The 442,214-nt window shown below is 42.5% G+C and overlaps 1 protein-coding gene and 3 long non-coding RNA genes across 10 annotated transcripts; 1 reads left to right on the top strand and 3 right to left on the bottom strand.

Moving 5' to 3' along the window:
- Nucleotides 1–25,000: 25,000 nt before the first annotated feature.
- On the bottom strand, nt 25,001–89,160 carry VWC2L (von Willebrand factor C domain containing 2 like). 7 transcript variants are annotated; one of them, XM_064159010.1, is made up of 5 exons: nt 88,992–89,160; nt 86,599–86,790; nt 86,324–86,505; nt 66,306–66,435; nt 25,001–27,179 (listed from the first exon to the last, which is right to left on the bottom strand). In XM_064159010.1, the coding sequence occupies exons 2-5, from the start codon at nt 86,732–86,734 to the stop codon at nt 27,031–27,033; spliced, it is 597 nt and encodes a 198-aa protein (XP_064015080.1). In that variant the 5' UTR covers nt 86,735–86,790; nt 88,992–89,160; the 3' UTR covers nt 25,001–27,030. The 7 variants fall into 7 exon arrangements, with proteins under 7 accessions (XP_064015080.1, XP_064015065.1, XP_064015072.1 ...); XM_064158995.1 differs by having other exon boundaries at nt 86,324–86,790; XM_064159002.1 differs by lacking the exon at nt 88,992–89,160 and adding an exon at nt 87,465–88,145 and having other exon boundaries at nt 86,324–86,790.
- Nucleotides 88,643–92,724, top strand: LOC135183823 (uncharacterized). Its single transcript, XR_010305731.1, has 3 exons — nt 88,643–88,926; nt 89,148–89,316; nt 90,253–92,724. It is a non-coding gene; the product is annotated as an uncharacterized LOC135183823 (long non-coding RNA).
- A 13,126-nt stretch (nt 92,725–105,850) lies between these two features.
- On the bottom strand, nt 105,851–352,710 carry LOC135183782 (uncharacterized). Its single transcript, XR_010305719.1, has 4 exons — nt 352,566–352,710; nt 277,570–277,635; nt 108,251–108,388; nt 105,851–106,077 (listed from the first exon to the last, which is right to left on the bottom strand). It is a non-coding gene; the product is annotated as an uncharacterized LOC135183782 (long non-coding RNA).
- On the bottom strand, nt 217,325–221,979 carry LOC135183775 (uncharacterized). The gene is made up of 2 exons (XR_010305717.1): nt 221,933–221,979; nt 217,325–218,504 (listed from the first exon to the last, which is right to left on the bottom strand). It is a non-coding gene; the product is annotated as an uncharacterized LOC135183775 (long non-coding RNA).
- Nucleotides 352,711–442,214: the final 89,504 nt, after the last annotated feature.

The following is a 442,214-nucleotide window of genomic DNA, read 5'->3' as shown; positions in this document are numbered from 1 at the left end:
GAAAATAGGCTTATTTATGCCTGCTCTGCCTGGACATGTCTCTCTGCCTGCACCAGGGGTAAAGGAGCACAAAGGGGCACAACAGACTGGGGCCATAAAGTCAGTTGCCCAGAACACCTGATTGTGTAAGTCCCCACACGCCCAGCTCGGGCCTGCCTGGTGCTGGGCCCATGTGGTTCCCATATTTGGAGTCCAGGCCTGTGGGTTTTACCTGTGGTAAGGTTTGACTGACTGCCAACCTGATTGCTCATTCGAGTGGCCAATGAGACCATTAACTCTCGGCCCACAGTTAATAAACAGGGGTGCACAGGCTCATGTGCAGCCTTCCCCACGTTGCTTGCAGCTCCGCCACATTGCTTGCTTGCCTGCCTGCATACCTCCTGGCAGCTTTATGCCTGCCTTTAAGCAGTGTTAGACCTGTGCTCAGACTGCACGGAGTCCTGCCTCTGCACCTGGAGATCCTGCCTGCGTGCCTCTGGAGAGAGCAGCCAGCAGGAGCCAGCAGCAAGGTCAGAGACTGCCATTTCCCCTGATGCCAGAGGATTCCAGCCTCAAAGCCCACAGGCAGAGACCCTGAAGAATTGGACACTAGGCACAGGCTGACGCAGCCCCGGAGGGTGATTGATAAGAATTGTGAGTAGATGCCTCTGTAATTTCTATTGCCTCTGCCATAAAGCAGAGAGTAGCTTTCAGCTCAGCTTTGCTGGGCAAATAGTGTAAGAGCCCAGGCGGCATTAAGCCACAGGGAAACTCTCTCTCTCTGTATGTAGTTTGAAACTAAGCTGGGGGCAGATGTGACTGAGTTGGAGGGCAGAAGGGCTCTGCAGCGGGAGCTTGACCGCCTGGACAGATGGGCAGAGTCCAATGGGATGGGGTTCAATAGCTCCAAGTGCAGGGTGCTGCACTTTGGCCACAACAACCCCATGTAGAGATACAGGCTGGGGCTGGAGTGGCTGGAGAGCAGCCAGACAGAGAGGGATCTGGGGGTGCTGCTTGATACCCGCCTGAACATGAGCCAGCAGTGTGCCCAGGTGGCCAAGAGAGCCAGTGGCATCCTGGCCTGCATCAGGAATGGTGTGGTCAGCAGGAGCAGGGAGGTCATTCTGCCCCTGTACTCTGCACTGCTTAGACCACACCTTGAGTACTGCGTTCAGTTCTGGGCACCCCGGTTTAGGAGGGACATTGAGATGCTTGAGCGTGTCCAGAGAAGGGCGACGAGGCTGGTGAGAGGCCTCAAGCACAGCCCTACGAGGAGAGGCTGAGGGAGCTGGGATTGTTTAGCCTGGAGAAGAGGAGGCTCAGGGGTGACCTTGCTGTCTACAACTACCTGAAGGGTGGTTGTGGCCAGGAGGAGGTTGCTCTCTTCTCTCAGGTGGCCAGCACCAGAACAAGAGGACACAGCCTCGGGCTGTGCCAGGGGAAATTTAGGCTGGAGGTGAGGAGAAAGTTCTTCACTGAGAGAGTCATTGGACACTGGAATGGGCTGCCCGGGGAGGTGGTGGAGTCGCCGTCCCTGGGGCTGTTCAAGGCAAGGTTGGACGTGGCACTTGGTGCCATGGTCTAGCCTTGAGCTCTGTGGTAAAGGGTTGGACTTGATGATCTGTGAGGTCTCTTCCAACCCTGATGATACTGTGATACTGTTTGCTGGTTATTAATAAGTTTCTGTAGATATATATTCCCATAATGTCTTCATGATCGTATAAAGAACAATTTAATAATGAGGTTCAGTGGTTGGGGGTGGCAAGAGTTGAAAATATTGGACTTAAATAAATATATATATATATATTTATAAATATTATCTCCCATTAACTGATTTCTCCCCTCTGCCAAATAGGCATAGGTACTGGGAATCCCCCTCTGTGACAAACTGGTGTGCGCTGGGGGGTTGTGCAGATAAGCGCTGGCAGCAAAGAAGGTTCAGTGTTAATACGGCATGGGATTGGTCATTTATTTTACCAGTTGTAGCACAGGTTAGCTTGGCATTTCATGACACATCACTATACCCAGTGCAGGGTTCATTGCACAAAACAGTAAATCTCTGCAGAGTTCTTAAGAATGGAGCTTTTCTGCTGTGGTCTTAGGGAGGAATCTGACCCCTTGGGAATCCTGTGGTGTCCTTAAGTAGAGGAAGCAGATTTACAAATTTTAAGGGCTGTTGTTCCTTGGCAACTAAAAGGCATTGTTAGAAAATTGCTGTCAGTGCTTGCTTGCTTGCTTTTTTTTTCCTTAAAGTTGCACTCCACACTTTTCCTGTAGTCTTGTTCCTTTGAATCATAGAATGATTTTAGTTGGAAGAGACCTTAAAGATTGAGCCCACTCCTTAAGCCACCCTTGCCACATCCCCACTAAACTAAGTTCAGCACCAAATCTACACACCCTTTAAATCTTCCCAGGGACGAGCAGCCTATTCCATTTCTTGACAGCATTTTTGCTGAAGAAGTTTTTTCTAATGTCCATTCTAAACCTGACGTGGTGTGACTTGAGGCCGTTTCTTCTTGTCCTATTGCTTGTATCTTAGGAGAAAAGACTGACACTCACCTTTATACTACATCCTTTCAGGTACTTGTAGAGAGCAAGAAGGTCCCTTCTCAGCTGCCTTTCCTCCTAGGCAATCCCAATTTCCTCAGCCTTTCCTCACAATACTTGTTCTCTAGACCCTCCCTTCACTCATTTCATTGCCTTTCTCTGCATGTGCTGCAGCACCTCAATGTCCTTCTTGCAGCGAGGGACCCAAAACTGAACCTAGTATTTGAAGTGCAGCATCACTAGCACTGAATACAGGGGCAAAATCCCTTCCCTACTCCCACTGGCCAAGATTTCTGACACATCCCAGGATGCTGTTGGTTTTGGCCTCCTGAGCAAATTGTGTCATGTTCTCAAGCAAAATTAGTATCAAACCACATCAAGTTCCTTCCTCTGAATCGTACTGAGGAGTGATCCCATACACTTCCCATTGACGTGAATGCACAGGATGAATTCTGATTTGTCTCCTTAAGATCTCTTCACTTTGAGTGTGACCAGCTTCTGTAGCCTTACACTCCTGGAGAGCCTCACAGAACAGTAAGTAGACTGCCACCCAAGCAGCAGCAGATGTCAAACACTGGTGAAGCAATAGGTAAGTACACAGACTCTGCTTAGGTCATTCTTGGTAATCATTAACAGTAGAAGGATAGCACTAGATAAAACGTCTTTTAAAGAGCCTTATAGTAAGGATAAATCAAGTCCCTTAATCTCCTGGATAGATTCTGGCTTATAAAAGCAATGTTGTAAAATTGTGAGGCGTATTGTAACTGGTGTGTAGGGATCATTCCTCACTGCCTCTTCTAGTCCAAAATCAGGAGTTCATTAAAGGAAGCTAGGTAGGAGGCAAACTCAAAACAGAGGAGGTGTTCCAAGCAATATAAGTAGACTTGCAGCATTGATAGCTGCAGCTCATCATGGGTCTGAACCAAGCAGTACATGAGTTCATCAAAGAAAATCTATTAAAGGTTAGTAAAGAACCTTAACCTCCCTCTAAAGTGCATATACTTAATGTGCATTGATAATTTGAAGAGATGAAGTCCAAAGACTTGCATTCTGGATTATACAAGTTTAATTAATCTTGGACTTAAGGGGATGAAAAGCTGGACATGAGCTGGCTCACAGTTTGTGATGTGCATTGCAGCCTAGAAGGCCAACTGTATCCTGATTGACCATATCAAAAGCAGTGTGGCCAGAGGGTTAAGAGAGGGGATTCTGCCTCCTCAGTGTCCTGTGGTGAAAGCCCACCTGCTGTGCTGCGTTCGGCTCTGCAGTCCTCAGCACAAGAAAGACATGGACCTGTTGAACTGAGTCCAGAGGCAGCTACAAAAATGATCAAAGGGCTGGAACACCTCTGCTGTGAGGACAGACTGGGAGAATTGGGACTGTTCATCTTGGATAAGAGAAGGCTCTGGGGAGATATTGTTGCAGCTGTTGAGTACTTGAAAGGGACCTATAAGAAAGATGAGGGATGTCTATCTAGCAGGGTGTGTTGGGACAGGCATTAAGAATTTTAAGCTAAAAAAGCAGAGATTTAGACTAGATCTAAAATGGAGGGGGGGAAGAAAAATTGTAGTAAGGGTGGTGAAACACTGGCCCAGGTTGTCCAGAGAAATAGTAGAAGCCCCATGCCTGGAAACATTTCAGGTCAGGTTGGATGGGGCTCTGAGCAACCTGATACAGCTAAAGATGTCCCTGCTCAATGCAGGTGAGTTGAACTAGATGGTCTTTAAGGTCCTTTCCAACCCAAACCCATCCTATGAGTCTGTGATTTATACCTCAAAAAACACTGAGTCTCAGGCTAACGATTTGCAGGCAGCTTTCCTTGAACTTTATCTCATTATGAATTGCTTCATCTGAGATGCTCAATAACAGCTTCAGCAGCAATGTCTGGAGCTCCGTGGCATCTTGTTTAACCACCAATCATTAGTGGAATGTAACATTATTAATACATATTGTATAGCAGTTTTGAGTGGCTGTGGCCTGTGGGAGACTATGAGAACTCTGGCTGCTTGGTTTGCTTTTGTTTTCAGTTGTTTTGTATGGGGGTTTAGGGTTTATTTTGAGTGCATGAGTATTGAAATGAAAGATGCTTGAGAGTATTGAGATTGCTTCCTTGCTTTGGTGTCCTGGGTAGATCCCAGGGAATGTAGCCATAGAGTAGCTTACACTTTGGCTGTTTCTACCTCTGGTCACTTGTTTTCAAAGGTGGTCTCTGCTTCTTTTATTCATAAAATATCAATAGTTCTCTTTAGACTTTGTTCCTCCAGCTATAAAACAAAACCTGTTCTCAGTTGCTGAACACCAAGGATTCATTTTGTAATTCAAGATGCTCAGAAGTGGGCAGGTGGCCCACAAAGAAGAGCTTATCAGAGCAATGTAGGAGAGTTGGATGTTGCACTATTTCTGTCAGTGTTTGAAGGAAACACCAGGCAAAGGGGTAGTACCAAACAGTGGTGGCTACTTTTGCTCTCAAATTGTCATGCTTGGGAGGTACTTGGGGGCTGTCATCTCACAGTCCTCTTCTGAAAGGGTAACAAGCATGGGAGGATCCAAGGACTTGCATCTCTTTAACAACAAAGACTTCAACAAGTGCTTCACCCAACTAGCTTCAACATAACCTCTATTAGGCTATGTTAGAGCAGGTTGGACCTGATCAGATGAGCAGAACCTGACACAAAGTTATCCATGATCAGTCTGGGCAAGATTCACAGAAGGAGCAAAAGCAACTGAAGATAAAAACATTCAAAGAAGGGAATCACTCCAGGCAGGAAATTGAAGCTGGTTCTATTGCCTAGATCTTGTGTCTTATTTTAGACCAAACTCAGCCTGGAGCAGTAATTTTATGCTTCAGTCTTCTGGCAGATCACCACTTTGAGGAAACTTGTAGGACAAAGATGTCTGTGTGGAAGTTGGACTTTTTCTCCTTTTCCCTGGAGAAAGAGGCTCAGGAGAGACTTTGTTCTCTACAATTACCTGAAGGGAGTTTGTAGCAAAGTGAGATTTGGTCTTTTCTCTCAAGTAACAAGTGATAGGACAAGATGAAACAGCCTAGGGGCTGTTGCACTAGGGGAGCAGTGTTGGATGTTAGGAAAATTTTCTTCACCAAAAAGGTCATTAAGCCCTGAAATAGGCTGCCCAGGAAGGTGGTGAAGTCCTCATCCCTGGAGGTATTTAAAAGACATGTAGGTTTGTATCCGAGTGACACAACTTGTTGGCAGACTTGGTAGTGATGGATTAGCAGTTGGATTTGATGATCTTTAAGGTCTTTAACAATGTAAATGATGCTGTGATTCTATTCTGTGAAGCCATAGACTTTTAGAGCTACACACTGGTGCACATTATTTGGGGCAAACATGTGAACATAAGGATCATCTGGTTCCCCTGCCCATACTTTCTCAGCTGCTTCCAGTTTGCATGGGCTAGCTTTCCTATCAGGGTGATAGAGAGAAAGGGAGAAATCTGTTAGTAACTGCCAGTGCTGCAGTGCCAGTAGAACTTTTGGGCAGGAGCATCTGTTCTGGCCTGACTTTGTGCATCAGCTGAACTGGCAGCAAAGTCTGGAGAGCAGCAACGTGGGATCTTGCTGAGGGACAGGTCTATGCAGAGAATAGCAAAGCAGAGCAAAGCTTTTCTTTCTCCCCCTCATCTATTTTGTACCTGAGTGCTGGGGAATTACCTGGGTTTGGAAATGGAGTGAATTTGATGTCAGGTTAATTGGTATTAATCGGTTTGAATCTGTGTCCTCTTTCTGACTCGCTCATACTGTGCAAGAAAAAGCAGGTTGATGGGAAGGTTTGAATCTTCCTCTCTGATACCAAATCAGGCCACACTGTTGCAAAAGCCAGCAAAGCAGGCTTCAGTATTAGCTTAAAAAGTACTGCAAGAGGTCTTTGGACAGGCAGCTATAATTGGCTGGGGACTGGGCAGCAGTGCCTCGGATGGAACAAATGAAGATTCAGCTGCTTTTAATAGCAGCGCAGCATGTTCTATCTTTTCAGACTTGTTTGATTTAAATTAACGATACTTTAACTGGTGTTAAATTGCCCTTAAAAGCAGGAGAACATTTTGTGTGTAATCAGATGGGGGAAGGGGAGGAAAGCTCCCACCTGGCTTTTTTTTTTCACCCCCTATAGAGAAGAAGCGTATTCTGTGCCTCAATTTAATTCCTGGCAGGAGGTCTGGTCTGATGAAGTAGCAGAGAACCATCAGCAGCTCCTGCTGTGTGCTTGAGACACTGGTGTCATTCAGCAAGCAGAGGTGCTAAGGCAGTGACAGGCAAAGGGATGCCTGGTACCCACACTTTTGTTACACAGCAAGGGGTTGCCATGTCTTGATTTCCTGGATTTTGGAACTATTGGGAGAAGAGTGCAGTGTCATGACGGTACCTACCCTGCACATCTAAGAGTGTTTAAGAAGCAGAGAGGTTTCTTCCCTGGTGGGCACAGCTGCATAAGCCCAACAGCGCTTTCTCAGGTCTGGATTTACTTTGGGACTATGGCAGTTGGGTTGCAGTGCACACACTGAGCAGCAGTGCTGTGCTGTGCTGCCGTGAGTGCACAAGAACGAGCAGTGCTTACCTTCACAGGCCTGTCAGCTAAACAAATACATGGTGAGAGCGGGGTTAAAATATGTATGAAAAAATAGGGTGTGACGTAACAGCTAAGCTGGCTGCCTTGCTCAGCTTGCTGAACTGATAAAAATGTACTTCTGGGTTAGTTGCTGGGTTAGTTTCCTCCTAGTTTAGTGAATTCCTTCTAATAGAGGAGTCCAAAGAAGTATTTTTAGGTAGAGGGAGCAGGTGTGAGGCTTTTGGCAGCAATCAGCTAGGGCTCCATTGCTATACAGAGGCCTTCAAAGTGAGGTTTTCTGATTGCCATAAACACTTGTGCTCTCCACAGTCCCCTGCGAGGGTTCCAGTTGCTTTGGCAAGGCTTGTACTGGGTCCTACTGGCAGCCTGACCAGGGAAATGCTCTCCTGCTCCACTGGAAGGGTCAGTTTTGAACAGCTGATGCCTGGGGAAAGCCCAGACCAGCTTAAGTTTGGATCCAGCTGGAAGCCAGAGTCTCTAGCAAAATTTAACTTCTTTTTTTCTGCAGCATAAAATATCAGAAGGAACGTTTAAAAATAAATTAAAATAGGCTACCTTTTAATTGAATTAAATATTTATATGGATAATGCAATCAGTGCTGTATTGATTGCATTAGTCACAATGATGTTTAATTCAATTAAGTCCACAGTGCTGGATCTTTTTCTTCCCCCGTGTTTGTTGTATGCCGTGCAGCAATGTACTGCCCATATGCTCGGCCCAGCTGTGTCCCCCAGGTTTGTTCTAGGAAAGCAAGAGGTGATAGCATGGAGAGGGCAAAAGAGCCAAGCTGCTCTCCAGGCTAGATTCCTTCATGGGCCCTCAGGTTGACTGTAAAAAGTCAAGGCCACCTGGATGGTGGATGTAAGCCGGTTTCAAACCAGCTGCTGTGTGTGTGATGCGTAGGTGTTAAAGCCCAGACACAGTCAATATTGCTATCAATGTAAATATTGCCCATGGTCTCCCTGTGCTCTGGAGCCTCAGCTCCATGCAGTGTTTCATTCCTGCTCTCAGCAGTCGAGTTCCAGCAGCTGCAGGTGACAAAATGGGAAGATTTTTCTACCCTAAGCTCTCTGACAGGCTTCTGAAGATGTGCCAGATTTGAGTTTTAAACTCAGCCAAACTGGAGTGATTTTTATCTGTGGTTGCAGGCAGAAGGTGTTTATTATATTAAAAGTCACCATTTTGTTTAACTGAAAAATTAGAGGCAGAGGTTCTCCCCAGCAAAACCCACCCACAGAACAGGATTTCTGGTCTCTGGTTCTTTGCTTGCTGTGTACAAATTAAACCAGGTGTGGTAAAAATACCTGGCAACAACCTGGGGTAAGCACTCAGTGGGTGTTTCCAAGACTTTCCATGGAATTCTGGCTTCTGGGTTTAGAAAAACTGCTGGATAAAATTGACCTTGATTCAATAATGAGGAATGGAGAAACTCCTTACACTGCAGATGAAGCTCCCATGGTCTCTGCAGCAGCATATATCTGTGGCGTAGAAGTGGGGTGTTCCTATCCAGCTCAGGTCTTGCTCTCCCACACAGCATGACACCAGGCTTGGGAGGCTTCTTGGGCACGTAGCCTACCTTGCACCCTGGGCTAGTGTAGAACACAACTGATGCTGCTGGCAAGGCAAGCTTTTATCAATCCTGATGGATATTGAGGAAGAGAAAGTAGGAGGAGAAAAGAGGCTGGGATTTCTTTTGTCCTTGTTGCATCCTGCATACATGGAGCTGTGAAGAGAACAAAGGACTGAGAGCTCCAGCACCAAGAGAGTTTTTGACAGGTCCAACTCCTGTTTTGGCAGGCACTGGGAGTCCCACATTGGTACTGACAGCTTCTGGCTGGCTTCAGATGGTAGATGAAACTGTGGCCTCTCCTGATTTAGGAAGAAGATGGCCATTGGCTGTGACTGCCAAGGAGGCTGAATCACAATTTTCTTCTCAACCCTACAGATGATAAATCTTTGTACACTTTATAATATTTTATCATGGAGCAAAATACATCTGAGTGCAGCAGGGAGAGAGGCTGTAGCCAGCCCCTGGGATGAGTTGTGTATTTCCACACCTAATTAGTGCATATTTAGGTAAATTTTGAAACTGTCTTTGTGCATTAAATTATAATGTTCACTTCTCCTGCTCTTGTTCTTTCTCCTTTCTCCTCACATCACTGAAAGAAAAGTGCAGAACTCCTGGAATGAATTGGAATGAGGCTGATCTGTGCCTCCAGTGCCGTGGTCACCCCTACCTCTTCTGTTCCTGTTTCACAATGTGCCCAGGCTGCTCCAGGTATTTATTTTAATCTTCAAAATGATGACCCCAGAAAAAAGTTCAAATTTTTGCCTGCTTGGAAGACTGAACAGTTGATTTCTCTAGGCAGCTGTGTCTGGGGGTGGTGCCCCATGGCATGATGCCTGTGTATCACTAGGAAAAGACACCTTCTGGCGCTGTTTCCTCAAGCAATGAGGGATTGCTTTTCCCATGGCAGGTGGGAGCTTAGGCACCCAAAGGATGGGGAGGTTCATTTTGTTTCTTCCCAGGCCAGCACAAGAACTTGAAGGAGCCCATGTAGTGAATGGTGTTACCCTGTCCACCAGTCAGGTACCCTATGGTGATAAGCTGTGTTGGAGCAAGCAAAGCCATTTCAGCTCCATTACCACAGCCTCCAGCAGTGAGCTTGGCAATGATTGCACAGAGAGACGGGCAAAGGAAGAGAAAGTTCCAAGACAAATCTTGTGTGTGGCAGTGCAAAAGGTTTATGCAGGTGGAGCAAAGCTCTGCCCTTGAGGTGAGCAACAAAATCATTCTGCAAGAGAGGCAGCTGCAAAGCTCAGTTTCCAAAATCTCAACTCTCCAGACCCCTGCATTTTTTTTTCCCTCAAGGTTTCTCTGCCCAGACCAAATCCAAAAGCTTGCTCTAATCATCTTGCATTTGCAGCCACCTTCACATAGGTCTGTGTCCTTGCCATGTCCACCTCAGTTTTTTTACAGACCTATACCTGCATTATAGCATTGACACACCATGGTTCCCAGACATTTCCTTTTAATGGATTCTGCATTAGTAGCTAGTATCGGGAAATCTAGTACCAAAAGGTTAATGTACCTCCATTAGTCCTCCCCCCCCCAACACACACACACTTTCTTTATGTGCTAGTAGAATACAACCAATTTCAGTAAATACATTGGGTCTGGACAGGGTCTGTAAGCACTTGAAATTCTGTACGTGCAAAGCTGTGAGGCCATTAATATTGTTCTGTCGAGGCACTGTGGGTAGCATGGGATTTGCAGTGTGTTGAATGATACCTTTCAAGTATTTTCCAACGTTTCTTTTCCTCTGGGGGTTTGGAGAGCTGCTCTTTTCATGAAGCAGATTGCTCTGCATCTCCTGCAGCAGCAAGGGAAGCTGTGCTTTCACCCATGTGCTCTCTCAGCTATAGGCAAGCTAAGGAGGAAGGATGCTGAGGCAGCTCAGGCTGTTGTGTGGGCAGCTGAGCTGGCTTTAACAATTTCTCAACCTGCAGCAAATGGTTTTCTCCCTTCTCTCCCCAAAGCCAGCATGACAATATCTGCTCCTGCTAATTGGAGTGAAGCTGAACTCTTAAGTGTTTTCACATTGCATTCTCTGAACTGCACTTCAGACAAGGTCAAACTTTCTCACTGAAAAAAATCTATTGCTCTAATGGCCACAAGTGGCATGCAGGAGGGTAGGGAGGGCTGGCTATTTGTTTGCCTCCTGGTATATTTATGATTTTCAGAACTTGCCACATTCTTTAGCCAAAAACCTTATGTTTTAGCACTGCAGGCCTTTGAAAGTTAAGAACTTGGGTCATGATACTCTGCCTGGATGTCTTTGCGTTAGCACAGTGAGCATGGGCTAACCTACTCACCCTTGCAGCCAGCTGCCAAGGCCTTACTGGAGACCCACACCATTGCCCTTCCCATGCACTCCTGTCCACCTCAAGCCCAGACTTAGCCTTCAGGTCTCTGGTTTCTCCAAGGTCTAACTTGGTTCTCCAAGCTCCATGGTATCCCCTTTGCCAATCCTGGCAGAGCTGAGGGCCTGTGCAAGATGAAGAATGTTATCACTGCTCTGTCAATCATCAGCTGCTGATTTTTGCAGTTTGTCACTGTTATTTCCCAGTACCACACAGCTGCTGGGATGGAGGACTCATGTCTGGCAAGAACAGCTGAGAGTCGTGGAGAACATCTGTAAGGATCTTACCTGAGCCCCAGTATGGACACCTCTGTGATGACCATTGCAGGCTGAACTGCTGCAGGATGATCTTCCACTGGGTCTGAGTCTTAGTTCTGCAAGGTGCAACATCCTTATGCTCCTGACTTTGGCAGCTATCCAGGTAAGCTCTCCTCTACTGGAGGCTCTCTGATGTGAAGGTATTTAGGTGAAACAGGAGCACACAAAGGCAGATGCACGAGCGGCTCGGGGTATGCAAATGCAAAATGTTGCAGAGTCAAGGCCAAAAGAAAAGAAAAAAAAGTCCCATGTGCTTTAATTTCCCTTAATGAGAAACCATTCACAGCTTTCCATTTCTGATCTGTATCTTTCCACTTCTATTCTAATGGTAATTACTGGAGCAGTTTATTAACAACGAAATCATTTGATAGCTTTCACGTATTCCCATATTTCAAGTATCTAACAACCTATTGATTCGATGGCTTGGCAGCATTCCTGATTGAGGACCTGGACTCAGGCTTTTTTTAAGCACTGTGATCATTCCACATGCAAAGGATAATTATTTTCCTGGTTGAAACAAGGGATGGATTGCAGGTCGATGGAGCCTACAGTATGGTCTTGTGTGTGATCCATGTCTCAGCCACAGCCAGAGGAAGCAAAATCAGTATTTTCCTTATAGAAGGACTTCAGAAAGTTGTCATTAAGTTGGATTTCTGATCCCTGAGTTACTACAGTTTGCAGCAAAAAGGTATGCAGCACATATGCCTAGAGCACCTACTCAGGACATTGAGTTGCTGGAGTGTATCCAGAGATGGGCAACAAAGATGGTGAAGGGTCTGGAGAGCAAGTCTTATGAGGAGCAGCTGAGGGACCTGGGATTGTTCAGCCTGGAGAAGAGAAGGCTGAGGGGAGACCTCTTTGCTCTCTACAGCTACCTGAAGGAGGTTATAGCAACCTCTTCTACCTAGTATCAAGTGATAAAATGAGAGGAAATGGCCTGAAATAGCTCTTGGGGAGGTTTAGATTTAATATTGGGCCAAAGGATTACTGAAAGGATGATCAGGCATTGGAACAGGCTGCCCAGGTTGATGGCAGAGTCACTGTCCCTGGAGGTCTTCAAGACACATCTGAAGATGGCACTTTGGGACATGGTGTAATGGCCATGATGGTGCCAGGTTGATGGCTGGACCCGATGATCTTAGAGGTCTTTTCCAACCAAAACAATTCTATGCTCTGTTTATGATGAGGTTTTGTGTTTGGAACCATGTGCCTTTCTTTCCACTGGGCCCCTGCAAGCTGCTGTGTGGACCAGGCTTTGCAACAACAATGGGTGTTTGTAGCCCTCACTTGTGCTGCAGGCTCGTGATGCTGCTGGCTGCTTCACCATCCCTGCTCTCACTTTCTGGATGGTGCCTCACTTTTTTCAAGGTGGCTGGAGAATTTTTTCCTGACAACTGTTTATGCTGGTACAGACGATCAGGGCACTACAAGAACATCTGGAGGGCTACTCAGCGGGTGATGAGTGAATCTTGCAACAGGCCACAAGCCCAGCCATGCTCTAACCACTGAGAGCTAACCAGCAGCCAGCGTGGCACTGCACTGGGTATGTGTGAGCTGTGTCAGAGTGTCACAGGAGTGAAAAAGGAGGTGGTGTTTCTGGAAGCACTGTGTGGCACAGACTGCTGTCATGCCTGCTGGAGATTTCTAGCAAAATATTCCCTATTATGTTGGAGGCCTACATGGGAATTGCACATCTGCTGTTGACTAGCAAGGAAACTTGCCTAGAGAGAGGTCCCAGCTAACTCAGTAAGCAAATGCCAGACACCTTTGGTTGTATCATGAGCCATTCTAGAAGCATTAAGGGGAGCAAAATGGGTGGAAGTCACTTCCTGGAATGGTCTTATGCAGGTTTGGAGACAACAGAAACATTTGACCTCTGTGAGAAGAAGCTACTGCCTGTGTCCTCTAAGGGCTTTCTATGTATGTGACCCTAATGGGCTTCCTAACTGGCTAATTATTCACACACTTCTGAAATGGCCTGTTTTGGTCACGCAATGTCTAGGTGACCCTACAAGCTATCGGGGACAAGGCACTGGGAGAACTTGAATTACAGGTTAGTCGTTTTCCCATCTAATATATCACAGACTGAAAGCTTTATGTCTTCAGAGCTTACTGTATTAATTTTATGCATGAGTGCTTTATTTTTTGCCATACGAGATATATCACTGGCTTACTAGAGCAGAGTATCATTAGACCTGGAAAGGGATTTGGTCACTTACACTTTGTCACCAAGGATCGTTGCACATAGATTATGTAGGGCTGTCCTGTGCCGTTTCTCATGTGTTTATGAAGTGATTATAAATATCGAACAGCATGCCTTCAGGGGACACTTGAGATCTGTTATTGCAGCCACATTTCATTTAGAAAGATGGCACACACGCCGTGATTTGTGCCTGGGGAGGGTCTGTTGAGGGGTTTGTCTGATGAGAAGACAGAAGTAGCCCGTTCTGCCTTGAGGCAGCTCTCCTTTGTTGGTTTTAATCTTAAGCCATGATCATTGTGCATCTTCTCATCCCAGTCACGTGTCCTGGTTGTGGGTGTCAAGAACAGGATCCTGAGACAAGCAGAGTACAACCTTGCCTCTGCTGGAGCCATTGACTAAATCACATGAAACTACTTTGGGTTCTTTGATTTTTTTCTGTCTCAGTTCAAGACATCAGTCTTGAAAACACAACCAGGTTGACTTTTCAGAAGTGCTAAGCCCTCAGTCTTTATTGTCTCAGTGGTGGGCTTTGTATATGAACCAGTGAAATACTGCTGTTTACCCTGAACAGTCAACTTCCCTCTCCACAAGTCAGCAGAAAAGAGCCTGTGGACATACCAACGGCTGAGGGATACTTGTGTCTCACCTTCTTGAGACCTCAGTGCCATTTCTCACAGCTTAAAGATGTCCCAGGAGCCCACCTCAGACATCTTCCACTCCTCAACTACTGAGACCAAAGGGCAGCCCTTATCTCCAAATTTTGCTTCCCATTTGCTGCCAAGGCTGCTAGTGAGCTGAGCTATTGACTCAAGTTTTTCAGAAGAGCTCTTGTTCCTCTTTGGTCACTTTATTTCCCACAAAACCAAATAACTAGTAAAGCACCAGACATGGGAGAGTCAGATAGTGGTTGGCTCAATGATCTTAAAGGTCTTTTCCAACAAAAATTACTCTGAGTCTGTGAAGGCTGAGCCTCTTCTGTAAACTGATGCTATAAACCCACGTTTCTCTTCATTTAAAGTTTCATATTAAGGCATTTCCTGCAGGGTACATAAAGCACAACCTGAAAACATAGCTGTTCTCCATGTCTGGATTTCCACTTAACAAGCAAACAACACAGGCCCACCCTTGATTAAGTGATACACCAAAGAAAGAAAACAACCCTCTGCTGTCTGCCTCTTAAACATTAATTAATGCTTCTGTGATCCATTAATGAAAAAGATCAGGATGAGAACAAGCAGGTGAGCAATAAAAAGGCTGTCTAAATTTGCCAACACAACTGATAGAAGCCCGCATTTGTGTTCTGAGACTGAAAATGCAGCCACATGATTTGTGACCAGGAGAAGGAGGAATTTCCATGTGTTACACAACTGCATGTATTTATTAGTTTGATGATGTACGCTGGGACTATTTCTCTTGGAAATGGCTTTTAGCTGAACATTTAATTTTCCTTCCTAAAGTTTGCTCTCACTCACAGTGATATGAACCACAGCTCCCTGCAATCAGCTATCCCAAAACTTTATTAATATCACTTGTTGTTGTTGTAAATGATCTCTTTCAGAACAAGCAATGAAGCTCTTGTTTTGCAGGCAGGCGAGCATGCCCTCGCCCCGTATCGTGTTGCATTGCCACAGCAGAGGAAGGACGAAGAATTTCTTAGGAGTTTTATTCTTACTGGGTTTTACTAATCCATCACATCACTAGTTACATCACGTTGACACCAGCTGCCCCTCCTCAGGAATTTCAGCCTGTGCACTAATTTAATGTGCCTCAATTGGCCTGGTTTCTGATGCGCTCTGTCCTACTGATACTGCATTTCCAGTCCGTGTCACTGCCACGTTAGAGAGCGCAGCTGAACAGCAGCCTCTGGAAAAGCACCAGGTTCACTTCTACCTGCAAAAGGAACACGTTTCCAAGGTCAGAGAGGTGGTACAGATTAGCTGGCACTAGATTAATAGCCATTCATCACCAAGTAGATCTAGAATCATGGAATGGTATCGGTTTTGGGAAAGGCCTTTAAGATCATCAAGTCCAACATCCAGCAGTGCCAAGTCATCACTAAAGCATGTCTCAGTGCGACATCTACATGTCCTTTAAATGCCTCCACCACTTCCCTGGGCAGCCTATTCCAGGGTCATGTCAATCCTTTTGGTGAAGACACTTTTTTCTAATGTCCAACCTAAACCTTCCCTGGTGCAACCCAGTTTCCAACCAGGTTGGAAGAGACCTCCAAGATCATACAGTCCAACCTAGCACCCAGCCCTACCCAGTCAACTAGACCATGGCACTAAGTGCCTCATCCAGGCTTTTCTTGAAGACCTCCAGGGACGGTGCCTCCACCACCTCCCTGGGCAGCCCATTCCAATGGCAAATCACTCTCTTTGTGAAGAACTTTGTCCTGACATCCAGCCTATACTTCCCCCGGCACATCTTGAGACTGTGTCCCCTTGTTCTATTGCTGGTTGTCTGGGAGAAGAGACCAACCCCCAAGTTTTGTTCTACCACTTGTTATTTGGGAGAACAGGCTGATGATCACCTATATGAGCAAACTGGATTGAGGTCCCTATTGCCCATACCCATGGTAAATGGAGCTATTAATACTGGGGCTGGGGAATGGCAAAAGCCTCCTGGTGTTGAAGGATGTATCATCCTTGCATGAGGCCAAGTTTTAACCTCCCACCTTCTCCAAGAGCAGGGTCTGGTCCAAATTCATGCATGTTTGACAGTAATGTGGCTCAGGCGTTTCCATCATTCTCTCTTTTGATCATTTCTAACCTGCTCAGTTTCTCTTTACTGGTAACAGAGAGGCTGTGACAGCCTAAGGTTTCCTGTAGGACAAGGCTTCAGCAGTGTTACCCAATGGCTGCCCCTGCACATGCAGGCAGCAAAATCTTTGCTATGTGTTAAGTTCCTACAGGTGTTTATATCCTGTCTCAAAAGCGAAGGTCAAACACCACTTGTTGGGTAATAGTGGTTGTGACAGTGGTGGTGAATGGTGCCACATCCAGTCCAGAGAGTGGTGGTGAATGGTGCCACATCCAGTTGGCAGACAGGCACCAGTGGTGTTCCCCAAGGATCACTGCTGGGCCCAGTCCTGTTCAATATCTTTATTGATGACCTGGACGAGGGGATTGAGTCCAGCATCAGTAAGTTTGCAGATGACACCAAGCTAGGAGCAGGTGTGGATCTGATGGAAGGTAGGAGAGCCTTGCCGAGGGACCTGGACAGGCTGGATGGGTGGGCAGAGGCCAATGGGATGAGATTTGAGAAGGCCAAGTGCAGGGTTCTGCACTTTGGCCACAACAACCCCAAGCAGTGCTACAGCATGGGGACAGAGTGGCTGAAGAGCAGCCAGGAGGAAAGGGACCTGGGGGTACTGATAGATAGTAGCTGAAGATGAGCCAGCAGTGTGCCCAGGGGGCCAAGAGAGCCAATGGCATCCTGGCCTGCATCAGGAACAGTGTGGCCAGTAGGACAAGGGAGGTTATTCTGCCCCTGTACTCAGCACTGGTCAGGCCACACCTTGAGTACTGTGTCCAGTTCTGGGCCCCTCAATTCAAGGGAGATATTGAGGTGCTAGAAGGTGTCCAGAGAAGGGGACAAGGCTGGTGAGGGGCCTGGAACACAAACCCTATGAGGAGAGGCTGAGGGAGCTGGGGGTGTGCAGCCTGGAGTAGAGGAGGCTCAGGGGTGATCTTATTACTGTCTACAACTACCTGAAGGAAGGCTGTGGCCAGGTGGGGGTGGCCTCTTCTCCCAGGTAACCAGCAACAGAACAAGGGGACACAGTCTCAAGTTGTGCCGGGGTAGGTATAGGCTGGATGTTAGGAGGAAGTTCTTGCCAGAGAGAGTGATTGGCATTGGAATGGGCTGCCCAGGGAGGTGGTGGAGGCACCGTCCCTGGAGGTGTTCAAGAAAAGCCTGGATGAGGCACTTAGTGCCATGGTCTAGTTGACTGGCTAGGGCTGGGCGCTAGGTTGGACTGGATGATCTTGGAGGTCTCTTCCAACCTGGTTGATTCTATGATTCTATGAAAAGCATATCTGACAAAATGACAGAGCAAGTCTAGGGTGCATGTGGACTTCTCTGAATCTCCTCTCCATCCTGCTCAAGGTTAGAATCACAATGACCAGGCCTGGCCAGTGAAACTTTCCATCCTGAGCTAACTCCTTCAAAGGATGCATGTCTGCTTCACTGGTCAGAAATCTGGACATGTCTCTGCCTAAATTTCACAGTATCACAGTATTACCATGGCTGGAAGAGACCTCATAGATCATCAAGTCCAACCCTTTACCACAGAGCTCAAGGCTAGACCATGGCACCAAGTGCCACGTCCAGTCCTGCCTTGAACAGCTCCAGGGACGGTGACTCCACCACCTCCCCGGGCAGCCCATTCCAGTGTCCAATGACTCTCTCAGTGAAGAACTTTCTCCTCACCTCCAGCCTAAATTTCCCCTGGCGCAGCCTGAGGCTGTGTCCTCTCGTTCTGGTGCTGGCCACCTGAGAGAAGAGAGCAACCTCCTCCTGGCCACAACCACCCCTCAGGTAGTGGTAGACAGCAATAAGGTCACCCCTATCTTTATGCTGACCTACTCCTCAGGATCTTCCCTCAGTGAGCAACTTCTTATTTCTGCTTTTAACACGGTTTCAAAGCAGGAAATTCCTGTATTTCTGCTACAAGGCATCATGGTCACTGGTAGCACACAAAACTTCGGGGGAGTTTGGCCTAGGGAGCGATGAGTTTGTTTTGCCATCTGCTGTCTCCGATCCAGAGGCGTGGAGCACAGGCTGCTGCTAAGTTTTGGTGAGAGTTGTGACTGCAACTGAGACTCAGGCTCCAGCTGGATGGAGACAAGCCTTGTATCGTCTCAGGAGCAGGCAGGGAAACTCTCATAGTCTCACACCATCTGCAGTATTTCCACCCTCCTGTGATTTATGCTCTTGCCTCTTGTCCCACACTGTTCCCTACCCCAGGGAGACTTTATCACCGTTGGGGAAATTCTTAGGGCTGTCTTTCCCTTCATGCCTTTTTGTTCCTGATCTTGAGGCACCTTCACCTCCTTCCATTTGTCATTTTCCATCCTGCTGACTAAACCAGTAGGACTTAGGATGTTTTAAGTAAAACCACAAGGGCCAAAAGAGCCTGTGGGGCTTCACAGCCTGCTAACAAACACACTTTGTTTCCCAGGCACCTCTCCATTTGTTTTCTTTTCCTGCTGGCAGCGTGAGGAGGGGCAACACTGTGATTTGTTTAGAAATGCAATTAGCCCAAGTGTGCAGGCCTGCAGCAAGCCAAGAGGATAACCTTGAATCCAGGGAAAGTTAGGGGGAATTGAAAGCCATCTGCAGCTCCAATGGGTCCCCACGCACCCCTTCAGCTTGCAGTTGCTATTCATGCCGATAAAGTGCCAGAAGATCTGCAATACAATGGGAAATTGCTTCTTTGGGTATTGTAGCATCTTGACTTAGAAGTGCTTTAACCTTGGCCTCATGCTTCCTGCGGGGCCCGTTGTATTTGCTGCAGAAGTACTGACACCAGCCAGGAACGGGTAGGATTTTTCAGCTGAGTAAAATTAAAACCTGAAACCTTTACCATCCTCTCGATGCCAGACATGCTCTACCTGCATTAACTTGAGCTTAATGGACTGCAAAATGAGCGCTTCAGCACGTATGGGAGTGGATTATTTGTGGAAGAGCAAGTTCCTCACATTTTTTATCTCTTCTCTTCACCAAAGCTTTTGTCCTTTAAAATTAAAAAAAAAAAAAAAAAAAAAAAAAAAGGAAAGGAAAGGAAGGGGTAAAAGGAAAAAAAAAGGTAAATGGCAAATACAGTTACATTAAAGGAACACAGCTGGGCCCTAAGAAGCCAGGAAAGATGCCATAGACACTTAAGGTACCACTTTTCAGCAGGCCAGCTGAATGTCTCACCCTGGTTTCAGTGTAACCTCTCCTCAACGGAAGACCCAAGGCTCCTAAAGCCAGAGAGTGCTGGTCCCAGTCATCTCAGTGTCTTGCACACTGGATGTGCAGTTGATGGTAGGAGGCTCTTGTCTTTGTAATCTGCTCTGAGACATGGTCTCCACTCTCTTCATCGTGCATCATTCAGAGGGATGTGGTATAGCCTGCAAGCCTCTTTATTCACCTGCATTCTTGGAGGTTTGCCTTCCGGACTCATACTCATACGATTCTTTTCCTGAACTCCCTAGGCTGGGATGTGACTCTTTTTCCAAACATCAAGCCAAGCCACCAGTGAAATACTGAAGGAATAATTCCATGCAGGTAACAGGATAACCCCTATGGGTAACCAGGTTTGAGGGTGGCACAACAGTATCACACACACAGTATCACAGTATTATCAGGGTTGGAAGAGACCTCACAGATCATCAAGTCCAACCCTTTACCACAGAGCTCAAGGCTAGACCATGGCACCAAGTGCTACATCCAACCTTGCCTTGAACAGCCCAGGGTCTCTTCAAGCTTTTATGGGTTACCACTATAGAGAACAGCAGCATGAAACATTCTGTGTGCTTGTGCTGTGATGGCCAGAAATACTTTGGCTGTGTTCTTCCCAGTGCCAGATGCCTTACAGTCTAAATGAGCATCTTAAATAGTGGCATTAATTATTATTGACATCCTGCTCTGTCCCACTGTAACAAGTCTAAAAGCTCTTCCTCTCTTTCCCCAGATTGCCATCTCTTCTATCTGATGCAAACATCAGACAGTCACACAGCAAAGGGTTGTCCCACAGGATTCTGCTGGTCTGGCCAGGTGAGCACAGAGGAACCTGCATTGCATGGAGGGCATAGCTCTGAGCTTGCAGACGGAGTCAGGCATGGGTACCAGCACCAGGGATGCTGCAAGGTCTGGGTATCAGGAAGGTCACATTGAGAAGGATGCCCTGAAACTGTCAGATAGCTTGGTGCTACTTGACCCACTCTCTTGCCGCACCCTGTGAAAAGCCCAGTGTCAAGAAAATTAGACTGGCAGCTCCCAGGGACACAGGTAACTAATCACTTGGTGACCTCAGGGGAACTGGTGTGCTCAGAGGACATCAGCTCCCCAGGCCAGGAGAGGCTGTATCCATCTCTTGCTCAGTGGCAATTGATAACACGCACTTGGTTCCCTGCCCAAAAGATAAGGCCATCTGTGTACACAGTTGCAGCTGTCAGACGTCCCCCTGGCCTCAGCAGGGAGGACACCCTCTAGCAAAGATGGGAAAGCAGTACAGGTCTGTGCCATCCTAAAGGAACTCAATTTAGCTTTCTTGTTGGGTTTTGTCTTCCCTCCCAGTTTCCTAGTGCATAATTATCCCTTTGTCTGTGCTTGCCACATCTTGGCAATGGCTTATTCTTCCCTGCCTTGGGCTGGTTACACACATAAAGGAGAGTAAAGGCCCTAAATAATATTTTATATAGCTTAATATAGAACCCTTGGATACAGCAGGGCCTCTGATTGATGGGATATTGGTGCTGGGCTGCCTGCTCCCCGTTCAGACTGTCAGGACAGGTGTCCATGGGTGCAGGGAAGGGACCTGCCAGAAGGAGTGATTCAGTGCTCAAGGGCAGTTCCCTGGAGTTCAGATGATATGTTGTAGGTGTTTCTGTGGGACTTATATATTTTTATTTGTGTGTGGAGCTGCTGGGGAAAAAAAAATCCCATCCATCTACTCTGTGTTCTTCCTTTACTTGCATGCCAATCCATGGCCATGGTGGCTAAAAGGCTTCTAGTGTCAACTTCTGTCTATGTAGCTTGGAGGGTGAACCAAGTCCTACAAAATCCTGTGTACTGGGAAGCCCCTTAAAGAGAGCTTGGAGGATTTTCATCACCTTAGTATGTAAGCCAAAACAGTCACCTTCCCAGAACTGCTGTGCTAACAGGGAAGTGTATGTCACTGTGTCATGTTGGACCTTATCCCATGTTGGGTGTATGTGGATGCAAGCTTCTCAGTGCAGCCCTGTTGCAATAGGGTGTTGCTGACTCTCCTGGGAGCATACAGGACGAGTGTGGCTGAGTGGGAGCATGAACTGGCACCTGCTGATCACAGAGCTCCTCTAGATACTGAACTTAACCACGGTAAAAAGATGTTTTCCCTGAAGAAACCCAACAAATGAACAAAAATCACTCTGAAACCACAGGCAGTATATCTGCAAATATAAACAAACACATATGGTGTGTTAAATACGTGAATACAGGAGCTTGCCTCCTTTCCATGGGCTCTATTCCATGTGTTTTAAAAACCTAAGCTTCCACCCTGCAAAGGAAGGTGGAGTTTTGATTAATTTTTAATTCTCTATATTGACTTGCTGTTGCATGTGTTTCTGCTATCTGAAAGGCATTCATTTGCTCTACCCTCACATGTGCCCTCTTTTCCCTTAGCCACCAAAACGAAACACGTTACTGCTCAGCTGGAAGTCAAGGATTTGCTCTTTGCTGCTATATTTACCAGAGCTGTGGCTGAACAGGGGCTGCAGAAGTGGATTCAGCACGCCTGCTGGCTGGGAGAGCTGAGCCCCGGGACAGTCACATCAGATGGGACTCATTAGGTGTCACTGAATCCATTCTATGCTTCTGACTCGTGAATGATGGTGCTTAGGATGCTGGAGCATGGAGCCATCTGAATGGGAATGTAGGATGGAGAGTACCAAAAGTTCAGTTTTTTCCCAGCCTTAACCAGGTTTTGACTGTGCCTGGCAGGCTCCCAGGGGTGAATGACATTGGCCTGCTGATGCTGCTTTGCAGCTGCTCTGGAGCTGAGACAGCTCTCCCCCAGGGTGTGCAGGAAATAATCCCATAATCATAAAATAATCTTGGGTAATGGCATATTAATGAGGATGGAGGAAAGGTGATGCTCTCAGGGTGGGCTTTCCCACTGCTTGGAGGAGGCTGCACACAGCTGCTGCACATGAAGGGGGTAAAAGGATGGCATTACATTAACAGTGAGACTTGGATGTGAAGTACCTCAGCAGGAAGGGTCTCTCTGGCTCTGGGTGTGTTTCTGCAAAATTCACTGTTACTCATGACAAAGGCTTTTCCTCTAAGTTATCCACTCTCCAACCTGCTCTTTTTCTCCAATTTGAGATGTTTTGTCTCCCTTTTCTATCCAAGCCTCCTAGGCTGTGTCAGTCCTACCTCCTCTCACACTAGTCCTTTTATCTTCCATCTTTCCAATCCATCAACTCTGCTTTCCCCTGTTTTCTGCCTTACTCAGGCTCCTGCTCTTCTCAGCACCTTTCCTCACCTTTGCCCACCTTCTCTTTTCCATCTCCCACAAATACCTCTTGTATTTTCAAGTGTCTGTGCAGGGGGAGGGAAAGGACAGCACCTGTGGAGGAGGTTGTGCTCCCCCATCAAAGAACATATGTATCAGACACCTTTCCCTTGAGATGGCAGCCTCTGGAAGCCTCAAGATGAACCTTTCAACAAGATTAAAGAGATGGCATTAATTGCTATCGATCATGGGTCAACAAATTAAATTGCATCTGCAATTGCATCTCTGAAAGGTCTAAATGAGAAGAGTAGTTAATGGGTCTGGCTGGCCCAAAGCTGTGATTAATTAAAGGGAGAAATGAACTAAAACATTTAAAAAATAAAGCAGAAGAGAAAGAGATTGAGATGAAGCTGAGACTCTTTGATTCAGAAGAAATAAAAAAGGCATATCTGGAGAGTGCTCAGTGGGATTTCAAATCTTGGTTTCATTCTGTCTGGCCTGAGCTGGCTGTTACAAGGCAGAGTTGCTGGCAATGATTTGAGGGGCTATTGCTCTAAGCACTCCAAGTACTGTGGAAATATTGCCCACCCACAACCACCATCTCTTCCACAGAAACTCCCCATCATGTCTATTGCTCCTTTCTGCCATGCCAGTCCTTACCCTGCCTTGGCGGTCAGGCAGAGCTCTGTGATCCTTCAGGGGAAGCGTGAGCCTAATGGTGCTGGATTTGAGAGAATCAGATCCCTTCTACAGTCTGAGCCAGAACCTCATGGAACACCACTTAATTTATCTCCTTTGACACTCTGAGTTCAGATCACAGAATCAGAGAATGACAGGAGTTGGAAGGGACTTCTGGAGATCATCTAGTCCAGTTGACACTGTGCTGGCAAATGCCCCTCTTCTGCAGGAGCCAAATCTGGTAGTGTGTGTTTTCAGTCCCCCGGGGCTAAAGAGGTCACTCAATTGCAGCTCCTTCCTGCTAACCTTAACTGTATTTTTCCCTCTAGGAGGATAGGAGAAAAGAGGGACAGTACTTGAAGGGAGGCTACAAAGAAGCTGGGGAGGGACTTGTACAAGTGTTTGTGGTGATAGGATGAGAGAGATAGGATGGCTTTAAGGTGGAAGAGGGGAGATTTCAACTGGATATTTGAAAGAATTTCTTTACAGTGAGGATGATGAAACACTGGACCAGGGTTGCCCAGGGAAGCCATGGATATTCCCTCCCTGGAGGTGTTCAAGACCAGGCTGGACTGGGGTCTTGAGCAATCTGGTCTAGCGGAAGGTGTCCCTGCCCATGGCAGAGGGATTGGAACTAGGAGATCTTTAAGGCCCACTCCAACCTAAACCATTCCATGATTCTATATATCTGTGATGGACTCTGCAGGGCTTCTCCCTCATTTCACCCAAACACATACTCTGGGTCACCATTCGTGATCCTTCAGGTATGCCCTTGCCATCACCTCTATTTCTTCCATTGGTTTTTTCAGACTCAGTGCCCTTGAAAGGGTGAAGGGAAAAAAACCTGAACAGCCTCACGTTGCTTAGCAATCCCACTCGGCATGGAGGCTGCTTATCCCACTCCTCTTCATGTCAGAACCGGGAGTAAATTACTCCTGGGTGGGAATAAGGGCACTACTGTGACTCCTTGGGAAATAATGAAGCAGCACAGCATGGAATGGAGATGGTGCTTAATTAATAATGAAGAAAATAATAATATGTGGCACGTATAGTGCTGTACTTGTTCCAAGCGCTGTACAAACATTAACTACAGTAATTAAGCTGTAATTAATTAGAGTAACTACTAATCAGTGTAAATAATGATGCATCTGGAGGTACCAAACGGAGTTTGTGAACTGAAAGCAAATTTCTGTGTTCAGGAAATGGCATCAAATACAAAATGGCACCAGTAAAAGGCAAAACCAGATGGAAGTTAAAGCAAAAGCCTGGGAGTTGTGCTGGTCCACAATGGCTCCCCAGAAGCAAATCTTAGTTTGGTAAGTACCTTCTAACCAGGCAAAGCTGACTTGCTGATTTACTGCTGAGGATTTCTTTGTGCAACCCATCTCATCCATAAAACTCTCATGGCTATTTACATGTTCCAAGCCTGCTCCTCCCACCCCAGCTGCACTCATCAGTGCTGCAGACAACTAGGGGCTGGAGCAAGCGATGGAGAACTGGGAGCTTGAGGAGATGATAATCAGCAGAGTAAAATACACCACAAATATGTAATTTTGGTGGGTTTTGCTGTTTCACACACTTTATATTTAACAAAATATTTTTTTTAATAATATAGTCTTTTACACATCAAATATTGTTTCTAGACCCCTCCCCATTTTTTACAGATTTTTTTTTTCTCACTAGTTTCAGGCACACTATTGTTTGAAGAGTTTGAAACTGGATAGGCATTGACAGGCAGCAGCTTACAAAGAAATGTGGTGATGACTTCTGTAACGGCACTAGTTCAACCTGCAGGAAGGCAGTGCCAGCCAAAGCACAGCAATCACTGCACTAGTGCTCACCCTGACCCCTGCCCTCCCCTAAACCATGAAAGCAGGGAAGAAAGAAAAATGTAAAGGCAACAGTGTGCATAAACTGAGCCTGACCATGCCACTCCCTCGGAGGATGCTGTAAGCAGGATTTGCTGCCATTGCTGTTAAGAGCAGCCACTAGGCCGATGCCTGAACAAAACGAGCATCGTCATCCTCACGATCATGACTGAACAGCAGCAAACCAAGTGTGGATGATGATTGGAAAGGTTCCCGTGCTCACCTGGGCAGGGCAGAGCAGGGAAATTACATTAGTGTTTTTAATCTCACAGTATCACTTGGAAGGTGCAGCCTGAGAAAGGAAGAGGTGCCAAAAAAAACCCAAGGGGACCCTCAGCTGCTGGTGGGGACCACAGGGACTTGTCCTCTCAGCAGGCAGGCATTTAGCCATTTTCTAGAGAAAAACTTCACCAAGATCTGATTCCTGTGGACATGGCCAGTCCATTCTCAGTGCCCCTGTGCACCCTCACTTGCTGTATCCCCAGCAGTGTGGATGTTCCCTGGGATAGAAGAGAGCCAGGGCAGCTCCCTCACGCTGCAGTAAAGGGCCTTACCTGCCAGCTGAGATAGTTTAGTGCCAGCACATTGATGAGACGTGTCTGGAAACCTCCCTAAGGCCAACGGGCAAAGCAAGAGGATCAGATATTTTAACTCTTGGCAGCTGAGTCCTGCTATCATTGGAGTCAAGGAGCAATGCCCTTGGCTCCAGCAAGAGCAGAAGCAGTGCTAGCAAAGCAGTGTTCAGGCAAGACATCGGCAGCTGCTCAGCCCAAGAGCAAGTGGAGCTGGGCACAGGTGAGATGCTCCTCCCTCTCCTCCACTACCCATGCCCCAGCCAGGCATCACATAGACACAGCCTAGGGAAGATGTTGCTTTCCTGGTGCCGTTCCAGTGCTGAATTGTAAGCCCTGCCTGGCCGTGCAGATGGTGCTGGCTCATGCTCTGATCAAGGTCACGGTGACTGTGTAGGTGTCTTCAACTTTATTGTCCCCACTCAGTGGAGAAAGCAGAACACAGATACAGCTTGTGTCTGGGGTGTCTGGTCATATACCTGTGCATCTACCCTGGTCCTTCTGCAGGTTACATTCCAGATTGTTGGGGTTTTTTAACCCTTTCCTTTCTCTTTTGATTTCTACCTCCCTCCTGTCCTTGCCAGCCCCCCCCTCCCCTTTTTAGACACGATGAGAATGATCCATCGCTTCACTCACAGCTGTGTTGCCCTGATGATCCCAGCTTAGGAATAGGCTTTAAAAAACCCAAACCCGCAGTAGCAAACCCCCCTTAAATAAAAGTGGAAAACCCCACAGTCCACGTTGTAGAAGGTGAGAGCGGTGAACCAGTCGGTGTCTTGGAGCCATCACCAGTCCAAGAACTTGCGTGGGTTGCTTTTTCCTCCTTTCCTCCCCAAATCTGACCACAGCGTCCCTACCGAGCACTGGTAGTTACAAAAGCAGAGTAGATACCTAGATACTGGATACATAGTGTGTGAAGCGAGGGAACAGCAGGAGAGGGGGGAGAGGGAGGCCCTTCCCTGGGAGTAAAATTCTCTGCTTGTGTGAACCCCTCGCAGGATTTGCTGGTGACCCTGTTGCAGTTGATGGGAGGTCGGACACCTGTGCAGCATCGAAGCCATTCCTTTGTCATCATCGCCGTCCTCGGCAGCAGCAGCAGCAGCAGCAGCTGGCTGTTTGGCTGGCGGTGCCGCTGGCAAGGGGGACTGCCGCTACAGAGCCTGCTTGCCCTGGCACTCGCGCTTGGAGCACTGCGCTGGCTTCCACCAGTCCCCGTTGTGGCAGTGGCAGATGTTGCAGTCGTCCACCTTCACTTCGATGCCAGCGGGAATTATCGTGGTGCCTGCAAAGCAGTTAGGACCTGAAGAAACACAGGGGAGTAACAGAGGTCAGTGCTGCTTTGTTTTCAAACGGAGTGTCGCAGCTCTGCTGTAAGCCCCTGGGAGCAGGCAGGTGCTCAGCCCCAGCCCCTTCCTGTGCTCTGCCCAGAATGTTGCCGCTGCCAAAATCAGCAGCAATGCTCCCAGGCCTGCCCCCTGCCAAGCCTGTCCCAGGCCAATCACTTCTCTCATTGTTTTTTGTTTCCTTCGGATACTAAAGGCAAAAAACAAAAAGCCCTTGCAGCTTCCCTTATTCTGCTTCTGTACCCAGCTCCTGGTACAAAAGGTGTCCAATGCTCCATCGATGAACTTTGCTTTTCCTGTTCAGCTGCCCACCAGTTTGGCAGCTTTTGCTCCTAAAATTTGGCTGTGAGGTGGACAAGACCACGAATACAAGCATGAGGACACAGACAGCCTTCATTTTTCTAGCCCAGTGAGCATGCACTGAGCTACAGGGACCAGAGCTGATTCGCCCACCCAGGACGATGACAACTGTAACTCCAAGGAGCCCTCACCACAGCTTGGGCTTATTAACCATAAGTCATTTATAACAGCAAATTAATGAAAATAATTTACCTCTCAAATAAGCTTTCTGATAAAATATGTTGGTGGCTTTAGGGTTTTTTTTCCCTCTTAAGGGCAATTCATAGACTCATAGAACAGCTTTGGTTGAATTCCTTTAATCTGCTCATTGTTGGTACTGGGTTTGGCTTCTTGATAACACAATATCAAAGTGAACAGCAAGAGAGCAAGAATCTTCTCACAAAAGCTCCACAAAACCCTACTATCCAGCTGTCCCACTTCAAATCCTCTCTCGCCTCCTCTCTTGTTCTTGCTTCAGATAGCATCAGGAACTAATGACAGAGCCATCAACACATGGAACAGCAATCAAGGCAGTTGCATTCGTGGCATCAGAAAAGCATGAAGATGTCTGAAAATGCTTGACTGCTGCTCCTAAATGTCACCCTTTGGCTGGCCATTGATTTTAATCCATGCATCTGGTGCATGAGGTGCATTCAAAAGATGAGTGTGTACAGACACAAAACTACAGGCAAGTTGTTAGTGCTTGAAATAAGGCTGAAGACTGTCGGGGGGAGGGGGGCGGGTGTGGGAATAAGGGCCCTGCATGGCTGGAAACAGGGTGAGCTGTAGCAAGATCAGTGCCAAGGGCTCATGTATTATAGTCTCAGAGAACTATTAATTTCATCTTGATGATTTATTACTGCTTTGACTTTAAGATGCTCCTCAGGATCCCATCTTCAACCTCAAAAGACTATGAGTTTGGCAGGGCTGGGCCTTCCACCTTATTTAAAGGCCTTTTCAAATGCAGGTCATCTGTAGAGCAACTTTTCACATCCATCTTAAGCCACAACAGAAGTGTCCAAGAAACATGTCTCTAATGGCTCCTGTATCCAAATTTAGGTTCATAGAATCATAGAATCAGCCAGGTTGGAAGAGACCTCCAAGATCATCCAGTCCAACCTATCCCTCAGCCCTAACCAGTCAACTAGACCATGGCACTAAGTGCCTCATCCAGTCTTCCTGAACACCTCCAGGGATGGTGACTTCACCACCTCCCTGGGCAGCCCATTCCAATGGCAATCACTCTCTCTGGGAAGAGCTTCCTCCTAACGTCCAGCCTATACCTCCTCTGGCACAACTTGAGACTGTGTCCCCTTGACTGGGTGTATCCCAGAACTTCCACTTCCTTCCATGGGTGGGAGGGGGGGAAGGTTGGCTGTAGCACTGACAGGGTCTGTGTCTCTCCATGAAAGACCCAGACCTCCTCCTTTTCCTGGCCAGCATATGAATCCACCAGGATGGCAAAACAAGTAGGCTTTTGCTCTATACAAAGAAATCCAACACTACTTGTTGAGCTAGAGTTCAGGCTACACTGGTCTGCTGTCAGTGCACTGGACATGCAGACATTTCAAGCCTCGTTAGGGCTGGATAACCTCCAACGGTCTCCTAACCTTTGTCATTACATGGTGCAAAGAACTTTGAAGCTGGAGTTACCAAACAAGGCATGCAGTAATCCAGAAAAGCCAAACTCTCTCTATGCACACATATACATTATATGGGTTTTGTTTTTTTTAGGGGTTGGGTTTTTTTGGGGGGTTTCTGGTTGTTTTTTTTTTTACTACATATATGTGGGTTGAAAAAGTCATGATCCATTCTGGACACAAGCTGAAGCTTTCTGAAGTTGGTGTCTCTCCAGAAGGCATAATCCTAGATGGAAAGGTTGTGATCCCAACTGAGGTATTCCCCTGGCAAGTCACTGAAGTTGTCAGCTCTCAGGGATTCTGGGTCCCCGTGCTGGCTGCACCACTGCCTCTGCTATTCATCACAGATTTCAATTCTCTGCTTCATCAAGTTGTGAACACAACACCCAGCAAGAGCTTCACCGTCAGATTTGGCTCATTTGCTGCTGTTAAAGGCCCAGGGTTTAAATGCAATGAAAATGCCAATAATTGTATCTAGCTGCAAATGAACTAAGCACCTGTCCTTTAATAGGAGGCAGTCAGAAGATTATCTGCTGATGCTGGGGATGCCCAGCATGGGCAACTACCCCACAACAGCCTGCTCCATGCTCCTAGCGCTAAAAGGCCTTTTTATTAAAACAAAAACCCTCCTCTGGAAATCAGAGTGGCAAGGAAAGGATTGTTTCCTTTTTTGCTGTCCTGTGGCTGCCTGTTAATCATCTCATTCGAGAAGCCAATGCTGCCCTGGCACCCACACACCTCTCCAGACATAGCCTTCTCTGAGTGCTGGACAACGGCAGATGTAGAGCACTGCTGGCCCATTCAATGTGACTAAAAACACATGGGAGGCTGGTGGCAATGGGAACTGGCATGTTTTCTCACTCACTGGAGGGACACCTAGCTTGAGTTTGGGGACTCTGGGCTCCCTTCATAGGGTCTTGGCTGCATCCCTGCACTTAAACACTGCAGAGACAGAGAATGACATGGGCCATGCTCAGCCAAGGACAAACAAGTTGAAACTGGTGTATGGGGTACTGCAAACTGGAGAAAAGTTCATTTTCATTTGCACCCAGCTTACCTGTCCATCCCATGACTGCTCCCTCATAGCCACAGCTGCCTTCCCTCCACCTCCCAGCAGCCCCAGCTCCCTTCTCCCTCTTGAACTTCCCCATTTGTAAAAAACAAACAAACAAAAATCATTAAACAGCTCTCATTAATGTCCTGCTCTCAGAGTTGACAAGCAGAAAGCAGCACCATGATGAAGAGATGTACTGATAGATAGTAGCCGAAGATGAGCCAGCAGTGTGCCCAGAGGGCCAAGAGAGCCAATGGCATCCTGGCCTGTATCAGGAACAGTGTGGCCAGTAGGACAAGGGAGGTTATTCTGCCCCTGTACTCAGCACTGGTCAGGCCACACCTTGAGTACTGTGTCCAGTTCTGGGCTCCTCAATTCAGGAGAGATGTTGAGGTGCTGGAACGTGTCCGGAGAAGGGCAACAAGGCTGGTGAGGGGCCTGGAACACAAACCCTCTGAGGAGAGGCTGAGGGAGCTGGGGTTGTTTAGCCTGGAGAAGAGGAGGCTCAGGGGTGACCTCATTGCTGTCTACAACTATCTGAAGGGAGGTTGTAGCCAGGTGGGGGTTGGCCTCTTCTCCCAGGCAACCAGCAATAGAACAAGGGGACACAGACTCAAGTTGTGCTGGGAGAGGTCTAGGCTGGATATTAGGAGGAAGTTCTTCCCAGAGAGAGTGATTGGCATTGGAATGGGCTGCCCAGGGAGGTGGTGGAGGCACTGTCCCTGGAGGTGTTCAAGAAAAGCCTGGATGAGGCACTTAGTGCCATGGTCTAGTTGACTGGCTAGGGCTGGGTGCTAGGTTAGACTGGATGGTCTTGGAGGCCTCTTCCAACCTGGTTGATTCTATGATAAGAGCTCTGACTGAATATGTGTGATATTGGGGGGAGAAAAGAAGATGCAATTGGCCCCTTCTGGGCTTTCTTTGTCCAGGGGCAAAGATTGGCTTTCTGTATTATTTCTCAACTGTATATAATAGTAAAAAACATGTAAATATATTTTGTATGCATGCTTGTAAATTTAGCCTACTGCAAAATATAGCTTTATCTTACTTCCAAGCCATCTGAGCTGGCCTGGTAAACTTTTACTGGGGGAGAAGGGGGAGAAGTTCCCAACCCACCGCAGTGATAATTCAACTGAAATTCCCACCCTCTGAGATCCAATGGTTTTATCACAAAGGCTGCCAGTCAGCCCCCCCCTTTTTTTTAAACCCATCTAAACTTCATCCACTTTCATACTGGAAAAGTGGGTTCTGTTTGTTCAAAGCGGAATGCAGAGAGCTTTGCACCTGTGGCTTAACCAGGAGAAAGATGCACTCAGAGACAGACACTGCGATGCTGAAATTCGGTGGAAAATAGGCCCCAGACAAATAACATCTTCTATGGAATGGCACAAGTCACTGGGGAGTTTTCCAGCAACCTCACGTTTTTATAGAGCTGACAGCTAATGCATTGCTGGAGACAACATCCAGCACCTGAGGAAGCTACGTGACTTTGGCCTTGTTTCTTGCTGCAGCATCTGGCTGTAGCCTCATGGGCTGCAACTCCTCCACATCACATCACATCACATCACATCACATCACATCACATCACATCACATCACATCACATCACAGTCTTGGGGTTTTTTCATTTGCAGCAGACCTAATCAGACTCTTTTGAGTTCTCTTGTTATTTCTTTTTCTCAGATCAGCATCCCAACGTTTCTAAAGCTAAGTGCCTCAACCTCATGCTGTTGGAGACTGTCCTGAGCTTTTTCCCACTGTGGCTATGGCAGCAGCAGTCCAAGATCAGGATCTGCTAAACTGAGGAGAAAAATTGTGAAGAATAAGACAGAACAGCAGAGCAATGTGGGTTTTTAAATTATTACTCAGAGGAAGATGCTGGTCAGAAACATTTGAAGACATGTCAAGCACATCAAGAAAGTTACTTGCAATAATTGGAGTAGGAACATGCAACTGCTTTGGGCAAGGGCTGCTGTCCTGCCCTTTGCAAAAGCATCTTAAACTGCAACTACAATGAAAACAGGACAGCAGCCACCCTCTGTTCTTGCTCAGGAAGACTGATAGGAGAGGTTTGCTACTCCCACAGACAATATAATTGGGAGATTTGCTTTGTTTAACATAGTTAACATTCGTAAAAGAATACAACACTCCAGGCTGTTCGCTAGAACAACTGTGAGGATTTTTATGGAGATATACGAGGGACATTTTGGATGCAGAAAAGAAACATTCATACATGGCTGTTGTCTGGAAAGAGTGACAGCAAATTTGTGTATGCTTAAGAGCAGATATCTGGCCTGCATGCTGAACTGCAGCCCTGATATAGAGGGAATGCACCTAATCCCATCTGTGGGCACTCAGTGCGTGCCTTCTGCACCACGCAATGCTAGCCAGGGGCATGAGCTAACATCCTCTTGAACTTAGTAGCACAGAAGTGATTTAAAGAAACGTGAAAGCCTTCCAGTCTGATGCTCCCCATTACAGTGGAAAGAGCTCACAGCCCAAGCACAAGAGGAGCACATCTTCTGTGTAGCCCCCACCACAGCACTGTGGAGATGGGGAGGAAAGCACTAAATCAAGAGCATCCCACATAGATGCTAAGTTACAGCTGGAAATAGCAAGGTTTTGGGGTCTGATGCCCTTCAACATCATCAGCACACACTCAGGCTGATGTTTTGGAGTCGCTCGGTGCCAAACACCAGCTCAGCTTCTTGGGGCTGTGGGCTGCAGGCTGCCCCTAGTTGCTTCCTGGGTGACTTTTACTGAACTCAATGGCTTTGCCTGTGGCTTACAGCAGGTCTCAATTTAGCTTCATGTGTGCAAAGAAGTAATACAAGGAAATGAAATGTTAAGCACTGCAGCAAGCACAAATCACTTCAGGCCAACTGCGACATTCAGATATTTGACCTGAATGGCCTCTTGCAGCAGATGAAGCTCATTGCCTGCACTGGAACTTCTCACGGTACAACCTCACATTTCAGCGGGGAGCAGTATTCTCCTCTTTGTTAAATAGCTTCTAACAATAACCCTGTGTCTCCTGCCACTCCTTTAAGAGCCTCCCCATCCCTTTAGGAAATACTAAGGCTGACTCCAAGAGAATTTAGCTTATTCAGTCAATGGATATCGTCAGAGAGAAAGGTGCTGATGGCTATGCTTATCTACTTTGCACCAGTAGTTTAGATAGCCACTAATCAGCAACTCAATTTAGTCAGTTATCCCTCAGGCTCCTGTGTGATGTGCCCCACAATTAAAGCTTCAAGGGATAAGCAGAAAGTGATGGTGATTTCCAACAGGATTTAGGGATGGATACAGCCTGGAAACATCCCCATGGATGCTCATTCAGCTGAATGAGTCCTGGTGGCTTGGACCTTCAGAGATTGACCACAAATGCAACAGGGTGTTGGAATTTACTCCTGTCAATCTGCCTAGAACTGGGGGACCCATTTCTAGTGAACAAAACAGGCATATCATGGTACTTACCATGACCAGCCCATGCCATAGGCTATGTGGTCTTCAGTGCCAGCATCCAGCACCCCAAGCATCCAGCCCCTCACAAAGCGATGACCAGGTGAGGACTGCACACCTAAACCTGCACAAGGACGCTCATGGACAACTCCCCAACATAGAGTGAGGCAAAACACACCAGAAGTATGTGACCCTCAGGCTCTGGTGCAGAGGGCAGAAATCACTAGCTTAGTATACCTTGGGATGTTTTCTACATCTAGGCTGAACTGTGTGCTCAGTGGAGAAGAAAAATTAATCTTATTTTTAATGGCAGCCCCCATTCTGGAAGTTATCAGAGCTCCTCTCTGCTGATCCTGCAGGATCTTTTCAAATGCTCATTTAGCTCTGTCAGTGCTATTTATGTGATCACTTCAGATTGAAAGGAAAGAGCTCAATTTGTGGCTTTAATTAAGGAGTCGAGGGAAGAAGTCTTGTTTTCACTGCCTGGTATTGAGTCTGTCTGTCCCCCTCTCCCCAGGGGGAGAAGAAGACAGCAGATGAAGGCAGAGGTGAAACATAAAGCAGTCAGCTGCCAATGCTGAGATTTGCCTCACTGAAAGTTAGATTTAGTGATGCTCTGCAGGGGATGCTGAAAGCCCCACCAAAAGATTACAACCCTGGAGCTCTTTTGTGTCAGAAAGAGGTTGAAAGGTGAAGATCCCAGCTCAAAGAACTGCTGAAGCCCAAGGATGCATCAAAAGCAGGGCTGCTGTGGCCATGGCCTATGGAGAGGTGAATTCATACCCTGATAAAGCCCAGGTCTGATCCCAGGTCTCTGACAAGTTGCCTCTTGGTGGGGGGTGGACTACACTTGCAGCTCTGCCTCCTCACTGCTCCTGGAGGTGATGTCCATATCCCTCAAGCTGTGGAGGACATAGGTCTTTGCAGATTAAAGGACATCTAATCATAATTCCACATGTTCTGAATACATGCACCAGGTGAAAATATCCACCTGGGACTTCCCTATAGTCCATGTCCATTCCCAGCCAACCCTCAAAAAGTCTCCTTAAGTGCTGGACATGGGATCATCTCAGGTCAGTGAACCAGCAAGACTCTGAAAGCCCCTTTCCAGCCTGCTCACAGTCTCCAACAGCAGACAAGCTCTCCCAAGCTATCTGCATCCAAACGTGGAGGCAGCATCAACACCTCGGCCAACATCCACTGTGGGTGGAATGAAATCTGGCTGCTGCTCAGTCTTTGGGAGGGACTAGGCGTGGAGTCTACCAAACCAGGCCAGCCTCGGCACTGTAAATTAACAGTCCCTGTAGCAGGCAGGCAGGGGCTGCCGGAGGTGTCAGTCCTCACTGCCACAAGCAAAACAGAGCCATCTGCCACCCCAAATGTGATTGACTGCACAGCCCAGCTTGGAAGTGCTGCATGCTGGAGCACGGCAATGTTTCCAGCGTAGGCAGGTGAAAGTTGGTCAGCAGCACCAAGAGCCATCGCCTGCTAACAGCCGCTCCCTGTCGCATGGCACTCACATGCTGCGGGGACGAGGAAGCCCTACCCAGCGCAGCAGCTGCCAGGGACGTGGTGTGCCCTTCTGGCAGGAGGAGGGGGCTCGTGGTGCGGCGGGCAGCATGCACAGGAGGGCAAAAGCATTGCTGACTTTTGGTGACAGGCCCACAAGCAAGTGGATGCTGAAATGAAATCACCATGGGATTCGTCCCATCCTCCCCCATGAGTTGAAGGATGAAAGCCAAGGCAGACATGGAAAGCTTCGGGGGGGATATATGAGCTCTCAGCAGCTCCCCTTCTGCCATTCAAAAGTTCAGGAATTGCCCTGTGCCTTTTCATGGTCGTTGTTGCCACTGACATTTTAAAATCCTCAAAGGAAACCTTGCCTGGGCCTGAAGTACAGAGGGATGTGTGTGTATACATGTGTCTCTGTCTCTGGAGGTGTTCACAGAACATGGCACTTTGGCCCATGATGCAGTGGCCATTGTGGTGTTGGGTTGCTGCTCAGACTCTCTGATCTTGAAGATCTTTTCCAGCCAAAACTATTCTATGATTCTATCAACCTATGCTAGACATTAGCAAAGCCAAAGAAGTTTGAAAGTCACAATTCCCACATCCTTTTTTTTTCCCTTGGCTTTGAGCCAGTGTTTTCCTGGAAGGACAGCAGGTTTGTGCTCTGCCTGCTCCTGACGTCAGTCACCAGTGCTGACAGTGCAAAGAGCCCCCAGAAGGTGGGCATGCCATGCCTGTCCTCTCTGCTGGAAGGAACCAAAAGAGGCATACATACAGTGATGGACCAAATGATGTTCAGTGACAAGGTCAACTCCTGCCTGGGATGTTCCCATGTTTAGGCAGATCATCACATGATGGTGGCTCTCAGTTGTGGTTACAAGTGCCACCTCTTTGAGTTGAGGGGTTCAGTTTTCTTTTGCCGCCTTGTCCAGTCACCCATGGAGAGATGGCTCCTCCGATGTCCCTAATTTCACTCAGAGCCTTCTGCTTTTGTTTGTTTCTTTTTTCCATTTGTAGACAAATGCTGCTGGCTCTGACTAAAAACTCCCTGTAGTCAACCAGTTGTACCTCCTAGCCATTATGAGCTTTCAACCTTGCACATCACTGCCCCAAAGAATTAATCTCCTCCAAAGCTGTTCTGTAGCTTTTCCCCATTGTTCCTGTATGTTTTGCTCCTCACAAGATGATGCCAACATATTCTTAAGCACTGCTAGAGATTTTTCCAGCCATAATTCGTATTGCTGGGTGCCTAAAGATGCCTAAAACCTATTTAATCTCTGCAATAATACATATATATGCACACATACTTGCAGTATCCTTCTCCAAGCTAAACTGAAGTTGCTCACTCTACGCAAGCCCTACATCATTAAAAGGATAGCATTAAAAACACAGACCAGGCTGAAAAGCTAAACTCAGGGCAATGGGAGCATTTCCACTGATTTTTACCAGTGATGAAGCCAGCACAATAAATCATAGGCCCACTGAGTCAATTTGGTTAGAAAAGACCTTTAAGATCATCAGCTCTAACAGCTAACCCAGGGCTGCCAAGTCACCACTAAACCATGTCCCACAGCACCACACACAGAGGTATTTTTAAATCTCTCCAGGGATGATGACTTCCCCACTTCCCTAAGCAGCCTGTTCTAGGGCTTGAAAATGCTTTCTAGGAAGATTTTTTTTCTAATACCCAGCCTAAACTTCCCCATGTGCAACCTGACCCAGTTTCCTCTTGTCCTACTGCCTGTTACTTGGGAGAAGAGACCAACCTCCATATGGCTCCAATCTCCTTTCAGGTAGTTGTAGAGAGCAAGAATATCTCCCCTCAGTATCCTTTCATTGAGGTTGATCAATCCCAGTTCCCTCAGCTGCTCCTCATAACACTTGTGCTCTAGACCTTTCATCAGCTTTGCTGCCCTTCTCTGGGCACACTCCAGTACCTCAGTATCTTTCTTACAGGAAGGGCCCAAAACTGAACACAGTATTTGAGGCACAGCCTCACCAGTGCTGAGTACAGGGGGATAAAACACATCTCCTCTCATCCAGCCCACTGGGACAGGGATCTCCTGGTGGCCCCACATCACCTTCTGGCTCTCCCTGTGCAGAGATGTCCACGTCATGCAGGCTTTTCTCAGACAGTCCCAAGTATCTGTTGTCTTGATGTCTAATTAATGCAGGGGATCCACTCGAGTTCCCTAAATTATAACCTGGCTCCCAATGACACAGACTGATTCAATCCTCATGACTTTGCACTGCAGTTAGAAAATTACTGATTGCTTGCTATCTGTCTTAATCAGGAGCAGCAAACAAATGAGGGACAAGGAGACATCCAGAAGGGAATGCACCACATTACTCCTCCTTATTGACAGCATGGTTACTTAATTTGATGTGGAGACATAACTTCAGGCATCACTAAATAGTGAAGCAGGAATGTTTTGGTGCAAGGAAGATCTATGGGTGCAATTTAAAAGCAGTCTGTTTAGGAGCAGTGACATCTACCAGCGCTGATACAGATCTGAGCTGTGCGAGCATTTTAAATAAAGACAGTAGCTCCCTGACAGTTAATAAGCACCAGCCAAAAACTGCAGCCCCCACTTCCCTCTTCGTTCACTGTACTTGTGGGATAAACATCATGATGGAGGACCAAACTCCAAGGATGATGGTCACCTCCCATGTGCCCAACCCAGGGGCCATGCCATTATTTGCTTTCTGGCACGTAGCACTGCCTACACTGGGATGGTCACAAAGCTCTAGATGAGGCATTTGGCATGGCTTGCTGCAGAGAAGGCAGTTGATGGGGATGATGGAGACAAAGCCATGTTCATTACAGGCAGAAAACAGATCAGCTGTGAGCAGTGCCAATGATTGTCAGCCAACACTGCCAATGGCGAGTACAAAAGGATGCCAAGCTGGCCAGTTCCCAGGATTACAGCTCAGAAGCACCAGAACTTTTCCTGCAGCTGGAAAACTGTGGGTTGAGATGCAATAATAAACTGTGGGGACTCTCAACTGTGAGAATGACTCTTTTAAAATCAGTTTAAACAGTCCAAGATCAGTGCAGATAATCTAATGAAACCAACCTGGGCACACTAAAGACTCTAGAGTGAGTGGTGTGTTTCCTGCTGCTTTAGAAGTGTATTTGCTTCACTGCATGGGCATCTCCCCCATGCCTGTGCACTCAGCCTCTCCGCTTCCGATTCCACGTGCATCGAAATCAAAGCTGGGAGCACATCTGAGTGCATTGTGCTCTCCCTGCAATACCTCCACCCCAAGTTTCCCCATTTTACTGGGTTCGTATTTCAGTGGTAGGTTATGAACCGGTGACCAGCAGCGTTAAGCACTGCTGCAGCACAAACTAGTAGCTGCTATCAAATTTATAGTCATTTACTCACTCTGCTGATTGAAGAATCCACTCAAATTGAGGGCAGCGTTGATGTGAAAGCACTGCTACCCAAGTCACGGAGGAACCAACACACAGCACAGCTCAAGATGAGCTCTCAGACAGCAGAAGAACAAAATGCAGGGCTACAGATTTCACCTTCCTATAGGATTCCACCTCTTTTAATATAAAATGCAAGTTTGCATTTTCAGAGTCACCAAGAGAATTTGCCACAAGATTCCTTTTCATTTGGAAAGGATTTATGTGTGCAAATATCTTAATCAGCATTGAGAAGTTTAGCTTATGGTAAAAAAACCAAAAACAAACCACAGAGGTGAGGTGCTCAGCACTGCACAGGCAGATACTGTGCATATAAGCCAGATTTTTTCTTTTAGTCAGATTTGTACATTCAAGGTTGAAGAAGGAAAGCAGTAACCCCTCAAATACAGCAGTAACCACCTACTAAGTGAGAAATCCATGTTTCAACGCTTCCCTGACCAAATGAAAAGGATTAGCTCTCAAAAAAACCCTCTTTGCAGATAACATAAATCTTTGAGAGCATCACACAGAATCTTTAAACTTTACTTGCAGGCAATGAAAGTTACTCCTGGGTCATTATAAGCCTTCAGGCTTTTAACAACTTGTCTAAACAGGTATTTCCCAAAATGAACTCCAGCAGAGCTGGAGGTACATTAATTCTTTTAATGCTTCAGACATGGCTAATAAGAGGAGATGGTTTGATTTTGTTTGGGTGGGTTTTTTTTTCCCCCAGAGCTGGTATCAAATAGGTTAATTTAAAAGCAAACAATTAATAACATGACATTAAAATACTGTATCAGGCAACAACGTGACCAGAAAAAACAACTGCCAACAAGCGGAAAAGTTGCACCTCCCAGAGACTAAAGCTTTAACTGAAGGAATACGTACCCAGGGAGCACATACATGTAATTATATATATCTATGCTGTTGGGTTTCTCTTGCCTCACCAGCTTAGGTCCCAAGAGTGGCCAAGGAAAGAGTCCAGCGGAAAGCCACAAGGATGATTAGGAGACTTCAGCATCTCCCCTACAAAGAGAGGCTGTGAGACTTGGACCTGTTTAGTCTGAAGAAGACTGAGAGGAGATCTCAACTATTTTTACAAATATCTGGCAGGTGGGTGTCAAGTGGATGGGGCCAATCTCTTTTCAGTGGTCCACTGAATTAAGATGACAAGGAGCAACAGGTACAAACTGGAACATAGAAGGTTTCACCTCAACATGAGGAGAAACTTCTTTACAGAGAGGATGACAGGCTGCCCAGAGAAATTGTGAAGTCTCCTTCTCTGGAGAGTGTGGACTATCATAGGGGACCCTGCTTGGCAGGGAGGTTGGACTCGATGATCTCTGGAGGTTACAGAATCAAGAATTAGCCAGGTTGGAAATGACCTCCAGGCTCATGGAGCCCAACCTATCACCTAACCCTTCTAATTAACTAGACCATGGCATTAAGTGCCTCATCCAGCCTCCTTTTAAATACCTCCAAAGGTGGTGACTCCACCACCTACCCAGGCAGCCCATTCCAATGTCAATCACTCTTTCTGTGAAGAATTTCTTCCTAATGTCCAGCCTAAACCTGCCTTGGTGCAGCTTGAGACTGTGTCCTCTTATTCTGTCACTGAGTGCCTGGGAGAAGAGACCAACCCCTGCCTGGCTACAACCTCCTTTCAGGTAGTTGTAGGCAGCAATGAGGTCACCCCTGAGCCTCCTTGTCTTCAGGCTAAACAAACCCAACTTCCTCAGCTGCCCCACATAAGGCTGTGCTCCAGCCCCCTCCCCAACCTTGGTGCCCTTCTCTGGACACGTTCCAGTATCTCAACATCTTAAATTAAGGGGCCCAGAACTGGACACAGGACTCAAGGTGTGGCCTGACCAGTGCTGAGTACAGGGGCAGAATGACTTCCTTGGTTCTGCTGGCCACACTGTTCCTGATACAGGTCAGGATGCCATTGGCCTTCTTGGCCACTTGGGCACACTGCTGGCTCATGTTTGGTCATCTGTCGACCAATACCTCCAGGTCTCTCTCTGCCTGGCTGCTCTCCAGCCACTCTGTCCCCAGCCTGTAGTGCTGCTTGGGGTTTTTGTGGCCAAAGTGCAGAATCCAGCACTTGACCTTGTTAAAACTCACATGTTGGACTGTGCCCACCTATCCAGCTTCTCCAGGTCCCTCTGCAGAGCCCTCCTGCCTTCTAACAGGCTGACACTTGCTCCCATCTTGGTGTCCTCTGCAAACTTACTGATGCTAGACTCAATCTCCTCATCCAGATTATCAATGAAAATATCAAACAGGACTGGGTGCAGCACTGACCCCTGGGGCACACCACTAGTGCCTGGCTGCCAGCTGGATGTGGCATCATTTATCACTGCTCTGGGCCCAGCCATCCAGCCAGTTCCTAACCCAGCACAGAGTGCCCCTGTCCAAGCCAAGAGCTGACAGTTTGGCCAGGAGTTTGCTGTGGCAGACAATGTCAAAGGCCTTGCTGAAGTCCAGGTAGACTACATCCACAGCCTTCCCCATGTCCACCAGGCAGGTCACCTGGTCATAAAAAGAGATCAGGTTGGTCAAGCAGAATCTGCCCCTCCTAAATCCGTGCTGGCTGGGTCTGATCCTTTGGCCATCCTGTAGGTGCTCTGTGATTGCACTCAGGATGATCTGCTCCATTATCTTGCATGGCACAGAGATCAGACTGCCAGATCTGTAATTTCCCAGTTCCTCCTTCCAACCCTTCTTGTGGATAGACATCACATTGGACAGCTTCCAGTCTTCAAAACCTCTCCAGTGATCCATGGCTGTTGATAAATGATGGAGAGTGGCTTGGCCAGCTCATCTGCCAGCTCTCTCAGCACCCTAGGATGGGTCCCATAGACTTGTAAGGATCTAAGAGGCTCAACAAATCCCTAATTACTTCCTTCTGGATTATAGAGGGGCTGCTGTGCTTCCTGACCCCACCTACCAGCTCAGGAGGCCAGCTGTCCTGAGGACAACCTGCCTTGCTATTGAAAATTGAGGTCACTTCCAAACTCTGTGTGATTCTGTGCCATGGGACAGAATCACAGCAACATTCAGATTGGAAATGACCCTCAGAATCACCAAGCCCAACTGATATTCCTACTCCACAAGATTCACCCTAAGCCATATCCTCAAGCACCACATGCAAATGACTTCTAAACACATACAGGGCTGGTGACTCCACCACCTCCCTGGGCAGCCCATTCCAATGCCTGACCAGTCTTGCTGTGAGAATCTTTTCATAATGTCCAGTCTAAACCTACTCAGCTGCAGCTTCAGAACATTTTTTCTTGTACTATCACTAACCACCTGTGAGAGGAGACCAGCACCAATCTCTCCACATCCTTTCAGCTATCTGTAGTCAGCAATGAGGTCTCCCTTCTGCCTCCTCTTTTTCAAACTAAACAGCCCCAGTTCCTTTAGTCACTAGGACAGGCTCAGTACAGATGTTGTGTCCTTATAAAGATTTCCCAGGACACTCAAGAAAGGAATTAGGATGCAGAGTGGCAAAATCTGCCAGGGACTTGGCTGGGTGTTCATCCTACAACACCGGGGTACCTCCCAAGACACCACCCTCAGACCTCAGCAGGGTCTTTGTTCATGCAGATGTGAGGAGAAGCTCTTATCTAGAGAAGCAAGTGGCAAAATAGCTCTTGATTGCCCAAGTATCTGGACTTTGCTCTCTCTCTGGGTATGTCCATTCAAAGGGGAAGGTTAACAACAAAAGACTAACAACTGGGACTTTTTCTCTGGATCTTTTGAGCTTTTAGCCAACTTACTCACCTCTTAGTTGTGCTGGGTGTGAAAATTTAATGATTTTTATGGCTCATTTTAACATTTTTATGTCTTTTTTTTTTTCTCTGGAAAAAAAACCCCACATTTGGTGTAAGAATTAAAACAGTATTTCATCCTTAACTGCAATCACAGATGATGTATGGAAGAGAGCTGGCTGCATGTCAACTCGATATAAAACCAGAATTGAATCTAACTTGGTCACTACAGCTGTGCATGATGTTTTATAGGGTGGGTTTTTTTCATGTCAGTCATAAACAAAGTGGAAACTGTGACAGTGCTAATTTTGTAGGAAGTAGGAGAAAAAAAGATGCAAAACAGGGGAGGCTGGGGCATGGTAGGGGGTGGGGAAAAAAAGGACTACTAGACATTTATCTGAGTTGTGCTTTTAGAAGTGCAGCCCACTGAAAACCCAACTGTCCTGGAGACCTGTATACCCCTAAATTCCTCTCTCTCTGTGGCTTGAATGGGAGAGGAAAAGGCGTGAAAAGACCTGTACCCTCCCTGCCCTGTAGGCGTGAAGGGGTGAGCAAGGGGCCCTGCAGCAGGAGGGGTGCCCATGCAGTGCCCGCGCTGGAATCGGGCTGGGATTGGCTGTGGTCTTTGCGCCTAGGCAGTGGTAACTCTGCTCTTTGTCTAGGGAGGGTATAAATATTGGGGGACTTCCCACTTTGGGGGTTCCTGCCTTAGAGTTCTCCCCTGCCTGAGAGTTCTCCCCCCTGCCTGGATAGATCTTGCAGAAGGAGCCCCTGGCGCTCTGCTCCGAAGGGCTTCCCACCATTAGCACCCTTTATGCAGGCTCAGTAGACCTTAACGACCCTCGGAATGCCTCTGAAAGAGAACCCTAGAGGACAAGCATCTGTACCGCCCTTCTTTCAGCCAGCCTGGCTCACCTGTGAGTAACTCTGGCTCAGCTTTATTAAGTAGGGAATGCTATTATTTCATAGCTCAGCCTTTTCCAACTTCTGACTTCCAAAATAGTCAAATTACCTATGGGTTCCTTGTAGATCTTCTCAAACAAACTGAACCTGCTAACTAAAACTAAGTTAATTTCTGTATATAGTTTTGGGGCAGGTTTTGGGAAAATAAAATAACTCTTTTTGTATAAATTCCTGACTCAGGCTCATTAATTCCCTGCCTCCACAACACCAACCCACCACTGGACAACTGTGGTAGTTTAAGGCTTACTGGAATATTCTAATAGAAGAAACTGGTACTTTCCTGAAAGTCCACTGTAGAATCTAACTGAATTAGATCATTGTTTGCAAAAGAACAATAATGATAAAGTCTATATCATTCACTGGTTTGCTAAGAGTTATAAAAAGCCAATGTATAAACAATTTTTAGCTTCTTGGCTCTTGGGCACTGGATCAGTTTGCTTTTCCTTCTCTCCTCTCTAATCTCCTCCACTAACCTTGACTGACCAGACAACACATGAGCTTTGATGGTTGTTTTCTATCTGAGAGAGATAGAGTGGGTGGTGTTGGTCCTTTCTGGGCTTTCTTTGTCTGGGGGGAGAGGGGAGATTGAATTTCAGTGCTATTTTTAAATGGCATATAACTGCAAATACATGTACATATATTTTGTCTATATGCTTGTAAATTGAGCTTGCTGTGAAATGCAGCTTTATCTTACTTCCAAGCTGTCTGGTAAATTTTAATTGGATGGGAAAGTTCCCAACCCACCACAACAACGAAACTACAGCAGCTAATGCACAATGACAGTCACCCCACCATGCACATCAGTCATGGCAAAGGCTGCCTGGTGGTCTGACCAAAGCTCTATGTAAACTCCTTGCCAACAGGAAGAAGGGTTTAACTGCAAGAAACCACACACTCATAGAATTACAGAATCAGAGTTGGAAGACACCACAAGGACCATCTAGTTCCAAGCCCTCTGCCACAGGCAGGGACACCTCACACTAGATCAAGCTGTCTAGAGCCTCATCCAGCCTAACCTTAAACACCTCCAGGGATGGAGCTTCAACCGCCTCCTTGGGCACCCCATTCCATGGTCTCACCATCCTCATGGTGAAGAACTTCTTCCTAACACCCAGTCTGAATCTACCCATTTCTAGCTTTGTTCCATTCTCCCTAGTCCTATCACTACCTGACATGCTAAAAAGTCCCTCTCCAGCTTTTTCATAGGCCCCCTTCAGATACTGAAAGGCCACAAGAAGGTGATCTTGAAGCCTTCTCCTCTCCAGACTGAACAGTCTCAACTCCCTCAGTCTGTCCTCATAGGAGAGGTGCTCCAGCCCTCTGATCATCCTCATGGCCCTTCTCTGGACACATTCCAGCACATCCATATCCCTTTTGTAATAAGGGCTCCAGAACTGGATGCAGTACTCCAGGTGGGGTCTCACCAGGGGGACAAACCTTGAAGTGCTGTCTAAAACACAGAGCTTCAGCACAATCCGGGTGCCTGTAGGAACATGTCAGTTGGTAGGAAAATGCCTTTATGCCTTTCCACCATCATGAGATGAAATCTGATGCTTTGAGAGCATCAGCATGGTCTCTGAGTGGTTTTGTTTTTTAATTCTTTCCACCTGCAACTAATTTTTCTGACAAAGGTTTTGAACATGGGAGCATGTTAGAAATGGAACTTCACAGCAAAGAAAACACTTTTAATCTAAAAAGACAGGTGCTGCCAAAACTATTTCTTTCTGCTCTCTGTTCACACTTGAGTTGTTGAGGTTTCTGCTGCTGATTTGGAGCAGAACCCCATTTTCATAGTTTGCGTGACGCAGCAACCCCATCCCCTGCCATCTTCACCACCATTCCCCAGTCTTCTGGCCTCCACAGTAACAGACACAGAAACGACTGGCCACAGGCAGGCTAGACCCAACTGAAAGGTGAATTTAGTGAACATGTATAAAAGCTAGAAGTTTGTCAGTCAGCAAAGACTCCTCTTCCAGTCAAAGGAGGGCGCTTAACAGAGACAAGTGGCACCGAGTCTTTTTTTCACCCATATGAATTCAGGTTGGGCTGCAGCAGCAGAGTTCACACTTCTGTACAAATCCAAAAAACCCATCTGATTACCCCTAAAAAAGGGAATAACCCCAGTGGAGGAATCATAAATTCTTAACTTGTTCAGATAATTTAATTTCCTGCCTGGGGCATGGGAAATGGCACATGAGAAAACATCTCCCTCTGGCCCCTCCACAAGCAACCAATAAGACTTGTTAAAGAGAGCTGAGAAATTGTGGTACTGAAATCTGCAGTTCCTGTGGAAACAGGAGAAGGAAGAGGAGGAGTACGGGGCAGAGAAGGAAAAGTGGACCTCAAGGGCACACATAAGGGGAACAAACCACTGCAAGGACAGGCACACCTTGGTCTGATTAACAGATGAGACACTCAGAGGTTGGTGATACTGGAAAAAATAGGTTCCTATACTCATCTGTTGGGACTTGCCCCAGTTCCTCCAACAGCTGCTTAAGTAGCTTTAATCTGTGTTTTGTGCTCAGATTTTGCTCTTTCGAGGGCCTATAATGCTACCTGAATTTAATGGTATCCATGGCATTTCCACAATGCTTTCTGACAGTGCCATGCAAAGAGTCAGGTTGCTAATAAAAATAAAATGAGTGGTGCTAGCTTTGCATGTGAATGGTTGCATTTAATGAAACCATCAAATGGAAAAGGATTGTCCTTTCCTTTGCTAATAATTCTAGATGCTACTACACAATGCATTACCATAGTCTATGTGGGCTTTTACACTCCAGCAGATGCCAAGTGATATTATGCTGATGTGCTGGGACATGATGGTTATTCTGCACAGTAAGGTAAGAGCTAGAGACGGTGAAAGGCTGGGGAAAATTTATGGTGGATCTGCCTGATTCTGCACATCTTCCCCCCAGTTTTTCAGAATGCTTCATTACCCTTCATTCTGTCAGTCTGCTTGTATTAGTTAATTATAGGATAGAAGTCCTGGTGGCACCACTGAATGGATTGCAGACAAGAGCCTGTTCTCATCACAGCAACCCTGTGAGGCGGGAATAGGCACCAGAGAAACTGAGGCACAGAGGCAGTGTCCTACTTTGGGGGTGTGTGTGTGTGTGTATTAAAACTGAATCAAGCAACCAACTGTTTTTAACAAATCATGTAGGCACATGACAGCTTTGAGGCTGCAAACTGCATTCTCAAAGGTGATGGATCTTCAGACCTTACTGGCAGAGGAAGGAACTATGGGACAAAGCAGTAAAATGATGAGCAACAACTTTCAAGCACAGTTCCCCAGTTCTGTTCCCACACTCTTGAGGAAATACTCCCTGCCTTGTTTTTCCTGTGTTCATTTTGTCCTTTAGAATTTTGGTTTTTTTTTAAAGCCAGAAGGGAGATTTAGACATTAAAACAGCTACTGACCTGATAAAAGTTAATGATTTTATAAAATGCCTAAAAAATGCTTTGCTTTAAAAGATTAACATTTCCTATTGTATTTTTTCAATGCCAATTAATTACTTAATTCATTAGCAATGTAACACAAGAATAGTCTTTTCAAAATCTGCTACTTTGTGTAGATGTCTTTAATTATGGATAATTAAGTGGTGTGGAAGGACCTGATTATACCTCTGAGCATTTTCTAATCTGGAAAGTGAAACACACTCTGGTACTCTTGAATGCATATAACAAATGCAGAGTTCAACAACTACATGCAGTTGAAAAATAAAAGCAAAACTACATCACCCCAAAATCCAGATCAGCCCAAAACCCCAAAGCTCAATGAGGGTAGAAATTCCTGGGACATCTTGAGGGTGTTGTGCATACCTGTGCTAGTTAGAAGCAAGCTGGAATGTTTTGGTAACAGAACTAGATAACAGGCAGTGAAATGAAAACAATTGATGTCAACTTCTCTCACAGTCTCGCTGAGAGCTCTAGGAAGAAGAAGTAAACATTCTCCATTTTGTCTCTTTCTTCTGCCTTTGCCTTCAGACCTGGTCACATCTCCTTAACCTTGCTCCCACTAACCTTGCTCCCTAACCTCTTGGCCGCACCTCTCTTCTTCCTGAGAACTGGGGTAAGGTTGAGAGGGCCGGGGGAGGTGTTGGGGTGGTTTGAGAGCCCCTCCTGGGGACTCAGGTTTCTGGGAGGGGAGTTGTGCTTTTGTATTGTTTATCCTTTGTATATATCTGTATATAATTGTATATAACTGTATACATTGTAAATAGCTGCTTGTAAATTCTGCTAGCTGTAAATAAATTGCTTCATCTATATTCCCAGGATCCGTCTGAGTTAGCTGGGGCAAATACAAAGTGTGGGGGGACAGGTAAGAGCCCAAACCATCACAATACCCTGCCTAGCTGACTTCTCCACTCAGTGCTGTGCCCAGGCCCTGCCTGGTCGGGAAGAATGTAGATTCAGACTGGATAGTAGGAAGAAATTATTCACAGTGAAGGAGGTGAGACACTGGAATATGTTGCTCAGAAAACCTGTGGATGGCCCCCCCCACCCCCGACAAGTGTTTGAGGGCATGCTGGAAGGAATCTTGAGCAATCTAGTGGAAGGTGTCCCTACTCATGGCAGGGAGGTTGGAACTAGATGATCTTTAAGGTCCCTTCCAATCCAAATCATTCTTTGATTCTGCAATTCTACGAATGTGAGTGGAAGTCCAAGCAAGCTGAACATGGAGTTGCTGCAATCAGTGAGCAAACATCGGCTCAGGGCAACTCGATGTTAACTCTTGCTAAAGTTGGGAACTGATTTCCAGATGGTCCTTTGTACATATGGCTGCAAGAGCCAAAACTGCTGAAAAAGAGCAAGGCAGTCTCCAAATGAAATCAAGGCTGACCTTGGACGATGAGCACTTGCCAATGCCAGAAGTTACTCTGTTCTCTTGGCTTTGTATTCCTTCCCCTGCCTTTTTTTTTTCTCTAATATTTTTCTCCTCTTTATTCCTCTGCAGTGATCACAGCCAGAAAGCCAGCACAGAGGGCTGCAGTAACCAGCACCACTGCCTCAGAAAGGGTTTTAATCTCAGAAGAAAGACAGGGAAATGTTTGTTTAGAAGACAGCATAGCCCTAGCACTTTCAAAGCAGCTGTCTCCCTACTGAAGCTGAGATCCTGCAGTAGAGCCCAAGGAGCTTTATTTTTGGCTCTTTTTGTACTCACTGGAAAAAAGCAAGAGGAAAGAAACATCTTTGGGGTCTAAATAAAGGCAGTCTGTGCTGTCAGGCCAGAAACCCTTGTTGTGTACACCTCCCTTCTTCCTTCTCGCAGCCTCTTTTTTAGACCACAGACAGCTCCTCCCAGTATCCCAGCCTCTCCTGCACCCTCTGCAATTCATGGCCTTTTGCTTTAATTAAAGGCCCTGGTGAAGGTGCTGAGTGATAAAACAAAGCTAGGAGCTCTTGATTACCAGCGACCACTCCCTCTTGCCTGGCTGGGAGCTGGCTTTTGCCGCTGGTCAGCCTGAACCAAGCCCCTAATGAGCTGCAGGTTATGGATGCACTGAGCACATGTGCTGCAGGATGAGGCTGTTAAGAAGTGTATCACGAATCAGTCATCAGCAAATGAGACTAGACACAGATAGAGATCAGAGGCCAGGGCTGGGTAAACTTTGAGTGGGTGCTGCTGAAAGAAAGCAGCATATATTTGTCCTCCTCAACTCTTACTTTGCATCCTTCTTCCCCAGACCATGAAACCATTGCCAAGCCCAATAAATAAACCCTGTAGTTTTCATTGAAGGATAGAAACATTCTGGTTAGAAGAGACCTTTAAGATCATCAAGCCCCACTGTTAATCTAGCACTGTCAGGTCACCATTAAACCACATTCCTTAGCACCAAACACCAAACGGTTGTCTTTAGGATACCTGCATGGATGTTGACTCCACCACTTCCCTGGGTAGCCTGTTCCAGGGCTGGACAAACCTTTCCAAGAATAAATTTTTCCTCAAATCCAACCTAGACCTCCTCTGGTGCAATTTGAGGCCATCTCCTCTTGTTCTTCTGCTTGTTACTTGAGATAACAGACCAAGCTCCACATCACTACAATCTCCTTTTAGGTAATTGTAGAGAGTGAGGTCTCCCTTGAGCCTTCTTTTCTCCAGACTAAACAACCTCAGTTCCCTCAGCTGCTCCTCGTGAGACTTGTTCTCTAGACCTTTCACCAGCTTTGTTGGTCTTCTGCAGACATACTCCAGCAACAAAATGCCCTGCTTGTAGTGAAAGCCCCAAACCTGAACACAGTACTCCAGATGCAATCGCCTGCAAACACTGCCAAACTCACACTCTGGACTTAGCAGCTGGGAAAGCTCTGGACAGAACAAGCTTACTTTAGGGGTGGTATTTACTGTATTTACTTTTTCTTTTGTAAAACTGATTGGTGGGAAACAGAAAAGCAATGACACATAGCCACTTTGCTAACCCAAGTTGCCAGTCTGATGGTGCCTGTCAGCATCCTACTTGAGCCTGCAAAGCACAGCCACTGCTGCTGGTCCAGGTTAGCTGGCAGTCTCCTCTAATCTTGTCTCTGGCTACAGGACAGACATGGCATTTTGTTTAAGCCACAGTTACTAGAGGAGCATCGCAATCACACATGAAGCCAAGGAGGGAGAGCACAGGCAGTGCTCCCCTGAGATGGGGAAAACAAGCAGGGGAGACAGGGCAATGCAAACTGGAAGAAACTACTGCATACAACAGAGGAGTGAGGAAAAGTCTTGGGTTTGTTGCTGAAGAGCTTGTAATCCCTTTCTTTTGAAGCCATTCCCCTTCCATCACCACTCTTCCAGACATTAGATCCATAGGTCTAAGTTAGGCTAAATCTGTAAAGAAAGAAAATCACCTTTACTGCGTGAGCTGACTCACTTGGGAAACCCAAGTGACCATTTCAGCAGGGAAGTCCCTCAAGTATGGGTGAAACTGTTTAAGAAGTGGTTCTGGTAGGTTCTCAACAAACACCAGGAGAGCTGAACCAAGAACAGCCTCTCTGTGCTTCTCAGTCCCTTATGGAGATTTTGGCAAGATCTTTTTGGCAAAAGAGGGCAGCCATCCAGAAAGGCAGAGCAGCAGTGTAGGGTAAGTGCAGGCCCTCCCAGCCCAGACAAACACAAAAGAGCTCTAACTTCCCTGCTCAGGCTTGCTGTTGGTCCCGAGGGGCAGTGCCACCTCAGAGGGGCGATGGCAGCAGCATCCTGATTTGGAGGTCACGAGGCTGGTTTATAAGGTGCAGGAACTGGCCCTGGATGTTTGTTCCCTTGTAACAGCTTCACTGTCAAGCTGTCAGGACAAATGTGAGAGGGGGGCAAATCCTCAGCTGCCAAAAAAGCACTGGTGCTTCCCTCGCAGCAAGGAAGCCAGGCCAATTCACACCAGCCTTGGGAACTGGATCACAGGGTTTTTTTTTCTTTCTAGAGGGCATGAATGTAGCCAAGAGAAAACGTGCAAAGCAACAAATATATCTAATTGTTTCTACCGTGGATGGGTTTCTATTTTTAAGCACATTTTCCCAAGTCCTTAATAACTTTTCCTGTAATACATTTAGGTTTTGTTTCACACAGCTTGAGATGTAACCAAAAATCTTCTCTTGCTGCTTCCTCAGTAGGATGACAAAGGTACCAGAGCCTCACATGCATCAAACACGGTGTGTCATGCCAAAGCAAGAAAAATTCATTTATCAATAGCTGGCAGCCACTGCCCTGATCTGTAACCCAGCAGGCAGGTCTGCAACTCCTGTGTTGTCAGGAAGGGGCCAGTGCCCACACCACCTGTGTGACTATTGCTGGCCTCTGCTTGTTGGGAGATAAGAGATGACGCAGTGGATGCTGCTGCAGACTCAGTTCAGATGAATAATCCTCATGCAGAGGGAGTCCCTTGGACGTCAGCAGTGGCTGTGATGAGTCAGAGATCAGAGAGCGAGGCTCTTCTGGAAGGAACACCCAATGCTGGCTTGGCTCTCATGAAATCCAAGCCTTTGACTGGCAAACTGAGCTGGCTTGGCACTAAAAGACTGCCTGTCAGCTGCAGTGCCTTCCCCAGCCTCTGCTCAGATGCAGCCTGAGAAGCTGACAGGGGCATTATTTATTTCCCAGGTTTTGTACCCCTTTCTGTACGTGGTGAGAGCTGAGAGAGAACAGCATGAATCATGCTAGTATTTGGGTTCACAAGCCAGAAACCAGGCAAATGCAATGACCTGAACTAATGAGACTCCAGAGCATTGAAGCAGTATCGAACGAGGGCTCTTCCACCCATGCCTTCTGACATTTCCCATGCATTTCAATCAGCTGAGAAAGTGCAATTCAAGGTGCTGTTTGCCAACAGCAAAGCCTGTGGACCTGATCCTGCAAGGTGCAGAGGGCTTCCAGAGGGGCAGTGGGTGCCAGTAACCTTCTCCTGCCAGGCATGGATGGTGCTGGCCACAAAGGCACCTAACTCCAGAGAAATATTTTAGTCCCATCCTGGACCTGACTACTTACCCAAGCAAGGGTGAGAGCTGATCGGGAAGAATGTTTTCTACTGTCCATCTCCCATTGGAATTGGGAGGAAAAGTCACTTGTAAATATTTTGTTGGCTTTAAAAATATATCAGAACAGTTTGTCTGAAATAACCAATCAGGTCAAAGGCTCCCTAATTTCTGTATTCTCTGTATGAAATGCTCCAAATTAGAAAAGACCTAAACCCAAATCCATGTCACCCTTCTACCCTCCTATATTTGAGTTGGTTCATTCTGCAAAGATGAAAAGGGAGCATCTGATCATTTCAGGGCTTTTTCCTGGCATTTTTTAACATGCAAGCAGCAAGTTTGCTATAATTGGCCTTTCTTCCTAGGGATGTCTCAGTGAGTCAGCATTTTCTGACCAACATATTCCCATCTCCTTCAAATACTCTCATCTGGCTGCAGATGCAACTCAGAGCTTTGAAAGGTCAGGGAGAACTTTGTGTACTCATCTTCACACAGACTTGAATCTGTCAATCGATCCCCATGCAGGACATCAGAGCTTTTCTTTTCGGTCCACCAGCTCCTGCTCCACTTACTCTAACAAACATGAGTTCCCCTAACAGCACTACAAAACATTTTTAACTGGGACAAAAAATGTGGTTTAGTTGATGCAAAATAAGTTTTTCCAGTTTACATCAGTTGTGAGATCAGTCCATATCTAGATGTTGTGGGTTTTTTTTCCTTAAAACTACTAATTGGATGTTTTGTGTCATTTACCATTTCAGAGCCAGAGTAGAACACGAACATCCTAGAGTTTACCTGGAAAGACTGAACCTGGAGAAACTCCATGCATGAGAAATACTACTGTAGAACCTGTGTGATGAGCTCTGCACTGCAAGTCTCTACACACGAAGTTTCCTGGTGGCTTAGTGCTTCTGCAGACAAAAATGATAAGGAACTGGCCGAAGGAGAGGGGACATGAGTCCCTAGAAGCTTGTACAACCAAGCCCTTGACGTGAGATCTGAGTATTGAAGCGCAGTTAAGCCGCAGTAGTGTATGTGAAGAAGCTCAAAGGAACTTGTCCTTGAGCCTTCTGATAAACAACTTCTGTGGGACTGTGTCCAGACTGGGAGGGAGGTTGGCTTCAGCAGAGGCTGCAGGTAGGAGGAACATGCAAATTCCAATCTTCAGATGTACTGCATTGCATGCTGGGTGTGCACTAACTGGGGTCACACTAACCTAGAAGTTGATGCTCTGTACCTTGAAGCCTGATGCTCTCAATAAACGTCGGATTGCCTTGCAAGCTGACTCACACTGAGTCGTCTCTTGGCTTTCCCAAATCCCACCCGCAGGGTAAGAGCACAGTAGCAGCTTTTCTTATGGAGGGGCTCATCACACACATACTGCTAATAAACAGGGAATAAAGCTCTCCTCTGGCTCTGACACCACGTGGCAAAGCCTGGCCACAGCAGCACCACCTGGTACTTCTCCTTGGACTTCCTCTAGATCCCAGGAGATGTTCTCTTCACCTTAAGAAGTCATTTTTTTTGTGTGCATTTATTTGGACGACTTGATCTAGCAGTAGTGGCCCTGCAGCCTGGTGGAATGATGGTCCCTTAGCACCAGTAGTGCCATCTGTGCCTAAGGGTTGGGGTGAAGACAGGGCTGGAGCATACAAACCCTGCTAAAATAGCACTGCCTGACTGCTGTGACTTAGGTGAGACACCCAGTGCAGAGCTGGCAATCCACATCCCAAGAGCAAGTGCCCTGCCCAGTCCTCCTTTATATAGCTGTACCAACATGGCCAGAGGAGCAAAGAACTAAACCACACCAACCCAGCCATTCAAAGCTAAAAAAGCAACATCCTCTCCTCTTTTCCACTTGGGAATTATTTGCTGATGACCAAGCATAAGCTCCTTTAGTCTTAGGTATGAATTCAGAGCAGCATTGCAGAAAGATTTTCTCAACACAAACACTGAAAGCAAGTAATCACCTCAACCACTCAAGCTCTCTGCAGTCTGTGCAGAGAAAAAAAAGCAAGAAGTCTCATGCTGCAGGAGCAATGCCCTGGCAATGAGCTTGTAGACCTGGCATTGGATGCTGAAAGCACTTGTGGAAAGACACAGGATCACAGGATATTAGGGGTTGGAACAGAGCCAAGGAGTTCATCATTGTTGAGGTGCTGGAACATGTCCAGAGAAGGGCGATGAAGCTGGTGAAAGGCCTGGAACACAAACCTTATGAGGAGAGGCTGAGGGAGCTGGGGGTGTGCAGCCTGGAGAAGAGAAAGCTCAGGGCAGACCTTATTGCTGTCTACAACTACCTGAAGGGAAGCTGTAGCCAGGTGGGGGGTGGTCTCTTCTCCCAGACAACCAGCAACAGAAGAAGGGGACACAGTCTCAAGTTGTGCCAGGGGAAGTCTAGGCTGGATGTTAGGAGGAAGTTCTTGCCAGAGAGAGTGATTGGCATTGGAATGGGCTGCCCAGGGAGGTGATGGAGCTGCTGTCCCTGGAGGTGTTCAGGAAAAGACTGGATGAGGCACTTAGTGTCATGGTCTAGTTGACTGGCTAGGGCTCAGGGGTAGGTTGGACTGGATGGTCTTGAAGGTCTCTTCCAACCTGGTTGATTCTATGGTTGAGTCCAACCTCCCTGCCAGAGCAGGACAATACAATCTAACACAGATCACACAGGAACACATCCAGATGGTCCCTCTCCATAATATCATCATCAGATATAAGTGACACTCTTTCACCCTCTCCTAGATATGCTGTAATCAGTCATGGAGCATTCTGGCCAATGATTCCACCAAGCTTGCACTTATTTTCATTCTGCTCAGGAGTTGCATTCCATCAGCAAATTAGGGATAGACAGGAAGGAAAAACACACCTGAGAATTACTTTTTTCTCTCTCTAGCTGCACTGACTGGTGAGTTGGTAAGCCCAACAGGCTAGGATGAAGTGCAAGCATACAGTAATACCCAGAGTGAGATTATTGCACTGATTTCCTCTGCAGAGGTGCATAGGTGTAGAAGAGACAGAAGGCTGTGGCTGAAATGCAAGATCCTATCAAAGAAGCAGAGAGGATGGAGGCATAGAAATGTGGAAAGAAGGAAAGGAATCAGGAGGAGAAAACTTCCAAGTGCCTTTTTTAATTCTAAGTTTTCTCAGACTTGCTTAACTCTAATCTTTAATTCATATTTTCATTACAGTCTCTTTGCTCTGTAAAGTCTGCATTTCATGTACAGGGAGCAGCTCAAACATCAATTATTTGACATAAGTCAACCCCTCGTTAGAGTCCTCTACTCTGCATGTATGTAGGCTCCAATAAAAGAAGCATTAAACATTCATTAAATTAGAAATACATGAAGACAGTGTCTGCCACTCTTCTACAGATATGCTTAATAATCCCAGCCTTCTAGGGCAGCAAAAGCAAACCCATCTCTAATCCTTTTAGAAAGCCTGACCATGCAAAATACCCCAGACTGCAATTTGCCTGTGAGTCACCACAAGACTACCAGCTCTTGCAGGTCACATCCTCAACTGGAGTGAATCAAACAACACTGCTGGGTGTTACACCAAATGACACAGACTCAGGATCTGGCTTTAGGCTTCTCTTGCAGCAAAATGGTTTACAGCAATGTAATTGGGCAGTAATGACACTTTTGGTCTTTTAAATTACACTAATAATTTGGTCAGGTTGGAGACAGCAATATCATGCCTGCTTTACTTCAGTACTGCCTGGGCTGCTTGTGTTCTGCAAAAGCATCCTGGTTCCCCACTCTGAATCCAGCAACTTTTTGCCCCAAACCAGCCCACACCCACTCCCTCCTCTGCAATATGCTATCATGATGATAATGGATCTTGAATAAGCACTGCCATATGCTTAGGCACAGAAATTTCAGCAACATTTTCCCCAGGGAAATCACCAGTGAGCAGATGCTTCTTCTTAGGTATTTCTGAGTTTAAAGAGCAATGCAGATCATGTAACCGTTCCACACCTCTGCGAGTTCTATCCACTTGACGAGTGCTTTGGAGCAAGTCCCAGCAGGGGACTTGGCCTTGATGATCTCTGGAGGTCCCTTCCAGCCCCAAACGTTCTGTGATTCTGTGAAATGACTGCTTATAATCCCGTCCAACCTTTCTCTTTCAGGTGGCTTTCAGCTCCTGCCTGGCCTTCATCTGTCTGGCACAGTCTTCCCCTGTCTTCTTTAATATGTGAATTCTCCTTTTGGTGCCTCCTGGGCAGAGGAAGAGACCACAAACTCCTGGGAAGCATTAGCTGATCTGTGAGCATGCAAAGGAACACATAGGGTCAAAAGAGGCTGCGGTCCTGCTGGCTCCCTACCACAGCACTCTTTGAATGGAGCTTTTCTCAACAGTGTCCCTGTCACTCTGGCACTACACAGTCCAGCAGCTACCACTTTGTGTGAGCACTGAGCTATGTGATAGAGTTAATCACATTAAGCGCTGGTCGGTTTGTGCCTTTTTTGTTCTCTAAAGGCTTTTCCTCTCCCTTGCCTCTTTCAGTCTCTCCTCCTCAACTTCAGGAACTGGCAGATTCAACTCATCTCTCCTTGATGCTAGTCAGCACCAGGATGGATAATTTTTTAAAGGTTTAATTTTTGTATCCCTTTGCAAAGCTTTTCACCATTTTCAGATGACTTTTCCAGCAGGGAGCAGGTCATGGACTTGAGTCAGTGGGGCACTGAAGCATCTGGGTAATCCAACTGTATGAGATTTCCAAAAGCAGTGGAGGGATTAGCTCTTCAGAGATGCCTCTCATCAGGAAGTCTGGTATCTGCGTGCCTTTAACCACTTGGCCCAAATGATGGAGGTGAACAAGCTCCACTGAAAGTCATTTCAGTGAAATTACTTCTTTTTCTGAGGAGCAGCAAAACAAGTACTGAAGCATTCCATCAGGTCAGGGCCTGTCTGGCCCAAATACCCCACCCTGTTTTCAGTCCTGGTCTTCCTCCAGTTTTTAATTGGGCTAACAGGGCACCACAGTTTACATTCATTCCTGCAGGTAATCACAAAGAGCATTGGCCCACAAACAATCCTGTGTCCTTTGTAATCTCAGCAACTTTCTTTTGCATTCAATCTGCCACAACCACAGACCTTCCTGGCTGGCCATGAAGCCATGGTGCATTGGGTCTGTCACTGCAATGCTAAGGTGGCTTCTACGGGCTCTCCAAAGACGGAAGAAAACTCCTGCTTTGGAACAGCATCTCTGCAGTAGCTCCCCAGCACTGAGGAGTCAGCTGTGGAGCACCCACAAGTCCCAGCATGCTGGACAAGGAGTGAGTCCTTCCTGTGACCCTTCAGCCTGACATCTGGCTGGGGTGGCGATGGTGGGGTCAACTGAGTACCCAAACACTGGCTGGTTGTCACAAATACTTCATCCACCAAGAATGAAAGGTGATCCAGCTATAGCTAGTGCTGTGCTATTGGCTTCAGTCTCCAAGAGCTATGAGGCCGATTGTAGAGTCCAGAAACATCCAGTGAGGGCAGATACATCTTCTTGTTGATTGGTCACTTTCAGCTTGCATCTGCACAATCAATCAGCTTATTGCATAGGCTTTGACTGAAGGGTTTTTAACTGCAATCTTAAAATCTGGCCATTTCAGGAATTCCTGAAATAAATTAGAAGAGGAATTTTATTTAGTTGTTTTCCCTAAAGGAATTTCCCCATGGCTCCAAGTCACTGTTTTCCACAAAGTAAATGAACATGAAGTCTTCTCTCATCCTCTTGCCACATTTTCTGTATCATCTTTATCCTGCAAGGGTTGTGCATAATCAAATGGCAGACAAAAAATCCTCTCCCCAAAACTTTGCTGTTTCTCCTCTAACTTTTAATTTTTTTCCACACTTCATTGATTTTTTTTTTTTTGTCAGTGATCACGTTAGAAGATGCCTTCCAAAACAATGACCTGGAGAATCAGTGATCCACATCTTGCAGATAAATAACAAACTATATTTATGCAAAATATCACAGGGAAATTAATATCCAGGCACTGGATTACCTGATTATTTGTAACAACAGAAACCGCAAGGGAAAGTCCTTTTTGTCAATATCAGTTAACAACTCGCACTGTTAATTCACTACCTTCAGTTGAAATACAATAAATAATTTACATTTATATAAAGCCTTTGGTCCCCCAAAATCCCAAAGGGTTTTTGCAAACTAAAGACATTTGCATTGTGCATTGACCCCCTAAGACAATGCCTGGGCATTGATTTGGTTGTCACCCTGAGCCCTGTTCACTGACTGCAACAGCATCACAGAGGTTCATTCTGTGGCACCTACATCTTCCTAGGAGGTCTACCCACCAAAGCAGTAATCAGTATGGACCCTGCTTAATTTAGGAATGTAAATCAGCTTCCTGAACTAACTTTCACCTGGAGTATGGCTGGGCAAGATGGGAACAACCTGGCCTGGGAGCTGCCTGGCCATGTCCCAGCACCAACTTCCCCCCACTGTCCACAGCAGATCTTAGACACTCCTTTTGGCCTGTGGGGACTTCCAAAAACCTCCTGCTTAAACAAAATGTACACACAGCTTGCTAGGAAAAGGCAGCCTTGAAGGTCAGCCCTGGGTGCTGCTCTACACAGTAGCATGCAAAATTGGTTTAGAGACATGTAGTGCACGTTTGTTTGGTGAAGGAAAGGCTGCTTTCAGCTTTGACAGGCTGGGAAGCTCCTCAGGGGTTTCTTGGCAAAACATGCTGTGTTACAGAAGGAACAGGCTGGGGTGCAGAATGCTTATTGCAAATTAACTCAAACAGAGAAATAATGAGCAGCAAGTTTATATTCTCAGTAAGTCAAGAGAGAAGCTTAGGAGAAATGCAGCTTTAAATGCATAAAAATAAATTATTATTTACTCACTTTTTGTGCTGATGCCCTCAAAGACAAAGACATTTGCATGGAATTATTAATATTTATAGCACATTACAATAAATATCTACAATAGTGGGGCAGGTTGTCTCCAGGACAACTGGCCTCCTGAGCTGGCAGAGGGAGACAGGGACCAGTATAGTAAGGGACCTGCTGAGCCACTTGGATCTTCGGGAGCCCATAGGACCAGATGGGATCCATCCTAGGGTGCTGAGAGAGCTGGCAGATGAGCTGGCCAAGCCACTCTCCATCATTTATCAACAGTCCTGGCTCACTGGAGGGGGCCCCAAAGACTGGAAGCAGCCATTGTGATGCCCATCCACAAGAAGGGCTGGCAGGAGGAACTAGGAAATTCCAGACCTGTCAGCCTGACCTCAGTGCCAGGCAAAGTCATGGAAGAGGTCGTCTTGAGTGCCATCACAAAGCACCTACAGGATGGCCAAGGGATCAGGCCCAGCCAGCAGGGGTTGAGAAAGGACAGGTTCCTGCCTCACCAACCTGATCTCCTTTTATGATCAGGTTACCTGTCTGGTGAATGTGGGGAAGGCTGTGGATGTAGTCTACCTCGACTTCAGCAAAGTCTTTGACACTCTCTGCCACAAGAAGCTCCTGGCAAAGCTGGCAGCTCCTGGCTTGGACAGATTCACTCTGATATGGGCCAAAAACTGGCTGGAGGGCCAGGCACAGAGAGTGGTGGTGAATGGTGCCACATCCAGTTGGCAGCCAGGCACTAGTGGTGTTCCCCAAGAATCAGTGCTGGGCCAGGTCTTGTTCAATATCTTTATTGATGATCTGTATGAGGAAATTGAGTCCAGCATCAGTAAGTTTGCAGATGACACCAAGCTGGGAGCAGATGTCAATCTGTTGGAGGGTAGGAGAGCCCTGCAGAGGGACCTTGCCAGGCTGGATGGGTGGGCAGAGGCCAATGGGATGAGATTTAACAAGGCCAAGTGCAGGGTTCTACACTTGGCCACCACAACCCCAAGCAGCCCTACAGGCTGGGGACAGAGTGGCTGGAGAGCAGCCAGGAAGAAAGGGACCTGGGGGTACTGTGGATAGCAGCTGAACACGAGCCAGCAGTGTGCCCAGGAGGCAAGGAGAGCCAATGGCATCCTGGCCTACAATACTGGTCAGGCCACATCTTGTGTCCTGTGTCCAGTTCTGGGCTCCTCAATTTAAGAGAGATGTTGAGGTGCTGGAACATGTCCAGAGAAGGGCAACAAAGCTGGTGAGGGGCCTGGAACACAAACCCTATGAGGAGAGGCTGAGGGAGCTGGGCCTGTTTAGCCTGGAGAAGAGGAGGCTCAGGGGGGACCTCATTGCTGTCTACAACTACCTGAAGGGAGGTTGTAGCCAGGTGGGGGTTGGTCTCTTCTCTCAGGCAACCAGCAATAGGGCAAGGGGACACAGACTCAAGTTGTGCTGGGGAAAGTATAGGCTGGATGTTAGGAGGAAGTTCTTGCCAGAGAGAGTGACTGGCATTGGAATGGGCTGCCCAGGGAGGTGGTGGAGTTGCTGTCCCTGAAGGTCTTCAAGAAAAGCCTGGATGAGGCACTTAGTGCCATGGTCTAGTTGACTGGCTAGGGCTGGGTGCTAGGTTAGACTGGATGGTCTTGGAGGCCTCTTCCAACCTGGTTGATTCTATGATAAGAGCTCTGACTAAATATGTGTGATATTGCCCAGGTAAAATCTTTTCAAAGTCAAAGAACCTTTTTACTTGGGTGCGGAGGGCAGGATCAGACTCTTTCCTTTGAAATCTGTATCAATTACAGTAATATAAAGCTTTAATTAAAGACTCAGTGGCAGTTTATCTATGAAGGGTCTTCCTGCTGCCCAGTATTTCACCACAAATGTCTCTCAAAGCCCATGCTAACGTGAGGAGGCAGACCTGCCAGGGAGTATTTCATTGTGGGCACGTTAGTTTTCACTTGTCTTGTTGGGTAACAAATTCTTTTGTTGAGGATTGGTGGTGACAAAAATTAAACTAAAAGCAAAAGCAGACCCCAAACCAGAAACTGATAATGCTTTTTTCTGTTCATCCCTCAAGAAAATGAAAGTGCCAAGGCAAAGTCCATTCCAGCAATTGCATTAATGTATGTGCAGATGGGTGGAGGCGCTTCTGAAACGCTCTGAGAAGAATTTCACACTTTAGAGAGGAGAGGTTAACAGTTCTATTGTGGCAGTTATTGGAATTTTAAAAATAACTTCCCTGACAGAGCTGTGCCACAAAATCTCCCATGATGATGAACCTTTGCTAATGTCAAGATACAATTTTGGAGGAGCACTTTGTAAAATCGGGAGAATGTGGCTTGCCAGGAGCCCTGTGTTGCCCTTACCTTGCTTCCACTCATCTCCAACCTATCCCTGAGCAGCTGTGAGACTGCTAATTGGAAATTGCATGTGGTTGGACTTCCATGGAGCAGCAAATGGGGGATGGATGCACATAAGGCGTGACGCTAAATCCGCTTTGAGCACTGGGCAAAGATAAGAGTGTCACTAACTCAGCATGGTGCTGGAGGAAGGACCTCTAAGGCCATGTGGAGATTCCCTGCTGGAGCATGTCTACTTAATTTCCCAGAAAGGGCACTTTGAGAGTGGCTGGTTTTGGACCTGAACAAACAGTGCTGAGCTAGGTGAAATACAATTAATTTCTCCCTTTGTGCATAGCAGAAGGTGAGAGTTGACTGGAGCTGGCAAAGAGAACAAACTCATTTAATCTGGATCACAGATTAAACCAGATTGAGAGACGTGAGTAATGACATACTGTGGATCTCCCCCATCTCAGCATCCTTGCCAGACCACAGCCAAAGAGTTGAAGGAAATACAAGAAGGGTCATAAGGAGGAGCCAGAAAACTACAGACCTGTGAGCCTGACCTCAGTGCCAGGCAAGGTCATGGAACAGGTCATCTTGGGTGCCATCACAAAGCACCTACAGGATGGCCAAGGGATCAGGCCCAGCCAGCATGGGTTTAGGAAGGGCAGGTACTGCCTCACCAACCTGATCTCCTTTTATGATCAGGTTACCCACCTGGTGAGTGTGGGGAAGGCTGTGGATGTAGTCTACCTGGACTTCAGCAAAGCCTTTGACACTGTCTGCCACAAGAAGCTCCTAGCCAAGCTGGCAGCTCATGGTTTGGACAGATTCACTCTGTGCTGGATCAAGAACTGGCTGGATGGCAGAGCTCAGAGAGTGGTGGTGAATGGTGCCACATCCAGTTGGCAGCCAGTCACAAGTGGTGTTCCCCAAGGATCAGTACTGGGCCCAGTCCTGTTCAATATCTTTATTGATGACCTGGATGAGGGGATTGAGTCCAGCATCAGCAAGTTTGCAGATGACACCAAGCTAGGAGCAGGTGTTGATCTGTTGGAAGGTAGGAGAGCCCTGCAGCAGAGGGACCTGGACAGGCTGGATGGGTGGGCAGAGGCCAATGGGATGAGATTTAACAAGGCCAAGTGCAGGGTTCTGCACTTTGGCCACAACAACCCCAAGCAGCGCTACAGGCTGGGGACTGAGTGGCTGGAGAGCAGTCAGGAGGAAAGGGACCTGGGGGTACTGATAGACAGGAAGCTGAAGATGAGCCAGCAGTGTGCCCAGGTGGCCAAGAGAGCCAATGGCATCCTGGCCTGCATCAGGAACAGTGTGGCCAGTAGGACAAGGGAGGTTATTCTGCCCCTGTACTCAGCACTGGTCAGGCCACACCTTGAGTGCTGTGTCCAGTTCTGGGTCCCTCAATTCAAGAGAGATGTTGAGGTGCTGGAACATGTCCAGAGAAGGGCAGCGAAGCTGGTGAGGGGCCTGGAACACAAATCGTATGAGGAGAGGCTGAGGGAGCTGGGGTTGTTTAGCCTGGAGAAGAGGAGGCTCAGGGGTGATGAATTTATGGGGTTGGGAAATGAAGAGTTCAGGGTCATATGAGTTGATTCAGAGGAGGTAAGCATAACACCACATGAGCATGTCTACAGCCTTGGCCACAGGAGGATAGGGTTCTTGTGGGGAGATTTTTTGCTTAGGCTTTGGTGTAAACAGAGTGGATGGATGTTACCACTGAACTGCAGCAGAATCTGGGGGCAGGAGGAATAGTACAGATTGTGGTGGCCAACAGCTTGATTTTGACAGTGATAGGTTAAGTTTTAGATCCCACACAGGAGAGAGCTAACAATAGCTGACACACTTTTGTCTGGAGAAGTTAAGAGTGACTAGAAATAACAACTGGGGGCAATAACTTTGCAGCCTGCCACTACCAGGAAACATGAAATCCAGTGCCCTTTCATCTCCACGACAGAAATGCTGTGCAACACCTGGAGCCATCACTCTTAAAATCAACTCTGACAAATCAAATGATGGGACAAGAAAGAGAAAATGTCCTCACCCTCCCTCCCAAATTTCAGCCTCCCAGTGAACTCTGCCTGCTCCACATGTTAGGCAGCATCCCTTGCTGAGCGGGATCAGCTTTGCACGAGCTGCAGCATTTAGCATTAGTACCAGATAACAATTCTTTTGATAACAAGAAATAAATCTCCAAAGCTGCTTGGTCAGACTGTTCTTAAATGATGGTAGAGGGAGAGAAATTGATATTGGCTTTTTATGAATCTTCTGGTCAGGTATGTCAGAATCAACAGATTTTTGGATTGACCTCACTGCTTCACAGCACTTTTGCCCTTGGCAAGACATAATTAAGAAAAGCATGAAAATCTATCTGGATGTATCGAGAGGAAATTATTCTCCCACTAACAGCAGCCACATCTAAACAAGCAGGCAAGCCAGGCTGCTAGCAGAGTGCAGCAAACAATGCATGCCTGGGTTTTAATCTAAAACTAGGATTTCTCCTTACCAAAATTTTAAGGAGTAGCTTCTGAAATGAGCATTTGCTCTACACGGTGTTCTAATGACTGTTTCCCCCCCTAATGGCTGTATCTCTTGAGATCTTCCATTTGTCAGTCTAAAATGATGACCACAGAGACTTAGCTAGGATCTTTCCATCACACTGAAACATGGCCCTCTAACTGTCTTCACCACTTTGACAGAAAGCAAAAGCTACTGGATGGAATGAAAACAAAAACAAAAACAAAACCCAAATAAATTAGAGGGAAAAAAAGAAAAAGAGGAGGAGGTTTAGTCATTTAAGTGGCTCTGTCAGCTTGTGTTATCTTCATGCATTTGTGAAACTTAACTTTAATTGACTGGCTGCAGTGGAGAGCTGAAAGGTAAAATCTTGGTCTGGAGGTGAGCAGGTGGCTTAAAGTGTTGCAATCCTCATTCATTAGGATGTGTCGGAGGGACTCAGAGGGGAAAGAGAAAAGCAAGGTGTGTTACCCTTCTACATGAAGTGCCCAAAATCTAAGGAGGAGGTGAAAGGTGTGGCACACACTTGGAGCCACATTCAAACAAAATTTGCCCATCAGACTCTCTGAGAGAGCACAGACTACCTTGCTGCCTGCTGATTTCTATCACACTGTGAATTATTTCTTTTCATTTATGACAAAGCCAAAACCATGAGCATTGGCTAACCTTTAGCCAGTAAGCTACAGCTGCAGTGGGACGAGCAGAATTGGGGTCTCACATCTCACCCTGGGATGCTGGTAAGCTTTCATCTCTTCTCCACAGTATCTCCTATGTAGATATGCTCCTTGATCCCAAAGAGCTACCTCTCTCCTTTATCCACTGCTGGCTCAGAGCTGTGCTGCTAGCCTCGGTATCTCCCCAGTTCCAGAGACCAGGATTATCAAGTAATGCAGGCTGCTCTTAAGAGGATAGTGAGAAATATATCCCTGACTAAACCAGAGTTGAGAGAATTTTATATATGTATCTCCAACAGATAAGTGAAGAGAGCAGTTGAGAAATTTGGCAAAGCCATGAAGGAAGCCTCCTGGCATCTAACTGAGGGTTCCTATTGCTATCCTGTGCACTGAAGCCCTTTCAGTAAGGGGTTCATTTTCCTTCTGTTCTCCTGTCCTCGATTCCCATCAGTAGCTGCTGCTTCTTTCCCTTTCCTCCTGGTTATGTGGACACTGTTTTTAGAAGGCAAGATACTCCTCACTCCAGCAGGGTTGCTGGGAGCTGCAGCACAGAAAGCCATCAATCCCAGAGGACATGGTCATGGCAGCGAAGGGTTGGTAGGGAAACCCAGGAGCTTCTGGACCTGAATGAAGCCACCTTTGAAACAATATTCCTGGGAAGTCTGGGTGATGCTTGGGTTCATGTGACATGATCCAGATGGGAAAGAATCATTAAGTGCTGCCACTGTAAATGAGGGGAGGAACACGGAGGCCAAACACATGAGTAGTGTTTGTTTGGTGTGAGTCTGAGCTACCATGACAAGCACAGTGATGGCCAGTGTAGCCCTACCCAGCCACCAACCCAAGACAGCAACCTTGCAGAGTGCAATGGGAAACCTCACACATCTGAGTGCAGCGGGCCACGTGCAAGGGTGGTGACCAGAGCTGATACCATACCTGTTCTCTGAAGTTCACCAGCATCAACAAAACAGTGACCATTCCTACAGACATTTTCTGCTTTTCATTTCATCAGAACCATAAAACTCTACATGAAAACTTTTCACAACCTTTTGGAGTAAAACCATGGTTTAGTGTAAACTTCAGTTTCAAGTAGTGGTTTTGGTATTACTTTCCACACCAATCTTAATTTTGCCAGTTCCGTTTCCAATTCCTTGCCTTCTCTCTGTCTTAAAGAGCAGAAAATGCATTGAAAATGTTCTTTCTCTGCAAACATTTTCATTTAGATCCAAAAGGAACCATTACTCTTATGCAACAGCAGTGATCTATGTAAGAAGAAATATACATGGACAGTGAATTCTAAACACAAGAAGATGAATCTATGTAGTGATTTCTTATATGATAAGAAAGCCATGAAGAGGTTTATGTGGTGCTAGCTCACATTTTAATCTGGAGATTAGGAGAAGGGTGCTTTTTCCAGAGACATACGTGTGTATGGGCTGCGGTATGAGACCTTCTTGGAAACAGATTTATTTTCCAAAAAGGTACTTTAAGTCATTCCAAAACCTTTCTTCAAAGTATTCATGAATCAGACTCAATTAATGAAATCATTTCCGCAGGACAACGAGGGCCAAGGCTACACACATAGACTCTTGCACACAGCTAATGATGCTACAGGCTTGGTGGATGTCTTACTGGCTCCAATAGAAGATATACCACAGATTCTGGTGGCTTTACCCCTTTGCTTAAGTAATAATAGTTTTTGTTATTATTTAGGTCAAAGACTGTCTCTTTTCTTATAGGTTAGGCTTTCATACATAAGTTTTAGTTCACATTAGACTAATTATGATAAAAAACCCAAAGATGTGAAATAATTATTACCAATATCAGGACTCAGTCTTATAAAGCCTTGCAGAAGTCAGCAATAACACCAGCTTCAATGAGAAGAAAAAGGCTAGGAAGGGCAGCCTTAACTATCACAGTTTCCATGCTGTGACTGAAGGCCACACACAAGGAGAAGCAACAGACTCAATGCCAGCCTGTGCTGATGGGATGGGAGCCAATCTCCTGGCAATGCACAAGTAACACATTTTAATGAAATGTTTCCTTTGTATCTCTTTGTTAAAGCCAATACAGGACTTTCTTACCATTTTTGCAGACAGGACAACACTGTTCTGGTTCATAGACTGGGTTGACACATTCAGGAACTGCGCAGTCTGCTACAACACAGTGAACTTCATTGCTGGGCTCGCAGCGACACCATTCGCATGGCGAGGGCTAGGAACAAATCTGAAATTAGCCCATTTCCTCCTGTAGCTCACAAGTTTGCAACATTTTCTATCTTGCCACAAGATACACACATCAGCATTCAGTACCTCTTGACTGCATTCATTCATCACGGGTGATACAAATTAACCTACAGGACAAAAGAGCAACATCCGAAGAAGGCAATCAGAGCATTGGAAAAACCACTGAATGTGACACTTGGTTTCCCAGAGAGGGGGTGGAGTTTTTTAGCTTTCAGGAGACTTTAGGGTCCTCAGTCAAAAAGACCAAACTGAAGCCACCATGTCACAACTCTGCTCCGCCCATCTGTTGTTGTCTCACACATCCGGCTGGAAGCAGAGCAGGACACGTTGAGGAGCGTAAGTGATGGTTCATGTAAGGAAGGGAGGACAGGGTGGTTCTTTCAGCCATACTAGTACACCAGCACTGCCAGTAAACCCCAACCTGCTGGAAAGGTGCTGCAGGGGTGGCCTGCCCGTTCACCAAGCTCTCAATATGCTTTCATTCCTGCTTTTCAGAGCAGAGGATGATGAGTGCTGTTCTTGCAGAGGTAAAACCATTTCACCCTGTGTTTGTGCAGCATCTGCATCACAGGCTCAGAAGCACTTCCATGACATGACAGCTGGATTTGATGATCTTAGAAGCCTTTTGCAATAAAAACTATTCTATGATTCTATAACCATTAGTTCTGGTCCTGGCCCAACTCCTGCCTGTTTCAAGAAGGGTTGTGAGCACTTTCCTCACACAGAATATGTAAATAATTAAGAGCTTGCATAACTGCTGATGTCAGGGCATTCTGGACTAAAGCACCCAGCTAAAGTGGTTTTGTTTCACCTCCAACAATTAAAACAGGAATCTCTACCTCAAAAAAACAAACAAAAAACCCCAAAACAAAACATAAAACAAACAAACAAAAAGGCAAGAGAGCTGCTACTGTCTCAGCCTTTGAAAAGCTGAAGAATCTGATGAAAAATAGAGAGGCCATTTTTAAGGATCCCAGTGTTCCTGTGTGTGCAAATAGAATGAAAGAATGCAACAGAGCTAGAAAGAATAAAAGGATAATTGGAAAAGAAAATAACCTCCTCTTAGTACCTGTAGGCTTAATACCTCAGCAATGGTAGGTCTATTACTAACACCTGAGCGAGTAAATGTATATATTGGAAAACAATTCTGCTTTCTGTTGCATTGCTGGGAATCTGCAGCAATGGGAATTCCTCCATATTAGAAAAAACAATGAGATGCAAAGGAAAATAGGACTCATCCCCATGTGTTTCAGACCCCAGTGATGTGTCACTCATTTCTACAAGCCAGATACAACCTGTGAGCACTGGTTCTGGCAGGTAAAAAGCTTTTCAGTTTGCCTCTAAGAAGCTCCATATGTCTCAAGTCAAATAATTTATTCCCAGGAAATTCATTCCTACCTTAAAATGCACTAATTAAAGCTTCCCTTGCTTTGTCTCAGCATCTGTAGTCTATAATTCCCATCACCTCTCATTTGCTCATGGCATTGGCAATTTAGATAAAATCAGCACTCCTTGAGCAAGGGAAGAAGTCTGTGGAGGTGGAATTCCTCTCTCTAATTATCTTTCCTCATTTGATCCTGCTTTGATTTCTGTCTGAAGCACCCAAAATCTAAATTCATTTGACTGACATTTCTTATTCAAGCCTGTTTAATAAGAAGAAACAATACAGAAGAAAACAGACAGAACTGTTTGCTGAGGGATCAATAACAAAATTGCTGCTTTGTTTTCACTCACTTTAATCACTAATTATATGGAGCAGGAGAACTAGGTCTTGTGATTTGTGGAGGCTTTCACCAACGTATCCTTCAGGACCTGTCCGCATCTTCGCTACTACAGCAGCTGCAGTGCTAAGAAATATGTGATGCATTTCCAGGACTGTGGCCTAAGCTGTGGTTTCAAAATGATCAGCACAAGCAGAAGACGCCCCTGAATGACTGCAACTGAGTAAATGAGTCATGACATATAGATCTTTCCCTTTTGCATTGTTGCTGTACCTTGAAAATGACACTGTGATAAAACGTGATGTTGCTTGACACTGAATGCAGCTTTTCAGGAGGGAGGAGCTGCACACACTTAAAGAAGGAGAGCACACCTCAGTGGAGCTAGCAGCCAGAGTAAAAAGGCTGCTTTGGCATGAAGAACAAGACTTTTCTCAGCCACCTCCTCTTTCTTCCCCATCAAATGGAGTTCAAGGTACTTGGTCTCGTCTCTAGGATCTTTGTCTACCTCACTATTCTGTTCACTTGCTAGTGCCCTTGACTGTAGGTCTCAATCAGATGCTCATCTTTGTGGGTGACTCCAGCCTTCCTGTCCTCTTATTTCATGAATGTTTAGGCACTTTCTCATAGGCACTTTGGGGTCTCATTTACAACACTACCACTCCCCCCCCCCCCCCCCCCCCCAAGCTCAAGAACACGGACTGAGCAACTTTTTACTGTTGTAGCATCCCCATTGCTCATTTCACTGGAGCTACTTTTTTTGTGACATATCTATGGGACACTGCCTAAAAAAACCTCTATTTATTTACACAGGCATTATGTAAACCAAGTAGCAAAATGACAAATGACAAGGTGGGGACTAGTGAAGAACAGGTACCGGTGAAAGGTGTCCCAAAGTTTTGTTTCTTGATTCTTTCATCACAGAAGAATAGAATCACAGAATGTTTTTGGTTGGAAGGGACCTGGAAGACCATTCAGTGCAGCTCCCTTCCATAGGCAAGGGAACCTTCCACTAAACTAGGTTGCTCAAAGCCCCATCCAACTTAGCCCTGAACAGTTCTGGGGATGGGGCACCCATAATTTATCTGGACAACCTGTTTCAGTGTCTCACCTTTCTCACCATAAAGAATTTCATCCTTATATCTAATCTAAATCCACTCTCTTTCTGTTCCTCATTCCACTTAAAGGCCTCCTTTAAGTACTGGAGGACCTCTATAAAGTATCATCAGAGACTTCTTCAAGACAAACAATCTCAATTCTCTCATCATTTCTTCACAGAAGAGGTGTTTCTACCATCTGATCGTTTTTGTAGCCTTTCTCTGAACCTGCTCGATGAGGTTCAGGCCTTTCCTGCACTGATGATTCCAGAGCTGGACCCAGCAGTGCAAGTGAGGTCTCACCTGAGCATATTAGAGCAGCAGAATCCCCTCCCTTAACCTGTTGACTATGCTGCTTTTGACGCAGCCCAGGATGCGGCTGCCTTCTGGGCTGCAAGAGCACATTGCTGGCTCATATTCATTTTTCATCTGCCAATATCCCCTGGTCCTTCTCTGCAGGGCTGCTCTCATCTACCTCATTTGCTCTTATTTTTCTTCAGAACACAGCAGTTATTTTTCTGGCCAGTGGTGTTCTTGGCCACATGCTGGTGCTTTGCTTGCTTTCTGTCCCAGTACAAGCACTGCTCAAGATTAGGAGCATTCCACGGGATCCACCAGGCAGCTCTGTCAGTCTTTGCAAGTCCCAGAACCTAGATTTAAAGATTCACCCCCCATGAAAGAGGGACAGTTTACATTTTTGTGGCCACCAAAGTTCAAACACCAAGTAACATCTGTGCCTGAAAAGAAACTCTCATCTCTACCAAAAAACAAGGCTGAAAAAATACAGAAGGTTTCTGAAGTATGAAGGAGAGGGGACACAAATCAGAGGCTATACCATTCCCACATGGACAATGTAAATGCTTTATTGATGTCCCTTAAACTGATGCTCTAGAAAAACTGTTAAGATTAAAGGATCATAAAAGGCTTGGGCTAGAAGATGATTTATTCACTCCACCTGTCCAAAGCAGAACAACCTTAGAAGACTGTCTAGGGAAGGATTTGTTAGGAAGGATTTTGACATATTCATGAAGAAATGTTCTTCTCACCATTGTCCAAAATAAAAGCATGTTTGTGGTGCCCTGCCTTAACATGGATCCACACTGACACAACTGCATCGTCCTGCACTGTTCAGGATGCCTTAACGTGTGCTTTAAAGAAACAGATCCATCATTCAAACCTGAAGAGCAAACTAACTCCTTTAGTTGAAGGTATCAGTATAGCATTTTGATTTAGGAACTTTTCATCTGGTTTTCACTTCCAAAATAAGTGGGAGCACTAACCCTCAGAACTACATAGAATGATGGTCTTTGATATTATGGTCAGTACAGGGGCCAAGTTGAGCCAGCTTGGTGGGAAGTAGACATGGGCAAGTTCTGACTACCATTGGAGGGATTTTGAAAACAGATGAAGTGGACCACAGAGCACAAAAGACCTTCCCAGTCTTAACACTTACCCTGACTTATTTTACCTTTGGTCAATCACTAGTAATACTCTTCCCAAATCTAGAGAAACACAAAGATGTGTATCCTAAATATCCCTGTTTATAACCACACCTAAGATCATGGCCCAATGCATGCTTCTCTTCTGGACTATGAATCAAGGAGGACTGTGACCTTGAGTTTAGCTAGGAAGGCAGGTTCATTCCCTGCTTCTACCAGAGGACAGCCCCATCCTGCACAGCAAAGGAGCCAGCTCACATACAGTCACGTGGCTGGAAAACCTTAGTCTCAGGTGCTGTCAAATGAGAAACATCTGCAATCAGCAGAGTTTGTTAACAAAGAAAGAAGGAAGGAAAATTAAAAAAGAGACTAGAGACTACACTTGGCTAATAAAGATTTTATGTGCATGAGCACAGAAACTCGATAGATGAGAGATGGTATAAACAAACAAAAGAAAAAGGCAGCAAAGGAAACAGAATGGAAATGAAGACACACCCTGAGCAGGGGAAATCAGGAAGGCAAACAAGACACCCTGTCTCTTAATCTTCGCTCTTGCTCCTGTAAACACCACCTCCCCTCTGTTTTAATTCTCTTTTAGGAAGCAAATGCCAGTACATGATGTCCTGGAAGGCCAATAGGCCTATTAGATGTCCTGGCTTGTCCCACCCTTCTGCTGATGGGGGAAGCAAAGGTGGGAGGTAAACAAAGGCTTGGGCCATTACATCCTTTCCCAAAGTGATAAACAGGTACCCACAGGTGCTTAGGTACCTGTTGGTGTCTTGCCCAAATAAAGGTGAGCAAGCTCTGGATTCACCTAATATGGTCAGTTTTGCAAGTGCCCTTTTGATTGGTGAATCTCTGTGGCCAAAGGAGCCATTACACTTGGGCAAGTAATAGAAATTGAGCTAACTTGGAAGCAGTTGTGCTGCTTCTGCCTCACTGCTCTTGGACAACGTGTTCTGCTCTGCCCCGTGCTTCAGACCAGCTTACTCCTGATGGTTTGGGCTTGAACTACCTGGAAACTTAAGTGCCTCAAGTTTCCCAGGAGAAGACATTTAAGTGCCTCACAATATGGCAAGAAGTGCACTGATGACGTGCTCTCTGCACATCTGCAAGAGATTCTGCCTGCACCTCTGCTAACCGCCATGCCAAGAGGAACCAGGATGGGGTCAGAGATCTTCTGCCTCTTTCCAGGCACCCTGGGAAGATCGGGAAGCCTCTCAATGGCTGAGCAGTTCCAACACTGCCACAAAGGAGCCAGGGACTATCTTGAAATTTCTACTTCACCGCAGTGAGTAGAACAGACTTTCCCTAAGGCTCCAGGCTGCCTTTTATTTGTAAGTGTGGCAAAGCCATTTTGTGGCTGAACTTTTCCAACTTTTCTGACTCTCCTAAATGAATTGCCCATAAGCATCCTTGTGAAGATTTTCCTGACTAAATTAAAAACCAATCAACTAATCTGTATATAGTTGTGGGCAGGGCTTTTCAGAAATAAAATTAACTACATATTTTATAGTTTCTGCCTCGTTAATTGCCCCAACTAAATCACATGTAGGTGCCATGATTTCTAGCATCACCCAAATACTCCTCACAGTGACAGGGTGCTTGCTCCCTTATGAGTTTGGGTACCACACAGGTTCTTCTTTAGTCAGCTACCACATTTCACAAAAACACAGAAATTTCATGCTTCTGAGAGGGCTACATTTGAGGGCTCCAGAAGGCACTGCAGGCATCCAAAAGGGCTAGGGAGAACAGACAAAGAGATGGCATGACCAAATAACTCTTCAGGAAAAGAGCATAAAATAGTAATTCTTCTCAATCTTATGGGAGAGGTGGGGAAAAGAAAACGAAAAATGTAATCCCAAACTCAGTGTATTTTATGTTTTATTTACAATGGGGAGATTGGAAACAAACATTTTTAGATCAAGGCAACTGGTACAAGCAAAGAATCAATATGCAAAACTTCCAAGTTTTCAGGAAAGATTTTCCAAGAAGCTTCTGCCAGACCTGAACTTTACTGCATCTGGTCATAGAAGTACTCATGTCCTGAATACTTACTGAACCCCACCTTAGTTCATGCCTTGTCCATAACAGCACCCTAAGTCATCTCTCTGCTGTCCCAAACACATGAAAGACTTTTCTATAACATATAGGTTGCCTTGCAGAAGCTCAATATTGAGTAGTAAATATTCTCCTTCAGTGAATGGAGGAAGCATATGCATATATATGAAACACAATGATGCAGTCCTCCTTTCCCTTGTTTCCAATAAGGATTTCTCTGTCTACACATCTGCTTGTCAATCACCCCTATTTACTTCCACACAAACATCTTTAGAGGTGGAAAGGGAGCAATTTAGCTAAGACAAAAGATAAACTCTGAGGATGGCATCTGCCTGATACTTTTTCTTTACCTGTTTATTCTGTCAATCAGAAACAATTTCCCTCTGTTTTTGCTCTGCTGTCATATTCACCATCCTAACTGTGGTTTCTGAGCACACTCCTTTCGCTCCTATATGTGGGTTGTCACCCAGCTCAGCAGAGATCTCAAACCAGATTTTAAGGCTGAAGTCTCCTGTGATCAGTCATGATTAATCCAGCTGGCTTTACTCAATCATACACCTTTAGGTGCTGGGAAAATGCTGTCCACTTTCCAAGCAGCCTTCTGAGAACAAAGTCTCATTTGGAACATCAGTATTTCAAGAGCCAGTAGATCTTATGTCATTAAAACAGGTTATACACAGACTTGTTACTCCTTGAGACTTCCTACTCTATTAATCTAGATGCCAGCCCCTGGTTTCCTCCAGGTGTGTTTAGAATGGCCACTTCCAAGGACTTTGGACTTCTCACCTTTTCAAGAAAAAACTCTGAAATGCACAGTACTTTCTTCACACCTGAGTTCTCAGTCTCATGGAAGAAGGTTTACAGCTTCACTGGAGCTAGCATACAGACTGCTCAAAGCTGTCGCAGATTCTTGTCATTGCCCTCCAGTCATCTGTTCTGAGATCCATTTATCAGGCATTATTGGGCTCTGATCTTCCCTTTCCTTCCTACAGTGTTCAGCTAAAGCTGAAGAGGGTATTTGTACAAGAATGTCCCATAACCCCACAGCTGAAGACTACATCTCATTGGCAAGGCCCTGTGAAGTTGTCACATAAGGACCTCACACCTTGTGCTGTGCTGCACAACATGAAGCCCTTCTTCAATCATACACTGATACTTGCAGACAATTATAGGGCAATGAAAGCTTTGCAACTACCATGTCACAAATACCTGACACTTCTTTGGAGGAAGGAAACAGAAACGCTTCTTATGTCTACAACCACTTGATCACGTCACAATAAACACAGAATGATCCTGCAGGGGATGCTGCAGTTAGCAGGAGACGAAGCATTTCACAGGGTTGAACAGATCTGCTATGAGGGCTTGTGATCCTTTAAATGGTCAAGTAAGTACATTTACAAAATGGGTAGAAGGATTGAAGAAATCTGCTTAGTTGACTGGAATCTGAAGAGCTATGCAACCAAGAATTTATACCAGTGGGTTTGCTCTCTGAGCCCCATGGGAAACCCAAGGATCCATCACACCAGTGCAAATGCAAAGCAGATGCCAGGACCCTTGATAACACCATAGACCTTAGTCACGTTACTCCCTACCTACCTTAAACACCAGTAAGGAAATGGTGCATATGTATATACCTGTTCTACATTACGTTGCAAAGAGGAAAAGTGCTTTTCATGGTAGCTTTCCTGAATATGGAGTTGCAATGCTCCCTCCTTGAGAACATGTTAGCAACATGTGCAAACCCCTTGAAAAGGACATGCCAGCATCTCCACTTGTATTAATGTCCAGGCAGTTTTCAAAGCAATGGATCTAACTCTCTACTTCTTCAAACACTGATCAGTACCTTGCTTTAGATTCAGATCCATTATCTGTATCCACCTGCACTTCCAGTCCCCAGGTTCCCAGGGAGGACTGGATGTGTCCCATCCCTATGAGTGCTGCAAGTCCAAGTGAAGGAAGGCTGAAAACCTTTCAGCTGCCAATCTCAAGCACTGAAAATGTCATTGGTGATGCTGTGAATCTCTCACTCTTTTAGTTTTTGAGAGGTTGTGTGTCAGTTCTCTTATGGATAATCACATACAGCCTTCTCCCTCAGAAAGGCTCAACTGATACCATCTGGCTCTACGCAGATAAAAAAAGAGGAAAAGCAGAGCAACATAAAGTGAAGTCTGTCAAATTGGGCACTTACATCGTAAGAGTAGCTGTATCTTTTAATAACACTAAGTACAACGGCAGTTCTGGAGGAAAGGATTTTTGTATCTACAGTTTGGGATGGTGGATTTATCGGCAGGAAGCAAGAAACAGACAAAAGTCCAAAAGGACCCGATGAATAAAAGCAAGGGCAAGACCAGCGTCTACATTATGGCTGAGGTGGGAAGTCGCAAACCAGGAGAGGTGAATGAAATAGAAACTGGGATGGCATCCATAAAAGATACTCCTGGAGTTGAAATTAGAATAATTTTCATTGTTATTGAAATTGCCTGCGATCTCAGGCAGATTAGCAGGAGATTGCAGGAAAGTTCAGAGAAAGCTTTCAACTGAGTAATTTTGCGAGTGTCAAACTGTGGAGAATGGGCTAGCCAGACACTCCCACCTGAAGGTGAGACAGAAATCAGTTCACTTCTCTTCTGGGCTCTCACTTTGTCTTTACTATTCAGCAGTGCATAAATAACCACCTAAATGGTGTTTGAAGCTTGGTAAATGAATGGCTATTTTTTTTTTTTCTTTTTTCTGGGGGGGAGGGGAGGGGAAAGGGGGGTGTGTGTGTGCATGTGCACCAATACTCTCATGGGGCAAAAAACCCACTCATTTTGGTCACTTATTTAAAAATATAAAGATCATCCATCCAGTCAGTGGATGCACAGTATCGATTATGCTACAGATATGCTAATGACTTGCATTCTCCATAGGTGAAAAGTTGCTCAAATAAACAACCTGGTGAGTGATTATAGATGAGTACAAGCACTGAAAATGCCACCAGGTTGCAAGTGATTTTGCAACAGGAAAAACCTACCAAGTCATTAGCTAATTTATTTGCAGTGGAGAAATGGAGTTGTATCCTACTTCTATGGAGGATGAGCAACACAGAAGAATTGTGCCATCCAAAAACTGAAAAATGTTTGCACCATACTGCAGATCAGCTAAAACAAGAAGCTGCCTTCCAAGAAGCAGTGAAAGTGGATGCTGAGATGCTGTATTTCTAAGGGAGCCTCTTAGAAGCATTACTAAGGTAAGGCTAAAATAAATGACAAATGTCTCACTTAGTGGAAAGGGCAAGAGAGACACAAATACATGACTGAAAACATTTCCTGTAGATGAGGACTCCATCCTGTACTCAAAGAAGCCCCATCACAAGAAAAGTTGAAGACAACTTGACTATTTTCTAAGCCTACATATGCTGCAGCTCTTCAACCAAAACTCAACTTTAGTTACCCTTCACTTTACAGATTCCAAGATTGCATTAGGTTGGAAGGAATGCCTAAAGGTCATCTTGTCCCTGCAGAGGGACCTTGACAAGCTGGATGGGCGGGCAGAGGCCAATGGGATTAAATTTAACAAGGCCAAGTGCAGGGTTCTATACTTTGGCCACAACTATCCCAAGCAGCACTACAGGCTGGGGACAGAGTGGCTGGAGAGCAGCCAGGTAGAAAGGGACCTGGGGGTACTGGTGGATAGTAGCTGAACACAAGCCAGCAGTGTGCCCAGATGGCCATGAGAGCCAATGGCATCCTGGCCTGCATCAGGAACAGTGTGGCCAGTAGGACAAGGGAGGTTATTCTTCCCCTGTACTCAGCACTGGTCAGGCCACATCTTGAGTGCTGTGTCCAGTTCTGGGCTCCTCAATTCAAGAGAGATGTTGAGGTGCTGGAACATGTCCAGAGAAGGGCAACAAAGCTGGTGAGGGGCTTGGAACACAAACCCTATGAGGAGAGGCTGAGGGAGCTGGGGTTGTTTACCCTGGAGAAGAGGAGGCTCAGGGGGAACCTCATTGCTGTCTACAACTACCTGAATGAAGGCTGTGGCCAGGTGGGCATCAGTCTCTTCTCCCAGGCAACCAGCAACAGAAGAAGGGGACACAGTCTCAAGTTGTGCTGGGTGAGGTATAGGCTGGATGTTAGGAGGAAGTTCTTCAGAGAGAGAGTGATTTGCCATTGGAATGGGCTGCCCAGGGAGGTGGTGGAGTCACCATCCCTAGAAGTGTTCAAAAGAAGACTGGATGAGGCACTCAGTGCCATGGTCTGGGTAGTAGGTTGGACTGGATGATCTTGGACATCTCTTCCAACCTGGTTGATTCTATGATTGTCCATTGCCCCTCCACTCAGCAGGGACATCTCCAACTAGATTGGGCTGCTCACAGCCTCAGCCACATCCCTAGGCAACCTATTCAATTATTTCACTACTCTCATTGTATAAAGAACTTACTCCTAATGTCCAAATTAAACCTCCCCCGCTCCAGTTTCAAACCATTGCCCCTCATCCTATCGCTACAAGCACTTCTAAACAGCCCTTCCCCAGCCTTCCTGTGGAACTCCTTCAGATACCAAAGTGTAGCTCTAAGGTCTCCGCAGACCCTTCTCATCTCCAGCTGGAATGACCCCAGTTCTTTCAGTCTGCCTTCATAGGAAAGGTGCTCCATCCCTCTGGTCAACTTCTACTTCTTGTCAGAGCTACAAGAGCAGTTTCAGCAGACCGGTATGAGATGTGGGTTCTGGAGATGGAAAGGCATACTGACAGTGCAACTGTAATCCCCCCAGGTAATACATACCTCTCCTCAGCCCTAGACCATGCTTATCCATACATGGAAACAACATTATCCTCACCATCCTTTTGCAAAAGTTCCTAGGGAGCTACTAGAGATCAGCAAGTCAGGTGCAGGAGCAAAGCACAGATGTACTTCACCATGGTCATCCTAGGCCCTCGTGTGACAACTAAGGATTGTGGTGGTATTAGAAGCTTTGTACTCTTCCAACCTGGTTGATTCTACGATATCTGCTACATGCCACACAACTTGACGAGTTTAAGAGCTAATGGATTTGGAGAGTGACTCCTCCATTAGCTGATGAAAGATAGACAACCTCAAGCTGAGCTCTCACCCTTTTTCCATGGGAGATGCAGATCTGCAGCCTCGTGGTTGCCCTTCTCTTCAGAGAGCTTTCCGTAACAACCTGACTTTGCATTTCTTTCATGAGGATTCTTTCTTGGTTTGATGCATGTCTCATTTTATTCCTTACACTAGTTGTCCCTCGCCTACCCTGGGGCTGAGAGGACTGGAGCTCTCTATTAGTTTGGTGATAATTTTTATGACTCTACTTCAATAGTTTTTTTTTCAGTTCAGACATGCCCAATGCACAGGGAACAGGATTCCTTCTGAAAGGTTACAGATATGACAGATGGGACTGTGGCTCCAACATGTGATGCGCAGCCCTGCTCAGACATAGATAAAATGTTTGTGGGTGCTTTCCATTTGTTAAGCTCCTTTGAATATCAAGAGGGAAGGTGAGCCCAGTTGGCAGCTTACTGCTCTCCGTTCTCTGTCAGCTCTTTCAATGAATTACCTTCATCTAGGAGAAAACCTCCAGGAGTAAGGAGAAGAGAATCAAGGACCTGGTCAGAAAGGTGAGCCTTTTGTATTTACATTCCCTATACTTGAATCTGCTGCCTCCTTCATCAGCCACATCAAAAAAGACCACAGTTCACAGTATCGCAGTATCATCAGGGTTGGAAGAGACCTCATAGATCATCAAGTCCAACCCTTTACCACAGAGCTCAAGGCTAGACCATGGCACCAAGTGCCACATCCAATCCTGCCTTGAACAGCTCCAGGGACGGCGACTCCACCACCTCCCCGGGCAGCCCATTCCAGTGTCCAATGACTCTCTCAGTGAAGAACTTTCTCCTCACCTCCAGCCTAAATTTCCCCTGACATAGCCTGAGGCTGTGTCCTCTCGTTCTGGTGCTGCCCACCTGAGAGAAGAGAGCAACCTCCCCCTGGCTACAACCTCCCCTCAAGTAGTTGTAGACAGCAAAGATGAGCCACTTATATTCAGCTGCTATCACTTGAACCCTCAGGAGAAAAGCCAGCAGCATGTGGAAAGTTTCTGACTCTCAGGGGGATGTTATCACATTTGGGTACAAGCTAGGAAGGATGTGGACTTAAAACAGGTTTGAGTAGGTTATCTGTGATGAGAGAATGCACTGGGCTTGGAAGGAATTTCCTACTTGAGATGGTCATGGTTACAGACAGATTTCCTGCTTTGAGAAGCTGCTTCAAACCCTAACACCCCTCCAAGTGTTATTGTCCTTCCCAGAGAATTACCTCTGGATTGTACCATGGAAGAAAGAGTAAAGAAGCCTCATGCAATAGATATTTTTGTTTTGCAACTAGACTAAGTGTTGTCATTACATGATTTACCTAATTATAGTCTTAAAAAAACAATAACTAGGATAATTAGCTAATTGAACATTATTTTTAATGAACACAAATCTGCATAAAGTACATTCCAGCAGCAACAACACACACCTGTGCTTCTCCTCATTCTGATAGGAAATGGTTGCCCAAGAAACTTCTCACCAGTGACCTGTCAACATTTGTACAGATGACATCCTTCTTCACAAACCAACGACCTGAGGACCTCACAGTCACCAGCTCAACAGAAACACGGTGGGTGACAGAGACAGACATAGCTTGGGAGAGCCAAGGAGTAAGTGCTTCTCTCCTTGGCCCCACTGAACACTGGCAGGATACCAAAGCTTCAGACTTAATTTTCCCACTCCTGGGAGGAGCTGGTAACAGTTGCATGTACTACACATCACATTTTCTTAACAGCATGACTCCAGCTGTAGTGGAGGGTAGAGAAAATGCCAGAGCCTCTTCTCTGTGCAGAGCTATCTCCTCTCTTTCAGTAGCACTCTGGACAGCCTTCAACTCTGGAAGCAAGCAGAGTTGATGGGCTATTTCCTGGATAAAATGCCTGAAAGCCCATCCATGGCTGTGATGCTACTAATGTTTGGCACATTAATTCCTGTGTCACATTTACCAGAAAAACCCCAATCCCTTGGGCTTGCACATCCAGTCCAAGCCATGCACTGTGCTCCCATACCCTGCACTGTGATTAAAGCATGAGGGCTTGTGCTTAACTCCTGGTAGTTTTGAATCATGCTGATGGCTCAGGTTCCAGGCCTCACCTCTTTGAGTGGGGAGATCTGAGAGAAGGTGTTTGCAGTTCTGGCAGTGTCACTGAGTTCTGAGCTTTTGAGGCCTCCAGGTATGACTGTGATCTCAGGGAAACAGCAGCATGGGGTTTTTGTAGCCAAATTCTGAACACAGCCCATCTTCCTTCACCTGCCTTAATAACAGACTTGTGCACAATGTTATATATATGTTATAGAATTGGTGCCTAAGTACATCACATCATTTTAAAGTAGGTATCACTATAGATCAGTGTGTGACATGCCTATCTATTTTAGTATGTTTTCTTGGTAAAAATTATGACAGAAATACAGTAAGTCAGTAATTTCAGATTCCTTTGCATAGACACTGTCACTGTAATTTTGCCAGGAGGGAAACAATAAATCATACTTTTCCATCTGACTGATGTTCTGTTTCCCCTGTCTGATTTCAATGACTATATGCTACCTTCAGAGCTGGCATTGTTCATGGCTCCTTTTTATCAGAGCAGAGGCACGTTATTGAAATTTCTTTTGTGTTATGGTTTTCTATCCGTATGTGAAATTGCAGAAGGGAAAAACAAATGCCCCATTTGTTTGAGTCATAGGAGAAAAAACAACCTGCTGCATGCATGTCTCAACGAAAAACGGCAGCATTGAAATCAGGGGCCCATGCTAGCTTGGGTTAGTTATCACTTTCTTGGAATTCATCAGTGAGGATTTAAGAATCATTAGTGATTTGGATGTCAGACCAGTACACACTACCAAAAGGGTTGGATATTGCCTGCTCTTGCAATGATTAGCTTGCTATGACTCGAGCACTTCCAAGACCAGGAAAGCAAAGAGTCACATAATAGAGGAGAAAACTCAGTAAAGGACCTTCCCTTTCTCCATGCTTTGTTGTTCTCATGGCCTAATGCAGCTTTTCAAATGTAAGGTGTCGTATCTCTGTTCTCATGTTGACTAAAATAGAATCTGCAGCCCAAACCTGCAGCTGAACAGTTCAATGCCCCTGAGCAGAGCTGAGGGAACCTCAGAGCAGGCCACTGTACGACCCCACGCACTAGATGATTGCATGCTTCTTCTCCTCATCCTCCCTTTCAGCCCAGAGCTGCAGTAAATCCTTGCTCTTCACCTAACAGCATCATCCCAGTGGTAATGCTGTGAAAATGTCCCAGGTGGTTCACCCATATTTGACAAGGTTGCACTCCCAGGCTAGGTGATCAGAGCAAGGCTGCAGATCACACCACTTAATTTCTATTTCTGGCATGGTTCTGGGGCTGGGGAATCCCTTTTTGGTTTCATTGCCTCCTTTTCTCCAGCAGTAGAATGGACACACTGATTTTCAGGGACTGAGAGATGCTGGGATAGCAGCTGAAGACACTCTTGCATGTGCTAATGGCTTTTGACGACAAGTCTTACTTTGTTAAGTTGTGTTGAGATAATTGCATTAATAAAACATTTTTAAAGAGCATTAACAAAGGAGAAGGAAGCACAACTATTCAGAAGAAAGGTTTCCATAATGAGCTGAGAGCTAGGATATGATGTTATGCTTATATGGTCCCTCATTTATTTTGGATTCTGATTAAGACCTGAAGATCCATGTGAGATCTGTGATCCCTGTTGTGCAAAGTGCTGCTCAAGAAGACACAAAGTCAGCAGATACAGAAGCTGTCGCTGAAGCATCGCAGATAATTTGTGGACAAACAAAACAATGAACTTATGACAGAGTGGCAGGAAACACGAGAAAGAAAAATAGAGCTTGCCCTAGAATGAAGCAAAAATTTCCCCTTTCCTATCTTTTTTTCAGTATGGAAGCCTGCTCAGGGTCAAAGGTTGTTCTCCCAACCCTCCACAACTGTGCTTGATGCAAGGGGCAAACATTTGGGCATCATCTAGGGACTTTTTGAGCAAGGATGGGTTTGGGAGCAGTGAAGGTGAAAGTGGAAAGAACAAAGAAGTGAAGTCACTGGGAAAGATATGTAGATATTTAGCACTGGGAGAGCCAATGGCTAAAAGAAACTGCAGTTCTGTGCTTGGTAGAAAGGGCAGCCACTGAAGAGCACTCCAAAAACGTCCTTGGTACTCAGAGCTGTTTCCAAGCACAAGTTCACAAATGCGAGTAGAAACTGCTTTTCTGACGTGAGTATTAACAGGAAGGCCAAGCTGTGATTCTAAAACCTTTCATGTTCCTACCCCAAAGGCACCTCCCTCAACATCCTGCCACACAAGTGGAGATACTTTAATGTCTGTGGTCAGATGATTTCTGCCACTGACTTTGAGAGGGATGGCACCACCAGATCAAAAGTCATGCAACTAGGACTTAACTCTCTTGCAGGGGCAGGCAATGTTTCAAGACTTGTGAACTGACCCTTCATTTCCCAGCAAGGGTATTTTTCCACATGTTCATGCAGGTCCATACAGGTCTCAATATGGCTGTATTGGGTGGTGAGAGATCTAGGAAGTTCAGAAGTGATTAACGACTTTTCAACCTGACAACCTAATCCTCTCCAAATGGCTCCTAACTGTGGCTACAAACAGACCTTACCAGCGCTGTAAGCTGCATTTCTCCAATACGGGTAGGTGTGTGCTTTTCTGTCAGTAAGTTATGCAGGAGAGCAAAAACTAATCAGCACTTAGGAGAAGCTGTCTCAGTGACATTTGCACAATTTCTCCATAAGCTGCCAATGAACATCCATCACGCTGGCGGTACACTGTCTCCTGAAGTTTACATAAGCTGCTGCCTGGGAACCTTCATTTAAAACACAACCATGTGCACTCAGAACAAGGGAGACAGCTCTCCCAGTTGTTTTTTGCTTGTTTTCTCTCTCTGGGAAAAAAGGGGAGGGTTGATAACCTCCCTGAAACATCTCTGCTAGGTTCAGATGAGCACAGAGCACTTAGGACTTAGACCTCAACGTCCAAGACTGAAATGAAAACACGGCTGATGTGTGAGAGAAAAAGCAAGCTGCCAAGTGACCCGGAGAGTCCCCATCAGATCTCTCTGGAGAAAACAGACTGCCTGAGACTTGCAGCATCCTCCACACCTTCTCTGAAGACACTGCAGCTGCCCATCACCTCACATGTACCTCTGAAAGGGGTGAGAGGAGAATCAGGAAACCAGATCTGAGGCCAGGGAGAGAAATGGAAAATTAAATGGGAAAGAGATAAATGGATCTCAGTAAAAGGCATCAGAGCTCCCTATTCTCCCCTGGGTTGCTCCATAGGACTCAAAATCCTGAACACCAGGCAGCAATCTACATATTAAACAGGTCTGAGTCAGAACTTGATTCACATTGGAGGTACCAAGCTGACCTTTTCTGTGAGGGTTTCCAGGCGGAACCTTAGCCTCAGCGAAAGGTGGGGATAAGTCCCAGTCAAACCACCAGGATGAGACAGGCTCTATAGGCAGCTGGGGCACAAAACCCACAAAGTTCTCCAGGATCCACTACAGAGTTATGAAGATGCTACCTAGAGGTTACTCAACCATCTGTCAGGGCCATAAGATTTTAGGAAAGGATACAACAAAAAGTACTAATGGGTTTAGGTTTACAGTTGAACTTCAACTCAGCATTTCATTTGCACACGTTAACAATTCAAGGGCACAAGCATAAACATTTGGGCAGCTGTCTAAGCTAGATGTTTATATTTTGCACTTATGATTGTTACGAGTCGAGAAAATCAGGAACAAGAGATTAGTCCACTAGAAGAAAGTAAATATTCAAGAAATGGGTCTTTATAACTACTCCCATACCCTGAGGCAATCACCATCAGTGGCAAGAAAATAAAAAGAGATTAAATTGCATCTAGATTTCTCACCCCAGTTTAGAAACAAGACGTGAAAATACTCCCAAATGGAAACCTCTCACAGATATTGATGCCCCAGAGGAAAACAAAACACAATAAACCTCCTAGAGAAAAAAAAAGTACAGTCTTAATTTGTGATCAGGTAGCTGAAATTTCTACAGTCTGAGTCAGCCCTGACACACATACTTGCAAAAGGTTTTTAAATGGAACCTAATTTCAGCAGTAACTAAGCACTGACAAACATTTTGATGGATGATTATTTGGAATCTTTGTACTATCAAAAGTAAATCAAGTGAGTGAAAGGGTTACGAGTGCACATAGAACACGTTCCGCCAAAAGTAATCTGGTTTTGTGTCAGAATGCCTGGAGGAAGCCTCCCTTCTTTAACTTCAGAGTGCGTGAAATGGACTTGAGGAGTTTGCAGACCTCATAAATTCAACCGGACAAAGGAAGAGTGCAGCTCAGGGCCAGTAAACCTAAGAACTGCTCAGAATTTCATCTGTGGAGATAGCAGGTCAAGCCTTTGTTTTGTTGAAGTGCACAGCAAAATGCTTGGAAAATGCTTGGATGCTTCAATGAAGCCAAAATTTCACTTTATAGCAGCACTTTCCTGAATCTTAAGTTCTGTCTTTTCTATAGCCTTTATAAGTCATAGTTCACAGGTACTCCTTTTTTTCCCTCTAAAACACCCAGGAAGTGCACACTAATCTTCCATTGCTTGAATCTCTTTCACTACTTAGAGGAAAGAAAGAATTTCACTACTTTTTCTAAGTGAACACATAGAACTCAAAAAAAAACCAGTTTCCACTCTACTCCACAAGCTATTGATCTCTTGGCAAAACATAGGTTCAGGTCAAAAGCTCAACTGACAACTAAATTAAGTTTGAAGGATCTCACATTAGCCCTGGACTGAAGGTTACCATGTGTGAGAGTGGTATGCCAACTTCTACCTTGTTTTTCTTGGAGGATTCTGGAACTTCACTTGCCACACAACACCCCACAGATTTTAAACAGAGTACACAATGAACCAGACTGCTCCAAATCTCTCTAACAGTCTTTTCCTCTTAAATTCTCTGTCCTTTAATCTGTTAACAGGGTACAATTATTTCTTTAGGAGAGTTGATTAGTCCATTTGTGCTTCATTCACATACAAAAGACACCTGAGAAGATCAATCTCATTATTCACCCACTAAAATAGCTCCAGAAACAGTCCTTAAAAAAAAGGTCTCCTTAGAATCTCTCCTAGAAGAGTCCCTATAACTCTTATGTAAGAACTTGATCAAGTGTCAAAATTACACCTGGATGGGACAATTTACCACCTAACAGCACAGTAGTTAAAATGAGACCACTGAAGCACAATGGTGGGACGAAGTTGGGCTAGGCCTTCCCAGGGCAAGATGAAACTGCTATTTAAGTAATTCATAAGGCCTGGGTCTTCACATTGCTCAGGAAAGTAAAACAGAGAAGAAGTTGATCAGGATGGCCCCCAAGGAGATGTTCCTCATATATCTGTTTTGCCTTGAGTCTGTGACATTAAACTGTCTAGCCCGTATTGAGTGATTGCAGTTACAGATGGACTGAAGAAGATTAACATAAACCATACAGGGTAGAAGAAAGAAACAAAATATCAGCTTCACTGAAAATTAAAGTGTCTGGGAAAGAAAAAATTGTGATCTATGTTACAAAGAACTTGTGAAGTACGCAACCTATAGGGAAGTATTTCCATTGTCAGAAAAGAAAATCAATTGGCAAAGTGCATAATGAGATCAGGCATACAACCATGAAGAGTTATATAGGCTGTGGTTAATTACTGAGGTATGAATCTTAGAGCCATGAGAGAACAAACCCGCACATACTTCCTGCCTTTACAGACCCAGTTCTTCATTGTGAAATGCTATTTTCCTTAGCAGAATTGAAAACATGCAATGAAACTCATTAGAATGAGAGATGCAGGTTGTGTAAAGGGTAATGGGTTTTGAAAATCTGCTCATATTTTTAAGATATATTCCAGAAGGGTTTCTTTATGACAGTCCCAAGAGGAACTCAACCATGACAATTAAACCCCACATTCCTCATTCCTTGAGGTCCTCTGCCTAAGAATTCACCTTCTGCCATTCTAGACAGCCTTATCACAGCTGAAATTAAACTACTAAATACAGCTTGCAATCTCCTTACATGCATTCCCATGCAGGTCTGAGTAACAACTCTCAGTACCATGCAATCAATTTTTGCTACCCCAAATGGAAACCGGGTTCTTAAAAAGCACTCAGTACTGCTTTACCACCATTTTCAAAGACACCATTTGTAGTCCAGCTGTGAGCAAAGGAGAAGGTTGTGCAGAGCAGCAAATTCTGAGGACTGGCATTTCACATGGGGGCTTTTGACTGGCCACCTCCCCTCAGTGAGCACACATGAGGGAGAAGGTGTCAGCTCTTAGCATTTGCCAGACGTGCATCACAGCATCAATTAACAGCAGTAAGCAAATACTGAGTGCCTTTGAGAATCACCATCAGAAATACAATTCCTATAGCATACCAGTACTAAATACTGAAGAAAGAGTTTCATACCTTAAATTCCTCCAAGATTTTGTAATTTTTCCCATGATATTCACAGAAGTTTTTCACTTCTTTGCATTCTGGACAGCATCCATTGTGTTCCACTTTTGTACACTTTGGGTGGATTTTAGGGCATTCTGGTTGATCACAGACAGGTCCATCCTCAGTACAGACACAAGGACAGTTGGAATGTCCTGGAAAAAAACGTTCTCCTAGTTTGTATACAAAGCCACTGTCATCCACACAGCCCTTCCCTCGGTAGTCATCAAAGATCAGATTGTCATTACTGGAGGTTTGATCCCCTTCATCGGCAGGGTAGTCTTCATGAGTGATGGCAGCTGGAGTGACCAAAGCAGGGATTACAAACAGAAGTATCCAGGCTTCATGGATTTGAAGAGCCATCCCCCTCCTCAGGTTCTCCATGAGATCTCAGTACCAGATTGAAACGGCTGCTTCCATAGGGAGACCAGTGTTGTGGTCTGAAAACAAATATTTTTAAGTGAGAACAAGCTCAAAATTCTAAGGAATACTGACTTATAAAGGCCATACTTTCAACCAGCATCCAAGAATAATTTGGTGCTTTCAAACTGCACTATCACAGTTCCATTCGAATTAAGTCTCTTCTCAGTTACTGTTAAAGAGAATAAAGCATGTGAAACAACTTCAACAACATGCCTCTAAGCATATGCCCACAAAATATCTCTACAGAAATGGTGGTTCACAGAATCATCTCATTTTCACTTCCCTCCTTTGTGCAGTTGAGTTTTCCGATGCACCAGAAATTAAAGTAGCTGCCTGAAATCACATGGGGATGGGCAGCTCTGAAGGGATTTGAACCAGAGCTGAAGTCCAATCTTTGAACCCTGTCTTAACCTCCCACCACTGTCCCTCTGTGCTACGTCTGGTGCACAAACCACTTCATTAAAGCGAGACAGAAAATATGAGTTGAAAAATGAGATAAACATAATCTGTAGGTAGATCTGCATCCAATATGAAAGATGGTGCTGGGTTATACTCTGTCTGCCAGAGGTGGGATAGCACAGAATGTTATATACAGCATATCTGAAGAGGAAGAGAGACTACTTGGGCTACCAACACAACCCAACCGGCAGCAGGTACATAAAGTCCCGACAGCAGCAGAGATGTAATTCACCTTCTCCATTATTCAGCATTTCAGTAATTCCCAGAGTGAAACGCAGAGAGCAGGATGTTAACTGCCTATGTAATGCACAGAGCTGCTGAAGTGTGTCTGGCTGATTAAGCTCGAGTCTTTCTAAAACTTTAGGAGCTATTGCAGCACGACCCGACCTTTGGAGAGCTCTGCTGAAGTGGTCGAGACGAGGACTGACCCAGAGACGAAGAGGAGCTTTGCAGTGCCCCCAGGGAGAACTAGCTCCCGGCAAAGGCTCTGTTCGTGTGCTGTGGGTGCGCTATTGGCTGCCCGCTGTGCCACATCACCGCCACCAACACGCCGTCCTGCCTGCGCACCTGCCAACAGCCAGCGACACCCAGCACCAGGATGATTTCTGACCTCTCTTAAGGGAACCGAGGCAAAGCATGACAGGGAACTTTTAAATGAAATGAAATATTTGCATTTAAGGGTTGAGAAACGAGGGAGGTGGTTACTGGCACCAACCAAAGATAGATTGGTTGGGATCTGTGTGCATTCCTTCTCTTCCTCCGTTTCCAGCGTGCACACACACATACAGCATATTCAAACATGCATTAACCTATACACACAGGCAAACATATGCTCCCTCTCCATCTCTCTGGGAGCTACTTTTTATATATTGGGATTTTTGGTGGACTGCAGACGTTCAGCAATTAATTCTCCCTTAATTGAAGAAAAAAATTATCAAAAATCCAAACAACAACCCCCCCCCCCCCAACAACAACCCAAAACCAAACAACTAAAAAAAAAAACCAACCAACCCAAAAAACTGCCCAGCAGCAGGACAAGCTTTAATCCTAGAGAAGCAGCTAAGGGATCCTGTTGACAAAGCAGTTTTCCCAAAGCCACAACAGAGGGAGACACCGGATATTACACAAGCTTTATCAAATTCACAAAGATACCGTCTTAATTGAAGCACTAGATACGTTTCCATCACACAGACTATGCACTCCGCTACTACTATCAGCAGTATCTCTTGTAACATGTTGTTTGGAAATGAAGTGATTCATGCAGCTCCGGCTGCATTACGGTTCTACACAGCAGAGCATCTCACCCACCGAAACGCTACAGGTAGGTTGCAACACTGCAAATCGGTGGGCATTTAGCGGGGCGGAGGAAAACAAAGCAGAAGCTAATTAAGTAATTAAAGTCTGAGGAAATATGAGGCAATCCGGGTGATCTGATTAAGTTTGATGTGGAAGCTTTCCAAATTATAAAATTAAAAAGTTCTCCGAAGATGAGAAATAAGACCACTATAATTTGCTCCAGCATGCGAGATGTCCCACAGCAACTCAGAAGCGCTTGGCTCAGATGGAAATCAGACAGACTGCAGACGTCTTGCACGGGCAGATTTCAACAAGTAAACAAACGCTGCTCAGCTCAGAATTAGTTTACAGCTGAACTTTCCCATCATTTCTCAACACCAGAGAGGCCAGGACCGCAGGTAAGTCTTTGAGTAAAACGTTTCTTTCCGCCTTCCCTCACCCCAAGTGAATAATTCACACTTACCTAATCAGGCTCGATCAGAAAGCTGAAAGGGGTCACAGGCCAGCATGGACTAAAAGGTTAGAAATAGATTAGTGAAAGCAGTTCCTCCTAATCACATTGTCACTGTTGATTCACGGACAATTATCCCTTTTCCTCCACCTCCCATCGCAAAACAAGGGAAAGCAGCAGCCGTGCGACCACATGAGAATTAAGCTTTAGCCCGGCGCTGAGGATTCAAAGCGAGCAGCAGCGAGGCGGTCCGGAGGCAGGGACGCCGCGGAGAAGCCCCGATGCCAGCAGCACAGTCATCGCGCCGAACTTGGGCTGGATTTCCTCAGGTCTTCAGGTGGGGAGGGGGAAAAATACCCATCTCTATCCCCTCCCTATGCCCAGTGGATCCCCTGCGAGTCAAGCTGGGGAAGGAGGGGGGAAAAGGGGGCTGGCTAGGCTGTAGGCAGGCTGGTGAGGGAGGGCGGAGGAGCCCCGCGGCCGGGCGAGCAGGCAGCCCCCGCGGCGGGACTCCCCGCGCCGGGCATGCCCGCGCAAATCCGCGCTCCCCACCTCTTCTTATTAGAATTAATTTCTGGGAGGTAAAAAGGGGAAAAAACAAAAAAGGAGGGGGAAAAATAAGGGGTGTGTGGGGTGTGTATAAAAGACCCCACCCCAGCGGCGGAGCGCGAAGGCGGGGCGGCGGCCCTTAGCGCGGGCGGGCCGCGGAGCGGCTTCCCGAGGTGTTTGGGCTCCCCCAGCGCAGAGCGCCGGGCCCCGCCGCCGGCTGCTCCTCCTGCCTCCCTCCCTGCCTCCCTCAGCGCCGCGCTGCCCAACTCTCGCTGCTCATTCCCGCCGCTGCCCGGGCGCCGTCCGGAGCCTTTGCTGCAGAGAAACGTCCCCCACCGCTGCATTGTGAAAACTTCACATCTTGCCACAGGCTGGCACTGGGGAGGGGGCTGCCCACCTCCCGTGCCTCCTCCTGTGCTACATTAAATATCAATCTCCTTGCAATTCGGCTGCTCTGTCATTAGGCGTCATTGTAAAGCTATTTCTCCAGAAACCACAGGGAAAAGAAAAAAAAAAAAAAAGGTTCTGGATGTTCGGGGAAACACCATGGTAAGAGAAAGAGGCAGAAAGTGGGGATGTTATTTGGATTAATGCACCGATTAATGCACCTTTGGGGTGATCATTCCCACGGTGGACATTAACAATGAAAACACTAAGCCCTCATCGCTGCGCTGTCAAACTGTGACTTTTCCTTTAACACTTTGAGATTGATGTTACTCTTCAGGTTTGGAGACGAGTGGTACCCTCGGCACCCCTAGAGAGCAGCCTGGAGATGGAAGAGAAGGCCGTGCACTTGGCCGTTGTGGCCCCGCAGTTTGGAGAGATGCCCACACTCAAGTGGCAGAACCTGAAGGGATCCATCACTGCTCACCAGAGCCACCACAGAACCTGGAATTGAGAGGAAAGTTATTGAGGTTTGCAGAGGTAAAGAGAGTGGCGCCAGGAGTTTTGAGATCGCTGCTGTAAAGATTGAGGTTTAAACATGCATACTCATGTTTTCTGAGATAAATTATCAGGAAGTTGGACAGATCAATAATAATGAGATTGGCTTTTGAAGCCATTAAAGAGAATCTGAAGGCCCTGGCTTGTTACTCATTAAGAGCACAGCTATTTTATTATTCAGAGGCATATTCTGACACTCAGACTAAGCACTGGGGAAGTAGAAGCCCTTTACAAACCTAGAGGTATCAGCATCAGACCACAGTCTTAACACTGTTTTTCTTGTACAGCTTCATAAGAGGTGAAAATGAGGGTTTTCAACTGAATTCCAAGGAGAATTCATCTAACCAAACAGAGTGCCTTGCTCCCTTATTGTTGTATTTTCCATAGGGATATAATCATATTGTTGATATAGAATTGAGTCTAAGTTTTCTAGTAGAAAAAAAGAAAGAAAACTTCAAAAAGGTTCTAAGGTTTCCATCTATTTACAAACCAAATGGACTCAAGTTTTTGTCACTTTCAAGGAGGCAGAATGTATTTAGAAGTTTATTCCTGCTTAAATAAAAGCAGAGGTAACAGCTGATAAAAGTTTGAAGTACTTTGTGTTTACCCAGCCAGCAGATTAAGACTCTCTTTTTAGAAATTAACTATAATAATGAGTTTCACACACACACAGAGGCACACAAAAGAGGATCAATACATTCATTTCAAAGCTGATGTGGTCCTCCCAACAACAGGATCATTGTACTGCCAGTCATAATCTTGGTCAAACACCTTTTTCTATTAGGAGCAAGTTCAATATACCCTCCAAATGATTGCAACTCTATGTACCACAATTTTCTCTCTGAAAGCAAAGACATCAGCAGCAGAGGAATAATTAATATTGACACTGACAAAGTCAATCTGGCACCAAGGTCATCATTTTGAGGAAGATTATGAACATCAGGATATACTTTGCTATTTTTATTCATTCAGATTATTCACCAAGTAGCCAATGAGCTGCTCAGCACAAGAAAGACACAAACTTTTTGGAGCAGATCCAGAGGAGGCCACAGAAATGATCAGAGGGCTGGAACACCTCTCCTATGAAGAAAGGTTGAGAGAGTTGAGGTTGTGCAGCCTGAAGAAGAGAAGGATTCAGAAGACCTTATTGCAGCCTTGCAGTGCTTAAAGGGGATCTACAAGAAAGATAAGCACAATCTTTTTAGCAGTGTCTGTTGCAACAGGACAAGGAGTAATGATTTTAAACTAAAAGACATGACTTTTTTTAGACTAGATACAAGGAAGAACTTTTTTTACAATGAGGATGGTAAAACACTGGCAGAGGTTGCCCACAGACTGCCCAGAGAGGTGGCAGATGCCTGATCTCTGGAGATAAGGTCAAGTTGAACAGAACATTGCTAAGAACGATGCTTTCTCTGCTTTGCTCATTGACATCCAATGGCTTCATTTGACAGCCTACAAACTCCCATTTTCTCCATTTATCAAAGGAAACACATAATCTACACCAGTTTACAAATGCACTGAGTATGTTTAATCACAGATTATGCTTATCATGGTCACAGATATTTGTGCAAGAAAGGGAACTAGAAAGTAGAGCTAACCATGATAAATATGCCCTATTTGCAAACCTTTATAACTACCCAGCTCCTTCATCTAGAACAAAGCCTGACACAGCAAAGATCTGTAGGATGGATTAGAGTGTCCAAAGCAGCAGATGTGAATATTTATTATAAACTCCCTTCCAGCAAGTCGTTGCTGACAGAAGCATTGCATATGGATTTCTCTTGCAGCCAGACTCTCCAGGCAGTCGCTGGGCTGACTTCTCTAGGAGCCAAACAAATGCCATTTTGCCTGCAGCCCTGACATCGCAACAGCTGGGTGGGGGGTTAATGTCACTTTCAGCTTCTCGAAACCAGTAACAAACTCACTCATTACAAAGAGAGATGGACTGAAAGGAGAAAAGATTTGGACAACTGCAGTTCACTTTGAGAAAGTAAGGGCAGGACAGACCGGCAACTGAGACAACAGCTTCAATGTCTAATTTGCCCTCCTGGCTTGGCAGCAGGGCACAAACAGACCCAAGCACTGTTTCTCCAAACCTTTTGCTAGATAAGTCATATGCCTAACAGAGAACAACAGCACTCGGAGCCCTGCAGCCCGAGCCAATATTCCAGCAGTATTGGGAAATGACAAAACCAATAGCTATAGAGAGAGGCACAATAAAAAATGACTAGCTATGTAGTGCAGTAGTAAACTACCTGCGCCTTCACTGCTAGTGCCGGCTGGGGAAAGGGTTTAGGTGTATGAGGCAGCCCTGGTGAAGAAGAGTTCATTTCATATGAGTTGTTGTTAGCTGAGTTATGATGTGTTCAAGCCTCTGACTATGAGCATGGCTGCCTCCTTCCTTGGATGGATGTAGCAGGATGCACAGGCAGATACATGTGAGAAGGAATGAAATGGGAGGGGAAGACACAAAATGAGATCTTGTTTCCATCACCCTTCATGTCAACATCGATCTACTTGCTGGTAACAATTTGCTCATTATAATGTAAATTTATTCCCTCTGTCCTTCGGTTTGGATAGGGGGAACAAACTGTTTTATTGCTCTTTCAAAGTATTCTCCAATTAAGAAAGCAAACAAAAAACTATTGCATAATTGTCATGCAAAGCTGTTTTTCTGAAGGATACTTGTGGACTGACAAAGCACTTTGATACAACACTCAGAGGAAGATAAAAGCCTGAAGATAGATTTCTCTTCATACCTTTGACCAAACTGTCAAGTGGTTCTGGCCTATGCAAACTAACTGAACTCAGCAGTTATGATGATTTGCATTGAAATGAAGAGTTTCTGCTCAGAAGATGCAACGCCTTGGAGATTGTGACCTCTGGATCTCACAGTCTCGAGATCTCCAGCTCAGGAGGCTTCCAAATGACCTGCTCTTTATCTGTTGGGGCACCTCCTGAATGGGCAACATGGGGAGCTAAAATGAAGCTTTGCTCTGTCTGGCTCCATGCCAGTCCTGAGCTCATTCTTCTTCTTCAAACTGTCAATCAGGAGTGATGACAAAGCACATTACCACGACAGAGACCTTACAGTTGCAGCCTTTGGACTAATTACAGCTGATTTGCTGCTGCCCATTGCTAAAGCATAGGTACTAATTTTTCTGATGTACCCCTATTATGTCCTTAGAATAACATAAGCTCTGACCATCTGGTCACTTGCTTCAGGAAGGATGCTGTGAGTTAGAAAAGGGAGTGAGAGAAAGGCAGCAAAGGCAATGAAAGGTATAAACAACTTCTGTTCAAGGAATCACTAGAGGGATGACAGCTTACCCAAGGAAAAACTATTTGCACACTAAATGTACATGGCTGGTCATGTTTTTGCCATATACAAGCCTCAAGCTTCATTCAGCCCATGGTGTCACAGCTCTTTCCTTACTTGGAGCCCCATAAAGGAATCCAGAGCTGAACCAGACTCCAAACTAGCACCCAAATGGTGTGGGTGAAACACAGAGTTTCCACCAAAGTGCTAGTCCAAATCCCAGCTAACCTGGGAGCTGCAAGGCTGTCATGGATTATGCAAAATTAATAAACTGTATTAATTTTGATATCCAGGTGAAGATTGTTAATAACTATGAAAACCGTTTATTAACATTTAAACTTGCCAGAAAACTTATTCACAAGGTGCAAAATGCACAGTTTGGGAATTTACACATGCAGGGAACAGGCAAAACCAGAAAACTTAAAGTGGTAAATGCAAACATTATATTGGAAGAGAAGATTCTTGTGGTTAATTATACAGCTTATCCACTAGAGGACTCAGGAAACTCCTTTCTGCTTATGGCAGAAGGCAATTAGTAAATTTCAAGAGGCAAGTATTTACTCACAAAATATTATCAGACAGTACCCAAAGCATGTGGAGGGGTTGCTGTCACAGTTTCCCAGGCTCTTTTCTCAGGAAGCTGGGAGTCTATAGCATAGTCTCTGACCTGGTTCCTCTTGATTCCCAATTCAGCATAAGCCTTGCAGAGAGGCATGCAGGATACAATGCCATGTGCAGTCTTAGCACAATGTCACTTTAGAGAACGGGGTCATTAAAATAAATTATCTTGTACAGAAATCTGACCCTGCAAATTTTCCAAATGTACATAAAATTAGGGGCCCAAGAAAGGCCCTAGATGTATGATCTCATTTTTTGTATTCGGTGATGCTCAATTATATTGAGTATAAGAGAGCAATGTGCCTTTTCTCATCTGCAAGCAGCTTTGCATACCTACATTGCTATGTAAATGCTAACAAAACCAGAGCTGCTCATGTGAATACAATATGAAATCCATCTCCTAATTTGAGCTGGTAGTTAAACTTAAAATAGTGTTGGTATATTGAAGCAATCTAATTCATTACTATATTTCTTCAGAAGACAAACCTGGACAAGACCGATTTGCTGGTTTGATGAAACCAAATTACTTGGGGTAGAGGAAACAAAACCTGTATTTGTCACAAGACAGTTTGACAATTTATGTTCTGTAAGAGCCTAACAGAAACCAGAGCCATAACTACTGTCTTCTTTGTAAAATGAATTTTGAGCAAAACCTTACCAAGCCTACATTAAGCACTGCTTTGCCAACTTAAACAGCCAGACACCCCTGTGGACTGGAAAAGCAGGCCAGTTTACTGATACCAGGCTCTACTGGTCAAGGAATGATGTTAGCTAAAGCATTAAGATTTCACCCTAGAACAAATCACAGTGGTAAAGGCTGTCAGGCAGCTGATACCTCGAACAGTTGGGAACAGATCACTCTTCAAAGCCAGCACTCCACCAGACCTACCCTGCCCTCTTTGGCCCATGCCTCCTGCTCGCATTGCAGACTACTACACACGCTGCTGTGTCTGGGCAAACCACACCACCAATGTTGAAACATTGAACTCTTCTTCAGGCAAATTAATTTACAAAGTATGTATTATTCAATTACTAGGTACTCTGAAAAATCCTGTGTCCCAGATTGAGGCTATAGGGTTAAAAAAAAAATTCTGGGGACTAGAAGATTGTTATTCAATCCCATAATTCTGCTATCTCTTTACAGACTCACAACAAGGTCAGTTCGTTCTCCTTTCCTCCTCCTGCCCTGTGTGTGTGGCAGGAGCCAAGTTAATGGGAACATGTAAGCAATAGGCCTCTTGGATGTTGGAGGCATTGGTGGGGGGTGGAGGGGGATTGGAGCACTGGGGAATGTAGATTTAGTTTTTTGGGGATGGGGGAAACTTCAAGGGGGTTTGCCATGGTGATTTCTTTGTAATGTCTATCGCTGTATTCTCTCTCTCTCTCAATGTAATTCTGTATTTTCTCTCCAATTTGATTTGAGAGTTTAATTTCTGTCGGCTTTCTTTAAATAAACCCATGACATCCTGGTTTAGCAGAGAAATACTTAATGTTTCTAGAGTAGTTTAGCAGTTCAAATGTTAATAAACCAGCATTTAACAGAAGTCACAAAGTCCACAACTTACTGTAGCATGTTAGGCTGAGATATCCATACTGATAACTAGCACTGTTCACTGTCTCATAGTGAGCTTTTTCCATAGACTCAGCAGCTAACGTGAACACCTTTGCCTGGCCACAGAACAGAACAAGGACAGACTGAAAATTCTCCTCTTCATTTCAGCAAGCTTTTATTCATAGGGCAAATGGACTGGTTGAGGTCTTGGATTTGGACAACTGCTTCAAATAAAATTGTGGTAGTTACTGTAAATAATTCAGATGTAGTAACTTCCCAGTTTAAAAATACTTGCACCAACGGTAAGCAAAGCGTTCATCTTCAAGGACACAAACTCAGTTGTTTCTTGTTTCATTAAAATGACAGTCTTTTATGGATTTAAGAAATTCTGTTTATCATAACTGCGAGGAGAAGCCTGAGACCATTAACCATGGCAGAGATGAAATAACATATCAAAAAAAGAAAGAAAGAAAAGCTTTGATCAATAGGATAATGATTTTTGTACACATCAGAACCAATTTAAAGAATTCTCTAGGATCAATTTAGATAGACAGAAATGCTTCTCAGCATTTATTACCTATGGAGGGAGAATTGATCCCATCCATTGATTTCTCCTATGCACACAGAACAGCATCTGGTTTTGTAGTGTCTTCTATTTTTTATAAAGAAAGATGCCCCAGAATGGAAAGTATTAGGAAACTACTTATACTTTAAGGACTTAACACTAATGATTCAACCAATGCCATTACTCAGGAGTCAAGAATTGGCAAAATGGAATTTAGCTTAATTTTGGCATATGATTGTTAGTCAATAGATATATTCTAAGACAAGGGTTGTCTTTGGATTTTTTTTTTTTTAAGTTTACTTTACCAAAGGGTACTTATTCCTTGCATGGCATATTTTATTAAACATATTTTCTTTCCTGTTCCCTTTTGAAAGGCATCTTTCCTCATGATATTATAAATCATGCAGCCCTAATGAATGACACTCCCTCTGAAATAAGATTTTTTTTGTCATTATTGAAGCTGCAACCGTTTGCATCATCATGATGATCATTCAGCTTAGGGAGTCTCCTAGGAACAAGGTACCTCTCAGGCTAGGTGAAATGAACTTCATTAGCCATGATCACATTGCCTTTCTAAGTTAAAAGTTATCTGGGCATCTTAGCAGCAGGAGAGGACTTGGTTCTGAAGCCTTGTGTGTGCACTGCACCATGTAGAGTTAGCAGGTGCCACTCAGTATACAAAGCTGGTTCAGAGATAACAGCCACACAAGGTAGCATCATAACTGTCTGAGATTCATCCCATGAGCCACTAAAACTTACTTCTCAGCCTGCACACAGCATGACAGTGACTGTGTGACCTCCAGCTTCTGAGCTGGCATTGCCTGTGCCGCAAATTAAAATGAACTGGATGGGCTTGAATCCTGATCTGGGAAATGGAAATAAAACACCAAAGTGCTTTACACCAACTCATCATTTGGCTCACAGTTTTTACTTAGTATGAAATTAGACAAAACATGAGGAACCTTTCTGAGGTGGGGTCAAACACCTCAAAGACTCTTCATGCAAATGGTAGCATGCTTGTGTAAGCAAAAAGAAATAATAACAGAGAATAAAAATAATTAGTAAATAAACAATAAGACTAAATAAAATGCTTATAGCTGATGCAACTGTGGCTGCAATGGCTCTAGATAAAATTCTTCATTACTGTCACACCAAGCAGCAAGTTATTTACCAGGCAACTGATTCCACCATACGATTGTCTTGTGCACTTTTTCTGTTGTTCTGTAGATAGCTCTCAAAAAACACAGCAATTATTACTCACCTTCCACATAAACAGTACCTTTTGCCTAGAAATGTGGGGGTTTTGTTGTTGTTCCAAGTCCAAATGCGAATGTATAATCCTCAATGTAAATAAAACCTCCTAAATACTATTTTCTCGGAAATTATGACAATCCCTTCCCCCCACCCCTCTTGCATTCTCATTATGTTTATTTAGATCCTTCAAATGGGAGAGGGCTCAGAAGAATAATCTTGAGTAAGTTGCAACTCATTTAGAATCATAGAATCAACCAGGTTGGAAGAGACCTCCAAGATCATCCAGTCCAACCTAGCACCCAGCCCTATCAAGTCAACCAGACCATGGCACTAAGTGCCTCATCCAGACTTTTCTTGAAGACTTCCAGGGACGGTGACTCCACCACCTCCCTGGGCAGCCCATTCCAATGCCAATCACTCTCTCTGGGAAGAACTTCCTCCTAACATCCAGCCTATACTTCCCCTGGCACAACTGGAGACTGTGTCCCCTTGTTCTGTTGCTGGTTGCCGGTCCCCCCTGAGCCTCCTCTTGTCCAGGCTAAACACCCCCAGCTCCCTCAGCCTCTCCTCACAGGGCTGTGTTTCAGGCCCTTCACCAGCCTTATTGCCCTTCTCTGGACACGTTCCAGCACCTCAACATCTCTCTGATGTTGTTGCAGCAACCTGGCTGATTCCATGATTTACTAAGAATTTCCAGTAATGGAGACCCGAAGGCAAGATGCTGATACAGGTTTTTAATACCTTGGTACCAAATTATAATATTTTTTGTCATTATCTAATCTAATCACTTTCTCCCCCCCCTCCCCCCGGAAGAAGTATTTGAATAGACAAAGATTTGGCAAAGATTATTATGGGAAATTAGCTCATCTCAGTATGCACTTAAACTCGTGACTCACCTTAATGCATGTGAAGTCATTCAATTCAGCGTAATCATGTGCTTAAATGATGGCAGGATCAGGGCATCACAAACAGATTCATTATTGCAATAATGAATTACAGCACAAGGTCTTGTAATGAACAAATGCACTTTTAGTTGCTTTTAGCAGTACACTAACAGATCATTTAAAGAGAAAGGCAGTTTTCTAAACTGAGGGCATATAATGCAGGATCCTAGACACAAGTATTAAAGGTTGCAATAGAAATGTAATAGCAGAGAAGTTTCTTAGACAAATTATTCCATAGACATTTACAAAGGTGGAGGTTGCTGTCTTCTCTCAGGTGGCCAGCGCCAGAATGAGAGGACACAGCCTCAGGCTGTGCCAGGGGAGATTTAGGCTTGAGGTGAGGAGAAAGTTCTTCACTGAGAGAGTCATTGGACACTGGAATGGGCTGCCCGGGGAGGTGGTGGAGTCGCCGTGCCTGGAGCTGTTCAAGGCAGGATTGGACGTGGCACTTGGTGCCATGGTCTAGCCTTGAGCTCTGTGGTAAAGGGTTGGACTTGATGATCTGTGAGGTCTCTTCCAACCCTGATGATACTGTGATACTGTGATAATTCTGCAGGAACACAGAAAAACTCTAATCACCTAGGCAGTGTGCTAATAGAAACTCAGTTGTTGTCTTTAAAAATCTGTGTATAGAGACTTGTCCTGCATGAGAAGTGTGTGTGTGGCAGGATCCAGCCTTATACATTTCCCTCAAAAGAGTAAGAGTGCGGCGTAATGGTTGGCCTTCACTTCTTAGAGTGTAGAAAATGTGACCTAGCGGAAAGGGCATTATTTCCAGAGCTTAAACAGATCTCAGAACTTGGCAAATCCTACTGCAATCAGAAAATTTACCAGAAAGCTAGTCAGAGCAAAGAAAGCATTTATCTGATAGAAGAAAATCCTTTATATAAGAAGAACTTAAAGCCTTTTTTATAAGGATTTATAGACTCAGACCATTAGTGTAAAGCTGCCTTTCAACTAGACTTGAGCTTGTTTATAGTAGATTTTTACTTGGCCTTTTAGTAGCAGTTGGGATTTTCAGACTAGGTTCAAACAAACCAGAAAGTATTAAAGCAGATTTTTTTGGGGCAGAGTCTGTCAGACCTGTCAGCCTGATCTCAGTGCCAGGCAAGGTGATGGAACAGGTCATCTTAAATGCCATGACAAAGCACCTACAGGATGGCCAAGGGATCAGGCCCAGCCAGCAGGGGTTGAGGAAGGGCAGGTCCTGCCTCACCAACCTGACCTCCTTTTATGATCAGGTTACCTGCCTGGTGAATGTGGGGCAGGCTGTGGATGTAGTCTACCTCGACTTCAGCAAAGCCTTTCACACTGTCTGCCACAAGAAGCTCCTAGCCAAGCTGGCAGCTCATGGTTTGGACAGATTCACTCTGTGCTGGATCAAGAACTGGCTGGATGGCAGAGCTCAGAGAGTGGTGGTGAATGGTGCCACATCCAGTTGGCAGCCAGGCACTAGTGGTGTTCCCCAAGGATCAGTGCTGGGCCCAGTCCTGTTCAACATCTTTATTGATGACCTGGATGAGGGGATTGAGTCCAGCATCAGTAAGTTTGCAGATGACACCAAGCTAGGAGCAGGTGTCAATCTGTTGGAAGGTAGGAGAGCCCTGCAGAGGGACCTTGCCTGGCTGGATGGGTGGACAGAGGCCAATGGGATAAGATTTAAGAAGGCCAAGTGCAGGGTTCTGCACTTTGGACACAACAACCCCAAGCAGCCCCACAGGCTGGGGACAGAGTGGCTGGAGAGCAGCCAGGAAGAAAGGGACCTGGGGGTGCTGATAGATAGTAGGCTAAAGATGAGCCAGCAGTGTGCCCAGGTGGCCAAGAGAGCCAATGGCATCCTGGCCTGCATCAGGAACAGTGTGGCCAGTAGGACAAGGGAGGTTACTCTTCCCCTGTACTCAGCACTGGTCAGGCCACATCTTGAGTCCTGTGTCCAGTTCTGGGCCCCTCAATTCAAGAGAGATGTTGAGGAGCTGGAACATGTCCAGAGAAGGGCAACAAAGCTGCTGAGGGGCCTGGAACACAAACCCTATGAGGAGAGGCTGGGGGAGCTGGGGTTGTTTAGCCTGGAGAAGAGGAGGCTCAGGGGGGACCTCATTGCTGTCTACAACTACCTGAAGGGAGGTTGTAGCCAGGTGGGGGTTGGTCTCTTCTCCCAGGCAACCAGCAATAGAGCAAGGGGACACAGTCTCAAGTTGTGCTGGGGGAAGTATAGGCTGGATGTTTGGAGGAAGTTCTTCCCAGAGAGAGTGATTGGCATTGGAATGGGCTGCCCAGGGAGGTGGTGGAGTCACTGTCCCTGGAGGTGTTCAAGAAAAGACTAGATGAGCCACTTAGTGCCATGGTCTACTGGACTGGGTAGGGCTGGGTGCTAGGTTGGACTGGATGATCTTGGAGGTCTCTTCCAACCTGGTTGATTCTATGATGCAAGATGGCAAAACCTTTCTGGATGTGCAAATGAAGCATGCTTGGAACAGAAGGGCAACAATCTCTATCTTCTATTCAGGGCTGGGATGTGGGGTATATATGTCTGGTTTTGTTGGTGTGTTTTGGTTTATTTTCTGTGTGTGGTTTTTTGTTTTGCTGCGTTCTGCTTTTTTTTAAATGAAAATTTCTACACAAAAGGAATATTTTTTTGAACATAATAGGGGCACATTTGTCTGGCTTTGAGTGTAAACCAGAATATCCATGTATGGGTAAGACGTGTAAATCCACATTTCCAAATGAATCTACCTTGAGAAAAAGACAGATGAGGAACAAGGCAGACAGCATTCTGGCAAAAATCTTTGCACCGCTATCCAATGCGGGACCTCAGTCCCACCAATCTCTTCTGAAATCAACAATCCCAAGAGGCAGCATTTGGTTTTTCATATTGCTATTAAAGGGGAATGTGTTCAGTGACACTGCATCAACAGGGAGCTGTCTGGAGCCTTGGCAGAGCAATAACCTCCTCAACACTTGTTGGCTGAGAAACTTCACAGAGGGTGACAACAGTAATGTTGTTGCAGTTGTGCTTGTGCTGCCCAGGGCAGCAACATGACAAAAATGTCAAGTTTTTAAATGCTGCTTGACAAAGAAAGCAATGGAAGAAAAAAGTAAAGAACAGTATCATCCAATGATCTTGAAAAAGGAATAAATCACCATAAGATTATCTGCAGAAGTTGCCAAGCTGAAGCTCTGCATACAGAGAAACTTTCTGAGGGACTTTTTATGTGATGCTAGAGATGCTGTCAGGAAATCTGCTACATGCAAAGAATGAGACAGGAACCAAGACCAGCCTAAGGAAATTTTATAGAGTCATAGAATCAACCAGGTTGGAAGAGACCTCCAAGATCATCCAGTCCAACCTAGCACCCAGCCCTATCCAGTCAACTAGACCATGGCACTAAGTGTCTCATCCAGGATGGCAAATGCTCCAGAGCATGGTTAAGGTTCACACTGCGAGCTTATCCTGCAGAAAGAGCTTTTCTCTTTTGTAAACTTATATATTGGAAGCAGCATATCAAGTACTGCACTGCATGTAATATTAGCTCCGTAACATGTTGTCTGGTTTCATCATGTTTTAAGAGTCAGAGGGAGGGGAAATGCACTCATCTTAAATGACAATTTTCATTAAGAAAAAATTACAACTTTCTGCTGTGTTAGAAAAAAATAAGTCACAGCAAAACTGCTGTCACCACAAACAGAAATTCATCCCTGTTTTTGTTACCAGGGAGGTCTCTGAATATAGTTTAGGTGCAAAAACATGCCTCTGCAGCTCCTACTTGACTAGAGCTGTATGTATTTTAGGCATCAGTGTGTCTCATTTTAAGAATTCACTGAAGTTGAGCAATGTACAAAGTCAAGAAAAAATTCCAGGTATGCAGTAACACAGCTCTGGCTAATGGAGACACCATTTTAAAAGCATCCAGAGAATAAAACATAACCTTTTTATTAATATTCTAGTCTTTCTCTTTTCCTCACTCTCTATTTTCAGGTGTATGCAGTCATTCAAGTAAAGCCTCTTTGATATTCCTTCCTTTCTCAAGTGAGAAGATGGATATGCTTGTGTTGCAGAAGATGAGACCAGGATGTGAACGATGATTTATTTTTCCCTTGGACAGCATATGCATCATCCTTTCCATTAACTCTAAAGGAATGACCAGATGTGCAATTGTTTTTTGACACAGACTGGGATTCATCTTATCTAACCTCGCTGTCCTGAGACAAGTAGTTAGTTCATCTGGGCTTCTTGTGCAGCTAACAGTGAAAAAGCTTCCTTTTCAAAAGGTACTCACCCTGCCTCTTTCCGACAGCTACTGCAGGTGATTGTCTCTGTGCACTGACTACAGAGTGACTTTACATAGCTCATTTTCAGACAGCTGCAGCAGGTTGAGATTAAATCCTACTCAAAACTTCCAAACAGGCACCTCAAAGAAATTTTCAGCAGAAATTCCCTAATTTGTGCTGCTGGCAGATTTGTGTCTATCAGAGCTTCTGAAAATGTTACTAGGCGCCCGAATACACCTTCGGGCGCTGAAACACCATTGAAAGTCAGACCTACATAGGCAATAACCTCTGTTAAACTAAAGTCTTAATCATTTGGTGCAACTCTCATGCTATGGCAACAATCAATCCTTTAAGTAGCTTTTAGTAACAAAGCAGATCATGTGCATCCACATCTTGTAACCTTATTAACTCTGATATAATGGACTTGCCTCTGCTCTATTTCTAAGCTTATTGAAATGGACTGTAATTAGCAGTTCCTTTTTTATACAAGTCTCTTGACCCCAAGAGCCAGCTCTTACACCACAGCTAATAACCACTGCAGGTGATCAAAGCCTGAAATGAAGATGGACTCAGACAAAAGGGTTTGCTCATACAGACCTGAAAGCCAAACTTCAGTTTATTTCTAGAGTTCAAGCAGGAGTCATGAAAACTACTACTTCAGGAAAAAAAAACAACAAACCACTTTTGAGAAAAGTAGTATTTATCTTGCTTTACCTCACAATGTTCTGCATAAATGTTTTATGTCTGAGCATGCTCATTAAAGAGAAGTTCAGTGTCCTTATGAGCCCAAATCAGAGCAGAAGCTCTGTGTAAACACTGTTGATTCCTAATGCTTCTTGCACTCATCAGTCTTTTCTAGCAAATAAGATCAGGAAACACTTCTGTTTTGTCCTTAAAGCTGTTTGTTGTTATCATTATTATTTCAAGCTTAGAGGATGATCTAGTGTATGTGGATTTTGTTTTTTGTCAAGCAAAATCCTTCCCTAGATGATGCTCCCTGGAGAGGAAGGCTGATGCAGAGCTAGTTAAAGTACTGCTGAAACAGCTGGGAAAGTTGAGCCTGGTTTCTGCTGTGTGTGCCTCCAGCTTAGCCTGAGGTTACCCTCCTTACTGTTCTGTGCCCAGCCTGTTGTAACTGTCTGGGCATTTTCAACAGTGACGAGAAAGACATGAGCAGAATAAAATGTGGTCTGCAGGTCCCCACCTTCTCTTCACTCCAGAGGTAATTCCCCTACAAGCTTGAACAAATTACCTCAATTTTAGGTAGCCAGGATGGGTTCAGTCTTTAATCTTCTCAAGCTTCATCTCTCCCAACTCTTAAGTCGATTTCTTTTGTCTGTTCTGTTTCTTTTGTCTGTTCATAAACTTCTCAGGATATATAAAAAAAAAAAAAAGAAAAGAAAAAGGTTTTTAATCCTGCTCAATGCAGCCTTCAAATGTTACCTACACTGCCATGGTGAAACTATGTCAGAGAATGATTTATATCCTTCTTCCACATTACAGTTAAATAGTATTTTACCCAAGCAGTAAAACCAGAAAGATACACAGGAAGCCTCTAAAACCAAACCAAACCAACCAACCCAGAAGTGTATGAAGTACCTTAATAAAATAATCTTCAAGTGAAAGCTCAAAGAGTCCACTTTTAAAGTGTGTTGTTGTCAACAGCAGCATCTCTATTGGGTTTGTTCCCATACCTAAACATTCCTATTACTGTCATTTTTCAGAGTTGTCATATTCACTGCCTTGACAGCACAAACACTGCGCTGTAAAGTCTGTCAAAGGGGCTAGCTGATTTCCTACATCTTCTGACACTTGCAGGTCTTTAATATCAGGCTGTCAGAACATGTAAGAGAAAGGCGGGTGCTTGCCCATTCAGTGCTGTTACTGTGACTACCACCACACATACTTTAATCATTAGCCTTACAGTGCTGTGAAATCCTGACTCTTATGCCCTTGGAGTCCCATGCTAGAAAATGCTGCTGGCATAAATCTATCATAGGGGTTAGCTGGTTTACTTACCCATGGACTTCCATATGTGAAATGAAGCCTTTACATGGTACAAAGCTTCTATAGTTTTTTCTTAAACTTTCTTCTGTGACTTTTTTTATTGAGGAAGGAGCTGTAGTAGGTGTAACAATTACTCAGTGACAGGCGTAGGTGAAACTCAGCTGTTTAAAATAGACCTCTCTATGCCAGGACCATTTTGTCTTTAGGTATACCAATAAAGCAAATGAGCTTGGTGGGCAGTAAGTTTTCCATAATCTGCAAAACTCCTTTGACTCAGTATTGAAACTGAGAGAAGAAGAACGAGAGTAAATCAGATCAGAAAGTCAATGTCCTTTAGGTGTTTATGGTACTCACTTCACAAGGAAGAGAGCATCCGTTTTCCTCCTCCTGCTCTGCTGTTGTCCCCTAGTGACACTGAACAAACTAGTTCCTGAGCTAAGAATTATCTTGGACCAGGCCTTTTTGAATCTCTCTTGGTTTAGCATTCCACTGCATAAAACCCCCAAAATTATCTCAAATCTGATAAGAAAGATTTTATAGCCCTCAGATCAAGGTGCTGCCCTGAGATGGAAGCAGTCTCTTCTATTACTAACAATCAAATTAATCACACAGTGTGGCATGGCTCCATAGAAGCCAGGATTTGGGAAAGCCCATTGCAAGAACTAAGCGTGGATAGGTGAAGCACATGCATCCAGGTGGCGTGAGTCAGGTAGACTGCCAGAAAACGTATGTCGATTGTTATGTAGCTTTAAATGTCTGTATTGATGCTCCAAGAGCTTCTATTTACAGAGATGGGAACAAAAATGTAGGTCTTTAGTACTTTAATTGCCAAAGAACATTCACTGCAGGAACCTAATAACTTTTCTATGCACAGATCCATGAACACAATACAAGAGCATTAGTGGAGGATCAACAGACAGGACACATTTGGAGATCAGTTCCAACAACTGTGCTGCTCCCTGACAGTACATGTCATTTATTTCTCCATCTGCAATAGGAAGCAGTAACACTGCTTTGTTCAGCTTATCTCCTTAGATCAGCTAGGGCAGGAGCTTTTACAGCTCAAGCAGTGGAGCCTGTAGGCATTATGAGAAAAAAAATAAAGAAGATAAATAATAACAAAAGTGTTCACTGTTCAATAGCAGGTCTCTTGGCAACATGTGCACACAAAACATCATTGAACCATGGGAGATAAGACTCAGTGTCACTTCCTTGAGCCTCTCCACTCCTGCCAGCTGCCAAAGTACTCTTACCTCTCATCACATAGTGGCTAAATACTGTAAGCAAATGCATTCTGGCTGCTGTTTCAGTAATGAATGTTGCTGTCAAGTGTAACAAATGTTTTATGTCATAACTTCATTTATGACACCTGTACTGAACCACTGGATAGCATCCAACAAAAGTCTGTGGTGAAACAATGGGACATAGCTGGAGAGCGTTGAAGAAGAATCCTGAGTTAATGTAGTTCTTATAGTTTCAGGTATACCCAGAATGTCTTGTAATACAAGCTAAATACAGCTAAATGATAGTTAAACCCCAGAAAAGCTCACTGCAGCATGCATGAGACATTTTGCAGATTTAAGCTACTTCGGATGCAGCTGCTTGCAATGCTCCCTGCAGAGGGTTTAAGTGGGGTTAAAACTTTTGACTGGTTTGAGGCATCTCCTATGCTTTGAAGTGTATGAAAAATATACATTATTTTTCAGTTGTTGTCCTGGACTTGCTGGTGCTTTACTGCTTCTCTTCATGTAAAAAAAACACCTTTCATTTATTAATGGATTATTCATCCTTTGCCTGAGAAGCCACTGTAGGTCAACTCTGAATGAGTTTGTCTCAGACCCTTCAAAATTCTTTTTCCAGTCTAATTCCATGATCTGTAATAGTTTCTGAAGTGAAAACCTCCTACTAGACCCAAGTAATCTCTCATAGATCAGGTTAAGATATAAGATGTGCCTTAAACTGTGTTCCTGTTTCTTTAACTTACAATATTACTGATTGCTTAGAGATGGTAATTACTTGCAGAGCCAGTTGCACACTAAAATTATGGAGGTAGGGCTTTGTAAATCCAATCTATCCCTTTCCTGTGGCTGAATGAGTAGTTTATTTCAATAAATCCAGGTTTCCTAAGCAACCCTGTCAAATAGATACATCCACCTTTCATTTACTAGATGGCTTCAGCTAATATCCAGGCAGTCATGGTCTCCAAAAGAGGGAAGATTCACTATTATATTGTCTTGTCTCACTGCTTTTTCTACTTTTATATTCTGGCAAATGATAGAAGGCAATTCTAGCTCATAAGATCTTTGAACAACTGAATACATGTCCCAGTCAATATCTTTTGTATGTACATATGCAATTTTTTGTAACCTTGCTGTCCTTCCAGTTTACCCAAAAAAGGGTCCTGGTCAATATCTCACTGTTCTCCCTGTCTTTGAAAATACATGCTATGCTCTAATAGCTCTTTTATTTCTACAGCAATAGTAGTCCTTATTCTTGTACTAAAACTCTACAGCTGGTGTTGTCCCTCAGCGTGTCTTGATTCTTCTGTGTCCTCATCATCTTCCACATGAGTCCAATTCTTTGCTCCATACTCACTCTTCACCTTCTTACCTATGCTTAAACTTGTTCTGTTGCAAGTCATGGTTTCCAGTTACCTATCATTCTATTCATCAGGCTGAAATGCATCCTTTTCACTCTTTCAGCCTCTCCACAAAACCTGCTGTTGTTCTGACACACTTCCCACTCGAACCATTGGTTTCTTGTTAGTTGTTCATTTAGCTTGCCAACCAGCTAAGCTTCTGTAACCTCATGGATTACTAAATCACCTAAATGACTATTCTGATAGGACAAAAAATGACCTACAGAAAATCACTTATAAATTCTGCTGCTCTGTGCAAATGTTAAATGCTACTTTAAATGCCTCTATGTTATTCTTAATTGGGAAGCTGTTTATTACTATTGTACTGACACAGTTCTTTGTGGAAGCAGAGCTATTACAACGCCCAGGTTTCATTGTCAAAGCACAAATCTTATTCTTGCAAGGTCATGCGTTTTGGAACACAGACCCAGGTGCCAGATACTAGTGCAAGAAAAGCCTAGGCTATACGGTGGAGGAGAGTGAATCTGCCATGCCCAGCCAAAGAAACCACCCACCTTTGTCTTTTTAATTCATTTATACACAAGGCCTCTAAACATTCTTCTCTGGTATACAATAAAGAATAAACTTAGGGCAGAATCCCAGGAACTTACTTTCTGTGCAAGCAATCTGTGGGCTAGGTTGTGCTGCTCCACTGGAAGAGCTTTTGTTTTAAATACTTTAGTGTACTTCCACGATTCCATTCCCAGGGATGAAGATGTCTTTCATTGGGATTCTCCAGGTGAATGATTCTATAATGCAATTCACATTTGTTATTAGATTTTAATAACCTTCATGATTAAATTAATCTGACTTTTCCATTAGACAATGCTTTATTGTGTTTATTCTTTCTTCCCACTGTAATTGAGTCTTCAGATCTGCTGCCTTTGAGTTAAAGCTGCAAATTCATGTAGCTTCATTAAATGCCATTTGTTCTAAACCATCTAACACATGGTTCTAGATCTTCTCAAAAGCTTGAGATGCTCAGGATTGAAGTTTTGATCACAACAACTACTGGAGGAAAAAACGAGGCTCCACATTACTATTCAAACGCATCCCTTATGTACATCTCCAATGGTTTGATTCAGATTCAGCTTCTGTTTTCCTTATGCAGTACTAACACAATTGCCAGGGAGTTAGTTTGGTTTCACAGGACCTTTAACAACGTAACCAAAGCAATCATGCCAGGCTGCATAAATGGAATTTCAACAAGTACTTTTGAACGGAACCTCTTCCCAAAATTGTTTTTCTGTAATTGAAAAATGTCTTTCAAATGGAAGCACTTAGCATAGCTCTGAACTATATCCAGAGTGGTCATAAACTGCTGCTCACAGGCTAAGGGCCAAGATTTTAGCTTCAGATATAAATGCAGTAACAGATGCCAATACTGCACTGAATTCTAGCCTTATAAGCTTGATTTTAATGCATTTGTTTCTTTTTTCTCATTTTGCTTGTAAAACCAAGGGCTGTATTTAAAGAAGAGCTCAGATAAAATATTCTTCGGGAAAACTCATCATGAAAACTCTACTCAACCCAGGATCTTAATCTTACCATAATCAAAAGTGCTTCTAATGGAGCATTCTCTGGACTCTCTTAGTCTTTATGAGCAACAAACAGGTCAAGAGCTTCAGCAATAGCTTTAATTTCTTCTATCAAAACACCACAGCTACACACACTTCTCCCTTGATAGCTTCAGTGAATCACCTTTAGTTCCTTTTCACAATGTCCTTCCTAACACCAACCACTGTCATTCCACCTTCCCCACAGCAAAACACTGCTTCTGAGATCATCGTTGTTAACTATTGTCAGTGGCCTCCATTCCTCACCTACACCAGTTCAGACATCTCTCTAAAGATCTCATTCACAAAACTCCATCTGTTGAGCTTTCAATGTCTCATTTGCCTGGTTCACCCAGCAGCCTTTATGCCAAGAAGTCCTACAATTCAAATAACTTATTGACACTTTCTTCAAAAACACAGAGGTCTTGAATAAGATCAATTGAAACCACTGATGTCAAATTACCTCCACCTGAAAGCTGTTCAGCACAGTTCCTTCTGCTTCAGCAATGGCACCTGTTCTTTAACATTCTTCATGCTTTTGATAATGACTATTGAGAGAACAGCCTCCCACAAGCCTCGCTGTAAATTCAGAAGTGTGAACAGGGGCAGACACTGAGGATGACTTAAGAGGTAGCAAGGTGTCAGCAATAAATCAGTAAGGCAGGAGAGAGGAGAAAATTACCTGTTTATTCTTTGGTTACCCCAACATGAAAACCATATGTCTGTAGACAGCAACCATGCTAACTCTTTTACGTTCTGTTCATTGTAATTATCAGGGTATAACCTGGGTTTTCAAAATAACTTACAGCACCAAACTCTCAGCTTCTGATGGAAGTTATTTTGATTTGACATCCAACTCTTAATTATATTTCTGGTTCATACCCTTAGTGCAATTTCATTGCACAAGTGATGCTGTCTCTGAAAGATGTACCACTGGCCTGGCCATAGACATCAAGCAAAATAGGGATCTGGGGGCTTTGCAGCTACCAGCCATTTAGCAAAGAAATAGAAGTTTCTAAAGGGATCCAGCCTATAGTAAAATTTTGATCCTGCATTTGCTGCAGCTGTTGCTGAGCTAATGTGTCTGGGATAAAAAGAATGAGAATTCCAGCAGACAGATGATAATGACTAGAACTAATTTGATATTATCTGTTTCTCTATCCCTAACAGTGAAATATTTTGTTCCTTACAATTTTGTTTTTGCACCACAATAAATCATGGATAATTTACTGATTAAATCTGAGGTTCTAAAGACATCAAGTAATTGTAATAACTAGTATTAGAAAATCATTTAACTCTTTGAATCTACTGATTAACATATAATTTGTGTAATTATTTTTTGCTGTTACAAATACAGTTTAATTTAAAGGTAATCTTCTAATCCACTGTATTAAAAAGCAATTATGGCAAGAGTGCATTAACTAGGAATCACTTGCACATCCCAGAGACACAACACATCTAGAGCTTTATTAGAACACATTTGTGTGGAGGTGACTAAACAATTGGGGAGGGCATCAGTTAATCCACTTAATTATTTAATGCACTGAGATTTAATTTGCTAATGAAATTCACAGAGTTGTTGGATACTGAAAACATGCTGGCTTGTGAACACCCACCACAGTGCTTGCTGTCATGCAGATATGCTTCCCTTCATTTGCAAAGATGGTCTTGTGGTGGTGAATTAGTTATATGCAGTAGCAATCTTGAGAAAGGCTGTTCATCTGAACAGGGGCTGGAGTGGTTATAGAATCATAGAATCAACCAGGTTGGAAGAGACCTCCAAGATCACCCAGTCCAACCTACCACCCAGCCCTATCTAGTCAACTAGACCATGGCACTAAATGCCTCATCCAGGCTTTTCTTGAACACCTCCAGGGACGGTGACTCCACCACCTCCCTGGGCAGCCCATTCCAATGGTAAATCACTCTCTCTGGGAAGAGCTTCCACCTAACATCCAGCCTATACCTCCCCTGGCACAACTTGAGACTGTGTCCCCATGGACCTTTAGTGGAATTTATAAACTGAGATGTTGGGAGAATAAACAGTGACCAAGTTATCTTCTGCACAATAGCGACAAAATTTCTTCAGGTGTCTCCTGGCCTATATGACACTGTTCAGGAAATTCAGAATCATTAAGTCTGAAGTTTAGACAAAATTGCAGAATTCTCTCTAAATTAAAAAAATCAGGGGAAAAGAAAAGAAGGCCATGCAGACTGAATCCCATCTTTTTGGATGTTAAAGAGAGATTCTGCTTAAGAATTGAAGTCGCATTTTCCCTTAGTACCTGACTATCCATAATTCATATTCTTAAGTTAGTGAAAGCTGTTCAGTATTGAATCTGAATTAACAGAATAAGAATCTGAATCTGTTTCTCATATTAAATCATGTCAGGAAACCTCCTTTTGAAATTCTCTTAGTACTACATGGATCAGTTCTAATCACACTGGCTGCCTCCATAGGATGCAGAGAGTAAGACTTTAATTCCTCTGAAAGGCTTGGGCATATTACAAATGGTTAGCAACCTCCACTGCCTCTATGCACAACTCATATACCCATTTGTCTTCTGCACAACTATATTTCCATCTTATTTTCATTAGTAACTTGTACTGTTTGGATTAATTATTCAGTGAAAAAGAGTATCATTATATATGGCAAAGATGAAAAGCTTGCAAATGGAGAAGTATAATTCCCTCACTGAGGACATTATACTCTCTGCCTCTCACAGTGTATTGTAAATCCAGGCATGCTCAAGCATTGAAATTCTTCACCTGTATCTCACTGTTCTCTTTTTGGTATCTTTAAGCTGCAAGGTTTAAGTGGCCTAAAAGCAGAATGCGCCTTTGTATTATTTATTGATATTAGCTGTCTGTCACTAATCTACTCTATAGAAAAAGAATTTCCTTCTTTCTAAATCAGATTGATGTGGAGAGCTGACTTTTTAACGTCTAAAAGCCTGGCCTAAGTTTGAAGTATGGCAATAATTAAAAGCAATCAAATCTGAGTAGATTTGTTGATTTATACTAATGATTGCTTATACAACTCCAGCTCACTGTGTTTTTTTGTTGTTGTTTTGTTGTTTGGGTTTTTTGTTAGTGAAGGCAAGTATAGAAACTCTGAATCATTGCATTCAGGGAGGAAAGATGAACTAAAAAAAGCTCTGCTGGTAGCCGGAAAATATCACAGAGAAAGAAAATCTGGAATGGCAGTCACTCCAGATCATCCATGGGGGACTGTGGTGGGGTGGGCTGGGCATCACCCAGTGCTGGGCCCCATCCTCTTTAACATCTTCATAGATGATCTGGATGAGGGCATGGAGTCAGTCATCAGCAAGTGTGCAGATGACACTAAGCTAGGGGCAGATGTGGCTGGGTTGGAGGGCAGAAGGGCTCTGCAGCGGGACCTTGACCGCCTGGACAGATGGGCAGAGTCCAATGGGATGGCATTCAATAGCTCCAAGTGCAGGGTGCTGCACTTTGGCCACAACAACCCCATGCAGAGATACAGGCTGGGGTTGGAGTGGCTGGAGAGCAGCCAGACAGAGAGGGATCTGGGGGTGCTGATTGATATCCACCTGAACATGAGCCAGCAGTGTGCCCAGGTGGCCAAGAGAGCCAGTGGCATCCTGGCCTGCATCAGGAATGGTGTGGTCAGCAGGAGCAGGGAGGTCATTCTGCCCCTGTACTCTGCACTGGCTAGACCACACCTTGAGTACTGTGTTCAGTTCTGGGCCCCCCCAGTTTAGGAGGGACATTGAGATGCTTGAGTGTGTCCAGAGAAGGGCGACGAGGCTGGTGAGAGGCCTTGAGCACAGCCCTACGAGGAGAGGCTGAGGGAGCTGGGATTGTTTAGCCTGGAGAAGAGGAGGCTCAGGGGTGTCCTTATTGCTGTCTACAACTACCTGAGGGGTGGTTGTGGCCAGGAGGAGGTTGCTCTCTTCTCTCAGGTGGCCAGCACCAGAACAAGAGGACACAGCCTCAGGCTGCGCCAGGGGAGATTTAGGCTGGAGGTGAGGAGAAAGTTCTTCACTGAGAGAGTCATTGGACACTGGAATGGGCTGCCCGGGGAGGTGGTGGAGTCGCCGTCCCTGGAGCTGTTCAAGGCAGGATTGGACGTGGCACTTGGTGCCATGGTCTAGCCTTGAGGTCTGTCGTAAAGGGTTGGACTTGATGATCTGTGAGGTCTCTTCCAATCCTAATAATACTGTGATACTGTGAGATGAGGGATAGTTGGCACTGTGTTAGATCTCTAGAATGTAATGAGAAACTGCATTTTTGCTGATTGATACTACTCATTAGAAAAAGTAGCTAAGTGGTGTTTGGGAAGAATTAGGAAAAATGACTTCCCAAGTAAGCATGAGACTGTTCTCTGGTGTCTTGGGAGAGGACAAGGGACAATGGACACAGAGTGGCAGAGCACTGGAACAGGCTGCCCAGAGAGTTTGTGGGTCTCTGTCTCTGGAGGCATTCCAAACCTACTAGGATGTGTTACTGTGTGGTTTACTGCAGGTGATCCTGCTCTAACAGGGGGGCTGGACTACAGGATCGGCCATCCAAAGAGACTTGGACAGACTGGAGAGCTGGGCACAGAGGAACCAAATGAGGTTCAACAAGGACAAGTGCAGAGTCCTGCACCTAGGAAGGAATAATAAACCGCACCAGTACAGGCTGGGAGGTGATCTGCTGGAGAGCAGCCCTGTAGAGAGGGACCTGAGAATCCTGGTGGATAACAAGTTATCCGTGGGACAGCAATGTGCCCTTGTGGCCAAGAAGGTCAATGGGATCCTGGGGTGTTTTAGGAAGAGTGTGTCCAGCAGATCAAGGGAGGTTCTCCCCCCCACACTCTGCTCTGGTGAGACTTCATCTTGAGTACTGCATTCAGTTTTGGGCTCTCCAGGGACAGGGATCTGCTGGAGAGGATCCAGTGGAGGGCTATGAGGATGATTAGAGAACTAAAGCCCTGCTTTATGAGGAGAGACTGAGGGACCTGGGGCTTTTTAATCTGGAGAAGAGAAGACTGAGAAAGGATTTAATAGATGTTTATAAATATCTGAGGGCTGGGGGTCAGGAGCAGGGGCACAGGCTCTGCTCACTTGCTCCCTGGGATAGGACAAAGAGAAATGAATGCAAGTTGCAGCACAAGAGGTTCCACCCCAACACAGGGGGGGGAAACTTCTTTACCATAAGGGTTCCAGAGCACTGGAACAGGCTCCCCAGAGAGGCTGTGGAGTCTTCTTCCCTGGAGTCTTTCAAGGCCTGTCTGGATGCATTCCTCTGTGACCTGAGCTAGATTTTGTGGTCCTGCTCTGGCAGATGGGTTGGATTCGATGACCTCTTTGGTTTCCTTCCAACCCCTGACCTCCTGTGATCATCTGAAGTCCTTTCCAATCCCACCATTCTGTGATTCTGTAATATCCTAAGATGACCCATGAACCGGTTTACTCACATGTTCTTTCTATCACTTCATTATTCAGCATTCCCATTTCTCTCCCCTATATTCTATGGTTTCAAGACAAAACAAAACATAGACAACATTATGAATAAGTCTGTTTAGCTTAAATTTTTTCTCATCCTGTTTGTAAGTGGCTGAACTTTATGATCTGCGTTTATATTGCCTGGTTTGCACAGTCTGGGGTCAAGCTGGATGCTTTAAAGGGAGTTATTCATTTAGCAGGAAAAGATAATTTACTATCTGAACTGTTTAGGCAAATTCCCTGTACTAGCAACACTTCTGCTTCTTACATGCTTATCTAGTACACTTTGAAATGCACACCTAGAATCTTTTACTGCATCCTCACAGCTAGAAACCTACAGCTTGATTCAAAAATTATGACATCAGAGGCAAAAAAGTATCAATATCATCTAGTCCTGACAATCATCTCTCTCTGTTCCTACTACTGTTAAGCTCCAGAATACTGATCTTGGGGACCTGACAGAGAACAAATACATGGTTTGTATTTGATTTATTTCTATATTATTAAATCTTGTTTGTGCTTCACCCAGATACATGTAACAATGTGAACTTATTTCACGCCACAACGGATCATGTAATCCAAAGTCATTATTCCCATTGGAAATTTTGCAGTTGCTTGCAGGCTTGGGAGCCTGTGGTGCTTCCAACTCAAGATCCTGTGATGGGAATGAAATGCACAGTAATTACCAACTTACAATGGATTGTATACTGTGAAGATAGAGGCGCTCAGAGGCAAGGGTGTCAATATTCTGTGTTTATATTTTTGGAAGATAGGAGAAATTCAATTTTATTCAGCTATCTCTCAGTGGCTCTCTGCAACTATGCATCAGCAGAACTTTTTTTTACTTTTTATTTTAAAGATAAATTGCTTGGTGTACCATGATGGGAACTTAGAATTTAAGAATAGAATCTATTATTCTGTCACTCTTCCAGGGACACAGACCTTGAAGAGTCTTGAAGAAGGAGTCTTCATGTGACAGCATAACAAGAATGTCAGGCCCCCTCCCTCCTCCCCCAACCTTTTTGAACGACATTTTCCCCAGCAGGGAAAATTAATACACTTCAGAAGTTATAATGTGCTGGAAAACATACATCAGCCATGATTTTCTAAAAAGAAGCCACATTCTTAATCAACTTTCCTAAGCCAGCTCTCTTCCTTCTTCTGGAAAAAAATAAAAAGCCATTCCATAATGCTTTTACTATGTAGCCTTAGATTTGCTAGGGAAGTGTGGAATATTTTTCTTCTTACGTTATTCAATTTCAAAGACATACTCCTTAGGGCTTGTCTTAAGTCTGTCATCTGTACTGCTAGTAAAGAGTCTTAACACTTGGACAGCTCCATCCCTCCCCTCGGATCCCACCAGCAAATCAATCAAAATGGCACCACCTCTCTTCAATGCAGCCTTTCAGCAGCGTGCCAGAAAATGTTTATATTTCATCACCGCTTAGCTGGCTTTTGTCATCACTTGAGAGCTGTCTGTATCACTTAGCAAGGAAGGGAGGCACACAAAGGAGTTATCTCCTTAGTGTCAGAGGAAGTGCAATTATGTTATTTGATCACACTGAAAAGAATGGCTGGTATCTCACAAAGGATGGAAAACAGAAGTAGTTAGGGAATTAAAATAAGGCAAAATAATATGAGAAGGACAGAAAAGAGAACAAAAAAAGGGGAAATGGAAATGAATGTAGCTAAGAGGAAAAAGATAAAGGATTAAGGAACACGAATTAAGAAAATATTATGTCAACAAGAAAAGTAAACATGCTAGAAAAAATAAATTGAGATAAAGGAAACAAAATTAAACAACTTCAGTAGTTTCAAGTTTAAAATAAGAAGCAAGATGTCATTATTGATGTTTTCCTTCCTGCCAGAACCTTCTATACTCTTTCTGAGTTGTGTGCAGAGCTATATATAAATTATGGCCCATCATCAGCGGAAACCAAAAGGCAAACCTCACTTCAGAGAGAAAAGTATACAATTTCCTGACTTGCTGAAGAGGAGAAGCTTCTCTTTATGGTACTTTTAAGGACCTCAGCAGAAGTTCAAGGTCCAGAGCAAGCTGAAAGTAGATTTGACAATGATTGGTATATTCAAAATACTTAGATGTTTGTGCCACTAACCTGGCCTGTGTCCAAGGAAATATTAAGGCTCTACAGAGATCAGTTTCCCTGATACTAGAATGATGAAGAAGAATCAGAAACTACTTAAGAAATCCATGAGCAATCCAAGAGTCCAGAATTATAAGGTAGACTTGCCATGAAACAGCCAAATCCAACTCACAATCTTGCAAGTTAAAGGGGAATATCTAGCAGGATGTTAAAACAAATATCTCAAATCTGAGCTTACAATGTCCCTAAATCAAGGAGAACAAGACAATTGCAGTCTCAACTAAGGAGTTCAAAATCTCTCAGAACACAGCTGAATTAGACCAAGTGGATCCAGACCAGAAAAACAAGAGTATTGAATGGTGGCTCCCAGCGGCTGAATGCAGAGATGAAGCTTGTATGTATTTCAGAAGAACTGGTCAGTGAAAGGAAAAAACAAATGCTGGCTTTACATGGTGCTTGAAGTTGAGGAGAAGACTGGTAGTTGGTCATAGCTTAAAGTGTTGTCAGTTTTCTCATTAGCTCCCTTAGAAATAAAACAAACAGAGATGACAGATGATGATGCCCCTATCACTGAGCAATTGTTTTTGCTACACAAATCGTACTATTTTCTGTTTAGAGGAGGCAGTGTGGTTATATCATTAAAGAAATTGCTGACAGCTTCTGTTATTAATGGTCCCAAATGTGCCTCCTGCCATCTGTAATGGGTAAAAGATAGTAGCAGGCAATAATCTGCACTGAAGTTAGCTTTCCTGACTAGTGCTTCATGAAAAGGCAGAACTTTTTGAAGAACAGATCAGTTTCTTATTGGCCCTTAAAAATGCTCTTGATGTAAGTCATCTACTTTGTAAAATACAGTGATTTCACAGGGAAGAGCTGCTATTCTAAGCACGAAGTATATATTTCATCTTTATGAATGTATTTTTGTTACAAGATGTCATGGAGGGCTTGTAGGCTTGAAAGTAAGCTTCTTTATGCCTCTACATGCCTGGACATGTTTTTCTGCCAGGACCCCTGATTGTAAACAAGTTGTGTAAGCCACACACACCCAGCTCGTGTCTCCCTGGGGCAAATCCATATTTGGGAGAGTCCAGGCAAGAGCCTTCTGCCTATTATGATAGGGTTTGGCTTACTGCCAACCTGATTGGTCACTCTAGTGGCCAAAGGGCACATTAATCTCAGCCCACAGTCCATAAAGAGGGATGCACAGGTAAACAACGTGCTCAGCTCTCTGACCCTGCCTGCAGTGCAGCACCCTGCTGCTCTGACTCACCTGCAAGGCCCAGACACAGAGTCTGACCCTCACTTGCAGCATTCAGAGGCACAGACCTCATGCTTTGACTCAATCGCAGCTTACCTGTCTGTGTATCTTAGATGCAGAGCTCATTTAAGCCTGCACATTTATATAAAAGGAGCTGATAGCCTCCTAACCCAGCTGTGCACATCTGCAAGCTGTCTTGCTTTACCTATGGAGCTCAGTCTCCCAGCAGCCTAGCACACTTTGCGTGCCCGCTGCTTATTGCCTGGAGAGAACCAGGAAGCAGACTTCTGGATTGTCTGCACCCACACCCCCACAGCCTGAACCTGTGAAGGAACTGTGCCAGAGACTGCACAGATATTCTTCTCCTGTTCCTGTAGTCCTGCCAAGCTGATAATCCCTGGACACAGCATCCAGAAGAAGACAGCAGCATCAAGGCAGAGATCGTCCATCGCCAGGAGAACAAAGGTTAGAAAACCTGATTACCCCAGAGACTGGGAAGATTCATCATTTCACCTCAAGCCGGGAAGATTCCAGCCTCAAATAGTCCACAGGCAGAGCCCCTGAAGTCTGCACATTGGGCACAGGCTATGACACAACCCCGGAAGGAGATTAATAATAACACTTATAAGTAAAGCTTTAATACCTCTGTAATATAAGTTGCCTCTGCCATAGAGCAGAAAGAGTTTCAGCCCCTCTGCTGGGCTAATAGCATAAGCTCCCAAGTGGCACTAAGCCAAAGGGGAAATTCCTCTCTCTGTTTACAGTCTGAATGTTTTGCTAGTTAAATAACCAAATCTCTGTATATATTCTGTCCTAAATTGTTTTCCTAACTTTGCACCCACTTAAATATTAATACACAGTGGTTGGGGGTGGTGAGAGTTCATAAATATTAATGTTAATAAACTATATTTTTATATAAAATTTATATCACCTCAAATTAATTTCTCCCCTCCGCCAAATAGGTGTAGGTACAGAAATCCCCTTCCGAAACACAAGAAGGTTTGGTGGGAGTTGCCTGTTATATCAGTATAGCAAACCAGAATGAGGAGGTTTGGCACCCTCCAGAGAAGTGGACCAACTTTGAGGTATTTTGTGTGTTTCCAGCAGGCAACAGTCTCTGTTCATTTTGATTAAATGTTTGTTCAGGGTGCCAGGCATCTGCATAGCCTCAAATTCTTGTGCCAGGAGATACCAGGGCTGCTCTCTCCCTCAATCTTTGATATCACAGTATCACAGTATCATCAGGGTTGGAAGAGACCTCACAGATCATCAAGTCCAACCCTTTACCACAGAGCTCAAGGCTAGACCATGGCACCAAGTGCCACCTCCAACCTTGCCTTGAACAGCTCCAGGGACGGCGACTCCACCACCTCCCCAGGCAGCCCATTCCAGTGTCCAATGACTCTCTCAGTGAAGAACTTTCTCCTCACCTCCAGCCTAAATCTCCCCTGTCGCAGCCTGAGGCTGTGTCCTCTTGTTCTGGCGCTGGCCACCTGAGAGAAGAGAGCAACCTCCTCCTGGCCACAACCACCCCTCAGGTAGTTGTAGACAGCAATAAGGTCACCCCTGAGCCTCCTCTTCTCCAGGCTAAACAATCCCAGCTCCCTCAGCCTCTCCTCATAGGGCTGTGCTCAAGGCCTCTCACCAGCCTCGTCGCCCTTCTCTGGACACGCTCAAGCATCTCAATGTCCTTCCTAACCTGGGGGGCCCAGAACTGAACACAGTACTCAAGGTGTGGTCTAACCAGTGCAGAGTACAGGGGCAGAATGACCTCCCTGCTCCTGCTGACCACACCATTCCTGATGCAGGCCAGGATGCCACTGGCTCTCTTGGCCACCTGGGCACACTGCTGGCTCATGTTTAGGTGGGTATCAATCAGCACCCCCAGATCCCTCCCTGTCTGGCTGCTCTCCAGCCACTCCGACCCCAGCCTGTATCTCTGCATGGGGTTGTTGTGGCCAAAGTGCAGCACCCTGCACTTGGAGCTATTGAACCCCATCCCATTGGACTCTGCCCATCTGCCCAGGTGGTCAAGGTCCCGTTGCAGAGCCCTTCTGCCTTCCAACTCAGTCACATCTGCCCCCAGCTTGGTGTCATCTGCAAACTAACTACAGTGGTGGGGTTAAAGTTTTCATGAATTTACTTTTCTTTTGCAATTTCAGCCTGCTTTGTTGTTTTTTGTTGTTGTTGTTTGGTTTTTTTTTTTCTTCTAAAGAGATGTGTTAGTCAGCCAAGGTGGGACTAAGATGGCAACCACAGATTTCTTGCTTCAGGCTCTTTAAAATTTCAAAGAATCAACTAGAAAAAAATATGACCAAAAACCACTCAGAGCAAGCTGCAAAATGGCTTGAGGTTTTTTTTTCAGAAATCAGCAGAACTCAACTGACTTGCTGCTTGATGATTGCTCTGGGCATTTCTGCAAGCACAGTGCAGGAGGAAAACGTGTAGAGGAGTGAATTTCACTAACAGGTCAAGTGTCACCAAAGGTGTCTTTGCTGGCAGACTAGTTAGATCTCCAGTTCTTCCAATATAATGGACACATAATCTCTTTCCATTCTAAATGGAATTTACCTCTGAATAGAAACATTTTTTAATTCTCTATTTTACAATCTGCTAAGTACACAAAATGTATTGCACTTTATAATGCTTGTAGTGAGGTTCTAATCATGCAAAAAGTTGTATCTTTATAGAAATCTTCAGGTGTAGCACTGCAATCTGATAACTGGATTTGCATCTGCTTTGGCTCTTCTCAGAACTAGCCTTAAAGAAATTGACTTTAGAATAGCAATAGATGGATGCCAAACTATTCTTAAGTAAAGGAAAGAGAGCCTTTGAAAGTCAACATGAAGAAAGGTGACCAATTTTTTTCCCTTCACAAGTAAACAATGCAAATAAAAACATTTTCAGTGTTTGTTTGTGATGGTAGGAGAAAAGCATCACTTTGGGGCCAAGTACAGTACACAGAAGTGAGCTAGTGACATTGCATGAGATCCTGCCATGACTTGCAGCAGATAGCACTCAAAAGATGGACCTTTTCTTGAATTACACTCTACTATTAATTTCTAACGAAAAAAAAATAGAAAAAAACTGCAAGTGGTGAACAGTTTCTGTACTGGGAGAGCACAAAATGAACAAGGTGTGCGTGGCATAGGAAAGGCAGCACAGCTATCACAGAATCACAGAGACATCCAGGTTGGAAAAGACTCTCAGGATCACCAAGTCCAACCTATAACCCTACAGGATTCATCTTAATACATATCCCTAAAAAACACATCCAAATGACCCTTCAACACATCCAGGGTTGGTGACTCAACCACCTCCTTGGGCAGCTCATTCCAGTGCCTGACCACTCACTCCTTGAAAAACTTTTTCCCTAATGTCCAATCTAAACACACCCAGTCTCAGCTTGAGGCCATTCCCCCTTGTTCTGTCTCCAGTTACCTGTGAGAAGAGACCAGCAGCAGGCTCTCCACAACTTCCCTTCAGGTAGCTGTAGACAGCAATGAGGTCTCCCTTCATTTGCTCCTCAAAGGATTTATTCTCTAGGCCCTTCATCAGCTTCATTGCCCTCCTCTGGACCCACTCAAGCACCTCCACATCTCTCTTGTATTATGCTTCTCGAAATGGTGCTTTAGACAAGCTCAGTCTATGGCTCTACTACAGCTTTTGCATAATGTGTTATTTTAATAATGAGTAACTACTGAGAAACAAAAGCAACTCTTGGCAAGATAAGAATTAGAATAAAGAAATCATTAATTACATCAGGGGGTTTCAATTAAGACTGGATTTAAGAGGGTCATTCTTTTTAGTATTACCAACATAAAAAACTATTTTACTACAGCAGAGCTCAGCTTTTATTTAGGTAGTCAAGAAAAGGAAAAGAAAAAGAGGTTAATATTTGTGTTTATCCTGCTGCCAAATTCATTTAACAGTGCTCATGCTGAGTCCATCTTACCTGGGGTAAGTCTTTGGCTTCAGAATCTTGTCCCATGGCAGCATGACAAGATGTCTTATATTGTACCAGAAGGATTCCTGAGCTTAGGATCACATATCCGTGTTTCAGTGATGAGATTATGTCAGCCCATGCTATGTCTACATACAGATATGTTCAGTTCTTCTGTCAGTACCTTTGTGTTGATATGCATTAAATCAGTGTAACACTGCTGTACCAAGGTGAGGAACAGAAGCCTGATCTCTCATGCTTTTCTGCATCTCAGCTGTCATCTGTAACCTCCCAGACATGAAACAGAAAGCCAAGAGTTTCCACCTGAGAGAAAAATAGGTGAACTATTGATGCATACTAGTGCCTCACCATTATATAGTCCTTACAAGCAGCAGAAGCCAAGGAGGAGTTAAGAAAAGGAAGAGATCAAACTAGTGCATGTTCCTATTCATTTTCATTAAGTAACTTCCCATCAGAGTATAAAGTCAGCTGCAGAACAGTTGGGAAAAAATGACTGGAAGGCAGATTTGTTCAGAGTTCTCATCTCATGGTCCTTTTGCATGCAAAAGTCCTATTAACTTGTGCATTTGAAGCATAGACAAGTTTGGACACAATTTTGCCCAGGCATCCTCTTTTAGAAGATCATCCTTTTAGAGGATCATCCTTCTTTTAGATAGCAGAATAAAACCCAGTTGGGCGCCACAAGGACACTTGGAAAATACAATCCAAATTCTCTTTTCAAGATGCTATTTGAAATGTCATGTCTACATTGGGAAAAGGGGAGGTTTTCCAGGCAATTTAGAACTACTATTACTCCAGGTAGATAGAAATCAACCCATCCAAATATTAAATGAAAGCATGGCTGCTGTCCAAAGCTGGGATTCTGATAGCTGCAGACTGGAGAGGCTGTGTAGGAGCTGTCTCTACAAACAGATTTATGTTCTGTAGTATCCTGGCAGCAGACACTGCTGTTGCTGACAGGATCTACAGCACTAAGGATGGATAAGACTGCCTTTCTGTTGTGTCACTAGAGAGACTTGTCAAGCACTCAAAAGCATCTCAGGAAGCTGCAAGACAGAAGACTATTTCTTATTCAAATAGACATAAACTCCCCATGTGGAGACAGAGAGAAAAACGTGGGCTGGGAAGAGGTGTACAGGGTAAATAATTAAGATTAAAGTACAATGCTGGGGAAATGAAGCTTTGGAGAAAGCAACAGAAATTTGTGCACTCATTGAAATGAGAAATGTGACATTTAAATGCCCCAGTAAGTTTCTACAAGGATGGCAAATGTGTTGTTATAGTGTTTAAGGGATTTCGGCTCTCGTACTTCAGGACATAAGGCAGTTGCTACCTGGTTAAGGTTGCCCAGAACCACACACCCCTCCCCATCATGTTATTGTTCAATTATCCATTATAGAGTTTTTAAACCATTTTCTCTAGCATCTGGTCTTGGCTTCTGTCAAAGGCAAGACACCTTACAAACTCCAGATGAACCATTGCTCTGATGTGCTGTGACAGTTTCAGTATTCATACAAATGTCCAGATTAAGCTCAATTTTCATTTCAACTAAATGGTTCACTTTACAAAAATAGCTCATAGAAATACTCAGTAGAAAAAGAGAAGACAGCAACATGTCCAGAATATTTTGTGACTATGATAAATAAAATATAATATGAAGGACTTTGTCCAGAAATGGTTTTAATAGAAATTGTATGAACAAGAACCATACCAGCACAACCATACACTGTAATGTCAGGCACTAAAAGGTATTCCCAGTCAATTGACAACCCATCACACCAGATTGAGGAGATGAGTTTGTTGCCTTTTTAGTTGCTCTGATGGTGCATTGTGACAGACTCTCAGAAAGGTTAGTGTGAACTGCAGCAGTTGTTGGTATCAAGGAAAACATGAGCTAGAAAGCCTGGATGAATGCTAACTTGGTGAGGCTGACAGTGCCAAAACAGTTCCTACCAAGAATAATAAAAAATTACCCCTGGGGTTTCAGCAAAAAAAAAGTGCATGGAATGATTGCTGAAAAAGTGAAAAGTCTTTTGATTTTCAAACCTTTTAAAGCAAAGTCCAGTTGAAGCTGTCACCATTATCTGAATGGAAATTTCATTTCAAATCCCTCACAGCCTATAATATTCTGATTTTAAAGGTTAAATGAGCAGTGGAAACACAATTTGATTAACCTCTGTCTTCCCCTCTTCCAAACCCCAAACCAATTAAAACTATACCAGCTAAACTAGTTGGAGGACAGATTTAATGTGGTAGCTGACAGCTGGTGAAAACACTGATGAAGGAGAAAGAAGACCAAGAAACCAGGAACTCTACTTGAACATTATGTCTTGGAAGATTTCACCTATCTTAAACATGAGCAACTTGATAAAAGAGAGAGAAGGAATTGTCCTCATTGAAGAATCCTTTATACACCTGAACAAGAGGAAAATATCTTGTTTCCCTTTGCCAATACTGTCTGTCAATACAATTCCCAACCCAAAGCAATTTCCTCCTTCTACTTTATCAAAATACTTTGGTTTACCACATGCTGGATAAGATCACAGAATCACTGAAACATCCAGGTTGAAAAAGACTCTCAGGATCACCAAGTCCAACCTATAACCCTACTCTACAAGATTCAATTTAAACCTAAAAAACACATCCAAATGACCCTTCAACACATCCAGGGCTGGTGACTCAACCACGTCCTTGGGCAGCTTATTCCAGTGCCTGACCACTCACTCCTAGAAAAACTTTTCCCTAATGTCCAATCTAAACACACCCAGTCTCAGCTTGAGGCCATTCCCCCTTGTTCTGTCTCCAGTTACCTGTGAGAAGAGACCAGCAGCAGCCTCTCCACAACTTCCCTTCAGGTAGTTGTAGACAGCAGTGAGGTCTTCCCTCAGTTTCCTCTTTTTCAAACTAACCAGCCCCACGTCCCTCAGTCTCTCCTCATAAGATTTGTTCTCTATGCCCTTCACCAGCTTCATTGCCCTCCTCTGGACTGACTCCAGAACCTCCACATCTCTCTTGTATTGTGGTGCCCAAAACTGAACACAATACTTGAGGTGTGGCCTCACCCGAGCCAAGAACAAGGGGACAATCACCTCTCTACTCCTGCTGGCCACTGCATTTTTTAATGCAAGCCAGGATGCCACTGGCCTTCTTGGCCACCTGGGCACACTGCTGGCTCATATTTAGCTGCCTGTCTGCTACAACCCCCAGATCCCTTTTGGTCAGACAGCTCTTCAGCCACACTTTCCCAGGCCTGTAGCATTGCTTGGAGTTGTGACCCAAATGCAGAACCTGGCATATGGCCTTGTTGAAAATCATCTCATTAGTGTTGGCCCATTGGTCTAACCTATCCAAGTTGCTCTAAAGAGTCTCTCCTCATTCAAATCAACACTGCCACCTAACTTGGTGTCATCTGCGAACTTACTGATGGCAAGCTTTATGCCTGAATCAAAGTCATCAATAAAGGTATTAAAAAGATGTGTCCCAACACAGATCCCTGAGGAACACCACTAATGACCAGCCACCAATTGGATTTAACTCCATTGGCCACCACTCTCTGGGCTCTCCTGTCGAGTCAGTGCTTTATCCAGGAGACTGTATGCTCATCCAAGCCATGAGAAGCCAATTTGTCTCCAAGATTTTTGTGGGGAACAATAACAATGGCTTTTCAAAAGTCTAGGATTACAACATGGACAGCCTTTCCCTTATCCAGTACCTGGGTTATCTTGTCATAGAAGGAGATCTGGTCGGTCAGGCAGGATCTGCCTCTCATAAATCCATGCTGATGGAACAACAGATACAGATCTCCCGAGTCCTTTTTTACCCCACAAAACCTGGGAGTTAGATCTCTGTTCTCTCAAGCAGAAGGACTTAAGCTAATTAAATTCTCTCTGGGAAGGTGGAACATTCCTCTAAACTGGTGTTTTTGTTGTAGCATTACAAGCTCTCCTTGTAATGCTACAACATTAAAGCAAGAAACACAAATGTGATGGTTTGGGTGTTACCCACCCTCCCACACATTTTAGAAATCACCCAGACTAGACTCAGCCAGTGCTGGGAATTGAATGAAGCTTATATTTACAGCTTAGCACAAATATACAAGCAGATATTTACAATATATACAGCTATATACAGAAATATGCAAGTTAAAAGGCAATACAGAAACACAACAGCCCTCCCAGAAACCTGAGTCCCCAGGAGGGGTTCCCAACCACCCTTCCACCTTCTCCCACCCCTCTCTACCTTACCCCAGACATTGCCTTGTGCCCAAGGAAGAATGGAGGGTTGGCCAGGAGGATTAGGAAGCAGGTGGATTAATCAGGTTAGGTTAAAGAGAAAAATGCAGCCCACAGCCCAGAGAGCTGTATATATCTATGTTTATATACATCTCAGCAAACCTATGAGTGAAGTAGACATCACCATTGTTTCTCTTTCACAGCCTGTAATCTAGTTTTTCTCACCAAAACACTCTAGCTAGCTTCAAACTAGCACAATAAAGGACCTTTTTTTATGTCCCAACATAAGAACTGCCCTCAACATAAGATGACAGGGACCTGTTGAAGCAACTCCAGAGGAGAGCACAAAAATGGTCAGAGTGCTGAAGCACCTCACCTTTGAAGACAGAGTGGAAGATTTTGAGCTGTTCAGCCTTGAGAAGGCTCTGAGAAGACCTTATAGAAGCCTTCCAGTATTTAAAGAGGGTGTACAGGATACCTTGAGAGGGTGGCATGTTTACACATTTCTTGAACACCATCAAGGACGGTGACTGCACCTCCCTGGGCAACCTTTTCCAATGATTGAACACTCTTTCCATAAAGATTTTTTTCCTAATATCCAACCTAAACCTCTCCTGGCATAATTTCAGGCCATTGCCTCTCATTCTATCACTTGACACTAGAGAGAAGAGACCAACCCCCAACTCACTACAACCTCATTTCAGGTAGTTGTAGAGCTTAATGAGGTCTCCACTCTCAGCCTCGTCTTCCCCAGGTTAGAAAACCCTGGTTTCCTCAGACACTCCTCACCAAACCTGTTCTCCAGAGCCTTCACCAACTTTGATGGTATTCTCTGGATGTGCCCCAGCAACTCAATATCCTTTTTGTAGTGAGTGGCCCAAAACTGAACATGGTATTTAAGGTGCGACCTCACCAGTGCCAAGTCCAAGGGCATGGATTGTTTTCATTCTTCTGTTGGCCACACTGTTCCTGATCCAAGGATGCTCTTGGCCTTCTTTGCCAGATGAGCACACTGTTCAGACAGCTGTCAACCAGCACCCCTAGGTCCTTTTCCACCAGGCAACTTTCCAGTGTCTCTGTCTCAAGTCTGTAGCATTGCATGACACAAGTGCAGAACCTAGCACTTAGCTTTGATAAATCTCATACAACTGACATGGTCCATAAATCCAGCCTGTCCAGATCTCTTTGCAGAGCCTTCCTACTATCAAGTAGATCAACACTCCCACTCAATATAGTGTAATCTGCAAACTTACTGAGGGTGCACACAATTCCCTTTTCCAGTAATTATTTCAAATTTAAAAGAAACTAGACAGATTAGATAGAAAGAAGAAATTATTCCCCATGAGAGAGGTGAGATGCTGGAGCAGCTTGCCCTAAGAAGTCGTAGATGCCCCATTCCTGGAAGTATTTAAAGCCAGGCTAGATGGCATTTTGAGCAACCTGTTCTTGTGGAAGTCATGCCTGCCCAAGGCAGGGAGATTTAACTAGATGATCTTTAATGTTCCTTCCAACCCAAACTCGTCAATGCTTTCATCCATGTGTGAATTACCAGACAGTGGGGATAATGAGTCACAGGTTCAGAATGACAGCCTAGATGTATATAGAGAGAGGAGAAAATATTACATAATAACACAGTTAAAGGTATATAAATTTCTGTTACATGAATCTTTTCATCAGCTTTCAATGCAAGAATGGCTTCCAAGAAGCAATCCATATGTGAAAAGTTAAGCATGTTTCTCATGCCACTGAGATAGATCAGGAGGACAGATTACTTATTATTATTGCTCTTGCTCTGTTATTACTTGCTTCCCTGACAGGCTGCCACTCTCTCTCTTCTATCAATGTGGTGACTCACTGGTATACAACCCAACACTTGATTTATATCTTCTCTAAATCTGCATCACACAAAGCTGAATGACTGGGTGGCAATGTTCTGGAGATCTGATTACTTCACATCTATCACTAGCTTAACCTGTTTTCCACTTCTGCAGAGGAAAGGCCATACAATAAGAGGAACGACACAGAACTACTGTCTTTCAACTCTAAGAGGAAATGAGGCTCTTCTCAGAGAGCTTAGGTTCAACATGGCATCAATCCAAGACAGCTCTCCAGCTCAAGGAGATTCATGGTTTTGTCATCAATAAAGGAAGACAAATTTACTTGCTCTTGTCTGAATTTTTTACCCCAGCTGCTTTCCATAATGAATGCATCAGGAATCACAAGTCCTTACTGCATAGAAATGGATGACCTCTGCAATATTCCTCTAAATTTGAGCAAGAGAGTGCTGGGTTGTTATGCATGATCCAGTTGGATGAAGATGCTTACCTTGTCTCTAGGCACCCTCAGCATTAAACTCTAACAGAAAAAAATATCACAGTATCACAGTATCATCAGGGTTGGAAGAGACCTCATAGATCATCAAGTCCAACCCTTCACCACAGAGCTCAAGGCTAGACCATGGCACCAAGTGCCACCTCCAACCTTGCCTTGAACAGCCCCAGGGACGGCGACTCCACCACCTCCCCGGGCAGCCCATTCCAGTGTCCAATGACTCTCTCAGTGAAGAACTTTCTCCTCACCTCCAGCCTAAATCTCCCCTGGCACAGCCTGAGGCTGTGTCCTCTCGTTCTGGTGCTGGCCACCTGAGAGAAGAGAGCAACCTCCTCCTTGCCACAACCACCCCTCAGGTAGTTGTAGACAGCAATAAGGTCACCCCTGAGCCTCCTCTTCTCCAGGCTAAACAATCCCAGCTCCCTCAGCCTCTCCTCGTAGGGCTGTGCTCAAGGCCTCTCACCAGCCTCATCGCTCTTCTCTGGACACACTCAAGCATCTCAATGTCCCTTCTAAACTGGGGGGGCCCAGAACTGAACACAGTACTCAAGGTGTGGTCTAGCCAGTGCAGAGTACAGGGGCAGAATGACCTCCCTGCTCCTGCTGATCACACCATTCCTGATGCAGGCCAGGATGCCACTGGCTCTCTTGGCCACCTGGGCACACTGCTGGCTCATGTTCAGGTGGGTATCAATCAGTATCCCCAGATCCCTCTCTGTCTGGCTGCTCTCCAGCCACTCCAACCCCAGCCTGTATCTCTGCATGGGGTTGTTGTGGCCAAAGTGCAGCACCCTGCACTTGGAGCTATTGAACCCCATCCCATTGGACTCTGCCCATCTGTCCAGGCGGTCAAGGTCCCGCTGCAGAGCCCTTCTGCCCTCCAACTCAGTCACATCTGCCCCCAGCTTAGTGTCATCTGCAAACTTGCTGATGACTGACTCCATGCCCTCATCCAGATCATCTATGAAGATGTTAAAGAGGATGGGGCCCAGCACTGATCCCTGAGGGACACCACTAGTGACAGCCGCCAGCTGGATGTGGCACCATTCACCACCACCCTCTGGGTCCGGCCCTCCAGCCAGTTCCTAACCCAGCACAGAGTGTTGCCATCCAAGCCATGGGCTGACAGCTTAGCCAGTTTGCTGTGGTGGACAGTGTCAAAGGCCTTGCTGAAGTCCAGATAGACCACCACAGACAAAACAGAAGAGCCAGCAGTATAGGAATGCTTGTTGGAAGACCTCCATACCCTCTATTCCTGCTGAGAACTGTAAGAAATAGTTTGCTTAGAGCTAGCTAACGTTGAAAAATTAAATCTTAGTGGATGGAAGGGTCAATACATGATTTCTCAGTAAGGTATCAGGTTCAGAAGTAAACTTCTGAGTATATTTGCACTGGAATGGAAAACAGCATGATATATATATAAGCATTCCACTCTTGCAGTCATTCATCTAGCAAGAGGCAAAAGACATAATTGCTAATAGCATCTTAATAATTCAGGAAAAACTCTAAGGAAATCCCAGTTTTGTAAGCTCTACTAAGAACACATTGGAAATCTCATCACATCAAGCCTTTAAGATCCTGTGATATGCCTGTAGTTCAGTTCCACGTTTATCATTAGTAAAACACAGTGACAGCACTAACAGCTTCTGTGTTGTAATGACTTCCAGTTAGGGAGTTTCCATAGAAAAGAAACAGATTTGCTGGGCTATGTAAACCAAGCTGACTAGAACAGCAATGTGTGTAAGAGAAGGGAGTGCAATTTCTACAAGCTGACAAAGAAGGAAGGCAAAAGGAGAAACCATATGGATGTTGAGGCAAGAAAGAAGTTTAAACATGCATCAAGAAGCCTGCCCAGCTGTTCTGCATCTGTCCAACACACTGCTCTCATATGAGTCTCCTTTCAAAGCTGTCCTGCTGAAGTAACTTATCTGTCACTGAGGACACCCCTTCACTCTTGCTGCTGAAAAACCACTTCCATTAGAAATGCAAACCCAAGAGTCAGACATTTTAAAAGGGTTATTTACATCAGAAGAAGCAGTTCCACATAGTTTTAAGTTTTCTGTCTGCATTATGTCTTGTGCCCTGGTACTAAAGCCATTAAATTAGTTAGAATTCTGTCCATTGACTGTAGAACCACTCATCATTTAATCTTCCTAATAACATTAAGAGTGCAGTAGGATCCTTCCAGACTATGTGTAGGATGACCTATTAGCATTTCAAGTGTGTTTTCATGCAGGGGTTACTGACAACAATATAAACAAATCTTATAAAGTATGAGCAGTTTTTGTATGTTATTTACTAAAACCTGAAAATAGAACAACTGCCTTGCCAAAGGTACAGTTTAGGCTTCTTAGGAGGGTTCTGAAGAATTTATCAGAAATTAAAAGACTTCAGTAAAAGCATAATGTTCTGCAGAAATCATGCTGTGGTGAGCAGAAAACTTTTTTACTCCACAGAATTGTAAAAACAGTGAAATGAACAGAAAATTAAGGGGCAGTTACTTGGCACTGGCTCAGTGAAAGCAGGATTAGTCTACCTGCTGTGGATCAGGAGCTGCAGGTTTCTATCCACGCTTTTACAAAGTCCACAGAAAAATAAATGCATGTTTAGCTTCCTTGCAGTCATTTTAAAGTGATCTATTCAATAAAAAACTGAATGAAGTACAAAGAAAAGTGCTTACAGTCCAAAGAGTGCATGCTGAATACATCCAACTATCTGCTACTCTACTTTCAAGTACTTTCACCTTCACATATTTACCTCCACTGCAAGAAAATTCTTTAAAAGTATGATGTAAGCAAATATAAAATCATAGCATTATTTCAATTGGAAAAGACATCTAAGATCATCAAGTCCAACTATTGACCTAAAACCACCATGGCTATTAAATCATGTCTCCAAGAGCCATGTCTACCTATTTCTTCAACATCTCCAGGGATGGTGATTCCATCACCTTCCTGGGCAACCTGTTCCAATGATTGACCACTCTTTCAGTAAAAATGTCTTTTCTAATAACCAATCTAAACTTTCCCTGGTGCAATTTCAGGCTCTTTCCTCTCATTCTGTCACTTGATACTAGAGAGAAGAGGCCAACACCCACCTCACTGTAACATCCTTTCAGGAAGTTGTAGAGGGCAATGAGGTGTCCCCTCAGGCTCCTCTTTCCAGACTAAACAATCCATTTTCCCTCAGCTGCTCCTCATAAGGCTTGTTCTCTAGACCCCTTTGTTGGCCTTCTCTGGACACGCTCCAGCAACTCAATGTCCTTCTTGTAAAGGGTCCAAAATTAAAGGCCACACTTGATGTGTGTCCTCAGCAGAGCCAAGTACAGGAACATGATTACTTTTCTGAAACAGAATGATACAACTCTTCCAAAGTAAGATTAAAGTTCCTTTTTTTTTCCTTCTGCATTTTAAGAGGTTCCTATGCCAGACTGACTTCAAAAGCGAAGCCATGTACAGTTAACAAGTTACTATATGTTGAAACTGCTATGCACAAGTAAATATAAAAAAAGTTCTGAAAGTAAGTCAGGAGTTATGATGAGCTACTGATAGAAATTTCTAAGGTAGTTGGTTCCAATAGTTATCACACATCAAGAAAAAAATAGGCAGAAAAGCACCATCTAGAGCACCATGGACTTGGAATAAGGGCTAAAGCAGAGGGTTTGCTTTTCATGTGCGGTCAAACACTCACATTTAAAGTATACTAATAAGTATTAGTTACCTTTCCTAGTGGCCATGACTATTTCTTATCACTTGTAATGGAAAAAAATAACAAAATCCACTGCACCACTTCAAGACAGAAATTTCATATGTGTAAATGTATTTTTCCATAAATGACACCTAGTATGTTTGAAGCCATAAATCACCTTCCGTTTTCATCTATTTCTATCTCCTTTTAATGTCATATCCAGTTATCTCAGCCATAATTTTTTGTTTTAAACCAGGCTGAGAAAGAGCCCAAGATTCAAGAATATAAAAAGCTTTTTTGGCTCTGCTGACAGCCCTAAGGGACCCCACTGCAGATAGCAGGAGATGAGCAGGCAGTCGGGAGTGATATGGCTTCTCCTATAACCTCCAGTTTTCTTGACAGACAAAACACCTCACAGAGTTGTTAGATAAAGGTCTGGAATGATTTTTGAGGCCACAAAGATCCTGGAAGTCATTTTTATATTCCTTCTAATGGTATAAAAAGGAGACAGCAGCAATACCAGTGCTACAAATGACTTTTTGAAAGATCTCTCCTGATCCTCACACTCCAGACTCTCTGTCACAGACACAAGTCTAATGTTTTCATTCATCATCTCAGCACAGATAAAAATGATCCTTTTTTTTTTTTTTTGAGGTGATTACTGCCTTTGGATTACTTCTTCTAAACACATAACCTTATCTATTCAAGGTAGATGCCTTGGTCAACCGTGACCTTGTCACTCTCATTAAGTCTGGAATGAATTTTCTCAAATTTTCTTATCAATCAAGGTAATTGCTTCTGGAAGGAAATCCAATATTCTGTTAACCACATCATTACCTGCCGATCAAAGTTCTCAAACTAAGCTGGAGTCACTGGTATCACCCAAGAAAACAGAAAAGCCTAAATTTGTAAACAACTCTCCACAAACCATTTTTGTTTCAGCAGCTATTCCCCAGTTTGTCTGATACCTTGAAATATTTTTGATAATCAGAAACACTTTTATATCAGGCTTCAGAGTCATAAAAGATGACACTATGCTTGCAAAGGTCATGTGAGAAGATGTAGCAGGCCCAGAATAGGCTTATACGTGTCTTGTCTTGCCGAGGCATGTTTTTCTGCTCCAGAGAGGCAAGTGCGGGAAGAGGACACAAAAGAACCTGTAGCCACTGAGTCTGGCCTGCCCAGGGTCCTGTGGTAAGGTGCACACACTTAGCTTGTGCCTGCCTAGTGCAAGGCCTGTGCTTTTCCCAAATTTGGGTAAAAGTGAGCCTGTGGCTTTGCCTAATTTTTGGCTAAGGTTTGCCTAAGGTTTGGCTAACTGCCATCCTGATTGGCTATCCCATGTCCAAAGGGCAACTAACCTCAACCCACGTTGATAAAAGGAGACATGCAGGTAAACAACCTGCTTTGCTCCTCTGCTCTCTCTGCTGTGCTCAGCCATTGCCTGTTGCAGTTGCCTACTGCCTTATTGTTTGCCTGGTGAACTCCACTGCCACAATTTACCAGGAGCAGACCCTGGATGCCTGCACTCGATCAGCCCGTGTGGTCCGTGTGACATCGTGCTGAGGCTGCACGACATCTGTCTCTGCACCTGAAAGTCCTGCTTAGAAGAGCCAGGAGCCAAGGCCAGAGATTGTCTGCCTCTTTCTCCAGAAGCTGGGTAGAATTAAGTCTCAACATCCGGCAAGACAGAATCCTCTAAAAGCATTTGGGCACTGTCTGGCTAAGCCCTGCAAGTGGGTAATAATAATTTGTGAGTAAATGCTTAAACGCCTTCTTGTAACTCTCCATTACCCTCTGCCATAGAGCAGAAAGAGCTCCTTGAGCCCATCTACTGGGCAAGCTGTGTATCGACAGCAAGCAGCATTTGACTGCAGGAATCTTCTCTTCTAGTTCATTTAATGTTTATATATTTTGCTGGTTACTACTAGACCTAGATGTTATCCATAGAATGTTTCCATGACCGTGTAAGAACCAAAATATTATCAAGATTAGTGGTTGGGGATGGTGAGAGTTCTGAACATCAACATTAATAAACAATACTAATATTGGAAAAATGTCAGCTTGCATTAATTAATTTCCCATCTGCAACAGAAGAACATGAAAAGAAGACAAAAGTCTCCAGAAGAAGCGCATTTTGGCCAGAGATCTGAATACCAAAGGAGATGAAACCCTAAAATAGAAGAAAATCCATACAGATGGGCTGAGAGGTCCATTTGATCCAAGTTTCCCTACCTGGGAAGCATAGTGATACCTCCTCAGAGCAGTTTTGTGACCATCAGTAGCCTGCAGCTTTCCTGAGCCATGGCAGTCTGGTTATATTTAACAGTCCACACTTCTGTGATTCCATCTAGCTGATTTGAACCTACACAAGCTTTCAGCACATGCTATGCTCCATTTCCATTTCACCCATGAGTGGCTTGGATGCCATGCTAATTCAGGCTAGAGATAAAATGCTCAACTTTGAAATACAGGAATGCAATTAAGATGATTGTGAAGAGGTCTGGGGAGAGCTACAAGGAAGCTTGTTGTTCTATTGGTACAGAACATAGAAAGATTTACCTAGAGCTGTCCTACTTTCAGTGAGGCTGCATCTGTTCTTCTGCTAAGCTCTCATGCTGTGAAAATTTGTGTTATATCCTAATAATTCTGAGCTTTTAGGAATCAAACAAGGGGATCTTATTAATGTTTACAAATATCTGAAGGGTAGGTGTCAAGAAGAATCATGGAAACATCCAGATTGGAAAAGACCCTGAGGATCATCAAGTCCAACCTATAACTCTACAAGATTCACTTTAAAGCATATTCCTAAAAAAAAATAAAAATATCCAAATGACCCTAAACACATCCAGGATTGGTGATTCAACCACCTCCATGGGCAGCTCACTCCAGTGTGTCACAGAGGGGTATTCTGCCGCCTACGCCGATTTTGGCGGAGGGAAGAAATTAATTGGGGTGAGATAATATTCTACAAAAATATATATTTATTAAACTCAATATTCTCGACTCTCGCCACCCTCAACCACTGTATATTAACATTAAAAGGATTCTTACATGGTCATGAAAATATTCTAGGATTAAAAAACTACAGTGACTTGTTAATAACCAGCAAACATTCAAACTATAAACAGAGGATTTCCCCACGGCAAATACCATTTGGGGTCTATACATTATTCATCCAGCAGAGCAGGCTGGAAACTGATTCTGCTCTATGGCAGAGGCAACAGATATTTACAGAGGCATCAAAACAATTACTCACAACTCTGATTAATCAGTAATCACCCTCTGGCACCACATCAGAGCCTATGCCTAGTGTCCAAACTTCAGGGGAGCTTTGCCCATAGACTTTGAGGCTGGAATCCTCCCAGCTTGTGGGGAAAGGATGAATCTTCCCGGCTTCTGTGGAAGGACAGTCTCTGATGCGGTTCTCCTGGCAATGGATGCAATCTCTGCCTTTGTGCTGCTGGCGGCTTCTTCTGGATGCTCTGTCCAGGGATTCTTAGCAGGCATGATCTCGGGTGCAGGAGGAGGGTATCATGAAGTTTCTAGCATGGTTCTCACGTGGCTAGCAAGCTGATAGTGTGTGCAGACAATTCAGAGTCTGCTTCCTGGTTAACTCAGTGGCAACAGTGCTTACCAGGCAATGATAGGCAGCAGGCATGCAGGATGTGCGCGGCTGCTTAGGAGACTGAACTCCGTAGATAGAGGCCAGCAATACAGGATCTGGTCCTGATAACACAGTGGCATGCAGATGTGCACAGCTGGCTAGGAGACTATAGGCTCCACACATATATATAGGCAGGCTTAAGTGAGCTCTGCAACTAAGGTACGCAGGTAGGGAAGTCCGAGCTGTGAGTGGGTCTGAGCTACGCAGGGGTCTGAGCATCTGAGAAAGGGCATCCGCGCATAGGGGTCTGAGCATGTTGTTTACCTGTGCACCCCTATTTATTGAATGTGGGCACCTACAGGATGGCCAAGGGATCAGGCCCAGCCAGCATGGGTTTAGGAAGGGCAGGTCCTGTCTCAACAACCTGATCTCTTTTTATGGTCAGGTTACCTGCCTGGTGAATGTGAGGAAGGCTGTGGATGTAGTCTACCTCGACTTCAGCAAAGCCTTTGACACTGTCTGCCACAAGAAGCTCCTAGCCAAGATGGCAGCTCATGGTTTAGACAGATTCACTCTGTGCTGGGTCAAGAACTGGCTGGATGGCAGAGCTCAGAGAGTGGTGGTGAATGGTGCCACATCCAGTTGGCAGCCAGGCACTAGTGGTGTTCCCCAAGGATCAGTGCTGGGCCCAGTCTTGTTCAATATCTTTATTGATGATCTGGACGAGGGCATTGAGTCCAGCATCAGTAAGTTTGCAGATGACACCAAGCTAGGAGCAGGTGTTGATCTGTTGGAAGGTAGGAGAGCCCTGCAGAGGGACCTGGACAGGCTGGATGGGTGGGCAGAGGCCAATGGGATGAGATTTAACAAGGCCAAGTGCAGGGTTCTGCACTTTGGCCACAATAACCCCAAGCAGCGCTACAGGCTGGGGACAGAGTGGCTGGAGAGCATCCAGGAAGAAAGGGACCTGGGGGTACTGGTGGATAGCAAGCTGAAGATGAGCCAGCAGTGTGCCCAGGTGGCCAAGAGAGCCAATGGCATCCTGGCTTGCATCAGGAACAGTGTGGCCAGTAGGACAAGGGAGGTTATTCTGCCCCTGTACTCAGCACTGGTCAGGCCACATCTTGAGTCCTGTGTCCAGTTCTGGGCCCCTCAATTCAAGAGAGATGTTGAGGTGCTGGAACATGTCCAGAGAAGGGCAACAAAGCTGGTGAGGGGCCTGGAACACAAACGTTATGAGGAGAGGCTGAGGGAGCTGGGCCTGTTTAGCCTGGAGAAGAGGAGGCTCAGGGGTGACCTCATTGTTGTCTACAACTACCTGAAGGGACACTGTAGTCAGGTAGGGGGTGGCCTCTTCTCCCAGGCAACCAGCAATAGAACAAGGGGACACAGTCTCAAGTTGTGCTGGGGAAAGTATAGGCTGGATGTTAGGAGGAAGTTCTTCCCAGAGAGTGATTTGCATTGGAATGGGCTGCCCAGGGAGGTGGTGGAGTCACCATCCCTGGAGGTGTTCAAGAGAAGACTGGATGATGCACCTAGTGCCATGGTCTACTGGACTGGGTAGGGCTGGGTGCTAGGTTGGACTGGATGATCTTGGAGGTCTCTTCCAACCTGTTTGGTTTTATGATTAATGTTCCCTTGGCCACTAGAATGACCAATCAGGTTGGCAGTCAGCCAATCTTACCATAATAGGCATATGCCACAGGCCTGGACTTTCCCAAATATGGGGATCACATGGGCTTACACCAGGGAAGCACGAGCTGGGTGTGTGTGGGCTTACACAACATGTTTGCAACCAGGGGTCCTGGCAGGCCAGACTTTATGGCACCAGGTCTGTTGTGCCTCCTTTTTGTGCTCATTTAATGTGTTTACTTCTGGTTTATGCAGAAAAACATGTTTATGCAGAAAAACACATCCAGGCAGGACAAGGCATTAATAAGCCTATTTTCAGGCCTACAGGCCCTCCACGACACAATGCCTGACCACTCCTTGAAAAGCTTTTCCCTAACGTCCAATCTAAACCTACCCAGCCTCAGCTTGAGGCCATTCCCCCTTGTTCTGTCTCCAGTTACCTGTGAGAAGAGACCAGCAGCAGCCTCTCTACAACACCTTTTAAAGCAGTTGTAGACAGCAATGAGGTCTCCCCTCAGTCTCCTCTTTTCCAAACTAACTAGTCCCACTCCTTCTGTCACTCCTCATAAGATTTGTTCTCTAGGCCCTTCATCAGATTTGTTACCCTTCTCTGGACCCACTCCAGCAGCTCCACATCTCTCTTGTATTGCAGTGCCCAAAACTGAACACAACACTCAAGGTGTGACCACATCAAAGCCAAGTACAAGGGGACAATCACTTCTCTACTCCTGATGGCCACAGCATTTTTAATGCAAGCCAGGATGCCACTGGCCTTCTTGGCTGCCTGGGCACACTGCTGGCTCATATTTAGCTGTATATTACAACTCCCAGATGCCTTTTTGCCAGGCAGCTCTGCAGACACATTACTTTTCACTGGTGCTCTGTGACAGAACGAGGGCAACGAACACAAATCGGTGCACAGGAAGTTCCACCTCAACACAAGGAAAAACTTTACTGTAAGGGTGATGGAGCACTGGAACAGGCTGCCTGGAGAGATTGTGGAGTCTCCTTCTCTAGAGACTTTCAAGACCCACTTGGACACATCACTGCCCTAGATGATCCTACTTTGGTGTGGGAGGTTGGACTTGATCTACAGAGGTATCTTCCAACCCCTGCTATTGTATGTGATCATATGAAAATAATTATTTCACATGCAAAAATAAATTGGTATTTCCACTATCAATAATTTTACCAATATAGAGATATGATCTTTGTTTTCAACATTGAGCAGAAAATGTATCATTATGTCAGTCTAATCAATAATCTGCTTCATCCTCTCTTCTAAGGATTCAGGTAGAAGTCCTTGCCCTGTTAAAGTGGTGGGAATACCATCACTGACTTGAGTACAGCCAAGATTTTTGCTGTTCATGTGTTGTGGTGAAGCTGATGGGAAATCACAGAATATATCTGTTTGGAAGAGATCTCATAGATCATCCCAGTACTGAAGAGTCAACATTAAACCATGTCCCTAAGCACCGGATCTGCACAATACTTAAACATACCCAGGAACGACAACTCCACAGCTGCCCTGGGCAGACTATTCCATTTGATAACCCTTTCAGTGAAGAAATATTTCTCCTGGTGAAGCTTGTATCCATTTCTTCTAGTCCTGACATTAGTCATCAAGGAGAAGAGGCTGGACCCTCCTTGCTCCAACTTCCCTTCAGGTAGAGAGAGCAATGAGGTCTCTTCTCCAGACTGAACAAACCCAGCTCCCACAGGTGTTCCTCATAGGCTATGTGCTCCAGGTCCTTCATGAGCCTCATTGCCCTTCTCTGAACATGCTCCAGTACCTCAGTGTCCTTCCTTTCATTGTATTTGGAAGGTCATGGCAGACTGGTGAAGATCCTGCTGGCTGGAAAAGGACAAACATAATGTGCATCTTCAAAAAGGGAAAAAAGGATGACCCTGGGAACTACACAGCAGTCAGCCTCACCTCTGTGCCTGGCAAGATCATGAGGCAGACCCTCCTGAAGGCTCTGCTAAGGCAAATAGAGAACAAAGCAGAGGTGATTGGTGGTAACCAGCAATGGCTTCACCAAGGGCAAATCATGCCTGATAAATTTAGTGCTTTTTTAAGATGAAGTCACAGCAACAGTGGACAAGGGAAGGGCAACTGACTTCCTGTACCTGGACCTGAGTAAGGCATTCGACTCTGTCCCACATGACACCCTGGCCACCAAACTGGAAAAACATGGACTTGATGGGTGGAGCACTGCTGGATATGGAATTGGCTGGATGGTTGCACACAGAGAGTGGTGATCAAGGGCACAATGTCCACCTGGAGACCAGTGACAAGTGGCATCCCTCAGTGCTGGGACCAATGCTGTTTAACATCCTTGTCAGTGATATGGACAGAGGAATGAGTGCACCCTCAGCAAGTTTGCAGATGACACTAAGCTGTGTGACACAGTTGAATTGCTAGAGCACAGGGATGCCATCCAGAGGGACCTGGACAGACTGGAGAGGTGGGTCCAGGCCAACCTCATGACATTCAACAAGGCCAAGTGTAAGGTCCTGCACCTGGGTCAGTGCAATCTCAAGCACAAATTCAGGCTGGATGGTGAATGGCTGGAGAGCAGCCCTGAGGAAAAGGACCTGAAGGGCTGGGTTGATGAAAAGCTCAACATGAGTTCCAGTATCTGAAGGGGGCTTACAGGAAGGCTGGGGAGGGACTATTTACAAGGTCTGGTAATAACAGGACAAGGGGTAATGGGTTTGAACTGGCAGAGGGGAGATTCAAACTAGATGTTAGGATGAAGTTCTTTACAGTGAGGGTGGTGAGATACTGGTGCAGGCTGCCCAGGGAGGTTATGGCTGCTCCCTCCCTGGAGTTGTTCAAGGCCAGGTTGAATGAGTGACCTGTGAGTGACCTGTTCTAGTGGGAGGTCCCTGCCTATGGTGGGGGGTTGGAGCTGGATGATCTTTGAGTTCCTTTCCAGCCTAAACCAGTCTATGATTCCAATAGTGAGGGACCCAGAACTGAACACAATACTCAAGGTGCAGCCTCAGCAGTGCTGAGTACAGAGAGATGATCACCTCCCTGTCCCTGCTGGCCACTGTTTCTAACACAAACCAGGATGTCATTTGCTTTCTTGCTCACCTGGGCACACTGCTGAATCATGTTCAGTCGATTGTCAATCAATACCCCCAGGTATCCCTCTCCAAGTCAGACCTTCTAACAACACATCCCCAAGTCTGTAGCTTACCATGGGGTTGTTGTGACCCAAGTACCTGGCACTTGGCCTCCTTGAACTTCATACAACTCACCCACTGGTCTAACCTGTCTAGATCCTTCTGTAAAACTTCTCTATCTTCTAGCAAATTGACACAGCCACCCAGGTTGGTGTCATCTGCCAATTTACTGAGGATGTGCTCAATCCCCTCATTTATATCATTGATGAAGATGTTAACAGGCCCCAGTACTGAACCATGGGGGACAGATCTAACTCCATTCACCACCACTCTTTGGGCCCGGCCATGCAGCCAGTTTTTTATCCAGCACAGAGTGCACTTATCAGAGCCTTGCACCATGAGTTTCTGAAGGAGAATGCTGCAGGAGACAATGTCCACAGCACTTCCCTCATCCAGTAGGCAGGTCACCTTGTTATAGAAGGGGATCATTAGCCAGACAGGACCTATCTGTCATAAAATCCTGTTGACTAGGCTGGATCCCCTGCTGGTCTTTTGAGTGCTGCATGATAGCACTCAGAATGACCTGCTCCAAAACCTTCCCTGGCATCGAGGTCAGACTAACCAGCCCATGGGTCCCTGAATCACCTTTTTGGCCCTTCTTGTAGATGGACATCACATTTGTAAGCCTCCAGTCAACTGGGACCTCCCAGGTCCCTGAACAAAACTAGCAAATTCCTCCTGCTGTACAAATCTGAGGTGATTACTCACATGAACAATTGTACATGTTAAGGAAATCCTCCAATTACTTAGCTTTATGAATACATCAACTCTTCATTAACTTTTTGTGAGAAAGCACATGATCCATCCACCTATATGCCTTCCAATTTGCCCCAAATAACAGTGAACACAAATGCTGAGTCCATTGATGTTCTATCACAGTATCACCAAGGTTGGAAGAGACCTCATAGATCATCAAGTCCAACCCTTTACCACAGAGCTCAAGGCTAGACCATGGCACCAAGTGCCACGTCCAACCTTGCCTTGAACAGCCCCAGGGACGACGACTCCACCACCTCCCCGGGCAGCCCATTCCAGTGTCCAATGACTCTCTCAGTGAAGAACTTTCTCCTCACCTCGAGCCTAAATCTCCCCTGGCGCAGCCTGAGGCTGTGTCCTCTCATTCTGGTGCTGGCCACCTGAGAGAAGAGAGCAACTTCCTCCTGGCCACAACCACCCCTCAGGTAGTTGTAGACAGCAATAAGGTCACCCCTGAGCCTCCTCTTCTCCAGGCTAAACAATCCCAGCTCCCTCAGCCTCTCCTCATAGGGCTGTGCTCAAGGCCTCTCACCAGCCTCGTCGCCCTTCTCTGGACACGCTCAAGCATCTCAGTGTCCCTCCTAAACTGGGGGGCCCAGAACTGAACACAGTACTCAAGGTGTGGTCTAACCAGTGCAGAGTACAGGGGCAGAATGACCTCCCTGCTCCTGCTGGCCACACCATTCCTGATGCAGGCCAGGATGCCACTGGCTCTCTTGGCCACCTGGGCACACTGCTGGCTCATGTTCAGGTGGGTATCATTCAGGACCCCCAGATCCCTCTCTGTCTGGCTGCTCTCCAGCCACTCCAACCCCAGCCTGTAGCTCTGCATGGGGTTGTTGTGTCCAAAGTGCAGCACCCTGCACTTGGAGCTATTGAATGCCATCCCATTGGACTCTGCCCACCTGTACAGGCGGTCAAGGTCCCGCTGCAGAGCCCTTCTGCCCTCCAACTCAGTCACATCTGCCCCCAGCTTAGTGTCATCTGCAAACTTGCTGATGACTGACTCCATGCCCTCATCCAGGTCATCTATGAAGACGTTAAAGAGGATGGGGCCCAGCACTGATCCCTGAGGGACACCACTAGTGACAGCCGCCAGCTGGATGTGGCACCATTCACCACCACTCTCTGGGTCTGGCCCTCCAACCAGTTCCTAACTCCTGCCCCTCCTAGACAATTGCACCCCTCTGACAAGGGGGGATGCTGGATGACCATATCAAACAAACACAAGTCAAGCTCTGCTCTCTCAAGAAAAACACATTTAAACTTTATCTCTTTGTGTCCTATTTCACACAAGTAATTTATTGCATTGCAAACCTTATTTTGCACTACAATAACTACTTCTCAGTCTGTTAAGCTGCATATTGATTCCACCCCCCCATCATAAGTTCTTTCCAGTATTGGAAAGGCTATTTTCCTTTTGTTTCCAAACATTAGCTTAATAGCATAACTCAGATTGAATGAACAAGAGTGAAAAGGTGCTTCTCAGTGGCTAGAGTATCTTTGGCTAATATTTTATCAACACCTGCACTTCTGATCACAATTAATTCTTCCTTATTCACACAAATTAGTGGGTAATACTGAGCTGGAATGCATGGCTGCAACGGAGAGACTTGCAGGTGCGTGTGAACCCACTGCCTGGAGCTATCTCCAATGCCATGCAATGAACCAAAAGAGCCAGGCATTGACTTGGTGAGCAATGACTGAACGTGGGGTTTTGCTTGTTTGGAAGAATTACAACTTCAAGTGTTCTGGAAAAAAAATAGGAAAGAAGTCTAAGGCAAATCTAGCAGCCAAGACAGTCTGCTCAGTAACTGGTTTACCTCTTGCAAGGACTATCTCACACTATGGTTTACAAGTGAGCAAGGCCACTTGACATCACCAGTAGGACTCTGGCACATCAGTATAAAAATGCCACCTCCACTCTGAGAACTGTCACATATTTCAAACCTAATGATGTATAATTGAAGTCAGATTTCTGCAATTTAGTTCTCCTTCCCCCCACAAGAAACTTTACACTGTGACTGAAACACAATAATCCCTTTTAGGGAGGCTTTTGTAAAGAGATCACTAAGAAGAACAGAAAATATGTCATCACCAGAGAATTGCAGCTATCTGCCAGAGGACTGAGGAACAAGAAAATGATTCTGATTGCACTTTACAGTTCACCTCTTAGACAAACACAAGGAACTCAAGGACAAGGGCAGCACTGAAAAGGAGACACGAGAATGAGCTACACAAAGCCACCAGCCACTTTATGTTTTTTTACATGACCTATATATTTCGCTTTTATCTCTTGCTCTGGTCTCATAAGGAAAATAAATGCTGGATTTCTGGATAGCCTGTATTTGAACAATCACTATATTTAAGCCTAAAAAAGATTTTTGGCTGGCTGCAAAATTTCAAGACATGTTTTGCATTAAAAATAAGATGAAGGCAACCACAAGTTTCTTGTCTTTTCAGAAGTGGAATTCTCTACAGTCCATGTCCATACAAGGCAGTAAATAAGAGCTTTCCACTTTCAAACTCCTACATAGGTAGCTTTGCAGAACTTCAGGAGTTCTTACAGGATGCATTTCAATACTATTAACTAGGAATCAGTCATTAGCAACACATCATACTTGAGAAAAACAGCTAAAGATGGAAATATCAGAATAAATATCTCCAAATACATAAAAGCAGCAGCTTGTGTTAAGTGCAAGGAAAAGATATTGTAGATGCATTAGAGCCGTGAAGAAGTCTGCAGAAGATAAGTATGTCAGCCATAAAACTGTCTGTTCAGAACAAGATTTGGAAATTAGTATTGCTTACATAGAAAGTATTCACAAAATTAGTTGAAGCCTTCTCTCTCACTCCTCTCTATAGCTGAAGATTAGAGAGATGAGCCTATTTGGAGAGCACACTAGAAAATCTAAACCTTGAAGCAGCCTGCAGCAAAACCAATCTCTCTCCACCAGCCTGAAAAGGGATCAAAGAGACCTTGGCCTTCCAAAGTTGAACTTAGCTTATGTAACCTCATGTAGTGGAAGCCTAAAAAAGCTGCTTCTGGGAATGTTTAATGCAGTCTGATCAGCATCTCACATGCCTACAATAATGACAAGATCTCAAGAAATGACATTATCATACAGTGAGAGCATTATTTTATCACATTTATTAGGCCAGTCTACATCCTGGTATCCCCCTAGGGACCTCAATCAACGATCAGGACTCTATTCAGCACCAAAATGTACTCTTGTATAATGAGAATAGGATCTAAAAAAACTGTCATACCATTACTGTACGCAAAGAACTTACTGCTGACATTTAAAATTGGTAAATTAACATCTTAATATTTTTAAATTACTACAGCAGTGTGTTTACAGATGCAGAATGAAGCCTTTATTATTCATGAACACTGTTGCTACTGATGTGAATGTTTCCTATACTAATTGAGATCAAAGGTTATGGTGTGCCCTTTCTGGTGTAGTGGCTCTTTTCATCAGCAAAACTAATAACACAGAACATTCAAGATGATCATATGGCTGGAGCACCTCTGCTATGAGGACAGGCTATGAGAGTTGGGACTCTTCAGCCTGGAGAAGGCTTCAAAGAGACCTTGTAGTAGCCTTCCAGTACCTGAAGGGGGCCTACAGGACGGCTGGGAGGGATTATTTACAAGGTCTTGTAATGACAGGACAAGGAGTAATGGTTTTAAATTGGAAGAAGGGAAATTCAAACTAGATGTTAGGAAGAAGTTCTTTACAGTGAGAGTAGTGAAAAACTGAAACAGGTCGCCCAGTAAGGTTGTGGCTGCTCCCTCCCTGGAGGTGTTCAAGGCCAGGATGGATGAGGCCTTAAGCGACCTGTTTTAGTGGGAGGTGTTTCTGCCTATCGTGGGGGGTTGGAACTGGATAATCTTTTGAGTTCCCTTCCAATCTAAACCATTGTATGATTTGGAAAGTCTTTGAAAGATAAACAGAGGGCAAGCATTAAAAAATATCCGCTTAGAATTTTCTTTTCCTCATGCTTAGTGTTCCTTTCCTACAGGTATGGAATTATCTGTAAGGCTAACCTAATTCTAAGGTAAAAGTAAAATTATTGCTAAATAAATGATTGCTTCTTTGTTGCTCATGCATCATGTAATTAATACCATGATGTGATCCAACATGGTAAGGAAATAAGAATTTGCCAGCAGCAAGCCGAAAGAAATTTGTTTATTAGTTTGCTGTGATTCAATTTCTGACAATGTGCTTCATTGATCTTTGCAAAAGATCTTTAACTGGAAATGAATATCACAATCTATTTACCACACCACTAAACCCAGTCTGCTACAGTTCATTTCAACTACACCTGCTACTTAATTTTCCAGTAAGAGAAAAGCTTAGAATTAATACAATAGGAAGCATTAGAAAGTAGGCTCAGCAGACCACTGTTTTACTCAAGGTAGTCCTTGTGTGCTCTTCATAAATTCTACTAGGAGCTGATTGGTATTTTGTGTGGTGTTTACATCAGAGCTTAAATTTACTCCTTGCAAGATGTAAAGACATTCTTCCTTTGCCTAAAATCTATATCCAGCATACAGATTCAGAAGAAATATTTGAACATTTTTGACCATTGAAGCTCCTGCCCTAAAGCAAGAGTGAAAAGACCAATATAAGTCTTTTCCATCTCTTCTGTGTCATCTCTGGAGAGTTACCCTGGGGTGCAGTATCATGTGCATTTAGAGAACTGAAGCTAGAAAGAAGACAGCAGAGTGTAATACTCTCATATCTTCATCCCTCTTATGCAAGAACTAGAGCAATCCTAAAGATCTTGGACTGTCTAGAAACTCTATTATCATGGGCTTTTTCCAAGGATGAAAACCACGCCTGCCACCTTTATTACTAAGCTGACTGAGGATGAAGAATATCCTGAGTCTGTGTCTTGTGATAAAACTGTCAGAGAATTAAGGACAGAGGCTCCTCCTGCCAAAAATGAGGTAGGAAAGCACAGCCAGGCTCAGCTGGCCTTACGCAGGTCTTCACACATCACTCCTCAGAGCCACAGCACACCCTCACGGCTCAGATCAGAGACATAAGCACTTAGGATTTGTCAGAAAGGCTAAATTCCCCACAATGTTGCATGGTGGCATGTGGCTAAGGGCAAAGTTAGGTCTGTTACCCTTAGCAGTTAATACAACAGAACATCCAGAAGCACTCAGGATGAACTGAGAGAAAGGCTGAGCTCAAGTAACTTTGAACAACCCCATGCAGAGCTACAGGCTGGGGTTGGAGTGGCTGGAGAACAGCCAGACAGAGAGGGATCTGGGGGTGCTGATTGATACCCGCCTGAACATGAGCCAGCAGTGTGCCCAGGTAGCCAAGAGAGCCAATGGCATCCTGGCCTGCATCAGGAATGGTGTGGTCAGCAGGAGCAGGGAGGTCATTCTGCCCCTGTACTCTGCACTGGTTAGACCTCACCTTGAGTACTGTGTTCAGTTCTGAGCCCCCCAGTTTAGGAGGGACATTGAGATGCTTGAGCGTGTCCAGAGAAGGGCAACAAGGCTGGTGAGAGGCCTTGAGCACAAGCCCTATGAGGAGAGGCTGAGGGAGCTGGAATTGTTTAGCCTGGAGAAGAGGAGGTTCAGGGGTGACCTTATTGCTGTCTACAACTACCTGAGGGGTGGTTGTGGCCAGGAGGAGGTTGCTCTCTTCTCTCAGGTGGCCAGCACCAGAACGAGAGGACACAGCCTCAGGCTGCGCCAGGGGAGATTTAGGCTGGAGGTGAGGAGAAAGTTCTTCACTGAGAGAGTCATTGGACACTGGAATGGGCTGCCCAGGGAGGTGGTGGAGTCGCCGTCCCTGGGGCTGTTCAAGGCAGGATTGGACGTGGCACTTGGTGCCATGGTCTAGCCTTGAGCTCTGTGGTAAAGGGTTGGACTTGATGATCTGTGAGGTCTCTTCCAACCTTGATGATACTGTGAATGCTCCACTAGCAGCTCACTCCTACCGTGACCCATCCCATCTCCATGAAGAATCAGCAGAAGCCACCAGCAGAGCTTCCCAGCATGAGGCAAAGCACCCTGCCACACCGCAGCAGCGCTCAGTTACTCAGGTGAGCAGCTAGCTGCGTGAAGTTGCGCACAGTGCACACACTTTACGTTACAGGTGAACAAAAAAGTCACCAGGGATAACAAAAGAATGATTTGGATAACTCTGAGAATTTTGCATGGCTGCTTCACAGGAGTCTCTTCTATTCGCCATACCTGTAAAAACAGCAACAAACCCCTAACTGACCTAGGACTGGGAGGCTTCTCCTCAAATTAATGCTCACATCAACAAGTAGCCCCTCATCCATTCTTCCCATTGGTCAGTTATTTTTTTGCCTAACCCTGGGGCCAAGGTTGAATCTTGATTTAGTAAAGTTGCTCAACAGTGAGCTTACTAAAATATATAGCTTTTCTGATGCAATATGTTTAGCGTGAATAAAAAGCAAGGCAAGGATGAAACACTGCCACCTCCTTCATAAAGCTTTTCTCCATTTTAATGTAGCACCTAATTAACAGCATTTTTTAACATGATTACTCTTTGCATAATATTTTAAAAGATTCTGAAAAAATTAGTTCTTCACAGGTTATACTCAGACTGTTATAATTTTTCATTAAAGATGCTTTGCAAGGTCAAACTTTTGACCCTGCATTTTGCAAAAATGGAAGGCATTAACTACTGCAGAGTTGTCACAGATTTATCATTTCAGGAAAACACAGTATCGTAAAGCCTCATTGGGAACCTTGCCCTCTGGCTACTCAGACCATCTCTGACAGAATTATTTTTTTCCTCTAGAAAGAGCCATTTGTCAAAATTGTAACTGCCTCTCTGAACAGAGAGATTTAAGGTGATTCTCTGGACCTGTAACAATGCTGGGAAAGTTAGGAATTACCAGAATGCTCATTCTGATGTCTTTTGATGACAAATCTCAAAGCAAGGTTTGTTTAAAACTGCTTCTAATTTCTAAATTTAATTTCACTTCCATTTCTGAGATCACTGAATCGCAGAATGACAGGGCTTGGAAAGGACCTCTGATGACCCAAACACCTGCTAGAACAGGATCAGCTAGACACACATCGAAGAGGGTTTTCAATGCCCTCGGATGTGCAGACTCCACAACCTTTCTGGGCAGCCTGCTCCAGTGCTCTGCCCCCCTCAAAGGGAAGTTGCTTGTCCTTATATTTACATGAAATCTCTTGTGTTCCAGTCTGTGTCCACTGCCCATTGTCCTGTCACTGGACACCAGTGAGAAGAGTCTGGCTCCATTGTCCTGACGCTCATCTTGTAGATACTGATAAGCACTAATGAGATTGACCTTGGTCTCCTTTTCTCCAGGCTGAACACACACAGATCTCTCAGCCTTTCCTTGTAAGGTAGCTGGTTGCAGTTCTGGCTCTGCACTGGACTTGTTTCAGCATCTCTTTGTTCTTCTTGAACTGGGGAGCTCAAAACTGAATGCTATATTCAAGATGAGGCCTCACTGGGGTGAAATATTAAATGAAAAAGAGTGAAGCTCTTAATGCACATTTTGAAGACACCAAAAATAAATATTTTGCAAGTATTCAAAGTAAATATTTTACTAGTTATGTGATGACTTTTCCCTGTTCCAGTTTGGGCCATGAGCATACCCAGTTCTGGAGATCAGAACTGACTCTTACCCCTTTCTAGAAGTAAGAAGGAGAATTCTGTACACTGATTGGAAGTTTAGAGAGAAATTCTATTTATAAGAGCATATTTAAGGCAATCAGGCAGAACTGGTATAAAATCTGCTAGGCTCAAACTGGGCTTCTAGAATCCTTCACCCCTTCCACCCCCCAGGTCAGCCTGTAAGGTAGGCCAAAGCTGCCTCACACACACACTGAGCTGGGCCTGCAAGGTCTCAGTGGCCTGCCAGCTCCTCCACAAACCATAAGATAGAGCATGCACTGCTCAGAGAAGTGAAGGCAAGGAAGGCAGGGAAAGGAAGGGGGAGAAGAGCAGCCAAGGACTATCTTTTAAGCTGTGATACCGGAAAAGGAATAGAATAACAATTACAGCATCCTAGGATGAGCAGGTCCATCCCCCTGGGGTGGGCCTCTGTCCCTATGGTTTTGTTTAAGGGGGACCTGGGACCCCTCAAACCACCACACTCACCCATATGCTGATGTATGAAGGTTGTCAGTTCTCCCTTCATATCAAAGGGGAATATATCACAGGAAAGGATGAATGGTTTCCATGGTAGGTCATCCTGTGAAGAGCGGGCTTTTTAGTGAGTACCTATGCATAAAGCACAGGAGGAGTGCTGACAACATGGCCAGACATTTTGGAAGGCCAAGATCTGCTGAGGATGGAGGCAGCTCAGCAGTCTGTGTGACAACTTGCGCTAATGCCTCACCGCATCAGAGATGAAGGAAAACCCTTTGGCAGGTTCCATTTTTTCTGACTTTCTGCATGGGCCTGTGGGTTGGACTGTTACATTAATTTCCCTGCACTTAAATGGTTCCCTACTGGCTTATGAAAGTATGATTAATATTCTTCAGGAATCTGTTATTAATTCTTCATTACAGTGTAGTCGCACAAAAAGCAAGGGAAATATTATGTCTGGCTTGTTGCACCTCACCAACCATTTCAATAAATATCTTAAGGAACAGAGGGTGTGCTGAGAATGATGAGTACCAGGGACTGCTTACATTTTGTGCACTGTGAAATAGATCACCAATCTGTTTGATTTAATAAATAAATAGTACAGAGCAGAGCTAAATCATAGAGTTGGATGTTGTAAAGCAGGGTATTGTGAACGTGCTTTAATATATTTGGCACTGAGGTGGATATGTATTATATATGTTATTTATTTTAGTTGCACAAAGGCAAAAAGGTGGCTTTTATAGGCTATATTCTTCTAATAATTATCATGATTCCAAAAGAATGGAATTAAAAATGAAATGCACCCAAAACACATGACCTACAGAGGAAGAATATCCTATGGGGGATAAAGAGCTAAAAGAATGCATCAGTGAATATATACAACACAGCATAATTACAGACTCGTGTTTTTCAGCCAGGATACAATCATACAGTTTACTCAAAAGTCTTCTAATATCCTCTGGGTACAGACTGAATTTACAAGAAAGCTTTCTATTGTGAGCTCTCTCTCTTCCTTGCCTGGCCCTCCACACTCTTTAAATGTACTTTTGGGAAAACCTCTGCACTTGAAAGGGTATGGAATAAAATCTTAGAGAAAAAATTGGGGTTTTGAAGTTCTAATTTTGACCATTCTGCTTTTCTCATATCCTCCAAAGTCCAAATTCCACCGATGCTCACAGCTGTTTTCCAGTTGACTTCAATGGGCTGTTGACTACATCTTTTATTGCTGGGTCCCACAGTTATGTATTTATAATCTTTTTGTTCTGTCTATTAAAGGGAGAGAAAATATTAACAATTAATTTCTGCCCTACTATTTTAACTAAGAAAATTTAGTAAATCATTTGAATGATATCATGGTGACTACATATACTGGACACTAGGTGCCACGTGTGCCCACCATCCCCCATTGCGTATCTCCTGGCAACACAGCAAGAGTAAAGATGAGAAGAGCCAATTTTGCAAGGTCCTCATTGTTATGGCTAATTCTGAAGTAATGTGATGCTGGGGCATAGGAAGTTCCATGTAAATGTGAGGAAGAATTTTTTTATGCAATTGGGACAGAACACTGGAACAGGCTGCCCAGGGGGATTGTGGAGTCTCCCCCTCTCTAGATATTCAAGACCTGCCTGGATGCATTCCTATTGTTATCTGGTATAGGTGATCCTGCTCTGGCATGGGGATTCAACTGGATGATCTTTTGAGGTCCATTCTACTCCCTAACCTTCTGTGATTACAGGTAGACTGCAGCACTGTGTGTTGCCAACTAGTCAGGGTTTCACCTATTCCACCATCAAGTCAGATGAGAAATGGCACTTTTTTTTCCTCTACGGGTCACAGATATTCAGCAAAGCCACTGAGTTTTGGGAGATATGTAAGTATTTCCATAACTTATTTTGACTCCTGATTTACCTTGAGATTTCTACAACACAGAGAAATATGGTATTGGAAATTCCACTAAAACCAAAGTCAGGGAGATCTTTTATAGAGATTATTTACTTAAAAAGACCAAAATATAACATCTAAACCCCCCTTGTCATTGATATGAATGAATTTGCCTCTTTTTTACTTTGATCAATGGGAATTTGGTAGTTTGTGAAGGAGTTAAGCTTTCCAAAGGGAAAAAAAAATGGCTACTACAGGTTGTGTCTGTGGAAGCACCAACTAGCAACAATGATAAAATGTTACTGATCTGCTAAACCATCAAAGCTTGCTTTGTTCAGAGCATTAGCACATTTTCTTTTGACTGTGTATTTATTACAGCAGGTGCACTTTTCCTTAAAAAAAAAAGAAGAAATATAGAATACAGCTATTGGGATTGAAATCATGGGGATACTGAATCAAACTCCAGAGTTGCTCAGATAACTACCAACAACTCTGTATTCAGATACATTTGGATCTCAATCTGGGGATCCAAAAATAAACTATCTGAATCAGTCTGAATCAGCTCAAGATTATTATTGCCACAACATAGATAAAAACTCCAGCTTTCTATGAAGGTAGACCACCTAATTCAAGATACAGAACAGCATACAGCTCCAGTCTCAGAGTGAAAAGAGCAGAACTAGTTTGCTTCCCCGACACAAGTTGAAGTGCATCCCAGAAGACACACATTCTAATAAAAACTACTGTGGAGTGAACATCCCTGAGATGACAATGAGAAGAGAACTTGTTCTTCAAATCCCACTCTCCAAACTTCTCTTCCTCCCAGCTCTTAAGAGCTCTCAATCACTCCTTTCTGTTAAGTACTTGCTATCTCATTTCCCTCCTGTCCGTCATTTACCTGCATAAGCTCCTCTTCATACCCTTAACAGCAGACTAAACTTTATTTCTCTCCTCCTCTATAATTAACCTCATATTCAAACATGACCTCCAGCCTTTGTCATCCTTGCAGTGGGAACCTTTCAAAGACAAGTACTATGTTAGGAAGAGGAGTTTCACTGAAGCTTTTACTGATGCACACTTCCCAAGGCACACAGTGTAGAGCCCAGGGAAGCAGCAAGGCTGAGGTTGGACCTGAAGAAGGTTGGAAGGGTGCTGTGAGATGTAACCAGAAACTCTGCCTTTTCCTTCCAATCTCTTGCCATCATACCAACTAGCAACAGAATCATAGAACAGACCAGGTTGGAAGAGACCTCCAAGATCATCCAATCCAACCTAGCACCCAGCCCTAGCCAATCAACTAGACCATGGCACTAAGAGCCTCATCCAGTCTTCTCTTGAACACCTCCAGGAACGGTGACTCCACCACCTCCCTGGGCAGCCCATTCCAATGGCAAATATCTCTCTGGGAAGAACTTCCTCCTAACATCCAGCCCACACTTCCTCCCGCACAATCTGAGGCTGTGTCCCCTTGTTCTATTGCTGGTTGCCTGGGAGAAGAGACCAACCCCCACCTGGCTACAGCTTCAGGTAGTTGTAAACAGCAGTGAGGTCACCCCTGAGATCACCTCTTCTCCAGGCTAAACAACCCCAGCTCCCTCAGCCTCTCCTCATAGGGTTTGTGTTCCAGGCCTCTCACCACCGTTGTTGCCCTTCTCTGGACACGTTCCAGCACCTCAACATCTCTCTTAAATTGAGTAGTCCAGAACTGGAAACAGTACTCAAGGTGTGGCCTGACCAGTGCTGAGTACAGGGGAAGAATAACCTCCCTCATCCTACTGGCCACACTGTTCCTGATACAGGCCAGGATGCCATTGGCTCTCCTGGCCACCTGGGCACACTGCTGGCTCATCTTCAGCTACTATCTAACAGTACCCCCAGGTCCCTTTCTTCCTGGCTTCTCTCCAGCCGCTCTGTCCTCAGCCTGTAGCGCTGCTTGGGGGTTGTTGTGTCCAAAGTGTAGAACCCTGCACTTGGCCTTCTTAAATCTCATCCCATTGGCCTCTGCCCACCCATCCAGCCAGGCAAGGCCCCTCTGCTGCAGGGCTCTCCTACCCTCTAACAGATTGACATCTGCTCCTAGCTTGGTGACATCTGCAAACTTACTGATGCTGGACTCAATCCCCTCGTCCAGATCATCAATAAAGATATTGAACAGGACTGGGCCCAGTACTGATCCTTGGGGAACACCACTAGTGACTGGCTGCCAACTGGATGTGGCACTATTCACCACCACTCTCTGGGCCCAGCCCTCCAGCCAGTTTTTTACCCATATCAGATTGAATCTGTCCCAGCCATGAGCTGCCAGCTTTGCCAGGAGCTTGTTGTAGCAAACGATGGCAAAGACTTTGCTGAAGTTGAGGTAGACTACATCCACAGCCTGCCCCACACTCACCAGGCAGGTAACCTGATCATAAAAGGAGATCAGGTTGGTCAGACATGACCAACTTGACTTTTACCATGGACAGTAAAAGTTCAGGATTAAACTGGTTTAACGTGAATATGCTGGAAGATGTACATGTATCTGTACATATTCAGAATATGCAAGAAGTAAAATGTGGTCTTGAGATTTATTATGTCTAATTTTAAACAAATCTTTAGTCTTCCTAATCACATGTGAAAATTCCTAGAGTATCAAGTATCAAATGCAAGGTACATCTCACCTCATTTGGGCTGCCTACAGGTTATATGTCTAGATTATATTTGGGATTTATTTGTTTGGATGAGATGAATCATCATTTAGAAAACAGCTCTTTGTCTCTCCAGAGGCAACAAAGGGAGGAACTTCTAAATGATTAGTCTTTGTTGAGATGGAGTCTTTCACAGATAAATGAAAAACACTGCACACTCTACAAATTAGGAAGATGCATTGGAATATTTTGCCTGATGCTCAACTGAAACCTGTTAGTTGACTCTTATTTGAAAACTACTGACTTTGTTTAAATGTATTTGGATAACAAAATGCAGTTAGAGAAGCAACCTCTGTGGTTACTTATAAGCACCAATGTTAAATTGGTTGAAACTGCCTTTAAATATAAAGACACACCTTTAATACTGTTCTTTCTCAAGAGATGCACAGTTCATGTGGAAATAAAAACTCCTTTTATAATCAGTAATTGGTTCAGTCTTAAATGACTGAACTTTATTCATACCACAAAATAATCTGTTCACATTCAATGTAGCAGCCAAATCTGGCAGTGGAAAAAAAAATAAGGAGGAAATATAGTTACAGCTGACATGAAAATATTGAAGTGTTCCAACAACATAAAAGAAGCAATAAAGTACTGATAAAAAGAGTATGGTGAACACAATTCAGAACCAGTCATTCATCAGGTAGGTCTGTAGAAGTCCGACATCCTGAATTTGGATAAACTGTGCAGGTTTTGATCTGTCTCCAGAAAAAATAACCATCCAGGATATAAAAGGCTTTTCATTTATACAGTACAGAGGAAGAATTGGGAAATTCTGATTAAAAAAAATCAGATCCAAGTAGATACAGGGACTGTGAAAATTTGGATTCATGTTGCATAGTCTGGGTCTGAAAGGATATAAATTTAAGACTCAAAGAAACTTCAGTCAGAGCTAATCAACAGGAACACACTGAATTGGTAAGGATCAGATTCCAGTCGCTTACACAGAATTAACAGTCTTCCTTTACAAAAAGCCCTGCTTAAATCAATGAGTCTACTCCTGAAGTAGCAATATTATATCAGTGTTCCATACGAGTTGATGTAAACACATCATGGACATTTGCTTATGATAGTTCACACTATCTGCAGCTGCAGACTATTGAGTAGTTGTCATCCCAGTATTGTTTATTAGTTAGATCACAGATGCAGAGCACAAGTGCGTGTGAATGTGAGAGTCCCACAACATGGCAAAGTGGAATTAGTTTTCCCATGAAGGGAAAATTATGTAAAAACCAAACACATAAGCATTTTTTGCTTGAGTGAAACATGAAGATATGTTGACGTTTTTTAACACAAAGATTTACTGCATGTTTATTCCAATCAAGCTCCTAATATATAGATGAACTCTAAATGGGTTACAGTCTCTTTAGAAAAGGTCTAGGAACTGTTGCAAACAACTCCTTAACTCAGATAGCAACAGTCATACCAGCAGACCAGACTGGATGCTCGACGATACAGGAGTTCCTATATGGAACATGTATTTAAAGTCAGCATTTTGTAGTCTTAAAAGACATATTGAGACGTGATCATTCTCTCTTTGAAAAGGTCATACTAGAAAAGAAAAGGCAAAGTGACAGGCACAGACACGAGAGAGGATGTTCCCAAGGAAGAAACACATGTGGATAAGATGAACATGGTTTGTCACACTCAGCAGCACTCCCAGGTGAAGGACTGCAGCATGGTCCTGTTTCACCAACAGTACATTCAGCCTATAGGCACACAGGCACAGGCAGACAGACTACTATGGACAACCACATCAACACAGGAAACGACTGCTTCATGCCACCCAGATTGCCTTTTTGACAGGAGTTGCTACTCCTCTGGCAGCCTATGCAGTATACATCCAAAGACTTCTGCTGTTCATGGGAGAAAAGGCAAGCAGCACAATGCAGTGTCGTTTTAACTTGTCAGATATGTTGATGAAGTAAATGAGAGGTAAAAGACCTTCCAAAGTCTGGAGAGTGCTAAGAGCCAAAGCCAAGTAGCATGGTTGTCCATAAGCAAACAGGAGACAGCTTAACATGGAGAAGAGCAAGGTATAGAAAAACAACATGGGGTAAGAGGTTTCCTTTCCTATGTTCAGCTTGTTAAAATATAAGACTTTGCCCCAAGAATGCATTTATCCAGAAATATCCAGTGACATCTCACCTTTCTGAGTATCTGAACCTTATATGTCAACCTCAGAGTATTCTCCAAGACTCTGAGCTCATTCATTTTGCCCTGACCATTACAATTCCATACTAAGGGATACATTGGAAAATAATTGCCATTCTCCTAATTTTTGGGGACATCAATAACCTCAGACACAAAAGAAATCTCTGTAGAAACTGAGGAAGGATTACAGACTGGCTAATGGCTCATCAATGATTTTGCAGCAACTCAAACCAGTCAAAGGGAGGATTCACTGACCATACATGATAACTCTCATTTCCAACATGTCAGCCCTGAGAAAGATGCATTTGGTCATAGGATAAATGGGGATATACAGCACAAGTGAAGGAGCCCTAGTGTTCTTCTCAAAGTTCCTCATGCAATTTGACCAGAAAACTAGTTTAAACAGCTAAAGTGGAACAGATGTCAAGCCCAAAGAGATCACTGAAACAAGGAACCTGAAAGATGTAATGTAGCAGATAAAAACTGGTGTCAGGGTGAGGCTGTCTGAGATGATAATGTAGGCTACTAGAACAAGCATGACATTAAGTGAAACAAAAATATGTAGAAAATGATTCAGTATAAGTTGATCAGTTATGAATCTATGTGTGGGAATGTAATGCAAGAAGGAATAGTAACAAGCGAACACTGATCTTAGCTCCCACAGCTGTGGGCTACTTACCTTGGGAAAAGGAGAGATAAGTGGACATCTTATTAATGAGGAAAACAAGGTGTGATGTATGTAAAAGACTGGGATGATCTTGCCTAATTATCCTAATGTGGAGATGTGTGCTCTATGCTCAAGACTATATAATAAGAACCAGAACAATCAATAAAGGTCTCTGGCATAAATTCACATTGAATCATCTGGAGTCACAGTATCACAGTATCACCAAGGTTGGAAGAGACCTCACAGATCATCAAGTCCAACCCTTTACCACAGAGCTCAAGGCTAGACCATGGCACCAAGTGCCACATCCAATCCTGCCTTGAACAGCTCCAGGCACGGCGACTCCACCACCTCCCTGGGCAGCCCATTCCAGTGTCCAATGACTCTCTCAGTGAAGAACTTTCTCCTCACCTCCAGCCTAAATCTCCCCTGGCACAGCCTGAGGCTGTGTCCTCTTATTCTGGTGCTGGCCACCTGAGAGAAGAGAGCAACCTCCTTCTGGCCACAACCACCCCTCAGGTAGTTGTAGACAGCAATAAGGTCACCCCTGAGCCTCCTCCTCTCCAGGCTAAACAATCCCAGCTCCCTCAGCCTCTCCTCATAGGGCTGTGCTCAAGGCCTCTCACCAGCCTCGTCTCCCTTCTCTGGACACGCTCAAGCATCTCAATATCCCTCCTAAACTGGGGGCCCCAGAACTGAACACAGTACTCAAGGTGTGGTCTAACCAGTGCAGAGTACAGGGGCAGAATGACCTCCCTGCTCCTGCTGACCACACCATTCCTGATGCAGGCCAGGATGCCATTGGCTCTCTTGGCCACCTGGGCACACTGCTGGCTCATGTTCAGGCGGGTATCAATCAGCATCCCCAGATCCCTTTCTGTTTGGCTACTCTCCAGCCACTCCGACCCCAGCCTGTATCTCTGCATGGGGTTGTTGTGGCCAAAGTGCAGCACCCTGCACTTGGAGCTATTGAACTCCATCCCCTTGGACTCTGCCCATCTGTCCAGGCGGTCAAGGTCCCACTGCAGAGCCCTTCTGCCCTCCAACCCAGCCACATCTGCCCCCAGCTTAGTGTCATCTGCAAACTTGCTGATGACTGACTCCATGCCCTCATCCAGATCATCTATGAAGATGTTAAAGAGGATGGGGCCCAGCACTGATCCCTGAGGGACACCACTAGTGACTGGCCGTGGCACTGCTCTGATCACACTGATCTGTGTGAGCTTTGATCATGTTCTCCTACAGCAGCAAACAGGTAGCTGCTACATCTATGTAACCTAGCAATGGAAACCATTATAAATGTGAGGTTTTCAAACACCTGTAATTACAGCACTAAGAATGACACTGTCACATGTGTGGTTTAGAATATAAGTTGATCTTTAACAGGAGTTGATGAGAAGCCTGTATGGTCTACATACTCTTCAAAGTATACAATAGTGGAGCAGAGGAAAAGTCAATCTGTTTCAGGAAAGTATGAGGTATACTAGTCTCTTTCACAAGCTAGATGAAATCAGAAGTCCTCCTGTATTTCCAGTGGAATACAGAACATATCACATACATGCATCCTTAGCATTTCCTTAAGTTTGTCACTTACACATGTACTTAGTTTTTGATGACCGAAAATTCCTAAGCAAAGCAGGATTCTTTTGTCACTCAGTGTTTTCAAAACACAGGGTACGTTAATGGCTGTGACATTTAGAGATGTATGGTACCTTTTGTGCATTCCTATTAACTTCCACAGAGCAGCAACAGGAGTGATTGCTACAAAGTTCTCTCACATAGTTAATTTACTTGTAGAAAGACTTAGAAAAACATGCAATACAAAAGCATTTCAGCTTGAGAGAAAATGGACACAGACATTATATATATGCACAGAAGATGGAAAGGCAAATAAGAAGGGAAAGACCAGAAATAGTAATGTGTTGGCAATATATACCAGCCTACTTGAATTTGAAGGCAATGGGGAGAAAAGCAGATAAAAAAGTTGCAATAATAATATTTTGAATTGCTAAAGATATTGTTTTCTCTTTGGTGCAACTGTTTTATCATACACATTAAAATGTATGATTTGCTTCATTAATCACACTCATTTCCCTTTCAGAGGTATGGATATGATCACAATTTATTTCACGGGACCAATACAAAAAGGTTGAGCTTTTCTTTCCCTCTATGGGAGTGTTCAGGCTGATTACTGTGCAAAACATTTCCACTCCTAAGTGTTTAAATGCTTTGTATCTGAATGCACAGGCTACAATAGACAGCAGCATCTTTTGCCTACCTCAAGTTCTAACTCCAAATTCCTTTTCTTCACTCAGGAATTAGAAATTAGTGATTTATTTCTAAACAGGTTACCAAAAGTAAATTATCTTGTTCTAGATTTTTGCAACAAAGCTGCCTGCAGCATGAGTTAAAAGGGGAAGAAGAGGAGAAAAAGATAATATAGGCAGGTACACAGGTACACTTTAGGACTCCTGCAGTACTCTGTTAAAACAATGCATATTAATGGAGGGATTAATAATCACTGAAAAGAAAGCATTCTGAATTATCTGGATGGAGCCAAACATTAGGGGTTAGAAACACATGGAGAAATTACTGAAAGAAAAGAATCACGGGTCATTCTAAGAAAGAAACTCAGAAAGGCAAAGCTTAGCAATACCATGGTTTAAATGCTCCCCAGCTAAGATTCATTATATTAACTTCATTTAATACGAACAAAGTTTCTCCTGAATTTATGGGTAGAACTTGTCTCTGTGCAGAATCTTATTGTTCTTTGAGTCTGTGATACCAAGGAGAGAAGGCAAATGAGATCTCATTGAATACCAAGTGAAGAAGGGGAAAATTTTAAAAGACTAAATATGCAGTCAACACACTGGAGGGAAGGGATGCCATCCAGAGGAAACTTGAAAGGCTAGAGAGATGGGATAAGTGCAAGATCCTACACTTGGGTCAGGGCAAGCCCAAGCACAAATACAGGCTGGGTGATGACCTGAGCTAAAGAGGCTCTGCAGTGAAGGACTTGGGGGTGTTGGGCGATGAAGTGCTTGACATGAGCTATCAGTGTTCTGGCAGCCCAAAAAGCCAACCACATCCTTGGCTGCATCAAAAGATGTGTGACCAGCAGGTGAAGAGAGGTGATTCTGCCCCACTAATCTGCTCTTGTGAGAACCCACAGGAGCACTGCTTCCAGCTCCAAAGCCCACAATACAAGAAGGACATGAATTTGTTGGATAGGGTCCAAAGGAGGGCCACAAAAATGATCACAGGGTTAGAGTACCTCTGCTACAAGGACAGACTGAGGGAGTTGGGTCTGTTCATCCTGGAGAAAAGTCTGGAAAGACCTTATAGTGGCCTTCTAGTGCCTGAAGGGGGCCCACTGGGGAGAGGGACTACTTACAAGGTCATGTGGTGACAGTGCAAAGGGCAATGGTTTAAAACTAGAGCAAAGTAGATCTAAATCAGACATCAAGAAGAAGTTCTGTGCTACAAGGCTGGTGAGATACTGGGACAGGTCATCCAGAGATGTTGTATATATCCCGAGAACTGTTTAAGACAGGCTGGATGAAGCTTTGGGTAACCTGGTCTAGTGGGAGGTGATCCTGTTGATGGCAGGGGGGTTGGCACTAGATGATCTTTAAGGTCCCTGCTAACTCAAGCCGTTCTACGATTCTATGAAAATATCTCAGTGTAAGGCTGCCTTCAGAAAGGAATTTTTCCCTCCACAACAGAAACTCCTCTGCATGAACAAGCCACATCTTAAAAATATTTTTCCAGTTAATATGTTAGTGAATCTTGCCAGAACTGCTTTTATATAGAGAAACTAGACCATAGTTGTCATTGACAGTATTGCTCTGGTATGAAATTACAGAGTCCTCATTAAAACTATGCTCTTGGGCAGGTATTTTTTCCTGGTAAAAGTAAACAACAACTACAACTCTTTAATAAAAGCTGAAAAAACTCATATGAAAATAGCAAACAGAAGTCAGATTCACAGCTGGTATAGACTGGCAGGAATTATTAGTCTTCTCATTGACTACCAGCTTGTTTGAAGCAACAGCCTGATAGGAATAGTGCCCTTTTTTTAACCCCACCACCCATCCACTACTTCTACATTTTTGCTCACCTTTGTGTGAGTTTGAGGCAAATTGGAATAATTTAGTGAGAAAAAATAGATTATAGGCTGTGAAAAGAAAACAATGGTGATGTCTTGTAGGCTTGCTGAGATGTATAAAAACAAGAACAGAAAACATAGATAAGGCAGTGTGTGGGGGTCTCCATCAGAGCCTGGGCTTTCTCCCTGGGCTGCTTTATGTGTAACTAATCCTTCTGCTTTCTAACCCCTGTTGCCAATCCTCTAACCTCACATTGCATGTAAGGCAAACTCTGGGATAAGGCAGAGGGGTGGAAAGAAGGTGGAAAGGTGAGTGGGAGACCCTCCTGGGGACTGTGATTTCTGGGAATGGTGTTGTGTTTTTGTGTTACCTTTAACTTGTGTATTTCTGCATATAGCTGCAAATGTTGTAAATATATGCTTGAATATTGTGCTAAGCTGTAAATATAGTTTCATTCCTTAACTTCCAGCCTGGCTGAGTCTAGTCAGGGTGATTTCATAAGAGTAGGAGGGTGGGTAACACCAAAACAGCCAAAAGCCTTGTTTCATTTCAGTACAAAACTGAGCAGAAAAGAAAGGGAGCAGAAGATACTTGGTATCAGGTTGTCCCATTTTTCCCTTCTGATCATCCACAAGTTATCATGGCCAGACTTTGGGTTTCACATTTGCCACAAATTCTATCCTGGTAGTAAAATCCACCTTTCCAAACATAAAATGTTTGTTAAGAGTACATTCTGGAGCTGCATCTGGGACATAACTCCCTTCTCAGCACAGGAGTTAATATGACTTACAACAGGTGCAAGTCCTGTGTCTGCACAGAGCAATACCTGTATCTTGAATAAAGCTAGTTTCTTGGTATGCTCAGAAAATCATGACCTGGATCTTCAGCCATTATACAACTGTAGACACTTGAGAGTTACACGAATCACAGAATTATCAGGCTTGGAAGTGAACTCAAAGATCACCCAGCTCAAATCCCCCTGCCATGGGACACCTCACACTATCTGGGTGCATTCAGCCTGGCCTTAAAATTCTCTGGAGATGTAGAGTTCCACAGTGTCTCACTACCCTTGTGTTGAAGAACTTTGTCCTAACATCCAACCTGAGTCTACCCACTTTTAGTTTTGCTAGACTCTCCAGCAAAGACAATAGCACAGAAAAACAGGACCCAACTTTTCAGTGGGAAAAAATGAAAATTAACATCTCAAAGTCAAGTGACCTCAGCTGAGGGTCTGACTTATTGGTTTAAATATTTTTTTCCACCTTGAAAGATTAAGTCTGCATGCACCTGATTTCTTCAGTATCAGTTACAGCATCCCTTAAGTTATATGCCTTTAATCCCGCAAAGCAGAGGTGACAGCATGTTCACCACTTGTTCTCAGAAGTTAGATGAGCTCCCCAGTTAACTGGTGAACTCTAGAGCTCCTAAGTCAACAATAAATGTTTGTAATAACAATTGGTTTTAATGATTGCATCTTTGCAAACCCCAGCTAAGCTAAATATTAATTTTATTTTACTGAATTTCTTTCCTTTGCTCTGGCAACAGGCCTGTGCCTACTTCACTAAGAGCTCTAGGTATTAAATTTTTATTTTTATTTACATTTCTACTTAAACAAAAAGGACAGGATTGGTATGATCACAAATGTGAATAGTCTCCTCAAATATCCACATCCTCTGTGCCACAATAGTATCTGTGCACTTAAAGCATTTTCTTCATTAAACAAGACGTGTTGGTGCAATATAAAATGCTGCCAACGTTCTTCTAACACACTGTTTGTTTGGAATAAAGCTTTTTATTCCATTTGTGCTCAAGTGGCTGGGTTGCCTGTGAATAATTAACAACTACCAGCAACCCAAATTTATTTATGCCTGCTGGGGAAAAAAAAAATCCTGCAATCTAATAGGCAAAGGGCAACAAGAGACACCACCATCCAAATTCAAGGCAGTAACTGGATCACAACATCAAATCATGTCTGGTAATGTATTATCTTTATTTCTTTTTTTAATAGTCCACATCTTCATCTATGAAAGCTACTCTCATCTTTACACAGCTACTGCAGGCTCACCTCATCACCTTTTATGGTTATCCATTCTGCAAACCCATGAACCCACCAGTCTGAAGTAAAGCTTGCTCATCCTGTTCGAGAAGTGTTTCTGTCTCATTGCTGTCACACGATACATCAAGAGGAAAGGCAGGAAACCAGGGTTGGGCCTTCACCTCTCAAAAGTTGATATGCCCACTCTACCTTTCTCTGGAACTAAATTTAGGTTCTTGAAATAGCTAAGTAAGAGCTGCTGTGTAACAAGGGGACAATTCTTAAGTTCTTGTGCAATATCACAGAAAGATTCCAGTTGGAAAAGACTCCCAGAATTATCCAGTCCAATCACTAGCCCTACTCTATGAAGTTCACCCTTAAAGTACCATATCCAAATGACTTTTAAACACATCCAGGATAGCCCATTCCAATACCTGAATATGAACAATATCCAGTAATCCAGAGGTAGAACAAATAACCTGAGCCTTTTAAAGTACAAATCTGAAGGGCTTTTCAGAATTCATTTTAAGGAATGGCCACATTATTTCAGTTCTGACAGATAGCATGTGTGAAAAGCTGTGCTAAGTTCCTCTAAACCAGAAGTTCAGAAGTATTCCTGGCCAGAAATAACTGTTTTTATTGATCTATCAGATACACAAGCCTGGACACCCCGACCCTGAGCTCTGTGAACACACTCAGTTCAAACCCACAATTTCCACAGGTTCCTCTTTACTGAGAAACAGATTGGGCTTGAAAGAATGATTCTCTGATAGGAAAAAACAAAGATTACAACCTCAGAATGATGGTATGGGAAAATAATCAATATTCTGTGCACCAGGCAGTCACACTAAACACAGATGGTATGCGTTATATGATGCCATTTACTGACTGTGTACTGCTTGAAGGCATGGTGGATTCATTCCTCTGAATGGTCAGACATGGATTATTGTTATTGCTGCTTATTTTATGGCACACAAATACTGAACTAAGCACTTCAGAAAAGTGGAAAGATAGAGTCCTTTTATCCCAGTAGCCGTGTTAATTCATGGACTGAAACCCAGGGCTTAGGAACTATCCTTGCTCTCCTGCACATTGACTGAGTCTAGCTTTTACAATTTCTAAGACACTCAAACTAGAGAACCAAAGGGGACCATGAAAGAATATCTCAGGTTGTTACAGCGGGAAGGCCTAAGGCAGTTAATGCTTCAGTCAAAGTACTGCATACATTTCTCTAACAACCTGAGAGATGCTAATTTAGGAAAGGAGAAAAATAAACCCAGAAGCATAATGACTTCTAAAATCTGAACCCAAAAAGTTCAGGCACAAAAATATTAAAACTTTTATAATGCACATCTTGTCAGGCCTGCAGATAAATATTTGTCTCCTTCATTTGCATACACACATCTAGTAGGGATGGACACAGCCTTAGATCTGGTTCTAAGATACACCTCATCTTTTCTTAATGAGATTTCTCCACACAGAAGCAGAGATACACAATAACTTACTGTTGCACTTCAGAAGCCAAATCATAACTCAGACAAGAGAGTGGCTCCTTGATTTTGACAACTGTTGTATGTAGCTGTAAAGAAGACATTTTATCCCTTTCCACAGAGAATTTGGGACATGCTTTAATGGTCATGGTAGCATTAGATCACTGGCTGGACTCAATGATCTTAGTAGTCTTTTTAAATCAGAACAATTTTATGATTCTATGAATTTAACTCCATGTTCAGGAGATCTTCCTGAAGAATACTAGGAAGCCATCTGGGCTAACTCACATTCACCTACCACTTTTGCTAGCTGCCTCCCTAGAAATCCCTTAGGCAGCAAGTATGCCCGAGTAAACATATTCCTTTATTTTTATGGCAGGTAAATACTATCATTGCATATCTGATTCTGGAAGAACTTCCCAGATCTGCAACTGATTGACAGTCAGGCAATAGCTATACCTTTAACATCTCTAGGAAAGAATACACTGGTGCACTATCAAGCTAACTGAAGTCATGTCTGCAGTTACCTGTGAATGCTCCATGCTAGTATCTTCTCCCACTAGCTCCAAAGCTAACATTAGGCTCCCTCGCACAGCATTTGCCCAAGGCACAGGTTGCTAGAGCTGGTAGAGCAATAGCACAACAAACTCCATATGTATTGTGTAACACATACACACCTTCAAGGTTGCTACACAGCAACAGCATTCAGAGCCGCAATGCTGTGACTATTGCCTTTAAGTAAGTGCTTTTTTCATTTGTTCTGTGATGCCAAGGGAGGTCTTATGAAGGACTTTACAATGCTGATGCAGTAAATAATGTATATTCCAGACCCAGTAATCACTTTGATTCATTTTGGGGCCACTGTGCAACTACACACAGGAAAAAAGTAAAACCTGACTTGCCCCTTCAATGCACATCAGTGAGATGACATAAAATGTGACACTTGTGAAGGCATTCTGATACTGTAGACAGCTTGTCCTGTGCCACAATTTAGACGTGACAGAGGAGAAAGAAGACTGGCTTTACCAGCCTGATTTTTGTCCTCTCTAACAACACAGGTCCTTACCAGCTTCTCACACAAACATCTTTGTTCCTCCTTCCTTGCAGTATACACAGCACAGACTTCCTCAATGACTTCGTTAACTACCACATTGGCTTTTTCATAATTCTTTTAGACTTACCTATTTCAAAGTGACCATAGGAAAAGAATTAACAACATTTACCATATCAGGAGGAAAAACAAATAGATTTGCATGACTTTTTTTTCCCCTGGGTAGACAGACATAAAGCACCTGCTCTTCAGAAGCAGCAGCAACACAACAACATTTAGTTTATTTGGAGTCCAGAGTGACCTGCAATACCCACAAAATAAAGACTCACCAACAGACAAACCGTTTAGGGTATCTCAAGGAAGCATAAAACATCACACACTAAAAACAATATCATGAGCATATGGTTTTCTTAAGTTTCATTCTTTTGAACAGGTTATAGATGGCACTTCAAAATTAAAAGCAATAACAGAGCTCCTCAATAAATCACAATACAGAAGTCACTGGTAAACACATTATGACAAAGATCTATCTTGATTCCAGCAAAGTAGTTCTAGTAGTTCTTGCGCTGAGCCTCTCCCTTATGGATATGTATATATTATTTCTTACTATACTCTATTCCAGCAGTATATATTAGATTGTACTTCTTTCATTCCCATATTTCATGTGTCACTTCTCTATGCTTATATAAAAACTTCTGGCTTATTGTCAACTTCTTTGGAGAAAAAAAAAAAAATCCATCTATATGTTACAACTGTATGGCAGAAGGTAAGATAAGCACAACGTGGTGCTAATTCTGATTACAGCCTAGAGGTGTTGCCGTATGACATAAAGACCAATTGACCAGCCACGTGGGTGTAACTGGAGGAGGGACACAGCAATTCACAGCTGCTTTGCTGCCCCTTGGAAGATGTTTTCAGCTCTTAGATGGCAATTTGGCTGCTGTTCTGCTCCAACATCTGCTGGATTTGAATTAGTGGACAGCTAGGAAATTAGACCTTCATCTCTCTCTTGTCAGATCTTCTCTGAGTCAATGAATTCAAGATTCAATTTCTTAAACTCTGCCATTTTTCCTGAGAAATTGCTTGGCAGTGACCCTAAGAAGAAAAGTCTATTTTTTCACCATACAGTGTCACATTTCTGTTTATACTAATGACTTCTTGGTCTTAATAAAATACATATTAGAACATTCACACAAAACTGTAAAAAAGTAGTGTGGTGTCACAACATCTGACAACTTCAGCACTGACGCTGCTGGGATGATGAAAGGCATGCCTGGTGGCAATACCAGAAAGGTTCAATATATTGCATTGCCACAGATTCTAGATCAAAAGCCTACTGCCCACGGCATAACCAGAACTCCTGTTAAATCGCAGATTCTTCATGTTGGTACTGCATCATCTCAAGTTGTGGTGGGGGAAGTATAGGCTGGATGTTAGAAGGAAGTTCTTGACAGAGAGAGCGATTTGCCATTGGAATGGGCTGCCCAGGGAGGTGGTGGAGGCACCATCCCTGGAGGTGTTCAAGAGAAGACTGGGGGAGGCACTTAGTGCCATGGTCTAGTTGACTGGATAGGGCTGGGTGCTAGGTTGGACTGGAAGAGACCTCCAAGATCATCCAACCTGGTTGATTCTATGATTCTGGTTCCTCTTTTTCAGGAATTGCAATTCTCAAAAGCTGCCAAACATATTTCAAGGGCTAGCAGAGAACAAACTACCCTGAAACTTTCTTTTGCTATCTGAATTAAGCTTCCACCTACTGACACTTTCTTTAAAAATGCATAAAATGATGAATTAAAGATATGCATCATTACTCATCAAATTGTTTATGTCTGTACTAATTATACATATATACACACATATAGATGAAACATTCATGTGGTCCTGTTCTCTTCCAGATCATAGTAACTCCTAATTCCTTATTCTTCCACACTTGTGTTTCCAGCTGCATTGTGAAGCTGAAAATCAGTTAGGTAAAGGCAGAAGTCCTTAAGGACTTCTACTTAAATATTCCAAATTAAGTGTGGCTTCCCACCCCTTCCCCCCCATATTAGTAGTGGAGAGCTGTCCATATGCTTATGTTAAGCCTGAGAGATCTTCCATTACCCCTTAGCTTGTAATTATGCAGCTATAATGTAGTTTAGATACGTTCCATAGCTGTTAATGACTCAACACACCGAGACCTTGAAGAATAACAACCAAGGTTATTTTGTAACATAATGCAATAAAATAAAATAAGCTTCCCTGTGTATGCAAAAGTAGCAAAGGCTTTGCTGATTTTAAGACATATGTTTCTTTAAAGTTCTCAGAACATAAATGATTTAACTGCTACACACATGCACAGACAGAAAAACCACAAGCCAGATTTACTGCAAACTTTGCAAGCTGCAATAAATAGGTAAAGACATAAATTGCTGGCAATTAGGAATTTACTGAAGAGGGTAGTTAGGGGAATTGCGCTGATTCAGAGAGATGAAATGCAAATGCATCGTGCTTACATGTACAGGGCTGCTGCACCTGTGCCTTGGCTGAGGCACTAAATCAGCAAGCCCAGTCAACACACAGACCCCAAGGGTGTGGATCACAGTGCAGCAGTGAAATCCTAGAGATACAATGTGCCCACTGATGTTAGCCAGAGGTCTGTGAGTTTGGCACCTCTGAAGCCAATGGCACTAGCAGCACCCTGCATTTATAAAGCAAAAAAGCACAGACAAGCACCAACTGCTACCAACACTGCTTCCAGTGGTAGACATTGTGAGACTAGTAATAGGAGGATGCTGGAGTCCTTCTCTCAGGGAATGTCTCCCTGCCTTCATTTGTCCTGTTTCTCTGTCACACTGAAGGATGATGGTTGTTACTCTAAGAAATCACTACCACTGTAAGCAATGCCTGTCTATAGCTGAGTTGTCATCACAAATTCCATTTTGGTTCCTGGAGATTACATGGGTGAGTGAGGCCATTCAAGAATGAGCATGGATCAAAATGTGCCCACTGCCTATGGGTTACTCCATATACTCAGTTCTCTGCCCAAGTATTCAGCTTGCAGCAAATTATTGTGGAATAGTCCAAGCTGTAAAAAAGGAGTTAAGGGTTAGGTGAAATACCTCCTTCTGGTAAGGCTCAGCATGGCAATGCCTCTAAAGGGGCCCTGGCAGCAGGCTGAAACATAAGGGTGATGACTCACAAGCCAAAGGAAATAGAGGTGGGAAGGAGCATACTTAAACATCTGTAAAGTGCAAGACGCAGCAATCATACCTAGGCTTGGCAAATCTCAACACACACATGACCATCATAGGCATCACAGAGCCTTGGCAGGAAGGAATTCCCCCACCTTTTCCCTGCCAGCCCTTTCGCAGTCCTGGCCCCAGGACAAGCATAACCCAAATCCCCAAACTGCTTTGCAGTCAGCAAATGGAATTCCTTGCAAAAGTGGATCTTAAGTAAAATCTCTACCATGCAAAGCCTTATTCTTTCTCTTCCATGTACATGGCTTGATAATCCAGCTTTGGAGTTAGCACCCCATTGTTGGTGTTCATGTTTGCTTGAGTCACTGTATTGATGGATGACAGGTCCTCTGCCCTCAGATCAAGTGGGGTATGGCATCCAGTGGAGGCAGCCATTGGCAGGAGTGCTAACTATTTTTAGGATTCAGCTAAAATACGCTCTAACGCAAGGGAGGCACGAGGGAAATCCATTCAGTGTGCAGCCTGAACAAATCCATGTTCAATTAATGTAGGTTTTCAAACACTGTGACAGTGTTTGTGCTGTAAGAAGATGGTTAAGACATTGCTGCCACCAATCATTAAGGCAGTTCTCCTTCCTCTCAGGGAGCAGTGTCAGAGCAGGAAAAGAGCACAATTAGCAGTAACAAGAGAGTATGTGGGGGAGTGCAGGATGAAAGGCAAGACTGAATTTACTATTGGGACATTCTTTAGAAGAAAAGGAATTCATAAGGAGAGGATGAGGACATAGAGTTGGAAAAGCAAAAAAGGAAAACCTCAGAGACAGGAACAGGTGGAGAGGGGAAGAAGGAGGTAGGGGAGAATCTGGAGAAAAACAAGGAAGGAGAGAAGGAAAATCCATGGTATTAGTGTTTTCTAACTTTAAGTAGATTTGTATTGCCTGTTGCCTCACTCCTACCCTCCTTGACACAATTGCCCAGTTAACCCTACCTATTTCATTTGGTCATTCCAGACAAGAAATAGCATCTAACTACAGAATGGATATTACTGGACAGCTATTTTCTCCAGATAGAATGTATAAGGGCTGAACTCTCTCACACATTCCTCTATCCACCACTTACAGCTTCTGTCCTCTCCCCAGTCACACATTTTCATGAAACCTTAAGTAGTTTGCCATTTTGTACTATGCTGCTCCTCCTTCTGATTAAGGTGCAATTAGCAAGCAGATTCCAAGTTATTAAAAGAGGATTGACAAACACACAGAGGGCCTGACAGATGGACCAATTATATAAGCCTTATTTCCTTAGGCATCCAGGCTGAAAAGAGGACAAGCCAGGAGGAACACAAAATCATGCTGAGAGTAAAAAGAAAGTGTGTGGGTAGGTGGCTGAAGGAATGGGGGAACAAGGGAATACAAGACAAAAGAGAATGCTGTAAGGGAGTGAAAAGGGAAGGGAATGAGCAACAGAAGGTGGTGATGTTTCCAGAAGAGGTCTAAAGTCACATGTCAGGAGAGGCAGTAGGGTTTGAAAGGAAAGCATGTTACCTGGAGCTGTAGGATGCTGTGTAATGACAGGAGTGCCCTGGGAGAAAAGGTTTGCTATGAAAATAATCAAGGAAATAATAAAGATAGTGCAAAAAGTTAGGGTATGAGGTAAGGGACAGAGAAGCTGTAACTGGTTAAGTCTTCAAGGAATGAAGGGAAAAATGAAGAATAGATTCCTCATTTATGCAAAGTGAGATTCGCTAAATTCAATGTTGCTATGGTGATTTACACCACCTGAGGATGCAGGTTCAACTCTTTAAGGCAATGCATGTAATTATTCTTTTTATTTTCCCAAATAAGTACCTGCAGCCTCTTGCTTACATATAATGTGCTTCATATTTCAGAATTCTGCCACAGTTTGACAGATGATTGATGTTCTCTCATTACCAAAGTTAGTAGCAGTCTTAACTGGAAAGGTGAAATTAAGGAGTATGTTATGAAACAAATGCCCTTTACCACTTAAAAAGTGTCTGAAGAAATGTATTTTATTGAACAGATATGTCCAAAAGAGAAAAGAAGCAAAATTCAGCCTTTAGAAGAATGGTTTCATCTAAAAAGGATGACAACAAAGGACAGTAGTTCAAGGGTGATAGAGAACAAAATTTGTGTTATCCTGTGTAGAAAGCAGCATCCCCACAATCCAGTTCAGCATGAGTAGAAACTTCTTCTATGCCTTTTGGCAAGTTGTTCAAACCCCTATGCTTCTGTTTCTCAACTTGAATAGCTACTGGAACTAAACTTACCCTAAGGGCATATTTTGAGACTTCAGTAATGATTCCAAAGTGCTTTGAAAAGTGCTACATCATGTAAATGATGAATGTCATTACCAAAATCGTGCTTCAGACATCATCACTAACAAGGGTTTGTTCAATAGCTAAAACGGCACCAAAAACTTTAGCCTACAAATCACAAAGCTCCCATTTATACACAGGAGAGAGGCACACATGAGAACTCTGCCTGTGCTGCAAGGGTGGGATACCTACACCCAGCCTCAAAACCCAGTGTGTTGCTCACTGTAATGCTCAGCTGCTGCTAACAGTTAACCTACAGTAGTGCAAAGCTCGCTGCATGGATGGTTCCTTTTCAGCTGCAGACATCTGACCAGCAGTACCTCAGTCACATACTACAACTGCTAAGATTGTGTCTGTTGGTGGGTGCTGCAGCCTCAGCTGCAGCATTGGTGTAGCCTCACAAAAACATGTTATGGCTGGAGATAGCTGGAAGAGCTACCAGAACGAAGTAGCATGGACATTTTGGGGTGTCACATGCTTGATTTCTGTTCTTGGGTCTGACAGTCACACTGATTTTGTTCCTTGGTGGTGTTTATTGAAGACGAATCTGTATCTGTTTTGGATTCTAGAACATCATCCTATGCATGGGTGTTATTTTGGTACAGACACTGGCTTCATATTAAAAAAATCATACTTAAAATCATATTTCAAGACACATTTTACAAAGAAGCCTCAGGAGGCTTCCACAGCTCCTCTATCAGGAGGGAGCTTTATGTAGAAGTGAGGACTGTATATAAGCTTTCACCAAAACATTACTTATGTGAAAAGCAGGCTTGTCTTCATCTCGCTCTGCACAAAAGACTATTAAGCTAAGGCTATGTGCTAGTTTGAAGCAAGCTGGAATGTTTTGGTAGAAGAACTAGCTAGCTCAGTCGGTAGAGCATGAGACTCTTAATCTCAGGGTCATGGGTTCGTGCCCCACGTTGGGCGCCAATTAAAAATGTGATGGTTTGGGGGTTACCCCGCCCCTCCCACACTTTTGAATTTGCCCCAGCTAACTCAGACGGACCCTGGGAATATAGATGAAGCAATTTATTTACAGCTAGCAGAATTTACAAGCAGCTATTTACAATATATACAGTTATATACAATTATATACAGAAATATACAAAGGATAAACAATACAAAAGCACAACTCCCCTCCCAGAAACCTGAGTCCCCAGGAGGGGCTCTCAAACCACCCCAACACCTCCCCCCGTCCCTCTCAACCTTACCCCAGTTCTCAGGAAGAAAAGAGGTGCAGCCAAGAGGTTAGGGAGCAAGGTTAGTAGGAGCAGGGTTAATGAGATGTGACCAGGTCTAAGGCCAAAGCAAGAGAGAGAAACAAAAATGGAGAAAAAAGTCTTTCTTCTTCCCAGAGTTCTCAGCGTGACTGTGAGAGAAGTAGACACAATTGTTTCTCATTTCACTGCCCGTTATCTAGTTCTTCTACCAAAACATTCCAGCTTGCTTCAAACTAGCACAGGCTATTAGAAAAGGTACTCAACATTTTCTCAGATAACTCACTTTGTTTCCTGTAAACTGGTTTGAAGTCTGTAGATTGGTTTCAAATCACAATCCTAAGAATTTGTTCTTTCTAACATGCTAGTCTGGTGTGCAGGACAAGTGTTCATGTAACACAATCCCATTGTTATGTAAACTCAGAGATGACTGCTTGTGTAATACAGCAAGGTTACTGGATGCTGTGGCCACTTGCTAATGTGAAAAGCTTGTTAGCTGTCTAGTTGTCTGGCAATGCTTAACCAGCTTTGTCTACAAACTCAGACAGAAAAAATATCACCTTTCTAAACAGAATTTCAGAAAAAAGGCAGTATCTTCTGCAATAGATACTGCAATTATCCTCTCTCAAGATTTCATTGAAAAACCCAGTACTTTGAAGCATCCAAGGTATATTATACAAAGGTACATTAAAAAAAAAAAAAAAAAGGTGGAAATGAATTAAACTTCCTTTCAATTTCAACTTCTCCTCTACCCAGGCAGGGCAAAATAGTGTATTTTGGAAAATAAAAGACTTAAAATCCTACCTCTGCTCTGTGAGCTTCATGCAGCAAGAAGAGATACAAATAAGAGTATGTTATATTTGTAGTGCACAGATTATGTATGCATGAGCTGAAGAGCTTACCAAGACACATGACAATGCTGAGCCAACTGAAGGGTAAAAGCAAGTTTTGAATCCAGAGGTATTGGAAAAACAGAAGTTCTCCCTCTTTCTGTGAAATGGTGAGGATAAATTTATTATGAATGTTCTTCAAATTGAATGTTGAAATTGTTCATTCAGCACTTTTTCTGCAATACAGTATGTGCCTAACCTTTATAGCTGGGATGCCTCCCAAAGGAGATGCATCTCTTACAGTGAGAACCACTGGCTTAGACCACATATTCCTGCAGACAGAAAATGGCTATATCCTTGATTTACCTTTTCCAGGACAGCACCTCACACAGCTTTTTGGGCCAAATGACAAATACTGGCTTTGTGATCGTAAATCTTGCCTAAGTTTACTCCAGTAGGCCACAAAGGGAGTATATGAACTGCTTCATTTAGCTGTGATGCATCAAACAGAGCCATATTTATGCTGATTTGTGAGCTACTTATTTACCTGTGCTATATATAAAGATGGGATATTTTACTGGAGCTCATTGCTAATGTTACTATGCTTCTGTTAAAGAATAGACCTACCAACTAAGGTGAAGCATAAACTAAAGAGGAGATAAGAAAAGGACTGTAAACAGTGAGTGGAATTAGATTGTGGTTCTACTTTGCTTTCTGTCTTAAATAAAACAGCAGCCATTCCTCATCAGTGCTTGTTTGTTGTCAGTGATGTCCCTTACAAAGTCACAAAGAAGATCAACTGCTTCTGCACCAACAGAAGGAATACAAATCCTCTATTTGCTTGTGTAATGACAGGTCTCAAAACTTAGTCTGAAGGAGCTAAGAACAATTATTCCTGCTGTTTTAAGGTTGTATTTCAGATATGTCAGTATTTAACAAACTAGAATAGCTACTCTTACCACACTTAAGGTCACAAAAGTCACTGATGAGATTCTACTCATCTCCTAATGAATCATAGAATCAACCAGGTTGGAAGAGACCTCCAAGATCATCCAGTCCAACCTAGCACCCAGCCCTATCCAATCAACTAGACCATGGCACTAAGTGCCCCATCCAGTCTTTTCTTGAAGACCCCCAGGGACGGTGCCTCCACCACCTCCCTGGGCAGCCCATTCCAATGCCAATCACTCTCTCTGGGAAGAACTTCTTCCTAACATCCAGCCTATACCTACCCTGGCACAACTTGAGACTGTGTCCCCTTGTTCTATTGCTGGTTACCTGGGAGAAGAGGCCACCCCCCACCTGGCTACAATGTCCCTTCAGGTAGTTGTAGACAGTAATAAGATCACCCCTGAGCCTCCTCTTCTCCAGGCTAAACAACCCCAGCTCACTCAACCTCTCCTCATAGGATTTGTGCTGCAGGCCCCTCACCAGCTTCGTTGCCCTTCTCTGGACATGCTCCAGCACCTCAACATGTTTCTTGAATTGAGGGGACCAGAACTGGACACAGTACTCAAGGTGTGGTCTGACCAGTGCTGAGTACAGGGGAAGAATAACCTCCCTTGTCCTACTGGCCACACTGTTCCTGATGCAGGCCAGGATGCCATTGGCTCTCTTGGCCACCTGGGCACACTGCTGGCTCATCTTCAGCTTACTGTCTATCAGTAGCCCCAGGTCCCTTTCCTCCTGACTGCTCTCCAGCTAGCTGGGCTCTGCACCCACAGTTGCTTTGTGCCTCCTTTTGCACCCCTTCAACTGCACGTTGTCTTCACTTGCATCACACCTTCTTGGCTGCATCTGCTGCTCCTTATTAGCTTTTTTCATGCATACTGGAACATCAGTGTTGCGGTAGGCCTGTTCGACCCAAAATAGGCTTATACATGTCCTGCCTTGCCTAGGCACATTTTTCTGCTCCACCAGGGAGCCAAGCGTGGGAAACAGACACAAAAGAACCTGGAGCCACTGAATCTGGCCGGCCCAGGGTCCTGTGGTAAGGTACACACACTTAGCTTGTGCCTGCCTAGTGCAAGGCCTGTGCTTTTCCCAAATTGGGTAAAAGTGAGCCTATGGCTTTTCCTGATATGGTAAGGTTTGGCTAACTGCCATCCTGATTGGCCATTCTGTGTCCAAAGGGCAATTAATCTTGGCCCACATTGATAAAAGGAGAGACACAGATAAACACCCTGCTTTTGCTGCACTGCTCTTTGCCATGCTCTCTGTGCTGCATTCAGCTGTGCTCTGTTGTTGCCTGCTGCAGTTGCCTACTGTCTTATTTGCCTGGTAAACTCCACTGCCACGAGTTTCCAGGAGCAGACCCTGGATGCCACCATGCAATCGGCCTGTGTGGTCAGTGTGACATGTTGCTGAGACTGCACCACATCTGCCTCTGCACCTGAAGGTCCTGCTTAGCAGTCCTGGACATATATACAGATTGTCCATAAGCAGCCAGGAGAGAAGGTCAGAGATTGTCTGCGTCTTTTCCCAGAAGCCGGGAAGAATTGAGTCTCAACGTCTGACAAGACAGAATCCTCTGAAAGCTTTGGGGCACTGTCTGGACTGTGGCTAGGCCCTGCAAGTGGGTAATAATAATTTGAGAGTAAATGCATACATGCCTCTTTGTGATTCTCCATTGTCTTCTGCCATAGAGCAGAAAGACCTTGGGCCCATCTGCTGGGCAAGCTGCATATTGACCACAAGCAGCATTTGACCACAGGAATCTTCTCTTCCAGTTCAATTAATGTTTATTATTTTGCTGGCTATTGCTCAATCTAGATGTTACTCATAGAATGTTTCCATGACCATGTAAGAACTGAAATATTATTAAAATTAGTGGTCAGGGGTGGCAAGAGCTCTGAACAGCAAAATTAGTAAACAATATTAATTTTGGAAAAATATCACCTTGCATTAATTTCCCCTCCACAACAATCACCTCTGGTTGTGGCTCTTAATTGCTGTTCTAATATTTAATAATAAACCCCAGAATATTGCTAATGAAAGTGCATAAATATTTAGCAGGTTTGCATAAACACTCTCCCACAGTTCCCCTTCCTGGCATCTTTCAAGATTTGATAGCACACTTTTAAATCTGGAAAGTTAAGTTACAATTAAAAAATGCATGCTTTGTGCTCTGGAAAAACAAGGCACATCAAAGTCACCACAGCAAATCCACATTTCTTTCTGTTAAAATCTAACCCTATCTATTACAGCTTTGGCTTGTTATTTTTGTCAGATATCCAGACTCATCTTGTAATAATGTGCTCTGTCACCAGAGACCTACCCAGTGCTTTTCATCAGCAACAGCTTTCCAGAAGTTCCACTTAGCTCACAAAGCAAACACAGTGTTTGGCATAATATTTCAAAAAGGTCATACTGTGCTTCCTAACTTAATGGCCATTTATATTGCTTTGCAACATTTAAATTTACACTCTGCTATCAAGTGGAGCCATGCCATCTAAAAATAAATGCTTAAAAGCTAAATAATAATTAAAAAGTGCCCTAGATACCTGGGATCGGAAACTTTTTCTGCTTATCTGAAGACAAACTCTGACACCCTTCGTCAGAAGTCCTTTAACTCAAGGGTAGGACTATGTCCAGTTCGGGGTCCCTCAATTCAAGAAAGATGTTGAGGTGCTGGAACATGCCCAGAGAAGGGCAACAAGGCTGGTGAAGAGCCGGGAACACAAACCCTATGAGGAGAGGCTGAGGGAGCTGGGGTTGTTTAGCCTGGAGAAGAGGAGGCTCAGGGGGGACCTCATTGCTGTCTACAACTACCTGAAGGGAGGTTGTAGACAGGTGGGGGTTGGTCTCTTCTCCCAGGCAACCAGCAATAGAACAAGGAGACACAGTCTCAAGTTGTGCCAGGGGAAGTATAGGCTGGATGTTAGGAGGAAGTTCTTGACAGAGAGAGTGATTGGCATTGGAATGGGCTGCCCAGGGAGGTGGTGGAGTCACCATCCCTGGAGGTGTTCAAGAGAAGACTGGATGAGGCTCTTAGTGCCATGGTCTAGTTGACTGGATAGGGCTGGGTGCTAGGTTGGACTGGATGATCTTGGAGGTCTCTTCCAACCTGGTTGATTCTATGATTCTATAACCACTAAAACCAGCAGTATAGATGTTGAGGTTGTTGCTCCCAAGTCTTAATGCTTTTGGTTCCCAAATATCCACAATCTATCTTACATGACCATCAGCACACCATCCAAGTACCATGAATTTAATATACATTTTCACAGCTCTCTTTTGAAAGAAGGAAAGAGTATTAATCTGACAGTACAATGACAGGATAATTCAAAGTGCACATATTAACATGCAAAAGTCACAGACCTAACTCTACACACAGACAAACTAGCACCAGTCCACAAGCCTGGCAATCCTGTTTGATGGACACCGCCAAACCTAGAGTGCTGCTCATGAATATATGGCCTGTGAGTTTCAGCTCAGCACTCCTCTTCCCTACCTGCTTGGCCCTAGCTTGCATCTTATTTCTGAGTAATGAATTTTGCTACAGCTGACAATACTGTTTCAGAACGCAACTGCTGAAAAGCCAAGAGAAACGTTTGTCCATAGGTAACCACTTAAGCTAAAAAGCTGATAGTAACTTTTCTTTTGCTGAAATGCAAAAACTCAAATCTAAACTACTGTTTCTTTGAGGCAGAACAATTTGATTAATCAGCACAACAAATTTTCACAAGAATTTAAAGCAAGCACAGCCTAAAAATACAGCCAACTATTGCTAAAATAAGTTATCCTTTACCACTCTTAAACACATCCATAGATGAAAATGTATTGTATCCATTCACCCATTTAGATACTAAATCATCTAAAGAACACTGGCCATTTCTTTGTGACTTGAATTCTGACTCATTACTGCTTGAACCACTGCACTCATACTCTTTTTATCTGCACAATTGAAGTAGCTCCCTGTCACATTACAGGTAAGATCCTGATGTCTGCCTGCCTCAGAGTCAAAGACTTTTTCTGGAACTATTTGGCAAAATTAATATTTTCCTCTCTTTTTTCCAGTGCCTTAATAAGGACTTGCTCTGACACAGGTTCAGTAAGTTCAGACAATCAAAGGGTTTAATTGTTCAAAGCAACAGATACAAAGGGTTTAGATGGCTGGTGATAAAGGCACTGACTGCAAGATGATCTCAGGTTAATAAATCCTGGGTAACATCTAACAAAGCCAGGGGCACAAACCTTCACAGAAGCTTCAATAACAGAAATGCAGCACAAGTTTAGCTATATATTGAAGGCGCAATTCTTACCAAGAAAGTTGTCCCTCCCTTGGGTGGAGAACAAGGAGCACAGCCTGTTGGCCATCCTCATCTCTGTCCTTCCCAACTGCTGCTGCTGCTGGCCATGCTGCACCTCTGCTGCTGTCCCACCCTGCACTGCCACCACTGGTGCTGGTACTGGTTCCCCTGCACACCTGCTGGTGCAGTGCCCCTGCCATGCACCGAGAGCTGTCCCTCTCATGGGTTTTATACCTTAGCCCAGACTATAGCTGCCTTCTAGAGGATGTTTACTATGATTTGGGAGGAAAGCTGAGTAACGTAGTCATAGGTGTTTTGCCTGTGCTAAGTTTTTCTCATTAGCATATTGAGTGGTGTCAACCTTAATATTAAAATTGCACTTAATTAGGTAAAGGTCTTCACTCAGGCACCCCAGCCCTCAAAATCTTCTTTGAAGTTGCAAGTTTATGTTATTTTAGCTTTGTTTCATCAGTTCTGGCCAGAGCAGAGCCATTTTACCTTTACAAGACTCTCTCCTTGGCAGTTCACTGGCAGGCCAGCTTTGTGGATTTAACACAAACACCTGCTGATTCTAAATGACCTTGGTCCCAAAGATTGCTAAATCAACTTGCCTTCCTGTCCCATGACAAGTAAGGCCCTTATTTACACAGAGTCCACTTACAAGCTCTAAAGCCACCAAACTGAAGTATCAGGCACCCTGCTGACACAGGTATGTGGGGAACAAACAGTTAAAACCATTGAGATTTCCCACACCACAGTGTTTAGCTCACCTGTAGCATTTTCAGCGAGAGGAAAACTGCAAATGCCACTGACCCAATTTTTGCTTCCTAATTTGAAATTGCTCCTATCTATTTCATTTTCCTGACTTTCTAGCTACGCCAAATGCTTGAAAATTGCAGTGTGACAAAATTGTAGGCAATCCACTCTGACAACTTCACAGTTCTGGGAATCCTCACTCACTCATTTGTTCTCACTTACTGGTTTCATTCACTCGCACATGAAGATAACACAATCCAAATATTTCAAATATGCACATTTGACACTACGTTTTCCAGCAAATGTAAAAAGAAACTCTATTCTATGAAGGGTTGCATCAAGCTATGAATTGACACACCAGAGAAAAGGTACCCCAAATGAAAAGCCTAATTTTGCTTTCTTTACCTTTCAAGTAGAAATGCTATGTTATTTTGAAAAACTCCATCTTCTACCAAAAGATGACAAAAGTTAGATGAAACCAAACAAGATAAAAACTGTTTTACACTGACTTCAAGTCTCCACAGTTTTTGCCTTAAGATAATTATGGAGGAGTGATTAAGGCTGTTGCAGAGGGGAAATTAATTGATGCGAGAGAATATTTTCCAAAATTACTACTGTTTGTTAATTTTGCTATTCAGAGCTCTCACCACCCCCAACCACTACTTTTAATAATATTTTGGTTCTTACACGGTCATGGAAACATTCTATGGATAATATCTACATCTAATTGAGTCCAGCATCAGTAAGTTTGCAGATGACACCAAGCTAGGAGCAGGTGTTCATCTGTTGGAAGGTAGGAGAGCCCTGCAGAGGGACCTGGACAGGCTGGATGGGTGGGCAGAGGCCAATGGGATGAGATTTAACAAGGCCAAGTGCAGGGTTCTGCACTTTGGCCACAACAAACCCAAGCAGCACTACAGGCTGGGGACTGATTGGCTGGAGAGCAGCCAGGAGGAAAGGGACCTGGGGGTACTGATAGATAGTAGGCTGAAGATGAGCCAGCAGTGTGCCCAGGGGGCCAAGAGAGCCAATGGCATCCTGGCCTGCATCAGGAACAGTGTGGCCAGTAGGACAAGGGAGGTTATTCTTCCCCTGTACGCTCAGCACTGGTCAGGCCACACCTTGAGTACTGTGTCCAGTTCTGGGCACCTCAATTCAAGAAACATGTTGAGGTGCTGGAACATGTCCAGAGAAGGGCAACGAAGCTGGTGAGGGGCCTGCAGCACAAATCCTATGAGGAGAGGTTGAGTGAGCTGGGCCTGTTTAGCCTGGAGAAGAGGAGGCTCAGGGGTGATCTTATTACTGTCTACAACTACCTGAAGGGGCATTGTAGCCAGGTGGGGGGTGGCCTCTTCTCCCAGGTAACCAGCAATAGAACAAGGGGACACAGTCTCAAGTTGTGCCAGGGTAGGTATAGGCTGGATGTTAGGAAGAAGTTCTTCCCAGAGAGAGTGATTTCCCATTGGAATGGGCTGCCCAGGGAGGTGGTGGAGGCACCGTCCCGGGGGGTCTTCAAGAAAAGCCTGGATGAGGCACTTAGTGCCATGGTCTAGATGACTGGCTAGGGCTGGGTGATAGGTTGGACTGGATGATCTTGGAGGTCTCTTCCAACCTGGTTGGTTCTACAATTCTAACATAACCAGCAAAATATATAAACATTAATTGAACTGGAAGGGACTACTCCCGTGGTCAGTGCCACTTGCAGTCAATACGCCGTTTGCGCAGTGTGGTGGAGGGTCACACAGGCCTCAAATGAACATGTTTACAAATGTATTCATGCCCGGACATGTTGTCCCCCCGAAAGATGTTACCCTGCCCAAACTCGGGGAAAACAAGTTAAGGGGACCAAAGGAGCACAACAGCACTGGTGCCTTCGAGTCTGGCCTGCCTGCTGGAAGGATAAAGTAAACACCTTGTGTAAGCTCACCTGCCTAGGGTGGGGATCCGCCTGACCCCTCTCCATATTTGGGGGTACCGGACCCATGGATTCCACCTTATTTGGCATGTTTTGGCCTGCTGCCTGACCCTTATTGGACAGAATTGTGGCCAAGGACCATCAATCTCAGGGTTGTACCTCATAAAAGGGACAATTCAGTGTTCCTGCCACCTCTCTCCTCTCCTCTACCACCCGCCACTCCTAGCTCCTTCCAGCCACTTTTGGGACCACTGCTGCATGATTCCAGCCCACGGCACCTTGCACCAGCCCAGGGAAACTGACCAAGGCACTCCTGGCCATTCCCAGATTGACCGTGCCCGTGGAATCCTCGGACAGCACGCCCCAATGATCCCTGAGCTGAGCTATTTAGATCCACAAGGGTTATCAACGTGGCTTTGCCGCACATATTTGGGATCACCAAAACTGACTCCAGTCAGTGAGCAACTGAGCAAACTCGATTTAAGTCAGCATAGACTCTCAGTAATTTTACCTGTGGCACTTTCATGCCACAGACTCTCTATCTAAATCTTTCCAAACCTCTGCTAAATTCCCAATTCTGCTGTAAATAGACATTCTGTAATATAATTTCCCAACCACATACAAAGAACTTGTGTGGGGTAGCTGTAAATAAGTTTGATGAAGGGGGAATTCCTTGTGTATATAATATTAAATTATTTAAACCCTTTTAAATTCAGCCTCATATTTCTTCCCCCCAAAACCCAGACAAATCCCTTCACAAAACACAGTAGATGGGCTCAAACTCTTTCTGCTATGGCAGAAGTCAGTAGAGAATTACAAAGAGGCATTTAAGCAGTTACTAACAGATTATTATTACCCTCTCGGGGGCTAACTACAGTCCAGACAGTGCCCAAATGGCTCTCAGGGGACTCTGTCTTGTTTGACATTGAGGCTTGTATCTTCCCAGCTTCTGGGGAAAGGACGCAGACGATTCCTGTCCTTGTTCTCCTGGATGATCTGTATATATGTCCAGGACTTCTAGGCAGGACCTTCAGGTGCAGAAGACACCTGCTCCTGCAGGTGCAGTCTCAGCATGATGTCACGCTGGCCACACAGGCTGACTGCATGCAGACATCCAGGGTCTGCTCCTGGTAACTCGTGGCAGTGGAGTTTACCAGGCAAGCAACAAGGCAGTGTGCAATAGCAGCAGGGCTGGGCACAGCAGAGAGAGAAGGCAAAGAGCAGGGAAGCAAAGCAGGGAAGCAAAAGCAGGTTGTTCACCTGCCTATCTCCTTTTATCAGTGTGGGCCGAGATTAATTGCCCTTTGGACACAAGAATAGCCAGTCAGGGTGGCAGTTAGCCAAACCTTACCATATTAGGCAGGGTCCACAGGCCTGGCTCCCCCAAATATGGGAAGAGCACAGGCCTTAGCAACCCGTGGGCCATAAGCTAGGCGCATGGGCTTACACAGCCGCGTTACACAACCTGGGCCCTGGGCAGGCCAGGCTTTATGGCACCAGGCCCTTTGTGTCTCTCTGTGACCATTTGATAGGTAAACATGTATAAGCCTATTTTGGGCCTATGGGCCCTTCACAACAGGCATGTGTAGAACAAGCTATAAGACCACTTATCCTAAATGCAGAAGCAACAAAAAACATGTGCAATTTTTTCAAATGGAGGTGCACTCATCAGCATTGGACAGGTCTCAGGTAACTCTGTTCAACATTTTCCTCTTTGTGGCATTATCCAGGCTTTCTTCATTTCTGTCTTTTCCACTTCTCCTCAAAATGCAGTCTGAATTTAATGATAGCTAAACATACTGGGGACTTCTCATTGACTTCGAGGACTTTAGGTGAAAAAGAATCAACAGGTACTTCTGCAGCTCTCACAGGAAATGGTTCTTTCCCCACACTGCATCAGAAGTCATCCCAGTACTAGGGTGCAAGATAAAACTGAACTTTTTCTTCTCATAGACAACAGCAGTAGAAAACACCCTCAAGTTTCTCCAATAGTCAGTACCTCCAGACAGAAGTGAGCAAGTAGTCATCTACAACATTGCATTCTACACATCTAATACTCTGCAAACCTGCTGAGTGGAATGGAAGGTGGCCAAGGATGATAGAAACATTTTCCTTTCAGTTTGTAAAGGTTTTGAAAAACCACGAACCTGGTGTCCTGTATGTTGTAAGACCAGGAAAAGCCACAAAATCATGAGATCAGAGAATGGAGTAACAAGCAGAACGTTTGCCAAAAGGAAGATCTCTGTGCATTGCCTTCACAGAGATCACACCAAACTGCAGAAAACATCTGCCTGACAGGACCCCCAAAACACTGCCTCAGCCCCACACAGCTGCTGCCACAGCTTAACATCAGAATGTGCTTCAGTATAGAAAAATCTATCTGGGGTTTTAATGATAAAGACACTATTTTGTAATAGCTTTTTATATCCCCTAAGAGCCTCAACACTGTCTGTGCAGCAACTTGGTGATAGTCCATAAGCGCATAAAACATGAACTGTCTGCCACAAGACAAACAGGACAAGCAAATATTGTCAAATGAAATAACCTTTTCCCTGCTACAAATAGAGACAAATACTGCAATATTCCTTAGTTGCATAAGTCAGGAAGTAATAGTTGCGATCAATTATTTAATCTTACAAACTTAATTCCTTTGGGTACAAACTACTTTCAGTATTTAAGATTTAAATAACTAGATGATATTCTTCCATGAACAGACAGAATAAACTAGAAATCAGATGCATGGTCATTTCCCATCACATTTTTGTGGATCTGTAATGAAACATTTGAGAAGCTGTATATGCTGCCTCTGATCAATATTGTTGTGCTCATTAGCAACAGTTTTGCAAGTAAACTTTCAGCCATGGTGCCAATTAAATCTACTTACTTGTGTTTGGAAGTTAATCAATAGTAAATTAAAGTTCTGAATTTCATGCATGTTTTCCATCCATACATTATGTTTGTCTCATGGATGGCATTTCAGAAGAGTTTTTTTTCTTGAATTATTTACATCTAACAAAATGAAGCTACTAAAACTGTATTTGAGCTCCATTTTGTGGTGCCATTAAAAGTCATCCTGCAGGATATTTTACCAAATATTTTCAAGGAACCCTTCCTACCTTTTTGCAGTTGTGGAAGTTGTCTATATTGCACTACTATTGATAGAACTTCCATCAAAAGCTAGAAAAAGACATTCCTCAAGCTCCTAATTAACTTCACCCTTGTGTACTCACAGCTCATGGGACCATGTTATTACTTTCCAGCTAGCAGGCTACCAGGTGTACTCAAAGGAAGCCAAATGAAACCAACTACTTGTCAGATAAGTAGGTATATCTAAGACTGATTTTTTTTTCCCTCTTCACATTAAAATATTTGTAAGGTAAGAACAAATTAAAAGTGACGTACAAGAGTAGAACAAGATCTGAAGAACAGCTCTGGAAGCAACAACAAAAAAGACTTATTTGTCATGCTTTCATACTACTTAACAGATAGACCATAGCTCATTTTTCACTGACAAGTAGCTGTCTCATCCCCTTCTATACATACTACAGGCTATGTACTATTTCTAGGTCCAGACCAAGGTCAAGGTCCCACCTTGGCCATTGGTCACCTGAGACAGCTCATGAATCCCATTTGCAAGACAAAATACTGAAGCAGCCTCAAGCTAAATATGTTGTTTCCTGAGACAACTTTCCTTTGCCCAAGAAAAGGAAAGATCATGCAGGCACTGGGAAAATCCAAAGCTGGGGGCCTGGTGAAACTATAGTGAACGGTGAAAGATACTTTCTCGACTTTATGCTGTATTGCACACCAGAGCAGTAGTTGGGCTACAGAGCCAAATCACACCAACGGCAGAACACTCTAACTAGGTTGCTTAGCACAGAGACCTCCTCAAGATCAGACCAAATTCTATATTCTTAATTTTTCTGTGTCAGTAACACACAAGGGAGGGGGCCTGCAGCCCTCCAGATTAAACCAGTACAGCCGTAATGAATTTATTTGCCTTAATTTTCTTATGCATCTTGACAAGATCAAGAGTCAACAGCACAGGTCTGTTCCACAAAACCTTAGTGGCCACTAACTTCAGTAGAGTTAAAAAGAAACTTAAAACCTCTAAGGAACACCACAGCCAATTCATGACTGTAGATTGCTAGTTCCAGAACTTATCATGAATTCAGAGGTCATAAGGGAGAACCAGGAACCACTACAAGTGGAATATAATCAATATAATAAGTTCTTTTTGATGTTAGCTATTACTGAAAAAAAAAAAGCCCAAAGATTGAAGTCAGTTGTAAAATACAATTGTATAGCTTAGCCTATAAATCACCCTTTGTTAATGCAGCTCTGCCAGCTTACACCAAGCAATCTGTGCTGTGGAATTATTAAGTTTGCTTAAAATCTTACTCTGTTTCAGCAGGATGACACTGAGAAGGATGTCTGGAGGGAACACTACTTTATATGTAATACAGAGTTCTGAGTCACCACCCAGCCATGTGAATATGTCTATGTAATTCTTATGTTGACCTACTGAGTAGAAGCTAAAATCAGACAAGAATCATTAAATTACTAGTTATTCCAGAAATAAAATGTGTTTGAAGCAGGTTTTTGATGACCAGATCCTTTCTGTATGCTCCACTGCATGTTAGCATGTCAGAAGACATGACAAAGACATGACAAATATCTGTTTTTTCCCCAGTATCATTTTAGAATAATGCCTCATCTGATCTTCTAACTATATTTAAATTAATTTAAAGCCATTTGTCACTACAAGTTCTCTGAAGTACTTGAGCATTCAAAGTCAGCTTTTCTTGCTTTATCAAATATTCTAGTTTTCTGAGTGGGTAGGATGTGACCTATAAATTACAATGATGAATAACTTTATGAGTAAGAACACAGGTCAGTTTTTCATTAAAATTAAAAGGTCTGGATTCTCTGTTGTCAGATTATCAAGTGCTGCTGCAAATGGAAACGAAGTGCTGTCAATGCAGAGTGATGATATTTCTACATCCAGATTGCCCCCGTGTAAGGAACACGTCATATTATAGCACACTGCGTAGGCAAAGCCATTACACTCCTTTTCAAGGACAGCAAGTAAATTCTGATTTATTCACTGAGAAGATAGTTCTTACTAGTTGAAACTTGCTTCCATGAAGACACAGGGTCAATGTACAACTTAATTCCTATATAAATCTTCTGAAGATAGACAAATTTCAAGCAGCACAATGGTGTATCATTTCTACCAATCTGAGGGAAAGACAGTGCTGCTGCTAAGTCCTGCTTCTGATCCAAGGATTTTGAAAGTCCCAGAAATGTGAGAAAGCTGTCAGGTTATGGAGACTGCTGGTGAAAGATAGATTTTAGGGTATTTTTCAATGCCTCCTGGCATTATTGCACATTTTGCACAGGTGGAAGCTGCCAATGGATAAAGATACAGCTGAGAATCCTTAAAGAAGCAGTCGAAGGTAAACTGAAAGCACATTCAGAGGCAGCCTTTGAATACTCACAGGGCATGACTTTGCAATTATACCTTTTCACGGTGGGGACAGCTGCTTCCAAGAAAAAAATATGACAGATGCTACACAGGACCAGTGAAACTGCTTACAAAGGAAGTATTGAGTGCACCAAAGAACTTGCAGAGAGAACTACGTTTCTCTGAATTACCATCATGGTGTTAGTAAGAACTGTAAATGAGAAAAGCTCACCTAGAAACATGGTGTATTTCCATCAGAACTGCCACCTCTCCAGCTTGCACATCAACTCAGATTTAGTGAGTGGGAGGCACTGGATGAATCTCTGTGTGACACCAAGAGGTCATGATAATGCTTAAAGACTGAAAGATGATTTTAGGCACAGCAAGGTTCTTCCTTACTGTTCTTGTCAAAGACAGGGGGCACCTTTCCATCTCTACCTAACCTGCCACTTTTCCAAGCCAGTCAATTCCCAGATGAAAAGGGAACATATCTGACAGGGCTGACATTTTTCATCTAACAGTTTTCTGACAAGAAAGGAAGGGGAGGATCAGCAGAGAAATGGTAACCTCTTGGTCTAAAAAGAAATCTGTCAGCTACAAAATGCTTCCCCGGCCTCCATAAAATAAGGAGCCTGTGGATCAGCTCTGCAATCAGTTGTATTGGGAGATACTTCACAAATTTGGTAGTTATTTACTGATTTATAGCAGTGTCCTTCACAGAGATTTACAAGATTGTATAAAGCAGAACAAAGAAACACTCCTAGTATCTCATCTCAAGTGAGTAGATAGAGGGAATTTTTAATGTTTGACCTTAAACATATTGAAAGCATAATATAGTTTCATCTGTTTTCTCAAATGAGAGAAACATCTACACTAAGAAACTGCAGAGAATATAAAAAGTACATGAAGTGAATACCTGACCTCAAAAATAAGACTTTGGGCAAAGATGTGAACATTCATCAGCATACAAAGATAGAGAAGAGTCAAGGAACGAGGATTTTTCAATAGAAATACTGAAGATTTACCTTTTAGTTGTGATTTTGTGGTAAAAGGGAACTGTGGAAGCTGCTTAAAAAAAAAAAAAAAAGATGTGTGAGAGATGGATGGCAGAGAAGTATATTAGATATGTTACTCAACTCTGAAGAGACCAAAATAGGTAATGAACAAGGCAAAAATGTATTATAGAAATACTATAAATAACACAAATATCACATATAAGATCCTGTGGGATAATACTGTATGTAATACACACTAATGAAAATTGTAATTGGCTATGTGATGGAAAAAAATTAATCCATTTCTTAATGGTTTAACTCATACAGTTTTTGAGCAGTGAATTACTTAGAAGGACCTTCTAATGATTTTCTGATGTTCCTCCTGAAAACACCATTTGAGTCAGTCTAACACCAAACTGAAGAGCAAAACAAAATGTTCAAAACAACATTGTCAATCACAACAAGGGTTTAGCACCCAATACAATTTGCAAAGGTGTCTTCCGTGTTCTAATGTGTGAGATAGAGTGACTCTTTGACCAGCTTAAACCCGAGCATATCCAGATTGACTGTCTAAGGTCATACAGCATCATTGTTTCCTCAAAGTGTGAGGAAGAATTTGGACAAAGATAGCTCCCACAAGGAAGGGAAACATTGTGCATTGCTGTTGGGAACCACTGAGCTTTGGAGAGGCTGCTGAGAAGGGGAGGTGTGTTTGAACTCTGATTTATTGAAGATGGTTAAAGGTGTCCCTGGAGATCCCTGGTTTAAGGTATTTCCTTAAGCCAGCACAGGGGATGCATGCTAACCAGCGTGAAGTACACAGCTTGGCATTTCCAGGAGCTGAGGATACAAACAAAGACAAATGAACAAGTAGCTGCCTTTTTTATCTTTTAAAGAAACAGGGAGCAACCTAGCTCATCAAGGACAGATGTCAGCCTTCTAAGCACGTGAATATCAGCTAGTCCTGCAGATTTCATTGACCTAAAATACAAGTTCTCAGAGTCACAATGTGAATCTTTTGAACCTGCATGCTCAATCTTACTACAAAGATACGTTTTAAGAAAGGATTTTATAGTGAGCAGCAAAGCATAGTAATGATTAATATGCTGACTGCCAGCGAGTGCTCTGAACAGCTCTTACTCTGCAGACACTGACATTCTCTTGCCAAAGAAAAAACACAGTGGCATTTCACATAAAAAAAAATATAATGTTCATTGAAACAGAAAAAGCACTAGCTGGTACTGAAAGCAGCAAATGAGAAGGTCAGTTCAAGATACACAAGCAGTACAGAACATACACAAGATATTCTATGAAACAGACTTTTAATTTACCCTGTGTGGGATTGACTTCAGCAGTATTAATAAAGCTTACATTAGTTGAACAAAGAGATACTACATTAAATGCTCTGACTAAATGCAATTATAACTCTTACTCAGCACCTTTCATCAGGGTTACTAATGGAAATGCATTAATTAATGCTGGACTTTATAATTTTATTCTGGTTTTAAGAGTCACTGTCATTTGCAGTTCTGTTATCCAGAAAAATACCTGGATAACACCAGAAAAAAAAAAAAAAAACAACAATCCAACCTCCACCACAGCATTTCAGACAAAGGCAAGAGGTTCAGCAAAGGCTGATATGCTTAAAGTCCCATGAAAACAAAATCAGAAGCAATCATCTATCAAATCTTTTCACAGAGATGGAACAGAAAAAAATCTACCTTCTACTTTTCTTTATCTGATACTTCCCACTATTGGAAACCAAAGACAACCGTGGCCAGAGGTCTTATGATACTCCACAATGGTAAATCAAGCTCAGATTAGGATGTAATGTAGCTTCACTCAACTCACATATATTCCTTTGTGCCTGAAAGCTCATACAAAGGGCAACAGTGACCTATCCATAAAGGCCAGAAACCAGGCTAAACTATTTAATCAGTATCAGGAGCAAAAAAAGACTGGTGGAGAAAAGCTACACATGCAAAACTGGTGTATGCAGAGGGGAACGTATGTGGGAGTCTTAAGTTACCAAAAGAACAAGAATGAGTAAATGAAGTACTTCCTCTGTATTGTGGTATTATCCCTTAGCTATATTTTAATCTTAAATGCTGAACAGGTAGAAATAGAAGTTAAATTTGTATCAAAACAGAAGCTGCATAAACAATCATTTTAATACCTCCTAAGTTAAGATAATTATCTGGTAAAGAGAATATTAAAAAATATAAGAAAAATGGTAGCTTGATGAAACTTGTGCTGCCCACCCCAAGCTTATTGTGGGTAGGCATAAAACAGTGTCATAAAACCCAGTAAGGAAGGGAAATGCTTTGGATTCCAGTGAAGTAAATGAAATTTCCAAACATTTCTTAATGGTTTGGTTTTTAGAAAGGAAAAACAATATGGGAAAGAGAGCAGAAGAGGGTGCAATGATGGTATTTATGCAGTAGGAATCAAACAAAGGTATTTGTATGAACTACAGATTGAAAAATTAATCTCATGAGATAAACTAAAAATGGCTAAATAGAAGGCAGACTAGGAAAGAAACTCGAATACAAATAGTATTTGCTGAACTTGAAAAGCTATCAGGAAAAGACATCTTATCATTATCACATTTAAAATAAAGGGTAAAAGTAACTACAACTGGCACATTTAATTATTTTCTTTCACTGAAATAAGGTGAGATAATTGCAATACTTAAAAATGAATGCTTCAAAAGAATCTGCATAATTTGCAGGCTTATCAGACAGTCTCCTCTGCATGGCAGTATTAACAGGATTCTGAAAGAGCAAGCGGATTCTGAGCACCAAAAGGAGACTGAATGGGTTCCTCTGGTTTGTCTCTCGGGCTCACAAACTAGGGAGCTGGAATTCATGCATATTGCAGAGATGGTATGGAAAATATATCATCAGGATTTTGCAGGAATAAGGAAATAATAGTTTGAAAACAGGTAGAATACATAGAAGAGGCTACTTTGCAATATTAAAAGCTTTTCCACCCTCTCCAAAGGACTTCAGGTACAGGCACCCATACATACAACACCTATCACATCAAGAAACTTTCACATAGTTGTAATGGAGAAGTAATTAACTGATGTGAGATACGATTAAAAATAATGTTGCTTATTAATTTTCAATATTCAGAATTCTCACCACCCTGACCACTGATTTGCATAACAATTGGTTCTTCGGAGTCATGGAAACATTATACATATACTAGATCTAGAAATAACTAGCAAAAATATATAAACATCAGTTAAACTGGAACTGCAGTCAGTATGCTGCTTGCTCACTTGATGCTTATGGCAGAAGGCTACTGTGAATTACACACAGAGTATTATCAGGGTTGGAAGAGACCTCACAGATCATCAAGTCCAACCCGTTACCACAGAGCTCAAGGCTAGACCATGGCACCAAGTGCCACATCCAATCCTGCCTTGAACAGCTCCAGGGACAGCAACTCCACCACCTCCCCGGGCAGCCCATTCCAGTGTCCAATGACTCTCTCAGCGAAGAACTTTCTCCTCACCTCGAGCCTAAATCTCCCCTGGAGTAGCTTGAGGCTGTGTCCTCTCGTTCTGGCACTGGCCACCTGAGAGAAGAGAGCAACCTCCTCATGGCCACAACCACCCCTCAGGTAGTTGTAGACAGCAATAAGGTCACCCCTGGGCCTCCTCTTCTCCAGGCTAAACAATCCCAGCTCCCTCAGCCTCTCCTCGTAGGGCTTGTGCTCGAGGTCACAAGAAGCTTTAAGTATTTACTCACAAAATATCTCCCAACTCACAGGGCTAGCTACAGCTTCAGACAATACCCAAACGCTTTCAGAGAATTCTGTTACTGTCTTATCTGCTGAGGCTTCTTATTATTCCCAGACTTCACAGGCTACTGGGGAAAAGGAGAGAGACAATCCCTGATCTGATTTATCTGGATGATCTGTGTTTCCCTTCCAGGGCTCCTCATCTTGGCAGGTGTAGGCAGGATGTCTTGCAATGTACAGCCCTGACACAATGTCACACTGGTTATGGAAGCCGATCATGTGGAGGCATTTAGAGCCTGTTCCTGGTAAACTCAAGGCAGTGTAGTTTCCAGGCAAAGAAACTCAAAGCATCAGAATTTGTTACTTTGTGGCAGAGCTAGGTCATAGATTAGCATAGCATGGCAAAATGCAGTAAGGCAGTATACTGCTGGGAGCAGAGAGCAATGGCAGAGCATGCTGTGTTACCTGCTCATCTCTTTTTACCAATGCAGCCTGAGACTAATGGGCCTTTGGACACAAATTAGCCAATTACAATGGCAGTTAGCTGAGCTTGACCATATTAGGTGAAACCATAGGCTTGCTTTACTCAAATTTGGCAAAAACATGGGCCTTGCATGAGGCAGACACAAGCAAGTGTGTGTACCTTGTTCACCACGGGATGTAAACAGAAGCCAAACAAGTCTAGGCAGGCCAGAGTCCTTAGATTCAGTGGCTCCAGGTTCTTTGTCCTCTTTCCTGCTTCTGCTTCTTCCCAGAACAGAAGGAAGGAGATCAGAAAAACATGTCTGGGCAAGCCAGGACATGTATAAGCCTATTTTGGCTTATTCAAGCCTACCACAACAATAATACAGTGGATTTTGCCACTTCCAGTGTCTTTGAACTGCATGGATTGTGAGAAGTTTGTGTCCTTGTAGGGCTAAGTGAACAGATCCTGTTGTCTCTAAGCAATGGTCTACTTCCAACTGGAACAGGCATTAGCATAACATATGGAAACAGGATTTCCAAACCTCTGCCCTGAGAATGTCAGCAGCCTTTGAGTCCTTGCCACACTAGCTCATCTTCCAGTGCGAGTATAGAAGGTGGTTAGCCTAGGCAGCACAGGTAGCAATAGCAGTAAAAAGAAGAGGCTTGAGCTTCAACTCATCCACAGGTAATTACCATGTCTTTTGGGGGGGGGTGTGTGTGTGTGTTCAGGACACTAGCCCTCATCACTTCCTCACCAGTAGTTTTTACCATAATCACATCCTTTGTCCCTGTGCTAGTTTGAAGCAAGCTGGAATGTTTTGGTAACAGAACTAGATAACGGGCAGTGAAATGAAAACAATTGTGTCTACTTCTCTCACAGTCACGCTGAGAACTCTGGGAAGAAGAAAGACTTTTTCTCCATTTTGTTTCTCACTCTTGCTTTTGCCTTGGACCTGGTCACATCTCATTAACCCTGCTCCTACTAACCCTGCTCCCTAACCTCTTGGCTGCACCTCTTTTCTTCCTGAGGACTGGGGTAAGGTTGAGAGGGCCGGGGGGAGGTGTTGGGGTGGTTTGAAAGCCCCCCCTGGGGACCTAGGTTTCTGGGAGGGGAGCTGTGCTTTTATATTGTTTATCCTTTGTATATTTCTGTATATAATTGTATATAACTGTATATATTGTAAATAGCTGCTTGTAAATTCTGCTAGCTGTAAATAAATTGCTTCATCTATATTCCCAGAGGCCGTCTGAGTTAGCTGGGGCAAATACAAAGTGTGGGGGGGCGGGGTAACCCCCAAACCATCACATTTTTTATTGGCTTTCCCAACGTGGGGCTAGATATTTCAGTGAGTGGAAATTAGCTCTGGGAATTAAGATGAAGCTAATCAAGCAGCTATTGTATTTGGTTGGTGCATTGCTCTGGTCTGGTTTTGTTTTCTTGGCATTTAGTTGGTTAAAAGGTCAAATTGTTGCTTATTTCATTGATCTGGCTTATAATAAGGCTAAAGCTAAGGTTTCAGATATGTTCTGGAGCTGGGGTGATTTTATTCTTGGTTATGCTGGTTTTAATATCTCTGAGAATATTACCAAGGATATCACAGGAGCTCTGGTCAATAATGTGACAATCAATGGAAATTCTGCTTTAAATATGGCTCTAATGAGAGTTATTCAGCCTAAGACAGGAATTCCAACTGTTTGCATAGGTACATGCTCATGTAAAACTGTTTTTCTTCTTACAATTTTTAATATTTGCCTTATGATTTTAATATTCATATTAATTTTGGCATTATTGGTGAAAAATTCAAAACCAGCTTCTGTAAGAGCTAGGAAAAATTCTGTGTCTCAGAAGCAGTCTCTTTCACAGCAAAACAAGGGAACACAGTCATCGGCTTCCCCCTTGCCAGCCTCTCCACCCTCCTCTGTAGGTTCTGGGAACACAGCCAGCGTTCCCGCCACTAATGTAAACAATGATAAGGATAACCAAAACAAGCCACAGAGTTTAGCAGGAGCCTCAGGAGCACAGGCAGATACCCAAAATCAGAATGTCCCTAGCAACAATCAAAACACCTCAGGGTTGGCAGGCATCCCAGGAGGACAGGCAAATAATAACACTGCTAGTGCTGGTAACGCTAGCCCAGTCAGTCCAAATCCTAATGACACCAGCTCAGCCAATTCGAACCCCCAGCCAGCAGACCAGAACCAAAATCCTCCTGTTAAAAGCAAGGCAGATTTGAACTCACAAGCTCCAGGTCAGACCCCCAGTAATACAAATGCTCCAAGTCAGACCTCCAATAATTCAAATGCTCCAGGTCAGACCCCTAAGGATTCAAACCCTCCAAGTCAGACTCCTAAAGATTCAAATCCTCCAGCAGACACATCCAAGTCTGTTGCTGCTCAGGCCCTTCTGGCACCTGCTAAGGCAAAAGCTAAGACAAAGAGTGGTTCGCAGGAGGATGTAAGAGATGGGACCTCTGGTGATCAGCAGCAAGAGGAGGAAGAGGAGGCAGTTAGTCTGCGAGACCTTGTAGATGTGCTGAGACAACAATACTCAAGTGAGAGGAGCACTGTGAGGTTAGCTGCCAGGAGAGAGGATGGTTCCCATGAGTTTAGGAATGCTATGAGGAAGATTGTGTTAGGCCAGGCACCACCAGAACAACAGGAGGAAGAGGAGGAAGATGACATCCAAGGCTCCAAGGATCCACTCAGAGAGGTCAGGGAAGTTAGAAAGGAATACACAAGGGAATCAGGTGAGCCAATCTTAAGCTGGTTAGTGAGATGCCGTGGCATTGGTGCTAATGCTCTGCAGGTAGGAGACAAGTCTGCCAAGCAGCTGGGACCACTCACTAAGGAGAGTGGAGTGGACAAACACCTGGCAAGTCCTCTTGGTAGGGTTAGCTTGTGGACACGCCTTTTGTTGGCTGTGGCTATGAGATATCCTTCCCGAGATGATTTGCCATGGGCTGCCAAGAAGTGGAACACCGTTGAGCAGGGAATTAAGCTTCTGAAGGAGTTTGCTGTGAAGGAAGTGCTTTATGGAGATCATGGCACTCATGAGCCTGATGATATTCCTTTGGGAACAGGTCTCATGAAGAAGCTTATTAAGCTTGCTCCTTCATCCTATGCTAACATCTTGGCCAGTAAATTTCTAGCAAGGAGTGATAATGGAAGGTCATTCACTGTTGGTGAGTTCACTGATCAGCTCAGGCAGATTGAGGACAGCTTGTCACATTCTGGTATAATCTGTGCCATAAAGACTATGACTACAGAGCTTAAAGATGGTATAAGAGATGGCATTAAGGAGAGCATGAAAGAACTGAAGGAGGATCTCAAAAACATTACCAATCTGGTAAAGGATACCATTCCTGCATCATCTGAATGGGTGCATGTTTCTGCAGTCAGGAACAGACGCCCACCTCCTGCAAGGCAATTCCAGCCCAGGAGGAGACAAATTCCACCCAGACAGCAGCAATCACGTGCGTCACTGTGGATACTTCTGCGTGACACATACGGTGAGAACATGAACAAATGGGATGGTAAACCTACTTCAGCTCTTTCAAAGAGAGTCAGGGAACTGCAGAGTGGCAGAAGCAGAGGCAATAATGCCAGGAAAGTAGCTGTCACTTCTTCAGCTCCTGAGAGCAACTGCAATTGCTCCAACAGTTGCAATTCCTCTCGCAACACCACCAATCATTGTGTACACCCTACATGCCATGTTCAGCATTAGGGGTGCCCTGCCTCCAGCCAGGAGGAGGAAAGGGATAGTGGAGAGAACCGAATCTATTGGAATGTATTCATTAGGTGGCCTGGCAGTTCAAGAGTTCGGAAATACAGGGCTTTAGTTGACACAGGTGCTCAGTGTACTTTATTGCCATCTAATTGTAAAGGGACAGAGTCCATTTCTATTTTTGGAATCACTGGTGGATCTCAAGAGTTAACTAAGATACAGGCTGAGATCAGTTTAACTGGTAAAGAGTGGAAGACACATACTATTGTAACTGGTCCTGATGCGCCTTGCATTCTGGGAATTGACTTTTTGAGACAAGGTTGTTTCAAAGATCCTAAAGGTCACAAATGGGCTTTTGGTATAGCATCTGTAGAGATTGAGGATGATAAATTGAAATTGTCTATTAGACCTGAACTTTCTGATGAATCTGCAGTTGTGGGACATCATGACATAGAGGACCTGGAAGTGCCAATTGCAACTCAAACTGTTCATCATAGACAGTACAGAACTAACCGTGACTCTTTGTTGCCCATTCATCAGCTGATTCGTCAACTGGAGAGTCAGGCTGTCATCGAGAAAGCTCATTCACCTTTCAACAGTCCCATCTGGCCTGTGCGCAAACCTACGGGCGACTGGAGACTGACAGTTGACTTTCGTGCCCTCAACGAGGTGACGCCACCCATGAGTGCAGCTGTGCCGGACATGCTGGAACTCCAGTACGAGCTGGAATCGAAGGAGGCTAAATGGTATGCAACCATAGACATTGCTAATGCTTTCTTCTCTATTCCCATAGCAAAGGAGTGCAGGCCTCAGTTTGCATTCACCTGGAGAGGAATCCAGTACCAGTTCAATCGTTTGCCTCAGGGGTGGAAACACAGCTCAACCATCTGTCACTCAGTCATCCACAATGCACTGGAGAAAGGTAAAGCTCCAGAGCATATCCAGTACATCGACGACATCATTGTGTGGGGCCAAACTGCTGAGGAAGTCTTCGAGAAAGGTAACAAAATCATTGACATTCTGCTGCAAGCAGGTTTTGCCATTAAAAGAGACAAGGTCAAAGGACCTGCCAAAGAAATTCAGTTTCTGGGAGTGCGGTGGCAGGATGGTCGCCGTTACATTCCTCAGGATGTGATCAACAAAGTCTCTACCATGGCAGTTCCCACCAGTAAGAAGGACACACTTTCTTTTCTTGGTGTGGTGGGATTTTGGAGACTACACATTCCTGGTTTCAGTCAGATTGTCAAACCTCTGCATGATGTGACTCGTAAGAGAAACAATTTCGAGTGGGGACCTGAACAACAAGCAGCCTTTGATCAAATCAAACGAGAAGTAGTCCATGCAGTGGGCTTAGGACCTGTGAGATCTGGTCTGGACATTAAAAACATTCTGTACACGGCTGCCAGTGACAATGGTCCAACTTGGAGTCTTTGGCAGAGAGCTCCAAATGAGACACGTGGTCGTCCACTTGGTTTCTGGGGACGTTGTTACAGAGGTTCAGAGACAAATTACACTGCAACTGAGAAAGAGATTCTAGCAGCCTATGAGGGAGTGAAAGCAGCTTCTGAAGTGATTGGAACTGAGTCACAATTGCTTTTAGCTCCTAGACTGCCAGTTCTTAATTGGATGTTCAAGGGCAAAGGTTTATCACCACATCATGCCACAGATGCAACCTGGTCTAAATGGATGGCTTTGATAACCCAACGAGCGCGAATGGGTAATCTTGACCGACCTGGTCTGGTAGAGGTGATCACCAACTGGCCGGAAGGCACAGACTGTTCCAAACCTCCAGAGGAGAAAATAACTCGTGCTGAGGAAGCTCCTCCCTATGGTGATCTCTCTGACCAGGAAAAGAACTATGCTTTGTTCACAGATGGTTCCTGTCGTCTTGTTGGGAACAAGCGAATATGGAAGTCAGCGGTTTGGAGTCCAACCAGGAGAGTTACCGAAACGAAAGATGGCGAAGGAGAATCCAGTCAGTTCGCTGAGGTAAAAGCTGTTCAACTTGCTCTTGATGTGGCTGAACGTGAGAATTGGCCTATCCTTTACCTCTACACCGACTCGTGGATGGTAGCCAATGCTCTATGGGGTTGGCTAAAGGACTGGAAGAAGAATGGTTGGCAGAGGAAAGGAAAGCCTATTTGATGTGCTGATCTATGGCAGGACATTGATGCACGGCTGGAGAGAACTCCAGTGAAGGTGCGGCACGTAGATGCACACATGCCTAAGAGCAGAGCCAATGAGGAACATCAACATAACCAGAAGGCAGACCAAGCTGCTAAGATTGCTCAAGTTGATACCAACTCTGAACTTGACATTGACCTTGATTGGAAACACCGAGGTGAGCTGTTCTTAGCTCGGTGGGCCCATGACTCATCTGGACATCAAGGCAGAGATGGAACATACCGATGGGCTCGCGATAGGTCAATTGACTTGTCCATGGACGCTATCACCCAAGTCATCTATGACTGTGACATTTGTGCTGCTATTAAGCAGGCTAAGCGAATCAAGCCCTTATGGTATGGTGATAGATGGTCAAAGTACAAGTATGGTGAAGCCTGGCAGATTGATTACATCACTTTACCTCGATCTCGTTCTGGCAAGCAGTATGTGCTAACGATGGTAGAAGCCAGCACTGGATGGTTGGAAACCTATCCAGTTCCACATGCTACTGCACGTAACACCATTGTTGGTTTGGAGAGACAGATCTTGTGGAGACATGGAACTCCAGAGAGAATTGAGTCAGACAATGGTACTCATTTCAAGAATAATCTTGTGAAAAACTGGGCCAAAGAGCATGGTATTGAATGGATCTATCACATACCCTACTATGCACCAGCTTCAGGGAAGATTGAGCGCTACAATGGTTTGCTGAAAACCACCCTAAAAGCCATGGGGGGTGGAACTCTGAAAAACTGGGACAAACATTTAGCACAAGCTACCTGGTTGGTAAATAGTAGAGGTTCAGTAAACAGAGCAGGACCTGCACAATCAGATTTGGTCCAAACAGTAGACGGTGATAAAGTTCCTGTTGTACGTGAAAAGAATCTGTTAGGGAAAACTGTTTGGGTATTTTCTCCTTCGGGTGAAGGGAAACCTGTCCGAGGGGTGGTTTCTGCTGAAGGTCCTGGTCATACATACTGGGTAATGCAGGAGAATGGTGAAATCCAGTGTATTCCACAGAGAAATTTAACCTTAGCTGAGAGAGTTTAAATTCAAGTTGTTAGGAGTTTTCTATTCTAGGTAACATCGGCGCCCAACACTAAGAGACATCTACAGTACGTGAGCACGAACCCAATATCACCTGGGAGTCCCTGTTCTGAGCTTTTGAATCACCTACATCTGATTGAAGTGTGAACTGAACTTGTATATATTGTTTTAGTGTAAATATTGGTTTAGATTAGATTGGATAATTCTCAGCGATACTCTGAGCGAAGTAGACAAGGGGTGGATTGTGCTAGTTTGAAGCAAGCTGGAATGTTTTGGTAACAGAACTAGATAACGGGCAGTGAAATGAAAACAATTGTGTCTACTTCTCTCACAGTCACGCTGAGAACTCTGGGAAGAAGAAAGACTTTTTCTCCATTTTGTTTCTCACTCTTGCTTTTGCCTTGGACCTGGTCACATCTCATTAACCCTGCTCCTACTAACCCTGCTCCCTAACCTCTTGGCTGCACCTCTTTTCTTCCTGAGGACTGGGGTAAGGTTGAGAGGGCCGGGGGGAGGTGTTGGGGTGGTTTGAAAGCCCCCCCTGGGGACCTAGGTTTCTGGGAGGGGAGCTGTGCTTTTATATTGTTTATCCTTTGTATATTTCTGTATATAATTGTATATAACTGTATATATTGTAAATAGCTGCTTGTAAATTCTGCTAGCTGTAAATAAATTGCTTCATCTATATTCCCAGAGGCCGTCTGAGTTAGCTGGGGCAAATACAAAGTGTGGGGGGGCGGGGTAACCCCCAAACCATCACAGTCCCTTATGCAGATATAGTCTCAGAAGTAATTTCTGGTAGCTTATGTGTAAAAGATAAATTTACAACAGAAGTTTATCTAAAAAGGCTTTGATATATCTTAAGGAAATTAGAATTTATCTGTATTAAACAGGTGCCATAAGCTGTCTAACACTTTCAAAAGTATATCTGGAACAGAAACAATTTGTCATCAGGTCAGTGCTACAGTGTAATGAGGGGCTCTGTCACGCTGCTGTAGGAACAAAAGTGAATAAAAATACTATAAATAAAAGATTTGTGGAGAAAAAATTTACAACAAAAGCCTACAAACTAACCCACAAACCTATTTTCACCTGCATGCTAACATTACCCAAAACGAAAAAGGACCAATGAATCAGCTTCTCACCACATACTGTATCAGTTCAAAAAAGCTGAAGACCACATTGAGTGGGTTTATCATCACAGCTAGAGGGATTCAGTCTTGGGAAAAGACAGTTGTTTGTTTGGGGTTTTTTGTTTGTTTTTCTTCTGACAAAAGAAAAGAAAATAAACTTCCTCTGGATTCCTGTAAAGTATCAAATTAAGTGCTATAGGGGGAAATAATTAAGCTAAAAAATAATGCAATTAGCAACAAAATTTGCTTTTAAAAAAGCAAACTAGCTGAAGGGGATGAAATAAGATGTGGTAAGAGAGAAACTGAAACAGGGAGAAGGTCATTAATGCAAAACCTCCAGAACTGGTCCCGAGACTCATTTTATTTAGCATTTTCATCAGTTACATTGGCTCAAAATAGAAGAATCAAACTAATTAAACATTAATGGCACAAAGCTAGGTGGCAGCAACCATACTGATGAGGATCACAATCACATACAGGAGGAGCTGGATGACATTAAAGACTGCAGTAACAAAAATGAAATAAACAATGACACTAAGAAGTGCAAGGTCTTGCTCTGGTGATCAATACAGATTTCAGCTATAAACTGAGGGTACAGGAGGTACATTGGCTGGTCAAAGGAAAATGATACTCCTTCACAGTGATGTGTCCCAAGCAGATAGTACATGGAAGATGGAGTATAGTAGCATGAATGTCATGAGGAAACTGGAGAGATGATCTTATGAAACAACATTTTAATGCCCTAGTTGTCCATACTCAAAAAGTGGAGGCATAAAGAGAGTACAACTTCCCAGTGAAATTTTACTGAAGATTAAATACCAACAGGGAAAGAAGAGTCAACATACACAGAAGAAGAAAAGAAGTACACCTACTTCAGGACTGGAACTCAGAATCACAGACAGGAGTTGGAAAGGACTTCCAGAGATTATCAAGCCCAACCTCTCTGCCAAAGTAGGATCACCTAGGGCAGGCTGTACAGGAACATAAAATCATAGAATCAACCAGGTTGGAAGAGACCTCCAAGATCATCCAGTCCAACCTATCCCCCAGCCCTAGCCAGTGAACTAGACCATGGCACTAAGTGCCTCATCCAGTCTTCTCTTGAACATATTCTGATGGGTTTTGAAAGTCGCTAGAGAAGGAGCCTCCACAACATTTCTGGGCAGTCTGATACAGTATTATCCTCACCATAAAGAAGTGTCTCCTCACGTTGAGGTGGAACCTCCTATATCATAGTTTGTACCTTTTGTTCCTTGTCTTATTACTGGGCATCACCAGAAACAGACTGGTACCTCCATCTTGATACCCACCCCTCAAATATTTATAGATGCAGAATGAAGCTCTTGAGTCTCCAGGGACTAAGGTTCTGAAACAGTATTTTAAAAGACAATTCTATGAGAAAGGATTATCTGACACGCTTGCAATTACAGAGAAGTAAACACACTCACCCAGGAGCCTAATGGCCAAGCACAGCTCAGTAAAACAGATGGAGCTTCATTTCTTCTGCCAAACTTTGATCTGAACTTACAGAACTAAGACCAAGCAGCCAGAGACAAAAAAGAAATGCAGTCCATACTCCGCTCTACTGTACTATTTCATCTTCAATAGCACTGTGGATACAAGTGTACTTGGAGACATCTCAATCTCCTAGCAAACTGGCTAAAATAAGGCATTTTTTTTTCTATGAAATTCTGAGTATCTGGGCAGTTGTTTTCATGTAATTCCCCACATTGAGTATAGATTACTTTTTTGAAACCTTCATAGAATCCAACCATACATTACAAGAAATGACTGTGTATGACCTGATATTGCATCATGGAAGTACAATGTAATTTGAGTTGCTAGAGTGTGTCCAGAGAAGGGCAACAACACTGGGGAAGGGTCTAGAGAACAAGTCTTACAAGTAGCAGCTGAAGGAACTGGGGCTGTTTAGTCTGAAGAGAAGGAGGCTGAGGGGAAACCACACTGCTCTCCACAACCAGCTGAAAGGAGGGTGTAGTGAGGTGGGAATTGGTCTGTTTTTCCTAGTATCAAGTGATAGAACAGGAGTTAGTGTCCTAAAATTCCTCCAGGGTTTAGATTGGTTATTAGGAAATAGGGGTGGCAGGGAGTGAAACAGGTCACCCAAGGAAGTGGTGGAGTCAGCATGTTTCAAACAAAATATGTAGACTTGACACTCCAAGACATGCTTTAATTGCTATGGTGGTGTTAGGTCAACAGTTGCACTTGATCTCAGAGGGCTTCTTTCCAACCAAAACAATCTGTGATTCTACACTTCTATTTTTCGTCTGGTTGCAGCAGAAATTCTGCACATTCTGCCACACAATCTAGGAACATTGTATCTTGATTTGAAATATATTAGTGTGCAAGGAAGGATTTTCTCTCCAACTTGGAGAGAATGCTCAGGATATCCTCTTCTCAGAGCAGCTGCTCTACATTCTGGGCAGGGAAGGGGTTATCACAGGTCACCAGAAAACATTACACAATGGCCTCTGCAACACTGCCAATGCCACAGGTTCATCAATGCTTTAGTGACTGGAATCCAACAGGAGTTTTACAGTATGACTTGTAAAAAAGAATCTGCTTGAGTACAGAGCATTTCAAAAATTTCAGATACAGAGTGTTTAGAACGTAGATGCTGATGTAACTATGAATTTTAAGAGGTCTAGTTTTAGTTTAGTTTCCATCTTTCAGTCTTGGCGATTGCTGGTGTCCGTAATCAAAATGAAAGACATGAAATAGTGTTTAATAATAATTAAAGGTTATAATTCCAGCTATTCTTCTCTCCCAATTTATTAGCAAGGATTCTTGCTTTATTTGCCATTGGGCAAAGAGCAATCACTGATTTGTTATGGAGACAGAATTATTAAATCTGCCCTGACCTATTTTATTTCCTTATGAAAATATATCCCCTAAAATTACATTAAAATACGCCAAACTCTGCTTTCATAAATCAGAAGCCTTAGAGAGCAAGGCTGCATTAAGGCAAGTCTTCAAAATGCTGAGTCATGTCTTTACTCCATCCATCTTCTACTCTGTCAAAATATTAGCTTTTTACTACATCACATTTTCTGTGCCACATACAGCAATTACTATGTGACCGAAGAGAAAAGAAGTCTAGCAGGTTATGCTCTTGTCTGGTGTCCAGATTTTACTGGGGCTGACAAGTCTCAAGGACTCTTTTACTGCAACAGAGGTGCTGTTCTGTACAGTATTTCCCAAGCCATGACAGTGCAATAATCAAGTTCTCATATTGTTTAAAAACAATATAAAGCAGCAGCCAGAAGGACAAAGTAGGAAACTGTATGCAGAATAAGAGCAAACCACGGTGTAAATATCACCAGATATCTGCCAGCATGTATTCATACCTTTGAACAGGCGTGTGCAGAATCATATAAGTCCTTCCTTATGTAGATAAGGAAACAAAAGCAGAACTTACAGGGGGAAGCAGGGGATTGCAATTATACTGGGCCCAACACTATATCACCTGAACTCAAGGGTAGTTTGAGCCCTGACCTCTGCCTGATGGGAAATGGGCCTAATGTCTATGTTTGCTTCTTGCTGGAGTTCACATGGTAATTCTGTTAGCACTCCAAGGGAAAAGGACTGCAAAAGGCTGGCACAAAAAAAAAGCACTGTTGCAATTTCTCACTGATGTTAATATAGCATCTGCTTTTGTTACCTACATCTTCTGAGTTCTTTTGTTCCAGTTCCTCCCCGCAAGTGGTGTTGAACTGCAGAACCAACAGGAATCTGTGCATGTCCAGCATAAGGCATAGCTGTGTTTGGCAGCTTTGCTCTGAAAACATTAGCTCTAAAGCCATTTGCAGTGCCTCCTTCAATTTTCAGCTCCAAAGAAGTGCTGGTTGAGAGTACTGGACTGATGGGCTGGCCTTCCCATACACTATTCAGAAAACAGCATCACCCTGGAGGGCAGTCCTGCTGCAACCCTGAGTGTGTGCATTTTGCCCTTTCTGTAACTTTTGGGAAGGTAATGTGAACAAGGACTCTTCATTTCAGTGGTCTAATTGGCCATTTCTTCAAGAGCAAGAGAACTACATCTGTTGTAATGAATCATAAACTTCCCTTAGATACAAATGCAGTTCAGGGCCAGTCAGCATCAATACATCCCAACAGCCCTCTAGCCAGAAATCTGGGAGCCGCTGTGGTTTAGCTGCTCAATATGCCTTTTCCATAGCTCCCAAAAATCCAGAGGGCATTCCAGAATCTGAGTTCAGGATTGGAGAGATTCTTAAGAGGTCATTATTCCTTCTGCCAATTCAAGACAAGATCAACTTCACTGAAACTGTGTGACAGATCTTTGTTCCTAGAACCGTAAAGTAGCGGAGCTCTTACAGCTCTTCTCAGCACTGTTTTTCAAAAGCAGTTAAGCAACTTTCCTTTGAAATTCACTTAAATGAAGGAGTTTGCACATCACAGACTTAAGAAAAAAATAAGTAATTCAGGGCAACAGTTCCTGCAGTCAGTGTTTGTTGCAGAAAACCTGATTAGCTTGCCGCGGGAACGCGGTCAAGGCCCTGCAGATCAATGTGATCAAGGCAATGCCACATGGACTCCAGACGATCAAATGTGAATGGTGCCAGAGACCTTGATTGGTCATTTCGGCTCTCAATATGTCCCCTCAAGGCATAAAGCACACGCCCACACGTTAGCATAATTAGTCAAGGACAACCCACTCCATCAGCATAAATCATGCCTCACTTTCCTCCGTTATCCATCCTGAGATAAGTTAGCCAGCAGCTGGTGGGAACCAAGGTCTGCATCCACCTGTTATTATCCTTCTTCACTTTGCATTCCCACAAGTGTTGAGGAGGGAAACTGGAGCTTGAATTTTCTGGAGGCCATTGCTATCCTGATCCTTACAGCTGTAAGTCCCAGGCTTTCTGACAGTAAGAAGCCTCAAGGGAATCTTCTATTTGTGGCCTTCCTACTTCATAAGCTCTTAGAACGTGAGAGGATCTTTCTCTGATAAAGTCAAATCAATATCTAACATGAGAATTGTTGGAAACATTTCAGTATCACAGAGGGTTACAGTGCAGACTGGAATAATTTACATTACTATTACCTGTCCTATTTGTGTAGAAAAGACCTGAAGAATGCATAATGCAGGGAAACATTTCACTCTGCTTGCTGAGCTTGAGCTACCTGTCGAGAGTTACTCCACAAAGATTCAGAAGCCCAAATGCTGCAACATGTGCAGGCACTACACATTACTTCTAAAAACAGGGCCCTACGGAATATCATGGAGAAAAGGAGGAAGCTAGCAAGTGAATTTGCTTCTTTTATGTATTTACAAGAGTCAGGATAAGAATTCAAACAGAAGTGTGCTGGTTTGAGACTAACTGGAATATTTTAATGAGAGAAATTAGATCATGAGTTGTAAGAAGAAAATAATGATGAAATCTCTCATTCATTGGTTTGCTGAGAGGAACGAAAACACAAAATGCAAACAATTTGTCTCACTCTGGTCTGGGATGCTGGATCAATTCACTTCCTCTTCACTCTGCTCTAGTATCTCTCCACTTATCTTGGCTAACAACAACACAGGCTTGAGATGGTTGTTTTTGTTTGTCAGTTGGGGAAAGCAGAGGGAGAAAGAAAAGGCTTCAAGCCCTTCCAGATAGTTTTACTTTAGTCCAGGAGGGACACTGGAATTTCTAGTTTTTACATAAATGTAAATATATTGTGTACAGATGCTTGCAAATTTTGCTTTGCTGTAAATTTTGATTTCCATTACTTCCAAGCCTTCTAGGCTAGTCTGGTAACTTTTCCTAGTGTGTGTGTGAAGTTCCTAACCCTCCACAAGAAGGCAAGGCAAAACCATGTCACAAAACAACCACATGAAAAACATATTCACAATAATTACAGCTTGGTCTTATCTGCAACATTCAAAGAGAAGACAAGTATGGAAGCATCAGTTACTTTGAAAACAGAAACCTCCCCCCATATTTGCTTCTCAGCAGACAGTGGGCCAAGGATGATTTGGCCTGGTGAATGTGGGAAAAGTGGTGGATGTAGTCTACCCGGACTTCAGCAAAGCCTTTGACACTGCTGCCACAAGCAGCTCCCAGCAAAACTTGCAGCTCATGGCTTGGACAGATATGGGTCAAGAATTGGCTGGAGGGCCAGGCCCAGAGAGTGGTGGTGAATGGTGCCACATCCAGTTGGCAGCCAGGCAATAGTGGTGTACCCCAAGGATCAGTGTTAGGCCCAGTCCTGTTCAATATCTTTATGGATGATCTGGATGAGGGGATTGAGTCCAGAATCAATAAGGGTTGGACTTGATGATCTGTGAGGTCTCTTCCAACCCTGATAATACTGTGATAGTTTGCAGATGACACCAAGCTAGGAGCAGGTGTGGATCTGTTGGAGGGTAAGAGTGCCCTGCAGAGGGACGTAGAGAGGGTGGGTGGGCAGAGGCCAATGGGATGAGATTTAACAAGGCCAAGTGCAGGGTTCTGCACTTTGGCCACAGAAACACCAAGCAGCACTACAGGCTGGGGACAGAGTGGCTGGAGGGCAGCCAGGAAGAAAGGGACCTGGGAGTACTGGTGGATAGTAGGCTGAAGATGAGCCAGCAGTGTGCCCAGGTGGCCAAGAGTGCCAGTAGCATCCTGGCCTGTATCAGGAACAGTGTGGCCAGAAGGACAAGGGAGGTTATTCTTCCCTTGTACTCAACATTGGTCAGGCCACACCTTGAGTGCTATGTCCAATTCTGGGCCCCTCAATTTAACAGAGATGTTGAGGTGCTGGAACATGTCCAGAGAAGGGTGACAAAGTTGGTGAGGGGCCTGGAACACAAACCCTATGAGGAGAGTCTGAGGGAACTGGGGTTGTTTAGCCTGCAGAAGAGGAGGCTCAGAGGTGACCGCATTGCTGTCTACAACTATTTGAAGGGAGTTTGTAGTCAGGTGGGGGTTGGTCTCTTCTCCCAGGCAACCAGCAACAGAACAAGGGGACACAGCCTCAGATTGTGCCAGGGGAGGCACAAGCTGGATGTTAGGAGGAAGTTGTTCCCAGAGAGAGTGATTGGCATTGGAATGGGCTGCCCAGGGAGGTGGAGTCACCATCCCTGAAGGTGTTCAAAATGAGACTGGATGAAGCACTCAGTGCCATGGTCTAGTTGATTGGCTAGAGCTGGGTGATCTTGGAGGTCTCTTCCAACCTGGTTGATTCTATGATTTTTGGCAGCCTCAAGCGGCCGTGTCCAGAGTAAGGTGACTGAAGGAAAGTTGAGACAGTTAAAAGTATATGCTGCAACTCAGATCTGCAGCTGGGCAGATGCAAACCCACTCACGTTCACACAATGTAACTCTTGCTTATGGAAATAAAGGCTTAAAATTTATCCTACTGCATGCATAAAGTTACAGACAGTAGCCTAAGGGACTGATTGCAGGGAATTTGCCAGTCTTAGAAGCATAATCTATTCCCTGGAAGATAGAGAAACTCAGTGCTAAAAAAGATGCAGTCTCATGGCGGTGTGTACTTAAATGTTAAGATAGTTACTGTAAGTGCACTACTTGAATTTTTAAGATGCTTTGCAGAGCAACTGGGAAAAGGCTAGAGTCACTATATACTAATCTGGTCAGATATTTGTAGCCAGGGTACAGGATGATCTCCTGATACCTCAAGATCTTTCCCAAGTATTTATAGTTCTTATTCTTTCTGTACTTCTGTAGCGGCTCCTTCTGGCCTCACAAGATGGATTTAGCTCTTGCTGAGCACTACTGTGGTGTCCTTATCCAGTCCCTGAATAGAGGCCAATAAATAACATGCCCCATTTGGCAAGTGCTTTCTCAAGTGTAAACAAGTGCTTTTTAAAAATGCCCCCCTTTCCTTCTCACAAAAATAAACCACATCCACCACATTAACTGATAAACTGTATTAAAGTACTGACAACACTCAGCAATAAATAATAAAATGCATCATTCTGCATTTTAAAGGATGTCTTCAAAGAGAAAGAGAGGTTATCACTTGAACTCCCAGTAAGAACAAAGATAAAAGTGCAGTGGAATTTTGTTCTGTTTCAAAGAAGTGATGAGCTCAGGAGGAAAACTACTGCAAGATTTCAAGTTATTACATGGTATGGTATATACTCTATAGGGATTGCTATGCTCATGTCTTTTTAAACATTTTGAGGCTTCAGGTAATATTTCTATTACATGCAATAAAGTAAAAAGTACCCAGAAGTACACTTCCATTATTCATTTGGTTGCTTAAGGAATTTCACAGAAAAAAAGAGAAACACAAAGCCTTTACCCTGTATTTTTATACATGCAGTGCATAAAGGAAAAAAGCAAATCATAACAAGCAACAAATGTAAAAATAAAAGCAGCTATTTGAAAAAAAATGAATGCTTAACTAGTAAAATTTTACATGTCCTTTGGTCAACAATGTTTTAATATTTTCTGTATTTTGTCTGTTTAGTGTTGGGTCTTTTTGCTATTTCAATGATGTTGAAGATTTTTTGCTTTAAGAAAAAAAGAGGCATAAACCTGCAAAACTTTCTTTTCAGCAGTCAACTCCAAGCACCGAGTAGGTGAAGGAAAAGTTACTATGCTACCCATCGCTGATTTTTTTGAACTCTACAGAATCACTGGAGTTGGAAGGGATCTCAGAAGTTATCACTCCAGACTTCTGCTTGAAATACTGAGGGCTTAAAGAACACCTTAAAAGATTAAGAGCCTTCTTAGAAACCAAAATCCACCACAGTGATAGTCACTCAAAGTTTTCCTACTGGCAAAGAGATTCTAGGTCACCCAGAGCTGTATAGAGTAAGGCCATCTGATCCATCTTTAAGTACTCATTAGACTGTATCTAGATATTGCATTCAGTCTTTGGCCCCCAGTGCAAGAATATTGATAAACTGAAGAGTATTCAGTGGAGGGTCACCAAAACAGACAGAGGCTGGAGCTTTTGCTGTATGAGGTGCTTGACAGTGGGAGACTAAGAGGTAACAGACATAAATTGAAACAAAACCTGTTCAGACTGGATAAAAGGAAATTTTTCCACAATGAGGATAGTGGTTAAAGTGACTGCCTGTTTCAGTATTTCACCACTCTGTGTAAAGAGCTTCCAACCGAAATCTATCCTGCTCCAGTTTAAACCCATTGCCCCTTGTTGTATCTCTAAAAGCTCTTCTCAACAGTGCTTCCCCAGCCTTCCTGTAGGGCCTCTTGAGATACTGAAATGTAGCTGTAACATGTTCCTGGAGTCTTCCCTCCTCCAGGCTGAACAGCCCCAGTTCTTTCACCTTGTCTTTATAAGAAGGGTGTCCCAGCACTCTGGTCACATTGGTGGCCCTCCTCTGGACTCACTCCAGCATGACTATGTCTCTTTTGCCGAGGGCTCCAGAGGTGCACACACAACTGCAGATGAAGTCTCACCAGAACAGAGTGGCAGAATCACCTTGCTCAACCTCCTTTGCTCTCCCAAAGCAAGCACCTTATTTGCTTATAAATAGATGTTATTATGGTTGAAAGGAACATAGAAAGAGATATCAGACTTTACATCTCTTTGTACAGGGTGAAAGAGTGAAGCATTCTAGTGTTGAGCTTCCTCTGAGAAGAGCTAAACAGAAAACAAGACGTTCCAAAATCTCAGGCACTGTTCAGTGAAACTCTAATACCACCCTGAGCAGGATGAAATGAAATAAAAAAAGAAAGGTTCAAGGACTTTAAAGTGGGATCATAGTCTTGCACAGACATACGTGCACCATCCTGATGAAGGTATCGTCCCAATACTTTGAGAGAAGAACCTATACTGTCCCCAAGCAGATCAGCTTCAAGAGAAAGTAATCCATGTAAAATTCAGAGAATGAAGCAGCACAGATAAACTTGTCCAGCACACAAAGCTTTTCATTCTCTGTAACTGACAAATTCCTTCACATAGAGAAAATGTACAGTTCTCTTATGCTTGTCTTTCAGAGTTGCCAAAACACTAGATTTAAATGGGGCTTCAGATTCAAGAGAATCAATTACCTCTTAGAGAGATCTCTTCAAGTGGAGATGTCTCCAGTGTTGAGGCAGATTCCCATATTGGAGAAAGCCACACTGATAACACAAAAAATATTGGAGATCTTGACATCAAACAGGCACAGCAACAGAATCAGTTGATGGAACTAGATCTGCAATCACAGCAGTGATGTTGTGGCTGGATACTAATTATCGCAAGATAATCATTGCAATCCTCACATCAAAACTTCCTTTTCTGTCTCACTTCAAAAGCTTTCTAAATCCACCAGAGCTTTTGCCATATATATAGAAAGGGCATTTAGGAGGAGAAAATCTCAGGTTCAGGCACAGAGATTTCAAAACGAATTAAGAGTTCATTGTGCTCATCCCTCCAGGCCTGAAGTAGAGAGAAAAGCCATTTGGAGAAACAGCTTTTAGTGGTATACATCAAGCCATCGAAAGGGTACAGAGTGAAGGGCTGTGATTAAATCAGGTTTTAGGGAGAACAAATGTAGAGTTTAAAACAGTGAGAAGACAGAAACTGCAGCGTCACAGTATGAGCCCATCCCTGATGTATGCTGCAATCTGTAAAGTGTCTCTAAGTAGTCTAGCATGCAAAAGTAAGGAGGAAAAAATTCTTAACATGCAGACCCCTCCCCAGCCTCTGCATTTAATATTTAGCTGAGTGTGGAAAGGGAAAGCAGCTTGCAGGGTAAAATTTATGTGCATTAATAGATATCTAAATTGAAAACTGCCTTCAGGCCTGTTACACACACTTGAGGATGCAAAGTCTTATTCAGAATTCTTGAAGTGATTTTCCACTTTTCTTTGTGTTAAGGTGCACATTTGCAGCATATGGAATTATAGTTATGAATGATGTATAATGGGAATTCAAAATATATTCCAGTTTAAATACAGAAAAATGGTTATCAGAGCATTTAAGACCATGCTCGTATCACATTCCATAGATTAAGATTCACTGATATCTCTAGACAAATTGTATAGAGCCAGCATTTCTGTCAGAAATGAGAAATGTTTGCCTTCAGAGACTGATTCTGGTCCTTTCCTTATATTAAAGTCAGGTTCATATTAAGTCTTTGGATTTGCTATGACTGTGTCTTAAATCTTAGGGAACAACAGTATTTTCCTCACTTCCCCGTTTATTGCAGCATACTACTTTTTTAGTGTCAACCTCCATAATTGGTGGAAAGTAAGAGAAAAGCCCAGCATGGTGCTGAATCAATCTAATAGCAAGTTACAATGATTACTGGTGGATCTGAACTCCTGGAGGGAATGGGCTGTATTTTCACAAAAGGTAGTAATCTTTCTATTTTGCTTTCAGGAGCTTGGGAGGAACAAGTAGGCCAAGTGAACAGCATATTGGTACAGCTCAGCATGGAACACAAGGGTGGTCAGTGTCCGATGCAGAATCTACCAGGACACACAAGGCAAGATGATTTGTTTGAGAGATTTCTCTCCATATCATCCTTTTCACATGTACTGGGCCTTTTAATCCCATCCTTTTAGCCAGATAATTTCCATTTTCATGTTCCAAATACGGTACTACAGAGAAGTAACTTGCTCAGATTAATCTTCCACTATATAGAGCAGAGGAATAACTTTTGAGATGTCTAGCGTTCAGGCCCCAAGTTCACTCCAGCATTAGGCCAGCTGTAAGAATACTTACACTTACTTGAGTGCAGACATACATAAAACACCAAAGCCAAGATAAAACAAACCATCTCAAGGGTTTCCCTTTGCAATGACTATTTGGCTACTGATAGGCCTGTGTTCCCTTCCCCCCACTGGTGCTCATTTTCATGCTTTTTTTCCACTAGCTTTTTTGTTTTGATACCTGTTTTTCTCCATTCATACCGCAGAAGAGGAAAACTAAGCAAATTATAGGGTGAACCAAAAGAAAACAGTAACAGCATGAGGTTTTCAGCAAGGAAGGATGTAATTTCATCCAGTAAGATGCACTTAAAATTTAAAAGCAAGCCAAACAATTTATAGCTGTATAGATACACATCAGCTAAATAAAGCGCAACAGTTCAGATATTCTTGCTGAATTTCAATTACCATAGACCACATATGTTTTAGCAAAGACATTAAACAATGCTCATTAAGCCATCTGATATTCTGAAATATGTCTTTGGATGTGTATTTAAACTTTTAAAGCAGTTTATATTAAATTCAGATTTTGGCTCCCTTAGGAGAGTATATTAATGATTATGCTCATTTAAGAGCGACACTTCCCCCCCCCCCCCCCCCCCCCCCCCCCGATAGATTCCAGTTCTAAACAGAAAATTGTTTAGAGGATTTCAAGCATTATTGCTCTCAATATTAGTTCAGCAGCATACAAATAAATCAAATGAAGCAAAATTTTCCTTTGGAACTCAAACAGCAATGCTCTAAAGTCATCCTAAATTCTACTTAAAAAGTTAGATAGGTTTGTTGGATTATGTATTCAAAATGATGCAAGTCGGTCAGGAGGCTCTGCCTGCTCCTCTGTTTACTTCCATGAGATGTTGCATTAGTATATAATAGAACAGCTTTTGCTTGCACTCACTGGCCATTGCTCAGATTACATGCCCTCTTGTTTGCCAAAGCAAAGAGAGAGTGGACCCCCCACTTCAGCAGTGGCTTAACAGGAACTGCCACCACAGGAGGTAGAGAAGCCAGTAGCTCCCCATGCACCCTATTCTCTGAGCCTGCAATGATCCATCTTGACCTCTCTTGCCTGAATAAAATGAGGCTTTCCCTATTTCTAAGCATAATCATGCATTTTGCTCTAGTCACTTTTACTCACCAGACTTTGACAACCTAAGAAAAGTGTATTGAATTTGATGACCATTTGTCAGACCATCTAGAACTCTTCCTTTCAGCAGAGGTCTGTGAATATAAACAGCCATTTGATGCTAAAGTCTCCCATTCAATCAAACACACATAAGCTCATTATTTTCAGCATAAATGAATATATTCCCTCCACCTGGAATTGGAGAACATCCTACTCATGCTTTAAGAACAGAATATGACAGGGAAGGAGAAAGAGCTGATATATTATTCTTTGCTCAGACCAAATTGGAAACCTACACGCCCTAATGGCATTTTGGTTTCCAAATGAGTTCTTTGAATAATATTCCCTTCCCCTCTTTCCATTAGAATCTCCAGAAATTAATAATTTAGTCTAGTCATACTGCAGGCCACATGAGTGGTAACTTTTGAATAAAACAATAACCATTCATACCCACATTTAAATTGCTGGAAGGCTTTTGAGGTTCAGCGCCAAATCACTAACCCATCTCAAGCATCTGTAGTAACTGGGACTTACAAGAAGCAGCTACAGCTCAGTTAGCATTAGCTCCAGTTTAGGAGTTTGGCTTTAATTTGTTATGTTGACTTGCATGGTACTTTACGTCCAAAGGGAAAGCATGCACAGAGTTTAATTTGCAGTGAGAACACAGCCATGCCTTCTACAGCTAAATACAGCACCCAGTGCTGCCACACCTCTAATTTTTTTATTGCTGGGTTACAGAAAGAGTTTCTAGACTGTGGCCATGCACTCACCCCTTTATGAAGATGCACACTCATGGTGCTCATGTCCTGGACCCCAGTAAGGCATCTGACTCTGTCCCACACATCATTCTGGTCACCAAAATGGAAAAACACGGACTTGACGGCTGGAGCACTGATGGATAAGGAATTAGCTGGATGGTTGCATACAGAGAGTAGCAATCAACAGCATAATGTCCATCTGGAGACCAGTGACAAGAGGTGTCACTCAGGGGTCAGTGCTGGGACCAGTGTTGTTTAATATCTTTGTCAGTGATATGAACACAGGAATCAAGTGTCATCTGCAAACTTGTTGAGGGTGCCTCAAGCTGTGGCACAGTCAAGATGCTAGAGAGCAGGGATGCCATCCAGAGGGCCCTGGTCAGGCTGGAGAGGTGGGCCCAGGCCAACCTCATGACATTCAAGAAGGCCAAGTATAAGATCCTGCACCTCAGTCAGCGCAATTCCAAGCACAAAGCCAGGGTGGGTGTCGAATGGCTGGAGAGCAGCCCTGAGGAAAACGGCCAGAGAGTCTGTGTTGATTAAAAACTCAACATGAGCTGACAGTGTGCATGTACAGCACAGACAGCAACCATGTCCTGGACTGCAGCAAGAGAAGCGTGGCCAGCAAGGCAAGGGAGAGGATTCCCCCCCTTTACTCCGCTCTCATCAGACCCCACCTGCAGTACTGTGTGCAGCTCTGGAGCCCCCATCACAAGAAGGACTTTGAACTGTGGGAGTGAGTCCAGAGGAGAGCCACAAAGATGATCAGAGGGCTGGAGCAACTCTATGAGGACAGGCTATGAGAGTTGAAGCTCTTCAGTCTGGAGAAGAGAAGGCTTCAAGGAGACCTTATAGTAGCCTTCCAGTATCTGAAGGGGCTTACAGGAATTCTAGGGAGGGACTATTTACAAGGTCTTGTAATGACAGAACAAGGAGTAATGGGTTTAAACTGGCAGAGGGGAGATTGAACTAGATGTTACAAGGTAATTCTTTACAATGAGAGAGGCGAGACACTGGCACAGGCTGCCCAGGGAGATTGTGACTGCTCCCTCCCTGGAGTTGTTCAAGGCTAGGTTGGATGAGGCCTTGAGCAACCTGTTCTAGTGGGAGGTGTCCCTGCCCATGGCAGGAGGTTGGAAATGGATGACCTTTCAGGTCACTTCCATCCGAAACCATTCTATGATTCTATGTCAGATGATGTGGTGAGCAGGTACATGGGTTTATACATCAACAATGCTTGGAAATTCTGCATTTCAGAAGAATCAACCAAGTCTGTGACAGGATCCATCATTTATGGGATTATAGGTTTAACAGTCTCTCTATTAAGTGAAATCAGGGTATACTGCAGGTGAAAGTATAAAAAAAAAGAAACTGAAAGAAAAATAACATTTCTGTAGACCACATCACTGTAGAAAATTTGATCCATATATTGCCAGGTAGATTTCCTAAGGGCTGAGGTCAAAAGGTTGAAAATTGTGTGTTGCAACAGGGGTGCACAATGACTACTGTGGAGGCTCTACCTGCTAAGAACCCCTAGGATCATGCATTGTAGGAGCAGTGTCCCATGAGCCAGGGAAATCTGCTCACCTCTGCCTGCAGGCTTTTGTCTGCTGCCTCTTGCATTTCTCAATGTTTATATGAATTAAATTCTCCACTTTAGCATGCTGTCTTGAAATATAGGCAGGACTTAGCGAGTATAATTTCAGACTCCAACTGCAATATTAACACTGAATTACATAGAGAGCATGTTCAGAATTAAAATCTCTGCTTCCCCCTCTTTTAAATAATGAGACAAAGGATTCAGACATCTCAGACAAGTGAATCAAAAGCAGTTTATGTTAGTGGGAAAGAGTCTGTTACACGCCTGTTAAATGCTTCCAGACTCTCAAAAGCATTGCTACATATTTCTGTTATTCTCTTCCTGCTTATTCCCAAAGCCAATTAAAATGCAAACAGGAGATTTTAAGGGCTTCAGTTTGATAACAGGCAGCTAGACAAGCGAGGCATGGGACAGCACTGAAATATGGCTCTTTAATGCAAGGATATTAATAGAAATAATTGGATTTCTGAAGTCTCACAATTGTCTGCATTACCTCTTATCATCCATTAAATCAATTGACATCCTTGTTACTTCCAAAGTGTTATTCTGTTTTCATGAAAGTGCTAAACATATTTGCTTTGCTCTAATGAAAGTTGTGGTTTTCTTCTGAAGAACATAGTAGCCTCATAGCATGCAATATAACCAATGGGTTCATTAAAGCCACTATGGTAAATGCTGGCCTTGGAGAAGTAAAATTCTCAACTTTGTTTTCCACTGAGAGAGCGTTTCATCCAAAACACATAATGTTTTATTAAGCTTTTAGTAATTATAATAAAAGAGTTAAAGAATTTAATCTCAACTTTTCCAAAGAGCCTATGGGAAGTAAATGATGAAACTCATTTGAATTTCAATGGGAGGCTTAGCATCTAACATCCTCAGGAAATCCCTGCCTTATCTTGCTGTTGATTTCTGAATTTAACATCATCCTCATTTTGCATTTTATATGTTCCACTCAAGTTATTTCCTCTGGCTATGACTGCTGTCAGGTGATATGGCTAATGCAATCTTTAGCCACACCCAACAAGGCAGCACCCAGTCCTTCTTACACCTCCTGATTCCTGCCCCTTCTCTTATACCATATTCATGCTAAAGGGTCAAAAGCAAAAGGAACACAACCAACCACACACATGCCTTTTTGCTTATTTGGGTTAGTTTTTCTTGAACTGGCTCATTGACATATCAGGTAAGATCACAAACAGCTCAAGGAAGCAGAGAGAGAATGTGGCAAGGGACAAGCAGGAAGAGGAAATAGGAGGGCAAAAATCACACCTTGTAGGTACAATTAGCTGTTGAACCAGTTTCACTTTCTTGTCAGTTCTAAAGGTTATTTATCCCAGCAGCAAGTGTGCTGCTGACACGAATGGTGGTTCTGCTCTCCAGCCCACACCTACAAATGTGTTTCTACTCCTCTCCATTTCACCAGCACAACCAACCTTGTGACTGAAGCGGGAAACAGAGTTAAAAAGTAACTTCCATTTTCCAGAGTGGATTTTACATGAAGTAGTTGCCTAGGCTGGCTCACAAAGTATCTACGTACCACAACTGTCAGGAAAAGGAAAGGGGAGAGAAGCATCCATTCCTCTGAGTGGCACTGCGAACTTATGCCTGAACATGGATGGAGCTACAGTTGTGATCCAAGAGCTGAAAGCTGACTCTTCAAAAGTGGGAAATGAAAGCCAACCTTCTAACCATTTGCAGCACATACTGTAATATATATAAGGCTCTTTAATAACTTCATATTGAAGTTCCACTGATGAATTAGAATTATGCTCCTATTTGGTATGGTTAAGTATTCGACTCCAGATTCTAAGCACCAGTTTAAAACACAAATTAACATTAAGAATATAATCTAATTTGTTATACTTACTCATTTTCAGTTTTCTTATTTCAATATGAATATTCCCCTACTTACAGCATGATAAATGATCTTCTATTTTTAAGTCTTCCTACAAGCAGGATTTTAGTTTTCTTTTCAGCTCATTCAGGTATTGCCTTGTACAGAAATGTTCAAGTGCCATGTTTTTATTACCACTAATGCAGAGTAAGTAATTTTGCCATCCACAGTTATGACAACTGTGTCACAAAGAGAGAAGTAAGAGCTAAAACGTGTCTATTTCTTTCTTTAATGGTTAAAAAGGGGGGAAATGACCACTTTTGTTGTATTTCCTGGAATAACTGTCAGCAGAAGTTGAAGAGCACTTAACATACACCTTATGGCCTCAAACACTAATAACTTCAACATAAGGCTGGGAAATTGCTTTGAACTTCAAGGTAAAAATATTAAAATTTATGTAGAGGATTAAGGACTTTTCCAACTGAATAAATATTTCTACTAAAATTTTGGGTTTTTTAATTAAATGAAGGGTGAAAATAGTCACATAGCTCAGTTCTAACAGTTCTGCCTTCCATTCTGGATCTCCACTAAAATACATTTCATTCAATATTTTATACTCAAACATAGATAAAATAATGAAATATGAAAGGTTAAGAGATAAAAATAGCACCAAAAATGGTCAGCTCTCAAATCATGAGCAAAGTAATCCATTAGGAAACTCAGAAACTAACTTTACCAATGAAATCCTCTGCTTTATGCCACTCCTGTGAAGTTATTAATGCAGACTGAATGACTTTTCCTTCCTGAAGTGGCATCATGCCGGGAAAAAGCATCTTTAAAATTAAACTAATTTGAGGCCACAAACAGGAAAATGCCTTAATCATAATTTTATAGCAGAATTTTATGTCAGTACCTAGGGGTTTAGATGCTTTAAACTGCTAATATTAATAAATTAACATGCTTGGGTCTCTTTTAATAGTAATCATAACTTTGCATTTCCTCCCCGTAATGCTTGGTTTTAATGTAATTACAGCATGTTCCTCGTTTTAAAGTGCCACATAGACTTCCCCTCTCACTGCTCGCTCCCCCATCAAGCTCCTCTCAAGATAATTTTGTATTAGGAGCAACAGAAAATGGACCTGCAAAATTTACTCAGAGATTTATGGCATACCAAACACTTGTACATGTATATGCATAGTCACATCTGCATATTCAAAATGTCTGCATTTGCCAGCACACGTTTTATTTTTGCATGCTGTGGCTGTACATGCAAATTCCCTTCCTCCAGCATCAGTTATCTACTTTCCAACAATCAATATGTTCCCTTTCTTAGAACAATCTGTTTCAGAGCCTGAACTTTTTTGCTTTCCCAGAAGTCAATAAATACTGCTATGTTCCCCTACACCAATGTCTGCCTAGTTCTTTTCACAGACTCTGCAGATTATGTGCTTGTCCTTGGGGTTTTTTTTCCCTAAAACTTCATCTTCCTTCCTCTTCTTCTGCATAGATTCTGCTTGTTCACACTATTCAGGAGAAAGGTCTATCGCTTCTTCTGCTCTGTTTCCTTTTCTTGCCTTTCTGATGCAGAGGCACCTTCTCTTTGCTAAAGAAACAGCATCCCCAAAAGGGACCATTCAATAGAATCCATTTAAGGTACTGTGACCAGAAGCACCTGTCAAGGGCAGGAACAAAAAAAAAGCATTGCAGAGGAAAGCGGAAACAACCACTGCATGGATATATTTCCTTAATACTACAACAAAACACCCTAATTTTTTATGGGAAGCATCAGTCTTGGTAGTTAAATGTTGCTGTCTCCATAGCCACAGGGACAAGACTGCTAAATGCTCTGTTGAGCAGTAACGTTGAGATCTTACATTGAGGTTATTCTGCACTGGGGCTGTGGCATTAACCAGTTCATCACCAGATGCACAGAATCCCCCGAATCACTTAGGGGATAGCAGGTCCCATTCCACCTCATTTGAACGTTTCTGCCTGGCAATATGTGCTAGTTTGAAGCAAGCTAGAATGTTTTGGTAGAAGAACTAGATAACGGGCAGTGAAATGAAAAACAATTGATGTCAACTTCTCTCACAGTCTCGCTGAGAGCTCTGGGAAGAAGAAAGTCTTTTTCTCCATTTTGTTTCTCACTCTTGCTTTTGCCTTAGACCTGGTCACATCTCATTAACCCTGCTCCCACTAACCCTGCTCCCTAACCTCTTGGCTGCACCTCTTTTCTTCCTGAGAACTGGGGTAAGGTTGAGAGGGCCGGGGGGAGGTGTTGGGGTGGTTTGAGAGCCCCTCCTGGGGACTCAGGTTTCTGGGAGGGGAGTTGTGCTTTTGTATTGTTTATCCTTTGTATATTTCTGTATATAATTGTATATAACTGTATATATTGTAAATAGCTGCTTGTAAATTCTGCTAGCTGTAAATAAATTGCTTCATCTATATTCCCAGGGTCCGTCTGAGTTAGCTGGGGCAAATTCAAAAGTGTGGGAGGGGCGGGGTAACCCCCAAACCATCACACAATATTTCAAGTAGTGGCAGTTTTACACAAACACATGACCCTCCTGCTAACCTCTCCTCAGCAAAAGTACATCATACTTTATCTGAAGAGTCACTGTACTGCCCTAATCATCAGGGAAAGCAGGCGCAGAAAAAAAACATTTCTACATGAAGTAACAGTGCTCAGCTGTGACACCACAGGGCTGGCTCAGTGTCCTCAGCTTTGCACGTCTAAGAGTATACTTCACACCTGAATGAAGAAAAGCTTGGTTTCCTGAAAGCATAAAGTTCATGCTGGTTATAAGAACTGAGGTAGCTAAACTAAAAAGTAAAGTAACTATTGACATGAAGCCACTTTAAAATATGAAAATAACTTTGAATTTGACTCAATAAGTTAAATTTACCTTCAAAATTTTCCCCCATGAATAAGGCTTATTTGCCCAATTTAGTTTTTTACACCTCTCTTTAATATGCAAACACTGTCTATGCTGAATTTGCTATATATATAAAGAAAGAAAATCAGAAACCCTCCATCCAAATTTATGCTATTTTGTTCCTGAAAACTCAGTTGAGTTGAGTCAGGCTAATTACCTGCAAGTCACTTCTGAAAGTTGCAAAGCCTTGCACTAACAGTTACATCATTCATTCTGCTAGCTGTGTATCCCAGAGCTATTTCAAAGTATCACTGTAATTCGTTTTGGCTGCTAGATCAACATGTAAAGATAAAGGCCAGTAGAAAACTTCCTTAGTCTGCCTCCAGTTTTCATCAACTCTCAAGACGGTGTCATTTTGGAGACGTATCTTGATGCAACATTGTCGTAGTCATGGGAAGCTTTGCTCCCTTTAATATATTCCCTGCACATTGTCATCATTCATGGTGGTAGCAGCAGTACATTGGCTCATTATGTCGTACTAATCTTGCTACCCAATATTCTATTCACTAATCAATCTGCTGATTACAGCCAGTGTCAATATTAGCGATAAACAAGGTCCTGAGATTTTTCAAAGGATGTTACAATCTGAATTAATCATCACCTGTCAGAAGAAACCCAAAATCCTCCTAGAAACTGAACTGAGAAACTTGACAGACTACAACAACACATATCGAGCACTGGACGGCCTTTTCCACACTTGCAGTGTAGGAGAGCAGAGCATCCTCATCTCTCAGCTAAGTGATCAGGCTGTGGATAAACTAATTTTCACACAGAAATGTATTAATTACACCTTAAAACTCTACCACCTTATTCTGCTGTTGATGGCAGATCTCAAACCGATTCCAAACTCATCTTTAAAACCTTCAAGCATGAAGATTTGAAGCTTCTGTCAAAGTATTTCCAGGTTCCACTTCCCATTCTATCAACAACACACCTTACAGAGGCAGAAAACACCACATAGTCCAGGATTTACACAAATAACCAGGGAAAATTCAGATTAAAAACAATCATTCCTGTTTTCTTCAAGCTGTCTTTGTAGTATGTTCTACAGTTGGCAACTTAATAACATTACTAGCATCGACAAATTCTCACAATGTAAGTGCTTTTCAAAGAAAAGTAGAATACTTGGAAATGTGGCCTTTGAAAAAGACATTAAAAAAAGAGACATTATTTACATGGCTGGCATTTAAGGAAATAACAAAAGCCACTCTTGCTTTTACGGACAGCAGTAACATTTGCAGTCCAAAATATCATGAATGTCCTGTAAGTGATGATGATGATAGTCTCACTGACATGATGAATAAGAGGCATTTAGTTTTTAATGGCTTTTGTATTTTATTTTTTACTTACAAGAGCAGCTCACTATGTAAAATTTATTTCCATCTTCAGTACTTGAAAGCAACTTCACACATTATTATTCTACATTAGCTCCATTTGTTGATTTGATGAGTAAAGACCTATTGGCTAGATGCAAATGCTGCTTTCTAATCCTGATCTATGCTGCACAAAAGCCATGGGTATGTCACTCCCCAGGAAGGAGAATGAGTCAGGAGAATCCTTCTGTAAGGTATGGCACAAAAATAAACTAGGTGCATTAATTACCTGCAAGTGCTTTTTGTTTGCTTGTAAGAGCATTTAGCTGCATAAACCCCCCCAAAAAGAAAGCTGAGATGTAAAGACCAGCACTGTTAGAGATATAGGCTTTCCCAGTGAAAAGATGCTGGCTCTGTATGTTGCAGAGCTCTTTAACCTTGATCAATCACACATGACTGGTCTAGAAAAGTCAACAGGTACGAAACAGTACCTGTGAAGGCAGGTCTACAAACTCATCCTACTCAAAAGCTCCAAAGCTGCCACATAACTGGAAAGTTAATGAACCTGCTTGAAGAAGAAGGATTCTCAGACACTTCCTCCATGTTAATTCAATGCTTCTCAAAATGGTTCACAGATTCACTCCTGGCATTTTTACAGTTTCACAAGAAAGCAGAAAGAAGCACCTAAACAGAGAACCTCAGCCTAAGTAAAGAGGCCAAGTCAGCACCCACAGGTGATGTTAAAGTGACCAGCAACTCTCTAAGCTGCCTAGCTGGGAGAGGGAGGGGGCACTAGGACCCCCAGACTTCGTCACCTTCCCATTCACCCAGTATGTACCATAGTGACTCACCAGTGATGATAGAAGGAAGATCTCTGATCTCTCTGCCCAGTTAAGCAAAATGAGGGTTTCTGCCTTTCGTGGGGGAGATTTATAAAGGCGAGTGGGCAGGGAGGGCAAAGTGGTCACACCTGGGGTGGGAGGAGACTCCAACAGAACCCAGGTGCTCTGAGTTTGGAGGCAAATAGGGGGAAAATGTGGGGTGGGAAAGTGGAGGTGGTGCTGAAAGGATGGAGATGAAATAGAGGAAAATGCAGGGGGGGAGGAAAGAAGGGAGTTAAAAAAAAAAAAAAAAAAGGTGGTCCTGCTCTGAAACGGAACTTGGATTGGATGAGCTTTCAAGATCCTTTCCAGCCCCTAACATTCTGTGATTCTGTGAGATTCTGTGACATTTTACTGCGTCAAGGCCAGGAAATCTAATACATTATTTCTCAGTCCCATCATATGTGCATAAGATGATATCCTCTAATTCAGACACACATAAAATAACTTTTTTTTTTCTTCAAGTAAGCATCAGGTGAAAATACTGAGACATGTGGGGGGTTTGCTAATTGATGATATATCGCCTTAAATTAACTTTCTACTATTAATGTTACTAAATGGAATTTCATATTTCTTATTTGAAAAATGAGGGTCAAAGGAAGCACTGATGAGATACAATTACAATTACCACTTAGAACCATTAATATGTAAATACATGAGTAAGTTAAGATTGCTAATTTAAGTTGCATAATTGCTAGATATTTTTGAAGTTAGAGCCTAATAGGTTCTGCCATTATTCATGTCTATTTTATGCATACAATGTCAATTATTTTTATTCTTAACATACCATGAATAATAGCATCACATTTATTTCATTAACTGATATGGGCATTAATGTCACATTATGCCATTCAATCACTTTATTTCTTTCTAAAAACACAATAGGTTAAAAATTGTACCCTACACCTTCGTGCTTCAGCTCATGAGTCAGCCACAGGTTTGAGAGGCAGTTTGCATTACAGGTAGACTTCTCCATCCTCACAGAGCGTTGGTTTATTTTGCAACGTCTGATATTACAAATGCTAAAGCACAGATATTTTTAAAAAGGTCAAGACAGAAAATGGATTTGATCCAAGGATCCCCACCTTGGCAATTCGAAAGTCAAGAGAACTCTATCAAATGTCAGGAGAAACTGGAAAAGACTTCGACAAATTGTTTCTGCAACACTTCTCATGTATGCAGTGAGTACGCAAGAGAAATATTTTAACCAGTTCTAATTCAGTGATACTTTACAAATTCAACCATGTAAAATACAGACAATGAGAATTTGCTAAGTTCTGACTTTTTCATTAATTTCTCCCTATTAGATAAAACCTTCTAATCAAGACAGTGCATCAGAAAGTGTGATTCACAGATTGCATTGGATTGGAAGGGACCATCAAAAGTCATCTTGTTCAAATGCCCTGCAGTGATCAGGGACACCTCCAACTGCATGAGGCTACCCAGGGCCTGATCTCAACTGCCTGCAGTCTGATCTCAAATGTTCTCAGACACATCCCTAGGGAACCTGTTCCAGTATTTCACCACTCTCAGTGTAAAGAACTTCTTCCTTATGTTCAACCTAATCTACCCTGTTCCAGTTTAAAACCATTGCCCCTTATCCTATTGTTATTGTCTAAACAGTCCTTCCCTGGCCGGTAGCTCCCCTTCAGATATTGAAATGCAGCTGTAAGGTGTCCCTGGAACATTCTGTACTCCAGGCTGAACAGCCTCAATTAATTCCTAAAAATCAGAAATAAAACTCTGAAACCCACTTATAATCCTACTACATTCTTACTTTGAATTTTAATTTAAAATAGACTATTTGTTTCTTAGAAGAATTCCACATGGATTGTCATGCATTCCCCTCATAGAACTGTGGAAAAATGATGATGGTTATAGGAGGCTTTTTAAATGTGATTTTTAAAATGTTTTGAAAATATGTGATTTTCCCTGTGAAAAATACATATAGTGCAAATATCGAGGTGCCTCACAGTAAAAGAAAGGCTTTCAGCTTCCAAATGTGCAAGGCACTTTTAGTTCTAAGCATATTTTGTAGGATATAGGCAAATTGAAATAATGAAGATCTTCCTTCACTTTGCCTTGCATGATGTAAATTCGTGCCCAATGGTTTTAGGGGGGGCACCTAGCCAAGTATTGTCATCAGGTGAAACAAACAACTTTCTTTGGTATGTATAAAAGGCAATTATAGGAACTACCTCCAGGCACATCCTAAGTACAAATACGTCTCGTCAACTTGTGGCAACAACCTAAAAAGAACCTTATTTTAGTTTTGTATCCTCTCTTCTGCTGAAAAAGGAAGAGTGTTTGGCCCATGAAGAAGCAGCCACCTTTCCTATTTGCCTTTTATTCTGTAGTAAGTATGATGTGGCCTTTCTGTATACAATTCACTCATGTCACTGCAGAAGATGTGGGGAATAAATCAAGACCACTATCTGAGCCATCTGTAATAAAGTTTTAACTACTGATCCAAGAGATATTTTTCCCATAAATTGATTCACCGTATATTTGGGATTACTCCAAGCCTTTAAGACTGTATCTTTTAACTGTTTGGGAAGAGTAGATGATAACTGCCTTTAGATGATAAGGCCAAGTAGTTAAAAAACGTTTTAGATGGTATCTTCAAAGGTCTTGACAGAGAATATCATAATTCTTTAATTTTCTTTAGCTGTGGTCTAGTCTTAAATATAAACTTTTCATTCAATTCTTGCTTCGGACTACTGGAAAGGTTGGGAAAATATTTTGTTACAACTAGGCAGTTGAAGAACACTACATCCTGATTCCTAAAACTATGCACAGAGATCTACTCAAAACATATTTAGAAAAGACATCGTTACAATAAACAAAGCAACGCAGAGGTGATTTTTTAAAATTAAAAACACCCTACAAATGGAAAGTTCACACACTAAAAGGACAGCTCAGACCAGACAGCACCTACTAATGCTCTAACTCCGGACAGTCAGTAACTTATGGAAAGGCCAGGGGGGTCTGTGCTGCTCACAGATACAAACGCGGGCAAGCCAGCGGCAAGCCGCCATTCCGGAGAGCCAGCAGCACGGGGACCAGCTCCGGCACCAAGGCCAGCCCCGGTAACTAACGGCTTTGCTTTCCAGGCGAAGGGCACTTGCCAAAGCGCAGGCACCCAGAGCGAGGGGCGCAGGGGCACTGGAGCGGCGCAGGCAACCAGAGCGAGGGGCGCAGGGGCGCTGGAGCGGCGCAGGCACCCAGAGCGAGGGGCGCAGGGGCGCTGGAGCGGCGCAGGCACCCAGAGAGAGGGGCGCAGGGGCGCTGGAGCGGCGCAGGCACATATAGAGAGGGGCGCAGGGGCACTGGAGCGGCGCAGGCACCCAGAGCGAGGGGCGCAGGGGCACTGGAACGGCGCAGGCAACCAGAGCGAGGGGCGCAGGGGCGCTGGAGCGGCGCAGGCACCCAGAGAGAGGGGCGCAGGGGCGGCGCAGGCACCCAGAGAGAGGGGCGCAGGGGCACTGAAGCGGCGCAGGCACCCAGAGCGAGGGGCGCAGGGGCGGCGCAGGCACCCAGAGAGAGGGGCGCAGGGACGGCGCAGGCACCCAGAGAGAGGGGCGCAGGGGCACTGGAGCGGCGCAGGCACCCAGAGCGAGGGGCGCAGGGGCGCTGGAGCGGCGCAGGCACCCAGAGGGAGGGGCGCAGGGGCGCTGGAGCGGCGCAGGCACCCAGAGCGAGGGGCGCAGGGGCGCTGGAGCGGCGCAGGCACCCAGAGGGAGGGGCGCAGGGGCGCTGGAGCGGCGCAGGCACCCAGAGCGAGGGGCGCAGGAGCGGCGCAGGCACCCAGAGCGAGGGGCGCAGGGGCGCTGGAGCGGCGCAGGCACCCAGAGCGAGGGGCGCAGGGGCGCTGGAGCGGCGCAGGCACCCAGAGCGAGGGGCGCAGGGGCGCTGGAGCGGCGCAGGCACCCAGAGCGAGGGGCGCAGGGGCGCTGGAGAGGCGCAGGCACCCAGAGCGAGGGGCGCAGGGGCGCTGGAGCGGCGCAGGCACCCAGAGCGAGGGGCGCAGGGGCGCTGGAGCGGCGCAGGCACCCAGAGCGAGGGGCGCAGGGGCGCTGGAGCGGCGCAGGCACCCAGAGCGAGGGGCGCAGGGGCGCTGGAGCGGCGCAGGCACATATAGAGAGGGGCGCAGGGGCACTGGAGCGGCGCAGGCACCCAGAGCGAGGGGCGCAGGGGCACTGGAGCAGGCTCCCTCACGCACCCCCGTGAGGCACTGACGCAGCTGGGGCGTTGCTGCGGTTCCCGCGGGCGAGCCCAGCAGCAAACCGCTGCTCTAGAGGGGCAGCCCCAGAGCTGTCTCACCGCATCCCAGCGAGAGCTATAAACACTGCCGAAGGGCAACGGTGATTGACTATACCCTGAGGGGTGCTGCAGCTGTTTGAAGTTTATTGGGCTGGGCCCTGGGCCTCTGCCAGTGCACTACAGAAGTTCACGCCTCTAGGGCGGCCTTTAGGAGGAGGAGAGGAACAGCTGTGTGTAGGAGTGAGGGAGAGGGGTGAGTGGAAAGTAGCAGTGGTCGGTTCCTTCCTGGGCAGAGAGAAGATCATGGTCACAGTGCGGCCAAGAGGCACAGGGTGAAAGAATTCAGACCGTGCTCCCACACAAACATGCAGCTGTGCAGGTTTCTGGCTGCAGCAAGTGCCTGAGTCTGGCGCTTGAACTAGGAGTCAGAGACAGCGTTGTGCACACTGTGATCAAATAAACGACCTGCTCAGGCAGGTGGTTGAACTGAAAGAGGAGCTGGAGAGACTGAGAACAATCAGGGAGCGTGAAAGTGAGATAGATTAGTGGAACCACACTCTGGGGCCAAGGCAGCAGGAAAAGGCTCTACAAGCAGAGGAGAAGCCCTTCTCGTCCTGTCACCAGACAAAAGGAGGGGACATAAGGGACAAGGGTGAATGGAAAAAGGTCCCTCCTCGAAGAGGTAAGCAAGCACCTCCTCAGACACCTCACCTACCCAGCTGACATTGTACAATAGGTACAGGACTTCAGGAGTGGACAGCTTAGAGGTGTCACCAAAGTCTAGGGCAAGAGCCCCCTACATTACAACCACTGGTATTAAAAAGAAAAGAAGGGTAATAGTACATGGTGATTCCCTTCTGAAGGGGACAGAGGACCCTGTGTATCATCCAGACCCATCACACAGAGAGGTCTGTTGCCTCCTTGGGTCCCAGGTATGGGATATTGCAAGGAGGCTGCCCAAGGTAATTCATCCCTCTGATTACTACCCACTGCTGGTTGTTCAGGATGACTTTCATTCCCACAGGATGCCTTCCATGGAGCAGGAAAGAGAGAGGGACATCTGGCCCAGGGGAAGAACAAGAGGTGATGCATGTAAAAGACTGGACTGTACTCATCTAGATTATGCTAAGGTGTAAGCCTGTGCTCTATGCTCAAGACTATATAAACAGAGGCATAGCCAGCAATAAATGTCTCCAGCTGGATTCACATTGAATTGTGTGGAGTCTGTACTAGTCTGCACACGAGTGGTGACCCGTGACGCTATCCTGAAGGAAAATTTGCACCAAGAGGATGACCACTGCAGGTGAAGGAGCCCTGGCTAGCAGATGGTGTGGTGGGACTTTGACCAGGACACAGTGTGTGGCACTGCGTGATAAGATAGAAGCTGAATCATTGCAGCAAGCACCCAAGAGAGGTGAGCAGCCAGGGGCGAGATCATAGAATCATAGAATCAACCAGGTTGGAAGAGACCTCCAAGATCATCCAGTCCAACCTATCACCCTGCCCTATCCAATCAACTAGACCATGGCACTAAGTGCCTCATCCAGTCTTTTCTTGAAGACCCCCAGGGACGGTGCCTCCACCACCTCCCTGGCAGCCCATTCCAATGGGAAATCACTCTTTCTGTGAAGAACTTCTTCCTAATATCCAGCCTATACCTACCCTGGCACAACTTGAGACTGTGTCCCCTTGTTCTATTGCTGGTTACCTGGGAGAAGAGGCCACCCCCCACCTGGCTACAATGCCCCTTCAGGTAGTTGTAGACAGTAATAAGATCACCCCTGAGCCTCCTCTTCTCCAGGCTAAACAGCCCCAGCTCCCTCAACCTCTCCTCATAGGATTTGTGCTGCAGGCCCCTCACCAGCTTCGTTGCCCTTCTCTGGACATGTTCCAGCACCTCAACATCCTTCTTGAATTGAGGGGCCCAGAACTGGACACAGTACTCAAGGTGTGGTCTGACCAGTGCTGAGTACAGGGGCAGAATAACTTCCCTTGTCCTACTGGTCACACTGTTCCTGATGCAGGCCAGGATGCCATTGGCTCTCTTGGCCACCTGGGCACACTGCTGGCTCATCTTCAGCTTACTGTCTATCAGTACCCCCAGGTCCCTTTCCTCCTGACTGCTCTCCAGCCACTCAGTCCCCAGCCTATAGCGCTGCTTGGGGTTGTTGTGGCCAAAGTGCAGAACCCTGCACGTGGCCTTGTTAAATCTCATCCCATTGGCCTCTGCCCACCCATCCAGCCTGTCCAGGTCCCTCTGCAGGGCTCTCCTACCTTCCAACAGATCAACACCTGCTCCTAGCTTGGTGTCATCTGCAAACTTACTGATGCTGGACTCAATCCCCTCATCCAGGTCATCAATAAAGATATTGATCAGGACTGGGCCCAGCACTGATCCTTGGGGCACACCACTAGTGCCTGGCTGCCAACTGGATGTGGCACCATTCACCACCACTCTCTGAGCTCTGCCATCCAGCCAGTTCTTGATCCAGCACAGAGTGAATCTGTCCAAACCATGAGCTGCCAGCTTGGCTAGGAGCTTCTTGTGGCAGACAGTGTCAAAGGCTTTGCTGAAGTCCAAGTAGACTACATCCACAGCCTTCCCCACACTCACCAGGCGGGTAACCTGATCATAGATGGGGCAGAGTGTAACTAAAGGGCAATGCATGATATTTGAGGCTCCTCTTGCATAGCCTCTCCAAGAGAGGGGCAAAGTATGAGGATAATACCCTCTGAAGATTATTATTATTACGGTGCTGAGACCATGGGCTTGCTGCTGACTCAGTGAGTGCTTTTGACACCTGGGAACAAATAGGCAAAGCCTTGTGGGACTCAATAAGCCATGGACAAAAAGGACATGAAGGGTCTTGCCTGGTAATTGATTCTTAGTACGATACTAGAAAAAAGATGTAAAGTGCAGAACATGAACGCTAAGAACTTGGCTAATTTGGTGTGAACACAATGGTATCACGATAGATGCGCAATCTGCCTTTAAGGAGAGGACTTGGAAAGAAATGGGAAGCACATTTTTTGAAGCAGCCGTGGGAGGTGATCTGATAGAGACCTCCTGTTCAACAATCTGAAGACTTGTGTTAGATTCTTTAAAACAATCAAGGAGTGATCGAGCTACAAAAGAAGCTGCTGGTGAGGTGCTAGATGTTACAGAAGTGCTAAACAGTCAATTACATTCCTCTGAGGCGTCTACAGCGACAATTCGCTCTCACTTGCCTAGTGAAATTTGCTTGCAAGGGGGAGTGGAGGATTTGGGCAAATGGAAGGAGCGGATCTGCCGGATCATTCGGCGTCGCCTGGAACCGTAGTGGGTCGGGCTAGAGAAGCTGATCCCACAGCGAGCGCTGCTCCACGTCGGCAACAAGAGAGACTTCTATCGCACTGCCATCCGGCTGCGGCCCCCTCCCCCCATCTCACAATTTGCTGTTAAAGATTTAAAAGTTTTGAAAAATCGTATGACTGTAACTGTCTGTTTTCCAAGCCCTGCTCAGTTTCTGAAGAAACTGATTCTCTGTTTAGTTTCTTCATAGGTTCCAGCCCAGCACGGCTTGCCTTCCCCGCCCCAGCCTGGCTGCTGTTCTCCCTGGCACAGCCTGGTATGGTTGGGCTTTCCCCTGCCTTTTCTTGCAGTGTACTTTCTCCAGGAGCTGCCTTCACTTATAAAGTGCCAGTGTTGAATTTGTATTCTTGTAATAAAGAATGTTTTAGTATTTCGTGAGTGAAAATCCTGATAATGCCTTCAGCTTTTGATTGTAATAGATCTTAGAGTTTAAAAGTTAATGGATAAGATGGTTTTGATATGTACAAGATTCTCAAGGGAAAGTATGGGGAACACAAAGGGGAATATATAATATTAGTAATACCAATGGTATTGGGTGATATTAATGGGGGTGTGGAAACAATGGGAGCAATAGTAAGTAATGGGTAATTATAATAAGGCTTAAGTAATTAGAATAACCTATACTAAGTAGCTGGTAATTGTAATAGAATAAGTGGTTAATTCTAATGGAATCTTGTAATGTGAGTAAGTTTGGAGTAATTTTAGTAGGAGAAATTGTTTGTAAGTTTATAGGTTAGCAATTCTCTTTTAGGTTGGCTGACTTAAAGGTTTTTTTTTTTCTTTTCTTTATACCACAGCATTTCCAAAGAGCTCTATATAATGTAACATCCTTTGTTTTGGGTTTGTTTTGCTTTTTGTTTGTTTGTGTTTTGTTTTGTTTTCAGTATTGATTCAATGGTTTAACTTTAATATAATCTTTTAGTTTATAGATTTCTACCATTAGCTGAGCTAAGGTCAAGAGTTTCGAACAGGGATATTGTAGGATGCTTTTTTTTTTTTCTTTATATCAATAGTAGCAGTTTAGGATAGGGATCATGCCAAGATTTAAAAGAATGGAACAGTTTTTGTTACAATACACTGGCAAAGTTAATATGGCAAAGATTAGCAGATTCAGTTTTCACACACACACTGAGATTTCACTTGCAGCATGCTAGATTAGGTACTAGCTTTCTATAGCAAATACATAAAAAAGGTCACACTTCAAAAAGATAGCTTACTACAGGTCACTGCAGCTATTAAAAGGTACCATCACACTTATGCAGCTGTATGCTTAGAAATTAAAACAGGTAACAGACCTGCCTACACAGCACAAAATATACAATCATTTTACAAGAGAAGCATTCTCTGTAGTGTTGCAGCATAGGTAATGCTTAACACCTGCTTATGCTAATTTAACACCCTTGACTTTTAAAAATAAAAAAGGAGGACGTCTCCAGATGCATCAGGCAGAGAGATTGACCCTAGAAAAGGCCAATAGATCTGTTAGTGTAGGAAAGGAATGTGTTTGTATGTGTGTTGCCTACAGGGCTTCGGCAGATGCCAGCTCGTTGTGTCCAGCCTGCTTTTGGCAATGAGCTGAAGTCTTGCTCAGATGGCCATGCAGACACTGTGGCAAGGAATTGAGATGGATCATGAGATATGGGTGTCGTTAACTTTATTGACATCAAACATATCTATGATTGTAACCCATAAGCATAAACAAACAACTGGAAGTGTGCGTGCATAGGATGATAGCTGCAGAGCAGCCTCCCTATAATCCAGGAGGAAGTAGTTAGGGACTTCTTGAGCCTCTTGGATCTTCAAAAGTCTATGGGACTAGATGGGATCCATCCTAGGGTGCTGACAGGGCTGGCAGATGAGCTGGCCAAGCTGCTCTCCATCATTTATCAACAGTCGTGGCTCACTGGAGAGGTTCTGAACACTGGAAGCTGCCAGTGTGGCATCTATCCACAAGAAGGGTCAGAAGGAGGACCCAGGAATTTACAGACCAGTCAGCCTGACCTCAGTGCCATGCAAGGTAATGGAGCAGATCATCCTGAGTGCAATCACAGAGCACCTACAGGATGGCCAAGGGATCAGACCAAGCCAGCATGGATTTAGGAGGGGCAGGTTCTGCTTGACCAACCTGATCTCTTTTTATGACCAGGTGACCTGCCTGGTGGACATGGGGAAGACTGTGGATGTAGTCTACCTGGATTTCAGCAAGGCCTTTGACACTGTCTGCCACAGCAAACTCCTGGCCAAGCTGTCAGCCCTTGGCTTGGACAGGGGCACTCTGTGCTGGGTTAGGAACTGGCTGGATGGCTGGGCCCAGAAAGTGGTAGTCAATGATGCTACATTGAGTTGGCAGCCAGTCACTAGTGGTGTGCCCCAGGGATCAGTGCTGGGCTCAGTCCTGTTTGCCATCTTCACTGGTGATCTGGATGAGGAGATTGAGTCTATCATCAGGAAGTTTGTAGATGACACCAAGATGGGAGCAGGTGTTGATCTGTTAGAGGGCAGGAGGGCTCTGCAGAGAGACCTGGAGAGGCTGGATAGATGGGCACAGTCCAGTGCCATGAGTTTTAACAAGGCCAAGTGCTGGGTTCTGCACTTTGGCCACAACAACCCCAAGCAGTGCTACAGGCTGGGGACAGAGTGGCTGGAGAGCAGCCAGGCAGAAAGGGACCTGGGGGTGTTGGTCAATAGGTGACTGAACATGAGCCAGCAGTGTGCCCAGGTGGCCAAGAAGGCCAATGGCATCCTGACCTGTATCAGGAATAGTGTGGCCAGCAGGACTCAGTGATGATCAGGCCACATCTTGAGCACTGTGTCCAGTTCAGGATCCCCCAATTTAAGAAAGATGTTGAGGTGCTGGAACGTGTCCAGCCAAGGGCACTAAGGCTGGAAGGGGGCTGGAGCACAGCCCTATGAGCGTGGCTGAGGGAGCTGAGGTTGTTCAGCCCAGAGAAGAGGAGGCTCAGGGCAGACCTTATTACTCTCTACAACTACCTGAAAGGAGGCTGTAGCCAGGCAGTGGTTGGTCTCTTCTCCCAGGCACCCAGTGACAGAATAAGAGGACACAGCCTCAAGCTGCACCAGGGCAGGTTTAGGTTGGACATCAGGAAGAAATTCTTCACAGAAAGAGTGAATGGGCTTTGGAATGGAGTGCCTGGGGAGGTGGTGGAGTCACCATCCCTGAAGGTGTTTAAAAAGAGGCTGGATGAGGCACTTAGTGTCATGGTTTAGTTAATTAGAAGGATTAGGTGATAGGTTGGACTCCATGACCCTAGAGGTCTTTTCCAACCTGGTTGATTCTGTGATTCTATTCTAAAATAATTTCTTCCCAAGATTCAGATATCATCTGCACACTCTCATGTACGGCAGCCCACTTCATGTGGGTACACCAGTGCAGTAGGGGAGATCAAGATCAGCCTCCTCAAGCACTATCAAAAACCCTTCAGCATGATGAAATCAAGCACTGATCTGCACAGGTTAAGGTTTACTGTCATCAGAGAAGAGCTTCTAGATACATCCCTTAGGAACAGAGAATTTTTAATAGGAAAAAAAAATGTATTAATGCCCTGAGTCCAAAGAAGGTTTTTAATTTGAGAATCAAATGGTCCACAGTCTGCTTTGTCTTCCAGACAAGTATCAAACCCCACAAAAATCTGAGATAATAGGTTCTTTGCACACCACATCCTACCCCAGCTCTTACAAAGCAAAGGTATCATGAACATATCCTGCAACCTGCTTTTAGCCCTATTGGTCTAAGACATCTAAGACCATAAGCAGGTTACCATGGAATAATTTACCTACCTAAACCACAGCCAGCCATTGTTTACAACAGGAAGAACAAATATTAGGTAAAAAAAATGATTCCTCACAAGTGATGCAGAAACCCTAGTATTCAGCAACAAAAGATGGAAGTTCATGGAAACATCTCTGATAGGGAACAGCTGGGAGGTATAAATGTGTGGATGCTAGGAAACAATGATGGAGCCTCCTTTCTGTGTATGAGATACATGTCGTGCACTTAAGCCCACAGCCTCTCAGCAAGTAAAATGCATGGGACAGAAGCTAATATTAAGAAAACACTAATAACTGGATAGCAGTAATGGATTCCTCAGAGCTAAAGCTTTCTGTTAATACGACCTTCATGTATATGCTTCATTCATTTCACATCAAAGTGAAAAATAATTTTGCTAGGAAGTGCTTTTGGTTCTAGACAACTTGAGTTGGGCAAAAGCGTTAATTAGACTGCAGCACTATGACTAAAGCTAATCCAGCAGCACTGGTGTGAGCAGGCTGTTGGACCCCTGTGGAGATCTGCTGAAATGGATGGGACATGATTCAAAGCTTGCAAGAAAGAAAAAACCCAAACAACAAACAACCATTATTCTGAATTTGTAATTCAAACCTCAAAATAAAGTCAAGATTTCCTTGAATGGACTAATTGAATTCACACCTTTTCTGACCTGACCTGTTTTGTGTTTGCTGTGTCACTAAAGTTTATATAAAGAATTTACACTTTGGTAATTAAATCAGAAGTTAGAAGTCTCAGAGATTTTTTTTTTTTTGTTTGCTCTTTGAATCCTAAAACAACTTGAGGAAGTTCAATAGCAGGAAGAAGATTAGGCCACCAAATGAAAGAAACACAAGTGGTCTTCAAAAGCTGGCTTCCCCTCATCTTGTCTTTGAGAGTGGATAAATCCACTTTGATAGTGGGATTTAATAAAATGATCAAAAACATCCACATGCTTATATCTGATCTTATTCAGATAATTTTGTTGTTGGAGTGGTTCTGAGGGTAGAGCATAAGCCAGGGAGTGTACATCCTCTGTTTCTCAGCAGTAAAACACTAGCTCTAGATTTGCAGAACTGCTAGGGCTGGGGGATACAGGGAGCCCCAAAGTTTGGAGCTCTTGAATAACTTTTTCTTTTTTCAAAAGAAATTTTATGATGTCATTGACCAGATACCAAGTTAAGAGCAAATGTCCTTTCCATATGACCGGTTTGATGTAAGATAACCTCTATAGTAGGTTTAATAAGAAATGGTCTGAGGGACTCAAGAAGAGAATACAGAAGTGGAAGGGGAAAGATAAATAGAAGACAAGACTATAAGACACTGTGAAGACAAGATTATAAGACACTGTGAGACAAAGGTATATATAAATGGTTTGCAACCATTCATTACAGAGTCAGATGAGAACAAACTCATAATTTTGTATGCTAACTCTAATATTCATCTTCTAAATGCTTTAAGAGACAGAACTGAAAGCATTAATTCTATAGTTATTATAAAGGAAAGAGAGAGAGAGAACAAAGAGGAAGAGCATGCTTTAGTGATAAAATGTCTGAGGGATCTGGTGGGAATTCTTCACATAAGATGTATTCTTCTTTAGGGAACAGACATAGATGTAAACAGATGGGCTTATGTAAGCAGAACTGGCAGCTCCACAGATAGCTGCTTCCCTTTATATATGATTTCCCAGGCTCACTCCGGTATTCAGGACCACTCTGCTTAATTATTCTTAACATTTTGCCCATTTCATATGCTTGCAACATAATGACCAAACATAAAAATAATTTAAACAAATAGTAGTTTAAATCTCAGTGGAAACAATACATTTTATTCAAATAAATCTCTTAAAAAGGGAATTGTCTGTTTTATGAATGTCACCCCATCTGTTCACAGCAACTCCTTTGGAAGTATTTGTTTTGCTCATAAATACCAAAACTGATTTCGTATGTGGTGGTAGATGGGCTGAGATGTGTTTTCTGCTTTTAAAGCACTGAGTGTAAAAAGCTATTGTTACTTTTGGTGGTCCAGTACAAGCAAAGAAAGGAACTACTTGAATCCATTTTCACTGGGCTATGCTGCACTATTCTGTATAGTATTACAGGCTCTACTCTTTTAGTGAGGACATATCAACAAGCATTATGTTTCCATGATGATGGCCAGGCTGTACTGTGGTATAGGTCTCACCCCTCCTGCATGAAGTGTAAGAAAATAAATGATTCAGACAATATTAGTGAGCATTCCCATGCAGCACAGTTCACAGTATCACAGTATCACCAAGGTTGGAAGAGACCTCATAGATCATCAAGTCCAACCCTTTACCACAGAGCTCAAGGCTAGACCATGGCACCAAGTGCCACGTCCAATCCTGCCTTGAACAGCTCCAGGGACGGCGACTCCACCACCTCCCTGGGCAGCCCATTCCAGTGTCCAATGACTCTCTCAGCGAAGAACTTTCTCCTCACCTCGAGCCTAAATTTCCCCTGATGTAGCTTGAGGCTGTGTCCTCTCGTTCTGGTGCTGGCCACCTGAGAGAACAGAGCAACCTCCTCCTGGCCACAACCACCCCTCAGGTAGTTGTAGACAGCAATAAGGTCACCCCTGAGCCTCCTCTTCTCCAGGCTAAACAATCCCAGCTCCCTCAGCCTCTCCTCGTAGGGCTTCTGCTCAAGGCCTCTCACCAGCCTCGTCATCCTTCTCTGGACACGCTCAAGCATCTCAATATCCCTCCTAAACTGGGGGGCCCAGAACTGAACACAGTACTCAAGGTGTGGTCTAACCAGTGCAGAGTACAGGGGCAGAATGACCTCCCTGCTCCTGCTGACCACACCATTCCTGATGCAGGCCAGGATGCCACTGGCTCTCTTGGCCACCTGGGCACACTGCTGGCTCATGTTCAGGTGGGTATCAATCAGCACCCCCAGATCCCTCTCTGTCTGGCTGCTCTCCAGCCACTCCCACCCCAGCCTGTATCTCTGCATGGGGTTGTTGTGGCCAAAGTGCAGCACCCTGCACTTGGAGCTATTGAACCCCATCCCATTGGACTCTGCCCATCTGTCCAGGTGGTCAAGGTCCCGCTGCAGAGCCCTTCTGCCTTCCAACCCAGCCACATCTGCCCCCAGCTTGGTGTCATCTGCAAACTTGCTGATGACTGACTCCATGCCCTCATCCAGATCATCTCTGAAGATGTTAAAGAGGATGGGGCCCAGCACTGATCCCTGAGGGACACCACTAGTGACAGCCGCCAGCTGGATGTGGCACCATTCACCACCACTCTCTGGGTTCAGTTCATGCACATGTGTTCATGATGTGATTTTGCTGTTGTTTGTCTGATAGAACTATGCTACTAATTCAATCAGGAGTGTTGTATCTACCATTCTGCAACATTTTTGCACAACAAACAACTTCACACCCTTGGTGACAAAAATCTCCTTGTCCAGTCCCTGCTACATTATCCTAAAAAGCCCAAACACACTCTGAACAATGTATGTTAAGAGCAAAGCTGTAGAGAGCCAAAGGACTGTTGTCTGCATGTGCTTGTACATAAAGTGAGCTCTGTTAAGGGGTCTGATTGTGCTTTCATCTACTGAGAAATGCAGTTTGTGTCATTTGGGTCCATTACACTGAGTTACTTAGACATTCACCTCAGTAGTACTAAAACAATTGCAGAGAACATCAGGACAAATCACAGAAATAATAAGAAACAGAAGAGCTTTTACAGTGGTAAAAGAAAAATGGTAACAGAAAGCAAATGAGCAACGAACAAAAAGGAGTCACTATAAAATATGTAAGAGTCTATGCTTACTGTAAGAGTTTGAAGCATGTAGTCCCATAAGCCCTCAGGCCCACAGCATGCAGGCAAGAAAAGAAATTTCAACTAGGACTCCCAGTTAAAGCTGTGTTTGGAAAACATCCCAGAGCTGAAATGACCAGCCTAATGAACCACTAACCAACAAAGTAACCTGCTGCAGCGTTCAGATAGTATCTTAGTTGAGTCCCCTACAGTGTCTCAGAATGGTATGGTGCTTGCTAGACAGAAGTTGGCTGGTTAGGTTGGACTACAGTAACAGCAACACAGAGCATGTTGTATCAGTGTAATGGAACTCAAGAAGAAATCTTCTATAGATTTTTGAGGCTCAGCCATATCTTCCCTTGAAAAAACCAACACTAAAACTCAAGATGCACTCTACACTGGTCTACTAAGTCCTAGCTTAACACAGAGAGCCTACTGCACAAACTACACATGCCATGGGGATGGCTCAGTGCTTCTCAGCAAACAACATCAGTCTTCTCTCCAAACTTCAGATCTCTCTACCAGCTGGGCCTTTAGGTGGTATTTCATGAGAGCATTTTTTTTAATGGAGTGTTCAGAATTAGGTAATGTTTAATAATCTCTATGAGGTTGTTTCTCCTTTTGGATTTCCTTTCCTGTTTCCATTCCCTGCCTTCTGCCCTGATGCAGGAAGATGCATTCAGTGAGCAATGTTCTATCAAACACCAGAGTTGTTTACTATTTTAAGAAAAAGTGCTTAGTTTGTAGTTAAAAATGGCAAGAACATTACCCCATTCACAATACCTGTCTCATAAGACTCAGTAGTCCCAGAATCAGATGCTTCACATCAGGTGTAGAAGCTGTAATGAGAGGACTGTGTGTTTCTGAAGACAGGGAGTTCACTCAGTGTCTGAGGAAGGAAGGTGGAGAAGCTCTCTGAGCCACAGCACTGAGAGAGGCCAGGCACAGATCTGCCCTCCCTGTGGTGTGACTCAGAAGGTTCATCTACTTAAACGAAGCCCATTATTTTACTGGTCCATCAGCCAATGATTCTAGGCATCTTTATTTTACCAATGTGCAAACTTAGCTTGAAACACAGCTAAAGTATTAATCATTAATGACAATCACTGCTAAAAATGTCCAGAGACATTCCCAAATTCATTGAGGCTGACTGGCTAGTGTATGAAATGGAAGGAGAAATAACGCAATAAAACCTAAACCAAAGCAAAACACCAAATACTGGACAAAAACTGCAGAGAGCTAATTCCAATGATGTAAGGAAAGACCTGTTCAGCCAAATACACATAATTGTGTATTAAAGTTTTGAGTAGACAGCTATGACTGCAGTCTGGAATACCAAAAGGGATGATCTTGAATAAAATGCTGTTTATCAATTACTACTTCAGTTCTGGCATGGGAGCCAGGGAAGGCAATGAATTTAACAGACTGTGTTTGGAGTTCTGTGTTTTTAGGGAATGAACAAACTCAATGAATCCTGCAGTCTGAGGACAGTATTAACAGTTTAACACCTGATCTTAACATCCAATCTCAATGTTGTCATCCAACTGCAAGTGAGTACCCAGATGAGAAAACTAAACACCTTACATTATGTAGATAATGTCTTTAGTTGAAGGAATTGCTGCCTATTCCTTTACTAGGAATAGTCATTGACTCCTTTAAAGATGGGGTCATGTTAAGGAGGCTGGATGCCCCATGCACAAACAGACTAAATTCCTCTCTGTGATGGATTTCAGAGCCACCTATGAACTGTCTAAACCAAATCCAAGCAGCTTCAATCACACCAGCAAGCAGAACTACACAGAGAGCTGACTGCTTTAGTAACTCCTGAGATGTACTCTGGTTGGGCTGACCTGTTTTGTTAAAAGTGAAAAGAAACCCAAAATCTTAGAATAAAGTGATTAAATAGTTGCCATTATCAGAGACTATTCAAACAGGAATTTTATAAAAACTTAAATACTAAATTAACTTAAATTGTTACTGGAGTATGAGACCCACTGCTTAACCTGGTCCACAGAGCAGAGGAATGGAACATGCCAAATATTACAGAAGCTTCTGAAAAGAGCTTGCAAAACTGTGAGCTGTTGCTCCTGGTTTCTTTATAGGTTTAATAAGCTCAATAGTATGATAAAGAAAGGATTTGGGTGATATATGAAGAAATGTAGTACCATAGTGAAGAGTGACCATAGCTGTTAAAACAGGAAATCACGCATTGGAAGTCTGCTCCAGTTCTTTGATTGTGCTGAGAAACACAGGAGAGTAAGAGTGATTTAAACAATACAAGATACTTGAAATTCAGAAAGGTTTAGATAACCAAATTTGTGAGGAAGAAACAATAAAAAGAGCAGGTTTCCAATAATTAGGAAAATACAGGAGGACAATACCAGAAGAACATTAAGAAATATTTTAACAAATATTTTTGCAAAGGGTGGGAAGGTGAATATTAAGGTGACATTCACCGATAGTACACAATTGTTCATGTTTTTCAAGATGACTGCACATGTCATAAGCTCACTGAGGAATCTCAAGATCTACCAGATTAAATAAGAAAGCGTAAGATTAAATTGAATCCTGAGAAACACCAAATTATTCAGATGAACAAAAATATCAGTAATTATATAAATCTAATAGCAGACTGCAAAGAATGCTTTGTCATTCAAAAGAAAGACACCATGCATAATTATTTGAACACATCAGGTTGATATGGTGTCAAGATTTATCATAGGGGAAAAAAAGCTAGGGAACAAAACCAGAAAATCTCATTAGGCCTCTGTTTAAAACCATGATTAAAGTATATCTTAAGCAGAGCACACAGGCCTTGCCACTCTCTGTATCTAAAAGAGTATGCTTGAAAAAAAAGATTTACAGAAGGTCAAAAAATGAAGAAAGATGGGAGATGTACCTGGGAGATAAGACATAAACTCTCCATCTGTAAAAAGAGATGGGGAAGATGTCTCAGCAGGAAGAGGTTGAACAAGGAACAATTATTCAGTAACTCTCACAGAATGAGAGTCAGAACATATCATTAAGAGGTTCAATACAAAGTCAGGGAAGTACTTTATCATTGCTATGGGATCTGTTGGAAGCTGAAATACAAAGGAGCACCAAAACAAAAGATCTGACAAATTTAACAGGGGAAAGATCCATGAATAGCAAAGTACATGATGTCCCCAGCTCCTAATCCACAGGGCACTGGAGAAGAGCAGCAGAGAAACCTTGGTATTTACTCCAGTTTTATCTGTTTTCTTTAGACATCACCTCCTACCCATTGCCAGAGATGGGATAGTGGCAAAATACACCTCTACTATGACCCAGAAACACTCCATTTTCACACTTAGGTGCTTCCAGGCAGGATCACTGAGATATTCCATGCATATTAATTTACAATATAAAACATGAACAAGGGGAATGATGCTCGACATGAACCCTATATTAAAGAACTCTCCATCATCACCACCACTCTCTCTTTCTTTATTCTAGAATGAAAAATAAAATAAAAATAAAATTATTAATGAAGATATTTCATATTTTTCCACTCAATTTAATTTAGAAAGACTACAAGTAAACAGTTTTCCTCTATGCCCCCATAGCATATGACACTAGAGATAACAGCTCTATGGAATAAAGATTTTCACAAGTTGAAAGACATGCAAAGAAATAAAGAAAGTTCATTCAAGAGGAAAAACTCAAAACAAGTGAACAGTTCAAGTACCCAAGTCAGCCTTTGGAAGCTATTTATAGAATTTAATTTCTTCCTTATTTTCCCATTCACCATCATTTACAGCTTTTTTCCCCAGAAAAAAATAAAGGGAATTAAAATACTTTATTTTATTGTCCAAAAGTCTCAGTAAAAAAGATGTCTTTTTTTGCCCAGACAATGTGCTGGTTGGTGAGAGCCTTTTAAAAAGGACAGGCAATATTTATGAGCGCTTTGAAACCTTCCTATTGAATATCCAACCGGAAAAAAATGGATATGCAAGTTTTGAACTCTCTCTCTCCTAGGTCAGTTATCTAATCCTAAAACTGCATCCAATTTTCTCTGAGGAATAGTTCTGTGTAAACCTGAGTTAAATGCCTCAAAGGCATCTAAATCACAATTTTCTTAGCATTAGAATGACATTAAAAACAAAGAAATTAAAATCATGCTTTCATGACAAAGGGGATTTTGTCTCAAGCCTCAAATTCATTTCAGGCTAATGGGTTTATTTTGTAGGCAGGCAGGCCTGACAAAAAAAGGCTGGCAGATACTGTGGTGGGAGCAAATGTCTGGCATTTTTTTCCTTTTCAGCAATTGCAATGCCTCTCTGTGTACATTAGACTACCATTTCAGCCAGTTCTGACTCTAAGCAGCCACAGAATAACTGCAGAGATGCCCTGAACTTTGTCTCGCTTACTTTTTTCCACCTGGCTCACAAAATGCAAGCAAAATTTTCAGACCAGTTTATAAGAGAAAATAATAAGCAGTCCTAGGACATCTGCATGGAGATGATATTGTTAATCAATGTACTTTGCATAGCCCTGTGGATCACTTGCTATTGATGATTATACATTTTAGCTCCAGTGACAATTTGTCAATAAAATAAAAATTTGAGAAGGATAAGGACAGCATACTTTTACTATAACTTTCTTGAAAAGAGATGCCACTTTCCAAAGTGAAAAGAGCTAGCTCATGAATATATTTCATTTACCAAGTGAAAGAGCTGTTCAAGGAATCAAAACTTTCTTGGTAGTCACAATACAGGTATCCAGAGGTGAATTTTCTTTTAGTGTTCAGTTAAAAATGAATATTGGAAAAATAGAAAGCTTGGTAAAATTGTAGGTTATGAGTCGCTAAAAGTGTATGATTAAACTCTGCATAGACTGGCATAGGTTTTACCCTCAGAAGTGGAAAGCTAAATACTGCTTACAGGTTGTTGTAAAGATTTCTCTTAACATGAAACCACCTGACATTTGGTTTAGAAGTTTTTGTTCAAAGCATGAACTTAGCTTCCTGAAAGGGAAAAGAATGGTGCATAAATAGACCAAATTACCTAAATTATCCTGAAGTCTGAAACAACATACTTTTATTTACTTAGCTTGCCACAAGAATTACTTTATTCTCCAAAGCATCCAATAGCAGTGGCGTCTGTCTCTTTCTCTCTTTAGTACTGCTGTGAAGAGGAAATTAATTAATGCAAGATGATATTGTTAATATTGTTTGTTAATTTTGATATTCAGAACTCCTGGCACCCCTGACCACTAATTTTAATAATAATAATCGGTTCTTTGCACGGTCATGGAAACATTTTACAGATAATAACCAGCAAAATATATAAACATTAATTGAACTGGAAGAGAAGATTTCTGCAGTCAAATGCTGCTTGAGTTAATGTACCACTTGCCCACTAGATCGACTCAAGGAGCTCTTTTCTGCTTATGGCAGAAGGCAATGGAGAATTACAAAGAGGCTTTAAGTATTTACTCACAAAATTATTATTACCCAGCTCGTGAGGCTAGCCACAGTCCCAGACAGTGCCCAAACGCTTTCAGGGAACTCTGTCTTGTTGGCTGCTGAGACTTGATTCTTCCCAGGCTTCTGGGGAAAGGAGGTAGACAATCTTTGACCTTGATTCCTGGCTCCTCTGGACAATCTGTGTAGCTTCAGACTTCTCATCTTGGCAGGAGACTTTCAGGTGTAGGCAGGATGTCCTGTGATGTGCAGTCTTAGTCATGCTGGCTATGCAGGCCGATCACGTGGAGGTATTTAGAGCCTGTTCCTGGTAAACTCACAACAGTGAGTTTTATTCTGTGTCCTTTGGACACAGAATAGCCAATCAGAATGGCAGTTAGCCAAGCCTGACCATATTAGGTAAGGCCTACTATCTATCAGTAGACAGTGGATGTGAGGGCGATCTGGCTGCAGCATCTGTCACCCCATTGATCTCCAGGGTTGATTCGGCTGATCTGGCTGGCTAGGCGGGTGTCCCCTTCCTCCCTCACCGCTCCATCTGCGTCCCTCCCGAAGCTGCGTGCTCGGTCGAAGAGGACGACCTTCCCCGATAGAGACAGTACCGTTCATCGGTCAAGGGTATATGGTAGCTGCGCTCCCCTTCTAGAACCTCCAAACAAGCTCAAAGCCATAGGCTTGCTTTACCCAAATTTGGGAAAAGCATAGGCCTTGCACAAGACAGGCACAAGCTAAGTGTGTGTACCTTGTTTACCACAGGAGAAAAGCGTGCCTGGGCAAGCCAGTACATGTGTAAGCCTATTTTGGCCCTATCAGGCCTACCACAACAAGTACTTGCTTCCCTTAAACTAAACTGCTAAATTTCTTCTTTTCACATGCATATGTTCTATGCTCTCAGTGCAATTCTGGCTTAGTCCACAAAGCTACCCGCTAACTAATGACTCTTGGTTAGCGATGAAAGTATCTTTTATTTCAACAGTGATGAAGACTGCTGTCCACTTCTGCCTTATCCCATCCTTGGCAGAGAATGCCGTGGCTCTTCTACTGTGCATGCTTTATAGATTGAAAATACACAAATACTAGATCAATGTAGTAGCTTATTTTAAAGATCTCTTTCTTTTATCACATAATATGAATGATGAATGAAGTATTGATTAATTTCTTTACATGCAAAACAGAGGCTTTACTCTAAACGCAAGACCTGGATAGCTATCAATATTTAAGAGGAGCTCTCATGGAAGAAAGGCTGTGATGACCTTCAGAGGTCCTTAGTCTCTGACTGTCTGCAGGAATAAGTTAATCAGGAGATGAAGCTCTTGTGTCTAAGCCAGACTTGAGATGGAGCTGTGCAGTTTAAGTGAATGAAAGGAGTTCTCATTCAATCATTGTAAATACATTCAAAGTGGGAATTTGCTAATTGCAGCACTCAGTAAGCTGGAATTAATATAAACAATAAATATAAAATGGAACCTAGAAAAGTTACAAAAGCAGTAAATTATGGTATGTTGCATGCATTATTATTTTGAGACTTGTGTCTCATTTAAATAGGATTAGAAAAAAAACCCAACCTGTTGAAAACAATTTAAATTTAGTTTGTGGAGAGCTGCTCGAGAATCAAAATTTTGATCAGTTATACCCCACTTGGGATGCATAAAGCTCCAATTTTCATCTTCTGTTAGTTTAGTACAAGGATGGTAAAAATTATGTGGACATTCCCTTCATTTACTTTTGGAACAAACAGTTTGCTCATCTCCATGTTTTGGCTGTCTGCCTGAACAGCTGAAGCTGTTGCTTCTCCTTGAAGAATAACATTTAACCAGTCAGATAATAACCCATTCAACCTGGGGTCTTCAAAAAAACCCTAACAAGTCAATATATTGCCCTAATGAGGCACAACCCTGGCTCCCAGAACATTGTTTTATGCTGGGTATACGCAGGCAAGTGAGATGGGAATATTTAGTACTACAGTATCTCCTTGAAAAAGGCTGGCTCTATTAAATAGCTGTCCATCTTCTTGCACTCCAGGGAAGGAAGCATTCCTCTCTAACAAAGATGAAGGGAATATCAATGGGGCTAATCTCTTCAAAGTGCTCAGCGCTCAAAGCAATTGCCTGCAGTAGTACACAGTCCCCATCCTCATTAGCTCAGCAAAGAAAACACAGCAGAGACAAAATACTATCCTGCAATTAGGGTGAAAAAATACATATATATAAAATAAGGGGTTTTCAGGCCACCTCCCTTTCCTTTCCAAAGGACAAATACATCATACATTTGAAATTACATGTGCACTGAAAATAATGTATTTTAAGACTCTCTTTTCTTTCTAGTATACTTGGATATCGTGGAGCTTGCTCTTACTGAAAAATGGTCATGACACAACAGAAACACTGCATGCCACAACTCTTCTCCTGAAAAAGAGAGGAAAAGTACAATGCAAACTTTCTCTCTCTTGAAAAACTGCAGCAGTCATAAAGAATGAAAGTGATAGTTTCATACCCCTGTGAAACAAGGAGACAAAAAGATCTGTCGATCAGCTTATATTTGTGTAAGTTCCACTGCACCCACTGCCTCAAAATTAGAGAATTTTATGGTCAGAAAAACAAGTGTGGAGCACGAGAAAAACGAAACATAGCACCACTGAGGGGAAAAGTGAGAACAAAGAGACAAAGAATTACTGTTGAATAATGTTGTCTTCCAACACAGCCTTTTACTCCCATGCTGACCATGGGAAGAACTAAGGATCGTCAAAAAATGTTTCAAGCACTCCTTGTAGAAAGAGGTCTGGCACTGATCTGTCGTTAATCTGACTTCCAAGACTAAGTGGCATGATCAGGAGTAGAAAATAGGTCAAGGGTTGTACAAACCAACTTGGATCACACAGGAATCTCTACAGGGAGTTCACTGATGGATTCATCAGTTCAAACATGCAGGCTAGGCAGGCTACATGGGGACAGAACATCAATATTAGTGCACCGTCTAATAGCACGCAGATGGGGCAACAGCATTTTCTTATTGCAAAGCTCCTCCGATGCAGGGATTTCAGCTTGAAGAACAAACCACAAAACCTTTCTACTAGTGTGAGTGTGGTGAAGCAGCCCACCACCTCTCTCTGCACCAAAGTATAACTACTGAAACTCTTTAGCTTGTACAAAAGGAAGTTTGGTCAACAAATGATGGACATGAAAGTTTATTTCCTATAGATAGCTGAAGGAGGGATGCACATCCAGAGAAACACATATCACAGAGTTTTAAAGTGTCTTTCATTCTCCCTGTTATCTCTTCATCTGATTTTGATTGATGGTTCCTTTGTCATGAAAACTTTTATAAAAGTATACTCAACTTTAGACTAAAAAGAGAAAGAGAGGGATGAACAAGACAAAGGAAAAGTGGAGACCCACCACTACTTGCGATTTCCAGTGTAAATTAAAAGGCCTCACTTTGGCATTTAGCCCTATCCTCATTTTGGAATGAAGGAAGAAGATGACTTTTTTTCATGACTGACTGTTCCTTGGCCTAGTTTCTATAGAAACATCCCCTGCACTGGCCTGGCAGAGGAGTTGTGCACAAGAACTACTCTTGGAAGCAGAGCACTGACACAGCACTTGGAGACAAACTGAAGCCAAGAAAGTGAAGACAAACTAAAAATGCTGATCACCAAGTCAAGAGTGAACTAAGCGATGTAGATGGCTGCATTTGTGCTCATCAAGCACAACTTGTAAGAATGTGGATCAATTATATTAAAATAAAATCCAGAACATATAAATCCTTAATTTGCACAGAAAAGGATGTGTAAGGATGCAGTGAAAGCAGAGATCTTGCAGTGCTGAACCCATAGGGAAGAAAAGGGCTCTGATGGGACAGACATTGAACAACTCATGATGGGAGAAAGAAGACAGTCAAGTCATGTACAAGACTCTATGCTTCATAAACAGACTTGAGAAAAGTCTGAAGGAGGCAGCAAAATAAGGAAGGACTTGGCTCAGTTTTCTAAATAAAGAGCAAAAGTTTCAGAGTAATTGGAAAGATATTTTCTAAAATCGTAGCTTGATCACCTTGTTAGGTGGAGCTATAGCACTGCAGCATGTTGAAAATGATTAATAAGCAGAATTGGGAGTTCTCTGAGCTCTGGGTAAAAATTAAGTGCCAGGACAAGCCTAAAGAGTTATATCTATATCTATTTCAATCAATCTATCTATAAAGCTCTCATGCATGTTGGGAATCAATTTGTAGTTTAATACATTCATGCATGAGTGCCTGTTTAATGCATGCACAAGCATCCGATTGGTTTATGCATGAGCACACAATTATTTCATGTGTGAATGTCCCATCCATTCATGCATGTGTGGCCAAACAGTTTATCCCTTGACACCCAATTAATTTAAACATAAGCTCTCAATTAATTTACATGAGCTCCTCATGTGTGTGTGCATTGATATATCCCCACATCAGGGCAGGAACACCCATGGCCTGTGGGTGACCTACAGAGAATGAGCAACAGCTAGAAGGCAGTGGAGGAAGAGCTGTAAAGGAGCACAGAGGAGGAGCAGGCAAAAACCATTGCACAAGATAAGACAGGAAAGGGAAGCAAAAGTATTTTCTTATGGGTTTGTTTAATTTGTTATGTTGTTGTTTGTTTTTTTTTTTTTCAATACACAGAATCAGGGACCAGGAGCTTTTTTTAAATTAAATTAAGCAAAAATTTCCCAAGCTGAGACTGTATTGTCTTTTCATAACACACATACAGCCAAAACTCAGGCATTCAGCCACAGGGGCCAAAGCACCCTAAGGAATCAGTTGATGTCATTGAGTAATCTGCCTTGGAGATTTAAAACCACAGAATAATACAGTGTTGTAATGAAGAAACCCTTTTAGTTAGATATAGAGGTCATGGGCAAAAACACACATTAATGCCAGCATATAATTGCACTCTATAGACAAAATTGGATACCCCTAAAAAGATTACTGTGGTAAGTTCTGCATTAAAGGATTTTTCTCTCATCAAGCACGACTGTAACAAACAAGAGGGAGGCAAAGATCAAAAACAAGCATCAGAAACTGAAAAAAAAAAAGTGAAATAAAGCATCATGATCCTGTTGTTATCTTTGCTTCTCTTGATATCTGGATACAGTCTCTTCTTGAAATCCTAGACATGCAGGTTCATCCCCTGCTCTCCCTGTATCCAGTCACCAATTGCAAAATTCACTATACAGCTTCTTCCATCCAAGAAAAATTCCTCACCTTGCCAATTAGAAGCTTTATCTACTCAGTTCCACTTAAGATGCTTTTCCTTGGCCTTGCTGTAACTGCTGTTGAGTTTGGACTGCTGCTGTTGCAGTGAAGCTTGCTTTGTTTTAATAGGTTATGATAATAAATAAGCCACAGCATATATACTAGAAGCCTCTACAGCTTCCTCGACTCTTACTTACTCAGTGCTGTGTTGTGATTAATTGTATCAAGTGTATTTTCTAAAGAACAACCAGAAACATGAAGGGTGACCACAGGAGGTTGTTTAAGGAATTCATGGATGCTACATAAGAATATAAGCATGGGGAGATGTTGGTTAACGTATACAAACAAGAAAGAAAAGAAGAAGAAAGTGAATTTAGTTAAGAAATAAGTTATTGTGACTCATCTTCCACAGTAACCACAGATGCTTACTCTGACCACATCTCTCTGAAACCGTTCCTAAAATGCAGAATTCAAAGGACACATTCTTTTGTATCTCTGATATTAAGCATAACATTGAAGTTCATTGCTCCCAGTAGGCTCAGTCCTGGGCAGCTCCATCACCCACCTCTCACTGCAAGACCATGAGCTACATTTTGGAAAGACTGGGAGAACGAAGGAAATCCAAATAAAGTGCAAGGGTAAATTAATGAGGTAATTAATTTCTCCTCATTCACAAGTATGCCATATTGAAAAGTTCACCTCTAAGCTGAACTGAAAAAAAAAAAGCCAAGGCAGAGATTAGCTAAAGCAGAAAGATTTATACATGACTTTTCAATTAACTTATATAAGATGTGAGTGTACCTCTGATAAAGCAGAAAATGGCTTTATAGTCTAGCATTTATGCCATGAATGATATTTGGCTCACTAGAGTTAATGGGGACCATCCCTATAATGCCACCTGGAGAACTTCAGTAACTTACAAACTCATTTTGGAGCTAGCTCTTTGGTTAAGCAGCTCTCATCCAGTGCATGTCACAATGACTTGAAAAGACAAGGTGTGTTTGTTTGCATGACACTTACAATATTACTTGAAAACAGTACAAAGGAAAACTAAACAAATACTTTCCATCAGTTGAGCCATACTATCTCTAACCTCAATCTCTTGCCGATATCACTGAAGTTTTCATAAACCTCTTCTATCATTATTAGCTGTAATTTAAACAATTACTGAGTGAAATAAAAGAACTCCTCAAGCATGTCTATCCTAGTTATTAAACCACCTGTAAGATACTGACCAATTTGTTTCTATTGTCTATGACAACTTATGTAGTCAAGTATTTTATACTGGATAGTATAACATTACCAGGAGAGACTGAGAGGTACAGCTGAAAGTTAAGCTACACTTTGATAAGCTCTGAAAAATCTGCTCAAGCTTCTCCACACACAGAGGCCTACAAGAAAGCTGGAGAAGGAATTCTTATAAAGGGGTGTAGCAATAAGATGAGAGGCAATGGTCTTGAACTAGGCTGGATTTAGATTGGACATTTGGAAGAAGTGCTTTACTATGAGGGTAGAGGACCACTGAAAAAAAGTTGCCGACATTTAAGGTCAGTCTCGATGGGGCTCTGAGGAACCTGATCTAGTTGGGGATGTCCCTGCTTACTGCAGCAGGGTTGGACTAGATGACCTTTAAAGGTCCCTTCCAACCCCGTGCGCTCTGTGATCGTTTTTAGCTAACTCCACTCAGATGACTGATAGAATAGTTTAGGTTGATCAAATCCATGAATTACTGTTTAGACAAACAATGCAGAAACTATCTGGATCATTTCACCTATCCTGCTGCTGTTGTAGACAAGAACATCATTCACCCTCTCTCATTGATGTGTCAAGCGCCACTTTGGGACTACTCAGGCTGACTCTGGTTTAGGTAGCTTGGCAACCCTGAATTTAGCATAAAAAAGAAGAAAGCTATGACAACGTGGTGTCAGCATGAGTTAAACACCCATAAACACAATGGCATGGAGATCTATCCTGAGACTGGGTCCCTCACTGCACTGCTGGCAGTAACCACACAAAGCCAGGTCTGCTGAACAATACCACATCATTCCACTGAGATGCAGTGCAGAAAATGCATTCCTTTCAGATGCTGCTCAAGTAAGATAAATTCAAGCAGGTATCAAGATGTTGCTATTTCTATAAGGTACCTCTTCAGATCAGGCACAGGCTTTTCAGTTCGTGTGTGTGGACAGTGCCTGGCATGCTTTGTGACATAGGCACCAGCCCCCTTCAAAAATCAGCAATTCCAATACTCTCCTCTAGCTAGATATTTTCCCACCTTTAGCTAGATGTGATTGCATCCTGTTGTATTATGTCTCCCTGTGATCATCCATTCCAATCTGATATCTCTGTTGTGTGGATACTCCTGCAGAGAAAATTCTGGATTTTATCCAGATGATGAAAAAAAAATGCCCATTTAGATTACCTGAAGCTGATAACCTTTCCACTGGAAAGTTCCCATCTGGCTGAAAATATTGCTACTGCATTTTTCAGAGATGCCTTTTGCAAATGACTCAACATTATACTCTAGAAACAAAAAATGTAAAACTCCTTCCAATCCTCCTGAAGAAAAAAATGTGCTCTTTTCTCAAATTACACACATAAAAGAATAATGGTTAAAATTGTCTTTGGAAAGCTGTCAAAAAATGGACACTGTAGATGCATTTTTCCCCTTGGAAGTGAAAATACTTTATTTAATGGTTCAGCAGAGAAATCTGTGAAATCACTACACAAATAATATGGAATTCAATGGTAAAATGTTCTGCCAAGTGACTCAATCTATTAATATTACACATTCCACAGTATGTGGGTCATTATGACAAAATATCATGCTATTATTTTTGTTCAATAATTCCTTAATTATCTCTCATATTCCGTTGTAGCATGATATTTTATGCACATAACATATAATGTAAATCTCTTTATATAAATCTATTTAAATATACCTCTATACATTACATTATATGATTGTATCCTATCATATCATATCATATCATATCATATCATATCACCTTAGAGTAAGAGCAGTTTCCTAAGCTAGGATTTAATTCTGCGCTGTTACATGAATGCTTGTCCATGCTTTGGAACTGAATATTAATACTGATTTTAAAGCAAACAAAAATGCTTTACAACAGTCCCTCTTCAAATGAAAATTCATGTTCACTCACAATATTGCTGACATGGTAATATGTGGTTGATGATGAAAAATAACAGGTTACTTCAATTCTTTGTGCATAATAAGTGGTCCTGTCAACATAATGAAGTTCTGAGGCAATTATAACAGGACTTATTAAGACCTGCTATGAAATGCAACTACAGAACTAGGAAACAGAAGAACAAACATTAATGGAGAATAAAGAGCACTAGCACACAGGTAAGCTTGATAAGTTTTTTTGCCCCCAGTGATCAGTTCTGTGTTTTATGTCATATTTTGGTAAATAACTGCACTTTTTGTTATTGTACTTTGTTTTTCTCGTTCTATATAAATGGATCTTTAGTCCAATTTGGCAATCCAGGTCACAGAAAACAAGTGCATTCATCATTGGCACAGGCAGGCATCTCTTCTTTAAAATTAAGACATCTATGCTGGTTTACAGATACAATCTGAGTTCAGACCCAAAGAGAGAGAAACAAGAGAGATGTCAAAATAAATCACGTGCTAAGTAGGAAAAGTTGGTTTAGTATCCTATCTGAGCTATCAGAGTTGACCTGGTTGGCAGGATGTGCACCTGTATCTATAGATAAAACAGGGACCAACTTCCAAATGTCCTAGAGCTTCATCACATTGGAGGAGTCACTAGAAGCAATCACACTATCCTGGCAGCAAAAATAGGTGTTTGCACTTCTGTAAGGAACAAAGCATGTGATAGAGGGCTGGATGCCTTTTGATGCCAGATACAGTAACTGTACCTATTTAAATAAATACAAGTTATTTTGTATGAGGTTAGCACAGCCTACTAAGAGCTGTGTTGACTTGAATAGCACCAATACAATATGACTTTTAGAGAGAAGAAGAAACTGCAGAGAAAAGATGATTTGAATTCTGATACAGTGTCTCCTAAGAACATGACTTGTAAATACATTTTTTGTTCTTACACAGACACAGGAATGTCTCATTTTTAAAGTGTCTACTCATGTTTTCAATGTGAAGGATAAGATTAGGGAAGAAAAGACACTCATTCATTGATGTATGTTTATTAATAGGCATGCCAAGGACAATCTTACTCATTTCTGTGAGTCAGAGGTGAAAAGGGACTGTCTGTGCAAGAAAAGGTATCACAACCACACCTCCTATACCTCCATCCAATGTTATTTAAGAAAAATTCCAAGCAACTAAAAAAGTGGCAGAAGTGTTTTTAGTAATCAAATGCAAAAATCAAAGCAGCAGGGTAAGGAATGCTCACAAATGACTTTGTTGAGGTAATTTCTGCCACCATAACAGAAAACAAAAGAACCCTACCTATTAACATAGAAACATTTACTTTTCATTTTAACCTCCTAAAGATTCAGAATCCCCAAACCAGCTCAGCTGGTGTGCACTCAGAGTTATCAAAGTCAATGTCTTCCAATTTATGCAAGAGCAAAATATCAAATAAAGGATATTGGTTTAAAGGAGAATCACAATGGGATGGAACTGAGGATAGAGTAAAACATGAGTCAGATGCTGCATTTGTTATGGTTTTGTATTCAGTTAATGTTAACGCCTTTCATGTAAATAATACGTGGAAGGAGTTGTGTGGAATTATTTAGAAAGCAGAGGAATTAAGATCTGAAACTATCCATTGCCTTCTCAAGTAGAAAGTAATGGCCTGCGAAACACTATCACAGTGTAAGCATAATGAAATCTTTAGGCTCATTTGGAGGAGATCTAAAATGTCAAAACTCCATTCTGGCTTGTTACAGGGATTCTCGTGGAATAACACTAAGGAACAAAATAATCATTGCTTCAACAATTCAGCAGGCAATGCATAATGTCTCAGCACTTGCTCTTGTGCAAAACACCTCAGTAACTAGATCTTACCTCAACACAGTAGTACTAAACATTAAATGCATTCAGTTAACTATTTCGACAGCTGTTCCTACTGTCCTGGAGTCCTGTATATCCCAAAATTCCTCTCCCTCTGTGGTTTGAATGGGGGAGGAAAAGGCACAAAAAGACCTGTTTCCCCCCGCTGCCCTGCAGGCATGAAGCGGGGAGCAAGGGGCCCTGCCGGCATGAGGAGTGCCCGTGCAGTGCCCGTGCAGTGCCCGCGCTGGAATCGGGCTGGGATTGGCTGTGCCCTTCATGCCTAGGCAGTGGTAACTCTGCTCTTTGTCTAGGGAGGGTATAAATATTGGGGGACTTCCTGCCTTGGGGTTCCCGCCTTAGAGTTCACCCCCCTGCCTGAATAGATCCTGCAGAAGGAGCCCCTGGCGCTCTGCTCCGAAGGTCTTCCCACCATTAGCACCCTTTATACAGGCTGAATAGGCCTTAACGACCCTCTGAAAGAGAGCGAGGGGACAAGCAGCTGCACCGCCCTTCTTTCCAGTCAGCCTGACTCACCTGTGAGTAACTCTGGCTCAGCCAGCTTATAACGGGGAATGCTATCATTTAATAGCTCAAGCCTTTTCCAACTTCTGACTTCAAAAACAGTCAAATTACCTATGGTATCCCTGTAGATCTTCTCAACCTAACTGAATCTACTAATAAAAACTAAATTAATTTCTGTATATAGTTTTGGGGCAGGTTTTGGGGAAAATAAAATAACTATTTTTCTATAAAATTCCTGACTCGGCCACATTAATTCCCTGCCTCCACAATGCCTACCTCACTGTTTTTCATTTCACCTGGCTCCTTTCAAGAAGCTCAGCCTATCCAAACAATGACATCAAACAGGCCACTTGGGGAAGAAAAAACAAGAAAGCAAACAAACAAAAAACAAAAAACACAAACAGAATGAAAAACCAACAAAGAAACACTAAATACAACACCCAGACTCAAAATTGTTCCATAGCTTGAACTGGATCTCAATAAAGCAAATTTTTAATTAAAAAAAAAACAAAACATCATCATGGATATGAGACTGGAAGACTCATCAAATCTAGTATCTTAATTTTACAATCAATGCCTTCATGAGGTTGTGCCTTAGGCCAACCTCATGACATTCAACAAAGCCAAGTGTAAGGTCCTGCACCCGGGTTGGCACAATGCCAAGCACAAATCCGGGGTGAGTGGTGAATGGCTGGAGAGCAGCCCTGAGGAAAAGGACCTGGGGGTCTGGGTTTATGAAAAGCTCAACATGAACCAGCAGTGTGCACCTGTATCTCAGACAGCAACCATGTCCTGGGCTGCATCAAGAGAAGCATGGCCAGCAGGGCAAGGGAGGGAATTCTCCCCCTTTACTCTGCTCTCATCAGACCCTATATGGAGTACTGTGTGCAGTTCTGGAGCCTCCAACACAGGAAGGATGTTGAAATGTTGGAGTGAGTCCAGAGGAGGGCCACAAGGATGATTAGAGGGCTGGACCAGCTCTGCTATGAGGACAGGCTACAAGAGTTGAGGCTCTTCAACTTGGAGAAGAGAAGGCTTCAGGAGACCTTATAGTAGCCTTCCAGTATCTGAAGGGGGCTTACAGAAAGGCTGGGCAGGGACTATTTAGAAGGTCTTGTAATGATAGAATGAAGGGAAATGGGTTTAACCTGGAAGAGGGGAGATTCAAATGAGACGTTAGGAAGAAGTTCTTTACAGTGAAGGTGGTCAAACACTGGCACAGGTTGCCCAGGGAGTTTTGTGGATGCTCCCTCCCTGGAGGTGTCCAAGGCCAAGTCAGATGAGTCCTTGACCAACCTGTTCTAGTGGGAGGTGTCCCTGCCTATGTCAGGAACTGGGTAATCCTTGAGATCACTTCCAGGCTAAACCATTCAATGATTCTATGTGCTTGCTGAAATAAAGGTACTGAATTCCAGATTAGTAGCAGTTCCTTCATCCACTCTTTGCTGCTGATCTGGAACCTGCCTGTCCTTGCATTATAAATGTTTCAGCCCATAAGAATAAAACAAGAGTTTAAAAGTATCAATTCACACATCATCTTTATCCTTTAGGTTAGATACAAGGTGTGTTTGTTCCAGGAGTATTCCTCATTTCTTCTTTGTCCCTGATGAATTTTACTGGCAGTGTCATTCATATCCCTCCTCAAACAGTTTTCTGTACCAAACATTGGAAACTCTTCCATCTCTCCCACTCACCTCTCAGTCCATGCAGATAAGACAGAGTCTGGATTAACTACAAATGTGCCCATTGCTGATTTTTATAAAGCAGCTGTTTCAAAACTGATCACTAATTTTGGAAGCCTATTCTGAGATCTCTGTAGCTTGTCTCTCATCTGAACAGAGGTTTTGGTGAAGCTGTCACACAGCAGCAACTATGAAGTGGGACGGTGGGACATGCTCTCTTGATCAAGCAAAACAGCTCCTTTACTTAGATCATTATGTATCATGCCAGGGAAGAGGAACTGAGTATGTACATAGAGAAAAATACAATGCATTGGGTTGGAAGGGACCTTCAAAAGTCACCTAGTTCAACTCCCTTGCAGTAAGCAGAGGCAACTTAACTAGATCATGCTAAGAGAATCATAGAATCAACCAGGTTGGAAGAGACCTCCAAGATCATCCAGTCCAACCTAGCACCCAGCCCTAGCCAGTCAACTAGACCATGGCACTAAGCGCCTCATGCAGGCTTTTCTTGAATGCCTCCAGGGACGGTGACTCCACCACCTCCCTGGGCAGCCCATTCCAATGCCAATCACTCTCTCTGGCAAGAACTTCCTCCTAACATCCAGCCTATACTTCCCCTGGCACAACTTGAGACTGTGTCCCCTTGTTCTGTTGCCGGTTGCCTGGGAGAAGATCCCTTCATTCCTCAGCAGGAGTACTCAGCTTCTGGACCAGCTCTCCATGCCTCACCATCCTCTCTCTTTTGACTTTCTTCTGCAAAGATTATGTCTGTTGCTCTCAACAAACCATTTAATATGTCTTATCCCTGTGATTTCATAAATGCAAACATGACTTTGACATATTCTTTCATTTTACTCCTGATTTTTTTTTCTATCCATACCTTTCGAGGAGTGGTGGTTTTAATTTGTTTTGTTTTAGAATATGCCTCTCTTCAAACATGTTTTGCATGTGTCAAATACACTTAAATAAATGCTCCTTAATTACAGCTTTGGTAACTCAGTGGTTTTAAACTAGATCAATGTACAGACCATCTGTGTAAGATCACCCATGACCCACTCAGTGTAGTTATGGAAGACACTCCAGAAGGTGCTCTGTGACTCCTCCTTATGCCATCAATAGTTGGGTCCATGGATTTTCAATACAACATTTCTCTCTTAAGGAACTGCATAGTCCAGCTAATAGATCATAACAGCACTAAGAATGCTTCACTGAAACAGTTATTATGCAAACATCGATCAGAGACAGTCCCTGCCACAAAATTACTCCAACTGCAGATCTGACTTTGACTTTCCCACTGGTCCTGATTAAGGGACTGTTACTTAGTTGCATAATTATGAGAAAACCAATCTGATTTACTTATATTACATGTTCTTCCTTCTATTAATTAAGTTTCCTACACCAGCTGTCAAAACACAAGCGAAGAGCAACACTGCAGCCTCTTTCTCACCATCCTATCCTCTGACATGTTTATTTTCTCCCATTTTCACTACAGAACCCTAAAAAGCACAAGAGTAAACATCTCCTTTCTCATAGGAGATTACACAATGAAATTATTAATAGGTACCAAAGACATCAAACCACCGCAAGCCATTACTTAATCTCTTTCACAAGGTGATTTGAAGCCAGATCAGAAAGGTCAAGCTCCCTGAGACTTGGAGACATTCTTTGATCGGAAGCTGGAAATACCCAGTCTGGGAACACCAAACCACTGAATTAGGCACTGTGTAAACAAGCTAGAGAAGATGGTCACCTCTTTTAATGGTAAGATCAAGCAGTTTTTGATGTCAAGCCTGCAGGATTTGTAATGATTTCCTCCTAGATGTCTGCTATAAGCATACTGTGTGTAAAGTGCAATGACAACTAGCATATTTCACCCGATTTCCATGAAAAGATAATTGTCTCCAAACAGAGGGAAACACAGGGTTCTGATGGCAGCATGCCAACACATGCAAACAGGTATTATACCAGCCTCAGCATACTCTGTACACAAGTTCATTGCTAAGCTTTCCAAAAAAGATTTTGTTAATGACCCAGCTAATACATTTCACCACTTCTTTACTTGATGTTGTCTCTATTACGTATCTTTTTCTAAATGGAGTGAGCTGGAGATGTCAGATAACAACTTTTCAATAGGAAAAAATAAACCAGGAACCTAATCAAGCTTAAGGATAATTTGAAGCTATGTGCCATTCAAAGAAAAAGCAATGAAACCAGGAACCTAATCAAGCTTAAGGATAATTTGAAGCTACATGCCATTCAAAGAAAAAGTTCATGTTAAATGAACTCATTTGCACCTGGCCACAGGCTCTTTTCAAGAGCTTTAAAACAGAATCATGTTGAATTCTCCTATGAGTTTCTGGATTTTTCATTCCTTTTACAGTTACTATTGTAATTATTTGTGGAAGAGCCTTCTGCATTGTTCTTTATTTTCTTCTTTTTGTTTCTAGCCACACTAAAGTCTTTTTTATGATGTCTTCTAAATGACATTTTACTGAACAGCAAGCTGGAACATCAGGGCTTGACTGAATCTTCTAGATGTGAAAGGAGGAGACAAGATCCAAAGGAAAAAATATGCAAAGGTAGATTCTCATTGTACTGATTTTAATTTACACCACATTTTATGTTGCAGTAGCCACCATGCAGTTCTATTACATTCATCAAAGAGCAGTTAATAAAGCTGATAAACTTAATTTCCTGCTCTATGTAGACAAGTTGAAACTTTTTTGTGTGTTCACACTAAAGCAATTTAAGATGGACAGGCTGGATAGGGCTGGGTGATAGGTTGGCCTGGATGATCTTGGACATCACTTCCAACCTGGTTGATTCTGTGATTCTATGATTCTATTGAAGTGGGTCCAGAGGAGGCCACAAAATGGATCAGAGGACTGGGGCACCTCCCCCACCAAGGACAGACTGAGAGAGCTGGGGAACCTGGAGAAGTGAAGGCTCAAAGGAGATCTTATTGCAGGCTTTTGGTACTTCAAGAGAGCCTATCAGAAAGATAGGGACAATCACTTTAACAGTGTCTGTTGTGACAGAACAGTTGGTGGTGGTTTTAAGATAAAAGGGAGCAGATTTAGACTCAACACAATAAATATTTTGTTTTACAATGAGAATGGTGAAACACGAGCACAGATTGCCCAAAGAGATGGTAGATTTCTCACCCTGGAAACATTCCAGGTCAGGATGCACAGGGCTTTGATGTCCCTGCCCACTGCAGAAGGATGACTTTAAAATGTCTCTGTTGTAGGGCACTCCAATTCCTTCCTTCTCCCCTGCCATAGGTTTGAATGGGGAGGAGAAGAATGCATGAAAAACTGCTTTCCCCCCCCCACACACACCCCCTGTGGGTTTGAAGGGGGGGAACAGCAAGAGGCCCCTTTCTCCACATGTGTACTGACCCATGTGAGAGCATGCACTGGAGTTGGGCTGGTGGTTGACTGAGTTCTTTGTGCCCAGTATAAAATGGCAAACAGACACTTTGTCTAGAAAAGCATAAGTAGAGCAAGGGAAAAAGGTGTGGGTTCCTGCCTTGAAAGAGCTCCCACCTTGACAGAGCTCCTGGTAGGACAGGTTCCCACCTTGCAGAGTTCCTCCCATGACAGACAGAGTTCCTGTTTTGGACCATCCCCACTTTTGGATGGCTCCTACCTTTTGCACGGCTCTCGATTTTGCACAGTCCCTGCTTTTGGGTGGTTCTCCCCACTTTTGCGCCATTCTGTGCAAATTTGCAAGCCTGGCAAGTCCTTGGGTCCATTTGAGAGGGCTGCCTGTGGCACTCGGACCTGGCTACTCTCAGATAATACCACAGTCTTGGGCTCCTGGCTGCTATTCTGAACTGGAGGAGACCCTAGGAGTTTGGCTCTCCCCTGCTGCTGCTGCTGAAGTGTCACTTCCACTTGAGATACTTCCAAGTTTGGTGGCGTTTCCACCCACCTTGGACTTTTGCCATTTGGATCCACTATTTGGTATTGCTTGCAGCATCAGAAGGCAGTTGGGCCGCAAGGAAATCCAGCAAGGGATCACTGCTGAGTACCTATCTCATCTCTGTGAGTAAAAGCCTTCTGTTCCCTTAATTCTCTGCTCTGGGTAGAGCTGGGTTTGTAGCTTGGTCTTTTCCATTTCTTGACTTCCTAAATCTCTAAATTTGCCCATAACATCCTATGAAGATATTCCCAATCAAATTGAGCCTGTAAATAAACCTAAACTAGTTCTGTATATAGTTTGGGGGGTGGAATTTTCAGGAAAATAAAATATTTCTATTTTTATAATTCCTGATTTGGCCACAATAATTCCCTGTCTCCATGACAGTTCCTTCCAATTTAAAGCATGCTATGATTTTCTGATTTTTATACAAGGATTCAATTAGTCTGCATTCAAAGACTGATTCTGTTCCATGCTCCACTTAAAGGACTTTGCTAGTCCATAAACTACCTTCACAGTTCTACCCTCCACTTTTTACCTTTCCTGCTGGCCTAATAAACATCTTTATATTACAGAAGATCTTCCATTGAAATGGGTATGCTTGGTTCCATATACATCATAATCCCAATCTCTATTGACACTTGTAAACCATTGTGACACAAATAATTGTAGCACTAGGAATTAACAGACTCTTTACCTTTCCTGCTGGCCTAATAAACATCTTTATATTACAGAAGATCTTCCATTAAAATGAGTATGCTCAGTTCCATATATATCATAATCCCAATCTCTATTGACACTTGTAAACCATTGTGACACAAATAATTGTAGCACTAGGAATTAACAGACTCTTTACCTTTCCTGCTGGCCTAATAAACATCAGAAGATCTTCCATTAAAATGGGTATGCTCAGTTCCATATATATCATAATCCCAATCTCTATTGACACTTGTAAACCATTGTGACGCAAATAATTGTAGCACTAGAAATTAACAGACTTAACTTCTAGGATTTAAAAAAAATAAAATAGTTTCCTGTTGGATATAGTAATATTAAATGCAGTGATTTTATAGGATTGTCTGACTGTGGTACAGCTATTGGAGTATTATACAGTGGAACATAAACCATGGATAGGCGAGAGTGCATGAGTTCAGAAGTACTGGTAGAAGATTGGAATGAGCTTAGAGAATGGTGTAACAAATATAAACAAATGTAAGGCTGGAGTCTGCTGTTTTCTCCTCTCTCTGCTTAGACACAAGATATGTGTTGCTGAGAAAATATGAAGAATGTCTACTCTGGTTAGTGTGTAATCCTAACATAGTCCTAACACAAATATAAGTAACCAATTAGAGTCTGATATGATTTGCAACCCTGTTATGTAGCCTTCTGATAGGAAGTATATAAGCCCATGCTTGGAATGCAATAAACTGGATTTGGATTGGATTTGGAACTTGCTTGTATCAAGCCTTTCTCCCCATCTCTTCTTACCCTATTACCAATGGTAACTGGCCTGTGGCAGTTTCCTCCTTTTATTATTTTTTTAATATACCTTTTTTCCCCCTCTTTTGAATATTAATAATGATTAACAATGGGACCAGTCATTAAGTATGCTTCTGACAAGTGTTTCCTGAAAATTGCTGTTTCACACAAGGAAAAAAAAAAAATGATAAAAATCTGAACTATGATATCACAGTATCACAGTATCACCAAGGTTGGAAGAGACCTCACAGATCATCAAGTCCAACCCTTTACCACAGAGCTCAAGGCTAGACCATGGCACCAAGTGCCACGTCCAACCCTGCCTTGAAGTGCCCCAGGGACGGCGACTCCACCACCTCCCCGGGCAGCCCATTCCAGTGTCCAATGACTCTCTCAGTGAAGAACTTTCTCCTCACCTCAAGCCTAAATTTCCCCTGGCACAGCCTGAGGCTATGTCCTCTCGTCTGGCGCTGGCCACCTGAGAGAAGAGAGCAACCTCCTCCTGGCCACAACCGCCCTTCAGGTAGTTGTAGACAGCAATAAGGTCACCCCTGAGCCTCCTCTTCTCCAGGCTAAACAATCCCAGCTCCTTCACCCTCTCCTCGTAGGGCTGTGCTCGAGGCCTCTCACCAGCCTCGTTGCCCTTTCTCTGGACACGCTCAAGCATCTCAATGTCCCTCCTAAACTGGGGGGCCCAGAACTGAACACAGTACTCAAGGTGTGGTCTAAGCAGTGCAGAGTACAGGGGCAGAATGACCTCCCTGCTCCTGCAGACCACACCATTCCTGATGCAGGGCAGGATATCTCTTTCTTATGAACACATCTCTGGATTTACAGCTGAAAAATCAATAATATGTGAACTGCAACAAGTGGCTTTATCTAATTTAGACTCAAATGAACTCCTTCCAGAGGTGTTCTGTTGGATGTCTAATTTTGCAGGCAGGTCAGTGGCTGTGTCATTACTTTTGCAAATATTTTTTAAAAGGCAAGATAGTGAGTAAAGAGACCACTCCTTTTCTCTACAACAATCTCATGTCAAATCAGTCACGTCTACTGATTTGCAAGTTCTTTCTTTTTAAAACAGATGTAGCTGGATGAAATGTATTCTAGGAGACTCTTAGGGTGACTTAGATTTTCATCAGCCTCAGTGGAAACAGATGCAAGCTCTAGGCTCCTTGTTATCTAGAAAGAAGCTTGATAATTATTTGCCCTTGCTATTGGGAATCTGGCTGACCTCTGGTATAACAAGACTGATGAGCATGTCTTAGCAGCCTTGTTTCCAGTCTCTGAACCAAGTTCCACGTACATAAAGCACGATGGAAGCTCCCTGACATTAAGCACCAGTAAACAAAGTGATCACATGAGGAATAGCTTCAACTACCTCAAACCGAGACAGACTTGAATAATCTGCATTTCTAAGATGCTCCCTGTGGGATACATTCTAAGTCACTTAACTCTACCACCATTTTATATGCATTCAAGTGAATATTTTTAAGAGAAGGAATCATTACCTCCCACATTTACAGCATCGAGCACATCAGAAACCTGGTGAGAGTTATTACCTCAAGCCTTGTTGTAATGCAAAAACTAACTACATTCAATAAAAATAACAGAGGGCACGCGTGCACAGCAGACAGAGTCCCATTCCTGTGCCTCCCCATCCCGTGGGATGAAACTGGGTTTTCTGAGCAGCAGTGAGCAAGGGTGGAGGGATCTCAAGAGAATTCAAGCAGAGGCGGTTGAATTTTCTGCAGTCATTGCAGGGAAAAAGATTTTAATGTCCAATTAAGCCAAATCAATTATGCAAAATATGATAAAAATGGAGGGGAAAATGCATATGTAGTCCATTATTAGACCGATGACTAATCAATCACCACCCATTTTTGAAATATCAGGCTTGAATCATTGCAATTTCAAATTAAAATAGCATCTTCTTAGAAAGACACAGAATTACTTAGCCTGGCAGAAGTACAGAGCTGCACTGATTACCACTTTGAAAATGTAGTGGCCTATTTTTAATAATTATTTTCACCAAGAGTGGAGGGAAAGAAGCAATTAAGGGTTATTTACAGACAGTACCACTGTTTTCCCATTTACTTTTTTGCTAGCTTGTTGCTTTTATAGTTTTGATTTCTACACTGCAGTCAAAGTGATGAAGGACTCTTCACATTTCAAAGCAGCTCAACACCCAGAGTTCAAGCAACTGGGGTCTGCTCCTCGCTCCCTGTGATACGTTTTACAGCTTTGAATAGACATGAACTGGTGAGACTCTAGTGCTTCTGGAGGTGAGGTGAATCCAAGATACTGCTGCAGAAGCTTCCAGAGTTTCACTGCTGGTTCCTACAGAAGAGCACTTCAATTTTATTATCAGTTATCAGTGAACAACTCCTAGTTTTGCTCTGTGTAGAACCAGTACAGCCCACTGTAAGAGTTTGTCTATTTTAGCTGTACCTGTTATGACGACTGATCTGTTGCCATGCCTTGCTATTGTGGTTCAGTGTGCAGGTTTTGAGAGCACACTGCACAGTGCTCTCAGGCAAAGGCCCCCCCCTCCTCTTCTAATCCAGCCCTATGTGCACAGTAAGATCTTGAACAAACAGAGGCAATTCAATATTGATTATCAAAAAACATTATAGATTCAAAACTGCAAGTATCTGTTCTAAGCTCTTTATTAATCCCACTGACATGGCAACACCAGCACCTGCCTCACTAGCTCAAAGGAGATGCCTCAGAATAACTGGTGTTGTATGCCTATGGAAAGCAGGGGTTGTTCCTGTCCCAGCACCAGTTCTTTTCTTGTTTTGGTTTGTTGTTTTTTCTTTTTTTCCCTTCAGGCACCCAACAGCTGGCATTTACAATGTATGTGGTAAGTTAAAACACACCTTACAAATGTAGCAGGGCAATTCTTTGTCAGAACCTTCCACTTCCACCTAATGCTGTAGTCCAGAGCACAGAAATACTGACCACTTACTATAATGAAGGTGAAAGAATGCTAGCCCATGAGAAGTGATGTAAAGGCATAGCATTCCTTGAATTAGCTAAGTTATGGTCTAAGATTAAATAGGTAGTAGGACATTCTGGGACTTGACCAGATTCAGCTATAACAGGATGGCTGTCTGCAAGTACTCAGAAGCTTGCAATTGGAGACAGCAAACCCTGATGGGAATCATGAAAGAGAGAGATGCACAAGAAGCAGCATTGACCAAGGGGTGAGTGTTGTTACTCCAAACAACCAAATGGTGTAAAGGGAACAACCAGATGGTCCTGAGGAAACATTTTGAGGAGAAGAGAAATTTGTTAGAGAAGCATAGGGGCATGTAGATGCCTCTTTAATGTGACCAGTGACCAAAAGTCTATACTTGTTAGAAAGTGGAGGAGAAAGAAATATATTGGGAAGAGAAAAAAACATGTGAACATGATCATAGAGTCATAGAGTCAGTCAGGGTTGGAAGGGACCACAAGGAGCATCTAGTTCCAACCCCACTGCCATGGGCAGGGACACCCTACCCTAGATCAGGCTGGCCACAGCCCCGTCCAACCTGGCCTTAAACACCTCCAGGCATGGGGCCTCAACCATCTCCCTGTGCAACCCATTCCAGGCTCTCATCACTCTCATCATGAAGAACTTCCTCCTCACCTCCAGCCTGAACCTACCTATCTCCACCTTAGCTCCACTCCCCCTAGTCCTGCCACTCCCTGATATCCTGAAAAGTCCCTCCCCAGCTTTTTTTGTAGGTCCCTTCAGATACTGGAAAGCCACAAAAAGGTCACTTGGGAGCCTCTTCTCCAGACTGAACAGCTCCCTCTCTTTGAATCTGTCCTCATAGCAGAGCTGCTCCAGCCCTCTGATCATCCCAGTGGCCCTTCTCTGGTCATGCTCCAGCACATCCACATCCTTCTTGTAATGGGGCCTCTAGAACTGGATGAAGTACCCCAGGTGGGGTCTCAGCAGAGTGGAGTAGAGGGGGAGAATCACCTCCCTCAACCTACTGGCCACACTTCTCCTGATGCAGCCCAGGATCTGGTTTGCCCTCCAGGCTGCAAGTGCACACTGCTGGCTCATGTTGAACTTCTTATCCACCAGCACCCCCAAGCCCCTCTCCTCAGGGCTGCTCTCCAGCCACTCACTGCCCAGCCTGTATCTGTGCTTGGGATTGCCTCTACCCAGATGCAGGACCTTGCACTTGGTCTTGCTGAACATCATGAGGTTGGCTTGTGCCCATCTCTCCAGCCTGTCCAGGTCCCTCTGGATGGATCCCTTCCCTCCAGCATGTCTGCTGCACCACACAGCTTGGTGTTGTCAGCAAACCTGCTGAGGGTGCACTCAGTGCCTCTGTCCGTGGCACTGACAAAGATGTTGAACAAGACTGGTCCCAGGACTGGTCCCTGAGGGACTCCACTTGTCACTGGCTTCCACTTGGACATGGACCCACTGACAGCCACTCTTTGGCCAGTTCTGTATCCATCTAGTGATCCACCCATCAAACCCATGTGTCACCAGTTCAGAGACCAGGATGTGGTGCAGGACAGTGTCAAAGGTCTTGCTCAGGTCCAGGTAAATGACATCAGTTGCTCACTCCTCATCTGTGAATGTTGTGTCCTGTTCATAGAAGGCCACCAGGTTTGTCAGGCAGGACTTGCCCTTGGTGAAGTCATGCTGGTTGTAGCCAATCACCTCTTCACTATTCTTCTGTCTCAGTAGGGCCTCCAGGAGGATCTGTTCCATGATCTTACTGGGCACAGAGGTGAGACTGACTGGCCTGGAGTTCCCTGGCTCCTCCTTCCTATGCTTTTTTTGAAAATGGGAGTTATGTTTCCCCTTTTCCAGTCAGTGGAGACTTCACCAGACTGCCATGACTTTTGGAATAGAATAGAGAGAGGTTTAGCAACCTCATCTGCCACTTCCCTCAGCACCTGTGGGTGTGTCCCATTGGGTCCCATGGACTTGAACATTTTCAGGTTCTTCAGGTGATCATGAACCTGATCTTCATTTATGATGGGCAGCTCTTCCTTCCAGTCCCTGTCATTATCTTTGATGGCTCCAGGAGTGTGGCTGGAGTCCTTTGCAGTGAAGACTGAGATAAAGAAGTTGTTGAGAACCTCAGCCTTTTAATGTCTGTGCTGCCCAACAAATGGATATGTGGGCCATTGTATTCTTGTAAACCTGAAGATATCAAGATCAATTTTTCTTTTTTATCCCTTACTCTCATTTTCTCAATGATGACTTTGACCAAGATGAAGAGTATTCTAAAACAGTTATTATTTCTAGACTACTAGTTTTGTCCTTTCAGAGCATATTGAGACACAAAAAGAATACCCATTGTGTCACCCAAAGGAGGAGCTCCATTGAAAGTAATCCCTGGAAATGGCAGAACTTTGTCACAGCAGAATTTCCACAACTGACTTTTAAAACCAGTGATGGCCTGTGGGTCCCTTTCTTTGTTTACATGCACTCTGCAAGCTTTCCTTTTTCTGCACGACACGGAGGGAATCTCTCTTCCCTTTGCCACATCAAGTAGCGCAAACTGCCTTGTGGTGTTGGAGGAGAACAACGCATGCTAGGCTTGCAGAAGCCCTTTGCATAAATTTACATATGAAACCCAAGATCACTGCACTCCCTGCAGAGTTACTGCTAGACATAGTTGACATTGCACTTGAAACGGTACTGCAAAGAGAGCAATATCTTTTGCAGAGAGATTTAAAATAATCAATTTTGTTTTTCCTTTCCAACCATCAAAGAAATGTCTTTGAATTCTGGGAGCTGTGCAGGGAGAGAATGAGGTGAATGATAATTGCCATTAGTAGCTTTTCTCCTTATTTTGAGAGATACTATGACTAAAGTGAAGGTAGGTGTCATCATTACCTGATTAGGCACTCCTGAGAGCAATAAGCATAACAAATTCCTCAGGTACACCATGCTCATGTACAGGGATTCCATTATCATTCAGTTCCTTAAAGGCCGTGTAAGTGCATTTGTAAAACTAGGTAGCATCCACTGCAATAACATTAAAATATAGATGTAATGCATACTTTCATAAACTCATAAATTAGTAGATCTATTGCTGAAATATGAAAACGTCCACTGCAAAATGCAAAACATTTAAATCACTGAAAGAAAGTGTCAATAAACCACAAGTGTTTTTTTCTTAAACAGAAACCATCAAAGGAATATGTTAAATGAAGAAGAGCAGCTTAACATTTGGCTCTTTATCTACCTTTATTTGGCATTTTTTAAGGGAAGCTAAATATGTAAAAAAGAAATATCAACAATATATAAAATGTATTCACAGAAGCTTGCCCAATTCAGAACTCTGCTAAGTGTATGAAGGTTTCTCTCCATTTCAAAGTACTTCACGTACAAGAATGACCAGTTCAACAAATACTATCCAATTATTTCAAGAACTAACTCAAAAAAACCCCAAACCACCCAACTCAGCTAGATGTATCACAGTATCACCAAGGTTGGAAGAGACCTCACAGATCATCAAGTCCAACCCTTTACCACAGTGCCCAAGGCTAGACCATGGCACCAAGTGCCACATCCAACCTTGCCTTGAACTGCCCCAGGGACGACGACTCCACCACCCCCCCAGGCAGCCCATTCCAGTGCCCAATGACTCTCTCAGTGAAGAACTTTCTCCTCACCTCGAGCCGAAATTTCCCCTGACGCAGCCTGAGGCTGTGTCCTCTTGTTCTGGAGCTGGCTACCTGAGAGAAGAGAGCAACCTCCCCCTGGCCACAACCACCCCTCAGGTAGTTGTAGACAGCAATAAGGTCACCCCTGAGCCTCCTCTTCTCCAGGCTAAACAACCCCAGCTCCCTCAGCCTCTCCTCATAGGGCTTGTGCTCGAGGCCTCTCACCAGCCTCGTTGCCCTTCTCTGGACACGCTCAAGCATCTCAATGTCCCTCCTAAACTGGGGGGCCCAGAACTGAATGCAGTACTCAAGGTGTGGTCTGACCAGTGCAGAGTACAGGGGCAGAATGGCCTCCCTGCTTCTGCTGACCACACCATTCCTGATGCAGGCCAGGATGCCACTGGCTCTCTTGGCCACCTGGGCACACTGCTGGCTCATGTTCAGGCGGGTATCAATCAGTACCCCCAGATCCCTCTCTGTCTGGCTGCTCTCCAGCCACTCCGACCCCAGCCTGTATCTCTGCATGGGGTTGTTGTGGCCAAAGTGCAGCACCCTGCACTTGGAGCTATTGAACCCCATCCCATTGGACTCTGCCCATCTGTCCAGGCGGTCAAGGTCCCGCTGCAGAGCCCTTCTGCCCTCCAACTCAGTCACATCTGCCCCCAGCTTAGTGTCATCTGCAAACTTGCTGATGACTGACTCCATGCCCTCATCCAGATCATCTATGAAGATGTTAAAGAGGATGGGGCCCAGCACAGATCCCTGAGGGACACCACTAGTGACAGCCGCCAGCTGGATGTGGCACCATTCACCACCACTCTCTGGGTCCGGCCCTCCAGCCAGTTCCTAACCCAGCACAGAGTGTTACCATCCAAGCCATGGGCTGACAGCTTAGCCAGCAGTTTGCTGTGGGGGACAGTGTCATGTAAATATAGACAGTGTATATGTAAATATAGAATGATCTACATTCCTACCTCTGATGGACTTCAGCTGTGCATTCTCAATCATTTTCTGAGTATACTCAAGTACTTTCTAGTGCCTTCAAACAGCAGCATTTATTCAACTGCAGGCTAATTGCATTTTTGTAACAGAGAGGCCTTTCCAAATTTGGTCCCAGTTTCACTCTTACATAAATTTATTTTATTGTGTAAAATCAGTATGGAGGACTGTTTTAAGCACACTGCTTCCCTTTGGGCAGTGGTGAACAGATCAGAGCCCCCTTACCAAACATGGATCCTGGGGTGCATCACAAAGGGTGTGGCAAGCAGGTTGAGGGAGGGTCTCCTCCCTATCAACTCTATGCTGGTGAGGCTTCATCTGGAGTACTGTGTCCAGTTCTGGCCCCCTAGTTCAAGAAGGACAGAGGGCTGCTTGAAGAGGTAAAGCAGTGGCTGTGAGGCTGATTAGGGAACTAGAACTCTCATGAAGAAAGGCCGAGGGATCTGGGGCTTTTTATTCAAGAGAAGACTGATGGGGGATCTTATCGATGCTTATAAATAAAGAGTGAGTGTCAGGAGGATGGGGCCAGTCTTTTCTCAGTGCCAGCATCAGGACAAAAGGTACTGGGCACAAACTTGAATATAGGAAGTTCCATCTAAACATGAGGAGCATCTCCTTTACTTTTGAATGTTATAGAGTACTGGACCAGGCACAGAGAGGTGGTGGAGTCTCCATTTCTGAAGTCATTCAAAACCTACCTGTATTCCATCCTGTGCAACCTGCTCCAAGTGAACCTGCTCTGATAGGGGGGTTGGAGATGATCTCCAGAGGTCTCTTACAATGCCCTGTCATTCTCTGAACACAAACCATTGGTCAAATCTACATCTACATTGTTCTACACCTCTAAACCAAATTTAGTGTAAGTGCTTTTGAAGAGTCAGCTTTGCACAATCCTGCCTTCTGCTGAAAGAGCTATTACCTGGCTGCTTGTAACCAACACTGAACCATATCAACAGCATCTGTTTTAACAGGTAATCCTGTTAGGTAACAAGAGCCTCCCAAACTGGAAGCATTGGGTGAGCAGGAGATGAGCAGCTTCAGTGTGAGTGGCCATGCCTGGTGCCCTGGTCTCACAACTGAGAGCCAAGCAGCTGCGCTGATTCCCATTCAGTCAGTGATAACAGCAGTGCAGATAAAAGTCTCTCGACTTATCAAGAAAATGAGTGTCAGGTCAGAGAGTTGCAGTAAAGAGGGGAGGGATGATATGCCACTTTTCCATGTATTTTAAAACATAATTTCCTGTGAAGTATCAAATACAGAGGCAGGTTCGACTGCATTGCAGGTGAGAAATTGCATTTAGAAGAATCTAGATGGACTTCCCCATTCTGATCTTGTTTGTTTTGAAAAAAGGGAAGTTTGAGAAACAGATGTTGAAATAAAAACTGATTTATGTCAAGCCCTGGACCCACAGTGTACATCTGCTACAGGAATGTTTGCTGTGCTGAGCCAGGAGATGCAGGTTTTTTAAAAATCCCTGTTCTTTAGGATACAGAAATGAATTGTTCTCCTCTGAGAGAGAAGGACAACGTTTTCCATGCTGCTAGCAGTTTTGCATGCTAAACAGTGGTTGCTTCGTGTACTGTGTACACAGAGGGTCACATTCACTGCAGAACACAGAATTAAGTAAACAAAATCACATTAAAGGAGATAATCTCTTTTGTGTTATGAGCAAGTGGACATAACAATATGTTTATAATTGCAAACACAAAGCCTGAAAACGTCAAAGAAGTTACTGTATGGTCAGTTAATTACCAATTTCTGCTGAGTATCTTTCCAAGGACCAGTCTGACCTAGAACATACTGCATTTTCAAAGATACCCATTTTTACAGAGTACAGGTGCCAGTAGATACCACATTAACCTGAGGTACATCTTGCACTCAGCACCAAGACCATGTAGAAATGCTGAGACCCAGCAGAGGGAACTGAAATGTCTGACCAGGTGGGAATGCAGCACCTCTTAAACTAATGTCTGTACAAATACCATCACTGAGGATAAATTATATTCCTCCTGACAAAGCAAGAAAAAAGAAGAGGTGACAGCAGCTTTCTCAGCAGTGCTCAATATTACAGTAAGTTTCCTTGCTTTGCATCTTGGAATGGATTTGAAACAACTTCCTAGAATTCACCATCAGGAAGAACAAAAGAAAGCCTTCTCAAATCTAAGCCTTTGTGTTTGCGGAACACAGTTCTTGGGTAAATGTTACAAGACACTTTGTGATTTACTGGGAGTTCCTGGATGGTACCAAGAAGAAGTAACAGAAGGGATTCCTCAGTTTATGAAATAAAAGAAAATAAATTCAAAAAAATCAGCCCTGTGGTCAGTGAAATAAATCTATACACCCTGAGGCTGGAGGAGAGAGGCCTTGTGGCAGAATGAAGTAACCCCATCTCCCATAATACAGAGATGAACACTTAAAACAAGGTGAATTATTTTGACCTCTGATTATTTCCAGAGTTATTAATCTTCACAGGATTTGGTTAGAAATCTCAGACAAACAAACCAGACTGAGGAAAGAAAAGCTGGTGAATTCCAAGTTTCTGATATCAGCTTGGGTCTTGATTAAATACACTTCAAGAATAACTTTTTTTTTTTTCCCCCACAAAGAAATTCTAACTAGGGAATTGATCAAAAAATCAGAGCAGCCAGGAGGAAAGAGACCTGGGGGTACTGATAGACAGTAAGCTGAAGATGAGCCAGCAGTGTGCCCAGGTGGCCAAGAGAGCCAATGGCATCCTGGCCTGCATCAGGAACAGTGTGGCCAGTAGGACAAGGGAGGTTATTCTTCCCCTGTACTCAGCACTGGTCAGACCACACCTTGAGTACTGTGTCCAGTTCTGGGCCCTTCAATTCAAGAAGGATGTTGAGGTGCTGGAGCATGTCCAGAGAAGGGCAACAAAGCTGGTGAGGGGCCTGGAGCACAAATCCTATGAGGAGAGGTTGAGGGAGCTGGGCCTGTTTAGCCTGGAGAAGAGGAGGCTCAGGGGTGATCTTATTACTGTCTACAACTACCTGAAGGGGCATTGTAGCCAGGTGGGGGGTGGCCTCTTCTCCCAGGCAACCAGCAATAGAACAAGGGGACACAGTCTCAAGTTGTGCCAGGGTAGGTATAGGCTGGATGTTAGGAAGAAGTTCTTCACAGAAAGAGTGATTGGCATTGGAATGGGCTGCCCAGGGAGGTGGTGGAGTCACCGTCCCTGGGGGTCTTCAAGAAAAGCCTGGATGAGGCACTTAGTGCCATGGTCCAGTTGATTGGTTAGGGCTGGGTGCTAGGTTGGAATGGATGATCTTGGAGGTCTCTTCCAACCTGGTTGATTCTATGATTCTATGAAGATCATAGTATCATTCAGGTTGGAAGAGACACCTGGGAATCATCAAGTCCAGCTACTATCTCTCCACTACAAAGTTCATCCCTAAACCACATGCCCCAAGCACCCCACCTGAATGACCTTTAAGCACATCCAGGGATGGTGACTCAACCACCTCCCTGGGCAGCTCATTCCAATGCCTGACCACTCTTGCTGGGAAAAAAATAAAAATTCATGTCCAGTCTAAACCTACCCAGTTGTAGCTATAGGCTGTTCCCTCTTGTTCTGCTGCTAAGCTCCTGTGAGAAGAGGCCAGCACCAACCTCTTCCTTCTCCTCCTCTTCTTCAAACTAAACAGCCCCAGATCCTTCAGTTGCTCTTCATAAGATTTATTCTCCAGGCCCTTCATCACTTTGTTGACTTCTGCATGCACTCTAGCACCTCCATGTCCTCCTTGTACTGAAGTGCCCAAAACTGGACACAATGCTCCAGGGCTGGCCTCGCCAGTGCAGAGACAATCACCTCCCTACTCCTGCTGGACACAGTGTTTCTAGTACAAACCAAGATGCCACTGGCTTTCTTGGCAACACAGGCACACTACTGGATCATATTTGGCTGCTTTTTAATTATAACCCCCAGCTGCCTTTCTGCCAGACAGCTTACCAGCCACACTTCCCCAATCCCTTAGCATCGAGCAGGGGTGTTGTGGCCAAGTGCAGGATGTGGCATTCAGTTCTGTTGAAGCTCATGCCATTAACATTGGTCCATTGATCCAGGAAGCCACTTTTCTTCCAAACTAAATTAGCAAAGGAACTGAATTTGCCTAATCTAGAAATGCAGAGGCAAACTCTAGCAGCCATCAGTGCATTTGAACACTGAAGGTTCCTTGGTCACCATCATCTGCTATGCATGAAAGAATAGAGGATTTTTCTCAGCCATGCACTTGCCAGGGTGCGTGACACCTATTACTAAGTTTTCCTTTGCAAACAATATCTAATAAGAAACTAGAAATGGTGATGGAAAAGTGAATGGCACAAGCGAGGTACGACATTTACAAATCAGGATTTTTTCAGTCCCACAGAAGCAGAGTTCACAGTATCACAGTATCACCAAGGTTGGAAGAGACCTCACAGATCATCAAGTCCAACCCTTTACCACAGAGCTCAAGGCTAGACCATGGCACCAAGTGCCACGTCCAATCCTGCCTTGAACAGCCCCAGGGATGGCGACTCCACCACCTCCCTGGGCAGCCCATTTCAGTGTCCAGTGACTCTCTCAGTGAAGAACTTTCTCCTCACCTCCAGCCTAAATCTCCCCTGGCACAGCCTGAGGCTGTGTCCTCTTATTCTGGTGCTGGCCACCTGAGAGAAGAGAGCAACCTACAACCACCCTTCAGGTAGTTGTAGACAGCAATAAGGTCTGCCCTGAGCCTCCTCTATTCCAGGCTAAACAATCCCAGCTCCCTCAGCCTCTCCTCATAGGGCTTGTGCTCAAGGCCTCTCACCATCCTCGTCACCCTTCTCTGGACACGCTCAAGCATCTCAATGTCCCTCCTAAACTGGGGGGCTGAGAACTGAACACAGTACTCAAGGTGAGGTCTAACCAGTGCAGAGTACAGGGGCAGAATGACCTCCCTGCTCCTGCTGACCACACCATTCCTGATGCAGGCCAGGATGCCACTGGCTCTCTTGGCCACTTGGGCACACTGCTGGCTCATGTTCATGCAGGTATCGATCAGCACCCCCAGATCCCTTTCTGTTTGGCTGCTCTCCAGCCACTCCATAGAATCACAGAATCAACCAGGTTGGAAAAGACCTCCAAGATCATCCAGTCCAACCTATCCCCCAGCCCTATCTAGTCAATTCTCAAGGACACAGGAATCCAGCACCTTGGTAGGGCCACCCCCATACAAACCAACACATGAAGAATTTCCTTAGCCTTTTGAACTTGGTGATGTAAGTCCATACCTGTTGGCCCTGCCTCACAGAAAGAGTACTTCTAGGATATTTGATAGACATATTCTTACTTGCTTTTCCAGACTTTTACATTGAACACACTGGTATCAGAGTTGAGTAACAGGAATATTTAAACTAATCAAAATAAAGATGACTCTGCCCAATTCCTCTAGAGTGGTTTCTTGAATATCTTATCTGGTCTCCACATAACGTGTAAAATAAGCACATAGATGCTAGCTGTAAGGGGTCTGTGAATAACAATAGCATCAGAGATGATGGGAATTGATTAAACAGTGTGCTGGGCCAATGGAAGAGAGTATTCCAGGAAAATTACTTCCACAAATAAGCAATAAAATAAGTATTTCAGAGAATGGATGTGCAATGATGTTCCAGTACATGTTTCTGAGAGTTTCACTTATTATCAGAAAGATCTTCTTGCCAATAAATGCAATGAGGATATTTTGATGCAGATTTTGTTCACTGCCACAACAGAGACAGAATATTTTTTTTTAATTATTTCTAACAAAGTTTGATGGCCTGGAAATGGTTAACTAATGATACTAAAATTTGTATTTTAAATGTAATTCAGTTCTGTAATTATATTTCTTATGCATGGAGACAGAAATAAACTAGAGGAAGAACCTATTAGCCCTTTCTATGATTCTATGATTCTTTTGCATGTATAATTGAACACATTTGATATTACTAGGTAATATTTTAAGTAACTGGCTTTGAGTTTATGCAAGAGGTGAACACTTTGAATACATAAATAGCAGTAAGAGCAGATAGGTTTTTGATTTTGTATTCTATTGTTTTCTTGTTTGCATCTGCTAGATGCAGTCAGACATCCCTGGCTTTATTTGGCTGTCCATGGGAAAAACAGGAGGATCTGACTTTTGCATCATTTGGGTGCAGTAATGAATAAGAACTGACATTAAATATCAATATTATTGGCCCAGCTAAATGGTAGCTGACATCCAACTGGACTGCTGAAGAAGTAAACAAAATTGAAATTTTGTTTTTGTTTAAAAACTGTCTGACATTATTTGTCCTTCAATAAATCAATAGAACGATGACCTAAATGCTGCTTGCATTTTGGCTTGGGGAGGTAGCATTGAGCAGTTGCTACCAAGCATATTTTTAATAGTCTTTCAGGTAAAGTACAATTCCAAAAATACTTTGTATCCTAAAACTTTTTGGGGTTAATTCTATGGTGTGAAGTGAGGTTGTTTTCCCCTAGCTGTTGATCAAAGCCAAGCACTAATGTAAAAATGTTACTGATTCAAATTTTCATCTTTGCATGAATTATGCAGACATATAATGTCGTCTCCATAATTCTCCACAAGGCAAAAGGAGAGGGACAGGGCTGACTTGGATATCCTTGCCTTGACATTCAGATGTAGGCACTTTGGTAGCAATAGGGGTCCTTCCATTGCCTTCTGCACACAGAGTCTACATTTGTTCAGTCATATGGAATTCAACAATTAAATGAGTTCATCTCAGATCACAGTAACATACAAAATATGTGGGAATTACTTTGTCTCTTAGGTGCAGTCTCACTTGGCTTTCCCTAGGGTGGGTAGCTTTGCTTTCCTGAGAAAGGTAAGCTCACATGTGTCTTTCACTACACTCAGAGCTTTGAAGAGAATGGGAGCACATGCAGGAGCCTCTAAAAAAAACCATCCTTGTAAGCACATGCACATACTCTTACTCAAGGGCTTAGCTCTGAGCAGAGAAGAAATATATGAAACATATTCACACAAAGTTAGTTGTGTTATGGAGGCATGGGAGTAAAAGAGATGGTAGCATTAATTTTTAGGAGGAAAGATGCATTTTTCTACATCTTCACTTCCAAAGCTGCCATATGGATCTTGCTCAAACTTTGCTTGGGCAGAGAACCACGTTGGAGAAGCACAGAATATATACACTACAGAAATTAGTGTCCTTTAAGTCCTGACAACCACAACTATAGAAATTTCTACCCACGGAATGTGTCAACCTGCCAGATTCTCCAGAGGGCTTGTGTCCCAGCAAGGCAGCTCCTAACAAATGGCCACATTTCAAGTGCCAAACTGGCAGTTAGATTCCATAGAAAAATGGCTAATTATGGAATATGAGCACTATTAAACTTCTGGCTGTAAATGTTGCTCACTTAACAAAAGCCTATTAACTACATTTTCAGAAGCGTGGTATAGTAAATAACTCAGATTTAATCAGTTTCACAGAGTTTAATGAGGATTTATTCAATTTATAGAAATGCATTATTCTTTTTTATTTTTTCTCATATGATCTCCTAAAATATCCCTTAATTTTTTTGGACACAGTGCCTGGATTGCTCTCTGATTTCACTGGGAAATGTGCTCTTTCTTCTGGTATTTTCTCTGCAGGCCATTGTGTGGTTAGAATTTAATGTTCTTTCAAAATTCCTTTGGGCACCAAGCAGCCTGAGAAAAGACTATCACAAGCCTATGGAAGTGACTTAGAAACCTAATTAAATGGACCCGTATCTTAAGCACAAAAGGGAGTGAACCTCTTGGGATCTTTCACCATTACAGCACTGCACCCACAGACTCTGATCCTATACGCAAGGCTTCTGACAGGGTACAGCATGTGCAGACTCATGACACTACAGATTAAAATCAAGCCAGGTAGGATTCTGTCCACAATAAACCTTTGGGTTTGCCATTTCAGGCTTAGGAAACCAGACTTTGCCACCAAATTCTTGTCTGCAAAACTCCTTTGACCAAGTCTAGCCACTAGCTTGGCTTCCTGTTGGCCACTCTGGAAGTGATGTAGCACCTCTGTCTACACAGTCCGTGATCAGTTGCCAAAATCTTTCCCATGAAAATATTGTTGAAATACAGGACTAAAGTATGGACATGATATTTTTTTTCTATAACTCTCTTTTCTCTTATAAACAATGCACCTTCTAGCAAAACCCTGTCACTCAAAACACCTTGTACCTGTCAGGACCAACTAAACTAACTGGTTTGCCAGCAGTTTTTCAGTACATATAGAGTTTATTTGTATAATTGCAATTATAACTTTTGAAATTATGTCCCTCAGTTTAATCAATGCTATGCTAGAAGTTTCCATTTTCACTGATTCAATCATTGAAAATGTCAACCAATAATTTCAGCCTAGAATTTAATGCCAACTCTAATATTCTTTATCGAAGTAACATGCTTATCTGGGAGATTATCAGCACATAGTCTTTCAGCTTCCTGCTAATCGTTACAGGTCACATCAGAGCATAAGTCTCATGTAAACGACAGTGTTGTAGTATTGTTAAACTATTTCCCTCGTAACTCTTGCTAATGCTAAGTGTTCTTTGTTCTGCACCACAGTGTTTCAAATATAGTGAGAGGCATGCTGTGCCAGTCAAAGGTACAGATATACATGTGGTGAATAAAGAATTGAGATGCATTGCAAATTGCTATTCGCCTCCTTGACATAAGCCTATCTCATACTTTCTGATACATCGAGCACTAGCTTGCTGAATAAACATGTAGGGTTGATATATGCAGTTGGTAAAGCAGTAGCTGGTACTGAAACAAAGTGGATAATATTTAGAATCTCCTACAGTAAAAAACAGTACCTCGTTCGGCTTGTAACAAAAATGGCAGTGAGAGCACAGGGAGCAGAAACACTTAAGAGACATTTTTTTTTTCAGTAAAGATGGTCCCTGAGAGAAAAGAGAGGAAGTGGTAGCAGAAATCAGCACATACCTCACCAAGTCCACACCAGTTTTAAAGAGCAGTGTGGCCAGAAGAACTAGAGGAACCATACATTAGAAGTGTTTTGATAATTTCAGAGTATTTCACATCACCTCAAGTAAGTATTTTGCAAGAAAATTACTTCCCTTGCAAAGTTAACAGGCATTCAGATCACAGCCTGTCACCAATTCAAATAAAAAATAGTTTTTTAGAGAACAAAGCAAAAAATTAATTCTAACAACGAATTTCACTGGAGTAACTAAATTACCACAATTAAGGAAAGGAAAATGGCACTGGTCAAAGGAGGTAAGCACAAGGAGGTGGCAGCTTTATTATGACAGTGTCTGGGGCCTCTGCTTTGGCTGGAATGTGTGTGCCATATTGAAGTGCTCTGAAGTCATTGCCAATACTGAATTCCACTACTGAGGTACCTATGCCATCAAAATGCGTGGCAGTATTTACCAGAGCAAGGAATACGATGACTAAAACAAGCCAAAAGGAAATATATACACAGAACTTACCTGCATGCCAAAGGTAGCATGACTGCAGGAATGCAGGTCACCACAGGACGTCTGAACGCAGAGACTCTAGGAGTTTAACATAAAAAGAAAGTAATTGAGTAAGCTATAGTGATACATCTATAGCCCTGCAAATAGAAAGATCCTGTTTTAATGGCTGTACGCAAACCAAGGTAATCTGTGTGCTAAGAAACAGCTCCTGGTTGCCAGAAGAGGAACACTTTTCTCCTAATTACTGAGGATATATATTCTTACTTCACATAATAGCCAGCAGAAAAGGTGCATTTAAATACTACCAAAATAACCAACCAACTAACAGACCCCAAACAAACAAAACCAAAATGAAGCCATTTGCCTTGCTGAAGGCTTTGAATTAGAAGGTGTAATCACTGCTTGCTTCCAAAAGACTGAGTTCTTGCTCCTGGGCAATGATTCAGTACATGTCTTTCAATATTCCACACAAACTATTTAAGTCTTCCTCAAGGAATTACATGCACAAAATCAAAATGAATTATCTTTTGTCATCTTCCACATTAGGTCACAAGTGACCTACACAGTGCAGTAACATATGCCAGGTGTCACCACTGATACCTGACTTGTCTCAGTGCAGGAAGCATTCAGCCACAGTATGTCCAGCTAACAAACCTGAAGTCTTCAAGATGGGAAGACACAGGTGTTGAAATAGATGCACTTCACTAAAAATCACTGGCTTTGTGGCTAACAATAACAAAAATACTTTCTATTAAAAGGGTTTCATTTTGAGCACCATAAACATAACTTGAAGAAGAAGTTTTCACTCTAAGAAAACATTTTCTTGACACTGAAAGGCAGTTCATTGCATTTGCCTGGAGAGAGGGAAAAACACAAACCCAAAATCTGAAATCCTTCTACTCATTCTAGTAGTCCTTCTTTGTACTTCTTGCAGCTTCCATCTGTCTCTTGGGAGCAGGGGCATCACAGGTTAATCTTAGATCTGTCATGCTTTTAGAGTTTATTCCATTAGCTTAATTCCATTTTCATTTTCCCAATTCAAAGTGGAAAAAAAAGTAATTAGACCAAAAATCACTCCTCTCACATGAGATACTTGAATTCTCTTTTTCACTGATAAAACCTCCCACATTTTTATCTTCAGCATGCTTTATCAGTATATTCTCACTGTTTGCAACAAGTCCTTTCAGGAAAGTAGTTAATGAGGTTTGACCACAAAGTACTTTGGGAGAGACACTGTTTGATGATACTCTGTAGTTCATATTACATCCCTGAATCACTTAGGAGAACTCAGTTCAACAAAACAGCAGTTAAAGTGGATTAGACTGCTGTTGTAAGTATCTCAAGGGTTAAGAGCAAAGAGGGAAAAGAGCTATTGAAGCTGAAGAGAAGCGTTAATGCAGAAACATGTGGGCATTCAACATCTGCAGATAAATTTCAGATGAAAATTAGGAGACAGTTCTCACAGACTGAGATATAAAAACCCCAAATAGTGGGGATTTAAAAAAAACAAACCTCTTTCATTGTAAGAAACTATTTGGAAAGTGTGGGAATAATTTACCTTCTTCCCCAAGTGATCATGTAGTGGTTTGGGTGTTCCCCGCCCCCCCACACTTTGGAAACCACCCAGGCTAGACTCAGCCGGCTCTGGAAATTGAATGAAGCTTATATTTACAGCTTAGCACAATATACAAGCAGATATTTACAGTGTATACAGTTATACACAGAAATATACAAGGAAAAGGTAATACAGAAACACAACTCCCCTCCCAGAAACCTGAGTCCCCAGGAGGGTCTCCTAACCACCCTTCCACCATCTCCCACCCCTCAGTCTTACTCCAGATGTTGCCTTGTGCTCCAAGGAGGAATGGAGGGTTGGCCAGGGGGGTTAGGAAGCAAATGGATTAATCAGAGGCGGAAGGTGAGGTTAGAGAGAAACACAGCCCAGAGCCCAGGCAGTGCCCAAATGCCTTATCTATGTTTTTACTCTTGTTCTTACACATCTCAGCAAGCCTACGAGTGAAGTAGCCATCACCATTGTTTCCCTTTCACAGCCTGTAATCTAGTTCTTCTCACCTAAACATTCTAGCTAGATTCAAACTATCACAGATCATTTGCCTGGACTTGGAGGCCAGGGAGACTTGAAATTTCCAGTCTTGATCACATGGCATTAGAATACTATACATTTAATGCTTCAAGAAATTCTTCTGGTAAAAAAAACACCAGTCAAACAAGGCAGCAGGATACTTTGGCAAGCACCTCTTTGTATTTTATTGTACTTCTCATTTATGTTTCTGTCTTGAAGAATTCTACTTCAAGACCACATATACTACTCAGATCAAATTAGGAAATTAGTAGCATTCTTATGGGAGAATTGCAAACAAAAAAGAAAGAAAGGCTTGGAACAATTAAAACCAATCCACTATCTTCTAAGAGCAAGGACACCACTCACTTTGGGCACAACAATGCTGCTGCAGCACAGTTCTTGAATCTTCCAATAGTTTTCAAAAGACTTACAGGATGTATAAGTACAAAAAGAAAACCACTCAAAAGAAGTGTGCATTAACACAGTTTTTGAATCATAAAATACCAGCCAATAACTCCTCATATAGATAAAATGAAAACAATTATTATCCAAATATAAGTTTACTGTTGGAATAGATATGTGATTGGCACAGGGTTAACCCTCCAGGGTGACTGACCTTGAACCTGACCCTAGGTGGTCTTGACCCCTCCCCAGGGGTGGGTCTGAGCACTAACAGGTGATTCATGGTTAGCCCACTCCCCCTTCCTGTCTAAAGGTTTATAAAAGCAGGGGGAATTTCCTGTTTGCCCCCTCTGTGCTCCCTGCCTCCCTGCTTACCAGTGTCACCATCCTGTTCCTGGTTCTCTTTGTTTTACCACGTGGCCATCACCCACGAGGCAGACAAACCCTTTACCATCAAAATCTGCTTGTATTTACACATTTTGTATTTGTTTTCTCTTCCCTATACCTTTGTAACTTCCCCACCTCTGATACCTTTTTAATTTATTGTTAAAATTTCATTCTTTTTTACTTCCAAATCAGAGTGAGATTATTTATTTGGGTGTGCTTACCTTTCCTCTCTCTACATCTAATTCCTTTCTTTTGGGAAAGAAGGGGGGAAGAGGGAAGGACACTCTATAAAATTGTTATTGGTTCTATCAAATGTATTTGAGACTCTGGGAATTTAAATTAGAACTGAGACATGATTATACAAAATTTCCAAGGCATGGACAGACAAATTAAGTTTGATAAAAATATAATGGGAGACAAAGATAACTAAACACAACAGCCTAGGAAGGAAAAAAAAATCAAGGGCGTAAAATCTATCTTGTGACCCAGCAGCACTACTAATTGCATCCAGTTTATGGTGGTAAACAAAATCTTGGTGCATGTTTTGCAGGTAAAGAATAGCCCTTGTAAAATAACAGCTTTTGCTCAGCAGGGCATGGAACTTGCTCTCAGACACTTGCAAATAGCAATACCTAGACAGCAGCTTTTTGGCAAACACAGAAAAAGCATGATATCACAAAACAAAAAACAACCAAAGAAAAAAGACCCCAAACCAACCAACCAACCAACAAACCCAAACAGAAAAAACACATGAATGTTGTGGTGCAAAATAAATGTGAGCCTTCTGACTTCCCTTCCATAAATCAAGTCAGTATAAAACACCTGAGAAGGATTTTACTAATGGTGGTAATAATCACAAAAGATAGATATAGGCAATGGTTCTGTACAGTGTCTCTCAACAGCTTCTCTGAAACTAAATTTCCAAAGTACAACTTTATTTTTACTCAATACACAGTCAGTGTTTTCTTTACTGACACTAGAAAAGCTGAGATGCCATAAAAATAAACCTGTAAGACTTAGTATTTAGCTAATGTCCCAGCAAAATCAAACAGTAATAAATAGTCTCTGCATCGGAGTGCAGGTTAGGACAGCGCTGAGCTTTCAGCACCAAGAGGCTAGCAGCGAGTTAATGATGATGCCTTTGCACATGCATTATGCTTTTCAGTCTTTATAAAATAATCTACTAAACATCACCAGGACCTCTGCTTTAAGTGAACAGGGTGTCTGCATTCCTGACTTAATTTCCCTTGGAGCATCTATTCTTCAGAGGAATTTCACTGGAACACTTTGAAAATTGTTCTTTGGCTTACTAACAGCTTCTTGTCATCCAGGATGCAGCTGTATGCATCTGTCATTTAACTGAACGTCTTTAAGGTTCAGGATGAGCAAGGGCAAAGATCTGGGATCACAAGGAAAACTACAGAGGAAAAAGAAAGACCTCATCTTAATGTCAGAAGCTTTGTCAGTTAGGGAAAATTGAGCTCCTTTGCTGCTACCTTCAAGGTCTCACTACTACCCTACTGACAGAAAGAACATCATCACAAATCCAGAGTGAGGGAAACAAAAAGTCATGAGATTCGAACCCTGCAGCTGTAAAAAAGCCCATTTCTTTCCACATTTAACCCATGGGGTATATCCATTCTTCTTTAGAAGCATAAAGGGTGGTAAATTATGGAGAATATATTATTATTGTTAACTGACTCATCAGGTCTTGATTAAAATATTAATGGAGGAGATTTCAGGTCTATTCACTTGAGCTAGTGCTCCATTAACATTAATAACCACACAGTCCTCTGCAGAAAATACACAGATAATAGCAACATTCAAAGGAAATAGAATATTAATGGTCTGCAGTATTGAGTTTGGGTTTTTTTGTTGGTTTGTTTGTGGTTTCTGCTTTTTTTTAAAAGAAGATTATTCACACCTGCACATGTGTATAATTTTACAGTTTGAAACACAGAAATTAGCATTATAATCAGCAGTTAGAAATGCTGTGGCATTATGTTATGGAGCCTATCAACCCCTCAGCTTTCACTGAGCACAGGTATTAATAGCCTGCCTTGGACTGAAGTTATCTAAGAGACTTCAGACAGAGATAACATTTAATTATTATTTTTTTAAATACAATTCAGTAGAAAAGCAACCTGACCTTTGGAACAATGGATCTGTGGACAGTAATCTTGTTGCAAAGATAGTTAAGCAACAAACCTGAATGTAAATGACTTTTTGTTCTTACTTTCACAGGATTAAAGCCTAAGATTTCAGAATCTATAATGAAATTCTGCTGTGAACCCTCCCGGTTTTGTCCATATAGATATATAGCTACCGAATATGACAAGACAGATTTAATACATATTAATATATAAGCAATATTCTACAGCTTGTGTCAGTAGAATGATGTTCAACCATTAACTGCATAACACAGTAGCTGAATCTGCCTATAGTTATTTTAATTACCACTTTAACAGCAAGAGCAAAAAAAAAGCCTCCTAAAAACCCTAACAAACCATAATTCAAGCACCTCTGGAGAAAACACGCAGCCAAAAACTGCTAAGCATCACTTAAAAACTACTCATGTTTTTAAAACTCTGCTGTTTGTTTGGGTTTTTTTTCTGGATTTTGAACTCTCTGCTATAGAAGAAAATCTGACATGAATGAACTTACTTTACCAAGTTCAAAAATCAAGATAACAAATCCATTAGATCAAGCCGAGCGTAATATACCAGATGCAGCATGTAATTACTTTTATTAGTTTGGTATCATAACAGCTTTTAGATGATAACATCCAAGTCTGAGAGTTATTTAAGTGGTGTTCAGAAAAGAGATTTATTTGTAGTTTTGTGGTTCATTTAGAAATTAACTGGAAGAAATAAGTTCATTCAGAAAGACTGAACTACACAATGTGTTCAAACCGTGAAGCACTCAATGGTGGAACTGTTTACCTCATTCTCTTTATTAAAAGCAATCAAAATCTCTCTGAGGTTTTTCATGAAAGATTTAGTTTATTTGGAGGGTGAAAAATGTGTCTTGAATGAAAATTTTGATCTCACATAATTAATTATTTTCTCCAGAAAGCCAAGTAATGCAATGTCACAGGCTGCGATACCGTAGTATCAGGGGGTAATAAGAGATGGGGCAAAGGCCTGATACAAGCCAATCCAAATCCAATCCGATCCAAATCCCATCTGAATACAATCCCTTTATTGCACCCCAAGCATGGGGTTATATACTTTTTTATCAGAAAGCTACACAGGAAGGTTACAAATCATCTCAGACTCCGATAGGCTACACACGCCTGCGTTAGGACTACGTTAGGATTACACACTACTTGGCATAGACATTCTTTGTGTTCTCTCAACAACACCTATATTGTGGCTGGCAATTCTAAGTCAGCAGAGAGAGGCAAAACCAACAGACTCCAGTCTTACACTTGTTTAAGTTTGCTACACCAGTCTCTAAGGTCACTCCAACCCTCTATCAGCACTTACTGAACTCTCTCCTGTCCATGGCTGGACAATCGCTGAACCACAGTCACACAATTCTATACAACCACTGCATTTAATATTACTATATCCAACAATGCAATACTTGGAAAGCTCACTCCACTAGACTTGAACTTTTCCTAAAGTGATTGTGCTGGTCAGTGTATCATGACTCACTGGAAAAGGCCTAATGTCTTTCTCAGTCTCCCTTGATTAGTATGGCCAAGTGCTACACTTTTTACACCAAAGTGTGCTATTAAAAGCATGAATCCTACTCAAACCCTTGTGTTATTCATGACATGGTCTGCTTCCTTGGTCTACCCATGATATGCATCAGCAACTCACTGGTAAGCTCAGAAGAAAACATAACATGTTCAGCAGAACTGTGGGCTCTGAAGTTGCTCCACCTCCCAGGGGAACTGCCTGCACTGCTGCCTTGAAGAATGTGCACTGGAATTATTGAAAAGGATTTGGATCTCTTTATTAGAGCATGAGCTATAAGAAGGGAATTTTTGAAAGAGGAAAAAAAAGAATCATTTTCATGGAACATGGCAGGTAAACAGAAAAACTGCAGGAAAGAGTCTAAAAACACCTACTCCCTCTACCTTCACAAGACAGCTCCTTTCTATAGACTCTCCTCTCATCCAACCCATAACAACTCACTTCAGCAATTTCCTGCATCACACACACAAAGTCTGTGCATTTCCCCTTGTGATGGTTTAGGTGTTACCCTTCCCCCCCCCCCCCCCCCCCCCCCCCCCCCCCCACTTTGGAAATCACCCAGACTAGACTCAGCCAGCTCTGGAAATTTTAATGAAGCTTATATTTACAGCTAGCACAATATACAAGCAGATATTTACAGTATATACAGTTATAGACAGAAATATACAAGTTAAAAGGTAATACAGAAACACAACTCCCCTCCCAGAAACCTGAGTCCCCAGGAGGGGCTCCCAAATGCCCTTCCACCTTCTCCCACTCCTCTCAACCTTACCCCAGTTCCAAGGAAGAATGGAGGTTCAGCCAGGGGGTTAGGAAGCAAAGCGGATTAATCAGAGAGGTGGCAGAGAGCCTAGAGAGAGAAATGCAGAGCTTCCAGGCAGAAGTGACTTATCTATGTTTGGATTCTTGTTCTTATACATCTCAGCAAGCCTATGAGTAGACATCACCCTTGTTTGTCTTTCACAGCCTGTAATCTAGTTCTTCTCACCAAAACATTCTAGCTAGCTTCAAACTAGCACACCTCTACAAGGCCAGCCCAGCTGCTCATGGCAAGAGCTGCTCTCTTTTCCATCTGCCCCATCCTGTCTCATCCAGGGGGCACTACTCAAAGCAAGACAAAACCACATCCATCTCCCAGCTACTCTCTCAGAGGCATCTATGAGCACAATGTACAATTTCCGTACAGTAAGCAGTCAACACATTTGGAAAACAACTCCACCATCTGTTACCACAGGTTTTACTCAATAAGCTCAAGCACAGAACCTCCAAGCATGGAGTTTGCTTCTGTTCTTCTGTCTTGGAATAGATCCTGAGGCAGGGGGGAAATCAGGCAGAGAAGACTGTTTCTTTATGTTAGACTAAGGGTAAAGCCAGAGCATTACTCAGATGTTTCATAATCCCGTATTTGGGGAATAAAATTATCTTGCAACAGCCCTTTGTCTGCCTCATTACATCAGCTGTTGGGCTCTCTGCTGTTACAGTATTACAGTGATTTCCCTTTCTCACAGACAGCTGCTTTTTTTTTTTTTTAAACATTATTCACTACATCTTCTTAAGGAGAGTTTTGAATCTCTTTAAAATGTATGAACTTAAATAACAATTTTCATACTGTGAAACATAAAAAAACTGGAGAAAGAGTGTGTTTCTAAAGCTGGTAGGTACTAGCAACTAGAAATACAGTTCTGCCTGCCAGTTAAGCCTCGTGTTGTGCTTTGTCCACAGACCAGCCTTCTTTTCACTTCAGAGTTAGTAAAACCTCTATTAAAAATACAGGGGGAAAGTGTTTCTCGTTTTGTTCTGCATTCTGCAACTCCTGAATTGTCTCATTTTTCTGCATGTGAACTTTAACCTGAACCTAGCATTAATATGCCTTTTGCACTGATCATGCAGTCGTGCTCATTTTTCTTAATTGGGAAGAAAAGTATGTTTCTAGGCCAAGACTTTGTATGCTAAATCTGTTCAAAGTGAACCTCCAAGGCTCTCCTAAAAAACCCACTAAACCCAGAAGTTTATAGTAGAAATGCTGACAGATTATATTCTTGCCAGCATAATATAACCTGACTCTAAGATAAATGTTTCATGAATTAAAAAAAGTTGAAAAAAACTCCTCTGCTCAGCTTTGTTCTTGAGATGAAAGTGAATTATCTTTTTGTCTTCTACTGACACTTGGATTTTTGTGCCCTAGTCTGTGGAACCATGTAACCACAGGCAGTATTTAAACAGACATGACTGCATGGGATTCTCTCCTCACTAAACTCCTGTAAGAGATAGCAAACTTCTACCTACATTAGGAGGAAAAGAAGTCTTATAGGCAAGAAAATACCTTCGTGTACATGCTTCTGTGAAGAAAGGAAAGTCATCTCTACTAAGGAGAGATCACACATAAGCACAACTCCACTTACGTGGCTATGACAAGGCATCCAGGAAAGGAGAGGGAAAAATTCCTTTGCTGGACCCTTTGTTCTTTTAAAACAAAAGAAACAGAAAAAAAACCCCAAACCTTCAAAGATATTGAAATTTTTCCACTAAAAGCAGACCTGTATATTGTTCCCCTGGCTGCTATTGGCAGATGGCTTCGGTAACAGAAGCTACTGTATCTTAATAAGGATCCATCAGGCAGGTGAACATATATCACCCTGTCAGCACCAAAAAAGTGAAATTTGGTAGTTGCATTCTGCCTATCCAATGTAGTTCCTGGAGTTTAAATGTTCCATGAGGTGATCAGCAGTGCAAGAGCAGGGGTAGCCAGGGAAATCTCATTTGCCAAAGCCCATTAACTGCAGACTTCTCAGCATGGAATATGGCCTTTTCCCCCACAGAATTAGGCAGCCCATCTTTTGCCTCAGCTAGATTTGATTTTAAATTAAATTGGTATTCCAATGCTTTACAAAACATACTGGCCATTTTCAGGAGAGCAATGCATGAAAGACAAAACCCTAGTAGGACGGTCTAACATGAAGCATTATCAGCTCTATTGCTTTAATGTTAAAAAAGATCAGAAAGATGAATTATAAATGAGTAGAAGTTGCTGGTGGAATATAACTGGGAAATTTGAGTGCAGCAAAAGCATAGGAAAGAAATACAAGAGAATTTCTGTTGGCTTTGAAAATGAGATTACATAGAAGTAGAATAGAACAATGAATACAAAATGTAATTATATGTGAGAAAAAGTGAGAGGGCCACATGGGAAACATTTTCTTCCTTCCCACATTTAAAGGTAGAGTGTTTGAAAGTTAGTTTTCATGCCTGGAAAATTCTTACTTATCCCTTGCTCAGAAGTGAGCAACATTTGGCCTCAAAGACAGTTACAAAAGGCAAAAGAAGTTCTTCAGTCACACATAGTGCAGCTTCTGCACACTTACAGCTTCTGCATCTTGAGTCTACCACTCCTGTGCATGGTCTTTAGTGTCTGCACTCAAGAAATGTGTTTCTTCACCTGCTAATCCAGTTCTGCTCCTGTAGCAGAAGTCTTAAGATATCATCAACTAAGCAGAGCAACATGAGGTATTATCTTCTGATCTTATCTGAGGATGAGAAGTTGAGTATCAGTCTGAGGGATTTTGGTGCTTCTAAAATCTGAAGCTCAATTTTTTTGTTGAAAAGCCAGTCTGCTACCTTATGTGAATTCATACCAGAGCACTGGTGATTTTTCACAACAAGAGAAACACTGAAGCTCAGTGAGTTTAACTGAAAAAGCCAGTGCAGTGGCCAAAGCAGGTACATATGAAAATAAGGTTATTAAATAAAACAAATGAAGTGTCCCATAAGATTTAGAACAAAAAAGAGGGGGGGGGAAAGCTGAGAAATTTGTTCCCTTCAAAGTGGCAGTGTATCAAAAGTAAGCCAATAAGATCAAAGTTATTATTTGTCTGGCAGTCATTTGGAGAGTGTTTACTTCTATTGGTGTAAACACATTTGTAAGCCTCTCTCATTCACACTGTGAGCTCTCCTCTGGCTGTCGTAAGGCATCAAATGCAACTCAGCCAAATTTAAAATAGCAAATGCACAGAGAAAACACCAAAAAAGAGAAAAAAAGGGCGGAAAGAAAGGGCAAGCTAATAGAATATGTCTGCAGTTTTCTTCTTTTAGCCTGAAACTGCTGAATAGTGCTCTTGAAGCCAAGTTCTTCTTTGGGCTCTATTTTCTCCGTTAACTAACCGGAAGGGACTGAGTAATCCCCAGAGTAGGGGTCTTTGCAAAGTATCCTTGATTGGTTTTGTTTGTTTGTTTGTTTGTTTTTTCCAACTACTTCTGCTATGGGAATAACAGTACTGATGACCTGAGGGACTGAGATCAGACAATAGTGTGTAGGCTTGTCGTGGAGGGCCTGTAGGCCTGAAAAGAGGCTTATTTATGCCTTGCCTTGCCTGGACATGTTTTTCTGACAGTACCCCTGGTTGTAAACAGGTTGTGTAAGCCACACACACCCAGCTCGTGTCTCCCTGTAGTAAATCCATGTGATCCCCATATTTGGGAAAGTCCAGGCAAGTAGCTTCTGCCTATTATGGTAAGGTTTGGCTGACTGCCAATCTGATTGGTCATTCTAGTGGCTAAAGAGGCCATTAATCTTGGCCCGCAGTCAATAAATACTGGTGCACAGGTAAACAATGTGCTCAGACCCTACCCACAGCTCAGCTCTGACTCAACTGCACAGCTCAGACACAGCTCTGACCCTCACTTGCAGCGTTCAGCTGCTCAGACCCCCACGCTTGGACGCCATTGCATAGCTCCGATGCTCAGAGGCTCAGACTCTCATGCTTTGATTTATTCACAGCTCACCTGCCTGCGTACCTTTCTTGCAGAGCTCATTTAAGCCTGCACACACATATATATATATATATATATATATATATATATATATATATGAGTAGCCTATAGCCTCCTAAGCCAGCTGTGCACATCTGCATGCTGTTGCTATCAGGACCAGATCCTGCACTGCATTTACCTATGGAGCTCAGACTCCCAGCAGCCGCACACATTTTGCATGCCACTGAGATAACCAGGAAGCAGACTCTGGATTGTCTGCATACACGGCCTGAAGCTGTGAAGAACCATGCCAGAGACACCCTGCCAGCTGATAAGCCGTGGACACAGCATCTAGAAGAAGCCAGAAGCACCAAGGCAGAGATCACATCCTTCGCCAGGAGAACAAAGGTTAGAGAAAACCTATTTCCCCACAAACTGGGAAAAATCATCTTTTCCCCTCAAGCTGGGAAGGTTCCAGCCTCCAAGTCCGCAGGCAGAGACCCAGGAGAATAGGACATTAGACATAGGCTGCGACACAGCCCCAGAGGGTGATTAATAATTGATAAAGAGTTGTGAGTAAAAGCTTTAATACATCTGTAATATAAGTTACCTCTGCCGTAGGGCAGAAAGAGTTTCAGCCCGCTCTGCTGGGCAAATAGCATAAAGATCCCAACCAGCATTAAGCCGCGGGGAAAACTCCTCTCTCTGTTTATAGTTTGAATGTTTGCTAGTTAAATAACAAAATCCCTGTACATATTTTATCCTAAATTGTTTTCATAACCGTGTACTGAACATTTTTATTAATATACAGTGGTTGGGGGTGACAAGAGTTCAGAATATTGAATTTATCTGTGGTAAAGGGTTGGACTCTGTAGTAAAGGGTTGGACTTGATGATCTGTGAGGTCTCTTCCAACCCTGATGATACTGTGATACTGTGAATTTAATAAATCTATATTTTTATATAAAATTATATCACCCCAATTAATTTCTCCCCTCCCCCAAATAGGTGTAGGTACTGGGAATCCCCCTCTGCAACGAGACTGTATTTCTAGAAATAACGGAGAAGTTATTCACTGGAAAAAGAAGTCATTAAAATTAAAGGAAAGAGCAAGCAAGGAAACCCCCAAAGAAAGAAACACAAAGAATCCAACCAAAAAAAATCACTTCCATTTTAAAAAGTATTTTGATTTCCAAATTAAAAAAAAAAAGCCACTGATGGAAGTGGAGAAAATGTCAAAATCAGCTGCTGCAAATGCACTTTCTGTGGGTTCCACATACCAAATCCTGCATGCATTGTCTAGATATTCTGAATGAAAGGAGGAAAGAGTGTTGTAAGTGCCTACCTAAGTACTCTTGATCTTCTGTAATTTCAAATTCAGACCTTTTTAATAATTTTCCAACATCAAATTCATGTCAATATTTGCAAAACAGATGTTATAGACAAAAAAAAAAAAAAAAAGAAGGTAAAGCAGAGAGGTCTGGAGAGAAATGAAAACAGTTTTATTTTGTTATGGTTTGTGTTTTTTTTAGTAAGTCTGCTGAACATTTTAATTAGCATCCAAAGCACAAATCCTTAATTACTATCCCAATATCTCAACAATAGGATAGTTAACTTCCATTACATTTCAGAACAGGAAAACTGTGTCTCATAAATGTGCATGCTTTAAGTATTTTTAGCCTCTTGTTTAGCTGAAATACAGATTTCTTTTGATAAAGCATCATCCTTTTTGTCCTTCCTTTACATCACTACAAGGACATATGCCAAAATAAAAATTATATGAGGCCTCCTGAAGATAAGGAAAAAATTGATTCCAGTTTCCCTCGTGGGATGAGGACACTTAGCAAAGACTTTGCAAGAAAAAAACATCCACTTGGTGTCAGGTTTCATTGCATATGAAATTACCTATGCCAAGAAACATGCGTATGCTCAAGCCAAGAGATGCATGAATACATCCTCTTGGCTTCTATTATACAAAGCATTCCCACTGGAAGTTCCTTGCTGAGTTTCAGTCTGAGGATTACCAGTATTACTCTTACCAAAGCACTGCTCCCAGTAGAAGGCTGTATTCAGTTTCAGTAGGAAAGGAGTTAGGCAAAAGATCAGTTTTGAAAGTCCCACCTGCTCTGCAGAGATTATTGATCATTTCACAGAAAAATGTTGTTAAGCATTAAAAGTCCAATCTAGTGGTTTAGCTTTGGGAAGCTTATTTGTATTTCCCAATAAACTTAATGGCTGGAATTAAATAGGAATAAATATGATCCTGAAACCATCAGTACTGTCAGCATATCATGTGGCTGGACTTAAAAATCTACAGAGTCTGCAACTATTTATGCTACCTTCAAAGAAGCACATGCAGAGGGCTGGAAACAGAAAATCTTTGCCATAACAAATGTCATAATAAAAACATATATACTTGTATATATAAATACACAGTTCTTCATGTGTAAGTTAAATCAAATATTGAGGGGAAAAAAAAGCATTCCTATGTAATGTGAACACTTTTCTCTAAATGTTTTTGGCTGGCTAACAAGATTGTTTGGGGCAGAGGGGTATAAAAAACATTTTGAGCCTAAAGAAACAAGAGCTTTTAATCAATTATAGCACTGTTTTCCCAAGATGCTCACATCATGGCTCAAGAGAGAGGTATCAAAGAGAAGAAAACTTCTGAAAGCCTTTTCAGAGACCTTTGCCACAGGCCTCAATACTATGGGTATCAGAAGAGATGGGGAGAAAGCTTAACATAAGCAAGTTCCTAATCCAGTTTATTGCACCCAAAGCATGGGCTTATATACTTTCTATCAGAAGGCTACATAATAGGGTTACAAATCATGTTAGACTCTGATTGGTTACATACATTTGCGTTAGGACTACGATAGGATTACACACTAATTAGCGTAGACATTCTTTGTATTCTCTCAGCAACACGTGTATTGTGTCTAAGCAGTCAGTCAGCAGAGACAGGTGAAAACCAGACTCCAGCCTTACATTTGTTTATATTTATTGCACCATTCTCTAAGGTCATTCCAATCTTCCACTTCATCTTTAACTCAGCACTTACTGAGCTCATGCACTCTCGCCTGCCCATGGCTTATGTTCACAGTATCACAGTATCACCAAGGTTGGAAGAGACCTCATAGATCATCAAGTCCAACCCTTTACCACAGAGCTCAAGGCTAGACCATGGCACCAAGTGCCACGTCCAACCTTGCCTTGAACAGCCCCAGGGACGGTGACTCCACCACCTCCCCAGGCAGCCCATTCCAGTGTCCAATGACTCTCTCAGTGAAGAACTTTCTCCTCACCTCCAGCCTAAATTTTCCCTGGCGCAGCCTGAGGCTGTGTCCTCTCGTTCTGGTGCTGGCCACCTGAGAGAAGAGAGCAACCTCCTCCTGGCCACAACCTCCCTTCAGGTAGTTGTAGACAGCAATAAGGTCTCCCCTGAGCCTCCTCTTCTCCAGGCTAAACAATCCCAGCTCCCTCAGCCTCTCCTCGTAGGGCTTCTGCTCAAGGCCTCTCACCAGCCTCGTCACCCTTCTCTGGACATGCTCAAGCATCTCGATGTCCCTCCTAAACTGGGGGGCCCAGAACTGAACACAGTACTCAAGGTGTGGTCTAACCAGTGCAGAGTACAGGGGCAGAATTACCTCCCTGCTCGTGTTCCAGTATTTCAATTTCCAATAGCTGTACCACAGTCAGACAATTCTATAAAATCACTACATTTAATATTACTATATCCAACATTTCCCCTTTTTAACATTTAACATTACTATATCCAACAGACCTCTTGTAAAATTACAGCATGATTACATTACCTCTTAAGTTAAAAGAAGTTTCTTACATAATTCAACTTGTCAGAACCATCAGGATTAGATCTGGGACCAAATGTACTATGACTAGGCTCAATGTCACGTAAATATTAGATCCATTATTCAAAGCGCTCACAGGACACCACAAACTTGGTTTTAGATGGACAAAAAACTCCCTATGAAATACCTTTCCTGGGATTTTTCCCCAGCAGGGGCTGTGGCATGGGCCTCTATCTGCAGAGAAAGGAAATCTAAACAGCAGGTTCTATCACGTATGTAGCCTCAGACAAAAGAATTCCAGCATTCAGGTTCCCTGAGTTATTAACAGCAGTCTGCTCTGTAATTGCCAGTGACATAATCTCATTGACGCATACAAGTCAGGAAATAGAGGTCTCATTAACAAAGCCTCCAGCCTTTATTAGATCGTATAAATAACCAAGAGAGCTTGCAAGAGATCGATTACAGACTTCAAATGTTTAGAGAATCAGTGTTTAATTAAGACAATTTAAATATGTAAATCAAGCCTAATTATCATCATTTGTTAGTGTTAGTTGGCCTGGGCTCTAAACAACATCAGCCACAAATATGGTGACAGTATCATATTTTTGCTGGGGTTTTGGAGGTTTGTTTTTTTTTCTTCCCCTAAGAAGAACTGCATAGGGAAAAATCAAGTGGTTCTACCAGTACAGATTTAGGCTTCCAAAACTGCATTTCCATTTACCATTTGGAGATGAAGGTCAGAAAATGCTCAGTGTGGCATAAAATCTAACTGAAATGTTATGCATTCCTTCACCTGCTATTTTGTCGAGTGCTTTAATTAATGTATTTCCTTCAAAGTAAGTAACCCCTCTGGGAGCTTCTTTTGATGAAAATCTGGCCTTGTTCAATGCAGTGATTGAATAGGTGGGTTTCTAATACAAACTATTGTCATTCAGAAGCTGATACTTCTTTCTTTCCTTCTTTTTCTCCTCTGGGAATGGTAGGTAACCCTCCTATGCTGAGAAGCCACAGCATTAGGGCAAAGTCCCTGGAAATCTGAGTTCAAAGCAAACGGGAGAACAACGCAGCCTTCAGCAATGTAGTGAGAGGAATAGCTGGGGAGGATTACAAAGTAGAAAGAGAGAAAATAAATATCTGTGTTCTGATTCTTGAAGTAAAATTAAAGTCTCAACTTTCCTTTGAATTTGTTCTGGGAAAGAAGGTAAAGCAGGCACAACGTAATCCTGGTTAAAATCATTCCTTTTTCCTGACACTGCTGTTTTTCTGTCACCACTATGAGCTGCACCAGGAGATTGAAATGAAAAAAGAAAATCTCTTACCATTGGGTGGTATTGATTTGTTGATCAATGTTTGCACATCGACAGCAGGCAAAATATGGAACGTTTTTGTTTGCAACAGTTTACAGTATAGAAAATATTCTCTTTATTTTTCTTTGCCATGTATTTTCATTTTTCACATTCCCAGTGCTTTTGATCCTGTAGCTGCCAAGCCCTCAGGTTGCTGAGGGTAAAAATAAAGCTTTCCAGTTTTACCTAGAAATACTGAATATATTACAGAATAAGTAAATTAAGTCCTCATAGGAAAAAAAATTCAAAGGAAGTATAGGTCGTTACAATAGGTCAATGAGTCTTTCAAGACAGAACAAACTAAAAGGCAATAGTCAGAGTAGAAATAAAATACGTAGGACAGCTTGAAAAGTCACCAATTCAAATGGGAGCAGAGTGGCTTTCAACAAGTGTCTGACTAGCGGATGAAAGGACTTCACACAGAAACTGCATTTGGGTACAGTGTGCAGCTATGGCTGGGCAGGGATCTATCAGGCAGTTGCTTCCCAGCTTGCTTTTCAAAAGTCCTCTCTAGGGACTGTCTTGGAGAATGATGCATGTTCAATAAAACCTGTGCATGCTACTGTCCACACAGAAGTTGTGCTGGACTAGGGGACCAACTTGAGCTTGAGGACAAACACTTGTAGAGCAGGAACCTCTAATACTTATGAACCTGCAAGCTACGAAGGATTGAGCCACAGAATATAAAGGTGTGGAAGGGACTGCTGTGACAGCTGGCAGGTGCTGAAGCTGGATTTGTAGCATGTTCCCACTGTGTGCAATGACGTGAGGTCTCTGCATAGACTAATAACAACTAGGGAGATGTTGTCATTTCTGGGTGAGTATCTGAATTTGAGCAGACCACAAAAATTTGAACTAACCACACAAGGAAGGGAGCACCTAGAAAGTTCAGCTCTCTAAGGCTCTCCAGCGGTAATGAAAATTCCTACAATTTCTTATAGAATTGTGTCAGCTGGAAAAGACCTCTCAGATCATCAAGTGCTACTGTTGACCTGGCACCACCATCGTCATTAAACCTTGTCCTGAAGTGCCATATTTATGTGTTTTTTGAACACCTCCAGGGATAGCAACTCTGCCACTTCCTTGGGCAGCCTGTTCCAATGCCTGATCACTATCCAATCTAAACTTCCCCTGGTGCAACTTGAGGCCTTTTCCTCTTGTCCTATCACTCGACATTGGGAGAACAGCCTGACCTCCACCTCACTACAACCATTGGCTGTGATTTTCACGGAGCTTATGAAATCCTGAACTTTGGTGGAATTTTATATAGAGAGTGAAACACATTTTCAGGAAATAGCTGAAAACCCAAGGGCAGGGAAGAAAGTCTGGAAAATAAATGCAAACTAGAGCACTCTCTAGTAGGTGTAGCAACAAAGTTTTGTTTTCGGACGCAACTTACACCACTGAGCCTTGAGCTGCACCACTAGGACTGGGATGGAGAAGGAAAGAAAAGTACTTCAAAAGTTCAGTTCATTCAGTCACTTACTAGGAGGCTGCAATCCTGACTGGTTTTGGCTAGTGGATGTTTTCCTAAAAGGGAAATTCAGCAGTGATGCACTTCATAAAGGCAATAATCTGACAGTAAAGGAAAATGAAAGGACCAAGACAATATTTGAGCCACTAAACGACAGCTGAAAGTTCACATTCTCCAGGTCACCTCCATGCTGCTTACTAACATTGCATAAGAGATGTTCATTGCTATCCCAGATGAAGCTTCCTAGAGCTATGGAAGAGATGTGCCCCAGTACACCTGATGCAGCTTTCCAGTTACACATAAGCCCAGCTACTTCTTGTCCTGGAGTCCTGTATACCCCAAAATCCCTCTCCCTCTGTGGCTTGAGTGGGAGAGGAAAAGATGCCTGGTTCCCCCACACCCCGGCTTGCCCTGCAGGCGTGAAGGGGGAGAGCAAAGGGTCCTTCCGGCACGAGGAGTGCCCATGCAGTGCCCGCCCTAGAATCGGGCTGGGATTGGCTGTGCCCTTCGCGCCTAAGGAAGTGGTAATTCTGCTCTTTGGCTAGGGAAGGTATAAATATTGGGGGACTTCCCGCCAATGGGAAGTTCCCGCCTTGGACTTCGTTCCTGCCTGAGCATTCGTGCCTGCCTGAGACTTCTCCCCCCCCCGGATACAGAAAGAGCTCCAAAGGACTGCTACAGCCATTAAGGTCCTTTGTGCAGAGCTGAGTACCTCTATCGACCCTCCTGCGGCTTCTGAAAGAGAGCAAGAGCACAGGCCACAGGACGAAGTCAGCCTGACCATGAGTTATCTTGGCTCAGCTTTGTTAGTAAGAAAAATGCTATAATTTAATAGCCAAAAGTATTTTCCAACTTCTGACTTCCAAAATAGTCTGATTATCAATGGCATCCTGTAGATCTTCTCAAAGCAACTGAATCTGGTAATTAAAACTAAATTAATTTCTGTATATAGTTTGGGGGCAGGCTTTTGGGAAAATAAAATAACTCTATTTTTGTATAAAATTCCAGACTTGGCCACATTAATTCCCTGCCTCCACAACACTTCTGATGAAAGCTGTCTTAGAGAACAGGTTCTTATGCTGTCCATAAATAATATTTCATGTTCTGAAGCCTAAACTTGCTTCCCATAATAAAATATACAAAATACATTTTATGTTTGACATCTTTGGTCTCATTATGCGTAAAAATGTCCACTCACTTTTGTACCCTGCTGAAGTCTCGGCCTCAGCATCTCACACCTCCCTGCAGCTCCAGTGATGGAAAGTTAAAACCATTCCCAAGCTCCCTTCTATCCCTCTGAGGGTTGTCATGTGCACTCAGCAAGATAAAAGAGTTCCCCAGTCAGACACAGATCTGATGAGTTCTTAAGACATACAGACATTCTGCCTTACACATGCACATCAACTCTCCTGCTCCATAGGAGTGCGCAGCCATCTACCAGCCTACGTAGTCACCTCCTCAGTGCTCAGTTATTCAAAAATAGAAGTTTCAAGAACTTCGTTGTAAGAACTATGCTAAATAAAAGGTACTACTTACATAACATTTCATACCCTGCAACAGTCTGAGTCCCTACAAAAGTCTTACTCTCAGTTTAGAATGGAATTAGTGCCTATTTTACAACACGGAGACACAAAACTATGTTGGCATACAAGGTTGAAAGCAGTGAGAGGAATCCTGACCAATGTTTAAGCATACTTAAATTTAATTTCATTTCTCAGATGCAGTGAGCACTCATCAGGAGTCCTGACCCATTGCATGTTTTGCAGATTGAAAAAAAACCAAACATACAATTTTGGTTAATAAAGAATGAAACACAGCTACGAGGTTGTCTTTTTAGAGGCATCGTTCTATCTTTAAAAGAGAATAGCCATTTTAATTATGTTTTACAAAATGCTTTGAGTGTGATTTGATTATAAATCTTCAGCTATTGGTTTTGATTATGCTCAATCTCCTTTCCAGTCTCCCCCATCAATTGGAATGTTGTAAGTAGTTACTCCTAGATCTGAGGTCTAGAGCTCTTTCATTAAATTTATTTGGATTATAATTTTTCAATTTGGGCCAAATATGTCCTGATTATTGAAAGAAAATGTTCATTTTCTTCTTAATCAGACAAAATATGTTTAAGAAAAAGAAGCTCAAAAAGAAAATACACTTAGAAAGAACTTTAAATGAAAATGGCCTACAACTTGCATTCCATTTCTGCAAGTTTGCAAATAAAATTAAAAAATCTCAGCCAAAGCACTTTGGTATTGCTTAAAGCTAGATCTGCCATTCTTCTGTCCTTTGTATCCTGACTCCCTGCAGGGAATTAGCAAAAAGCAGGATGCCCTGGGCTCCCTCTCCATCCAGAGGACACTCCATGGCAGCACAAGTTGGCCCAGGTTTGTGATTCCTTATCTGACAGGGCTCTGCCCTTTGTGCAAGGCAGGCTGCTCTACAGCAGGGTCACTGCAATGACATGGCAGAGCTAGTGTCTAAGCTCAAAAATAAATTCATGCCCTTGCACGTCTTCAAGCCACATGCAGAGCACCTCTTATCCCTGGTAAAAATATATGGCCAGAATAGCCCTTCAGGTCTCATTGGGACGTATATCTACCCACTGTACAAGAAAAGATGGCACAAGAAGCACTGCACTATGAGATATCACATTATGTTCATTTTCTCTTCACTGAACTGCAAATAAATGACTCAGAAACCAGCCTGAAATGAGGACGTATTGCCAACAGGGTTTTATAAACATTGCTTGCTAGAAGTGACTCTTAACAAAATATGACCCATGACTAATTTCCTGGGGTCAAGGTGATCCTTGCACTTCACTGTGTAGAGTATTATTCTTCTCTAAAGAAGTTCAAAGGTTAAGGAATAAAGTGTCAGCAAAGAAGAAACGAGACTAAGCAAGAAAATGCTCCTTCTTGGGCTCTGCTATAAATAATGCTCTCATTAAAATTCTGCCTTGGAAGAAAGGCAAGTCCATTAGTCTAGGAGCTAATTTTTACTGGCTCCTTAGATGTATGCATATTAAAAATTCAGCTTTTATAATTGCCAGCCATCAACCACCTAGTCAGTGCTGTTCTTGGAGTTTTTAATTATTTACTTCATTTGCATAGACACTCCAATTTATGATCAACCATTTAGTTATCAGGGGACAGTTTTAGTAATTCCTCTTTTGCATTTTTATTTATTCCTTTTGTATCCCTAAACAGGAGAGCTGAGAGGGTGTTGCTTGAGCTGTGCAGCAGTGGGATACACCCACCCCAGCACCTGCAGCCGGCTGCCATCACTTGTGGCTGTGCTTCTATACACCCTCCCTGCCTGACCAGGGCAGGATGTACAGTGAGCCTACATGAAATCTGTTAAATGCCTGTATCTCACCTCAAAGCCTCATAGTAGGGTACAGAGACAGGTCTCCTACACAATGCCTTAATCTCCTCAGGTGCTGCCAAAGGGCCTTGCCTGGTGCCTCGGCCTCAAAAGAAGAGGAAAGAGCTCCCACTAGGCAATATGCTGCCACTTCGCTAAGAGTGCTCTGGCACTTTCCCCTGAAGCTGCTCTCCTTTGAGTTTTCAGTTTGGGATTGTTTTCTTTTCCTCCCCCAATCTTGTTTTGTTGTCTGATGATACTAGTGCTGTAAAACTTCCTCCAGTAATGTCCTTCCCCATTACAAACAGGTCCCAACTTTCTCTATTCATACTTCTAAGCAGACAGTACCTGCTCCTTCACAAAATGCTGTCTGCCCAATTCCTTGGATGTGCAAAATGGGAGAAAATATAGGAATACAGAGGCTTTTGAAAGAATGAGTTCTGCAGTCACACAGGAGATGCCTGTCCCACCACTCTGTCAAAGCACACATCCTGGAAAGCCAGGCTGAGCTACTGCTGCCGATGCACCTTTCATTGGGACATCATCTCCCCTGGGCATCACCAGCCCAGAGACAGCAGTGAATCTTGAAGAGCCACCCCATTTTTTGTTAATCCTTAAAAACAACTAAATTATTACACAGAAGAGGTGTTGTCTGTCTTCAGCATTCAACAGCAAGCTCAAGCAACAATGAGAACGATTGATTTGCAATCCCTGGAGTGATTGTGCTCCTCCTCAGGTACCATCTCAGAAGGCTTTCTGCAGACAAGATAGCAGACAGTGAATATGAGGGGAGCAAAGCAGCCTTGCCTGGCAGGAAGGGAATTGATTACCAATCTCTCTTTCTGCCAGGCAGAATTTCTTTGCTGCAATTCATACTTTTCAATGGGCTGTCTGCAGACAGCCTCCAGATGGCTTTGGGAGGATGTAGGGGCAATGACACTAGAGATTACAGATCAATCACTATTATAGAGCCTTTTATTTGGTAGAAGCTTCTGAGCAAAAATCAGATACCAAAAATTTATAATATGCTCAGATTTTTTTGTTTGATGTTTCCTTTCCTTAAGCTCTTCTATGCCCTCTTTTCCTTCTGATATCACTTTCTCTTCTTTCACTGCTTCTACTTTCATCTTTCTTACTACATTTTGCTCATGTGTGCTTGATTTTATCCTTCTATTATGTTTCTCACTGATAACCTACACCATCCATAGCTATCTGACATGGAATTAAAACATGATCCTTCTACTCTATGCTGTCATCTCCCCTTTCTTTCCACCCAGATCCCTCTTCTCAAAAAATGAGACAGTAACACTGACAGAATGAAGCAAGGCCTACCTAATATTTATTCTCTTGAAGCCATCACGTATATCATTCTGACTGCTTTTGCTCACATCAGTATGTCGGGTTTAGTACGATAGGACACACACAATAAGGAGAGAAGGTAACAGAGAGTCTGGCAAAAGATGATTGTAGTCCCTGAGCTGCGGTATAAAACATCCAAAGAAAGCTCCTCATACATCAGATTACACCCATACTGCTGGGCAGCGAATGTGACACTTGTCACAAGGACGACCCTTCTCATTAGTGCATTAATTTTATAAGGGAGATCCTGGGTGCAGCCCCAGCCAGTCAGAAGAAATCAGAATACACTGTTATTGCAGTGCTTTTGTATGACAACAGCCTTAGAACACCAAACACACAGCTTCTGATTTTATTCACATATATGCTTTCTTTCATGTCACAGTATCACACAGTATCACAGTATCATCAGGGTTGGAAGAAACCTCACAGATCATCAAGTCCAACCCTTTACCACAGAGCTCAAGGCTAGACCATGGCACCAAGTGTCTCAATTCATGTCCTGTTATTAATAAAAATGTTATGGACTAAGGTAAAGTAAGTATTGACAAGGTGTTTGCAGGGAGAAATCAAAAAATTATTGCAAACAATAAACCTGGTCAAGAAGGAGGTCAATGTAAATAAATCAACTGACGTGCATTTGGTAAAATAAATATCATCAGTGTTAAAAGCTCACCTTTTTAAAGTGTTTTGGCTTACTGAGTCAAAACACCTCTACTGTTCAAAAACATTAAAAAGTGTAAGTTTAAGTACATTTTTACAAAGAGAAAAATAGATCAAAATTTTAGAAAGAGCATATTCAGTACCTTTGTGATGCTAAGAAATATCTAAGGGGTGAGTGTCAAGAAGATGGGGCCAGACTCTTCTCGATAATCCCCAGTGACAGGAGAAAAAGCAATGGGCATAAACTTGAACAAAGTGAGTTCCACCTGAATGTGAGAAAGAGCTCCTTTGCCTTGTGAGTGGCACAGCATCGAAACAGGCTGCTCAGTCTCCACTTCAGGAGACTTTAAAGCCCCACCTGGATGTGTCCATATGAGATCAGCGTTAGGCGATCCTCCACTGGCAGGGAAATTGGACTCAATGCTCTTCAAATCTCCCTTCCATCCGCTACTATTCTGTGATTTTGTGCAATTCAAAATTCTGGAGGCACTACAGTTCAGATTTGCAGAACAGACATTTTTATCCATGCACTGATATGCAGAAAGTTTTCAAACTACTGACTTTTCATCCTAACCCAGTTAGGAAGTTCTTTGGGTTTTTTTGATATCTCAGAAATGCATTTTAAAAAAGCACTTCCTCTGAGGATGTATGCCACCTTATGGTTGTTTAGAGATCCAAAATTAGGGCTGAAACTGAGGACACACTTTTCTCAGAGCCAGAATTTCTTCTGCATGGAAACATCTGCTATAAATGTTCGAGTATGTGAGCTGTCACAAGCAACGCTTCTGAGTTCTCACACCACTACTGCAAGGTAGACTACACAACACGGTTCAGGTCAGTCATGTTTTACAATCAGAGGAATTACTACAGCCAGAGAGTAGTGCTTTCATAACCACATGAACGCAAAGCAGTGAGCTGAAGACTACAAAGGAAACACTTTGCAGCAACTCATGAGAGCGCCATGAAAATAGCAAAGCGTATACAGCAAAAAGTGAGTTTTGATGTGCCTTGCTAAAGAACTCAATGTCATGTCCCATCACAGCTCATTCAGATGGTTGAGAAATACAGATGAGATGCTGGAGAACATGGTTTTTCACTTGAGTTTTTTTTTCAGTTTTGGTATACATCCAGTTGCATACATTCTGCTGCAAGCAAGAAGTGGGGAAAAACAAAAAAACAAAACCAAAACTAAACCAACAAAAAATCACAACAACCACAACAACAAAGTGCCTGAATGACTGATTTTACACATCTAACACAAGGTACGAGGATCTGAATTTCTAGTTCTGATAATTTTTTTTGACAGTATCAATTCCAGTAAGGTGTACTTGCCCATGCCAAGCATCACAGACTCCAAGGTCTGTGCTCTGCCTACTCTACTGGAGGGGGCCAGCACTGAAACCCCTCTGTCTACCCCCAAAAGATGAGAATTTTTCACAAGGGCATTGCCTAGCATTAAGAGAAGTTTGTAAAATAGAGAGGTTTCCACAGAAATATTTGAGTCAATCAGTATTTTATGATAAAACTCTCTTTCATCAGAAAACTTTCCCATCAAGTTAAAAGAGGATTTGCATTAGGGTTTGTAACATAACCTTATAATTGTTTGGAAAACTATACACAGTGATAGTTGTGTTTCTGTATGGATTCAGCTATTGGAAGCCTTAAAATTTTGGCAAGATATTTCTTTTCTATTACACTATTTCTGACAAGTGAATGCTATTGAAAATAAATACTAGGCAATAATTTTAAGACACACTTGCTGCACATTACTTCAGAAGATTGTTCTAAATTGCTAAAGACAGGACCAATTAATCTAAACAGGATTATTTAACACCAGTATGGATTAGCATCACACAGTCAGGTAGGCAGAAAGCAGAAACTCTAGACACAAACTCTGACTCTTCCCCTTTCATGTCTTAAATTAAGAAAAAGAAGGCTGCTCTAGAACAAGACAAAACCTTGTCTTTTACACCAGGAAAAGAACACGTCCTCCATCTAAATCTTTGGTGATTTGGTGATGCTCATAGAGCAATTTGGTGATATTCAGGAAGAGTGTGTTTTATTTGATGCAATGTGCCATCCATATTACCTGTACTTGGAGGTTTGATCATTTTCTCTAAGCTCATATGTACAAGGGAAGACAAATTATAGAGAAAGAAAACGTATTTTGGGTCTTCTTTGTCTGTGAATGCCAGCAGTAAGCCACTCTTTTTCTGAATCTGTAGTTTTACATCTCAATGTCAGGCAGATGTTTATCTAAATCATTTTAAATCTTTGTCTTTTCTGGTTTAGGTGCATTTAGTATTAAGGGATGCTCCCTGAGTAACAGCATACATTAAAAGTTAATTAAGAGGAAGTTAAAGGAGAAGGAAAGTAATTACTTTTTTTCATACCCTCAGCAGACAGTTATTCCATTTTGGCAGGTTAAAAATGAGAAAATTTGGTGTGAAGGTGTGAAAATCAACAATACATATTTTTAGGGAAAAGTTTTATTATGCATTTCCTCACATGCTAATTAGGAAACGCACTCCACTTGCTAATGTTGAGTGAGACTAGTAAGTAGTATGAGCTGCTTCATTAATTTAATAACCAAACTTCAAAAGTAGCACATCTAAGTCAAATAGCCTGGCTGTCATCACAAGACCAACTTGCTTTTGAAAATTACACCAGCAGACACTGTTTACTGCTATTTTAGTTATTAGGTAGTGCTTGACTCATAACAGCATCTTGATCATTTTAAGTTTAATGCAACTATTTGCCACGGGCTGAATACCATGGGTGTTAGAAGAGACTGGGGCAAGCTTAACATAAGCAAGTTCCAATTTATTGTACCCCAATCATGGGCTATATACTTTCCATCAGAAGGCTACATAAGAAGGTTACAAATAATGTTAGACTCTAATTGGTTACATATATTTGCGTTAGGACTATGCTAGGATTACACACTAATTGCTAGGATACATTAATTACTTGTTTCTTACCTTCTAACAAGACACACAATAACTTTTCTTAACAAAGCTATGTTATCTAGTCCCTCAAAGAATATATCAACTTAATTCTAAGAAGACAGCTATGGGGTCTAGGTAAGAAAACAGAGGCACCAAGCTGTAAAACCATAAAACAATTAGATAAAGCTTGAGGCCTCTTGTTTTACACATTCCACGTTCCTTTCAGAGGCACTTTGACCCTACACTTTCACCCAGCTCAGTGGCCTGCTTTCAAGCCCATGGCTTATGCTTCAGTGTTCCATATTCAAACATGCAGCCAGGTGGGGGGTGGCCTCTTCTCCCAGGTAACCAGCAATAGAACAAGGGGACACAGTCTCAAGTTGTGCCAGGGTAGGTATAGGCTGGATGTTAGGAAGAAGTTCTTCACAGAGAGAGTGATTTCCCATTGGAATGGGCTGCCCAGGGAGGTGGTGGAGGCACTGTCCCTGGAGGTCTTCAAGAAAAGCCTGGATGAGGCACTTAGTGCCATGGTCTAGTTGACTGGATAGGGCTGGGTGCTAGGTTGGACTGGATGATCTTGGAGGTCTCTTCCAACCTGGTTGATTCTATGATTCTATGATTTCTATAGAATCACTATATCCAACATTACTATATCCAACAACTATTTACTCTTGACTGCTAACTACTGTTTCTGAGAGAGTAAAACATATCTAGAAAACTGCATGTGCATGCAGTCCCTCACGCTCTGACATACACTGCATGTTAGAAAGCTGAAGTGCTTAACTCTCATTCATAGCAAGTCACACATCACTGGAAACACTAGGATCTAAAATAGAAATCAAATCTCAATGTCAACATGTGAACTTTCTCCAGAGAAAGAGCAGTTTTGGGGTTATATATATGTATCACAGTATCATCAGGGTTGGAAGAGACCTCACAGATCATCAAGTCCAACCCTTTACCACAGAGCTCAAGGCTAGACCATGGCACCAAGTGCCACGTCCAATCCTGCCTTGAACAGCTCCAGGGACGGCGACTCCACCACCTCCCCGGGCAGCCCATTCCAGTGTCCAATGACTCTCTCAGTGAAGAACTTTCTCCTCACCTCGAGCCTAAATCTCCCCTGGCACAGCCTGAGGCTGTGTCCTCTTGTTCTGGTGCTGGCCACCTGAGAGAAGAGAGCAACCTCCTCCTGGCCACAACCACCCCTCAGGTAGTTGTAGACAGCAATAAGGGCACCCCTGAGCCTCCTCTTCTCCAGGCTAACCAATCCCAGCTCCCTCAGCCTCTCCTCGTAGGGCTGTGCTCAAGGCCTCTCACCTGCCTCGTTGCCCTTCTCTGGACATGCTCAAGCATCTCAATGTCCCTCCTAAACTGGGGGGCCCAGAACTGAACACAGTACTCAAGGTGTGGTCTAAGCAGTGCAGAGTACAGGGGCAGAATGACCTCCCTGCTCCTGCTGGCCACACCATTCCTGATGCAGGCCAGGATGCCACTGGCTCTCTTGGCCACCTGGGCACACTGCTGGCTCATGTTCAGGCGGGTATCAATCAGCACCCCCAGATCCCTCTCTGTCTGGCTGCTCTCCAGCCACTCTGACCCCAGCCTGTATCTCTGCATGGGGTTGTTGTGGCCAAAGTGCAGCACCTGGCAGTTGGAGATATATGTGTGTGTGTGTGTGTGTATATAAATACATAAAAAAGTAATCACAAAAGAATGCCATGATGGAGGAAAATAAAATTAATAAAAGCAGTCTTAGCTAGACAAAAGCTTCTCTATTTAAAGTAGGACAATTATTTAAAAAAAAAAAAAAAAGATAGGAAAAAAAAAAAAAAGCCCTCAAGCTCCAAAGATGTTCTGTGCCCTGATGTCAGGTCTCAGAAAGACTGTACTGGAGAGGAGTGCTGTGTGCCCTAAAGCCTGATTAGCTGTGGGGTGTCCTCAGACAGCCCTGGAAAGGCAGTCCTTCGTGAGGGAATGTTAGACCTCTCCCTGCCTGTGCTCAATTGAATCCAACTGAATCTCATCATCACGGGTCGTGTCTGCTGCTGGCAGTGGTGGCAGAATGTGAGACAGGAGGCTCCACATTATTGAGAAAGGAGCTGACACGGGGCTAATTTTTAATAACTGAAATTGCAAATACTCTATAAAGCTGTAGCACAACTTGCAAAATCTATTTTCCAGATTTGGAAATATTTTAGAGGGAATCAAACTCACAAAAATGCCTGCCCTTAAAAGAAAATCATTGAAATATGTTACACAGTTTTCCCCAGAGCAAAGGTGCTGTATTCTTTTCCTCAAAACATCTTACATTTCCTATCCTGTTTACTATGAACTTGGCTATTTTTGATCTCAAATTATACTTGTTACATATATGACTGACGATAGTACTTCAGCTGTGTAAAATAAAAGCTTAGGCCCTAAGTTTCTCACATTTAAAGATCGAATTTTAGCTTAACCCACATCCCATCACTGTCTGATGGTGGTTCTGGAGGAGGACCACAGAGGTAACTTGGCAGTTGGTAGAAGAAAATGCCTGACAAGGCATGTTCATGAGCTCTCCTATGTACAGGGCTCTTAATTTCTTTATCAAAACACAATATGATGGCCAGGACCAACATAAACTGTGTGACTGCATGCAAATTTTCACTGAATGCAGAAGGATATTAAAGAAAAACTACGTATGCCTGTAATCACCATGATTATAAACTTCAAAATAAAGAGCAAGTATATCTGGCACAAGTGCATTTGCCAAGAGATTGCACACTTCCCAAGACAGAGGCTCTGAGAAAAGTAGAGTGCTACCTGCACTTCCAGAAAGCATGAAGGACCAGAGTCAACATTATGTGGTTCCATCTCAACTAGAAAAAAACTGTTGCATGCTGTTACTGTGCAGGTCTTGAGAGAGGGTAGTGTTTGGCAGCAGGATTGGGGTAGATCTTGGGGTACAATGCACAGAGTCCCACCAGGCCTTACTGTAGTCCTGACCACTCCTGCTCTTCTGTAGCTTCTTGCCAAAGTAGGTCTTTGTTGCTTTTGCAGAAATCTATCATAAAAAACAGGAGAGTTGTAACTAAAATGGTGTTGCCATCCCTGGAGGTCTTCAAGAAAAGACTGAATGAGGCACTTAGTGCCATGGTCTAGTTGACTGGATAGGGCTGGGTGCTAGGTTGGACTGGGTGATCTTGGAGGTCTCTTCCAACCTGGTTGATTCTATGATTCTATGAAAAATTAGAACTGTGGCACAGTCATATCAGCATACACCAGTGAGTACCTCCTTTCCTCTGAGCTTCTTCACAGTGGAAAATTGGACAACTGTTATTTATTCTAGTCAGCAACAGCAGATGATCACATACAAGTTCTTTGTCACATTTAAATTTTCCTTCTGCCCTATCAGTTTTCTCCCAGTCTTTCCAATCTTCTTGCGATAAACATGTCCTTTTTGAAAGATTATTGCTTCTCTACAAAACATTTTTGAGGAGAGAGGGGAAAAAAACAATCAGCTGAGTAAGGGACTGGCATGTAAAACACTATCATTTGCAAAAGAGTGGCTTGAAACTCACTTGGAGGCTGAGAAGCTGGGCTTGAGCCACAAAAGAAGAAACCCAGGAATGCAGTAATCACACATTTATTTTTAGAGAAAATTAAAAGCTAAGTAATCTGTAAGAGCAGGGTTTACTGGTAAATCCTCTCTGTCCTGAAAAACACCCTGAGCAACGCAGGAACAGTCAGTTCTCAGGGGATCAACTGATGGTACCTTTTTGGCAGCATCTCATCCCTCCTCTGTTGGTGCCAGGACGCTTTAGGTCCTGAAATAATTAATTTTAGTGGTGCTGCAGAAAACTACTGCCAGAAATCTGAACTTGAGAGACAACAATGACACTGCTGAAGCTTGTTTTTCTGCCTTAGCTCTGAAATCACCTCACAATCAAAAAGGAGCTCTGAGACTGCACTCCTCAAATGAACCTGATGGACCTTAGTCTGACAGGAAAGTAGGACAGAAAGCATCCAAACAGCATTTGTGAGAGGATTAGTGCACTGACTATTCAATTTGATAGCATGTGTGACTGGGATTTATGGTAGGGATGAGGAATTGTGTGCTGGCTGCTTTGATAAATGTGTATCCTTGAGGAATGCCTTAAATGTTCTTCTAAGAAAACAAAGGAGATACCATTAAATAGAGGAGTAAACACACCAGGGGAAACTCTGTGAGTGATCCTGTGGCACTCTGAGAAGCTTGCCTCCAGATTAAAAGCCTGGGCAAATGTTACAAGGTAAGAAAAACTGTCTATTAACTGGAATGACACAGCAATTCACACCACTGATTGGAATACTGTCCTGTTGATAGGGAAGCCCAGACTGGCACAGTGATGGAGACAGATCTCTCTTCATTGCTTCACATAAATTACAGCGTGTCATTAGTGCTGCATTCATTGCTCCCGAGTGCAGATGCCCGGGGTTTTCAGGATAGCAGAACAGACAGTTCTCTACCAAGTCAGCCACCACTAGTTTTGAGAATTTCACAATTACAGCACTGTTATATTAGCTGCTCTGCAAGACAACCAAAGAACACACACTCCTATTTCTATAAGCAGTATGAAACCCTGCCAGGGTAGTCTACTGGAGCAGTTTTAAATAGAACTCTACAGCACAAATTAGGCAAAGCCTTATTAGTTTCTCCTCTGTAATAGTCCATGCTAATGTCTCCCAACGTGGACATCAATATCATAGAATATCTGAAGTTCTTTCTCAGGACAACTGTCATGTATTTTGACAATCATAATAATCATAGGAATGTTTGGGTTGGAAGAGATCTTAAAGATTGTCTAGTTCCAGTCCGCCTGCACAGGGAAGGACACCCACCTCCTTCTAGACCACATTGCTCAAAGCCCCATACATCCTAGATTGAAAACATCCTGGCTGAAGAATCCCAACTCTCTCAGTCTGTCTTCACAGGAGAGATGCTCCAGCACTCTCCTTGTCATTCATTCCATCTCCATCATTTTAACAACTAGGTCCATCTCACATTTGCACCCACTTAATTCTTTCTACAGAATAATCCAAAAGACACAAGTGAGAAAAAGATTTCAGAAAGAGAGAATTTAATATGTATTTTAGGACCTCATTTGTATTATCTTTAGATTATTAGCACAGCATACTATGAGATGTCAAGGCTCCTTAACATGTTCATTTCTTTACACCTTAACAAGAAAGGGTGAAAGAGGAAATAAAAAAGGGATGAAGAGACATGCCTGCTACTCCGAAACAAATTCCTGATAATGTGAGGAAGAGAAGAAGCATCTCGCAGATTTTATATCCATTTCACATTAGATCAATCACACTGCCTCTTAACAGAATATCCTCAACCATTTATCATACTTAAATGTGGAGCTGAATTCAATTATAATCAAAGAGCTGCATTTTGGCCTTGGACCATAAAATGTGAACACCTGTCCATGATGTTTCCTTGGTGGTATCAGAGCATAAAACTGTTTTAAACCTGTGGCTGCCTCGCAGATCTTTGTAAATTAAACATGCAGTACAAAAAAATCTCTCATATGGAAAATGTTTGAGGTGTGAATTTCCACTGCAAACTTTCACTGTCCGTTGACATCACATGGGGCATCCTACTGAAAACCAATCCGGCAGCATACAGATTTTCCTTCAAAACTTGAGCCCATAAAATTGACTACTTAAGCTTTCTTGAAGCTATATATATATATATAAGCAAATACCTTAGAAGCTCTGAAATTCAAGTTTTTTGAACAAACAGCTAAAATCATCCCAAAGGCCTGCCTGCTTTTCAGTTCAAGCCATTTCTCAGACAGTCTTTCTTTTGCTATTACAGAAAGAAGATGTGAGCAGGAAGTCTAAAGTCACCCAACAAGGCTGTGGGGAAGAAGAACAGGAATAAACCTATACATAAGCAACGGCAGTTTGATAGGAGTAATCTATACAAAGAAACAGCCTGATTCACCACTGACATTTTGATTTTGTATTTATAACATTGGAAAGCTATTTACTGAAAATAGATTATTTACCTCACAACATCATTGTTAGCAGAAAGGAAATTGATTCGTATGGTTTGAGGTTTGTTAGTTTTTTAACAGACCTTTCTGAGAATGCATAGCTGCAATCAATATGTCATCAGACTTCTGAAACTGAGGTTCTTACAACTATGTCTGACAAGGTGTGGTGGAATACATGGGTTTAGATACATCAGCTCACGTGTGCAGGTTTGGGAGCTACATGCCCTCCCCCTACCAAAGGTTAGGAATTCATCCAGACTCAACTCAGCCATCTGGAAGTTAAGGAATGAAGCTGTATTTATAGCTTTGCACAAGTTACGAGAAAAATATAAACACTATATACAGATATATTTGCAACTGTATACAGTAATATGCAAGTTAAAAGTAATACAGTGATAGATAACCCCTCTCAGCAGCAGAGCTGCCCAGGAGGGCTTTCACACCCGCTCCCCTCCTTCCTCCTTCTTTCCAACTCCCCTCCCTTATCTCAGGATCCCCCTTACGTGCAGGGTGAGATGGGAAAGGGTGGCAAGAGGTGTTAGAAGCAGACTGATTAATTCAAGTTATGCAGATTCAGGCAGAGGAGTTAATACGGCAAGCAGGCAGCCACACACTGACCTTATCTTTCTTTGTGTCCTTGTTTTCATATGTCTCAGCAGAACAAATGGGCAATATAGACACCACTATTATTTTCTTTTCACAGTCAATGATCTAATTTGTCTCATTAAAATATTCCAATTAGCCTCAAACCAGCACATCATGCACACAGAAGAATGTCCAGTGTAATCTTTCATTCTGAAAAGGAAAACTCCATTGCAGAATATTCTGTGTAGACAAGTGTGTCCAGATGCCTTACTTCAACCTGACAGAATAGCATGTAAAAACAGCTCATGAGGAATCCAGATAAAAGGAAAATATGCAAACTACCGACTCCTTTTCTTCAGCATAACATGTAAGAGTGCTGTAAGCGTGCACGTGGAGAGATGGATGTGCTGATCCACTAAAGACACTTTTCATTAAATGTTCACACCTATAATCTGCTTTCCTCAATGTATGAGGAAAGGAAAGTCCACAATTAATTGTGCAATTGAAAAAAAAAATAAGATTCATTTTCTTTTAACTTAACAGACTAACAGATTCACCTATTTTTCATACAACATAAACTGCATAGTGATTTTTTTCCTTCAACCACCTCAGGAAGAATAAGATTTGGTTCTGAGCACATGTGGAGGCAGAATCTAACTGTAGCAATCACAATTGCTATCTAAAGAAAATGTTTACAGTTGCTTTTAACAGTAACTATCGATGGGAGCCCAATTCTCCAAATGTCTGTAGAGATCAGGATATTAGAGAACCCCTAGATACCCTTGATGTATATTTCCTTGATGTACATGTTTATCTGAATTCTGTCTCCCATGGTTTAATGAATTTCCCTGAGCACAGAAATATTCGCATTCTACAGGCACAGGAGGTGCTGACTATGGCAAGTGTTTGCTTAGTAAATTTTCACATCCATGCTTCAGGCTCCAATTAGCTTGCACATGCCAGCAGTAGAGTGATACTGAGCTATGTTTATAGCAGGCTCCAAAACAGGCTGTCTTCATACCTGTGAACTATTGCACCAATTAGCTGCTTTTGCAGTGATTTGTAAGCTAGACATTTTATACCAAAAGATCTGTGGCAGAGGTTAAAGCATCTGTAATAGAGCTTTCATCTCAAATGTATTTCCTTCCCTGGCTTGTCAGGACGCAACAGCTAAATTTCAGAGAGCATGCAAAAGCTGTGACTGCTTTTACTTCGTACAATGTTATGAGCATGTTCTGAAAAGCAGAATACAATCAGTACAAAACTCAGCACTTCTCTATTCAGGGGAAGGCAACCAGTGTCTATCTGTACCTTGCTTACAAGTAACTGCTTTTTGCTTTCAGATTGCAAACTTCCTATCAGTTCTGATATCCTCCAGTGTCATCTCTCACTTCAGTTCTGTCAGAGACAACAGTGTTAAGTGCCCTTGAAAATTTTCCAGCAAGCACCTTAGTGCTTTCCTCCTTCATAGCTTTCACACACTATAAACACCCACAGACCAATGTGGCTGACCTCTAAACATTTCCTTTTAGTTCTCATACCTATAAAAAAAGTTGCTAATCAATAGTACAAAGCATTGATTATGGTCTTAAATAATAAAATAATAGGTTCACAGAAATTAGTTGCTCTCTTTGGCTGAAGCACCTGGCTTCTGCCTTGGTTATCAGCTGTCCAGAGTAGAACCACGGCATGGCTATGTACCTTCTATTGTGTGAAGTGCAGTAGATGTCTATTTTGGGAAGTGTTAATACAACTAATTTAGCTATTGTTTTTAATTAATTTAGGTATTGTGTGGCCAGTGGTAATCTGTTAGGAACATTATTACATGTACAAACACATTTTTTCACTAATGACTCATTTGTTTTAGTCTTGCCTCGTTCAAAACAAACAAAAAAAGGAAAACAACTGAGTTGAAAATGACCTTTTGAAGATTGTACTTGTGAACCAATCTTTTAATTTTTAATTACTTACTTTGCATTAATTGTTACATTAGGAACTATTAAGAAAGCAGCCAGCTTCATAATCAATAATTTAATTAGAGTTTTAGGACCAAGAAGTCAATGCAAATGTTATTCTGCAGTCAGGTCTTTCCCAAAGCCTCTGACAGAACTTTAGTCCCGTTTTGTTTCAAAGTGACATTGACAACAGAATTCATACTTACTGCAATCTATCATATGCAGACACTATAGATATATGCAGGCTGATGGGAAAAAGTTCAGATTCAGGTCAATCTATCTGCTGCCCAGAACAGAAACACAGCCTGCTCCTCTCACTTCATTTCTAAATAATCAGTGACAGCCAAATGCCATTACACTGCACACTGGCACAGCGCAAGCCAGAAGCCAGTCTATCTAAGTGTGTACTGAAATCTATAGCCAGGCCTCTCCCCTGGCTACAACTCAAAAAAATTATATTTATCTTTTTATAGCTCTCTAATTACTACTAATAGTCTACGATAACCAGAAACAACTGAAAGCTGATCCACTCTAATTTTGTAACGGATGAAATCTTACTCAGTCATCAGTGAATGAATATCCTCCTCTATTCCACTGCTGCCTCTCTGCCTGCTTTTGCAAGCTTACAACACATCGGTGCCAGTGATACATCACCAGGAGCTGCCAGCGGAGTTGTGAATTGCATGGCCTGCTGCCTGGAATACGGATGTCCTCATTTGTAATTACAGACATGTGTTTCATCATGAGTGACTGCATCACTCCAAAATGCCTCACCCAGAAGCAACTACCGAGCTGGTTAAGGCTTGAGTATGTAGCAACTACTGTGCTGAGACACTTAGGACCAAACCTCCTCCCAGTCACCCATCACTAGATTAGGGGAGACTGTCCTGGGGAATACGAGGGAAACACAGCTCATGGATGAGAGACTTAAACCAGAGCAGAGCTTTGGTGAAGGGCACAAAACCTTGAAGAAAGGTGGCTGCAGGGATCTGGTAGGAGGGAGGAAGGAGGACAATCAGGTGCGTTAGGATCATGGCAGCAAACAGGAATTCAAAGGCAAGTGCATTATAGCTTACTAGGGAAGGAGCAGAGGATGGCTCTGACCATGGGAAAGGCAATGATACCAGAAAGTAGGTGAAAACAAGGCCAGGCTGCACTGCACAAAACTTTGCTAGAAAAGTACAAAGTTCTAGCTATAAGAGGAAACTCAGGCAATGCATCTAGAGAAACCATGACTGTACAGGCATGAAAGCATCAGGATGCAGAGGACCTCGTTGCTCTCTTCTTTAGTGTCAACTTAAATGACTGTGAACATCATGTTACTTCAACTAACTTCATCACTGCCAAGATAACGCCACTCATACATTTCACATGGATTGGGAATCAGCTTCAACATACAGAACTGTCTTGCCTTCTGAAAGAATTTTCCTTGAAATGAAGCAAGAATGTAGCTTGTCTACATCATGGAGACAAAACAAAGAAAGAAGATATGTTAAAAAGAATCTTCCTTCCCTCTGGCAAAATGACTCTGACATCCAGTGGGCAGGCCCAGGCATGTCAATGAACAGGAACAGTTTAATGAAGCTATAATTATAACTGCTAAACAGCTGCTAATTCACCTGGAGCTTTGCAGAACAAGGTAACAAGTCCGGTCTAAAATGCTTAGAGTCTAATTTAAACCTAGTTTAGCAGGGAAAAATAAGCCCATGAGATCAACTGATTATACAGCTTGTTGGTTTGATTTAGAAGCAAAGTCAGAATTGCAGGAAAAAGGAGGGCTAAGTCAGTAATATCAGAGCAAAAGAGGCAGAGTCATAGCTCTCATATGAGGGCTACTCTGGGGACAGTAGATAAGTACAGTATGCAGGACAACGATTCTCCTGCCTCTCAGGAAGAAAAGAAACCCCATGGCAAAGTAGGAACATAGGATACTTGATTGCTTGCATCTGAGTCAACTGATCCAAATACAGAGTTGTATGGTCAATATATAAAATGTTTTCTTTTAATCTGCCTTTTTCTTCAGCTGTATTTCTAGGGTTTTGGGTTTTTTTTTAAAAGGCACTAATTCACTACGGAAGTGTTCTAAAGTGATTTAGAATAAATCTCTTCAGCTTCACTTTGGCCTTCTTGGAGAAAATATAATCTATATTGATAGCTATTTGTTCTTGATTTCATATATTACTGTGACTTGAATTCCTTTTCCTATTGACAGGGAGTTTTAAAATACAAAGCCATTATTTACAAGCATGTACATGTTGTGGTAGGCCTCATAGGCCAAAAATAGGCTTGTCCATGTCCTGCCTTGCCTAGGCATGCTTTTCTGCTCCACCAGAGAGGCAAGCATGGGAAACAGGACACAAAAGGACCCGGAGCCACTGAGTCTGGCCTGCCCAGGGTCCTGTGCTGTAAGGCACACACACTTAGCTTGTGCCTGCCTAGTTCAAGGCCTGTGCTTTTCCCAAACTAGGGAAAAGTGAGCCTGTGGCTTTGCCTAATATGGTATGGTTTGACTAACTGCCATGCTGATTGGCCATTCTTGCATCCAAAGGGCATTTAACCTCGGCCCACATTGATAAAAGGAGATATGCAGGTGAACAACCTGCTTTTGCTTCCCTGCCTTGCTTCCCTGCTCTTTGCCTCCTCTCTCTGCTGTGCCCAACTGTGCTGCTGTTGCACACTGCCTTATTGCTTGCCTGGTAAACTCCACTGCTGCAAGTTACCAGGAGCAGACCCTGGATGTCTGCATGCAATCAGCCTGTGTGGCCAGCGTGACATTGTGCTGAGACTGCATCACATCTGCCTCTGCACCTGAAGGTCCTGCCTAGAATTCCTGGACACATACACAGATCATCCAGAAGCAGCCAGGAGAACAAGGACAGGAATCATCTGCATCCTTTTCCCAGAATCCAGGAAGATTCAAGCCTCAATGTCCAACAAGAGAGTCCCCTGAAAGCATTTGGGCACTGTCTGGACTGTGGCTAGCCCCCGCAAGGATATTAATAATAATCTGTGAGTAAATGCTTAAATGCCTCTTTGTAATTCTCTATTGCCTTCTGCCATAGAGCAGAAAGAGCTTGGGCTCATCTGCTGGGCAAACAGCGTGTTTGACCACAAGTGGCATTGACCACAGGAATAGTCTCTTCCAGTTCAATTAACGTTTCTATATTTTGCTGGTTATTACTAGATATAGATATTATCCATGGAATGTTTCCATGACCATGTAAGAACCAAAATATTATTAAAATTAGTGGTTGGGGGTGGCAGAGCTCTGAATAGCAAAATCAATAAACAATAGTAATTTTGGGAAACGTAATCTCACGTCAATTAATTTCCTCTCCACAACAGTACAACAGAGTCAGGAACACAAAATTTGTTACATTTCATACCAGAATCTGGAATTATCCTTGAATGTTCATTATTTAGAGCAAAGTAATTCAATTACAATCAAAAGATTCAAAGCTTACATGGAAGAGTTCTTTATCTCCAATACTACTGACCTCAATCTTTGACCTGCTTTGGAAAAGGATTGGCTTGAACCATAAAATGCCTGTCAAAGATTTTTTTTATATGATCCATCCTGTCTATCCACTCAGCTCTTGAATTCATTCCTCAGGAGTTCAAAAGGGTTCAAATAAACCTGACAAATCAAATACCCTGAGGATATTCTGATTGAAAATTTTGTGCCTGAGGCGTTTACTCGGGAATAAATCAACTGGACTAGACCAAAAGATGTAAAGCTGACCAGGCATTAGAGCATCACAGCAGCAGCCTGATGAAGATCTCACTATTCTTACATATTTAATGCTACTGACAGAAAAGCTCTGGCAAAATCTATGTTGAAAAATATGTAGTCTGAAAGATAATGTCTATTTTACTGGAAAAAATAAAATCAGAACAGGTCATTTTAGAGAATTACAAACTTGAACATTGCCAAATTCTGATTAAACCAATACTGAAAACAAAAATAAGTGTTCTAAAAGAAAAATTCGTTAGAAGAAAGAAAAAAGTTTATCTAAAGGAAATTGCTAGTTTGGAACAATTCCACTGAATTTAATCAAGTAAGAGTTGGGTAGCTTTCAGGCACAATCCAGTTGCACCAAAAACCACAGCAGGGTTGTCCCATGCCATAGGCACGGCACAGTGGGAGAACATGGACTGTATTGTGAAGGAAAATAAGTGCAAGACTAGAGTGTAGATCAGCATTGCTGTAATTATTCTACATCCATATGAAACACATAAGCAGCTAAGCCCTCATCATTAAAATGCTGCACCGCAACGGGCAACTGTAGCAGAGAGCTCAAAACCTGAGGTACATAAGTATTTATTCACCTGTAGGACAACAGTGTGAAAAGCCCCTTTAAATAGCCACTTTCCTTTGCTGATCTGAGTGCCTTAAAACAGATGCTTTCTACAAACCCACAGAAAAAGCAAATTAAACTGCCCCAGATCCTTGGGGATTTTATCTTGATATTCCTTTGCAATCATGGACAAATCATCTGAGGATCTAAAAGTCTGTGAGGCAGATCATGACAAGTCCAGAAAGAAAAGTCCCAGAAAATATCTTGTCACCACCATTTGTAATCACTCTGCAGAGCCAGGGTGACAGGGCTGCTGTGAACGCCAACGATGGTGTTGCCTGACAGCAAGGCTCAGCAGTCACTCTCTCTGCTCCTACCGGATGGGGCATTCATTTGAGCTTCCCCAGTGTTGCCCAGAGACATAATTGCATGGAAACTTAAACCATCAAACTTTGGCTAACATTCAAAAGTCATTATCACAAAATGATAAGCAGACACCATAAGCACAGAAGTCTCAATTTACGAGGAAGTAAAGCTTTAAAAAGGGCTGCAGATAACATCCTTTTTTATCTAGTGCCACATTTAAAGGAAAAAGCACTGCCCTAAAGGAACACCCAGCTGCCTCTCACTCTTTTCATGGACTACTTCTTCCTAATGTCTTTCTCCAAGTGTAATATGGCCCTAAAAGTCAAGCCTGTGCTACTATATATAAGGTGCAGCTCTACCATGCTCATGAACCATTTCCAGGGGCTAAAAGGGAGCCAATTTCTTTGGCAATGAAGACATACTCCTGCATGAGCCTGAAAGGAGCTTCTTCTTGGATTCCCACTCTCCTCCCTCACATGGGGAGAGGAGAAACTTGACAGCAATTGCTGAGGAGGATAACAGCCACAGCCAAGTTCTGACTTCATGAGTGTGAGTTACCATTACTGGGCCTATTTGCTGCTGTTAAGGCAGGATTTTGGTAAATCTCAATCTGCTTTTCTCTCCAAGATTGGTGCCTGCATTATTCATCAAAGACCATGCTACCTCAGATCTTCCAACTCTTGATCATGTTGTTCAGCCTACAAATTACTGTCAAGGATTAATTTTGATGCATGGACCAGTGCATCTGGTCACTGTTTTGCTACACTGTCTTACTCCTATTGAAAGTTATCATAGAATCATAGAATCAACCAGGTTGGAAGAGACCTCCAAGATCATCCAGTCCAACCTAGCACCCAGCCCTAGTCAGTCAACTAGACCATGGCATTAAGTGCCTCATCCAGTCTTTTCTTGAACACCTCCAGGGATGGTGATTCCACCACCTCCCTGTGCAGCTCATTCCAATGGCAAATCACTCTCTCTGTGAAGAACTTCCTCCTAATATCCATCCTATACCTCCCCCAGCACAACTTCACCCAAAGAGCAAAAATCTGATATGCTGATGTCTTGCTTTCTGGATGTTAGGGATATTAGCTTGATGGTAGGGTGGGAAAGGGATCCTTTAATTTGTTTTATAGGCCAGCAGTCTTCCTCAGAAGGAGTGCAGAATGTCTTAAATCACCAGGACGCACTGCATAAAGTCACAAATACATCCTGGATAATTAAAAAACTAAAACTCCAAGCACTTGAATATCACCAGTAGCAGCCAAAGCAGAACAGAATTACCAAACAAGCTCTCAAACATTTAGTATTTCACAACAGAAAAGTAGAGCTTTCTACAGAGTTCTACTTGAGCCAAACTTTATTCACAAGAATAGGATCATTGATGTCACTGTGCCCAGTCAGGTTCAAACATATCTTTCCAAATCCTTGTTGGACATATTACTTTGGACATTACTACTGAATGCTGACTTCTAAATGACAGTCACTGAACAACTTCCAAAAAAGTGAAATATCCCTCTGTAGAACCTGACATTTCACATATCAGAAAGCAGATGAGACAGTTACTAAATCAATAAGTTTCCAACATGTAGAATGAAAAATGTGAGTAATTCTTGTTCTTATATTTAATTACTTAAGAATATAAATATTTGGCATTTTATCTGTCTGAGAAAAATCAAAGATTCAGCTTGGCTCAAATGTTACTCAGACAAATCAAACTAGCCTCAAGAAATTACTCAGCAGAAGGCGGGAGATGTAGAAAACTGGCAGACTGCTTGTCATGAGAAGGATTAACCCAGGCAGGTGAATTTGGACTCTTGAGGTCTCCTGTTCTTTTGCATCTCTCCCATTTATCATTGGACACACTTTGCAATTTGTGAGTAGAGATATTAACTCTGATGTGTCAGCAAGAAAATAACCTGGTGAAAAGCCAGACTATGCTTGTCTTTCTATGAAACTGGCACCAAGCAAATAAATTCTGCAGCTTATCTTGGCAAGAGAGCCATCAGCTTTCCTGGCAAGAAATTCCTGCCAACGGATTGCAGCCTCAGTCTCATACATCTAATCTACTGGGAGTCTGGCACAGGGTGATGATGGTTCCTATCCAAATCCAATACCAGCTCTGTATTTTCTCCCAGAATGCTTGAAGGGAGCCAGAACTATCTAAATATTATTCACCCTTATATGTTCTCATTTCCCTATAGGTGACATATATTTTTAGGATTAAAATTGCAGCCAATGTACTGTAGTGGGTTTTTTTTTTTTTTTTTTTTTTTTTTTTGTTAACCACTGTATCTGACCTCATCTTATCCAGTAAAAATATATTTTCAAATATAGGAAGAAAAAAGTGATGTTGTGTGTTTCCAAAGACTGAAGGCTGCATTATTGCTTTAGCTTAGCAATTAGAAAGATTGATGTTCCATTCTGCCCCAAATCCAGAGCTCATTGTCCATTCAACTTACACCACTTTGCCTTACAGTCCTCTGCATCCATTACCTTTGATAATAAAGAGCTGACTAAAGTTAATGATTGAAGAGCCAAATGTGATTAGTAATATGAATCTAATTTATGAGAAAACAAACTGGAGTATGATTTTTCACGTTTCATTAAAATGATCTTAAATATAATCCTTAATACTAATTGACCTCACAAAGGTGAAAAAATATTCTCTGCCAGATTAATGGGAGAAAAACGTTAATCTTCTTTCTGGAGAGAACATTTAATATCATTCAGTATTTAGAGGAAGATAGCATCCTTACTATAATTTCGCCACTTAAAAGTGATGGTTCAGTGTGGGCATGTATCTGAAATCTACAAGATTGCTCACTGTCCTGGTGTCCTGGATACCCCAAATTCCTCTCACTCTATGGTTTGAATGGGAGAGGAAAGGTGCGAAAAACCTGTTTCCCCCCCTTTGCCCTGCAGGCTTGAAGTGGGGGGAGTAAAGGGTCCTTCCTGCATGAAGGGGTGACCTGTGCAGATGCCCACTCTGAAATTAGGCTGGTGATTGGCTGTGGTCTTCACACCTAGGAAATGGTAAATCCATCTTTATCTAGGAAAGGGATAAATTATGGGGTGCTTCTTCCCACCTTGGGGTTCTTCCTGCCTTGATAGTTCCTGCAGAGAGAGAGAGTCCCTTGGCGCTGTGAAGGACAGGCTCCTGAGGGACTGCACTGTCCCTGCTTTGGTTTGGTTTTGGGTTTTTGTTTTTAAATCCTTAATTTGCTATGACAAGAGATCACTGAGTCATTTGCAAGATAAAGTTCTTTGTAGGGTTTGTTGAAAACAAGGCAAAAACCTCTTTTTTTTCCCCCCTGAGTTTTCATTTTTGTTTCTTTTTTTTTTTATCACCTTTCTGAATTATTCATATTTGTATATCAAATATTTGTACAGACCAGCACATTTAAGAATAACAACTCTTGACTGGCTTCATTTTAGGTTGTTGTCCTTTATGCCCATTATTATTATTAAATGACCTTCTATTCAGTCTGTTTCCATGATCCCTAAATAGAAATTGCCTAATGAGCATCTCAAATATTTCACTGTCATTTTCATGTCAGTTTTTCTTATCCTGTATTTCTACAGCTCTGATGACAATATCTATTAATACACAACAACAGCGTTTTGCCTCCTTCCTCTTGAATACCATCCATGAATAACACAACCTACTCTATTCTAGACTGGAATCTTGTAACTTCACACTGTTTGAGAAAGGCTAAGTGACTATAATGCCAATTGAAGTAGTAACTTGAGAAGTGTGGAGAAAATAATACCTATTTCACAAGAAATTACCAGTGAGTTCTGGGGTTGGGAGGGGATCTCTTCTAGAGGAAGAGCAGATATACTGTATTTATATGCAGCTTCTCTTTCTCCTATGCTATTTTCTCCCATTGCCTTTGTACATAAAACATGAACACTTAAGAAAGAAGCCTGACAAAACTGACCTTCAGTTATTCAATCTACTGAACTCATACAGCAACGTGTATAGTCTCTACAGTCTCCCAGACCAAGACAGTCAGTTGCTAAAGCCACCACCATCTAATTAAGACATCCTGTTTGTTCAGTGATCTTAGCACATGTCCATCTGTTGCACTGTGAAGACTCAATCATTTCAGATGTCAGAGAGATGTTACATGGTGATATTTTTTTATCAGAAGACAATAGCTGTGTTATTGAATGTTCTGTTGCCACATCACTATTACTTTCTATTTTGATTTTACACTGTCTTGATTTTTTTTTTCTCTCACATGATTCATGCCACTGCTTTGCTTGAACTCAAGAAAGACTAAGAAAAAAAAATGTTTATCTCTCTGGGGTGCCAGAACAGTAAAGTCAGTAGCAGAGCTACTAAGAGCAGTGTTGGTGAATGGGTGAAACTCAGTGCTATTAACTGAGTATGGTCACACATCATAGATCTACATGTGTCCCTGCAAAAGAAAACAGAAATACAGCACTTGACTTTCAGGATAACAAGAACAAGAACCAAGTTTAGGTAAATCAGTAATTCATTTCATGTATCTTTCCCAGCTACTCTTTAGAAAGGAATAGACACTTGACAGCCATTCATCACCCAAGCTCAAGCTCAACATCACAGAGAAGATAGAAACCTCAAAGCAGTTAGCATTTGCTTTCCAGTGATGAAGACTATCGTGAGAAAATAAAAAAGAAAAGACAGAGAAACAGGTTTTAAAAGGTTGCAGTGTGAGAAGCAGCACTTGAAAGCATCACTTTATGTTTCCTGGGTTCATTCTCATAAATCTTGTTAACATGGAATTTATAAGGAGCATGGATGGAAAGACAGGGCAGGGCCACCAATATTTCCTATTTAAAGACATCTTACTCCTCCTTGCTTACAAAGGGTCTATGAATTCTATAGCACCATGATAAGAAGCACCTTGAACAAAAGCAGAGACTGCTGAAAGACTGACTTCTTTTCTCAAGGGCTGCAGAAATTCTCATAAAAACTAGGTGATGTATGGGACTTCTTCACTGAGTCTTGTCCCAAGAGGCCTTCTCCCTCAGGAAGAGGTCTCTAACTATGGAAGAGCCCCAGCAGCATCCATTACAAGCTGTCAAGATCTTCACATAGAATGAGAAAACAGAGGTGAGCCCCAAGCAGTGAGGTCTTGTGGTGGAGGGCCTGTAGGCCCAAACAGAGGCTTGTTTATGCCTCTACATGCCTGGACATGTTTTTCTGCCAGGACCCCTTGTTGTAAACAGGTTGTGTAAGCCACACACACCCAGCTCGTGTCTCCCTGGGGCAAATCCATGTGATCCCCATATTTGGGAGAGTCCAGGCAAGAGCCTCCTGCCTATTATGGTAAGGTTTGGCTGACTGCCAACCTGACTGGTCACTCTAGTTGCCAAAGGGCACATTAATCTCAGCCCAGAGTCAATAAAGATGGGTACACAGGTGAACCACATGCTCAGCTCTCTGACCCTGCCTGCAGCGCAGCTCAGCTCTCTCACTCACCTGCAAGGCCCAGACACAGCTCTGGCCCTCACTTGCAGCTCTCTGAAGCTCAGACCTCATGCCTTGATCTATTCGCAGCTCACCTGCCTGCGTACCTGAGGTGCAGAGCTCATTTAAGCCTGCACATTTATATAAAAGGAGCCTATAGCCTCCTAAGCCAGCTGTGCACATCTGCAAGCTATATTGCTGTCAGGACCTGATCCTGCTTTACCTACGGAGCACAGTCTCCCGGCAGCCGAGCACACTTTGCGTGCTCGCCGCTTATCATTGCCTGGTGAAAGCCACTGCCACTGAGAGAACCAGGAAGCAGACTTCTGGATTGCCTGCACACACACACATGGCCTGAACCCGTGAAGGAACCGTGCCAGAGACTGCACGGATATTCTTCTCCTGTTCCTGTAGTCCTGCCAGTTGATATTCTTCTGGATACTGTGTCCAGGGATGACAGCAGTATCAAGGCAGAGATCGTCCATCACCAGGAGAAAAGGTTAGGAAAAATCTAAGACCCCAGAGACTGGGAAGATTCACCTATCTCCCCTCAAGCCGGGAAGATTCCAGTGTCCAAGTCCACAGGCAGATCCCTTGAAGTCCAGACACTGGGCACAGGCTGTGACACAACCCCGGAGGGTGATTATTGAATAGTAATTAATAATAACACTTGCGAGTAAAGCTTTAATACCTCTGTAATATAAGTTGCCTCTGCCATAGAGCAGAAAGAGTTTCAGCCCACCCTGCTGGGCAAATAGTATAAGCTCCCAGGCAGCACTAAGCCAAAAGGGAAACTCCTCTCTCTGTTTATTGTTTGATGTTTGCTAGTTATTAACCAAATCCCTGTATATACTCTGTCCTAAATTGTTTTCATAACCTTGCACCGAACTAAACATTGATATACAGTGGTTGGGGGTGGTGAGAGTTCATAAATATTATATTTAATAAATTGTATTTTTATATAAAATTTATATCACCTGAAATTAATTTCTCACCTCCTCCAAATAGGTGTAGGTACAGAAATCCCCCTCCGCAACAGGTCTTTATCATTTACTGACCACAGCTCAGCTGGAATTACTCTGTGACATAGCCCTGAAAGTTCTTTCAAGGCTCACAGCTTCCAGCTTCTGCCATATGATCATCTATGAAGGAATACAGTACAGATTTTTGCTTTTCTTTCTTATGGTTTTTATTTCCTATCTTTTAAGAAGTTAATTTGTGAGCCAACACTCTATTGATTCTTCTCCATTGAGGAGATGAATTTGATGTAGATGGAGCACAAGACAGGAAACTTTTCCCATCATAAGGATTTAAAGCCAGTAGCAGTTCTCTCTTCTTTGTTTCTTTGTTTATTTTTGGGTTGTTTTTTTTTTTTTCTCAGGGGGGTATTTGTTTGTGGGGAGTTTTGAGTGGTTTTGTTTGTTTGGGTTTCTTCTTGTTGTTTTGTTTGTTTTGGGGACTTTTTGGGGGGGGGGGAGTGTTTGTTTGATTGGGGTTTTTTTTGGCTAGTTGGTTGATTTTTTTAATGAAAAAATAAAAGCCAGCAATTTGTTATGAATTATTGCTCTCAGTGAGGGCTCAGAATTTTATTCCCTGCTCCCACTATTCCAACAGTAGAAGCACGCCTCCCCCGAGCTGGCTGCTGAATATATCATTGAGGTTTGCAAATTAGATTACTGGGTAGCTCTTAACTGAGAAATTTCTTATAGTGTTTATTATGGAAGCTGTCAGCAGAGGGAAAGATGTGTTGGGCTTTTAATTTATTTTTTTCTCTTCCTACCTGTGTGTTGTTGCTAGAAGACTCTTTGAGCTCTTGTAGGTTTTGTATCAACAGCACAACATACAGGCCAGCAGAGCTAGGGAATCTGGATGGATGTTGTCACTGATCACTCATCCTGATCACTTCTCAGACCTATTTTAATGCCTTTCCATTTTCCACACTGAAAAACATATGCTGGAATGAGCTTAAAACCAAACCTGTCCCCGCAGAAGGAATAGTGGAAGAGAGATAAGTTGTTTCTGAGTAGAAATATTATCCATCAAATATATTTCAAAGCAATATTAGATTCCACTGGTGTCATTTTACAGAATCTATGTTTTTCTGTTATGGATAATACATGATACTAGTCAGTATTATCTGTTCTATAGACTACATGTGTTATTTTATCACTAGGACTCATTTTAAGCTAGTTGTAAAGTATTGTGGGTGTCAGAGCTCAGTGCACCTGACAGCTAATATTCATGATCACTTGATATATGACAATAATTTATTTCGTTTGTTTTTCAGTCTTTGGGAATGTTTTACACCACAGAGTACACCTTTTTCATCTCAGATCATATCTGTTTATTTGTGTGTAGATATGCTATTTTTCAAAAGTGACCAATGCTTGCCCATTGTGCTGCAAGGACTTTGAGTGGCTGAATAGCTGTGGTCAAAGGCAGTACTGTTAAGTGTTTCTGTGAGTACTCAGTAGCTTTACACACCACACTGTGACAGCAGTCACATTGCATGGACTACAAGAAAAGGGGACATTTTCCTGGAATAACAGGATCTATGTATGTCCTTCGCAAAGGCAGAGAGTGAACACTGTTTTTGACCTGCTCAGAGGGGCTTGGGGTAAAAGAATGCAGGAAGAGGAAAGAAAGTAAAGGCAAAAAGAATGTTTTGTTTGTGAGTCACTAGCATAGGATATGGAGCATCCTAAGCAGACAGGCTGCAAGGACAGGCTTGGAAAGGTTAATTAGGTGCCAAAGAAAGGAGGCCCATTCAGAATCTCTTAGCAAGGTGAAAATGGACAAAAGTGATGGACCATGACAGCAGCAGAAGAGAAGGAAATTATTTGTACTTTTCCATCACGAACATAAACATCCAGACCTGATGCAGTTGTCTGTCTCTTTCCTTGCCACTTCCATATCATTGTGTACTGATGAGTGAGCTCTGGCTCTCCAGATTTAATTTACCACTCTGGTAACTGACTGACTGATATTTCTAAGAACTTCCAACTGCTACATAAAATAAACTCATCTTTCCTTCCAGCTGAGATATAATTTCAGCAAGACTATCTTGTATAAAAGCTATCTTTTGGTCAGAAAGGGGAATATTTTATTTAGATGTTCTTTCTCTACAAAAAAGAAGATGATATGAAGGGTAGAGGATAGCCCTGTTTTTCATGGGAGCTCATATTTCTGTCCAATAGTTCAAGTTTATCTACCTTAGAATAAATCTCAAGTAACATTATCTAATGTTTGGGGTTTTTTCTCATTATGAACATATACCCTCATGGATATAAGCTTCACAATCTCTGAACATCTTAGTTCAGCAGAAAGGGAATCAGCTATAAAGAGCAGGTTAGGCATTTGTGGTACTTTCATTGCTTGCATCTAGAGACAGAGGCCCTGAATCAATGATGCCATGGTAAAAATACTGCTCAGTAGCTGAGTATTTTTGAAGATTGGAATATGAACCTCATCTCAGACACAGATTCCAGCCCTCATCCTTTACCTGTGCTATTACTGCATTTTCAGCATAAAATAACAGTTAAGCTATCTTCTTGACTCATGTCTAATTATCCTCACTGTTATGTTTTTCTCTACAAAATCAACTTCCTTTACCCGGTAAGGTAATGACATCCATTAATGAATTAGCCTTTATTTTACCTTACCAGGTTTTGATTTTTTGTAACAGGTTCAAACAGACACAAACAGACATTTACAGTTATAAAGAAGCACACCTATGCCAGCAGTGGTGGCATTTGAATTAGCTATGTCATTATCAATATCATTAGGCTCAGGAGGGTTAGGAGAGTTTTACTTGCTCAATTTTGAGAGCCTTCGCTGAATATTAACAGGCTGCCATCTCTACACATAAAATAGCAGCTGACAATGTCATCCCAGAAGGGTTAATTCAAATTCAAAAGGGGTTTCAGTAAAACCACACGGAAAACAGAAGATAGGAAACAATTCCATTTACACAAGACTTTGCTGAATATTAACAGGCTGCCATCTCTACACATAAAATAGCAGCTAAATAATGCACTTTTAAGATGTTTCATCAACCGTACAGCAGCTGAGCAGAAACTAGATACTGGGTAGACATCTCTCCCTGCGTACTTTTCTATTTGTACAGACAGAGCTGAAACTCAATGAGGACAAGAAGCCAGCATGTCCCGATGGGAGCATTTTACAGTTGCCTGGTACTTATTGCTGAAGGCTATAGAGGGCACAAAGAGATGGACAACCTGCAGTGCTCCACACCAGTTCAGTACTCATTGCCAGAGACACACAGTGAATCAGAGTGATAAGTGAGATCACATGTTGCCAATTCTTTCGCTATTTAAAAGTGTTTTAAAGAAGGCACCCAACAGATGCTCACTAGCAATCCTATGAAAATAGGATGAGCTCTGCTTCTTTTCACCTTTTTCTTTCTTTCTTTTTTTTTTTTTTTTTTTTTTTTTTGAGAATGTGGTTTCTATGTTCAGTTGTAAAACTGATGAAGTAGAGGGGGATATCATTTGAATAATTACTTAGGTAGGCATAGCTACTTATTTCATTGCTCTGCCATATTAAATCTTATTTCAAGCAGAGTAATTAAATGCACCTATACAGGCAATCAAAAATAATGAGATTTTCAGCATGTACATTTGACTCGGTGCCTCTCCACATCTTCCAAAGGAACACATTAAATACGCAAACATGCTCAAACTGTGCTCTCTTTCCCAGAAACTATTCTCTCAAATCATGCCAGGAAACAAAAACTAAATGAAACCCTTCCTCCCACCTATTGAATGACTATTTTTTTTCCTGTGTGACCCTACAATTACAAGCATGGAAAATGTCAAGATCAATTGCACCAGAAAGATGTTTCCCATGAAGATGGACACAACATTTCTGAGGAAGTTTTGTAAGGTCGCACAACAACCAGACTCCAATCCTGTTACAGTTATAGGATTGCAACAGCTAAAAGGAGAACACTTTTAACAAAACCAAATCCTATCAATCTCCCATTATATGGCTTTATCTCCAAAATGTGTTTAAATTAGGAACAGAACTTTTCCAGCCAAGATCAATGGGCAAGTAGGGCAAATGGGCTGGCTTAAGACATTAAAATGCCAGTTTGGTTTATGCTGTTATAAATGCATCCCATCACGTCTTTACATTTTATGACCTCTATTTTATTTCTAGGTAGCTTCACATATGACACATCCAATTACTCATGTCAAGAATGTAAAACAACCAGTCTTTCAGTAAAAAGTGCCTACCATCATTTATGACAATGATTTCTTTTATTTCTTGACCCATTATTTCACTAAATGTAACACATTTTGTAAGACATTGACATGTGAGGACACTTCCTCTATAAACTACATTTGTCTCTGAAAAGATATATGCCAGTACGATGCTGTCAATAGGAGCCACTTTGCTCAATTATTACTTATCTTCAACAAAATGAAGCTCTCTTCAAATTGTGAGCATTCATTTGTGCCCTCTTTCAAACTAGTGTTTGCCACTTTGAAAATGCAGTGCTGAAGTATATGCTGCTTCTATTTTTGTGAACATGAAAACATTTCTTCCCCAGCATACATAAACATTTAGAAAGAAAATATAGATTAAATACTTCTCTGTGCAATTTTATCTTCATGAACATTTCAATCTTCACAACCTGAGCGTTCTACAAGAACAAAGAGCAATTCCCCAGTTTAGGGTTTCTCCAGAAAAAGTCAGTTTGAGGAGTTACTCCTGAATTATTAAATCATGTGAAATCACTTTGTGTTGTTGGTTTCAGGGACCTAGGGACCTTTAATCATTACATTTTTTAAATTCACAGTGAGCAGAAGCAGGATTAAGTATTAAACCTTCCTGCCATCACATCAGAGGCTGCTTAGAGCTTGGCCAGGTAAGCCTGGCTGAATCACACAAGCACAGTGTGTAAGTCCTGCTCCCACTGAAACCAACACAAGATTTGCCTCTGATGTCAGTAGGAGCGGGATTAGGTCCAGGTTTATCACCACAGGAGTCTGACAGCTCACACTTTTGGTCTAACACACAGTAAATTGAGCATGTAAAAAGAAAGTGATCTCTGAAGCACTATGGATTGAACTCCAAGTTCAAAGGTGCAATTTCTTCCTTTCCTTTGTCCTTTTCCTCCTCCTCCTTCTGCCAAAAGCAAAGCAAGGCCTTAGAAGCTAGGAAGGCTTAGCCAAGGAAAAGCAGGCCTGAAACATGATGGAAATGTTTTATTAATATGTCCTAGGTATATAAACAAACATTACTCCTCTGACTCAGCAAGTTTACAAGTCTGCAGTAAAATACTGTTACATCCTGCTTTGAGAAATATGAGAACTTAGGAATCACACTCTTAAAACATGGAGTTTCTGAAATGGATCAGATTGTTTCTTTTAATGAAAAGGATGTAACTTCAATAGTTGCACTTTTTTTTTTCTTTTTTCTTGCTTGGTTAAGTTTTGAAAGGCTGCAGCAGTTTATTTTTCAGAGTGCAGATTTCTTCTTTGTAATTTAGCAAAGTTCTTTTCCTCTTTCATTTCAGGAGCTGACCTGAGTATGGCAGCTTTCCTTGAACACCAGTGTATAAAGGCTCAACAAAACCACCTCCAGCTCTGCCTTAGTCTCTGTTGAACTCAGTAATAAAACCTACAGTCATCTAGTTGGTGAACAGGCAGCACCCTGCTGCAAGGGGGAACCGTAGTCACAATTCTTTCCTGACCTTCCTTATATAAGGAGCATCTCACACACATAGGGCAGGCTTTTGTGCTCACACAGGGTGTGACTACATCTTCAAGTAAGCCTCTGCTCTGCATAAATTTGTGTAATGCATATTGCAAGTCCTTCCTTTTAGGAGAACTCGAAGAGAAAAGTGAAATGCAGCATGACTAGCCCTTATCTTTGGATCTCGTTTTATGAGGTCTGAGCATGCTGAGTCTTCCTGAACCCAGACTAGGTGCACACAACTTAGGGTTCCATCTTGCAGGCACCACATAAATGTTAAAGTCCACCTGGAGCAGCAATGTGAACCGAAAGCAAGGCCATCACAGTGTACTCAGAAGCTTGCCTATAATGCTTTCTTCCAGCCCAAAACACAAGGGCTTCTCTTCAGTGCTACCTCCAGTAGCATTGCACAGCCTTTGTTACCATTTACACATTCATGTGCTGTTAACAAGCTACTCAGTCAACAGCAACACCCAAACAGGAAAGCTATTTTGTTGTGCTGTGTTGGAAATTTATTTCATCTCCAGGGACCCTGCCTCCTTACATATTTTGCTGTTCTAAAAATTACTTTGTCCTATTTCTATAACTTGAAAGAACATCTTTGGCAAACAATAATACCCAGAAAGAGAAAATTGAACATACCTGAATGTACATGAAAAAAAAAAAAAAAAAAGAAAAGGATACAAAAAGCACATACAGAAGAAAGAGGACAATGCATTACATTAAATGAAGTCTAATAGCTTGAACTTCAGATTCAGCAAGGTCTAACAGTGAGGGACATTTGGTCAAAATGCTTCTAATAAATCTGCAATTAACCAGCAGAAAGCAATGCCCCAGACAGATTTCTATTCTGGGTGAAATTAGGTAACAACCAAATAATCACAGTCCTTGAAGGAGTGCTCTATAAATGCAAAAGAAGGAGGCTACAAAACTTCATCCTTATCTTAGGGATTAAAATGTTTATTTGTCTCAATTCCTCGTAATTTATGCAGTATGTATTAGTAGAAAAGCAATCAAATATAACACTGTGTTTACTTGTCAGAAATTGGTCTACTGTAAGTCTTTTAGTACTTTAGTATTTTAGAAGCTGTGTATTTACTGAGTGTGTGGAAATTTCCATTACTAGTGAGATACTGATCATATTGCCAAGACCTATTGCTAATCAAAAGGCACACATGCTAAGTTTTACCACAGTAGATGCTATGGGTGTTCAATACAGGTTTGACTGTCTGATGCTTGCTTTCCCTTGTTTTCCACCAGTTATTGATTACTGAGCATGCTTCTGCATGGAGTGCACATGGTTAGTCAGGTTTTACACAACAGAGTTCAGCAGGTACCATGTTTGGTTACAGCTATCTAGCAAAAGCAGACCAGAAAGAAATACAAGCAATTACATTACGAATACTGCTCAAAACCAGGATCCATTTGGATAATCACTGAGAATAGTAGGAATGGGTGACAATAATGTTACATGCTTTCTATGAGTGAAAAGTGCAAATTATTTAATTAATAATGTTCTACTTAGGTTTTCATTAGAAGATGGTAAAACCTAACAGTGTATGCCAGTAACCTGCCTCCTTTTTTATTGCCTCTAAACAGAAACAATAAATCTGCTCATGTTATACTGACGATTCAGCCTCATAAGATTTTACATTTGCTGGAACAAGTGAAGTGTTGTGTAAGAAGTATTATTAGTTGTATTATTTTCTGATTCCAGACAGAGAGTTTTTGGTGTGAAGCTTACTCTTTTTTAAAAAGGACAGATAAAAGGGTAAGGCACAAGATCTGAAGAATAGTTCACAGCCTTTTTGTTCCAGCTTTCACCATTAACTACATGATTTTATATCATTACAATTAAATGTGTCATCACAGTGCATACTCAAAATAAGTGCCATTGTACAAGGAGAACAGTATCCACAATTCCAAGATCAGACTGATTTCTAAAGCAATAGAGTGACACTGGAGAGTGCTTTTACAAATGTGATCTGGCACTAAGCATATCTTTAAATGTAAGAATTTCCATAAATATTCAACTGAACCAGGAGAAGAAGACACTTTGCCACAGAAATTAGTGCTCCCATTGCTGTCTCAGAGACACCAACAAGCATTCACTGTGAACTGAAACAACCATTTTCTCACATGCAGCTGGTCTGGACAGAAATACAGTCACAAGGGAAGCCAGAGAAGCTGAATGCCTCAGCAGCACACCCTCTCTACTCTAACTGCAGAAGAAGAGTTGCAGTTACCAGGTCTGCCTTCAGTAGGGTGAGAGGTACTTTTATAACATTCCAGTTGGTTCCAAGAGGACAACTGCTGAGATTAAAACTTTTGCAGTACAGCACATACATTTTCATAGCAGATTGTAATATATTCTTTATTGCCTTTTACTGTGTGGGCTCAGTTGAACTCTGTCCCATATCAAGACATCTTTAAAATCTTACTAGTCAACATCAAATTGTTGGCAGCATCAGGTATTTTTCATCTCATGGCAAGAGCTGTTGCAAAAGCTCACTTTCCTTTGAGATTGGGCTCCAAATCAACTTTGATAATTTATTTCAGCTACTTTAGTTTGAACAGAGGCATGTTACTTACAATCCACTATTTTTTCAGAAGTGAGATGCATTTTTATATGCTTCAGCTGAGGATTATGTTGCATTTGAAAAGAGCCATGTATTCCCAAGCCTAGAATCAAGTCAATAAAAATGACTTTGAAAATCATGGGAGAGGGATGAGATGTGGGCATTTATATCCAATATAAATATCAACTATTTAGATCTTAATAAGTGCCCTTTTTGAGAATCATCTTTCTTGGTCATACACAGAACTTTGGTCTTGCTTGTAAATATTAGTAAAAGATGTCTGGGAGTGGTCCATGGTGGTTTTATCCTCAAAATATTCAGCAATTTGTAATCTATTTTATCTCTGAACTACGTCAGCAAGACCTATGTTCATCCTACTCTAAGGAACTAAACATAGACATTTCCAGAACATTCATAACATATACCTATGGGATGGTGGACCACATTGATACTCACTCATAACACAGTACAGGAGCACACACTCTAGGTTCCTCCATCAAGTTTCAAACTCTCAGTTTAGTTTCTTCCTCTTGGTGCAGGAATGTCAATGTCCATGTATCTAACCACCTGTTCATGGCTATAACTGCCTAACTTTTTCATTGAGCCTAACTATGTGCAGAAAACAGTCAGATGAATTTTTTTCCTGCAGATCAATGGTCCCAGCACTCAGTGACAAGATCTGAAGTGGTTCCTTTCCAAGGTCAGCTCTTGTATTTCATAGTTATTGAATAAAATGCCATTTCTGTCCTTAGTACAGGAACTAGAACACAATCTTCTCTTCCTCCGAGATGCCTGGGTCTCCCTTGCAATATCTAGCAATGATAACCCTCTTTCCCTGAATTATTGACATCAAGTCAAAGAGCAAGGTGCATTCAGGTTCAGAAAATGATACTGATACAATTTTTTTTCATACTGTAATCCTTGCTCAGCACTTTCTGCAAATCAGGCTTCCTTATGGAAGTTTTTGGTTGGACAAAGACAGGAGCATCAGAAATCACTTATTGAAAACCATAGCCTTATTTTATTAAACAATTATCTCCTACTCCCTCAAGGCATATGGCTACTAGATAATCAGATAAGCACAATCTCAGTAATAATAAAATGGATCTAAACCATTTAAGCCTACATTAAACACTGCAGAACTGGTATGAGCGTGTTTTCTGCTCAGCAGTTCTGCAGTCGAATAAGCAAAGTCTTGCTCCCTGGTGACAGTGGGTTATCCTCAATTATCATATCAGCTGACATCAGCATTGAACTGATGTCCTGTTTTTGCAGTCAATAAGGAATCTGCCAATGTTTTTATTATTTTTGTCCCTTTTTTTTTCTAATACAAAAACTTTACAGGTAAAACTTCTGCCTTTTCTGGCTAACCCTGAACACCTAAATCCAGATGTCTCTTAATTCATCCAAGAACTTACATTATTGATTTTGAAAGATAATTGCCAAGTGATTTAATTGTATGTATCTATTAAGGTTAAAACTGTACAGTTTCAGGCTTCTGCTGTTCGAATAAGATAAAAGGTGAGCTATCTAAACTCAATATTGAGATCTGCTCTACAGTGCATTTCAGGCGCACTGAGTTATTTCTTTGCTATTTCTTTCATTCTCTCCATTTTCATAATTTGACTCTTCTATTTCATTATGTTAATAGACAAAGCATACTGCACTGTGTGCACAACTAGTGCCTGGTTACACATAACACAGAAAATAGATGTGGCAATGAAAAATAACATTTGAAATGTCTTTACACTGGAGGACCAGATAAACTTGTTATTCCAGTAGGCTATACTGGAATGCAGATTCTCTGTTGAGTCTTGGTGTCTTACTGTGAAGCTGATCTGATCTATTTATTCTGAAAACTCACTGATGAATACAATAAAGTGTTTTTTATAGGATTTTAGGTCTGTAACAGTATATAACAGAACATTTTTTTAAATGCTAGAATACCTTGCCAAAACCTCCTCTAAAGTTCATCCCACAAGGATCTATCATACAGTATTCTCTATAACTTTGTAAACTTACAAAGAGATTTCCAAACTTCCCTGACAATGCAGTCTCAGACTCACACAGCTTTTGAGTGCCTAAATAATCAATTAGATCCTCACCAGGATTTTGAGATGTGACAATATGCCCACTCCAAAAGATTTTCAGTCAACCCTTCAGGCACTTTTAAACATCCAACTCTTTGTGCATATTAAATGAAGGCAGCCCACTATCTCACATCTGCTTAGGTGGGATCTTTCTTACATGATTTTACCAGAATTAGGCAGAAGCTGACAAGAAGTAGACTTATCCTGCTGAAGAACAACTGGCTTTTTCAGGACCTGCTTGCTGAGTTAACACTAAACTGCATGAAACCTGAGTCTTCACTGTTTCTCAAACAGTATTCTATCAACTGACACTAAAAAGCAGGAATAAGAACTATATAGGAGACCAGCAGAATAAATCTAGAGAACTCAACTACATCCATCTGTTATGAAGGAGAAATTAATGTGAGATGATATTTTTCCAAAATTACTATTGTTTATTAATTTTGCTATTCAGGGCTCTCACCACCCCCGACCATTAGCTTTAATAATATTTTGGTTCTTACACGGTCATGGAAACATTCTATGGATAATATCTAGATCTAGTAATAACCAGCAAAATACATAAATATTAATTGAACTGGAAGAGAAGACTCCTGTGGTCAAATGCCGCTTGCGGTCGATATGCCGCTTGTGCAGTAGCTGGGCTCAGGGAGCTCTTTCTGCTTATGGCAGAAGGCAATGGAGAATTACAAAGAGGCTTTGAAGTATTTACTTACAAATTATTATTATTACCCAACTCATGGGGCTAAACACAGTCCAGACAGTGCCCAAATGCTTTCAGGGAACTCTGTCTTGTCGGCTGTTGAGATTTGATTCTTCCCAGGCGTTTGGGGAAAGGAGGCAGACTATCTCTGACCTTGTCTCCTGGCTCCTCTGGACGATCTGTGTAGGACTTCCAGTCTTACAGGGGACTTTTAGGTGTCTTGTGATGTGCAGTCTTGGCATGGTGTCACACTGGCCATGCAGGCCGATCATGTGGCGGCATTTAAAGCCTGCCCCTGGTAAACTCATGACAGTGGTGTTTCCAGGCAAACAATAAAGCAGCAGGCAACGTCAGGCACAAATCACATGAATAACACAGCAGAACACACCAGAGCACGGCAAAGCAGGTTGTTTATCTGCATATCTCCTTTTATCAATGTGGGCTGAGATTAATTGCCCTTTGGACACAGAATAGTCAATCAGGATGGCAGTTAGCCAAACCTTACCATAGCCATAGGCTTGCTTTAACTAAATTTGGGAAAAGCATAGGCAGGCCTTGCACAAGGCAGGCACAAGGTAAGCATGTGTACCTTGTTTACCACAGGACCAAGGCATGCCTCGGCAGGCCAGAGTCCTTAGATTTAGTGCCTCCTGGTTCTTTTGTGTTTTTTTCCCTGTGCTTGCTTCCCTGGCGAAGCAGAAAAACATGCCTGGGCAAGCCAGGATACGTATTAAGCCTATTTTGGGCCTATCAGCCCTATCCCAACACCATCTATCCAGTTTTATAAAACTGACTTCATTCAGCTACCAGTTCTCCACCAACAGTTCCTCTAACAAAACAATCCAACCAACAAGATCCCCAAAACTCAAAACTCCACTAAAACCAACAATACAAACAAAAAATCTACCAAAAAGACGAAATCCAGATAAGGAAAACTTCCACCATTCATTTACTTCAGAATCTGTTTGCTTATCAGCACTTCCTAACTTAATTTCACCAGCTTCTTCATTTTCATTTTTTTCATATAAGATCAAGTTGACAACTCTGTCTCTTAACCCCAATAGCCCCCATAGCCAGGAAGATTCATGTAAGCAACATGGATAACTTACACTGTTCGACAGGCACACAAAGTGACTTCTGCAGGCTGCTCTCCCTGAAATGCATTAGGCAACACAACTGCATGCACACCGTGAGTGATTCTGCCAGAAGTTGTCTTCCTCTTTTCTGATCATAAATCATAGAATCAACCAGGTTGGAAGAGACCTCCAAGATCATCCAGTCCAACCTAGCACCCAGCCTTAGCCAGTCAACTACACCATGGCACTGAGTGCCTCATCCAGTCTTTTTTTGAAGACCCCCAGGGACGGTGCCTCCACCACCTCCCTGGGCAGCCCATTCCAATGCCAGTCACTATCTCTTTGAAGAACTTCCTCCTAACATCCAGCCTATACCTACCCCGGCACAATTTGAGACTGTGTCCCCTCGGTTCTGTTGCTGGTTGCCTGGCAGAAGAGGCCAACCCCCACCTGGCTACGATGTCCCTACAGGTAGTTGTAGACAGCAATGAGGTCCCCCCTGAGCCTCCTCTTCTCCAGGCTAAACAATCCCAGCTCCCTCAGCCTCTCCTCGTAGAGTTTGTGTTCCAAGCCCCTCACCAGCTTTTTTGCCCTGCTCTGGACATGTTCCAGCACCTCAACATCTCTCTTGAATTGAGGGGCCCAGAACTGGACAGAGGACTCAAGGTGTGGCCTGACCAGTGCTGAGTACAGGGGCAGAATAACCTCCCTTGTCCTACTGGCCACACTGTTCCTGATGATATATAAAAGAAAGTGTCTTTATTAAAAAGCTCAGATAAATAAATTTCAAAATGCAATGCCAAGAGAACATTAGAGGCCCCTTTTTTATTTATTACTATGGTGTAAGGCAGGAACTTTTGTGCCTCTCATTTTCCAAATTAAAAGAAAAAACTTAAACAAAAAAGTCAGCTGAAATCATGCAGAGAACCAGCAGAACCTGGGCCACTACTGTGGTATTGCAAATTAGTATACAGTTATGCTAATGTTGCATTAATGGATGGGTTTAAACCACAGAGTGCAGACTCGCTGCATAAAAAGCAGTGTTACTCTTGTTATATATTAGTTTATTTTCTTCCATATTTTAAATTTACTGAAATTTCTTTAGACCTATTAAATGAGCAAACCCTTTTTGAAAGCACTACAACATAGCTGAAATGCAATAAATATAAGCACTTTAATATTTAAGTGAGGAAAATGAATTTCAGTGTGTTTTCAAATTGGTTTTCTTCAGTTCAGAGTTTGTTTATTTATCCAAATAAAATGGATTTGAATGGGTGGCAGCTTTAAGGAGATAGGCAGCACTCTTCAATGGCTTTGTGAACTTGAGGAGACATTATGAATAATGGATTTGCTGTGCTCTTAGACATGGAGCCACAACAAAAACAATATCATTCTAGGTTCCTTAATAAGCAGCTGCTGGAGTAAGGAATAAAAAGGCTGGTCTACCAATTTAAGCTACAGGTGCTACCATTATTGTTTTTTCAGATCACTGTAGCAAACTATAGGACTGGCTCTGTGTTTTCAGCAGGGAAACTACACAAGCACAGTGTGAAGGGCTAAATTGCCAAGGCTACCTCCCACCACTTTGATTTGCTGCTTTCTTCTTATGAGCCCGTTTTTATAGCATAGGCCACTCACACTCCCCCCAGATAGGGCTAGGGAAGGGCTGCATTTCCCTCTTCCAACAGATGGAGGAAAACATTATCTTGAAATGTATGCAGTAAATTACTGGATTACTTTCCTCATTTTAAGATCATAACATATAACCCCATTCTCTAGGGGAGAGAGTCCTTTGCTTAATTTAGTAATTAATTTTAAATACTTAAATTTCATGAGAAAATGACTCATTCTTAAGCACAAATGGGAACAACATTCAACCACTTTCAATGCAGACAGATTTGACCAATATAAATTGAAACCTGTACCTCTACCTCTTGTTCCTTTTGAAAATATTCTGGCCATAGTTTGACACAAAGTTAGAACACCTGGAGTCATCTAAACCTTTCCCAATAGCGTGCAAGTTTTCCATGCTCTACACCACAGAACTGGAAAATGTAGCAGCTTCTCTAAGGACTGGACAATTCAGAGCAGGAGGAGGTAGGATAGGTCTGTATTGAGGGGAGTTAATCTCATCCCCATGTTCTTCCCTAGCTATCAAATGCAAAATCTATTCACATTACAAGCACAGGCACATAAAGTAGTTCCTTATGTTAGAATGTCTAAAAGCATATTGAAGGGAAGTTCAGCAATCAAGACATTTTGGTCCCAAAAGCACAATCAACAGGCAGCTACTTGCCAAGATTTTAATATTATCATTAGAATTATGGGTTCTGTGACATCATTTTGGTAAATGTATCTTGAGCAAGTCGCTACTAAAGTCTTTGAGTGCACATAGCAAAGCTTATTTTAAACTATTGTTGCAGGTGCTGAATCTCTCATGTGATATGACAAAGGGCACTGGGTACAAATTATAATACAGGAGGTTTCACTTGAACTTCTTTAAGGCTGGTAGATGACCGAAAAAAGGCTGCCTCAAGGTTGTGGAGCCTCCTCTGGAGATTTTCAAAACCACCTGGATGTAATCCTGTGCAACCTGATCTGTATGAATCTGCTTTATCAGGGAGATTAGACGAGATGATCTCCAGAGGTCCCTTCCAACCCTAACTGTTCTAGGACTCTATGAGTGATAACCTGATACAGTTTACTTAAAATGTTGACACACTTCGAAGCAAGGTTTTGCCAAGTCACTATGGTAACTGCTAGTATCACCATTGCTCACTGAGGCCTGAAGCCCTTATTTTCATCTTAACATTCCAAAACACAGTCAGCTCAGCTCTTATTACTATGAAGCAAACTCAGACACACACCACCCACCCCTAAAAAAACCAACAAAACCAACCAAAAAAGTGCTTTTTAATTGGCAGAACATAACTGCAGAAAATCATGTATAGATTTTTTCTCTTAGAACTTCAGAAGAGAGGCACTAGTATAACTTCAGCTATGTTCACAGCATGCAGCTAACTGGCATGTCCTTTATGCAACAGAAATAATCCATGAACCTCTGCCCTGTATTAAATAATTCACTATTTTTGTTGACATTTTACTGCAGTCTCAATATTGACTGTATAATCTATGTTTTTTAAAAACTTCTTTATAATTTTTTTTTTTGGTGACAGAAATATGTTTGAAAGTGATACTAAAACACAAAGAAATTCATTGGGTTTGCATCAGCTGGATAATTCCAATACATATTTAATAGGTTTCCCACAGATGCCCATGCCTTTGCAGGCTCTGAGTTCAGTAAATAGATGTATAAAAATTGTCTTTCAGGTGGTGAACTAATTCCTAGCTGGGAAAGATACTGGCCAGTTCAGAAGGAGATGTTTGCTTGATGTTGTGTCTCAATTCACATCAGAAAACCTATTCTGAATGTTGAAATGCAGAAGGGAAATCACCAATGTATCACCTCCGTTAATGTAGAAACCTCCCTTATTTTCATGAGAAGCCTCAGAGTGGCTATATAAACAGTTCAAAGACTTAACTATTTGTATCATGTGGTTGTAAAGTTTATAGCTTTAAAAGTCTGCTCTGAAGATCCTGAGATCTAGCTCAAACTAAAATTCACACAGAGAAACAAAGAAATTTTGTTATGTGCGTGTGGTCCTACCATTCAGGGAAATGTAAGATTTAGGACAGATATGAGCTATGAATCATAGAATCATAGAATCAGCCAGGTTGGAAGAGACCTCCAAGATCATCCAGTCCAACCTATCACGCAGCCCTATCCAGTCATCCAGACCATGGCACTAAGTGCCTCATCCAGTCTTTTCACAGTATCACAGTATCACCAAGGTTGGAAGAGACCTCATAGATCATCAATCCAACCCTTTACCACAGAGCTCAAGGCTAGACCATGGCACCAAGTGCCATGTTCAATCCTGCCTTCAACAGCTCCAGGGACGGCGACTCCACCACCTCCCCCAGGCAGCCCATTCCAGTAGCCAATGACTCTCTTGAACACCTTCAGGGATGGTGACTCCACCACCTCCCTGGGTGGCTCATTCCAATGGCAAATCACTCTCTCTGGCAACAACTTCCTCCTAACATCCAGCCTATACTTCCCCTGGCACAACTTGAGACTGTGTCCCCTCGTTCTGTTGCTGGTTGCCTGGCAGAAGAGACCAACCCCCACCTGGCTACAACCTCCCTTCAGGTAGTTGTAGACAGCAATGAGGTCCCCCCTGAGCCTCCTCTTGTCCAGGCTAAACAACCCCAGCTTCCTCAGCCTTTCCTCATAGGGCTGTGCTCCAGGCCTGTCACCAGCCTTGTTGCCCTTCTCTGGACAGTTCCGGCACCTCAACATCTCTCTTGAATTGAGGAGCCCAGAACTGGACACAGTACTCAAGACATGGCCTGACCAATGTTGAGCACAGGGGAAGAATAACCTCCCTCATACTATTGGCCATGAGTATCTGAAAACTTTCACTGACAAAACCCAATATTTGTCTGAAAACAATACTCATTTACATTTAAGGAAGATATGGACACAACTCAATGTATTTTAACAGGAGACTATTTTTGTATGTAAGAAGTTACTGTTTAAGGATTAAGGTGTAGCTTGTGTTTGTATTCCAGCTGAGGCTAATCGAAGATGAGTGTAGTTTACTTTAAAAGGATACACATTGCAGAAAGCTAGAGCTCCAGCATTTGGAAGAGTGTTTGACAATATGACATTATGTAAAGTCTGAACATGAAATAAAAAAAGTAAACCCAAAAGCACTACAGGACAAGAATTCAGACAACAGGAATTTATATCATAGAGTCATCCTCCTAATGTCTGTGGATATGGATATATATACGGAGATATATATATAGAGAGAGGCATCCACTACAGCAGACTTTCATTTTTAAATCAGATGATCAACTCATCTAACACAATCAACTAAAGTTAGTTCAATGTTCAGGTGGATATGTCTACCAAAGCATGGCTGCTTGCGAATGGCAAGACATATTCCAGTGGGAATTCATTGGAGGTACAAGCAGGGACCCAATCTGCAATTACTTATGTTGCAGCACACTGATTTTAGGTATCAGTACTCCACCACTTATCATAGACTATGTATTTAATATTTGCACTAACTAGTTCTGACAGGATATGGCTGTGATGATTGAAATACATCATTTTAATGAACTGTTGTCTTCACTGAATTCTGTAATACTACCTGGCATCTTTCACCACTCTTTGAATTACCCTCTGATGATATAGTCCATTTGTGCTTTGGTTGAGATATACGAGACAACATTTGTAGGAACACAACAGGTAAAGAAAAGGCTGCCAGTAATGAGTGAGCATAACACAAAGGAGGAAAGAAAACAACAGGATAATGAGTCTTGCTATGTAGTGAAAAACTGTACTGTGACTTACAATGTGCTGAATGTCTGCAGTGCTAATGCTTTGCATTTGAATACTGAATATAGGACAGAGGAATCGCCCTGTCAAGATCTGCACAATTTTCTGTAGAAGCCATGGTTACAATACCTGCACACTTGTAAGTAAAATGAGGAATTCAACTTGCACATTATCAAAGAGACAATAAACCAAACTGAGTCTACTACAGTGCACACAATCAGAACGGAATAAGTTTTCTGGACCTGCCAGATAGTTTGCTTAGGATTTGATGGAAGGAAGCCTAAATGTTACCTTCCTAATTCAATCTGCTCTTGAACTAGCTGTCAAGGAATCTAGGAGGCATTTTGACAAGAAAAGTAAACCAAGTAGAAAGGTGTCCAGCTTACAGAAAATCACATTACTTTAGCAGTTCAAACAAATAAATCATTCTGCTTCCACAGGAATCTCTCAGCTGACTATATATAGTTTAGGAAATCTATGCATCCCTGGTCTGACAAAGGACAACTGGAACATTAAAAAAAACCACACAACCACATCTAAAACATTTTTTCCAGACTGTATTGGTTGCTGAAATAATGAAAAAAAGGAAGCTCTTGAGCTAAGAAGAGGATATATCCTTTCCCTGGGGCAGTTCAAGGCAAGGTTGGACATGGCACTTGGTGCCATGGTCTAGCCTTGAGCTCTGTGGTAAAGGGTTGGACTTGATGATCTGTGAGGTCTCTTCCAACCCTGATGATACTGTGATACTGTGATTCTCTGTTATCTTTCCATAAAAGAAAATAGAAATCTTCCATAGGTAACTGACTGTAGAGTTCAGACAAGCCTACCAGAAATATTTGCAGAGACAAGAACTCAGACATTTTAGAAAGTAGCTCCATTCACTACATCCTAGTTTTAAAAAACCCAAAACTTTAAAACTCAAGTAGTTAGTTAATTCCTCCCCCTCAGTGCTATACATTTTGAGACCAACAACAAAAACCAAGAAAGCAAAGCTCTTGCACCTCTGACTTTTTAATGCTTTAGGAAAAGAAAACAAATTGTTGTTTTTTTTAAAACAATGAAATTTAATTACTGCTTCTTATGTATAAGCTGAATTACCACAGATGGACTCATAGAATGGTTTAAATTGGAAGACATCAAAGATCATCCAGTTCCAACCCCCTCCCCCCCCCCCCCCCCCCCATAGGCAGGGACACCTCTCAACAGAACAGGTTGCTCAAGGCCTCATCCAACCTTGAGCACCTTCCTTGAACACCACAAACTCCCTGAGCAACCTGTTCCAATGTTCCACCACCCTCACTGTAAAGACAGTTTCAGCACAAAACACAGGGAACATTGCTTCATCTAAACCTGTAGCAAACCACCACCAACCAAAGTATTTCAGTGGAGGCAACACAACTCCTGTCACATTTAAGAGCGTGGTGCTATGGAGACATGTATCTACTGTCCCAAATGCAGATTAGTTTATGTCAGAAACCGTGAATATTGCTATTTGCAAGATGCCTAACAGCATACACTTTTAATTTCTCTAAGTGTGCTTTGAAATCTGCTGTGCAGCTGCAAACAAATTCAGCATTACTTTATGTCTGTGTCCTTTAAGTGACCAAGAAATAATCATCATATAAACATATGTTTCTCAGAAATCTGTATTGCTGCTGAAAATCCAATTCTTTCTTTTCACTATGGAAGGAAGTTTGAGGAAAACTCATGCTGACTTTTTTTTTTTTTACTGTTACCAAGGAATGGGAAGTTAAGCTTTTAGTGATGGCTTCAGTACTAACTCACTCTATGGCCTTGAGTAAATTATTTCATCTCTCCTCTTGGTTTCACCAAATGTGAATAATTGTGCCACTTGCCTGGTTTAGGCATTCCATGGAAATTAGGCAAGATCCACCTAGCGTTTCGGTGTGAGATTTGGGGTTGGGATGAGGTTGGACATACAGAATGTTTGGAGGGGAGCAGATTGGGAAGGCATTGCTGTGATTTTGGGAGGCATGTTAGCACCTGAGGATGAAGTCAGGTTTTGGCTGCACTGGAGTAAAGTGGAGATGTCAGGCATTGGAAATTGCTGCCCGGGGAGATGGTGGAGTCACCATCTGTAGAGGTGTTCAAGAAAGGTGTGTAGACATGGCACTTCAGGACATGGTTTAATGGCCTTGGTGGTTTTGGGTTGATGGTTGGGTGCAAGGTTGGGTCCTAGAGGTCTGTTTCAACCTAAACAATTCTAGAATTCTATTATTCTATGACTTGCAAATATGCAATGATATGAAAATTATCTCATTATTAATGCCTGTTGTCTTGTACTAACTCTGTAATGTGATTATGTTTGTGCTACAGAGTTCAACTTATACTTGTTTAAGTTTTGTACTTCAAGATTCCTCTTTTTCAGTATCATGAAGATGAAGCCATATTTTCCTCCTAACTGAACAGCTGCACATAATTTTTCCTCCTGGTAATTCACACCTTCAATTTGATTTTTACAGTTGGCTCTCTGGGAATTATAACAATTATGTTTTAGACGTTCTTGGTCCTGAAAAATGTGTTGTGGGACCCTAGCATAATTATAAATTTGGAGAATTTGGGCACAGGCCTTATTTTGACTGAAGGGATTAATATCAGGTACTCCAGTACTCCTCAGAGGATTCCAAAGGGAATTCTCCTTTATCAAAATGGCAAGCACTTCCTGATATGCTGTCTGGACAGACATTACAAACTACCCAGAGATGGTCCTTCCACATTCCCTCAGAGCTCTTCTACTTGCCTTCTAATTTCCTGGTGGACATTTGTCTTTTCTGAGAAGAGATTAGCTTCACTTTTACTGGAATCAATTAAATATGGTATCTGGCCAGAAGAGCTTGTGGCTTCTGTCCCACTGAAAAGTGAGTCAGAGAAGTGCCATCTGAAAGGGGGTGTTTTGACAAGGACTATTTTCATACCTTTGTTCTGACTCAAAATATGAAACTATGGCATCATTTCAAAACAAGACAATCTTTATGAGTGTCTTTGAAGGAGATTTGACAGTCTTGATATGGATACATTTAATGTGGTGAAAAATAGCTACAGATCTGATAGTAAATATGTCATTTAAAAGCTGACCATTGCCCAAGGGAAAAGGAAGAGAAACAGTGTAAAAGCAAACAATGCCAGAGGAAGCTGAACTCAACTCTGTCTTTCTACATTGCTTTGGTGGTGCAAACCAACTAGTCTGACAGGCAACTTGGTAATTCAAACAGTGTTACCTACCTTCTTTATTGAGACTAAAGCAAAATAACACCCAGCCAAAACTACAACAGCAGCTTAAAATCAGCTTAATCATATCTTGCACTGCACACTGACAAGATGTGTTAGTAATAAAACATGTGTCGTGATCATCGTTCCAAGGAGAGTGGCAGGTGATTAGAGGCTTCTAGTTAAACAAAATCCATATTTGTTTCATTTCTTTAAAGTGTATACAAACCCAAAATTTTCCAAATTAAACTATTTCTTGTGAGAAGAAACAAAATCGTAATCAGCACTTAGCAAGCAGAGAGATGATCTAAGAGAAGCTAAGAAACTTAATGTAAGCTCCAGGACAAAAGGAGAAATGATTTAAATAGACCAGGAATTCATTTATGTCATATCTGAAACAGAGAAATAGAGAGGAAAAAGGTGTCCAAAATTATTTTTGCATATTTGAAATGAGGAAAATAATATCTTAATAACATAGAAACAATACACTACATTGGTGGTCATGCAGGGTAATTAACAGTGACCACTTCTTTAGTTTGCAGCTGAACAAATGCACCAAAGTTTACCAGGAGCAACTGAGGATTGATGTTAAAAAAAAAAAAATTTAAAAAAATCACATTTTATAGAATTTTATAATAAAATTTTAATCATTGGAGAGATTTCAGGTGCCTAAATGAAAGTCTGATCAATGAAAAAGTAAAACAAGTAAATGATGAATTAAAAATAAAAGCTGCAATGGCTCCAATTCATAAGCATTTATTCACCCTGAGGTCTGCTGCAGGACAATCCAGAACCACATTTCTCTGTGGCCTAATTCTGCCATATTTTGCACTACTGGAAGAAACTAGAGGAAAACGGAGAGCTGGTACAATGACTATATAATGGGTCAACTGTTCCAAAATATAATTCTGAACGTTCTGACTTTGCTGCAAATAATTTCTCAATCTTAAAGCATAAATAACAATGTTTGCATTTAAGGAACAGTCCACAGCATATGTTTTCAAAACTAAATAACTGCCTGTGTTTACAAGAGATATACGATGTGCAGTTTGATTTGCACATCAGAGATCAGGCTGTAAATCTCTGATGATATTTACAGTTGGATAATTGAAATTAATCCTGCCAAAATGACTTTGATGGCCCTGAATTTATGGTCTGAGAAAACAATCCTGGAACTGTTTGCTGAGCTATTAACATGGCTGGCTATGCATTTTCAATCTGAACTACACTGCTAAATAAAAACCTGTTCACAAATTATAAGCCTCTTTCTTTCTTCCCCCGTTTTGTGTTGAAGTTGTTTCCTATAATCGTTAAGAAGATTGGATAACCTTCAAGATAGTGGATATGACTGTGGTTGGCTGGGGTTTTCATTTTTTCTAACAATGGTAGCTACATTAGTTATCTTTTTTCCTTGTCCCCTACACACACATTGTGTCCTTTTGTTTTCAATTTCCTTTAAAAGCAGTCAATTCTCCCAGCAGAAAACATCAACGAGTTCCAACATCCGAACTCAAGACTCTCTCACATCTTTCAGTAACTTGGACCACAGTTGCAATCTCTGTCTTCAGCAAAGAAGTTTGCTTTCTGGTTTGGTTTTGGGACTTGGTTTGTTTGTTTGTTTGTTTGGTGTGTTTGGGTTTTGTTTTTTTAAATTGAGATCACATCTTTAAATAGAAGGTACCTAATCTTTTCAAGGAAAAGAACACAGCTACCTCACATTATCCTCCTGGAAAGAATGATATTTGTAGCTAGATACATGACAGAAGCTTCCAATATACACAGAAGAAAAATTCAGCAGTAGTTTCACCACTGAATAAAACAATATTCAAATTGAAACTTGTTACCATTGGCAGAGAATTAGATAATGTATTAAAACTGCTGAGAACCTTCTGCTGTTTAAGAGATGTTGCACCTCATAGTCCACAGATTCCAATAATCTGTGGACTGACAGCTGTGAAACCTGCACCTTGGGACACCAGGGACACCTCCCTCTAGAACAGCTTGCTCAAGGCCTCATCCAACCTGGCTTTGAACACTTTCAGGGAGGAAGCATCCACAACCTCCCTGCACAACCTGTGCCAGTGTCTCACCACCCTCTATGTCAAGAACCCTTTCCTAACATCTAGTTTGAATGTCCCCTCTGCCAGTTAAAATCCATTACTCCTTGACCTGTCATTACGGGATCCTCCTGTAGGCCCCCTTCAGATACTGAAAGGCTACCATAAGGACTCCTCAAAGCCTTCTCTTCTCCAGACTGAAGAGCCCCAAGTCTTGTAGCCTGTGCTCATAGCAGAGACGCTCCAGCCCTCTGAGCATCTTTGTGGCCCTCGTCCAGACTCACTCTAACAGTTTGATGTCCTTTCTGTGTTGGGGGCTCCAGAACTGCACACAGTACTGTCGTGGAGGGGCAGCAGCCCCAAAACTAAGGCCTCTCTATGCCTCTACATGCCTGGACATGTTCTTCTGCCATTGACCTATGGCAGTAAACAGGTTGTGTAACAAACACACACGCCCCATTCGTTTACCCCTGGGGTCTGCCCAGGTAATCCCCTAGTGGGAGGGTCCAGGCAAACAGCTGCTGTTAAGGTTTGGGCTTACTGCCAACCTGATTGGTCACTTTAGATGTCCAAATGAGCCATGAATCTTGGCTCAGAGTCTATAAAGAGAGGTGCAAAGGAGCACCATGTGTTCAGAAAGTTCAGAGTGTTCAGAAGTTCAGACTTAGAGGTTCAGACTCAGCTCTCTGATCCATATAGCAGCACCCTGCTGCCCTGATTTGCTTGCATGGCCTAGACACAGAGTCAGGCCCTTACTCTCTTGCAAACATTACTGAGGCTGAGCCCTCTTGCATTGATCTCAAGGTGCAGTTAAGCTGTCTGTGAACCCTTTGAGAAGCAGAGTGCCTGCACGCCTGCATTTCATACATATCTGGGCAGACGAGAGCCCCCTGCCTGAGCCTAGAGCAGCCATACATACTGGCTTGCTGCCTTGCATTTATCTACGGAGCTCAAGTCTCCCTGCAGCCCGGCACACTGCTTACCAAGCTGTCCTGTAAGCCTGGAAAATTCCAGGCCCAGCAGACCCTTTCAGACTGTCTGCTAACCTACAAACACAGCCTGCTAGCTGTACAGGTGACCATGTCAGAAGCTACATGGACAAATCCTCCTCCTGCACCTGGAAATCCTGCCAGCTGATCATCCCTGGACACACGGCATCCAGAAGAAGCAGCAGCACCAAGGCAGAGACCACTTTCACACCAGGAGAGAAGGTCAGAGAAATCCTGTTTACCCCAGAGATTGGGAACACCTTATCATTCTTCTGCAAGCCAGGACAGATTCCAGCTTCACCAAGACCCGAATACTGGGCACATGCTGTGACACAATCCCAGGAGGGTGATTAATAATTAATACTTAAGAGCAACACATTTAAGCAAGCTTTAATTCCTTTGTAATATAAGTTACCTCTGTCTTAAGAGCAGACACAGTTTCAGCCCTTGCTGGGCAAACAGTAGAGTTGTTAAGAGGCATTAAGCCTAAGGAAATCTTTCTCTCTGTCTATAGTTGTTGATAATTTGATATTTCCATTTAATAATCAAATCCCTGTAAATATGTCCCAACTGTTTTCATAACTTTGCACATCGAACTTAATTACACAAGGCAACATCTAGGGTAAGGTAGAGAGGGGTGGGAGAAGGTGGAAGGGTGGTTGAGAACCCCTTCTGGGGACTCAGTTTTTTGGGAGGGGATGTCTTTCTGTATTACCTTTCACCTTGCATATTTCTGTATGTAACTGTATATACCTGCTTGTATATTGTGCTATGCTGTGAATATAAGCTTCATTCAATTTTCAGAGTCTAGTCTGGGTGATTTCCAAAGGGGGAAGGGGGGGGTGGGTAACACCCAAACCATCACATAGCCTTTGCCCTTGAAGACTGAGACAAAGAAGTCATTGAGGACCTCAGCCTTATCCATATCCTTGTCCCACATTCTCTCCAGTCTTCCTTTTCTCACTAATATACCTGAAGAAGTTCTCCTTAATGGCCCTGGTCAGATTTAATTCTAGCTGTGCTTTAGTTTTCCTAGGCTGAGCTCTGCTTGCATGAACAATTTGCTTGCTTCCACTCTCTGTAAGCTTTCTTCTTGCATGTGAGTGTGTCCAGGAGCTCTCTATTCATCCATGCAGGCCTCCTGGCATTCTTACCTGCCGCCTTCTTTTTTGGGATGCATTGCTCCTGGGTGTGCAGGAGGTGATCCTTGAGCATTGACCAGCTTTCCTGGGCCCTGCTTCCTTCCAGAGTTTTTTCCCATGGCATACTGCCAAGGAGGGCCCTGAAGAGGTTAAAATCTGCTCTTCTGAAGTCCAGAGAAGTGAGTTTGCTCTGCACCCTCCTTGATGCCTTGAGGGTCTTAAACTCTATCATATCATGGTCACTGCAGCCAAGACTACCCTTCAGCTTCACTTCACTCACCAGCCCCTCCTGGTTGGACTAGGTCCAGCATAGCATCTTTTCTTGTAGGTTACTCTACCACTTGGAGGAAGAAGTTATCATCAATGCATTCCAGGAACCTCTTAGATTACTGTCGCTCTGCTGTGTTGTCCTTCCAACAGATGTCGGCATGGTTGAAGTCCCCAACAAGGACCAGGGCCTGTGATCGTGAAACTTCTCCTATTTGTTTGTAAAGGGCCTCATCTGCTTTGCCTTCCTGATCAGGAGGTCTGTAGCAGACTCCTACAATGATGTCACCTTCCTCTGCCTTCCCTTTAACCTTTACCCATAAACTCTGTTTTTGCATTGCAGATTCCCAGGTAGAATCCAGTTTATCATTGATGTAGAGAGCAACATCCCCTCCCCTTCTTCTCTGCCTATCCCTCCTGAAGAGTCCATGGCCATCTATTCCTGAGCCCCAATTGTGAGACCCATCCCACCATATTTCAGTGATGCCAATGACATCATAACCCTGTAGGCTTGCACATAATTGCAATTCTTCCTGTTTGTTTCCTGTGCTCTTTGCTTTGGTGTAGAGGCATTTCAGTTGTGCCTCTATTGGAGCTGACTAATTTTCCCTTACCTTGATCTTCAAGAACTCTTTTCTCAGTCTGTACTCCAATCCTAGGGTCAGATCTCACCTATCCATGCTCAGGCCCCTCTGTAGCTATCAGCCTATCTCTACCTCTCATGTCATCACTACCATATGATGTTTTCCTGTTGGCAGCTACTACCTGAAGGGGATCTGGCTCATCTCTGCAAGACTTTGACTGCATTATTTTGTCCCCAGCAAATATGTTGCTTTCCACGGTCATTCAATTTGAAAGTGGGCATCCATTCAAATATGTAATATTAAGGAAGAAAGACAGCTCTTATTTATAAAATGTTTATTCCCTATTAGTGGAAAGAATAAACCACTGGCTTAAGAATTATGATGACTGATTATTATCCTACCACAAGTATATTATCTTGTGCTCTGTTCCCCGTTCAGAGCTTGTGTCAACTAGCAGACACCTAGAGAAGAATTCCAATGGTGACAACTACATAAACACATACTCTGTGAGGATGGCAATTAAAAAAGTTTTCATCAAAAACCCATGTGGAAAACCTGCTGCACCTTCCCATTTTGTTACACTTACACAGACTGTAAAGGAATCTGAAGGAGGTTACATACTTAGATGGTAGCTAGTACAGCTTGCTTCATTTGCCTTGGAGAACTCCAGGCATATAACATATTTACAGGTGACACTCGGAATCAAGGGTTAGTTACCATTGCCAAACTCAGCCAATTAGTACTGCCAAGCCAAAATACCATGCAGGTTTTTTTGTACAGCATAATAATCCATACTGGAAACTGCCAACTTGATTAAGCTGTCAGTAGTTTCCTCATATTTCTGCATCTTGCACAGGCTGAGTTTTCACTTGGTCAAGGTGGGCATAAGGATCAACTGCAGATGAGTGTTCTGCAGAGTTAGGTCTTCACGTGGGATGTCTTACAATACCTACAGCCATATCTTGTTGTCATCAACTCCCTTTTTACAAAAGCTCTTCAAGAGCATCTAATTTTATATATATATATATATACATACTTATATATATAAAAATATATATTTGTATTTTATGTTCTCGTTTTACTCTGAGAGCACACACCACATGCACTTCTACAGCACATCTTAGAAGTTCACCTAAAGCGGCTAGACAAATTTCCACTGTCTTTTGGACATAGCTAACTGATATGCAAAGGAATGTTTTCATTGTGAACAGACTTTTATTGTGAACTTTCCATACTTCATATGCTACACACTTCTCTTTCAGTCACACTGCACCGCAGTTTTGTGCCACCTAGTGCTCCCTTTCACCACTATAATTTTTGCATGACTTAAAGTTTTAATAATTATGTGCTGATAACTAGCCTTTCACATCATGCCTGTGCTCCTTACTCTCTTATTTTCAAATGCTAAATACACACCAGGTACACTGAAGGTAGAAATGAGGGTTGGTAATGAGAGCGAGTGGGAGGCATAGGTTGGTGATGAAGATTTGCTTTGATTCCTCTGACTACAAAAGCTTCCTTGGTAGGGAAGACATTTCAAAATGTCTGAACAAAGCCTTAGTCTATGCAAATTCAAACCCATTCTGACATAAAATTAAACCTATTCTTAGTATTAGTTCTTAAAGGCCATAAATATGTCATAAAGGACAATCAAAGTATTAAAATCCTACAGCAGGTTATGAAAAGAGGCAAAAGCACAATACATTTGTGGTGGTTTCATTTCTAAGCAAAACATTGATCATTAATTCTTATTACTGATAGTAATGGTGGAAGCATCATCTGTTATCAGAACAGGATGACAATTTCTGTTATAAAACCCACTCCTCAGTCATGTTGAACTTTGCCAAACTTAACTGCTTTGTCTATGATTTTATAAACATTGAGTATTTGTTTCAAGGTTTTGTTTTAGACAGCTGCTTTCAGCTGAGCCAAAATAATTCAGAATAATTAAAGAATCCACTGCTTATCTCATTTTGAAAGCAATGTTTTTATTGTTACTTGATGCTTCCTACATTCATGATTTGAAAGTAAGACTGAAAAATTCAGTCTGAGAGCGTTAAATAGCTCTCAAAAATCTACCTGAATTATAACATTTTGAGAAATCTCTGACAAGCATGTACCAATTGAGAAGTGCTTCACTTGTACAACAAAACCTCTTTGGACACTCAGCTTCACCATGTGCCCTCCCAAAATAGGCCCTTCAGTCTCAGTTGCAGGGCTCAGTCCACCTGCAGCCAAGTGAGTGATCTAGGCAAAAAGAATAAAGGAAGTAATTCTCCCTTCCCTTGCTTTTCCAATGAAGCTCCTTTCCCTTCAGTGACCAATAAGCTTGAGGGTAGATTTCACCTCATTCAAAGGTAAAGGAAGAACAAGACCAAGAGAAAATGGAAAAATCCATTAGGTAGGATAATAAAGAATCAGGAAAAAACACTTGTGAGAATGGAGACTTGCGAGTGAACATATGACAAATCAGTTCTAGCACAGTAGCATGGTGTCAGTAACACTACTCAAGCCATTCAGAAGTCTAGAAGGTACAGTTTTGAGAAAACAACAACAACAAATCCATTCATTTTGAGGTGTAAATTAATTGAAATGTGTCATCTCATCTATAACTGAAGAAAGCTGAGGAACTCATTAATTGGTAAGCAGGAGTATACTAATATTCTAGAAGCACCTTGCATGAAGGAAGCAAAGAGGTGTATGTCAGTTTATAAGAAGCTAACTTGCCAAAACATACATAATGAACAAATTTAATTTCCACTTGTCCAACTTTAATTTAAACTGCTCTGTATGATTATGTGCTAGAAATGCTGTATTAGAAAACTTACTTTTTGTCCAGTTACATATTTAAATTACATACTGAAGTTCCACAAAGCTGTGCCCTTAAAAAACCCCACACCACAGAATAAAGGATGTCAAGTGAAATATATTTCTTTTAATTTTGGCACTATCTTAAATAAAGCCCTTCTCAGCTCCCTATTAAGCAAAGCCTTTAGTGAATCACATCAAAGTCTGATTTTTGCACCACTCACTCTAATTTAGCTCTGTTCCTTAAGTCCAAAAATTGATGCTAGACATCTCTCTCGCTGGGCCAAAATATAAACCAGTGGTTATTAAGTGGAGCTATCAGTCAGCTAACAAAGAACCTCCAGTAACTCCACACCTATTATCATCCTGTATTTCACTTACGTTGTCCGTGGAGGCAGAAAGCACGAAACCGCTGTGAGTTGTCCCATACAGCCTGGACACACGTTCTCCTAAAGCCAGAATGCATCCACATTTGGAGAGGTCTCATATCCACACTGTGGTATCCCCACTTGAAGTGACCATCTGTGTGCCTCTGTTGTGAGGAATAAAAATAATGAGCAGCTTTTAGGAACAGTATAGGTGAAGATTTTTCACAGTTGTGGTGGTTTGAGGCTAATTGGAATATTTTACTGACAGAAATAAAATCCTCAGCTGTGAGAAGAAAGAAAGAAAAAAAAATAACCAACAATAACATATATGACTCATATTTCTGCTCAGAAATACAGCTAGTCAAAGTATAGATAAGATGCTTCTTGCACATTTCCCGGTTAGCTCTTAGTTCTGCTGCTTCTCTCTGGCTGTCGATGTGTGGTTGCATCTGCCTTAACTCTAAACTGACCTAACTCTTTATTTCCCCTAACCTCCTGTTGGGTTTGGGTTTTTTTTTTTTTTTTTTTTTGACATCTCACCTCAGATCTCTCCAGATTTATCATCTGAAATATACAAGGATTGATCTGGTTATTTCTGAAAGCAGGGAAAGAGGAGGGAGGGGAGAGGTTTGGGTCAGGAGCTTCTAGGCAGTCCAATTTTTTTTAGGAGAGTTTTTCTGTTTCTCTATTACTTTTAACTTGTATATAACTAAATATTTGTGTATTTATATGCTTGTAATTTGTGCTAAACTGTGAATATAGCTTCATTCCTTAACTTCCAGACAGCTGAGTTGAGTTTGGCTTAATTCATTGTGTGTGGAGGGGGGTGGGTAACTCCCAAATCATCACAAAAGTGGGCAGTAAAATAATTTTGCTATGTGTAGAGAGATGGGTTAAGCAGCAATTGCTGATTTTACCTTAAAATTCAGATGAACAAAAATGATGTTTGAAAACATTAATATTTTTATTTTGCATGGTTTGCTCACACATCATAGATGAAGCAGTCATGTTTTATAGTATTAAAAGAGAAAGATACGAAGTAGCTGTCGACCATGGGAAAGTAACTATGACTTCTTTTTGTAGTCTAGTTATGAGTTTATCAGTAAAACAACTTAAGTCTAGCGAACTTCTTTCAAGACAGAATAGAACAGCTGCAGGGAAAAGTATTTTCATATTTGCCAAATCTGTACAAATTTCTACATATAAATTATTGTTAAGCGTTGTAATTTTGTCTTTGTTAATTCACTATAAACACTTTAACACATTCACTGTATCCGGGGATATAAATGAATATCACAGAGCTCAAGGTAGACTTTTTGGACAAATCTTCACTTATAAACTTGTACAGTTCTACTTCATTTAAACATGGACTGACTTATGGCTTCAAAGTCAGTTCAACCATATATCATAGAACAACTACTAGGAGAATCTTACTAAAAAGAGCATAGTAATTCAAAGTATGTGTCATGATTCTCCTATTAAATTCTCTTGAGCCTGTGGCTCAGGATTCCTTTGAGACAGAAGCTTTCTGCTTAACAAGCATCCACGGATATTTTTATTCCACGACTAATTAATTTTGGAGCATATGCAAACCTTTGGCACCCACAATCTCTTGTGTCAATGAATTCGAAAATTTAATTATGCATTGTATGAAAAACTATTTTTGGGCCTTAAATACCTTACTTCATTTCATTTGGTGCTTCTTATTCTAATACTGTAATTAAAAGCAAACACTGACTGCACATTTACCATCTTTAAAACAATTGTTGTATTATAGAACCCACTATGTTTCACCTGCAATGCTGAAGATTTCTACTCTCTTTACTCATTCCTCACACAGATGTTATTCCAACTATTTATTGCATTTATCACCTTTTCAGAACCTTTCCAACGTCTTTCAAGTTGAAAATGAAGAGATAGATACCCAAGGACAACATACAAAGGCACAGTAGTGGGTTTTTTTGGGTTATTCTGGATTCTTGTCTCTACTACACAAGTTTTTAGAAACCTGACCATGATGTCTCCAAAATTTCTTTCTGGGGTACTAATAACTAATTTAGACTCATTCTCATGTACATACAATTAGGATTCTTTTATTATTATTGTTGTATTAACTTTGCATTCATCTGCACTGACTTTGACCTGCCACTTCAGCATCAAGTCAATTGTTGTGACTGGAAATTTCCTTGTACTTCTTCACGCACAACTATCATTTTTGTTGCCCTGACTAATGAACAAGCTGCTCCACTTTGTTGTCTTCCCAATTTCCAAGACAATTTTAATAACTTGGATGCCAGCACAGGTCTCTATAGAGCTCAATTTCTTCATTTTGATAGCAACATTTTATCCCTATTCTTTCACAAGTTTTAAAAACACAAGATAAAAATCCCCCCCTTTTTCTTTATGCAGGAGAGTTTTGCTTTGAGAGTTTTTGTGACTTCAAGAAAAAATTACTGAAAATCCAAATATACTGAATTTATGAATCTCCCTTGGTCAAATGCTCACCAAGTCCTTCAAAGAACTCTAACAGTTTCCTGGGACTTAATTTCCAAAGCCATTTCCTAATGTTTTATTGCAAGAAACGCAGCCATGTATCCTGTCATTTTGCTTATGACTTGCACCAGTCTTCCTAGTGGCTCTACAGCCACTTCATCCCAAGGTTTTTAAATACCAGGGGAAAAAATGCAGCATTCCCAAATTACAGCAGGAACTGTGGAGGCTTTCTACTGTGTTACTGGGAGAAAAAAAAAAAATGTTTGAGAATAATGCAGAAAAACAGAGGTTAAACATATTTTAACCCTGGAGTTTAAGACAAATTTCTGCTCCTATCTCACCAACACCAATAAGACAATCTTGCCCTTAAAATCCAGTAAACTCTGGTTTTATTTGAATAATGGAAAATGTGCTATTGGAGGCAGTAGAAATCCTTCTTCTAAATTTCTGGATATAAAAATATGGAAGCTGAAAACAGCTCAAGGACTGATACTAAGCACTACTATAAAACTTCATCTTAAGAATATACTGAGAGATACTTAGTTCACTCTTGCACTGGTTAAAGAAAAAAGAAAAAAAATAGAGGTCTGGGAGGAGTGGTGTAAAACTTTCTTTTTATACTCTTCCCTTCCTCCTTCTCCAAGAGGTGTCCAAATTGTTCTGTAGAAGTACCTACTAAGACAGCTTGAAATATGTGCATCATTTACCTGATAGATCTTAAGGGGGAGCTTGCCATTATGAAATATCACCTACCTAAACTTTTGACTATTTTTAACACTTATGACTTAGATTGCTATTTTTTGTGAAAATACCATTATAAAGTTCATTAAGGCAGTTACACCCCCATGCCTAAGACAAAGCTCTGAGAGATTAATCTCTCAAAAAAATTAACTTTGCACAGGAATAATTCTGAAGCTTTTTTCTCTCATAAAGCAGAGCATAAAGGCTTGAAGCCTGAGTAAGGGTTTGGAGGAGACCCTAATTTTATCAGACTGCTAGAAATAAATGTGCTTTTATTAATGAAGCACTTGTACTTTTGATAACTTTAGCCAGATCTCACTTCTGGAGACAGATAAAAGCAGTGAAATGACAAATCGTCATGCCCTTTTTACATATATAAAATAAGAGCTATTTTAAAACAAATTCAGAAGCAGGTATAAAGTGGGACTGATGAAATCTATAATTGATTTGGAGGGTACTATGTGCTGCCACTGTTGTGAATCACAAAAAGAGATTTATTGCTTATGCATTTTTTAATATATTATCCCCAAAATGCTACATGAGGAACCAGTTCCTTGGGCTGAAATTTAAGCATACACCACCCAGGCAGTGATGAAATTCTTTCAGAAAACAGATATGAGCAGGAAGGTAGTTCAAATGGATTTAATCCTGCAATACGTGGCAGGGGAAAAACTTACAAATGAGGTTCAGTACTCCTTACAGATCGAAGTAGGACAGTAAAAACAGCGATTGGAAACAAAAGCATGCCTTGTGCAGGAAAAACTTTTGAGGGACAGACTTACAGTGAAAGTGAGGGCAACAATACTCAGGAACAGAGGGACTCCATGCCTGAAGTCCCCTGCAAGACAAGCTCCCTAATAGTCCCTGGGGATTAAAAAAAAGGGAAAAAAATCACTTCATTAAAGAAATGGGAGCTGCATCATTTGAGGACCTGCAGTTATTCATGTATGAACTTACTGTCAGCATTTCTGGGAAGCACAATGTGCTGCTTATAGGAATGACAGCTGTCAGAGCTGGTTTAACAGAGGGCTTGCACCCTGTGCTCGTGAAAACCTTGCTGCACACCAGCAATCAAACCAGACACATACATAGAGTACTATATCAAGCCGAGTGGGGAATCTAAATCAAAATGCTGCTCTTAGGAAAAAATTCTACCTATTTAACAGATAATCCATAATGACATACTGCTTGTGATTTGCAGCATTTTTTGGTACTGGCAGATAAAAGAAACACCCCCGAATCCTGAAGCAATGCTTTCTTTGTTTTTGTTTGTTTGTTTGTTTATTACACTATTGATCTACATGCATGATGAAAGAACTGTATTCAGTTTTGAGCTCCTCAGTTCAAGGGAAACAAGGATACACTGGAGAGTCCAATAGAGAACTATGAGGAAGGCTGGGGACTTGAATATCTCTCCTACAAAGACAAGCTGAGAGAACTGGGGCTGTTTAGTCTTGAGAAGGGTGAAAAGGGATCTTGTTAATGTCTATAAATATCTGAGGGGTAGGTATTAAAATGAAGTTGAATCTTTTTTCAGCGGTGTCCAGTGATAGGACAAGGAACAGCGCGTACAAGCTGGAACACAAGAGGTTCCACCTCAACATGAGGAGACACTTCTTTTACAGTGAGGGTTACGGAGCATTGTACATTCAATGTGTGCCCCACCCTAGGTGATCCTACTTTGGCAGCAGGGTTGGTCTAGATGATCACAAGCGATCCCTTCCAACCCATGACATTCTATGATTCTTTGATTACTGGGAGAATTAAGGAAAGTAGGTGTTTAATGCTTTAGGCTGCCAGTTTATTGGTTTGCATTACCTATGCAGTCCTCTACTATATGAATGATTTCAAATAAAATACATATTGATTTTTATATTAAAAGCATATGGAAATAAGATATATGCTTCATCTTAATTATCAGCCACTCTATATATAACCTCCATTTGAATTTAGGACTAACAGAGAAAGTTCCAAGAAATCCTATGCAGTATTTATATCTTGAATTCAGAGGCTAATAATACATTTTGATTCTTTTTTTCCACACCAGACAATAACTTAGATGACAAGAACAGCACAAATCCTATCTTTTTCTGTCACTTGAAACATATTTCAATATACACAAATAACTTTGCAAATAATTTGATGCTAGCAATGTTTTTTAAGGAACACAGCTGTGCAGCCATGTATGGTGCTCTATGGACCCAAGCAGCTGCCTTCATATGATCATGCTTAGTCTGTTTAGGGCATTTTCTATTTAGATTTTCCAGCAGATCAGAACACTACAAGGGGTTAAATACACCAGTATAAAGTGTTCATGTAGAAAAAGCTTTCAAAAGTTCTAGTCAATAGAGCATCTATGACACCTGTAATCCTTTTATTTTCTCTATTAATAGCTCTATTTCTTCATACTAAATATGCATACAGTTCTACTTTTAAGCTGATATCAGGTATTCCTAATGGATGCTATATACCTGCCCTTCCAGAAACAGTGGAAGAAACCAAAAATTTTGGAAATATTAATTCTGTGTTTTATCACAGCAGATGGAACATTAACTTCTCAAGCCTTAACAATTCTTTCTGTCCTATTTTGAAACTAGAATGTTTAGGTAAGAAGAACTAGATTACAGACTATGAAAGAGAAACAAAGGTGATATCTACTTCACTCATAGGCTTGCTGAGAGGTATAAAAACAAGGCTGTAAATATAGATAAGACATTCGGTCACTGCCTGGGCTTTGGGCTGCATTTCACGAACCCAATGTCACCCTGTTCTCATCTCATCTGTGAAGAGACAAACTGCTGTTTTCTGAGCATTTGAATCACCTACATCTGAGATAGCTGAAATGAAGTGTGAACTGAACTTGTAATATTAGTGTAAATATTGTTTTAGATTAGATCAGATAGTTCTCCGCAATACTCTGAGTGAAGTAGACAGGGGTGGATTGTGCTAGTTTGAAGCTAGCTAGAATGTTTTGGTAAGAACTAGATTACAGGCTGTGAAAGGGAAACAATAGTGATGTCTACTTCACTCACAGGCTTACTGAGAGGTATAAGAGCAAGAATACAAACATAAAGGATTAGCTCTCTGTCTGGCCTGAGGGCTGCATTTTTCTCTCTAACCTAACCTGATTAATCCACCTGCTTCCTAACCCCCCTGGCTGACCCTCCGTTCTTCCTTAGGCACAAGGCAATGTCTGGGGAAACGTAGAGAGGAGTGGGAGAAAGTGGAAGGGTGGTTGGGAGCCCCTCCTAGGGACTCAGGTTTCTGGGAGGCATGTTTCTGTATTACCTTTTACCTTGTGTATTTCTGTATATATTTGTATATATTGTAAATACCTGCTTGTATATTGTGCTAAGCTGTAAATATAAAAGCTTCAATTTTCAGAGCTGGCTGAGTCTAGTCTGGGTGATTTGTAAAATTTTGGGTGGTGGGTAAAACCCAAACCATTACACTTTCCTCCCTCAAATTCTATACATACACACTCACACACTCTACTTTTCATTATAGACTCCTCATTTTTCCAGTTTCACTGGTGTGGTGGAGGGGCTGCAGCCCCAAAACAGAGGCCTCCCTATGCCTCTACATGCCTGGACATGGTTTTCTGCCAGGACCCATGGTAGTAAACAGGTTGTGTAACACACACACACCCAGTCCGTGTATCCCTGGGGTCCACCCAGGTGATCCCCATATTTGGGAGGGTCCAGGCAAACAGCTCCTGCCTAATAAGGTAAGATTTGGCTTACTGCCAGCCTGATTGGTCACTTTAGATGGCCAAAAGGGGCCACGAATCTTGGCCCACAGTCTATAAAGAGGGGTGCAAAGGAGCACCACATATTCAGAGGTTCAGACTTAGCTGTTCAGACTCATCTCTCTGATCCACATTGCAGCTCTGACCTACTTGCAAGGCCTAGACATAGGATCTGTCTCTCACTTACTTGCATACTCACTGAGGCTCAGCCCTCTAGCATTGATCTTGACTCGCAGTTAATCTGTCTGTGTACCTTTAGAAGCAGAGCACATTCATGCCTGCACTTGATACATATATGGGGAACCGATAGGCCCCTATCCAAGTCTCACAGCAGCCTGGCACACACACTGCATGCCCGCTGCTATAGCCTGAGAATCAGGCCAGCCGACCTTTCAGATTGTCTGCAAACCCACAAACACAGCCTGCTAGCTGTACAGAAGGCTGTGCCAGAAGCTGCACGGACAAATCCTTCTCCTGTTCCTGGAATCCTGCCAGCTGACCATCCCTGGACACGCAGCATCCAGAAGACCAGCAGCATCGAGGCAGAGACCACTACACACCAGGAGAGAAGGTTAGAGAAATCCTGTTTACCCCAGAGTCTGGGAACACTTATTCTCCTCGCAATCCGGGAAGATTCCAGCCTCACAAAGATTCAGACACACTGGGCACATGCTGTGACACAATCTCGAGAGGGTGATTAACATTTAAGGGCAACACATCTGAATAAGCTTTGATTCCTTTGTAAAATAAGCAATCTCTGCCTCAGAGCAGACACAGCTTTCAGCCCCTGCTGGGCAAACAGCACAGCTCCTAAGCAGGCATTAAGCCTAAGGGAAATCTCTCTCTGTCTACAGTTGTTGATAATTTGATATTTCCAGTTAATAATCAAATCTCTGTAAATATATCATATCCTAAGTGTTTTCATAAATTTGCACTAGAACTGTATTTAATTACATAGTGATTGGGGGTGGCAAGAGTTTGTAAATATTAATTTTAATAAATAATTTTATAAAAAAATTAATACCACCTCAAATTAATTTTTCACCTCCCCCTAATAAGGGAGGCATAGAGAAATCCCCCTCCGCAACAACTGTTCTCTCTGCAAGATCCCTTTTCATAAATACTTCCCAATCTGTAGACCTACAAATGATTAAAGGACATATTCAGCATCCATATCAGTTATTTGACAGCATTTCAGGTGGCTGGTTACATTTCTGGAATGTCAAATGAAGGCAATAGCTGTACTGACAGCCATGACCTCTAAATACCTCAAACATAAATGCTATCAATCAACACAGTGTCAAATATTGCAGCTTATTCACATATTTCTGGACAATGGAGTTGTATTTGAACCTTAAACCACTCCAGGGATTACTGAAGGCACTGTGACTACTGAAGACAAGCTAGCAAGCTGGTCTGCTGCATGTGAACTGCCAAGTAGGACCATAGATCCCATTCTTCAAAATTTACAAGGACTGGCATTTTGCACAAGCCAAAATACATGATAAAGCCATTTGTATCATTACATCTAGCTGCCTAGTACATCCCTCTTTCAAATGTTCATATCACTGACTGTAGCAATACCTCTTCATAACCACCGAACACTCTTGATCAGCTTCAGTCTGAGTACTGGTAGAGAGAAAGAACATATTGCTCTACAACTTATATAGGAAATAACTGTAGGTAGACTTCTCTATCCAACATATCTCATCTTAAGATTTAATCACAGGGATGTTACTCATGATACTTGCCAGAGACAGCACTGTGAATCAGATAACAACTGTGTTACTGTATTTTACATGGTGTTAATTGGACATGGCAGCATCTGTACATTTGTATGTCTTTTTAATAGTGCTGTAGATATGCTTGGAGTTCTGTAGATGAATTAAGATATTGCTCCTTTCCTGAGACAATTACAGTCTAAATGAAAAGGTGGCAAGTAAAGCCTGATGTATAATGCTGGCAAATAGTGATTCTAAAAGCAACACACTAAAACAAACAAAAGGTGTTTTGAAATGTTGTGTCCTAAAAGAGATGCAGCAAAAGGTAGCATCTGAATGGAACTTGGCTGGACAACATAAGCATCAGCAACTCAACGACAACGTTTAAACATACAATCTAAGAACAGGGTTAACAATCTTTTATCATGGCAATGTAAAGTGTACTTTAAAATCAAGTTTCCAATTGATTAATTGGAAAAATAGTGTCCCTCTTATCTAGTTCCATTCATGCAATTACTCTAAAGCAAAACTTTAAAAGCTGGTACACTATTAACATCACTGGTGCAGGTAGATCCTAAGCATGACAAAGCCCAAAGGAAGAATTGCAAAAATTCTTAAAGATTACTTTAATTTTGCTGGCATTTTATGCAAGGTCAAAAAAAGGGAAAGCTAAAGAAAGAAAACATCTAGAAAAAGAGAGTTACTTCATTTAAAAAAAATGAACTAATGAAGCTTGAATGGCAGTGGAAGTATCTTTTGCCTCTACACCATCGTCTTAGCTGTCATATTAGGAACTGATTGATCCTTTAGACTTCTATCTTCCAAGTTTTATTAGAATCATCTGTAGGTTAAAAGCTACTAGAAAGCATGGAAGATGGAAGGAACATGCACAAAGGAAGCATGCAATTGCAGGGGGATACATCCTTGTAAGCTTAATTTTCCTTGGAAATGGAGTTATACAGTTATGCAAGAGAGTTTGGAAAATATATACCTACCAATGGGTTCCCAGCTTGGATGATGGCAGCATTCTTTACCATTTAATACCAAAGACAAAACAAAATCTGAGGGGTAGAAGTGCCAAACACCTGTTCAGCTGCGCAGTCATCGTCAGCCTGCTTTGTTGTCCTAAATTGCTGTGGTGTGTTTTTCCACAACCCCTCATTTTTTTCTCACCAGAGAAGGTAAAAATTGGGATGAATTGAAATAAGGTTGGGAGTCAACATAGTGTTTAAAATGTTCCCATTAAAAAAATGTTGAAAAGATTACAGGTGATTTCTTTTATTACTATTATTATTTCTTACACACCAGAGAGAAAACTTGCATAGTTTCTTGACAAAGGATGACATAAACCCTACTCTTTAAGACTACAAAGGAAGATGGGACAAAGTTCAGGAAGAGGAATGCATCAAGGATTAAGTGGAAACTGCACTTTGAAATAAAAAGTTCAGGGGGATACTAAGACAAAACCTCACAAACGCCTTCACTATTCTTATCCATTCCTCAACATACCCTTGGCAGTCACTGCTGAGGACAGGATGATAGTCCACAGGAATTTACCATGTGCAGCCTTCCTCATGTCCTCAGTTTCTATGTGAACAAAACAACTAGTAGCAAAGATTTTATTTCTCATAGATTTTGTAACTTTGAAACAAACTTGAGATATAGTTCACTCTTTTTTGTTACTGGAACTCTGAGTCACATTAATTATTTATAGTGACATTTCTTATTAAAACCCGTAGGTTTTGTGGCATCTATGTCTCTTTTTGGGTGTTGCTTTCATCATCCCCATGGACTATGTGTCTAAGACACATCTTGTGTAGTAATTGTAATATGCTTCATACTTCAGAATAATCTTAAAGCAAATTTTACTCCTGTTTTATTAATAGACATAAAATGTCATTTATACAAAAGGCGAATGCCAGAATACTCAACAGCAGAAATGTGAAAATAACTTTTCCTTTCCTCATTTATCATCAAAGCTGAGGGGGGAAAATGAATTAGATTTAAAAAATGCAAAATCAATCATAAACTGACATTCTATAAACTGATGAAGAAGTTTAAAGCCAGGAAGCACAGCAGTAACCAGCAGATGGTGGGTGGTACATAGGTGAGTAGCTTTTTGTCTGAGAAGAAAAATGCAATCATCCTGCAAAAACCTGTGACACAAGGCTATTGGATGGAAATCTTCGGAAAACTGTCAATCCTTCATACACCAAGTCCAAAACTCAAGGTAATTTTTCATTCTATATGACCTAATTGCTAGACCTTTTTATCGCATTTCATCCTTACATGTTGACCCAAGGCAGGGTAACTGTCTCCTCTGCTATTCTATCTGGACAACGGATGGGTGCAATATTAAAGGAAAAAGGAAACAAACCAAAACTAAAACAAAACAAAGCAGTCTTTTTGGCAGAACACCACTTGTCACTGCTTCTAGATAAGACAGACATCAGGACAAAGCATCATAAAACCAGATTTTTTTTGTTTTAATGAAGTTCACCTTCCTTATTAGAACTTCCTTGAGGCTCACTCACCTCAAAAGTGAGTCTCATATCTGTGATAGAATAATGTGCTCCTACTACCAGAAAGAGTTACAGTACAATATATATGAATTTTCAGATGAATTCAAGTCACCTATAAACAAGTTTCAACCTCCACATTTTAAAGCCTCTTCCCTTTTTGAAGTGAGTACCTCTGACAGACGCTGGCATATCTAACCAAACACACAGAGAAATCCTGTTTCACCTGGTGCCATTCCCACTGCCCTTGCTAGCTTGTCTCTGTCCCAGTGAACAATTAATCCTTCATTTCTAGTTTTATGTCTGTTCCAGACACAGCCTATAGTTCTGCATTTGGAATCATAATGATGGTGGGTTTGTTATATCCCCAAGGTATTGCTTCAACTGAGGTTGCAATCTATGCAGACCACAGTCAGGCCTTCTACGTTCAAATCCATCAGCTTGCTACGATAAGCTTGATCCAGCCTCAGAAATACTGTGTTACCATTCACTGCAGGCTACTCTTTCTAACGTATGAAAAATGAGTTAGCTGTCTTTCAATGTCATGTAATTAAAAGTGGTTAAATGAGATTTTCAAATAACATAGGTACCTGGTAGAAAGCAGTTTTGGGGACATGTAAAATTGCCTTTTAAGAGGCTGGAAGCATGCCAGTTAAGGAATAAAAATGAAAAGACAAAACATAAACTCATTGCAAAGCGTGGAGATTAGATATAGAAAAATGCGTGTCAGCAGGACAGCAGACACTAGACAATGCAAGGCTCCATGCAAGATTTAAAGACCACTAAATGACCCCAGTAAAATGATCCCAAAATATTGGGCTTTTTAGTTAAATATTATATATATATATATATATATTCAAAAATCTTCCTTCAAGTGTAGATTCAGCAACCCACAGTAAAATTTGACACCTGTTTACAAACAGGTGGGAGCATTTGTGCATCCTATTTGAAACAGGGAGCTCGCAAGAGCCTAGCCAATATCACCAACAATGATGAAGGTTGCTTGAACTGAATGCAAAGAGGGTTTCTGGGTTTGCTTCTGCCACCTTGCCTTAGAATACTGCCAAGTAAATTCCTTTCCATTAACTTAATGAGAACTAACTGTTTTACCTGAAATTAAATACAGTAAGTAAACATTCAAAAATTACTACATTTTCCAGCAATGATTTCTGTTCTGTACCATTCCAATACCTTCCCTCAAAAACACAAATGCAAGTTAAAATCTTCCTATAGGCTGTTACATTTAAAAAATAAATTATTGTATTTAGTCCACATGAAATCATGCACAGTACCAATCAATATCCATAACATACATAAAATGATGTGCTAGTACTCCGTGATACTTAATCTCAACACCCATCCCATCCAGTATGGGTCATTTTTTCTTCCATTGGAATGACTCCAAACCCTCGAGATTTAGTGGAGGGCTGTTGAAGTAAGGAAAAATGTCATTTGGAAGGAGTTCAGATACATGAATTCCATGTATGGAACTGATTTATGAGCTACATTAACAATGACAATTCTGTGTCACAGTTCCTCTGAAACACAATGTGGTGGATCAGTCATTTCAAATCCATTATCATCCCCAAATGGTTGTCCAGTGATGTCTAATCTCAATCAATAACCAGTAATGGACCACAGCCACTAATCTCATTTGCATGTTTGTACAAAGCATCAGTTTTGAGACGCATATTCATATGCATAGAGAGTTCAGTGAGTACACAGAGATTTCACAGCCTGTGGAAAGTTCTGTGCTGGGATTTAGATATTTCCCAGGCACCTGGAAGAGTATTTAATTCGCACTGTAAAATGATCTCAACAGTGAAAGGCAGGAAAACACATCAGACAGTGCACTAGCTAAGTGTGTGTATTTTGCACAAGTGATGGTCTTACTGATCTTACTGCCCCTGGGGACATGAATATAACCAAAGGCAGAGATTCAGTTAAAATGGAGGCAGTGATCAATACCCATTTGAAGTCTGAGTGGAAGAGGACTGAAAATGCTGAACCTGAACAGAATCCTGGGTTGTTATATGAGAAAGCAGCATACTAAAATTAATATAATATTCCACTCCTTCCACTCCTTCACAGAAGGGCTTTGTATGAAAACAGAACTTTCACTCCTGAGGGCGTTGCTCAAGAAAGGATGAAAACAAACAAGCAATCAAATAAGCCAAAAGCCCCAAACCCAACTCTGAAAGCTGAAGTGTGGACATATATACAGTGGCCTTCTTTCTTTGGGTTCTCCATTCGTTTCATATATGCATTGCTCAAACACAAAGAACATGCTTTCAGCAAGCTAAGAGCATGGGTCCACATCCTTTAGTAGTCAAATCAGCCTCCCTACTCAGTCACAGTTAGTCAGCTCACCCTGCTACTTCTGCTACTGAAACTATTTTGTACCCAGTTATCCAAATCATTGCAACAACACTGCTTAAGGGAAAATACATAAATGCAACGAATAAATGACACTGCAATTGCTATCTAGAATTTGTACAAGACAAATTTTCCTTACTTCAACTATTCAACTTAATCATATGCTAAAGATGATATAGAATCATAGAATCATCCAGGTTGGAAGAGACCTCCAAGATCATCCAGTCCAACCTATCACCCAGCCCTAGCCAGTCAACTAGACCATGGCACCAAGTGCCTCATCCAGTCTTGAACACCTATGTGAAGTAATTCATTACCGTACAGAGTCTAGTCTGTGAAACAGGATTTATGCCAGGAAATTGAAAATTTCCATGGATGGATCTCAAAACACCAAGGGTCAAAGCATAAATTCCACATGGTTTACTAACAGGAGAAAAAAAAAGGGCTACCACATTAAAAATATTAAATACAAAAGTAACACATCAGAAACTGAAGGTAGTGCATCACCAGCCAGCAAGTATTCATCACTGCAATGTCTACTGAACTGTACTGGTTAGATGATTTTGGCAAGACAAAAATAAGTGAAGGGCACTGTGTGAAAGGGAAGGTCCTTCAAATGTAACAAACTGGTAATCAAATTTTTCATCCATCGGATTCAGAACACTATTTTTCATCCCAGATAGACCATTGTGACTAGGACAAAGCTTCATGTTGCATTCCTCAGCCACACACTGCCCTCATTAGAACTGTATTAGCAGAAAATTAATCCTGCAGAAAAGAAATAAAAAAAGAGGAAATGAAGTTGCCTGTCAGTCTAGGTCTCCAAATGCCCTCATTGTGCACAAAAGCTCCCCAGGCCCAAGGACTTAAAACAAGTGACTGAGTACAAATTGATGAAGCAAAAAAAGGTCAGGATCCTCCTCTTCCACAGCAGGTAGTCATAGCACTGTCACAGGAAAACCAAACAAGTGCATTTGCATGTCTTCCTAAATGTTTCCAGACAGATATGCAACCAAACAATTCAATCATACTGATAATCAAGCCCTTTCACCATCTAAAATCGTTTTATTAAATGTCAGAATGATCCATCTATAAGACTTAAGCCACCTACCTTGAAAAAAAAAAAAACAACCCAAAACAAAACAACCCAACAAAAATTCTGGTGCAATTCAATTTTTGTAAGCACCCTAAATATTTGGGGTTTATTTCCAATTCAAATATCCGAGACATTGCCTCGTTTGGATTGCCATTCCCTACCCCACACTAATGTTTGTTATTTTAACAGCTACACTTTAGGAAACACACATTTTCGCAATATAACAGGCACAGATATCTCCTTAGCTGCTCCACGAGAACCCTTGTAAGCAGACTTTAGGGAAGAAACAATTGCCTTTATTGCACAGAAGAAAACAACAATGAATAAAGAATGTTAAAGGCATCAAGATTGTAATTGCACAGAAAGAAACATTACACAAGAGATTCCATTAAGAGAGATGTTTAGACACATATAACAACTCTGAACAGAATGAGGGTGACATGTTCAGCAGAAACAGAGGGTGGGACCAGTGAAACTGACACCAATCCAAGCGAGCAGAGAGCTAGTTCTTTCTAATTTCAACTCCCCATCATTAAACCGAGATATATATGAAGCTAGCAGAAAACCTAAACTGCTCCAAATCTGAAGCCAGCACAGTGAAGAACATCTTTTTCTCACAACCTAAATAAATTAATTTAAGAGTCATAAAACCAAATTGCTTCTGCTGACTCCCAGGCAGCAGCTCTACCAGAATCTGTGAAAACAAACCCAGGAACTCCTCAAAGAGCAGGCAAAAAAAACTTTCACAGAAAATATTCATGGCTTCACTGAAGCTGAACTAATAGGTTTAGGAGTATATAATTTTATTGGTACTCTATAAAGATATTTCAACAGCATATTCCTCCTGCCTTTCTCTATCAAAGTAGTTATCATATAGAAATAATTTTCTTTCCTTCAAGGAAGTGCCAGATCTAATTACCCACACAGATGATCAGAAAGTTTCCTCTTAATTGCCAAGAGTCAAAACAATCACATCAAAATATGACTGAATTTGAATAACTGAATAAACTTCTGTTTGAAGGGAATGATCAAACTTGACCCCTGTTTTGTGAAACTGATAGTCACAGTGTCTCTTCAACCAACATCAGTAGATTGATCTAATACTTCCAGTATTAAATGTGGCTACTTTCAGGTCTAAAGTTCAGATAATGAGAGAATGTAGAAAACAAGACAATCAATTAAGAATAATGATTTTTTTCTATGTCAGCAAAGTATTTAGTACAACTGAAAACTATTTACATTTTAGACAAGCACAAAAGTGATTTAAGTGACATATTATAAAGATAATAAAGCTAAATAATATCTGAGTTAATACTATACAAAGACTGTCTGTCTTCTTTATTCCTGTTAGGAATTCAGGTGTATCCAAATTCAAATACTTTATGCTGTTTGTATGAAGATTACAGTCTTGTTGAAAGAGGCTTTAAAGAGATGTTTCATTTTGGTGATGGAGGGGTAACAAATTAATCAGTAAAAATACCAGTAATTCATCTAAAATATAAAATGTTACAAAACTAAAACAAAAACAACATAGAAACTTAACAAGGAAACGATAAGACAAAACAAAGACTAATAGCCCTGCAAATTGTTTGATTTGACTGAAATGGAATCTGCTATTATCGTATGAGAACTGCTTTAAAGTCAAGAGTGTTGCCACACCAGTCCTTTGACATCCTCTCTCACTTTTTAGAGAAAAGGATCCCATTTTATTTGAGCGTGTGCCTGTGTGTAAGTGTGGCCAGGCTCTTTAGCATCTAAGAGAAAAAAACCCAAACCATGATCATTACCTATTTGCTACACAGAGCTTGTGAAGGCTGAAGTCACACATTTCTCTGCGTATTTCTCTAGAGGTCTCACAAGTCTGAATAATGTCCCTTTGAAGCAAACTGCTTCTCACCTCTCACCCTTTTCTTTATACTCATACATATACTTGAGCTGTGTTTCCTACAATAGTTCTGGATTTTGCTGAAAGCAGGCTGCGCCTTAGTATTAACTCAGGTGAACTCAGGAAAAACAAGCAACCTGGTAGCCCACTTCAAACAAGCCTATGCTCATATAAATGTTTTGCAAAACAGGCCTCACATTTCAGAAGCCACATTCCTTTCTCCCTCCATCAAGACCAAGAGAAACGAAGTTTCTCACTACATATCCACAAAGCTAGCATACAGAAGGCAGACAGTACAGAAATTAAGAAACCAACCACACCTTCCACAACATAGAATCATAGAATCAAGCAGGTTGGAAGAGACCTCCAAGATCATCCAGGCCAACTTAGCACCCAGCCCTATCCAGTCAACTACACCATGGCACTAAGTGCCTCATCCAGTCTTTTCTTGAAGACCTCAAGGGATGGTGCCTTCACCACCTCCCTGGGCAGCCCATTCCAATGACAGATCACTCTCTCTGGGAAGAACTTCCTCCTAACATCCAGCCTATACTTCCCCCAGAACGACTTGAGACTGTGTCCCCTTGTTCTGTTGCTGGTTGTCTGGGAGAAGAGACCAACTCCCACCTGGCTACGATGTCCCTTCAGGTAGTTGTAGACAGCAATGAGGTCACCCCTGAGCCTCCTCTTCTCCAGGCTAAACAACCTCAGCTCCCTCAGCCTCTCCTCATAGGGTTTGTGTTCCAGGCCCTTCACCACCTTTGCTGCCCTTCTCTGGACACGTTCCAGCACCTCAACATCTCTCCTGAATTGAGGGGCCCAGAACTGGACACCTTTACAACTGCAACTCTGCAGCAATGCACAAGAATAAATAAAGAGGAAAACAAAACAAAAACAACCAAACAACAACAACAACAACCACAAAAACAAACAAACAGGCAAATAAAAAAGACCAACCAAAACACTATCCTATGGTAAGCTTCCAAAATGCAAGAGATCTTAATTTCAGCTACAATAATGACTTCGAGACTACAGCAAGGCATTTGAAACACCACAAGTAGACTCCAGGTCTTTTAACCAGCTTCCACTGTACAAGAGCTCTTTCAAACTCTGAGCCACGCATGCTAACCAGCAGAAAATACCTAACAAAATAACTCACAAGATGGTTGTGATAAAAAAAAATCTATGGTGTTCAAAATGATATGCCATGGTTTAGCTTAAGTATTGGCAATATTTCCTACTGTTTATTAGTTTTACACAAAGACTTCAGTAGGTTTTCAATCACCTGTATTAAAATGGAGTGTACAGAGCTACCTGTGAAACTAACTACAGAGTGGTTTCAAAAGGCAGCATATATGTTTTTTCTTCCTGCAATTGCTTTAAATGTACATTTGAATTGCTCAATAAGCAGACTTCTTCTGTCAGCCAAGTTTCCTCCCCTTCCTCTCTTCAGCTGTGAAAAGCATTTCTGTCTCCTGCTGTTTGCTGAATTATTATAATGGAGATATTATTAGTGAATCACTCTGAGTGGTCAATATTTTCCCCTAACCAAGAAATAGAAGCCAAAGGTAGTTTTTCATTAAAGCATGGTCATTCTGGATGAGAAGTGAAGCCTATTCAGTAACCACACTATGGAACAGCACACTGTTTGCTTTTTAAAATCAATATAATGATAGACTCTTACAGTTCCCGATAGAAAGGAAAGAAGTTGCCTTTTGTCCTGCAAAGTATTGCTTATTTAGAATAGATTTCAAGGACTGATAACTGAAGGATATATTTAAAAGCAATGCAAATCCAAAAAAAATTCTACAACTGAAGTAGCTGTGACTTAACTTCAAAACACATCCAAAAGTAATTTTTTTTTTCAGTCTTCCTATTTTACACAAAAATCCCTATTTCTTTAAAGCAGAGGTAATGTCCTTGCAGACACTAATTGTTTAGTTATTAATGTTTCTAAAGTCAAGCTTTTCAGCTGGCCCACAGTCTGCCACCAATATGACCATCTCAAAGACAGGAGATCAGAGGGAGTGGGGCAAAGGAAATACCTGATGATTTTACAACAAAGAAAACACCTAGAGATTTGGACCCCTGTTGGGTACCCCAGCATATGTAAGAAAACAATCCTCAGTATGGCTGGAGTTACAAAAGAGACAGGCAACTTTAGGACGATAAACCCAGATATAAATGTGCAGCAGAGTTACAACTATTATCATCTTATATTTTCCAAAAGCACATTGCAAAATTGATCTCTCTAAAGAAGAATAAAAGCAGATGTAAGTACTGCTTTGTCTTAAGCTAGCTACTCACCAAGAGTTAACACAGCCTTAAAAATTATGTAAAACATATTTTTTAAGCATATATATACATCCCCCAAGCTCAGAGAATAACTGACAGTTGCACATGCCAGAAGAGATTAGTATGGGTAGAAACATTTGGCTTTTGAGAGTGGGTAGAAGGGGAAAAATTTTAATCAAATCCATTACCTGGTTATTGATTTCTCTTTGCCAGACTGATCCTGTAGAATACTTATAAAGCCTTTGACATTGAGACGTTTGGCCAAAGATATTGGATTAGACTAAGCAAAAGCTGAGCTTCTCATATAATCTCTCATATTTCATTTATACACGATTTATTCTTTTGAACAGCAGAGGCTTTTTATTGATAAAAAATAACAAGATTGAGAATCCCAAAGGAAATCTAGTGCCCACCTACTCAAACATGTTCAAGTAAAATCTGTAGGCTTTGTAGGCCTGGGAGAGAATGATGTTATGTGAAGGATGTTTTCTTGTATAAAAAAGCATGAAGGATGCCAAAGATTCTGAAATAAACAAAGCTGCTTTTGAAATTCAAATGTTGCTATACTTGAAAACTCCAAGTACAGGGTTATTGCTGTACACTGGGAAGCTGACTGACAGACTTCTGAAATCGTTTTTCCTTTGCAGAATAAATTAAAGCAACTTTCTTTCTTTTGACTTCCCCTATTAGCCTGGTTTGATAAAACATCTTAATGACTGTCTCTAGATCTCTAGTCTGCTAAATATGATGTGTTCCATTAAGTCAGTTAGGTGATTGAAATTTAATCATGCCATTCAACAGAAGTGTCTAACTATTGTCAAATTTAATATGGAATCTGGTAACTAGATGCTTTGTTGAATTACACGAGAATCCAAGACTCTTTAAGAAATTAGATCATTATACCTTTTCAAAAAGCTGTTCAAATGAATATGATGATCAAAAGTCAAATGTAGCAGACTGTCTGGCATTTCTTTAGTAGTTATCAATAGTAATAAAATGATAAATATATATTTTTTTTCCTGCAGTAAACCCTGAATTAGCTTTTGAAGTCTTGTATTTCAAGGTACAAATCATACTGATTGTACTTCCACTGATAACCAAGACAGACCTTTGTGATTAACATGAATCTTACAACCCTTTCTTATGTTAATGCTTTAAAGACAAGTAAGTGGCTTTTAAGTCTCATCTGTGTTTGATGTATAACATGGAACTCAGCATTTATGACTCAAAAGCTAGCAGAATAAGTCTGAAGCTCACTGTTTATGGATACTTATTAACAGAAATCACCACCCTTTCACTGAAAGGACCATAGGTCTGTTGGTTGACCCAGTGACCAAACAGAAAGGGCAAATGCTTCTATTTTTATTCCTCCTCTAAATTGCCAGCTTTCAGACCTATTCAGCATCTTGTTCAACCAGTCTCACTCTTCATTTGAACACTTAGCTTCTTTTTGACTATGATTCCTGTGAAACTTCCTGGGACAGTAAGGTGTCTTCCATGAGTATCTACAGGTCACTACCTACAGAAAGGTTAGTTTTGACTTGTTCCAGCTCCATATTCTCAGGCTAAGAGGTATGCAATGGTATTGCATAATTTAAATGATGTTTGATCATGAAACCACCTCAGCTTGTTCCTAAGCTTTCTGTATACAGAAGCTTGAGTTGTCCGCAACAAGTGCATTTCCAGGACGTGTTGCACTTGCTTCACCTTTGCAGGACACCTGGGCAGCATGTGTCCAGTACACCTGACATAGATGATAAACCAGAATTGTATTGCAGAGCAATACAGTGCCTATAGAGTGAATTACCTGTGTGGCCTATGGCCTGCACACACAAGTTTGGGAGTGAGCCAAAATCCCATAAAAGCAGACATAACTCTTCAATGCCACCAAAAGAACAATCAGGAGCACAACAAACAAGAAGGTACCTCACAGATGAAACTTCTTCATCGTGGAATTTGAAAACAGCCCTGATGGAACTGAATTTTCAGCCTGTTCCATCCTCAGAAGCTCAAAAAACTTCCTTTTGTCTTGAGTAGGCTAACACGCTGTTACCTTATCATCGATGTTGACCAAGCCTGGGCAGTGACTCTAAGGGATAGGCAGGACATTGTAGCCAGGTAGGGGGTGGCCTCTTCCCTCAGGCAACCAGCAACAGAACAAGGGGGGACAGTCTCAAGTTGTGCTGGGGAAAGTATAGTCTGGATATTAGGAGGAAGTTCTTCACAGAGAGAGTGATTGGCATTGGAATGGGCTGCCCGGGGAGGTGGTGGAGGCACTGTCCCTGGAGGTCTTCAAGAAGAGACTGGATGAGGCACTTAGTGCCATGGTCTAGTTGACTGGCTAGGGCTGGGTGCTAGGTTGGACTGGATGATCTTAGAGGTCTCTTCCAACCTGGTTGATTCTATGATTCTATAACAAAAGCCAAGACTTCAAAAATCACTGACTCTGAATCCTTTTTCCTGTTTTCAGCTTTTTTGAAGAGCCTCAAAAACATATATGAAGATCTCTAATTAGAAAGAGTCTTCAGAAGCACAGTCAGATCACACAACTTGATGTTAAATTACAGATTACATGCAGGAAAATGCTGTTATATTTAACAGTAGCAGACATTAGTGTGTAACAACATTCCATAGATCCTTGAATCCTAACTTAAGCAGTAATCCTTTGATCTGGAATCCTTCCTAGCATCACCAAGTAACTATAGCATCAATACTTGAAAGTCAGTAAATTAAACAAAATAACATAACAGAAAATTTCTGTTTCTTCTCGTAGAAATAAAAATAAATGTGAGCCTGGCATTGGGACTGATTGGTGCCATGGTCTAGCCTTGAGCTCTGTGGTAAAGGGTTGGACTTGATGATCTGTGAGGTCTCTTCCAACCCTGATAATACTGTGATACTGTGTGGCGTATGAAGAAGAATATTTATCATGTCAGTAGAATTTTTCCATTCTCCTGTTATTGCGACTAGAGAACCTAGTCACTCAATATGTCACAAAATGCTTTTCATTGGTTTAGGCTGTGGGCCATGTCCAATTTGCAACATGTAGCCAAAAAGACAGCAGCCATTTGTTTTTGCTATTGGATTGTCTGACTCATCATATGAAAATACTGTAGTTGACGAGACAATTGGTATGGATCAACACATCAAAATCTACCAGTACTGAGATCCTCCTTCACCAGTTTAGTCTGCTGGGGGCCAAGAACTGTAGAGCTGTGGGATGAAAAAATAGGCAGGCTCCTTGCTTCTAACTTGCCTTGATATAATCAAAGCATAGAATCATAGAATCAGCCAGGTTGGAAGAGATCTCCAAGATCATACAGTCCAACCTAGCACTCAGCCCTGGCCAGTCAACTAGACCATGGCACTAAATGCTTCATCCATCCTTTTCTTGAACACCTCCAGGGATAGTGACTCCACCACCTCCCTGGGCAGCCCATTCCAATGGCAAATCACTCTCTCTGTGAAGAACTTCCTCCTAACATCCAGCGTAGACCTCCCCTGGCACAACTTGAGACTGTGTCCTCTTGTTGTCCTGGAGTCCTGTACCCCTAAATTCCTCTCCTGCCCGGACTTCGGGGAGAAAGGGGAAAAGCCGCCTGGTTTCCCCCCCCCTCGCCTGCCCTGCAGCCGTGAAGGGGGCGGGGACTGCCCCGTGAGTTCCCACGCTGGAGCCAGGCTGGGATTGGCTGTGCGCTTTCGCGCCTAAGGTGTGGTAACTCTGCCCTTTGTCTAGCCAAGGTTATAAATATTGGGGGTCTTCCCACCTTTGGGGTTCCCGCTTTGGAGTTTGCCTGTGCCTGGACGTATGTCTCTGCCTGAGCTCGCTCACTCTCCTGTGCCTGGACTGCAGAGAGATCAAGGATTTGCTTTCCTGTTAGGCTTTGTGTGCCTAAAGACCCTTAAAGACCCTTAATGACTCCTGCAGCCGCTGGAGGAGGAAGACAGACCGCACGAGCCAGCCTGAGTGAGTTATTTGGCTTAGCTTAATTTAGTAAGAAACCGCTATTAATTAATAGCCGAGTCCTTTTCCAAATTCTGACTTCAAATATATAGTCAGATTATTGATGGTATCCATGTAGATTAATTCTCATGCAACTCAACCTGTTTATCAAACAAAATTAATCTTTGTATATATAGTTGTGGGGGCGGGTTTTTGGAAAAATAAAAAATATCTATTTTTGATAAATTCTCCACTCGGCCACAAATTAATCCTGCTCTCCGCAACACTTGTTCTGTTCCTGGTTGCCTGGGAAAAGAGACCAACCCCCACCTGGCTACAGCCTCCCTTCAGGTTGCTGTAGACAGCAAAGAGATAACCCCCCTGAGCCTTCTCTTCTCTAGACTAAACAACCCCACCTCCCTCAGACTCTCCACATAGAGTTTGTGTTCCAGGCCCCTCACCAGCTTTTTTGCCCTTCTCTGGACATGTTCCAGCACCTCAACATCTCTCTTGAATTGAGGAGCCCAGAACTGGACACAGGACTCAAGGTGTGGCCTGACCAGTGCTGAGTACAGGGAAAGAATAACCTCCCTTTTCCTACTGGCCACACTGTTCCTGATACAGTCCAGGATGGCACTGGCTCTCTTGGCCACCCAAGCACACTGCTGGCTCATGTTCAGCTACTATCTACCAGTACCACCAGGTCCCTTTATTCCTGTCTGCTCTCCAGCCATTCTGTCCCCAGCCTGCAGCGCTGTGGCCAAAATGTAGAACCCTGCCCTTGGCCTCGTTAAATCTCATCCCATTGGCCTCTGCCCACTCACCCATCCTGCCTGTCAAGGTCCCTATGCAAAACACTTCCAAACTACAAAAGAATGGCCACTGTGAAATGCAGAAGTTGCACATGTAGCTGCCATGCTGTCAAGTCTGACTTTTGCTCTTCAATATTCCCCTCCTCCTCCAAGCACAAGTCCTCTGAGACACAGCAAGCAATGAGCAGTGTCAGACTCAGCCTGTTATCTCTGATTTTGGCTGGTTGGAAGTCTGGCTTGCATCATCTTTCAGTGCCTTACCTACTGAGTGTACCCCTCTCTCCCATTACTGCTCAGAGGTTCCTCCATTTTCCTTCCATTTCCCAACTGCTATTCTGCTGGGCTTTAAAGTCTAACCTTCTTTTACATTGACATTAACCTCTGGATAGTTTCTTCACAAGTCCAAGGAATTAAAAAAAAAAAAAAAGAAAAGTAGATTATAAAACAAAATGAGGAACTTAAGCTGGCAAGAACTCATTTCAGTTTCTCAGTTTATCCTGACTTCAGTTCTGCTTAGGAATATTTTTTTTTCCAAAGCTTTCAATTTTTTATACAATGAGGAAATAAATCACTTCCACTCTTGGTGAGTCCTCCTCAGTCGGTGGTTCTGAGCATCCAAATGGATTTTTCAAATTGTGTCTTATATTCCCTATATGAAGCCTTAAATTTGCAGGCATATTTAAATTTCCAGGGCATACATAAAGCCAAGGGGAGACTTCATAACTGTCAGCTGCTTATGTGTTGGCCAACATTAAGTTCAGTAGTGATTTTGTGGTGCTCAGTTTTACGCAGTTCATTTTAGACAAGTGCTTACAAGTCGCTATTCCCTCCCCAATCCATTCCACCACTCTCTGAGTCCTCACATCTATCTTCAATGTATCTTCTTAATTCCTTAAACACCTCTCTCTACAAAGTTGTCTTTCTCATTTATCCATGCATAGTTTTCCTACAGGGTAACTTCACCTCCATCTTTGAGAGACAACCTAAAGCTTCTCCTGTTCCTTCAGAACACAGACTGTTCTTTGCCCAACATCTCATCTTTCTCTTGCATCCCTTCACTGACATCTTTCTCTAGAATATCAAACACTGAATGCTTTCATTTTTATATACTTGATGCATGAATGTATGCATCTTTTCATTTGGGTGTTTTTCTATTTACTGAGGAGACAATACCTACCCTCTGGTTTGCCAATAGAACTTACAGAAGATTCCCACAGCTCAAGACAACTGCAGCAGTATATTTTGGTATAATAAAAAAAATTGGTAATAGTTTTGATCTCTTTCCTCAGTAACTGTGAGAGCTGACATAACAACAGAAAGACAAGCAATTCTGCTTCTGTCTCAGGTGAGCAAAACATTACAAAGGAAATGACAATGTGACAATTTTCGGTGCGAGTTTTAAATAGCTTTAAGAACCTACAGTTTGCACTTCTTTTCAATTCCTACATTCATTGTATTCCACAGACTCAAACAATATTTGCATGAAAAGGGCTAGAAGCATTTTAGATGAGTTGACTTGATTAATATTTATGAATATATTAAGGCCATTATGTATTACACCAGCACACATGTGGAGCAAGAATACAATATTTTAATGTGCACTGGGATTTGATTGGACGTTAACAAACACCTCTGCCATGCTGCAGAGTTTGATTCTTTAGCCACCTAGGAAGGTTAGCAATAAAGAATAAATAAATCTAGCACATGACATAAAATATGTTAGTGTAATTAGAGTATGTTTCTTAAAAGTGCAGCATGAACATCCTCAGCTTGTTCTGGAAATTGACAGAAGAGGCAGATTTTGTCTACTGCTTCAAATATTTGGGCCACCTGGTATCCAGAGCTACACTACAGATCTCTTCTCCAGCTATCCATAACTTTAACAGAAAGCAGATGTGATTGACTGTGACTCCATTGCTTTTTCATACAGATAAAAGATAAGCTGGAATATATTTCTCAATTTTTCAACCGTGACAGGAACTCATTTGCAAAATACTACTGAGCCAGACCAGAGTAAAACTAGTGTTTGTTTTTGAAGTTTGACCAGTTGTCACCTGAGCTTCAAAAACGAAGTGCTGTTCTCCTCCCCCTTTCAAGCTGCTGCACTCTGTACATGATGGGACTTGTTTGAAGTTTTATTTAAAAGGCTTTAAGGAAAAACTCTGCTCTCAGATCTGCAGAGAACATCACAACAGGAATATTCTTCTCCCCTCACATGCACAGAGCTAGTCTGCTCCCCTACACCAATTGTCCTTGGAGTCACTGCCCTGTGGAGAAAACACATGGGGGAGGGGGACTAAGATGCTTTGTACAGGCCAAAGAGCACAGGGTGAAACATGAGAAATGATACACAGCCAGACTCTGGAGCTTCAGTAAACTACACACTCTTCCCTCGCTACTTTGCTCAGACATGAAGAATGTGATTTTAAGCCAAAAAACTGTGGAATGAAGCGTGTTGTCAGGGGAGAGGGAAAAGAAGATTGCTTCATCTGCTTCATCTGACAACTCCTCAGAACTCCAGCAGTTTTTGCCCCTAAAACTCAACGGCATTACTATACTTAAGGATGTTGTAGTACATTAGTACTGGGAGAGACAAAAGTGACCTCATCAATACCATGTGGGCAAGGTCCAGAGCTTTGAAGATACCTTTATGCTTCTATTGGATACAGACAAGTTCCTGCTACCAACTCACATTATCTCATTGCTTTTGGAGAAGCTGAGGATATACAAAACCGACAGCACCTTAAGCTTGAAGATTATAGATCTTCACAGCTACCAAAAAGTCTTGACTTCATCCCTATTTACACAGTGCTGGCATAAAGACAACCACGAGAAAGATCCTTGTTGAAGTAATAGTATAGTGTGAACATGTGAAAATGGATTTCTGGTAACTCCAGCCATTTGTATGTGCAGAAGCACCACTTACATTCACATGCTAAATCTAGACTGGTTTCTCCTCAAATTATTACCACACTCAGTGTCTGTGTGTGGATTATTCTGATACCATCAAAAAACGATTTGAAAGTGAACTTGTGTGTGTGGCTGTGCATGCACACGCATCCTATGGCTACACATTGGATATTTCTCAGGCCAAAGATGCAGGTGGCACTAGATCTGATTTTACAGATGATGAGAAGAAATATAGGGGAGAAATGGGAAGAATGTAGAAGTTTAGGAGTTCTACCCAGATTTCTGGATCATAGTTCAATACTGCAATGCCACAAAAATATTATTCTTGTCAACTTTTGGATTAACACAATTTTCAACATTTAAAATGGCAAGAAAAACAGAGGCTATCTACATTTGAATCCAGAAAAAAGAAATCTGTAAGAACTTTTACTTCCAGAGCACAATATGTAGAATTTCCCTACCTAAAAGATAAAAAGATTAACTGTATTCTGTCATGTTATATATATCTTATCCAGTAACAGAAGACCATATTTTAACAGCGTTGCTTTTGAGTCACTCCAGAGCAATCAACAGGAGTCAATTTATACTGCCAGAGAATGATGATGTACCTCAGCTTATTTTAATTTCAATAATTGAATGAGAAATAAAAAGGCTATTGAAAGGACTGTATTCTGGTCAAAGACTAATGAGAAAATAGTTTTGAGTCTCTGAGTCAGTGGGTGCCATGGTAACAATGTATTATCAAAATCTGATTAGCATGCCCAGCAGCTTTATAAGTGATAACATGTTCTTTTAATTGTGTTTCTTTTTCTTGCCCTGTGGAGAGTTTTATATTCATAACAGGTAAGAAGTAAGGTAGTATTCTGTTTATCTGCAAGTTAGACTTAGGATGTCCAGTATACTCGAACTCTGTGCAACATTTCATTCAGTAACAGAAACATTTTCCTGGCATATGAAAAAAGCTGGGCTTTCCATCGACTCCCTCCAGTACTATGTGTCAATGTTTAAGTCAAATATTGTTACCTTTTAAATATGTACAATTATTTTGAAGGATTCACACATGTAAAACAGAACATTGTGAAACATAAGCATCTTAAAGAAAAACATATTTTTCATAGGAGAAGGAGAAGCAAGAAGAGAGTAAGAGAGTTTTAACTCATCCCTGAAAGCAGGACTCCATGTGCCTGAGTTTTTGAAAAGAGGGAGGGGATTTCCCCTGTGTTCAAACGATTTTGTGTGTGCAGTCACTTACTCATCACTATATCAATAATCAGGAAGAACCATAAAATTAAATAAGACACTTCTCCTTATCAAGAAGGAAATAGCTATTATTGTTTCACAAAATAAACACAATGAAAATGCAAGGCTGAGAGTCTAATAATGCTCTTTTTATAAGTGAACCTGTGGTGGAGGGGCAGCAGCCCCAAAACAGAGGTCTCTCTATGCCTCTCCATGCCTGGACATGTTTTTCTGCCAGGACCCATGGTAGTAAACAGGTTGTGTAACACACACACACCCAGTCCGTGTATCCCTAAGGTCCACCCAGGTGATCCCCATATTTGGGAGGGTCCAGGCAAACAGCTCCTGCCTATTAAGGTAAGGTTTGGCTTACTGCCAGCCTGATTGGTCACTTTGGATGGCCAACGGGCCACGAATCTTGGCCCACAGTCTATAAAGAGAGGCGCAAAGGAGCACCAGGTGTTCAGAGTATTCAGACTTAGCTGTTCAGACTCAGCTCTCTAACCCTGCCTGCAGCGCAGCTCAGCTCTGATCCACGTTGCAGCTCTGACCTGCACCCGAAGTGCTCAGACGCTCACACCCACATGCTCGGAAGCCAAAGCACTGCTCCGATGCTGAGGCTTCGACCTCTTACTTTGATCTCAAGGCTCAGTTAACCTGTCTGCATACCTTTAGAAGCAGAGCACATTCTAGCCTGCACCTGATATTATATGAGGAGCCAATAGCCTCCTAAGCTATTGTTCATACTGGCCTGCCATCTTGCATGTATCCACGGAGCTCAGTCTCCCAGCAGCCTGGCACACACTGCATTCCCGCTGCTTTAGCCTGGAGAACCAGGACAGCAGACCTCGGAATTGTCTGCAAACCCACAAACACAGCCTGCTAGCTGTGAAAGGACCGTGCCAGAAGCTGCACGGAGAAATCCTTCTCCTGTTCCTGGAATCCTGCCAGCTGACCATCCCTGGACACGCAGCATCCAGAAGTCCAGCAGCGTCAAGGCAGAGACCACTTAACACCAGGACAGAAGGTTAGAGAAAACCTGTTTACCCAGAGACTGGGAAGACTTATCATTCTCCTCACAATCTGGGAAGATTCCAGCCTCACAGAGACCCGGACACAGGGCACAGGCTGTGATACAACTCTGGGAGGGTGATTAATAATTAAGGGCAACACATCTAAGTAAGCTTTGATTCCTCTGTAATATAAGTTATCTCTGCCTTAGAGCAGACACAATTTCAGCCCCTGCTGGGCAGACAGCATAGCTGTTAAGAGGCACTAAGCCTGAGGGAAATCTCTCTCTGCCTATAGTTGATAATTTGATAGTTATTAACCAAATCCCTGTACATATATATATATATATCTATATATCTCATGTCCTAATTATTTTCATAACTTTGCACAAAAGAACAATTCAGTGGTTGGGGGTGACAAGAGTTTGTAAATATTAATTTTAATAAATATTTTTTATAAAAAATTAATACCACCTCAAATTAATTTCTCACCTCCCCCTAATAAGGGAAGAATAGAGAAACCCCCTCCACAACAGAACCTCAGGTGAATAACCTGGCAGACCTTTAATACAACAACCGCAAAGAACTCTATTACAATGGCAGTCTCATGAATCTGAAGTAAAATCATTTTAACACATAGATGCTCAGTCTTAACAAATGGAGAGCAAAATGATTTCCTATTTTTCAACATAATGACCAGGAAACCTACTTCATGTTTGGCCTGTTTCCATGACCCTTATATCCTAATTTTTTTTTTTTTTAAATTTACAATATTCCCTTTCATTATTTCAGCTTCAAATCTGTATAGAAAGTAAGGAGTAAAGACCACATTCCTGTTCTCTAGGCACACTTGAGTAGTCTTAGCCATATGCCAAACAACGCCTAATACAAGGAATCAACTTCTCAGCATCGTTAATAACGGAACTGTGTTTGTTATAGTGCATGAACACAGAGAAAATTAATACAGTGAGACCTAAAAAAGCTTATTACTCTTTGTTACGTGCACTGGCACGTGGACAAAGTTTAAGATGTACAAAATACTAAAAGCAATCAATCTTAAATCAACACACTGAAAGCCAGAGGAACATTTATCTACACATTTGGAAACTCAGCAGAGAGTGCAGGGCTACACTGAGAATAGAAAGTCATCAGAGCAGGCCAGTGAACAAAGAAAGAGCAAACAAGTACTCCCCAGAAGGGATTAGTGAGAGTTCAGGGCACTGTTTGCACTAACCTTGGATGGAAGTGTCAGCTTGAAAATCAATCAGTGTGACCTTCACCTGTTATGATGAACTTCCCATCAGGTAAAGGTCACACTTTCCAGAGGTGGTCATCACAGCCAGTGACTAAAATGTTTGGGTTTTTTGGGGGGATGTAAAGCCAAGTTGCAACAGAAAAGACGCAGCTTCTGTTTTTTATCTGTCCCATTTTATGGATAAATACAGCAGCTGAGATTCATTTAACTCAGGGAAAAGGTACAAAGGACACTGATTCTGAAGGGACTGAACAAGTAGTGATGCCTTCTATGTCTGTAAGAATTCAAAAGAGATGCAACATAGACAAGTTCCTGTTGCTAGTGAAGAAAACAACAGAACATGACTGATTTCTGTGAAATCAGAATGGTTTTCTCACTCTAAGTTCCAGTTAGTTAAAACACTCGAATACATTTTAAAGTACTTCATCAGTTCGTATTCTTACAAACATGCAGCAGTGTAACACATGAGCAAAGTGTACCAATGTAAACCTCTTTTTCTCCTACCCAAAAGAACTTCAGAGTCATTGGCTTGTGAACTTGCTGACAATGGCTAGAGGGACTTCTGCTTCAGTGTGCCCAGAAGTCTATAGTCTCCTGCCACTGAGAAATAACTCAAATGATAATTACAGTCCAGGAGCTACAGTCTTGGCCACCACTTAACATCTATTTCCTGGGACTAGATCACAAAATCCATTTCAGTTCTATACTCAAAAAGTGTTACATGTTTTCATGTTTTTAATCACGTAGCACAGTTGGATGTAATAGAAATCATACACTTATCACACCCCTGTACTGAAAGCTCAGTATATTTTTTATTTGCCAACTGTGGTGTAGCTTAAAACTTACCCAAGAAAGAAAATAAAACTGTATGAAAGATAACAAGTACTGGATTTCATATGGATTTGGTTATTTGATTTAAATTATTGTAATGCTTTACTATTTGCTGAATGTTAAAAAGTATCTAGGAGTTGACTTAAGTCCCAGGAGTAGATTGTTTAAATAGATTAAATCTGGAGTTCAGTAACAATGGAGAGAGGAAACATAGCCTGTGTGTGCATCTATTTCAGTTGTGCATCAAAGCCAACGACTTGCAGAGAAAAATACTTATTAAATCAGAATGAGAGTAGAGAGAAATGGTGCTAAGCAGACAAATGGAAAGAAAAGAGAGGTCTTAGAAGGCATTTTATTCTGAAAAAAAAAATCTTTTTTAAGAGTAGCCTCCTTCTTCACTCAAATTATTCAATGAAATTCCTAAACCACACTATCAGCTTCTACTACAGTGGGGAAAAAAATTCCCTCTATCAAATCCATGTTAAAACCATATTTATGTCAACTAGATTTTCATCACAAAGCACATCTGTTCTTGCAGTTTAAGACTCATTCTAGGGAAATTCCTACAGATTCATGAGCTGAATTCATCTGCTCAAAGCAAGTGTCAGAGTTTAACTCATTCTCTAGTTTTAGAGAGAGAATTTTTTTCTATCTTTGCCTAGAGAAGGGAAACAATTTCTGCATTTGTAAGGAGAAAAAAGGAGGGAAGGATGTTTAAATTCTCCAGAGATGCACAGAGAGCAGCCGTATCACTTAGATTGTCCACAACAGATACCTAGAAGAGCAAGAAAGGAATAGAGATAAAAGAGAATTAAATGCTGAAAGAAGGCATGTCAGTAGCCTACAAATTACAGGACAAGAACAGCTGTCCCAGAATCCCTCTAGCATTGGAGACCACTGGCATGCCAAAAAACCCATTACTGCTTTCTGTAGTGTGCATGGGCACGTAGGATTATTATTCTGGAGACTGTTAAAAAGGTGACTAACTTCACAGAAAAACAAGTGGGATAATAACCGTAAAGATAAATCTACACACACTCTCCTCTCAGCCTTTAAAACAGAGTACCTTCCTCAATGACATGCATCTAGCATGAAGTAAAATCAGCACAAGAGTATATTTTACTTGCTAGCAATGAGGTCCTAAGCTTCTCTGAATGTAGCAAGGGAATGGCAAGGGGAAAAGAAATAGCAGTGAATTCAGGAAGATATGAGAAGAGGATGCCTGCTGCAATACCACTGACAGCGTGGACTGAAGGAAACTCATACACTGGCTGAGGCCTCTTTATGATGTGGTTAAAAGACTGGATTTTTTTCTAGTTGAGAAAACAAACAAGAAAAGAGTGTCACATAGACATAACTTCCATTTTTCTCTTAATCTTTCTGATACTTCAGACACTAACCAGTTCTTCGCTCCAGATATCTCTGCCATTATTCAAGTGTACATCTGTTGCAGAGACTTCCCATTAGTTCTCTTTCTTATGTTCTTCCTAAATATGTGCCTTCTCAACTCTCAAGACACATTATATAGTTTAACTTACCCCAACTTTGATCCACCTTCACTCCAAGAACAGTTAAACTCCTAGCTTCCTCCAGATCCCAGCTAGCTTTCCTAGCAGTCTTTACCCACTGTCTTGGCTGCAGCTGCCAAACGGTGCAAGCAGTGCTGTCGTTCTCTGTGCCACAGCTCCCAGGAATGTTTTTCCTGTGCTTAACATTCCCAACATACTTCCAGTCTAACTTTTCAAATGTCCAAACAACTTCAGTGACCAGACATTCCTAGAAATCTTCAAGACAGTCCATAAAGTGAATTTCATGCAGAAGAAAGTGTCTTGCCATTTAGCATGAAGCCATCAATTTTATCTTTCATATTTTTTCTTTTAATTGCAGAGCTCTCATAAAATGCTGCTACTGTCCAAATTTTTTAAATTTTTCTTTTCCTCCAGGCTATTTTTACAGTGAACACTGTTTAATTAACAGCAAATCTGTGACATAACCACTGTTGAGCTGCTTCTGAGAAAGGGAAGCCCATTCATCTAAAAACCATTCTATATACAACATTAATTAGGCACTCTTGTCTTCATTTCTGGCAGTCCAGCATTGTATAGATTTTTGCTTCATCTCTGTTCACAAGGTCTAATTATGTCCAGCACAGAAGACTTTGGGTAGATTGGAATGGAAATCAATAATGGAACATGTGTGATAGGAACATTAGTTTTCTCCTCTTCCTCCTCTGGGATAGAAGTGGGATCAAAGGACACTTGGCCAAGAAGAGAGACAGAAAGAAAGACAGAAAGAAAAGACTTTTCAGAGATTTGTTACTGTGGAGCATATAAATACCCATGTTTACACAACTCATTCTGGCATTGTAAAACATTCTCATCTCTTTAGCAACACTGTGGCAGATATATAGTGCTCCCAGTAATTTGCTTTCAAAACAATCATCAATCATTTTAATTTAGTTTGACTCAATCATAAATAAAAATACAATATCTTTAGAAGCAAAGTACTTTCCATACTACATATGATCATTTCACACATACAAAAATCAACATTCAGGTTACAAAGTGTTAAATCCAAAACTGTTTGCATAGGTTTAACTGTGTACTTGTTTTAATAAAAACCCTATGTTGAACTGAGGCAGGGGAGATTTCAGTTAGGTAAGGCAATAATGTTTCTGAAACACTGGATCAGATAGTCACCTGCCATCATTAACCTGTTCATAACATTCTTTGTGCATATTACCTTGATTGATTACTTCTACCATGGTTAGGAGAACAGACTGATTGGTATCTTGAGGTATCTAAGGCAGTAATGTTCCTGCTGAGCCCTGGATCATTTGATGAGCAAAAGAGACACCCAATTGCTCTCTGGCACACAGAAGAACAAAATTCACTTTTCCATGGTTTCACACACAGGAATTATGCAGAAAAGTGTGATCTCAATATAGATAGTACTTACTGCCAACTTCTGATTCAGTATCACTTGTGATATGTAATTTTTAGAACTTAATGACTGATCAAATTTGTTTACTTTCCTGGATACTGGCTAAGAGAGTCTTTGCCAATGCCAATAACTGCTTTCAGAACAGAAAATTCTTTTGCTACATTTCTTTCTCCAAAATATGAGAGCAGGAGAGTTCCTCCAAGATGAAAAACAAACCAAACCAAAACAAAAAAAACACAATGACAACAAACAAAAACAATAATAATAAAAAAAAAAACCCACAGAGTTTTTGGTCATAGAAACATTTCAGCCAACATTTTCTTACACACAAAAAAATCAGCTCTATTCTTGATATCCAGCACAGGGAATTTCAACCTGAGCAGTTACATTTTTGTGAAGGTCTAAATGGCTGAAAAAACTAATTTCTGTAATGGAAACTCCTGGAAAACTGCAGGCATTTCTTCCTCAATCATCAGGTTCTCCACGTGCATTGGAATGGAAGAGCAGAGGGGGTTTGGAGGCAAGGACACATAATGAATTGCAGAGCATGGCTGCTGATTATGGACTCAAACAAGAACAAGCATGTCCCTAAATGTGACAGCAACAGCCCTACTGAAATCAATGGTACTGTTCACACACAGTTACATCAGTGAACTGTGCCTTAAAAGAATAACGGTTTGTAAAAGCCAAAATACTATTTCAGTCCCAATTTTTGCTGATCACTAACCAATTTCACACATACCCAAGACACACAAACCAAATAATTAGGAGCAATTTCTGCAGCAGTGGATGGGCAGGTTGCACAACCTAACCATGTTTATTATGTCCTCTGTTAGCAACAGCTTCTAAGGCAACACATCTTCCCCCACTGCTCAGTCAGGCACGAGCATAGCTGCTGTGTGAGAAGGATCATCACTGCCACCTCAATTCTGTGACAGTGCTCCCAGGATCTAATTATAATCATAGAATTGCACAATAGTTAAGATTGAAAAAGACCTCAAAAGTCACCAAGGAAAACTGTCAACCCAACACTAACATGCCCACTAAACCATATCCCCAAGGTGCCACGTCTACGTGGTTTCTGAACACCTGCAGGGATGGTGACTCCCTCACCTCCCTGGGCAGCCTGTTCCAATGCCTGACCACTCTTTCAGGTGAGAAAATTTCCCTAATATCCAATCTAAGCCTACCCTGGTCAGTCTTTAGAATTATGACAGGTAGAGAGGTAGAAAACCCCACAAAAAACTTTAGATCCACAGAGTGGCTGATTATTACCTCACAGAAGTCATGAAAATCCCTTATCTTTATGAGCAAGGAGGAGGTGACAGGAAAACACACTGTTAATCCCTTTGTTTGCAATACCTTTTGGCGTCGACCTCTTGTTCTCCTCCTTATCTACGCAACAGCAGTGTGGTGGAGAGGAGAATGGGGAGAAATGAATGCAAACTGAGAAAATGTACAAGGGGTGTCAGCAGAGATGTGCTGTCAGCAGCAGCAGCAGCTGCAGCTCCGGTTGCTGTGAGGAGCAATGGGGGCTGCCTTATGTCAGGCACAGCCAGGCACAGCTGGTTCACACCAGTTCCATCACCAGTCCTCTGCAGGATGTGGCAGAGGCTGTCAGTGACACAGGTTGGACCTCTGTAAAAATGTATTAAAGAAGGGGCAGAAAATGCTGCACAGAGAGAGGAGGAGAGAACAAAAACTGAGAGAAACATCAAGGCCAGAGAAGCAGGAGCTCCATGGTGCAGGTGACTGTCTGCAGCCAGCGCTTGCTGGAGCAGATTTCTTGACAGGATCTGTGGCCCACAGAGCTCTCATGTTGGTGGAGACTTTCTGTGAAGGTCTGCCTCTGTAGGGAGAGCCCACAAAGGAGCAGATGATTCAGAGACTAGAATGTATCTCTTATGAACAAAGGCTGAGGGACTTGGGTTTTTTATACCCTAAAGAAGACTGAAGGGGGATCTTATCAATGTTTACATATAGTTAAATGGTGGGTGTCAGGAGGATCTTTTTTCATTTGTGCCAGATGACAGGACAAGAGACAGTGGGCACAAATTTGAACATAGGAAGATCCACCTAAACATGGGGAGAAACTGTGGCCTCTTCTCCCAGGCAACCAGCAATAGAACAAGGGGACACAGTCTCAAGTTGTGCCAGGGTAAGTATAGGCTGGATGTTAGGAGGAAGTTCTTCACAGAGAAAGTGATTGGCATTGGAATGGGCTGCCCAGGGAGGTGGTGGAGTCACCGTCCCTGGAGGTGTTCAAGAAAAGACTGGATGAGGCACTTAGTGCCATGGTCTAGTTGACTGGATGGGGCTGGGTGCTAGGTTGGACTGGATGATCTTGGAGGTCTCTTCCAACCTGGTTGATTCTATGATTCTATGATTCTTTCCCATTGTGGGTGGTCAAGTGCTGGAATGGGTTGCCCAGAGAGGTGGCGGAGTCTCCATCTCTGGAGTAATTCAAAATCATCCTGGATACCATCCTGCACAACCTGCTCTAGATGAACCTGCTCTGGCAGGGGGCCTGGACTAGATAATCTCCTGAGGCCCCTTCCAACCCCTAACATTCTGTGATCTGTGATACTAGTCATACTTCCCCATCCCTCATGAAAGGATTGAGGGGTCTGCAACAAAGGAGTGAAGAGAAGCTGAGATGATGGCATTAGGATGGGGGCAAGGAAAGGTTTTGCTTTCATGTTTGTCTTTATTTCTCACTATCCACAAATTGATTTTAATTCCCAATAACCAAAATACATTTTCCCTGAGTCAAGCCTATTTTGCCTACAGCAGTAATTGCTCTTTATCTCAAGCCATGTACTTTCTCAGCATATTTTCTTCTACTGTACTGTTGAGAGTGGGATGCGAGTGAGCAGCTAGGTGGGCATTTGGACTCCAGCCAAGATTAACCCTTCAGTTAAATTAAATGTAAATACCTCACAAAAGCCTAACCAACCATTTTGCCTACTACAACGCAGCTGTTGTCTTTGAACAACATCTCTCTAAAACAGTTATTTCTACCTCCTTTTTATCTTGGCTCTAGTTATTGAGTCACCTGGCAGCATGCTTCAGCAATAATTATCACCCTCACATTTAATTCAGGGTTTTGTTAAGCAAAGGTAGCACAATCAAGAAGCTTTACATTCTTATTTGAGGTCTTAAAATTTTATCTTTCCATGACAAAATGGAAGAGAGAAAAATGCTTTTGAAAGAGACAGTAAGAGCTAAAACAAACAGTAAAGGATAAAGCAAAAATCCCACAGACACAAAAGGAACATAAGTAGGGGAAAACACTTCTAGCATAAAGCTCAAGTCTTTTGTTTCACTTATGTAAATGCCTGTATGGAAGTCAGTGGTGTCACGGATGGGGTATTCCGCGACCTACGCCGATTAGGGGGAGGAGAGAAATTAATTAATGTGAGAGAATATTTATAAATATATATATATATATTAACTTCCAATATTTTCAACTCTCACCACTCCCAACCACTGAACTTTAACATTAAATTGTTCTTTACATGGTTACGAAGACATTATGGGAATATATAATCTACAGAAACTTACTAATAACTAGCAAACATTCAAACTATTTGTTGTGGAGGCAGGGGATTAATGTGGCTGAGGCAGGAATTTTTAACCAAAAATAGAGGGTTTTTTTTTCCCCAAAACCTGCCCCCAAAACTATATATAAAAAGATTAATTTAGTTTAATTAACAGATTCAGTTGCTTGAGAATATCTACAGGGATGCCATCAATAATCTGACTATTTTGGAAGTCAGAAGTTGGAAAAGGCTTTAGCTATTAATTAATAGCATTTCCCACTTAATAAAAAAGCTGAGCCAAAATAACTCACGATCAGGCTGACTTTGTCGTGTGGTCTGCCCCTTTCATTCCCTTTCAGCAGCTGCGGGTGGGTCATTAAGGGCTTACAAAGGTTGTCAATCGGTGAAACAGTCCTTTGAAACTCTTTCTGTATCCAGGCCAGGTGAGAGCGGGGGGAGAACTCTCAGGCAGGCATGAATGTCCAGGCAGAAACGAACTCTGAGTGGGGACGAACTCCAAGGCGGGAACCCCCAAAGGCCAGAAGCCCCCAATATTTATACCCTCTCTAGACAAGGAGCACAGTTACCAATTCCTTAGGCGCGAAGGGCACAGTCAATCCCAGCCCGATCCCAGCGCGGGCACTGCACGGGGCACTCTTCATGCGGGCAGGACCCCTTTGCTCACCCCCTGCAGGGCAGGCGAGCGGCGGGGGAACCAGGCAGCTTTTCCTCTCCCATTTCAAGCCACAGAGGGAGAGAAATTTAGGGGTATACAGGACTCCAGGACACTATTAACAGAGAGAGAGTTTTCCCCATGGCTTAATGCCACCTGGGGTCTTATACTATTTGCCCAGCAAAGCTGAGCTGAAAGCTGCTCTCTTCTTTATGGCAGAGGCAATAGAAATTACAGAGGCATTTCAAGTACTTATTCACAATTCAGATTAATAAGAAATCACCCTCCAGAAATACATCTCAGCCTATTGCAAGTGTCCAATTCTTCAGGGTCTCTGCCTGTGGACTTTGAGGCTGGAATCCTCCAGTTTCAGGGGAAATGGCAGTCTCTGACCTTGCTGCTGGCTTCTGCTGGCTGCTCTCTCCAGGGGTACGTAGGCAGGATCTCCAGGTGCAGAGACAGGACTCCGTGCAGTCTGAGCACGGGTCTAATGCTGGCTCCTCAGGCCGATTGAATGCAGACAAGTGGGTCTGATCCTGGCAACTTGTGGCAATGGCACACACCAGGCAATCATATAAAGGCAGGCATAAAGCTGCAAGGAGGTACGCAGGCAAGCAAGCAATGTGGGGAAGGCTGCACGTGAGTCTGTGCACCCCTATTTATTAACTGTGGGCCGAGAGTTAATGGTCTCATTGGCCACTCGAATGAGCAATCAGGTTGGCAGTCAGCCAAACCTTACCACAGGTAAAACCCACAGGCCTGGACTCCAAATATGGGAATCACATGGGCCCAGCACCAGGCAGGCACGAGCTGGGCGTGTGGGGACTTACACAATCAGGTGTCCTGGGCAACTGACTTTGTGGCCCCAGTCTGTTGTGCCCCTTTGTGCTTGTTTACCCCTGGTGCAGGCAGAGAGACATGTCCAGGCAGAGCAGGCATAAATAAGGTTGCTTTTGGGCCTACAAGCCCTCCACAACAAGTGATAGATCTCTCACACAGCAATGTTTTAACATCTCTCTCCTGTCTAGTGAAACTCCTGGCTGTTTCTCAAGCTCCTATTATTCAGAGTTTAGGAGGGAAAAAACTTGCTAGAATCTCAACGGACTTAAAGTTAATCTTCTATACTGTCCAGTGGATACTTGTACACCTTAGAAAACATTCTTCCAGGAGCTTAAACCTATATCTCTAAAAAGCCATAAGACCTCATAAATGACAGTGCTAATGTATGTACTTATTCTATTCACCATGGACAAAAAATCCCCAATCTTAGCTGTGTAACAGCAGCAACCATATTTAGTCTTGTGAAGCAGCAGAATAAATTCACACACTTTCTAACCTGTCAAAAACCATCTCTCCTCTCAACAAAAAACTACTTCAGAAAGTGTGGCTGTTTGAGCTGATTTTCTAGCTCAGACATAGGGGAAAGATGGACACTCCAGGGATAGGCCACATAATAGTAACAATAGATAAATTAATATAATTTCATTGGAGCATCAAGAGCTTAATGTCTAGAAGCACAGCTTGTTCTCCCCCTTCTTCTGCTGGCTTCAGCTGCTTCGCCACCTCTTGACCCCTCCCCCATCTCCCTTAAGGTTATTGTATTGTTGTTGTTTTTTTTTTTCTTCCTTCTCTAGTTGTTATCTTTCTTTACACTGCTATACTTATAGTATAAGAAATACAATTTCATCTTTCCCTGACTTTCAAAAAAAATCTGTGTTGTGATGAGTTTATTTCTTCCCGGGGGAGGGATCTGCCCTAACCCGGGACAGAAAGTGAACACTCTTACAATGTGTTCACTTTCATACAATGCCTCCACAATTAATTGTACTAAACACATAGTTAAAACTTGCAGAGAGAGACATAGTTGTAGTGATACATTAATGAAGTCCATTTTGAGATGCTCTGTCTTTGACCACTTTCTGTTTATCCACTCCGTATGCAATTAACAAAACTTATTTGTTTGTATTGCAGAACCACAGAATATATATGCTGGAAGAGATCTCAAAGATCATCCAGTCCAACCCTTGACCCAGCACTGAAGGGACAACACCTAATCATGTCCCTAAGTGCCAGGTCCACATGCTGCTTAAACACTTCCAGGGATGGTGAATCCCCTTCCCTGGGCAGACATTTCCAGCATTGAGAACCCTTTCTGTGAAGGAATATTTCCTAATATCCAGCCTAAAACTCTCCATCACAGCTTGAAACCATTTCCTCTAGTCCTATCAATTGACACCAAGAAGAGTCTGGCCCCCTTCTTGTTTCAACCTCCCTTCAGGTAATTGTAGAGAGTAACAAGGTCTGTCCTCAGCCTCCTCTTCTCCTGGCCAAACAAGCTCAGTTCCTTCAAGATGCTCCTTGTAGATCATGTGCTCCAGGCCTCTCATGAGCCTCATTGACCTTCCCTGGACACACTCCAGCATTTTAATATCCTTGACTGTTGGGAAATAATGATGCATGACTTGGCAAGCATATCTGCCAGCTCTTTAAGTACTTTGGGTGGGGATCCCTTCTGGTTCTACAGACTTGTGCACATCTAGGTGGCACAGTAGACCACTCATACTTTCCTCCTGAATTGTGGGGACTGGTTTCTGCTTCCCATACCTGTCTTCCAGTTCCAGGGGCTGAACCCTCATTGAGCAGCTGGTGTCACTGAAAAATACTGATGTAAATTAGCCATTCGTCAGCTCCCCCCCAAGAACAGTTGTAGGGAGCTATTCCTTACTTGCGCTAACTTAAGTCCTAGCTTGTGAACAGTCCTTGCATCTTCCTTATCTCAGGGCACACTACCTCCCCTTAGATAGCAGTGGAGGCATCACAATCATCCCACAGGTATTTCAGGCTTGTCTTCAGCAACTTTGGTCCTTCCCCATTCTCCCTTCCAATCTAGTTTGAAGCCTTGCCAATGACCCTAGCCAACACACATAATAGATCCCTTCTCTGCCTTTGGGTGAGGTGTATCCCACCTGCTGATTGTTGCAACCTACCTAGGTTTTACTGCATTAGATCTAATTACGTACATGCTGGGACAGACTAAAATAATTTTCTTCTTAACAACGAAGCTTGGCCCTACATCAAATCTTAGAAAAAAAACCCAAAACTACCCTGTTGATCTGCATGTGATGGAGTTTTCAGCTCTTTGAAGATAGATGAGCATTTTGCAATTAAACACAGCTGGGAGTACTGATGATTTAATAGCATATTAGCTTAAAAATATACATAATCCTTTTCAAGATAGCGTCCTTAGTCAGATCAGAGAAAGAGCAATTTTCTATAAGCTATATAATAACATGGAAATTGTTTATGTCTTTACAGTCTTGTGCACAGCAAACCTCTGCATCCTTATGTTAAGCCTTTTATTTAAAACAGTTGTAAATAACCAGCATGAATCTAAATCACTTCTTAGAGAATCTTTACTTATTCATTCATTCCTTTTGCTCACAAGGTTGTTGACAATTACTGCTAGGCAAAACCCCCAAAATCACTTAGATTGCAATGTCAGCTGTTATGCATTATGGAAACACTGCATTTCTGACCTGTTTTAAACTAAAGCAACAGGCAACCAACAGATCTCCACTTTACTCCACAGTGAAAACCTCTGTTTATTTTTAGCCTGCAGAATCTATGGAGACTTTTTGTTTGGTTTGATTTGGTTGGGGGGTTGTGTGTCTGTTTGATTTATTTCAATTATTACACAGCCTAGATGATGACAAAGCTGTGAACACAACAACAGACAGATCAGATGCTTCAGGGTATTTTTTACAAGACCAAGAGTGCTTTTAAAAAACCCAACTAAACTCTGTGATTCCAGTAGCTCACAAGCTCTTAATTAATATGTATCTGAGTCACCTTTTCAAGCTTAGTCAACTTACTAGGTACCTGGCACACTAAAGGAGAAGTAATCAAGCTGGGGGGGAGAAGAAGAAAAAAAAAAGAGAGAAAATAAAAGTATCATCAAACAAAGAGATGCAACTAAAATGTTAAAACTTTGACATTACTTCCTAATATCTTCCCTCTGGAGTGGAAGCTTGTACTTCCTGACCTGATGTGATTTATACCATGGCTCATACTATCTGTTGCCACATAACTCATCCTTTGCTATCACTTCCTTGATGAAATATACTACATCACTTTCTTTTAGGGGAAGGCAATCCTATATGAGTATTAAATTACAGCATTTGAAATAATATTGAAACAGGATTATCTTAGATGTGCAGCAAGGTTAAGGCAATTCTGAAAGAGACTGCAGCTCAAAGGACAACTCTGAAGCATCAGGGAAGAGGTTATAGATAACCAGAGTTAGACCATGCACAAACCTTGGCAAAGGAACAGCACATGTATTTTCACTCTGCACCAGAGTTTAGGAACATTATTTAGCACAGGCAGAGAAGCAAAGGGAAAAGCAATGTAGGCAAGCTGATACAATTCAACAGGGAAAAAATTAAACAATTGTTGCCTATTTCTGACATGTGCGTTAGGTACTTGGTGGGTAGTGAGATAATAGTTTGCCTTCCTCTTAATGGAAGACAAACTGCTTTTATAAATGCAATTTTGGCTTGACCAACCCAAAATGATGCAGATTGCTTTTGCAAAAGCTTCTGCCTGTGGTCTGGTTTGAATTAGTTTTCATCATTACTGTTAGCAATTCCCAGTCTTCTGTTGCATGGCAGCTTTTCACAGATGATTAGGAGCAGTGTTGTGGTATATAAGAGTTTGGAATGAAAACTACTTGAAACTTGCCAGCTGGTAAATCCAGTTAAATCAATCAAGGTTTGTAAAAGAAAATATTTAAAAATATAATTTGCAATTAGAGCATCAAACTGTCAACTCACATTTCTAAATTAGTAAGAAACCAAAGCATTAACTTTTCAAGGTCAGTTCTCTTCCCGGAATCCTTTCTCACATTTGAAGGCAGGGAAGAGTATTATGCTCTGTGCTCTGTTTCAGTAACATAACGCTGAAGAATGTTTTCATCAACAGAATTAATGGAAATTCTTGTGGGGAAAAGAGGTTACATAAATAAATAGTTTCTTCACAGCTAAGACTAAGAGGCAAAGTTGGCTGCTATAAATCACGTTCTTCCTCTGGTGATCTTTGAAACTGGCAATGAGACAGAAATGGATTTTGGGCTCAGGAGGGATCATGGTAATTCTCTAGTCCCATGAGCTGTAAGTTGTAGGTGGCATGCCAGGGGTGAGCTGTGCTAGGCAGCTTGTCTGCCCCAATGGCTCTGCTATTTTTCCCACTGAAGAAAGTCCTTCAACAACTTTTTTTTTCTTTCTTTCTTTTTTTTTTTTTTTTGAAATGTGATGGGAAAGTATTTGAAGCTATTTTCCCTGCTTTCATCTCTTGCACAGAATTACAGAAATATGCTGAAAGGCATCATCTGGTCTGTCTTGTGCTAAGGATGGATTGCCTAGACTGGCTCAATATAGATTTGTACTGTTTCCTTGGAAAAGGAGGTTCCTGAGCACCTCTAGTTGGCTTTTTCTTCATTTCATACTTCAGAAAGCATTTTCTAAAGTGTAACTCTTACCACTGTGAACGCAAATTACAGAAATTTCCCTTAATTCTTCTCCCAGGAATACGCAGGAAAATCTCTCTCAACCTTTTGTCTTAAACTCTTCATACATCAGATATTTATTACTAACACTGTCTTAAATGATGTAAACTCCGTTTTTTAACTGATGCATTTTTCTAATTTTTTTTAAATGTCATGGCCAAAAAATGGATGCAGTATGCTGACTCAGATATCTCTAACCTGAATTTGGAACAATTACCCAACCTTATAGACACGACGTTTCTCTTAACACATTCCAGAACTATGCTTCCTCAGTTTGCAACAGCAATGCTGTGCAGATTTCATTACTCATTTTTAACTCTTAACAAGTATTCCCTGTCTTGCATTTGTTTATCTGATTTCTTCGTCCCAAATATATCATATGGCATTTCACTTTATTGAATTTCATCTTGCTGATTTCAGACCATCTCTCCAATTTGCCAAGTTTATTTTGAATTCTGATCCGATGCAGAAAGGTATTTGCAACTCCTCACAGATTGGAGTAATCTGCATATTTTAGAAGCTGTTCTGTATTCCATCAGCCTCATTGCTAATGAAAACCATGAATGTAACTGATTTCTCAAACAGCTGTGGAGTTTAAACAAGAGATTCCTGTGACCTATCTATTACACTATTCTGTACTAAAACTTACCCTTTAGAAAAGCACACGCTATATATTTTGAAACCTTAGGTGCAAAAGACACCACAATTTGCCCTGCTAAATTGTTGCAATAGTTAATTATCCTCTTTATATTTTTGCAGAACTTTAAAATCAGGTCAGCTTCACTCTGCAGCTGCATATTATACTCCATTTACTGTATCACAGACAGAATACCCACTGAAAAGATGGACTTACAGAATTATAGACTTGGTGCCTGATAGATTCTACCATACCATTGCTTTAAAAATTATGGGTTAATCTTCACAGACAACATTAACTGAGGTTAAGAACTTCTGGAATGCATTCTGAGACTTGAACAAAGTAATCCTGGTTTAGGAGAATCAAGTCATATTTTTTTGTTTGGCTCTGCTGTTGTGTTATGCATAAACACTTTCAGAAAAATATTATACTACTAGCAAAGCAAAATCCTTTAGGACTATGCAATTTCTAGAATATTTGCTATGAGATATTTGACATACTTGGCAAATTGTCTTCCCACTTTTCCCTCCCTAGTTGCTGTCCATAGACTTTATGTGGAACATAGCAGAAAATAAAGCTATTCCATATTGAAAAATCACCTTGCAGAGATCCAGAGCCACATTCCTTTACAAAACTAGAAACAGGTCTCAAGATTCTCTTCAACTTCCGTCATGTGAAGTGAAAAAGAACTTGATATAGAACAAATAAGAGACCTATTAATTTTGGGACACACTCATAGAGAAATAAAAAGAAGAAAAAAAGGCTAAGGACATATTTCAAGTGTTTCTAGAGATTTTAAAATAAACAAATCTTAAAAAAAACAAAACAAAACAAAACAAACAAACAAACAAAAAAACCCCAGAGCCTTTATCTGCTTTACAGCAACAGTGACATTTATCCAGCCCCAAGCATAAACAATAGGCTAAATTATCTAGTTTCTGAAATACCTACAGTTCTTTACATCAATACACACCTGCAGAAATGGAATATACACATTCAATTTAAGTGGTCAGGACTCAAGCAATGTTCTAGTGGCCAAACTATAACACTGTGGTGAAGAGCCACATAGGCCCAAATAACCGTGTTTGCAAACCTATTCTTGCCCGGACATGTCCCCCCGAAAGGTATTGCCCTGCCCAAACCTGGGGAAAACAAATTAAGGGGGACAAAGGAGCACAATAGCACTGGTGCCTTCGAGTCTGGCCTGGCCTGCTTGCAAGGTTGAAGTAAACAGGTTATGTAAGCTCACCTGCCTAGGGTGGGGATCCACCTGAGCCCCCTCCATATTTGGGGGTACTGGACCCATGGATTTCACCTTATTTAGTATGTTTTGGCCTGCTGCCAGACCCTTATTGGACAGTATTGTGGCCAAGGACCATCAATCTCGGGCTCAAACCTCATAAAAGGGGCAATTCAGTGTTCCTGCCACCCTCCTCCACCCACCGCTCCTAGCCACTTTGCCACTTTTGGGAACCACCACTGCTGCATGATTCCTGCTCACAGCACTTTGCACCGGCCCAGGGAAAATTCGACCAAGGTGCTCCTGGCCAGATGCTGCTCCAACCCATCATTCCCAGCTTGACCATGCCCGTGGAGCCTCCAGAGAGGGCACCTCAATAACACCCGAACTGAACTGTTCAGACCCACGAGGGTCAACAACGTGGCTTTGCCACACATATTTGGGATCACCGAAACTGTGAACCCAGCCAGTGAGTAACTGAGCGATCTCAACTCGGACAGCATAGACTCTCAGTAATTTTACCAGTGGCACTTTCATGCCACAAACTCTCTATCTAAACCTTTCCAAACCTCTACTAAATTTCTGATTTTTGCTGTAAATAGACATTCTGTGATATAATTTCACAACCACATACAAAGAACTTGTGTAGGGTAGCTGTACATAAGTTTAGGGAAAAGGAGGGAATTCCTTGTGTATATAATATTAAATTATTTAAACCCTTTTAAATTCGGCCTTGTATTTCATCCCCCAAAACCCAGACAAATCCCCTTCACAACAAACACACAGATGGCAACAGCCATCAACTCCATTGTGATGCTCAGACATGCTGTGTGGTCCCCCCTGGCATGGGAAGGTGTATAGCTTCCTTCCCTCCTTTCTCTCAGACAAACTCTATCTATGTTGCTATCATTCTAATATTGCAGTAATGGATGTAACATCTACATTTTGTCAAAGCCCTGGAAATATGGAACTTCACACACAACTATCATCCTCATGGCTGAGTCTAGCTTAATTGTTCTGTGTTTCTGTCAGTCTCCTGATATTTCCTTACATCCTCCTAAACTTGAAAACCATAACATACCAGATCCTGTAAGTTCTTAACTAAGGTGATTGATGCTGGAAGTACAAAGATGCATCAAAGAAGATTGACAGAAGAGTTTAAAATAATATAAAAATAAACATATTTAAAAATACTGCTGCTGAACCTGAGTCTCTGATATAGATACAGGACTCTAAGTGTCATGTTGCTGGAGTTATTTGAAAGGTATCATCATGCTGTTAAAAATGTGCTGTTTTTCCAGACTTACTGACATCTACAAAACAAAACTCTGAACACTCAAGACAAATTTTAAATTCAAAGCATATTTGGGATAAAATGCCTTTTTCCCAAATGAAAATTGTAGGGTTTGGGATTTCTGTTTTTCACCTCTCTTAGCATTCTCACCATCTGCTACCATTTATGGAGCCCAGCTATAAGTTCTGAAGTGGGTTTAAATCTTATGATGGTCCCAAAAACCTAAATCTTCTGCTGTGCCATAGAATTAGCCTGTTAACTAGCTGGCTACCATTAACCTCCTCAAACACAGTATTGTAACATAATTAAGGAGGCTTTCCAACCCTCCGCATAGCCATTTTATTAGCTGCTGTTTTCTGTGGCAAACATGCAAGAGACAGACTCCTGCAAACACAGTGCTCTCATAAACTGTGCAGGGAGGGTATGTGATGATTTAGGTGTTACTCGCTCCACACCCCACACACACTTTGGAAATCACTGAGACTAGACTCAGGAAATTGAATGAAGCTTATATTTACAGCTTATCACAACATACAAGCAGATATTCACTATATATACAGTTATATATAGAAGTACACAAGGTAAAAGGTAATACAAGAAACAACAGCCCTCCCAGAAACCTGAGTCCCCAGGAGGGGCTCTCAACTGCCCTTCCACCTTCTCCCACTCCTCTACCTGATCCCAGGCATTGCCTTGTGCCCAAGGAAGAATGGAGGGTCGACCAGGGGGAGTTAGGAAGCAGGTGGATTAATCAGGTTAGATTAGAGAGAAAAATGCAGCCCACAGCCTGGACAGAGAGTGACTTCTTTATCTATGTTTGGATTCTTGCACTCATACTTCTCAGTAATCCTGTGAGTGAAGTAGACATCACCATTGTTTCTGCTTCACAGCCTGTAACCTAGTTCTTCTCACCAAAACATTCTAGCTAGCTTCAAACTAGCACAGGCTAAAAGCATACAAACAACTAAAAGGATTACTTATTTCCAACAACTGCTGTTCTATAGCAACACTAACCTCAAGGGTTATCATTTATCCTGCTTCCAAATGACTTTTGATGCACTCCAGACTGGGTTATAATGAAGGATAAAGATCAGCCTCAAAAGATTACTGCTGCTTCTTCAGTGCTCATTAATGAGGAGTAAGGAATATCTACTTTTAAAGAACACTACACAGTCCTGCTTCTGGAGCAGGAAAAAGAGGGAGAAATCTGTCTTAGTGCTGTGAGACTAAGTCATCACTCTAATAGAAAAAAAACCACAAAGTTTACATACAGAGAGATACACTTTTTTCCCTTTTGCTGCTGCCATTTTGTATACTGCAACATGTGCATCACATACCTTTTTATGAAAGGAAAAAAAAAAAAAACCCCAACAGATTCCTAGACTTTGGTTTGCAGACAAACATGCCTGCAGAGAGCTAAGGACTGCTGAGAATCTGGACAAATGCAACAACAAAAAAAATCCAATAATAACCTTTCTAAAGTCTTGGTTTTTAAATACATGTAAATGTTGGTATATCATTAAAGTGCCAGAAGACTATAGATGAAAAGAGAAGTTTCTGCTTATTTTTTTTTACACAACAGACATGAGACTTGCAGGAACTGTTTTTATGCCATCTATTCTGTGAAAAAAAAAATGACATCTTCAAGAAAAAGATGAACTAAGGCATCACATCTTGCACAAGCCAGACAGAAAATCTCATGTCTAGAGGTGCAAGATTTCCTTCTGCTGAAGCAAAGCACAACCTCAAGGAATAGTTTCCTTTTCAGGGTAAGAATATCTGCATTGCTACATGCTTTTTCTAAGACATCTGCTATTTAGTGACCAGAATCTGACATGAAGGTTCCCTGCAGTTGCTTTGGAGAATCCTTCTGGATGAAATGTTGGTTACTCACTGGTCAGACATTGATGAGTCTGTGTATTTTTCAGCAGGACATACAAGCATGTGTAACAGCTTAATGCACTGCAACATGTTAACCTGCCTGTTTCCCTGCCAGCACAGAAGTAGCACACCAAATTTCCAGGTTGAGATAAAGAAAATGAAATAAGAGTTTAATATCAATAAGGTAATGTAATGCACAATTACCTCTGCTAATAACACAGTGCACAATTCCCTTAGCTATGCCTATTTGCAGAAAAAGCACAGCAAAATGCAGAAAAAGAAAAAGAAAACCAACACCCTACACAAAATCCCAACCAGACCCCAACCAACCAAAACAATAACAGACAGAACGAAGGAGAAAATCAGGACGCTACTCAACTCCCACCCATCTTGCTATTGCTGTGGAAAAGAGTCAGTGTCCAAAAACCCAAAAGCAGCAACCAGAACAGGAAGTCTCTTATGCTACAATCTGAACTGCAAGCCCCATAATACTTTGCTCCTGCCAGCACTTCCATTTTGAAGCTGGTGTGACAGCAGCCAGGAACTGAATATCAGCACCAGATTCGACTTCAGCCGTGACAGCATGACATCTGTATAATAGCTTCAGATATTATGCCAGTTAGGGTTTTTTGAAGTACAGAACTCAGTTCCACTCAACTCAAAATACTAGAATATTTTGTGCTACTGAACAGAAGCTCCTTGTACTAACTGACAACCAGTAACCTAAAGGCCCTTTCTTGATCAGCTTTCCAAAACATAACTGATCGGGTATGGTATGTAGCTCTGTCTCACATTCCAATTTTAACATCTACATAATACCATTTGCATTTGATCAACAAATGCTGCAGACTGAACCCTCCCTCCCCCTTGCCATGCCTTTTGCATGCTCTCAATTATTGTGAATTTAAGAACTGCTATGTAGTAGAGTGCACAGCAGAACTCTATAATCTATTTGTGGAGGAAAAAAATCATCAATATGGTAATCGTAGAAGCGCAAAATGCAGTTTAAAGACCAATGATGGCAATTTGTTTCTTCCACGAAGTAGGAAAACTAATGAGGCACATCTTGGATTAGTTTAGTGCAATCCTAAAAGCACTAAATAATGCTTCCTATACAACTACTTTGAAGTAGATTGCTTAAAGTAAAAACAACACAAAAGATTCCATTCTAATGTTACAGGCTCAGAAACATACAAGCTTAAAAATCACCATTCAATCAGAAATTACATTTTCATTACTTTTAATTGCTCCAGTTTGGCAGAATACTTCACATAGTATTAAACTTCAACTTTAATATGAATATTGTTTCATTTTCTAAATAAGAAACACCTAACTTTAATATAAAACAACACCACAAACAAATAGTAATAGCCACTAGACAGTGGGGCAGGCTGTGGATGTAGTCTACCTGGACTTCAGCAAAGCCTTTGACACTGTCTGCCACAAGAAGCTCCTAGCCAAGCTGGCAGCTCATGGTTTGGACAGATTCACTCTGTGCTGGATCAAGAACTGGCTGGATGGCAGAGCTCAGAGAGTGGTGGTGAATGGTGCCACATCCAGTTGGCAGCCAGGCACTAGTGGTGCGCCCCAAGGATCAGTGCTGGGCCCAGTCCTGTTCAATATCTTTATTGATGACCTGGATGAGGGGATTGAGTCCAGCATCAGTAAGTTTGCAGATGACATCAAGCTAGGAGCAGGTATTGATCTGTTGGAAGGTAGGAGAGCCCTGCAGAGGGACATGGACAGGCTGGATGGGTGGGCAGAGGCCAATGGGATGAGATTTAACAAGGCCAAGGGCAGGGTTCTGCACTTTGGCCACAACAACCCCAAGCAGCGCTATAGGCTGGGGACTGAGTGGCGGGAGAGCAGCCAGGGGGAAAGGGACCTGGGGGTACTGATAGATAGTAAGCTGAAGATGAGCCAGCAGTGTGCCCAGGTGGCCAAGAGAGCCAATGGCATCCTGGCCTGCATCAGGAACAGTGTGGCCAGTAGGTCAAGGGAGGTTATTCTTCCCCTGTACTCAGCACTGGTCAGGCCACACCTTGAGTCCTCTGTCCAGTTCCGGGCTCCTCAATTCAAGAAGGATGTTGAGGTGCTGGAACATGTCCAGAGAAGGGCAACAAAGCTGGTGAGGGGCCTGGAGCACAAATCCTATGAGGAGAGGTTGAGGGAGCTGGGCCTGTTTAGCCTGGAGAAGAGGAGGCTCAGGGATGCTCTTATTACTGTCTACAACTACTTGAAGGGGCATTGTAGCCAGGTGGGGGGTGGCCTCTTCTCCCAGGCAACCAGCAATAGAACAAGGGGACACAGTCTCAAGTTGTGCCAGGGTAGGTATAGGCTGGATATTAGGAAGAAGTTCTTCACAGAGAGAGTGATTGGCATTGGAATGGGCTGCCCAGGGAGGTGGTGGAGGCACCACCCCTGAGGGTCTTCAAGAAAAGCCTGGATGAGGCACTTAGTGCCATGGTCTAGTTGATGGCTAGGGCTGGGTGCTAGGTTGGACTGGATGATCTTGGAGGTCTCTTCCAACCTGGTTGATTCTATGATTCTATGAAAATATGTATATATTATGTACATATATAGACACACACACATATATAAAAATCTAAGCGACTCTACATAAAACTATGCACTTCTAAAAGAAATCCCTTACAATGTGGCATAAAAAAGGAAGGAATCTGAACATTAATGTCTTAAATTGCCTATCTTAATATGGTAACTGCAGAGAGTGTCTCTCACAATAGCTACACAGAGCTGGAAGTAGCGTCTCAGTCAGTAAATGACTTGCACTAGTACTCAAAGTTTGGCTTTTCAAACAGAGGTGACAGGCAAATCTGCCATCTCCACGTGGCCATTCATTAGAGTATTATGCAGAGCAGAGCAGTCTGTGATGAGCAACAGAAGTTCATAAAGCCACAGTGGAGATACTGAACTCTTTTTTTCCCCAGTCTACACCAAAAATGTCCAAACAAATGTCTAAAGCAAGTCCAGGGGCTGGTTTTGCAAAATTCCTCACGTGGCTTGAAAAAGTGGTGATAGTAGTGGTGTGCACTACAGAACCACACATGGAATATGCAGCACCTACCCAAAAATTGGGTCTTTTCCAGTGTTTTCCAGTCAATTCATTCTTATCCATCAGTGTCATTACTACTTGTAAGTGGTCAGCAAGAGGTGTGCTTTCAAATTGGAGTCTGGGGCTGTAGCCACAGGGACTTCTTTACCTATCAAAATACTCCTTTTTCTTTGCATGTAACAGAGATAGAGTTTTGCAGTGTTCATGCTTGAATCCCTGCAGCCAGATACTAAAACTAACATAATCAATAGAAATCCTTTGTTCACTTAATGGGACTTGTAAGGAGAATTGCTTAGAAGAAAAACAAAACAAAACACATCATTAAAGTTCTTGGGAATTTGGACAGACTTGGTATTTCAACGTATAGCACTGTGCAAACAGTTGTTACTATGCTTGATTCTCCCTCTGTAAATGCCACTGATCAGCTGTGTGTACCTTACAGCAGTGCAAAAGGAAACAGTATCCTATGTCCCATTCTGTGAAATAACTGCAGTCACAGTAATAAAATAGGGATTTATAGAAACATCTACTTTAAACTGTTTTTAAAGCTTCTGGAATATATCTGGTCTAGTTTATTTTACCCCGAATACCTGTAGAAATAAATGTACTCTAGCCATTAAAGCTTTTCAAGTCAGAAAATGTAGAAGGAAGCTGTAGCAGAATATGTCTGCCTGGTAAGCTACACCAAAAATCTCTTTTAAAAATAAAAAATAAATCAGATGTTATGTGAGTAGATGAGTATATGACAACAGATCTTTATAATGTTGCATTTAAGACTTACTCTTGCATTTACAATGAGCTGGGTAGGGCAGTTTGGGCTCTCTGTAGAAATTCAAGTGTTCCAATTAAGAGAAAATGTGGAAGAGCAGGGCTAATTGAGAATACAGAAACAAACCACCACTAGATGTTTTAAAATATGATCCTGTATCATGCTCCAAGTTCCAACTGTAATGAAGACGAACGCCTAAGTTACATGCATAACTTTTTGCACACAATTAGCTTCCCGAAGCAGAGCTGAACAACAAACTAGAGCAATTTATTTTGGTGTCAGAAGGATTAATTGCACCCTTAAACTTAACCACTGTCCTGTGTACTTATATCACTTGGGCAGAAGAGCAGTTGATATCGACACAGCACTGTGCTCTTAAGGGTCCCTGTACCCAGCTCACATATATCTGATGAGAAGGTGTTCCAGTTCTTGCCTAAGTTGCACAGAATGGGGAAAAAAAAAAAGTTTTATGGACCTGAAAAACAATACATCTTGCCCTTGTTAGTGTGTGTGTGTGTATACTTATTACCAGAGCTTGCTATTGCAGCTGGCCTTCATATTTGTATATAATAAAGTAGAATATTTTGAACAAGTTTCCCTGTAATTAGCACATCAATCATGTTGTTCTTTAATATAAATAGAGTATTAATTACTTCTCCATAAACTCCCTCACCATAACTAATGCAATTTTTTTACTGGCTAACCACAAGCAAAAGAAATGCAGAAAAATCACTGGAATTGCAGAGAATTCAGCAGCTGTATCATAGGTGGCATCCATGGTAATGACTCATCATCCCAGCAGCCACAGATAAATGCTGCTTTCAGCATCAAGTTGAAAATCTTCACTGCCTGATGGTGCACAGGTTGCTGTGAGTTTCTTATGTCTTGTTACTGAAAGCCAAATATTCCTTTCAGGGAAGCAATAAAAGTTTAAGACATATCTTTAATATGTCCTGTGAGAGTCTCGTCATAGCTTCCTACTGAATATCATACGACCATCATCATGAAATTCTGCTGCAGCTGCTGTTTCAGAGCTTCTCCCCAGATAATGCCATGGGTGCACCAAAGCAAAGCCAGGAGCCTGGTAGAAGATAAAGGCAAAAACACAGTAGGAAGAGCAAGACTGGCACAGACACACATGCAGTGTAGTGTTTGATAGATCTCATGCTTAGATGCAGACAGTGGACTCTACTGAATGACATGTAAAGCTCCTGTTTGTGCACCTGCAAATACTATCTGTTTCTTTCATTTCTTCTTATTCAAACTAAGAAACATATTCTAAGACAAGCCTGCACTGTAAGTGGGCACCCACCAATGAAGCAAGCCTCTCCAAACCCAGAAATAAATAAAATGCAGAAAGTTGTTATAGTGTTAGTGCCTGCCATCATAGTGTATCTACTCACTGGTCTCCCAAGCAGCCTTCTTGCTCTGCTTTTACAGATATCAGTATATATTTCTAGAAACATTAACTTACTGAGCCCCATTTCTCAATTTCTTCTGGTGCACACTTCTTCCCACGCATATGTTTTTAACACTACCTGCAACAAGGAATTTGTCTAGCATTTTTCAGCGCCACACCTGAGAATTCAAATCAAAACTGTACACAACATACTTTATAAACATCTTTTTAGCTGAGACTGCTAGCCAAAGACAGTGACAGAAGACCATCCTTCCATTTTTTCCCCCCCAACTACTTAGTGACCTTGTTCGGAGGCCAAGAAAACCTCAAAAAGATTATTACAATACTAAGAACCAGATGCCATGCTGAAACAGGTCCCTCTAAACAGTACATCCTAACTATCTTTTCCTTTAGGGACATTACTATGTCAAATGTAAGTTTTTTTAACTTTGGTTTGCAAAAATGCCCATTTTCTCTTGGTGTATTTGTTAGTAGCAAATCTGAAATTTGATTTCAATGGAGATATCTTGAAAAGGCTTGCTTATGAGAAACTGCTAGTTTGAAGCAAGCTGGGATGTTTTGGTAACAGAACTAGACAATGGGCAGTGAAATGAAAACAATTGATGTCAACTTCTCTCACAGTCTCGCTGAGAACTCTGGGAAGAAGAAAGACTTTTTCTCCATTGTGCTAGTTTGAAGCAAGCTAGAATGTTTTGGTACAAGAACTAGATAACGGGCAGTGAAATGAAAAACAATTGTGTCTACTTCTCTCACAGTCACGCTGAGAACTCTGGGAAGAAGAAAGACTTTTTCTCCATTTTGTTTCTCACTCTTGCTTTTGCCTTAGACCTGGTCACATCTCATTAACCCTGCTCCTACTAACCTTGCTCCCTAACCTCTTGGCTGCACCTCTCTTCTTCCTGAGGACTGGGGTAAGGTTGAGAGGGCCGGGGGGGGAGGTGTTGGGGTGGTTTGAGAGCCCCTCCTGGGGACTCAGGTTTCTGGGAGGGGAGTTGTGCTTTTATATTGTTTATCCTTTGTATATTTCTGTATATAACTGTATATAACTGTATATATTGTAAATAGCTGCTTGTAAATTCTGCTAGCTGTAAATAAATTGCTTCATCTATATTCCCAGGGTCCGTCTGAGTTAGCTGGGGCAAATACAAAAGTGTGGGGGGGCGGGGTAACCCCCAAACCATCACATTTTTTAATTGGCTTTCCCAACGTGGGGCTAGAGATTTCAGTGAGTGGAAATTAGCTCTGGGAATTAAGATGAAGCTAATCAAGCAGCTATTGTACTTGGTGGGGATTGCTGTGTGGCCTGTTTTCTGGTTTTTTGTGTACAACTGGATCAAAGATCAAATTGGTTATTTCTTGCTTCATGTAGTTTTTAAGAAGGCTAAAGTTAAGCTTTCAAACATGTTCTGGAGCTGGGGTGATTTCATTCTTGGTTATGCTGGTTTTAGTGTCACTGAGAATATTACTAGTGATATTACAAGAGTTTTTGTCAATAATGTTACAATCAATCGAGAGTCTGCTTTATCTACTGCTCTCATGAGGGTCATCCAGCCCCAAACTGAAATGCCAAGTCCATGCAAGGATTTTTACAGAAAAGAGATTGTGGCGGGGTTGGTGTGCAGTAATCTGGCTCTTATGATTTTAATTTTCATATTAATTTTGGTATTATTTGTGAAAAATTCAAAACCAGCTTCTATAAGAGCTAGGAAAATTTCTGTGTCTCAGAAGCAGTCTCTTTCACAGCAAAACAAGGGAACACAGTTATCGGCTTCCCCCATGCCAGCCTCTCCACCCTCCTCTGTAGGTTCTGGGAACACAGCCAGTGTTCCTGCCACTAACGTAAACAATGATAAGGATAACCAAAACAAGCCGCAGAGTTCAGCAGGAGCCTCAGGAGCACAGGCAAATACCCAAAATCAGAATGTTCCTAGCAAAAATGAAAACAAGTCAGGGTTGGCAGGCATCCCAGGAGGACAGGCAAATAATCCCACTAATGTTAATAATACTACTAGTGCTGGTAACGCTAGCCCAGTCAGTCCAAATCCTAATGACACCAGCTCAGCCAATTCGAACCCCCAGCCAGCAGACCAGAACCAAAATCCTCCTGTTAAAAGCAAGGCAGATCTGAACTCACAGGCTCCAAATCAGACCTCCAATAATTCAAATGCTCCAGGTCAGACCCCTAAGGATTCAAACCCTCCAAGTCAGACCCCTAATGATTCAAATCCTCCAGCAGACACATCCAAGTCTGTTGCTGCTCAGGCCCTTCTGGCACCTGCTAAGGCAAAAGCTAAGACAAAGAGTGGTTCGCAGGAGGATGTAAGAGATGGGACCTCTGGTGATCAGCAGCAAGAGGAGGAGGAGGAGATAGTTAGTCTGCGAGACCTTGTAGATGTTCTGAGACAACAATACTCAAGTGAGAGGAGTGCTGTGAGGTTAGCTGCCAGGAGAGAGGATGGTTCCCATGAGTTTAGGAATGCTATGAGGAAGATTGTGTTAGGCCCGGCACCACCAGAACAACAGGAAGAAGAGGAGGAAGATGACATTCAAGGCTCCAAGGATCCACTCAGAGAGGTCAGGGAACTTAGGAAGGAATACACAAGGGAATCAGGTGAGCCAATCCTAAGCTGGCTAGTGAGATGCCGTGGCATTGGTGCTAATGCTCTGCAGGTAGGAGACAAGTCTGCCAAGCAGCTGGGACCACTCACTAAGGAGAGTGGAGTGGACAAACACCTAGCAAGTCCTCTTGGTAGGGTTAGCTTGTGGACACGCCTTTTGTTGGCTGTGGCTATGAGATATCCTTCCCGAGATGATTTGCCATGGGCTGCCAAGAAGTGGAACACCATTGAGCAGGGAATTAAGCTTCTGAAGGAGTTTGCTGTGAAGGAAGTGCTTTATGGAGATCATGGTACTCATGAGCCTGATGATATTCCTTTGGGAACAGGTCTCATGAAGAAGCTGATTAAGCTTGCTCCTTCATCCTATGCTAACATCTTGGCCAGTAAATTTCTAGCAAGGAGTGATAATGGAAGATCTTTCACTGTTGGTGAATTCACTGACCAGCTCAGACAGATTGAGGACAGCTTGTCACATTCTGGTATAATCTGTGCCATAAAAACTATGACTACAGAGATTAAAGATACTATGAAAGAACTGAAGGAGGATCTCAAAAATCTGGTAAAGGATACCGTTCCTGCATCATCTGAATGGGTGCATGTTTCTGCAGTCAGGAACAGACGCCCACCTCCTGCAAGGCAATTCCAGCCCAGGAGGAGACAAATTCCACCCAGACAGCAGCAATCACGTGCGTCATTGTGGATACTTCTGCGTGACACATACGGTGAGAACATGAACAAATGGGATGGTAAACCTACTTCAGCTCTTTCAAAGAGGGTCAGGGATCTGCAGAGTGGCAGAAACAGAGGCAGCAATGCCAGAAAGGTAGCTGTCACTTCTTCAGCTCCTAAGAGCAACTGCAATTGCTCCAACAGTTGCAATTCCTCTCGCAACAACACTAATCATTGTGTACACCCCACATGCCATGTTCAGCATTAGGGGTGCCCTGCCTCCAGCCAGGAGGAGGAAAGGGATAGTGGAGAGAACCGAATCTATTGGAATGTGTTCATTAGGTGGCCTGGCAGTTCAAGAGTTCGGAAATACAGGGCTTTAGTTGACACAGGTGCTCAGTGTACTTTATTGCCATCTAATTGCAAAGGGACAGAGTCCATTTCTATCTTTGGAATCACTGGTGGATCTCAAGAGTTAACTAAAATACAGGCTGAGATCAGTTTAACTGGTAAAGAGTGGAAGACACATACTATTGTAACTGGTCCTGATGCGCCTTGCATTTTGGGAATTGACTTTTTGAGACAAGGTTGTTTCAAAGATCCTAAGGGTCATAAATGGGCTTTTGGAATAGCATCTGTAGAGATTGAGGATGATAAATTGAAGTTGTCTGTTAGACCTGAACTTTCTGATGAATCTGCAGTTGTGGGACATCATGACATAGAGGACCTGGAAGTGCCAATTGCAACTCAAACTGTTCATCACAGACAGTACAGAACTAACCGTGACTCTTTGTTGCCCATTCATCAGCTGATTCGTCAATTGGAGAGTCAGGCTGTCATCGAGAAAGCTCATTCACCTTTCAACAGTCCCATCTGGCCTGTGCGTAAACCTACGGGCGACTGGAGACTCACAGTTGACTTTCGTGCCCTCAACGAGGTGACACCACCCATGAGTGCAGCTGTGCCGGACATGCTGGAACTCCAGTATGAGCTGGAATCGAAGGAGGCTAAGTGGTATGCAACCATAGACATTGCTAATGCTTTCTTCTCTATCCCCATAGCAAAGGAGTGCAGGCCTCAGTTTGCATTCACCTGGAGAGGAATCCAGTACCAGTTCAATCGTTTGCCTCAGGGGTGGAAACACAGCTCAACCATCTGTCACTCAGTCATTCACAATGCACTGGAGAAAGGTAAAGCTCCAGAGCACATCCAGTACATCGACGACATCATTGTGTGGGGCCAAACTGCTGAGGAAGTCTTCGAGAAAGGTAACAAAATCATTGACATTCTGCTGCAAGCAGGTTTTGCCATTAAGAGAGACAAGGTCAAAGGACCTGCCAAAGAAATTCAGTTTCTGGGAGTGCGGTGGCAGGATGGTCGCCGTTACATTCCTCAGGATGTGATCAACAAAGTCTCTACCATGGCAGTTCCCACCAGTAAGAAGGACACACTTTCTTTCCTTGGTGTGGTGGGATTTTGGAGGCTACACATTCCTGGTTTCAGTCAGATTGTCAAACCTCTGCATGATGTGACTCGTAAGAGAAACAATTTCGAGTGGGGACCTGAACAACAAGCAGCCTTTGATCAGATCAAGCGAGAAGTAGTCCATGCAGTGGGCTTAGGACCTGTGAGATCTGGTCCGGACATTAAAAACATTCTGTACACGGCTGCCAGTGACAATGGTCCAACTTGGAGTCTCTGGCAGAGAGCTCCAAATGAGACACGTGGTCGTCCACTTGGTTTCTGGGGACGTTGTTACAGAGGTTCAGAGACAAATTACACTGCAACTGAGAAAGAGATTCTAGCAGCCTATGAGGGAGTGAAAGCAGCTTCTGAAGTGATTGGAACTGAGTCACAATTGCTTTTAGCTCCTAGACTGCCAGTTCTTAACTGGATGTTCAAGGGCAAAGGTTCATCACCGCATCATGCCACAGATGCAACCTGGTCTAAATGGATGGCTTTGATAACCCAACGAGCACGAATGGGTAATCTTGACCGACCTGGTTTGGTGGAGGTGATCACCAACTGGCCGGAAGGCACAGACTGTTCCAAACCTCCAGAGGAGAAAATAACTCGTGCTGAGGAAGCTCCTCCCTATGGTGATCTCTCTGATCAGGAAAAGAACTATGCTTTGTTCACAGATGGTTCCTGTCGTCTTGTTGGGAACAAGCGAATATGGAAGTCAGCAGTTTGGAGTCCAACCAGGAGAGTTACCGAAACGAAAGATGGCGAAGGAGAATCCAGTCAGTTTGCTGAGGTAAAAGCTGTTCAACTTGCTCTTGATGTGGCTGAACGTGAGAATTGGCCTATCCTTTACCTCTACACCGACTCGTGGATGGTAGCCAATGCTCTATGGGGTTGGCTAAAGGACTGGAAGAAGAATGGTTGGCAGAGGAAAGGAAAGCCTATTTGGTGTGCTGATCTATGGCAGGACATTGATGCACGGCTGGAGAAAATTCCAGTGAAGGTGCGGCACGTAGATGCACACATGCCTAAGAGCAGAGCAACTGAGGAACATCAACATAATCAGAAGGCAGATCAAGCTGCTAAGATTGCTCAAGTTGATACCAACTCTGAACTTGACATTGACCTTGATTGGAAACACCGAGGTGAACTGTTCTTAGCTCGGTGGGCCCATGACTCATCTGGACATCAAGGCAGAGATGGAACATACCGATGGGCTCGCGATAGGTCAATTGACTTGTCCATGGACGCTATCACCCAAGTCATCTATGACTGTGACATTTGTGCTGCTATTAAGCAGGCTAAGCGAATCAAGCCCTTATGGTATGGTGAGAGATGGTCAAAGTACAAGTATGGTGAAGCCTGGCAGATTGACTACATCACTTTACCTTGATCTCGTTCTGGCAAGCAGTATGTGTTGACGATGGTAGAAGCCAGCACTGGATGGTTGGAAACCTATCCAGTTCCACATGCTACTGCACGTAACACCATTGTTGGTTTGGAGAGACAGATCTTGTGGAGACATGGAACTCCAGAGAGAATTGAGTCAGACAATGGTACTCATTTCAAGAACAATCTTGTGAAAAACTGGGCCAAAGAGCATGGTATTGAATGGATCTATCACATACCCTACTATGCACCAGCTTCAGGGAAGATTGAGCGCTACAATGGTTTGCTGAAAACCACCCTAAAAGCCATGGGGGGTGGAACTCTGAAAAACTGGGACAAACATTTAGCAGAAGCTACCTGATTGGTAAATAGTAGAGGTTCAGTAAACAGAGCAGGACCTGCACAATCAGATTTAGTCCAAACAGTAGACGGTGATAAAGTTCCTGTTGTACATGAAAAGAATCTGTTAGGGAAAACTGTTTGGGTATTTTCTCCTTCGGGCGAAGGGAAACCTGTCCGAGGGGTGGTTTCTGCTGAAGGTCCTGGTCATACCTACTGGGTAATGCAGGAGAATGGTGAAATTCAGTGTATTCCACAGAGAAATTTAACCTTAGCTGAGAGAGTTTAAGTTCAGAGTGTTTAATTCAAGCTGTTAGGAGTTTTCTGTTCCAGGTAACATCGGCGCCCAACACTGAGAGAATCTACGATAGAATCTACAGTATGTGAGCACGAACCAAACATCACCTGGGAGTCCCTGTTCTGAGCTTTTGAACCACCTACATCTGATTGAAGTGTGAACTGAACTTGTATATATTGTTTTAGTGTAAATATTGGTTTAGATTAGATTGGATAATTCTCAGCGGTACTCTGAGCGAAGTAGACAAGGGGTGGATTGTGCTAGTTTGAAGCAAGCTAGAATGTTTTGGTACAAGAACTAGATAACGGGCAGTGAAATGAAAAACAATTGTGTCTACTTCTCTCACAGTCACGCTGAGAACTCTGGGAAGAAGAAAGACTTTTTCTCCATTTTGTTTCTCACTCTTGCTTTTGCCTTAGACCTGGTCACATCTCATTAACCCTGCTCCTACTAACCTTGCTCCCTAACCTCTTGGCTGCACCTCTCTTCTTCCTGAGGACTGGGGTAAGGTTGAGAGGGCCGGGGGGGGAGGTGTTGGGGTGGTTTGAGAGCCCCTCCTGGGGACTCAGGTTTCTGGGAGGGGAGTTGTGCTTTTATATTGTTTATCCTTTGTATATTTCTGTATATAACTGTATATAACTGTATATATTGTAAATAGCTGCTTGTAAATTCTGCTAGCTGTAAATAAATTGCTTCATCTATATTCCCAGGGTCCGTCTGAGTTAGCTGGGGCAAATACAAAAGTGTGGGGGGGCGGGGTAACCCCCAAACCATCACATCCATTTTGTTTCTCACTCTTGCTTTTGCCTTAGACCTGGTCACATCTCATTAACCCTGCTCCTACTAACCCTGCTCCCTAACCTCTTGGCTGCACCTCTCTTCTTCCTGAGAACTGGGGTAAGGTTGAGAGGGCCGGGGGGAGGTGTTGGGGTGGTTTAAAAGCCCCTCCTGGGGACTCAGGTTTCTGGGAGGGGAGTTGTGCTTTTGTATTGTTTATCCTTTGTATATTTCTGTATATAATTGTATATAACTGTATATATTGTAAATAGCTGCTTGTAAATTCTGCTAGCTGTAAATAAATTGCTTCATCTATATTCCCAGGGTCCGTCTGAGTTAGCTGGGGCAAATTCAAAAGTGTGGGGGGGGCGGGGTAACCCCCAAACCATCACAGAAACAGTGCAGCTTTTCCCACTGGATCAGAGCATGATCAAGCTCTTTCTCTCAAGAAACATTTCTCTAAAATAGCTATTAAAAATCCTCTTGCTTTCTGTGTACACTTATAGGATCTTTTGAGCACCTTGCCTGACATCCTTTCCTTCACCATCTACTTGCTGTGGCAGAGCCCTGGAGCTGGCTGTGGCCCATGACACGTGTATGTGAATTTGGGACTGGAGGCTTTTTCCTAAATAGACACCTGATTTGGTACACCTCACATGGGAAATGCATGATCATTTTTGCCATTTTGTTCTTCTGTCCTTGACGCTTAATTAAACAACTGTTTCTCTGCCTGATAAGATGAAGAAGTTGTCCTAAGGTTAGACAAATTCTATTTTGATTTAATTGAACCTCCTCTTTCTCCTTGCATCCTCTCCCAAAACCAAACAAAACAAATGAGCACAGCTGTGTACACTAAGCACATGCAGGGGCACGGGAGAAATCAGTGAGAACTTTACTATTACTCCATGCTCAGTTTTGACTTTTACAGTTTCTACATGGCACACAGATACCTGCTACAGAGAGGACAGAATTACAGAGAAAGCATAAGGAATATTATCACAGAAGGAGTGGTAAAAGCTTGGTTGTCTAAGGAAGACATTGCTATCAATTTTGATGCTATGCTTTCTCCAGGAATTCAATATGGTATTAAATATTCTTGCCTGATAGAAGAAAGGTATAGTGTAGTTTCCATGCTAGTCCAATCCAACAAATCTGTCTGAAGGAAAAAGGAGACAACAGAAGCAGCACAGCTAGAGGGAACTCAGGGGAGTGCAATTGGGTGGGGGAAGGAAGGAAGGAAGGAAGGAAGGAAGGAAGGAAGGAAGGAAGGAAGGAAGGAAGGAAGGAAGGAAGGAAGGAAGGAAGGAAGGAAGGAAGGAAGGAAGGAAGGAAGGAAGGAAGGAAGGAAGGAAGGAAGGAAGGAAGGAAGGAAGGAGGTGGAAGTCAGAAGGTTTTAGCTTTAACAAGGCAATAAGTGGTTGTTAGCCACTGGGCTGCAGTTTGCAAACAGCATAAATATAAGCAGGGAGAAAAGAATCAGTTGTAACAGACTGGCAAGATTCACCTGAGGCACCTCTCTGTCTTTGCAGATGTAAAAGGCAGGGTGGCTTCGCTGACTCTCTAAATCCAGAATCAAATCTTTAAGTGCAGTACAACATGTAGAGAAGGCCCTATTACCGTGAACAAGGACAAGTAAAGAGATGACAGAACATTTATTCCCTGCAACCCTTTCAAAGGGCCAAATTTCACCCAAGCAATAACCCCACAGGTACATCAGCAATCACCAGGCGGCAGAATTCACTTACCGAAAAGAAAGCTACACCCACACCTTTCAAAAGCACAGAAGTTTCTCACTTCCTATGTTTAGTAGCTAAAGGGGAAAAAAAAAACACACCCAAAAAAATAATGCAAACCAAAAGGAAGAGGCTAAAAGACAAGAACAGCTTTGCATCGACATCTAAACTCATTCTGTTTTAAGGATTCCTCTTAACACACCTCTAGGTCAGTAATTTTTTTCTGTTGATGTTCATTTTTCTCCTTCCTGAAGGACTATAGCTCATGCTTCTGTAGAAAGACTGAAGTAGAAATATAGAACACAAACCAACTTCCAAATTTTTTGTGTGTGTACACGTTTTTTTCTCAGATGTGCAAAGAAATCAGTAATGAAATATTTTAGATTCTCACCTTGGAATGATTCTGGAAAAAAAAACCTAATCCAGTTTTGCAAGTCAGCTTTCTTCTGCTGTCTGCCTTCAAATTATCAAATGATAAATGATCAAATGACGAAGGGGGTTGTTGGTTGATTTACAATTCCCTTTGAAGGGAAAAAGGCTCAGCATAAAGAATCCTATGAACAAACAAATGCTGCCATTTTCATCTGCCATTTAACTTTATGGATCACGTTTTTCACATTTTCCCGTGTCCTAATAGCTGAGCATGGAAGAAATGCTGAAATCATATGTAGACAATTTTTTTTATACCATACCCCAAAGGGGAAGAATGTCCTCAAACATCCTTTTTTCAATGACTTTCTAATGCAGAAGCAGCAGTTACGACGTATACATAGAGGGAGAGAGAGAAGACAAAGTACATTTCAAATACAGAATGAAATCTATGTACAATCAATGCATAAAGGACACACTGACAGATACTTGAGCAGAAAAGTCTCTGTAAGATAAGGAATGTGAAAAGGGCATTGTTTTCAAGTAAACAAAACCATGATTGCTTTTTTTACAGGAAAGAATTGAGGAAAAGGTAGGCCTAGCAAAGTAATATCGAAAAGATGGGATCGTGTTTCAAAGCAATTGACACCAGCAATAAATGATCACAGGAGGAAAACAACCTCAGAGAGATAAAGCAGAGTTCTCTCTCATGTACTCATACTGCCATAACAGCTAATTACTGTGATAAAATGTCATTCATGCATACACACATAGATGAGAAACAATCTATTTTTTAGCAGCCTTGCATGAATTGAAGCAAACCACTACCAAATCAAGCAACACAGCTCGTTTTAGTCCACCAGCACCAAACTAATCAACCCCAAAGTCCTCCTTTCATGTTCGCATTACACTTTATTTTACATGCCCTTCAGTACAGACTGAAAATAAATAAATAAAGCAGTTTTACATACAACCTAATGGGCACTTCACTAGAGTCACACTTCTAAACAAAGGAATACTCACAAAACTGGTGGTTGCATCAGAGAGAAAGAAAAGGTTTGGGTTCTGCAAGGTACATATACACATAGAGAATGTCTCTGGCCCTTCAGAGGTCTGTCTGGTGTATCTTCCCCATCACCAGATACATCATACTTATGTCAGTGCTTGACAAAGGTGTCAAGAGATATCCTGGTAAGAACAAACTTACACTACTTTGAGGAATCATGTCACATGACATGCTGGAAGAATATTCTCTGCAGGCTCAAGATGAAGAAGATGAAGGCCTAATTCTTGTGTGGTGTAGGAAGCTTTCTAACCACACAGCACAGTGGTGGAAAAAGTCTGCAGGGCAAGAAAGCCATTATGTCTCACTAAATCTGGTACACTAAAGAGGTATGAATAGAAAGCATCGTCATATTTCACACACATTAGAATCATTTTTTTCAAGCCAATGCTCAAGGGTGTCTAGTGTCAGGCCTCATGGAATCATCTGTGGCAGGAGAAGAGAGTTTTCGCAGTGAAAGTATTTTCTTTTTCCATTCAATCATTTTCTATTTGCATTGCATTTTGGTTTCTCACATTTGTAGTCAACACTCTGGATTCTAGGAGTGAAAATTACCTGTTCAAGTGTGCAGTAGGACAAATGAGAGTGATTTCACAGAGACAGTGATTGGCATTGGAATGGGCTGCCCAGGGAGGTGGTGGAGTCACCCTCCCTGGAGGTGTTCAAGAGAGGACTGGATGAGGCACTTAGTGTCATGGTCTAGTTGACTGGGTAGGTCTGGGTGATAGGTTGGACTGGATGACCTTGGATGTCTCTTCCAATCTGGATGATTCTATGATTCTAAATTCCTTGTTAATTTGTAATTTTGGAGGTTTTGGGGGGTTTGGGGTTGGTTGTTTTTTTGGTTCTGTTTCTTTGTTGTTGTTTTTTAACGGAGATGAGACACTGAACATAAATGAAATTTGTGGTTTTCCAACTATTTTGCAGTGCCTAGAGCTGTATGCTGGTGTCCTAAATATCCCATAAATGTATTAAAAACTCCAGTGCTTCAGTTACAGAAAAAAAATTATTTCTAAGTGTAAGACAGTAAATTTTCATTAGTTTCTTCCCCTAGGTTAATAGGAAACAAATTACATTTGAGAAAATGTTAATGGAATTTCCCTACAGTTTCTCTCTTACATACTTGCACCTGGAAATCTTAAAATACTGTAAAAATATGTATGTAGGGTGAGACAGTGAACAATTTATTCTACTGTAAGCACAATATTGCACAGGATGTATTGAAGACATGAAAATCAATAACTTCTTTTAAGCTATCTGAAACATCTGTGGGGCTTGCTGCAAAAGTTTGTTCTCTCCCTAAAAAGATCTTCAAACCAAAGAAAGGATTAGATGGTGTCTTGCTGTGTTACAGTAAAAATGGACATGGATGCAAGGCTTGGTAGAGAGAATGAATGGTAACAGGTACAGAAATTAGGAAGACAAGAAAAATAAAGTTTAAGGGCATTCATCTGTAGTACAATTGGCAGAGAATATCACTGACAGCAAATCGAGAAGTCCAGATGGTACTTGCTACTCTAAAGGTGTAACAGTAAATGATTTCATGTTGCATTTAAGTGTGATACAGTTCTGTTCTTCCAACCCTTAGGTTAAAGCTACTACTAACTCAATACATCACCTTTCAAAGCGACTTTGTGTATGTTATGATAATACTGTGATGCATTATTTATCTTTTTCTGTTTTGACACATCCACTCCCAAAGAGAATCATTTCTAATAGATAGCCAGGATTAAATAGTTAAGCAGGTGTCCTCAGATGTATTTCGTGCTCTTTTAAGGCACTCTGTCTAACATTTTAAAGCTCCTCATTTCCAGTTCTTGTGCACAAATGGCATTAGAAGCAAAGCTATTTCATCCAATTCACATTTCAACTGCAACACTGCAGTTTAAATGTTCCCAGTCTACACACCAGTGTTAGTCTTACATAAGGCCTGCAATGGATTAATGGCAGAAGTTCCAGCAGTGTTGTCCATGGCCACTATGAGGAGTCTCCTAACCAGTCAAGTCCTCAGTGAACATATGGAATTCGGTTTTAAATAGCACCTATTTGTGTCAGTCCCTACTTATTCACTAGTACTACAAGAGGTAGAGTTTCCATTAAGGATCCTTAAGGGGCAGTACAGCTCCACAAAGTGCAAACCCTGTTTACAATGGCAATCACAACCCACATTTTACAGCCATGACAAACATTTCATTCTGAATCTCCAAATATCAGCTGCTCCTAGAAAGATGCTGTGATGGTTCCCATAGATGTGGCACCATCATTTCCAGCTGTCCTGGAGTCCTGTACCCCTAAATTCCTCTCCTGCCCGGACTTCGGGGGGAAAGGGGAAAAGCCGCCTGGTTCCCCTCCCCCCCCCCCCCCCGCCTGCCCTGCAGCCGTGAAGGGGGCGGGGACTGCCCCGTGAGTTCCCGCACTGGAGCCAGGCTGGGATTGGCTGTGCGCTTTCGCGCCTAAGGTGTGGTAACTCTGCCCTTTGTCTAGCCAAGGTTATAAATATTGGGGGTCTTCCCGCCTTTGGGGTTCCCGCTTTGGATTTTGCCTGTGCCTGGACGTATGTATCTGCCTGAGCTCGCTCACTCCCCTGTGCCTGGACTGCAGAGAGACCAAGCATTCGCTTTCCTGTTAGGCACACTTTTGTGTGCCTAACGACCCTTAACGACCCTTAACGACTCCTGCAGCCGCTGGAGGAGGAAGAGAAGGACAGACCGCACGAGCCAGCCTGAGTGAGTTATTTGGCTTAGCTTAATTTAGTAAGAAACCGCTATTAATTAATAGCTGAGTCCTTTTCCAACCTCTGACTTCCAAATATAGTCAGATTATTGATGGTATCCTTGTAGATTAATTCTCATGTAACTCAACCTGTTTATCAAATGAAATTAATCTTTGTATATATAGTTGTGGGGGCGGGTTTTTGTAAAAATAAAAAATATCTATTTTTGATAAATTCTCCACTCGGCCACGAATTAATCCTGCTCTCCGCAACACCAGCCCATACTCTACACAATAACTTGGTACAATACACCTTGCAGGAAGTTTTGTACTATCTCCAATGCATGCAGGCAGTTAAATCTCCCTTTATGCAAATCAGGGCATGAGATCTTCTACATAGTGTGGCATTTGTGAAGATGAGGGAATTACTTTGTAAAGTCAGCATCAACCCAGTCTTTTCTGGTTAGGGACAATCAAGTTATTCTGTCCAACTTTCTGTAGTCAGTTAGCAAAGTTCCAATATTCATACAGACAGAAGTGAGAAAAAGAAGGGTAGTCCACCAAGCTCACGGGGTGGGGGGGGTGTGTGTGATCAGAAGTATAAAGTCCAGCTGGCATCAAGTTAGAAGTGGCATCCCTCCAGGGCTAGCGATGGGGCTGAGAATTTTCCTATCTTTATTCATGACCTAGTTAAATATGGGGGTTTGGACAGGACCTTCAAGGGTCATTTTCAACCTGATATGTTCTATAATTCTATTCTATAATCAGGATGAACCTGAATACATCCTCAACAAGTATGCAGACACACTGGGGTGAAGAATCAATATGCTGATGGGTAGGGCTGCTGTTCAGAGGGAGCTTTGCAGAGTGGAAATATGTGCTGATAGAGTTATCACAAAATTTCATTAAATCAGGTGCAAATTCTTACATCTTGAATGTAGCATCTCTGTAGAACACTCCAGGATAGGTGTTGGACTGACTTTGTAGAAAAGGACTGACACAACGTCAGGGGGAGGTCGAGATTATGGTAGGCAAAAGTTGAACATAAGAAAAAAGCTTTCCCTCATAATAAAGAGGTCAAACACCTACTGTGTGTATTAGCAGCAAAGCCGTAGCTAACAATTTGAGACAGTGGTAACTCCACTCTGCCCAGCCCTTGTGAGAACATAGTTGGGGTAATGTGTCCAGTCTGGGACACTGACAGGTGTTCCTAGGTGGACACTGACAAACTGGACTGAATCAGCAGAGGGTTGCCAACGTGACTGGAGGCTTGATGGAGCACTTCTTATACTAGAGATGCTGCAGTGTACCGACGAAAGTCCTATTATCACTCTTAATTCTCACCTTACAACTAGCAATTACACTTTCTTAGCATGCTATCTAAAAATAGTAATCAGCATACTATCATTTAGGAAAGATCATCAAACAGGGTATTTTTCCTTGAAAAACAGTAGAGCTAACAAGGCAATTTAGAATATTTTTATAGTTGTTTGCTGACTAAAATGAAGATTCAGTTCTCATTTCGTTACAATCCAATAGCCACTTCACTGAAACTACAAATATTCTGATGCCAGATAAGTACTTACAAGATAAAAGAAAAGCTCCATCAGTTAAATAATTACTTCCTCTTAGAAACAAAATGCTTTTAATAACTTTCTCTGGATGCACATGATAATATTAATTCAAACCCTTTCTTGATAGCCAAACTGTAGTCTCCCTTAAGAGACGACTGAGAGTATTTCCTCACACTGACTTAGAGCAACATATAGGACTGGGCACATACATCTTTATCCTCATCTGACATGCTGCATGCCTTCCTTCCAGTTGGTGTATTGATAATGACTCTGGCAAAGGAACTACAGCTTATTTCCTGGGTTAAAACATCTTTTCTATCTCACTTAGAAATCACTCCACTATGTTACTCTAAAACATGGATTTCTTCTTGTACATGCTTGTTTGATGGATAGCTTATCTTGAAGGACATATATATATATATATATATATATATATATATATATATATGTCTCTCTGTGTGTGTCCCTCTTTCTCCCATTTTAGTTTCTTGGTCCCTCAGCCTTCACAGACAGAGACCTCACAGTGCAGGATGAACACGAGGTGCAAACCTACTCAAGCATGGGTGTATATTTTTGTTGTTCTGTTTTCCAAAACAAAGATTTATATATATGCAACTAAAAAAAAAGATAACCAGAATTCTCCAGTGGGGTTTACTTTCAGGAAACCTCAGTTCTGATGTTCCCTTGCAAGTAACCAGATTCCAGTAGCAAATTTAACAAAAGCAGCATGCATTGCACAGTTGAATGAACCTTGTTTCAATTTGAAAATTATAAAAAAAACCAACTCACAATTAAATTACTTGTGAGAGAAATTAACTTCTAATGACACAGAAAACAAAACTACTTTAATTTGCATTTCCTTTCTGCATGGTTCGTAAAGAGAATCTATAGAAAAGGAAAGTATTTTAAGACAGAATGAATTAACGGTTTACAAAAGCCAATGAAAGTATTGAAGAAACAGTTCAGTGTGCCACTTTTAAAGGAAAGTGTCAATTCAGTAGGAGAAAACTACTGCATTGTTTGTAGCTAACTCACTTCCCTTTGTGCTAGGGTATTTTCTCTCTCATAATACTGACACATAAATGACCTGATTTAAAAGAACAAGGTACTAGACTGTGCAACTAATGTAAGAAGCTACACTTTTGTACAGCTGGAAAGCAAGCCACATAGTCAGAAGTTCTACATGTACAAATATCAACATTTCTTATGTCAACTTCATGAAATAAAATTATAGGTTGTAAACACTGAACCCTCTTTTTGTACTAAAGTTCAGCTACATTTTCCAGGCTTTGTGAGGTACCTCAAAAATTGCAAGTAAACATTATTAAAAGCTCATCATACCCTATCATAATGAAGATACAAACCACAAATTCCAGGATAGTAAGGAGGGATGGAGTATGGAGGTGTAGCTGTCATGTATGTTGTAAAACAGTTCTTGATAAACAGAATTAACAGGCTGCTCTTAAGAACTGTGTGCTTGTGTAGAGGTTTAAAACAGCATTCCATTGCTTTCAACCATGATCCTAACAAGAATGTAGCTGAGCCATGGTTGAGTGGATGGGGCCAATCTGGTTTTGGTGGTCAGCAGCAATAACACAAGAAGCAATGGCTACAAACTGGAACATAAAAGGTTTCACCTCAACATGAGGAGAAACTTCTTTACAGTGGGAGTGACAGAGCACTGCAACAGGCTGTCCAAAAAGGTTGTGGAGTCTCCTTCTCTGGGGACTTTAAAAACTCGCCTGGATGTGTTCTTGTGTGAACTACTGTGCTAGTTTGAAGCAGGCTAGAATGTTTTGGTGAGAAAAAGTAGATAATTTAGCTGTGAAAAGGAAAACAATTGTGATGTCAACTTCCCTCACAGTCTCGCTGAGATGTATGGGAACAAGAAGGGAAAACATTAGATAACACTTTTTGCCATTTTCTCACTCTGCTTCTGGCTTCAGACTGAGCTACATCCCCCTAACCTCACTGCCACTAACCTTGCTTCTTAACCTCTGGCTGCACCTCTTTTCTTCCTGAAGACTGGGGTAAGGTTGAGAGGGGCAGAGGGAAGGTGCAGGGGTGGTTGAGAGCCACTCCTGGGGACTCAGGTTTCTGGGAGGGGAGCTGTGCTTCTGTATTGTTTTTACCTTGTATATTTTTGTATATTTCTGTATATATTGTAAATATCTGCTTGTATATTGTGCTAGCTGTAAATAAATAGCTTCATTTATATTCCCAGAGCCCGTCTGAGTTAGCTGGGTTACCTTCTTAAGTGTGGGGGGGTGGATAACAGCCAAACCACCACAACTACCCTAGGGGATCTTGCCTTGGCAAGGAGGTTGGACTCAATCTCTGGAAATCCCTTCCAGCCTCTGAGATTCTGTGAACCAGAATTTCACTGCAACTGGTTAGAAACAGGATAGTTCTGATTTTTTAAAAACCTTGATTTTAAACCTAATATTTTAAGAACCTGATCCATACCAGTGATTATTTTGTTCTTATAAATATTATTTAGCAGTGATCTTGCTCACACACATAAGCCCACCAGGGTCAAAACCAGAAAAAAGTATTAAGTTCTTAATGAAGGAGAAGAAAGGTGGTAATAGACACAAACGAATGCAGTAAGAAGACAGTTTGGACAAAAGCAAAGTGCAAAAGGCTAAATTCCTGGGGAAAAGAGATGAAGGCCTAAAATTTCCAAAGAATGGGCAATGGCTCTAAAAGTGAGAGAAAAAGACATTTCTATTAGCAACGTTTTCTTTAGACAACAATTTTAGAATGTATGAATGAGGTGAAGGGAATTCAGGATGGTGGTGTTTTTAATCTCTGCAACTCCAGGTCGTGAAGACTTCTAAGTGCTGAAAAACATCTGCAAAGTATTGTTAATAAAGAGAAAAGGGTATAGTCTTCATGGAGAAGAATAAGGGGTACAGCACACTGAAGCTTGGAATAAATGTGGAAGAGTAATACAAGATTTTTTTTTTTTAAGTCAAATAAAGGCTTATGTTTAGTATTACAAAAGACCTAAATAATTTTCTGGTATCTTCAGGCTTTTTACCTGGGTCTATGAAAACTAAAAAAAAACACCCCACACTTCAACATGCCAGTGCCTCAAGAAGAAATCTTCACCTGGTGTGAGCAAAGGCACATACTGTGATTTCTACCTCTACATTCTCCATTTGCTGGCACAGTTATTAAAAGGCCTGAAATTCTACTTAGGTTCTGGTGATGTGTATGGCTGTTATGAAGGGACTAGTTGAGATCTGAGTTTGGGGTGAAATGCAATGAGGCCGATCCAAAAGTTATTAAGCAATTTTTTTAATATATACAAAGATAATTCCCCCTAAACTTATTTACAGCTATCCACACAATTTCTTGGATGTGGTTAGCAGAACTATTTTACAGAATGTCTCTACACAATGGAACTTTGAAAGGGTTTAGAAATGTCTTTGCTGGAGAGTCTGGCGGCTTCAGTCACCGCTTGTGAGGTTGATTAAATTCCTTTAGCAACTTGAATAAAGAATTCAGAATATTCACTAGTCCTCAGCCTTAGTGACTGTGGCCCAAAACATACACAGGAAAATATTCAACAGAAGTCCTGTGATGAATTCCACGTGGGCTGCAAAGAGGATCAGCTGCTGGCTGAGGTGGCTGAAGTGGTGAGCAAGCAGCAGGTGAGCGAGGAACGAAGGAGCACGCAAGTGACTTATTCACCTGTTCACCCCCTTTATAGGACAATGACTGAGGCTGATGGTCTCATTGGCCACACAATCACCCAATCACCTCTGGCAATCACCCAAGTAGGCCCAGAAATGGAAGAACTCACAGGCTGTTGTCTTCCAAAAATGGGGGCGCATTCGCCTTGCACGCACCAGGGGCGTGGGCCTTATGGAGCCCCTCTCAGGCAACTAAACCAGACTGGGCTGTCTGGGTTTCTTTTGTCCTATTTTCCCACCTCTGGCTGCAATGCAGACAGGCAGGTAAATATGTCTGGACAAGACAGGACACAATGACAAAAGCACAAAAGAAAAATATGTGTCCATCCTAGTCATAGGTCCTGCTATTCCACTAAACGCTTACTGAAATGTGGAAATATATCACACATGGAAGACTACAGATGTTTTAAGTTAATTACATGCTATGGATAATGTCTCAGATAATTATTTCAATATTCAAAACCAACAAAATAATAAAAAGAAATGGACTTGGTAAGAGTCAAAATATTTGATTAGCAAGAGAAAAGCTATGTTATGTGTTGAAGTTCAATAAACTTCAAGGAAAAGACAAAAGTCACCAAAAGGCAATGAAGTGCTACAGTAGAGACAGTAATCCAAAGCACAAATCCAGGCTGGGCAGTGACTGGCTGGAGAGCAACCCTGAGGAGAGGGACTTGGATGTGCTGGTGGATGAGAAGCTCAACATAAGCCAGCAGTGTGCATTTACAGCCCAGAGGGCCGACCAGCATTTGGGCTGCATCAGGAGAAGTGTGGCCAGCAGGGCGAGGGAGGTGACTCTCCCCCTCTACTCCACTCTTCTGAGACCCCACCTGGAGTACTGCATCCAGTTCTGAAGCCCCCATTACAAGAAGAATGTGGACATGCTGGAGTGTGTCCAGAGAAGGGCCATTGGATGATCAGAGGGCTGGAGCACCTCTCCTATGAGGACAGACTGAAAGAGTTGGGGCTGTTCAGGCTGGAGAAGGGGAGGCTTCGAGGTGACCTTATTGTGGCCTTTCAGTATCTGAAGGGGGCCTACAAAAAAATCTGGGGAGGGACTTTCTAGGATATCAGGTAGTGACAGAACTAGGGGGAATGGAGCAAAGCTGGAGGTAGGTGGGTTCAGACTAGACATGAGGAGGAAGTTGTTCAGCATGAGAGTTATGACAGCCCCTGGCATGGGGATCAGAACTAGATGATCCTTGTGGTCCCTTCCAACCCTGACTGACTCTGTGATTCTATATTTAAATCTCAATCTAGTATAGATTAAAGACAACTAGACAAGTAAGAATTTTCAGTGAATGTTTAAGTGTTGTAGTCAATCAGGTTGAAATTGGACTCTTGTTTTTCTCCCCTGTGACTCCTAAGCACGTTGTTAGATACAATTATCAGCCAGTTAATAACAGCAGTTTCAGTGGTTGACAGAAGCAGGGTTTGTTAGACATTCTCAAACAGAATGGAAAATAAAAACTTTTTCACTGTAGTGGAAAAAATGCCATCACACACCAGTATCACAGGAGACAGGAAAAGCTGATGCCTCTGGATGAGCAGGGCAATGACATTTTGATCTCCCTCTGGATGACTGCATGAATTCTACATCCAATCCCTGCCAGCAGCATGATAGACATGTGGCACATCGATGCCTACAGGTGTATACAAATTAGCAGTCACTGAACTCACTATATAATGAAACAAATTGTTGTGTGTTCAGTCATATAAATGTGAGTCCTGCCTGTTCTACAGTTTCTGGCATTTCCAGTCAAGAGCCTTCCAACAAGCACTGCATGCTCATTTATAAATAATATAAATACACATTTATTTTTATCAGAGTACCAGGAATCAAAAAGAACAAACCTACCTTCTCAAAGTGCCAAGTCAAAGAGAGATCCAGCTAAATTACAGCTGCCCTGGCATTTGCCTGTTGTTCATATGGCTGTTTGGATGAGAGGTACACAACTGACACAACAGGTTTCCACAGTTCCACAGCAAAAGCTTTGGAACACCACTTCATGGATGAGAATCTATCAATTTTACATCTTAAATGTGCTTCTTAAAGTCATTTGGGACTTGATGATCTTAAAGGTCTTTTCCAACCTAAATGATTTCATAATCCTATACTGACCACTCCTTGTACTGCACAATGCTCTTACCTTTCATTGAAGTAGAGTTGCAGACATAGGACCCCTCAGTGGGAGAGGATGAGGAGCAGCAGGATGGAAAGGCGAGATGAGAGTTGGCTGCTTAAAAAGCACAAAGTTGGTTTCACAGCAGGAGCTGCCTCTCTTCCCTGAGACACTCAAGGTTATTCAAGACAGGTTTGCAGTGTTAGTAGTGGAGTACACAGCTCCTACAGTGTGACTACTGATCAGATCCCATGAGCTTCAATTTCTCCACCTGGAAAATGTTCATTGTAGCAGTCGCTACTCTTCAAATCTCCTCGAGCTCGGTGCTGGTGGATAATGATGTTCACTGAGAACTGGGTTTCAACCATATTGTCCTGAAATACAAATATATACACATTAAATCCTGCAGTGTTTGTGCTTTCTCCCTTAGAGTGTAAACTCATTGATGAAATCATGTTATTCTACACTGACTTTACAAGGACACAATTTAACAGACAATTCTTCCTTGTATATCCACAGGGCACAAGAGATAATCTCAAAGCAAAACCTTTGAAGGAGGTTTAATAAGATTTTACATATTATGACTACTAATAAGCTAACAAGGAAAAAATTTAGATTTTAATATTTTTTCCCTGTAGTAGAAATTAGAGATTTAAAAAAAAAAAATTGTTGTTACATTCATCAGAATGCAACGACAACCATACAAAAGAATGAACATGGCTTGGAGGCTCGAGCATTTGTAAGGTTGTGTCTCAATTCAGAAAGGACTTCTGAATGCAATCTCCTTCCCACAAGGTAGGCAGAGTTATAGTTTTGCTTAGAGACAAACTGTCATAAAATAGTTCATCCTAATGCATAACCATTTGGCAACAGAATTATGGTATGTTGCATACCACAGAATAGCAAGAGTGTGTAATCTTCTCACTGGGAAACTGCTGAATCAATTTTAAATTTTACACCTGAACTGCCTGGATTTAATTAGAGTGTGGCAAGGATCTCAATGTTGTTCCTAATAACAATATCACCAGTAAACAGATATCGATATCAGACGAGCTGAAAAAAACCCTACAATTTACCACTTCTAACTAATCCCAATGCGGAGATGTACACATGTCTTCTAATCAGCACCCAAGAGGCAACAATTTCCAGTAACTCAGAGGCAGCAATCAGCTACTGTTCACTGTCGTGGAGAGGATTTCTCTATTCCTCCCCCATCAGGGGGAGGTGAGAAATTGATTTGAGGCAGTTTTGATTTTTTTATAAAATTATTTATTAAAATTAATATTTACAAATTTACACCACCCCCAACCTCTATGAAATCCAGTTCTTATGCAAAGTTATGAAAATAGCTTAGGATATATATTTACAGGGATTGGTTATTAAGTGGAAATATCAAATTATTAACAATTATTGACAGAGAGAAAGATTTTCTTAGGCTTAATGCCTCTTAACAACTCTAGTGTTTGCCCAGCAAGGGCTGAAACTGTGTGTGCTCTTTAGATAGAGGTAACTTATCTTACAAAGGAATTGAAGCTTACTTAGGTGTTGCTCTTAGGTATTAATCATTAATCACCCTCCCGGGAGTCTGTCTCAGTGTGTGCCCGGTATTGGGGTCTTGGTGAGCTGGAGTCTGTTCCGGCTTGCAAGGGATGATAAAGTTTTCCCAGTCTCTGGGGTAACAGTATTTCTCTAACCTTCTCTCCTGGGGTGAAGTAGCCTCTGCCTTGGAGCTGCGGCTTCTGGATGCTGTGCGTGTCCAGGGATGATCAGCTGGCAGGAATTTCCTGATGCAGGAGAAGGATCTGTCCATGCAGCTTCTGACACGGTCTCACAGCTAGCAGGCTGCATTTGCAGGTTTGCAGACCATCTGGAAAGGGGTCTGCTGGCTCTGGGTCTTTCCAGAGTTACAGAATTAACTGGCAAGTAGTATTTACGCCGGGCAAGCAGGGTCTATGCCGTGCTGCAGGGAGACTTATGCTCCATAGACAAATCAAGATAGCTCTAGGCTTAGGCAGGGGTTTCTTGGCTCCCCATATATGTATGGTGCAGGCATGAATGTGCTCTGCTTCTCAAAGGGCTCGCAGATAGCTTGACTGCACCTTGAGATCAATGAATGAGGTCTGAGCCTCTGTAATGCTTCCAAGTAAGTAAGGCCTGATCCTTTGTCTAGGTCAGTGCAGCAGGATGCTGCTGTGGATCAGAGCTGAGTCTAAATGCTCTAAGCTTCTGAATGGTTTGAAACTCTGGACCGTCTGAACACGTGGTGCTGCTATGCACCCCTCTTTAAAGGCTCTGGGCCAAGATTCGTGGCTCGTTGGACATCTAAAATGACCAATCAGGTTGGCAGTAAGCCAAACCTTACCCCAATAGGCAGTAGAGACATGCCTGGACCCTCCCAATGGGGATTACCTGCCCGGCCCTCAGGGGCACGCGGGCTAAGCATGTGTGTGTTACACAATTTGTTTGCTGCCTCGTGGATCCCGGCAGAAGAACATGTCTGGGCATGCAGAGGCATGGTGAAGCCTCAATTTTGGGGCTGCTGCCCCTCCACTACACTCACTCAAACACAGACTATCACATGCCTGAGTTTGCTCCCAGCTTTTTACTTTTCTCCGCTGGAAAACTGAAGCAAAATTTAGGCTTTTCCACAGAATGATCATCAATTCCTTATAAAATAATTACCATCTTAGTTAACTCTTCAGTCCTTTCAGCACTATTCACTTTGAGAAATACACATTTTTATGGGTGACTGCTCTTGAGGGGCAATGTTTCTGATATTTCAGCCATCCTGAAATACCTTCAATAGTTCCATTTTCAAAAATCACGACTTTGAAATCCTTTCCCAGTTGCTGTGGTGGGGGAAGTATAGGCTGGATGTTAGAAGGAAGGTCTTCACAGAGAGAGTGATTTCGCATTGGAATGGGCCACACAGGGAGGTGGTGGAGTCACCGTCCCTGGAGGTGTTCAAGAAAGGACTGGATGAGGCACTTGATGCCATGGTCTAGTTGACTGGCTAGGGCTGGGTGCTAGGTGGGACTGGATGATCTTGGAGGTCTCTTCCAACCTGGATGATTCTATGATTCTAAGTCTAGTATTAAGTATCAGCTTCAAAGAAAGAAAATGTTACATTCATTTAAGCAAAGGAGTATTTTGTAAATAATTGATAAGGAAATTAATAGTAGAAGGCAAACAGTATCAGGAGCAAAGTGTTTCCATATTTATTTTTCTTAAAAACCATCCACCTTTCAAGGAAAATGTAAGTGTGAATGTAATGCTATTAGCTTAATACTACTACAGTTAATATTTGTACTGAGTCTCTGAATCTGCCACTGTAAACATGGCTTTTCCTAAATCTGCTACAATATGAATATGCTTTGTGCTTACACAGTTAATAATCTCCTCTTGATAAACCTGACTCACAAGCTGTAATTAGGTCTCTAAAAGCACAATGCAGAGCATTTCTGTTATTCAGAGATGGAGTCACCAAGATGACAATTAATAGGATTGTAGAATGACCTGGGCTGGAAGTGACCTCTGAAGGTCATCTTGCTTGACCCCACCCTGCAGTGAGCAGGGACATCCTCCAGTAGATCAGGTTGTGCATAGCCTTTTAGGGCCTGACCTTGAATAAGTCCAGGCACGGGGCCTCACTACCTCCCTGGGCAACCTGTTTCACTGTTCTACCACCCTTATAGTAAAGAACTTGCTCCTAACATCAGCTGCCCTTCTCATTTAAATTGCACTTGCTTTCAAAAAGTCAAGATTCAGCCTCCTGTTTCTCCAAGTGCTTTTTATGTCTAAATGATTAATGCAAAAGGAAACCTTTCAAATCAGCATAATTTATTGATACTTTTAACACTGCCCTGATGAACTTTACCATAGCTGACACTATTCATCTGTCAATAATATAATATTAACAGCACTGGAAGCCGTGTAATTAAAAAGAAAAACAACACCTGCTGTAACATCAGAGTGTTGCTGGCTGTGCTCCAGAATTTCCTCGTACTCATCACACCAAGTCTGAAAGGTCAGTTTCAGATGAGATGGACTTTTGGTTCCTTGGCCAGTTATGACAACCACAACTAAATATTCACATAAAACAGTACTGAAGTTTATCTGGCATTTTGAACAAGGCAGCACAAGCATATTTCTGATTCATAAAGAAATCCTTATCTTGAATAACCAGTATTTTTTAAATATTAGAAGTAGATTTTTATGGACTTTGGGGTTTTTTGTTTGTGGTTTTGTGTGTGTGTGCAGGGGGGTTTGTATCTTGCTTTTGAATCTAGACTGCCATAACACAGCCAAGGCCAGAGCTGCCCATCATACGCTTGGATGCCATTCTGCCTTTTTTATATGAAAAGTACTACTGCAAAGATCCTACTGCTACTGAGTTTCAAGCTAAAATAGAGCAAGATCATAGGATATTAGGGGTTGGAAGAGACCCAAGAAGATCATCGAATCCAACCCGCCTGCCAGAGCAGGACCACATAATCTAGCACAGATCACAGGGGAATGCATCCAGACAGGCTGTGAAAGGCTCCAGGGAAGGAGACTCCACAACCTCTCTGGGCAGCCTGTTCCAGTGCTCTGAGACCCTTACAGTAAAGAAGTTCCCTTTTGTGTTGAGGTGGAACCTCTTGTACTGCAACTTACACCCATTGCTCCTTGGCGTATCCCAGGGAGCAAGTGAGCAGATCCTGACCCCCTGCTCCTGACCCCCAGCCCTCAGATATTTATAAACATTTATTAAATCCCCTCTCAGTCTTCTCCAAACTAAAAAGCCCCAGGTCCCTCAGCCTCTCCTCATAAGCCATGCCCTCCGGTTCCCTAACCATCCTTGTAGCTCTCTGCTGGACCCTCTCCAGCAGATCTCTGTCCTGCTTAAAGTGGAGAGCCCAAAACTGAACACAGTACTCAAGATGAGGTCTCAGCAGGGGAAGGAGAACCTCCCTTGATCTGCAGGACACACTCTTCTTAATATACCCCAGGATCCCGTTGGCCTTCTTGGCCACAAGGCCACATTGCTGTGCCATGGTTAACTTGTTATCCACCAGGACCCCCACGTCCCTCTCCACAGGGCTGCTCTCCAGCAGATCACCTCCCAGCCTGTGCTGGTGCAGTTTATTATTTCTCCCCAGATGCAGGGCTCTGCACTTGTCCTTGTTGAACCTCATTTTGTTCCTCTTTAGCCAGCTCTCCAGTCTGTCCAGGTCTTGTAGGATGGCTTTACAGCCTTCAGCTGTATCAGCCAAGCCACTCAATTTGATGTCATCAAGCAAACTTGCTGAGCAGACTCTGTCTGTCTGTCAGTTGCCTCATCAATGTCATTGATGAAGATGTTGAACAGGACTGAACCCAGAACTGATCCTTGGGGGACTCCACTGGTTACAGCTCTGCAGCTGGACCTAGCACCAGAAAGATCTTTTCTGTCTGGGTAAGCTACTTCTTGTCCTGTTTCACATAGAGATGATACCACAAGAAAGCAGATAAACAGTACGAGGATGTCTCATGTAAAGCAGAAACGATGAGGCGACAGAAAGGAAAAGTCATATGGCTCAACAGAAAAAAAAAACCTGGTTGAGAAGAGGTTCCTTGGTCATCTATATAGACATAAAGAGAAATACATATTTCTGTGTAAACTGAATACAACTTATTCATCTTAAAACCTCCTTCCAGCAAATATTTACACAGGAACAGACTGAAGGAAGCAACTAAACATGAAAATGCAAATTGAAGCTGATGTGATCTGAGTGAATGGATAAAGCTGAAGTTGCAAAATGATGTTATTCTTCTCTGGTATTAAAAAACCCTAACACTGTATTCCCAAATAATCAAATCATGCACTACTTCATAAAACAGGTAAATAAATAGTGAGGCAATACATAAATCTTTTGAATTAATACTGTGCTGAGCTCTTGCTTTTACCTATGAGAGTCAAGAGTCTCAGTTTCCAAAAGATGACCACAGGTAACAATCAGCTTTTCACCTGCATTTCAGTACAGGGTGGGGGAAATTCAGAGTTGGTTTTTTGTTGCTCTTGAAAGCTCTTTCTATACTCCTTAGTGCTAGCAGCTGACAAATTTTAGTTAGACAAACTAATACACTTTTTCTGAAAGAAAAAAAAAAACAACCTGCCATTTGCTATATGTTTGCTAAAAAAACAACAAAACCAAAAGTAGGATTTAAACAAGAGTAATTACAAGAAAGTATTTCTGACTATTCAGCATGTGTGCCATCTGTACTGCAACATATACCAAAATAAATATGAAACCTACTTCCACCTTTCCCCTCACTTGCCCTTCTCATTTAAAAAGCAAATATAGTGTGGGAAATCTGTCCTAACAAAGACACATTAATTGTTGTACCAAGAATCCCATCTTGCCTCCAGTACCATTGACTTAGCGCAGATCACAAGATAAATTAGTGCTCCCAGTGTGCAATTTTATATCTACCATCCTGTTTAATTCCTTATTTCCTCAATTTTTAAGACCAAATTCCACTGTGCTGCTTTTGCCACAAAGGAGTATAAACTTGAGGAGATGGAAAGGGCAGTAATTTGACTGTCATTTAGCTGCCGTCACTTCACCAGCTTCCTAGCTTAGTTTACTAATGTGCATAAAATAGAAGATAAAAATTAGAGCAAACTTTTGGAGCAGAAAGACATCTGCTTTCTTTCTTCTTGACAGGAAAGAAGGAAATAAACAATATCTACAGGACCTGCCAAAATCAGTCCTCAGACAAGTCAACTAATAACTTGCTCACATACTAGAAACAAGAGTTACAGCTAATGCTAGTACAGTAATAACATAGCAGTAATATTGCAATATTTGTCCTCAGTTGCAACTTGCAGGTAGTAATAAAATTATTTTAGGTGGAGCAACTCCATTCTTGGAGTCTTGGATCACATACAGACAGAAGCTGGATCTTCTTGATTGAGTTATAACATTTCTAATGCCATTCTATAGCTTTGAAAGGTATTTTTTTTCTGCTTTCATGCTGCTGAGAGAACCCTTCATCAGATGCTCTGAGGCATACAAATTGCTACACATTGCAGCAAATTGGCCTTCTTCAAAACCTGCAGCTGAAAGAAACACTCCAGAACAGAATGGAAAACTTGAGTTTTGATCAAAGCCTTTAACAGTCATCATCTTTCATGTGGTCATTCAGTTGAGCAGAGTTTTATCTTGTGCACATCCTAATACTTATGTATCCATACCCGGGAAACACCCATGATCTCTGTGTGCTCTGTGACACCTCTCTCCTCCCCTCCTTCTCTCCCCAACAATTGCAGTCTTAGTCACCCCACCCCCCATCTTCCCACACACCCCTTTTGTTATTGTTGAAGAAAATGCATTGTGCTTCTCAGTGAAGCTTTTGCTTTTATAAAGAGATTTTGTTCCAGTTGTCTGTCTCCAGGCAGATCACACATGTCACCTAGCGCAGCACTACGCAGAGTCACTAGAAGCAGCCTACCTGATGCATTTGATCTCATGTAACATTAAGATGAACTTGCTACATCTTCTGTTTGGTTCCCTGCTTTATTTGAGAGGAAAAACCTAGACCCTTCCTGCTTACCATAGTGGTTCTTAGTTTCTATCAACTTCTTTGAGCTCCAGCATTCATGGTGAGAAACACTTGTGAATGTGGATACCTTTTACACATAGATTTTTTTCTTCTTTTCTAACCACATATTATAATTTTGGCATTTTTGGGGGGTAAATTTAGGAAAATGCTACATTCCTATTCTGAGGTTTTTAGGCATACAGTATGGATGTAAACTACACGTTTTTAATGATATGAAAAGTACTCTATAACACTCAGAGAAAAAAATTCTACAGCCAAGACTATATAAGGATCAGTGCTGGGCCCAGTCCTGTTCAATATTTTTATTGATGATCTGGACCAAGGAATTAAGTCCTCCATCAGTAAGTTTGCAGATGACACCAAGCTAGGAGCAGATGTCAATCTGTTGGAGGGTAAGAGAGCCCTGCAGAGGGACCCTGACAGGCTGGATGAGTGGGCAGAGCCAATGGGATGAGATTTAACAAGGCCAAGTGCAGGGTTCTACACTTTGGCTACAATAACCCCAAGCAGCACTACAGGCTGGGGACTGAGTGGCTGGAGAGCAGCCAGGAAGAAAGGGACCTGGAGGTACTGGTAGATAGTAGCTGAAGATGAGCCAGCAGTGTGCCCAGGTGGCCAAGACAAGTCAATAGCATCCTGGCCTGCATCAGGAACAGTGTGGCCAGTAGGACAAGGGAGGTTATTCTGCCCCTGTACTCAACACTGGTCAGGCCACACCTTGAGTCCTCTGTCCAGTTCTGGGCCCCTCAATTCAAGAGAGATGTTGAGGTACTGGAATGTGTCCAGAGAAGGGTGACAAAGCTGGTGAGGGGCCTGGAACACAAACCCTATGAAGAGAGGCTGAGGGACTTGGGGTTGTTTAGCCTGGAGAAGAGGAGGCTCAGAAGTGACCTCATTGCTGTCTACAACTACCTGAAGGGAGGCTGTAGCCAGGTGGGGATTGGTCTTTGTGGTGAATAGTCCTAAAGGACACAAAAAATGGGCTTAAGCATGTCCTGTCTTATTTACCTGCCTGTCTGCATTGTAGACAGGGGCAGGAAAACAGGACAAAAGAAACCCAGGCAACTTAGCCTCTTTGCCTGAGAGGAGTTTCATGGGGACCGCGCCCCTGTCCCGGGGTAGGCAAATGTGCCCCCATTTTGTGGAGGACAACAGCTTGTGAGTTCTTCCATTTCTGTGTCTACTTGGGTGATTGCCAGAGGTGATTGGGTGATTGTGTGGTCAATGAGACCACTAGCCTTGGCCATTACCCTATAAATTGGGGGTGAATGGGAGAAAGGTGCTGGTGTGTTCATTCCTTCCTTGCTGATCTCTCCACTCACCTGCCTGTCGCCCCAGCTGCCGCCTCAAGCCACCTCAGCCAGCAGTGGATTTTCGCTTTGTGGCCCACGTGGAGTTTGCCACAGAACTTCTGTTGGATATTTTCCTGCCTATGTTTTTGGGCCACAGACATTAGGACTAGTGAGTATTCTCCATTCTTTGTTCAAGTTGCTAAAGGATTTTAATCAGCCTCACAAGCGGTGAATGAAGCCGCCAGGCTCTCTGGCAAAGACATTTTCTGAAATCAAAGTTCCATTGTGCATAGACATTCTGTGAAATAGTTCTGCTAACCACATCCAAGACCTTGTGTGGATAGTTGTAAATAAGTTTGGGGCAATTATTTTGGGTATATTAATAAATAGTTCATAACTTTTAAATCTGCTTCATTGCATTTTACCCCAAACTCAGATTTCAACTAATCCCATTTACAACAGTCTCTTCTCCCGGGTAACCAGCAATAGAAAAAGAGGACCCAGTCTCAAGTTGTGCTGGGGGAAGTATAGGCTGGATTCTTCACAGAGGAAGTGATTTGCCATTGGAATGGGCTGCCCAGGGAGGTGGTGGAGTCACTGTCCCTGGAGGCATCACAGACTGGATAAGACACTTAGTGCCATGGTCTAGTTGACTGGCTAGGACTGGGTGATAGGTTGGACTGGATGATCTTGGAGGTCTCTTCCAACTTGGTTGATTCTATGATTCTATGACTACAGAGAAACCTCTTATGTGGTGACCTTCACCAATATCCTTTTTGAAAGTCCACGTGGTTGCAGCTGCCATGGTTTCTGTTATGGGTCAACAACCTTTTCCAATTAAGTGTTACAAGAACCTTTCTTGTAACTTTTGGAAGTCAGTATTTCTCCAAGTTTTGTTAATTTAAATGAACACTTGAGTTTCTGTATTTTAAAGGTTGTTATTTTCTTCATCCATTTTGTGAGCTTGGAACAGAAGATCCCTTTAACTCCTTTAATCTTCTTGTTAGCCATACCCATCTGTCCTTGCAAGCATCTTGCAGAGTAGCAAGTAATGCAGTTGGCAATTTGAAACCAACACGTAATCACTAGTTTCAAAGTCACATTTTAGAATCTTCATCTTTAGAAAAAAAACAAACCACCAAACAGCTCTTCTCCCTCAACTTCTAAAACTTGTTTTAATTCTGACAACACTGGAAACTGTGTTATACTAAAATCAATCAAAGAAGTTGAAATTATTCATCCACAGAGATGCTAGCCTGAACAGAATCCTTGAATAGAAGAGAGCTTCTGAAGGGAACACACACCCACAGAGACCACACAGAAGGGGAGCATTACAGAGACAAACTCAAAGAAAGAAAGTAGACTTTTACTATTATTTGTGTTACTACAAACAAGAAAAAATAAAGTGTCCTGGCATGAGAGCCACTGCTTAATTTTCTGACCCCATGGGTTTGTTGTGGTAGGCCTGAATAGGATAAAATAGGCCTGAACATGTCCTGGCTTGTCCAGACATGCTTTCTACTCTCTCTCCTTCTATTTTGGGGAGAAGAAACCACAGGAAAACGGGCAAAAGACCTGGATCCACTGAGTTTAAGGACCCTGGCTTGCCCAGACTTGTTTTACTCCTTTTTACATCCTATGGTAAACAAGGCACACACACTTGGCTTGTGCCTGCCTCATACAAGGCTTATGTTCTGCCCTAAAAAGGTAAAAGTAAGCCTATGGTTTCACCTAATAAGGTCAAACTTGGCTAACTGCCATTCTGCTTGGCTAGTCTGTGTCCAAAGGCCCATTAGTCTCAGGCTGTATTGATAAAATAGATGAGCAGGTGACACAATGGGCTCTACTGTTATATTCATCCTTGCTTGCTTGCCTGCTGGCATTGCTCTCTGCTTCTGGCAGTGTTACTGCTTTATTGCCTTCTTCCATGCCATGCTGAGCTAGATAAGTTAGCTTTGCTGAATGACAAACTCTGATTCTTTGGGTTTATACACGTGAAAACTGATTCGAGTTTACCAGTAACAGGCACAAATACCTCCACTCCATCAGCCTGCATAGCCAGCGTGACATTGTGCCAAGACTGCACATCTGCAAGACATCCTGCCTACGCCTGCCAAGACCAGGAGCTCTGGAAGGGACACACAGATCGTCCAAAGGAGCCAGGACAAGGTCAAAGATCATCTGCCTCCTTTCCCCACCATTTGGTGAAGACTGAGAAGAATCAGAAGCCTCAGCAGCTACCAAGACACCAAGAAAACTCCCTGCAAATGTTTTGGGTAAGGTCTGAAGCTGTAGCTAGCCCGACGAGTCAGGAGCTGATACTTGTGAGTAAATGCTTACAGCCACTGATTGCCTTCTGCCTTAAAGCAGAAAGGGGTTCCTTGAGTCCATCTAGTGGACAAGTGGTACAATTGACTGCAAGAACCTTCTCTTCCAGTAAAATTAAGTTATATTTTTGCTAGTTACTTCTTAAACGTTCTTGATCTTATGTTATCGTCTGGGTAATGTTTCCATGATCATTTCAAGAGAACCTGACTACTATTAAAATCAGTGAATGGGGGCGGGTGGGGGTGGTGAGACTCCTAAGTACCGAAATTAATGAACAATATTAATTTTGAAAATACCATCTCACAATCAGTTAATAACCCACTCATAACAGGATTTCAGAATCATTTCTACTGACCTACAAAACTTGCTGTTGCAGGCACACACTGGAAATAGAGCTGGTCAAATGATGGGATTTACTGGCTTTGCTTGCTTGCAGTTGAGTGTATCCACATCTGTACTGCAGCTTGTCTTTTCAAAATAAAAAATGTCATGTCTCATCAGGTCACATAATTCAGTAAGAGTAAGCAAGCCCCAGACTGGTAGGAAGAAAGCTGAAAGGACAGAGCCACACTGAGCCTATTTGTATTTAAGACATTCACTGTTTGAAATAGTGCCTAATCCACCAAGGGGCAGTCATCAGGCAACAGAGAAGGTAACAATTACCAAGGAAAGATTTTTTTTTCTTTCCTAAGTGGTCTGTGATTGAAGAGGCTGAACTGAGTGAAAGTCTCTGTGTATAATCCAGGCAACAAGAGAGAATGACATCAAAGGGAATTAACTAATTAAACAACAGCTGATGCAGTTCAACCCATACAGAGAACCTATGCCACTGTAGAGCCTTATCCTGGGTGAAATCACAGGAAAGCTAATGATGGTGACCACGGATGGTGGAATAATGCAGCACCAGGGGATGCTTGGTTCTGCTGTCCTCTCAGAGGACAAAGTGATTTACCATTGGGATGGGCTGCCCAGGAAGGTGGTGGAGTCACTGTCCCTGGAGGTGTTCAAGAAAAGCCTGGATGAGGCACTTAGTGCCATGGTCTAGATTACTGGATAGGGCTGGGTGCTAGGTTGGATTGGATGATCTTGAAGGTCTCTTCCAACCTGGTTGATTCTATGATTCTATGAAATATGGGAAACTAAGTATATGGGGAGACAAAAATGAAACACAAATATATAGCCAAGTATCTAGAGCCCATGTACTATGCATGTATCAGGAGTTTGTATTTGTAACATGTTTTGGTTTAAGACCCACACCCTACTTTTTTTGATGTTTTCTGACCAACTTATAAGTAAAGTGCTCTATCAATTAGATTGTTCCAATACAGCAGTATTTTGTTTGGTTAACTGACAAGTTACCAGTAATGATTGAAGCCCTTCTGAAGATGCACAAGCACCAAACGAATCAGCCAGCTGTCTGCATTTTGGTTTGTGACAAGGCAGCACAAGCTCTGTGATAGTTTGCAAACACACACACACACACATGAACATGTGAAAAAACTATTCAAATCACCACAATGCTCATCTAGCAACTGCTTACCTTTCAACCTTTAAATGAAATTGATAGTAAAAGCTAAAATACCTTCAACGTTCCTTTTCCTTCCCTAGGACTACCCTAAATGCCATTGACTACACTGTATGAGTTTAACAGAAGATAAACACAAATAACACCCTCAGTTAATGTAACTAAGCATGAAAAGCTACATGCTATGTGAAAAATAAGCAGAGAGATAGAAAACCAGAAGTAATACATCCAGCTCAGGAAATTACACCAAAGACTACTGAACTGCTTGCCAGTAGGACTCCTGATTTTGACTGTGACATCTCAAATCACACAGTGCAATCATACAGTACAAACACTGAGAAATGTGAACGATGATGGTGCTACTTTCAATCCACCTACTGAAAAATTATTCCAAAAGTGGAAATACTGATATTGCTTGTATTAGGAGAAACTTACTGGAAGCCCAACCAGGTGTGTCCCTTAAAAGAGATTTTCCCTTCACCAAGATACGCTAAAATATTCAGAATGGCACAAATTAGCTTGCAAAAATTAATTGAAGTACAAATGCAAATGAAGGAGTCGTATGCTAATACAGTTATTAGCAATTTGCAAACTTTCCTTTGTGAGATACACACAGAGAAGAAACATGTTTGTTGCCTTGGGTTTTTTTTTGCTGATGCTCACTGAGATTTGCCTTCTAAATCAGCTTTGTTAAAATTAATCAGTTGCTAAGTAATACAACAGATTGCTGCCTCTTTTTTTTTTTCTTCTTAGAAACACAGCAAGTTAGGAACAGAGGTCTCTAAGTACAGGCTTCTGCTTGAGGAAGGACTGTCATCACTGAATCACAGAACACATCCATTTGAAAGAGACCTCAAAGATCATCCAGTCCAGCCCTTAACCCAGCACTGAAGGGTCGACATTAAACTGTGTCACAAAGACTAAGAAACTGAAGCCATCATTCTGTGGCCAGAAAATAGATTTTAGTTCGACGTTTCCTGTGCACTTTGCTACTTGTTGCAGAGGTTCTAGACTGCTATAAATCATGTTCTTTGTATGAAAGAAATTAATTCTGATAGTTAGCTGAATTTCTATCACAGTATCTATATGAAATACTGCTGAAACTGAGCTCAAAAGTAATGATTTTTTGTAACACACTATATCAGCAATCTTCTTCACTAAACAAGGCAGATATGTCAGAAATATGTCCCAAAATATGTGGAAAAGAAAGAAAAAAATAGTAGATTTCATATTCAAACTGCAGTTCATCTTCATTAGCATGTGACTAATCAATTTGAGGTAGGGAACTTGAACCATTTGATGTTGTATGGTTCCATTATACAGGTGCAATGTATTAACAGCCTCTCTGGCTGTCTGGAACAGCAGATTTCATGTTCCTGTCTTGCTAGATTCCACGTTCTTCAGGGCATCTACATGAAGTCTAACTTTCAAGAACTTTGAGATTTAAAAAAAGTCCTGATTCCCATACAAGCAGTTGCAAGAAAAGCATGATTTATATGGAAAGCAGCTGAAAAGAAACAGTTTGACGACTGTCACAGCCCCTGTTTGTCTGACCTTCCCTTCAGGAGAAAAGTTTCCCCTGACAGTTCTCTGATTACCCGATTACAGAAACTAGCTGCAGGCAGTTGTGGTAGGCTGAACTGGGCTGAGTTGCTTAGCAATAGTATCTTTACATTCATGCTGACTCTGGGAGTCAGTGTGTGAGATCAGTATGGCACTGGCTCACTCCGATGTTATATACTGCAGCATTATTCGTACTGTATGGAGACATACAGACAACATTCATGATTGCAGATTTGACTACAGAGCTGATTTATCAATCTCTGTAGAAAAGTGGGATAGGCTTTGGTGTTTTCTACTGACATTTCAAAGGCAAGTGATCTTACTACTCATGTAATGGTCCATTGAAAATCTCCTTGACTTAAAGCTTTTCACTCAGGTTGTCTGCCATTATGATAGTGCTTCTGCTTTTTGCAGGTTTAGGAAATGTATACTCCCTTCTCTCTCCATCTCTCCTCAGACTGTGCAGACAACACTGCTGCTGTAACAAGCCCCTCTTCGACACAGGCATTGACAGCTGTGGTGCTAAGAAAACTGCTTCCAGTTGCAATGCTGCCTTACAAAGAATGGGGTTCTGAAGAAAAAAGGACCTGAGGTTCCTATAATACCTCCACTTCTTTGGAAGAAGAGAT

This window comes from Pogoniulus pusillus, chromosome 2 (assembly GCF_015220805.1).
Source record: "Pogoniulus pusillus isolate bPogPus1 chromosome 2, bPogPus1.pri, whole genome shotgun sequence".
Taxonomy (NCBI): domain Eukaryota; kingdom Metazoa; phylum Chordata; class Aves; order Piciformes; family Lybiidae; genus Pogoniulus; species Pogoniulus pusillus.
Note: the sequence above shows the minus strand (reverse complement) of the source record. Positions and strands in the feature narration are given on the sequence as shown.

Excerpts from the sequence above, each read along its gene's own strand:
- VWC2L (XM_064158995.1), bottom strand. The coding sequence starts at position 86,734 with ATGGAGAACCTGAGGAGGGGGATGGCTCTTCAAATCCATGAAGCCTGG. Across the intron at positions 66,436-86,323 it reads AAATCTTGGAGGAATTTAAG|CCCTCGCCATGCGAATGGTG; the intron begins GTATGAAACTCT and ends ATTTGTTCCTAG. Across the intron at positions 27,180-66,305 it reads TTGTCCTGTCTGCAAAAATG|GTCCTAACTGCTTTGCAGGC; the intron begins GTAAGAAAGTCC and ends GTGTTTCTTCAG.